This window comes from Musca autumnalis, unplaced genomic scaffold (assembly GCF_047663935.1).
Source record: "Musca autumnalis isolate F117 unplaced genomic scaffold, ASM4766393v1 scaffold_1, whole genome shotgun sequence".
Taxonomy (NCBI): Eukaryota; Metazoa; Arthropoda; class Insecta; order Diptera; family Muscidae; genus Musca; species Musca autumnalis.
The window spans coordinates 251,077,559-251,514,521 of NW_027411644.1; the positions used below are offsets into that span (position 1 = coordinate 251,077,559).

The window sequence follows — 436,963 nt, forward strand, 5'->3', positions numbered from 1 at the left end:
GGTATACCAAAAGCAAGACCTGACAATAAAAGTAGAAAATATCACCTTTCCAAAGTTCTCGTAGGTGATCAAACAACGAAGATATTACAATAGTCGCAAATAAAACCCAAATTTTCATTCTTGCTATTTTAATTATAATGACGAATATCACAGCTTTGGTTGGGGACTTTTCAAAAGCAAAGCCTGACTATGAAAATAGAAGTTCGCATCTTTACAATGATGCAAACTAGGTCGGCGTAGGTGCCCAAATAACGGAGATATTGCAACAGTCGGTAATACATCCCATTTTTCCATTTTTGGAAATCACGCTACAGGTCGCAATTTTGATCGGTTCGTCACGAAATTTTGGTGGTTATTGGGGGTCCTACAGAGGAAGAAGTCTATTCATTTTGGTGATGGTCGGATAATATTCAGGGGTCGGAATGAGCAAAAAAGTTATTTAGAGAAAAAGTCAACGTTTTATTTCAAAGCGAATATCTCCGCTTCTATAAGGGGTATATCAAAAACAAAACCTGCTAACGAAAGTAGAAATATCACATTTGCAACGATGTGACGTACATATGTTGTCGTAGGTGGTCAAATAACGAAGATATCGCAATAGCCGCTAATAGAAAACTACTTTTCATTTTTGCGATTTTAATAATAATGACGAATATCACAGCTTTGGTTGAGGACCTTCCAAAAGCAAAGTCTGACTATGAAAGTAGAAAATCCCACCTTTACAATGATGTAATGCAGGTTGGTAATACATCCCATTTTTTAATTGTTTTGTATTCACGCTACACGTCGCAATTTTGATTGGATCGTCACAAAGTTTTGGGTGTTAATGGGGGTCCCACAGAGGAAAAAAACCTATTGATTTTGGTAATAGTCGGATATTATTCAGGGTTGGGAATTTGAAAAAAAAAACTTATTTGGAGAAAATGCCAACGTTTTATTTCAAAGCGAATGTCTCTCTTCTGTAAGAGGTATATCAAAAGCAAAACCTGACAAGAAAAGTAGAAAATATCACCTTTACAACGATGTGAAGTAAGTTGGTATAGGTGGTCAAACAACAGAGATATCGCAATAGTCGGTAATGCATCCCTTTTTTCATTTTTTGTGCAATCACAATACTGGACGGAATTTTGATCGGATCCTCGAGAAATTTTTTGGGTTGATGGGGGTCTCACAGAGAAAGAAACCTATTGATGGTTGGCGTACATCCCACTTTTGCATTTTTTATTTAAGTTGCACTGACGATGTACTTAAATGCGTTTCAACAAAATTGACCTGTATCAATGAAGACATTCAGAGCAAAGGCACTAAGCTATCCCAATTTTAATATTTTGAATTTTACCAGTGAAAAGCTTATGCACGGGAGTAGTGGTGTATGGTATCACATAGTCGGTCCCGACCCGACTATAGCCTTGGTTCACTTGTTTCATCTTACAAAAGCTTTTCTATTATCTTCTCATCACCAGTTCAGATTTCGACATGGACTCCAACAGCACTCCTTTAAGAATGTCTAGTTCGTGAACCTGAAGGGGTCAACCGTGCGCAGCAGCCAGACAGACAGACGGACAGACAGGGCTAAATCGACTCCAAATTGTCTGAAACGAATTTCGTCCAAACATACTTGCGGTCTAAAACAGTTATTTCGATGAGGCAAATTTTTGGTCGTATTAAAGTGTATATACCTACCCATATACATATGTACCTACCCTCCTTAGAATATGACATTTTGTGGCGATCGGTTTTGATATACATAGCTCCAATATGCATATTTGGCCGATTTTCGGTAATTTGGGCCCTACATTGCTATATCAAAATCCGGTCCGATTCAAAATTGTTTGAAGAATTCGTTTTTTAGCCACAACAATGAACTGGTTGTTGTTTAATCGATTGGACCACAATTGCGGCCTTTAGAGTATTTTCGTGAAAATACACCATTGGTCCCATACATTGGTTTAATGTCAACCGATCGTCATAAAATGTCATATATGTATAAGGGTTTTGGGTCACATGAATAATTTGAAAAATTTATTTCGGTCGCCCTCTCCGTTTTATTAGGGATATGTGAAAGCAAATCTCAAAGGCTGAGCATGAAGATCACTAAAGTCATGGCATAGTATAAAGTTGTATATCAAGTATAATATGTTTTTTTGTGCAATATGTCCCAATATTCAATGTACATTTTGATTTATATACAAATCTTGAAGACACTTGTGTTTGTGTGTATAACTATTTATAATGATGAAACTGTGACAATAGGATTTTTTCCATTGTTGTTGTAGTTGTTTTGTCTCGCTAATCGTTTGTTTAAAAAGGCGTTTTATAATTGCTTATTGTAATTTGTCATATTAAATATCATCATTATGATCTTATGGCACTAATATCATTATCAGGACAATGATAATGAAATCCGGAGAGAAGAGGGTGGTATGAATAGTTTCAAATGCAACGAAATCACAAAACTATGTATTTCAAGTGTTACAAACACAATACATTGTACATCAAATGTGGGCAATCCCATCGATAATGTCGAGACTTATTATCGAAAAATACTCACTTCTTGTGCTCCATAAGAAGGAAATGAAATAATTTGCCTTATAAAATTGCTTAATTTATTGAGAAAAAGAAACATGTATTGAAACCCCTGTTCGAATTCTTAGTTTAAATTCAATAGCTTTGAAGGCCAATTTCCAAAATTACAAAGCTTGGCTGAATCTTTTCTCACAATTGCTTAATTTTTTAATTCAACCCAACGCTTTATACTACCCTCGCATTTGCAATACAACACTTTCATTAATATGTATCATTTTTTGAGCTTAAATTTGTTTAGTATTCATTAAGATCTCATATCGTAAACATGTCGCTGCGCGAACCCATTCTTCGCTATTTTTCGCATCAAACATTTATGGTTTTTAAAATTAAACAAAATAAACTAACAAAATAATATTTAATTATAATAAAGAAAATTGATTTAAAATAATAATGCTAAATGTGAGAAATCATCATTTGTGACAGACAAGTGCAATTTTACAAACAAATCTCAAAACAAAAAAACAAAGTTTGTTTTCAAAAATCAAATCAGGTTAGCAAAAAGAAAACAAAACACACCTTCCAAACGCGTTATCTTGCTTTGTCTTACGTCGAAAACTTTCGGGGTTCCAACCAACTATGTGTTGGTCTATACGTGTCTATTGGACTGTTTTACACAACTTACTTGCCCGGTTCTTTTCGAATCTTATCTTAAAATGTTCGGCGTGTGCTTCACAACGTTTGTGTTGTTGCTGTTACTGTTGCCCCACCGCCGATGACGATAGTGACGACGATGGTGTTGGCGATGGTAGCAGAAGCGGCTGTTGTTGTCTCAAACACCAATTGGCAAATTTGTCGGATGATGGCGCATACTATCCCCCCGAGAACCATATGGACTTAACGCAGCAGCAACAACAACAAATGGGGAGAATACATCACGATTATGTCATTGTGGGTAAGTAAGTCGTTCGTTGACAGTATCAGTTGGATATGAACACAGCACACACCAATGATTATAGATCATGTGTATTGCCCACAACGCTACTATTTAAAATTTGAATTTATTGATGTTCGCAGAAGTATGAAAATAATAAAATATGCTAATTATTTTTTGAAACAAAACTATATATAGATCTCAAATTGGCTCAGCGGTTAATAATATTAAACAAATAAAATGGAAATAGGGAAAAAGCGGGACCATTCGCCACTGGCCATATATGTACCTCAACACTGATTTTCATCAAGCCTATAAATACCGAATAGTCTCAAGCATATGAAATGTACTTGTCAATAGGAAAATTAATTTGTTTTTTGAAGTTCATTCGTCTATATCAAAATTTTGAATCTGTACCTTGCATATGTATGATTGGTGATGCAGCTATATTTTGTAACATACCGGAGCACTTTTGCAACTGGGATGTCAGTTTCAACTTATACTGTTAATGCTCTGAATGTTATGTTGTACATTTTTTTAGAATTATAATTTTTTCAAATAACATTTTAGGTCGCAAATATAAGCGGACAAAACTAAAGCACCCCTATAATTTGAAGTACAACAAAAACTATTGAAATAAATATTTCGTTGCGAATCCTCTATTCCGAATAACACAAGCACACCTTTTAGGCATAGATGACATTAAATTATTAATTATTGCTGGCGATGTTGCATCACTGGTTACTTTTGCGGCTTCAAATAAATTTTTCTTTGGTATTGTAATTTTTTTCGGTTGATTTGTTGAGGGTATTGGGCAGGCCAATAAAGAACTTCTGTCGAATTGTTTTGGAATCACTCCTTAACCACTTTCGATACATGAGTTGGCTCGTTATCTTCCTCGAAGGTCCATCTAAGTGGCATATCATCTTCGGCATAAGGCAACATCGCGCCTTTTAATACGTTACGATACTTGAAACGATCCATAATTCCATTAAATTTATAAATTGGTCCAATCCCATGGCCAGAGAAAAAATCCCAGACCATAATGTTCAGCCCCCATGTTTTACAGTGTCCTTGCAATATTTAGGACTTAACCGTTACCCGCGTAGTCCATGCCTTTTACCATCTGAATACTTTAAATTAAACATAAATTCATCGGAAAACAGCACAGCCCTCCATTTTTTACAATCCAGTTCAAATGGGTCTTGGCAAATTCCAGTCTGGCTCCTTCATTTTTTGTCGATATGAAAGTTTTGTTTTGCTGGTCGTCGATTGAATAAGCCGGCGTCTACCGTTCTTCTGAGAATCGTTCTTTTGCTACTTTTTAAATCTAAGCGATCTTGTATATGACCAGAGGATGCTGTAGCATCATTTTTGGATGAATATGAACAATATCGGCTAATGTTTTGGTATAGCCCCCTTATAGCGGTACTTTCCGATCTTCGGTATTTTGGGTAATCCCCATATAACGGTATCTCCCGATTTTCAGTATTTTGAGGATTTTAGCTAAATTGTCCGAAAATCAATTATTTCGCCTGAAATAATTAATAATTTAGTATCCTCTATGCCTAAAAAATGTGCTTGTTGTCACCCAGAATAGAGTATACCCAACGAAATATTGACTTCAATAGTTTTTGTTGTGCTTTAGTTTTGTCCGCTGGTATTTGCGACCTAATGTGTTTTTTGAATTTGAAATTTTGTTTATTTAATTCTGAATAAAAAATAAAAAATAAATTTATAACTTCTTTTCTTAAAAAAATTATGATTTTAAAAAAAAGTAATGAAGGGTTGCTTTAGTTTTGGCCGACACTGTACATATTTTAGTTTTTCATGGCCGATGGACCGTTGAACCTCACCATTTAAGGAAACCACCGTTGTCTCGAAAATTAAATTGCAAGCCGATGCACCCATAAGTTTAGCAAATAAAGCGATTACAAAACAATAAGCCCCCTAAATTCGCCTACATATAGGTATATACCATTTTGGACCACGGGACATTCCTTAAAATTTTCGGAAAAGTAATGTATTGAAAAGAGTGGGCGTGGTCATCAGTTTTCAAGATGTAACATATTTAAAAAATTGGGCGAGGTCCGGTATTTTGGATCCAAATATGTACCTAGGGTACACACAACCCCATTGCCTCCCAAAATGTATGCTAAAACCGATATAATCATAAGTTTGGCTTATTCATATACCGTTTAAAAGAATGACGTGATGACGGTATATAACATATTTAAAAAACAGGTATGGTCAGGTCTTTAGGCCCCAAAGAAGTATCTAGATTATAGATAAATCCGTACATTTTAAACCGACACATCCGTATTTTTTGCAAATATAGCGTTTTTTTTAAATCGCATAGGGGAGGTACGGCGACCTGACTTAACGCCCAACGGACATAACTCCCAAAATCAATTTAGGGGATAGATTGATTGTTGATGTTATTGGTTTTGGATCTTACTTATTTATTTGAAAGTTTTTGTGCTTTCTTGTGCGCTTGCGATAAATCTACAACGCCATAAATAAAACATTGAGTCATAGAGCAAATCTGAATATCGTCACCATAAACGCCCAAAGACGTAACCGACACGCAAATCGAATTTCGTTTTTTGATGGGATCTGATAAATAAAGCTAAAATACATGCTCTGGCAAAATTTCAAGCTTCTACGTTAAAAAATAACCATCCTATGAAGAAATGGTATTTCGGAAAATGGGATAATATTGCAGAATTTGTTGTAATGACGGATCCCAAAACCAAGCGTTTCCGCGGTTTTGGTTTCATTAATTACTACCATTCGTGTAGGATTGATAATATCCCAAATACTCGCCCTCATAAGATTAATATTCCATAAAACAGTATTTCATTTTATAACGTTTTTGGAAGCGATAGAGCAAAATTTTAAAAAGGGTATATTTTATAACAAATTGCGCGCGCTTTTGCTCGATCGCTTTCAACATCTTTAGGTTTTATCTATGACTCAATTTTCAATTTACAATAAAAAATAAATCACTCAACACGCTGTCAAACATTCCGTTTTGTCATTGTTCGTTATTTAGAAATGTGTTAACAAATTCCTGAGGCAGATTTCTTTATGCGTCTAACTGGCTTAAAATCAACTGAATGATGTTTACTATTTTAGAGATCAATCAAATCATTATACCCTACACCACATAGTGGGGAGGGTATTATAAGTTGGTTTTGGCCAAAAAGTTTGTAACGCATCGAAATAATGGTCGTAAACCCATACTTATATATACCAAAATGTATGTCTCGACGAGCTGAGTCGATCTGGCTATGTGTGTCGGTCCGTCCGTCTGTCCATATAAACCTTGTAATCACGCTACAGGTCGCAATTTTCATCGGATCGTCACCAAATTTTGGGTGCTGATGAGGGTCCCAGAGGGGAAGAAGCCTGTTGGTAATGGTCGGATATTATTCAGGGGTCGGAATGGACAAAAAACTTATTTGGAGAAAAAGTCAACGTTTTATTTCAAAGCGAATATCTCTCTTCTGTAAGGTGTATATCGAAAGCAAAACCTGGCAATGAAAGTAGAAAATATCACCTTTACAACGATGTGAAGTAGGTTGTCTGGATAATGCAACCCTTTTTCCATTTTTTGTGCAATCACACTTCAGGTCGGAATTTTGATAGAATCCTCCCGAAATTTTGGGGGTTGATGGGGGTCTCACATAGAAGCAAGCCTGTTGATGGTTGGCGTATACCCCACGTTCCATTTTTTTATTTGAGTTGTACTAACGATGTACTTAAATGCGTTTCAACAAAATTGGCCTGTATTAATGAAGCCAATCAGAGCAAAGGCGCTACGCTATCCCAATTTAAGTGGTGTAGGGTATCACATAGTCGGCCCCGACCCGAACATAGTCTTGGCTCACTTGTTTTTAAAATCTATTAACCATCATAAAACCTGAAAGAGTCTACCATTTTAAATTGTTTTTCTTTTTAAATTTGACAGAAATTTCAAAAATAATAGACTATTGCAGGTTTTGGAACACTCAATTGCTGTAGATTACAAATATTAATTTTAAATCATTAAAATATAAAAAACAAAATAATAGTTTGGACTTATGTCCACTTACAACGCGGACTTAACGCCCAAATTTTTTGGCATTGTGTCCGATTTTTTGGCCTTATGTCCGGAGTTATGGCGGACATAACACTCAATTTTATTTTGGGCGTTAAGTCCGGGGTCAGGGCGGACAAGTCAGGTCGCCGGGAGGTACCCCGCCACCTCTGGAATTCAATGTATCCTGTTTTCGGGGGCCATCTCTGTACATTCCTTGACAATTTCAGGAAAATCGGTTCAGTAGTTTTTGCAGAAAAAAAATTAAATTGAATTAAAATTAAAATTAATTTGATTTTTGATTTTTATTCATAAAGATATGGAGTTTTTTTTAAATATGGCGAAGGGAAGTACCTCGCCCCCTTTGAAATTCAAGAAAATATGCATCCTTTTTTCACCGGGGCCATCCCTTTTTAATCCCTGAAAATTTCAGGAAATCGGTTCAGTTGTTTTGTAGAAGTAACATATTTTAAAAAGTGGGAGTGTCAAACCCTTAAGTCCTATAAAAGTGGGTAAGGTCGGAGACTCAACCACAATTGTCTTGCAAATTAATTTCCAAACCGATACCTTCGTAATTATTGTAAATATAGCATTTTTAAAGAAATAGTGTATAGGGAAAGTACCCCGCCCCTTCCGAAATTCAACAAAATGTGTAACCTCTTTTCACCGAGGGCCGTCGCTGTATATTCCCTGACAATTTCAGGAAAATCAGTTCAGTTGTTTTTTGGAAAATATTAAAATTAAAACAAGTGGGGCTAAAAGAGGGGCGTGGTCAAATTTTCTTTGCATAAAAACCTAGGTTGGGTTATGGCGAACATTTCAAAAGAAGAATTATCTAAATCAGTCCAGCCGACTGATGCCATTACCAACGAACGACATTTGATTTTTTAGTCCGGTCAAAATAGACATTGAAATACCAAAAATTCCCACAAAGCTGAATTTTGGTGGAGAGCTAGGGTTTGCCATTAGAAGCAACGTCCTAAAAGTCCCCATCGATCCCATGTGTGCAAAAAAAATTATTCGGGGTCAAAGGTCAAAATTTAAGTGTTTTTAGGTTTTCGGATTTATTGTTTGAAAACGGTTGATCTAATTAAAAAGTGGCTAAAGTAAATATTGTAGACAGAAAAATTATCTACAAGTTTGACCCTTATAATTTTTTTCTTAGAAGGAACCATTCTTGAGATATAGCTGTTCTAAAAAACACATGATTTTTATGCACTTATAAGGGAAATATGCACATACAGTGTTGGTCACACAATTAGCACACCCCACTACCAAAATTTATTTTGTCTAAAAAGACCTTCAAAAGTAGTTTTATTTAAAAAGGTATTTGTACTAATATATTCTCAGTAGTATGCTTAAAGAATACAACGCAATACAGAAACAGAAACATAACTGTTAATTTGAATAACCTCCAAAAATATAAAAAATGTCCTAGATTCACTGGACACGTAATTAGCACACCTTTAAAGATTCACTAATTTTGTGAATAGTTTCAATATTTCCGTCCATATTCTGTTTTAAATCCCTTTCGTTTGGGAATAAGTTCCATTCTGCGTGTTATACTCTCCACGATTCACCGAAATTTCGATGCCAGAAGGGAATTATATGGGGTACTCCTTGGGTCCCAAGGACTGATGGAAATTTTAGTTTTTTAGTGTTTTTTATCAATATTTCCACATGTAAGAAAAATCATTGAGGCAAGTAGTTCATAGAAACCTCAAATAAAAATTAATATTCTTGTTCATCTTAGTAAATTTGCGAATAATAGGATGTACCAACCAGAAGTGTGCATCTGTAGAGTCCGTTTGACACAAAAATTTTCATTAAAAAGCTTTAATATGATGATTTGAGCTATTGATTTTATAAATTCTTATCCATGTGGAGTGAAATTTACCGATATGTGGTGATGTATGCCACGATAAACCTATGTTCATCTCTATGGGACCTATGCAAATTTCAAAAATTTTCTAAACATAAGGCAAACGGGAGATAGTCTAGTAAGATCCCAAGATAATATGTTTCCCGGAGCTTAAAACGATTTAATTTAAAATAAATAATCCAGAAAACTTTTATCTTGATTAGTATATGCCTTCTTCCATGAATTTTAACCAATTTCAGCAAACCTCAAAATCCCTTATGGTCAGAAAGGGGTTATACCTTTAAACACACCCATGTGCTAAGTGTTCATCTAGTGCTTAGTTGACAGTTTTGTAATGATAGGTCCTTGGTGTTATTTGGACATGTAATTTTGAATTATAAATGGTGTTATAAGTTGACCCTTCTTCACATAAGGGTGCATTTTATTGATCTTCTTTCTTAAACCCCTTCCAAATCGAAAATTTTCGTGAATGAATTATCGACCTTAAGCACTTTTTGAAAAGTTTTTGCACTTTATATTTAAATTTTGGTAATCGGTTAACAATTCCAATAATTTCAGATCGAATTGTACATTTGTTTTTAAAGTTTTGGCGATTTTCTGAAGTTTAAGTGTGCATTACGAAATATGGTCCACTACTGGAATATATTTTAAGATTCTGGGATGATAAATTATTTTTTCTTTCAAAAAATAATTTGTTCAATACGTTTTGATTATGAATTAACTTCAATATACATTAATTTTTGTATATCAATTGAATTAAATTAAAAAATCTTAGGGTGTGCTAATTATATGTCCCCTTGGTAAATTGTGTGTTTACACAAAACCTTTATTTTTCAAAAAACCACTGATAATACTATTCACTTATATCATTAAATTTGTTAAATACATTATAGAAAAGGATTTTGTTTACGAAAATATTTCAATTTGCCCTATCAAAACTCTTAGCTGACTGAAATCATTTTGCCCCAAAGGGGTGTGCTAATTCTGTGACCAACACTGTATTCAGACGAACCGGCTAAAATAAGCGAAGTAATCGGGTCTGTCCCCCAAAAAATATATATTTTCTTGAAAGCGAAATTATAGCTATCTTTAAAAAAAAAATTCCAACAAAATCGGAGTGTGTTTAGTAGAGTTATTCAATGTTAGAGCCATTTTATGCAAAAATAGCCCATTTAACCCACATGTATAATCGAAAGCCCAACGGGAACGACCCCAACGAAAACTCTCCGATTTTTTTCAAGTTTTGTCCGATGGTAGGGTTCGTTGCGCTGATTACGGAAATGTATAATTTTCAACGGTTGCGGATCCGGTTCGCCGGTTATTAGACCCGAAAGGCCAAATTTAAAAACCGGGTTAGACCCGGTTCTACTGAACCGATTACTGCAAAGTGGATATCGTTTGAAAACTTAAGGAAGTATCTAACACATAGTGTCGTTACATTAACCGGTTCGCCTCATAATGTACTTACGTGGCTAATTTTTTATTTGACCTTTAGATCGAGATATCTCGAAAATGGTAAGTCTTTTTTAAGAATCATAAAGACCAATCTTGTAGACAATTATTTAAACTACAACTTCTACTTTAGCGGGCTTTTGCTAAGTATTACCTTTTTTGAGAAAAATTAAAAAAACTGAATAATGCCTCCAAAAATGACCTTTGACCCCGAATAACTTGTTTAGCACACATGGGATCGATGGGGACTTTTAGGACGTTGTTTCTAATGGCCAACCGTAGCTCTCCACCAAAATTCGGCTTTGTGGGAATTTTTGCTATTTCCCCCTTATACGCATGCCTATTTTGACCGGACTATTTATTTAAAAAGATATGAGGTGTTTGACTTTAACAACTTTTTGATAGACAAAAGATTTATTTCTTTTGATCATAACACAATCCCTGATCAAAAAGGGGGAAGTCCATACTTTCCGAATTCTGTTTTTGTATATAGAATTTAATTTATGTAAGGTTTGTTGGATTTGATACCATCCCTAAAAACGCCTGGAAATTTGTATAATTTTTTCGGATATTTGTTATTGATATATTTCTCAAGATAGTGTCGCAAAAATAACAAGTGAGAACGGCGTTACGGCCGGGCCGAACTTTTTATACGCTCCACCACCAACTGTATTGAAATGAGTAGGAACTATTAGGTTAATTTCGTTTATGAAATTACTAAACTATTCCTTTGATTTTATTCCGATTGAATAATGTGGCTGAAACTTTCAAAATACCCAAAATTGGGAGGACCGCTCTATGGGGGCTATATAAAAATATGAAACAATACCGGAAAAATTCAGATGGAAAGTTTTATACCAACAACTGAGAGTAAATATTAAATTTCAGCCGTATCGATAGGATATTAATGGTACAGCCTTCAAAATACCGAAAATCGGGAAGTACTCTTATATGGGGTTATTTGAAGTCATGGACTTATACTGATAATTCTCTTCTGCAATATGTTACCCCCATGGAAGTCTAAATACCAAATTTCTGTTATATCGCTGGCATATTGAGGCCGCAACTTTCAAAATACCAGCAGCCGATAGGTAGGATTGTTGACAAATTTCAGGTGGAAAGTTGTATATCCCCAGAATTAATCTTCTACCAAATTTCAGCCATTTTCTTCAAAATACCGAAAATCGCGAGGAGTCGTTCATGGGGACTATATGAAGGCGTGGACCTATACCGACAAGTTTCAGGTGGAAAGTTTTATATTACAATCGAAGAAGAAATACCAAGTTTCAGCCACTTCGGTGGGACATTGGGGCCACAACCTTCAAATACAGAAAATCGGGAGGTGTTGTTCTATGGGGGCTATATGAAGTCGTCGACCTATACCGAAAAATTTAAAGTGGAAAGTTTTATACCCACAACGAAGACTAACAGCCTGTTCATGTATGTCGACCGAAAGGTTTTTTGCGCTTCGGAAGTGGAAAAAAATCATTTTCTGTTCATGTAAACGTCTTCGAAACGAAAATCTATGCGACCGACAAGCCATATGAAATAACACGTAAACGTACACTTTTCCATTAAATTTGGGCTTATGTATTTCGAAAGGACGGTCTCTTATAGAAAGAGAATGTCAAAATCACTCACTTGCTTTGTAGCTGCCGAGTAGAACGTAAACTCGCGAATAACACCGAAAATCTTAAAGCAAATTTATGCAGCACATTCTTGAAATAAAATGAAAATTTTATAGACACGTTTTAATGGCGATTTCATTCATTATTTTGAAGAAATCAATAAAATAAAATAATTCAAAATACCGACACATTTTATTTTTCAAACAAAACAAATCACATATATTCCAATGTTTGTAGGTACATATATGTGGATTTTGTTTTCATTTCTCATTTGGCTCTCATTTATGGAACATAGTTGTACAAATGTACATTCAAATTAGTAGTATTTCGCATAGGATACGTAACGGCAGTCGCACGATAGTTTGCGAAATACATGAACGCATTTTTAGACGGAAGTGAGTGACTGCTTTCCTTTCGTACAGGTTTCCGTGCGACATACATGAACAGGCGGTAAATACCAAATGTCAGCCATTTCGGTTGGATATTGAGGACACAACCTTCAACATACCGAAAGTCGGGAGGTAGCATTCTATGCGGGCTATACGAAGACGTGCACCTTTACCAACAAATTTCAAGTTGAAAGTTTTGCACCCCAACGAAGATTATAGTGACGCTTAAACCTTCAAAATATCGAAAATCGGGAGGTATCATTCTAAAGTTTTTTAACCCCAAAAAAAGACAAAATACCAAATTTCAGCCATTTTGCTGGGATAATATAGTTAAAACCTCTGAAATACCGAAAATCGGGATTTAGCGTTCTATGGGTGCTATATCAAAACGTGAACCTACATATATAAACATTTTTTGGTAGAAATGTTTGTTTAGCCTCTGGAGACACAAAATACCAAATTGCAACCGACTAATGGGACTAATATATGCAAAATATCTTAAAATGACGCATACTATATATGGGGCGTTATATGGGGCTGTACCAAAACGTGGACCTATACCATTTTTGGTAGAAATGTTGGTAAGCCTCTGTAGACACTAAATACCAAATTACAACCAATTCGGTGGTCAAATGGGACAAACATCTTAATAATTCCTTAAAATGACGACTCGTCACGCGTCACTTTGTATGGGGGCTATACCAAAACATGGACCAATATAGCCTGTTTTCAATACCAAAAGTCTTACGTACATACAATAGATTTTACCAAAACTTCATCCACCTACTTCAATCCGTTCGGACGCTAGAGTGATTTCCACAGAAGGACAGACGGACTATATCGATATAGAATTGCACGCTGATCAAGAATATATATAGTTTGTAGGGACTAAAATTACACGGTGCACTAAATTTAAATGAGAAGTGCTTACACCTGGGAAGAGAAAAGATGAGAAAAATAAAAAAAATAAAAAAATCGCCGGAGGGATTTTCAAATAAATCGCGTTCAAAGTTTACATTGTTAGGGCCTTTTTTGGTTTTCACGATTTTGCTTGAAACCGCAAGCCCTGTCGAAATGGGATTAAAAAAATGTTGTAGCAGTGAAAATTCTCTACAAGATTGACTGAATGGTATTTTCGTTGGTTTTACTATTTTTGAGATATAGAAGTTCAAATTGGGACAATGTACTGACTGTATGGCCCCCTACAGAACAGTGCCATGCAGGGTGCACCTTAACTAACTTTGAATGGAAACCGCTTACATCTATGAAGTTTTCGCGGATTCTGAAACAGCAATGTTCATAGATGAGAAAAATCCAAAAACATGAAAAGGGAGGGATTTTTAAATAAATCGAGGTCAATGTTCACATTTTTAGGTTTATTTTATGTTTTCGCGATTTTGTTTGAAAACGGTAAGTCTTATCGAAATGGGACTACAGAAAATCTTATAGCTGTGAAAATTTTCTATAAGATTGGTTTTCGTAATTTTTTCCTAGATTGTACCATGACCTTGTTTTATAGGGAGACTATACAGTCAGTAAATTGTCAAAATTTTAACTTCCATATCTCAAAAATGGTAATACCTACGAACACATTATAAAGACCAATCTTGTAGAACATTTTCACAGCTACAACACTTTCCTTAATCATATTTCGATAGGGCTTGCAGTTTCCAAGCAAAATCGTAAAAACTAAAAAAAAAAACCTAAAAATGTGAACTGTGATCGCGATTTATTTGAAAATCCTTCCGGCGACTTATTTGTTTTTTGATTTTTCTGATCTATGAACATTGTAGTTTCAGAAACCGCAAAAACATCCCAGGTGTAAGCACCTTTCATTTAAATTTAGTTAAGGCGTACCGTGATTATTATTTCGAGTAGTTACAAACGGATGACAAACTTGATCTACCCCCATAGTATGGTGGAGGCTATAACAACGTGATAGATGCATTTTATAACAATGGTAAGTTCCGAAGAGTTGTTTATTACATTCTTAAAGAAAAATTAACAGGTTTGAAGTTATGGTACAACACACATACATACAAAAACTTGTCTAGTTGATTTTTTGCCAAATATTTTCTACATGCTCTTATCATTAAGTTTGCTGTAGAGTTTAAAACAAGATTAGAATTGTTTTCAGAGATATAACCACGATTTGCTGTAAAATGCATGAAATAAGAAAAGTTCGATGGCAGCGAAGCCGCTCCACAGCCAATATGTCTGAAGTGGTGGTTGTGTGGTTTCGAATCTTCGGCTTTCCTTTTTCACTTGCATCATTGGTCATTAAGCTCGACTCTATCGAGAAATTAATTAAAAATTTTAACCATTTTTAGATGAGACCATAAAAGCCAAACTCGATCTGACAACACAAAACCCCGAGGGATTTTTGTCGTTTCTGTCTATACTTTTATAAAATCCTTAGTAGAAGTTGTTTGCACACGATTACCATAAAATTGTTGCACCGTGTTTTATTCGCACTGATTGTGTAAAATTTGTTTGATACCTTAAATTATAATTTTTTTATTTTTCATTATTTAGATGATATCGATGCCAACTATTTACAAATCGAGAAGAGAAAAATAGAAACTGAACCTTTTTATCGTACCGTGGATCGAGCAACAGCTGAAGATATACTTACCGGAAGAGAGGATGGTACTTGCTTAGTTAGGCCCTACAAAGAAGAGGTAAATTTTTTGCATAGTTTCTTTTCGATATGTTACCAATGGCAATTTCTCATTCTTTATTCTTACAGGATATTAGTATAAAATACATTGTCAGCATTTATGCTCAAAAGCATTTTTTCCACTTATTTATAAGACAAATACCTGGTACCGAATTATTTGCCATAGGTCAGGAGAAACGACAGGAGCGTTTATACCAGACACCAAATGACATTATAGAGTTCTACAGACACAACACATTGCAATGTACAAACAAAGAATGCACTTTAAGTGTAGTTTTAAAACCAATTATTGTTTAAGATGTTTGCGGATTGGATATGAAATGTATTTATTTATTTTTTTTTAATTAATTAATTAATTGAATATTTATTTATTTTTACCTTTTAAATTACGTTTAAGATATTTTTAAATTATTATTGTAATTTATTTATAATTATTAATTTAGATATTATTTAAAATGAATATGTACAAAATCCAAAGCTTATATAGAAATAAAACTTATTTTTACGAAATGTTATTCTAAAAAAAATAAAGACAAAGACGACGATAACTAAGTTACCACAATAGCTTTGAACACACAGTGGGTGTTTTGCATTAGGGCTGGCCACAGAAAGGCTTTGATTAAATCCGAACGACGATCGGCAAGGGCATGGCGTTCATGTTTTTCAGGGCGTAAGAAACCTGTTATATGTGAAAGGAATAAAAAAAGAGAAAGGTGTGAGTACTGATTGATTTCGAAGCATTTGTTTCCAATTAATCATATTTTTTAATATAATTATAATTTAGAAAGATGCAAGTAGTAATTTTTTTTTACACATATGTGGTCTGTTCCAGTACTGCAAGAATCTACTAATTTTTACTATTTTTTCCGATAACATAAAGGAAAAAATGTTATCGTAGTAAAAAGTAGTAGCTTCTTTCAGGTTCTGGAACACAGCAATTGTTAGTAGTTTTATTATGTAAAGCTTTTTGAACGGTTTGATGTGGATTGAATAATGATGAGATTCATTTTTAATGAAATTATGTAACTGGACTCGACAGTTTGGTCAAAATTGAACTGGTTCGTATTATTTTCTGGACATATTGTTGTTGTGGAAAGAATGTGAAAATTTAGATCAGGTTATGACAGGAAGTTACTATACATATATACAAAACTAGCGGACCCGGCGAACTTCGTCTCGCTATTAAAGAATAAAATTTCATACAAAAACTCAATTTTCGATTTTTCCAATTTTCCGACTTTTCAAGAGGGATTTTCCAAAATTTTCTTCCGCAAAGACCTTCTCCTCGAAAATGCGAATAACTGACAAAAATTTTTACAGAAATCGGTCTAGCCGTTCTCATTTTATGAATTACTATACATTTTTTACACCATTTTTATACCCTACACCACTATGTGGGGAGGGTATTATAAGTTGGTTTTGGCCAAAAAGTTTGTAACGCATCGAAATAATGGTCCTAGACCCATACTTATATATACCAAAATGAATGTCACGACGAGCTGAGTCGATCTGGCTATGTGTGTCCGTCCGTCAGTCCGTCCGTCCGTCCGTCTGTCCGTCTGTCCATCTAAACCTTGTAATCACGCTACAGGTCGCAATTTTGATCAGATCGTCACCAAATTTTGGGTGTTGATGAGGGTCCCGGAGGGGAAGAAGCCTATTGATTTTGGTGATGGTCGGATAATATTCAGGGGTCGGAATGGGCAAAAAACTTATTTGGAAAAAAAACAACGTTTTATTTCAAAGCGAATATCTCCGCATATATAATGGGTATATCAAAAGCAAAACCTGCTAATGAAAGTAGAAAATATCACCTTTCAAACGATGTATAGTGGGTTGTCGTAGGTGGTCAAACAAAGAAGAAATCGCAATAGCCGCTAATACAACCCATCTTTTTATTTTTGCGATTTGAGTTATAATGACGAATATCACTGCTTTGGTTGGGGATCTTCCAAAAGCAAAGTCTGACTATGAAAGAAGAATATCCCACCTTTACAATGATTCAAAGCGGGTTGGCGTAGGTGGCCAAATAACGGAGATATAGTAATAGTCGGTAATACATCCCATTTTTCAATTATTTTCAAAATCGCGCTACAGGTCGCAATTTTGATCGGATCGTCACGAAATTTTGGGAGTTAATGGGGGTCCCACAGAGAAAGAAGCCTATTGATTTTGACGATGGTCGGATAATATTTAGGGGTCGGAATGGGCAGAAAACTTATTTGGAGAAAAGTCAACATTTTATTTCAAAGCCAATATCTCTGTTTCTTTAAGAGGTATATCAAAAACAAAACCTGGCAAGGAAAGTAGAAAATATCACCTTTACAACGATGTAAAGTAGGTTGTCGTAGGTGGTAAAATGGCAGAGATATGGCAATAGTCGATAATGCATCCCATTTTCCGATATTTTTGTAATCACACTACAGGTCGCAATTTTGATCGGATCGTCACGAAATTTTGGGGGTTAATCGTGGTCCCAAAGAGAAAGAAGCCTATTGATTTTGATGATGGTCGGATAATGTTCAGGGGTCGGAATGGGCAAACACTTATTTGGAGAAAGGTCAACGTTTTATTTCAAAGCCAATATCTCTGTTTCTTTAAGAGGTATATCAAAAGCAAAACCTGGCTAGGAAAGTAGAAAATATCACCTTTACAACGATGCAAAGTAGGTTGTCGTAGGTGGTAAAATAGCAGAGATATGGCAGTAGCCGATAATGCATCCCATTTTCCGATTTTTTTGTAATCACGCCACAGGTCGCAATTTTGATCGGATCGTCACGAAGTTTTGGGGGTTAATGGGGGTCCCACAGAGGAAGAAGCCTACTGATTTTAATGATGGTCGGATAATATTAAGGGGTCGGAATGGGTAAAAACTTATTTGGAGAATGGTCAACGTTTTATTTCAAAGCCAATATCTCTGTTTATTTAAGAGGTGTATCAAAAGCAAAACTTGGCAAGGAAAGTAGAAAATATCACCTTTACAACGATGTAAAGTAAGTTGTCGTAGCTGCTCAAACAATAGACGCAATAGTCGTTAATGCATCCCATTTTCCGATTTTTGTAACCACGCTACAGGTCGCAATTTTGATCGGATCGTCACAAAGTTTTTGGAATTTTATGCGGGTCCCACAGAGGAAGAAACCTATTTATTTTGGTGATGGTCGGATAATAGTCAGGAGTCGGAATAAGCGAAAAGCTTATGTGGAGAAAAGTCAAAGTTTTTTTCTTATAAGAATATTTCCGCTTCTAGTAGGAGTATTCCAAAAGGAAAGCCCGCCAATAGAAGAAGAAAATATGTCCTTTACATTGACGCAAAGTATGTTGGAGTAAGTGGGCAAACAACCGAGATATCGCAAAATATATTATAAAATATAATATATCCAATTTTTGCATTTTTTGTAATCACGCTACAGTTTGGAATTTTGATTGGAGAGTCACGAATTTTTGGGGGTTGATGGGGGAAGATGCCTATTGATTTTGGTGATAGTCGGATAATATTTAAGGATCGGAATGGGGAAAAACTCATGTGGAGATAAATTCAAAGTTGTATTCTTTGTGAAAATATCGATTTCTAGTAGGGTTATTTCAACGGCAAAGCCTGTCAATGGAAGAAGAAAATATTACCTGTACATTGGTGTAAAGTAGGTTGGCGAAGGTGGTCAAACAAGGGATATACCACAATAGTCGGCAATGCATCCAATTCTTCCATTCTACAGGTCGAAATTTTGATCGGATGGTCACAAAATTTTGGTTGCTTATGTGGGTCCCAGAGATAAAGAGGCATATTTTTGATTAAAAACCAAAATATGTTTGGTGGTAGTCGTATTATTTTCCCTAAAATAAATGTTTACCAGTGAAAAGCTTATGCACAGGGGTAGTGGTGTAGGGTATCACATGGTCGGCCCCGTCCCGACTATAGCCTTTGCTCACTTGTTTGTAATAATTTTTTTAAGTTGGAAAATCAAATTTCAATCGCCAACTTAAAACGCGTTTTTCTCGAAACCGTTTTTTTTGAGAGAGTGACATCACTCTTCAAGTAAGTGAACGATATTTGTATTAAGATGGCATATCATGGTACTAAAAATAAATTCGAGCTGTACTCATTGATTTAATAAAAGTCCCTAAAGCAATGAGTGCAGCTCGAATCTATTTTTAGTTCCATGATATGGAAGCATATTTTGTATCACCGAGTCTGAACTGCAAGTTTTTTCATAGCCGAAATAACCATGCTAATCACCGTCGAAAAATGTGGTGCTGTGTTGCCGGAACATCGTACTCACGTCAAAAATAGAAGGAATTGGCATAGGTGGATGAATTTTGGTACACGTACTAATTGTTGGCGACGGCAAAAAATTGGGATGGTTGGTCCACGTTTTGATAAAACCCCCATATAACGGTACTTGCAATTTTCGATATTTTTAATATTTTGGCTAAATTTGTTTACTAAATTGTCTGAATTTTGTGTTGCGGGGTTCCCAGATAACAAAAAAAAAAAAAAAAACAAAAACAAGTAAGCCAAGGCTATAGTCGGAAGGAGCCGACCATGTGATACCCTACACCACTACCCCTGGGAATTAGCTTTCCACAAATCAACATTTTTTTATGGAACAAATTAACTTATTTTAAGAAATAACTCTTTGGATTCTGACACCAAGTCTAAACAATATAACATCCCAGAAGAAACAAGGGAGACTTCTCTCATACCAATGAGTGAGTTTACCTCTATCTCCGAGTCCGAACGGCGTGCCCTAAGACACCATTTGTAGAGAAGTTTTACATGGCTGAAATACACTGTGCAACATTTTCAAGGTAATTTCATATGCGGTTTTTATGAAAGTACTGACGCAATAGACAAAAACCCTCTTTGGATTTTGCTTTGTTAGATCGGGTTCGGATTTTATGGCCCGATCTAAACATGGCTAAATATTGACTTTTTAAAGAAAATCGGGGCTATATCTTTGAAACCAATACGAATCTTTCCATGACATCCGCAGCAAACTTGTAGATAAGAACAAGAAGAATGTATTTGGAAACATAATGAACACGAATAACCTAATTTATTGCCTCAAATTTTATAATATATCTAAAATTTTCGTGATTTGTATATATTTCGCAGCGTATCTCCAAAACAGTCAAATTTTTCTTAATGTTATCTTTGGGAAAAATATTCAATGGAATGTAATACACAACTCTTCAGAACATATCATTGTTGTAAATATGGGAATAAACAGCCTGTGTGAACGTTGTTTGAAATATGTTTTGTAGAAAGTATGATATGAAATACCGCCTAAACAACATGAAATACGTGTTTTACAGTTTCAGAATGTTCTGAAGAATTGCTAAGGACATTATTTGGAAATTTTTGCGAAAGGCTACTTGGTTCAACTATCACTAGTTTGGCAGTTACTGACCATAATTCCATAAATTATGTAATCTTTCCTATATTTTATCAATTTTGATGTGCTATATGAGGTTTTTCGTAGTTCGTATGTCAGACATATAAGTTCTACTACTTTAGGACTACAATATTGCTAAAGACCGCAAAGCAAAATTCGTATTAGTATCTGAGATAATGCACGAATCAATTAAAAAAGGGTAAAAAAGGGCCGGGCTAAAACGGCATAGATGAGGCCATAAAATCCAAACCCGATCTAAAAACACGAAATCCAACTAGGGATTTTGTAGTCTTAGTATGTAGTTTCAGAAAATGTCCACTAGAAATTGTTTGCATTTTCAGTGGTGCACAGTGATACTCAAAAAAATATCGCAAACATTACTGAAGGGTATTTTGCCACCGTTGAAAATTTGATGTTGCCTGACAGGGGAATCAATTTCGTAAAAAATGACTGCCATGTATGTATAAAAATCCAATTGGACAATTAATACGCTAGGCCACCATGTAATTTGCGATAACGCAAAAACTGGGAATGGGAAGATGTGGCTCTTTACACAAAACTCATTATATATTAGGCTGGAGGCCCATTACCTAGTAGACATCAATTTGCCTAACCACGAATTAAACGATTCTTCTATCGCACATTAAGTCGATAATTTGTAGACAATTGACGTGCCCCACGGTTTTATTTTAGTCTAGTCTATGCATATGTTTATAATTCCCACGACTGTATCTATTTTATTATTTTTTGGGTTTTAGTACATTTATCTTAAACATTGCAATGTATGTTTAACATAAAACCGTTTAACTTAAAAAGTTTTTTTACCTATTTTTATTTGTAATTGTTTAGATGTCGTCTGTGTGTTAAAAATATTGAAAAAGTAAAACAATTCTAACAAAAACGCTGTTTTATTTTTCCCTTAAAAATATTTAAGAGTAATTTTGACCATCTATGAACGCTGGCGTGCGAGAATGCCCATCTATGATCGGGACTTAGCAGTCGTAAAGTTCTACCGATAGTAAGAGTGTTGTCAACTTTTATTTTAACTTTTCCTTCATAATTTTGCATTTTAATTTTACCGATTTTTTTCGGTAACTCAAAAATGAGTTTGGGAATCGCGCTACTGATAAAAATTATGGACGTAGGTCCAATTTTGATACACATACCATATAACGGTACCTCCCGATATTCTGTATTTTGACTAAATTTGCTGAATGTTTGCTTTGAGGGCTCCCAGTGAACAAACAACTTTTCTGCTAAAAATTATGAGCATAGGCCCACGTTTTGATGTTGCCCCCATAGAACGGTACCGCCCGATTTTTGGGATTTTTAAGATTTTAGTCACATTATCCGAAGTAGTTGATATTTGGTATTTAGTATTCGCCAGGGCTGCGAAATTTTCCTACAGAGAATCGTTGATATTGGACCACTTTTGATATAGCCCATGGATCGGCACAGGCCGATTTTTGGTATTTTCATGGTTTTATCCACATTATCCACCCGAACTTGTGAACTTATCGAAAATTTTGTCTTGAAATAAAGTAATTTTCTTTAAAAAAAGCTTGTTTTTCGACCGATTAATGGTCAAGAAACGCCGTTTTTTTGTTAAAAATTGAGATTTCGATTTTGACTGCTCACTATTTTAAAAAATTTGGTCTTCTTAATATTTTGTCCAAACATACTTTAAGTTCGAAGATGGACCATATCGGTCCACTCTTTCAGGTACCTCCCCCAGAAAATTTAGAAAATGTTCGGAAATATTGTGTGAACGATAACTCTTAAAGGTAGTAACCGATTGGTCCATACTTTACCCATCGTGAAATTTCTACCAGACATAAATGAAGTTCCAATATGGACTCTATCGGTCCAGTCCTTCAGGTACCTCCCCAGCAAAATTTTAAAAATGTTCGGAAAAATTGTGCGGACGATAACACATGAAGGAAGTGACCGATTTGGTCCATACTTTACACATCCTAATATATCTACCAGATATAGATCAGGTTCGAATATGGACTATATTTGTCCACTCCTTCGGATACCTTCTACACAAAATTTCGGATAAGTCCACTTTAAGACTTACTCTTGAATCACTTTGATTTTTTTCATTTTTTTTCAATACATACTCCTTAGGCCATTTTAGGTCGATTAATTCAATTAATTAATTAATTAATTAATTAATTAAAAACTTTGATTTTTGTTGAAGCAACATGCATTCGCTGCCTCAATTCAGACGGTGAAACTTTTTTTCAGGAGCAAGTCCATATTTTTTAAGAAAACAGCCCGAAAGGTGCCCCTATGGCACCATATGTAGTGACTGGAGAACACGATAGCTCTCGAACTGATCAGCCGAATTGGTCCAAAATTTGGCCTTCGTCATATTTTGTCCAAACTTAGTTTCAGTTCGAAGGTGGACAATACAGGACCTCAACTTCTGGTACTTCCCCCCAATGTCACTATACAGGTATGTACGATATTTCTTGAACGGGGCAACCAATTTGGCCCATACTTTGGATCTCCTATTATATTGTCCAAATTTAGTTTAACTTCTAAAATGGCCCATAACGGTCCACTCCTCCCTCACAAAAGTTCAACACTTGTGTTAAAGTGCAGTTTAGGGTCTGTTCGAAGATCCTTTGTAAATGTATACCGATGCTATTCGTTGTGGTCCAAAAGTTATACGATGACCCAGTGAAATGACTAGTGGGCGCGATATCAATCGAAAAGATATGACTTCTAAAATAAGATCCACTTCCGTAATTGACTATGTCGGTCCATTCCTTTAAGTAACTACTAATGTAACTATTACTATATAAGTGTCTAAAAATGTGTATATGTGTGTATTTGCCGCGACATGACCTTGTTAAAATAATGGGTTTGTAGGGGGTTTTGTAATGAGTAGTTTTGCTAGGCTGTTTAGGATGTCTACCCGAACGCCCAAAAATTTACTTTGGAAACTTCCAAAACTACTTTTTTCTTTGCACATTTTGGTAGATTGCTCAAGTGAAGGAGAATATTTCGAACATGGTGTAACTTGAAGTAGTGCCAAATATCGATGTAAAAAGCTTCAATTGAAAAAAGCCCAGTACTGGAAAAACAAATTATCCAATATAAAAATATCCAAAATAATTCAAATCTTGCTAGTTGGTATGTGCAAAGTCTAAGGATTCGCATCTTTCAAAAACTTTTTAAAAAAATTACTACTGCTGAATACTGCATCGACGATCCAGATAGCAGCTTCATTACAGACCAAAATTACTTAAGGTTTCGCATCTTTCAAAAACTTCTTAAAAAAATACTACTGCTGAATACTGCATCGACGATTCAGACAACAGCTTTATTACTTAAGGGGGATTTCAGAATTTTTGTGTCCCTTTTTGGAAATTTTAACTTTCAGACAAAAATGTGGATTAGGATTAGAGCTCAAAGATGTGGAGAAGGAGGTACTTGAAGAAATGGATCGAAATAGTCAATTTTGGAAGTGGATCTTATTTTTGGAGAAATTTCTTTTCGATAGATATTGCGCCCACTAGTCATTTTAGTTGGTCACCGTATAATGTATAGCTTTTGGACTAATATGTCAGAACGTATGGACATAATATCGCTGTGAACATGACCACAACAAGTAGCATCGGTATAAATTTCCAAAGATCTTTGAACAGACCCTTAACTGCACGTAAACAAAAATGTTTAACTTTTGCGGGATAGGTACCCTAAAGAGAGGACAGATATTGACCTTTTTAGAGGTTAACCTAAATTTGGACAAAATATTAGGAAATCCAAAGTTTGGATGCTATTTTCAAGAGATATTGTGAGTTTAGTGATTTTTTATTTTTGGGGTGACAAAATATTACGAATACCAAATCTGTTGATTAGTTCGAGGGTCATCGTGCGCTCCAGCCACTGTACATGTTTTTTTTACATTTTTCGTCCTATTTTCTCAGGACAACAAACTTCAAATTGATTCGAGAGCAGGTCTCAAACTGAACTTATCCGAAATTTTGTGTGGGAGGTACCCTAAGGAGTGGGCCGACTGAGTCCATATTGGAACTTCATTTATGACTGGTAGAAATTTCACGACGTGCAAAGTGTGGACCAAATCGGACACTCCGAACATTTTTGAACTTTTGTGGAGGAGGTACCCGGTTCATTCGTTCGAGAGTTATCGTGCGGTCCCGCCTGCCAGACTGACGCCGGGCACTATTAGATCGACGGATTTCGGACTTTCGGACTTTGCTGGCCACCAAATTTACTTCCAAATTTTACGGACAAAAATCGGTAAATTTAAAATGCTTATATTTCTGCCTATTGCAAGAGCTCTGTCAACAAATCAGTTAGAGAATCTAAAAAATCTAAGGGTCTGTTTCACTATGTCGAAAGAAAACGAATGCGAACGAAAAAGACTTAAACTTAGCTATTCATGGAAATATTGACTTTGTTTTTGCTTCGAAACAACTACCAAATTTGAAAATCATATACGAGTTTAGTAGTTTTTCTTTCGTTTTTATTTTCGTTCGACATAGTGAAACAGGCTATAAATCTAAAAACTAAGCTAATAATCCCAATGATATAAATGTTTTAAAATTTTCTTTGTAAATATCGTTGAAATACATTATATGATCCCGAGGGACTTTCTCACTAATCAGAAAGCTATTGAACTAATTCCTTTAGATGAAAGGAACATCCAACAGTAGGCTCAATACACTGTTGCTTATCATAGTCAGCCATCAATGGTAGAAAAATTCGACAGATTCAGATAGTTAATTCCATATTGACTGTATAACTGAGTCAACAGTGGCTAACCAGAAAAATAAGATGTGAACTGAAAACTTATTTTTTCTTATTTATACACCAATTGCTATTGCTAAGAACGAAAACGTCAATGAAATGAAATAATAATCTAATGTTCAAGATAAAAAAAATATTGATGTCCGGATTATCGAGGTACGAAAAATATGAGTTGTCCGGATTATAGAGTCTACAATGTAAAAAAAAATCTAGTGTTCGGATTATCGCGTTGTCCGGATTAACGAGTGTCCGGATTATCGAGAGTATACTGTATTTCGATGAGGCATATTTGCCCGTGTGAAGGTCGTTAGTCTAAGACTGAGGGTATAAATATCTCCAATGAATTCCGAAATACTTAGTTTTAGTTATTTTAAATTATTGTTATCAATCTAAAAGAAACACATATTTTTTACATACCCAAATTGAAATCGTTATCCAAATAATAGGGCACCTTTTGATTGACCATTTTCCAGGCTAAGCGAACACAGGCACTGACAAAATGCATTAACGGTGGACATGATTCCAAACAGGAATATTCGTGTAATGTTGAAAGTACCTAATAACAAGCAAAAAAATATATCAAAACATATTACATTTATTTATGTAAATTAATTCAACAGCTTACCTGATTAAATACTGATCTTTCAATCTCACCCAAGGGGTAGGTGTCGATGGTATCATGTAAATGTTGACGAATGGATCGATCCAATGCCAATGTAATTTCATTTGTACTATCCAGGGGACAATTGAGAGTTCGTCGAACTTCCATAACTTTGCGTTCTCGCATGCCATGACACAAACGAAATGAAAGCTGAAATTGCAAAAAAAACGTAAACTTTAATATTTTTTATAACAAAAGACTAAGACCAGATCTAAAGTTAAAACACTGTTGCAAATAACACAAATTTGTTGTTATACATTAAATTAATGGTGTCTTTCAAAGTCTATCATCCAGTTTAAAGTCTAATAACATGTTTTTTGCTCCATCGAACGATAACAAAATTAATCGAATAACTCTAAATTATCAACTTGACGGTGCTATAACTTCTTTTTTGATTGAAACTGGTAATTTGCCAGGTTTTTCATACTCCACAACTTTTCAATTAGCCACCGGCGTTTTTCATAAATTTTCAAATGATGAAATATTTTAAATGGATTATTTGAAGTGGTTTTCAATAGAAATGTGATCTTGTCCATCAAAGTCATTGAATAAGTTTCAATTTAGAAAACGAAAGTTTTTCCTACAGAAAATGTAACAACATCTATCATTCAGAGTTTGACTACTAATTATCGGCTTTAATACAATAGAGTGGAAAATATTTAGTTATGATTTTTAACACTCTGTAATAAGAGCTCATAATTATTTATAGCAGAAATTTACATTTTTAAAGTGGGTGTTAGCGAAGAATATCATTTAAAATGCAAGTAAACGAGGGTTATAGTCGGACGGGGCCGACCATGTGATACCCTATATCACTTCAACTGGACACTGTTTTTCACGGAATTTATTTAATATGATTGCGACAAGTTATGTTATTGATATAATTGATATTGCTGTGAAAATAACTGATAGATTTAAGTTAATTCAGACTGTTGGCGTGATACCACTGACCGTCGATAGGTCAGGGATCAACAGAGATGAAAATAAAAGACAAAACAAACAAGTGGATCAGTTTCAAATATTTTCAATGTTTATTGGTGGTATAGGGTTTCTGCGAACGAGAAACATTACCTTTTGTATGACTCGACAACGAAATGATTGCAATAGGAGTGTGACTCCTTCGAAAGTTAAATAGCAAGTGAAGTTGCCGATGGGCAGAATAACGTTCACAAGGCCGTGACGTCAACTACGACTGCAGCATTGGAAAGCGCCCAAACACAACCAAAAGTTGGTTTTTAAGTTTAGTGTTCTTAATTTGTCGAAATATGGCCCCAGAATTTAAAATTTTGACAAAAAATTTAATTTGGATATTTTTCCCATTTTACTGGCCAAAAGTCAGATTTCGCACCTTATAATTTCAGCTGTTTGGTATTACTTTTTTATAAAAAACATGTCAAAACAACTAAAAATTAATTTTGTTTTTGTATTTACCATTTTACCGTTACGTGGTAAGCGGTCAAATGAGAACTTTTATGTATTATTAAAAACGTGTTAACGAAATATGTTTCTTTCTAACCGTTCAAAGTGTACCAAAATCAAAATATTTATATGAGTAACACATTGACAAATAAGTATTCAATGTCTGTTTATCGAAAATGTGTAGGTATCTTCATTATACCCTACACCACTATGTGGGGAGGGTATTATAAGCAATGAACGGAAACAAACAAAACGATTCCCGTACCAATCACACAAAGCCACAAACTTTTCAGCTTCTCTGAATCGTTTCATTCTCACAACCAAAACAAAAACACAAACTTTTCAACGTAAAAAGATGGAAACCGTACGATTGGTGAAATGTAACTTCGGCTATGCTTTGCCGAGTTGTTTCATTCACCACCGAAACGACAAGTATTTTTGGGAAACGTTTGCCGTGCGTATTGTCAATGGCACACTCAGACGCACACACACGTGTGATTGCTTAACAACCCTATAAGTTAGCATCAGCATACCACAGTGAACACAGTGAATTTTATCAACCACCAAACGTTTTTGATTTATTCACATGTGTTTAGTACTATTCCGTTTTCTATCTGCTCTTGTGGAGTTGAGTACTTTTCGCTTTTCGTTTTGTTCGTACTCACGGATGTAAACAAAACAAAACTAAACAGCGAGCTCGGCCAACGTGGGTTATGTTTCGTTTTGTATTGTTCCTATGGAAAATACGAAACGAAACGATTGGAAATGTTATTTAAAGTATTTTTACGTACGCTGATTATAAGTTGGTTTTGGCCAAAAAGTTTGTAACGCATCGAAATAATGGTCGTAGACCCATACTTATATATACCAAAATGAATGTCTCGGCGAGCTGAGTCGATCTGGCTATGTGTGTCCACTTGTAATCACGCTACAGGTCGCAATTTTTATCGGATCGTCACGAAATTATGGATGTTGATGGGGGTCCCGGAGGGGAAGAAGCCTATTGATTTTGGTGATGGTCGGATAATATTTAGGGGTCGTAATGGGCAAAAAACTTATTTGGAGATAAAGAAAACGTTTTTGTCCTAAGCGAATATCTCAGCTTCAATATGGGGTATACCAAAAGCAGAACCTGGCCATGAAATTAGAAAATATCGCCTTTCTAATGATGTAAAGTAGGTTCTCGTAGGTGATCAAACAACGAATATATCGCAATAGCCGCTAATAGAACCCAACTTTTTATTTTTGCGATTTTAATAATAATGACGAATATCACAGCTTCGGCTGGGGATCTTCCAAAAACAAAGTCTGACTATGAAAGTAGAAAATCCCATCTTTACAGTGATGCAAAGTAGGTTGGCGTAGGTGGCCACATAACGGAGATATCACAATAGTCGGCAATACATCCCATTTTTTTCATTTTTTTTTGTAATCACGCTACAGGTCGCAATTTTGATCGGATCGTCACGAAATTTTGGGGGCTAATGGGGATCCTACAGAGAAAGAAGCCTATTGATTTTGGTGATGGTCGGATAATATTCAGGGGTCGGAATGGGCAAAAAACTTATTTGGAGAAAAAGTCAACGTTTTATTTCAAAGCGAATATCTCCGCTTCTAAAAGGGGCAGATCAAAAGCAAAACCTGCTAATGAAAGTAGAAAATATCACCTTTGCAACGATGTTACGTAGGTTGTCGTAGGTGGTCAAACAACGAATATATCGCAATAGCCGCTAATAGAACCCAACTTTTTATTTTTGCGATTTTAATAATAATGACTAGATATCGGATTTTGCATATTTGCATATTTTTTATTAATAAAGATACGAAAATTCTGATTGGACCAAAATTCGTTTTGAAGAAAACTGAATGCAATGACAGGCTCATATTTTTTATTTTTTTTTGCATATTTGCATATTTTGCATATGCACAGGATATGCAAAAAATATGCAAAATATGCAAAATATGCAAAAAATATGCAAAATATGCAAAAATATGCAAAATATCCAAGTATTTTTTTTGGCAAAAATCATCAAATTAAATTTGGAAAGTAATCAAAAAGTGTTCTAAATTAAGTTTATTGCCGTTAAACGTCGATTTCTTAGCAGATTATCATGTTATTAATTATTATTCCGCCACAGCAATAAATCTGGACTAAAAGACTTAGAAAATTTCCTATAACCTAGCCTTCTTATTACAACATAAGTTGCTTTCTAATACAAATTTGTTCAAAAACTCAATCAGAAATGTCAAAATGTACGTATCGAAATAATTTGATAGTTTCTGCTCGGCCAAAGTTGTCTGACAGAATAACAAATGAGCTAGAAATTAAGACTAAGAAAATATTGAATATTACATAAAATTTTTTATATTTTATTAAAAGCATATAAAAAATATATACGGTGCCATCATGAATATTTCCCTCTGAATTTTCCACACGGAAAATAACTTTAAAAGGCGAAATTCTTTTAAAATCAATATTTGTTAAAAGTTGAAAACAACTAGATTCGCTTCATTATGGCGTATTCTAGTCGAATAGACACAAATATTCCCTTTTTGGGCATAAATACGGAAATAAAAAATTGTGAAATTGGGGAAAGGAAACAAATTCTGCACGGAATTTTTATTCATGATTTCACTGATAACTATATTTTAATACCCTAAGGATATTATGTCTTAGTGAATGAGTTTGCAACATGCAAAATGAGACGAAATAGACCAACAGTTCCTTTTGATGATCTGCATAGATTCGCACTTATCCATCTCGCCATGTCTTTTTGAAAACAAAGCCCAGGTCACCTTTATAGACCACTTCGCACTTGTTTGGCCCTAGGGCGACCCCTATTTTGGTAAGAATCGATTCAGATTTGGATATTGCTCCCATATATACAGTACATTCGCGGTAATCCCTACACCACAGGTTTCGGCGGTGTCCGAATTATCAAATTGTTCGGATTAACGAATTGTATGGAAAATAAATTATTTTATATGATTAAATCACTCGTGGAAGTTATATAATAATACTTTTTAAATTGTAATTGCTAATAACGAATACTTAAATGAAAGTGCTCTACGTGTAAAAAATAGTGAAATTTTTCTACTCGACAATCCGGAAAAAGAAAACCAGTAAAGAAAGGGTCAAAGTCGGGCGGGGCCGACTACATGATACCCTACACCACTGTGAATATGTAAAATATAAATCGGAGCTATATCCAAATCTTAACAGAGTTCGATATAATTTGGCACATTTATTTCCCGACCGAATTCAGTCACACATTCCAAATATCATTGAAATCGGACTTATGTAGCGTGTTTGGTGCAGCAAATACGCGAAATCGGCCGAAAATATATTTAGGAGCTATATCCAAATCTGAACCGATTTCGATATAATTTGACACATTTATTTCTAGACCGAATTCGGTCACACATTCCAAATTTCATCGAAATGGGAAATATATAGCGTGTTTGGTACAGAAAATTTAGTCACACATTTAAAATGACATCAAAATTGGACGTATATAGCGTGTTTGGCGCAGCAAATACGTGAAATCGGGCGAAAATATATATATGGGAGCTATATCCAAATCTGAACCGATTTTCACCAAAAGCAATAGCGTTCTTCCTATGGATTAAAAAATTGTAGTCCCCAATTTTCAGCTGAATTGGACAAAAAATGCGACCTGTACGTTGCGAACAAAAATACGTGGACAGACGGACAGACATGCATAAATTGACTCAGAAAGTGATTATATGTATATCCCCAAAAGGAACTATGGATCTATTTCGTTTCCTTTTGTATGTTACATACAAATGCACAGAGACATAATACCCCTTAGGGTAGAAATAGCGATGACTACCTCTAGCTCCTTTGTTTTTCTGCTAGACAATTTTGGCCGTTTAGAAACTATCACTATATTTGGACACGTTGATTTAACATTTCTGATTGAGTTTTTGAAATTTTTCCATTATCTATCTACATTTGTATAGGAAGCAAATTATGTTGTAATAGGAATGCTGGGTTATTTGACATTTTCTCACCTTGTGAAAACTGATTTAAGTCTTGTTAGTCTAGATTTATTGCTGTGGCGGAATATCTGGAGAGTCTCAATAACATAATAATCTGCAAAAAACTATGTTAAACGTCAAAAAACTTAATTTACAATGCTTTTTTGATGTTTTTTTTGTCAAAAAAACACTTGCATATTTAGCATATTTTTTGCATATTTTGCATATTTTTTGCATATTTTTTGCATATATTTTGCATATTTTTGATATGACCCCAAATATCGAAAAATTGACCCTCAAAACGCCTAGATCCAAAATTTGAGTCCAATCGGATAAGAAATAAAAAACATGCTAAAATCCGATGTCTAATAATGACAAATAACACAGCTTTGGTTCGGGAACTTCCAAAAGCAAAGTCTGACAATGAAAGTAAAAAATCCCATCATTACAATGATGTAAAGCAGGTTGACCTACGCCAAATAACGGAGATATCGCAATAGTCGGTAATAGATCCCATTTTTCCACTTTTTTTGGAAATCACGCTACAGGTCGCAATTCTAATTGGATCGTCACGAAATTTTGGGTGTTATTGGGGGTCCCACAGAGGAGTCGGAATGTGACAAAAAAAATATTTGGAAAAAAAGACCAACGTTTTATTTCAAAGTTAATAAGCAAAACCTGGCAAGGGAAGTAGAAAATATCACCTTTACAACGATGTGAAGTATTTTGTCATAGGTGGTCAAACAATAGAGATATCGTAATAGTCGGTAATGCATCCCTTTTTCCATTTTTGTGCAATCACACTACGAAATTTTGATCGGATCCTCACGCAATTTTGGGGGTTGATGGGGGTCTAACAGAGAAAGAAGCCTATTGATGGTTGGCATACATCCCACTTTTCCATTTTGTATTTGGGTTGTACTTTCGATGCACTTAAATGCGTTTCAAAAAATTGATCTGTGTTAATGAAGACATTCAGAGCAAAGGCGCTAAGCTATCCCAATTTTAATATTTTGAATTTTATTAGTCAAAAGCTTATGAACAGGGGTAGTGGTGTAGGGTATTACATAGTCGGCCCCGACCCGACTATAGCCTTGGCTAACTTGTTTTTGTTTATAAATAGTCATTCAATGGGTGTTAACTTAGAACTAACGCAGAAACAAAACAATTTTGAGTTTATATAGGCTTTTAACGTTTCGGCAAGGTTTGGCAATGGAAGCAAAAATTAAAATGGGTTCACAGATTCGTGCCAAATCCCGAAAATTATATGTGATATTGCTAAAATTTGCTGGATCCAAGTTATGTAACTTTTGTCAGATAACCCAATTTTCTGACATATTGATTTTTTTGAAGTGTGTGTATGATTGCGGGACATCGATGCTTTCAATTTTGTTGACAAACAAAAGGTTTTTAAGTTTTGGTCACCAATGGGTAAAGGTACCTGTTATGTATTAAGTCCATAAAGGGTTATTTTTTGCAAACGTCGTCCCGTTTTCCTTTCTGAAAGAAAGCTATTGAACCAAATATTGAACCAAATACTTTTTTCAACTGTATGACTTTTGGCCAGTGAAATGGGCTATTTAACCTATAGTGCAATGGTCAACGGTAAATTTCACCCGCGAAATGCCAAATTTAGTTTTATAAAGGTAATGAGTTCCTCTTCTAAATATAACTTACGGAGAAACATATCTTTCAGGAATAAAGATATAGTCATTATACATTTTTACAAATTTTCACACAAAAGTTTTCCCGCTAAATATTATCAGATCATCATTAGTCCGGTCAAAATAGACATGCGTATAAGGGGGAAATAGCAAAAATTCCCACAAAGCTGAATTTTGGTGGAGAGCTAGGGTTGGCCATTAGAAGCAACGTCCTAAAAGTCCCCATCGATCCCATGTGTGCAAAACAAGTTATTCGGGGTCAAGGGTCATTTTTGGAGGCATTATTCAGTTTTTTTAATTTTTCTCAAAAACGGTAATACTAAGCAAAAGCCCGCTAAAGTAAAAGTTGTAGATTCAATAATTGTCTACAAGATTGGTCTTTATGATTCGTAAAAAAGACTTCCCATTTTCGAGATATCTCGATCTAAAGGTCAAATAAAAAATTAGCCGCGTAAGTACATTATGAGGCGAACCGGTTAAAGTAACGACACCATGTGTTAGATACTTCCGTAGGCTTTCAAACGATATCCACTTTACATTAATCGGTTCAGTAGAACCGGGTCTAACCCGGTTTTTAAATTTGGCCTTTCGGGTCTAATAACCGGCGAACCGGATCCGCAACCGTTGAAAATTATACATTTCCGTAATCAGCGCAACAAACCCTAGCTTCGGACAAAACTTGAAAAAAATCTGAGAGTTTTCGTTGGGGTCGTTCCCGTTGGGCTTTCGATTATACATGTTGGTTAAATGGGCTATTTTTGCATAAAATGACTCTAACATTGAATAACTCTACTAAACACACTCCGATTTTGTTGGAATTTTTTTAAGAAGATAGCTATAATTCCGCTCTTCAAGAAAACATATATTTTTTTGGGGGACAGACCCGATTACTTCGCTTATTTTAGTCGGTTCGTCTGAATATGTGCATATTTCCCTTATGAGTGCATAAAAATCATGTGTTTTTTAGAACAGCTATATCTCAAGAATGGTTCCTTCTAAGAAAAAAATTATAAGGGTCAAACTTGTAGATAACTTTTCTGTCTACAATATTTACTTTAGTCACTTTTTGATTATATCAACCGTTTTCAAAAAATAAATCCGAAAACCTAAAAACCCTTCAAAATTGACCTTTGACTCCGAATAATTTTTTTTGCACACATGGGATCGATGGGGACTTTTAGGACGTTGCTTCTAATGGCAAACCCTAGCTCTCCACCAAAATTCAGCTTTGTGGGAATTTTTGCTATTTCAATGCATATTTTGACCGGACTACATGTTAAATTGCATGCTTCTTTTTTGTCGTAAACCCAAACCTTACTTTAAATTTCGCGTCTATTAGACCGTCATAGCGACCTATAGAGCCGCTACAAAATCAGATACAAATTTTGGTTTTGGTATATTTCATACCCCCAAAATATTTCACGATCACCACCAAGAACTAATCGTTTCTGGTTAGAACCCGACCTCCATTCAAAATTTCGTGACAGTTGGTCCATAATTGCGGCCTGGAGTTTGATTACAATTTTCAATAAACAGACGGGCGGACGGACACACATCTCTAAATCGCTTTATCTCGTCGAGATATGAAGTTTGGTATAGGGGTCATCGACGAATATTTCGCGGTTGCATGAATTTTTGCGTGCACCGCCATGCGGCTCGATTTTATACTCCTTTTTAGCGGGTTCATCATCGCTCATTTTTATTATATGGCCTAGCCAACGCAATCGTTTCATCTCGATTCCTTTATCTATACTGATGTCGTTGTATAGCAGATACAGCTCGTGGTTCATACGACGCCGATATTCACCGTAAACGCTCTTCTTCGTATTTCACAACTGATGTTGTTGGTTGTGTTTACGGCGGTGCCGAGGTAGACGATGTCCCTTACTACCTCAAAATTATAGGAACCAACAACGTCAACAGTTGGCCCGATCTCTATGGACGCATTGCGCAACGACACCATTAACTTTGTCTTCTCGCCGTTTACCGCCAGACCCACTTTAATAGATTCCCTTTCGACTTTTTCAAAGGTACCAGTTACTTCCTTTACCGATCGGCCTATGATGTCAATGTCATCGGCGTAAGCAAGTAACATATTGCTGTTTGTATATTTGTGCCACTTCTTTTCACCTTCGCATCTCGTATAACCTTTTCCAGCAGAGTGTTGTAGAGATCACACGAGAGGCCATCACCTTGTCTGAAACCTCTTTTGATACCAAACTCTTCGGAGAGGTTCTTTCCTATTTTAACTGACGTTCGAGTATCAGTTAATGTCATTCTACAATGCCGGATGAGCTTTGAAGGGATACCAAATTCAGACATTGCCTGGAATACCGTTGAACGTAGAAGGCTGTCAAAGGCTGCTTTGTGGTAAGTGTCGATCTGCATCTCTTGGTTCGCACATTATCCCTGACACTATCTTGTAGACAATAGGGAGAAGGCTTATGCTCCAATAGTTAGAGCATACAGTCTTATCTCCTTTCTTGTGGACAGGGCACAGGATGCTCGGGTTCCAATCGTCGGGTACCCTTTCTTCCTGCCAGATGGTGCTAACCATCTAGCTGATGAATACACCTTATCAGCGTGTCGCCTCCAGTTTTGAACAGCACGGCTGGTAAGCCATCGGCTCCTGCTGCCTTATTATTCTTCAGCCGACATATTGCTGTCTTTACCTCATCTTGGGTGGGCGGTATACATTCAACACCATCTTCAGGGATTGGATACCACAGGTATCTTCGCCGTTTTCGCTACTATTGGATACCAACAGTTTGGAGAAATGTTCTTTCCATATCCTGAGCACACTATCTGTATTAGTTACCAAATTACCTTGCTGGCCTCTACAGGAGGATGTGCCTGTACCAAAGCCATCAGTTTGATGTTTCACACTTTGGTAGAACTTTCGGACTTCATTCTGGCTCCCGTACATCTCGATTTTTCTCTCTCTTTTTCCTGCGGAAAAGACGTTTCTCCTCTCTCCGATTTTTCGGTCTGGCGATTATTTCACTTGTCATAAAACTCGACTTTCGACTTTTTCATAACCGCAGAATATCGATTATGATCGATTATTCGTCGATTTTCGATTTTCTTTTGAAAATGTAAAACCGCCAAAACAGTAAAACCGACAAGTCAGCAATCAATGGGCAAACTCGAAAATCGATCGCAAGATAATCGATTATGCGATTTCACTCCAGCCAAAAGTCGACCACGATTTTTAGACTTTTAACTGCAAAAAGTCGACTAATCGATTAATCGAAAGTCGATTTACCTATCCCTATTGTAGAGTAGCCCTATATGCTACATTTTTCTCTTCGGTAGCAGCACGACACTCCTGGTCATACCATGCATTCCTTGGTAGAGGTCTCTGGTATCCAAGTACTGATTTCGCGGCTGTTTGCATGGAGTGGGCAATGTTTTGCCATTGTCCTGATATGTTGTCGGGACGAAGAGTGCTTTGATTAAGCAATTGGGCCAGTTGAGTGGAATATGCTCTCAGATGTTTCACTGTGGAGACTGAATTTTCCCGCTTGCGCGATGAGCTAGTTCGGCATCGGAAACTCGTCGATTCTCAGCGTTACAGTAACTAGTTCCACTTCTGACCCCTCACAGTGCAATCAACTGTAAACTTTAACATGGGGATGTCATAGCAGGTAACCAATTGACACTCTATGTATTACCTGTAGGTGGTATTGTACTAGTTCCAGGTTTACAGTCATGTACCAGTTTATTTATATAAAAAAAGTGGTGGGAAATAGTCACAATTGACGCTTCGTCGTTTACTAGTTTAGGACAATTTAAATTGCGACAATTGGTGTTGCTAGCGGGTAGAGAGAAGAAGAGGGCGATTTGCATATTTCCTCCGTATTCCTTTTTTATACCAGAACAATATGAATAATATGTACGAAGATATTCAGTCCATCAACACTAGCTTCTGTTATTGGATGCTTCATTTATATTAAAGTTATGAAGAACATGTAAATGTGAATTATTTATACAACTCGTCGTTTAAGTTAAGTTAATTAAGTCGCAACTGACGCTTCCTCGTTTACTTGTGGATAAAAAGGTGACAATTGGTTCCCCCTTGCATTACTTAGGGGCCAATATTAGTACTAGTACTGATTAGAGCTAGTTCTGGACTACTTAAATTGCGACAATTGGAATTTTCGTTCCGACTGTTGGGCCAAAGATATTCTCCTTTCCAATTTTGGCATTAAAATCGCCTAGAATAATTTTAATGTCATGGGCAGGGCAACGGTCATAAGTTTCTTCTAAGCGCTCGTAAAATATATTTTGGTCTGTTCGTCCTTGTCTTTAGTGGGAACATGAGCGCAAATAAAGCTGACGTTGAAGAATTATGATTTTAATCGAATTGCATCGAGTCTTTCATTCACTGGGGTGAAGCTGGAGACTAGATGTTTTAACCTCCGACCAACTACAAATCCGCAACCAAACTCATGCTTTGTGTCATGGCAGCTATAATAGAGTGCGTCACCTTTAGGTGTTGTTGTGACGCCTTTCCCAATCCATCGTATTTCCTGTATGTCAGTAATGTCGGCCTTGTACTTTTAAAGTACATCTGCCAATGCGTAAACTGCACCTTCTCTATAAAGAATGCGAACATTCCAGGTGCAGATTCGCAGATCATGGTCCTTAAAACGTTTGCGGGGTTCGTCAACTTTAGATGGGTTTGTTTTTCTTCTCTTTTGTTTTTTCATAGTAGGCTGCTTTTTCTAGGGGAGGGTTAATAACCCGACGCCCACACCCAAGTTTTTAACGTTCTTATGGGTGAACGCGCGGCACAGGTGACACCACGTGGAGGTCAGTGTCCACTTGAGATGAAAGAGGGATCAAGATAAATCCTGGGCTTTGCCATGTTAAAGCCGGTCTTGACCGTTCTATGGTATCTTCCATCCCCTACGTCACCTATATACTTTATACAAATGATTATTTCTCTGCCTTACAAACGGAAAAACAAACTTAATATACCCCCCATACTATGGTGGATGATATAACGGGTGATCCAACTGGAGGTACTTTTTTCAATAGCCTTTTTAGATTGATTAGGTGTGAGTCATGTCATTCAGTTGTGTTATTTTTGTTTAGTATTGATTGGCATTTCATCGTGGAAACAACAATGAACAATGTTTGCAAATAGCTTTATTACGAAAATTCACGCTCTTTGAGGAATGTGTTTCGAACCAAATTTTGTTCAGCAATGAGGCCCATTTCTGGCTTAATGGGTATGTAAACAAGGAAAGTAGCCATATTTGGTTTAAGAGCAATCTAAAGAGATCCTAGAGGTATAACCGCCCAGACAATTTCACGTTTCGGGCCGGTCGATTGGGCACCGAGATCGTGTGATATCACACCGTTAGACTTTTTTCTGTGGTGATATGTAAAATCTAAAGTGTATGCGGACAAGCCCGCTTTGATTCAGGCCTAGGGGCAAAACATCACTCGTGTCATTCGTCAGTTACCAGTCCAAATGTTCGAACGATTCATCGAAAATTGGAATCTACGGACAAATCGTCTAAGACTTAGATGCGGCCAACTTTGATAGACATGAACTTAAGTAAATAAATCCCAAGGAATGTTCGTTCAAATGATAATAAACATTTCCTATTCAATTAGAATTGTTTGTTTTTAATGAATTGAATTTTAATCGAGCTACCCTGACCTAAGGAGTTTTGTATTGAAAAAGTGAATTCTACACGCAGAGAAAAAATATTTTTCGCTTTTGTTGGAACAAAAATATCTGTTTTGGTTCCAAAAATGTATTTGTTTTGTTCAAACATTGTAATCCAAATCCAAAAATACCATCTTTTGTTCCAAACATAGAAAACAAAAACAACTTTCGAATTTCCGCAATATTGTAAAAATCGTTAACAATACCGATTGTAGGAACTATCATAATCTAATTTTGTTTACAAAAAGTATTGTCAACCCAGAAAACCAGCCCAGAAATTTTTGATTTGAGTGTATATACTTCTCATATACACTTTTCACATAACTTGGATATAAATGTCGCGTATAATATTGCAATCATTGATGAACACAATACATGGCTTGCTGCATTGGCCGACAACAAAGACAAATAAAAAGCCACAAGCACCCACCACAACATAAGGAATAATTAAACACCATAACAAACTCCGGTATAACACCAAACCTCAAAGCACAATGAAGTTAGAAGAGTGAAACAAAACAGAAACAAATAAAAACAAGAGTCTCATTGTTGGTATATGTACATACACACAAAAACAAAGATAAAGGCCGTCATGTCATACAAACAAAACTCACCATAATTGTTTTTTTCAACACGACATCGAATAGCGAGAGAAGAGAAACAATTGTCGAAGAAAAGAGAGAACTATTGTCCAGTTGACAAAAACTATTTCCGGATTTAACAAAACCCAATTGTTGGAATCACAATACTACCTTTGGAATTTAACAATATCTTTACAATACATATTTTGCTCTTCGAATATTGTTGGATCAATCATATTTTTTTCTCTGCGTGTAGCGAAGTCCCACACATCCAACCAATATACTACCATCGTTTCGCTGGTGGTTTAATTTAGCTCATTAGGTATATGGGATGTGGTTTTTTTTCTTTAAAAAGATGGGAACCTCTAGTTGGATCACCCTTAAAAATGATTTAAACATTATGTAAAAATATGTATGATAAAAAGATAAAACTACTCCTCAGCGAAATTCAACTTCTCAAAATTTTAATTGTTTAAGTCCAATTTCCAATGCACTTCTACTTGAATAAGGCTTGAGTTGTCACTTAACTTGTTAACTTCGTTAAGTGTCTTTATATGGAAAATGACATTTGGAACACTTCAACATTCCATCAAAAGAAATGTAGATATATACAATATTTTATAAGGAGTATTATTTCTTCTTCATCTTCAAAAAAAAGCTGAGTTTTTGCCTAGGTGTGTCAAATCAATTAGACATTTTTACACTACAAGTGAAATCATCTATTATAATTTTACTACGCATTTCATCACGATTTTTGGCTGAAAAATAATAGAAAATAAAATTTCTAGCTTTACTTACCACTATTATTGAAAATAAGATTTTTGCTTTCAAATTGTGAACGTGTTTAAGCTGGGGTAAACTGTCCAATGCCTCCAACGTATCTGTCCTATTTTCTAGATACAGCAAACGATACTGAGAAACCATGCCGCTAAAGAAATGAAAACGAAAACAAGCCCACAGAGATTAGAAGTAGAAAAAAATCAAAACAATTGAAATCAATCATAACTAAAAAACAAAAACAAAATAAGTTGAAGGCAATTTCAAACACTTCAATCCATTGGCTTTGCTTAGCCATATTGGGAAAGTGTTTTGTTAATAACATGTTACCAGCAACATAAACAAAAACCAAAACAAGAATGGAGGAGTTACATAGAAGTGAGAGTGATTTTTGTATCTCTCTGTCTAACTTACCTAATTTCTTCATTGGCTGAATCATCAGAATGATAGCCATCACTGCAGCTGCTGTTACTGCCACCGTTGGGTGAACCGATGCTGGGTGTGTTGTTGGGACCATTTAAACTTTCTGGTCCCATCATTTGAAGCACCACCTCGCAGCCGCGAGCAAAATTCATAAGCAAACCGGCGGCTGGCCGCTTCTCAAGATTTGCCTGCATATCTACTCGTTTCACTTGACCCACTGCCTTAAGTACTTCTTTGTCGTTCTCAACACGCTGGGATAGATTTTCAATAAGACTAGCTAATTGTTTGAGAGCAGGTTTATCGAGTAGCGTTAGAATGGTTTTGTTGTCAATCAAACGCTGTTGTATATCTCCATAGTTTATGGCCAAGAGACGTTGATGTGACGAATGTGCAGGATCTTGATTAATGGTTATCGCACTGAGTTCTTCCAGTTTGTGTAGAGCAACTTTATACGTGTCAATATGCCGTTGCAGTTCTGTCTTCAGTGCTATATGTAGGGAAATCAATTGTCCTGAAGAATCTGTGGTAAGACCATGTACACCCAATCCTTGTACAGCATCATTGAACGACTTGCGTGTCTCTCGTATGGTATGCCGTAGATTAGGTTCATATTGCACCAACGATTGTAAAAGTTTGAGGCAGCGTTGCTTCAGTCCCGGATCATGAGGATTTGCGAAAAGTTTCACCAATTGCCAGAGTACAGCTTCAGTGGGTACATCGGGTTTTGGCGAGGGATTTACTGTGATTAATCTACAACAAAAAATGTAAAGTTATGCTGTGAAATTTAAGATAATTTTTGTGCAATTTTGATGTTAATTTATCATTAGAGTTCAGTTCATTTAATATCAATTTAACAATACCCAAATCTGACTTCCAAAGTGACCTCATCCCTGCTGGGACCGCGATGCGCACTCATGCGCCTATGGAAATTATATCCCATATGATACATCTTTGTTTACATCCAAAATTGATGAAGAATTGTCAACAATCAAATTTAATACAGAACCGGATGTACTACATTTTCATTCCTTCTTCTTCCACTCAAGATCAAGATCTTCAAACGGGTCAAAAATCATCATTAGACAAAGATCCAGATGAAACAATCATATTAATACGAGTATAAGTATGCAAACTATCGAAAATGACACTGTAATATTAAGGAATCAATGTCATTAGCTGATTGTTCCGAAAGTAGCACGGACTCATTTGACAGCAGTACGGATAGTCCATGGGAGGGTGACAATGCAACATCCACGAGCAAACGGAAGTATAACCCAACAGGCATTGCAAGACGATTTGTTACAAGTTCGAAGCTGTCACAACGTGACACAACGCAGCAATGGTGTGCCACCAGCTTTTCGCTGAGGACATTGAAATGCCAATCCCATGACAGTCACGAATCCACAAAGCTTACTTACTTATTTATTTGGCCCTCTATAGAATATTTGTCCTATATGCCGAACTAAAAAAAGATTTTCATTTCTATCTGTTTGTTGCCTAATTTCTTCTATTTGAAATACCGCGTTTTTCGATCTCGTCTTCCACTTTTTTACGCTATTGAAGCCTTGGCCTTCCACTTCTGCCTGTATCGCCACGCGGCCGGTATTTATATGGCTTCCCAGCTAACATTTTGTTCCTAATTCGTTTCGAATTCGAACTGAATTTCTGAATTTCTTTCGGTACGAAAGTTGTATGGACGTGGTCACCGAATTCGGAAAGAATATTCTAAGGAAATTCTAAAAAATATTAGAGTTTCGCGACGAATTCGGTCCGAATTCGAAGCTAAATTATTGGAAAATTCGGCGAAAAAAATCAGATTTTCTGACAGAATTCGGTCCGAATTCGGAATATCGGTGGAAAAGTTAGATTTCCTTAAGAAAATCGGTGGAAATTCGGAAAGAATTTCTGAAAAAATTCGAAGAAAAATTTAGATTTTCCGAAAAAAATCTTGGGCGCTGACGCCTTTGATAGTGACACAACACACACAACAAACTTGCACGTGTAACTTGAAGCTATCAACACTAGCTTCAATTCCCAGCAAAATGTTATGGAAGTGGTTCCATGAGATGCCATGATTTCACTGGATCTTTTGCATTGGTTCAAATGAAGTCGTGAAAGATCCGATCTTTTCATCAGCATTTGAACCCATTCGAAGGAAGTCGTGAAAGATCCAATCGTTTCATCCGCATTTGAACCAATTCAAAGGAAGTCGTGATAGATCCGATCTTTTCCTTAGCATTTGAACCCATTCCATCGATCCAATAGAGATGAATTTTATGTTTTTATTTTAACACATATTCTTTTATTTATCTAAATATGTACGTTTAAAGCAATGTAAGATTTATTATGCTAGGAAGTCCGTCCCAATCATTGAGCTAAAAGTAGAGTCGGACTGCACTCTTTGGTATTAGTCGTGTTCCTTTACGTGCCTGAGGTTACCAGTTTTTACCCGCAAAGTGTTTCCTTACTTTTAAAAGCAAACAATATATTTGAGAGCAGTTTACCACTTTTACCATTTTTGCAACAATTACCATTTTTAAAAGTAAAGGAACAGACCATTTATAAAAGTTCCCTTGCCTGCTCTAGAGAACCCTGCTCAAAAAGTCGATTTGTAGATCCCTAAACGTTGTAAAATAAAGTTCACGAAATAGTAATCTGCAGTTGGAGTAATATCCTTTTGTAAGATGAATCAAAACCTGTTGCGGAGGAAGTAAACTCTGTTGCGTGCAGCGGCGGTGTTTAGACTGCAACAGCTGGGACGGCCGGAAGTCAAGTTTCTCACTTAAATTTACAACCTGTCGCTTGCCAAACACATCGTTCCCGAAGTCTGGAAAATAGGCCAGCTACTGAAGCCCGAAAAGGATGCCAGCAAAGGTGAATCTTACAAACCGATTTCGCTTTTGTCGCCCGTAGCAAGGACCCTTGTGGCTATAGTTCTTCCAGCATCAGCTGTCAGGACAAACCAGAGTAGTTTTGGGTCAATACGCTCGGAATGGTGCAGCCGTCAAAATTCCTATAGGGCAAGTACTGATGACACCGTGGAAAACATCTGCCCAGCATACAGCACAGGCCCCCACGACACACTGCTCCTTTTCAATTGCCCTACCAATCCTGCTAAGAAACTTAAGTTTGCAGCTTTGTGGTTACAAACCATATAAATAGCGAAATAGCCACATTCTTACGATTGATAGACCCAGAGTCAGATTAAGCAGAAAAATGAGAATACAAACATATTGACTACTGTTACAACAACGAGAACAAACTGCAATTATAGATGTAAACTTTCTGATGATAAATAAATTATAGTTATTTCATTAATTCCTTTATATTAATAAAATAAAAAAAATGAAAATCATTTTTCAATACAGCATTTTCCATTTTCCGAACAAGACGTGAAAATTACATGCCAAAGGGTTGGTGAAAATGACATGCCAAAGTTTAGTGAAAATTCTATTCTTGGGAATTGGTTAAGATGGCATGCCAAAGGATTGGTATAGATGCCATGCCAAAGAATTGTTGAAGATGCCATTCCATCGAGTTAGTAAAGATGACATGCTTAGGATCTGAAAATGAATTGCATCTTTTGGGGGTCACGCTCTTGTAAAAAGAATGAGTGAAGATGCTGAAAAAATGACATTCCATTTCACTCGCACCCATTCTTGAATAGCATCTTTGGCATCGAACATTTTGCTGGGTTATTATATGTTGCATAACCAATAACTTTGTTTTTCGATATCAGCCAAACAAAAACATCCCTTAGAAAATCGATTAGAAATCGGAACGAAGATTCTTAAGATACCTCAGAAAATGTGCAGAGATTCTTAAAAAAAACTTTTCGAAAATCGGTCAATTTTCTAGGAAAAAATTAAAGAAATCGCAAATTTCTAAAAAAAAATATTCAGAAAATCTCAGAAAAATCGGAAATCAGAGCAATCGGAAAGATTTGTTAGCTGGGTTTTTAGTGGGTTCATCATTACTCATTCTTATGACATGGTCTAGCCAACATAATCGTTGTATATAGACTGGGGTTATGACTTTTTTACAACCTGGATACGAGGTTGTATGATATTTTGATGAGTTTTTACCCAAGATTGCATAAAATCTTAATTATAAAGTGATTCGATGAAAAAAGCTTCCGCACAAAAAGCTTTTAAAGTTTTTATTTTTCAGAACTTTTGACAATTTTTGAAGTCACTATAAGCAGATATTTAACTGAAAACAAAGTATAGGGGAACACGGCATAACCAAAATAACATAACCGTTTGTTTCTCACTAATTTTGTCATAGTATTATAACATATATATGATTTCATATTATATAACTTTATTTCATATATCATAAAAACTTAAGGTGGTTTGTGCGGGACCATTTTTAAAATTTAAATGGAATTAAAGTTATTTTAGTCATTAATTAATATTTATTAATATTTTTTGAGAAAAATGTTTTCCTAAAGTATCAGTCGGCTTTGTCGACAGAGATATACCCTCAGCCTGTGTGGATTGAAATACTTTTTTTTTCCAAAAAAAACTTATGGATTTAGGGGGTTTTTTAAAAATGTTGGGAGTATGTACCGACAAAAGTGCGGATAGGGTTAAAGCTCAAAAATTTGCGGGGATATCGTTAGATAGCGTTTTTTTTAATCATACTAGTCTACGAAAAACATAATATCGCTGTAAACGGGGTCACTAGCAAAACCTTCGATAAAAATGTCCAAAGGATCCTCGAACAGACCCTTAACCACACAAAAATGTTGAACATTTGTGTGGGTGGCACCACAATGATTGGACAGATAGGTCCCAAATTTGAACATAAACTAAGTTTCGACAATATTTAAAGATCCAAAGTTTGGACCAAATCGATTGCTAAGTCTATGAGAAATAGCGCGTACCATTTTAGCGAATATTTTCGAATTTTTGTGGGGGAGGTACCGGAAGAAGTAGACCTATAAGCACCACCTTCGAATTTCAACTTATATTCGAAGAAATATTACGATATCGAAAGTGTGGACGAACGTAGTATTCGGTTCGAGCTCTCCAGCCACTACATATGGTGCCATAGGGTTTTTTACAACTTTCGGGCTGTTTTCTCAAGAAGTATGGACTTGCCCCTGAAAAAACTTTTACTGTCGTAATTGAGGCAGCGAATGCAAGTTGCATCATCAAAAATCAAAGTGATTGGAGAGCAGGTCTTAAAGTGAATTTATCCAAAATTTTGTGTGGCAGGTACCCGAAGGGGTGGACCCATATAACCCATGTTCGAACTTGAACTAAGTTTGGACAAAATATTACGAAAGCCAAATCTTGGACCGAATCGGTTGATCCGTTCGAGAGTTTTCGTGCGCTCCAGCCAGACAGACGGACGGACGGACATGGCTAAATCAACTCCAAATTGTCTGAAACACATTTCGCCCAATATACTTGGGGTCTAAAACCATTATTTCTATGAGGCACATTTTGCCCGTATGAAAGTGTATATACCCTCGTTGTGCGGAACCTTTTTTTAATAAAATGGAATAAATGTTATTTTAGGCATTAACAGGCAAAAGTTCATTCATTCTCACTACAGGAAATCATTTTTGAGAAAAAATGCCAAAAAGTCATAACCCTAATCTCGACACGTTTAACGTTATGCTGATGTCGTTGTATAGCAGATAAAGTGCTTATTTTCACCAACAAGGCATAGTGGCCCGTAGATCTTTTGAAGAATTTTTCTCTCAAACACACCAAACACTGCCTTATCTGCTTGCGCAAATATCCAGGCTTCGGAACCATACATTACCACGGGCAGTATCAGTGTTTTGTAAAGTATTGTTTTGCAAAGAATTATTATTCTTTGACGAAATGTGTCTTTGTTTTTAAAGCCAAAGTAGCATCTGTTAGCCAGTGGTATTCTTCTTCTTATTTCACAAAGAGTAGTGCGATTCTCTAACTCATTTTTGAGTTACCGACAAAAATCTGTAAATTAATATGCTTATAAGTTCGGCATTTAACGATACTATTCGGTAAGTTAGCGACCAATAAAAAGTAGTCGCAAAGTCCTAACGATTGCAGCAATGTTTTTAAATTTTATTTGAACTTTTCGTGCATTATTTTGCGTTTAAATGTTACCGATATTTGTCGGTAACTAAACAAATGAGTTGGAGAATCGAACTAATTATATTGTTTGTTGTGTTTATGGCGGTGCACAGTGGTCGAAACCACTGATCTAGCGACTCGAAATTAATAACTTGCAAACGAACTGAGATATGTTACTGAAATTTTGCACAAACTCAGCCTGGGTCTGTGGGTAATATTGGGCCAAATATGAACAATATCGAATAATGTTTTGGTATAGCACCCATATAACGGAACCTTCCGATTTTCGGTATTTTGAGGATTTAAGCCACATTTTCGTAGAAAATTAGCTGTAATTTGGTACTTAGGGTTCCTAGTGGCCAAAAAACATTTCCATCCAAAATTATGGACATAGGTGCACGTTTTGATATAGTCCCCATGTATCATGTGAATACCATGTGAATATCATGACCAAATTTGTCAACCGACTTGGCAGTAATTTTGCATTCCGTGTTCTCACTGCGGGTAAAATCTTCTTACAAAACATTTTAAATACGGATTTATGTTTCGATGTAGCCCCTCTTATGGTTCGTCGAACTCGTTGAATTTTTACTTGTTATCCCATATTTATTAACAGATTTAGCTATAATATGGTATTTTAGTGTCTCCGGGGGTAGAACTCCTCCTTGCAAAAATTTCTCATGAAAGGTCCATATTTTGATATAGCTAGCTCCCATAAAAATTATATAGCTCCCATAAAAATGCACAAATGTAATAATTTCATATTTTAAATGTGCAGTTATCAGAAGATTTTTAAATATTTGCAGCCCTAATGTGGTTATTCTGTATCCAGAGAGTCCAATTTAATTCCCAAAAAATAAAAATAATCGAACCCAAGTTCGGCCAAGTTTAAAATATGCGCATTATAAAAATTGATTTTATTGAAAATTTATGGCTATATAACTATGTATCTCCAGACCCCAAACTATTTTTTATAATTTAAATCACACCCTCCGCTATCAATTAAAAATAAATGTTGTTCAGATTTGTTACGAATTTATTTAACATTTAAACAAATATGAAGTTATTTTTCTAGCAAAATGTTGTTTAATGTCTGATGCAGCAAAATTTCTTGTATTTGATGGTGAATAACTGAGTGAATATTTACAACAACAAAAATGAAAAAAACAAAGTGTCTGTAATCGATACAATGGAAAATATTTCACAATTTTATAGTTTTTTTTACTTTCGCGCCGCTAGATCAGTGGTTTCGACCAGTGTGCGGTGCAGAGATAGACGAAGTTTTTAGCTTCCTCAAAATTATTAGTGCCAACTTCCACAGTTTGTCCGAGTTCTATGGACGCATTGCGCGTCAATACCATCAACTTTGTCTTTTCCCCGTTTTCTGCCAGACCTACTTTAGCAGATTCTCCTTCGAGCTTCTTAAAGGTATCAGATACTTCCTTTACTGATCGACCCATGATGTCAATAAGCAAGTAACATGTGGATATTGGTGTAAATTGTGTCATTTCTTTTAACATCTGTATCTCGTATAACCTTTTGTCTGTTCGTGTTTGTCTTCGGTGGGAGCATGAGTCCAAATAAAGCTGACGTTGAAAAATTTTGCCTTGATCCGAAGTGTAGCATTCACTGGAGTGAAAGTGGATATATCGGCCTTGTATTTTTCAAGTACATCTGCCAGTGCGTAAACTGCACCTTCTCTATAAAGAGTGGAACATTCCAGGTGCAGGTTCGCAGTTCATGGTCCTTAAAAAGTTTGCAGGGCTTTGTTGTTTTTTCATAGCATGTGGCTTTTTGGAGGAATGGGTTACGCCCAACTCAAGTTTTTAACGTTCTTATGGGTGAACGCGCGGCACATGTTAGCTCTCCACCTTTAACGGGTGTGAAATGCAGCTTCCCAGGTGTCACCACGGGTAGGTCGGTGTCTATTTGAGGTGAAAGAGCGACCAAGATAGGTTCTCGACTTTGCCATGCTGAAGCCGGTCAGGGCTTTTGTTTGGTATCTTTCATCCCCTACAAGAAAGTTGCTCGGACGAAAGATAACTTCATAAGAACGCTTAATTTAGGGAAGTACGGAAATCACTGTGACAACGAACACCATGAGAGCTGTGAATAGCAGCCCATGACCCTTAACAATGAATCTATGCAAATTAGGTTGGCTGAATTCAAATTGAAAAATGGGAAAGTTCAAACATTCACAGAAGGATGTGTTAGATTTGTTAAGCCTGTGGGGTTCAATTGTGATGATTGTTGCCGATGCAATCAATCCCGCGGCAGCCTGTTCTATATACAAGATTGACCCGACGAAACATCATATCGACCAGGCGCCGTCATCCCACCAACTACATGTTTGTGTTCGTCTTTATTTTTATTTTGGGAGCGGTATGTCCGTAATGCCTGCTCCGGATATTTTTGGTCCGGCCGTCATAGACAGTAACTACGGACGATAGATTTGCAGCGGTAGTCAACGTGTAATCTACCATAGGTCGGTTTCTCTGAAACGCAACGCGTACCGTGGATGGGTGCATTTCAGGAACTGTTCAGGCCTGGCTTTCCTGAGGGAGTTTTGCGATATGGATTATGTTATTTCGTGCTGCGCCAACGTGATCCCCAGTGAGTCTTCGTCATCGTCGTCAGATTATGAAACTCCCCCGCAATCTCCCCAAAAGCATTACCAGTCACAGTCTTGAACACCGCGTATGTGACATTCATGAAGTTTAACTGCGATGGTCTACGCTGCAAAATAATTGCGATCGTGGATTTTATGTGTCAAAGAAATATAATGATCGCGTAAACGAAACTAAGCAACATACATATGTTCTCCGCTTGGTTAGTACGAGAAGGGTGGTGGGATAAGATTGCACCAGTCTGTCCAGTACCGACCTATCTCGCTTGAGCTCGACTCTAGTGACCCATACTCCAGTTCACCATACTTGGTGAAGTGTGGAACCACCGAGATAGAACTACTGAATGTGTATATCCGGTCGATTAATAGTTGTGTCCCGCGTTATTCGCCTGACATGAGGCCACTGTTTGAAGGTGATAACCGGCTGGTCCTAGGGGATTTCAATGCGCATCATTAACTATGGCATTCAACCCTAGGGAATGACCAGAGAGACATAGCGCTGACCAAATAGATAGCTCCACATTTTGCACCGTGAACAACCACTAGGATTAGAGGAGAATGCCATAGTTCGCGTGACTTGGCAACGTGTCATATCCGTGGATTGGACCAACTCCATATCCTCATCTTCATTAATAGACCACCCGATTTCATAACCTCTGAACGCCGTACTTTCCTTAACCATGGGAAAGATAACTGACAAGGATTCAGGGATCACCCCCTGGCTACATCGGTGGTTGCAAAATCATCCAAAGCGCTTGGACCTGACGGAATTTCAATGAGATGCTAAAACAGCTGGATGACCCGAGAGTGAAGTATTTAAGCAGTGTATTCAACCAATCGCTAGCCACTCTAATAGTTCTCGAAGCCTAGAAGATGAGCAGGGTGGTCCCGCCGCTGAAACCTGGCATCGTGCAGGCCGATTACCAGTAGCAAAGAGTGTGTCATCCAGTTGCGGATTATCAACACGGGTTCCGGAAGCAGCTTTGCACTACAACAGCTCTGAACGCCATTTCCACACATATTAGCCAGGGCTCAACCAGAACAGATCGTGTTACAGAACAGTGATGGTAGCATTGGACATGACTGTCAGCCATGCTAAACTGTTCCGGTCTTGTTTGAAACGCTGGGTCACCAACTATTTGTGCGGGCACCAGTAATACGAGGAATTCAGAAACAAAAAGGCCAAAGCCCGTAGATGGTAGTAGGGAGTTCCCCAAGGAGGGGTGACATGTCCGAAACTGTTTAACCTCTATCTTTCTGAAATTCCACGGCCACCCGATGGCATTGCTTAAATTACGTACGCGGATGATTGTATGCTCATGGCGTCAGGTTCCACTGTTGAGATGGCTAAACGCCTATCTCATAGATCTTGTTGAGTTCTTCCTGTCGAGGAATATGAAAATATCCGCCATACAGTTCACCACATGGACGGCGGAAATTAAACTCTCACTGAATGTGCCGGTCGACGGTACAATAATTCCGACCACAAACTACCACAAAGTCCTGGGGGTTCGATGGCATGTATAAGTCGTCCGCGCATGCCGCACCTATCTAGGATATGGAGCAGGAACAATGTCCTCAAGCCCCTAGCCGGCAGGACTTGGGAAGCTGTGTCTACTCAAAAGATCTCAAATCCTTGAAGAAGCACAATGATATGAGGTTATAAAAGAGTCATAACCCTAATGGTCATTTATCGGCTATATATTACACCACCATCATAATTCGAAACAACAAGCTCATCCTTGTCACGATCTTAAAATTTTAAAAAATTTCGCTTCGATTGATCTATGTTTGTCAGCCCAAAATTTGTTGGCCCTTTCATTATCATTGAAATAACGGTGACACATAGCTATATCGTTATATATCCTCGTTATTCTCCGATAGGTTAGTAAAAGGTCTAAGCCCAAAAATAAGCTGAATAGTCGAACTTTTCGCTTAATTCTAAAACGAAATAAAAACAAAGAGTTCTTGACTTACCTTGAAAAGAATGACTCCAACAGATATGAGCTATGCGGCAAATGTTCCAACAGCAAGTCAATCGGTAATTCTGCAATAACAGATCTCAACACTGAAGGTCCCAAACGTCCAACAACACCAGCAGCTTCACGATATTGCCGTCCCTCAGACAGTAGCATTAAACGTCTCAGCACTTGTCGTGGGCTAGTCAAAAACTCCCGACCATCTCTTGATGGGCCACGTATTCGTTCTCGACTATCGGCCATTGTTAGAGCTTCTTGATGATTTTTCAACAGAATTTGTCTCCTGTTTCAGATGTGTGTAGATTGGGGGGGTATTGTAGGATGGATGGATGTATGGGGGTTATGACGATTATCTTTAGAGTTTTTGGTTTTTTTTAGGAACAGAAAACGTGGAAATTGTTAATGGATAAAGTGCTACGTGAAAATCTATGTACAAGTGATGATGGCTTTAATGAATGCATGCTGAGAATGACAATATTTACGTATTTGTTCTAAGGCTTACAGCATTTTGGCAAGTGGCGCTTTCGGTAGAGTAATTAACGATCGATGGCTCCCCAAGGTGTTACATCTAAACGATATGGATCAGTTATTTCGGTGTTGAAGTTTCTGAAAATAAAAGGAAAAATTATTTTAAACTTCATTCTAAACTTCGTATCAATTTCATAGAATCAAAAAATATAATTTTATAAAACACCCATGGAGGACACCAAGCATGTACATGGAACATGATTACCTAAACAATGATTACATGGAACTCCCCTTTTTCCCTCCACAATGGTAATGTTAAAATAATGAGAGAAACACATGTACGGATGGACAGACAGACGGAAATAGACCCTATGCAACATGAAAAAGAGTACTTAAAAAGTAGAAAGAAAGAATTACTACATAGCGTATTCTAGCCAGAACTATGTGTGTGTGTGTACTCATGTATTATGTTTGCACGACAAAAAACATAACATCTAACAATGAAATGATAATGGTTAAGGTTTTGTAATAAAATCATGTTTTTCATTTGACTTTTTTCTTGCTTTGTTGTTCTAGACAATGTTTTCTTTACTGGTTTCATCTTCCGTTGCTTGTCAAAACTAATCTATTTACTTACCCTTTTTCTTTTGTTCTGTTCGTAATGGGAGAAAGAACTGTCTTCACCAACCAGCCAGCAGAAAAATTAAATCTCAATTCCGACATTACCGACATTAGGCAAACATACAATAATAATAAAATAAAAAAAACACTAAACCAACAGAACTTAGAAGGAAAGGTTCATTAAACCTGCAACGGACCTTTTAATGTTGAGGGTCTGTGTGTGTGGCTGTGTTACCTTAGCATAATCTGAAAAACAACTCCATCATCGGTTTCATCTAAAAAACAACATTGTCGCCGCTATTTTCGTATCTTCATCATCATTATCGCCACATTTGCCAGCAAATTATGATGATTGTACGTTAATATGGAAAAACACAGGTGTATCATCTAACAGCCACTGTCACACTGGGAGGATTTTTAATTTTAGATGTTACTAGCTGAACCCTGACTACGATAAAATATAATGGAATGCCATAATTATATTAACGTTTTTAATATTTTAACGAATAAATATAGGAGATATGAAGGCGTTATATACCTATTCAGGGTTGTTATGGAGCTACTATGGTAATTTTGTATGTTTCAGGAAGTAACACTCCTCCGAAAGCCTTTCCGCCTATAAGTATTCCTAATGATTTAGATATATCATAATAAACAAGTGAAAAAGTGTCAGTCGGCTTTGCCGACATATATGGTAACATGGGGCGGCTTCGCCACTGGGGCGCCTTCGCCAGCGCCGATTTTCTTGAAAACTATAACTGCTAGAGAAATGCAGTTAAAGGGAAAATTGTGAGTTTAACGAATATCTTTCATCTCCCAAAAGCTGGAATTTCTATCAAATATATGATTGCTGATGCACGCGGTTTCATGTTTTTGAGGTATTGCGAAAAATGTTCATGGTAGGTATATTTTGTGATATCTTGTATACCTTTTGTGATATCAAAATTATATTTTATACCGTTAATAGGCAACTACTGAAGAATATAAATCCAATTAATTTGCATGATAAAAGTAGTTATAAATGTCAATATATTCATATTATGAACTATGTAGGAGGTCGGGCGGCTACGCCATGATAGGGGTGTAGTGTGGTAATGTGAGAAATATGTCAGGTTTAACATTAATTGTTTATGCTATTGATATACCACACTATAATGTGAAGTTGAAATCAAATATTGTGCTAAACCTATCCAATTTGGCAATATTTTAATTTTTATGCCTAAATTCAAGGTACCTACTTCAATTAACGGCTAGAATATGTTTGTTTTGTAAATTTTAGAATCATTAAATAGAAAACATGTTCCTTTTATGCATAATGTTGATATTTCAGGAAGACGTATGGTAAATTACAGTTTTGGGGTCCGTTGAAGAATGTTCAATATTGATGGCGAAGCTGCCCCATAGGTGGGGAGGCTTCGCCACTTTTTAGACATTTTGTAAATTACATCTTTGTGTTTATTTCAGCTTTAGTTTAATTTGCTGGATGGGCTTATTGACCTGTTTATCGATACAGAGTCGGCGGAAAAGGGAACTGATGAAGTTGTTTGGTGACAACTGAAACTATAGTATTCCCTACCCTCCGCCCGCAACTAATCAATTTCATATCCACTGTAAAACATTTTGTTGTTATTCAAATACTTGAATACAACAAAATATGGACTAAAGCTGAAATAAACACAAAGATGTAAAATTCTGCAGTCCAACAATAAAAAACGCCATTTTGTAAATTCTCAAAAATAATATTTAAAAAACAAAATTATAATCATTTACATATCGAAACTTATAGTCAAGATATGCTAATATTTTTACCAAAAATAATGTTCGGAAAAACTTTAATGGTGTCGATATGAGAACATTTTGAACAAAAACGTGGCCCATGTTACCATATATACCCTCAGCCAATGTGGAGTGAAACTTTCACCTACGGACAGATCGAATGTATTTAAGGTCTCTTCAGAATTTTGTGGCCCTTTTGGGACATTTGAACTTGCGGACAAAAATGTGGATTAGGAATTAACTGCACTAAGACACAAATGCTGAACTCTTGTGGGGAGGTACCCTTAGGGAGGACAGATATGGGCCATTTTAGAAGTTAAACTAAATTTTGACAAAATATTAGGAGGTCCAAAGTTTGGACCAAATTGATTGCCCCATTGAAGTGATATCGTCCTAGAATTTTAATTACATTTTTTAAAAATTGGGGAGAAGTACCGGAAGTTGTTAACCGGTATTGCCCCATGAAACTAAGTTTGGATACAATATGACGAAGGCCAAATGTTGGACCAAACCGGTTGAACAGTTCGAGAGTTATCGTTCTCTCCGACAGCCACATATGGTGACGTAGGAGGTTTTTACACCTTTCGGGCTGTTTTACCGTCTAATGGAGGTAGCGAATGCAAATCGCTTCAACACAAATCAAAGTGATTCGAGAGCGGGTCTTAAAGTGAACTTATCCGAAATTTTGTGTGAGAGGTACCAGAAGGAGGAGACAAATATAGTCCATATTCGAACCTGATCTATACCTGGTAGATATATTAGGATGTGCAAAGTATGGATTACATCGGTCACTCCCTTCAAAAGTTATCGTGCGCACAATTTTTCCGAACATTTTTCAAGTTTTGTGGGGGAGGCACCTGAAGGAGTGGACCGGTATGGCTTATCTTCGAATTTAAACTATGTTTGGACAAAATGTTACGAAGGCCAAATTTTGGACCGAATTTGCAGATCCGTTCGAGAGTTATCTTGCTCTCCAACCACTACACTCGGTGTCATAGGGGCTCTTTGCAACTTTTATGCTATTTTCTCAGGAAGTATGGTCTTGCCCCTGATGAAATTTGTACCGTCGTATGGGGGGCAGTGAATAAAAGTTCTTGCAACAAAAATTAAAGCGATTCGAGAGCAGGTCCTAAACTGAACTTTTCCGAAATTTTGTGTGGGAGGTACCCGAAGGCGTACACCGATTGGGTCCATATTGGAACCTCATCTAAGTTTGGTAGAAATATCACGATGCGCTAAGTATGGACTAAGTCGGTTATTCCCTTCAAGAGTTATCGCGCGCACAAATTTTCCAAACATTTTCGAACTTTTGTGGGGGAGGTACCGGAAGGAGTGGAGCGATATAACCCATCTTCGAACTTAAACTAAGTTTGGACAAAATATTGCGATATCCAATTTGGGACCGAATCGGTTCATCCGTTCGAGAGTTATCGTGTGCACCAGCCAGCCAGACAGACAGATAGACAGTCGGACGAACATTGCCAAACCAACTCCAAATTGTCTGAATCACATTTCGTCCAAACATACTTGGGGTCTAAAACCATTATTTCGATGAGGCACATTTTGCCCGTAGGAAAGTGTATATACCCTTTCTAGCCTAAAGGCTGAGGGTATAAAAATGATGACTTCTACTGACTTCTGAGTTTCTTCAAAATTTCATTGAAATTGGACATACTTATCAAAAACATGAAATCGACCGAAAATATATATGAGAGCCATATTCCGATATGAACCGATCTCGATATAATTTGGCACATTTCCTTTTAGACCATATCCCGTCTCACATTCTAAATTTCATTGAAATCTAACATACATACATAGCGTGCTTGGTGCATAAAATACTGGAAATCGTCCGAAAATATATATGAGAGCTATATTCAAATCTTAACCGATTTCGATATACTTTGGCACATTTATTTCTGAAACTAATTACTTAACACATTCCAAATTTCAGCGTAATTGGACATATATAGCGTGTTTGGTATGTCAAATACCTCAAATTGGCCGAAAATATATATGGGAGCTATATTCAAATCTGAACCGATTTCGATATAATTTGGCACATTTATGTCCATACCAAATTCCGTCACACATCCCAAAATTTAGCGTAATTGGACATATATAGCGTGTTTGATACATCAAATACAGGAAATCGGCCGAAATTATATATGGGAGCTATATGCAAATCTGAACCGATTTCGATATAATTTTGCACATTTATGTCTAAACTAAATTCCGTCACACATATCAAAATTCAGCGAAACTGGACATATTAGCGTGTTTGGTGCATCAAATACAGGAAATCGGCCGAAAATATATATGGGAGCTATATTCAAATCTAAACCGATTTTGATATAATTTGGTACATTTATGTCTAAACTAAATTCCGTCACACATATCAATCGGGTATATATATGCATCAAATACATGAAATCGCCCAAAAATATATATCGGAGCTATATCCAAATCTGAGCAGATTTCAATACAACGTGGCCAACTTTGTTCTAGATGAAATACATTCGCACATCCTAAATTTGGAGACTTTATCGTTTACCATTCTATAGATATTTGCATACAGAATCTAAATTTTTGGAGCTACCTCCGATTCTGATGCTATATATCTCCGATCAATATGGATTTTATAGCCTATGTTACTTACAGGCCATGTATTTATATACTCTGAAAATTTGAGGAAGATCGGTTCAGCGGTTTTTGAGTCCATAAACTTCAAACAAACACACGTACAAGCATTTTTCTACTTTATATATATATAGATATTTTATATTTAATATTTTATATATTATATGTTATATTTATTTTCTTTTAAGAATTGCATATATCTAAATAAATATACATATATCTAAATATTATTCAGAAAGTGGATTTTTTAAAGACCAATATATTTGCTTCTGTCCGACATTTTCCAATAGAAAAAGCTGATAGTAAAATATAATCTGGTATTTAAATCAGAAAGTGCGATTCTACCTATTTCGGTATTACAAGCCATGGTGGCCAAATTTAACAAACTTCGTTACTCCAGAAAATTGAGCAGAAAAGTCATTACCAACTTCGTGCACTATATGCATATGTGTGTACATTAGGGATGCACAAAACAATAGATGTGACAATATATGAAACGAAATGAGATTTACGCTAGAGTACTGTTTTGTGCATCTCTAGTGTACATAGAAATGTAGATAACTCTGCATGCATATGATTCTAATCTTCTTTTGATTGTTACAATTATTTAATTTTCTTTTACCGCCAAATGTTGTCTTATGCTTCTTTTCTTATCTTTTTTGTGGCATGTTGTTTACAAAGATAAATGATCCTCCCATTCACAAACACACACAGACCACCGATTCACACTACGCTGCAGGTGGTTGTAATTTGGTTGTAATCATAAATTGTAATTATCATACCTTTGGGCATAGTTAAATAGAAAATTCATTTTCCATGACACTTGTGGCCTCTTTTGTTATAATTTAACAATTGAATTTGCTTCCGCATCACTATTAACTGGGAATTTCAACAATTGCATTATGTTCAAGAAAAGGGGAAATATTTTCCGTAAGTAATAAATTTTCTTTTAATATTATTGTTTTAATTTCAACATTTATTGTCATAATAAATAATTTGTTTAATAGGTTTGGTATGAGATTTAACTATTCAACAATAACAAAAAAAGAAAAGTATTCAAATGATTTTCCCACAATTGAAAACTATGCTTTGGCTTACCAGCTGCACGTATCGCACGTTAATGATACACCACTTCAATGTGTTGCATTTGCGAGTAGTGCTTAATTCTATAAACATAAATACATTTTTATACAGTTGGGGTGACCAACCCTGTCGGACTTTTATTAACCAGTTCATAAAATGATTGATAATAGATCGATAATTTTTAAACTGTCTAAAAACTGGCTGAAAAGTTATCTAGAGATGAACCACTTTGAACAGAAAAAATTTTCGGCAATTGTCCATGTCTAGATAACTTTTCGACCAATAAAAAGTTAGTCGAAAAGTTATCTAGAGATTAACCACTCTGAAAACAGAAACATGTATCTTCTGCAAAGTATTTGTGTTTATCGAAAAAATAAGGCACAAATGTATAAATAATTCGCACTTGCTTTTTCTTAATATTCTTCATATAAATGCAGCATCCAGTTATAGAATACGGTGTTGATGGACTGAACATATTCGTACATATTACTCATATTATTCTGGAATTAAAAAGGAACACAAAGGAGATATACAAATTTGCCTCTTCTTCTCTCTAACAAAAAAGAGAGAGACTAAGAGAGGGAGAGAGAGAATATGAAAAGTCAAAAATAAAGAACACACAGAAACAAAAATTGTTTTTTTCACATTATGTTTTAAACTGACTACAAATAGGCAAAAAAAGTTAGTTTATTATCAGTCGAAAAGTTATCTGGCGTTGGACAATACAGACCACTCAGGCGCTCATCGCCTTGTAAAATTAGTCAGTTGGCATAAGGAAAAATTATCGATAAAATGCCACTTATGTTTAAAAAAAAAGCTAGCTTAATGTGAGCTTTAAATCGGCCACAGTCCCTACAGGGAAATCATAATGCAGATACATACATATGTACATGTGTAGATTTGAATATACATACATACAGTGCTGCTCAAAACATTTGCAACTTTGGCGCCTATATCACATTTAAACTATTTTTAGGGACATTTTGTGTTTTGAAATATTTTTATTTTTGTAAATTGACTCATTATTGACCCTACTCTGAAATGATTATTCAGTTTTTAACAGTTATGTTACAAAAATGTGCGAAATATCTAAGAATCACGTGTTTTAGTCTGCTCAAAACATTTGCAACTCCGTGGTTCGAATACCTATTACTTTATTTTTGATGAGTTTTTTGTACTGATTGACATAAGATTGTTTTTAATCAGAAGGAGGGGGCAAAAAGCTTTCATAAGGATTACATTTTATACCGCCTATGTTTAATTTTGACAGACAAGTATGCCGAAAACAAGACATGTCTATTTTTTAAGAAAAACAAAAGATATGGCCTCCAAAAATAAACATATGAATTGTACAATATTTAAAATTGAGCTGGATACCGCGTAAAAAGTACTAAAATCGCCATAAGATGGGAAGAAGCTGAATGGACAACTATATCTACTGCAAGGAATAATCAAATAATAATGCAAATTTTTAAGCAGATCTCTCAGAGGTCATCTACAGATGTTAAATAAATGCTTAACACTGATAAATATATTCAAAACCCTCCGATACATACCATGGATACCGGTGTACCAATATAGGCGAATTTTAGGAAAATAGTAATTTCCAGGAAAAAATAATTTTTATATAAATTTTGCAGAAAATATTTGGAATTGTTTTTGAAGTTGTAAAATCGAGTTCTTTTCGTCGACTTAAATCAATATTTGAGTGATATGACTTGAAAACTCCACTTGATCGCCAGGTCGAATGATAATCGAATTTGTCCCCTTATACAAAAAGTTGACCCAAAACGTAGAAGGTGTTTTATATTGATCTGGGGGTATTTTTATGGAAAGAGATGGTACTGGAGGCATGAGGTCGAGATATTTATTAGATTTAAAAACTAACCGGACATATAGCATGTCGAAATCGGTGTTTTGATATAATACCGCCACCAAACGTATATATAAACACGTAAAACTGGTATTTTTTAAGTGATCTAAACTCATGTAGGAGGTTCCGGAATCCCTAAAATGGACTCTTCACTTTTAAATATCGAATAAAACCTTAGTATTTAACAATTATCCTTAGACACAGGATTCCAAAGGATATATTATTTTATTTAGTTAACTGGATATCTTCATGTTGTGTCCAGATAATAAATAAAAGGTTTAACTCACAATATATTATCAAAACAAAAATAATTTCCTCAGATTTTGAATCAAAATTTCTCAGTTGTAAATGTTTTGAGCAGGACCTAAAGTGAGTCTGGTAATTAGGCTTTTTATTGATAAAAAAGAAATTCTATGCAAAATCAATTCATTGTGAGCACAAACGATTCCTATTTTTGTAAGCTGGGCTCAAAGAGTAGTCTTGACATACATAAAATAATGCGAAGTGCTAAATACGATTTGTTTGCAATTTTCTTAAAAAACCAAGAACACAATAACTTTGTACAGATAGGTTGGTTTAGTTTGTGCAGAAAAACGTCCGAATAGATCTTCTGCCAACAACCATTTATCCTAAAATTGCATGAAATCGTGACAGAGGACAATAATATAATCCCATATTTTTGTTGCAGATCAATCTGCCTACACTTGGAAAGAAGGCCATCAGGGCATAATAAACTCTGCAAAAGGAGAAAAGCAAAAGGTTAAAAATATGAATTACTATTCTAGCAGACGAAATGACTGACTCAAGCCTGGAAAAGTGGTTCGAAATTTTATTTGACAAATATTTCAAGGATTTTCTTAAAGAATAATATAAAAAAAGAAAATTTTCCAGTAATGCTATTTTAGTTCTGGGTAATAAATCTTGTCCTTTAAAATCATTCGAAAATTGGGTATCTCCGAAAAGACAAGGGATACTTCTCTCATACCAAATCCCGATTCATATTAGCTCAAATATATGGGACCTACTTTTTATAGAAGAGTCTGAACAACAAGTCTTACGACACCACTTGTAGATACATACGTTGTTGAATTACTCAGTAAATGTCGCCAGCATTACGTCGAGGGTTATTTTGGTTACCTGAAAATCAAAGTGTGCAAGGCGGGAGTGCTTACCATTTGGGAAAGGTGCACTGAAGTCTGTTCTCAGACTTAAAATAGTCAAAATCTTAAGATGCTATATTTTTCTAATCCTAATATTTGATAATGTTTTTATTGGATAAATTTTAACATAATTTTTAATTAAAACAGAAAAATATATGTATTTTTCGTAACTACTTGGTAATCCGGACAATTCGATAATCCGGACACAGCCAGAACATGTGGTGTCTGGATTATCGAGATTATACTGTATATCTATACTAGCTGAACCCGGTGCGCTTCGCTACCCCGCGGACACATATAGCGTTTTTGGTGCATCAAATCCTTGGAATCGGACGATAATACATATGGGAGCTATATCCAAATCTGATCCGATTTCGATATATTTTGGCACATTTATTTGCAGGCCAAATTCCACATTTCGAATTTGGAGACTGTATCTGTAACCGTTCTATAGACATTTGCATACAAAGTTTACATTTTTTGGAGGTACCTCCGATTCAGATGCTATATCTCCGGATCAGAGCGGAATTTCAAAACTTTTTATAGCTTATGCGCAAATACTCGGTTCGGAACATATAATACAAATGTATGTACGTATTATTATATGCACATAATTCAGCGACTAACAGTGGCTAAAAATTATTATATAGTGGAATCCAGTTTATATTTAAATTCAATTAACAAATTCATACATATATCAGTAAAAAGAAACAATATTATTTTTAAAAAAGCCTTATGTTTATCAACAAATTATTAAAGTTCATTTTCGTCAACTTCTAACTCAATATTATAATGATATAAATACTCCTCCTCCGCATCAGAATCCAGAATGTCCCTATTTATAGCCGCACTTGATGTAATTGTTAGTTGGGACTCGGGGGCTTCAGGTATTTTCAAAAGTGAAATAACATCTTTCGGAAGCTGCAAAGTCCTCTGCTTTGACACACGGTTTTTAAGGTATATAGTGGATAGTAAAGGATCAGAAGAATCCAGGGCCCTGTTAAAGACATCCATTATATTATGCTCTCTAGAATCTTTTCGGGCGTGACCAATGCGATCCTTTTTGTAAATTTTATTTCTTCCCTCAGAAGCGTGTTCTCCAGCACATCCGAGGGGCACAACACAAGCTTGTAAAATTTGGAAAGAATGCGCTAAAATTTTGTGCAAGGTTGCTGACATTGGGTACCATCCGTAATATTTATAATATATCTTTGCAGTTTCATAACAAAAATGTTTAAAGTCTTCGATATTTATCTCGAATTCGGAGTTAATGGCAATAAGAATTATATGCAAGCGATTTAAAAGATCAATATTAATATTGGTGATAGATGAAAACATTTCTGTATTAGAAAATGCCTTTCGTGCCGTATTACCGTCGTTTGTAGAGCCACTCCCATTACTTTTAGGCTTATGAACATGAAGGCCCATTTTATCCCAAAATTGTTGTTGGATTTCATGTTTCCTTTGAAGCATAATGCCTTTTTCTTCAGCACTCCGAATTTGCCATTTTCTTAAGTTAAGCCGGTATGACAAGTTAAGGATAAATTCAAAGCATCTAATCCATGCATGCAATGGGCTTATACCGAATTTTAATGCGCTCTCTTTTGGTTGAAATACCGGCGATCTCAAATCAGTTATAGATAAAAAATCTTTCGGGTTTGCACCACATATGGGACAAGATTGGGCACTCTTTGTACCCGTTAGTACATTTAGCACTTTACCATCAATTAAAGTCATAATTAGCTCGTACTTAACAGTTATCTTTCTACCATTTTCCATATAATAATCCGACGATTTAAGATTTGATATTTGCCGATCCACATTTTGCTTCTCTTCCAATATATGGTCTTTGGTTTCTTTTACAAATTCAATTTTCAGAGGTCGACAGAAACGTACGGATTGTGGAGTTCGCTTTATCCAAACAACTGTATTATTTGATGCTATTACTTTTAAAGGTATAACTGAGGTTACAAATAATGAACTATCCAAACTTTGATGAGTATTATTGTCAAAAATATGTTTAAATTGACTTTGACCGGTGGAACCATCGAAACCATAGCTAAGTATCAAACTAACCTCGTCGACCTCATCCATTCGCTCCAAAACGTCCTCTTGGAAAGACAAAATTCTTTTTGCGGTGTGGTCTATCAAATTTTGGAGAGGAATATGTGCTGATGAATCCGTTACAGTTAGTCCAACGGGTCGGCATTCCAACTTATTATTTTGAACTTTTTTGTAAGTAGGGAATATATTACAATTTCTTGACTTAGTCAACTCTCTCAAATTTATGTATTGTTGTTTTGTTAAATTATTTTCTATTAAAAAACTTAATGCTTCATCAGGTGAGAGTGGTATTGGCATTTTGTCATTGGACGTTATTTTTTCCCTCATTTTATTTGGTTCTGATGGAGATGAAACAGCTTTTTTGAGGATAAAATTCAAATCATTTTCATTCGATAAATTGGCTGAAACAGAAGCGGCATGAATTAAAAGCTTTGTATTGTTGTCGTTTTCGGAGGACAATTCCGAAGCAAGCTTTCTTTTTTGACGCTCGCTTCCTTCGCTATAACCTACATAAGGTCGTCCTTTTTTCCTTGGAACACCAATTTCTTCTACTTTAAAAGATGTCTCATTACTTAACCACACTTGCTCGTATTTTAAAAAGCGTGTTTTACTATAATGGTATTTTATCCACTTTTTGGTAAGTTGCGTACATAAATTATAGATCTGTTTTTCCACTGCAATCATGGAGTCGTCAGCGACTTTTCTATTCAAATTGGCCAAAATCCAATTCATCACATTTATGGATTCTCTATCATTGCCCAGCCAATAATTAAAAATTTCCAAATTTTTAAGTGTCACGCTATCTGTAAGTAATTTTCTATAAGTATTCGGATCCATACGGACATGAAATTTTTTTACACATATAGTACTCACTATTACCTTCTATCAGATATATATAGTTTCGACAATACGTCGCAATACCGCGAGTTTTATTCCAAAAACTATTTAAACTACAATACGAACTACACAAAAAATACACCACAAGTCTACTTCAAATATTCCTTACCAAATCTAACTTCTTTTATTTCTTAATCAGAATATTAATTTATATACCTTTACACGTTTTATCCATTAAAAAAACTGTTTATTAAATCAGCGGTTTTTAATTGCCGAGCGAAACAAATTTGTTCTTCGTTGGATACATTTTTATAAAATTTTACAAAGTAACATGCAATATCTTTTACAGCTCGGTATGTGACCACGAAGCGTTGCCAGGTTGAAATGATTTTGTTTCTAAGTGGCTCAAAGTGTTAAGAATCTAATCCCGTTACTAATTTATACAAATATATGACTTCAAAACTAGACTTTTTGCCTCAGAAACCTGCCATTGGGCCCAATGTGGAATGGTAAAAGATAAAGTCTCCAAATTTTAGATGTGTAATTGAATTTGGCCTATAAATAAATTTGCCAAATTATATTGAAATCAGTTCAGATTTTGATATAGTTCCCATATATATTTTCGGCCGATTTCATGTATTTTATGTACCACACACGCTATATAGGCCCGATTTCTGTGAAATTTGGAATGTTTGATGGAAGTTCGGCTACAAATAAATGCGCCAAAATATATCCAAATCTGATTTCATATATATGTTCGTCAGGTTTAATGTATTTGATGCACCAAACGCGCTATGTTACCAGATTTTAATGAAATTTGGGATGTTGGGATTGAAATACTCTTTTCCCAAAAAAAAATATGTAAATATGTATATGTAAAACATGTAAATATGGGGTTTTTCTTACAACTTTTGGGATGTTTTCTCAAGAAGCATGGACTTGCCCCTGAAAAAACTTTTACTGTCGTAATTGAGGCAGCGAATGCAAGTTGCTTCAACAAAAACTAAAGTGATTCGAGAGCAGGTCTTAAAGTGAATTTATTCAAAATTTTGTGTGGGAGATACACGAAGGAGTGGACAAATATAGTCCATATTCGAACCTGATCTATATCTGGTAGATACATTATGATGTGTAAAGTATGGACCAAATCGGTGACTCCCTTCAAGAGTTATCATGCGCACAAATTTTCCGAACATTTTTGAACTTTTGTGGGGGAGCTACCTGAAGGAGTGAACCGATATGGCTTATCTTCGAACTTTAACTAAGTTTGCACAAAATGTTACGAAGGCCACATTTTGGACCGAGAGTTCTCTTGCGCTCCAACAACTACACACGGTGTCATAGGGGTTTTTGTAACTTTCAGGCTATTTTCTCAGGAAGTATGGACTTGCACCTGATGAAACATTTACCGTCGTATGGAGGGGCAGTGAATACAAGTTGCTACAAAAAAATCAAAACGATTCGAGATCAGGTCCTAAACTGAACTTTACCGAAATTTTGTGTGGGAGGTACCCAAAGGAGTGTACCGATTAAGTATTATTGGAACATCATCTAAGTCTGGTAGAAATTTCACGATGTATGGACCAAATCGGTTAATTCATTCAAGAGTAATCGTGCGCACAAATTTTCCGAACATTTCCGAACTTTTATGGGGGAGGTGCCGGAAGGAGTGGGCCGATATAACCCATCTTCGAACTTAAACTAAGTTTGGACAAAATATTACGAAAGCCAAATTTTGGACCGAAGCCAGCCAGACACACAGACAGACAGACAGACGGACGGACATGGCTAAATCAACTCCAAATTGTCTAAAACACATTTCGTCCAAACATACTTGGGGTCTAAAACCATTATTTCGATGAGGCACATTTTGCCCGTATCAAAGTGTATATACCCTCGTTAGCATAAATGTTGAGGGTTTTAAAAGGGGCTAACCCCTTAATGATGTGGTCACAGAAAAAGATAAATAACCTGTTCGTCTGCAAACCTCTGCAGTTGGAACCTTTATACATTTGAAGTACAGTATAGTCTGGATAATCCGGACACTCGTTAATCCGGACAACGCGGTAATCCGGACACTCATTTTTTTACATTGTAGACTCGGTAATCCGCACATCTCATATTTTTCTTACCTCGATAATCCGGACATTAATATTTTTCCTATCACGAGCATTAGATTCTTATTTATTTTATTGACGTTTTCGTTCTTAGAAATAGCAATTGTTGTATAAATAAGTCAAATGAAGTTTATTTAAAGTTTTCGGTACGCATCTCGTCATTCTGGCTAGACACTGTTGACTCAGTTATACGGTGAATTTGGAATTAACTACTTGAATCTGTCGAATGATTTTTCTACTCTTTAACCATCGATGGCTGTCTATGATAATCAACAGTATTTTAAACCTAGTGTTGGTAGCCTAGTTCCCTTAAAAATCGATGTTGGTTGTTCCTTTTCTCTAAAGGTTCATTAGGCCTCTAATTAGTGCCTTGAAACTGTATAACGTATGCCAATGATATTTTATTCAGAAATCTTTAAACATTTAAAGCATTGATATTTATAGCCGATTTTTTCGGTAGCGCAAAATATGATTTGGAGAATCGCACTTCTTGTATAGAAATTTCAATAAATTGCATTCTTTGATATGCACAATCACCGGTAACTACGGATTGTTGTATTGTATTCTCGTAATTATGAATTCAATAGATTTAAATTCCATTGTCTTATTCAAAGGCTATAATAATATAACATCGACGAAACATGTGGTGTCCGGATTATCGAGACTATACTGTACTCACTTTTCACAACTTGAACAACAAATACAATATTTTCAATATCAATAATTTTATAAAATTTTTTTTCCCACTCCACTAATTTTAAAATTAGCTTCACAAAATTGATGAACTAAGAACTGCAGGCCTTGGTAACTTTAAAAACCATATGATTCCTATTTACTTCCACAAATATGTGAAGCCAATTTTATTACATCCAAAGCAACCTAAAAAATCTGTTTTATAATGACCGTAACTTTAAATATTCGAATGTTTGAAAATAACACATTGCCAACAATTATCTGAGTTGATCTCTCACATATCCAAAATACTTGACATATCAACGCCAAAATTCAAAATCCTTCTAATTGGAAGGCGAGGCGTTGCTGTCATCACTGCAGCTTGGTGGTAAAAATTTGTAAAAAAAAATATCATATTAACTCAAGGGAAAATTCTAAATGTTTTCCAAACTTTTTCTTAATAACTGCAGTGGAACAATTTAAATGTTTTCCTTTTTCAAAATACTTGACACACATGTTGGTAACCTCAAAATAATAACAAACAAAACAAATAATTCTCACAATTTGTTTTGGTGGCATGCTGGCATGGTTTTTTTCTCTTACTGCCAATGCTGTTATACGATTCAAATAGTTCACTGTTCTGTAATTTTCGACAACCTGTTTCAGAAAAACAAAAAAAAAAACAACAAGAAAATTACTTCAAATGTCAATTACAATTAAGTAAGCCGTTAGAAACACGGAAAACATTGGAACATTCTCACAGTACGAAACTATGCAAACAAGCTAAAAACACTACAGGGCCCCTTAAGAATGACGACTTTAATAGGAAATTATGAAGCAATCAAATGTTTTTTTTTTTGTTTTGTTTTTTGGGTGTTCTAATGGTCACTTTAGGAAAGTAAACTTTAATTGCATAGAAATTTACGCCGAATGTGGCAGTTAACTTTTAGGTTTTTTGGGACTTTCTCGATTCACTCTAAAAGAATAAAGCAGTATGAAATACCACATGTATTTTAAGGGCTTCATAATTAATTGTATTGTCTGTCCAAACAGTTTTCGCCTTATATTAAAATAAAGAGAACTCTGTGCTAAATTGAATAGGGAAAATACCTAATGGTTCGATAACAATGTTAGAACAATAGACTTAAATGATTGATTTTTTAAATATTTTGCTTATTAGGCAGTAAACGAAGAGTATGCTAAAACTGGCATATTAATAACACAATAGAAAATCAGTATATGTACCTATGTATAGATATTTCTCTTTAACATTTAGCATAGCCTAGCTTGTGCACACTGAAAACAATGCTCGTTATGATTATAATTTATCATCTAACATCGTCAATGAAGAAATACTAAAAAGAACGTGTTTGCGAAACTGTTAATTAGAAATTTACATGTAAATAAAAGTTTTTAAAAATGCTAACTTTACACAAAACCCCTCAAGTTAAATTTTCACTATAACTGTAAAATTTTAGAATATTTTGCTTTCAATAAACAACCATATTTATGAAAAGAAATATGGCGACTTAATAGTTTGACAAGCTTCTGTCTAGTTAGCATATACTTTCTTCTAGTTTTGAAAAGAAACACAACAGTATAGGTTTTTGCACGCTTTTAAATTAATCTCAATTCTAGTATGAGAAGAAACACAAAACGAACAGTTCAATGGAAATTGTCGTTTGTCGTCGTTTTAGATATTTACCCCCCAGTTTTTGTAACTTATTTTTGTTCGTTCGTCTATATTCGTAATAATTTAGGCATCCATAGCTTTGCCGCCAGATGACATACATACCTAATTTTTCGTAGACGCGTTCCATATTTAGTAAAGAATTCCTCACATTAAAATCAGCGCTCTACATTTGCGCTTAGGCGAGTAAATCGATCTACAAAATTTGACAATTCGTGTGAGAAGAAAATTTTTTTTTACAAAAACAGGGGGTTAATTTATGTAATGAATACCATAATATACCATAATGCATGGACGAACGCAGGGTGTTTCAAAGGGGAAATTAAAATACAATTTGTGACCATTTTGCTTCCAAAAAGTCAAATTTGTTCTACTGTTATACTCTTCAGAATGCAAATTTTTCCGCCCATCGACAAAGCCTAGCTAAATGCATGTCTGTTGTTAGTTTTTTGCAGCATGGTATAAAATATGTTTGAACTTTTTTGAGAAAGGTAACGGATAAAGTAGACTAATATAACCCATTTTCGAATTTCTTATAAGTTGGAAAGAGTGATTACTTACTTACTTACTTAGCTGGCCCATTACAGAACATTTGGTCTATAGGCCGAACTAAGAAGAGATCTCCATTCCTCTCTATTTGTTGCTTTGAACTCTGGAATACCGCGCCTTTTCATCTCATCATCCACTTGTTTGCGCCATCTATTCCTTGGCCTGCCAATTCTGCGTGCACCGCCATGCGGCATGTATTCATACGCCTTTTTAGCGGGTTCATCATCGCTCATTCTTATGATATGGCCTAGCCAACGCAATCGCTGCATCTCGATACGTTTAACTATATTGATGTCGTTGTATAGCAGATACAGCTCGTGGTTCATGCGACGTCGATATTCACCGTCAACGCAGATTGGTCCGTAGATCTTTCGAAGAATTTTTCTCTCAAACACACCAAGCACTGCCATGTCTGCTTGCGCAAGTACCCAGGTTTCGGAGGCATACATCAGCACGGGTAGTATCAGTGTTTTGTAGAGCGTTATTTTTGTTTGACGAGATGTGGCTTTGTTTTTAAACTGCTTACTTAAACCAAAGTAGCATCTGTTGGCCAATACAATTCTTCTTTTTATTTCACAACTGATGTCGTTTGTTGTGTTTACGGAGGTGCCGAGGTAGACGAAGTCTTTTACTACCTCAATATTATAGGAACCAACTTCCACAGTCGGTCCGAGCTCAATGGACGCATTGCGCGTCGACACCATCAACTTGGTCTTCTCACCGTTTACCGCCAGACTCACTTTACAAGTTAATCCTTCGACCTTTATAAAGGTATCAGTTACTTCTTTTACTGATCGGCCCATGATGTCTATATCATCAGCATAAGCAAGTAACATGTGACTATTGGTGTAGATTGTGCAACTTCTTTTGACGTTTGCCTCTCGTATAACCTTTTCTAGCAGGATGTTGAAGAGGTCACACGAAAGGCTGTCTCCTTGTCTGAAACCTCTTTTGGTACCAAACACTTCGGAGAGGTTCTTTCCTATTTTAACTGAGGACCTCGTGTCAGTTAAAGTCATTTCACAAAGCCGGATGAGCTTTGCGGGAATACCAAATTCAGATATGGCTTGGAATACCTTTGAACGCAGCGGGCTGTCGAAGGCTGCTTTATAATCGACAAAAAGGTGGTAGGTGTCGATCTGCATCTCTTGGGTCTTCTCCAGGATTTGCCGCAGGGTAAATATCTGGTCAATGGTGGACTTGCCAGGTCTAAAGCCGCATTGGTATGGTCCAATTATCTCGTTGACCATTGGCTTTAGTCGTTCGCACAATATCCCTGACACGATCTTGTAGGCAATAGGGAGTAGACTTATGCCCCTATAGTTAGAGCATACAGTCTTATCTCCCTTCTTGTGGACGGGGCACAGGATACTCAGGTTCCAATCGTCGGGTACTCGTTCTTCCTGCCAGATGGTGCTAACTAGCTGATGAATACACCTTATCAGCGTGTCGCCTCCGGTTTTGAACAGCTCGGCTGGTAAGCCATCGGCCCCTGCTGCCTTATTATTCTTCAGCCGATTTATTGCTGTCTTTACCTCATCTTGGCTGGGCGGTATACATTCAATACCATCTTCTGGGATTGGGACTGTGGTATCTTCGTCGTCTTCGCTGCTATTGGATACCAACAGTTTTGAAAAATGTTCTTTCCATATCCTGAGTACACTATCTGTATCAGTTACCAAATTACCTTGCTGGTCTCTACAGGAGGATGTGCCTGTACCAAAGCCATCAGTTTGATGCTTGACTCTTTGGTAGAATTTTCGGACTTCATTCTGGCTCCTGTACATCTCGAGTTTTTCACACTCCCGCTTTTCCATCTCCCTCTTTTTCCTGCGGAAAAGACGTTTCTCCTCTCTCCTTTTCTCTCTGTATCTCTCTCGTGCGCTACGCGTTGCTACGGATTGTAAAGTAGCCCTATATGCCGCATTTTTCTCTTCGGTGGCAGCAGGACACTCCTGATCATACCATGGATTCCTTGGTGGAGGCCTCTGGTATCCAAGTATGGATTTTGCGGCTGTTTGCATGGAGTGGGCAATGCTTTGCCATTGCGCTGATATGTTATCGGGATGAGGAGTGCTTTGATTAAGCAATTGGGCTAGTTGAGTGGAATATGCTGTGGCTATCTGTTGTGATTGCAGCTTACCGATGTCTAACTTTCGTGTTGTGTCTGTTCGTACTTTGTTTGCTATGTTTAAGCGGGTGCGTACCTTTGCTGCAACAAGGTAGTGGTCCGAATCAATGTTTGCGCCTCGGAACGATCGTACATCCAACACGCTCGATGAATGTCTTCCATCTATCACAACATGATCAATTTGGTTTCTTGTTTTCTGATCTGGAGACAGCCAGGTGCCCTTATGAATATCGAGATGATTAACTCTGGTACTGCTAACTACCATGTTTTTTGCAGCTGCAAAGTCTATCAGCCTCATACCATTGTCAGATGTTTCACTGTGGAGACTGAATTTTCCGACTGTTGGGCCAAAGATATTCTCCTTTCCAATTTTGGCATTAAAATCGCCTAGAATGATTTTAATGTCATGGGCAGGGCAACGGTCATATGTTTCTTCTAAGCGCTCGTAAAATATATCTTTGGTCTGTTCGTCCTTTTCTTCATGAGCATGAGCGCAAATAAAGCTGATGTTGAAGAATTTAGCTTTTATTCGAATTGCAGCAAGTCTTTCATTCACTGGGGTGAAGCTGGATACCAGATGTTTTAGTCTCCGACTAACTACGAATCCGCAACCAAACTCATGCTTTACGTCATGGCAGCTATAATACAGTGCGTCACCTTTTGGTGTTGTTGTGACGCCTTTCCCAATCCATCGTATTTCCTGTATGGCAGTAATATCGGTCTTGTACTTTTCAAGTACGTCTGCCAATGCGAAGACTGCACCTTCTCTATAAAGAGTGCAAACATTCCAGGTGCAGATTCGCAGATCATGGTCCTTAAAACGTTTGCGGGGTTCGTCAACTTTAGAGGGGTTTGTTTTTCTTTTCTTTCGTTTTTTCATAGTATGCTGTTTTTTTCTAGGTGAGGGTTACTAACCCGACGCCCAAACCCAAGTTTTTAACGTTCATATGGGTGAACGCGCGGCACATGTTAGCTCACTACCTTTAACGGGTGTTAAAGGCAGTTCCCCAGGTGACACCACGGGAGGTCAGTGTCCACTTGAGATGAAAGAGGGACCAAGATAAATCCTGGGCTTTGCCATGTTAAAACCGGTCAGGACCGTTGCTAGGTATCTTCCATCGCCTACGATGTGCAAAAATTGAACCAAATCGAGGAACCCTTTTAAGGCATTTGAGTTTTTACAGCTTTAGGGAACTAGTTCCTTTATATAGTTCCATAGTTCCAAATAGTTCCGAGAAAGATATAGTTCAACGAATCTCTTTCATAATTAATTTCGTTCCATAGTTCCGAGGTCGAAATAGTTCAATGAATTATTTTCTTTCGTCGTTCTTTTTGTTTCATTCGTTCCAAATAATTCCGAGACCGACATGTTTTAATGGTTTGGTGGATGAATAAACATACATACATATACATAAATAAATGACAGCGAATAAACAGCGACCAAGAATAATCGACGTAATCGTTAAAGGAACTATATGAACTAAAGGAACTATATAAACGCAAGAGCTGGATATAGTTCTAATAGTTCCTTGTCCGGAATAGTTCCTTGGAACTAGTTCGTTCCGGAAGTACACAATTTTAACAAGCAGTAGCTGTATCAATAATAGGCAGTGTTGTGGTTATAAACCACGAGCTGTTACTATCCAAACAAAATCTCAGAATGGAAACAATCTCAATATCATTCGGGGAATGACTTAACTTCCATGTTGTTCTCTAAAAGTTATAGTCCACTGAATTTGCAATTTCACTAAAATTTAGTACCTGAGGAAAAATTAAATAGTTCACTGCGTGTAAACGCTACCATAATTTATTGAAACGGTTGGTAAGAGAAACTATCTTACCTACCTACAAAAGAAACAATGTCATAGTTTCTGAGAAATGCCAATTTCTTCCTCCAGAAAGTTGCAAAAATGACGTATTTTCCAAAATTGCGAAAAAGGGTCGTCTTTAGGAGCCCGCCACTCCCACAACTTCCAGTATTTTGACATTTCCTTAGTTTCAATATGTTTACTATCGAATCCAATCCCAGCAAAAAGTTTGACTCCAAAGAGGAAGTTAAATCATATGTACAAGTGATTTGAAAGTGCATCAAATTATGCATTTTCACTCATTCTTTTTACAAGAGCGTGACCCCGGAAAGAGGCACTACATTTTAACTAACCCTTTGGCACTGCATTTTAACTGACCCTTTGGCACTGCATTTTAACTATCCCTTTTGCATTGCATTTTAACTAACCCTTTTGGGTTAATACAGGCATTATGCGGTGCCACCGTGGTGCAATGGTATGCACGCCCGCCTTGCACGCAGAAGGTCGGGGGTTCGATTCCCCGGCCAAGCAACATCAAACATTTTTCAACGGTGGCAAAATACCCCTCAGTAATGTTGGCGACATTTCCTGAGTATTTCAGCCTTGAAAAACTTCTCTACAAGTGGTGTCTTAAGACACGCCGTTCGGACTCGGCGATAAACAGTAGGTCCCATATCATTGACCTAAATATGAATCGGGGTGCACTCATTGATATGAGAGAAGTCTCCCTTGTCCCGTATGGGATGTTGTGGAACAATGTTTTTTTTTTCCATTATGCGGAATGCGTGCAAGTCATTTGTGTAAAACAAAAATATTAAGAAATTTATTACATTAACACAAATTTTGAAAATTCTCTATTCAATCGCAACCATACGTGTTTCCTCCGCTCTCCATTTAATCCAAGCTGAACTGTTTTTGCTTCATCTGCCAAATGGGTGTGATATTGTCTTCCTATCACCAGCTAAGATTGCGAAATGTTCTCCAAGAGCACTCCATTGGGAAATTTTCTTATCGTGAGTTACCGCAAAAATGTTCGCAATAATATTATTTTATAACAGAATTTTGAAAATGTTAATTTTTTTTGGAAATTTTATGCCGCTGCCTGTAGAGATGTACAAACTGATTTATGTACTTGTAGGGATCTCTAACAAATGCTAATAAAATATAGCGAACGGAGTGCCTTTTTCACGACTCCGTTTGAACTGCATCCGGATGCTGTTGAATTGTGAGGAATTGGAGTACCTTTTTCACGACTCCGTTGAACTGCATGCGGATGTTGTTTAAATGTGACAAATGGATGTGATTCTTTGGAATGCATCCAAATGCGGTTAAAATGTGAGGAATGGACTGCTTTTTTCACGACTCCGTTTTTGAAATAAATCAAAACATGCTACGAAAGAACTAGTCCCCAAGCCACTAGTTCCAATTTATTTTGCTGGGATATAGAAATTAAATATTGGTGACAACAAATAATTTGGGTTTTGGCCAGGAAAATGTGCGTCGTTTATTCGAGTCTGTTCTATGTCTGGTAGAAATATTACGATGGGCAAAGTATGGGCTAAATCGGATACTCTCTTCAAGAGCTATCGTGCTTGCAATTTTAGTAAAGAATTTTCAATTTCTGTGGGGGAGATGCCCGAAGGTTTGGGTCACCTATCTTCAAACTGAAACTATTAAAAAAAATATTACCGACAAAGTTTTTACCAAATCGGTTAATCCGTTCGATAGTTATCGGGTGCTCCAGTCAGCCTGACGGACGGATTGACATGGATAAATCGACTCCAAATTGTCTGAAATGAATTTCGCCCAAACATACTTGGGGTCTAAAACTATTATTGAAAGTGAATCATTAGCCTTAAGGCTTATGCTATAATGAGAACCTGTATCATTAACCTAAATATAGAATCAGTCTGCCCTCGGGGACAATCATTGCAAATGCTTTACTTCAGTGAAATGGTACAAATATCGGTCAATATAACCAATGACCTCTTAATAGTTTAAACAGCTACTGTCTAATGATAATACGTGTATTTTTGTTCCAGTTTTGAATAGAGTCAAAATAAACAAAAAAGAACACTTTGCTAAATGATTAACAAAAACACGCATAACAGAAAATAATAATTTTAAAAGATTTATGTATAACAAAGAATGAAAAATGATCATGTTAATTGCCTTCAAGCTACAATTCACCTAAATGCAGCAAGAGAAAATTGTCTTGGACCCCCTCCCCAATATTGACATCATTAGCAGCAGCAGCAGTAGATGGACAATGTCCATACGTTGGTCATTGGAGTCATTGTTTTTCTAGCTCAATCGACGCGAGAACGGCATATCAGTGTCATTTTACCGGCTGCATTGCAGCAGCCGCCGCAACGGTTGACTTCATTTTGTTTTGTGCCTAACACTCAGTTCGACACAAAACTGTAATAACACAAGAATAATTAACAAAAAAAGGCAAATGACCAAAGTCAACAACAGAAATTCTTGAACAATAATTATGACAGCAATGAAATTACCCCAAATGGAGGAAAGAGATCATGGTGCTGATGATGTTCGTGACAGTGTTACTAGGCTGATGATGATGGTGGTGGCAGTGGCCAAAAAGAGCCAGCAATGTGTCGTTTGCTCCGTAGACCAATGAAAGAACGAAAGGTACAAGTGCCAGTGTTTGGAAGTTGGTTCTATGTTTGGATTTCATAAAAATTCGGGTCATCGTAGCGTGACCTTTAATTGCTGAATATTCATTTTTAATGGTAGCCAAACATTTGCACCACAAGCAACTCGTGTAAAGTGAAATTATACACAAAGTTAGATTTTGTTCAAAAACACACATATTTGTCCAATGAGTCAGCGAGAGGTGCTCTAAAAGAATCAGGGTCAGATTGAATTTTAGGCATATTCATAAATATGCAAATTGCATATATAGACTAAAAATATAGTTGTCAAATAATTAATAATAAATTAAAATATTTTTTTTATTAATTTTCTCGTTTAGGTTTAAGCTTGATGATCGACATTTTTTTGCAAGTGAAAAAGGAAAGCCAAGGACTCGAACCCACAGAGTCACCAAATGATGTGACCTGGTTTCGCTGTTAGTTGAGCAGCTCTTCATACATATCGACTGTGGAATGGCTTCTCTGAATGGCTTCTCTGAATGGCTTTTCTCTAAACGAGAAAATTGCAAAATCGGTAAAACTGATTAGGGGCCTAAGAAAATATCAGAAATTTAATTTGACCGAGTAATAGCAAAATTGGGGAAAGACAAATATGGGGGCTATATCCAAATCTGAACCGATATGGACCAAAGTTGGTATTTTTCATTTCTATGTCCTTATAAGTACTTGTACAAAAATAATCATCCTAGGTCAACTCCTTTTATTTTTGTCCGCGTTTACAAGAAAGCGACACCACTGTGCGACCCGCTCCCGCTTAAGTCAATTATATTTTTTTGCATCGCTAATTACAGATCCCGACTAATTACCGATGCAACAAGTGACTATATATGAACAAATCTTCAGAAATGTTGGTGTCGATATGCAATTTTAACATAACACCAAAGAACTGATGACTTGAGGCAAATAAATCATCTGCTGGAATGGTATGACTGGAAATGTTTGTCTGAAATCTAAACGTGGATTGCTTCTTAAATCCTTCAAGAATCGATCTAAAGCTTCTAGTGAATTTTTTATGTTCCATCGTACATTCGTTCCAGATGAGGATGTGGCCTTCATTCAAATGAATGTCCAGTGGCAACTTAAGGGCCCACTGTGTCGTCCTTCCCCCTTCTTATAATGTATTGCTATAGCTATCGATATGTTGCCTTCTAACCTAAACCCTTGTTTTCCAATAAGACCAAATCTTCGTTATGCATATTTCCACTGGTATTTCCATTAATTTGTAGCATATTTAAGAAAGTGAGAGTGGCCTGGGCTTATGGCTAAAATATGTACCCACATATATAGCGCATTAAAAAAATAGGACACAGGGGATCACCCGCTGCTCCGAAATTCATCGAAATATATAGCCTATTTCCACCAAGAGCCATCCCTGCACATCATATTAAAATTACATAAAAATCGACTTGAATGTTTTGGAGATATAACATATTTAAAAAAGTGGGCGTGGTCGGGTCTTAAGGCCACAAATAAGTGTCTCGGGTTGGAGACACAACCATCACTGTCTATCAAGTTAATTTTCAAACCCCGCTCTGTCTTAATTTCACAAAATATATAGCTTATTTTCACCAGGGGACATCCCTGTACATCATCTGAACAATACATGAAAATCGGTGCAGAAGTTTTGGAGATAAAACATATTTTAAACAAGTAAAAAAGTAGAGTTATACCCTCAGCCTATGTGAATTGAATCTTTCATCTACGGACAGATCGAATGTATATATGGTCTTTTCAGATTTTTGTGGCCTTTTTTGACATTTAAACTTGCCGACAAGAATGTGGATTAGGATTAACGTTCAAAGTGTTACGGAGGAGGTACTTAAAGGAATGATGATAGATATCGCGCCCACTAGTCATTTCAGTTGGTCATCGTATAATTTTTGGACCAGTATGCCAGGAAACATGGACTTGTCCACGGAAAACATAATATGGCTGCAAACAGGACCACAACGAACAGCATCGGTATACATTTCCCAAGGATCTTCGAACAGACCGCAAATTGTACTTAGACACAGATATTGAACTTTTGTGGGGGAGGTCGTCTAAGAAGGAGATCGATATCGGCCATTTTGGAAGTTAAACTAAATTTGGGCAAAACATTAGGAGATCCAAAGTTTTGAACAAATTGGTTGCCCCGTTCAAGAGATATCGTGCATACCATGTCATAGTGACATTTGGTACCCGAACTGAACTAAGTTTGGTCAAAATATGACGAAGGCCTAACCCCATAGGGGGTTTTTACACCTTTCGGACAGTTTTCTCATGAAGTATGGACTTGCCCCTGAAAAAAATTTGACTGTCGTAATTGAGGCAGCGAATGCAAGTTGCTTCAAGAAAAATCAAAATGATTCGAGAGCAGGTCTTAAAGTGAATTTATCCAAAATTTTGTGTGGGAGGTACCCGAAGGAGTGGTCAAATATAGTCCATATTCGAACCTGATCTATATCTTGTAGATATATTAGGAAGGTAGATATATTAGAAAGTGTGGACCAAATCGGTCGCACAATTTTTCCGAACACTTTTGAACTTTTGTTGGGGAGGTACCTGAAGGAGTGGGCCGATATGGCTTATCTTCCAACTTAAGCTAAGTTTGCACAAAATATTACGAAGGCCACATTTTGGATCCGTTCGAGAGTCATCTTGCGCTCCAACCACTTTTTTTGTATTGTTTTTTTTTGTATTTTTCAGGCTATTTTCTCAGGAAGTATGGACTTTCCCCTGATGAAAGATGAACCGTCGTATGGGGAGCAGTGAATACAAGTTGCTACAACAAAAATCAAAGCGATTCGAGAGATGGCCCTAAACTGAACTTTTCCGAAATTTTGTGTGGGAGGTACCCGAAGGAGTGGACCGAGCGAGTCCATATTGGAACCTCATCTCAGTCGTGATGTCCAAAGGACATGGACCAAATCGGTTACTTCCTTCAAGAGTTATCGTCCGCACAAATTTTCCGAACATTTCCGAACTTTTGTGGGGGAGGTACCGGAAGGTGTGGACCGATATAACCCATCTTCGAACTTAAACTAAGTTTGGACAAAATATTACGAAAGCCAAAATTTGGGCGGTACGTAATTTTCTCAACGATAGAGCATAAGGGAGATTCCCCGCCCCCTCCGAAATTCAACAAAATATATGACCTTTTTTCACCACGGATCCTCCCTGTACTTTCTCTGAAAATTTCAGGAAAATCGGTTCAGTAGTTTTGGATATATAACGTATTTAAAAAAGTCGGCATGCTAAAATAGCGTTTTTAAAAAATTAGGGCGTTTTTGAGTCTGTATGGAACATACTAACATACACACCTTGTCTTTTATATATAAGAATAGAGTTTTTACAGAAATTCAACGAAGTATGTAGCCTATACCGGGGGCCCTCGCTGTACATTCCCTGACAATTTCAGGAAAATCCGTTCAGTAGTTTTGGTAGAAAAAAAATTTGAAAAAAGTGGATGTAAAGGTGGGTGTGGTCAAATTTTCTTTGCATAAAAACCTAAGTTGGGTTATGACGAACATTTCCAAAAAAAAAAAGAATTATCCAAATCGTTCTCAACTGATGCCATTACCAACGAACGACATTTGATTTTTATTTACTTAGATTTATTTATTTATTTATTTATTTATTTATTTATTTATTTATTTATTTATTTATTTATTTATTTATTTATTTATTTATTTATTTATTTATTTATTTATTTATTTATTTATTTATTTATTTATTTATTTATTTATTTATTTATTTATTTATTTATTTATTTATTTATTTATTTATTTATTTATTTATTTATTTATTTATTTATTTATTTATTTATTTATTTATTTATTTATTTATTTATTTATTTATTTATTTATTTATTTATTTATTTATTTATTTATTTATTTATTTATTTATTTATTTATTTATTTATTTATTTATTTATTTATTTATTTATTTATTTATTTATTTATTTATTTATTTATTTATTTATTTATTTATTTATTTATTTATTTATTTATTTATTTATTTATTTATTTATTTATTTATTTATTTATTTATTTATTTATTTATTTATTTATTTATTTATTTATTTATTTATTTATTTATTTATTTATTTATTTATTTATTTATTTATTTATTTATTTATTTATTTATTTATTTATTTATTTATTTATTTATTTATTTATTTATTTATTTATTTATTTATTTATTTATTTATTTATTTATTTATTTATTTATTTATTTATTTATTTATTTATTTATTTATTTATTTATTTATTTATTTATTTATTTATTTATTTATTTATTTATTTATTTATTTATTTATTTATTTATTTATTTATTTATTTATTTATTTATTTATTTATTTATTTATTTATTTATTTATTTATTTATTTATTTATTTATTTATTTATTTGTTTATTTATTTATTTATTTATTTATTTATTTATTTATTTATTTATTTATTTATTTATTTATTTCTTTCTTTCTTTCTTTATTTATTTATTTATGTATTTATTTATTTATTTATTTATTTATTTATTTATTTATTTATTTATTTATTTATTTATTTATTTATTTATTTATTTATTTATTTATTTATTTATTTATTTATTTATTTATTTATTTATTTATTTATTTATTTATTTATTTATTTATTTATTTATTTATTTATTTATTTATTTATTTATTTATTTATTTATTTATTTATTTATTTATTTATTTATTTATTTATTTATTTATTTATTTATTTATTTATTTATTTATTTATTTATTTATTTATTTATTTATTTATTTATTTATTTATTTATTTATTTATTTATTTATTTATTTATTTATTTATTTATTTATTTATTTATTTATTTATTTATTTATTTATTTCTTTATTTATTTATTTATTAACTCTAAATTTAACCTTTTTATTCTATGTTAAAATCTTTGCCCATAATTCGTTCTCTCATTATTCTACAATTAGTAGGAAACAGTACATTTGACCCCAATTTCCCGATTCCCATTGAGAATTTCTTGTTGCTCCCATGTTAAATCGATTTATGTTTATTTTAAATGTATTTTCCCATAATTATGCTGTAGCTTCTTCACCTGATTTAGTTGAAGATGAAATTCCATAATTCTCATAAAATGTAAACAACAAAGCCAAAATATGAAAAGAATCTGACTTTTGACAGAGTAACAACAACAAAAAAAAAAAAAAAACACAGTCACATTTATAATTCCGCTAATTCCAAGATATTCAGTTCTAATACAAAAGTCAACTTCATTATGTAAAAGCTTATTAATGTTCGGAAGCTTGCTAACGGGCCAAAAAAAAGTTCATTGGCTAACAAGATTTTGAAATAAAAAGATAGTTGCGCAAAAAAATATCATAAGTAGGTCTTTGACACATCATCACCCAGCACTCAAGCAACTGAAATCTTCTTCTGCTTCATTTTGAACTGTAGGTGGATGATTTAGTAACCCACAACATGAAAATTTTTTTTGTGGAAAATATAATAAGATTATCTTTCATGAGGCAATGTTTTATGTACATTCTTCCAAATACATAATTTGTTAAAAACACTGATAAAATTACATTTGTGGGATCTTCTATTTATTTTCTTATACTTTGGGAACATAACATAAACAGAAATGTAGTGCCACGAAGGATTCCATTTCGGAGGGGCCACCTTGACCACAAATCATGAAAGTTTAGAACGTTTTATAGCGTTAAGTAAACCTATTTTAAAGGTTGTTGTTAATTGATTTTATATAAAATATTGGCACAAAGTATATGAATTCAATAGAAATCATACCGGGTTTCGGTATTTAGAAGTTTTAAACCAAATTTTCCAATCGGTTCTCAATACGAGTGGCAAACAAATCTTTCAAAAGAATATTATCCATATAGGTTCACGTTTTGTTATACCCTCTACCATAATATGGAGGGTATAATAAAATTTGTAATTCCGTTTGTAACACATCGAAATATTCATCGGAGACCCTATAAAGTACATATATTCTTGATCAGAGTAAAATTCTATATCGATATAACCATGTCCGTCCGTCTGTTGAAATCAAGATACACATCGAAATTTTCAAGATAAAGCTTTGTAATTTGGTACAGAAGGTTATATTACTCCTAGGATGTTTGGTATTGCGAATGGGCTATATCGGCCCACGTTTTGATATAGCCCCCATAGAACGGTACCACCCGATTTCCGGTATGTTGAAGGTTTTAGCCTCATTATCACACCGAAATGACTGAAATTCGGTGCTAAGCCTTCTTAGGGGGTCTAAAACTTTCACCCAGAAATTTTTCGGTATAGGTTTACGCCTTCATATAGCCCCCATAGAACAGTACTTCATGATTTTCGGTATTTTGAAGGTTGTGGCCACAATAATCTACCGAAATGGCTGACATTTTGGGTATTAAACGTTAAATATGAAATTTGTCGTTATAGATCCACGCCTTCAGGTAGCCCCAATAGAACGTACCTCCCGATTTTCGGTGTTTTTAAGGTTGTGGCCTCAATATTCATCAGAAATGGCTGAAATTTGGTTCTTAGTCTTCGTTGGGGGTATAAAACTTTCCCCCAGAATTTTGTCAGTATAGGTCCGCTTCATATAGCCCCCATAGAACGGTTCCTCCCGATTTCCGGTATTTTGAAGGTTGTGACCTCAATATTCCTTCGAAATGGTTGGGGTTTGGTATTGAGTCTTCGTTGACGGTACAAAACTTTCCCCTAGATATTTGTCGGTACAGGTCCACGCCTAAATATAGCCCCCATAGCACGGTACCTCTCGATTTCCGGTGTTTTGATGGTTGTGGCCCCAATATTCCTCCGAAATGGCTGAAATTTATTATTTAGTCTTTGTTGGGGCTACGAAACTGTCCCCAGAAATTTGTCCGTACAGGTCCACGCCTTCATATAACTCCCAAAGAATGGTACCTCTCGATTTCCGGTATTTTGAAGGTTGTGGCCTCAATATTCCCCCGAAATAGCTGAAAGTTGGCATTTAGTCTTTGTTGGGGCTACAGAACTTTCCCCTAGATATTTGTCGGCACGGTCCACGCATTAATATAACCCCCGTAGAACGGTACCTCTCGATTTCCGGTATTTTGAAGGTTGTGGCCTCAATATTCCTCCTAAATGGCTGAAATTTGGTATATAGTCTACGTTGGAGGTAAAAACCTTTCCGACTGAAATTCTTCGGTATAGGTCCACGTTTCGATATAGCCGCCATAGAACGGTATCTCCCAATTTTCGTAATTGTGAAAGTTGTGATGTCAATATCCCACCGAAATGACTGAAATTTATTATTTAGTCTTCCATGGGGTTATAAAATACTCCAGAAGAGAATTATCAGTAAAGGTCCACTTCTTCCTATATCGTCCATAAAAGCGAACCTCTTTATTTTCGGTATTTTGTAGGCTTTAGCCATATTAACTTATCGAAATATCAGAAATTTGATACATATTTAGTCTTCTTTTAGTCTAAAAACTTTCCGCCAGAAATTTGTCGGTATAGATCGATGTTTTGATATAGCCCCATAGAACGGATACCGGTACCACATTGTTTTACCAAAATTGCTGAAATTTGGTTTTAGTCTTCTTCATTAACTCGTGGTGGAGGGTATAAAAAGTTCGGCCCGGCGAGCTTAACGCCGTTCTTACTTGTTACATCCAAAATTTTTCCAAACACATTAGCTCATGTTTGGTATTTTGGGTTCTAATCCCTACAAAGAATTGCCAATATATGTTCAGAAAAATTTATGTTAGAAATACAGTGTTGGTCACAGAATTAGCACACCCCTTTGGTGCAAAATGATTTCAGTCAGCTAAGAGTTTTGGTAGGACAAATTGAAATATTTTCGTAAACAAAATCCTTTTCTATAATGTATTTAACAGATTTAATGATATCAGTGAATAGTATTATCAGTGGGTTTTTGAAAATAAAAGTTTTGTGAAGACGCCCAAATTATCAAGGGGACATATAATTAGCACACCCTACGATTTTTAATTTAATTCAATTAATATACAAAAATTAATTTATATTGAAGTTAATTCATATTCAAAACGTATTGAACAAATCATTTTTTGAAAGAAAAAATAATTTATCACCCCGGAATCTCAAAATATATCCCAATAGCGGACCATTTTTTGTAATGTACACTTAAACGTCAGAAAGTCACCAAAACTTTAAAAATAAATGTACAATTGGATCAGAAATTATTGGAATTGTTAACCGATTACCGAAATTTAAATATAAAGTGAAAAACTTTTCAAAAAGTTTTTAAGGTCGATGATTCATTCAAGAAAATTTTCGATTTGGAAGGGGTTTATAGAAAGAAGATCAATAAAATGCACCCTTATGTGAAGAAAAATCAACTTATAACACCATTTGTAATTCAAAATTACACGTCTGAATAACACCAAGGACCTATCATTACAAAACTGTCAATTAAGCACTAGATGAACACGTGGCACGTGGGTATGTTTAAAGGTATGACCCCTTTCTGACCATAAGGGATTTTGAGGTTTGCTGAAATTGGTTAAAATCCATGAAACTAGGCATATAATATTGAAGATAAATGTTTTCTGGATTATTGATTTCAAATTTAATAATTTTAAGCTCCGGGTAACATATTACCTTGCGTTCTCACAAGACTATCTCCCATTTGCCTTATGTTTAGAAAATTATTGAAATTTGTGTAGGTCCCTTACAGATGAACATAGGTTTATCGTGACATACATCACGACATATCGGTAAAATTCAGTCCAGATGGATAAGTATTTATGAAATCAATAGCTCAACGCATCATATTACAGTTTTTTAATGAAATTTTTTGTATCAAACGGACTTTACAGATGCACACTGCTGGTGGGTACATCCCACTATTCGAAAATTTACAAAGATGAACAAGAATATGATGTTTTATTTGATGTTTCTATGAACTACTTGCCTCAATGAGTTTGTTACATGTGAAAAAATCGATAAAAAACACTAAAAAAACTGACATTTCCATCAGTCCTTGGGACCCAAGGTGTACCCATATAATTCCCTTCTGACACTAAAATTTCGGAGACTGGAGGAGAGTATAACTAGCAGACTGGAACTTATTCCCAAACGAAAGGGATTTAAAACTGAATATGGACGAAAATATTGAAACTATTCACAATATTAGTGAATCTTTTAAGGTGTGCTAATTACGTGTCCAGTGAATTTAGGACATTTTTTAGATTTTTGGAGGTTATTCAAATTGACAATTATGTTTCAGTTTTTGTATTGCGTTGTATTCTTTAAGCATACTACTGAGAATATATTAGTACAAATACTTTATTAAATACAACTACTTTTGAAGGTCTTTTTAGGCAAAATAAATGTTGGTAGTGGGGTGTGCTAATTGAGTGACCAACACTGTATATTTGGATTCAAACAAATATATGTTTGAGACTAGTTGCAAACAAATATATGTTTGGATACAAACATATTATATTATGTTTGTAGCATTTTATTGACATATGTTGTCAATTTTATTTGTTTGAGTACCAACATTTTTTTATGCGTGGAGAGAGGATATTTGTCAAAGAGCGTAACAACAGGGCTCTCGCTTATTTATTTAGCTGTGTGTATGGTGCAATAGAAGATGTAGAAGCGACGACGGGAGGGTGAACAATTTTGTTTTTGCTTTGGTGGTGTGCATGCGGTACGCGTGTGTTTGGTTCTTTGTTGTTGTTGCGATTTATTCTTCAAAAAGCAGTCATTTTTTCTGTAACGCACATTTAAACAATCTAGCAAGCGAAGATGAAAAGAAACAAGTAAAAAAGTATCAGTCGGTTTTGTCTACAGAGATATACCCTAAGCCTATGTGAATTAAAACTTTCATCTAAGGACAGATCATATGTATTTAGGGTCTTTTCAGAATTTTGTGGCCCTTACTGGACATTTGATTTTGCCGACGAAAGTGTGGATTAGGATTTAAGGTCAAAAGTGTTGCGGAGGAGGTACTTGAAGGAATGGACCGAAGTCCATTATGGAAGTGGATCTTATTTTGGGAGTCATATCTTTTCGATAGTCATTTCAGTGGGCCATCGTATACTCGTAACTTTTGGACCAGTATGCCATGAAGTAAGGACTTGTCCAAGAAAAAACATTATTTCACTGTAACCAGCACCACAACGAACAGCATCGGTATCATTTCCAAAGGATCTTCGAACAGAACCTAAACTGCACGTAGACACAAATGTTGAACTTTTGTGGAGGAGGAGGAGGAGGAGGAGGATATGAACGATATGGGTAATTTTAGAAGTTAAACTAAATTGCTTTTTCAAGTTCAGGAGATATCGTGTATAGCATTTTAGTGACATTTTTTTTAATACTGAGGGGAAGTACCGCAAGTACCCTGTATTGTCCATCTTTGAAATGAACCTAATTTTGAACAAAATATGACTATGACATGGACCAAATCGGTTGATCAGTTCGAGAGTTATCGTAATCTCCAGCCACTATATATGGTGCCATAGAGGGTTTTTACACGTTTCGGGCTTCTTTTCTCAGGAAGTCGTAATTGAGGCAGCGAATGCAAGTTGCTTCAACAAAAACCAAAGTGATTCGAGAGCAGGTCTTAAAATGAACTTATCTGAAATTCTGTGTGGGAGGTACTTGAAGAAGTGGACAAATCTAGTCCATATTCGAAACTGATCTATATGTGATAGATATATTACATGTGTAAAGTATGGACCAAACCGGTTACTTCCTTCAGGAGTTATCGTGCGTTAAAAGTAGTGAGCTAACATGTGCCGCGCGTTCATCTATAAGAACGTTTAAAACTTGGGTTTGGGCGTCGGGTTAGTAACCCTCCCCTAGAAAAAAACAGCCTAATATGAAAAAACGAAAGAAGGGAAAAACAAACCCCTCTAAATTTGATGAACCCCGCAAACGTTTTAAGGACCATGATCTGCGAATCTGCACCTGGAATGTTCGCACTCTTTATAGAGAAGGTGCAGTTTACCCATTGGAACTTGCAAATACAAGGCAGACATTACTGCCATACAGGGAATACGAAGAAATGGGAAAGGCGTCACAACAACACCTAAAGGTGACGCACTGTATTATAGCTGTCATGACACAAAGCATGAGTTTGGTTGCGGATTCGTAGTTAGTCGGAGACTAAAACATCTGGTCTCCAGCTTCAACCCAGTGAATGAAAGACTCGCTGCAATTCGATTAAATCAAAATTCTTCAACATCAGCTTTATTTGCGCTCATGCTCCCACTGAAGACAAGGACGAACAGACCAAAGATATATTTTACGAGCGCTTAGAAGAAACTTATGACCGTTGCCCTGCCCATGACATTAAAGTCATTCTATGCGATTTTAATGCCAAAATTGGAAAGGAGAATATCTTTGGCCCAACAGTCGGGAAATTCAGTCTCCACAGTGAAACATCTGACAATGTTATGAGGCTTATAGACTTTGCAGCTGCAAGAAACATGGTAGTTAGCAGTACCAGATTTAAGCATCTCGATATTCATAAGGGTACCTGACTATCGCCAGATCAAAGAACAAGAAATCAAATTGATCACATTGTGATAGATGGAAGACATGCATCAAGCGTGTTGGATGTACGATCCTTCCAAGGTGCAAGCATAGACTCGGCCCACTACCTTGTTGCAGCAAAGGTACGTACCAGATTAAACGTAGCAAACAAAGTGCGAACAGACACAACACGGAAGTTGGACATCGGTAAGCTGCAATCACAACAGATAGCCACAGCATATTCCACTCAACTGGCCAAACTGCTTAATCAAAGCCTCGTTTCGATAACATATTAGGACAATGGCAAAACATTGCCCACTCCATGCAAACAGCCGCAAAATCAGTACGTGGATACCAGAGACCTCCACCAAGGAATCCATGGTATGACCAGGAGTATCGTGCTGCTACCGAAGAGGGTTAGGGCTACTATACAATCAGTAGCAACGCGTAGAGCGCGAGAGTGGTATCAGGAGAAAATGAGAGAGGAGAAACGGCTTTTCCGCAGGAGAAAGAGGGAGATGCAAAAGCGGGAGTGTGAACAAATCGAGATGTACAGGAGACAGAATGAAGTACGAAAATTCTACAAAAGAGTGAAACATCAAACGGATGGTTCTGGAACTGGCACATTCTCCTGTAGAGACCAGCAAGGTAATCTGGTAACTGATACATATAGTGTGCTAAGGATATGGAAAGAGCATTTTTCCAAACTGTTGGTATCCAATAGTAGCGGAGTCGACGACGATACCACAGATCCAATTCCAGAAGATGGTATTGAATGTATACCACCCGGCCAAGATGAGGTAAAGACAGTAATAAACCGTCTGAAGAATAATAAGGCAGCAGGAGCTGATGGCCTACCAGCCGAGCTGTTTAAAACCGAAGGCGACACGCTGATAAGGTGTATGCATCAGGTAGTTAGCTGCATCTGGCAGGATTGGAACCAGAGCATCCTGTTCCCGGCCATAAGAAAGGAGAAAAGACTTTATGCTCCAACTATAGGGGCATAAGTCTTCTCCCTATCGCCTACAAGATAGTGTCAGGGATATTGTGCGAACGACTAAAGCCCATGGTCAACGAAATAATTGGACCATACCATTGCGGCTTTATACCTGGCAAGTCCACCATTGACCAGATATTTACCCTGCGGCAAATCCTGGAGAAGACCCAAGAGATGCAGATCGACACCTACCACCTTTTTGTCGATTATAAAGCAGTCTTCGACAGCCCGCTACGTTCAAAGGTATTCCAAACCATGTCTGAATTTGGTATTCCCTCAAAGCTCATTCGGCTTTTTAAAATGACTCTAACTGACACAAGATCTTCAGTTAAAATAGGTAAGAACCTCTCCGAAGAGTTTTGTACCAAAAGAGGTTTCAGGCAAGGAGACAGCATTTCGTGTGATCTTTGCAACATCCTGCTAGAAAAGGTTATACGAGAGGCAAACGTCAAAAGAAGTGGCACAATCTACACCAATAGTCACATGTTACTTGCTTATGCTGATGATATAGACATCATGGGACGATTAGTAAAAGAAATAACCGATAACTTTATGAAGGTCGAAGGAGAATCTGCTAAAGTGGGTCTGGCGGTAAACGGCGAGAAGACCAAGTTGATGGTGTCGTAGTAAAAGACTTCGTATACCTTGGCACCGCCGTAAACACAACAAACGACATCAGTTGTGAAATAAAAAGAAGAATTGTATTGGCCAACAGATTCTACTTTGGCTTAAGTAAGCACTTCAAAAACAAAGCCACAACTCGTCAAACAAAAATTACGCTTTACAAAACACTGATGCTACCCGTGCTGATGTATGGTTCAGAAGTCTGTGTACTTGCGCAAGCAGACAAGGCGGTGCTTGATGTGTTTGAGAGAAAAATTCTTCGAAATATCTATGGACCAATCTGCGTAGACGGTGAATATCGACGTCGTATGAACCGCGAGCTGTATCTGCTGTACAACGACATCAATATAGTTAAACGTATCGAGATGCAGCGATTGCGTTGGCGAGGCCATATAATAAGAATCAGCGATGATGAACCCGCTAAAAAGCCGTATAAATACGGGCCACATGGCGGTGCACGCAGAATTGGAAGGCCAAAGAATAGATAGCGCAAAAAAGTGGATGAAGAGATGACAAGGCGCGGTATTCCAGAAAGCGAACATAGTGAATTGGAGATCTTTTCTTTGTTTGGTCTATGGAACAAATGTTCTGTAATGGGCCAGCTAAGTAAGTAAGTACTTTGGGTCTAAAACCATTATTTCGATGAGGCACATTTTGCCCGTATGAAAGTGTATAAACTCTCGTTAGCATAAATGCTGAGGGTATAAAAAATATTTTATTTTCTCAAAAATACAATTTAATTTGTGCAAAAGTGCGTTCTTGAGAAAAAAATCGAAAAGTCACTTGTGTTCTTCCCCCTTTAAAACGTCTACTGCTTTATAAAACATTATACGTTTTTGGGACTGTTCATTACAATATTTAAAATTTGAAAAAGTGTATATGCAGAACTTCCAAGACTGAGTTAAAGTATCCTGAACTTTAAAGCTCGACTTTACTGTAATTTGGATATAGAGTTATAATTCATAAGAAATTAATTTTAATTGTCTTGATTACTTACTTTTGTCGATAATAAAGATAATCCGAAATAAAAATCCACAAATAGTTTGCAAAATGTTTAGATCCAATACACAATTATTCCAAAGAATTTATAAAAATTGGCAATTGTTATTCACGTTGCAATTGAAATCCACAGTGTATTTTAAATTATGTTAAACATTCCTCACAACTTGAACACTTTCAATTATCGTTTGTAATCACTTCTTGAAGTTTATTTGAGTGTAAACTTTATGTTGCTACGTTTGTTTTTCTACTTGATTTGATTTTCAAACAGTTTGCACTTTTCTCTTTTAAATGCACTAAAATTCATAGATTGGTAATTTTCGCGATAATCACGTTTTTGAAATTAACAGACAATTTTTTTCTTCTTCTCTTTTAGAGATTTTTAAATTCTTGTAACCTTTTTTCTTTGTAGCACATAAACGAAAACAAACAAACTTGCAGATTGCAACGTTTAGCACAGCATCAACACAAACGTCGTTACAAAATTAATCCAAGTCAAAACACTTTTCGGTTCTGTTTTTTGTGCTATGCAAGAAATGGCAAGCGAGTACATGTGGTATGCAACAATTACAAATGTCCGTCCAACAAATTACAAAACAACGATCACCATCATCACCACCAGTTAACTTCCATTTTTGGAGTAAAACATTCCAAACAAAATTTATATCCAAAACATTTTGTTGTTCCAATTTACTACTGCTCGAAAATTGTTGAAAAACTAAAAGCATAAAAAGTCCGTCTTTGTCTCGACTCGAATATGAAGCGATGCGCAACCAACAACCGTCAATGATAAAAGTCCAACATAGACTGAATGTCATGACCATGCTGCAAGTGGAATATTGTTTGAGCTCTCCCTACCCAGAGCTGGCTGCTGTTGTCTTATTGTGGAATTGGTGCTGTGTTGGGTTGTTTGGTGCGGTTGTAAAGTTGTTTGAACCACTAGACCGCCACACAAAGTCGTACGTAGTCAGATTGGCTATGTTGCTGCTTTCTTTGGTTGGCTTATAAGCGTATATTTTTCTTCTTCGTTTATAAAACAATACAAATATTATTACAGTGTGTTTGATAAGATGGTTGATGTTTGTTTTTCGCTTGGGAAGCCATGGAAAATATCCCGAATATAATGACAAAGTTGGTACAGATGTCAATATTTGTCATTCTCATATCTCATATCATACTTTTTTAACGTGGTTTTATCATCGGCTGGGGTGAGATCAGTCCCATCCAGGGTCTCCAAAGGTCCCAATAAATATTACGGCAGTAGCAGACCCAGATGCGCGTTGCTGGCCCGTTGTATTGAGTTTTTATGCCAACTTTTTATGGGCTGTATGCTTACAATTAACAACGGTTTTTTTTCGCACATTGATGCTGTTTAAGATTTATCATCGTCCATGTCCCCTATCTTTATCCTAAAGCGATAAAATTATAAAAGTTAAAAAAATGTAAAGTCGAATTCTGTCGCTTATTGAGACTTATATGATTTTAGTTTTTAAGGCTGATGTACCTTTAAAACTCACCATTTAAGGAAATTTTGTAAATATGTCGTTTTTATACCCTCAGCCTTTAGCCTAAGGAGGGTATATACACTTTGATACGATGAAAATGTGCCTAATCGAAATAATGGTTTTAGACCCCAAGTATGTTTGGACGAAATGTGTTTCAGACAATTTTGAGTCGATCTAGCCATGTCCGTCCGTCTGTCTGTCTGTCCTGCTGGCTGGAGCGCACGATAACTCTCAAATTTTGGCTTTCGTAATATTTTGCCCAAACTTAGTTTAAGTTCGAAGATGACCTACATTGGTCCACTCCTTCCGGAACCTCCCCCACAAAAGTTCGAAAACGTTCGGAAAGTTTGTGCGCACGATAACTCTTGAAGGGAGTGACCGATTTGGTCCATACTTTGTATAGCGTAAACTCTCTACCAGAGTAATATGAGGTTACAATATGGTCTCAATAGGTCCACTCCTTCGGGTACCTCCCACACAAAATTTCGGATAAGTTCACTTTATGACCTAATATCGAATCACTTTGATTTTTGTTGAAGCAACTTGCATTCGCTGCCTCAATTACGATGGTAAAATTTTTTTAGGGGCAAGTCCTAATTCTTGAGCAAACAGCCCGTATAGTGTAAAAACCCCCCATTGCACTATATGTTGTGGCTGGAGATCCACTTCCATAACGGTCAATGTCGATCCATTCCTTTTAGTATCTCCTCCGCAAAACTTTTGATCTTTAATCCTAATCAACATTTTTGTCGGTTCAAATGCCCAAAATTTTTAAAACCCCCTAAATACATACGTATTTTGGGAAAAAATTGTTTCAATATACACAGGCTGAGGGTATATCTCTGTCGGCAAAGCCGACTGATACTTTTTTACTTGTTCTTAATAACAGGGATACTGTGGCACCTCTGAAATTCATGCCTACATGTACCACTGCACATTTCACAAAATCTCATGACGATCTGTTTGTAAGTTTTCGAGATATCACACCCTTAACAAGTAAAAACGACATTAAGTTCGGCCAGGCCGAACTCGTTATACCCTCCACCACGAATTGTATTGAAGTAAAATGGGACAATTAGTTTCTTTCGTTTATGAAGAAGACTAAATAACAAATTCCAGCAAGTTCGCTAAAACAATGTGGGTAACCTTCAAAATACCGAAATTCGGGGGGTACCGTTCCATGGGGGCTATATCAAAACGTCGATCTATACCTACAAATTTCTGGCGGAAAGTTGTAGACTCAAAGAAGACTAAATACCAAATTTCCGATATTTCAGTAAAACCTTCAAAACACCGTGACCCTATTCCGACAATTTTCATATGGAACATTTAATACCCCAAATGTCAGCCATTTCGGCGGATTGTTGTGGTCACAACCTTCAAAATACCGAAAATCGTGAGGTACCGTTCTATAGGGAAAGTTTTATACCCCCTACGAAGACTAGTACCAAATTTCAGCCATTTCGGTGTGATAATGAGGCTAAAACCTTCAATATACCGAAAATCGGGTGGAACCGTTCGATGGGGGCTATATCAAACCGTGGACCGATATAGCCCATTTGCAATACCAAAAATCCTAGGAATAATAGAAACTTTTGTAACAAATTACAAAGCTCTATCTTAAAAATTGCGAGCTGTATCTTGATTTCAACAGACGGACGGACAAATAAACCGACATGGTTATATCGACTTATTATTTTACCCTAATCAAGAATATATATACTTTATAGGGTCTCCGATGAATATTTCGATGTGTTACAAACGGAATGACAAATTTAATTAATTCTATGGTAGAGGTTATAAAAATAAATATTCAACAAAATATGTAGACTATTTTTACCGCTGGCCCTCCCTGTACGTTAGGCCGGGGCGGTTTGAAAACCCTAATGAGCCCTTCGCGTTTCTGATTCCTGGGATTGAACTGAGCAAAGAACTACTACTGGACCATATGTCTACGATGAAAATCAAGCCTCCCGATTTTGACTTGAAGTTTTTTGGATATTTTGGCATATAATCGCCAAACCTTTGAGATTTGCGATCCAACACAAAGACCAAAATTGTAGCCAACACAATAGTTAAGAACTCTCTAGTACATTGCAAAAGTATTGCCCCTTCAGACAGTTTTGGCATTGAGAAAGTGCACATTTTTCGGAAAATATCGATAAATGACACTGTGCTACAAAAGTTGACCAGTAAAATATTCAAGCGTTCTGTTACAAAATTCTATCGTGTTGGGGTCCATGGACAACGAAAAACCTTTGGTTCCTGTGTGGCACTTCGTTTTATTATTTTATAACGGTAAAAGTAGTGAAAATCTGGGGTTCTTACATTTTCAAATTCAAACGGGCATATCTTCTTTTTTCACAACGGATTTCCATTGATCCTTTTTTCCTTTTAAAGGGGTGAATAATAACTTTCAAATAAGCTATTATTTGTTCAAATCGGTTAATAAATGGCTAAGTTATAGTGGTTGATTCATACCAATACATAACATTGTACTTTAACTCTTTTTGGTTTTGTTCTATAGTAATTTTGACAATTTCGAAAAATTCATTTTAAGTACAATGTAAATGTATTGGTATGAAGATATGCCCGTTTAAATTTGAACATTTAAGAAACCCAGATTTTCACTACTTTTACCGTTATAAAATAATAAAACAAAGTGACCCAAACGAACCAAAGGTATTTTCGTTGTCCATGGACCCCACTCCTTCGGTTATCTTCCACACAAAATTTCGGAAAAGTTCAGTTTAGGACCTGCTCTCGAATCGCTTTGATTTGTGTTGTAGCAACTTGTAATCACTGCCCTCCATACGACGGTACAAGTTTCATCAGGGGCAAGTCCATACTTCCCTAGAAAATTGCCTGAAAGGAGCAAAAAAAAAACCCTATACTCGTTATACCGTGTGTAGTGGTTGGAGCGCAGTATAACTCTAGAATAGATTTGCCGATTCGGTCCAAAATTTGGCCTTTGTAATATTTTGTCCAAACTTAGTTTAAGTTCGAAGATAAGCCACATCGGTCCACTCCTGCAGGTACCTCCTCCACAAAAGATCCATACTTTACACGTCCTAATATATCTACCAGATATAGATCAGGTTCGAATATGGACTATTTTTTCCACTCCTTCGGGTACCTCCCGCACAAAACTTCGATTATGTTCAATTTAAGACCTGCAAATTGCATTCGCTGCCTCCATTACGACGGTAAACGTTTTTTCAGGGGCAAATCCATACTTCTTGAGAAAACAGCCCGAAAGGTGTAAAAAAACCCCTATGGCACCATTTTGGCCTTCTTCATATTTTGTCCAAACTTAGTTTCAGTGCGAAGACAGGCAATACCGGTCCACAACTTCCAGTACTTTCCCCAATATTTAAAGGCGGCAAAGCCGACTGATACTTTTTTACTTGTTTTTTTTTAATATGTGGTAAAAAAAAAAAAAATTAATTTCCAACCTGATACATTCGTAATTATTTTAAGTACCCACCATACCAGTTGCTGATATTTTTCGAATGTTCGCCACAAGTTTCGAAATCGATAACATTTTCGAACATTTGGCAAATGTTTTTTCATGTGTATCTCTTTTGTTCGCCAAAAGTTCGAAAATTATATCATTTTCGAACGTTTGCAAATGTTTTTTCTTCGTAAGAAAAATTGTTTCGAGAAACATTTTTTACATTGAAAATTTGTTTGTTTTAAAAAATAAATTGATGTAGTTTGTATAAAATTCCCATTTGCTTTTTTCAAATACTTTCGATATAAATGCTACGTATAATATAAACAATAAATGTTGATAAACACAACATATGGGTAGGATACCATGTACAAGATAACAATTTCTATCAACAGTTTCATTTCGAATCGCAAAAATAACAAAGAAATAAAAATGAAAACGGTACATAACAGAAACATCAAGAAACTCAACCAAAAATGTTTATCGCCACTATCATAATTTCATTCGCTATTAATATTATTACCGATATTCGAAATCAAAGGTTTTCCTGCGACAAACTGAGCGACGAATGAATCGTTTTCAATTCATTCTCGTGTGTCGTTCTCGAACAAAATATCAGCAAAACTATCGAGAAACATTCGAAATCGATATCGTTTTCGATAGCAATGGTATGGTGGGTTCCCTGGCAATTTCAGGAAAATCAGTTCAGTAGTTTTTGTAGAAAAGATTAAAATTGAAAATTGAAAAAAAAGCTCCCACTTTTAAACTTTTGACCTGAAATTTATCGGTATAGGTCCACGTCTTCATATAGCCCCCATAGAACGGTACCTCCCGATTTCCGGTATTTTGAAGTTTGTGGCCTCAATATCCCTCCGAAATGGCTGAAATTTGGTACCAAGTCCTCCTTGGGGGTAAACAACTTTCTACCTGAAATTTGTCGGTATAGGTGCATCCCATCATATAGCTGCCGTAGAACGATACCTTCCGACTTTCGGTATTTTGAAGGTTGTGGCTGTGGATATACATTTTTTCTATTTTATTGACATGTCTAAAGAAACATTTTTGTACCTAATATTGAAAATTTTTGTACCTATTATAGAAATATTTGTTGTATAAGAAAATATGTAAAATACATATGTCATATGTTTCGATTACAATTTTATCAAAAGCCAAAGATATTCCCAGTCCCAAAATTTGAATCGGACCACAAATAGGAGTTGCATAAAATTCCGATGTCTACTTATTACTACTTATATTAACCACTGTGGACATTCCGAATTATTGCTTACCTTTTGGTAATAAATTGGATTTGGAGTAAAGCCCACCAGGCATTTTTGCTGGTTACCGTAGGATTTAGAGCTATGCCAGGAAGCATGGATTTGCCATGAAAAACATAATATCGACGAAAACAGGATCACCAAGAGTGCCTTCGGTAATAATTTCTAAACGATATTAGACAACCTTAAAACTGCATTTAAGTTAGGGAGCTATACGAAGATGTTGTCCGACCCTCTAAGAGGTTGAAAGAAATTTTGTGATATTCAAGTTTCGGTCAAATTGGATACTCATTTCGTAAGTGATCATTCTCATCAGTCATTTTAGTCGGTGTTGACCGGGATTTTTACTGCTTTTGATCCATTATATCAGGGATATGGACTTGCTCCGAGGTATCTGAAGTAGTGACCGGTATAGCCCATATTCCATGTATCTCTATTGACCTATCTTTTAGGAAAAATAGCAGTGTCAAATCGGATCATTTAAGAGAACAATTTTTTTTAACTTCTGTGGGGCAGGAACCCCAAAGACAATAACAGCCTTAGAGGTTTTTACAGCATTCGTGCCATTTTGTCAGGAAATATGTACTGGCCCCCGAAAAAAGTTTTACCGATGTGAAGGGCGCAGCAAATACAAGTTGTGGAATATAGAAACGAAACGCACCATTTTAGCAAAAAAAATATTGGACATTTGTGGGGAGGGAGCGCAATTTTTGTACTTGGTCTAAGTTTTCGATAAAATATTAGGGAGGAAAATTTTTGGACCGAATCGGCTGATTCGTTCGACAGTTATCGTGGGCTCCAGCCAGACTGAAACGGATTTCGTCTAAACGTACCTGGAGTCTAAAACCAATACCTGGATGAGGCACATTTTGGTCGTATGAAAGTTTATATACCCTCGTTAGCCTAAACGTATATAATTACAATTTTTTTGTGATATGTTTTTGACCACTGATAACCACAAATTTCACATTACAAATAATTTAGCTAAAACCTTCAAAATATTTAAAATCTGACAATTGCAATATTCAAATTTGATCTGCCTGCAAAAAACGGCGCATTTGTGCAACATTTTAGAGTCCAATCTCAGATATGTGGATGCTAGAGTAATTACCACAGATGATGGGCTGCCAGTAGATCTATGCCAGACAACTGGCGACATGCTGATAAGTCGTATGCATCAACTGATAAGAAAAAAATGAGAAACGTATGTCTCATGATTGGAACCTTCGCATACTAAGTACATAAGAAATGATACATGCTATGGCATGTGTCAGTAACAGAAGTCTAAGCCTCCTATCCATCACAACCAACGTCACTATATAATAGATCTTCAATCTACGGCTAATTGTTAATAAGTCCCATGAAGAACAGAGCGTCACAAAGTGCCTTCTTCAACAGCCCACTAAAATTAAAGGAAGTACAAGTCATGTCTCAGGTTAGGAATTTACGCATCTTTAGTTAAATGCAATGAATTCGCCATAAAACCTCGAATCATACTAGTCCCATGAACGTCTATCATATATTTGCTTAGTGTTAACTTCAACGAGTGGCAAATTTTAGAAAAAAGTTCCTTGAAAACCTCTTCTTCAACAAAATGCATTTAATGGCTCAGAGCAACAGCAGGTATCTATAAATAAGCAACTACGTTTATACATGAAACGATAATAATGATAATCGTCATTATTATGATGATCATAATTACAACATCTGCACCTTATAAATGAAACCAAAAACAAATCTTTTTTTTTTAACTTTTTGTTTCTGGTTTATGGTTGGTTGTGAAGTTGTATTGTTGTTGAGGTGGTTTCATTGTATTCTGGTCGTTTCTTTTTGGCAAATTTGGTGATTTATGTTAAAAGCCAAAACTAGCGTTAGCTTTTAAAGATTTGTTATATTTTTTCTTAGAAGTTGGACAGTAGTTTCAAAAATGGAAATTGTAGGTTTTAAGAATTGATCTTCATTTTCTGCAGGGTAACACTACATTAAATCTGATGGTGAACATGTGGGTATGGATGCCACCGTGGTGCAATGAAATGTAGGCGATATTTCTTGAATATTTGAGCCATGTTAAACATCTTTGCAAGTAATGTCGTGTCGACGGCGATAAAAAGTAGGTTCCATATCATTGACCTAATATGAGTCGGTGATGCACACTCATGTGGATATCGCACTAGTTAATGCAATCTTACAAAGTCCTATTGCTTTGCGGGAATGCAAATTTCAGACATAATTTGGAATACCTTGGGCAGTAAAAAGCTGTCGAAGGCAGCCTCAGAGTTGACAAAAATGTGGTAAGATTTTCTATTTTCTAATTTTGTGGCTTCACTAGAATATGTTAAACATCTAGTCAATGTTCGATTTGCCAGGTATATGCGGTGCATTGGCCAAATTATTTCATTGGTCATAGGCATTAGTCATTCACAGCATGATTTTATAAGCAATGGGAAGAGAGGCTCCTGTTCTTACCATCGGGTATGTGTTCCTCCTAAATACACTTATTACCTTGTAGCTTTCGATCTTGAGCAGCTGTGCCGACAAATCGTCGATTTTTGGACTTTATTATTTGTCTGTCTCTTAATTGCTGCCTTGGCCTCTTTCTGACTTACGCGGTAGCACTCAAGCAGGTACTGCAATGAAATATACGTAGTTGAAAAAAACTTCGAAACGATTTGAGGGCATGCATTCAACTGTACTTTTTCAAAATTTTGAACAGTTGTGGGGAAAGTACGAAAGCCAAATTTTGGACCGAATCGGTTGATTCTTTCGAGAGTTATCGTGCGCTCCAGACATACAAATGGACGGACATTGCTTTATCGACTCCACATTATCTTAAACGGATTTCGTCTAAACCAAACTTGAAGCCCAATCTTTGTGACTCGTTTAAAATTGCAGACTGTAGCGTGATCGCAAGTTTACTCAAAACCAACGTATAATACTTTCCCCACATAACTATATCTATGCCGTCGGGAGTGGGTGGAATACAGTAAGAAAGATAGACACTACATCGTTCCGAAGATATCAACCCAACTGGGGGAATTCGTGTTTCACTCTATGTAGCCTCGACTTCTTATTGCTGAATTCCACCCACAACTGGTGTCCAGACACATAATTTATTATCCAACTTGTTTAAACTACGGCGGAACGTGTTTCGCTCGATGTCCTCAAGGAGTATGGCTTGATTGAGGGTATCAGTGGATTTTTCTAGGTAAAACACTACCAACACTATTCAGTGACAAGGTCGGATCTGGTAAAGTCCTCGACATAGATGTGCGGAGATGATGATAGGTAACTGGATACCAGTTTCTGGCACTGGATTGGAGTAAAGCTTTAAGATTTTTTGCTACTGTCGCAAAAGTGGCATCGGTCTGAACGATTCATCAGCGTTTTATGGGGATGGGCCGATATAGCCCATTTTCAATACCAAACATCCTAGGATTGTTAGAAACTTCTGCACCAAATCATAATGCTCTATCTTAAAAATTGCGAGCTGTATCTTGATTTCAACACACAGCCGAAAGGGCGGACGGACAGGCGAACATGGTTATATCGACTTATAATTTATGCTGATCAAGAATATATGTACTTTATGGGGTCTCCGGCGAATATTTCGATGTGTTACAAACGGAATGACAAATATAATTATACATAGAACATATTTTCTATGGGTGGAGAGAGGATTTTTGTCAAAGGGAGTAACAAACTTGGAGGAAAATGTGGTTTATTTCACAACTAAGGAGTTTTCGGCTTGAAAAGAAATCTTTTAACAGACGTATGTAGTTATTTGGATTGTTCAATATTACCTTGATGTGTCTGCGTGTTGACGTAAAAGTGCAGTCACCTGCGTAGAACACTAGTTTTATGTGATAGGGTGGGGACGGGGGCTATAGACTCATAGTTCAGTAGAAGTTGCTTATTTTTTTGGGGGGAATCTGTGTCAGCTGAATGTAACATTGGATTGTCTTCCGCCCATATAGTTAAACAGCAAAAAGTTTGCCTCCAAAGATGCAGTTAAAGTAAAAGTGATTTGGAAGTGCATGAAATTATGCATTTTTACTCATAATTTTTACAAGAGCGTGATTACTGAAATATGCACTCCATTAACACTGCATTTCAACTAATCCGTTGGCATTGTATTTTAACTAACCCTTTACGGTAGAATAGGTTGCAGTCCAATTTGCATCCAAGGCACGTGTTTTGATAAAAAAGAATTTATTATTTGCGTAAAACAAAAGTATTACACACTTTATTACATTAACGCAAATTATGAAATTTCTTCATTAAATTGAATCGCAATTGTTGTTGTAATAGTGTTTTGTATTATATGTTTGTATATTCTTTCTTCTGCTTAATCTGGCTCTGGGTCAATCTACAGTTCCAGGAACATGGCTACTTCGATGGGATGTAACCACAGATCCACTACAGTAAGTTGAGTAGGTTTGGCGAGGAAGTTGAAAATGTGGCGTGTGTTATGCGGACCAGTGCCGCATGCAGGGCAGATGTTTTGCACAGTGCCGTCGATCCTTGCCCAATAGGAGTTTAGACGGCTGCACTTTCCCGAGCGTAGTTGAGCCAAAACTTCTCTGGTTTGTTGTGGCAGCTGACGCTCCTCAGCAGCGATAGATGGAGGATCAGCTCCGAGGACCGCATTCAAACTGAAGCTTCTTATGACATCTTCACCTGCGGCCATATGAATGCTATTCAAACGCGCTTCATATGCTTGTTGATCTAAATGTTCTCTCTTGACATTCGGAGTTGTACATATCGCAACTGTGTTTGTTTCCTCCGCTCTCAATTTAATCCAAGCTGTATTGTTCTTGTTTCATATGTTAAAGGCAGAGCTCCGATTTGCTCGTTTATACTCGCGAGTGAAAACTACTCGCGAGTGGGAGTACTCGAAGAGTACGAGTTTTACAAGATGTTTACTCTCCACTCTTTTGTTTTATTTGGGAGCACTCGGGAGTACACTTGTAGGCCTATTCTGTAACTTTTAACAACTATCGATATTGATTAAATTGCTTTTGTTTTTGTAACAACAATAAAACAAACAAATGAAATTGTTGTAGAATAAACAGTGAGTAATGTTGTTAAAAAGTTACACTTGGTTTAAAAATAAGAGTGCGAGTGAAAATACTCGAAATAGAGTACGAGTTTACTCCAAGAGTAAAATCAAGTGAAAATTACATATTTTTTTGCCGTTTGTGTGGACCTGTTCGGAGGTCCAGAGGAGGTTGTTCTGAAGTTCGGAGGAGGGTGGTGGGAAGAGCTAGCGGAGGTTGTACCGAAGTTCGGAGGAGGGTGGTCGGAGGTTCAGAGGAAGGAGTTCTGAGTTCCGAACAACCTCCGACCACCCTCTTCCGAACTTCGGAACAACCTCCTCTGGACGTCCGACCACCCTCCTCCGAACTTCGGAAAAATCTCTTCCGGACCTCCGAACTTCAGAACAACCTCCTCTAAACCTCCGACCACCCTCCTCCGAACTTCGGAACAACCTTTTCTGGACCTCCGTCCACCCTCCTCAGAACTTCGGAACAATCTTCTCTGGACCTCCGACCACCCTCTCCGAACTCTTCAAGTACTCGTACTCGCAAACACTTTTCACTCGCGAGTAAAAACAGGCAAGTCTGAAATATGCCTCGCGAGTGACGAGTAAAAATAGAGTATACTCGATTTATTTTTTCTACTCGCGAGAGTACTCCCATGCGAACTCGCTCGAATTTCACTCACAAGTAGAATTCGAGCGAGTATTTCGGAGCTGTGGTTAAAGGCGTTTGCATATTTTTTATATTGTCTGCCCATTGCCAGTTTAGATTTCCTCTTACAACTGCTAATAAAATATAACGAACGGAGTGCCTTCTTCACGACTCCGTTTGAACTGCATCAGGATGTGTGAAATGGATGTCATTCGTTGGATCGCATCCGAATGCGCATAAAATATGGGGGGAATGGAGTGTCTTTTTCACCACTCCGTTGGAACTGCATTAAAACATTTCTTGAAAGAATTAGTCTACATTGCACTACTTCCAATTAATTTTGCTGGGTAGTCAATCATCTTTTAAGGGTGGTGTGACTAACAGTATCCTATGTCTTAGACAGATCCAGTGCCACAAGATTGTTCTCTCGTGAGGTCTTAGGCTATTTGCCTTTGGTCATTCATCTGGATGTTATCTCATTAAGTCCTGTGACCGTGCTGCTTCCAGCTCGGAAGCCATGCTGATGGTCGCCATGGGTCGATGGGAGTTTTCCAAGTATACTGGTTTCCCAGAATTCGGGACATGAACTATCTTCCACATAACTGGGAACACCGGAACAGGAAGTTGTTGTTAAGCTTGGTGCACCCTCGCGACCTTAATATACTTCCGACTCATGAAGTCCATTATTTCGGCTATCTTACCTCGGACTGCATTGCAATTAAATTCCTAAAGGGATACATTTTCAGGTATTGGAACAGCAACGACCGGTGTTAAGGACTACTTACTACAGGGAATATGTTGCTGCATGCTGCGTTAACACGACCCTTAGTAAGTCGTCGTTGTCTTCTTCATCAAAATACGAGACTCCACCGCAGGTTATAAACAAGTGAGCAAAGGCTATAGTCGGGATGGGGCCGACCATGTGATACCCTACACCACTATCCCTGTGCATAAGCTTTTCACTGGTAAACTTTTCTTTTAGGGAATATAATCCGACTACCACCAAAAATAATATGCCTCTTTCTCTCTGGGACCCCATAAGCAACCAAAATTTCGTGACCATCCGATCAAAATTACGACCTGTAGCTTGATTGCAAAAAATGGAAGAATTGGATGCATTACCGACTATTGTGGTATCTCCCTTGTAAAGGTAATATTTTCTTCTTCCATTGACAGGTTTTGCCGTTGGAATATCACTACTAGAAGCTGATATATTGACAAAGAATAAAACTTTGAATTTGTCTCCAAATGAGTTTTTCCCCATTCCGACCCCTAAATATTATCCGACTATCACCAAAATCAATAGGCTTCTTCCTCGGTGGGGCCCCCATCTACCCCCAAAATTTCGTCACTATCCGATCAAAATTTCAACTTGTAGCGTCATTACAAAAAATGGAAAACTTGGGTTTATTACTGATTTTTGCAATATCTCGGTTTGCTCACTTACGCCAACATAATTTGCATCAATATAAACGAGATCTTTTCTTCTTCCACTGACGGGTATTCCTTTTGGAATACTCCAACCAGAAGCGGAGATATTCGCATAAGAAAAAAAAACGTTGACTTTCCTTCACATAAGCTTTTCGCTTATTCCGACTCCTGAATATTATCCGGCCATCACCAAACTAAATAGGCTTCTTCCTCTGTGGGACCCGCATCTACTCCCAAAAAATTCGTGACGATCCGATCAAAATTGCGACCTGTAGCGTGATTACAAACAAATCAGAAAATGGAATGCATTACCGACTATCGCGATATCTCTGTTGTTTGAGCAGCTACGACAACCTACTTTACATCGTTGTAAAGGCGATATTTTCTACTTTCCTTGCCCAGTTTTGCTTTTGATATACCTCTTAAAGAAATAGAGATATTGGCTTTGAAATAAAATGTTGACTTTTCTCCAAATAAGTGTTTGCCCATTCCGACCTCTAAATATTATCGGACCATCACCAAAATCAGTAGGCTTCTTCATCTGTGAGACCCCCATTAACCCTCAAATTTTCGTGACGATCCGATCAAAATTGCGGCCTGTAGCGTGATTTCAAAAAAAAAAAAAAAAAAAAAATAGAAAAATGGGATGTATTACCGACTATTGCGATATCTCCGTCATTTGGTTACCTACGCCGACCTAGTTTGCATCAATGTAAAGACGGGATCTTCTACTTTCATAGTCAGACTTTGGTTTTGGAAAGTTTGCAACTAAAGCTGTGATATTCGTCAATAAAATTAAAATCGCAAAAATTAAAATTGGGGTTTTATTTGCTACTATTGTGATATCTTCGTTGTTTGATCACCTACGAGCACCTACTTTACATCATTAGAAAGGGGATATTTTCTACTTTAATTGTCAGGTTTTGCTTTTGGTATACCCCATATAGAAGCTAAGATATTCGCTTTGGAAAAAAACGTTGTCTTTTTATCCACCTAAGTTTTTGCCCTTTCCGATCCCTAAATATTATCCGACCATCACCAAAATTAATAGGCTTCTTCCCTTCCGGGACCCCCATCAACATGCAAAATTTCGTGACGATCCGATCAAAATTGCGACCTGTAGCGTGATTACAAGGTTTAGATGGACAGACGGACGGACGGACGGACACACATAGCCAGATCGACTCAGCTCGTCGAGACATTCATCTATACTTATAAAAGAGTTCAGTAATGATGACTCACTGACTCACTGACTCACTGATTCACTGATTCACTGACTCACTGACTCACTGACTCACTGACTGACTGACTGATAATCAACGCCCAGACTAAACGGCTAAAGCTAGAATCTTGAAATTTTGGGTGAGGGTCACTCTTGGTCCGAAGGTGTCAGATAAGGCTGGATTTTTGGAAATTCGAACTAGAACTGTACTAAAAGTACTAAAAGGTACTAAATATGGTACCCTTTATATTAGGCAAACGCGAAGAGCTAGAATTCTGAAATTTGGAATGAGGTTCACTGATGGTGAGTTAGAAAGGTGTACCAAATGGTTTTTGGAAATTCGAACTATAAGTGTACGAAAAGTACTAAAAGTTACTAAATTTAGTACTATTTGGTATTACGTGAACGGATAGAGCTAAAATCTTGAAATTTGGAATGCAAATCAAGGTTAGAAAGATGAGTTGATACAAGGAGGTGGTTTTGAAAATGTGTACTCATGTGTACGAATAGTACTAAATGGTACTAAATTTGGTACAATTTGAATTATGGCGAACCGATAAAGTTGGAATTCTGAAATTTGAAATTACTATTACTGTTGGAGTGTAGGTTAGAGATATGGAGGTAGTTTTCGAAGTTCGTACATATGGGTACGAAAGGTACTAAATAGTACCAAATAAGGTGCAATTTGGATTTGGGGGAACGGATGGAGCTGGAATCCTGAAATTTAGAATTAGGATTACTGTCGGGGTGTAGGATAGAAGTATTTTGGAAATTCGTACTTTTGGGTACGAAAAGTACTCAAAGGTACCAAATTTGGTACAATATGAATTTAAGTGATCGGATAGAGCTGGAATAGTGAAATTTGGAATTAAGATTACTATTGGAGTGTGGGATTGGGATACTTTTGGAAATTCGTACTTATGGCAACGAAAAATACTAAATGGTACCAAATTTGGTACAGTTTGGATTTGGGATTTGGAATCCTGAAATTCGAAAGTAAGATTACTTTTGGAGTGTTGGATAGAAGTAGATTTGGAAATTCGGACCTATGGGAACAAAAAGTACTAAATGGTACTAAATTTGGTACAATTTGGAATACGGTGATCTGATGCAGCTGTAATTCTGAAATTTGGAATTAAGATTACTGTTCGCGTGTAGGATTGAGGTAATTGTGGATATTGGTACTCTTGGGTACGAATAGCACTAAATATTACCAAATTTGGTACAATTTGGATTTGGGTGAACGGATATAGCTGAAATTCCGAGATTTGGAATAAGGAGTACTATTGGAGTGTGGATAGATAAAGTTTTGGAAATTTTTAGTTATGGGTAGGAAAAGTACTAAATAGTACTAAATTTGGTACAATTTAGATTTCAATGATGGGATACATTTGGAATCGTGAAATTCGGAATTAAAATTGTTGTTGGAGTGTTGATAGAGGTAGGTTTGGAAATTCGTACTTTGGATACGAATAGTACTAAATGGTACCAAATTTGGATTTGAGTTATCGGATGTATCTGGAATTCTGAAATTCGGAATTAAGCTTATTGTTTGAACATAGCACTGAGGTAGTTTTGAAAATTTGTACTTATGTGTACGAAAAGTACTAAATGGTACCAAATCTGGTACAATTTGGATTTGGGTGAACGGTGATCTGGAATCCAGAGATTCGGAATAAGGATTACTGTTGGTGTGTAGGATTGATGAAGTTTTTGAAATTTTTAGTTTTATGTGTACGAAAAGTACTAAATGGTACCAAATTTTAATTTATGTGATCGGATACATTTGGAATTCTGAAATTCGGAATTACGATTACTGATGGAGTATTGAAAGAGGAAGGTTTGGAAGTACGTACTTTGGATACGAAAAGTACTAAATGGTATCAAATTTGGTACAATTTGGATTACTGTGATCGGATGCAGCTGTAATCCTGAAATTTGGAATTAAGATTACTGTTGGCGTGTAGGATTGAGGTAGTTGTAGAAATTCGTACTCATGGGTACGAAAGTACTAAATGGTACCAAATTTGGTACAATTTGGATTACTGTGATCGGATGCAGCTGTAATCCTGAAATTTGGAATTAAGATTACTGTTGGCGTGTAGGATTGAGGTAGTTGTAGAAATTCGTACTCATGGGTACGAAAGTACTAAATGGTACCAAATTTGGTACAGTTTGCATTTTGGTGAACGGATATAGCTGGAAACCCGAGATTTGGAATAAGGAGTACTGTTTGAGTGTAGGATTGATAAAGTTTTGGAAATTTGTAGTTATGGGTAGGAAATGTACTAAATAGTACTAAATTTGGTACAATTTGGATTTCAGTGATAGGATACATTTGGAATCGTGAAATTCGGAATTAAAATTGATGTTGAAGTGTTGATAGAGGTAGGTTTAGAAATTCGTACTATGGATACGAATAGACCTAAATGGAACCAAATTTGGATTTGAGTTATCGTTTGAACACAGCACTGAGGTAGTTTTGAAAATTTGTACTTATGGGTACGAAAAGTACTAAATTTGGTACAATTTGGATTTTGGTGATCTGATGTAGCTGCCATCCCCAATTTTGAATTTAAAATACCTGTTGAATTGTAGGATTGATAAAATTTTGGAAATTTTTAGTTATGGGTAGGAAAAGTACTAAATAGTACTAAATTTGGTACAATTTGGATTTGAGCGAACGGATAGAGTTGGAATCAAGAAATTTGGAATTAAGATTATTGTTGGAGTGTAGGATTGAGATATAGAAGTAGTTTTTGAAATTCGTACTTATGAGTGCGAAAAGTACTAAATTTGGTACAATTTGGATTTGAGCAAACGGCTAGAGCTGGAATCTTGAAGTTTGGAATTAGGATTACTGTTGGGGTGTAGGATTGATGAAGTTTTGGAAATTCGTACTTATATGTACGAAAAGTACTAAACGGTACTAAATTTGGTACAACTTGGATTTGAGCGAACGGGTAGAGCTGGAATCAAGAAATTTGGAATTAATATTACTGTTGGAGTGTAGGATTGAGATATGCTACAACTTGGATTTGAGCGAACGGTTAGAGCTGGAATCTTGAATTTTGGAGTTAATATTACTGTTGGGGTTAGTTTTGGAAATGCGTACTTAGTTTTAGAAATGCGTACTTATGCATACAAAAAGTACTACATTTTGTACAATTAGGATTTAGGTGAAATTATAGAGCTCGAATCCTAAAATGTGGAATTAGGTACACTTAGGGGTACGAAATGGTTCCATGTATGGTACAATTTTGTATTGGATGAACGGATAGATCTGGATTCGTGAGATTTGGAATTAAGATTATTGTTATCATTTGCTTATAACGTCCGATTTAAGAAATATGTGCCATAAATATACGTAAAAAGTTGTAAATGGCACAGGATTTGGTACAATTTGTTATTGTGTAATGGGAATTTTGAAATAATAGGAGGAGGTTCGTATGTATATATTTACATGTAAAGTACTAAATAGTTCTATAATTGGGGGAACAGATAGAGCTAGAAATGAGGATGGCGGTTGTTGGGTTAGGCCGTATTTGCGCTGAGAACCTCAATTAAAATATCTCAAAAAATGTGGATTGCTCTTGATGTGTAGGCGTGACAAAAATCGAACTAAAATGGTACGTATTAGTACACAAAATGTTTCCACCATTCTATATTATATATTGTTCATTTGTTTTATATATTTAACGCATACGAAGTAGCGGGCACTTTGCTAGTATTATATATTTGTTTTATATATTTAACGCATACGAAGTAGCGGGCACTTTGCTAGTTGTGGTATATATAAGTATGGGTCTACGACCATTATTTCGATGCGTTACAAACTTTTTGGCCAAAACCAACTTATAATACCCTCCCCACATAGTGGTGTAGGGTATAACAAGTAAAAAAGTATCAGTCGGCTTTGCCGACAGAGATATACCCTCAGCATGTATATATTGAAACATTTTTCCCCAAAAAACGTATGTATTTAGGGGTATTGATAGCGACAAAAATGTTCATTAGGATTAGATATCAAAAGTTTTGCGGAGGAGATACTAAAAGGAATGGATCTACATTGACAATTATGGAAGTGGATCTCCAGCCACTACATATGGTGCCATAGGGGGTTTTTGCACCCTTCGGGATGTTTGCTCAAGAAGTATGGACTTGCCCCTGAAAAAACGTTTACTATCGTAATTGAGGCAGCGAATGCAAGTTGCTTCAACAAAAATCAAAGTGATTCGATAGCAGGTCTTAAAGTGAACTTATCCGAAATTGTGTGTGGGAGGTACCGGATGGAGTGGACAAATATAGTCCGTATTTGAACCTGATCTATATCTAGTAGATATATTAGGATGTGTAAAGTGTGGACCAATTCGACCACTACCTTCAAGAGTTACGGTATGAACAAATTTTCCGAACATTTTTGAACTTTTGTGGGGGAGGTACCTGAAGGAGTGGACCGATATGGCTTATCTTCGAACTTAAACTATGTTTGGACAAAATATTACTAAGGCCAAACTTTGGACCGAATCGGCGGACCTGTTCGAGAGTTATTTTGCCCTCCAACCTCCTCACACAGTGTCATAGGGGTTTTTTGCAACTTTCAGGCTATTTTCTCAGGAAGTATGGACTTGCGCTTGATGAAACTTATACCGTCGTATGGAGGCAGTGAATACAAGTTGCTAAAGCAAAAATCAAAGCGATTCGAGAGATGTTCCTAAACTGAACTTTTCCAAAATTTTGTGTGGGAGGTACCCGACGGAGTGGACCGATTGAGTCCATATTAAAACCTGATCTAAGTCTGGTACACGCTCCACGATGGGCAAAGTATGGACCAAATCGGTTACACCCTTCAAGAGTTATCGTGCGTACAAATTTTCCGAACATTTTCGAACTTTTGTGGGAAAGGTACCGGAAGGAGTGGACCGATATAGCTCATCTTCGAACTTAAACTAAGTTTGGACAAAATATTACGAAAGCCAAAATTTGAACCGAATCGGTTCATCCCTTCGAGAGTTATCGTGCGCTCCAGCCAGCCAGACAGACAGACAGACGGACGGACATTGCTCAATCGACTCCAAATTGTCTGAAACACATTTCGCCCAAACATACTTGGGGTCTAAAACCATTATTTCGATAAGGCACATTTTGCCCGTATGAAAGTGTATATACCCTTCATAGCCTAAAGGCTGAGGGTATAAAAATAGGCAAAGTGTCTAAAATTTATTTTGTATTTGGTACCCATAAAGCCACTGTTTATATTCTAAAGTCGTATTTTAGCACATATCGAAGCTTGTTCCCCTAAACAAAATTGTTATTGTTTCCTCCCATGGATCTCACAAAAATATTCACTTGTAGTATTGTTGAAAGATACAGACATATCAAACCCTATAATGGCATTAACATCAATGAATCAATAATAATGCCATTCAAGAGCTAAATTGGATTCTTCTCTTCTAATGTTGTTGTTGTCGGTCGGTTGTTTGTATTATTGTCTTCATCATTCGATTGTAATCAATTGTGTGTTGATTGGCTTTTATTCTATTCTCACTCGAAAAGTTTGTTGGCTCGTCGTCGTCCATTCATTGTTTCGGCGATTCATTTTGTGGTTATTTGTCGATATTATTTGCATGTTCGGAGGCAATTGTCTGTAACCAAAACAAAGAAACAAACCCCCCTCCATAATAAATGCCAAAGAATTCAGTTAGTGGACCAACAGCAACAACAGTAAACAATTTGTTGTTTAGAATACCTTTATGAAACATTTCTTTCATCATTGGCTATGTGGTGTGGTGTTAGCAGCCTAATGATGTTTGCAGAAATTGGGTTACTGTGTGGCTATTTGGAAAATGGTGTTTTTTGTATTCTTGTCTTTATTTTCACACTAAGAAACCCATGGCAATTTGCATAGCTTTGGTCAACCCGGAATGATGTTGGCATCTCGCAATAAAACCTCAATATTTAATTTCAAATAATCACATAATTTGTTCAATTGTACAATATTTATATTGTTTTAACGTAACAATATATACTATCTACTGGCCATTACAATTTGAATACCAAAGAAAAACAAACGAGGCTATTTGGAGCAAATGTTTTCAAATGATGCAACAATTACCACTAACCTTGACAGTAAGAAGCGTAAATAATATTTGGTGGGTAATCTTCATATACGTACTTTATATTTTTTGGTATTTTAGCCATAAACAACCAAAAAATAACACCTCTAAATTTTTATGACCTCTATTGTTTTTTTTTTGGGGAGATTTTCATTATAGAAGTAAAAACTAACGCACCGTTAAATTCAATAAATGAATATTAAGTAGGTTTCTTTAAACACACCGAAACTAATGGTAAGTACTTAAATTCTGACATTCTGTAGAATCATTTTTCGTAAAGGTGATGGTAATATTTGGATAATTATTTTATGAAAAAAAAATGCCAAAAGTACTTCTTCACAGCCGTAGCTATGATTAGTTTTTCCAAGAATACAAGGTCGGAATCACTTTAGTTGAAGTAAACAGTATGTGGCATACGTGCATATGTACATATGTTCTTTGAAATTATTCTTTGTTTCCATAGTAATTTGTATGGGGCCGAAGGTGCATTTTCACGAAAATTCACTAAAATCTGCATTTATGGTCCAATCGAAGAAAATTTTTTATTAGTTCATTGTTGTACTAAAAAAGGAATCCTACAAAAATTGTGAAAAACGGATCAGATTTCGATATATAATGCCCAAAATGACTAAAATCGGCCTATCGGTGCTATATCAAAATCCCATTAGATTTCCAACATTTTTTGTAGATTAGTTTTTGAGGCACTCCCATGAACTGTTAAAAAATTTTATCAATTAGACGACCATAAATGTGGATTTTAGAGATTATTCGTGAAAATTCACCTACGGCCCCATACAAATTTTTATAGAAACAATGATCAGCCTGGTGACGCGGGTTAACGTAAACCAATCGCCATAAAATTTCATATACCTATAAAGGTTTTGGGTCCAATAAAAAATTTAGTGGGTAGGCGTTTCAAAAAAGAAACATTGTCGTTTTTGGGCCGCTCTAATATACATATATGTCCAGCAAAAAATAGGGTCCGTTAGCCATTACAAAGTAATGTAAACAAAAATAACTACTTATATTACCCCATACTAAGTAATGAGTACCGTGTTAATAACAGATGAAATAGCATTGGCTACAATGGCATCAGCTAAAAGAAAACAAAACCAAACACAATAATTATGTCGTATATAAAATATATTCATTTTGTGTCACGAGTTTGCTTTAAAAACTGTATGTACCGTAGTGTGGGGCTATACCAAATCATTGACATATACCAAACATTGAAAGACATTTTTTAAAAAGTTTTAGAGTTATCTGCACAATAGACATTTTAGTAGGTGCCGGTACGGTTTTGGAGCTTGGTCCATTATCTCAGGAAGTATTGACTTACTCCGGAAAAAATTGTACCCTTGTAAATGAGGCCGCTAGAACAACCTACTAAAAAAGAATCTAAACGATGCAAAAGGAGTTCTTAAACTTCACTTTTTTTAATTTTGTGTGGGAGGTACCCGATGGCGTGGACCGATATAGCCCATATTCAAAACTGATAGATGACTGCATAAAATAATATGATGCGCAAAGTCTGCACCAATCAGAAACTCCCTGCGAAAATTATCTTACGGATTTGCCATTTTGGTTGGTGCCGTCAGGGTTTCTTGGAACATTTAGGCATGTATCTCAGGAAGTATGGACTTGCGCAAGAAAAAAATTGTACCGTCGTAAAGGGAGCCGCAAGGACAACTTTCAAAACGATCCTATATGTGGAAGGTATAATACGATGTGCAAAGTTTGAACAAAGCTCAAAAATTTGGCAAAATAATATAATTTTCGTGGAAGTTATGACCGCGTAAATGAATAAAAATAGGAAAAAACGTTGAAGCTAACGAGGTTTTTTACGTTACTATTTGATTGCTGATTAAACCGTTCAAATGACGGACATATGTCCAAAGTATAAGTAGAAGAATACAGAATGAAGATTACACTTCTAATGTATCACTTTTCGAAATTTCCACTGCTTCCACCTTTTATGGATGCTGACATTTTGAAGCCGGATTTTAGGTGTTTTTCGTATTTTTAATTTAACTGGAACGCGCATTCGAGTATTTCAAAAAACAAGCAATAGGATTAAAGTACTCGCGATTACGCATAATTTGATATGTATATTGGCAATGTAGCCCACACAGCAGCAGAGTAATCTACTGCCAAAGGTCACAATTTAGTGCGATATTTTTTCTAAGAAACCTTTTTTTTGGGTACAGTATTTACAATATCCTTTTGAGTGTGCTGGTACCCCGCGATATTTTAGTTTTTCGGCGGTCCGGATCGTATAGATCATAGATCGTGAAAATCCATCCACTAGAACGGCGAAAACAGCAACTGCAAAAACCGAAAAATGTGCGAAAAATGTTTTTAAAAATATCGTGGATTTAGTCACATTTTCTGTGGATCGTTTCCTTGTCAATGAAGCAACTGACACATCACTCGCGGTTTTGAGAAAACAGCGGTTTAGTGGCATGGGAGCTGTATCCGATTTATCCCAAAAATACTGTGTGATGCTACATCCACGGTTCTTGATGGATTTGATCGAAATAGGATTAGATCGATGTATTTTTCCACGGTTGGTAGTGAAATCGGATGCGCATAAAAAGTGTATGAACTTTGTGCGTTATACAGATTGTTGCACACTAAACTGCAGACGACGCTACATCTTAGCGGCCAAAGTAAATCCTGGCAAATGTGTACAAATTAAAAGAGAAGAATTCGCCGTATTGATAAACCGCATGCGCATCAAGCTATTTTGAGGATTTCACGATTTACACGCATTTCAAATGATACAGTTTTATTTGAAGATTATACCCCCATTCAGAGGAACCCAACATTTATTTGAACGTTACCCATAACTTCCGCTAGATGTTAGCGTGTACTCGAGAAGTGATTAGAATAAAAAACGTGATTTTTTGCGTGAAATTTAACTGAAATAGATGAATAACTCCGACCTAATTTTCTTACATTTTCTTCAACTAACTCATAAAAAAAATTTGAAAAATATTTTCTCTTACAAAAATTTTATAACTTCCCTCAATATACTTTTTTGTTGAATCGTCGCGATGTTTAGATTACGTACATATTTTTAAAATATTTTTCCGATGCATAAACAGCTTAAATTTTATTAAAACAAGTTGCAAGCAAGCATTTTTTTTAATTCTTTCTTAATTTCCGCGACTAATGTTATGGGACCTCAGTAATCATATAGTACGTAGGAAACCCTTAATTAAGAATGTTTCGCAATATAATGAGTAGCGTTGTTGTAAGATTTATTTCTTATTATCAGAATTGAAACCGCCATAGCTTTTGCGCGCAACAACCAAAATTAGTATCTCGAACAGATTTGAGAATCGGAATTTTTTCCCAATCTATGTACCATAAAATCTTTCATGCAGCTTAAAATTTTTTTTTAATTTTTTTTTATGGAAAACTAAAAAAATTGATATTTCCTCATATACCCCTTCTAGCCTAAAGGCTGAGGGTATAATTAAGGCTGAGTGTATAATAATGAACCGACGGTGATGCGTATGTCAGCGTTTAAACAACCCTTAATGTTCGTAAGCGTAGCACAGAGCGTAGTGTGTTCCGATACAAATCAGAAGTTCGTATGATCAAATCAAGCAGATATAAGATACAGTCTCTGACATAATTATTTTGACAAAATCTACATTTGTCTTAAAAGGCATATAATTATTGTCAGCATTCATAATACGGGATATTAACAGCTTAGGGGTTTTCTTTCACCTCTCACCTAAATAAAAATTAATGGATCAAAGAATTTCCAGTTTAATTTCTGATTAGGTAGGCGGATATTTAAATAGGGAGGGCATAATTTTGTTGCATTTGGTTCTTAATCGTACGTTTTGGTACGAAAATTGATTGCTTTAGCTAAATTATTAACATTTAAGTAAAAATGTACTTGACAGTCATAGATTTTAAAATAAAATAGGGAAAGTTGGTGTCAAAAGCTGTAACGAAGTTTAAAATGACAGTTTCGGCGATAATTGTAGCTAATGATTAGTTATCTGTTTATTTTGTAACGAATAAATATCAAAATATTGAAAACGCTGTACGCAAAACTCAAACGCAAGAGCATGTGGAAAGAGAAAATAGTAAACTAAAATCTGAGATAAAGTCTTTGAAGGAATCTATAAAAATGTTAAATGACCAGCGTGTCAAGAAGGACTGTTTAATAAATGGAATAATAGTAAAAGACAACAAAAGTGCAATGGAGACAGTGATTGATCTCTCAGAGACAGTTGGGGTAAAAATAAGTGAAAATAACATTGAAGAAGCCTATTTTTTGAGAAATAATAAGATAAACAATAAAAAGCAATTCTTAATTGTGAAATTTAATACAAAATTAATAAAAGAAAAACTTATGGATGCTAAAAACAAACTCAAAGATAATGAGTCCACTAAAGAGGTGTACATTAATGATTTATTAACCAAAGAAACAATGGAACTTTTTCATTATGCAAAATCATTGAAAACTGTTGGATATAATTACATTTATACGAGAGGAAACCGAATCTTGATTAAGAAGAATGCCATTAATAAGCCAAAAATAATATACAGAAAAGAGGATGTTGATGAGATTTTGCTTCAAGCAACAACAACTAATTTACATGGAAGAAGGTCCAAGAGAACTGTGTATCCTTCAGATGACGATATGGATGACAACGAAAATGAAGAACAATCCGCATTTGTATCACCAAATGGTAAAATAATGTAAAGATTTTTAAAGTTTGAAATTTCTTATAATCATAAAAATAAATAATGGTAAATGAAAACTATTTTAAAAATATTGATTCATTCTCAGAAAATTTCAATATTAATTGCTTATACAACTTTAATATATTATCTGTAAACATCAGAAGTATTTCATCTATTAATAAATTCAATAAATTTAAAATGGTGATAACAGAGTTCCCTGTTTTACCTAATGTAATAGCCGTTCAGGAAACGTGGTTTCAAAGCAACCTAATACAATTATATAATATACCAGAGTATAATGCAATACACTGCTGTCGAAAGGATGGTTACGGTGGAGTGTCTTTATATGTACGAAGGAATTTAACATACACGGTAGAACACTGTGAGAGTGAAAACTATTTGGAAGCAATACGTATATCGATAGATGGATTTTCTACAAATGGGACACCCCAGAAAATCACCACTTTTTATCGCTCTCCAAAATGTAATATAACGACTTTCTTAATGTATCTAGAGAATGAGCTATGTGGTCGTTGCAGTACAATGTCTATTGTAGTTGGAGATGCTAATATCGATACGATCAATTTAAGCGGTCCTTCAGATATTCTCACGGTTTTGTCCTCTGTAGGCTATGAGATATGTCATACATTAGTGACGCGACCAAGTAGCAAGAAATCATTAGATCACGTCTATAGTAATGAAGCTAATAGATTACATATAAATGCCATTGAATGTGAGTTGTCAGACCATAATATAATATGGTGTCAAATGATTAGTAAACTCCAAAGCAATCAAACAACCAGAAGATCCTTCAAACGATATAATTATAACAACATAACTACAGATATTAATACATATGCACAAAATTTCTCTTGTTGTGGTAACCCTTCATCAGATATAAAGAATATAACATCTAAAATAAGTGACATTGTTAATGTAAACACAACGGTTCATGTGAGAGATGTACTCTCCAAAACATTTATAACACCTTGGGAAAATGAAAATCTGCAAGCATTAAGGAAATTCAAAAATAATTTACTGGCAAAAAGGAGGAAAAATGGCAGAAACCCAACAAATGAATATACCTTAAAGCAAATCAGTCGCATAATAAAGATTGCTAGTAATGCAAGCATGAATTCATACGTAAGCGAAAATATGGAAAGATATGGTGAAAATCCTCGTAAATGCTGGCAATTTATAAATGAATGTTTGGGAAGAAAAAAGGTAAAACAGATACTGTTGAGAAACGAGAGGAACGAGGTTATCGATGATGATGTTATTAAGTGCAATACATTCAATGAATACTTTTTAAATATTCCACAAACCTTAAAAAGTACTCTACAATACAATGTTGGTGATGATTTTAATTATTTTAATAGCCTTAACCATACATCGTCAAGATTTTCCTTGGTTGCTGTTAACAGAGCTGATGTGGAGGAAGTAATAGACAATTTTGATATTAGCAAAAGTCCTGGTTATGACGGAATAACAGGCAAAGTTTTAAAATTAACGAAGAATTGTATTAGCCCACATTTTGCATTTATATTCAACAAGATTATAGAAACCTCAACATACCCGGATGCACTAAAAACTGCTAAAATTGTTCCAATACCCAAGTCCGAAAATGCATGTACGGTTAGCAATTTTAGGCCAGTAGCAGTGTTGCCATTAATTGACAAATTGTACGAAAAATTAATATGCAAACAATTGGAAACATTTTTGGAGGAAACTAGTCAAATGTATCCGTTGCAATTCGGATTCAAAAAGCGTAGCGGGACGCAAGAGGCCATTGTGTACGTTGTTAATACAATTTGTGAAGCTCTCGATTCAAACTACGGTGGAGTGGGAGCAGCGTTGTATGACCTCTCAAGGGCATTTGATCTGGTTGATCATGATATACTGTTATCAAAACTATCATATTATGGAATACGAGGAAAAGAACTACAATTGTTACAAAATTATATTGTAAACAGAAAGCAATTTGTAGAAATTAATGGCAGCAAAGGAGATGTAGGATTTGTGAAGCACGGGGTACCACAGGGAAGTGTTTTGGGGCCCTTATTGTTCACAATTTACCTTAATGACTTATCCAACTTAAATCTTTATGGCAAACTTATTATGTACGCCGATGACATAGCCTTACTCTACCCATATAGTCATGAACTCGTATTGAAATGTCAAATGGAGCATGATGCTAAAGTTATTATGGAGTTCACCCGATTAAATAGACTAGTAATTAACTCTAATAAGACGAAAATTATACGATTCCGTCCTCGCTGCCATCAACAAAATTCAAGGTTTTATATTGAAATTGGTGATAAACATATATTTGAAAGTCAGTCACTGCAATACTTGGGCATTCATTTACAAAGCAATTTGGCATGGGATACACATATAGATGAATTGAAAAGGAAAATTGCCCCTGCTATAGGAATACTACACAAGTTTAAAAACAAATTTACTGTCGAGACTAAACTGCTACTGTATAACTCTCTAATCCAGAGTCATTTCAATTACTTGGCACTAATATATGCTTATAAGAAAACGACTCACCTGAAATCACTTCAAAGATGCCAAAACAAGGCTCTGAAAATTGTATACAATTTGCCACGTCTATACTCTACAATTGATCTATATAGCAATATTGCCCTCTACGGAATTTACAAATTACAAACAATTACATATATTTACAAAGCCATAAATAATATTGGCACCCGAACAATCCAGTTTGATATTAATCAAACTGTAGTTAATACCAGGAACGCTTCTAATTTACGAGTCAAAAGATGCCGATTAGAACTATCAAAACAGCGTATCGAATATAATGGTTGCTTGGAATTTAACCATGTTCCCAATAATATAAAGGTTATTTCAAGAATTTCAAATTTTAAAAGAGAATTGAAATCCTTTTTGCTTTGTAATATTGATATACTTCTGATGTAATTTATAACCATTTTTCATTTTATAATAATAAATATTTATGTACATTTATAAATGATACGTTCGTACCCGAAATTGTAAACCAATTAGCCCCTACAAAGTCTACAAGACGCTGGGGCAACATTTTTGAATTGTAAACTAATATTTATGAATAAAAGTGAATTAAAAAAAAAAAAAAAAAACGCAAATATGCACGATGTAGGCAGAAAATTTTTTTATACAAGTGAAATTATTGTACAGTATCATAATTTACTTCTTGCTTAAAAAAATGAATAAAGGACAAAAAAAAAAAGGCAGAAAATGTGAAATAACAGACGTTGCTCTCCGGTAAGTATAGCAGAATTACAAATCTATCTTACTTATGCCCACAAATCCTCATATTCTGAGCAATTTCGATGTCAAAACAAGTTCTGTATTAAAAATAATTTGAAGTCTTTTTTGCTATTCTACTCGGTTGATAAGGCATATCCACAAAAATTGTCAATTAGGTTTTCAATATAAAGTATTTACCCCCCATACTTATTGTGGCAGATCATATTGTGGACTGATAAAAATATGTTTGAACATAATTCATCTTAAAATACACTTTTCATTAAGCTTGAGTCAAAAACCGCCAAAAAGTTGGGTATCTTTGTGATATAAATGTCCTTCTGATGCTATTTCCATGCCCAAATGCTCCCAGGCATCAGAATAGTCTGATCCACCTTTTAACTCGTTAATGCTGTGGACTATAATGAACATTTTGGCACTTTGAACGATCTTTCATAACAACATGGTAGCAAACTGATCGAAGTGTTATGTATTCATTTGCCGAATACTGATACTATGGTAAGGCTTAATTTTGTAGAGCACATTCGAGTCCAAACTTAAAGTTATTTCTTTCAAATATCACATTTGTAACATAACAAATGTTCATATTCCGAGATAACCGGAGAAAACCATCGAAAATGTTGCTTAATGATAAATCTCTTGAATATCCCTATGTCCTTGAAATATCGATCCGTAAATAGGTCCCAAATGGTACAGATGCGTGTGAAATATATTATTTTAACCGTAACTGATAATAATCAAAAATATAAATAAGACATTTTTAATTGTTGAGGTCTTAAAATCAATGGAACAATTTTGTCAAAATACTTATTCCACGCGGTGAAATTTTATTTCCATCACAAAAGAGCAGCCGTACATTGGAATTCGTAAAATTTATTTTTAATTTTAAGTACTCTAGCTAGCATATTTTTTTTTTTTAAATTTTTGCAAAAAACTAATCCCGTAAAAACCAAACACATAATTTTTTCAAACTTGTCAAAATAATTAAGCCAGGCACTGTATATAATAAAAATTCTACCAACTTTCACACAAAAGTGTTGATCCATTTAACCCGCTAAATATTATCTGATCATCATGTTAAATTGCAAGCTTCTTCATCGCCATAAACCCTAACCTTATTTAAAATATCACGCCGACCAGACTATTAGACCACTACAAAATCGGATACAAATTTTGTTGTTTTTTTTTAATAATTATATTCTGATCCGAATCCCATCTCCTTGCTAAATTTCGTGACGATTGGTCTATAATTGCGCGGTGTTACATGAATTTTCGAAAAAAAAAAAAAATAATAAAAACCATTTTCACATTCTGGTGTAGGGTAAAAATATGAAGTGTGTTGATATTGAAAACAAATTCCACCTCAACTGTTCTAAAAATAGAAATATGGTTTTTTAGCATTAGCTACTTAATTAGTGCGACATGGCCTTGTTAAAATAATGGATTAGTAGGGGGTTTTGTAACTAGTTACGACTACCAAAAATTACTCTCAAAACCCATTATTTCGAGAAAATTCATCTTTGGACCTATACAAATTACTATGGAACCAAAGATCGCTCGGGTGGCACGGATTAACGTTAACCGGTGACCATAAAATTTCATATATAAGGTTTATCAAATGAAAAAAAAACAAGTAAGAAAGTATCAGTCAACTGTGCTGACGGAGATATACCCTCAGCCTCTGACAAAAATATATACGTGAAATTTGAAGGTACCGTAATGTTGATATATACCAATTTTTTTTAGTGAGCAAACTTCTGATTCATATATAACTCGAAATATTAAATTACGTTAAACTAAGTTTGTAGGAAATTTTTGAGAAAGTTTGAGAGTTATCTTTAACTCTAGCCAGTTTAGCATGAGCTCTTAAACTTCACTTCTTCCGAATTTTGTGTGGGAGAAACCCGAAGGAGTAGGCCGATATAGTAAATGTGTAAAGTTTGGACCGAATCGGTTGCTCCCTTCGAGAGTTATCGTTCACACATTTTTACAGGAAAAATTTGAAATTTTGTGTTGGAGGTACCTGAAGTAGTGGGCCGATATATCCCACCTTCGAACTTAGACTAAGTTTAGGCAAAATATTACGAAGTGCAGAATTTGTTTCGAATCGGTTAATCCGTTCGAGAGTTATCGTGCGGAGCAGCCAGCCAGACAGACGGACGGACATGGCTAAATCGACTCCAAATTGTCTGAAACGAACTTTTTCAAACATACTTGGAGTCTAAAACCGTTATTTCGATGAGGTCGTATCAAAGTGTATATACCCTCGTTAGTCTAAAGACGGAGGGCATAATTATAGAGCAGGAGTTCTAAAAAAAGTTTTTTGCGTAGCCCTTGTGTTGATAATAAATTTATTTCTTTTTACGTAATACTTAAGTATATGTTTGTATGTACATCAGAGTGACCCAAAAAAACTATTTTTTTTAATTTCATACCCTATGTTTTCAATTTGAACCCAAAAAATTTGCGAAAATCGGGTCGGATTTTGGTATAGTTATGATAGGGTCCTATATATCTATAGCAAAATCTGATCCGATTTTTAAAATTTTTCGTAGGATTCGATTTTTAGCCACAATAATGAACTGGCCCTGCACGCTGAAGGTCGTGGGTTCGATTCCCCTACCAGACAACATCAAACATTTTTCAACGGTGGCAAAATGCCCCTCAGTAATGTTGGCGACATTTCCTGAGTATTTCAGCCTTGTAAAACTTCTCTACAAGTGGTGTCTTAGACACGCCGTTCGGACTCGGCGATAAACAGTAGGTCCCATATCATTGAGCTAATATGAATCGGGGTGCACTCATTGATATGAGAGAAGGCTCCCTTGTCCCTCATGGGCTGCTTGTGGAACAATTATAAAATGAACTGGTAAAAAATTGTCTGCGATTTTACCATAATTGTGGATTTTAGAGAATTTTCGGGAAAATGCACCTTGGGCCCCTACAAATTCCTATGGAAACAAAGATGGCTAGTTTGGCACGGGATAACCTTAACCGATCTAGGTATATGATCGGTTTTTGGATCAAATGGAAAAAATCTGGCGGTAAGCAAATCCAAAAAACAAAATTTTGTTTTTTTTGGACCACTCTAAGTAGATATATAGCTTTTTAACAAATTAATATTCCATTTGTGACAATTATGTGCACATGACAATAATTGGTTCCACCTCTTTTCGTAGCTTATTTCTGAACACCATCTTGGTAATAGATACCCACGAAGACGCATAAAATTAAATGCTAAATGTGTAACATACACGGAAAGCGTAAATTTCATCTAAATATGCGCAGACGTTGCTTTCAGTTTCTACAGCACAAAACAACATTTAGAGCAAATTACAATGCGTGAGAATAATGGCAACACCCAGAAAATAACCGCCCCACAGAAATGAATGCCATGATAATACCCAAACTCCAGATTGACGACGAAAAGAAGATGTAGTAAACTTGTTAACTTGATACACCTGAGGAGTTGAGATGATTGTCAGACGTTGAATGAATGGATGGTTAGCTATCTGGATAGGTTGGATAAACTGTATTAAGCAAGGTAACAGGCAGACAAAAAGCTAAGGCTTACTCCACTATTATCTGCATGTATGTTGCAAAATCGGAAAATTGTTAAAAATAAATAACAATTACTTATCCAACAGAGCTCATCTTAACACTTTAACAACAAATTGCGTTAAAGACGCAAACAACATAACACTTTTTATTTACAAATGTTACCTCATACACCCCCAAAATGAAAAGGTACACAAACAAACAGTAAACTAAAAAAATGAAAAAGAAAAAAGATATTTTCTTAAAAACAATTGGGACTCATTCCTCTTTAAGCGTCATGTAGTAAATAAACATGGTCACAAACGTAAACTATCAATTGAAAAAGTTTGCCGGTGATCGTCAAAATTCCCATGCGATGGGTGGTGAATGTGTTCCGGCCGTTGTTATTGTTGTTTGTTTTTATACCCTCCATCATATGATTGGGGGTCACGGTGCGCCTTAACTAATTTTAAATGAAAGGTGCTTACACCTGGAAGTTTTTGCGGATTCTGAAACTACAATGTTCATAGATGAGAAAAATCGGCTTTAGGGCTTTATTATTTTTTCACGATTTTGCTCGGAAACCGCAAGTTCTATCGAAATGGAACTTGAACAAATGTTGTAGCAGTGAAAATTCTCTAAAAGATTGAGCTTAATGTTATTTTCATGGGTCTTACCATTTTTGAGATATAGAAGTTCAAATTGGGAGAATGAACTGACTCTATCGTCTCCTTACAGAATAATGTCATGAAGAGTGCACCTTAACTAACTTTACGTGAAAACCGCTTACACTTGTGATGTTTTTGCGGATTCTGAGACAGCCATGTTCATAGATGAGAAAAGCAAGAAAAAAATGCTGGAGGGTTTTTAAATAAATCGCGGTCAAAGTTCACATTTTAAGGTTTATTTTAGGTTTTCGCGATTTTGCTTGGAAACCGCAACCCAATCGAAATGGGACTAAAGAAAAAGTTGTAGATGTGAAAATTCTCAGAGGACTGACGATTATGATTTGTTCGTAGGTTTTACCATTTTTGAGATATATTGTATTTAGGTTGAGATATATGTATTTAGGTTGGCTTTTGTTTTCTTCTTTTCGTAGGGTGAGAAGGAAAATAACATGTTTTCATTCCATACGCCTCTTTTAAGTACCTACGCAAAGTGATAGGGCACATACCTTAGTTTTCCTTGCTTTCATTTAACTTCGCCATGATCCATTTGATCACGAAAACTCATTCAACCAACCTTTTATTTAACATTTACTCACAAAATTCAAAAATAATCTGATCTTCAACTATTGTTGTCACATTGCATCACACTTACAAATAAAACAACAAATCTAATCACAAACATAATTTACATAATTTGTAAACAAATTTTCCAGACATAACTGAAAACTGACTCCGGCGATGTGCTGTCACCACCCGACAGACCATGACAAAATGTGGTTACACTTTACTGCTATTGTTTTGCCATTATTATTTGCGTAGCGAATCCCGCTGTAAACACCTAACTCTAATTCAGTAGTTTATTTATGACACTTTGCAAACTTCAAACGATTGGAAAAACGCCTTCAAAGTGCCTCCTAATTTACAGCCGTGGAAATCTTTACTTTACATTTTTGTTTATTTTTATATTTTTGTTGAAAACCAAAACGATATAATTTCATTTTGCACAACAACAGAAATTTCACTTTTTCAGTTGAATCGATATTTGAAGACGGACGGGCGGACAGAGGGGTGATAGGTGGTAGGCTGACAAGTTGGCAAACAAGCCCCGCCGCGAAGGCAATAAAATAAATAAATAATTTACTAGCAAAATACCAAGAAATGAATGAATGGAAACAGAAAAAAAAAACAAAACACTCTCATTGCCATTGAAGGATAATTTTTAAATATTTTGGATGCAACTGGTTCGGTGGTCATGGATGTGACCATACAGCTTGGTAATTGCTGGATAAGCTGACAAAGTCACAACATCAACTGTTGCAAAATTTTTGTTTGGTTTTTCTATGATGGCACAGTGGAAGATTTGGAACGTAGAAAATTTTCCAATGCACGATATTTACTTTTCCCTTTTCCCTACTTTGGAATAATCATTATAGCCTCAGCCTTGTGGCTACTTACGTACTTAGCTGGCATATTACAAAACATTTGTTCCATAAGCCAAACTGAGAAAAGATCTCCAATTCTCTCTGTTTTTTGCTTCGCTTTCTGGAATACCGCGCCTTTTCTTCTCCTCATCCACTCTAACGAAGCCTTACCCAGCCAAATCTGCGTGCACCGCCTTTTTTGCGGGTTCATCATCTCTTATTCTTATGATATGGTCTAGGCAATGCAATCGTTGCATTTCGATACATTTGTCTATACTGATGTCGTTGTATAGCAGATACGATATTCACCGTCTACTCAGATTTGTCCGCAGATGTTTCGAAGAATTTTTTCTCTCAAAAACACCAACCCAGGCTTCGGAACCATACATCAGCACTGGTAGTATCAGTGTTTTGTAAAGCGTTATTTTTGTTTGACGAGATGTGGCTTTGTTTTTGAAGTGCTTACTTAAGCCAAAGTAGTATCTGTTGGCCAATAAAATTCTTCTTTTTATTTCACAACTGATGTTGTTTGTGTTTTTTACGGCGGCGCCGAGGTAGCCGAAGTCTTTTAATACCTCAAAATTATAGGAACCAACGTCAACGGTTGGTCCGAGTTCTAGGGACGCATTGCGCGTCGACACCATCAACTTGGTCTTCTGGCCGTTTACCGCCAGACCCATTTTAGCAGATTCCCTTTCGACTATTGCAAAGGTATCAATCGACTCATAATGTGAATGTCGTCGGCATAAGCAAGTAACATATAGCTGTTTGTATATATTGTTCCACTTCTTTTGACCTTCGCATCTCGTATAACCTTTTCCAGCAGAATTTTGAATAAGTCACACGAGAGACGGTCTCCTTGTCTGAAACCCTTTTTTGGTACTAAACACTTCTTAAAGTGTTCGGTTCTTTCCTATTTTAATTGAGGACCGAGTATCAGTTAATGTCATTCTACAAAGTCGAATGAGCTTTGCGGGGATACCAAATTCATACATGGCTTGGAATACCTTTGAAGGTATGGGGCTGTTTAAGGATGCTTTATAATCGACAAAAATGTGGTAGGTTTCGATCTTCATCTCTTTGCTCTTCTTCAGGATTTGACGCAGGTTAAATATCTGGTCAATAATGGATTTCCCAGATATAAAGCCGCATTGGTATTTCCCAATTATTTCGTTCACCATAGACTGCAGTCGTTCGTACAGTATCCCTGACACTATCTTGTAGGCAATAAGGAGAAGACTTATGCCCCTATAGTTAGAGCACACAGTCTTATCTCCTTTCTTGCGGATAAGGGATGGGATGTTTAGGTTCCAATCGTCGGGTACTCGTTCTTCCCTGTGGCTATCTGTTGTGTTTGCAGCCTACCGATATCCAACTTCCGCGTTGTATCTGCTCGTGCTTTATTTGCAACGTTTAGACGAGTACGTACCTTTCCTGCAACAAGGTAGTGGTCCGAATCAATGTTTGCGCCTCGGAACGATCGTACATCCAACACGCTGGACGAATGTCTTCCATCTATCACAACATGATCAATTTGATTACTTGTTCTTTGATATGGAAATAGCCAGGTGCCCTTATGAATATCGAGATGCTTAAATCTAGTACTGCTAACTAGCATGTTTTTTGCAACTGCAAAGTCTATCAGCCTAATTCCATTGTCGGATGTTTCACTGTGGAGACTGAATTTACCGACTGTTTGGCCAAAGATATTCTATTTTCCAATTTTGACATTAAAATCCCCTAGCATAATTTTAACGTCATGGGCAGGGCAACGGTCATAAGTTTCTTCTAAACGCTCGTAAAGTATATCTTTGGTTTGTTCGTCCTTGTCTTCGGTTGGAGCATGAGCGCAGATAAAGCTGATGTTGAAGAATTTTGAGATGAAAGAGGGATCAAGATAAATCCTGGGCTTTGTCATTTTAAAGCCGGCCAGGACCGTTCCTTGGTATCTATCATCCCCTACGTCATTAAGCCTTGTGGCTATATGTTGTGAAAACGCATTGGTACGAGAATAAATCAATCGGAATAATGGTTTAAGATTCCTGATATGTTCCGACCAAATCCGTTTCAGATAATTGTACTTGTGGTCCTGATTACATTGGTATACATTTTATCTTGGGGAACTTCAAACATAACGAGGCACGAATCCCGAATTTCCAAAAACCATGCAAAAATTTTGTTTTTCATCAGGAAATAGGGGCTTATTTATGTATCCAATGTTGATTATGTCAATCGAATATTCAGTTTGATGCCAGTTCTCCTATAGTTTTAAATATTTCATTCCACAGGTATTTATTTCTCGAATTGAATTCTTGGATTCGGAAATATACATTCTTCAATGTTGACATTTCAAGTTATCTGATTTAGGCTACTTTTGTTTGGCTTCTCAACTCGGGGATGCGAACAACCCTTTCTTCGGCGAGAGATGAGCTCTGGACTCGTCCATATGAGGGTCGACGACAGCATTCCCCCAAAAGCAACCACAAATGCAGCACTTAACAGCGGTCATTCCTTCTCTAATCCTTGAAATGCAGCCTTTTCGCAATTGACTTCGAGTTAAGATCGAGAAAATAGGGACCTTCATGAGTCGGTAAAATATCACGGTCGCGGCGGTACAGGAAACCAAGTTGTGATGTTAATAAAGCAACTGAGGAAGAATCTGATCAGAAGTGGAGGTGAAGGAACCAGCTTTCCTGTTGAACTAGTCTGTCCAATAAAGACCTATCTCGCTGGAACCTGGTTGTTATGACCCTTAAAAATAATGTTTGTGGGTAGCAGTAAGATCTGGAACTGCCGATATTGAGTTGCTTAATGTATACATCCCACGGATAAATAACTGTACCCCATGTGGATTATAAGCCCAACATAAGCCCACTTCGTAGCCAACTAGTCTTAGCGGATTTTAATTCACATTATGACTTGTGGCATTCGGTCTTAGGTATTGCCCAGATGAGTACTGCGCTGGCTTAGCAGATTGATAGCTCTACGTCCCTACCAGAATTAGCAGAGTACGACAGTCCGGTAGACATAATCCTGATGTCACCTAGTCTGACAAATAACTTTATTACCTCTGAACACCACACTTTCATTAATCATGGAAAACTGTAATTTACCTACCTAGTTAGTTTGGTCTAGTTCAGAGAGTTCATCGGGAAGGAGATGTATTCGGTGTTCGGCTGCAGATGATCGGGTAGACGATCTATTCAGTGTTCGGCTGTAAATGATCGGGAAGACGAAGGATTCGGGGTTCGGCTGTTGATGTTCGGGAACACGATGGATTCGGCGTTCGGTTGATTATGTTCGGGTATATGATGGACTCGACGTTCGGCTGTTGATGTTCGGGAACACGATGGGTTCGGCGTTCGGTTGTTGACACGATGGATTCGTAGCTCGAGTGTTAGTCTAAGGCTACGGTCTTGTTTCTACCATGTACTACTATTACCCAAACAGTGGAACAGCTGACCCGAAGACCATGTAGGACTGTAAACCCGAAGGTCCAGTGCCGAATTGAACAGCTGACCCGAAGGCCCTGTAAAATTGAAAAATTCGAAGGTTCAGTGCCGAATGGAACAGATGACTCGAAAGCCCTGTAGAACTGAAAACGCCGAAGGTCCAGTGCCGAATGGAACAGGTGACTCGAAAGGCCTGTAGAACTGAAAAACCCGAAAGTCATGTACCGACTGTAAACCCGAAGGTCCAATGCCGAATTGAACAGCTGACCTGAAGGCCCTGTAGAATTGAAAAATTCGAAGGTACAGTGCCGAATGGAACAGATGACTCGAAAGCCCTGTAGAACTGAAAAACCGGAAGGTCCAGTGCCGAATGGAACAGGTGACTCGAAAGCCCTGTGGAACTTAAAAAACCCGAAAGTCCAGTGTCGAATGTATTAGCCACCACAAGTTAATGGGTAGCTCTCAAAAAGTATTCCCAACACGGTAAAACCAAGGTGGACGTTGGCGGATTTAAAACAACCTTTAGTTCCAACCCGTGTAGCTAATTCCCTGCAGTAGCCCGCTCAATTCTGAAATACTTGAGGGATCCGAAGTATGTGGAGAATGGGAATTATTCGCACTGATGACGAAGGTTGCAAAAACACACTGGAGTGAAATTCAACATTGTGTGGCCTGTTATACCACTAGTGTCAGGTAGAAATAATGTATAGTGGAGTGTTCTTAAAGCGATGTTCCCTTATAACTCTTAAGGGTTTCTTGGTAGCAACTGTTGTGTTATGTACGTGATCATATTGTCACATTACAACATTCAATTATCTGCTAAACGCGATGGAATTTAATAAAAAAAATTACAGATATTGAAGCGAAATAAATAAACGAAGAAAACTGTGTTTGCCATCACAATAATATATTTAATTCAGAAAGCGGTGGAATGTTTTTTCTTCCTTCTGAAAAAATTCTGAAAATGGACTTACGACCTTTTCGTACGATACAGACGACATGTTCTATTTTTAGAACAGTTGCGTTGGAATTTGTTTTCAATTTCTACACACTTCATATTTTTTATATTTTATTTTGCTCTTTGCTGGATTTGATCATGCAAACATCTGATTTGTATCCGAACACACTACACACTGTGCTACGCGTAGGAATATTAAGAGTTGTTTAAAGTCTTACATGTGCTCCACCAACTGTTTTTTATTGTTAACAAAAAACTCACATGCCGTCGGTGTGCGTTGAACACGCAAACTTAGAATTTGTAGTCGGACACACGCTCTTTGCCACAGTACTCATTACTTAGTAAGTAGTGAAGTAAGTTGTTTTACCTTGTTACATTACATTGTAATGGGTTACATAATGACTAACGGTTCCGAATTTTTGCTGGGCAGAAGCATGCCTCTTCAAATATTTTGACTTAACTTTTGACACAGTAATTTTGTTGTGTTAGTATAGAATCTCTTCAAGAGTTTAAGGCTGATGACAACAGGTTGTGGTTTAGTCCAGTAAAATCGAATTCTGAACCACCATGTGCCGTTGTCTTTCCACCGCATTTGTTATTAGACAACATCATTAGCTCCGTATATTTTGGATACATTCGCTAAAGATGCATAGTACACATTTTCTCCATCGCTGTCGAAGGGTACAATATTTGGTATGGAGATATACATACAAGTCAATATCTTATCACATTTCTCAAATGTTCACCCACTGTTATTTGCTCTTACAGTATAAATATGTAACAAAAACAGATGTCGTCTGCAGGTATAATTTTTATGTTGTTGTTTGTTTTTCATTTGTGGAAAATTTTCAGTTTCATTTTATACATTGGATAGTTAAGCGTTGCTCTTCACTTCAAATTTATTCAGCCTTTAGCCATGTTTACTATGGATTTATCACTTACGTTTTTATGTTTTTTCTATTTTTATTTTTTGTTGTTCAGTTGGCTTTTGTCTTCGATTTCAGCGGAATTATCTCAATGCAGTTAATTATTTGACTCTGTAATGACTTAACAAGTTGCACCTATCCGCCAACACCAGCACCAACTACTACAACTACCACTTATGGTCCGCTTTTGGAGTATAGATGTTTCTTCGTGATCGATTAATTGGTCGTACCAACACCGTATGTGGCCGAAACACACGCACACACATGTATTTTGTTTATTTTACTCATTTGCCAATTTGGTAGCGATTATCGTCGTTTCTGGAAAATATATTCCAAATAAAAACCAATGACTGGAATTAGAGAAAAGTGTAAAATATTTGACATTCCAATGGAAGAGTGAAATTATTTTGTAGACATTTACTGTTGTCCAATTTTGAGATGTTATTTTTATTATTTATCTGCTATAAAATTTAGTTTTGTTTGAATGGGACTCTTAAGGAAATACATACCTATATGATGTGGAAATTAAGTGTTTAAAATGTGACTTTGTTTTTAAATGGCTTACTTCTTATTTCACAACATATGTTGTTTCTTGGGTTTATGAAGGCGCCGAGTTAGATGAAGTCTTTAACTCTCTCAAAATTTTAGGTCCCAACTTCTACAGTTGGTCCGAGAACTGTGGACGCATTGCGCGACGTTACCATCAACTTGGTGATAGAACCCACCAAAACAGATTTTCCTTTGTCTTTTTTAAAGGTATAAGTTCCCAGCAAACCAATCGTAGCGATATCGTAACGAAATCGGAACAAACTTCGGACGTAACGTCCGATATCTGATCCGAAATCGTAACGATATCTTAACGAAAGTTGTATGAAGTGGTTGACATAATTTCGGAACGAAATGTCGGAGCGAAATCGGATCGATTTCGATCAGAATTCGCAACGAAATCGGAAGAAAATCCTTGGGAAATTCGGAATTCGAATTTTTTCCTCCGAATTTTCGTTCAGATTTCTGAACGATTTCGGAATAATATCGTGTGAAAATCGGAGGTACCTTCCGAACTTTCGTAAAGATTTCTGAACGATTTTGGAATAATTTCATATGATTATAGAAGGAAAAAATTTTTCTCTAATGCCTCTTTTTTATTGGTAATTTTTTTTGTTATGTTTTTTATTGGAAGATTATAATTTCAATGATATCTAATGATTTTCACTGTTGTTATCATTTTGTAGTTATAGTAGAACAACCCAGCAAACCAATCGTACCGATATCGTAACGAAATCGGAACAAATTTCGGACGTTACGTCCGCTATCTGATCCGAAATCGTAACGATATCTTAACGAAAGTTGTATGAAGTGGTTGACATAATTTCGGAACGAAATGTCGGAGCGAAATCGAATCGATTTCGGTCAGAATTCGCAACGAAATCGGAAGAAAATCCTTGGGAAATTCGGAATTCGAATTTCTTCCTCCGAATTTTCGTACAGATTTCTGAACGATTTCGGAATAATTTCGTATGAAAATCTGAGTTACCTTCCGAACTTTCGTAAAGGTTTCGGAAAATTTTTGGAATAATTTCGTATGATTATCGAAGGAAAAAGTTTTTCTCTGATGTCTCTTTTTTATTGATAATTTTTTTTATTGGAAGATTATAATTTCAAAGATATCTAATGATTTTCACTGTTGTTATCAATTTGTAGTTGTAGTAGAACAATGTAAACTTTGTGTACGAATATGTTGAATATCTATCAGCACTAGCTTTAATTATTATATGTTGCATTTATATTTAAAATATTTAAAATATGTATATGCGAATTTTATAACCAACCATTTTGTTTTTCGACAACAAACTAAAATGTTACTTGTTAGATATATACAAAAGGTGGTTGTTGTGCGAAGGGAAAATTGTTTCCGACATATCGATCCGAATTCGTAACGAAATCGGAAGAAAAACATTAGCAAATTCGAAGGGAAATTTACTTCCGACATTTTCTCCGAAATCGGAACGAAATCTGAACAAATTCCCCTACGAAAAATCGTATAGAAATCGATACGAAATCTGAACGATTTTGCTTCCGAAATTGTTTCGATATGTCGGACATCCGACATTTGGTTTGCTGGGAATGCAAACTCTGTGTACGAATATGTTGAGTCTATCATCACTAGCTTGAATTATTTTATGTTGCATTTATATTTAAAATATTTAAAAAATGTATATGCGAATTTTATAACCAACCATTTTGTTTTACGACAACAAACTAAAATGTTGCTTGTTAGATATATACAAAAGGTGGTTGTTGTGCGAAGGGAAGTTTGTTTCCGACATATCGATCCGAATTCGTAACGAAATCGGAAGAAAAACATTAGCATATTCGCAGGGAAATTTACTTCCGACATTTTCTCCGAAATCGGAACGAAATCTGAACGAATTACCATACGAAAAATTGTATAGAAATCGATACGAAATCTGAACGATTTTGCTTCCGAAATTGTTCCGATATGTCGGACATCCGACATTTGGTTTGCTGGGTTAATTCTTTTACAGATCGGCCTATTTTTTTCTGGTATCACCTAGCTTCAACGGATGCCACGCTCGCTCTAACTATCCTAACTAATATCCGTCTACCTTAGTTTTAAAATCATATTCACTTGCTCAATTGTTTTTTTACAGCCAAAACACCTTTTTGCCTCATTAGTTTGAATAGTTTATTATAATTTTCTATATGAAATCACATTCAGTTTATCCCTTTGTATTTATTGCCTCAATTTTCTTCGTTCGTAAATCACTTTTACTTCGTAAATTCTCTCCATTTAAACATGTATCCAATTCGTCACGAATTCTCGCTGCTTTCTTAAGATACTCTTGAGAATATCTTTCGGTACAGGTATATTCGTCGTATCTGATCACTTCATATTTGAAGGTTAAATATTGCATTTTATCCTTCGATAGAGATTGTAGTGCATAGGATGTCGACATTGCATCACTTGCCTAAAAAAAAGAAATGCGATCAATAATAGAGAGTATTTAGCTGTTAAATTAATCACAAAAGAACATACCGCAATATTCATACATTCAAAATAATCATATGGTTGACTATCGTTTCGATGGCAACTATAAAACCTTGAACATATTTCATCTCTGAATACGTCGACTTTAACAAGGGCTGGTGCCACTTCCAGATGTAAACATGTTGTGGAATTATTAGAAATGTCTATGCATCGAATGTAATTCACTTCAAATTCATTTGTTAAATTTGTCAATTTCCTGCTATAATCCGAAAAACACTCAGCACTTCTTGCAGGATATTTGGCGATGCTAACATTTGAATTGCGAATAATTTCAGCTAAATTCTGATTGACCATGGAAATCATGCTTAAACAATGCGTTTGTGAAATTATTGCAAGCAATATAAATTTCAACATCTCTCGACACCTTTGCTTTATTCCGACAAATGACTGCAACTGTTTAGAGTGCACTTTGTTTTAAGTAGAGAAAAGAGGAACATAGAATCTAGGTTTTTGTGTGTGACTTGTGATCTGAATCAATGAATATCTGTCCGCCTGTCTGCTTCTCTACATACATATGTATAATTAATAATGTTTTTGTGATTGATTATCTGTCATTCATGGCTCCAGAATTGACTGACGTCTGTTCTGTTTATTGCACAAAGCGTTGACATTTATTTATCATTACTCTCATCAAATATTTTTCACAGAAGATATTGTGTGGTAGATGACTTACATATGTCTTATCAGCAAAATATGTAGTATCGTTTTAGATTGCAGGTTCATCATACGCAAAGCAATGTTGATATTTCCTGAACAGAAAAATGTGTAAGCGTGTTTTCCTTGTTAATGCGGTTGTGGCTTTTGAAATCAAATATCTGAATAGCAGCTACCCTGACCATGACATTGAAATAGCTTGTACCAGAAGTTTAAATGCAGTAGTTACTTGGGTGGTGAAATATCGTTGGTCATACGGTTAGAAAGTATAGTCGACGTGAGGCAACATTCGATAATGGTATGAGTCTAATATTAGAGAGGCAGTGAAAATCTGTACGTGAGCAGTACCAGATTTTAGTAGTTAGAAATGTCAAGTCCTTTTTGGCAGTTACCAGATCAAGAAAGTAGAACAAAGATTGATAAAGATAACTTTATCCCACGAACATTTCCGATGGAAAAAGCATATTCGCCTTATATGCCCAGCAAGTATTTGAAAATAAATTCACAAAATATAACAAATGTTTTCAGCTTATTTGTCGACTTTATGTGGCCATAGAATCATTACTTATTTGATACATGTCGTCCCCTTGTTAATCCAGCAAAAAACAAAAGTGGTACTGTTCACGAGAAAGCGTAAGTTCGGCGATTGTGTGCTGGATAGAAAGCAACTACATCTCTCCTCCGAAGCTAATTACCTATGTGGGAACAACTATGGACTTTCAACAACAAAGGAAAAGGAACGTTGAAGAGCGGATATAAAAGAGGATAAGAAGAGCTGGGAACTAAACCTATCGACTATACTTGGGATGTATAGCACTGTGGTATCCAACGGACCTCTTGTTTGGTGGCCATAAATCGACATCTAGCAAAGTGAAAAAGGTGCAAAGAGCAACCTAGACTATAATAACTGTAGCTTTCAGAATTACCCCATAAGCAGCAATGTTGAAGCTCCGTACTTTGGGACTCAACATTAAATGTCAGGCAGTTCCTATTGCTCCAATGCTACATGTACTGAAACTATGGGTATGGATATACACGGTAAGCTTGAATTAACTTTAAATGAAAAGTGCTTACATCTGGAGAGTGTTTGGTGATTCTGTTACTACAATATTTGTAGATAAAAAAAATTCAAAGAACAAAAAAATCGCCGGATGGTTTTTTAGACAAATCGCGGTCAAATTTCACATTTATAGGATTTCGCTTGAAAACGGCAAGGCTTATCGATATGGGATTAGAGACAATGTTGCAGCTGTGAAAATTCTCTACAAAATTGACCTTTATGGGATTTTTTTAAGGTTCTACCATTTTTGAGACATAGAAGTTAAAATTGGGGCAATGCAGTCAAGACATTGTTTTATAAACGATGGGATTAGTGCAATGTCCCAATTTGAACTTCTATATCTAAAAAATAGTAAAACCTAGGAAAAAATTATAAAGGCCATAGAACTTGTAATTTTCAAGCAAAATCCTGGAAACTTTGAACTTTGACTGCGATTTATTTAAAAATAGCTGTGGCAATTTTTTTTTTGTTTTTGATTTTTCTCATCTATGGAAATTGTAGTCTCAAAATCGGCAAAAACTTCCCAGGTGCAAGAACATTTCATTTAAAGTTAGATCAGGCGCACCGTATGTATCCCCAGGAAATTAGGAGCAGACTTTAAAGTTGGCCTTCGAGAGAAATCTAGGGACTTGATGATGTGGAGGTCGTTATCCGAAGTAGAGATAGTTGGAAGCGAAATAACCCTCATCTGGACGGCCCGACATTCCCTACAGACGGCACCAACACGCGGAAAAATATATGTTAGAAATATGTTTGCATCCATACAAATATTTGTTTGGGACTGATTGCAAACAAATATATGTTTGGATCCAAACATAATTTGTTTGCGTTCATTTTGTAACATATCTCAGTTTTATTTGTTTGGGTACCAACATATTTTTTATGTTTGAACATATTTTCCATGGGTGGAGAGAAGATTTTTGTCAAGGAGAGTAAAAAGATGGCTCTCGCGGCTGGGGAATGCTGTTTCATAATAAAGAGCTGTGTGTATGGTGTAATAGAAGACGCAGAAGCTTTGGTGGTGTGTATGCGGCATAGGTGAACGCGATGAGCACTCGCCTTTACGATTCACCAAACAATTGCTCTCTTCGTGTTCATCATTGGTATGCGGCCAAAAACGTGTGTTTCGTTCTTTGTTGTTGAGGAAAAGAAAAAATGGTATTAATTATGTTGTTCGTTTTTCTTCAGTTTTCTTAATACAATCGTTGAGTAAAGACGGTAAAGTCAGTGAATAAATCAGGGTTTTCGTGTTTTCTTAAAGAAATGGTGCTTTCTAGTAAATTAAATGCCCAATACATTTTATAATTGGAAATGTTATAATTGAATCAGAAAGGTAAATGGAAATATTTTATTGGACAGGGAAGAAATAACATTTAATTTTGGTAATTACATCAATACATTTTTCATATACATACATATGTATATTTGAAATATGGATGTACCTATTTATTACATTATATAATGATTTGATACCAGACGCCTATTTCCATCTGATGATTTAATTTTTCTTTTTAAAATTGTGACTTATTATAAAGTATTTCATTCAGTTTTTCTTTTATTAAATTCTGTTATGTATTTCTTTGGAATTTTTTATGTAGCTATGTGTCTGGTGTTGCTTTTGTGTTTTGGATTTCTATTCATTTCAATAAACCACCACCATTTATAAATGTGTGTATATGTTAGATATAGCCAGTGAGCGCTTACCCATAGCAAACAAGTGAGCCAAGGCTATAGTCGGGTCGGGGCCGACTATGTGATACCCTACACCACTACTCCTGTTCATAAGGTTTTGACTAATAAAATTCAAAATATTAAAATTGGGATAGCTTAGCGCCTTTGCTCTGAATGTCTTCATTAACACAGGTCAATTTTTTTTGAAACGCATTTAAGTGCATCGACAGTACAACCCAAATAAAAAATGGAAAAGTGGGATGTATGCCAACCATCAATAGGCTTCTTTCTCTGTTAGACCCCCATCAACCCCCAAAATTTCGTGAGGATCCGATCAAAATTTCGTAGTGTGATTACACAAAAATGGAAAAAGGGATGCATTACCGACTATTGCGATATCTCTGTTGTTTGACCACCTATGACAACCTACTTCACATCGTTGTAAAGGTGATATTTTATACTTTCTTTGCCAGGTTTTGCTTTCGATATACCTCCTACAGAAGGGAGATATAAACTTTGAAATAAAACGTTGGTCTTTTTTTTCAAATATTTTTTTTTGTCATATTCCGACCCCTGAGTAATATCCGACCATTATCAAAAATCAAAAGGTTTTTTCCTCTGTGGGACCCTCATTAACCCTCAAAATTTCGTGATGATCTGATCAAAATTGAGACCTGTAGCGTGATTTCCAAAAAAGTGGAAAAATGGGATGTATTGCCGACTATTGTGATATCTCCGTTATGTGGCCACCTACGCCAACCGACTTTGCATCACTGTAAATATGGGATTTTCTACTTTCATAGTCAGACTTTGTTTTTGGAAGATCTCCAACCGAAGCTGTGATACTCGTCATTATTATTAAAATCGCAAAAATAAAAAGTTGGGTTCTATTAGCGGCTATTGCGATATATTCGTTGTTTGATCACCTACGAGAACCTACTTTACATCATTAGAAAGGCGATATTTTCTACTTTCATGGCCAGGCTCTGCCTTTGGTATACCCCACATTGAAGCTGAGATATTCGCTTAGGAAAAAAACGTTGTCTTTTTCTCCAAATACGTTTTTTGCCCATTACGACCCCTAAATATTATCCGACCATCACCAAAATCAATAGGCTCCTTCATCTGTGTGACCCCCATTAACCCTTAAAATTTCGTGACGATCCGATCAAAATTGAGACCTGTAGCGTGATTTCCAAAAAAGTGGAAAAAATGGGATGTATTACCGACTATTGCGATATCTCCGTTATTTGGTCACCTACGCTGACTTAGTTTACATCATTGTAAAAACGGGGTCTTCTATTTTCATAGCCAGGTTTTGCTTTTGGAAAGTCCCCAACCAAAGCTGTGATATTCGTCATTATAATTAAAATCGCAAAAATGAAAATTTGGATTTCATTAGAAAGGTGATATTTGCTACTTTTATTGTCAGGTTTTGCTTTTGGTATACCCCGTATAGAAGCTGAGATATTCGCTTTGGAAAAAAACGTTGTCTTTTTATCCACATAAGTTTTTTGCCCATTCCGACCCCTAAATATTATCCGACCATCACCAAAATCAATAGGCTTCTTCCCCTCCGGGACCCCCATCAACATCCAAATTTCGTGACGATCCGATCAAAATTGCGACCTGTAGCGTGATTACAAGGTTTAGATGGACAGACGGACGGACACACATAGCCAGATCGACTCAGATCGTCGAGACATTCATTTTGGTATATATAAGTATGGATCTACGACCATTATTTCGATGCGTTACAAACTTTTTGGCCAAAACCAACTTATAATACCCTCCCCACATAGTGGTGTAGGGTATAATGAGCATACATTTCAATGTGTTTTACTTTGAAATTTACGATCCCTTGATCTCAGTAAGCGCCCACTGGTGCATGTGTTTGTTTTTTTTTTGTGGCTTTTGGTTTTTATTTGTTTGCACCCAAACATATAATTTGTTTGCACCCAGACATATATTTGTTTGCAGGACCCATACATATGTTATTTGTGGGACTGATTGCAAACAAATATATGTTTTGCTGCAAAATACAGTTATGTGAAAAATAATAAGGACAGGAGCGACCAAAGGCAGTGAATGGCCTTTGGTCGCTCCTAAAATGTGTAAAATGGAACAATTGACGATGGAAATTTGTTTTTGAAAATGTACATGTATTGCAATAAAAAAAAAAACGTTAAGATTTTGGTTTCTTTCTGTTTCGTTTTTATAGAAAACAAATATTGTTCGTAAAATGCGCGATTTCTGCTGTGAAAAATAATGACAGTTTTTCATTTTAGTCAAAATAAAATGATATTATTTTCTGATTCCTTCCTGTAAGTAAAAGTTTAAAATGAATTAGTTTCTATTAATTTAAAGTTAAATCTACCGATATTTTTAAGTTTTTGCTTTTTTTTGCAAATATGGGTAAAAATACTCATTGCGATCTCGGTACTCGAAAAATCATTAAATGTTTACATAAAGAAGGTAATGCATATAGAAAAATAACTGGAAAAGCTTGGAAATTTTCAAAACAATGGTGGAGGATGCAGTTAAGTAGACTTCAAAAAAGAGACTCGTGGCAGAAAACCAAAAATTACATCTGTAATAATAAGACACGTTATTCGATGGGTAAAAAGATCCTTTTACAGCATCTTTACAGATAAAATATTAAGTTTGACACATAAACAACTCTTAAAATCTCTTTGGTGACCACATTAGAGCTCACACTGTCAGAAAAGTATCATTTTAATCAAAAATAATGCCCTTCTCCCGTAGTCGTGTAAGGTATACAAATATTTAACAAATAATACAGATCGCTTGGTCTAAGAAAATATGGCGTACCATTCTTTGGTCCGATGAAACCAAAGTTACTATTTTTGGTAGAAGACCTAAAAATCAATATTATAATCCAAAATATACTCTGAAGGTGGTTAAATATGGCAGAGGTAACATCATGGTGTGGGACTCATTTTCTTACTAAGCTGTCGGGTATCTATACAGTATTCAAAGAATTATGAAATCAGTAGATTACATTGAAAATTTGAAAAAAAAATATAATGCTACCATATGCTGAAGAGGAGATGTCTCTCAAATTAGTCTTCCAGAAGGATAATTGCCCAAAGCATACGACAACATGAAAAAGAGGTTCCAAAACAATTAAGTTAGGTTGTTAGAATGGACCCCACAATCCCTTGATTTGAACCCGATTGAACCTTTCTGGTATGAAGTTAATAGATCGAGCAGAGGAAAGTATCCATCAAATTATGACGACCTTATACAGGTTGCGTGGGATGCGATACCAGTACCAAAGTGCCAAAATTTGGTCGACTCAATGCCCAGACCATGCGCTGCCATTTTAGAAACCAAAGGATCGTCTACAAAAGTACTAATGAAACTGAAACACTTTTTCTACCATTATTTAGTTAAAACTTGCATTAATTTCTTTCAAATTTGGTCCTTATTAAAAGATTTCATGAAGTGTCTTAATTTTTTTTTTCACACACCAAACTACGTCAATTCGTATGAAATATAACAGACAGATAAAATATGTTTACAAACAATCAGAATATTTTTATAAATCATTTCTTAACATTTTAAGAAATCAATAAATTTTATAATCTAGTGCCATTTTCACTTTCTTAGTCAGTTTTCAATGTAATCTTGGTTATGGATTGAAGTGTCCTTATTATTTTTCACACAACTGTATGTTTGGTACATATATGTATTAGAGAGGCCTTTTTTCCTCCGTGAAGATAAAAGAATTTAGGTAGAAAGTACTGAAGTCTACTGTGAAAGGCTAAGTCTTAAATACGAGTAGAACTAGAAAAGTTTCTGGCTTAGGCAACACGCCGAGCCAGACGAAATTTGACTTTTTTTTGGAAGTTTGACAGTTTTCAGATTAAACGTACACACTTTGCATAAAAATGGAATTTTCTTCTAAACATTTTCGTTCGATTATTTTTCAAAACTTTCGACTTTCTTTGTATGTCGATAAAGGGACATCCTACAGCACTATTACAAACTTGTTGCGAATTTAATCGTGGCCGACTCTCGCCAAGAAACGAAGGTGGCGATGGTCGCCAAAAATCGGCCGTTGTGCCAGAAAAAAATTAAGCCGTGCGTGAACGGATAATGCAAGATTGTCATGCTTTATACTGTGAGATAGAGGCATCCATGGTCATTTTTTCCACCAACTAACATTTGAAATTGCATGAACACATGACAGCAAAAATTGATTTTTCTGGCTAGATCCGGTAATTGGACAATCGCTCAAAAAAAGGTTCTTGTGGATAGGTGTAAAGAAATTGTGAATAAAAACGATCGCGATACTTCAAACGACGTTTATAAGATCGTCACAGATGAATCTTGGTTGTATGCTTAGAAGCCCGAAACATAACAGGAATCGACCGTTTAGGTCTTCGAAAGCGAGCCAAATCCAACGAAAGTTGTTCATGTAAGAAGCACTTCGAAGCAAATGGTCTCCTGTTTCTTCGCCAAAACTGACCGTGTGTCGACTATACATACGGCTTCGGTTAATTCTGAGTGGTACACTACAATTTATTTGCCAGAAGTCTCCTGAGAAATTCGAATAACGAACAAGAGAAGACGAATCATTCTGCATCATGACAATGCGAGCTCCCACACGTCGATTCAAAGCAGCGCCTGTTTGACCGAACAAAGCCTGGAATTTATGGGTCATCCGCCGTACAGCCCTGACTGGGGATCCAATGACTTCATTTGATTCCAGCATATCAAGATAAAAAACGTGGATCAATGATTTTTTTGTGCAATAATCTTTTTAAGTTGTGAAGTCAAATTTCAATCGCCAACTTAAAACGCGATTTTATCGAAATGGGATTTTTTGAAATGTGTCACTCTTTGAGTAAATGAGCGATATGATGCCGTTGTGTTGTTCGTTTCGCCTGCCTAGGAGATGATTGGTCTGCTGGTAGCAGATGGTAGCTTGTCTATATTACTTTGTAATGAGTTATTCGTCTCATGTTTCTGTCGCATTTTGCTGGGTATCTCTGCCCTACCTAATACAACTTGAAACCGCAAAGTTTGTGAACATCTAACTTACATTATTTGGCAATGTTTATTATCGAATGGCGTGTTTAAACTTTTGTCAGAAATTTTTTAAATAAAAAACGCTTATAACTGCCGTTGCATATCTGATTAACCCAACCCAGACTTCCTATCGTGCCCACACACACATGCTATTTTGGGTGTATGTATGTTAATGTATTCTTAACTCTGGTGGTCAATGGCTTTGGCCAACATCTAAATTTAAAAAAAAAAAAACTTCATTCATTCACAGGTTCATTTCCATGGTAAAATTGTTAAGACCTCTTGCTGGCATTGTTTTGGTTTTTGCGGCTAGTTGACCTTATTTCTATAGGCCATGACCTTTTAAGTGAAGAAAGTATTTTTGATGATTTCTTGTGCGTTTTTTAACATCAAAGAAGAAGATAATAACAATAACAAAGCTCATCTTAACATTCCAAACGATTTGATTTGAAAGAAAGAAAAAGTTAAAGGAATTAGGAAAACAATTCATTTGTAATTCCGTGTTGAAGATGCCAATAGAAAGAGTGAATTTATACGCAGCTGTAGTCGTTGTTGTTGTTGTCGTCGTCGTTTTTTTATTTAGTCCAAACAGAGGAAATCTCTTGGCGCTGTTTTTATTTCCACCGATGAATAGAAAGATGGAAAGAAAGATATAAACAAACATGATAAATCACACATATCTTAAATATTTATTTATACGTTTTTCAACATATTTAACATGACTTCTTCTTTTTTTCAAAGTTTAAAACGAGAGACAACAACAACGACAATTGGAGGTAGTGTGGAAAAAGTAATGAGGAAGTTATATCAAGTTTGGTGAATTTTATTTTTTTATCTGCCAACATTTCTGAAGAACTTTTCTATTATTCTCAAAGTCGACAAATAAGCTGAAATAACACATGTTCTGCCGGAATTGAACATGTGAACTTCCAGTCAACTAGCCCAATTGCTTAATGAAAGCACTCCTCGCCCCGATAACATACGAGGGACACTAAAAAACCTTCTGGCCTAGGCGTCATTTGACATTTTTTTGGAAAGTTTGAATGTTTTTAGCCTAAGCGTACTCAGGACATTTTGACATACGACCATGTGTTGTGTTGTTTACAGTGGCCTGAAAAAATCACTTTGCAAAAAAATGGAATTTACATATAAACATTTTCGTCCGATCATTTTTCACATCTTTCGACGTGGATAATCACGGCAAGAGTTCATCGATCAAATTAAATCTGTGTATGATTGCATGAACACCTAGCCGCAAAAATGGATTTTTTTCTCGCTGAATCCACAAAATTGGTCAATCGCTAAAATAAAAAATGCTCTTGTGAATTTGGGCAAAAAAAATGTGTATAAAAACGATCGCGGTGCTTCAAACGACATTTATAAGATCGTCACAGACGACGAATCTTGGATCTATGCTTAAGAGCTCTAAAGAAAACAGGAATCGACCATTTGGGTCTTCGAAAGCGAGCGCCATCCAACAAAAATTGTTCATGAAAGAAGGCCTTCGAAGAAAATGGTCCCCTATTTCTTCGGCAAAACTGACCGTGTGGCGCCTATACTGTTTGAGATATGTAGGATGGTTAATTCTGAGTGTTACACTACAATTTGTTTGCCTGAAGTCTCCTGAGAAATTCGAAAAATGAACAAGAGAAATCGAATCGTACTGCATCATGACAATGCGAGCACTCACACAACCAGCTCCATTTTGATCGACAAAACGTGGGGATCAAATGACTTAATTTGATTGCAGCAGAAAAAAGGCGTGGTCAACGATTTTCGTCGCCAGAAGGTGCCGTAAATGAGTTCAAAAACCATGTTTTGGAGGTGTTTCAATCAAGCCAATGAAAACAACCCAACACATGGTCGCATATCAAACTGTGCTAAGTACGCTTATGTTAAAAACTATTAAACTTTCCAAAAATATGTCAAATGACGCCTAGCGGCACTGCGTGTTGCATAGGCCAGAAGGTTTTTAGTGCTCCTCGTACCATGCACACAGCCGCAAAAACCATACTTGGTTACCAGAGAGCTTCACCAAGGAAACCATGGTATGACTGGGAGAGTCGTGCTGCTACCGAAGCGAAAAATGCAGCATATAGGTCTACTCTACTTTCAGTAGCAACGCGTAGCGCACGAGAGACGTATTAGGAGAAAAGAATGGAGGAGAAACATCTTTGCCGCAGGAAAGAGAGAGAAATTGAAAGGCGGGAGTGTGAAAAATCGAGATGTACAGGAGCCAGAATGAAGACCGGAAGTTCTACCAAAAAGTGAAACACCAAACTGATGGCTTTAGTACAGGTACATCCTCCTGTAGAGACCAGCAAGGTAATTTGGCAACTGATACAGATAGTGTGCTCAAGATATAGAAAGAGCATTTCCCAAACTTTTGGTATCCAATAGCAGCAGATGATGAGGATAACACAGATCCAATCCCAGAAGATGGTATTAAATGTATACCGCCCAGCCAATATGAGGTAACGTAAGCAACAAACCGGCTAACAATTAATAAAGCATCAGGAGCCGAAGGATTACCAGCCGAGCTGTTCAAAACCGGATACGCTGAAGAACGAGTACCCGACGATTAAACCTGAGTTTCCTGTGTCCCGTCCGCAAGAAGGGAGATAAGACTACATGCTGTAACTATAGGGGCATAACTCTTCTCTCTACACAGGAAGAAAATTATGTTGTATCAATGAAATTTGTCATTGATTTTGAACCAACATAAGACTTCATTGTATAAATGAAGAAGTTTCATTGCGTTTCATAAAATAACTGTCATTATTGTTTCATAGTATTAATGTGAAAGTTGCATAGCAATAATAGAATTGTAACTTCTAACTACTTTATTGAATTAATAAAGAAGTATCATTGCATAATTGAGGAAGTTTCATTGGAATAATGAAGAAACTCATTATTGTTATTAAATGAAACGTTTCGTTTATTCAATGAAACTCTACGTTGCAGAGTGGCCAAATATATGTAGAGTGTAAAAATCAAGCCAGTGCGCCGGATACAGGTTTGTGCTGCCGTGAAGAGTGTTTTAAGAAAACACGAGCGTAACATTCTCCCCCCTTTCCACTCAGGAGGGGGTTATCGGTGAGAATTATTTTATGCTGTTAATACAAAATGACATGAACAAAGATCCCGATTATCTTATGATGCAAACAATAGGCTTGGGGAAACAAAATAATCTCCAAACAACTAAAAAAGTATCAGTCGGCTTTGCCGACAGAGATATACCCTCAGCCTGTGCAAATTGAAACACTTTTTTCACAAAAAACTTATGTACGAGTATTTAGGGAGTTTCAAAATTTTGGTCGAATCGACAAAAATTTTGATTAGGATTAAAGTTCAAAAATTTTGCGGAAAAGGCACTTAAAGGAAAGTACCGACATAGACCATGGGGGTGCCATAGGGGGTTTTACACCCTTCGGGCTGTTTTCTCAAGAAGTATGGACTTGCCCCTGAAACAACTTTTACCATCGTAATTGAGACAGCGAATGTAAGTTGCTTCAACAAAAATCAAAGTGATTAAATAGCAGGTCTTAAAGTGAACTTATCCAAAATTTTGTGTGGGAGGTACGGGATGGAGTGGACAAATATAGTCTATATTCGAACCTGATCTATATCTGGTAGATATTATGAGAATATGTAAAGTATGGACCAAATCGGTCACTCCCATCAAGAGTTATCGTGCGGACAATTTTTCCGAATATTTTTGAACTTTTGTGGGGAGGTACCTGAAGGAGTGGACCGATATGGCTTATCTACGAACTTAAAGTAATTTTGGAAACAATATTACGAAGGCCAAATTTTGGCCGGGATCGGCATTTCCGTTCGAGAACTATCTTGCGCTTCCACCCTTAAACATTGTGTCATAGGGTTTGTTTTTATACTTTCAGGCTATTTTTTCAGGAAGTATGGACTTGTCCTTGAGGAAACTTGTACCTTCGTATAGGGGACAGTGAATACATGAAGTTACAACAAAAACCAAGGCGATTCGAGTGCAGCTCCTAAACTGAACTTTTCCGAAGTTTTGTGTGGGAGGTGCTCGAAGGAGTTTACCGATTGAGTCCATATTGGAACCTCATCTAAGTCTGGTAGAAATTTCATAATGTGCAAAGTATGGACCAAATCGGTTACTCCCTTCAAGAGTTATCGTACGCACAAATTTTCCGAACATTTTCGAACTTTTGTGGGGGAGGTACCGGAAGGAGTGGACCGATATAATCCATCTTTGAACTTGAACTAAGTTTGGAAAAAACATAACGAAAGCCAAATTTTGGACCGAATCGGCAGATCCGTTCGAGAGTTATCTTACGCTCCAACCACTACACACGGTGTCATAGGGTTTTTTGTAACTTTCAGGCTATTTTCTCAGGAAGTGTGGACTTGCCCCTAATGAAACTTACAGCGTCGTATAGAGGACATCGAATACAACTTGCGTAAACAAAAACCAAGGCGATTCGAGAGCAGCTCCTAAACTGAACTTTTCCGAAATTTTGTGTGGGAGGTACCCGAAGGAGTGGACCGATTGAGTCCATATTGGAACCTCATCGAAGTTTGGTAGGAATTACACGATGTGCAAAGTGTGGACCTAATCGGTTATTTCCTACAAGAGTTATCGTGCGCACAAGTTTTGCGACAATTTTTGAACATTTGTGAGGGAGGTACCTGATGGAGTGGACCTATATGGCCCATCTTCGAACTTAAATCGAATCTGGACAAAATATTTCGATACCCAAAATTTGAACCGAATCGATTGATCCGTTCGAGAGTTATTGTGCGCACCAGCCTGCCAGACAGACAGACGGACGGACGGACATTGCTAGATCTACTCAAAATTGTCTGAAACGGATATCGTACAAACATACTTGGGGTCTAAAACCATTATTTCGATGAGGCACATTTTTGGTCGTATCAAAGTGTAAATACCCTCTTTAGCCACGGTGCTCTTGAAACAATTTTAAATGAAAGGTGCTTACACCTGGGAAATTTTTGCGGATTTTGAAACTACAATGTTTATAGATGAGCATAATCAAAAAACAAAAAAAATCGCCGGAGCGCTTTTTAAATAAATCGCGATTTAAGTTGACATTTTTAGGGGTTGTTTAGGTTTTCGCGATTTTGCTTAGAAACCGCTTTTCCTATCAAAATTGGACTAAAACAAATGTTGTTGCTATGGAAATTCTCTAAAAGATTAATCTTTATGATATTCTCGTCGGTTTTACCGTTTTTGAGATATAGAAGTTCAAATTGGGACAATTCAAATTCAATTCAATCCGGTATCGCCCCCTTATAAAACAATGTCATGACTGCAAATTCCCAACTTAAACTTATATATCTAAAAAAATGTTACAACTTCGGATAAGTTACTTAAGCCAGTCTTGTAGAGAATTTTCACAGCTTTAAGATTTTATCAGGTCCCATGTCGATAAGGCTCTCCGTATTCAAACAAAATCGCGAAACCCTAACAAAAAAACCTAAAAATGTAAACTGAGCTTCTTTATCTCAAAAATTTTACATGCTGGGAACAAATGATAAACGTCAATCCTCTAGAGAATTTTTACATCTACAACATTTTCTTTAGCTCCATTTCGATTGGACTTGCGGTTTCCAAGTAAAATCGTGAAAATCTAAAAAACACCTAAAAATGTGAATTTTGACCGCGATTTATTTAAAAATCCCTACAGCGATTTTTTCTTGTTTTTGGATTTTTCTCATCTATGAACACTGCTGTTTCAGAATTCACAAAAACTTTCCCAGTGTAAGCGGTTTTCATCAAAAGTTAGTTAAGGCGCACCCTACATGGCATTGTTTTATAATGGGGCGATACAGTCAGTGCATTGTCCCAATTTGAACTTCTATATCTCAAAAATGGTAAAAACTACGAAAATACCATAAAGGTCGATCTTGTAGAGAATTTTCATAGCTACAACATATTCTTTAGTCCCATTTTGATAGTACTTGTGGTTTCTAAGCAAAATCGTGAAAACCTAAACAACCACTAAAATGTAAACTTAAATAGCGATTTATTTAAAAAGCGCTCCGGCGATTTTTTTTTTTTTTTTTGTTTTTTGATTTTTCTCATCTATGAACATTGTAGTTTCAGAATCCGCAAAAACTTTCGAGGTGTAAGCACCTTCCATTTAAAATTGTTTCAAGAGCACCGTGTAGCCTAAAGGCTGAGGGTATAAAAACATAAAATCCAACCAATTTAGTGGATTAAAAAATCAACATTTTTGACTGAAAATTGGTAAAATTTTTAATATAGATCTTATAGCGTTCTTCCTGGAAGACATGTAACGCCAACGTAAGCCGAATTTGGAAGAAGATTTGCCACTGATGCCAACTATGTTAATGTACGTGGCCAGATAACAGAGTTATACACTAATATATCCATAGAAACCCTATTCTAGGGCAGCTTTAGTCAACGACCACCCTTTAAAGTCTGGAACTAGATGGCAGCTGATTATAATACTGAATAATCTGAAACGCATGACCTACATTGGAAAATTATTATTATTAGGTGGGCACTGGTGGGCATCATGACTAAAACCTTAGGTCAAATTTAAGTATATGATCGAATTGACATTTCAAAATACACTAAGAAAATATGCAGCTAACTAGAATTCCACAACACGCTAAAACACTATTTTTTAATGAAAATTAAGCTGTTACCCCCTCCTTCAAAATCCACTACCATATTTTACTAGACGTATTAGTTTCGGGATATTTTGAACATATTTACTTGGACTTAAAATATAGGTTGTACTCACAACAAAAAAAAAAAAAAATATTAGTCAAATGCTCCGACATTTTAAGCTATTTTAAGAAGAGCGCGTTCGAATGAAAAAAAATTAATATATTTTTAAAAAGGTCCATGCCATAGCTGTCAGAGTTACGAGGTGTTGTACCAAAATTTTGATATTAATTTTTTTATTTTTGGCCAATGGGTGGATCCACTGTGCGTTGGTTCAAAATCAATGAAAACCATTTTTCTTTCAGAGTATTGCCTACAAGATAGTGTCAGGGATATTATGCAAAGGACTAAAGCCTATGGTCATTAATATAATTGGACCATACCAATGTGGCTGTAGACCTGGCAAGTCCACCATTGATCAGATATTTACCCTGCAGCAAATCTTGGAGAGTATGGTTCCGAAGCCTGGGTACTTGCAAGCAGAGAAAAATTCTTCGAAAGACCTACGGGCCAATCTGCGTTGACGGTGAATATCGACGTCGTATGAACCACGAGCTGTATCTGCTATACAATGACATCCTTATAGATAAACGTATCGAGATGTAACGGTTGGCTATGCCATATTATAAGAATGAGCGGCTTACGGAACAAATTTTCTGTAATGGGCCTGCTAACTAAGAGAGTAAGAACTTCGGATTACACACTGTGCCACGCTCCAGTATCTATTTTCCCTCTACTGACGTTTTCCATCAGGTTTTCAGTTACAGTTTCAATTGGATGTAAGTTTATCTGGATAACTCATAGCTCATCTATTAAACGACATTTTGTGTGTCGCTCATCATTGTCGTACTTATCTATTCTTGGTCTGTCTACTTTGAAAAATTGAGACAAAATACCCACCATATGGTGATTAGGATGACTCTTATGGTAACACAAGAGCAAGTACTTCAACGAAAGCACGCCATTGTATTGCTGTACTAGAACAACCTTTGTGTCCTCTTGTATATGGTCCACTGGTCCTGTTGCAGTTATCAGGGCGGCATTCTGACAGGTTTGAATATTTTTCCATCGCGTTGCACTTATATTCGTGGATCATACTGGTTCCGCATAGCCGGCCTATCGCGTTATATACGACCAACAAGGGCTATTTGTTTGCACCTTGTTAATACATCTCAGCTTTTCTCACCTCTGCCGTCCATGTGCTGAGCAGAGTGGCCGTAGATTTAGTGGCGGATATTAGCATATTCCTCGCGTGAAAAAAGGTGGTAAAATCAGTTAAATAAGAGTTCGGCCTTACACAAATCACATCCGGGAAGGTACATAACGCCAAGATAGTACAATTATCCGCATACGTTACTATACGATAGGTAGGGGTTAAACAGTTCCGGAGATATGATCCGCAATTGGGAAACTCCCAGTTTCATTCTACGGGGCTTGGACTTCTTGTTCCTGAATTCCATGTAGGACTGGTGTTCACACATATAATTGATTATACAACATTTTAAACTTGGCCGGAGGATAGCTTGTTCCATGTCCTAAAACAGTATCAACGGCTGGAAAAACTGTCGATTGAAACAACTTGCACTTCGGATCAGTCAGCGTAACGTCGTAACGTGAATGAAATCATATCTTCCTTTTTTCCAGGGTTCGAGAGTGACTTAACCCTTGCCCACAATTCACCTATTCCGGCTCCAATGTTACAACTCTACAGATAAATTAGGCACATGTTCCGCTTATGCTCACCGACAAACCTGTTAGCTTCCAGTGTCAGCTCCATTAATCTTGGGTCACTGGCTGTGGCACTAAGGAGCTCATCACGCTCACACAGCAGGTATTCCACCAGCAGGTATATGACGAGCAGCTACAGTAGTAATGATGTCTCAGAAAGTCCTTTCTGCTATGCGAACATGAAAAGAGTTGGACAGATCTCTGAGGCTGTGATTAGTGAAACTAGACAAATTAGCTTTCCCTTTATTGATGAAACTGCGGCGTGCAGAGGTAATGAAATCGGGCTGTCTACTGATGGAGACAATTATGGGGAGATGGTCTGATCCAATAGAAACGTAGAGCTATTAATCTACCCAGCTATTGTTGTATGATTTCCGAGCACCGAATGCCACAACTGATGATAATGCTCATCTTCCAAGATCAGACGCTTATGACCTTCCAAAAGCGAGGTAATGTTGGGCCTAAACCTGCAGTACAGCTACTTATCGGCGGGATGTGTACGTTTATCAACTCTACCTCGCCAGTTCCGCACCTGACTGCTACACCCATACATTCCATGTACCGGTCATTAGAGGCAAGATCAAGCGAGATAGGTCTGTATTGAACATACTGGTGCAATAGGAAAGCTAATCCTCCACCACAACTTCTGTAGCGATCCTTCTTGAGTACGTTGTAACAATGACAATGCTGTAAGCTGCACTTGTATTTGAGCTGATTGCACCGCCGCGACTGTGATATTCTTCCGACTCCTGAAGTCCACTATTTCCTCGATCTCGTGTGCGATTGCTGTTGGGGAGACTGTGGGGAGGGTCGAGTATTCTAAAGACGTCGACTTACTGGGGGCAGTATTAACGCAGCAACACAATTCCTGTCGAAGACTCTCGCATGGACGAGTCCAGAACAACCCCTGACATGGGCCGAATCCCAAAATCTATTGCATCTCACCGAAGTTTGAGTGTGGCAGATGAGGATGAGCACAAACAAATTGGTCCTGGGTCTTCTCCGTCCTGGCACTGAAGGGGTTCCATGCGATGACGTGATTTCATGGCATCTTTTGCATTGGTTCAAACGAAGTCGTGAAAGATTCGATCTTTTCATTAGCATTTGAACCAATGCAAAGAAAGTCATGAAAGATCCGATCTTTTCATCAGCATTTGCACCGATTCCATCTATCCAATAGAGATGAATGTTGTGTTTTTATTTATAAAATTTTTTCTAAGACTCTTGATGTTGTCGGAGACTCGAAATCATAACCAACGTTGTTAAAACTCTCGTCGTAGTGATAATGTCATTGCAAAGGGTTGGTGAAAATGACATGCCAAAGCGTTGGTTGAAATGACATGCCAAAGCATTGGTGAAAATGATATGTCAAAGCATTGGTGTAAATGACATGTTTTGGATCCAAAAATTAATAGCATCTTTTGGGGTCCACGCTCAAATAAAATTCATCGATGAAGATGCTAAAAATATGACATGACAGCTCACTTGCACCCATGATTGAATGGCATCTTTGGCATCGAACATTTTGCTGGGTATGTTCCCAAAACAGAAAAACGATAAAAATACTAACTTGTGTACACTGAGGTGGCACCGCTGCACAGAGGACGAAATCATTGATCTAGCGGCGCGAAAGGCAAAAAATCAAAGTATAAAATTGTGAAATGTTTTCCATTATATCGATTACAGACACTCTGCTGGCTAAGATTTTGTTTTTACTTTTTTGTAGTTGTAAATATTCACTCAGTTATTCAGTGTCAAGTGCAAGAAAAAAACCTGATCTCATATTTGTTTAATTGTTAAATAAATTCGTAATAAAACTAAACAAAGTTTATTTTTTATTGATAGGGGAGGGTTTAAGTTAAATTAAAATAAAATGTTTGGGGCCTGAAGTTACATAGTTATAAAGCAATAAATTTTCAAAAATTATTATTTTTTGTATGTTTTTAGTGCAATATACTTTTGTTGGATGGAGCGTAACTACAAAGGTCCACCGAGGTTCGGTCCAGTTATTTTTTTAATAATTAAATTGGACTCCCTAGATTCCGAATAACCAAAATTTAGCTGCAAATAGCTGCAACTCTTGCTGATAAATGGTCTTGAAAAATAGCTTAAATCCTCAAAATACCCAAAATCTATCGGTACGGCTATATATGGGGGCTATATCAAAATGTAGATCTATGTCGCAATTTTTGGTGGAGAATTTTTGTGTCCACTGGGAACCCCAAATACCAAATTACACCTAATTTGGTCGGAAAATGTAGCTTTAAATCCCCAAACTACTGAAAGTCGGGAGGTACCTTAAAAGAGGCCTATACCCAAACGTGGACCTATGTCCACAATTTTTGGTGGAAAGCTTTAGTGATCACTAGGAACCCTAAGTACCAAATTACAACTAATTTGGAAGAAAAAGGTGGCTTAAATCCTCAAAATATCGAATATCAGGAGGTACCGTTATATGGGGGCTATACCAAAATATTTGCCTATGTTGTTCATATTTAGTCCATAATTACCCACAGACACATTCGTTTCCAAGTTATTAGTTTCGCGCCGCTAGATCAGTGGTTTCGACCACTGTGCGCTGGTCAGAACACGAGTGTTATGTGGTTCCGAAGAGGGCCGGCAATTTCAAGTTATCTGTTATATCCTTTGGCGTACAACGCCACTTTGGTCAGGTGAGGGATTTAATTCTTCCTTACCAGTCTTAATTTGTAACCCTTTCAAAGGAGTTTTAATGTGGCTAATACTCTCCCTGAAAGCGACAAGGTTCGCATGCGCCATTACTAGCCCACCTTTATTTAGTTCACTGCTAATGATTGCTATTGTTCTACGCTCTTGTAGGATGTGGTTAAAAAGTTTCCTCAATGGTTTACTGATAGTCCTCATGTAGTCTGCCAGACTCGCTCTTGGTGGCAATCACGACATAACACAAAAGTCCGGATTTACATTCAGAATCCTTTGTATTTTCAGAAGATTTAGTGGTCGGTCCAACCCTTCTTCATGTCCGAGTTCACGGTGTCGTGAGCCTGCCAAAGGAGTCTTGCAACAGTAATCTGCGTGGGTCACTTCTTCTTCGATGGTATTTTCGCAGTGCTCTGCTCTGTGGGATATGTTATCCTCTTCACAGCATTCGAGGAATTGGAGGTAGTATTTTTGATATCCACGATGTTCCCAGTGCTTTTAAGCATATTGACAATTGTTAATTGAAGATTTACTTAAGGTTACTGAGGAAATTTGTTCAGTAACATTGAGATAAATGTTGCTATTGGTTTAAAACTCAGACCGGACTGAACACTTGGTAACTGGAGTTTTATATTCGGTATTGATTTTCCAAGTCAACCTCATATGCAAAAAATAACAACAAATAGAAATTCGTCTCTATTTTTAATCTATTTCCCAATTTTATTAAACCGCACTCCACTCCAATATCAAATACCAGTGTGCGAAAAAATTACTTTCATTCAAAATTAATGCGAATTTACAAATACATACTCCTCATTCGCGCATTGCAATGAAAGTTGCCAACTAACTCGGTTTGAACGTCAAATGTTATTTTCATTTGAACATTCTTTGACATTACGAGTCTTTATTAATTTTTCCTGTTATTAAGCTTACCAAGATAATGGCGATCACAAAAGAGCAAGTTTTTGTGTTAGTTTCCAACAAAAAAAAAAAAAAAAAGACGAACAACACTGATGATGATCCACACATTGCAGTGGCTTACTGTAGATTAACCTTACCCTCCAAGTCTGCACTTGGCACCATCAGCAGCATTGGTATCAATATCCAATGCCTACATTGCTTAGTTTTTAGTTTTGCAAATTAGCTGGGGTAGGAAACGCTCAATACAAATATTGAAACTGTTGGTAATGCTGCTGTAGTTTTTTCTTTTTCTTCTCCATTTTTGCTGTCTCATCACCATCGGTTTACGGTAATTGCGTGCATTCGCTATGCGTTTGTGAACACTGCAAGTTACCACAATATGAAATACGGAATTAAGCTTCGGAAGAAGAGTAAAAGTAAAATTAATAAGATGCAACATTTTCACTTGTTTCCAGAGACGAAGACAATACCATTCATAAATTAATCGAATTTGAGTTTCTGCCACACACGGAATTAAACCATGGAAAATATGTATGTCAGTGATCTTATCAATTGGAACAGATGGCAATTACGGTTGCTAAAACTGTCCAAAGGCATGTAAACAAGAAATTTCTTGTAGAAATAGAGATGTTATCATGAATTTGGAGGGATTCTCAGAGTTAATTTCAATTTGTTGAACCCTGTGTTGACGGCGCAAGTTTTTGGACCATCTTGAACATCTAATGCCACATTCACCTACATATTGAGGAAAGGCTGTGGGCTAGCAACCCATTCTATCATTCAGGGACGTAAACGGGAGGGTGAGGATGGGTGCAAGGTTCCCGTGCTGGAGCGCATGATAACTCTCCAACCGATCAACAGATTTGGTCCAAGTATTGTATTTCGTAATATTTTATCCAAATTAAATTTAAATTATATCGGTAGCTCTAACATAAAAGCTCAAAATTGTTCGCAAAAATTGTGGTAGAAGGGAGTAATCGATTTGGTCTAAACTTTGCACATTGCTATATTTCTTCCAGACATAGATTGAACCTCCCTTAAATTACTTCCAAACGTACATCAAGTTCCAAGAGAATATGTATGAACAACATCTTCAGGTGCCCCCTACAAAAATTTAACATATTCGTAAGTGTAGTTTAAAGACTGTTCACGGTGAGGCTTAACTAATTTTAAATGGAAGGTGCTTACACCTGGGAAGTTTTTGCAGATTCTGAAACTACAATGCTCATAGATGAGAAATATCAAGAAACAACAAGTAAAAAATTATCAGTCGGCTTTGTCGACAGAGATATAACCTCAGCCTATATGAATCGAAGCTTTCACCTAAGTACCCAATTTTGTGGCTCTTTTCGGACATTTGAACTTGCCGACAAAATTGAGGTACTTGAAGGAATGGACCGACATAGTCCATTATGGAAGTTGATCTTATATTGGGGGTCATATCTTTTCGGTTGATATTGCGCCCACTAGTCACTTTAGTGGGTCATAGTATATATTTTGGATCAGTACGTCAGGAAGCATGGACTTGTCCACGGAAACATAATATCGCTGTAAACGGGACCACAACGAACATCATCGGTATCAATTTCCCAAGGATCTTCGAACAGACCCTAAACTGCACTTAGACATAAATGTTGAACTTTTGTGGGGGAGGTACGCTAAGAAGAGGACCGATATGAACCGTTTTAGAAGTTAAACTAAATTTGGACAAAATATTAGGAGATCAAAAGTTTGGATCAAATTGGTTGCCCCGTTCAAGATATATCGTGCATATCATTTTAGAGACATTTTTTTTAATATTGGGGGAAATACCGATATTGCCCATTTTCGTACTGAAACCAAGTTTGGACCAAATATGACGAAGACCAATTCGGTTGATCCGTTCGGGAGATATCTTTCGCTCCAACCACTACACACGGTGTCACAGGGGTTTTATGCACCTTTCAGGCTATTTTCTCAAGAAGTATGGACTTGCCTCTGAAAAAACTTTTGCCGACGTAAAGAAGGCAGCGTATGCAAGTTGCTTCAACAGAAATCAAAGTCATTCGAGAGCGCGCCTTAAAGTGATTTTATCCGAAATTTTGTGTGGGAGGTACCCAAAGGAGTGGCCAAATATAGTTCATATTCAAACCCGATCTATATCTGGTAAGCATATTAGAATTTGTAAAGCATGGACCAAGTCGTTCACTCCATTCAAGAGTTATGGTGAGCACAATTTTTCCCAACATTTTTTAACTTTTGTGGGAGAGGTACCTGAAGGAGTGGACCGATATAGCTTATCATCGAACTTAAAATAAGTTTGGAAAAAATATTACGAAGTCCAAATTTTGCACCGAAACGGCAAATCACTACACACGGCGATTCGAGAGCAGGTCCTAAACTGAACTTTTCCGAATTTTGTGTAGGAGGTACCCGAAGTAGTGGACCGATTGAGTCCATATTGAAACCTCATCTAAGTCTGGTAGAAATTTCACAATGTGCAAAGTATGGATCAAATCGGTTACTCCCTTCAAGAGTTATCGTGTCCACAAATTTTCCGAACATTTTCGAATTTTTGTGGGGGAGGCACCGAAAGGAGTGGACCGATATAACCCATCTTCGAACTTAAACTAAGTTTGGACAAAATATTACGAAAGCCAAGTTTTGGACCGAATCTGTTGATCCGTTTGAAAGTTATCGTGCGCTCCAACCAGACAGACAGACGGACGGACGGACATTGCTAAATCGACTCCAAATTGTCTGAAACACATTTCGTCCAAACATACTTGGGGTCTAAAACCATTATTTCGATGAGGCACATTTTGCCCGTATGAAAGTGTATATACCCTCGTTAGCATAAATGCTGAGGGTATAAAAAATCGCCGGAGGGATTTTCAAATAAATCGCGATTTAAGTTCACATTTTTGGGGGTTCTTTAGGTTTTCACGATTTTGCTTGGAAACCGCGAGTCCTATGTAAATGGGCCTAAAGAAATACTCCTAGATGAGAAATATCAAGAAACAAAAAAAAATCGCCGGAGGGATTTTCAAATAAATCGCGATTTAAGTTAACATTTTTAGGGGTTCTTTAGGTTTTCACGATTTTGCTGGGAAACCGCGAGTCCTATGTAAATGGGCCTAAGGAAAATGTTGTAGCTGTGGAAATTCTCCATAAGATTGACCGTTATGATATTTTCGTAGGTTTCACCGTTTTTTAGATATAGAAGTTCAAATTGAGACAATGCACTGACTGTATCGCCTCCTTATAAAACAATGTCATTACTGCAATTTCCCAAATTAAACTTATATATCTTGAAAATGGTAAAACCTAGGAAAAATTAAATCAACCAATCTTGTAGAGAATTTTCAGAGCTTCAACATTTTCTTTAGTCCCATTTTGATATGCGGTTTCCAAGCAAAATCTTGAAGACTTAAGATAAAAACCTAAAAATTAGAACTGAACCTCTATATCTCAAAAATGGTAAAACCTACGAAAAAACCTAACTATCAGTCTTGTAGAGAATTTTCACAGCCACAACATTTTCTTTCGACTCATTTCGATACGACATGCGGTTTCCAAGCAAAATCGTGAAAACCTAAAAAACCCCTAAAATTGTGAATTTTTATCGCGATTTATTTAAAAATCCCTCTGGCGATTTTTTCTGATTTTTTTATTTTTCTTATCTATGAACATTGCTCTTTCAGAATCAGCGAAATCTTCCCATGTGTAAGCGGTTTTCATCAAAAGTTGGTTAAGGCGCACTGAGCATGATATTGTTTTATAAGGAGGGGATACAGTCAGTGCATTATCTCAATTTGAACTTCTATATCTCAAAAACGGTAAAACCTACGAAAATATCATATAGGTCAATCTTGTGGAGAATTTTCACAGCTACAACATTTTCCTTAGGCCCATTTACATAGGACTCGCGGTTTCCCAGCAAAATCGTGAAAACCTAAAGAACCCCTAAAAATGTTAACTTAAATCGCGATTTATTTGAAAATCCTTCCGGCGATTTTTTTTGTTTCTTGATATTTCTCATCTATGAGTATTCTAGTTTCAGAATCTGCAAAAACTTCCCAGGTGTAAGCACATTCCATTTAAAATTAGTTAAGGCTCACCGTATGTTGTTTGTGGATCCTTTGGACATTTTATAGCAGTTTGGTTTACAGCAATGTCATATTTTTCGTGGGCAAGTATATGCGTCCTGACAAAGATCTAAATACTACAGTGACCAATTAAAATAGGTTGACGGTGCGTACGGTAACACAAAATGGACTATGTCGCTCCATTTCTGCAGGGAAAAACTCTTCTGCGCTTTAATCTGAATTAAATTTATTGCCAAAACGTATGCGTTTATTCGAAACGTCTATAATATATATGTATGTCTATAAGTTTCGATATTTTTATTGGCAAAAACTGCTGAATATTATTTTTTTGGGAAACAATATTTTGTTTGTGTAGCCGGTATTTGATCTGTGTGAGGGCACATATCTGTCGGCAAAGGCGACATATTTTTCAGATATCAAAATGTAGTTACTTACTTAGCCGGCCAATTACAGAACATTTGTTCCATGAGCCGAACTAAGAAAAGATAACCAAATCTCTCTGTTTGTTGCTTCGCTTTTTGGAATACCGCGTCTTTCCATCTATTTTTCCACTTGTTCGCTCCATCGATGCATTGACCTGCCAGTTCTGCGTGCACCACCATGTGGCCCGTATTTAAACGCCTTTTTAGCGGGTTCATCATCCCTCATTCTTATGATATGGCCTAGCCAACGCAATCGGTGCATCTCGATACGTTTATCTATACTGATGTCGTTGTATAGCAGACACAGCTAGTGGTTCATACGACGTCGATATTCACCGTCAACGTCAGATTGTCCCGTACATTTTCCAAAAATTTTTCTTTCAAATACTCCAAGCAATGCCGTATCTGATTGCGCAAGTACCCACACATCGGCACAGCCAGTATCAGTGTTTTGTAAAGTGTTGTTTTTGTTTGACGATATGTGGCCTTGATTTTAAACTGCCTACTTAAGCCAAAGTAGCATCTGTTGGCCAATACAATTCTTCTCTTTATTTCACAACTGATGTTGATGTTGAGTTTATGGTGGTGCCGAGGTACACGAAGTCTTTTACTTCCTCAAAATTATAAGAACCAACTTCCACTGTTGGTCGTATCTCTATGGACGCATTGCGCTTCGACACCATCAAGTTTGTGTTTTCGCAGTTTACCGCCAGACCCACTTTTGCTGATTCTCCATCGACCTTCTTAAAGGTATCGGTTAATTCCTTAACTGATCGTCCCATGATGTCAATGTCATCTGCATAAGCAACTAACATGTTGCTGTATATTGTACCATTTCTTTTGACATTTGCATCTCGCATAACATTTTCCAGCAGGATGTTGAACAGGCCTAGTATCAGTTGAAGTCATCTTACAAATCCGAATGAGCTTTGCGGGGATAGCAAATTCAGACATGGCTGGGAGTATCTTTGGGCGTAGGGGGCTGTCGAAGGCTGCTTTATAATCGACAAAAAGAAGGTAGGTGTCGTTCTGCATCTCTTGGGTCTTCTCCAGGATTTATCGCAGGGTAAATTTCTGGTCAATGGTGGACTTGCCAGGTCTAAAGCAGCATTGGTATGGTCCGATTATTTTATTGACCATAGGCTTAGTCGTTCGCATAATATCCCTGACACTATCTTATAGGCAATAGGGAGAAGACTTTTGCCCCTATAGTTAGATCATACAGTCTTGTCTCCTTTCTTGTAGACGGGACACAGAATACTCAAGTCGGGTACGGGTTCTTCCTGCCTTATCAGCATGTCGGCTGCGGTTTTGAACAGCTCGGCTGGTAAGCCAGCCGGTTTATTGTTGACTTTACCTCATTTTGGCTGGGCGGTATACATTTAATACCATCTTCTGGGATTGTATCTGTGGTATTTTCGTCGTCTTCGCTACTATTGGACACCAACAGTTTGGAAAAATGCTTTTTCCATATCCTGAGCACACTATCTGTATCAGTTACCAAATTACCTTGCTGGTCTCTATAGGAGGATGTACCTGTACCAAAGCCATTTGTTTGATGTTTTATTCTTTGGTAGAACTTTCGAACTTCATTCTGGCTCCTCTACGTCTCGATTTTTTCACACTCTCACCTTTCCATTTATCTCTTTTTCCTGCGGAAAAGACGTTTCACCTCTCTCGTGCGCTGCGCTTTGCTAGTGATTGTAGAGTAGCCATATATGCCGCATTTTTCTCTTCGGTAGCAGCACAACACTCCTGGTCATGCCATGGATTCCTCGGTGGAGGTTTCTGGTATCCAAGTATGGATTTTGGGCCTGTTTGCATGGAATGGGCAATACTTTGCCATTGTGCTGATATGTTATCGGGACGAGGAGTGCTTTGATTAAGCAGTTGGGCCAGTTGAGTGGAATATGCTGTGGCTATCTGTTGTGATTGCAGCTTACCGATGTCTAACTTTCGTGTTGTGTCTGTTCGTACTTTATTCGTTACGTTTAACCGGGTACGTACCTTTGATGCAGCAAAGTAGTGTAGTCCGAGTCTATGTTTGCTCCTCGGAACGAACGTACATGCAACACGATCGATGAACGTCTCCCATCTATCACAACGTGATCAATTTGATTTCTTGTTTTCTGATCCGGAGACAATATAATATATTAAAGAACACATAATGATAATAAACTTGAAAATTACATAAAAATAAAGAAAAAATGGCATCTGGTGATAGAAATCATCTGTGTATTGTATGCAACGAATTACATAATTGGTCGGCAAATTTTATTTCTGGTTGTTGGAAATCCAGTGCCAATGCATTGGTGCAAAATGCCATGAAATGCCGTAAAAGCTTGTGTCACTCCCTTGTAAATTTCATCGGTGATTCATGCGAATTTTTAATCGATGTCATGTCACTTGCACCCATGATTCAACTCATGATTTGTCGTCGAACATTTTGCTGGGTATAGTCTAAACCAAATTTTAGTGTACTAGTTATAGAAGTTGCTTATTTTCAGAACGTAACAACAGCAATCGAATGGTTGTTTGTTCAGCTTGGCTCAAGGTAGCTTTAATTTATGTTTACCTTTTAAGGGGATGAGTTCCATACAAGAGTAATATCATGAAATTACTGTAGTGGGATCTTAGACCAAGTTTCCCACTACAGTAATTTCATGATATTACTCTTGTATGGAACTCATCCCCTTAACAGGTAAACATAAATTAAAGCTACCTTGAGCCAAGCTGAACAAACAACCTAATGTTTCGATGAAGCAATTTTTATGTGACCTTCGACTAAAGTTCTGTAATATTTTCTGTTTTATTTTATGTTGATTTTAGCTGGCATATTTTGTCTTTGACTCTTCTTTGAACTGAAATCTAATAGGTCGCCAGTACACGGTGAAGGATGACCGAGGGATTCTCCAAATTAAATCTAGTGTCAGTTCCTTCTGGTTTAAAAATAAGTTGAAGTGGGACAAAATATGACGTAACAAGTTACTAATTTCACCTTCAAATTCAAGTCCATTTCTGTATATAAATTAGTTACAGTTATTTACTCGGGATAACTCTCTTTCTCATAACTGGTCACGATATTATCTCAGTTTTATTTGCTGAAATTGAAGATGTACTGTATGCAAAGTTCATATTTGTACAAAGCTCAAAAATGAATAAAATCGTTATTATACCCTCAGCCTTTAGGCTAAGGAGGGTATATACGATGAAAATGTGTCTCATCGAAATAATGGTTTTAGACCCCAAGTATGTTTGGACGAAATGTGTTTCAGACAATTTGGAGTTGATCTAGCCATGTCCGTCCGTCTGTCTGTCCTGCTGGCTGGAGCGCACGATAACTCTCGAACGGATGAACCGTTTCGGTTCAAATTTTGGCTTTTGTAATATTTTGCCCAAACTTAGTTTAAGTTTGAAGATGAGCTACATGGTCCACTCCTTCCGGTACCTCCCCCACAAAAGTTCGAAAAAGGTCGGAAAGCTTGTGCGCACGATAACTCTTGAAGGGAGCAACCGATTTGGTCCATACTTTGTATAGCGTAAACTTTCTACCAGAGTAACATGAGGTTTCAATATGGTCTCAATAGGTCCACTCCTTCGGGTACCTCCCACACAAAATTTCGGAAAAGTTCAGTTTAGGGCCATCTCTCGAATCGCTTTGATTTTTGTTTTAGCAACTTGTATTCACTGCCGTCCATACAACGGTACAAGTTTCATCAGGGGCAAGTCCATACTTCCTGGGAAAATAGCATGAAAGTTGCAAAAAAACCCCTATGACACCGTGTGAAGTGGCTGGACCGCAAGATAACTCTCGAACGGATCTGCCGATTCGGTCCAAAATATGGCCTTAGTAATATTTTGTCCAAACATAGTTTAAGTTTGAAGATAAGCCATATCGGTCCACTCCTTCAGGTACCTCCCCCACAAAAGTTGAAAAATGTTCGGAAAAATTGTTTGTACAGTAACTCTTGAAGGGAGTGGCCGAATTGGTCTATACTTTACACATCCTAATATATCTACCAGATATAGATCAGGTTCAAATATGGACTATATTTGTCCACTCCATTCGGTACCTCCCACACAAAATTTCGGATAAGATCACTTTAAGACCTGATATCGAATCACTTTGATTTTTTTTTAAGCAACTTGCATTCACTGCCTCAATTACGATGGTAAAAGTTTTTTTAGGGGCAAGTCCACACTTCTTGGGCAAACAGCCGGAAGAGTGTAAAAACCCCCTATAGCACCATATGTTGTGGCTGGATATCCACTTTCATAACGGTCAATGTCGATCCATTCCTTTTAGTATCTCCTCCGCAAAACTTTTGATATTTAGTCCTAATCAACATTTTTGTCGGTTCAAAAGCCCAAAATTTTAAAAACCCGTATATCTCTGTTGGCAAAGCCGACTGACACTTTTTTACTTGTTGATTCCACATTATATACGCAAATATGAAACAATTGATGGGATTTACTATAACGAAGAAATATTTAAAATTAACAAAACAAGTTTTTAATTTATTTCGTCATTTAGGTAAAGATAGCGCTAGTGTGGGTGGCAAAATTCGTATTCGTAAAACAAGAAGCACTATATATTTGTCCAATTTAAGGTTTTTTAAGCAAAATATCACCCATTTTTGTTCTTTTCGTAATAACATAACACTGTACAACACAAAACATAATTACAAGTTAATTCGACCAGATTATGAAAGAGTACCGAAAAAAAGAAGGCACGTATATCGGCGTTTTGAAAGTTTACGTCGGGAAGTGACCTAAATAGGCGTGGCAAGTTCCGCTCATTTCTACAGGTTTTCAAATATTCGAATTCAGATTCCTTGGAATCCTAGCATTCTAGGTATAAAGTGTTTTTGGCAATATTGTTGACAACAAAGCGGGGTATCTTTTTATGAAAAAAATTAACCCTCATGCGAGTCACTAAAGGGGTCTTTCTGGTCCCTTTTTTCAAAAAATTTTAAAAACTCCTTTAAAATGTGATCGTATTAGATCAAAATATTCTACAAAATTATTTGTCATACAATTTTACTATAGGTCCCCGTATACACCAAAACTCTAAATCGTACCTAAACGCCAGTAATCTGCCAAAAGTAAAATCACGTTTTAGGGTTAATGTTGTACTTTATCTGAGTTTATTAAGTTTTGTCCCACAAAACTTCATTCTAGATAGAAGACGTCAACTCCAAAAATAATATCCATCAAATTTCAATATAAGTCGCTGAATAAATGAAATATGTATTTGCAACATATATCAAGAAAATATATACATCATGATGACGTTATTTTAGTTTATAGTACTAAAATACGTAATTTTTCAAAGTCCGATCTGGGTTAGCAATATTTTCCTAATATATATATTCACCGTATATATTTCAAAAACGATTTGGACCGAGCACATATAATCATCTGAAAGAATTTATTATCAAAAAACTTCAATAAAATATATTTTGTGAACGCAGATAACGAAAATGTGAATAAAAACGGTAAAATATGGTCCTAAATCATATATAAAAAGCGAAAGCTTCTGGAGATGTTAAATATTATAGCTACAAATTTCTTTTGTTCAGGGACTCATAATGAAATTTGATTTGAAACATTTCTTCTTTTGAGACAACCCCCAAAAAGTGAGGTATTTTAGGAGATTTTGACTCAGTATGGAATAAATGTTAATTAAGAGTCTAAAAGTTTAACAAATAATTTCTACCTATAATATCTAATTTTGTAACGTCATTTTCTTAACAAAGTATTTTACTCAGATATCTAGTTTGTTCTGGGACTTACAATGAAATTTTGTGTAGAATTTTTCTTCTGTTAACACCTTTCGTCTAGAACTAAATTTTACGAGGGCGGTTCGGAAACTTCTTAGCCTATCAATGAAAGAGAATAGTTAGTTTTTCAAAAATATTTTTATTTTTCAATATAATCTCCTGAAACTTCAATACACTTAGTCCAACGCTTTTCTAGCAATTCTATCCCTTGATTAAAATAGTTTTCCTCAAGGTCTTCAAAATAGTGGTTTACAACTGTAATTGCATCTTCATTTGAGGTAAAACGCTTGCCAGCAAGGAATTTTTTTAGATTTGGAAACAAGTAAAAGTCACTGGGAGCTAAATCAGGAGAATAAGGTGGGTGGTCAAGCAACTCGTACTTTAATTAGTTGGTTTTAGCCATTGTTAAAACACTCTTGTGCGCTGGTGCGTTGTCTTGATGAAAAATTATTTTTTTGTGTTGTAAGCCAGGACGTTTTTCTCGAATTTGTACATTTAATTGATCCAAAAGGTTGCAATAGTACTCTCAATTTATTGTTTTACCCTTTTGCAGATAGTCAATCAATAAAATACCTTTGAAGTCCCAAAAAAAACCGTTGCCATATCCTTACCAGCCGATTGATTGTTTTTGCCTTCTTTGGGGCACTTCCTTCAGCTTCAGTCCATTGTTTGGATTGTTCTTTTGTCTCTGAAGTATAGTGGTGGATCCATGTCTCATCAACAGTTATGAAACGACGCTTAAAATCCATTTTATTTCGCTTAAAACGATCCAAACAAGCTTGAGAAATGTTCGTTCTTATGCGTTTTTGATCGACTGTTAACAAATGCGGCACCCATCTTGCAGAAAGCTTTTTCATCTGTAGTTCTTCATGCAAAATTAAATGGACTCGATCATTTGAGATGCCCATGATATTAGCAATTTCACGCACTTTTATTCGTCGATCATTTAATGCCATATCATGCACTTTGGCTACAATTTCTGTTGTTGTTGCTGTTTTTGGACGTCCACTACGTGGTTCATCTTCAATGCTTGTACGACCACGTTCTAATTCAGCAACCCAATTTTTTACTGTTGCATATGAAGGAGCACTTTCACCTAACACATTCACCATATCATTATGAATTTCTTGTCCCGATAAACCTTTTTTATGTAAATATTTAATGACAGCACGCATTTCTAATTTTTCCATTGTAAAAAAATTGCGGATGCGTCATTTTTGAACACCTGTTTCTATATGAAGGAGTTGCCAGATCGAAACAAAATTTAACATGTGTTCATAACAGATATGGAAGTTTCCAAAACACTTAACTTTTTTCTGTTTATACCACGCTTTTTGTGCTAGGCTAAGAAGTTTCCGAACTGCCCTCGTATGTTACTATCATGCATAAACTCGAAAAAAGAACAAAACAAATTTATTTAAAAAATATTTGTGTATTGTTAGCAAACTTGATGTATATATTTTCTTGATATATGTTGCAAATACATATTTCATTTATTCAGCGACTTATATTGAAATTTGATGGATATTATTTTTGTCTTTGATGTCTTCTATCTAGAATGACGTTTTGTGGGACAAAACTTAGATAAAGTACAACAGATAAAGTACAACATTAACCCTAAAAGGTGATTTTACTTTTGGCACATTCCTGGCATTTAGGTATGATTTAGAGTTTTGGTGTATTCGGGGACCTATAGTAAAATTTTATGGAATATTTTATTTTGTGGAATATTTTGATCTGATACGAATACATTTTAAAGGAGTTTTTAAAAGTTTTTGAAAGAATGGGCCAAAAAGACCCCTTTAGTGACTCGCATGAGGGTCAATTTTTTTCATAAAAAGATACCCCGCATTGTTGTCAACAATATTGCCAAAGACACTTTATATCTAAAATTCAAGGATTCCAAGGAATCTGAAGTCGAATATTTGAAAACCTGGGCCTATTTAGGAACTTGCCATGCCTATTTAGACTACTTCCCGACGTAAACTTTCAAAACGCCGATACACGTGTCTTCTTTTTTCGGCCCTTTTTCATAATCTGTGCGGGGTTTCATGTAATTTAAAAAAAATTGATTTTGTTGTACAGTGTAATTTTCGAAACTCTATTCTAAAATTTTAATAAGTTTTAGGCCAAACATGGAACGAAACTTGCGATTTTTACGACGTAGAAACCAGAAATAAGTTTACGTTACCTTAGCCCGGATTACGTTTCGTTGCATTTCCCAAATTTGGCAACATTTGTTATCATATGAAACCTTAAATTTTGTTGCAGAAGGACTGCCACGGCGTGCCTTAACAAATTTAAATGGAAGGTGCTTACACCTCGGAAGTTTTTGCTGATTCTGAAACTACAATGCTCATAGATGAGAAATATCAAGAAACAAAAAATCGCCGGAGGGATTTTAAAATAAATCGCGATTTAAGTTCACATTTTTAGGGGTTCTTTAGGTTTTCACGACTTTGCTTGGAAACCGCGAGTTCTATGTAAATGGGTCTATAGATAATTTTGTAGCAGAGAAAATTCTCCACAAGATTGCCCTTTATGATATTTTCGTAGCTTTTACCGTTTTTGAGATATATAATTTCAAATTGAGACAATGCACTGACTGTATCGCCTCCTTATAAAACAATGTCATTACTGCAATTTCCCAAATTAAACTTATATATCTTAAAAATGGTACAACCTAGAAAAAAATAAATCATCCAATCTTGTAGAGAATTTTCACAGCTTCACTATTTTCTTTAGTCCCATTTTGATATGACTTGCGGTTTCCAAGCAAAATCTTGAAGACTTAAGATAAAAACCTAAAAATTTGAACTGAACCTCAATATCTCAAAAATGGTAAAACCTACGAAAAAAACCTGAAGGTCATTCTTATAGAGAATTTTCAAAGCTACAACATTTTCTTCAGACTCATTTCGATACGACTTGCAAAGCAAAATCGTGAAAACCTAAAAAATCCCTAAAATTGTGAATTTTGATCGCGATTTATTTAAAAATCCCTCCGGCGATTTTTTCAATTTTTTTATTTTTCTTATCTATGAACATTGCTGTTTCAGAATCCGCAAAAACATCCCATGTGTAAGCGGTTTCCATTAAAAGTTAGTTAAGGGGTACTGTGCATAATATTATTTTATAAGGGGACGATACAGTCAGTGCATTGTCCCAATTTGAACTTCCATATCTCAAAAACGGTAAAACGTACGAAAATATCATAAAGGACAATCTTGTGGAGAATTTTCTCTGCTACAACGTTTTCTTTAGACTTATTTACATAGAACTCGCGGTTTCCAAGCTAAATCGTGAAAACCTAAAGAACCCCTAAAAATGTGAACTTAAATCGCGATTTATTTGAAAATCCCTCCGGCGATTTTTTTTGTTTCTTGATATTTCTCATCTATGAGCATTGTTGTTTCAGAATCAGCAAAAACTTCCGAGGTGTAAGCACCTTCCATTTAAATTTGTTAAGGCACACCGTGCTGCTATTAGATATTTTTGTCCAAACTTCGAGAATATATTGCCATAGTTAATCGTACCTATCACAGTTTTCTTAAGTATTTTGGATGTTCGACCGACTTTTTATTCATGCAAAATTTTTAATTAAATTATCGTTATTTTTACATTTTTTCTACAGCAGAGGCGCTCTAAAAGATTAGAAGAACAAAAATTGGAGGTATTTTGCTTTAAAAAATTCCCACCCACACAGGCGCTATCTATACCTAAATGACGGAATAAATTAAACATTTGTTTTGTTTTTTTTAATCTTTCTTCTTTATAGAAATCCCCATCAATTGTTGCATATTTGCATATAAAATAAATGAAATGAATATCGATTTTATTCATTTTTAAGATTTGTACGAATATGAACTTTGCATAATGCATTTCTTTTCATAGCTGTCATAATTTCTTTTAAAATATTCATTTATGTACAATGTCAATGTTTAAACATTATTAAAATAATATTGAAGAATAACCCGTAATGCAAACATTGTAGAGTTACAATCGCCTCACCCAATATATAAATCAATAACTGATTGCATTAAATGTGGACGACAGCAGCATAACATCACAACTGGCATATCAGACAACTCCCTCTACAGGTTTATTGTTAGTTCGATTACAACTTTCACAAGTCAGACACGCACACAACATGAAAAAGACAACATGAAAACTGGCTAGCTGTGAGATGTGTAACATACTAAATGAAATATGCAACCGAAAAGAAGAGAAAACTTGCCCCCCCCCCAAACAAATGCTTTTGACTATATGCGGCATGACAAAACCTATTAAGATGACGTATTCTTATTTCAGAATCAGGTGTAGCAACTTCCTTCTGCAGTAGTAGCATCAATGCAATCGATGTTGTTCCGCGATGATGATGAAAATTTGTTATGGTAAGAAAATCAAAAAAGTCAGTGAACTATAATTGAGTTATGTATGAATGAATGAAGAATGGTAAAACCTGTGCGGAAGATAAAAAGTGAAAAGAGGTCGAAGTTGATAAACAGACCTACATGTGTATATTATGGATGACCGTTGGGTAGTTCTTATAGATGCCATTTATTAAAAAAATAAAAAAAAGGGAAGTGATGAGATGTCATGTGGACTGATAATTAGCAGACAACGGAAGACTTCTATCATTGAAACACTAAAGTAATAAATATAGATTTTAAGAGAGAGAGAGAGAGAGAGAGAGAGAGAGAGAGAGCGGAGGTGAAGTAGCTCCCTTTCTCCCGTCTTACCAATAAACATAGCCTGCTCACGACTAACCAAGTTTTCAAAAAATAGGTTTTCCCACCATACCATTGCTATCGAAAACGATATCCTTTTTAATGTTTTTCGATAGTTTTGCGGATATTTGATTCGAGAACGACACACGAGAATGAATCAAAAACGATTCACTGGTCGTTCAGTTTGTGGCGTTTTCGATGTATCGATAATGATATTATTAGCGAATCTAAAACAATACGGAAACATATAATTTAGACATACTTTTACGATTCATTTTAGATATCGCTAGAAGCTCTTTAACGTTATTATTATCGATGGTTCTTGGTGTTTCATTTTCAATCCGTTCCCCATAATAAAAATGGTATTTTCGATAAATTTTAACTATCATAGTATAATTGCAAGAGTATTCATTGTTGGAAAGTGTATTTCGAAAAAAATAATAAAATAATTCAATTAGATATGCAAAAAAACATAACAAGTAATTCAATGTACATATTAAATAGTAATACGAATAAAATTATGAGCGGAAAAAGTAAGATTATGCAAATTTAAATTTCTTCATCTTCTTTTTCGGATTCATTGAGCCTGTCATGAGCGTATTGAAAATGTTTTTGCGATACCGTTCCTTTAACGCACCTTAAAATGAGAGAAAAGTTATGTATTTAAATTATTATTTTAAATAGACTTAATATAAATATACTTACTCCGAATTGCGGTCGTTATAATTGACCCTCTTATGCAAATTTTAGTTGCTGTTCCACGCCAAGAAAACTTTTCTGCCAGGTCATCGGAGAAAATTTTCCTCCACGAGTAAATTTTTCAAAATATTTCTCTGGTATAGAGCAAAGTTCTTCAATCTGAAATTAAGCGACATTCTCAATTTCCAATTTTGTTTTAGAAGTTTCGAATTACTTACAAATGTTTTGAATGTTTCTTCATTTTCCAAATTTTGTTCAAATATTTTATACTCCTGCATTGGTTTTAGTGCAATTTTTTGGCACAATAATGGCTTCAGCAGTATTTTATTTTAGATATCTCTGTTCTTCGGGCAATATGTGCCCACAACTTCCAGGGACGTAAACCCGCGCCAAATGCTCTTCACCGTCAGGAGACTCACCTTCAATAGATTCATTTGGGCATATGTTCGCACTTCTTTCAGGGACATACATTTCCTTATCTAAATCTAAACTCCCTTCATCTCGTATATTTTGCGCAGCACCCAGACATTCGATTACATGCTTCGCTTCACACAAATAAGTTCTAATTTTCCTTTTATAAGACATGTCAAACTCACAATAAAGTGTCGCGATTATTATTTACAGAACTTATAAATTCACGAAAATCTTTAAATTGAATAAACGCACTCACAAAAAAACTTTTTCAAAATTATTTTAATTTTAAAAAAATCAAAGTTTACAACAATTCTAAAATATTTTATTTTATACTTACACTATTGAAAAAAAGCTTGCACACCTTTCGAAAATAACATAACATTCGAAAAGCTTCAGCAACTGGTATCATGGGTTATTAGAAAACTCAGAGTCTAGAATACCTCTTTATAAAGAAATGTAGAATGGGTCTTCTTATGGCCACAGCATCCATAGGATTTAACGACACTTTTCTGCAGAATTACCTTTAATAAAATATTTATGTGCTCACTACACATTGCGCAAAAAATAATACCCAAATTTTCGCTCAGTGTGTTTCAATCTAATATATCATTATTTTTATGAAGGACACAACTTAAAGAGCATGCGTTGAATGTCCAGCTGTATAAACACACACCCTTAAAAATACAAGCAAGAAACAGCTGTTTTAAAAATCCCCAAACAACTGCTTTATTTGCGTCGACTCACTCATTCATAGACCACTCAATGTAGGGGTTGACATTGGCTCTCTTGCAAAAAATACTGTTATACATTTTCAGTATCATTTCTGTGCTAGACTCAAATCATTTCAGAAGTGTTCAAAGAATTTTTTTCTTAGTTTAACTAGAAATTATTAAAAATATTATTAACAAAAACATTTGTGTAAATAATGAAATTATTTTATTTGGCTGCATTACTAGGATTAGTAACACTAACAACCGCCAATATAAATGGCCCTTATCTATTTTGGGGTCATGAAAAAGTTATAAATCTTCAGCCACGAGCATTGCAGGAAGCAAGTGAAAATCATTTTTCCGATTTATTTCGGGATGCCAAAGCAATTGTGATATTTGTGCGTAACAGTACAAAACGTCTTGATGGTCAACAATATCCAAAATTTCAACAATTAATACGAAATAATGGATGGTCTTATTTGCCACAGCATTCATTATTGGCTGATCCATTTAATTATAATGCCAATATTGAGGTATGACAGAGTATAACTGTTACTTTTGTGAAAAATGTGTATAACATTTCTTTGTTTTTCTTTGCATGTTGTTGGTGTCTGCCTGTCATTGTTGGATAACTGTTATAGGTCATCAATTTAAGTGGCCCAGCTGAAGAAAGTGATTCCGAAATTGTTGGAGGCTATACAGATGCTTTATCCATTTATGGAGAAGGTGAAGTTTTGGGAATATTAGCTAGCCGTGAAGAAGACGCCCATTTTATTGCTAAACGTGCTGCTGCTGTTGCTGCGGCTAGCGAAGGAGAAGGTGATGAAGGTATTAGCACGACTGCATCGCCAGGTCCAGAAGAATATGAAGATAATTATATTTATGTAGCAAATGGTGAGTAACTTTGTAAGAATGCAACAAGTTATAAAGCCGGATTTATTTGACCCGATTAAAGGTTTTTGATCTGAAGTGATGGTAGTCACTGTCCCAAAGTCTGAAAGTGAGATGAAGTTAAAAATTAACAATACTACCCCACTGCATGTTAACATAATTAAATATACGATCCCATAAGTGATTCAAATAATGAAGAAAGAGGACAATTAATAGTGATAAAATGAAACTACTGAAGGAGCAAATTCATAGCATATTTTAAGTATATCGACCTTCTGCCTCCATCCAATACGACTGTATACAGTTATAATTCTTGCATAACAATGTTCCCATTTTTACAAAAAATCTTTTACTTTGCAATGTTAAAAAATTAAGCGATCCTTCCGCCAAGCAATTTATGAAAGATTCCCTTAATGCAGAACTATATAATATTGATGGAGAAGATGTCTAACATATATGGAATAATTTAAAATACCCTTTAACGTCATAACATGCAATGTCATTTGGATCACAACATCGAAAAGAGTTTACACATGGTTTATAGACGAAGTAGGCACACTTCGCATAGAAAGGAGCAAACACAAAAGTTCAAACTATGAAATATAAAACTCATCTGTGGAATTATAAAAGGCGGTTTCATATTTTTATATTCTGGAGTGCCGAAGACGAAGAGAGTTGGTGTAGTACTCGTTTTTCACAAGGATATGAAAGATTGACTTACGGATAAACATCTACATTTTAAAATTGAGGCAAAGGAGGAAATAAAATCAGATGGTAGGCGTATTTAGCAACAGAAAAAGTGCAAATTACCGCCGGCACCATGGCAGAACTACCAGGTAGTGGTATCACACCAGCTGATCGAATATGAAAAGTCAAATCCCTTTATAAAAAAATTATTTTTGTTGTAATTTCCCCAACAACATAAAGAAAGTTTTGACATAACATATTCAAAATTTTACGATGCCACTACCTGGTAGTTCTGCCATGGCCGGCACAAGAAGTCAAAGTTAAGAAAGCAAAATAAAAAAACCTGGAACTGGCAACTTCATGGAACAAAAATATAATAACAACCAAAAAAATTTCCCTATAAAATGTATCCACATTAAAGAAGCTTAGATATTGGGTGATAGCTCCCCAGGTTCAGAAGAAACTTCAATACCCCTAGAGACGAAGGAAGAGGTAACCCAATAGCATGGGAAGAACTCAGATATTCTCTAACCAAAATGAAAGTGGAGAAAGCAGATTGAAAGCATGATGGCTTAGACTCTGTGGTGTTTAGATACATAGGAGAATAAGAAGAAAGTATCTGCCACAAATCCAAGGGACTGACAAATTGTCATTATACACCCTGCAACATATAGGCTCCGCAGTGAAATTACTGAACATCAGAAATTAGTGAACCGGGGAACAAAAAACTCGATAATCACAATGAGAAAATATCAGAAAAAATCCATTGAATTGATCAAAGAGACACTCTGAAGATTTTTAGATCTAGAGTATATATGGAAAGTATTTCAGAAATGAAATGGCCACCGCAATTTGATAAGACGAATAAGTTTGATGTTTTTCATTAGTCAAATAAACGTGGATGTTTCAAAGAATATTTTTTTCATCAGTCAAATAAACGTGGATGTTTTAAAGAATACTTTTTCATCAGTCAAATAAACGTGGATGTTTTAAATAATATTCTTTCATCAGTCAAATAAACGTGGATGTTTTAAAGAATATTTTTTCATCAGTCAAATAAACGTGGATGTTTTAAAGAATATTTTTTCCTCAGTCAAATAAACGTGGATGTTTTAAAGAATATTTTTTCATCAGTCAAATAAACGTGAATGTTTTAAAGAATATTTTTTCATCAGCCAAATAAACGTGGATGTTTTAAAGAATATTTTTCATCAGTCAAATAAACATGGATGTTTTAAAGGATATTTTTTCATCAGTCAAATAAACGGGGATGTTTAAAAGGCTATTTTTTCATCAGTCAAATAAACGGGGATGTTTTAACGAATATTTTTTCATCAGTCAAATGAACATGTATGTTGCAAGAATATTTTTTTAGCAGTAAAATGAACATGTATGTTGCAAGAATATTTTTTCAGCAGTCAAATAAACATGTATGTTGCAAGAATATTTTTTCAGCAGTCAAATGAACATGTATGTTGCAAGAATATTTTTTCAGCAGTCAAATGAACATGTATGTTGCAAGAATATTTTTTTCATCAGTCAAACATACGTCTATGTTTTAAAACAAAAGCAAACTCAACGTTTTAAAGAATATTTTTTCATCAGTCAAATAAACGTGGATGTTTTAAAGAATATTTTTTCATCAGTCAAATAAACGTGGATGTTTTAAAGAATATTTTTCATCAGTCAAATAAACGTGGATGTTTTAAAGAATGTTTTTTCATCAGTCAAGTGAACGTGGATGTTTTAAAACAAAACTCAACGTTTTAAATAATATTTTTTCATCAGTCAAATAAACGTGGATGTTTTAAAGAATATTTTTTCATCAGTCAAATAAACGTGGATGTTTTAAAGAATATTTTTTCATCAGTCAAAAAAACGTGAATGTTTTAAAGAATATATTTTCATCAGCCAAATAAACGTGGATATTTTAAAGAATATTTTTTCATCCCTCAAATAAACGTGGATGTTTTAAAGAATATTTTTTCATCAGTCATATAAAAGTGAATGTTTTAAAGAATATTTTTTCATCAGTCAAATAAACGTGAATGTTTTAAAGAATATTTTTCATCCCTCAAATAAACGTGGATGTTTTAAAGAATATTTTCCCCTCTATTTCAGGTCGGAAAGCTGTTTTGAATGTTAATGCCGCACCCGAGTTAACGATCAATCAAACGAAATTACTGTTGAAGGAACATACCAAAGAGATAACATTCGACGATCAAAGATCCAAGCACTACGGACGTCTGAGTGTAATTTTCAAAGTTGACGATGAGAAGGTAACACTCCGCTTTAATTTCTCTGTTAAATATGGTACATGGGCCATGAAGGCAGTTGAGGTACGTTATAAGGAATATGAAACTGTATTGCAAGTTGTGGGTCGTCAGTACGATATACCATCGGCACCATTGAAGTTCTCATATCGATGCTCAGCTAGACATTTACAGTTTACAAATGGAAATGATACGTTGGTGTTAAAAGATTATCAGGTAAGGATCAACAGCAAGCACACCATGAGTATGAACCTGTAATTAATTATATTTTAATTTGTTTGTAGGTCCAACCCTGGTTGGATGGAGCTGAGCGCTTTGGCGATGTCTATGATTGTATAGGTTTTACCACTGCTCCCATATGGGCAGGTGTTTTGGTAAGCCTATTTTTGGTCGGCATCCTGTCCATTGGTATTTTGGCTCTAATGGATATTAAGACACCCAATCGCTTTGAAAGTTCACGTAGTAAACAATTGACATTTACGGTACAGGAGTAAATTACAAGAGGGAATATACAAACGAGAGATTGCACATATTCCCCCGTTATCCTTAAGCCAGAAAAATATCTCAAAGAAAATAAAGACAATGTTTGTTCCCATGATTGTGGGCATAATAAAACCATTGCTACTACTGGCCTTGGCAGTGCAAATATTTCTTATTCAATCTCTGTTCATTTGTATAGTATTGTATATTTATTTATGTTGTTTTTATTAGACAAATTAACACAGAAAAAAAATACAAAACAAAATACCTATAATTATGTACAATATATTGTAAACGGAAATAGCCTAACAATTGTTTGCTAATTTAAATCCAAGTTATAAACAAATAAATACTACTCAAAAAAGTTACACACATGATTACGGAACATATACATACACACAAATATAAATATATTTTAGCCATATTGTAAACATTGCCAGAAAATTCGCGTAGATAAAACATCATCTGAAATCGACGCCTCCAAACAATAGTATGCTAAGTCGACTTAGCATGTTTTCAAGTTCTTCACATTTTTATATTTAACGTCCTTTAACTTAAATTCTGTCAAATTTTGGTAATAATCGGATAATCCGAACAGAAGTTATAAACAAATATTTACTTAGCATAGTACTGAAGGTCAAAGAAATTTCCAAACTTTTAGAGCTTGTCCTGCAAAACTCACAGTTTAGAATTAGCAAACTATTATTTGGAGGTGTCGAGCGTCCTTTATCTTAAATTCTGCCAAATTTTGGCAATGATCGGTCAATCCGAACAGAAGTTATAAACAAATATTGACTAAGCATAGTACTGAAGTTCAAAAAAATTTCCACACTTTGAGAGCTTCTCCTGCAAAACTCACTTTTTAGACTTAGCATACTATTATTTGGAGGTGCCGAAATATGAAATTAAAGAAGTTTTCATTTGTTTTTGTTTTTTCTATATCCACAAAATTTTACTTTTTCCAAAGCGATAGATGTTGTTACTTTGCTGCTGCTGCTGTTGTATCATTTTCAACTTCTTTGCAGTTTTACTTTCTAATTTGTTGGCCAAATGTGTTTAAATGAAAAACAAGAAACATAAACAAAAAAATTGTTAACTTTTGGTTACACGCCTTTGGCAAGGGGTAAGTATCAATCGCATGCACACACATATGTAATATTATTGATATGGGTGTTTCCACGTATCACACCTCTATGCAATGGGTGCGATTCGTTAGCAAAATAGCTTCGAAAAAGTGGGTGAAGGCCACCCCTCCTAGTATAGTGATAAGGCACCCACATATGCGCAGTGATGCCAGATTTGCCGATTTATCGGCATTTTTACGACTTTTAGACCAAAGAAAAGTGACGATTTGATTTTTACGCCTAAAATGCCGATTTTTAGTTATGGCAACTTTTTCACATAAAATCTGATAGACAACTATACGTAAATCTATCACCTTATTAGAGTACGTTTATATATAACCGAATTTAATAAAGCCACTGGGTTTGAAATGTCAACCCCATTGTGCATACTTACTTACTTAGCTGGCCCATTACAGAACATTTGTTCCATAGACCGAACTAAGAAAAGATATCCAATTCTCTCTGTTTTTCCCTCCGCTTTTTGGAATACCGCGCCTTTTCATTTCTTCATCCACTTGTATGCTCCATCGAAGCTTAGGCCTTCCGATTCTGCGTGCACCGCCATGTGGCATGTATTCATACGCCTTTTTAGCGGGTTCATCATTGTTCATTCTTATGATATGGCCTAGCCAACGCAATCTTTGCATCTCGATACGTTTAACTATATTAATGTCTTTGTATAGCTGATATAGCTCGTGGTTCATGCGACGTCGATATTCACCGTCAACGCAAATTGGTCGGTAGATCTTTCGAAGAATTTTTCTCTCAAACACACCAAGCACTACCATGTCTGCTTGCGCAAGTACCCAGGCTTCGGAGCCATACATCAGCACGGGTAGTATCAGTGTTTTGTAGAGCGTTATTTTTGTTTGACGAGATGTGGCTTTGTTATTATATTGCTTACTTAAACCATAGTAGCATCTGTTGGCCAATACAATTCTTCCTCTTATTTCACAACTGATGTTGTTTGTTGTGTTTATGGCAGTGCCGAAGTAGACGAAGTCTTTAACTACCTCAAAATTATAGGTACCAACTTCCACAGTTGGTCGGAGCTCTATGGACGCTTTGCGCGTCGACACCATCAATGTGGTCTTTTCGCCGTTTACCGCCAGACCCACTTTCGCAGATTCTGCTTCGACCTTCCTAAAGGTATCAGTTACTTCCTTTACCGATCGTCCCATGATGTCTATATCATCAGCATAAGCAAGTAACATGTGGCTATTGCTGTAAATTGTGCCATTTCTTTTGACATTTGCATCTCGTATTACATTTTCCAGCAAAATGTTGAATAGGTCACACCAAAGGTTGCCTCCTTGTCTGAAACCTCTCTTGGTACTGAACTGTTCGGAGAGAGTCGTTCGCACAATATCCCTGACACTATCTTATAGGCAATAGGGAGAATACTTATGCCCCTATATTTGGAGCATACGGTCTTATCTCCTTTCTTGTGGACGGTACACAGGATGCTCAGGTTCCAATCGTCGGGTACGCGTTCTTACTGCCAAATGGTGCTAACTAGTTGATGCATACACCTTATCAGCGCGTCGCCTCCGGTTTTAAACAGCTCGACTGGTAAGCCATCGACTCCTGCTGCTTTATTATTCTTCAGCCGGTTGATTGCTGTTTTTACCTCATCTTGGCCGGGCGGTATACATTCTATACAATCTTCTGGGATTGGATCTGTGGTATCATCGTCTTCGCTACTATTGGATACCAGCAGATTGAAGAAATGTTCCTTCCATATCCTGAGCACACTATCTGTATCTGTTAGCAGATTACCTTTCTGGTCTCTACAAGAGGATGTGCCTGTACCAAAGCCATCTGTTTGATGTTTCACTCTTTGGTAGAATTTTCGGACTTCACTCTGGCTCCTGTACATCTGGATTTTTTCACACTCCCGCTTTTCCATTTCTCTCTTTTTCTTGCGGAAAAGACGTTTCTCTTCTCTCCTTTTCTCCCGATATCTCTGTCGTGCGCTACGCGTTGCTACTGATTGTAAAGTAGCTCTATATGCCGCATTTTTTTTTCTTCGGTAGCAGCACGACACTCCTGGTCATACCACGAATTCCTATGTGGAGGTCTCTGGTATCCAAGTATGGATTTTGCGGCTGTTTGCATGGAGTGGGCAATATTTTGCCATTGTGTTGTTATGTTATCGGGACAAGGAGTGCTCTCATTAAGCAATTGGGCTAGTTGAGTGGAATATGCTGGCTATCTGTTGTGTTTGCAGCCTATCGATGTCCAACTGCCGCGTTGTGTCTGTTCGTGCTTTATTTGCAACGTTTAGACGGGTACGTACCTTTGCTGCAACAAGGCAGTGGTCCGAATCAATGTTTGCGCCTCGGAACGATCGTACATCCAACACGCTCGATTAATTTTTTCCATCTATCACAACATGATCCATTTGATTACTTGTTCTTTGGTACTGCTTGGTTTTGCAGCTGCAAAGTCTATCAGCCTCATACCATTGTCAGATGTTTCACTGTAGAGACTGAATTTCCCGACTGTTGGGCCAAAGATATTCTCCTTTTCAATTTTGGCATTAAAATCGCCTAAAATGATTTTAATGTCATGGGCAGGGCAACGGTCATATGTTTCTTCTAAGCGTTCGTAAAATATATCTTTGGTCTGTTCGTCCTTTTCTTCAGTGGGAGCATGAGCGCAAATAAAGCTGATGTTGACGAATTTGGCTTTTATTCGAATTGCAGCAAGTCTTTCATTCACTGGAGTGAAGCTGGATACCAGATGTTTTAGTCTCCGACTAACTACAAATCCGCAACCAAACTCATGCTTTACGTCATGTCAGCTATAATACAGGGCGTCACCTTTAGGTGTTGTTGTGACACCTTACCCAATCCATCGTATTTCCTGCATGGCAGTAATATCGGCCTTGCACTTTTCAAGTACGTCTGCCAATGCGAAGACTGCACCTCCTCTATAAAGAGTGCGAACATTCCAGGTGCAGATTCCCAGATCATGGTCCTTAAAACGTTTGCGGGGTTCGTCAGCTTTAGAGGGGTTCGTTTTTCGTTTCTTTCATTTTTTCATAGTAGGCTGTTTTTTCTAGGGGAGGGTTACTAACCCGACGCCCAAACCCAAGTTTTTAACGTTCTTATGGGTGAACGCGCGGTACATGTTAGCTCACTACCTTTAACGGGTGTTAAAGGCAGTTCCCAGGTGACACCACGGGGAGGTCAGTGTCCACTTGAGATGAAAGAGGGATCAAGATAAATACTGGGCTTTTGCCATGTTAAACCGTTCAGGGCCGTCCCTTGGTATCTTCCATCCCCTACGTCACACATTTGCTAAATGCACCATAGTCTAAACCGTCCTACGTTCCTAAAGCCGTATAGTAATAACTAGACATCGGATTTTAGCATGTTTTTTATTTCTTATCCGATTGGACTCAAATTTTGGATCTAGGCGTTTTGAGGGTCAATTTTTCGATATTTGGGGTCATATCAAAAATATGCAAAAAATATGCAAAAAAATATGCAAAATATATGCAAACAAGTGAGTAAAGGCTATAGTCGGGACGGGGCCGACCATGTGATACCCTACACCACTACCCCTGTGCATAAGCTTTTCACTGGTAAACATTTCTTTTAGGGAATATAAACCGACTACCACCAAAAATAATATGCCTCTTTGTCTCTGGGACCCCCATAAGCAACTAAAATTTCGTGACCATCCGATCAAAATTACGACCTGTAGCTTGATTGCAAAAAAATGGAAGAATTGGATACATTACCGACTATTGTGGTATCTCCCTTGTTTGACCACCTTCGTCAACCTGCTTTACACCAATGTAAAGGTAATATTTTCTTCTTCCATTGACAGGCTTTGTCGTTGGAATACCCCTACTAAAAGCCAATATATTCACAAAGAATAAAACTTTGAATTTGTCTCCAAATGAGTTTTTCCCCATTCCGACCCCTAAATATTATCCGGCTATCACCAAAATCAATAGGCTTCTTCCTTCAATTCCCAAAAAATTCGTGACGATCCGATTAAAATTGCGACCTGTAGCGTGACTACAAACAAATCGGAAAATGGGATGCATTACCGACTATTGCGATATCTCTGTTGTTTGAGCAGCTACGACAACCTACTTTACATCGTTGTAAAGGTGATATTTTCTACTTTCCTTGCCAGATTTTGCTTTTGATATGCCTCTTAAAGAAACATAGATATTGGCTTTGAAATAAAACGTTGACCTTTCTCCAAATAAGTGTTTGCCCATTCCGACCCCTGAATATTATCCGACTATCATCAAAATCAATAGGCTTCTTTCTTTTTGGGACCCTCATTAACCCCCAAAATTTCGTGACCATCCGATCAAAATTGCGACCTGTAGCGTGATTACAAAAAAATCGGAAAATGGGATGCATTATCGGCTATTGCCATATCTTTGCTATTTGACCACCTACGACAACCTGCTTTACACCGTTGTAATGGTGATATTTTCTACTTTCCTTTCCAGGTTTTGCTTTGGATATACCTCTTAAAAAAACAGAGATATTGGCTTTGAAATAAAATGTTGACTTTTCTCCAAATAAGTGTTTGCCCATTCCGACCCCTAAATATTATCCGACCATCACCATAATCAATATGCTTCTTCATCTGTGAGACCCCCATTAACCCTGAAATTTTCGTGACGATCCGATCAAAATTGCGACCTGTAGCGTGATTTCCAAAAAAATAAAAAATGGGATGTATTACCGACTATTGCGATATCTCCGTTATTTGGTTACCTACGCCGACCTAGTTTACATCATTGTAAAGACGGGATCTTCTACTTTTAGAGTCAGACTTTGCTTTTGGAAAGTCCCCAACCAAAGCTGTGATATTCGTCAATATAATTAAAATCGCAAAAATGAAAATTGGGGTTTTATTTGCTACTATTGTAATATCTTCGTTGTTTGATCACCTACGAGCACCTGCTTTACATCATTAGAAAGGTGATATTTTCTACTTTCATTGTCGGGTTTTGCTTTTGGTATACCCCATATAGAAGCTGAGATATTCGCTTTGGAAAAAAACGTTGTCATTTTATCCACCTAAGTTTTTTGCCCTTTCCGACCCCTAAATATTATCCGACCATCACCAAAATCAATAGGCTTCTTCCCCTCCGGGACCCCTATCAACATGCAAAATTTCGTGACGATCCGATCAAAATTGCGACTTGTAGCGTGATTACAAGGTTTAGATGGACAGACGGACAGACGGACGGACGGACGGACTGACGGACGGACACACATAGCCAGATCGACTCAGCTCGTCGAGACATTCATTTTGGTATATATAAGTATGGGTCTGCGACCATTATTTCGATGCGTTACAAACTTTTTGGCCAAAACCAACTTATAATACCCTCTCCACATAGTGGTGTAGGGTATAAATATTCGCGCAATATTGTCATTAAAGTTGCCAAATGCACTATACACCTAAAAGGCAAAGATTTTAAGGAATATTAATTTACAAAACGATGAAATTATGCATCTGTCTCTAGGTTTGCTTACATCCTGATGTAAACTTTAAAAACGCCATATTTCTAGCACTACTTTCACAATCTGATTGGCTTTTTCTTTTTCCGGATTTTCGAGTAGAAAAATCTCACTAGTTTTTACACGTAGAACACTTTCATTTAAGTGTTCGTAATTAGCAGTTACAATTTAAAAAAGTATTATTATATAACTTCCACGAGTGATTTAATCATATAAAATAATTTATTTTCCTTACAATTCGTTAATCCGAACATTTTGATAATTCGGACACCGCCGAAACCTGTGGTGTAGGGATTATCGCGAATCAACTGTATATATGGGAGCAATATCCAAATCTGAATCATTTCTTACCAAAATAGGGATCGCCCTAGGGCCAAAAAATCCCCAATTTTTATGCGAAGTGGTCTATAAATGTGACCTGTGCTTTATTTTCAAAAAGACATGGCGAGATGGATAAGTGCGAATCTATGCAGATCATCAAAAGGAACTGTGGGTCTATTTCGTTTCATTTTGCATGTTGCAAACTCATTCACTAAGACATAATACCCTTAGGGTATTAAAATATATATCAGTGCAATCATGAATAAAAATTCCGTGCAGAATTTGTTTCCTTTACCCAATTTCACAATTTTTTATTTCCGTATTTATGCTCAAAAAGGGAATATTTTTGTCGATTCGACTAGTATACGCCACAATGAAGCGAATCTAGTACTTTTCAACTTTTAACAAATATTGATTTTAAAAGAATTTCACTTTTAAAAATTATTTTCCGTGTGGAAAATTCAGAGGGAAACATTCATGATGACACCGTATATATTTGTTATATGTTTTTAATTAAATATGAAAGATTTTATGTAATATTCAATATTTCCTTAGTCTTAATTTCTAGCTCATTTGTTATTCTGTCAGACAATTTTGGCCGAGCAGAACCTATCAACATATTTGGATACATACATTTTGACATTTCTGATTGAGTTTTTGAACAAATTTGTATTATAAAATAACTTATGTTGTAATAAGAAGGCTGTGTTATAGGAAATTTTCTAAGTCTTTTAGTCCAGATTTACTGCTGTGGCGGAATAATAATTAATAACATGATAATCTGCTAAGAAATCGACGTTTAACGGCAATAAACTTAATATAGAACACTTTTTGATGACTTTCCAAATTTAATTTGATGATTTTTGTCAAAAAAATTACTTGCATATTTTGCATATTTTGCATATTTTGTGCATATGCAAAATATGCAAATATGCAAAAAAATAAAAAATATGAGCCTGTCATTGCATTCAGTTTTCTTCAAAACGAATTTTGGTCCAATCAGAATTTTCGTATCTTTATTAATAAAAAATATGCAAATATGCAAAATCCGATGTCTAGTAATAACATGGTCAGTTTAACTGAAGAAATAGCAGATCATTTGCTTCGAAGTGCTTCTTCCATGAACAATTTTCGCTGTTTTCTCAAGATGTATGGACGCGCCCCTGATAAAAACTTTTACTGTCTCAGGAGGCAGCGAACGCAAGTTGTATCAACAAAAAGCAAAGTGATCCGAGAGCAGGTCTTAAAGTGAACTTATAACTTAATGTGTTGGGGTACCCGAAGGAGTGGACAAATGCAGTCCATATTCTAACCTGATTTATGTATATCTGATTGATATATTATAGATAGATATCACTTCCTAGAAGAGTTATCGTGCATACAATTTGTCCGAACATATTCGAACTTTTATGGGGGAGGTACCTGAAGGAGTGGACCGATATAAATGATCTTCGAACTCAAACTTAGTTTGGACAAAATATTACGAAAGTCAAATTTTGGAGTGAATCCATTCAAGAGTTATCGTGCGCTTCAGCCAGACAGACAGTCAGACGGACATGGCTAAATCAACTTCAAATTGTCTGAAACGGATTTCGTCCAAACATTATTTGGGTCTAAAACCATTATTTCGATGAGGCACATTTTACCCGTATGAAAGTGTATATATCCTCGTTAGCATAAAAACGCACATTTTTACCCATATAATTTCAAAAAATTTAAAAGAGTGATAAACGGACGGAATGGAAGCGTTAAAAAAGTATATATGGGCTGAAAGAGGACACTCTCGGGCATCATTCTGTGAAAACGTAACATTGCTCCAAGCTGTTCCCTAAATGTTATAGTCCACCAAATTTGAAATTTCACTAATGTTTAGTACCTGAGGAAAAATAAAATAGCTCACTTCGTGTAAACGCTATGGTAATTTATTGAAACAGTTCTTAAAGACAACAACCTTACCTACCTAACAAAAAAAGCAATTGAACACAATATATTTTATAGTTTCCGAGAAATAGCTATTTCTTTCTCCAGAAATTTGCAAGAATAACGCATTTTCCAAAATTGCGAAAAAAAGATCGTCTTTAGGAGCACTCCAATATTTTGACCTTATTTTTTGGTTTCCTTAGTTTCAATATGCTTACAATCGAATCCCACACAGAAATTAACAATCAGTGACTGCAAAAAATTGGGGTTTTGGCCAGGAAAATCGATTCCTGAACTAATGTGCGCCGGAAGAATTTTTAAGAGTTGCGTTGTTCCGGAACGATCTGGATCAAAGGAACTATTCCGGACTATTGGAAATATATCCAGCTCTTGCGTTTATATAGTTCCTTTAGTTCATATACTTCCTTTCGTTTTTTTTCGTTCCTTTAATTTAACGCCTACGTCCACCTTTCGTCGTTGCTGTTTGTTCGCTGCAATTTATTTTCATGAAGGAAACAAAAACTGCGACGAAAGAGAAAGATTCGTTGAATTATTGAGATCTCGAAACTATTTGGAACGAAAAGAACGATGACAGAGAAATATTCGTTGAACAATATCGGTTTCGGAACTATTTCGAACTGTCTAACTATATTAAGGAACTTGTCCCTCTTGGGAAAAGGAACAAGAAAGATCGATCTGCTCCGCGAACTAGATTGCCCAATAATTAAATCACCTTCAAAGTTAACATTTTTAGAGTTTTCACGATTTTGCTTGTAAACCACTAAACCTACCGAAATCGGGCTAAAGAAAATGTACTCCCATTTCAGTGGGGTTTGCGGTTCAAAGCAAAATCGTGAAAGGCTAATAATGTGAACTTTCACCGCGATTTATTTAAAAATCCGTCCGGTGATTTTTTTGTTTTTTGATTTTTTTTTTCATCTATTAACATTGTAGTTTCAGAGTCTGCAAAAACTTTGCAGGGGTGAGCAATTTTATTTAAAGATAGTTAAGGTGATACAGTCAGTCCAATGTCCCAATTTTAACATCTATATCTCAAAAATGGTAAAATCTAGGAGAAAGTCATAAAGCTCAGTCATGTAGAGAATTTTCACAGCTACAATATTTCCTATCCTCTAATCCCATTTCGAAAGGACTTGGGGTTTCCAAGCAAAATCGTAAAAAACCTAAAAAAAAACAAAAATGTGAACTTTGATCGCGATTTATTTAAAAATCTCTCCTGCCATTTTTTGGTTTTTTGATTTTTCTCATCTATGAACATTGTAGTTTCAGTATCCGCAAAAACTTTCCAAGTTCCTTTCATACATGCACCTTTCATTTAAAGTTGATTCAGGCGCACTGTGACAAAACGTGTGTATGTGCCCATATGTGAAATATCTTTGGAATAAAAGTGAAATGTATTATCCATATATGCCGGTCCCCCAAAAAAATAGTTAATTGTTAAGAATAAATAAAAACACACAAAAAAGTTCCAACAAATCCAACTGAACTAGGCCCGAAAAAAAAAACAAACAAAAACGAGGATAAAAATCATTTTCATTGAAAAGTTGTCTTGCCACAACTCACTATATGAAAACATTGCCATTTCATCCAAGATTATTTGTATTACCGATCAACTTTTCATTTCTATAAAAACCAAACCGAACTTGATGATGGTCAACAAAAAGCAAACATAATTCAAAACAAAGTCGCTTTTTGTGTTTCGTTAAACCTCCCAAGAGTGTTGACCAGGGGGCACATAGCAGTCATTCTGGTCGGTCGGTATCGCATCATATTTCACACAACTCTACAGACGCACACACTCCTTTTGGTTTGTTGTCCTCCAAAACGAATGTGGGTCTAAACTGGCCAAATTACTTTCGTTGTCGTTGCCATAAAAAAAGTGAATTTTCTTTGTGTCCTACTTTTTAAACGTTCGATCATTCAGGTGCAGTCAGCAGCAGCACCATGGCATACTTGCAGCAAGATCATCATCATCAAGTGGCGCGCGCACACAACCGATTGTACGTATGTAGGTCTGTTTTTCGGTCTGCATTGACGTTGCAAATGACAATCACAATTAAAACATAATAAAACAAGTGTTTGCTTCGATCAACTAAACTGCTAGCGGCGTATCGGTCAACTGGTGTCTGGAGACAGTTTGACTTTAGATTGGCAGTTCGATTGACATTCTCTTCGATAAGGCGACAAGAAATTGGGCTCACATTTCAATATTTTGTCGATTTGTTTGTCACTTTCAACAAATCGGCAAATGTTATAAGACCATAGTGGTCTTTAGCGATACGTTTCATATGACTTCTCGGAAATAATTCTAGTTTTTATATGCAGTTGTGTACAAACAAATTTGTACGTTCTTCAAAGAGGGATTTATTTGCTTAGGTGGTACATGAAACATTGAATGTTCCAAAACAGAACAGAACCCGAGGGTGTTTGTCAGTTCTCCTACCGGGCGCGTCCCCACCGGCGGATAGGAGGAGGTGGATGTTCGTACCACTCTGTCCAGTACTTTTTGCATGACGAGTCTGAGGCAGAGTGGTGGGATAATCCACCTCTGGAAACCTAGTGTTTCCAAGAGGAGGAGGAAAAACAAATGACCAGTTACGGTGCAGGCCCTAATAAACATAGTACCGGAGGGGACTATTGATCTGCCTACGAGTCACACCTCGTCGATATCATGCGATCGTGAGCAAATATCTCCCACAGATGTGGGTGCCTTGGCATCTGTGGTCGAAGGTAATGCTACAAGCACACAACCTCGGGTTACAACAGAAGTGATAAAGGACAGCACAGGGAGAGAATTAACTTGACCCAACCATCTGAGGATGGCACCGACAGCTGCGGCAAACCCAACATCACCGTTGTGGAAAACCCATAAAGAGGATGTCCACAAGTTGATGTAGGACGTAAGCAAGAGTATCGGAAAGCTAACAACGAAGCGTATAAAGTGGTCAGGGGCTCAAAGACGTAAATACAAGAGGAACCAGGCCCGACTAAAGAGATGCTTCAAAGGGTACCACATACAATTTTATTAACGATAAACTACTGGAACAAATCCCTCAAGGGCGTGTCTCAATTAAAATCGACTGATGTGAGCCCAGGGGGGGGGGCTTCCTATTGTACCACTTGGACACACACACAGAAACTCTGCAGCTCTCGGGGATATAATCAGCAGCATAGCAACTCCATGGGAAGATGGCAGACTAAAGATGGTGAAGAAAGACGAAATTGCTCATCTGACCAAAGCGTAGGTGTACGTGAAGGGGTACGGCTGCAAGCTCGAGACAGAGCGCAAACTCGAAGTCCTTGGTGTCCAAAATGAGACCTTGGAAGTGAAGAGGTGGGAGCTCTTCCACATGGAGGCGAAATAAGACTGCACACTCCTTGTGGTGGGGATCGACGACCTCTCACTTGCCTAGCTCGTCAAGACTAAGGGAAAGGCGTATTGTGTCTCGAACTCAGTCTACTTCAATATTGGAAAGGCAAGAGTGGGCGATGGAGAGAATGCCAAAACAACCACCCAGAAGGTCAAACTACCAAAAGAAACTAAGGAGAGAGGAGCAGAAGAAGAAGTCAGCGACTCCCAGGAAGCCAACCTACTGGAGGACCAATGATTGAGGTCATCCAGGTCAACCTCCATCGGAGCGAGACGGCAACACTAGCCCTGATGGAAAAAATAACTAAAGTTAATATACATATTGGTTTAGTACATAACCCTTGGACGGGATCTTCAATTCTTGTTTAAAATTTGCTTACACCCCGCTAGCCTGGCAAGAAGCAAGGGTAGTTTTTATCCCCAAACCTGGCAAGACAAGCTACGCAATACCAAAATCTTATCGCCCGACAAGTTTAACTTGATTCTTACTCAAGACAATGGAACGGATGGTCGACACCATGATAACGGCATCAGCGCTTTCCACGAGGTAGAACACCATATAGAAAGAACTTTTGAAATGAAGATGTATACACTTGCTGTATGCATTGTTATCGAAGGCGCTTTTAACAACGTCAGCACCAAGACGATGATCCACTCTGTAGACGAGTTTCAGGTAGACAGGGCCCTAAGGAACAGGATTAACCATATCCTAAGGAATATATGGATAAGCTGCGGGATATAACGTCAAAATAAGAGACAAAGTCGGTCAAGGAACGCCACAGTGAGGGATAGTATCACCTCTTTTGTGGGTTACTACCATAAACAGTCTCTTAAGGACCTTAACCGAAGAAGGATTTGACCCAGTCTGTTACACAGACGACGCTATAATACCTCTAAGGGGAAAGAATCCGAACATACTTTGCAGAAGAGCAGAAACGGCTCTCAAAATTGCATACAACTGGGCCAAACCGAGAGGTCTGAACGTCAACCCGGAAAAAACGGAAATATGTCTATTCACTAGGAAAACGAAAGTGGGAATCTTTGAGGAACCAGTTTTCCTAATAGATATTTCCAGCACAGTTAAATACCTAGGAGTAAGTAATTCTGGATAGGAAACTTAAATGGAAAGACCATATTCAAAAAAGACCCAATCGGGCCCACAGATGTTGGTCAACATGTAGACGGACAATAGGCTCAAAATGGGGTTTTAATCCCAGGATGACACACTGGTAGGGTTTTGGGTAGGGAAATCCCGCACCGGGAATTCCCGGGAATTCTCGGTTTTTTGATAACGGGATTTTCCCGGGAAATATGATTTTGTTTCCCAGGAAATATCTTTTTACATTTATCGCAACTAATATTGAATGAATGACTAAACTATGCCCGTCCTTTTATATCATAGAATCAGAATTCGATTAGATTTTACAGTATCAATAAATTACAAAAGATTTGGAAATAATTTAATCAACAAAAGTGTTTTCAGGGAAAAAGTTATAAGAGCCGCACCAAAAAGACTAGAAAGACGGATTTTTATTCTGTTCCATTTAAGTGCGAAAGAATATTTTCTATTTTAAAGTTAAAGAGGGTCCGGCTGGCGAGCACTATAACTCTCAAACAAATGCACCGATTAGGTCAAAAATTTGGCATTCGAGATTTTTTTCAAACTTAGTTTAAGTTCGAAGATGGACCATATCAGTGGTCCACTACTTCCGGTACCTTCCCCGCAAAAGTTCAACAATTATCACTAAAATGGTGCGTTTCGTACGCAATCTCGAAGGGAGTAACCGAATCGGTCATAATTTTGCATATGGTAATATTAGTTTAAGAGCTCCTCTCGGATCGATTTGAAATTCTTTTTAGCAGTTTGTCTTTACGGTCCCCTTTACGACGGTACAAATTTCGTAGGGGGCAAGTCCACACTTCCTGAGATAATGTCTGAAAAGCTCCAAGAAACCTTGACGGCAACACCTAAAATGGAAATTTGGAAAGATAACTCCCGCAGGAAGTTTCTAATTGGTCCAAATTTTGCACATTTTATTATTTCATATAGTCATGTATCAGGTTGGAATATGGACTATATCGGCCCAGCCCTTTGGGTACCAACACAAAATTTTGGAAAAGTGCAGTTTATCAGCTCATCTCAAATCGTTTTGAAATTCTTTCCAAAAAGTTCTACTTGAAGGCCGAGTTACGACGGCGCAACTTTTTTGGGAGGGCAAGTCCACTCTTCCCGAGGTAAAGGCCCGAAATGTCAGAAAAAGCCTGCTGGTACCAACTACATAGGGTAGGTAGTACGTAAGATAACCGTCGAAGGGAGAAATATCCCACACTTTCTCTTTTAAATGTTTGGCAACATGTTTTATTTGCGACCCTAGTTAAAACGTTACAAATTTTTCGGGGCAAATCCATACATCCTAAGAAATTAGCTCAAAAACTCAAAAAGCCCTTAGAAACGTCAGATGTATTGTTGTATTGATCCAATCTCTTATTTTTAAATTTCCCGGGAAATCCCGGATTCCCGGGAATGACGATTTTATCATTCCCGTTTCCCGGGAATGATAAAAACCGGGAAAACCCAAAACCCTACATACTGACTTTACAGAGGCGTAATTAGACCAATCCTAACATACACGTCTGTGGTATGGTGGACAGCTATGGGCAAAAAATGCAATGTTAAGATATTGCAAAAAGTCCAAAGAACATGTTGCCTAAGCATTAGCGGGGCACACCGACTAGGGCTTTAGAAACAATTTTGTTTATACACGCAATAGAAATTCAGGTAATGTTTGAGGCAGCCATGGCAGCTACAAGGCTAAAGTCGATGAACGATGAGTTGGGAACGGCTGGACCAATTTGGGTAATTTTTTGAAATCTTCGTCATAGCCCAACTTAGGTTTTTATGGAAAGAAAATTTGACCACGCCCTCTTTTTGAATTTTTAATTTTTTCTACAAGAACTACTGAAGCGATTTTCCTGAAATAGTCAGGGAATGTACAGGGATGGCCACAGCTAAAAATAGGCTACATATTTTGTTAAATTTCGGAGGGGGCTATATCTATATCCATGCTATATCTTTATAAATAAAAATCTAATTAGTTCGTTGCTAATTACATCACTTGAAAACGGCTGGACCGATTAGGATAATTTATTATTTTTTTTAATGTACGTCATAACCCAACTTAGATTTTTATGGAAAGAAAAATTGTCAAATTTACTACTAAACCAATTTTGATAATTTTCAGGGAATGTTCATAGATTAAATGAGTAGTCACGACTTTTAGTAACTAGTTATTTAACTACTTACTTATGTGGCCAAAAAAATACATATTTCGCGCGACATGCCCTTGTTAAAATAATCGGTTAGTAGGGGATGTTGTAATGAATATTTTTGCTGTGCTTCTATGGTGGCTATTTCAAAACGCGAAGCTATAACAACACATTTCTGGGAGGAAGTTTAATGATCCCAACGAAGACTAAATACGAAATTTAAGCCATTTTGGTGGAATAATGAGCTTAAAATTTTGAAAATACCAAAAATTAGGTGGTACATTTCTGTGAGGCTATATATAAACGTGCTCCCAACAAAGACTATCCCAGCAACAAAAAGTCCTCCCAAAATCATGTGTTTCGTAAGGGATTTTTGGCAGCCGTAACTACTCTCAAATCCCCTTTCTTCCCCATTATTTTTAAAAGGGCATGTCGCAACCATTTTCTAGTTATTTTATGACCATTAGAATAACTAGTTATTCTGTGGCCAATAGAAGTTGAAAAGTAAGGTGAAAAAATTCTATTTTTAGAACAGTTGATGTGGAGAATTTGTTTTTAATTTCAACACACTTCTTACTTTTATTTTACTTCATTTTATTTCGCTCCCTGCCCGAGTTGAACACAAGAACCCTCTGATTTCTAGCCAAACACACTACATTCTGTGCCACGCATACGAACATTAAGGGTTGCTTAAGAACTTAAATGTGCAGTGCACATGTGCACCACGAACTGTTATTTTTCAATTAACAAAAAGTTTTTGTTTTTGTCAAAAACTCGCGTGCCGTCGGTGAGCGTTGAACACACATGAACACTCATTACTTAGTGAGGAGTAAAGTAAGTAGGTTCACCTTGTAAATTTTTTATGAAGTAACCCATTACTTTTCAGATTACTTGTAATGCGAAAAGAAGCTTGTTTACATTACTTTGTAAAGGGTTACGTAATGACTATCGGATCCAAATTTTTGCTGGGATGTGCTCCCAACGAAGAATAAGTATGCAATTTAAGCTATTTTGGTTGGTAATGAGGCTAAAACTTTAAAAATACCGAAAATTTGGAGGTATCATTCTGTGGGGGCTATATAAAAAGAGAGCGATCGATATATCCCATTTTCAATACAAAGCACCCTAGGAGTAATAGAAAGTTTTATACCAAATTATGTAGACCCTATAAAGTATACGGGGTTGTTCATAAAGGTGCATCTTGGTGCGGAAAACTCTCTGTCTGCTATTTACCTGGGAATAGTAAGAAGTAATTCCTTAAGCGGACAAACCAAGCAGCTCACTACGTCCGGCTTCTGAAGTCACGTATCCACTGGAAATGTCGATCAAACAACCGTTTGAAGGCCGCTAATGTGAGAAGGCCGTCATCTGAGTAACCTGATGGCTTAAAATAATTAGGAAAAATAAGGTAAGTATGCTCGCAGCTGAAACTCAAATAACTTTGCACATGCATGCCTAGATGTCGTTGGTAATGCCATCACTAGGATCGGATCTTGTGGCCCAATCAGCCACAATTTAAAGCCTACGTCGATTTTTTCGTCACTGCTGTTTTCTCGCTGCAATTTATTTCTTTTTATGTCATTCATCCACCAAACCATGAAAACATTTCGGTCTCGGAATTACTTGGAACAAAGGAAACAAAAAGAGCGACGAAAAAGGAAGATTCGTTGAACTATGTCGGTCTCAGAACTATTTGGAACGAAAAGAACGACGAAAAAGAAAGATTCATTGAACTATGTCGGTCCCGGAACTATTTGGAACTATGGAAGCATATTAAGGAACTACTTCCTTTTGGGAAAAGGAACTAGAAGGATCGATCCGCTGCGGGAACTAAATTGTTCAACTCTATTATGGGGGACCCAGAGTGGAGGTAGCATATTGAGTTCGGTGATGCTCGGATAATATTCAGGGGTCAGAATGAGCACACAACATATGTGGAGAAAAAAGTTGTATTCTTTTGGGAATATCTCGAACAATGCAAGAAGAAAAGTTCACCATTATAAGGATGTAAGACATACCACTTTTCCATATTTTTATTTAATTTTTTTAATTTAATAATGAAGACATTCTGAGCTTTATATTGGTCCTAATTGCATTACCAAAATTGGTCAAATACTAGCGATGTAGAAACAGACGATCAGATATCTCAATTTGTGGAATTTTATTTCCATAGTGGATATTTATGCTTCTGTCGGACATATTGCAAAAGGGAGAGCTTCATAATGAAGCTATACCATCTGAGCTGTAAATTAATTCAAAATGTGGCATTGATGGTAATATATCAGATTTATCGCAAAAAGCTCTAATAAAATAAATAAAATTAATTCTAAAAATAAAATTAATTATTAATTATTTTGGTTCAGTTCGCCCTACTTCATATGGTTTTAAATCTAGATAGTTTAAAACTTTAGTGTTTTTCCTAAAAGAAATGTGCAACACATGTCGAATTGGGAATTAACCACAACTTGAAGAAGACAATGCAATAATGCACACTTAATCAAATAATGACATTTGCATTTCAGAGTATAATGTTATTTGTTTTATTGAATAGAAGAACTTCATACGCGTTTACCCAAAAAATGGTTTTGTGAACAATCGAAAAATCAATAAAATCAATATTTTCGGTATTGAAAATTTACTATAAATACAATGCAAACTTCATGATAGCAACATTCACATTTGAACATTAACGAATATCAAAAAGAAAATGAAATTCTACAACGTTGTTATTCTCGCAGCCACTTTGATTTTAGCCATTAGCTCTGCTCAAGCTAACCCCGATCCTGAACCTCAACCCGAACCCATGTTTCCTTGGATGATGGGTATGTATAAATTAAAAAAAAAAAAATACATAACATATATAATATAAAATTTTATTTATGTTTCAATTCTTATTTAATCAGGCAAATAAATAGGACAGCAGACGTTATCCAGCGCAATGATGATGGAAATGGAAATTATGGAAAATAAAAGTGTATATATTTCTTTTTTTAATTTGAAATAAATTAAAGTTTTTCAAATGTATTTAATGCATTTAATCAATGACATTTTTAGAGAACTGCAATATTAACTGTGTCATATTAACTGCTCGAAGATATGAAATGCTTATGCGGACTTCCTCACTAAATAGTGTATAATATCAGACTGCTACCATAAGTCTGACATTATTTCCTTACAAGAAGTGTGATGGAGTGTAATACACATTATTACGCCCGCATTACAGCTGCCATGAAACAGTAGAAATATTTTGTGAAAATTTTCGCCCGATCATTTTTCACAACTTTCGACTTTATCACGTCAGGAGTGCATCGATCAAATTAAATCTTTGTATGTCGATAAAGGACCATCATACAGCACTATTATAAATTGGTTTAATGAATTCAATCGTAGCCGACACTCCCTAAAAAACGAAAGTAATGACGGTGGTCCAAAAACGGCCGTTGTGCCATAAAAAAGCTAACCCTTTCGTGAACGGATAATACAAGATCACCATTCATTTATTCCAGCGTCTAACATTTGATACTTTTGAACATCTGGCGCCAAAATATGGGTTTTTCTCGTTGGATCTCCGTTGGATTCGCGGTGCTTCAAATCATGGAACTATGCGCATAAGCCCGAAGCATACCAACAATCCCCAGAAGATGCTGCACAAGTGTTCAAAAACCATAATTAAACCAAATTGGTGAGAAACATGAGGTTATGGCATTTTGGTTATGTCGTGTAGCTCTAAAGCTTATTAACACAACTGCGTAGAGTTGACTGAAGAAAATATTTATATGCTTGAATTAAAGTATTAATTTTATTGTTTTTAAGCCTGGAGTATTACCCCAATGGCTTAAACTTCATCGTTACTTTCTGTTACAGAGACTAATGTTTTTCAAAACGAACTGACAGTGTTGAAAAATTTTACTGATCTCTACCAATATCATGATTTCATCCCGGTGAAGGGAATTATCAATTGGCTTTCCAGCTTTTTAAAATAATGCCTTTTTTAGCGAGAAACCGAACTCTTTAAGTGGGAAAGCCGCAAAGTGAGTGTGATTCTTATTTATTTGAGAGTACTAGACACTTAAACGTTCGGTTTCTCTCTAAAAAATGCATCATTTCAAAAAGCTGAAAAGCCAATTGATAATTCCCTTCGCCGGGATGAAATTATGATATTGGTAGCGATCAGTAAAATTTTTCTATCTTTACATATATGTATGGTAACATGGGGCGCCTTCGCCACTGGGGCGGCTACGCCAGCGCCGATTTTCTCGAAAAATACAAGTGCTAGAAAAAAATCCGTTAAAGGCAAAATTGTGAGTTTAATGAAGATCTATCATTTCTCAAAAGTTGGCAGTTGTGTCATAGGTATGATAGCGGACGCACGCGGTTTTGTGTTTTCAGGGTATTGGGAAAAATAATTATGGTAGGTATTTTTTGTGATATCTTCTTTACCTTTTGTGATATCTAAAACACATATTATACCGTTCAAAGACAACTACTGAAGAATATAAATCCCTATATTTCGCATGAAAAAAGCAATTGCAAATGTCAATATATTAATATTATGAAATATGTAGGGGTGGGGCGCCTACGCCATGATAGGGGCGTGGTGCGGTAATGTTAGAAGTTTGTCATGTTTAACTTAAATTCTTTATACCATAGATATACCACACTATAATGTGAAGTTAAAATCAAATATTATCCTAAACGTATCTTGTTTTAGTTATATTATGATTTTTTGCACCTAAATTCAAGGTAACTACTTAAATTAACCGGTAGAATCGGTTACTGTTTGTGAATTTTATAATCATTTCTGATTACACTGTGCAACATTTTTAAGGTGATCTTGTGCAAACAATTCAAACTGAGGATTTATTGAAAGTACAGACCCAAACGACAAGAAACCCTAGTTGGGTTTTGTTGTGTCAGATCCAGCTCGGATTTTATGGCCCCATCTAAACATGGTTAAATATTGAGTTTTTAAAGAAATTCGGGGCTATATCTCTGAAGCCAATGCAAATCTTCTTCTGACCTCTGAAGCAAATTTGTAGATAAGGACAAGAATACAATATTTGGAGAAATAATGAACTCGAAAAACTACATTTCTTGCCTCAAATTTCAAAATATATGCAAAAATACCACAATTTTTATACATTTCGCACCGTATCTCCAAAACCGTTAATTTTTTTTGAATATTTTCTTCTGAAAAAATATTCCCTGGAATGTAATACACAACTCTTCAGAACATATCATTGTTGTAAAATGCCTCTATCCCGTTGTATTCAGTACATTTTTCAACGACGATTTAATAAAAATGTCAATAAAGTAGTGAAATCCGAAATGCGAGAATAAACTGTTGGTGTGAACTGTGTTTGAAATACGTGTTGTAAAAGATATGCTGCAAAATACCGCTGAAACAACATGAAGTAAGCATTTTAGAGTTTTAGACTTTTATTTGGAAGATTTCTGCAAAAGGTTACTTGGTTCAACTCCTAATAGTTTAGCCGAAACTGACCAGAATTTTAGTAATTATGTAAAATTTTCTATATTTTATAGATTTTTATGCCCTAGATGGAGAGATAATGGCCTGATGAATGCAAAAAAGTGTAGATTTAGCCCGGTTTAGATGGGGTCTTAAAATCCGAACTGGATCTGACAGGACAAAACCCAACTGGGGTTTTTGTAGTCTAAATATGTACTTTCAAAAAATTCATACTAGAAGTTGTTTGAATTTTCAGTGTTGCATAGTGTTATTCAATAGAAAACATGTTCCTTTTTTGCATAATGTTGATATTTAAGGAAGAAGTATGGTAAATTACATTTTTAGAGTCCGTTGAAGAATGTGCAATATCGATAGCGAAGCTGCCCCATGGATGGGGAGGCTTCGCCACTTTTTAGACATTTTGTAAATTTTCAAAACTAATATTTTAAAAACAAAATTATAACCATTTATATGTCAAAACATATACCCAAGATATGCTAATATTTTTACCAAAAATAATATTTGAAAAAACGTTAACTGTGTCGGTATGAGAACATTTTTAAAAAAACGTGGCGAAGGCGCCCCATGTTACCATATATCATTTTATATCTTATAAAATTTTATTCATACGTCATATCAATTAAAATCAATACTTAAATGGAATAAACGTTATTTTAGTCATTAATAGGCAAAAGCTCATTTATCTTCGCAACAGTAAATTATTTTTGAGAAAAAGGTAAAAAAGTCATAACCCTTATGCACAACACCATTATTCCCATGCCATGCAAGATCAAAACTTCAAACGGTGGCAAAACGATAACGATAATTTTTTCAAAAAGTCCGACCATGGCAAATGTTGGCTCAGTAATGTTGGCGACATTTCCTGAGTATTTCAGTCATGTAAAACTTCTCTACAAGTGGTGTCTTACGACACGCCATTGAGGTGCACACAAGTCTCCCTTGTCCCTTCTGGGATGTTTTTGGAACAATAATATAATAATTTATATACATAATGGCAATTCTTTCAGCAAATAGAGGTATTCTTTCTCCGGTTTCCATAAATCCTATAGCTGTACAAGGGAAACTAAAAAGTTTCCGGCCTGAAAATGAAAACGCGAATATTTACCATCAAAAACATTTTTTTTCTTAAATAGTCTTCATCATGATTTATACACTTTTCATGCGCTCAAACCGATTATTGAAGCACTTTTTTCCCTTTTACAGCATCTTTTGAGTATTGCTGGTATGTTTCGGGCTTATACGCATAGTTCCATGATTTGAAGCACTGCGAATCCAACGGGGATCCAACGAGAAAAAAAACCCATTTTTGCGCCAGATGTTCATGCAGTTTCAAATGTTAGACGCTGGAATAAAAGCGCAAGAATGCCTCTATCTCACGGTATAAAACATGACGATCTTGTATTATCCGTTCACGACAGGCTTAATTTTTTTATGGCACAACGGCCGTTTTTGGACCATCTTCGTGACTTTTTTAGCGAGTGTCGGCCAGGATTGAATTAATTAAACCAGTTTATCATAGTGCTATAGGATGGCCCTTTATCGACATACAAAGATTTAATTTGATCGATGCACTCTTGCCGTGATAAAGTCGAAAGTTTTTGAAATTCCTTTTTGCGTTTTGTATTCTTTGTAAATCTGTTAAGTTATAAAATTTGTCTTCTAATTATTTTGTCTTTATTAAACAAATTAAATTTTTGGAAAATCATAAAAAGAACACATTTATATATTGGCTACATACATATGTATAGAATCACATACATAAATATGTATGTATGAATATTTGCCAAAACTAGCAGAAAAGTCATCAACTTTACAAAAAATTCGCTACTGTCGCCGATTGGCGTTGGTATACATAGATATTCATCCACATTAAAAATAATGCTCTTCTCAGTTCTTTGTTGTTTGTATTGTCGTTCATTGAATTCCTTTTGTGGTTGTGTGTGAGTATTTAACAAGCAAAAAAAACACGTGTTGGCAAAACAACCACCGGTTTCTTAGCTACATCAAACGATGTTGAAGAACATTGTTTTAGTTTGCGCTAAACCACAGTCAAGTGTGGATGAAAAAAAGTTATTTTACGTCTGGTGTTTTCAACTTTAAAAACTATGATGTGTTGAATATGAAAAGAAAAAGTAAATATAATTTTTTAGGTGCTCAGTTGTTCTTTTAAGGGAATTGTCATTTACATTTTTCTTGCAATGGAAGCATTCAATAGAAAGCCTAAAGATGAGTGGAATGGCGGAGAAACTGTTACCATTGGTCAACGAAGCATCTCTTACTTAGAAAAAGACAATGTTGTATTGTTGTATAGCTTTCTGTCCAACGGCGAAAGTTAAGTTAATGTTTAGAAAGAAAATGAAAAATGAAAAAGTTTCGTTGCATTAACGGAAAAGTTTCATTGCATCAATGACGGAGTTTCATTGCATTAATGAAAAAGTTTCATTGCATTAACGAAAAAGTTTCATTGCATAAATGAAGGAGTTTCATTGCATTAATGAACAATTTCGTTAATTTTACTTCAATGAAACTCAATGAAACTTTTTCATTTATTCAATGAAGCTCTACGTTGGCTCAAAATCAATGACAAATTTCATTGATACAACGTAGAATTTCATTCATAATACGTAGCTTTTTCTTTCAGTGTACACTCCATCACACTTCTTGTAAGGAAATAATGTCAGACTTATGGTAGCAGTCTGATATTATACACTATTTAGTGAGGAAATCTGCATGAAAACATTTCTTATCATCGAGCACTTTATATGACACAGTTAATATTGCAGTTCTCTAAAAATATCATTGATTAAATGCATTAAATACATTTGAAAAATTTTAATTTATTTCAAATTAAAAAATATATACATTTTTATTTTCCATAATTTCCATTTCCATCATCATTGCGTATGAATAACGTCTGCTGTCCTATTTATTTGCCTGATTAAATTAGAATAAACAAAATGTTATATTATATACATATTTTATGTATTTTGTTATTAATTTATACATACCCATCATCCAAGGAAAGGAAAGTTGTCTTCGGGTTGAGGTTCAGGATCTGGTTTAGCTTGAGCAGAGCTAATGGCTAAAACCAAAGTGGCTGCGAGAATAACAACGTTGTAGAATTTCATTTTCTTTTTGATATTCGTTAATGTTCAGATGTGAATGTTGCTATCATGAACTTTGCATTGTATTTATAGTAAATGTTCAATACCGAAATATTGATTTTATTGATTTTTCGATTGTTCACAAAAACATTTTTTTGGTTAAACGCGTATGAAGTTTTTCTATTCAATAAAATAAAACAAATAACACATTATACTCTGAAATACAAATGTCATTATTTGATTAAGTGTGCATTATTGCATTGTCTTCTTCAAGCTGTGGTTAATTTCCAATTCGACATGTGCAGCACATATCTTTTAGGAAAAACACTAAAATTTAAAACTATCTAGCTTTTAAACCAAATGACGTAGGGCAAACTGAACCAAAATAATTAATAATTAATTTTATTTTGACTTCTGCCGACAATCTACTTGGTACTGATTGAAAGTTTTGCTGGTCTTCTTGATTAGCATTTACATGTTTTTAATACACTAAATAGAAGCAGAGGTATTTTTCATTAAAACAAAAAAATTCAAATATTAAAATTTGGATAGCTTAGAGCTTTTTGCGATAAATCTGATATATTACCATCAATGCCACATTTTGAACTAATTTACAGCTCAGATGGTCTAGTTTCATTATTATCTGATCGCCTCTTTCTACATCGCTAGTATTTGACCAATTTGGGTAATTGGGACCAATTCAAAGCTCAGAATGTCTTCATTAATATACGGCTCTTTTGTTGAAAATATCCTCCACGGAAATAAAACTCCACAAATTGGGATATCTGATCATCTCTTTCTACATTGCTAGTATTTGACCAACGCAATTGGGACCAATTTAAAGCTCAGAATGTCTTCATTAATATGGCTCACTTTTGTTGAAACGCTGTTTTATTCGTCAGTATATTTCAAATGGAAAATTTGGATGTACAACAACCTAATTCTCATCATTATAAAGGTGATATTTCTTCTTCCATTGTTAGAATATCCCTACTAGCAGTGGGGATATTCGCATAAGAATAAAACTTTAAATTTTTCTCCACATAAGTTTTTGCCCATACCAAAATTTGAATATTATGCGACCATCAACAAACTCAATATGCTTGTTGTTGTTGTAACAGTATTTATAATTATGTTTGTATGTTCGTTCTTCTGTTCAATCTGGCTCTGGGTCTATCTCCAGTTCCAGGAAAGTGGCTACTTCGATGGGATGCAACCACAGATCCACTGGAGTTAGATGAGTAGGTTTGGCGGGGCAGTTGAAAAGGTGTTTTGCGTAGTGCGGTTTGTCGTGGCAGCTGACGCTCCTCAGCTGCCATAGATGACAGCTATATTTGCTTATGGCCTTAGCAACTGCATCCGTGTGAATACTATTTAAATCTGCTTGATATGCAAATTGATCTAGGATTTCTCTACTATATTGTTGGACCTCCCCCTCTAGAGCATGAATATCCTTCCTAATATGCCTGAATGTGTCGGGCCTAGCCAGCATATGGTGATTGGGATGGCTCTCACGGTAACACCCATGCAAGTACTGCAACGAAAGCATCTCATTGTGTTGCTTTACTGGAAGAATCTTTGCCTCCTCATGTAGATGGCCCACTGAAGACTTGAGGAGGCACCCTGTTGCTGTTCTCAGGGCGGCATTCTGACAGGTTTGAATCTGTTTCCAATTCGTATCACATAATCCCGGGGACCAAACTGGCGCCGCATAGCTTTCCACAGACCGACCTATCGCGTTATATGTGATCAACAAGGTTTCTTTATCTGCACCCCAAGTGCTGCTGGCTAGGGACTTGAGGACATTGTTCCTACTTTTCAGTTTGTCGCAGATAGCTGAAGCGTGCGCGCACGAATTGGAAGTAGTGTCGAATGTGACCCCTAAAATTTTGGGGCAGTTAGTGGTCGGTATTCTGCTACCGTCGACCACGACATTCAATTCTCTTCCAAACTGCACTGTCCATGTGGTGAACAGAGTGGCTGTAGATTTTGTGGCGGAAATCTGCATATTCCTCGAGTGGAAAAGGGTGGTAAGATCGGTTAAATATGAGCTCAGTCTCTCACAGATGACATCAGGGAAGGTACCTGACGCCACGATCGTGCAATCATCCGCATACGTTACGATGTCGATGCCGTCTGGAGGGGTCGGAATACAGGAGAGGTAGAGGTTAAACAGTTCCGGAGATATCACCCCACCTTGGGGAACTCTCTGCTTCACTCTACTGGGTTTGGACTTCATTTTCCTGAATCCCACGTACGACTGGCGTCCACATATATAGTTGATTATCCAACGTTTCAAGCTTGGCCGGAGGGTTGTCTGCTCAATGTCCTTAAACAGCGTGGAATGCCTGACGGTATCAAAGGCTTTTGATAAGTCAAGCGTCACCGTCACTGTTCTATCACACGGCGGTCTCTGGTTGAGTCCTTGACAAATATATGTGGAGATGGCGTGTAGCACTGTTGTCGTGCTGTGCTGCTTACGGAATCCATGCTGATGATAGGCAACTTAATAGCTATTCTGATACTGGGGAGGACTAAGGCCTCAAGGGTCTTTGCTATGGGCGACAATAGCGAAATCGGCCTGCACGATTCATTTTTGCTGGCATCCTTGCCTGGCCCATTTTCCAGATTTCGGGAACAAATATATGTGGAGATGGCGTGCAGCGCTGCTGTCGTGCTTTGCTATGGGCGACAAAAGCGAAATCGGCCTGGCCCATTTTCCAGATTTCGGGAACAATGAGGGTGGCTAGCGACAATTTGAGAACTTTAGTGAGATACTCCAATCCCGGCTCATCCAGCTGCTTCAGCATTATCATGGAGATTCCATCAGGGCCCAACGCTTTGGATGATTTAGCGTTTCTGATGGCATTGCCAACATCATCCATTGTAAATTGTGGTGGTTCAACCTCGGCAGGAAGATATCTGATGCGACGTAATACTCTTATCTTCTCCCTGTCACTCTCGGGGTGCTCGACATTCTGTCGATTGAAATAACTTGCGCACCTTTCGGGTCAGTCAGCGTAACGTTGCCAAACGTGACTGAGGTCCTATCTTCCATCCTTCCAGGGCTCGAGAATGACTTAACCGTTGCCCACAATTCACTTAAACCGGCTCCAATGTTGCAACTCTTCAGATGATTTAACCACTTGTTCCGCTTATGTTCGCCTACCAGCCTGTTAACTTCCAGTGTCAGCTCCCTGACTCTGGGGTAGAGATGGTATTTTCCGGGTATTTACCCGGTAAGTGGGTAAAAACTCTTTAACTTTAACTGACAAAATTTGGCTCAAAACTTTATTATATTAATAGTATTTAAGGCATTGAAAATGAAGTCCCTGGGTCCACGTTTTGATATAGCCGTACCTCCCGAAAACTTGGACCTACATCGAAAAATTTTTGCAAGGATATCACTGTACCAAATTACAGTCAGTATCATTGTAAAATGTGGCTAATAGGTAAAAAATACCATAAATCGTGAGGTACGGCTATATGGGGGCTATTCCAAACTATGGACTCCATTTTTAATACCTTTAATACTATTGACATAAGAAAGTTTTGAGCCAAATTTTGTCAGAATATGTCAAGTGGTTCGGCAGATAAAGAGTTTTTACCCAATATTTGGGTAAAAACTCGAAATCGGGATACCCATATATGGGGGCTATAAGAAAGCGTGGACCTACGTTGATAAATGTTTGCAAGGACATTATATACTCATTGAGGACTCACTGTGCCAAATTACAGCCAATTTGGTTATAAAATGTGGCTAATGGATGAAAAATACCTTAAATCGGGAGGTACGGATATATGGAGGCTATACCAAAACATGGACCCAGGGACTCCATTTTCAATATCTTTAATACTATTGATAATACTAACGATATATACTATACGGGCGAAAAATACCTTAAATCGAGAGGTACGGTTATATGGGGGTTATATGAAAACATGGACCCAGAGACCCCATTTTCAGTACCAGATGTTCTCCTGATATAAGTAAGATTTGAGCCAAATTTCGTCAGGCTACGTCAAGCGGTTCGGCAGTTAAAGAGTTTTTACCCCGTCGCCTCTGCAGGGAAGTTTGGTCTTACTTCTGGTATTCGTCCAGCAGGGACATGGTGGAGCAGTGATGATGTCCGGCTGTAGCAGTGATGATGTCTTGGAACGTCCTTTCCGCTACCCGAACTTCAGAAGGATTGGGCTGTCCTCTGAAGCGGTGATTGGTGAACTCTCTGAAAGCCGGTCAATCAGATTTCCTATGCTTGACGAACGTGCGGCGTTCAGAGGTGATGAATTCGGGTGGTCTGCTAATGGAGACAATTATGGGGAGATGGTCTGATCTTGCGCGGTATTCCAGAAAGCGAAGCAACAAATAGAGAGAATTGGAGATCTTTTCTTAGTTCGGCCTATAGAACAAATGTTCTGTAATGGGCCAGCTAAGTAAGTAAGGTCTGATCCAAGGGAAATGACGGGTTGCCAGGTGACATCATTTGTCAGACCAGGTGACACGATGTTTATGTATAGTAGGGGCGTCCTCATTGACGGTGCAAAACGTAGAACCGAATGCCACATCTCATGATGCGCATTAAAGTCCCAAAAGTTCCAAAAGAGGGCTAATGTCAAGCTCGTAATCTGAAATACAGCTATTTCTCGGCGGGATGTATACGTTCAGCAACTCTATCTCGGCAGTTCCACACCTGATTGCTACCCCCATACATTCCATGTACGAGTCATTAGAGACAGGCTCAAGCAAGATAGGTCTGTATTAGACAGACTGGTGTAATAGGAAAGCTAATACCCCCACCTCAAATTCTGTGCGATCCTTCCTTAAAAAGTTGTAACCATCTCAACGTTGTAAGCTACAGTTGTTGTTAAGCTTGGTTTCTTGCACAGCCGCAACCTTGATGTTCTTCCGACTCATGAAAAACTTCATCTTCTGTAAGAACCCCATCAACGCTCAATATTTCGTGATTATCCGATAAAAATTCCGATCTGTAACGTGATTACAAAATAATGTAAAAATGGGATGCATTACCGACTTTTGCGATATCTCCCTTGTTTTACCACCTACCAACCTACATTGAATCAATGTAAAGGAGATCTTTTCCTCATCCATTAACGGAAATACTCCTACTAGAAACGGAGATATTCGCATAAGAAAAATGGTTGAATTTTCTTCACATATTCACCAAATTTAATAGACTTATTCCTATCTGGGACACACATAACTTCCAAAATTTCGTGACGATCCTATAAAAATTGCGACCTGTAGCGTGATGACAAAAAAATAAAAAATGTCATGTTGTCGTAGGTGTCAACCCACTTTACATCGTTAGGAAGGTGGAATTTTTTACTTTCATTTTTAGGTTTTGCTTTTGGTATACCCCTTAACAACGATTTTTTTCTCCAAATAAGTTTTTTTTGGCGTTTCCGATCCATAAATATTAGAGTTCGGCCATCTAGTTCCCGGAGCGAATCGATCTTTCTAGTTCCTTTTCCCAAAAGGAACTAGTTCCTTAACATAGTTACACATGTAGTTCCGCGACCGACGTAGTTCAAGAATTTTTCTTTTCGTCGTTATTTTCGTTCCAAAAAAATAGTTCCGAGACCGAAATAGTCACCGAATCTTTCTCTTTCATCGTTCTTTTTGTTTCCTTTGTTCCAAATAGTTATATTTTCATGGTTTGGTGGATGAATTGACATAAAAATAAATACATTGCAGCGAATAAACAGCAACGACAAAAAATCGCCGTAGGCGGTAAATTGAAGGGTCGAGAATAACGGAAGGAACTATAAGAACTAAAGGAACTATATAAACGCAAGAGCTGGATATAGTTCCAATAGTTTCTTGTCCGGAATAGTTCCTTGGAACTAGTTCGTTTCGGAACTAGGCTTGTAGGCAACTAGGCAGTAGGCTTTTTCCCCGGTGACGATCAGTTCAAAATGGCGACCTGTAGCGTGATTACAAAAAAAAAATAAATAAAAAATGGAAAATGTCATGTTGTCGTAGGTGTTGACCAACTTTACATCGTTAGGAAGGTAGAATTTTTTACTTTCATTTTTAGGTTTTGCTTTTGGTATACCCCTTAACAACGATTTTTTCTCCAAATAAGTTTTTTTTTGCCCATTCCGATCCATAAATATTAGAGTTCGGCCATCTAGTTCCCGGAGAGGATCGATCTTTCTAGTTCCTTTTCCCAAAAGGAACTAGTTCCTTAACATAGTTACACATGTAGTTCCGAGACCGACGTAGTTCAAGAATTTTTCTTTTCGTCGTTATTTTCGTTCCGAAAAATAGTTCCGAGACTGAAATAGTCACCGAATCTTTCTCTTTCATCGTTCTTTTTGTTTCCTTTGTTCCAAATAGTTATGTTTTCATGGTTTGGTGGATGAATTGACATAAAAATAAATACATTGCAGCGAATAAACAGCAACGACAAAAAATCGACGTAGGCGGTAAATTGAAGGGTCGAGAATAACGGAAGGAACTATAAGAACTAAAGGAACTATATAAACGCAAGAGCTGGATATAGTTCCAATAGTTTCTTGTCCGGAATAGTTCCTTGGAACTAGTTCGTTTCGGAACTAGGCTTGTAGGCAACTAGGCAGTAGGCTTTTTCCCCGGTGACGATCAGTTCAAAATAGCGACCTGTAGCGTGATTACAAAGTTTAGATGGACAGACGGACGGCCTTAGCTACATATAGCGTGATTACAAGGTTTAGATGGACGGACGGACACATATAGCCAGATCGACTCGTCGAGGCATCTATTTTGGTATATATAAGTATCGATCTTCGACCATTATTTCGATGTGTTACAAACTTTTGGGCCAAAACCAACTTATAATACCCTCTCCACATAGTTGTGTAGGGTATACATCTGTTCCTAATATTTCTGGACTTTAAACGCGCCTTCGGCAACATTCACAGAGACGCGATATGGAAATGTCTGTACAATATTGGAATTCCCCAAAAAATTATTCAATTGCTTTACCACAATGCACCATGTAAAGCGCGCTTCAAAAGTATTGACATTGAAAACTTGTACATTAACAACGGAGTAAGACAAGGATGTGTACTACCCAACCTCTTCCTATTGGTGTTAGATATCGTGATGACATAAACGATCGGCGAAGCACCTGACCGTATACAACGACAGATGCGAACCCCTTATGCCTAATGTCGCACATGCTGGCTGGAGCGCAGGCAAAAATGAACAGATTGTACGAGAATGTCCTTAGCCTTAAAAATCAACTTCCTCTAAATTAAAGTGATGATATTACGACAGCCAAATTTTGGACCAAAACGACTGATCCGTTCGAGAGTTATTGTGCGCTCCAGCCACTACACATGGTGCCATAGGAATTTTTCACAGCTTTCGGGCTATTTTCTTAGGAATTATGGACTTGCCCTTAAAAAAAATGTTTGTTTATCTAATTTACAAAAACCAAAGGGATTCGAGAGGAAGTCTTAGGCCCATCCTTACATCCTTTCGGTAGTTAAATGTTGGTCGTTATCGGTTTTTATTCTTATATGTTTCCTTTAAGAATAAGTGTCAGAAAAATTAAAAGCAACTTTGGGTTCATTTTAAATGCTCTGTTCCTTTACTTATGGTAACAGTCGCAAAAAATGGTAACAGTGGTAAACTGCTCTCATATAAATTGTATGCTTATAAAAGTAACTGGTAAAAACTGGTAACCTCAGGCTCGTAAAGGAACACGACATAAATTTAAACTGCGCCCGAGAGTATGCTTTACCAAAAGCAAGAACAAATTTGAGCAAATTCAAATCATAGACTAATAAATGTATAGACCGAGAAATTGTAATGTGTTGTTTTTTTCTAGGTGTCGCCCTTACAGAAAATGCGCAGCTTTTCACTCAATTGCACAATGTTTTGGGGTAAATTGCAATATTTTGTTGAATCTTTTTATATGAGGATGTAGATGCGGCCAAGATTACCCACATATTGCCTTTTACCAGAATAAATAGTTAAAAATGTAAAGTTATTGCATTTTAAAAATTGAGTGCATATCCAACTGACTCAATTCACACACAGTGAGATAATTTAGGTGAGAAGATTTCTTTGTCTATACTTTTATTAGTCTATGTTCAAATCAACGAATCAGATTTAAGAAAACTTAAAAACCAAATCAACAGCGGTGCTTGTCACATCATAGACAAATAAAGGAATAGACAGAGTAATTTTAATGTGTCTGTTTTTTGTAGGCGTCGCCCTTACACTCAATATGCTCTGTGTTCACTCAATTGCATTTTATTTTGGGGTAAATTGGAAGATTTTGTTGATTTTTTTATTTGAGGATGTAGATCCGGCCAATATTACCCACAGATTGGCTTTTACCATCACAAATAGTTTAAAAAATGCATAGTTATTGCCATTTTAAAAATTGAGTATCTCGTAAACTAACTCAATTCTCATTGAGTGAGAGAATTTAGGTGAGAGGATTTCTCAGTCTATTCTTTTATTTGTATATGAGTCACATAATTTGGTGGTTGTGTGGGTTCGAGTCCCCGCTTCCTTTTTCACTTGCAAAAAATGTCGATCATAAAGCTTAACTCTAAACGAGAAAATTAATAATATTTTAAATTTTTTATTTCAATGACTAATACCTCTGCTTCTATTTGGTGTGTTAAAAACATGGAAAATGCTATTCAAAAAGATCACCAAAACTTTCAATTAGTACCAAGTAGATTGTGGGCAGAAGTCAAAATAGAATTAATTATTTTGGTTCAGTTCGCCATACGTCATTTTGTATAAAAGCCAGATAGTTGAAAACTTTAGTGTATGTGTTTCAGGGAAAAGCTTATGCATAGGGGTAGTGGTGTGGGGTATCACATAGTGGGGTCCGTCCCGACTATAGCCTTTGTTCACTTGTTTTATATTATGTTTGATCCTACACATGTCGAATTGCGAATAAACCACAACTGGAAAAAGACAATGCAATAATGCACACTTAATCAAATAATGACATTTTTATTTCAGAGTATAATGTTATTTGTTTTATTCTATTGAATAGAAGAACTTTATACGCTTTTAACCAAAAAAATGTTTTTGTGAACAATCGAAAAATCAATGAAATCAATATTTTCGGTATTGAAAATTTACTATAAATACAATGCAAAGTTCGTAATAGCAACATTCATATCTGAACATTAACGAATATCAAAAAGAAAATGAAATTCTACAACGTTGTTATTCTCGCAGCCACTTTGATTTTAGCCATTAGCTCTGCTCAAGCTAAACCCGATCCTGAGCCTCAACCTGAAGCCATGTTTCCTTGGATGATGGGTATGTATAAATTAATAAAAAAATACATAATATGTATGTATATATAATATACAATTGTATTTATGTTTCAATTCTAATTTAATCAGGCAAATAAATAGGACAGCAGACGTTATTCAGACGCAATGATGATGGAAATGGAAATTATGGAACATAAAAATGTATATATTTTTTACAGTGTTTTATTCTTAATTTGAAATAAATTAAAATTTTTCAAATGTATTTAATGCATTTAATCAATGATATTTTTAGAGAACTGCAATATTAACTGTGTCATATTAACTGCTTGATAATAAGAAATGCTTATGCGGATTTCCTCACTAAATAGTGTATAATATCAGACTGCTACCATAAGTCTGACATTATTTCCTTACAAGAAGTGTAATGGAGTGTAATACAAATTATTACGCCCGCATTACAGGTACCATGAAGCAAGACATAACACAAGGGCACCGACGTAGCCAGGGGGGGGCCCGGGCCGAAATGATTTTAATTCCCATAAGATATTAGCTTGTGTTACACATTTTTAAATTTTTGATTAAAATTTTAAACTGTTTTAAATTGTTAAAGAAATATGTAAAGTAGTTGCAAGCATTACAGAGAATTATTTAACTAAATTGGTATACTTATTGTTCAACATATTTGAAAATATAAAAATAATGAAGGTGTTGTTTAAGCGTTTAATCGGAATTTTAGGCTGATTGTAAGTGTTACTGAGTTCAGAACAATACGTTTATTTGTATTTATTGAACGTTTGTAACATATTACGCCCAATACTTTGGCTTATAAACAGCATCCAGAAAAAACATTTTTGCGATATTTTGGTTTTGAAATTTTTTATAAGAGCAATTCAACAATAAAAGGTAAAACCTTTGCTTAATCTTTGTGGTTTTAAGTGTTTGCATATTTTTTCTAACACGTTTTTATAATGAACTATTTTGAAATTCATAACAAGTACAAATTCTTTATTATGTTTGAAATTTGCAATAAAAAAACTATGTATATCAAGCATTTGACAAAAGGATTTTTCTGCCGAATTTTTATGTTTTGTTCGACCTTTCGAATGTTAATAAAATCAAGCTTTTTGAGCTTGAGGTCAATGTTTATATTTTACTAGCTGAACCCGGTGCGCTTCGCTACCCCGAATAAAGTAAAATATATTTTGACAAATTTATTTGTAGGCAAATTTTCTCACTCATTTCATTAAAATCGGGTATATAAAGCGTGTTTGGTGCATCAAATACATGAAATCGGACGAAAATATATATGGGAGCTATATCGAAATCTGAACCGATTTCAATATAATTTGAAAAATTTATTTCTAGACCCAATTCCGTCACACATTCCAAATTTCATTGAAATTGGACATACATAGCGTGTTTAATGCATAAAATACATGAAATGGGCGCTATATCCAAATCTGAACCGATTTCAATATAATTTAGCAGATTTATTTCTAGACCAAATTCTTGCACACATCCAAAATTTGGAGACATTATTTGTTACCATTCTATAGATATTTGCATAAAAAATCAAAATTTTTTGGAGGTACCTCCGATTCTGATGCTATATCTCCGGATCAACGCGGAATTTCAGAAATTTTTACAGCCTATGGTTCTTTTAGGCCATGTAGTGATATACATACTCTGAAGATTTCAGGAAGATCGGTTTAGCGGTTTTTGAGCCCATAAACTTCAAACAAGCAAACGTACAAACATTTTTCTACTTTATATATATTGATTTATTTTTTATTTATTTTTTTTCAACTAATAAATTAGTTGTTTTAAAATAATAAAACAACAATAATGGGATTAAGCCAGACTATTTTGAAAAAACAATATTGATTTATATTGAAATAAATGTATCTCCAATATTGAAATAAATGTATTTCCAATATTTCAAAATTATAATGAATTTCATCTTCATGGATTTTTCTGTCGATTACTCTTTGAATAAAACCAGAAGAAACCGTCATATAAACCCACAGCAATTGTATTTTGGGAAGTACTTTCAATGGATGCACATTTCTAGAAATGTTAATTTTTCCTCCTTCGGTAAAGGACCTTGTGACGACAAGCGAAATCTAAAAACTGATCGGAAACACGTTCTTATTTGTCAAAATCTTAACAAGTACCACTCGACTTTGCGGATAGGAATATGCGCTGAGCCAGTGTGAAATGCAAATTTCATGTATAGACAGATCGAATAGCGGCTACACAGCCAAAATCCTTACACCCAAAAACTATGCATTAGGAGATTTTCAGAAATTTTTAGCCTTTTTCGGACGAATGAACTTGCAAACAAAATATGGATTTGTATCATTGATCACAAGTTTTGCGGAGGAGGTATGGAGAAATGGACCGGACCGACATAGTTCATTTTGGTAATAGATCTTATTTTGGGAGTCATTCCTTTTAAAACATATTGCGCCCACCAGTCATTTCAGTTCGTCACAGTATAATTTTCACCTTTTGACACTTATGTCAGAAAATATGGACTTGCCCACGAAAAACATAATACCGCTCTAACCGCAAGGAATGCCTTCACTACAAATTTCTAAAGATCCTCAAATAGACCTTAAACTGCACTTAAACAACTATTTTGAAGGTTTGTGAGGGAGGTACCCCAGTATGGCGCATTTTCGAGCAAAAACTAAGTTTGGAAAAAATATTTCTAAATCCAAAGTTTGGACCGAATCTGTTGCTCCGTTCCAGAAAACTCGCGCATACCACTTTAGCTAAAATTCTTGAAATTTGGGGGGAAAATACCAGAAGAAGTAGTCCGAAAAGCACCATCTTCGAATTTTGTATATATAATGCTCGCTGAAATATTGCGGTAAGATTGCCTTAGGTGTTCTTTACAGCTTTCGGGTCATTTTCTCTGGAAGTATAGACTTGCCTCTGAAAAACTTGTACGGTAGTAATAGGGGCCCCGAGAACACATGTTGCAAAAAAGCAAAGCGTTTCCAGAGAGGTCTTTTTATTTATTAATTTATTTATTTCATATTTTTAATTATAACTAAATTATTAGAATAAAGGAGGTGAAGCCATGACCATTGAGGTCTTAAGCATACACAGCTTATCCAGAGAGATCTTAAACTGCACTTCGCTGAAAATTTTTGAAATACTCTGCGGAAGTTTACCGAAAGAGTAGATCGATATGGCCCATCTTCGAAGCTGATCAAAATATCACGAAGGCCAAATTTTGGACCGAATTGGTTGATCTGTTTGAGAATTATCGTGCTCTCCAGGTGGCTACCCAGACAAACGGACATAGCTAAGTCGACTCCAAGTTTTCTGGCCCTAAAGCCATTATTTCGATGAAGCACATTTTGGCTAAAAAATGAAGATTTGGAAAAATAGTGTTTAGGGATTTTTGCTAAAAGAATGTATACATGTATAGACCTTGGATTGGGCGACATAATTTCATTTTAAAAGATGTTAAGACTGAATTCCAGATTTTCCCTTATTCCTGATCAATTTATGAGAAGATCCAGAATTTCTATAAGTGAAGTCCGACGATTGGACGCTAAAATTAGTCTATTGACAGATGCATGATATGGCGACAGAATTTGTCATTTACATAACCGCGATTAGGTGCTAGAATTTCTTGATGGATAGACTAACTATTGCTCAGCATTAGTTCTCGGCATTCAGAAATTCTTTGTGATAAGTAGGCATCGGATTTTTGCATATTTTTGAAAATTATAATGTTAAGATTTTTGAAAAATTAAATGTTATGATATTTCTAAGGTTTTCCGTTGTATTCGCTTACCGAAGTGATATCACTGAATTTCATAACATTCACTGTAGTTGTGAATTATTTAATAGATGATACGCCCAAAAATATATGGGATTATTAATATATTCATTGTTTTAACCATATATTAACTGTGACATATTGCCAAAAAAGTTCTAAAAACAAGATAAAATTGACCAAGAAGTCTTATTAAAAATAGCATTTGAATTAAAAAATAGTAATGAAAATTATTTCATCAGTAGAATAAGTCTAAAATAAGGTTTACATCTTTGCTAAATAAGACATGTTCGCTAACATGAACTTTCAAAATTTTGGTCAGGTGGGCCCCCCCGAAATGAAATCCTGGCTACGTCCCTGCACGAGGGGAACTAGAAAAGTTTCCGGCCTAGTCAACGCACAGTGTTGCCAGATGCCATTTCCATTTGAAAGTTTGACACGTTTTAGCCCAAAACGTAAGCTCTGTTCCTTTACGTGCAAGAATCTTCAAGTTTTACCACTTTTTAGTCGAAAAGCGTTCCTTTACTTCAGACACCATACAATTCATATGGAAGCAGTTTACAACTTTTGCTACTTTTGCCGGTTTTACCACTTTCAAAAGTAAAGGAACAGACCAGTACTCAATACGGTTTGCGTTGTTCAAGAGAATTGGAAAAACAATTTGCCAAAAAACGAAATTTTCTTGTGAACATTTTCGCCCGATAATTTTTCACAACTTTCGACTTTATCACGGCAAACGTGCATCGATCAAATTAAATCTTTGTATGTCGACAAAGGACTATGATAAACTGGTTTAATGAATTCAATCGAGGTCGACACTTCCTAAATGTTGTAACGCATCGAAATAATGGTCGTCAACCCATACTTATACATACCAAAATGAATGTCTCGACGAGGTGAGTCGATTTGGCTATGTGTCCACCTTGTAATCACGCTACAGGTCGCAATTTTGATCTGATTCACTAAATTTTGGGGATTGATGGGGGTCCCGGAGGGGAAGAAGCCTATTGATTTTGGTGATGGTCGGATAAGGCAAAAAACTTGTTTGGAGAAAAAGTCAAAATTTGTTTCCAAAGCGAATATCTTAGCTTCTATAAGGGGTATACCAGAAGCAAAACCTGATATTGAATGCAGAAAATATCACCTTTCGAATGATGTAACGTAGGTTGTCATAGGTGGCCAAACAACGAATATATCACAATAGTCGCAAACTATTCATTTTTGCGATTTTAATTATAATGATGAATATCACAGCCTTGGTTGGGGACTTTCCAAAAGCAAAGCCTGGCTATGAAAGTAGAAAACCCCATATTTACAATGATGCAAAGTAGGTTGCCGTAGATGGCCAAATAACGGATATATAGCAATAGTCGGCAATACATGCCGTTTTTCCATTTTTTTTTAATCACGAAATTCTTTTGGTTAATGGGGGCTCCCGAGAGGAGAAGACTACAGATTTTCGTGATGGCCGGATAATATTCAGAGGTTGGAATGGGTAAAAAAAACGTATTTGAAGGAAAAGTCAACGTTTGTTCAAAGGAAATATCTCAGCGTCTATAAGGAGAATACCAAAAGCAAAACCTGACAATGAAAGTAGAAACTATCACCTTTCTAATGATTTAAGTAGGGTGTCGTAGATGGTTAAATAACGAATATATCGCAATATACGCTAATGAAACCCAACTTTTCATTTTTGCGATTTTAATGATAATGATGAATATCACAGCTTTGGTTGGGGACCTTCCAAAAACAAAGCCTGAATATGAAAGTAGAAAATTCCGTCTTAACAATAATGCAAAGTAGGTTGGCGTAGGGCATTTTTGGTGGTTAATAGTGCTGCCAGAGAGGAAGAAGCATATTGAGTTTGGCGATGGTCGGATTTATTCAAGAGCCAGAATGGGCAAAAAACTTATGTGGACAAAAATTCAAAGTTTTATTCTTATGCGAAAATCTCCGCTTCTAGTAGTCTTATTCCAAAAGGGAAGCCCGGAAAATATCACCTTCATTATGATGCAAATAGGTTGGCGCACATCTCACTTTCCCATTTTTTATTTGAATTGTACTGACGAGTATCTCAGCTTTGTTTGGATGCCTTGGAACAATGAAGACATTCTGAGCTTTAAAATGTTCCGAATAGCGTTACCAAAATTGGTGAAATGCTTATAATGTTGAAAAAGACACGGCGACATCCCAATTTAAGGAATTTTATTTCCATGTCAGATATTTCTGCTTCTGTTGGACATATTTCAAGGAGGGAGCTTAATAATGAAACTAAACCATCTGAGCTTTAAATTAATACAAAATCTGGCATTTATGGTAAAATATCAGAGTTATTGCAAAAGTCGCTAAGCTATCACAATTTTAATATTTTGAAGTTTTTACTTCAACAAATACCTTTGCTTATATTTGGTGTATTAAAGACATGTTAAATGCTAATCAAGAAGACCAGGAAAGCTTTCAATCAGTACCAAGTAGATGTCGACTGCAGAGATGGTCTGTATGACGATTTTTTAGGTTTTCGACGGTAAGAAAGTTGTAAACGTCGAAAACGTCATATACCCGTAGAAAACGTATAAAAAGTACTTAACGTCATAAACCTCAAAAAATGTATGTTGCCATCATATTTTTCACTTAATACTAATTCTGCAAGACTGTCTTTGTTACTGAAGAGCGTCCGTACCTTTTTTGAAAATAACAGCATATTTTTATTAATATTTAAATTCCTTAAATAACTGAAATAATTGAACAAAAAATCGGATTGGATAGGATACAATATATTCCGAACACTACCACTACTTTACGTATGATTCAAAGAATTTGCGGGTGAAGTAATAATCAAACATACATATGTATGTCCCAGCAAAATGTTCGATGCCAAGGATGCTATTCAAGAATGGGTGCAAGTGAAATGGAATGTCATTTTTTCAGCATCTTCACTCATTCTTTTTACAAGAGCGTGACCCCCAAAAGATGCAATTCATTTTCAGATCCTAAGCATGTCATCTTTACTAACTCGATGGAATGGCATCTTCAACAATTCTTTGGAATGGCATCTATACCAATCCTTTGGCATGTCATCTTAACCAATTCCCAAGAATAGCTTTTTCACTAATCTTTGGCATGTAATTTTCACGTCTTGTTCGGAAAATGGAAAATGCTTTATTGAAAAATGATTTTAATTTTTTTATTTTATTAATTCAAAGGAATTAATAAAATAACTATAATTTATTTATCATCATAAAGTTTACATCTATATTTGCAGTTTGTTCTCGGTGTTGTAACAGTAGTTAATTGATCCTAAATTCTACGTACTACTGTCATCCACACTTAAAATTTATTATCCAACGTTTCAAACTTGGACAGTGCGTAGTCTGCTCGATGACATCAAACAACGAGGGTGCTTGACAATATCAAAGGGCTTTGCTAAATCAAGTGTCACTATCACTGTTCTATCGCACATCTTGCTCTGAGTGAGTCTTCGGCTAATATGGAGATGGCCTTCAGCTCAGTTGTTGTGCTGCTTATGGATCCTATGCTATTGATTGGCAACTGGAAAGTTATTTCTGATGGTGGAAGAACTAAAGCCACAAGGGTCCTTGCTACGGGCGACAAAATCGGCCTGTAAGATTCACCTTTGCTGGCATCCTTTTCGGGCTTCAGTAGCTGACCTATTTTCCAGACTTCGGGAACGATGTGTTTGACAAGCGACAGGTTGTAGATTTAAGTGAGAAACTGGACTTCCGGCTGTCCCAGCTGTGGCAGTCTAAACACCTCCGCTGCACCGCAACAGAGTTTACTTCGTCCACTCTCAGCCACTGATTTTGTTTCATCTTACAAAAGCTTTTCTATTATCTTCTCATCACCAGTTCAGATTTCGACATGGACTCCAACGGCACTCCTTTAAGAATTTCTAGTTCGTGAACCTACATTTAACTTGTAATTTTATAACAAAATTTTTGAAAATGTATACTCTTTTGTTTTGATGTCGCTACATGTAGGGATGTACAAATCGACTTGTTTTTTTTTTTTTTTTGTAGTGATCTGTAAAAATGATTCAAATGCTGATGAAAAGATCGGATCTTTCACGACTTCCTTTGCATGGGTTTAAATGCTAATGAAAAGATCGGATCTTTCACGACTTCATTTGAACCAATGCAAAAGATCCAGTGAAATCATGGCATCTCATGGAACCACTTCCATAAAATTTTGCTGGGCGTATAATGTCTATATAATATAAAAAATATAAAATGTACATTTGAAAGTGACATCTTTTTATGCCTGTTTTTTAATAAAATAGGATCTCAAAAAAATAGTAATAATAAAATGAGTTTTATTATTATGAAAAAACATCGATTTTTAGGTTAGAAAATTCGTTTGTTTATTCTGTCAAAAACCTTGTTGGTTTGGCTAGGTTTACGACGTTTCCGACGTATGTAATATACGTCAGAAATGTATGTCAGATACGTCATAATTGCAGACAGACCATCTCTGGTCGACTGTAGTCAAATATAAAATTGAATATTAATTATTTTGGTTCAGTTCGCCTTAAGTCATTTGGTATAAAAGCCATATAGGCGGAAACTTTAGTATCTCCCAAAAATAAATGTTTACGAGCGAAAAGCTTATGCACAGGGGTAGTGGTGTAGGGTATCACATAGTCGGCCTCGTCCCGACTATAGCTTTTGCTCACTTGTTTCCATTTTATTTAAAGTTTTTCGACCTTTTGAATTTTTATTCTTCATTTTTATTAATTCAACAATAGGCGAGGAGGTTGAATTTATTGCACATCTGGCTTTATTTTCCTTCTAAATAATAAATTATTCTATTATTCTATTATAGCTGTTCTGTTCGATTTGTTATAAAAAGAATTTGAAATCACACAAAAGTAATCAGTTCGACACACCTGTTTTCTCAATCGACAACAAAATGAATTTAAACAAAGTTTTCCTTATGCCCGCTGCTTTGATTTTGGCCGTTAGCTCGGCTGAAGGTAAGCCGGAACCAAATCCTGAACCAATTCCCGAGATGGTGTTAAAGACAGTGCTCTCCTGGTTTGTACGTACTTAAAAATGTGTTTTTGAGCAGGAAATAAAATACTCAACTTTTCTTATTTTGTTGTTCAGGGTCTAGCTCGGTGAATGAATTCTAAAAGGACTCGTTTCACACAAATAAAATAAAAATAAACGTTTTTCAAAAACAGAAACTAAATATTTGTATTTGTTTTTTTTTTTTTTGCCTTATTAAGGCGAAGGTCATTTATAGTGATTTCATTTAATTAATTCTCTTTCGAGTTGAGCTGTTATGACCTAAGATGTACAATGAAAAATTAGGAGTCTAAGTACGCAGGGTGGGGGCCCTGCTATAAATAGCATAACCTTCTGATTTGTTTCCTATCAGCAACAAATTTGTAGCTGAAAACAACCGTAAACGAAATTAATGCTCAATCATTGGTAATATGGTATTAAAACCTGCTGTATTTGATTTTGTAATGTATTGTACCCTCAGTCTTTAGGCTAACGATAAAAATGTATCTCATCGAAATAATGGTCTTAGACTAATCGTATGTTTTGACGAAACCATCTTCAAACAATTTGGACTCGATTTAGCCAGTTCGTCTCTCCGTCTGGCTCGAGCGAATTATAATAAGTCATATCGGTCCACTCCTTGGGGTACTTCCCCCATCAGACTTCAAAATGTTTCCCTAAAATGGCGCGCACAATAACTCTCGAAAGTCCAAATAGATTTTTTCGAACCTAATCGAATATGGATTATACCAATAAACTCCTTCAGGTAACTCCCACATAATATTTAAATTATCCGAGTTGACCGAAACATTGCACATCCTTGCAGACGTACACATGCATATCAAGTACCAACATAAGTGTAGTTTAAGGGGTTATGGCCACTTACAAATAAAGTGCAGGTAGAATAGAATATGTTGCAAAAAAATTCGAGTCGACCGGGCAAAAAATACCTGAGATATGAGTGAATTCATTGTAATATCGAAGTTTTCAACGCAGTTTTCTCGAAATGGGAGTTTTGAATGCGGTGCCCACTGTAGCTCGAAAACGGTTGATCCGATCTTCATATGTTTTTGTGGAATTATTATACATATAAAAAGCTTGTACTTAAGCGAGAGACTTAAAAAAATTACGGTTTTATGGTGAAAAAACTATACATTTTTATACCCTCAGCATTTTTGCTAAAGAGGGTATATACACTTTCATACGGGCAAGTATATTTGGACGAAATCCGTTTCAGACAATTTGAAGTTGATTTAGCACTGTCCGTCCGTCTGTCTGGCCGGAGCGCACAATAACTCTCGAACGGATCAACCGATTCGGTTAAAATTTTGGCTTTCGTAATATTTTGTCCAAACTTAGTTTAAGTTCGAAGATGGGTTATATCGGTCCACTCCTTCCGGTACCTCCCCCAGAAAAGTTCGAATATGTTCGAAAAATTTTGTGCGCTATAACTCCTGAAGGGAGTGACCGATTTGGTCCATACCTTACACATCCTTATATATCTACAAGATAAAGATCAGGTTCGAATATGGAGTATATTTGTCCACTCCTTCGGGTATATCCCACACAAAATTTCGGATAAGTTCACTTTAAGACCTGCTCTCGAATCACTTTGATTTCTGTTGAAGCAACTTGCATTCGCTGCACAGAGGGGAAACATAGGCCTAAAGTTGCTCAAAACTCAAAATATGAAAATGGTTTTTTTATGAAAAAATGTTGATAAACGGCAACTAGACTCTTTTCTACATTTGATATAACCGTCCTCGACTTTGTAAGATTAACCAATCCAATGCAGCAGTCGATTGAACTCAGCCATACTGAAAACAAAAAGTAAATTTTCGAAAACTAAGAAATTAGGTGAACATTAAAATTACATTATTTTCGCCAAAATTTATATTTTTCAAGATTTATTGTTTTGTACAGTCTCCGAACAAGATTAGCATTTAAAATCTTCATATGGATTTTACATCTTTGTTCTTTAATAATGGTGATACATATCCTCTTTATGAAAATTTTTTATGATAATTTTTAAGATTACTACAACTTCAATAGAGAAAAAATCTATTTCCCCGTCGTTTCCCGACCATAGTTTCTTCTAATGGTTTATGCGCTTGAGTCTCAAATATCAGATTCAGTCATAAGAAATTGCGCATTTTTGCGCCATTCCGAAAAAATCTAATTTTTCTCAACTAAAATATGAAATATTTTTATATGGAATTGCAAGGTTTACCCACACTAAATTTTGTTCCGCCTTATAACCGGGACTCTTATTTATCAGACTAAAACAACACCTATCAAATATGTTTGCATTATTCAGAAACATTCACGGCTTCTCTCATGTGAATTGAGAAAAATTGAATTCAAGTAAGTTTCAAAAAATAAAATTTGGAATGAAATATATGTATATGGGACTATATATACATCTGTACCAATTTGTTTGAAAATTGGCTCAATGTTTTTTTAGGCTAGTTCAGGTTGCATGTGTCAAATTTCAGTGATTTTTGTGCATTTTTATCTCATATCAGATGCGAATATATATGGAAGCTGCATCCAAATCTGGACCGATTTTCATTATTTTCTATAGGATTAATCCTTGTACAGAAGATATGCTTTGTGAAAAATTTTATATCAATCCGACTATAAATGAGCTTTCTAGGGCTTTTGATCAACTTTTAATACAAATTTCCCCTCTGTGCGCTGCCTCAATTACGACGGTAAAGGTTTTTTCAGGGGCAAGTCCATACTTTTTGAGAAAACAGCCCGAAAGGTGTAAAAAACCCCTATGCCACTATATGTAGTGGGTGGAGAGCACGATAACTCTCGAACTGGTCAACCGATTTGGTCCAAAATTTGGCCTTCGATTCTCTTTCATAATGGACTATGTCGGTCCATTCCTCTAAGTACCTCCTCTGCAACACTTTTGACCTTTAATGCCAATACAGGGTTTTAAAAAGACCATAAATAAATTGGAACTGTCCATAGATGAAAGTTTCAATTCACATAGGCTGAGGGTATATCTTTGTCTGCAAAGCCGACTGATACTTTTTTACTTGTTTATATATTTTTTGGTATAACTCCCATAGAACGGTACCTCCCGCTTTTGGTAATACTGATGATTTTAGCAGCATTATTCAACTGAAATGGCTGAAATTTGTCATTTAGTCTTCATTGGTGGTATAAAATATTCCGAGAGATAATTGACGGTAGATGTCCACTTTTTTATATAGTCTCCATACAACGGTACCACATGATTTTCTGTAGTTTTAAAATTTTACCCATATATTATACAAACGAAACGGCTGAAATCAGATTTGAGTATACATAATTTATGGTAGAGGGTATAATTAGAGTTCGAAATCACCTTAATAAAAACTTGTATTTAGCAGTTTATTTGGAAACGCATCACTTTATTAACCCTTTGAACACCGATTTTTTTCCGTAGAGATAAAATTTTTTTTTCATATTAATTATGATTAATAGTCGCAAAAATAAGTCCTTTATGCAAAAAATTCTTATCAATTCCTTGTGGTTAGGGAGGTGCCAAATGTTGCCTGTGGGCAACATCGGGCCATTGCAGTTATAAAAATGAACAATGTTTGTTTCTTAAGTCTTTTTATTATCGTTATATTTTTCATTATTCATGATGTGGAAAAGCATAATGTGATGAGTTTGTTTAATTCTAGAAAAAAATTGATGGAAAATTGGTCTTTATTTATCATATATAGTTCACAAATTATCCAATTTTAACGTATATGGTAGTGTTCATATAACCTGAAATGCTCATATTGAGATTTTTCAGAGTAGAAGCGTTTGAAAAATATGTTCTATTGTGTATGCACACTCTAAACCTGATAACACTATGCAACACTGAAAATGCAAACAACTTCTAGTGTGCATTTTTTGATAGTACATATTTAGACTACAAATACCCTAGTAGGGTTTTGTCCTGTCAGATCCAGTTCGTATTTTATGGCCGCATCTAAACCGGGCTAAAATTACACTTTCTTGCATTTATCGGGCTTTTATCTCAGAAACGATTAGGAATTTGGCCTTGCTGTCGTTGGCAATATTGTAGCCCTGAACTAGTAGAACTTATCCTTTGAACAGACCATATAGGAAAAACTCCGTCTAGGGCATCAAAATCTATAAAATATAGAAAATTTTACATAATTGCTAATATTCTGATCAGTATCGGCTAAACTATTGGGAGTTGAACCAAGTAACCTTTCGCAAAAATCTTCCAAATAATGTTCTCAACAATTCTTTAGAACATTCCGAAACTCTAAAATGCTTACTTCATGTTGTTTCAGCGGTATTTTTATCATATCTTTTACAACACGTATTTCAAACACAGTTCACACCAACAGTTTATTCTCGCATTTCGGATCTCACTGCATTATTGACATTTTTATTAAATGGTCGTTGAAAAATGTACTGAAAATAGAGGCATGGAGGCATTTTACAACAATGACATGTTCTGAAGAGTTGTGTATTACATTCCAGGGAATATTTTTGCAAAATAAAATATTCAGAAAAAATTAACGGTTTTGGAGATACGGTGTGAAATGTATAAAAATTGTGGAATTTTTACATGTATTTTGAAATTTGAGGCAGTAAATGTAGTTTTCCGAGTTCATTATTTCTCCAAATATTTTATTCTTGTCCTTATCTACAAATTTGCTTCAGAGGTCAGAAGAAGATTCGCATTGGTTTCAGAGATATAGCCCTGACTTTCTTTAAAAACTCAATATTTAACCAGGTTTAGATGGGGCCATAAAATCCGAGCTGGATCTGACACAACAAAACCCAACTAGGGTTTCTTGTCGTTTGGGTCTGTACTTTCAAAAAATCCTCAGTTCGAATTGTTTGCACAAGATCACCTTAAAAATGTTGCACAGTGTAATATTGACCTTAAGCCAATATATAAAATTATCATCATCGATATTTGAACAGACATTCGCTTGATATCATACAAATTCCTAACATGTAATATGTACATTCACCAAAAACTGTGTCAATCTCCTCTTGATTTAAATCAAATCTTCGAATAACAATATAAATGCAAAAATTTTCACAATCCCGAATGTCCCAATTACCCTTTGTAATTAATTGAATACCACTAACCAGCATTTTCGACTTCCACTAATGTAACCAATTTATTGCCACAATGGCCCAACGTTGCCAAATTTCAAAAATTTTTAACTACTAATTGGAACTGTAAATTGTATGTTTGTTTTTTTATTTTGTTTCATCAACATCTCAGTAAGATTTTTAAAAAAATGTTGGCTGCAATTATTCAATTCGTTTGACATGTAACGGCATTTTAAAAAATCCCTAAAATATTTCATGTTCAAATTTGTACTCGACTACTTATACTTAAACAAGCATAACTTCGCCAATCTAGCTATTTATTTAAAAGTAATTCCAATTTTTTATTCTTCTGAAATCAACCTCCCGACACCCACTTTGTATTTATAAATATCTCAAACGGTGTGGGAAATACGCATACACAAACATGCAAAATTGCCCACAGCCAACATCGGGCCACAAAGGGCTAATTTCCCTACTTCCACCCATATCGTGGGAACAGAAAGACGGACTTTTTCATTTTGTATTCTCTTACCTATTGTGCTGTGATCAATTCCAACTGATATCTGAGCTTATTTATCAAAATTTTTGTCCACAATCGTAGTTTTATTTGAACCAAACTTAAAAAAAGTTGCTTCCCGAATTAGCATATTTCCTAAAAATTTCTATAAAACCGAAAGTCGCAGGAAGTCATAAGAAAAAATATAAGACGTTATTCTAGGCCAGATACATAAAAAATAATCGAAGCGAAACTCTATGGATTTCCATACTAAACCCCTATTTTAATCGAAGAAATTACAAAAAATGGACCTTACATTTATTTAGCCGGAAACATCTACATTAAAATGGGTTATAAAACTATTTCAGTGAATTAAATACCACACGGTGCGCCTTAACTATTTTTAAATGGAAGGGGCTTACACCTGAGAAGTTTTTGCAGATTCTGAAACTACAATGCTCATAGATGAGAAATATCAAGAAACAAAAAAAATCGTCGGAGGGATTTTCAAATAATTCGCGATTTAAGTTCAGATTTTAAGGGGTTCCTTAGGTTTTCACGATTTTGCTTGGAAACCACGAGTCCTATGTAAATGGTTCTAAAGAATATATTGTAGCTGTAAAAATTCTCCACAATATTGGCATTTGTGGCATTTTCGTAGGTTTTACCGTTTTTGAGATATAGAAGTTCAAATTGAGACAATGCAGGGACTGTATCGCCTCCTTATAAAACAATGTCATTACTGCAATTTCCCTTATATATCTTGAAAATGGTACAACCTAGGAAAAACTAAATCATCCAGTATTGTAGAGAATTTTCACAGCTTCAACATTTTCTTTAGTCCCATTTTGATATGACTTGCGGTTTCCAAACCAAATCTTGAAAACCTAAGAAAACACTAAAATTGTGAATTTTGTTGCGATTTATTTAAAAATCCCTCCGGCGATTTTTTCTGATTTTTTAATTTTTCTTATCAATGAACATTGCTGTTTCAGAATCCGTGAAATCTTCCCATGTGTAAGCAGTTTTCATCAAAAGTTAGTTAAGGCGCACTGAGCATGATATTGTTTTATAAGGAGGCGAAACAGTCAATGCATTGTCTCAATTTGAACTTCTATATCTCGAAAACGGTAAAACCTACGAAAATATCATAAAGGTTAATCTTGTGGTGAATTTTCACAGCTACAACATTTTCTTTAGGCCCATTTGCATACGACCCGCGGTTTCCCAGCAAAATCGTGAAAACCTCAAGAACCCCTAAAAATGTGAACTTAAATCGCGAATTATTTGAAAATCCCTCCGGCGATTTTTTTGTTTCTTGAAATTTCTCATCTATGAGCATTGTAGTTTCAGAATCTGCAAAAACTTCCCAGGTGTAAGCAACTTCCATTTAAATTTGGTTAAGGCACACCGTGACAAAAAAAAGTCACAATAATATATTCACAGAACGTCTATCGCAATTTTACAACTAACAAGTAAAAAAGTATCAATCTGCTTTGCCGACAGAGATATGCCCTCAGCCTGCGTATATTGAAACAATTTTTTCCCAAAAAACGTATGTATTTTGGGGGTTTTAAAAATTTTGGGCGTATGAACCGACTAAAATTTTGATTAGGATTAAAGATCAAAAGTTTTGCGGAGGAGATACTTAAATGAATGGGTCGACATAGACCATTATGGAAGTGGATCTCCAGCCACTACATATGGTACCATAGGGGGTTTTTACACCCTTCGGGCTGTTTTCTCAAGAAGTATGGACTTGCCCCTGAAAAAACGTTTACCACCGTAATTGAGGCAGTGAATGCAAGTTGCTTCAACAAAAATCAAAGCGATTCGATAGCTGGTCTTATAGTGAACTTATCCGATATTTTGTGTGGCAGTTACAGGATGGAGTGGACAAATATAGTCTATATTTGAACCTGATCTATATCTGGTAGATATATTAGGATGTGTAAAGTATGGACCAATTCGGCCACACCCTTAAAGATTTACCATACGAACGATTTTCCCGAATATTTTTTAACTTTTGTGGGGGAAGTACCTGAAGGAGTGTACCGATATGGCTTATCTTCGAACATAAACTATGTTTGGACAAAATATTACTAAGGTCAAATTTTGGACCGAATCGGCAGATCCGTTCGAAAGTTATCTTGCGCTCCAACCACTACACACGGTGTCAAGGGGGTTGTTTGTAACTTTCAGGCTATTTTCTCAGGAAGTATGGACTTGCCCCTGATGAAACTTGTACCGTCGTATGGGGGGCAGTGAATACAAGTTGCTATAATAAAAATCAAAGCGATTCGAGAGCAGGTCCTAAACTGAACATTTCCGAAATTTTGTGTGGGAGGTACCCGAAGCAGTGGACCGATTGAGTCCATATTGGAACCTCATCTAAGTCTGGTAGAAATTTCACGATGTGCAATGTATGGACCAAATCGGTTACCCCCTTCAAGAGTTATCGTACGAACAAATTTTCCGAACATTTGTGGGGGAGGTACCGGAAGGAGTGGACCGATTTAACCCATCTTCGAACTTAAACTAAGTTTGGACAAAATATTACGAAAGCCAAATTTTGGACTGAATCGGTTGATCCGTTCGAGAGTTATCTTGCGCTCCAGCCAGACAGACGGACGGACGGACGGACGGACTGAAAGACATTTCGTCCAAACATAATTGGGGTCTACATCCATTATTTCGATGAGGCACATTTTGCCCGTATGAAAGTGGATACACCTTCGTTAGCATAAATGCTGAGGGTATAAAAACCCAAATTTAATACTTTCTTTAAAAAATATCAACTCATAAATTTAGTCCGGTCAAAATAGACATTGAAATAGCAAAAATTTCCACAAAGCTGAATTTTGGTGGAGAGCTAGGGTTTGCCATTAGAAGCAACGTCCTAAAAGTCCCCATCGATCCCATGTGTGCAAAAAAATTATTCGGGGTCAAAGGTCAAAATTTAAGGGTTTTTAGGTTTTCGGATTTATTTTTTGAAAACGGTTGATCTAATCAAAAAGTGACTAAAGTAAATATTGTAGACAGAAAAATTATCTACAATTTTGATCCTTATAATTTTTTTCTTAGAAGGAACCATTCTTGAGATATAGCAGTTCTAAAAAACACATGATTTTTATGCACTTATAAGGGAAATATGCACATATTCAGATGAACCGGCTAAAATAAGCGAAGTAATCGGGTCTGCCCGCAAAAAATATATATTTTCTTGAAGAGCGAAATTATAGCTATCTTCTAAAAAAATTCCAACAAAATCGGAGTGTGTTTAGTAGAGTTATTCAATGTTAGAGTCATTTTATGCAAAAATAGCCCATTTAACCCACATGTATAATCGAAAGCCCAACGGGAACGACCCCAACGAAAACTCCCCGATTTTTTTCAAGTTTTGTCCGAAGGTAGGGTTTGTTGCGCTGATTACGGAAATGTATAATTTTCAACGGTTGCGGATCCAGTTCGCCGGTTATTAGACCCGAAAAGCCAAATTTAAGAACCGGGTTAGACCCGGTTCTACTGAACCGATTAATGCAAAATGGATATCGTTTGAAAGCTTACGGAAGTATCTAACACATTGTGTCGTTACTTTAACCGGTTCGCCTCATAATGTACTTACGCGGCTAATTTTTTATTTGACATTTAGATCGAGATATCTCGAAAATGGTAAGTCTTTCTTAAGAATCATAAAGAACAATCTTGTAGACAATTATTGAATCTACAACTTTTACTTTAGCGGGCTTTTGCTAAGTATTACCGTTTTTGAGAAAAATTAAAAAAACTGAATAATGCCTCCAAAAATGATCTTTGACCCCGAATAACTTGTTTTGCACACATGGGATCGATGGGGACTTTTAGGACGTTGCTTCTAATGGCCAACCCTAGCTTTCCACAAAAATTCAGCTTTGTGGGAATTTTTGCTATTTCCCCCTTATACGCATGTCTATTTTGACCGGACTAATTTGTGAGTTTTATCAATTCGAATTTCTACAAACATTATTTGTTTCTATAAGTTGGTTTTGGCCAAAAATTTTGTAACGCATCGAAATAATGGTCGTAGACCCATACTTATATATACCAAAATGAATGTTTACGAGTGAAAAGCTTATGTACAGGGGTAGTGGTGTAGGGTATCACATAGTCGGCTCGTTTTTTTCTGTTTTCTTAAGTAGTCTTCATCATGATTTATACACTTTTTCATGCGCTCAAACCGATTATTACAGCACTTTTTCCACTTCGATTGAGTCACCTTTAGAACGTTGCCTTTGAACGCTTTTACAGCATCTACTGGAGATTGCTGGTATTTTTCGGCTCATTCGCATAGTTCCATGATTCGTCACATGTATCCGTCTTATAAACGGCTTTTAAAGCACCGCCAATCCAACGGGGATCCAACGAGGAATAAAACATTTTGGCGACAGATGTTCCTGCAAAACCCAAGGATGTCCCTATCTCGCGGTATAAAACATGACGATTTTGCATTATCCGTTCACGCAATCCTTAACTTTTTAATGGCACGACGGCCATTTTTGGACCGAAAGTTGTGAAAAATGATCGGACGAAAATGTTCACAAGAAAATTTCGTTTTTTGGCAAATTGTTTTTCCACATCGCTTAAACAACGCAAACCGTATTGAGTACGTTTTGGGCTAAAACGTGTCAAACTTTCAAATAGAAATGGCATCTGCCAACATTCTGCGTTGACTAGGCCGGAAACTTTTCTAGTTCCCCTCGTATTGTGTCTTGGTTCATGGTAGCTTTAATGCAGGCGTAATAATTTGAATTACAGTCCATCACACTTCTTGTAAGGAAATAATGTCAGACTTATGGTAGCAGTCTGATATTATACACTATTTAGTGAGGAAATTCGCATAAGCATTTCTTATCATCGAGCAGTTAATATTGCAGTTCTCTAAAAATATCATTGATTAAATGCATTAAATACATTTGAAAAATTTTAATTTATTTCAAATTAAAAAATATATACATTTTTATTTTCCATAATTTCCATTTCCATCATCATTGCGTATGAATAACGTCTGCTGTCCTATTTATTTGCCTGATTAAATTAGAATAAACAAAATGTTATATACATACATATTTTATGTATTTTTTTATTAATTTATACATACCCATCATCCAAGGAAACATGGCTTCGGGTTGAGGTTCAGGATCTGGTTTAGCTTGAGCAGAGCTAATGGCTAAAACCAAAGTGGCTGCGAGAATAACAACGTTGTAGAATTTCATTTTCTTTTTGATATTCCTTAATGTTCAGATGTGAATGTTGCTATCATGAACTTTGCGTTGTATTTATAGTAAATTTTCAATACCGAAAATATTGATTTTATTGATTTTTCGATTGTTCACAAAAACATTTTTTTGGTTAAACGCGTATGAAGTTCTTCTATTCAATAGAATAAAACAAATAACATTATAGTCTGAAATACAAATGTCATTATTTGATTAAGTGTGCATTATTGCATTGTCTTCTTCAAGTTGTGGTTAATATCCAATTCGACTTTAGTCGGGACAGGCCCCACTATGTGATACCCCACACCTCTACCCCTATGCATAAGCTTTTCCCTGAAACACATTTCTATTAGGGAAATACTGAAGTTTTCAACTATCTGGCTTTTATACCAAATGACGTATGGCGAACTGAACCAAAATAATTAAGAATTCATTTTATTTTGACTTCTACCGACAATCTACTTGGTACTGATTGAAGCTTTGCTGGTCTTCTTGATTAGCATTTTACATGTTTTTAATACACCAAATAGAAGCAGAGGTATTTGTCATTAAGATAAAAAATTTTAAATATTAACATTTGTATACCTTAGCGCCTTTTCAATAAATCTGATATATTACCATCAATGCCATATTTTGAATTAATTTACAGCGCAGATGATCTAGTTTAATTATCAAGCTCTCCCTTTTGCAATATGTCCGACAGAATCTTAAATATCCAATATGGAAATAAAACTCCACAAATTGGGATATCTGATCGTCTCTTTCTACATCGTTAATATTTGACCAATTTTGGTAACGCAATTGGGACCAATTTAAAGCTTAGAATGTCTTCATTAATATAGCTCACTTTTGTTGAAACGCTGTTATATTCGTCAGTATATTTCAAATGGAAAATTGGGATGTACGCCAACCAATTGCGCATCATTATAAAGGTGATATTTTCTTCTTCTATTGTCGGGCTTTCCTTTTGGAATATCCCTACTAGAAGCGGAGATATTCGCATAAGAATAAAACTTTAAATTTTTCTCTACATAAGTTTTTTGTCCATACCGACCGTTGAATATTATCCGACCATCACCAAACTTAGTATGCTGGTCCCTCATAATCCACCAAAAGTTCTTGACGATCCGAACTGTAGCGTTATTATAAAATGGAAAATTGGAATGCATTACCGACTTTTGTGATATCTCTGGCGTCTGACCAGCTTCTTCCATTGACGAGCCTTCTTTTTAAAATACCGTACTAGAAGCGGAGATATTAACATAAGAATAAATCGTTGAATATTCTCAAAAATGCTAACCACTCCGACCCCTGCATATTATCCGAGCGTCACAAAAATCAATAGACTTCATCTTCTGTAAGACCCCCATCTGTAGCGTGATTACACAAGAATGTAAACATGGGATGTATAACCGACTTCTGCGATATCTCCCTTGTTTTACCACCTACCAACTTACATTGAATCAATGCATACTAGTCTGAAATCCAATTTTTCTGGCCAAAACTATTTGTACGTTCTTTCTTTGATATTTAGTTTTATTTATAACTAGCTAAACCCGGTGCGCTTTGCTGCCCCGACTACGATAAAATATAATGGAATGCCATAATTATATTAACGTTTTTAATATTTTAACGAATAAATATAGGAGATATGAAAGTGTTATATACCTATTCAGGGTTGTTATGGAGCTACTATGGTATTTTTTTAAGTTTCAGGAGGTAACACTCCTTCGAAAGCCTTTCCGCCTATAAGTATTCCTAATGATTTAGACATATATTATAATAAAACATAAATCTTAAGAAGTCTTTCAAAGATATGATACCAAGGCTGTGGGTAATTCCAACTATAAGTACTTCTGTAAATAATGATGACTTTTACTGACTGCTAAGTCTTCAAAATTTCATTGAAATTGAACATACGTAACAAAAACATTAAATCGATCGAAAATATATATGGGTAGCTATATTCCTATATGAACCGCTCTCAATATAATTTGTCATATTTATTTTTAGACCAAATCCCGTCTTACATTCACATTTTGTGCATAAAATACGGAAAATCAGCCGAAAATATATATGGGAGCTATATTCTAATCTGAACCGATTTCGGTATAATTTGTCCCATTTATTTCTAGAACGAATTGCGTCACGCTTTCCAAATTTCAGTGAAATTGGACATATGTAGTGTGTCCAAATCTGGACCGGTCTCGATAGAATTTGGCACATTTATATTTAGAACAAATTCCGTCAGACATCCCAAATTTCAGCGACATTGGACACATATAGCGTGTTTAGAGCATCAAATACAGAAAATCTTCCTAAAATATAGATAGGAGCAATATCCAAATCTGAACCGATTTCGATATGATTTGGCACATTTATGTCTAGACCAAATCCCGTTACGCATTCCAAATTTCACAGATATTGGACATAAATAGCGAGTTTGGTTCATAAAATACAGGAAATCGGCCGAAAATATATACAGGAGCTATATCCAAATCTGAACCGATTTCGATATAATTTGGCACATTTATTTCTAGACCAAGTTCTGTAACACATTCCAAATTTCAGCGAAATTGGACATATATAGCGTGCTTGGTGCATAAACTACAGAAAATCGGCCGAAAATATATGTGGAAGCTATATTCAAATCTGAACCGATCTCTATATAAGTTAGCACATTTATTTCTGGAACAAATTCCGCCTGACCCTCCAAATTTCAGCGAAATTGAACATATACAGCGTGTTTGGTGCATAAAATGTGGAAAATCGGCCGAAAATATATATTGGAGCTATATCAAAATCTGAACCGTTTTCGATATAATTCGGCACATTTATGCCTAGACAAAATTCCGTTACACATTCCAAATTTCAGCGAAATTGGACGTATATAGCGTGTTTTGTGCATCAAATGCGGAAAATCGGCCGAAAATATATATGGGAGCTATATCCAAATCTGAACCGATTTCGATAAAATTCGGCACATTTATGTCTAGACCAAATTCCGTTACGCATTTCAAATTTCAGCGAAATGGGACATATATAGCGTGCTTAGTGCATAAAATACAGGAAATCGGCGAAAATATATGTGGGAGCTATATTCAAATCTGAACCGATATCTATATAATTTAGCACGTTTATTTCTAGAACAAATTCCGTCAGACCCTCCAAATTTCAGCGAAATTGGACATATATAGCGTATTTGGTGCATAAAATAAGGAAATCGGCCGAAAATATGTGTGTATGGGAGCTATATCCAAATCTGAATCAATCTCAATATAATTTGGCACATTTATTTCTATAACAAATTTCGTGAGAAATTCAAAACTTCAGCGCAATTGGGCATTTATAGCGTGTTTGGTGCATAAAATAAGGAAGTCGGCCGAAAATATATGTGTATGGGAGCTATATCCAAATCTGAACCGATTTTGATATAAATTGGCACGTTTATTTGCAGACCAAGTTCCGTGATACATTCCAAATTTCATCGAAATTGGACATAAATAGCATGTTTGGTACATAAAATAAGGAAATCGGCCGAAAATATATGTATGTGGGAGCTATATCCAAATCTGAACCGATTTGAATATAATTTGGTAAATTTATTTCTACATCAAATTCCGTCACACATACAAAATTTGGAGATTGTATCTGTAATACTTCTAAAGATATTTGCATACAAAATCTAAATTTTTTGGAGGTACGTCCGGTTTTGATGCTATATCTCCAGATCAACGCGAAATTTCAAAAAATGATATAGCCTATTTTCATTTCAGACCATGTAGCAATGTACCCTAAACATTTCAGTAAGATCTGTTCAGCGGTTTTCGAGTCTATAAGGCACAAACAAACAAACAGACAGACAAACAAATTTCAATTTTATATATATGTATGTATAGATGTATAGATTACTGTCACAAAATATTAATTCAGAATTATTTTCACCTGAATTTCCAAAAAACCGTTAAAATGTAGTAAACAGGGGATCAAACTGTATGGTGTCTAAACTAAAACTTCGACCTATGTTTATAATTTTTGGTGCGAAATCAAAATGCCAAATTACAGCTAAATCGGCTTAAAAATATGGCTAAAATTGTCAAATTACCCTTATGTGGACCTGGACTCTCAAAATAAAAATACCAAGTTTTCAGGAAAATCGGTTCAAAATTGTGTTTCTTAGAATAAAATTTGTACCAGCCGAATATGAAATATCTCGGAATTTCATGTAGCCAAAAAAATTTTGCATCATTTATCGCAACGAATGACACCCTGAAATGATTTTTTTATTAAAGAATACACATCAAAGTAATTTTGATTTTTTTTCTTACATCGACCTCTAGCGATCAAAATTATTTCGGTCTGGAACAATTTTACCATTGAAAGCAATTTAAGAATTTAAGAGGGTTCCAGAAATATGTTAGTAACTTTGTTCTTAGACCGAATTTTTCCTTTGTTCTTTTGGAAAATTAATCTATTTACATTCTTCTCCATATATGAGTATTACCTTTAAATTTTCTTATTGCGATTTTATAACCCACAAATTATCACAAAATATTGCGCACTCAACTCGATTAATAACACAGTAAACAAGTATCTACCCAGCGAAAAGTTTGCCTCCAAAGAGGCAGTTAAATGATATGTACAAGTGATTTGGAAGTGCATCAAATTATGCATTTTCACTCATGATTTTTACAAGGGAGTGACCCCGGAAAGAGGCACTTCATTGCACCGCATTTTAACTGACCCTTTGGCATTGCATTTTAACTGAACTTTTGGCACTGCCTTTTTACTGACCCTTTGGCATTGCATTTTAACTGACCCTTTGGGTAGAATAAGAGGCAGTCCAGAGCACGTGTTTTGAATAACAAAATAAAATGCATTTATTATTTGTGTAAAACAAAACAAGTAAGAACAGACTATAGTCGGACGGGGCCGACCATGTGATACCCTATACCACTATCCCTGTACACTAGCTTTCCGGGCTAGCTGTTATAAGATGTGCATTAGAAATTTTACCAATTTTCACACAAAAGTTTTGATCAATTTAACCCGCTAAATATTAACCGATCATACCGTTGACTTGCACGCTACTTCTTCATCTCAAACCAAAACTACGTTTAAAATTTCGCGCCGATCGGACTATTATTGCGACCTACAGAGCGGCTACAAAATCGAGCAAAAATTTTGTTTTTGGTCCATTTCATCCCTTTAACATTTCACGATCATCGCCAAAAACTAATCAGTTCTATTCTGGTCCAAACCCGACCTCCATACTAAATTTCGTGACAATCGGTCCATAATTGCGGCCTCTAGCTTGATTACAATTTTTAATGGACGGACAGACGGACGGACGGACGGACGGACACACATCGCTAAATCGCTTTATCTCGTCGAGATATGAAGTTTGGTATACCACATGAGGGGTCTACGACGAATATTTCGCGGCGTTACATGAATTTTTGGGAAAACAAACTTATTATACCCTTTTCCACATTGTGGTATAGGGTATAAATATTAATACCTTTATTAAATTAACACAAATTATGAAAATTCTCTATTGAATTCAATCGCAAACATGTGTGTTTCCTCCGCTCTTCATTTAATCCAAGCTTAAGTGCTTTTGCTTCATCTGCTAAATGGGTTTGATATTGTCTTCCCATCACCAGTTAAGATTTCGACATGTACTCCATTGGGAAATTTTCTTCTCGTGAGTTACCGGATAAATATAAATGTTCACAAATTAAATATTATTTAGTTTGTATTAACAAATGTTTGGAAATGTTAACACGATTATCTCTTTTTGGAAATGTATTCCGCTGCCTGTAGAGATGTACAAACTGATTTATGTACAGGTAGGGATCTCTAACAACTGCTAATAAAATTAAGTGAACGGAGTGCCTTTTTCACGACTCCGTTTGCACTGCATCCGAATGCTGTTAAATTGTGAGGAATTGGAGAGGCTTTTTCACGACTCCGTTGAACTGCCTCCGGATGTTGTTAAAATGTAACAAATGGATGTAATTCTTTGGATTGCATCCAAATGCGGTTAAAATGTGAGGAATGGAGTGCCTTTTTCACGACTCCGTTTGAACTGCATAAAAACATGCCGTGAAAGAACTAGTCTACATTGCACTACTTCCAATTTATTTTGCTGGGTACTTTGACTCCTTCTCGTCTAACGGTAAACGCAAATTTGGAATGAACAATCTTTGTTTTTGTTGTTTTGGAGTGTTTACTTCCATATTGCAAAGAAAAATACTTAAAAGAAGAATGTCAACAAATGGACTTTTGCCAAAGAATGCACATTTGCGACCAATATGCAATGTAAAGAAAATCTTTTCCTCATCCATTAAAGGGTTTTCCTTTTGAAATACTCCTACTAGAAGGGGAGATTTCGCATAAGACAACGCGGTAATCCGGACACTAGATTTTTTTACATTGTAGCCTCGGTAATCCGGACATCTCATATTTTTCGTACCTCGATAATCGGAACATCAATATTTATACCCTATACCACAATGTTGAAAAGGGTATTATAAGTTTGTTTTGGTAAAAATTCATGTAACACAGCGAAATATTCGTCGGAGACCCCCAATGTGGTATACCAATCTTCATATCTCGACGAGATAAAGCGATTTTGAGATGTGTGTCCGTCCGTCCGTCTGTCCATTATAAATTGTAAACACGCTCCAGGCCGCAATTATGGACCGATCGTCACGAAATTTTGTATGGAGGTCGGGTTCAGATCAGAATAGATCCCTATTCTTTTTGGTGATGATCGTGAAATATGTAGGGGGTGAAATGGACCAAAAACATAATATTTATCCAATTTTCTAGCGGCTCTGTTGGTCTTATTAATAGTCCGATCAACGCGTAATTTTAAATAAGGTAAGAGTATATCACAAAGGAGAAGCTTGCAATTTGAGATGGCGATCGGATAATATTTAGAGGGTTAAATGGACCAAAACTTTGGTGTGAAAATTTTGAAAATTTTTAATATACAACTTATATCTTAATTGCTGGAAGTGACATTCCGGACATGTGAGATATACTTGAAAGTGGAAGGCTTGACCTTTCAATTGATGCCAATTATGTTAGTGTGCATGATCAGATAACAGAGTTACAGCCTAATATATTCCGTTATTTGTTTGTAGTGTAATAATAAACTCGCTAGAAGTCGCAGTTATACATCAATAGTCACGAAGTTTTGCACCGGGTAAGAGTATAGGTCGAAAAAGATGCCTACAATTTTGAATGATGATCTGATATTCTTTAGCGGGTGAAATGGACCATTATTTTTGTATAAAAAATATAAATTTTTTTTTTGGGTCGATATTTTAATTTCTTGAGGACATATATATTTCGCAAAGTAGCCTGCATATGGAAAAAACTACTGACCTTTCCTCTGATGTAAATTGCAATAAAGTGTTTGCTACACGCAGAAAAATTTATGTTAGAAATATGTTTGGATCCAAACAAATATATGTTTGGGACCGGTTGCAAGCAAAAATATGTTTGGATCCAAACATAATATGTTTGGGTCCAAACAAATATATGTTTGCAACATTTTGTAACATATCTCAATTTGATATGTTTGGGTAAAACATATTTTTTATGTTAGAACATTTTTTTCATGGGTGGAGAGAGGATGTTTGTCAACGAGAGTAATACAGTGCTCTCGCGGCTGTGGATATGCTGTTTTATAATAAAGAGTTGTGTGTATTGTATAATAGAAGACGTAGAAGCGAAGAAGGGGGCTTTGGTGGCATGTATGCGTCAAACTCGTGTGTTTCTTGTTTTGTTGTTGTTAAGAAGAAAAGAAGAAATGATATGAATTATATTTTTTTTTTCTTTCTTCAGTGTTTTAGTTGCCTTTGTAGAGTCAAGACGGTAAAGTGAGTGAATAAATTGGTGTTTTGTGTTTTCTTAAAGAAATTGTGCTTTTTAGTAAATTAAATGCCCAATACATTTTATAATTGAAAATTTATAATTGAATCAATCAAGGTGAATGGAAATATTTTATTGGACAAGGAAGAAATCGCATTTAATATTGGTAATTACATACATACTTATGTATATCTGAAATATGGCATATCCATATTTATTTATTACATTACATAATCATTTGATTCTAGATGCCGATTCCCCGCTGATGATTTCAACTATGAGGACAATTTGTTTTATTTCTCAACTAAGGAGAAGCGTTCGACTACGTTTCTATATATTTTTCCTTTTTAAAAGTGTGACTATTTACAAATTATTTCAATCAGTTTTTCATTTATTAAAGTGTGTTATGTATTTCTTTGGAATTTTGTATGTACCTATGTGTTTGTTATTCTGTTGCCTTCCAATAAAAAAACACAACATTTGTGTGTATACTATAGAGATAGCCAGTGAGTTCTTACTGAGAGCAAGTGAGCACACATTTTAAAGTGTTTTACATTGAATTTTACGCTCCCTTGCTCTCAGTAAGCGCCAACTGGTGCATGTGTTTGTTTTTTTTCTTTGTGCCTTTTGGGTTTGTATTTTTTTGCACCCAAACATATAAAATGTTTGCACCCAAACATAAAATTGTTTCCACCCAAACATATATATCTTTGCACCCAAACATAAATATCTTTGCACCCAAAAATATATATGTTTGCACCCAAACATATATTTGTTTGCAGACCCAAACATATATTATGTTTGGGACTGTTGCAAACATATATATGTTTGCTGCAAAATATGTTTGGGACATATGTTAGAGAGGCCGTTTTTTTTGCGTGTAGATAACGGGCCTACTGCCTAATATATAATGGGTTCTATGTAGAGAACCACATTTTTATCCCATGCTACATATTGTCTCTCCAAAAGTTTATGTAACACCACGAAATATTCGTCCTAGACCTCTTATTTGATATGCCAAAATTCATATCTCGATGAGATAAAGCGATTTAGCGATGTGTGTCCGTCCATTAAAAATTGTAAACAAGGTTAAGGCCGCAATTATGGACCGATTGTAACGAATTTTTTAAGGAGGTTGTGTTCGGGCCAGAATAGAATTGATTAGTTTTTGGTGATGGTCGTGAAATATTCAGGGGATGAAATGGACCAAAAACAAAATTTTAACCAATTTTGTAGCGGCTCTGTAATGAGGTCTGAAAATGAGGTTTGGTGGATTTCATGTGTCCAGAATTTATATTCTTTATGACAAGAGCTACAACTTTGAGCAAATTAAAATTCTTCGCGGTTTAGAAGATATGCGCCTGCCAAAATGCTCACTTTTGACTTAATTTTTCAAGGATATTTTTGATGTCCTTTTTATCCTGGAATGCAATAATTTATAATTATTATGTAAAGCCTATACTCTCCTCTTTAATATGACACCAATACCAGCATCGTACGACGAGTACAAGTATTTAAAATATTTTTTTGAAAAATGTTGACCTTTGAAATTTGTTTGACCTCTAAAAGGTCAAAACGATGAGGAAACGAAAAATTAAAAATGCCATTTTACTTCATTTTGCCTATATTTTCAAACGTATATAGTCCGGTTCAAGTGTAATTTTGGTTGTCGGACACTGTTATCGACACCTACGAAAACCCACTTTACATAGTTAGAAAGGTGATACCCAGCAAAATTTGAAGGAAGGGGTTCCATGCGATGACGTGATTTCATGGCATATTTTGCATTGGTTAAAACGAAGTCATGAAAGATCTGATCTTTTCATTAGCATTTGAACCAATGCAAAGGAAGTCGTGAAAGATCCGATCTTTTCATCAGCATTTGAACCCATGCAAGTCATGAAAGATCCGATCATTTCATCATCATTTGAACCCATTCCATCGATCCAATAGAAATGCGTTTTGTGTTTTTATTTATACACATTTTTCTAAATATATAAAATTAATTATTTACAATAGGCTTGATGTTGTCGGAGACTCGAAGTCACAACCAACGTTGTTAAAACTCTCGTAATGGTTATGTCATTGCAAAGGGTTGGTGAAAATGATATGCCAAAGCATTGGTGGAAATGACATGCCAAAGCATTGTTGAAAATGACATGTCAAAGCATTGGGGTCCACGCTCATATAAAATTCATCGATGAAAATGCTAAAAAGATGACATGCCACATCACTTTCACCCATGATTGAATGGCATCGAACATTTTCCTTGGTATTATTTACTTTCATTTTTAGGTTTTGCTTTTGGTATACCCCTTAACAATGATTTTTTCTCCAAATAAGTTTTTTTGCCCATTCCGACCCCTAAATATTAGATTTCGGCAATCTATTTCCCGGGGCGGATCCCAGCAAAATGTTCGATGCCAAAGATGACATTCAATCATGGGTGCAAGTGATCTAGCATGTCATCTTTTTAGCATCTTCATCGATGAATTTTATATGAGCGTGGACCCCAAAAGATGACGTTCTTTTCTGGATCCTAAGCATGTCATTTTAACCAATGCGTTGACATGTCATTTCCACCAATGCTTTGGCATGTCATTTCCACCAATGATTTGACATGTCATTTTCACCAATGCTTTGACACGTCATTTTCACCCATGCTTTGACATGTCATTTAAACCAATGCTTTGGCATGTCATTTTCACCAACCCCTTGGCATGAAATTTTCATGTCTTGTTTGGAAAATGGAAATGCTGTATTGAAATATGGTTTTCATGAAAAACAAAACTCTTTATTAATTCAAACGAATTCATCAAATAGCTACAATTAATTTATCAGTTTAGTTTTTCAAAAGTTTACATCCAAAATTGCAATGTAATCACCACCGCTGCAACGCAAAAGATTACTTCCTCCGTTCTCCGCAACTGATATTCTTTCATCTTACAAAAGGTTTTTTCAATTATCTTCCCATCACCATCATCATCATCAGATTTCAACATGGACTCCAAATGCACTCCTTTAAGTATTTTTATTTCGTAAATTACTTTTATTTTATAATTTTGTTATTTTATAACAACATTTTGGTAATTTATACTCTTTTGTTTAGTGACGAAATATGTAGGGATCTACAACCCGGCTTGCTTTAGGGATCTCTAAGAACAAAATGTAACGAACGGGAAGGAGAGACTTTTTATGGAAAATACCATTTATGCTTAATTAATTTATTTTTAATTGTTTCTTTCCAAAAGTAGTTTCTTCTTTATTTTCAGATTCTTGTTCCTTTTCGTTTCGGACTTTTTTTCAAATTCCAAGAAGCGAGATTTGATTGATTTCATTCTATATCAGATTTAGAACAGACAAGGGAACTTTTAAAATAGCAATAGCTCTGTTCCTTTACGTTCAAGAATCTTCAAGTTTTACCACTTTTTACTTGAAAAGCGTTCCTTTACTTCTGAGACCATACAATTCATATGGGAGCAGTTTGCAACATTTACTACTTTTGCCGGTTTTACCATTTTCAAAAGTAAAGGAACAGATCAAATGTGTGCAGTCCGATTCTATTTTTAGCTCGATGGTTGGGACTTCATATAATACCAATTGTTTAGAAGTTTTAGTTGTTTGATATGAAGGAAATGTAAGACAACATCACGACGACAGTTCTAACAACTTTGGTCTGTTCCAGAACCTGCAAGAATCTACTTATTTTTACTACGATAACAATTTTTCCTTTATGTTATCGGAAAAAATAGTAAAAATTAGTAGATTTTTGCAGTACTGGAACATACCAAAATGAAAATAAACAGGTGTGTAAATAAAAACACAAACATCATCTCTATTGGATCGATGGAATGGGTACAAATGCTGATGAAAAGATCGGATCTGTCACGACTTCCTTTGCATTGGTTCAAATCCTAATGAAAAGATCGGATCTTTCACGACTTCCTTTGAACCAATGCAAAAGATGACATGAAATCACGTCATCGCAAAGAACCCCTTCCGTCAAATTTTGCTGGGATAGATCTTTCTAGTTCCTTTTCCCAAAAGGAACTAGTTCCTTAATATAGTTCCATAGTTCCGAGACCGACGTAGTTCAAGAATTTTTCTTTTCGTCGTTATTTTCGTTCCAAATAGTTCCGAGACCGAAATAGTTCACCGAATCTTTTTTTTTCATCGTTCTTTTTGTTTCCTTCGCTCCAAATGGTTGTATTTTCATGGTTTATTGGATGAATTGACACAAAAATAAATACATTGCAGCGAATAAATTAAATAAATTGACGAGAATAACGAAAGGAACAACAAGCTTTAGTTCTTATGTTTATATAAGCTGGATATAGTTTCTTGTCCGGAATAGTTCCTTGGAACTACACAACTCTACTAAATACATATTATCCGACCATCACAAAAATCAATAGGCTTCTTCCCCCGGTGACGATCAGATCAAAATGGCGACCCGTAGCGTGATTACAAAGTTTAGATGGACAGACGGACGGCCTTTGCTACACGTAGCTTGATTACAAGGTTTAGATGGACAGACGGACGGACACACATAGCCAGATCGACTCGTCGAGACATCCATTTTGGTATATATATGTATAGGTCTACGACCATTATTTCGATGTGTGACAAACTTTTGGGTCAAAACCAACTTATAATACCCTCTCCACATAGTGGTGTAGGGTATAATATCTGTTCCTAATATTTGTGGACTTTAAACGCGCCTTCGACAACATTCACAGAGACGCGATATGGAAATGTTTGTACAATATTGGAATCCCCCAAAAAATTATTCAATTGCTTTATCACAATGCACCATGTAAAGCGCGGTTCAAAAGTATTGAGAGTGAAAACTTCTACATAAACAACGGAGTAAAACAAGGATGTGTAATATCCACCCTCTTCCTGTTGGTGTTGGATATGCTGATGACAAAACCGAACGGCGAAACACCCGAAAGATACGAACGACTTATGCTTAATGTCGCACATCCTGGCTGGAGCGCAGGCACAAATTAACAGATTGTACGAGAATGGCCTTAGTCTAGGTATAAAAATCAACTTCCTCAAACTTAAAGTGATGATATTACGACAGACAAATTTTGGACCAAAACGGCTGATCCGTTCGAGAGATATAATGTGCACCAGCCACTACACATGGTGCCATAGGAATTTTTTACAGCTTTCGGGCCATTTTCTCAGGAAGTATGGACTTGAGCCTGAAAAAAATGTTTGTTTACCCAATTTACGAGAGCAGGGAATGCAAGTTGTTACAACAAAAATCAAAGGGATTCGAGAGGAAGTCTTAGGCCCATTATTACATCCTTTCTGTAATTAAATGTTGGTAATTATCGGACAGATAACCCGGTGTTTATTCTTACATGTTTGCTTTAAGAATAAGCGTCAGATAAGTTAAAAGCAACTTTAGTTTCCTTTTAAAATTTAAACTGCGCCCGAGAGTATGCTGCACCAGAAGCAGCAAAAAAATTTCAGCATATTCAAATCATAGACTAATAAATGTATAGACAGAGAAATTGTAATGTGCCCTTAAGGAAAATGCGCAGCGTTTTCACTCAATTGCACAATATTTTGGGGTAAATTGCAATATTTTGCTGAATATTTTTATATGAGGATGTAGATGCGGCCAAGATTACCCACATATTGCATTTTACCAGAATAAATAGTTACAAAATGTATAGTTATTGCATTTTAAAAAAAATTAAAAATCAACCAATCAGATTTAAGAAAACTTGAAAACCAAACCAACAGCGATACAGTTACACAATTTGGTGGTTGTGTGGGTTCGAGTCTACGGCTTTCCTTTTTCACTTGCAAAAAAAAAATGTCGATTGTAAAGCTTAACTCTAAATTAATTAATTATTTTATTTAAAAAATTAATAATATTTAATTTTTTAATTTTTATGACAAATACCTCTGCTTCTATTTGGTGTATGGTAACATGGGGCACCTTCGCCACGTTTTTTTCAAAATGTTCTCATACCGACACCGTTAAAGTTTTTTCAAATATTATTTTTAGTACAAATATTAGCATATCTTGACTATAAGTTTTGATATATAAATGGTTCTAATTTTGTTTTTAAAATATTATTTTTGAGCATTTACAAAATGTGTAAAAAGTGGAGAAGCCTCCCCACCCATGGGGCAGCTTCGCCATCGATATTGAACATTCTCCAACGGACTCTAAAACAGTAATTTACCATACTTCTTCCTTAAATATCACCATTATGCAAAAACGGAACATGTTTTCTATTGAATAATCAAAAATAAGTTTAAAATTCACAAAAAGTAACCGATTCTAGCTGTTAATTGAAGTAGGTTCCTTGAATTTAGGTACAAAAATCATAATATAACTAAAACAAGATACGTTTAGGATAATATTTGATTTTAACTTCATATTATAGTGTGGTATATCTACGGTATAAAGAATTTAAGTTAAACATGACAAATTTCTAACATTAACCCACCACGCCGCTATCATGGCGTAGGCGCCCCACCCCTTATATATTTCATAATATTAATATATTGACATTTGCATTTGCTGTTTTTCATGCGAATTATTGGCATTTATATTCTTCAGTAGTTGTCTTCTAACGGTATAAAATGTGTTTTTGATATCACAAAAGGTAAAGAAGATATCACAAAAAATACCTACCATAATTTTTTTTCCCAATACCCTGAAAACACAAAACAGCGTGCGTCCGCTATCATACCTATGACACAACTGCCAACTTTTGGGAGATGATAGATCTTCTTTAAACTCACAATTTTGCTTTTAACGGATTTTTTCTAGTACTTGTATTTTGCGAGAAAATCGGCACTGGCGAAGCCGCCCCAGTGGCGAAGGCGCCCCATGTTACCATACTTAAAACATGTAAAATGCTAGTCAAGAAGACCACCAAAACTTTCAATCAGTACCAAGTAGATTGTCGGCAGAAGTCAAAATAGAATCAATTATTATTAGTTATTTTGGTTCAGTTCGCCCTACGTCATTTGGTATAAAAGCCAGATAGTTAAAAACTTTAGTATTTTCCTAATAGAAATGTGTTTCAGGGAAAAGCTTATGCATAGGGGTAGTGGTGTGGGGTATAACATAGTGGGGCACGTCCCGACTATAGTCGAATTGGATATTAACCACAACTTGAAGAAGACAATGCAATAATGCACACTTAATCAAATAATGACATTTGTATTTCAGAGTATAATGTTATTTGTTTTATTCTATTGAATAGAAGAACTTTATACGCTTTTAACCAAAAAAATGTTTTTGTGAACAATCGAAAAATCAATAAAATCAATATTTTCGGTATTGAACATTTACTATAAATACAATGCAAAGTTCATGATAGCAACATTCACATCTGAACATTAACGAATATCAAAAAGAAAATGAAATTCTACAACGTTGTTATTCTCGCAGCTACTTTGATTTTAGCCATTAGCTCTGCTCAAGCTAAACCCGATCCGGAACCTCAACCCGAAGCCATGTTTCCTTGGATGATGGGTATGTATAAATTTATAAACAAAATACAGAACATAAATAATATAAAATTGTATTTTTGTTTCAATTCTAATTTAATCAGGCAAATAAATAGGACAGAAGACGTTATTCATACGCAATGATGATGGAAATGGAAATTATGGAAAATAAAAATGTATATATACATATTTTTTTTAATTTGAAATAAATTAAAGTTTTCAAATGTATTTAATGCATTTAATCAATGATATTTTTAGAGAACTGCAATATTAACTGTGTCATATTAACTGCTCGAAGATAAGAAATGTTTTTCTGCAGATTTCCTCACTAAATATTTTATAATATTAGACTGCTACCATAAGTCTGACATTATTTCCTTACAAGAAGTGTGATGGAGTGTAATTCAAATTATTACGCACGCATTACGGGTACCATGAAGCAAGACATAACACGAGGGGAACTAGAAAAGTTTCCGGCCTAGGCAACATGCAGTGTTGCCAGATGCCATTTCCATTTGAAAGTTTGACACGTTTTAGCCTAAACGTACTCAGTACGGTTTGACGTACGACCACGTTTAAGCGATGCACAGTGCAAAATATGAGCACTTTAGCGGAACTTTACTAATAACGTTTAAAGGAAAAGGTGTAGATTCCTAAAATTTTGCACAAATGTTTCTTATATTAGTGGACAGTGTGGTGCTCAAATTGGGCCACATAGACCCGCGGTTTCCTGTAGCGCCCATTTAACAGTGGCTGCTGTTTTTACGTTTTACATTCATTTTTCAATCGATTTTGATGCAAATTGGTATATTGAGTTTTTAGCGAATAGAAAACTTATGTTCAGCATATTTTCAATATAGGCTCGCGTTTTGGAATAGCCCCCACATGCCGGGTTTCCTCATATTGGGTATTTTAAAGGTTAAAGACAAAAATTGCAGCCGATTTTGATGCAAATGTAAATTTTAAGATGTTAGCGAATAAAAAACCTCCTCACACATAAGCTGTCAACATAGGTCCACTTCTGGGTGAAGCCCCACAACCCTACACATCTATTGAGGAGTAAAATGTCAATATTTTTTGTTTTCATTTGTATCTATAATATTTATTGGTCCATTCAGCAGGTCTGTACCATTAATTGTGTTAATAATGTCTTTCAGATCAAGTTCTGGTCTACACTGCATTACAATTTTTAACGTATTTTGGTATTTGCACCGCAGCATCTAAAAATGTTGCACTATATGTAAATCACCAACATTTAGAGGTCAAAACTATGAAAAATTGCGAGAGGTTTCTTAATTTTACAGAAATTATCATTGTTAGAATTAGTGAGTCCATTTCTTCAAAACACAGTCAACAATGGCGTTCATTGTCGCGTTTACCTTCCACTTTTGAAAAATGCAACTGAATGAAATTCCCAAAGTCTTTTTAGAAAATCTTGAATATCTCCGAAGACTGCGCGATACCGCAGCAGTTTTATAGATTAGCGAACAGAGGAGAATCCAATCTTTCAGATTATATATATCTTAACACGTGAATGTACGGAACTCACTTTTGGCATGTCCACGGAAAATAAAAAATTATAATTTTGAAAACTACAAAAAATCTCTTTTTTCCGACTAAAATTGCACGAAAACAATAGGGGTTTTTTGCATTGTTTTAAAGTGTAAAATATCATAATTGTTTTGTAAAATATTAAGAAAAATAAATCATGGCATATCAATCAAAAATACATTTCTTACAAAAAAAAAATAATTATTAAACAAAAGTGCAACTTTAAGTGCATATTTTAGTCGTTTCGTGGAGTAAATCGGCAAACTGAGTATGGACCATTTGCAGTGGAGTACTTAGCTAACGAATTCAATAAAAGTTTAATTAATTTCATGTACTTTGAAAATCCCTTAAAGTTCCACTAAACTTCCAAAATTTTGCACTGTGCGATGTGGAAAAACAATTTGCCAAAAAAACGAAATTTTCTTGTGAACATTTTCGTCCGATAATTTTTCACAACTTTCGACTTTATCACGGCAAGAGTGCATCGATCAAATACATTTTTTGTATGTCGATAAAGGACCATCCTATAGCACTATGATAAACTGAAACTGAAAGGACCATCCTATAGCACTATGATAATAAATTCAATCGTGGTATACACTCGCTAAAAAACGAAAGTCATGAGGGTTGTCCAAAAACGGATGTTGTGCCATAAAAAATTAAGCCTTGCGTGAATCTTGAAGTATACAGGTTTTTATACCACCATAATATGGAGGGTATAATTAAATTTGTCATTCCGTTTGTAACACATCGAAATATCCATCGAAGACCTTATAGAGTGTGTATATTCTTCATCAGGGTGAAATTCTAAGTCGATATAACCATGTCCGTCCGTCTGTTGAAATCAAGATACAGCTCGCAATTTTTAAAATAGAGCTTTGTAATTTGGTATAGAAGTTTCTACTACTCCTAGGATGTTTGGTATTGCAAATGGGCTATATCGGTCAACGTTTTGATATAGCCCCCACAGAACGGAACCACCCGATTTTCGGTATTTGGATGGTTTTAGTCTCATTATCACACCGAAATGGCTGCAATTTGGTACTAAGTCTTCGTTGGGGGTATATAACTATAGGTCCACGCCTTCATATAGCCCCCATAGAACTATACCTCCCGATTTACGGTATTTTGAAGGTTGTGGCCACAATATTCATCCGAAATATCTGAAGTTTGGTCTTCCTTGGGTGTATAAAACATTCCCCCAGAATTTTGTCGTTATAGGTCCACGCATTCATATAGCCCCCATAGTATGGTACCTCCCGATTTTCGGGGTATTTTGAAGGTTTAGGCCACAATAATCCACCAAAATGGCTAAAATTTGGTATTAAGTCTATGTTGGGGGTATAAAACTTTCCATATGAAATTTTTCGGTATAGGTCCACGATTTCGTGTAGCTCCCATAGAACGGTAAAACCCAATTTTCGATATTTTGAAGTTTGTGGCCTAAATATTCCACCGAAAAGGCTAAAATTTGGTATTTAGTTTTTGTTGGGGATACAAAACTTTTCATCTAAAATTTTTAGGTATAGGTCTACGCTCATATTGCTCATATAGAACGGTACATCTCGATTTTCGGTATTTTGAAGGTTTGTGGCCACAACCTTCAAAATATCGAAAATCACGTCTTCCTATATCCCCCATAGAAGCGTACCTCTTGATTTTCGGTATTTTGAAGGTTTTAGTCACATTATTTTACTGAAATATCGGATGTTTGGTATTTAGTCTTCTTTTAGTCTAAAAAATTTCCGCCAGAATTTTTACGGTATAGATCGAAGTTTTGATATAGCCCCCATAAACGGTACCTAACGAATTTCGGTATTTTGAAATTTGGTATTTAGTCTTCTTCATAAACGAAAGGAAACGAATTGTTCCATTTTACTTCAATACAACTCGTGGTGTAGGGTATAACAAGTTCGGCCCGGCCGAACTTAACGCCGTTCTTACTTGTTTTGCTTGATATTGCCATATTTTTACAAAATAGAACATTTAGTCTAAATGGAAGATGTAATAACAAATCACTGGTATTGCGAACTTTATTCCTTACTTTTCTTAAAGTGAGAGATAACAAAAATGGAGCTTAAAGACAACATGTAAGAACGGACCTTAAATGCTATCTTTGGTTTCCATATTTTACATGTTTGGACATCTTTGACACAAACCCTTATCTTTTAAACTGTAACAGCATGTTGCGATTAGCAAATGGTTGCGAAAAAACTACCAAACTGCTTTGTGTTTTCCAGTTTGTTATTTGTACTCAATTCAGAAACCAAGGAAATAATATTTCGAAAACCAAGGTCTTGGTGTTTTCATAGAAACTTAGATCTAAATCTAAAAGCTCTATCTAAATTTCACTTACCTGTAAGTTATCGTTGATAAACTTTGCAATGAGAAAAGTAGAACATAAGAGGATAAACTATTTATAGAAAAAGTATGACATAAATTTCTGCACTCCTCACACACAAACACTTAACATAAAACAGGCCATTTTAACATTTATTTTCTTTTATATTTCCTTTACATTGGAGACTTTTTTCTCTCTTTTTTAATACCGGAAACGGAACACAAAAAGCTTATTTATACTAGGATTTCCCGCGCAAAATCGAAAAGCTTAATCACATACCACATAACATTGAAGTTTGTTTTTGTTTTGGCGAGCCTTCCAGCTAACATTTTTCTCCGAATTCGTATCGAATTCGGACAGAATTTTTGAAAAAATATCCGATTCTGATGCCGAATTCGTACCGAATTCGGTACGAAAATTGTATGGACGTGGTCACCGAATTCGGAAAGAATTTTCTAAGGAAATTCTTAAAAAATATTAGAGTTTCGCGACGAATTCGGTCCGTATTCGGAAGTAAATTCTTGGAAAATTCGGAGAAAAATTTAGATTTTCTGACAGAATTCGGTCCGAATTCGGAAGAAAATTCTGGAAAATTCGATGAAAAATTTAGATTTTTTTAAGAAAATCCGTCCGAATTCGGAAGGAAATTCTGGAAAAATTCGGAGAAAAGTTCAGATTTTCTGAAAAAAAATCGGAAACAATTCTGAAGCTGACGCCTTTGATATTGACACAACACGTGTACTGTACTGAACAACCCCCACTCAGAGACAATTTTCTTTTAATGTACTATTTCTGGAAGATTATAATTTCAAACTTTCTAATGATTTTGCCTGTTGTTATCATTTTATAATTAACATTAGAACAATGTGCAGAAGTATGTCGAAGCTATCAACACGAGTTTGATTTATTATATGTTGCATTTATATTAAAAAAAAAATTGTAAATTTGTATATGGGAATTTTATGACCAGTAATTTTGTTCTTCGACGTCAACCGAAAAAAAAAATTCCCTTAGAAAATCCATTAGAAATCGGAACGAATTCTGAATGACGATTCTTAAGATTCTTTAGAAAATGTGCAGAGATTCTTAAAATAAACTTATAGAAAATCGGTCCAATTTCTAGGAAAATATTAGAGAAATCGGGCACATTTCTAAAAAAAATTCAGAAAATCTCAGAAAAAATCTGATATCAGAGCCCTCGGAAAAAATTGTTAGCTGTGTTTACACAACACGCACACAAACGCAACCGGTTTAAAGAAAAGAATTAAACTATTTAGACAAATTAAACAAATTTCGCAACAAAAAGCACAATACAAATGAAAAACAAATTATATTTATACCCTCAGCCTTTAGGCTGAGAAGGGTATATACACTTTGATACGATGAAAATGTGCCTCATCGAAATAATGGTTTTAGACCCCAAGTATGTTTGGACGAAATGTGTTTCAGACCATTTGGAGTCGATCTAGCCATGTCCGTCCGTCTGTCTGTCTGTCCTGCTGGCTGGAGCGCACGATAACTCTCGAACGGATGAACCGATTCGGTTCAAATTTTGGCTTTCGTAATATTTTGTCCAAACTTAGTTTAAGTGCGAAGATGGGTTATATCGGTCCACTCCTTCCGGTACCTCCCCCACATAAGTTCGAAAATGTTCGGAAAAATTGTGCTAACGATAACTCTTAAAGTAAGTATCGTGAATTTTCTACCAGACATACATGAGGTTCCAATATGGTCTCAATAGGTCCACTCCATTTACTTGTTTCTGCGAATTATTAAATTTTCTTTTAACTTTTTATGATATTTCACCCACGAAACAAAATAAAGGAGCGCGATTTTTAGAGCGACCGTTTGTTAAGACTTCGACGAATGAACTGAGTTCAGGGAGAGACAATTTTGATGAGGAAAACGAAAGCTCGTCTTCTTTAAAGATAGAACTTTGTGAGAAAATGATGACTGGAGAGGAAATCGTTTTAAAACGGAATAGGAAATCGAATTAAATAACTGAAGACATACAGTGACTGTCACTGAAAATGATGCAACCTGAAATAAGAAATGTAAACGTTGATAACTTGGAAACGAGTGGAGATTTTTTAACAATTCAAAAAACAATTTTGTAGGCTGGAAAGTTGTCTTTAAGATGGCATGCAAAAGTATTCCGTACGGTACTGTACCGTTATACTAAAATTTTACCGAAAATCAAAAAATGGGCATTTTTAAATTGAGCATTAAAAATGATGCACCACAATAATCGATTAACAATTTCCAAATTTTTTGTTTTTTAGCAATCATAATGGTGGAATCCCTATCGTTTTCAGTAGTTTTGCCATTAATTGCGATAGAAAAAATTATGTTCCTGACGTAATTTTGGCATGAGAAATTTCTAATTTTTGAAGGTTTTTCCCAACACATCACTGTAAAAAATCATTAACGGTTATTTCTAGAGTACTAACAAACAATTTAATGATATATGGAAAGTCCTGTATCAACCAGGCTTGCCCCATATTATACTAGCCTTTAACGGCATTGCCCTGATAGAGGAAGAAAATCAGGACAAAGAAAAAAAGTTTTGCCATTTTCTTTGAAAATAGTTTTTAGAAACATTGTTAACAATGAATTGTTGTTGTTGTTGTAACAGTGTTTTTGTTATGTTTATTTGTTCGTTCCTCTGTTCAATCTGGCTCTGGGTCTATCTCCAGTTCCAGAAAAGTGGCTGCTTCGATGGGATGTAGCCACAGATCCACTGGAGTTAGATGGGTAGGTTTGGCGGGGCAGTTAAAAAGGTGTTGTGTGTCGTGCGGGCCCATGCCGCATACTGGGCAGATGTCTTGCACGGCGCGATCGATTTCCGCCCAATAAGAATTTAGGCGACTGCAATATCCCGAGCGTACTACTACTCTAGTTTGTCGTGGCAGCTGACGCTCCTCAGCTGCGATAGATGGAGGATGTACTCCGAGTACTTTATTCACACTATAATTGCTTAAGGCCTTGGCAACTGCGTCCGTGTGAATGCTATTCAATCCTGCTTGATATGCTTGTTGATCTAGGGGTTCTCTCCTGTATCGTTGGACCTCTCCCTCTAGAGCATGGATATCCTTCCTGATCTCCCTGAATGGGCCGGGCCTACCCACAAGATGGTGATTGGGATGGCTCACACGATAACATCCAAGCAGGTACTGCAACGAAAGCATCTCATTGTGTTGCTTTACAGGAAGAATTTTTGCCTCCTCATGTAGATGGTCCACTGAAGATTTGAGGAGGCACCCTGTTGCTGTTCTCAGGGCGGCATTCTGGCAAGTTTGAATCTTTTTCCAGTTCGAATCACACAATCTCGGGGACCAGACTGGAGCCGCATAGCTTACCACAGACCGACCTATCGCGTTATATGTGGTCAACAAGGTTTCATTATCTGCACCCCAAGTGCTGCCGGCCAGGGACTTGAGGACCTTGTTCCTACTTTTCAACTTGTCGCAGATAGCTGTGGCGTGTGCGCACGACGTGAATGTAGTGTCGAATGTGACCCCTAAAATTTTAGGGAAGTTTGTGGTCGGAATTCTGCTACCGCCGACCACGACATTCAACTCACGTCCAAACTGCGCTGTCCATGTGGTGATTGTAGCGTATAACTATCAAAACTGGAAGGAGATGGATTTACAGGCATACACTGAAAGCAAGAGCACGTCTGGTTCCGGCTGCCTTGCTCGTGGCGAAGGGGTAGGTTCACAGCTTTCATGCCTGTCCTTCTGCTACTTATAATTATTTTATGTTACGTGCTCTACGATTAAGAAATTTGATAGTAAAGGTATGAGGAGAGGGAATCAGTGATGGCTACCGGACGACTAGATATTTCGTGTCCGAAAAGTGCCCACCCAACCTGATCGCAGTCTGTATAATCCATTTGAGAAATTAACAAAAATTGTCTGCGATCCCAGACTTCAAAATAACAACCTTACCTATTCAGGCCATGGAATCAAACATAAAGTTATTTACAACATGCTATACATTCTGATTTTATTCAATATAATCCTGGACATACTTTGTGAATCATTATAACTAAAATTCATAGTAAATATTCGCCATAGATGCGTACGGTAAATATTTGGATGGATCGGTATGACTTATTATATAAATATGTTAATGTGCTTATATCCATCGGGAGTAGACAAATTCAATAGGAAAAAAATCAAAAGAAAATCTTAACTTAAGTTTTAGTAAACAATGAATTAATTTGATTTTGAACAAATTATGTGGCGTTAATGGAGACCCACCTTAATGTATCTTACTTAAATAAAATATCTAGGAATGTATTATTCTGAAGTATGAAATGTATACAGCAACAATGCTGATGGAGAATATGGATAGAAACAACGTTCGTAATTTTTCAAAAGAGTGCCCATAATAGGAGAATAAGTACTGAAAAATTTTTAAAGTAAGAGATAATATATTATGTTTACTCACTCTTACACATGCATGATCCGCTCGCTCCCACGTTGAAAGGCCTTTCGGTGTGAACAGCTGTAGACAATTTGGGCAGAGAATACTTTAAATGAGTAACCTTAACTGTTTGTTCTCTCTTGTTCTCATCAACAATGTTGCTAAACAAATGATTCCGAGCTTTGCAACACGCTTATCACTTAACTCGCTTAGCACATAGACTAATGAAGGTGTAGACGAAGAATTGTTCTCAGCATGTTACTTAGTATGCTCTGTAATACTTAGATGGCGTTAGTGGTAATTTTTTTAACATTGAGCTACTACACGACATATTTGAGTGAAAACCATAGCATATCGAGAACATATTGAGTGGAAGGGCAACATCTATAAAAAATAAACACATTAAAATTCTCTATCTATAGATTATTTTGTCTATGGAGCTACTACACGACATATTTGAGTGACAACTTCAGGATATCGAGAGCATATTGAATGGAAGGGCGCCATCTACAACAAACAAGCACACTACAATTTTCTCTGTCTATACGATTAATTAGTCTATGGCTTAGCAATGATAGAAGAATTAGCTAAGCACACAACCCACTATTTTTATTACAACATCGATTTGGATGTTTGTATGTCATAAATATATGAACATATGTATGTAAAGGCAGATGTATGTTGAGTTGTGTGTTTACCTAATTCAATAGATCTGATGTAAAGGCAAGAATGGAAAAAATGTGACTTTTTTGTGAGACTAAATCAACAGTGTTCCGGGTAAAGGCACAAGAATTTTAAACTCTATCAACTTCAAATGAAAAATAGACTGTTTTGCCTTGGATTAGTCATTCAACACAAAATCAAATATTTTGTGTTTTTTTGAAACATTCATTGGCCAAATATTAGGTTATTTTTGTATTCACAGATTATTAAGGATTGATTCGTAGTCAAAATTCTTTTGCCAAAACACGACACACGCCTCACTATAAATTATTTGAACTTATGTTATACTTAATGCGTTTCACTATGGCTTTAAAATTAATTATCCAGCTGCTTCGGCAACGGGTTTGAACTGCGGCCTTGACGGGCAGTTTGGCGTATTCTGCACTGGTTGAGAACTTATTACTTCACTTTATGTTGGATCTTAATTCCGCAATTTATATATTAGCTTTTATCATTCCTTGGTTCACTTTTCATGGTTTAAAGCACTTTAAGATGAATTTTATTGAAACTTGCTGAGGATAGTAAAACAAGTGATGTGATATGAAAATGCGCGTGGCTGAACAATTCTTCCTTCTTACGCACAGCACAAAACACGGATTAGAAATAAACGTGGATGTTTGGCACAGTTGAAGCAAAACCCAAATATGCTGATCGTCGACACAACCAGTATTCGTTTATGATATGTTTGGCTGTGTATGAATTCACTTGGTGCCAAATCTGTGGAATTAAATAGATAAAAGAAACAACTCTCAATTAAATTGAGAACAAATTGATATCAGATAATGGCATTACCGTTTTTTCCGAATTGGCACCATACAAAAGAAATTGTGTGTTCGTCAGCTAGATCATAGGTTTTGTGAAAAGCTTGATGATGATCAACACTTTTAGGGAATACTATTGGCCGTGAAATAAAAAGTTTAGCCAATCCTTAGAATCTGTAGACCTCATGCAAATTAGATCATTTAAGATATGGAAAGGTATACTTGAAGCAAACTTACCGACTTTTATTAAAAAAACAAACCAAATTTTAGAATTTGCTTTGTAGAACAAATAAAAGAAGAACTTGTATGTCGGTGGAAATACAGAAAAATTTAAATCTGTTTTAAAGATTATTATGTGATGACAACTTGCTGTGGTAACTGACGTCGACAAAATGGTAGAGACAATGGATTTTTGCATCCATCAAACATGGCTATAACGAGTAAATGCAACTTTATCGGAAGCAGAAATGACTAATGAAAGTAGTGCAACTAACAACTCGCTGATAGGCAGCAAGTTTAGCTGACGAATTCTGCCACAAGATGGCGTTGGAGATTTAAATCGAACAACCAATTAAACAGGATTTCAGGGTGAAACGATTGTAGGAATGAACGGAAGTAAATTGGGGAAGAGGTACAATGCTGGCAAGCCCCACTCTACATGAACAGAGTGGCTGCAGATTTTGTGGGGGAAATCTGCATATTCCTCGAATGGAAAAAGGTGGTAAGATCAGTTAAATAGTTGTTCAGTCTCTCACAGATGTCATCAGAATAGGTACCCGACGCCGAGATCGTGCAATTATCCGCATACGTCACGATATCAATGCCGTCTGGAGGGGGTGGAATACAGGAGAGGTAGAGGTTAAACAGTTCCGGAGATATCACCCCACCTTGGGGAACTCCCTGTTTCACTCTGCGGGGTTTGGACTTCTTATTCCTGAATTCCACGTACGACTGGCGTCCACACATATAGTTGACTATCCAACGTTTCAAGCTTGGCCGGAGGGTTGTCTGCTCAATGTCCTCAAACAGCGTGGAGTGTATCAAAGGCTTTTGATAAGTCAAGAGCCACCATCACTGTTCTATCGCACTGCCGTCTCTGGTTGAGTCCTTTACAGATATATGTGGTAAAGGCGTGCAGCGCTGTTGTCGTGCTGTGCTGCTTACGGAATCCATGTTGATGATCGGCAACTTGATAGCTATTTCTGATACTGGGGAGGATCAAGGCCCCAAGTGTCTTTGCTACTGGCGACAAAAGCGAAATCGGTCTGTACGATTCACTTTTGCTGGCATCCTTGCCTGGCTTCCGTAGTGGGACCACCCTGCCCATTTTCCAGACTTCGGGAACAACGAGGGTGGCTAGCGACAAGTTGAAGACTTTGGTGAGATACTCGACTCCCGGCTCATCCAGCTGCTTCAACATTACCATGGAGATTCCATCAGGGCCCAACGCTTTGGATGATTTAGCGTTCCTGATGGCATTGGCAACATCATCCATTGTAAATTGTGGTGGTTCATCCTCGGCAGGAAGAGATCTGATGCGACGTAATACTCTTCTCTTCGCCCTGTCACTCTCGGGATGCTCGACAAACTGTCGATTGAATTTACTTGCGCACCTCTTCGGGTCAGTCAACGTAACGCCGCCAAACGTGACTGAGGTCCTATCTTCCCTTCTTCCAGGGTTCGAGAGTGACTTAATCGTTGCCCACAATTCACCTATACCGGCTCCAATGTTGCAGCTCTTCAGATGATTTAACCATTTGTTCGCTTATGCTCGCCGACCAGCCTGTTAACTTCCAGTGTCAGCTCCCTGACTCTGGGGTCATTGGGGTTGATACGACGAAGCTCATCACGCTCGTTTGCTAATCCCGTCGCCTCTGCTGGGAAATTTGGTCTTACTTCGGGTATTCGACCAGCAGGGATATGACGAGCGGCTGCAGCAGTGATGATGTCCCGGAACGTCCTTTCCGCTACCCGACCATCAGAAGGATTGGGCAGTTCTCTGAAGCGGTGATTGGTGAACTCTCTGAAACGCGGCCAATCAGCTTTCTTATAATAGACGAATGTGCGAATGTGCGGCGTTCAGAGGTAATGAAATCGGGTGGTCTGCTAATGGAGACAATTACGGGGAGATGGTCTTATCCAAGGGAAAGGACGGATTGCCAGGTAACGTCATTTGTCAGACCAGTTATGTCTTGCGAGCTGTGACACTCTCCTCTAATTCTGGTAGGGGCGTCCTCATTGACCGTACAAAACGTAGTGCTGTCAATCTGCTCAGCCAGCGCTGCACCTCTCTGGTCGTTTCCGAGGGCCGAATGCCACATCTCATGATGCGCATTAAAGCACTCCAGGACCAGACGATTATGAGCTTCCAAAAGCGGACTAATGTTAGGCTCGTAATCTGACATATTTCTCGGCGGGATGTAAACGTTCAGCAACTCTATCTCGGCAGTTTCACACCTGACTGCTACCCACATACATTCCATATAAGCTACAGTTGTTGTTGGGCTTGGTTTTTGCAGCGCCGCGACCATGATGTTCTTCCGACTCATGAAATCTACTATTTTCTCGATTGCAAAAGGATGTATTTTCTGGGATTGGGACAACAACGGCTGCTGTTAAATTCTGCGAGTGCGGTTGCTGTCGAGGGGACTGCGGGGGAGTTTCATTATCAGACGACGAGTGAGTTTCGAAATACGATGACGACTCACTGGGGACCGTATTCACGCAGCATGCACCAACATAGTCCTGTCGTAGTTCCTCACGTGGACAAGTCCAGAGCAACCTCTTAGTTGCACCCACTCCTGACATCTATTGCATCTTACCGAAGGTTGGATATTGGTGAAAATGCTAATGTGACAAACTGAGCACAAATAAATTGGTCCTGCGATTTCCTCCGTCCCGACACGGACCAAAAGAACTCGGAGCAGGCATTCCGGGATATGCTGCTCCTAACATAGAAAAACGAAACAAATACAAACACATGTATACTGAGGTGGCAGCTGATGTCGTGTGGTTCCGGGTCAATCCGGTACGAAAGAACCCGCTGCCGTGGGATTGACTCAATATGGTGGTCCCCCATAATCCACCAAAAGTTCGTGACGATCCGATTAAAAGTGCTACCAGTAGCTTGATTATAAAATGGAAAATTGGAATGAATTACCGACTTTTGTGATATCTCTGGTATTTGACCACCTTCTTCCATTCCTTTTAAAATACACTTATATAAGCGGAGATATTCACATAAGAATAAATCGTTGAATATTCTCCACAATTTTACCAATTCCGACCCCTGCATATTATTTGAGCGTCACAAAAATCACAAAACATAATTTTCTGTAAGACCCCAATCAACGCTCAAAATTTCGTGATTATCCGATTAAAATTCCGATCTGTAGCGTGATTACAAAAGAATGTGTGGGATGCATTTCCGACTTTTGCGATATCTCCCTTGTTTTACCACCTACCAATCTACATTGAATCAATGTAAAGGAGATCTTTTTCTACTCCTTTTGAAATACTTCTACTAGAAGCGGATATATTCGCATAAGAAAAAAAATTGTTTAATTTTCTCCACATATGTTTTTTGCCCATTCCGACCCATGAATATTATCCCACCATCAGCCAACTTAATAGACTTTTTCCTATCTGAGACACACATTAACTTCCAAAATTTCGTGACGATCCGATCAAAATTGCGACCTATATAGCGTGATTACAAAAAAATGAAAAAATGTCACGTTGTCGTAGGTGTCAACCCACTTTACATCGTTAGAAATGTGATATTTTTTACTTTCATTTTTAGGTTTTGCCTTTGGTATACCCATTAACAATGATTTTTCTCCAAATAAGTTTTTTGCCCAGAGTTCGGAGCGGATCGATCTTTCTAGTTCATTTTCCCAAAAGGAACTAGTTCCTTAGTATAGTTCCATAGTTCCGAGACCGACGTAGTTCAAGAATTTTTCTCTTTCGTCGTTCTTTTCGTTCCAAATAGTTCCGAGACCGAAATAGTTCACCTAATCTCTCTCTCTTTCATCGCTCTTTTTGTTTCTTTCGTTCCAAATAGTTATGTTTTCATGGTTTGGTGGATGAATTGACATAAAAATAAATACATTGCACGATGGGGCCAATAGCAGGTTTTCGAGGCAAAAAGTCAATTTTTGAAGTGAACAATTTGAAAAAAATAGTAACGGATTTCGATTGCCAACACTCTGAATAACTAAAAATAAAAAATCAATCAATCTGGTAACATCACATTGCGACATACTGATCTGGCAATGGTGACATATTTTCTTATGCATAATTTTCGGACATTCATTATAAATAAGTAGTGAAAGCATTTTAGGCGCCAAAAAGAACATTTCAACATTTTTATATTTTTTAAACATGGAAAGCTCTTCAATGGGTTTGTAAATTAAGATAGTGTTAACAAATAACAAAAATGTTATGTGTGGTAAATGTATTTTTGAGTTAAGATGTTATGTCTTTTTTGGAGTATTTTGCTTTGTTATCCATGTGTTCTCTGGAGTATAACTTTTGAGATCTAGGTAGATCTAGGATATTATATATATGTGGTGAAAGGTATTAATGTGTACTATCATTTTGTGAAAAAATTAGCTGCGCCTAGCTGCGCCTTTTCATAAAAATCTGATTTCAGATGTCGTAATACTTAAAAATATGGACTTTTTATGTTTTGGTTGGAGAATAATCGGAAACCCATTAATTTTATCAATTGGATTTCGGAAAAATTTAATAGACGTATATAATAATATATATATATATACTAATATATAATTTCAAAGATATCGCAGGCAAACTTGGCTTTTGTGGCGGAATCTTAGCCGATTTTTGCTAAATTTGGAAACCTTTTTATTAACTTATAACAGACCACAGACAAAACCATGAAATTTGAACATATGTATATAAGGGAGCTATTTCTATATCTGAACCGATTTCAATATAACTTGACAAACTTATTTGTAGTCCGAATTCCGTAACATTTTCCACATTTTATTGTAATTTGATGGAATTTGCATGCTTGTTCAATCATTTGCCTGAAATCGGGCGAACATATATATGGGAGCTATATCCAATTCTGAACCGATTTCATTATGATTTGCCAAAAATGTTTCTAGACCAAAATCCGTCACACATTTCAAATTTCATCAAGATTGGACATACATAGCGGGATTGGTGCCCAAGTACCTAAAATCGAGCGAAAATATATATGGGAGCAATATTAAAATCTGAACCGATGTCAATATAACTTGGCAAATTTGTTTGTAGTCCTAATTCTGTGGTATTTTCCAAATCGCATAAAAATTGGACAGAATTTGCGTGTTTGGTTCATCAATTGCTTGAAATCGGGCGAATATATATACGGGAGCTATATGTATATATGAACCGATATGAACCAAATTTGGCATATTAGTTTTTAAGCCCATTATAAACATCTGTACAAAATTTGGAAGGTCTAGCTTGCCCCAGTGATTTGTTGCCTCAAAAACCTGTCATTGGCCCCATCGTGCATTGCAGCGAATAAATAGCAACGACAAAAATATCGACCTAAGCGTTAAATTGAAGGATTGAGAATAACGAATAAGAACTAAAGGAACTATATAAACGCAAAAGCTGGATATAGTTTCAATAGTTCCTTGTCCGGAATAGTTCCTTGAAACTAGTTCGTTCCGGAACTACACAACTCTACTAATTATTATCCGACCATCACCAATATCAATAGGCTTCTTACCCCGGTGACGATCAGATCAAAATGACGACCCGTAGCGTGATTACAAGGTTTAGATTGACAGACAGACGGAAACACATTGCCAGATCGACTCGTCGAGACATCCATTTTGGTATATAAAGGTATAGGTCTACGACCATTACTTCGATGTGTTACAAACTTTTGGGCCAAAACCAACTTATAATACCCTCTCCACATAGTTGTGGTATAATATCTGTTTCTAATATTTGTGGACTTTAAACGCGCTTTCGACAACAATCCCAGAGACGCGATATGGAAATGTTTGTACAATATTGGAATCCCCCAAAAAAAATTATTCAATTGCTTCACCACAATGCACCATGTAAAGTGCGGTTCAAAAGTATTGACATTGAAAACTTTTACATAAACAACGGAGTAAAGGTGTAAACACAATGAAATGCGCCACTTTTTTCACGATCAGTTTCATGTAAAAGATTAAAGGCCAAGTACTACCTAATTCAAATGCTGCCTAATTTATTTGAATTAGATAGTACTTGGTCTTTTACATGAAACTGAGCGTGAAAAAGCGGCGCATTTCATTGTGTTTCTACCTTAAGACAAGGATGTGTAACATCCACCCTCTTCCTATCGGTGTTAAATATGGTGATGACAACAATGAACGGCGAAGCACCTGACCGTATACAATGTAAAATGCGAACGACTGATACTGAATGTCGAACATCCTGGCTGGAGCGCAGGCAAACATTAACAGATTATACAAGAATGACCTTGGCCTAGGTATAGAAATCAACTTCCTCAAACTTAAAGTGATGATATTACGACAGACAAATTTTGGACCAAAACGGCTGATCCGTTCGAGAGATATAATGTGCACCAGCCACTACACATGGTGCCATAGGAATTTTTTACAGCTTTCGGGCCATTTTCTCAGGAAGTATGGACTTGAGCCTGAAAAAAATGTTTGTTTACCCAATTTACGAGAGCAGGGAATGCAAGTTGTTACAACAAAAATCAAAGGGATTCGAGAGGAAGTCTTAGGCCCATTATTACATCCTTTCTGTAATTAAATGTTGGTAATTATCGGACAGATAACCCGGTGTTTATTCTTACATGTTTGCTTTAAGAATAAGCGTCAGATAAGTTAAAAGCAACTTTGGTTTCCTTTTAAAATTTAAACTGCGCCCGAGAGTATGCTGCACCAAAAGAGGCAAAAAATTTTCAGCAAATTCAAATCGTAGACTAATAAATGTATAGACAGAGAAATTGTAATGTGCTTGTTTTTTCTAGGTGTCGCCCTTAAGGAAAATGTTTTCACTTAATTGCACAATATTTTGGGGTAAATTGCAATATTTTGCTGAATATTTTTATATGAGGATGTAGATGCGGCCAAGATTACCCACATATTGCATTTTACCAGAATAAATAGTTACAAAATGTATAGTTATTGCATTTAAAAAAAAAAAATTAAAAATCAACCAATCAGATTTAAGAAAACTTGAAAACCAAACCAACAGCGATACAGTTACACAATTTGGTGGTTGTGTGGGTTCGAGTCTACGGCTTTCCTTTTTCACTTGCAAAAAAAAAATGTCGATTGTAAAGCTTAACTCTAAATTAATTAATTATTTTATTTAAAAAATTAATAATATTTAATTTTTTAATTTTTATGACAAATACCTCTGCTTCTATTTGGTGTATGGTAACATGGGGCACCTTCGCCACGTTTTTTTCAAAATGTTCTCGTACCGACACCGTTAAAGTTTTTTCAAATATTATTTTTAGTACAAATATTAGCATATCTTGACTATAAGTTTTGACATATAAATGGTTCTAATTTTGTTTTTAAAATATTATTTTTCAGCATTTACAAAATGTGTAAAAAGTGGAGAAGCCTCCCCACCCATGGGGCAGCTTCGCCATCGATATTGAACATTCTCCAACGGACTCTAAAACAGTAATTTACCATACTTCTTCCTTAAATATCACCATTATGCAAAAAAGGAACATGTTTTCTATTGAATAATCAAAAATAAGTTTAAAATTCACAAAAAGTAACCGATTCTAGCTGTTAATTGAAGTAGGTTCCTTGAATTTAGGTACAAAAATCATAATATAACTAAAACAAGATACGGTTAAGGATAATATTTGATTTTAACTTCATATTATAGTGTGGTATATCTACGGTATAAAGAATTTAAGTTAAACATGACAAATTTCTAACATTAACCCACCACGCCGCTATCATGGCGTAGGCGCCCCACCCCTTATATATTTCATAATATTAATATATTGACATTTGCATTTGCTGTTTTTCATGCGAATTATTGGCATTTATATTCTTCAGTAGTTGTCTTCTAACGGTATAAAATGTGTTTTTGATATCACAAAAGGTAAAGAAGATATCACAAAAAATACCTACCATAATTTTTTTCCCAATACCCTGAAAACACAAAACAGCGTGCGTCCGCTATCATACCTATGACACAACTGCCAACTTTTGGGAGATGATAGATCTTCTTTAAACTCACAATTTTGCTTTTAACGGATTTTTTCTAGTACTTGTATTTTGCGAGATAATCGGCACTGGCGAAGCCGCCCCATGTTACCATACTTAAAACATGTAAAATGCTAGTCAAGAAGACCACCAAAACTTTCAATCAGTACCAAGTAGATTGTCGGCAGAAGTCAAAATAGAATCAATTATTATTAGTTATTTTGGTTCAGTTAAAACTTTAGTATTTTCCTAATAGAAATGTGTTTCAGGAAAAGCTTATGCATAGGGGTAGTGGTGTGGGGTATCACATAGTGGGGCACGTCCCGACTATAGTCGAATTGGAAATTAACCACAACTTGAAGAAGACAATGCAATAATGCACACTTAATCAAATAATGACATTTGTATTTCAGAGTATAATGTTATTTGTTTTATTCTATTGAATAGAAGAACTTTATACGCTTTTAACCAAAAAAATGTTTTTGTGAACAATCGAAAAATCAATAAAATCAATATTTTCGGTATTGAACATTTGCTATAAATACAATGCAAAGTTCATGATAGCAACATTCACATCTGAACATTAACGAATATCAAAAAGAAAATGAAATTCTACAACGTTGTTATTCTCGCAGCTACTTTGATTTTAGCCATTAGCTCTGCTCAAGCTAAACCCGATCCTGAACCTCAACCCGAAGCAATGTTTCCTTGGATGATGGGTATGTATAAATTTATAAACAAAATACAGAACATAAATAATATAAAATTGTATTTTTGTTTCAATTCTAATTTAATCAGGCAAATAAATAGGACAGAAGACGTTATTCATACGCAATGATGATGGAAATGGAAATTATGGAAAATAAAAATGTATATATACATATTTTTTTAATTTGAAATAAATTAAAGTTTTCCAATGTATTTAATGCATTTAATCAATGATATTTTTAGAGAACTGCAATATTAACTGTGTCATATTAACTGCTCGAAGATAAGAAATGTTTTTCTGCAGATTTCCTCACTAAATATTGTATAATATCAGACTGCTACCATAAGTCTGACATTATTTCCTTACAAGAAGTGTGATGGAGTGTAATTCAAATTATTACGCCCGCATTACAGGTACCATGAAGCAAGACATAGTACGAGGGGAACTAGAAAAGTTTCCGGCCTAGGCAACATGCAGTGTTGCCAGATGCCATTTCCATTTGAAAGTTTGACACGTTTTAGCCTAAACGTACTCAGTACGGTTTGACGTACGACCACGTTTAAGCGATGCACAGTGCAAAATATGAGCACTTTAGCGGAACTTTATTAATAACTTTTAAAGGAAAAGGTGTAGATTCCTAAAATTTTGCACAAATGTTTCTTATATTAGTGGACAGTGTGGTGCTCAAATTGGGCCACATAGACCCGCGGTTTCCTGTAGCGCTCATTTAACGGTGGCTGCTGTTTTTACGTTTTACATTCATTTTTCAATCGATTTTGATGCAAATTGGTATATTGAGTTTTTAGCGAATAGAAAACTTATGTTCAACATATTTTCAATATAGGCTCGCGTTTTGGAATAGCCCCCACATCCCGGGTTCCCTCATGTTGGGTATTTTGAAGGTTAAAGACAAAAATTGCAGCCGATTTTGATGCAAATGTAAATTTTAAGATGTTAGCGAATAAAAAACCTCCTCACACATAAGCTGTCAACATAGGTCCACTTCTGGGTGAAGCCCCACAACCCTACACATCTATTGAGGAGTAAAATGTCAATATTTTTTGTTTTCATTTGTATCTATAATATTTATTGGTCCATTCAGCAGGTCTGTACCATTAATTGTGTTAATAATGTCTTTCAGATCAAGTTCTGGTCTACACTGCATTACAATTTTTAACGTATTTTGGTATTTGCACCGCAGCATCTAAAAATGTTGCACTATATGTAAATCACCAACATTTAGAGGTCAAAACTATGAAAAATTGCGAGAGGTTTCTTAATTTTACAGAAATTATCATTGTTAGAATTAGTGAGTCCATTTCTTCAAAACACAGTCAACAATGGCGTTCATTGTCGCGTTTACCTTCCACTTTTGAAAAATGCAACTGAATGAAATTCCCAAAGTCTTTTTAGAAAATCTTGAATATCTCCGAAGACTGCGCGATACCGCAGCAGTTTTATAGATTAGCGAACAGAGGAGAATCCAATCTTTCAGATTATATATATCTTAACACGTGAATGTACGGAACTCACTTTTGGCATGTCCACGGAAAATAAAAAATTATAATTTTGAAAACTACAAAAAATCTCTTTTTTCCGACTAAAATTGCACGAAAACAATAGGGGTTTTTTGCATTGTTTTAAAGTGTAAAATATCATAATTGTTTTGTAAAATATTAAGAAAAATAAATCATGGCATATCAATCAAAAATACATTTCTTACAAAAAAAAAATAATTATTAAACAAAAGTGCAACTTTAAGTGCATATTTTAGTCGTTTCGTGGAGTAAATCGGCAAACTGAGTATGGACCATTTGCAGTGGAGTACTTAGCTAACGAATTCAATAAAAGTTTAATTAATTGCATGTACTTTGAAAATCCCTTAAAGTTCCACTAAACTTCCCAAATTTTGCACTGTGCGATGTGGAAAAACAATTTGCCAAAAAAAACGAAATTTTCTTGTGAACATTTTCGTCAGATAATTTTTCACAACTTTCGACTTTATCACGGCAATAGTGCATCGATCAAATAAATTTTTTGTATGTCGATAAAGGACCATCCTATAGCACAATGATAAATTGAAACTGAAAGGACCATCCTATAGCACTATGATAATAAATTCAATCGTGGTATACACTCGCTAAAAAACGAAAGTCATGAGGGTTGTCCAAAAACGGATGTTGTGCCATAAAAAATTAAGCCTTGCGTGAATTTTGAAGTACATATACAGATTTTTATACCACCATAATATGGAGGGTATAATAAAATTTGTCATTCCGTTTGTAACACATCGAAATATCCATCGGAGACCTTAGAGAGTATGTATATTCTTCATCAGGGTGAAATTCTAAGTCGATATAACCATGTCCGTCTGTCCGTCCGTCTGTTGAAATCAAGATACAACTCGCAATTTTTAAAATAGAGCTTTGTAATATGGTATAGAAGTTTCTATTACTCCTAGGATGTTTGGTATTGCAAACATCGGTCCACGTTTTGGTATAGCCCCCACAGAACGGAACCACCCGATTTTCGGTATTTGGATGGTTTTAGTCTCATTATCACACCGAAATGGCTGCAATTTGGTACTAAGTCTTCGTTGGGGGTATATAACTATCCCCTAGAATTTTGTCGGTATAGGTCCACGCCTTCATATAGCCCCCATAGAACTATGCCTCCCGATTTTCGGTATTTTGAAGGTTGTGGCCACAATATTCATCCGAAATAGCTGAAGTTTGGTCTTCGTTGGGTGTATAAAACGTCCCCCCAGAATTTTGTCGTTATAGGTCCACGCATTCATATAGCCCCCATAGTATGGTACCTCCCGATTTTCGGGGTATTTTGAAGGTTTAGGCCACAATAATCCACCAAAATGGCTAAAATTTGGTATTAAGTCTACGTTGGGGGTATAAAACTTTCCATATGAAATTTTTCGGTATAGGTCCACGAATTCGTGTAGCTCCCATAGAACGGTAAAACCCAATTTTCGATATTTTGAAGGTTGTGGCCTAATTATTCCACCGAAAAGGCTAAAATTTGGTATTTAGGTTTTGTTGGGGATACAAAACTTTTCATCTAAAACTTTTATGTATAGGTCTACGCCTTCATATTGCTCTTATAGAACGGTACATCTCGATTTTCGGTATTTTGAAGGTTCGTGGCCACAACCTTCAAAATATCGAAAATCACGTCGTCCTATATCCCCCATAGAAGCGTACCTCTTGATTTTCGGTATTTTGAAGGTTTTAGTCACATTATTTTACTGAAATATCGGATGTTTGGTATTTAGTCTTCTTTTAGTCTAAAAAATTTCCGCCAGAATTTTTACGGTATAGATCGAAGTTTTGATATAGCCCCCATAAACGGTACCTAACGAATTTCGGTATTTTGAAATTTGGTATTTAGTCTTCTTCATAAACGAAAGGAAACGAATTGTTCCATTTTACTTCAATACAACTCGTGGTGTAGGGTATAACAAGTTCGGCCCGGCCGAACTTAACGCCGTTCTTACTTGTTTTGCTTGATATTGCCATATTTTTACAAAATAGAACATTTAGTCTAAATGGAAGATGTAATAACAAATCACTGGTATTGCGAACTTTATTCCTTACTTTTCTTAAAGTGAGAGATAACAAAAATGGAGCTTAAAGACAACATGTAAGAACGGACCTTAAATGCTATCTTTGGTTTCCATATTTTACATGTTTGGACATCTTTGACACAAACCCTTATCTTTTAAACTGTAACAGCATGTTGCGATTAGCAAATGGTTGCGAAAAAACTACCAAACTGCTTTGTGTTTTCCAGTTTGTTATTTGTACTCAATTCAGAAACCAAGGAAATAATATTTCGAAAACCAAGGTCTTGGTGTTTTCATATAAACTTAGAACTAAATCTAAAAGCTCTATTTAAATTTCACTTACCTGCTAGTTATCGTTGATAAACTTTGCAATGAGAAAAGTAGAACATAAGAGAATAAACTATTTTTACATTTATAAAAATCTAAGACATACATTTCTGCACTCCATACACACAAACATCAAACATTTAACATAAAACAGGCCATTTTACCATTAATTTTCTTTAAAATTTTCCTTTAAATTGGAGACTTTTTTCTCTCTTTTTTAATACCGGAGACGGAACACAAAAAGCTTATTTATACTAGGATTTCCCGCGCAAAATCGAAAAGCTTAAACACATACCACATAACATTGAAGTTTGTTTTTGTTTTGTCGAGCCTTTACACAACACGCACACAAACGCAACCGGTTTAAAGAAAAGAATTAAACAATTTAGGCAAATTAAACAAATTTCGCAACAAAAACCACAATACAAATGAAAAACAAATTATATTTTCTGCGAATTATTAAATTTTTTATGATATTTCATTTAACTTTTTATGATATTTCACCCACGAAACAAAATAAAGGAGCGCGATTTTTAGAGCGACCGTTTGTTAAGACTGCGACGAATGAACTGAGAGACAATTTTGATGAGGAAAACGAAAGCTCGTCTTCTTTAAAGTTAGAACTTTAGAAACGGAATAGGAAAAATAAAATAAATGAAGACATATGTACATATGGGCAATTACATGGGAATTTAACAAATCGTCGGTGTCATGCTTAAGTGTTCCATACGCCATTTGCCTGTTTTGGATAATCGCATTTTAATGTTTTGCGTCACAACTGTGTGGAGCTGGCTAAAGAAAATATTTATATTTTTGACTTGATATATTAATAATAGTATATAGAACATATTTGCAAAAATTTAGAGGAATATGTATTGGAATATAAAAGTTATAGAGATTTTTTTTAAAAAAAGAATTTTTGTCGATTTGTTCCATATCCGCACTTATGACACAATTGTGAAATATTGTAAATCACATGGAACAAAGTGAGAAAAAAAATTTGCCATCTTTGCCTCAATAAATAAAATACTTCTAAATCAAAAATTAAAATTCTGATTTTTGAAATGTGTTTTTAAACTTGTAAGTTTTTAAAATATTAATTTCATAACTGAAAAAAGTTGATGCTTTCCCGTCGAGGCGTGGATATCTCGGAAACTAGAGCAGATAGGAGAAAGCCGACTAGAAATTCAGAAAGAGCATACCGGAAAACCCTAGAAACCACCTGTATCAAAAAGTCAAAAATGACGTATGGAACACTTAAGCATGACGCCGATGAAATGTTGAAGCGTATGTTTGGGGTATTGTAATCATAGACTAATAAATGCACCTTTATGTAACCTTTATTAGTCAATGTTATAACGCGGGAACTGTTGTTTTTCAAAACTATCTTTGAACGCATTTCGATCAAATGAATTGTTTTAGCACGATTCACTAAGGGATTTTTTAAAATAATTATTTGCGCGGAAACTGTGGGCACTTCAAAGTTAAAAAAACAGGGAAAATGTGTTGAAGAAAACACATTTTTGTTTGTTATGGTCCAATTATTGGCTTTAGAACGCAATAAACAGGTATTTGTTTTTTGTTTATATATGTATATACTAGCAAAGTGCCCGCTACTTCGTATGCGTTAAATATACAAAACAAATAAACAATATATAATATAGAATGGTGGAAACATTTTGTGTACTAATAAGTACCACTTTAGTTCGATTTTCGTCACGCCTACACATCAAGAGCAATCCACATTTTTTGAGATATTTCAATTGAGGTTCTCAGCGCAAATACGGCCTAACCGCATCCTCATTTCCAGCTCTATCTGTTCCCTCAAAACCAATTACAGAACTATTTAGTACTTTACATGTAAATACATACATAAATACGAACCTCCTCCTATTATTTCAAAATTCCCTTTACACAATAACAATTTGTACCAAATCCTGTGCTATTTACAACTTTTCGTATATTTATGGCACATATTTCTTAAATCGGACGTTATAAGCAAATGATAACAGTAATCTTAATTCCAAATCTCACGAATCCAGATCTATCCGTTCATCCAATACAAAATTGTACCATACATGGAACCATTTCGTACCCCTAAGTGTACCTAATTCCACATTTTAGGATTCGAGCGCTATAATTTCACCCAAATCCTAATTGAACAAAATGTAGTGCTTTTTGTAATCATAAGTACGCATTTCCAAAATTAAGTACGCATTTCCAAAACTAAGTACGCATTTCCAAAACTAACCCCAACAGTAATATTAACTCCAAAATTCAAGATTCCAGCTCTAACCGTTCGCTCAAATCCAAGTTGTACCAAATATAGTACCGTTTAGTACTTTTCGTACATATAAGTACGAATTTCCAAAACTTCCTCAATCCTACACCCCAACAGTAATCTTAATTCCAAACTTCGAGATTCCAGCTCTAGCCGTTCGCGCAAATCCAAATTGAACCAAATTTAGTACTTTTCGAAACTTCAAGTTTCCAGCTCTAGCCATTTGCTCAAATCCAAATTGTACCAAATTTAGTACTTTTCGTACTCATAAGTACGAATTTCAAAAACTACTTCCATATCTCAATCTTACACTCCAACATTAATCTTAATTCTAAATTTCTTAATTCCAACTCTATCCGTTCGCTCAAATTCAAATTGTACCAAATTTAGTACTACTTAGTACTTTTCCTACCCATAACTAAAAATTTCCAAAATTTTATTAATCCTACAATTCAACAGGTATTTTAATTCCAAACTTGAGGATGGCAGCTACATCAGATCACCGAAATCCAAATTGTACCAAATTTAGTACCATTTAGTACTTTTCGTACCCATAAGTACAAATTTTCAAAACTACCTCAGTGCTATGTTCAAACAATATCCATAGTACGAATTTCTAAACCTACCTCTATCAACACTCCAACATCAATTTTAATTCCGAATTTCGCGATTTCAAATGTATCCTATCACTGAAATCCAAATTGTACAAAATTTAGTACTATTTTGTACTTTTCCTACCCATAACTACAAATTTCCAAAACTTTATCAATTCTACACTCCAACAGTACTCCTTATTCCAAATCTAGGGTTTCCAGCTATATCCGTTCACCCAAATGCAAACTGTACCAAATTTGGTAACATCTAGTACTTTCGTACCCATGAGTACGAATTTCTACAACTACCTCAATCTCACACGCTAACAGTAATCTTAATTCCAAATTTCAGGATTACAGCTGCATCCGATCACCGTAATCCAAATTGTACCAAATTTGATACCATTTAGTACTTTTCGTATCCAAAGTACGAATTTGAAAACCTCCCTCTTTCAACACTCCAACAGCAATTTTAATTCCGAATTTCACGATTCCAAATGTATCCCCTCATTGAAATCTAAATTGTACCAAATTTAGTACTTTTCCTACCCATAACTAAAAATTTCCAAAACTTTATCAATCCTACACTCCAATAGTACTCCTTATTCCAAATCTCGGAATTTCAGCTATATCCGTTCACCCAAATCCAAATTGTACCAAATTTGGTACTATTTAGTACTTTCGTACCCATGAGTACGATTTTCTACAACTACCTCAATCCTATACGCCAACAGTAATCTTAATTCCAAATTTCAGGATTACAGTTGCATCCGATCACCGTAATCCAAATTGTACCAAATTCGATACCATTTAGTACTTTTCGTATCCAAAGTACGAATTTCCAAACATTCGTCTTTCAACACTCCAACAGTTATCGTAATTCCGAATTTCAGTATTCCAAATGTATCCGATCACATAAATTAAAATTTGGTACCATTTAGTACTTATGGTACCCATAACTAAAAATTTCTAAAACTTCATCAATCCTACTTACCAACTTACCTTCATCAATCCTACTTACTTACTTTTAGTACTTTTAGTACAGTTCTAGTTCGAATTTCCAAAAATCCAGCCTTATCTGACTCCTTCGGACCAAGAGTGACCCTCACCCAAAATTTCAAGATTCTAGCTTTAGCCGTTTACTAGGCGTTTACACACAGACAGTATTGGCAAGACAATAGCAAAGTTACAAACCATTTTCACCAATACATTCCTACTTTTCTCTATACATATTTAAAAATTTATAGATGTATTTGTGAAAAAGGTTTGTATTTTTGCTATTGTCTTGCCAATACTGGTATTTGTAAACGCAGGGTTAGTCTGGGCGTTGATTATCAGTCAGTCAGTCAGTGAGTCAGTGAGTCAGTCAGTCATCATTACTGAACTCTTTTATAAGTATAGATTACAACATTTGAAACGCATATAATCCGCCTAATAGTGGAAATGACATTTTGCGCATCCGATTTTCCAAAAACAGCGAATGAATCCCTGTTATTTGATATATGTATGTACACTTTGTGACATATTAGGGTGCAAAAAACAGCGATTTCCACGAAGTACATTTGCATTTTATGCGCTTCCGACTTTAATGATCATCAATTAAAAATACATCATTCTATGCCGTTTTAGTGTGATCAATCAAAAAATATGTTTCAGTTTTGTTTTCGCACACCTCTAAAGCGCGTTTAATACGCGATATTTCTAAGAACATTTTTTTTGCAAATTTTCGAAATTTTAGCTGACCAACGAGTCGCGACTTTTTAGAATCAGAACGAAAAAAAAATAATTTTACGCTGGTTTCCACTGCAATTGAATGATAGTTGTAAATTTTGAATCCAAAAAACAAGTTTTTTAGAAAAATTTACGCACAAAAATGTTGACTTTGAGCGCAGATTGCTGCGATCCTATGAAGACCACACGCTCGACTTATACATTAAACAAGTAAAAATAAAATCAGTCGCCTTTCCCGACAGAGGTATGTATACCTTCAGCCTGTGTGAATTGAATCATGTCGGCAGAACTAGCCGCACATATGTATGCTGGCCGTAGAGGGTTTTTACAGTTTTCATCTCATTTTCTCAAGAAGTATGGACTTGCAGCTTAAAAAACTTGTACCATCGTAATAGGAGCCTTGAGTGTTACAAGAAAAATCAAAACGATACGAGAGGAGGTCCTAACCTGCAATTTTGCCGAAATTTTGTGTAGAAGGTACCCAAAGGAGTGGACCGATAGAGTCCATATTGGAATATCATCTATGACTGGTAAAAATATTACGAAAAGGGTTTCTACCTTTAAGAGCTATCGTGCTCACAATTTTTTCGAACATTTTCGAACTTTTGTGGGGGACGTACCTGAAGGAGTGGGCCGATATGGTCCATTTTCGAACTTAAATAATATAATATAATATTACGAATATCAAATTTTGGACCAAATCGGTTCATCCGTTCGGATTTCGTCCAAACATACTTGGGGTCTAAAACCATTATTTCGATGAGGCACATTTTCCCCGTATGAAATTTAGCATAAATGCTGAGGGTTAAAAAATTCGAGCCGCGAGTACTACAATCATATAATAAGCTGTTAGACAAATCTAGATGTACGTCCGGATAAGAGAAAATATTCAAAAACCACCAGTTTTTTGCTTCAAAATTTCAGCATCCTATTGACGCGGTTACAGTGAAAATTCGAAAAAAGATATATTGGCACCTCAATGTCTGAACCATAACCTGTTTATTGCGTTCTAAAGCCAATAATTGGACAATAACAAACAAAAACGTGTTTGCTTTAACACATTTTTCCTAATTTTTTTTTAATCTTGAAGTGACCACAGTTTCCGCGCAAATAATTATTTTAAAAAATCTATCTGTGAATAGTGCTAAAACAGTTAATTTTATCGAAATACGTTCAAAGTTAGTGTTGAAAAACAACAGTTCCTGCGTTATAATACCCCAAACATGCGCTTCAACATATGTTAAATTCCCATGTAATTGCCCATATGTATATATGTCTTCAGTTATTTAATTCGATTTCCTATTCCGTTTTAAAACGATTTCCTCTCCAGTCATCATTTTCTCACAAAGTTCTAACTTTAAAGAAGACGAGCTTTCGTTTTCCTCATCAAAATTTTCTCTCCCTGAACTCAGTTCATTCGTCACACTCTTAACAAACGGTCGCTTCAGAAATCGCGTTCCCTTATTTTGTTTCGTGGGTGAAATATCATAAAAAGTTAAAAGATAATTTTATAATTCGCAGAAAATATAATTTGTTTTTCATTTGTATTGTGTTTTTTGTTGCGAAATGTGTTTAATTTGCCTAAATAGTTTAATTCTTTTCTGTAAGCCGTTTGCGTTTGTGTGAGTGTTGTGTAAAGGCCCGACAAAACAAAAAAAAAATCAATGTTATGTGGTATGTGTTTAAGCTTTTCGATTTTGCGCGGGAAATCCTAGAATAAATAAGCTTTTTGTGTTCCGTCTCCGGTATTAAAAAAGTCTCCAATGTAAAGGAAATATAAAAGAAAATAAATGTTATTTTATTAATGTTAAAATCATAGACAAATAAAAGAATAGACAAAGAAATCCTCTCACCTAAATTCTCTCACTCAATGAGAATTGAGTCAGTTTACGAGATGCTCAGTTTTTAAAATGGCAAGAACTATACATTTTTAAACTATTTTGATGGTAAAAGACAATATGTGGGTAGTATTTGGCCGGATCTACACCCCCATATAAAAAAATCAACAAAATCTTGCAATTTACCCAAAAACAAAATGCAATTGAGTGAACACACAGCATATTGGTTGTAAGAACGACACCTACAACAAACAAGCACACTAAAATTTTCTCTGTCTATACGATTCATTAGTCTATGGTTAAAATGACCTGTTTTATGTTAAGTGTTTGTGTGTGTGGAGTGCAGAAATTGATGTCTTACATTTTCTATAAATGTGAAAAAATTTTATCCTCTTATGTTCTATTTTCCCATTGCAAAGTTTATTAACGATAACTAAGAGGTAAGTGAAATTTAGATAGAGCTTTTAGATTTAGTTCTAAGTTTATATGAAAATACCGAGACCTTGGTTTTCGAAATATTATTTCCTTGGTTTCTGAATTCAGTACAAAAAACAAATTGGAACACACAAAGCAGTTTGGTAGTTTTTTCGCAACCATTTGCTAATCGCAACATGCTGTTACAGTTTAAAAGATAAGGGTTTGTGCCAAAGATATCCCAACATGTAAAATATGGAAAACAAAGATAGCATTGCCAATACTGCCAAATTGAATTCATTTTGTCAAAAAATATAAGACATAAACCTTTTTTCATTATTTTGTCTGATTTTCATTGATCTTCGTGGAAGCAGATCAAGTTTTTGGCCTAGACAAAACTACGTGTTGTGTGCCTGCCAGGGCATGGATTCTTGTTCAATAAAAATTTGAAATGAAAAATATTTTCTTTATAATATTTTTGATTTGACAGTTTTTATACCCTCAGCCCATGGTAGAACAAGAAAAGGTAGCAGCAATACCCAGCTGACTGAACTGGGTTGTAGTGTTAGTGTCAAATTTCATATGACATTTTATACATTTATTTCTATTTCGATGTACATTAGGGACATATATTTTTTGAGAAAAAAATATAATATTCGGAAAAAATCATTTCGCAGAAAGACTTCTTCATATCAATGATATGTAACCTGCTCCAAGTTCGAACGATAAGCCGCGCAGTAAATCACGGCTTGTGGAGGCGATACAACGTTTGTTAATATGTGAGGTATTTTGTTAAAATTTAAAAAAATAAAGCCCTAATAAACATGTGTTTCTTTGATTTCTAAAACAAAACATTGAAACAGATTCTCCTTTTTCTATGAATTTCCAGCGACCCCAAACTTTTCTGCAAGAATTCTACTTTCTGCGAGAATTTATGCATTTAGTGGAATGATGTGGAAACATAAAAATTGAAAATGTAACGAATTTTCATTCATGTTTTCCAAAATATTCAAACAAATGTGAAAAATTATTAGTTTTTTAAATTCCAATAATTTATAGACATTTCCTTGTTTTGTTTACAAATACAACTGGCAGTAACGTTACAAACAAAAACAAATTCCTTTGTGGTTGTTGTTCGAGTTGTATTTGTTGTAGTATTAACTGTACCTTGTATTTGTTCTACCATGCACTCAGCCGTTAGGCTAGAACCATAAATGCCCGAAGACGTAACCCACAAAAACAAAACTTTACAGGAGAAGCAAAAAACGTTAAAAAATTAAAAACTGTTTTATAGAATATCAATCTTATGAGGGGGAGCTTTGGGGTATTATCACTCACGTACGAATGGAAGTAAATAATATATGCAAACCCGCGAAAAAAACTTGGTTTTGGGATCCGTCATTACAACAAAATCTGCAATGTTATCCCATTTTCCGAAATGCCACTTCTTGAATAGGATAAAATAATGAATGGAAACCTCCAGAATTGAGGGGAAAATCTTTAAGAAAATAATAACTATTTTCAGTACGAACAAAATATTTTTAAGGATATATTCCGTAACCGTTGCTACCCATATAAAAATGTATTGGTGATATCGATTAGCATCAACAATAAAAGAAGAATATCACCATAATTTAATAATGCCTGTTCAATATATACATATTAAATGTTAGGATTTTACATCTCCATTTCAGTATATATTCGATCGAATTAAATCATAAAAATTCAGAAAAAAACAATTCATTCAAATTTGTCGAATATTACAAATGTTTACATTAAAACTTGTCGTGTTATGAGAATTTATACGTATGCGCAATGGATTTGACAATGAAAATCCACTGTAATAAATAACAAGTAAGAAAAGCGTTAAGTTCGGTCGGGCCGAACTTTTTATACCCTCCACCACAAATTTCAGCCATTTCGGGGGACTAATGTGGCCACAATCTTCAAAATACCGAAATTCGAAAGGTCCCGTTATATGGGGGCCATATGATGGCGTGGACCTATACATATACCTACAAATTTCTGGGGGAAAGTTTTATACGCCTAAAGAAGACTAAATACCAAATTTCAGCCATCTCGGTGTGATAATGAGGCTAAACCGTTCAAAATATCGAAAATCGGGAGATATTGTATTATGGGGGCTATATCAACACGTGGACCTATATAAACATGTTATGGTATAAATGTTTCTTAGCCTTCGGAAACACAAAATACAAAGTTACAACCGATTCTTCGGTCAAATGGGTCTAATACATTCAAAATATATTAAAATGACGCGTACTTTATATGGGGCCTAATATGGGGGCTATACCAAAACGTGGACCTATATAACCCAACTTTGGTAGGAATATTTTTTGGCCTCTGGAGACACAAAGTACCAAATTACAACCAATTCGGTGGTAAAATGGGCCAAATATCTTAAAAATTCCTTAAAACGACGACGCGTCATTTTGTATGGGGGCTATACGAAAGCGTGGACCTACATAGCCCGCTTTCAATACCAAAAGTCCTACGTAAATATAACATATTTTCCCAAAATTTCATCAATCTACGTCAATCCGTTCGGACGCTAGAGTGATTCCCACAGACGGACGGACATGGCTATATCGATGTAGATCAATAATATATATACTGATACGCTGATCAATAATATATATACTTTGTGGGGTCTACAATGATTATTTCGAGTAGTTACAAACGTAGTGACAAACTTAATATACCCCCATCCTATGGTGGAGGGTATAAAAAAATAAAATAAATATAGTTACATGTAAACGCACATTTATAGTTGTAACTACGGTTTTTTAATTATACCCTACACCACACAGTGGTAAGGGGTATTATGTCTTTGTGCATTTGTATGTAACATACAGAAGGAAACGAAATAGACCCACAGTTCCTTTTGGGGATATACATATAATCACTTTCTGAGTCGATTTATGCGTGTCCGTCCGTCTGTCCATGTATTTTTGTTCGCAACATACAGGTCGCATTTTTTGTCCGATTCAGCTGAAAATTGGGGAATGTTTGACTGAATTTTGTCTACAAATAAGTGTGCAAAATTATATTGAAATCGGTCCGGATTTGGATATAGCTCCCATATATATTTTCGGCCGATTTCACGTATTTCCTGTACCACACACGCTATATATGTCTGATTTCGATGAAATTTGGAATGTGTGACTGAATTCAGTCTAGAAATAACTGAGCCAAATTATATCGAAATCGGTTCAGATTTGGATATAGCTCCCATATATATGTTCGCCCGATTTGACGTATTTGCTGCATCAAACACGTCCGATTTTGATGAAATTTGGAATGTTTGACTGAATTCGGTCTAGAAATAAGTGTGCCAAATTATATCGAAATCGGTTCCGATTTGGATATAGCTCCCATATATATTTTCGGCCGATTTCACGTATTTTCTGTAGCAAACACGCTATATATTTCCGATTTCGATGAAATTTGGAATGTGTGACCGAATTCAGTCTAGAAATAAATGTGTCAATTATATAGAAATCGGTTCAGATTTGGATATAGCTCACATATATATATTTTCGGCCGATTTCACGTATTTTCTGTACCAAACACGCTAGATATTTCGGATTTCGATGAAATTTGGAATGTGTGACTGAATTCAGTCTAAAAACAAATGTGCCAATTTATATCGAAATCGGTTCAGATTTGGATATAGCACCCATATATATTTTCGCCGATTTCGTGTATTTTCTGCTCCAAACACGATATATATTTCGGATTTCAATGAAATTTGGAATGTGTGACTGAATTCAGTCTGGAAATAAATGTGCCAAATTATATCAAAATCGGTTAAGATCTGGTTATAGCTACGATTTATATTTTACATATTCACAGTGGTGTAGGGTATCATATAGTCGGCCCCGCCCGGCTTTGATCCTTTCCTTACTGGTTTTAAGTTTTTTTAAGTAGAATTTTTCTACATATAATTTGGAACAATCATTTTATATGCAATAGTGACTTACATAAATAATTTCATTAAAAATTTGAATTATGTTAACTTTGAATGTGCATTATTTCGTTTAAAGTGTGATTTTTTCCATTTCTCCTAAAAATAACAAGAAACGTTTAAAAATTAGAAAACATTTATATACTTCTTATGAGCTTTTCATTTTGAAATGACGTGTATGTTCTTTAAAATTCCGTCATTCTACGGATATTCGTCACGTCAACGAACATTTTCGTTAATTAACGATATCGGTTCGGTAGGAAAAAAGTTACAGAATCCCACTACTGATGTCGTGTCAGGGATCAATAATTTCCACCACATTACGCATTTTCTTTACACTTAATAGCGTGATGAAGCGTTTTTTTAGATTACCAAACAAATCTGCTAACTTATCTTTAAAACTTTGCTTTCAAAACAGGTGTTGTTTATTATTTTGGGATTCCCTGCACTGCAGGCCCTTTTACGAACTATTTTAAAAATTCGTGGAATTAAAGCTCAAAAAATTGTATAAGTGCAAGAAAATTTTCCAAAAGTAAAACATTTTATGTTTGTTCTTGTAGTTTTTATACCCTCCATCAGATTACGGAGGGTATAATTAAATTTGTCATTCCGTTCTCTTGAAATCAAGATACAGCTCGCAATTTTTAATAGATAGATAGAGCTTTGTAATTTGGTACAGAAGTTTCTATTACTCCTAGGATGTTTGGTATTGCGCATGGGCTATATCAGTTCACGTTTTGATATAGCCCCCATAGAACAGTACCACCCAATTTTCGGTATTTTGAAAGTTTTGAAAGTTTTAGCCATCACACCGAAATGACTGAAATTTGGTATTAAGTCTTCGTTGGTGGTATACAACTTTCCCCAGAATTTTGTCGGCATAGGTCCCCGCCTTCATATAGCCCCTATACAATGGTACCTCCAGATTTTCGGTATTTTAATTCACCGATGTGGCTCAAATTTGGTATTTAATCTTCATTTGGGCTATTAATCTTACGGCCAGAATTTTGTAGGTATAGATCCACACCTTCATATAGCCTCCATAGCATGGTTCCTCCCGATTTTCGGTATTTTGAAAGCTGTGACCTTAATATTCCACCGAAAATTACTGAAATTTGATATTTAGTCTTTATTTGGGGTATTTCCACATGAAATTTGTCGGTATAGGTCCACGCCATCATATAGCCCGCATAGAATGGTACCGGTAACGGTATTTTGAAGGTTGTGACCTTAATAATTGGTATTTAGTCTTCGTTTGGGGTACAAAATTTGTCCCCAAAAATTTGTCGGTACAGGTCCACACCTTCATATAGCCCCCATAGAAGGGTACCTCCCGATTTTCAATATTCCACCGAAATGACTGAATTTTGTTATTTATATTTGGTCTTCCATGGGGTTATAAAATATTCCAAAAGAGAACTATCAGTATGGGTCCACATCCCCCATAGAAGCGTAACTCTTGATTTTCGGTATTTTTCAGATTTTAGCCACATTATCCTACCGAAATATCAAAAAGTTGGTATTTAGTCTTCTTTCAGTTTAAAAACTGTCCTCCAGAAATTTGTCGGTATAGATCATCGTTTTGATATAGCCCCCATAGAACGGTACCTCCCGAATTTCGGTATTTTGAAGGTTAGCCACATGGTTGGCTTGCCGAAATTGGTGAAATTTGGTATTTAGTTTTTTTTTTCACAAATGGAAGCAAACTAATTGTCACACTTTACTTCAATACAACTCGTGGTGGAGGGTATAACAAGAAATCCTCTCAGCTAAATTATCTCACTGAGTATGAATTGAGTCAGTTAGATATGCACTCAATTTTTAAAATGGCACTAACTTTACACATTGAAACTATTTATGCTGGTAAAATACAATATTTTGGTAGTCTTTGACCAGATCTACATCCTCATATAAACAAATTCAATAAAATCTTGCAATTTACCCCAAAACAAAGTGCAATTGAGTGAGATGTCTGCGTAGTTTTCGTTAGGGCGACCCCTACAAAAAACAAACACACTACAATTTCTCTGTCTATGCTTTTATTAGTCTATGTTAAAAAGTTTGTAAAGAGATAGTCTTTCAGCGCCATTTTTGTTTAAACTTTAAAGAAGAAGTGAACATTTTACTGCTTTTTGGTGTACGGTAAAGCTTTGTGGTAAAAATGTGCAAAAGTGGTAAAAACTGTAAAAACTTGTTAGTCCTACAACACGGCTTTTATAAAGAAAGTGTAAATGGTGATTTTATTTATTTTTTTGCCTCTTTTTGATAGTTTTTGGTTGAAGCTGCCAAAAACAAATATTTATAATAGTGTGAATATAACTTTTACTTTTATTATAAAAGGGTACATCTTAGGATATGTCTATAACAACAAAACTATTGGAAACAACAACAATCTTGATTGTTTTTGTAGTGACAAACAAATTATTCATGGTGGTGCTATTATTGTTTTCGCAACTGTATATTTTTATTTAATATATTTTTTGTTAATATAAACGCTAAAATTTCAAAAACATATGTTTCAATATACGTACAATTTGGTAACAAATTTGATTTGCCGCGATTCTTATAGAATTTTAAAACGGCCATATCTTTTGCACGCAACAATCAAAGATACATAGTTACAAAAACAGGGTTGGAACGACGATTTCTTAGTCGATGTATCAACAAATTATTAATGTAGTATCAATTTAATACTATTTTCTTTTTTTTTTGATCTTTTCAAACATTTTTTTTTTCTGATATATAAATTGAAATATCTATACTACAAATTTATTGCACTTATATATTATTTACATTTATAATAATAATTTAAAACAAATACACTCTTAACGAATATAAACTTAGCAATATTAACAATATTAAATTATGTTCATTTTGAATGGAATCCGAAGAACCACCTCTATTCGATTTGTTACCTACAAGGAAAACAATACAACGTAAATTATGAACAGAACCACATAAACTATGAGCATAACTTACGTTCATTACGATCCCGAACACCACATGTTCTATAAGAGATGGTGGCCTTTCGTTTCTGATTTACATAACCAGGTATATACAAACTGGGAGCATCCAAACGCCCCGCAGCAATAAGCCGAGACATATCCAATTCCAAACGATGAGCAATGGGTCCCTTGAAATGTATAATCATTTGTATGCAGGAGCCACCATGTAATTCCTTGGTTTTTCGAGCATCTACATCTAACATCCATTCGGGTATGCCCATTACAGAACGTAGTTCTTCCAGAAATTGGGCTCTAGAAATGAGAATAGAGTTTTTAGAAAAAAAGAAGTTTGCCAATTCTTTAAAAATTTAAAATTAGCTTACACCACAAATCTTGGCGGTTTTTGCAGATTTATATATTTAATCACATTGTGATCTGGTTCAATGTTGGCGCAGGCAAAACGTTCTCCCGAAAAATCTGGAGCAAATATTACCAAGGATCGTCCAATGGCTCCCACAGGTCCTTCCAGGGGAAAATTAGGATCTGTGAACACTTGTCGCTCAGCTCCAAGATCTATAATTAAAACAAAATTTGTGTTAGAATGAAGAAAACATATTTTGTTATGACATACCAATTGGTCCCAATCTCGCCCCAACATCGCCCACATAACAGCGCAAAGGATTATCAGGTCCACATTCGCGTTCGTATAAATCACGCTGTAAAAAGTCACATCAAATGAATGTATAAGAAATACGAATAAAGAAAAAATGATCATTAGGTCGGTGATATCAGTGAAAGGTTTCTCTACGTTCGAGATTCATACTCACATTCAATGGATCTGCTAACTGTGTAAAATAGGGATTCCATACATAACCTCCTGCTACACATCTCGTAACAGTTGGCTTTACGGCTGCATCTACACCAACGGGATTCACAAAAATCTGCCAATTGTGATTGCGGGTCTAGAAGGGAGAAACAAGTGTTAATAACACTGTACAACACAAAAAATAATTACAAGATAATTCGGCCAGATTATGAAAGAGTACCGAAAAAAGAAGACACGTGTATCGGCGTTTTGAAAGTTTACGTCGGAAAGTAACCCAAAATAGGCGTGGCAAGTTCCGCCCATTTCTACAGGTTTTGAAATATTTGACATCAGATTCCTTGGAATCCTTGCCTTTTAGGTATAAAGTGTCTTTGGCACTATTAATGACAACAATGCGGGATATCTTTTTATGAAAAAAATTAACCCTCATGCGAGTCACCAAAGTGGACTTTTTGATCTCTTTTTTCAAAAAACGTTTACAAACTACTTTAAAATGTGATCGTATCACATCAAAATATTCTACAAAATTATTTGTCATAAAATTTTACTATAGGTCTCCGAATACACCTAAACTCTAAATTGTACCTAAACGCCAGGAATCTGCCAAAAGTAAAATCACGTTTTAGGGTTAATGTTTTACTTTATCTGAGTTTATTAAGTTTTGTCCCACAAAACTTCATTCTAGATGGAAGACGTCAAAGACAAAAATAATCTCCATCAAATTTCAATATCAGTCTCCGAATAAATGAAATATGTATTTGCAATATATATCAAGAAAATATATACACCAACAAAACACCCACATATTTTTTTTTGAATAAATTTGTTTTGTTCTTTTATCGAGTTGATGCATGAAAGTAACATGAAATTTAGTTCTAGGCGAAAGGTGTTAAAGGAAGAAATATTCTACACAAAATTTCATTGTAAGTCCCAGAGCAAACTAGATATCTAACTAAAATACTTTGTTAAGAAATGGCGTTACAAAATTAGATATTATAGGTAGAAATTACTTGTTACACTTTTCGACTCTTAATTAATATTTATTCCTTACTGAGTCAAAATCTCATAAAATACTTCACTTTGTGGGGGTTGTGTCAAAAGAAGAATTGATCCAAATCAAATTTCATTATGAGTCTCTGAACAAAAGAAATTTGTAGCTATTACATTTAACATCTCCAGAAGTTTTTGCTTTTTATATATGATTTAGGACCATATTCTACCGTTTTTATTCACATTTTCGTTATCTGCGGTCACAAAATATATTTTATTGATGTTTTTCATAATAAATTCTTTCAGAAGATTATGTGTGGTCGATCCAAACTGTTTTTGAAATATCTATGGTGAATATATATAGGACAAATATTGATAACCCAAATCGGACTTTGAAAAATTACGTATTTTAAGAATATAAACTAAAAGAACGTCGTCAGGATAAGTCATAGGTTTCTGATATTGTATGTGAAAATGCGGGGATAGTCTACGGCTATTGTCCAGTTAATATATATCTGACATACGAGTCCTAACATCCATGGTTTTGGCATGGTCCTAATTACTAGAATGATGGCAGCTACTCCTGCTCCGATAAAATTGACTGAATTAACCCTAGCTATATCCTAAGTAAATTTGTTATGATCATTCATGATACACAGATGTATGTCAGTTCCTAGGGTTAATTCAGTCAATTTTATCATGTTATAGTGGAACAAATAATATTTAAATTATATCGATCCCTTACATGTCCTGACATTTATTGAGACGTTAAAATTATACAAAGGGTTTTCATGGTACAACCAGAAAATTGTTGAGGTTATGAAAAACCTTTTTAAAAAATCGAAGATCGGAAGTCGAGTAAATCACAAAAATTTGACTTTTCGGTTAAATATACAAATCAAAGTTGGCAATTTAGAGTCGATAAGGCTTGTCCATACGTCTGTCTGTCTGGTGGAATGGGCGTATATAACTTTCGAATGGATCAGCCGATTTGGTCCAAACTTTGCACCTTATTTGTCCAAACTTAGATTGGGTTCGAAGATGGGGCATATCGTTCCACTCATTCGAATCTTCCTCATAAAAGTTCAAAAATGAACCAAACTATGCACATCGATCCAAAGTTTTTTTCAAAAATAGATCAGTTCCGAATATGGGTTACATCGTTCGACCCTTCGGGTACCACCCACACAAAATTTCAAAAGTGCAGTTCAAGATTGGGTCTCGGATCTATTTAAAATTATTATAGTAGATAATGGTTTAAGTTCTTGGGGCAAGTCCATACTTCGCTACAATTATACTAAATCTATAAAAAAAAACATACTACCACCAACTAAAATGGGCAGAGCGCATAATAATTCTCAAAGGGGGTACTCTATTCGGTACACTGGGGGCATCGTAATAGTCCTTACAAAATTGCATCAAATTCGAACATGTAGAGTTTTGGGATACTTCTTTCTGTACTTGATCCACAGAAGTTGAAACATTGTGACTTATCACGAATTTTAAATTTTTTTCAGATAGTTCTCGCGGTATATCTTTTTTTCTTGAGTGACTTACCACGTATTCACGTATTTGAGTATTTTTATACCCTCCACCATAAAATTGGAGTGTACAATTAAATTTGTCATTCCGTTTGTAACACATTGAAATATTCATCGGAAACCTTATAAAGTATAAGGTAATATTCAAAAAAGTTTTTCAATCGTTGAAGTTGAGGTTCACCATTTAATAAGTCGCGAAATGTTAAAAAATATTATAAAATATGAACATATTTATATTAATTGAAGTGTTTTAGCTCCGATCTCATAATATGGACCATAACAAATAATTTTCGTGGAAGCTGCGTTGGTGGTAATATCAAAAAAAATGGGAAAAATGTGTTGAAGTAAACATGTTTTTTTGTGTTCTATTTTGATTTCTGGCCAAACCACGCAAACTTCGAACCTGTGCCCAAAGAAAAAACTAAAGAATACCTCTTGGGCAACATGGTGCTAGTGTATGACTTTTCGATATGTACACTGCATCCCCCTAAAATCGATGCTGAAATTTTGAAGTTTTGATTTCAGTGTTTTTCGAATTTTTCTTATAATTAGAGGGTGCAACTAGATAATAATCCAAACTCGTTAATAGGATTGTAGAACTCGCGATTCCACGTCGTTCGATGTATATCTCATGAGTGTGCTCCGTACAGCTTCCTAGTTATAGGAGTCCAAAGGCGAAAATTTGGTGCGTAAATTTTCTGAAAAAACCTATTTTTTTGCTTTAAAATTTACAACTGTAGTACAGGTACCCCTGAACACCGCGTGATTTTAGTTTTTTTACGTGCCGGATCTAATGAGCTCTTCCGCGGTCGAATCCATCTACTAAAACGCCGGATATAGATACCTTGAAAGTAGGAAAATCTGCAAAAATATATTTTGACAATTCCGCGATTTTCTTTGATTATTTTTACATAAATGTAATCCTTTATACGCGATTATAATATTTGCCAAAAAGGTGTGTCACAAAATACAAAGATTCAGGAGTAATATCCCTATTTATCCCAAAATAGAATGCGGTGGCACATCCGCAGTTCTTGACGAATCTGTCTAAAATAATTTATATTGACGTATTTTTAATAGGCGGCCATTGAAATCGGATGCACCTTATAATATAATATATGCACATCGCGTAATTTTTGCCCACTTGAAGGTTTTTTGAATAGTATGATGCAGCTGATGGCACACTTTGGCCGCTGAATGAAACATGGGAAAAGCCATGCATATTGTTAGCATTGACTCCCTGTATCCGAAAAGCACATGCACCTCAACCGATTTAAACCAATTCGCGAAATATGCGGTTTTTAACTTCTATGTTTTTTCTTTGATTGTAATTTCAATATTACTCTCTACTTCTTATTTCTATTGCTTATCACAGAAAGCAAATATACTTTCACGATGACTAATTACTTTTCTTGTAGAAGTTTAGGCAAAATACTTCAGGATTTGGATGGAAATTTAGCGAAATAATAGAATAACTCCCAACATTTATTTTTCAATTTTTTCTCATTTAACCAAAAATATATTTTTGGATTAATTTCCAACAATATGTTTCCGTTCTTTGTTGTTGCTGTAATATGTAAGTTATCTTTATCTTTATAATTTTGGTCTCATATTTTTCTACGCGTTGTCTAGATTCTGTACGTATTTTTAAATTATTTTTTTTAGAGATTTTTTTGGACTCTGAGTTAGAATAAATAAAATTTACTCCAAGATTTCTTCAATATTGTTTGATTTTCCGCGAAAATAAAAATAAATTTAGCAACTATTTTAGCATCTACGGATAGATATCAAATGCTGTTAACGATTCATATATCAAGCTTTTTGTAGAAAATTAACTTATGTTAAAACTGAGGTATGGGGTATTGTAACTCGCGATCAATTTTACTATACCATAACTTTTGACCGCATTTCGGTAAAATAAATTGTTTTACCCCGATTCACCGAGGGGTTTCTTAAAATAATAATTTGAGCGGAAGCTGTGGTCGTACTAATGTAAACAAATCGGAAAAAATCGTTGAAATAAACGAGTTTCATTATGTTATTTTCCAATTAGTGGTTATACAGCACAATGTAGAGCTTAATGCTCAAAGGAGAAGTTAAAGAGCACACTTCAGAGTTTAAGATTATAATGTATGATTTTTTAATATATCCACTGTATCTACCTCAAACGAATGCTGACATTTTGAAACCTGAAAAATGGGTTTTTTTGAATTTTTGCTCTAATCGGGACGCGCAGCTGGATTTCCCTAAAAGCTTACTATTTGATTGTAGTACTCGCGATTTCGCATTTTTTAATGTATAACATGAGGGTGTAGCCCTCACAGGATCACAGTAATCTGCGCCCAAACACGAAATTTTTGTGCGTAAATTTTTCTCAAAAACCTATTTTTTTGGTTTAAAATTTACAAACGTCATTCGATTTCCGTGGAAACCCGCGTAAATTAGATTTTTTACGTTCTAAATCTAACAAGCCACGACGCGTTAAAATCCACCCACTAGATCGGCGGATATGATACCCCTCAAATTTCGAAAATTTGCCAAAAATTATTTTGAAAATATCGCATATTAAAACGCGTTTTGTATGTGTCAGTTCTACTTAAATAAATAGATCGATACGCGTGTTTAAACTGTGCGAAAACAGATATATAAAAACTCTCGTAAATCCAGAGATATAACAGAAAATTGAGTGCGATGCTACATCCACGGTTCTTGATGGATCGCATTGAAACGGCATATAATGATGTACTTTTTAATCGTGGTTATTGAAATCGGATGCGCATAAAATGTAAATGAACTTCGCGGGAATTATGGCCATTTTACAGTATTTTGCACCCTAATATGCAGCAGATGCTACATCGTGGTCGCCAAATAGAATTTGACAAACTGTACATCAAATCATGTCATTTTCATAATTACGCAGTTTTTATGCGTCTCAAATGTTATAATATTCAATATAACATTATTTTAACGTTATGCCACAATTGGAATTCCTTGTGATTTAATATAAGGTTCTAATAATATTATCCAATAGGAAAACTATAAGCGAAAAATTAGTTATAACGGAATATCATCATTATTGCGTGAAATTTTCACGAAAATGCCGAAGAACTCAAACATTTTTTCTCCAACTTTTCCTATAAAACCATAAAAAAATAAAATTAGAATAATATGATTTTAATTTTTTCCTAATATTTTCTTAGTATTTTTGCAAATAACATGAATACTATACCCCTAACCTTCACAACTTAGGTTTCATTTTATTCCTCAAAATGTCTGGATGCTGTTATAATTTTTTTATATATTTTTCGTAACTATGAGCGCTATTATTTCAAAAATATGTTTGTAAATACGTGAAATTATTTAACAAATTTGATTTTTCGCGAATCCATGGAGACTTTGCGATTATTTTTTGCATCATCGCAAAGGTTACGAATTCAGTTAACGATAATAGGATATAACAGCTAACTATATTAAGCCGCGATTTTTTTAGAATTTGTTCTAATTATCATAATTAAAACGGTCATATCTTTTGCGCGCAACGATCAAAGTTAGTAACGAAAACAGATTTGGAATGCAGATTTTTTTCTTAATCTATGTACCAAAAATCATTGATGTAGTATCAAAATTTTTTTTTTCATTTTTATACCCTACACCACTATGTGGGGAGGGTATTATAAGTTGGTTTTGGCCAAAAAGTTCGTAACGCATCGAAATAATGGTCGTAGACCCATACTTATATATACCAAAATGAATGTCTCGACGAGCTGAGTCCATCTGGCTATGTGTGTCCGTCCGTCAGTCCGTCCGTCCGTCCGTCTGTCCGTCTGTCCATCTAAACCTTGTAATCACGCTACAGGTCGCAATTTTGATCGGATCGTCACGAAATTTTGGATGTTGATGGAGGTCCCGGAGGGGAAGAAGCCTATTGATTTTGGTGATGGTCGCATAATATTTAGGGGTCGGAAAGGGCAAAAAACGTATGTGGATAAAAAGACAACGTTTTTTTCCAAAGCGAATATCTCAGCTTCTATACGGGGTATACCAAAAGCAAAACCTGACAATAAAAGTAGAACATATCGCCTTTCTAATGATGTAAAGTAGGTTCTCGTAGGTGATCAAACAACGAAGATATCACAATAGTCGCAAATAAAACCCAAATTTTCAAATTTGCGATTTTAATTATAATGACGAATATCACAGCTTTGGTTGGGGACTTTCCAAAAGCAAAGCCTGGCTATGAAAGTAGAAGATCCCATCTTTACAATGATGTAAACTAGGTCGGCGTAGGTGACCAAATAACGGAGATTTCGCAATAGTCGGTAATACATCCCATTTTTCCAATTTTTAGGAAATCACGCTACAGGTCTCAATTTTGATCGGATCGTCACGAAATTTTGAGGGTTAATGAAGGTCACACAGATGAAGAAGACTATTGATTTTGGTGATGGTCGGATAATATTTAAGGGTCGTGATGGGCAAAAACTTATTTGGAGAAAAAGACAACGTTTTTTTCCTAAGAGAATATCTCAGCTTCAATATGGGGTATACCAGAAGCAGAACCTGGCCATGAAAGTATAAAATATCGCCCTTCTAATGATGTAAAGTAGGTTCTCGTAGGTGATCAAACAACGAATATATCGCAATAGCCGCTAATAGAACCCAACTTTTTATTTTTGCGATTGTAATAATAAAGACGAATATCACAGCTTCGGTTGGGTATCTTCCAAAAACAAAGTCTGACTATGAAAGAAGAAAATCACATCTTTACAGTGATGCAAGGTAGGTTGGCGTAGGTGGCCACATAACGGAGATATCACAATAGTTGGCAATACATCCCATTTTTTTAATTTTTTTGTAATAAAGCTACAGGTCGCAATTTTGATCGGATCGTCACGAAATTTTGGGTGCTAATGGGGATCCTACAGAGAAAGAAGCCTATTGATTTAGGTGATGGTCGGATAATATTCAGGGGTCGGAATGGGCAAAAAACGTATTTGGAGAAAAAGTCAACGTTTTATTTCAAAGCGAATATCTCTGCTTCTAAAAGAGGTATATCAATAGCTGCTGCTAATAAAAGCAGAAAATATCACCTTTGCAACGATGTTACGTAGGTTGTCGTAGGTGGTCAAACAACGAAGATATCGCAATAGCCGCTAATAGAACACAACTTTTCATTTTTGCGATTTTAATAATAATGACGAATATCACAGCTTTGGTTCAGGACCTTCCAAAAGAAAAGTCTGACAATGAAAGTAAAAAATCCCATCATTACAATGATGTAAAGCAGGTTGGCGTAGGTATCCAAATAACGGAGATTTCGCAATAGTCGGTAATACATCCCATTTTTCCACTTTTTTGGAAATCACGCTACAGGTCGCAATTTTAATTGGATCGTCACGAAATTTTGGGTGTTGATAATGGTCGGATATTATTCAGGGGTCGGAATGTGAAAAAAAAATATTTGGAAAAAAGACCAACGTTTTATTTCAAAGTTAATATCTCTCTTCTGTAGGAGGTATATCGAAAGCAAAACCTGGCAAGGAAAGTAGCAAATATCACCTTTACTACGATGTGAAGTAGGTTGTCATAGGTGGTCAAACAACAGAGATATCGCAATAGTCGGTAATGCATCCCTTTTTCCATTTTTGTGCAATCATACTACGAAATTTTGATCGGATCCTCACGAAATTTTTGGGGTTGATGGGGGTCTAACAGAGAAAGAAGCCTATTGATGGTTGGCATACATCCCACCTTTCCATTTTTATTTGGGTTGTTCTGTCGATGCACTTAAATGCGTTTCAAAAAAATTGACCTGTGTTAATGACCACATGAGAAACAATAAATTAGGAAAAAGAGATCGGTACATTCTAGACACAGTTGGTCAAACAAACAAATTTCTGAAAGAAAATTCACATATGTTGGTACTCAACGCTGATAAAGGAGGCAAGACGGTGGCCATGGAAAAAACTGATTATGAATCAAAAATGCACAAAATTCTTAGTGACATGTGTACATACAGAAGGTTAAGAAAGGATCCAACATCAGGATTGCAAGAAAAATGCAACTCATTGATTACAAAATTATTTGAATTGAAAGCAATAACTGAACAGGAGAAAAACAAATTATTAAATAGGACCTCAGTTCCACCAAAAATATATGGACTCCCCAAGATCCATAAAACTGGCATTCCTCTTCGCCCAATATGTTCATTTGTGAACTCTCCAACTTATGAACTATCCAAATATATGGCAACAATATTAAATGTCCTAACTATGAATTCAAAATATAACATTAAAGATGCTGTACATTTTAAAGCCAAAATCAATAGGCAACACATAGACAATGACGAAATCTTAATCTCTTTTGATGTGGTGTCTCTATTTCCTAGTGTGCCAGTAAATCTGGCAATAAACACGATAAGAGAAAAATGGGACATCTTAAGAGAACATACACAGATCCCCCAAAACCTTTTTATAGATATGTTGACCTTATGTATTAAGGATTCACGATATTTCCTCTACGAAGAAAAGATTTTTGAACAACAGAAAGGAATGCCGATGGGTTCACCCATCTCACCTATAATTTCGGACATAATCATGGAAAAACTGTTGGATGAAACCATGGAAAAATTGCCGATAAAACCAAGACACTTAACAAAATATGTCGACGATATATTTTGTATAATAAAAAAAGACCAAGTTGACATAACTCTAAAGTCCTTGAACATATTCAATAAACAAATACAGTTCACCATGGAGCGGGAAACAGACAATTGTTTACCTTATCTTGACTCTATTATACATAGACAAGGAAACATGATATTTCTGGATTGGTACCAGAAACCAACAGCTTCGGGCAGATTAATAAATTATTATTCAAAACATCCCCGAAGTATCAAAATTAACACCGCATCAAATTTCATAAAAAGGGTATTAAATATTAGTGACAAAAAATATCATACAAAAAACAAAAAGAAAATAAGACAGATTCTCAAACTTAATGATTTCCCTAACAGAACGATCAACGAATTGATCAAACATGCAATCACTCCGAGTATTGTCAACAAAGACCAAAACGTCGAAAAGATATACAAACGTTTTACATACATCCCAGGATTCTCAGAAAGGTTTTCACATTCAAATATGTACAATAATGAGCAATATCGATTGGCTCCCAAAAGCAATAATACGAACAACATATTCTTCAGTCGAACAAAGACAAAAGTACCAATTGAAGAAAAATCGAATGTGGTATATAAAATTAAATGTAATGGTGACTCGTCCAACATATGCCCCAAGGTATATGTTGGCACAACTAAGACGAAATTAAAAACTAGGATAAGTGGTCATAAGTCTGACCAAAAAACAAAGAACAAACCTCTGGAGCAGAAAACTGCTCTTGCAGCACATTGTGCAACTACGGGGCATACTCCAAATTTCAAGGACGTGGAAATTTTAACTCAAGAAGGAAATTATAAACGCAGATATATGCTGGAAATGCTCCATATAATTAATGTGCCAGTGGAGAAGCGAATCAATTATAAAATGGACACAGAACACTGTGCACAGATTTACAGAAACACCGTAGAGAAATATAAGAAAAAACTTTAGTTAGTTGGAAAATACTCAAGCCAGAAAGAAGATGTGTCGAATAGTTCGTTGTTTTGCAAATCAAAATTAAATGTAATTATCGCATAATATTTATATTCATGTTCATATATTTACAAGAAAATTGTTATTTGTTTTTTCTTTCAAAAAGTGAAAAATCCCTGATGATGACTTTCGAGGAAAGTCGAAATATTGGAACAATAAAAAAGTAAATAAAAAACAAAACCATAAATGTTTTTTAATTATTCTGACCTAAAGCCAAACAAAAAAGCATAAGTTTAAACAGTCCAAAGGTCAACTATAAAAATAAACAATATAACATTTAACATCTCCAGAAGTTTTCGCTTTTTATATATGATTTAGGACCATATTCTACCGTTTTTATTCACATTTTCGTTATCTGCGGTCACAAAATATATTTTATTGATGTTTTCATAATAAATTCTTTCAGAAGATTATGTGTGGTCGATCCAAACTGTTTTTGAAATATCTATGGTGAATATATATAGGACAAATATTGATAACCCAAATCTGACTTTGAAAAATTACGTATTTTAAGAACATAAACTAAAATAACGTCGTCAGGATAAGTCATAGGTTCCTGATATTGTTTGTGAAATTGCGGGGATAGTCTACGGTTATTGTCCAGTTAATATATAAATAAATTTGTTATGATCATTCATGATACACAGATGTATGTCAGTTCCTAGGGTTAATTCAGTCAATTTTATCATGTTATAGTGGAACAAATAATATTTAAATTATATCGATCCCTTACATGTCCTGACATTTATTGAGACGGACGGACACACATCTCAAAATCGCTTTATCTCGCCGAGATATGAAGATTGGTATACCACATTGGGGGTCTCCGACGAATATTTCGCGGTGTTACATGAATTTTTACCAAAACAAACTTATAATACCCTTTCAACATAGTGGTGTAGGGTATAAAAATTTAAAAACCAGTAGGAAAAGACCAAAGTCGGGCAGGGCCGACTATGTAATACCCTACACCAGTCGAAATATGTAAAAATGGACGGACGGACATGCATAAATCGACTCAGAAAGTGATTTTATGTATATCCCTAGAAGGAACTATGGGTCTATCTCGCTTCCTTTTGTATGTTACATACAAATGCACTAACACATAATATCCCTTATCACATAGTGGTGTAGGGTATAAAAAGTATATAAAAACTGCAGAGTGCCTAAAATCTAGCGGTACTTTAATATGGAAGCTATACCAAAATTCGGGGCTATATCAAAACGTGGACATATGTATGTCCATAATTCTTGGTGGAGAAGTTTTTTAATAACCCAAAACAAACATTAAAGTAAATTTTTTGAACTCATTAAACTCCAAATGGCAAATTGGAGCCATATTTGGGGAATATCGTTAAAATACCTAAAATCGGGAGGTACCGTTATATGGGGGCTACAAAAAAACATGGACCTATCTTAACAATTTTAAGTGGCGAAATTTCGTGGCCACTGGGAACCACATATGTAAAATTTCAGCTAGTTCAAGCAAAAAATGTGGCTAAGATCCCTAAAATACCTTAAATCGGGAGGTATCGTTATATGGGGACTATACCGAACCGTGGACCTATCTTGACAATTTTAGTGGAGCAATTTCGCGGTCATTGAGAACCTCAAATGTAAAATTTCAGCTAGTTTGGGCAAAAAATGTGGCTAAGATCCATAAAATACCTTAAATCGGGAGGTATCGTTATATGGGGACTATACCGAACCGTGGACATATCTTGACAATTTTTAGTGGAGCAATTTCGCAGCCATTGGGACCTCAAATGTAAAATTTCAGCTGGTTTGGGCAACAAATGCGGCTAAGATCCTTAAAATACCTTAATTCGGGAGGTACCGTTATATGGGGGCTATACCAAAACTTGGACCGATATAGCCCATCTTCGAACTTGATCTTCCGACGGCTAAAAAAATGGTATTCCCCAATTTTCAGCGAAATCGGTCAACAAATGCGACCTGTATGTTGCGAACAGACGGACGGACGGACATGCATAAATCGACTCAGAAAGTGATTCTATGTATATCCCTAGAAGGAACTATGGGTCTGTCTCGCTTCCTTTTGTATGTTACATACAAATGCACTAACACATAATACCCCTTACCACATAGTGGTGTAGGGTATAATAATACAAAAACAAATTTTTAATTTATTCCGTCATTTAGATATAGATTGCGCCTGTGTGGTTGGCAAAATTCGGATTCGTACACTTAGAAGCTCTATATATTTGTGGTATTTAAGGATTTTTTTAACCAAATTCCACTCACTTTTTATATTTTCTGCTTGTGTCAAAAATTCAGCGTTTGGAAATGGAAGGAAATGTAATCCAGGCTAAGGTAACGTAAAGACATTTTTGGTTTCCAAGTCGTAAAAATCGCATATTTCGTTCTATATTTGGTGTAAAATTTATTGTAATTTAAATTTTTTTCAAATGAGTTCTTGCTAAATATAAAAAAATGTGCTTCTAGGTGTACGAATACGAATTTTGCCAACTACACAGGCGCCATCTATATCTAAATGACGGAATAAATTAAAATGTGTTTTTTATTTCTAAATCTTTCTTATAGAAATTCCATCAATTGTTTCCTATTTGAATATAAAATATGGAATTAATAACGATTTTATTGCTTTTTGAGGCATAAAATTCGAATTAGGCATGTCCGTCTGTTGAAATCAAGATACAGCTCGCAGTTTTTAATATAGAGGTTTATAATTTGGTATAGAAGTTTCTATTACTCATAGGATGGTTGCTATTGAAATTGGGTTATATCGGTCCACGTTTGGTATTGTCGGTATATTGTAGGTTTTAGCCGCATTCTCACACAGAAATGACTGAAATTTGGTATTTAGTCTTCCTTGGGGGTATACAACTTCTGACCTGATATTTGTCGGTATAGGTTTACGCCTTCATATAACCCCCATAGAACGGTACCTCCCGATTGTCGGTATTTTGAAGATTGTGGGCTCAATATCCCACAGAAATGGCTGTAATTTTATATGTATTTAGTTTTCATTGCGGGTATATAACTTTCCATCTGAAATTTGTCGGTATAGGTCTACGCCTTCATACAGGCCCCTCTAAAACGATATCTCCTGATTTTCGGTGTTTTGAAGGTTGTGGACTCAATACCCCACAGAATTGGATGAAATTTGGAAATTAGATTTCGTTGGGGGAATACAGCTTTCCATCTAAAATTTGTCGGTGTAACTCCACGTCTTGTGTGACGTAGGGGATGGAAGATACCAAGGAACGGTCCTGACCGGCTTTAACATGGCAAAGCCAGAATTTATCTTTGTCCCTCTTTCATCTCAAGTGGACACTGACCTCCCCGTGGTGTCGCCTGGGGAGCTGCCTTTAACACCCGTTAAATGTAGGAAGCTAACATTTGCCGCGCGTTCACCCATAAGAACGTTAGAAACTTGGGTTTGGTCGTCGGGTTTGTAACCCTCCCCTAGAAAAAACAGCCTACTATGAAACAAGTAAAGTATCAGTCGGCGTTGCCGACAGAGATATACCCTCAGCCTATATGAATCGAAATTTTCATCTACGTACAGAATTTTGTGGCTCTTTTTGGACATTTGAACTTGCCAACAAAAATGTGGATTAGGATTAAATTTTGTATGAAAGTGAAGCTTAATCTCATATTTGTTGTTTTCAAATTTAAAAACAACAAGTTTAAAGTGGGATGTAGTTAAAATTGATTACTTTTGGGGATGGCAGAGAAGACCAGTTTCGTCCAACGCCACTTGGACTCATCAGTTCGGCGTTGGACGAAACTAGTCTTCTCTGCCATCCCCAAAAGTAATGAATTTTAACTACATCCCACTTTAAACTTGTTGTTTTTTAAATTTGAAAACAACAAATATGAGATTAAGATTCACTTTCATACAAATAGTAAGTAAAAAACACATCTCAACAAAACTGCCAAAGTGAATCTAAAAAAGATTAGGATTAAAGTTCAATGTTGCTGATGGAAGTTGATCTTATTTTAGGGGTCATATCTTTTCGATTGATATAGCGCCCACTAGTCACTTTAGTGGGTCATAGTATAACTTTTGGAAAATGGAAATGTTGAACTTTTGTGGAGGAGGTACACTAAGGAAAGGACCGATATGGACCATTTTAGAAGTTAAACTAAATGTGGACAAAATATTAGGAGATCAAAAGTTTAGACCAAATTGGTTGCCCCGTTCATGATATACCGTACATACCATTTTAGTGACATTTTTTAAATATTGGGTGAAATACCGATATTTGATCTGTTCGAGAGTTATCTTACGCTCCAACCGCTACACACGGTGTCATAGGGGTTTTTTGCACCTTTTAGTCTATTTCCCAAGAAGTATGGACTTGCCTCTGAAAAAACTCTTGCCGACGTAAAGGAGGCAGCGTATGCAAGTTGCTTCAACATATATCAAAGTGATTCGAGAGCGGGCCTTAAAGTGTTAGCATAAATGCTGAACAACAAACCCCTCTAAAGTGGACGAACCCCGCAAACGCACTGTATTATAGGTGCCATGACACAAAGCATGAGTTTGGCTGCGGATTTGTAGTTGGTCGGCGGTTAAAACATCTAGTCTCCAGCTTCACCCCAGTGAATGAAGGATTCGATTAAAAGCAAAATTCTTCAACATCAGCTTTATTTGCGCTCATGCTCCCACTGAAGACAATGACGAACAAACCAAAGATATATTTTACGAACGCTTGGAAGAAACTTATGACCGTTGCCCTGCCCATGACATTAAAATTATTCTAGGCGATTTAATGCCAAAATTGGAAAGAAGAATATCTTTGGCCCAACAGTCGGGAAATTCAGTCTCCACAGTGAAACAACGGAATGAGGCTGATAGACTTTGCAACTGCAAAAAACATTGTAGTTTGCAGTACCAGATTTAAGCATCTCGATATTCATAAGGCTGGCTGGCTGTCTCCAGATCAAAGAACAAGAAATAAAATTGATCACATTGTGATAGATGGAAGACATTCATCGAGCGGGGTGGATGTTCGATCGTTCCGTAGAGCAAACATAGACTCGGATTACTACCATGTTGCAGCAAAGGTACGTACCCGTCTACACGTTGCAAATAAAGCACGAACAGATACAACACGGTAGCTGGACATCGGTAAGCTGCAAACAAAACAGATAGCCATATTCCACTCATCTAGCCCAATTGCTTAATGAAAGCACTCCTCGCCCGATAACATATCAGCACAATGGCAAAATATTGCCCACTCCATGCAAACAACCTCAAAATCCATACCAGAGACTTCCAATGCGTCCATAAAACTACGACCAACTGTCGAATTTGGTTCCTGTAATTTTGAGGTAGTAAAAGACTTCGTCTACCTCGGCACCGCCATAAACACAACAAACAACATCAGTTGTGAAAAAAAAGAAGAATTGTATTGGCCAAAAGATGCTACTTTGGCTTAAGTAAGCACTTTAAAAACAAAGCGACATCTTGTCAAACAAAATTAACGCTTTACAAAACACTGATACTAACCGTGCTAATTTACGGTTCCAAAATCTGGGTACTTGCGCAAGCAGACAAGGCAGTGCTTGGTGTGTTTGAGAGAAAAAAATCTTCGAAAGATTTACGGACCAATCTGCGTTGACGGTGAATATCGACGTCGTATGAACCACGGGCTGTATCTGCTATACAACGACATCAATATAGTTAAACGTATCGAGATGCAACGATTGCGTTGGTTAGGCCATATCATAAGAATGAGTGATGATGACCAAGCTAAACAGGCGTATAAATACGGACCGCTTGGCGGTGCACGCACCATTGCCACGCCAAGGGTTCGATGGAGCAAACAAGTGGATAACGAGATGAACATGCGCGGTATTCCAGAAAGCGAAGCAACAAACAGAGAGATTTGGAGATCTTTTCTTAGTTCAGCTTATGGAACAAATGTTCTGTAATGAGCCAGCTATGTAAGTAATAATTTTCTATAATTTATGCTCTCAACTCTCCGGCAATTTGAATAATAACGCGCTGCGCATATTTGCATTACTCGGTAAAAATCTGAGATCATTTAAAAAATTGCCATTACTTAATAACGGGTAGCGGTTTTTGCAAGGATGTTCATTATTATGCGAAGCGGGAAATTTTTAATTTCTTTAGTTTGAGGAAAATTCGTAAATTTTTCAAGAGAATTTATATTTATCCATCTTTTACTTACCACATTTCTATCATTTTTACCCGGATGCCTTAGCTTCACCTCCAGCACAGTATCCGATTGGCTGCCATCGTTGTGGATCAATTGAGTCATTTTAACATAACCATATGCATAACCAGTTGGATGATGGAAGGATGCAATGGCGCGAATTTCACGCCCCTCACTGGGTGAATAACCACGCTCCAATGTACTACAAGCCCAACGAGCATTACGACGTTTCTTGTGTATAACCACCGAACGGCCAATAATACTATTAATGCCGAACAATGGCAATTGGGTATCATTAAAGGATCCCTCATATTGCGTCATTTTATCCAAAGTGCCAAATTTACCACTTAAGTCACCCACTTCATATTGTTCGGTACTACCTTGGCGGGGAGGTGGTGAATGTTTGGGATTCACCTGGAAGGGATTAAAGTGGCCATAGAGAGTGGAATCTTCACACGGGAAGGCTAAGTTGTCTTCAACGGGAGTCTGCAAAAACAAGGGGGTTTATTAATTAATAGGCAGTGGGGGAAGTATTTCACCTTACCATATGTATGTGATAGCCACTGTTTTCATTGAGACCCTTAAATTGAACCTCTATGTTGCTTATGTCATATTCCGATTGCTGGGTTACCTCGACTTTGCCAATCACATTAACCTCATCACCATTGGCATACCATTCTTTGGCCACCACTTTACGGCGATAGTGACCAAAAATTCTGAAAACAGAGAAATATAATTTTAAGGTCATCCTTCATTCTTAACAATTTGACTTACATTGAACATGCCAATCTTTCTCCTCTTGCCTGGGGTCCAAAATCATCATACAACACCAGAGATTTACCCAAAATATTATGCCTTCCCGACAGTGGCAAATTGGTATCGGTAAACATGTGACGACTGATTTGTTGGGCATTTTGTTTACTACCCGCAATGTCCAGCCTACCCATACGTATGTCCAGGGCCCCCACCTGACACATTCCAGGCAAGCGTGGACTACAATAATCTTCCACCGAACGATTTCCCCAATCAACTTTATGAGGATTAAATATACCTCCCGCAGATATGCAACGATTTTGCCAATCATAGAAATCCTTACCGGGGGCACTACTGTGTATAGCCCAGCGATGAGAAAATGTGTTATTTTGAGTAGAACCATCCGCATGTATGAGATATTCAAAAATCACCGTGGTATCTTGCCATGGCTCCTCGGCTGGTTGGCGAAACAGCACCCTACCCACAATGGGATAACGAAATAGGACTTGTGCTGTAAACATGGGCTTCTGATAGATACCATTCGGCTGATATTGATTAATATTCGAACAATCCCACACCATTTCCGTTATATTATCCAATTGGGTACGATTGTATTGATAGATGACTAAACTTCGATGGGCAATACTTTCCAGGCCTTGTAAAGGTAAAAATATATCCCAATAGAGACCATTCAACTCAGAACTTGTTCCCGGCAAGAAGTAACGATGATAATATTTTTTATTACGACTCTGCAGTTTGCCACTTAAGTCTCCAACCGGATATTGGTCTTGAGTAGCAAAACCTGCTGGGGGTATTTCATGCTTCTCAATTTCACGAGGATTAAAAAGTTCCCCGGCGGATTCACAGTATCCAGGCAAACCTAGTTTAAGCGGTGCCGGTGGTAATTGGTGTATGCGAAAAGCAGCCACATCTTCGGCAAATTTTCGCGCCACATGTGTGGCATTTTCAGCCACGGTGTTCATGGTGAAATTTAAAAATGTCGGATCAAATTTCGAACGTTGGGTCATGGTAATTTCTCCCTTGATGCCTGCATGGTTAACAATGGATCTGAAAATATAAATAGAATGCCATTAAAACCTTCCAAACAAATATGTATCTTTCTTCCACTTACTTATAAGTCAGTGGCTTGACACGGCGAATTTGGGTGCATGCCAAGAAATTATCCGGATGTTGTTCTTCAAACAACACCAAATACAAGGTACGATGTGGTATTGTCAAATCCGATGGCAAAAGGGCCAACTTTTCATCACGAAACACCACACGTTGTGGCGATCTTAAGGCATTCTTCGCCACTCTCAATTTGCCCAGACGATTATCCAAATCTCCTATACCACGTCCCTCACCCTCGCCGGCTGGATCAAACACCAATTGTAGGAAATTACAATTATCCTCGGTACGATGATGATCAAATTTTAAAATATCCGTTACAAAAATTTTCCAACGATGTTTTGTCATCGGTTGACTTGGATCAGAATTCGGCGGCTGTGATTGTATGTGATAGAGGTCGGAATAGATGAGTGTATCACCAGCTGCCTCATCTGTAGGCGCCAACCAACGGAAATATACTGAACCTGCCACGGGTGTATTAAATCTCGCCTCAGCCACATGTTCCACAGACATTTGTATAGTCGTTATTGTGGCACAGACCCGAACGCTGCGGCTTATTTCTGTCAGCACAAGAGATTTACCCCATATTCCTTTGGGACCTATAATCGGAAATATTTATTAAGAAAATGTTATTACCAACACAAAAAATATAGTAAATGGATTGGTTCTATGGGCAGATGTTAGTCTGGGTATGTTATGACCCATTTAAAATTTAAGAGTGTCATGAATCGAATAGCCCATTATAAAATAATATAAACTAGGTACATTCTGCATTACCAGTAGACTAAACCAGTAAGGAAAGGATCATGTCGGGCGGGGCCGACTATACGATACCCTACACAACTGTAAATATGTAAAATATATATAGGAGATACATATCAATTTGAACTGACTTCTATATAATGGTGTACATTATTACTAGACAAAATTCCGTCTCACATTCCATATTTCATCAAAATTGGACAGATATAGGGTTTTTCGTGCAGCAAATACATGAAATCGGGCGAAAATATATCTATATGGGAGCTATATCCAAATCTGAACCGATTTCGATGTAATTTGGCACATTTATTTTTAGACCGAATTCAGTTACACAGTCAAAATTTCATCAAAATCTGACGTATATAGCGTGTTTGGTGCAGCAAATACGTCGAATCGGACGAAAATATATGGAGTTATATCCAAATCTTTGCTACAAATCAGAAATGCATGTGTTCAAATCCGACTGAGGGAAAAATAAAATGTAGAGTGTGGTAAAATTTAACATAAATTCACCTTAACAGTTAAGAGTCCTTTGTTCAAGTAATGAGTTCGTAGATTGATTTGTAACTACTTAAAAAAATACTACATATGTATACACAGAAACAAATTTAAGCCACTGATAATAAAATTCAAAGATTCGATCAAAAATTTATCGATTTTCTGGCGATAAAAAAATTGCCATATTGACAAAATTCAATAAAATTATTTGATCATAAAGTAAAAATACAAAGGATAAAATATTTCAGCTATTGACAAAAATATTTATCAAAATATGATTACTTACTTACTTAGCTGGCCCATTACAGAACGTTTGTTCTATAGGCCGAACTAAGAAGAGATCTCCATTCCTCTCTATTTGTTGCTTCGCACTCTGGAATACCGCGCCTTTTCATTTCATCATCCACTTGTTTGCGCCATCTATTCCTTGGCCTGCCAATTCTGCGTGCACCGACAAGCGGTCCGTTTATACATAGCGGTTTATACGCCTTTTTAGCATCATCGATCATTCTTATGATATGGCCTAGCCAACGCAATCGCTGCATCTCGATACGTTTAACAATATTGATGTCGTTGTATAGCAGATACAGCTCGTGGTTCATCAAACACACCAAGCACTGCCATGTCTGCTTGCGCAAGTACCCAGGCTTCGGAGCCATACATCAGCACGGGTAGTATTAGTGTTTTGTAGAGCGTTTTTTTTTTTTGTTTGACGAGATGTGGCTTTGTTTTTAAACTGCTTACTTAAATCTGTTGGCCAATACAATTATTCTTTTTATTTCACAACTGATGTCGTTTGTTATGTTTACGGAGGTGCCGAGGTAGACGAAGTCTTTTACTACCTCAATATTATAGGAACCAACTTCCACAGTCGGTCCGAGCTCAATGGACGCATTGCGCGTCGACACCATCAACTTGGTCTTCTCACCGTTTACCGCCAGACCCACTTTAGCAGATTCTCCTTCGACCTTTATAAAGGTATCAGTTACTTCTTTTACTGATCGGCCCATGATGTCTATATCATCAGCATAAGCAAGTAACATGTGACTATTGGTGTAGATTGTGCCACTTCTTTTGACGTTTGCCTCTCGTATAACCTTTTCTAGCAGGATGTTGAAGAGGTCACACGAAAGGCTGTCTCCTTGTCTGAAACCTCTTTTGGTACCAAATTCTTCGGAGAGGTTCTTTCCTATTTTAACTGAGGACCTCGTGTCAGTTAAAGTCATTTTACAAAGCCGGATGAGCTTTGCGGGGATACCAAATTCAGACATGGCTTGGAATACCTTTGAACGCAGCGGGCTGTCGAAGGCTGCTTTATAATCGACAAAAAGGTGATAGGTGTCGATCTGCATCTCTTGGGTCTTCTCCAGGATTTGCCGCAGGGTAAATATCTGGTCAATGGTGGACTTGCCAGGTCTAAAGCCGCATTGGTATGGTCCAATTATCTCGTTGACCATAGGCTTTAGTCGTTCGCACAATATCCCTGACACGATCTTGTAGGCAATAGGGAGTAGACTTATGCCCCTATAGTTAGAGCATACAGTCTTATCTCCCTTCTTGTGGACGGGGCATATGATACTCAGGTTCCAATCGTCGGGTACTCGTTCTTCCTGCCAGATGGTGCTAACTAGCTGATGAATACACCTTATCAGCGTGTCGCCTCCGGTTTTGAACAGCTCGGCTTGTAAGCCATCGGCCCCTGTTGCCTTATTATTCTTCACCTGTCTTTACCTCATCTTGGCTGGGCGGTATACATTCAATACCATCTTCTGGGATTGGGACTGTGGTATCTTCGTCGTCTTCGCTGCTATTGGATACCAACATATTTGAAAAATGTTCTTTCCATATCCTGAGTACACTATCTGTATCAGTTACCAAATTACCTTGCTGGTCTCTACAGGAGGATGTGCCTGTACCAAAGCCATCAGTTTGATGCTTGACTCTTTGGTAGAATTTTCGGACTTCATTCTGCTCCTGTACATCTCGATTTTTTCACACTCCCGCTTTTCCATCTTTTCTTTTTCCTACGGAAAAGACTTTTCTCCTCTCTCCTTTTCTCCCTGTATCTCTCTCGTGCGTTACGCGTTGCTACGGATTGTAAAGTAGCCCTATATGCCGCATTTTTCTCTTCGGTGGCAGCACGACACTCCTGATCATACCATGGATTCCTTGGTGCAGGTCTCTGGTATCCAAGTATGGATTTTGCGGCTGTTTGCATGGAGTGGGCAATGCTTTGCCATTGCGCTGATATGTTATCGGGATGAGGAGTGCTTTGATTAAGCAATTGGGCTAGTTGAGTGGAATATGCTGTGGCTATCTGTTGTGATTGCAGCTTACCGATGTCTAACTTTCGTGTTGTGTCTGATCGCTCTTTGTTTTCTACGTTTAAGCGGGTGCGTACCTTTGCTGCAACAAGGTAGTGGTCCGAATCAATGTTTGCGCCTCGGAACGATCGTACATCCAACACGCTCGATGAATGTCTTCCATCTATCACAACATGTTCAATTTGGTTTCTTGTTTTTTTTTTTTGATCTGGAGACAGCCAGGTGCCCTTATGAATATCGAGATGATTAAATCTGGTACTGCTAACTACCATGTTTTTTGGCAGACTTCTCTCATATCAATCAGTGCATCCCGATTCATATTAGCTCAATGATATGGGTGGCACCCTTTGGTATACCAAAGCTTTAGTACGTCTAAATCTTGTAATCGCGCTACAGGTCGCCACAATTTTGATGGTGTCGTCATCAGATTTAGAAGCCTATTGATTTTAGTGATGATCGAATAATATTCAGCGTCGGAATGGACATAAAACTTATTTCGAGAAAAAGTCAACGTCAAAAACAACCCGATCTTTTCGTTTTTGCGATTTTAATTCTAACGGCAATGGTCACAGCTTTGGTTGGGGATATTCCAAAAGCAAACCCTGACAATGAAAACAGAATATCCCACCTTTACAACGATGCATAGGTGGTCACAAAACGGAGATATCGCAATAGTCGGTGATGCATGTAATTTTTTCACTGTTTTGTAATCACGCTACAGGACCCCCCTATTGAGTTGGGTGATGCTCGGATGATATGCAGGGGTCGGAATGAGCATAATATTTATATGGAGAAAATTCAAAGTTTTATTCATATGCGACTATCTCTGCTTCCAGTAGGGTATTTCAAAAGGAAAGCCCGTCAATGGAGGAAGAAAATATCTCCTTTACATTAATGCAAAGTGGTTTGGCGTAGGTGTTCAAACATATCGCAGAAAAATATATGCTAGAAATATGTATCCAAACAAATATTTGTTTGGGACTGATGGCAAACAAATATTGGATTGGATCCAAATATAATTTGTTTGTGTCCAAACAAATATATGTTTACAACATTTTGTAACATATCTCAATTTTATATGTTTTGGTACCAACATATTTTTTATGTTAGAACATATTTTTTATGGGTGGAGACAATTTTTGTCAAAGAGAGTAACAACAGGGCTCTCGCAGCTATGGAATGCTGGTTTATAATAAAGAGCTGTAACGCCTTTTTACTTGTTTACACTAACAATGCGATTTTTTTACGTTTGTTGTTGTATTTGTAGCAACGTAAATATGTTCTATGACGTGTAATACAGTTTGTGCATTTTCCGGAATCCATGCTGATGTTGGGTTACTGATAAACTGCTTCTTGTCGTGGGAAGGAGTAGTGCCTATTTGTAGCAACTTAAATATGTTCGTTGCGTGGAACCCGACACTCATATCATACAATCTTCCGCATACATTACGATCTCTGTGCGATCTCGAGGGCGTGGAGTTTCAGAAAGGTAAATGTTAAAGAGCTCAGGAGGAATCAACTCGCCTTGGGGAACTACATGTTTATCTCTACGAGTCTTGGCATGGTTGATTGGGTCGCACGGCCTATTCTAGTTCAATCCTGTTCTGATACATGTGGCTATGGCTTGTAAAAAAGTTTGTGCATTTTCCGGAATCCATGCTGATGTTGGGCTACTGATAAACTGCTTCTTGTCGTGGGAAGGAGTAGTGCCTCTAGGGCCTTCTTTACTGGTGGCGGCCTGTACGATTCTCCGTCTCTGTTGGCATAATTGCCTGTCTTCTGTAGTGCGACCAGCCTGTCAACTTTCGAAGCTTCTGGTACAATATGGGTGGCTAACGACAGATTGAGAATACTTTTAAAATACTCAACTCCAGGTTCATCCAGCTGTGAGGTATCTTATATGGCGTACCAAACTTCTCTTCGCCCTACCACACTCGGGGTGCTCTATAAATTGCCGGCTAAATTAACACGTGCACCTCTTCGGCTCTGTCACAGTCATGCCGTTGAAAGTAACAGCAGTTCTATTATTCTTCCCCTTCATTAACTTATGCTGCATTAGTTCGATAATGCTCGCCTCTAGGACCTTCTTTACTGGTGGCGGCATGTACGATTCTCCGTCTCTGTTGGCATAATTGCCTGTCTTCTGTAGTGCGACCAGCCTGTCAACTTTCGAAGCTTCTGGTACAATATGGGTGGCTAACGACAGATTGAGAATACTTTTAAAATACTCAACTCCAGGTTCATCCAGCTGTGAGGGCTCTTATATGGCGTATCAAACTTCTCTTCGCCCTACCACACTCGGGGTGCTCTATAAATTGCCGGCTAAATTAACACGTGCACCTCTTCGGCTCTGTCACAGTCATGCCGTTTAAAGTAACAGCAGTTCTATCTTCTTCATTAACTTATGCTGCATTAGTTCGATAATGCTCGCCTACTAGTCTGTTAACGTCAAAAGTATGTTCCCTAACTCTTGGGTCTTCTGGGTCGGTAAGCAAATTTCATCACGCTCATTTCCCTCTGCTGGGAAATTTCAGGTATACGACCAACAGGTTAATAGCGAGCGACTGCATTTGTGATAATGCCCCGGAAAGTTATCTCTGCTACCCAATGATCTGAGCCGTTGCGAGTTGAACATTTCGTAACTCTCTGAACCCTTGCCAATCAATTTTCCATGGTCCAGAAAAGTATGAAGTGGTCTGCAGTCAGGTGGTCTGTTAACAGAGACGATGATAGGGAGAGCTAGGTCTGAACCTAGGGATGCCGGGCACGTCGTATATCAGACAGGGTGGCACAATGGCGATGTCTGGCGAGGGAAATATCCTCTTATCCACGTAGGAGAGTTTTTGTTCATCATGCAAAATGTGGAGTTATCAATTTTCATGGCCATCATTGTACCCCATTGGGTCATTGCTTAGGACGGAATGCCAAAGCTCGTGATGATAATTGAAGTCGCCTAGTACCATAAGGTTATTGCCTTCCAAAAGCGGGCTAATATCAAACATATAACGGACACAGCACACAAGTATTCATGAGCGGCATATACATATTAAGCTACTTTACCTCAGCAGTACCATACTCTATTGCTAACCCCATACATGCCACCAGAGTCAAGCACAAGCCAAATAGGTATGTACTGGACATACTGGTGTGCAAGGAAGGAAATTCCTCCTCCCCCGCCTCTTGTACGATCCTTCCACACATCTACAGGTGACGGTGAGCTTTTTTTCCTGGATTACGTTGACCATTAAGTTTCTCCGATTCATAAAATCTACAATTGCCCATGCTTTCTTCCGGAGACGGTTGCAGATAAAAATTATACTGTCGAAAGAGAAGCGCGAGGACTACCTGCTGTAAAAAGTTCGAAACGATGCTAGACATGTCCCTAAACTGCGAATTTGTAAAAATACTTTGAAATCGTGTAAAGGACCGAAGCAGTGGTCCGGTGGAGTCAATATTCGAACATGATTTAAGTGCGAATGAAATATTAGCTTCATTCCCGTACTTTTTAATAGTAAAACTCGTAAAAGACAGAACTGCAAAAAATTTGTTCTCAAACACAAGTTTTTTGAAATAGTTCGTGAACGGAAAAATTGAAAATACGTCAAAAAACTGGAATAAATGTCAAAGTCGGCGTATCAGCCAATCAGACGCCGGCAACCATGTTACTATTTTTTTTACTCGCCCAAATTTGTCGTGTAAAAAGTTTTTAAAGAGAACGTCATTCAGCGCCAGTTTTGTTTAAAGAGACTGTTTTTGTGTACGGGAACGCTTATTCGGGTAAAATGTGTAAAAGTGGTAAAAATTTTAGAAACTTTTTAGTTCTGGAACAAAGCTATTACAATGTTCGAAAATGGATTAATGCCTAATGTCAAACACCCTTTCCCCTTAAAAAGGTCTTACGAAGCACCCTTTCCTCTTAAAAAGGGGTCTTAAGAAGCACCCTTTCCTCTTAAAAAGGGGTCTTAAGAAGCACCCTTTCCTCTTAAAAAAGGGTCTTAAGAAGCAACCTTTCCCCGTAAAAAAGATTCTTAAGTAGCACCCTTTCCCCATAAAAAAGTGTCTTAAGAAGCAGCCTTTCCCCTTAAAAAGGGTCTTAAGAAGCACCCTTTCTCCTTAAAAAGGTTCTAAAGAAGCACCCTGTCCCCTTTAAAAAGGGGTGTTAAGAAGCTCTCTTGCCCCTTAAAAAGGATCTTAAGAAGCACCCTTTCCCCATAAAAAAGTGTCTTAAGAAGCAGCCTTTCCCCTTAAAAAGGGTCTTAAGAAGTACCCTTTCTCCTTAAAAAGGGTCTTAAGAAGCACCCTTTCCCCTTAAAAAGGGTCTTAAGAAGCACCCTTTCCCCTTAAAAAGGGTCTTAAGAAGCACCCTTTCCCCTTAAAAAGGGTCTTAAGAAGCACCCTTTCCCCTTAAAAAGGGTCTTAAGAAGCACCCTTTCCCCTTAAAAAGGTTCTTAAGAAGCACCCTTTCCCCTTAAAAAGGGTCTTAAGAAGCACCCTTTCCCCTTAAAAAGGTTCTTAAGAAGCACCCTTTCCCCTTAAAAAGGGTCTTAAGAAGCACCTTTTCCCCTTAAAAAGGGTCTTAAGAAGCACCCTTTCCCCTTAAAAAGGGTCTCAAGAAGCTCACTTTCTCCTTATAGAGGGTCTTAAGAAGCACCCTTTCTCCTTAAAGAGGGTCTTAAGAAGCACCATTTCCCCTTAAAAAGGTCTTAAGAAGCACCCTTTCTCCTTAAAGAGGGTCTTAAGAAGCACCCTTTCCCCTTAAAAAGGGTCTTAAGAAGCACACTTTCTCCTTAAAGAGGGTCTTAAGAAGCACCCTTTCTCCTTAAAAAGGGTCTAAAGAAGCACCCTGTCCCCTTTAAAAAGGGGTCTTAAGAAGCTCTCTTTCCCCTTAAAAAGGATCTTAAGAAGCATTTTTCCCCTTAAAAAGGGTCTTAAGAAGCATTTTTCCGCTTAAAAAGGATCTTAAGAAGCACCCTTTCCCCATAAAAAAGTGTCTTAAGAAGCAGCCTTTCCCCTTAAAAAGGGTCTTAAGAAGTACCCTTTCTCCTTAAAAAGGGTCTTATGAAGCACCCTTTCTTATGAAGCATCGTTTCCCCTGTAAAGGGTCTTAAGACCCCCCTCCCCTGTAAAGAGTCTTAAGAAAAAAAGTTTTTTCCTCTGTAAAGAGTCTTAAGAAATGCCCTTCCCCCTGTAAAGAGCCTTAAGAAATTGCCTTTCTCCTGGAAAACGTTCATAAGAAGTACCCCGTTGAAAATGGGTCTTAAGAAGCTCCATTTACCCTGAAAAGCACCTTTACCCGGGAAAAGGTATTATGACAAAAAATATTTGGACAAAATCGGTTTTTTTTTTTTTTTTTGATTTTTAATCGATTAATCCATTCAATAATCAGCCGGCCAAACGGATGGATGTGCATTAATAAATCGACCAATTCCCTCTTAACGTATGTGAGGTTTAAAATCGTTATTCCGATGAGTGTAAAATACCTCCATAAGACATGAGAATATATTAGGTGTCTCACAGAGCTATTAACAACTTACCAATCAATTGCATTTCCTTAAACCATGTTGTCGATTCATTTCCCGGCAACACAATATATTCCAAATCATCGTCGAAAGTTAGAACTTGTTCACCCAGACGATCAAGGGCACAACGTTCATTTGTATCGGTATTTGTATAGTCGATGGGGAATTTGCGTACCGACCAACTCCAAACTTGATCCGGATATTGAAGTGTGGTTTGCAATTCCGATATGATTTCCACATGACTGGTATTCACTTGGCGAAAGGTGATTTCGCCGTGTAGGCCATGTTGCGATAAATATGCAATTAAATGTTGTCCTAAAAACAAACAAATATGTCCAAATTTAGACCAAAATGATTCACACGCTGTTGTGGTGGTGATTTCTTTTGCATTTAATAACGCATTCGCAGCCGTTATTAAGCGTCTACATACCCGTAGCTTGTGACGCAATACTCAACAAGACGAAGACAAAGACATCGAAATGTCGACTGTGGCTGGTGATTAACATTTTTGTTATTATTTTGTTGTTTTCTTCTTTGTAGAAATACTTTGTATTATTTTTAGTTTGGGATTTTATGTGATTTTCTTAAACACTAACATTATTTTTATTTACAATACAATTTTCATTTGTTTTTCCTCGGAAAGACTGTTGAATTTCATTTCACTTTCACATTTTTTGTAATTTTATTTCTCATTATTATCGCACTATTGTGTGGATTTCTTTAACGTCAGCAAAACGCAAGCCATAACAAAAACGAAAAAGTATCTCTGTCCGTAACCGTGTCTTAAACTCAACTGAGACTTGTGGCTTAAACAGAGCCAAGACATGGTAGTTAACTGGCTTGAAGGTCTACTTGTTGTTGGTTTAAGCGGAAATGACAAGGCTGAGAGACAGAGAGGGATTGCGAGTACAACAAATGTCTGATTAGAGTTTTTTTATGTCAACCGAAAATGCATTGCACATAATTTTAAGCGGAGAGCAAGAAGTATTATTGTCCATCATGCTACGATGTGTTGCGCATGCTCAATTGTTAGTTATTTTTCTTTTTAGCTTTTTTATTCAGTGTTTTGTTTTGATCGTAGCGTACGTAGATATTGGTTTTCTTGTTTTCCAGCCATCTTACTGTTTAGCCGGTTTCCGTCATAGTAGTTGTCTACATCTTTTGTTGACTACAGGGTGACAATGTGATTTTTTTATTTGAGAAAAGTAGTTATAAAAAATATTACGTTTAGACCGTTCGAACTGAATTTATGTGTACCCATTATAAAACATCTCAATCGACTTCTTTTCCATTTTTATTACAAAAATAAAATGTAATAACCTAATTCCCGCAAACGATGCAGGAATTCCTATATTGTAATACTCTTTACTGGAAACACCTACATATATGGTAAATTTCAAATTTCCTTTACAATTCCATCGAAAACAAGTAAGAAAAGACTATAGTCGGACAGTGCCGACTATCTGATCCACTACCTTTGCATGATCTTTTGGCGAATAATAATGCATTTTTTAAACAGGGATACTTTATCAAACATCCTCATACGGGTTAAGATGCAGGCAACATATAAAAAATTGCGTGTACTTTAAATTATCTATACCATATCGACCAGTTCGGAAACTGCTTAGCCTAGCACCAAAAGCGCGGTATAAACAGAAAAAAGTTAAGTGTTTTGGAAACCTTCATATCTGTTATGAACACATGTTAAATTTTGTTTCGATCTGGCAACTCCTTCATATAGAAACAGGTGTTCAAAAAAGACGCATCCGCAATTTTTTTTACAATGGAAAAATTAGAAATGCGTCATTAAATATTTACATAAAAAAGGTTTATCGGGACAAGAAATTCATAATGATATGGTGAATGTGTTAGTTGAAAGTGCTCCTTCATATGCAACAGTAAAAAATTGGGTTGCTGAATTTAAACGTGGTCGTACAAGCATTGAAGATGAACCACCTAGTGGACGTGCAAAAACAGCAACAACAACAGAAATTGTAGCCAAAGTGCATGATATGGTATTAAATGATCGACGAATAAAAGTGCGTGAAATTGCTAATATCATGGGCATCTCAAATGATGGAGTCCATTTAATTTTGCATGAAGAACTACAGATGAAAAAGCTTTCTGCAAGATGGGTGCCGCATTTGTTAACAGTCGATCAAAAACGCATAAGAATGAACATTTCTCAAGCTTGTTTGAATCGTTTTAAGCGAAATAAAATGGATTTTAAGCGTCGTTTCATAACTGTTGATGAGACATGGATCCACCACCATACTCCAGAGACAAAAGAACAATCCAAACAATGGACTGAAGCTGGAGGAAGTGCCCCAAAGAAGGCAAAAACAATTCAATCGGCTGGTAAGGTTATGGCAACGGTTTTTTGGGACTTCGAGGTATTATATTGATTGACTATCTGTAAAAGGGTAAAACAATAAATTCAGAGTACAATTGCAACCTTTTGGATCAATTAAGTGTACAAATTCGAGAAAAACGTCCTGGCTTACAACACAAAAAATAATTTTTCATCAAGACAACGCACCAGCGCACAAGAGTGTTTTAACAATGGCTAAAATCAACGAATTAAAGTACGAGTTTCTTGACCACCCACCTTATTCTCCTGATTTAGCTCCCAGTGACTTTTACTTGTTCCCAAAATCTAAAAAAATTCCTTGCTGGCAAGCGTTTTACCTCAAATGAAGATGCAATTACAGTTCTAAACCACTATTCTGAAGACCTTGAGGAAAACTATTTTAATCAAGGGATAGAATTGCTAGAAAAGCTTTGGACTAACCCAGCAAAAAAAAGTCCTCCCAAAATCATGGGTTTTGTAAGGGATTTTTGGCAGCCGTAACTACTCGCAAACCCTCTTTCTTCCCCATTATTTTTACAAAGGCCTGTCGCACTCAGTTTGTAGTTATTTTATGACCACTAGAATAACTAGTTATTCTGTGGCCACTAGAAGTTAAAAAGTAAGTAGAAAAAAATTATATTTTTAGAACAGTTGATGTAGAGATTTTTTTTAATTTCACACACTTTCTTACTTTTATTTTACTTTATTTTATTTCGATCGCTGTGCGAGTTGAACACACGAACCCTCTGATTTCTAGCCAAAGACACTACATACTATGCCACGCACACGAACATTAAGGGTTGCTTAAGAACTTAAATGTGCAGTGAACATGTGCACCACGAACTGTTATTATACCCTCCACCATATGGAGGGTATAATTAAATTTGTCATTCCGTTTGTAACACATCGAAATATTCGTCGGAGACCCTATAATGTATATATATTATTGATCAGCATGTCGATTTGACCATGTCCGTCTGTCCGTCCGTCTGTCTGTCTGTCTGTTGAAATCAAGATACAGCTCGCAATTTTAAAGATAGAGAGTCAAAATTTGGTACAGAAGTTTTTATTACTTGCAGGATGGTTGGTATTGAAAATGGGATATATCGGTCCACGTTTTGATATAGCCCCCATAGAACGGTACCTCCCGATTTTCGGTATTTTTAAGGTTTTAGCTTCATTATCCTACCAAAATGGCTGAAATTTGTTACGTAGTCTTCTTTACTTACTTACTTAGCTGGCCCATTACAGAACATTTGTTCTATAGGCCGAACTAAGAAGAGATCTCCATTCCTCTCTATTTGTTGCTTTGCACACTGGAATACCGCGCCTTGTCATCTCATCATCCACTTGTTTGCGCCATCTATTCCTTGGCCTGCCAATTCTGCGTGCACCGCCATGTGGCATGTATTCATACGCCTTTTTAGCGGGTTCATCATCGCTCATTCTTATGATATGGCCTAGCCAACGCAATCGCTGCATCTCGATACGTTTAACAATATTCATGTCGTTGTATAGCAGATACAGCTCGTGGTTCATGCGACGTCGATATTCACCGTCAACGCAGATTGGTCCATAGATCTTTCGAAGAATTTTTCTCTCAAACACACCAAGCACTGCCATGTCTGCTTGCGCAAGTACCCAGGCTTCGGAGCCATACATCAGCACGGGTAGTATCAGTGTTTTGTAGAGCGTTATTTTTGTTTGACGAGATGTGGCTTTGTTTTTAAACTGCTTACTTAATCCAAAGTAGCATCTGTTGGCCAATACAATTCTTCTTTTTATTTCACAACTGATGTCGTTTGTTGTGTTGACGGAGGTGCCGAGGTAGACGAAGTCTTTTACTACCTCAATATTATAGGAACCAACTTCCACAGTCGGTCCGAGCTCAATGGACGCATTGCGCGTCGACACCATCAACTTGGTCTTCTCACCGTTTACCGCCAGACCCACTTTAGCAGATTCTCCTTCGACCTTTATAAAGGTATCAGTTACTTCTTTTACTGATCGACCCATGATGTCTATATCATCAGCATAAGCAAGTAACATGTGACTGTTGGTGTAGATTGTGCCACTTCTTTTGACGTTTGCCTCTCTATAACCTTTTCTAGCAGGATGTTGAAGAGGTCACACGAAAGGCTGTCTCCTTGTCTGAAACCTCTTTTGGTACCAAACTCTTCGGAGAGGTTCTTTCCTATTTTAACTGAGGACCTCGTGTCAGTTAAAGTCATTTTACAAAGCCGGATGAGCTTTGCGGGAATACCAAATTCAGACATGGCTTGGAATACCTTTGAGCGCAGCGGACTGTCGAAGGCTGCTTTATAATCGACAAAAAGGTGGTAGGTGTCGATCTGCATCTCTTGGGTCTTCTCCAGGATTTGCCGCAGGGTAAATATCTGGACAATGGTGGACTTGCCAGGTCTAAAGCCGCATTGGTATGGTCCAATAATCTCGTTGACCATTGGCTTTAGTCGTTCGCACAATATCCCTGACACAATCTTGTAGGCAATAGGGAGTAGACTTATGCCCCTATAGTTAGAGCATACAGTCTTATCTCCCTTCTTGTGGACGGGGCACAGGATACTCAGGTTCCAATCGTCGGGTACTCGTTCTTCCTGCCAGATGGTGCTAACTAGCTGATGAATACACCTTATCAGCGTGTCGCCTTCGGTTTTGAACAGCTCGGCTGGTAAGCCATCGGCCCCTGCTGCCTTATTATTCTTCAGCCGATTTATTGCTGTCTTTACCTCATCTTGGCTGGGCGGTATACATTCAATACCATCTTCTGGGATTGGGACTGTGGTATCTTCGTCGTCTTCGCTGCTATTGGATACCAACAGATTTGAAAAATGTTCTTTCCATATCCTGAGTACACTATCTGTATCAGTTACCAAATTACCTTGCTGGTCTCTACAGGAGGATGTGCCTGTACCAAAGCCATCAGTTTGATGCTTGACTCTTTGGTAGAATTTTCGGACTTCATTCTGGCTCCTGTACATCTCGATTTTTTCACACTCCCGCTTTTCCATCTCTCTCTTTTTCCTGCGGAAAAGACGTTTCTCCTCTCTCCTTTTCTCCCTGTATCTCTCTCGTGCGCTACGCGTTGCTACGGATTGTAAAGTAGCCTTATGTGCCGCATTTTTCTCTTCGGTGGCAGCACGACACTCCTCATCATACCATGGATTCCTTGGTGGAGGTCTCTGGTATCCAAGTATGGATTTTGCGGCTGTTTGCATGGAGTGGGCAATGCTTTGCCATTGCGCTGATATGTTATCGGGATGAGGAGGGCTTTGATTAAGCAATTGGGCTAGTTGAGTGGAATATGCTGTGGCTATCTGTTGTGATTGCAGCTTACCGATGTCTAACTTTCGTGTTGTGTCTGTTCGTACTTTGTTTGCTACGTTTAAGCGGGTGCGTACCTTTGCTGCAACAAGGTAGTGGTCCGAATCAATGTTTGCGCCTCGGAACGATCGTACATCCAACACGCTCGATGAATGTCTTCCATCTATCACAACATGATCAATTTGGTTTCTTGTTTTCTGATCTGGAGACAGCCAGGTGCCCTTATGAATATCGAGATGATTAAATCTGGTACTGCTAACTACCATGTTTTTTGCAGCTGCAAAGTCTATCAGTCTCATACCATTGTCAGATGTTTCACTGTGGAGACTGAATTTCCCGACTGTTGGGCCAAAGATATTCTCCTTTCCAATTTTGGCATTAAAATCGCCTAGAATGATTTTAATGTCATGGGCAGGGCAACGGTCATATGTTTCTTCTAAGCGCTCGTAAAATATATCTTTGGTCTGTTCATCCTTTTCTTCAGTGGGAGCATGAGCGCAGATAAAGGTGATGTTGAAGAATTTAGCTTTTATTCGAATTGCAGCAAGTCTTTCATTCACTGGAGTGAAGCTGGATACAAGATGTTTTAGTCTCCGACTAACTACGAATCCACAACCAAACTCATGCTTTACGTCATGGCAGCTATAATACAGTGCGTCACCTTTAGGTGTTGTTGTGACGCCTTTCCCAATCCATCGTATTTCCTGTATGGCAGTAATATCGGTCTTGTACTTTTCAAGTACGTCTGCCAATGCGAAGACTGCACCTTCTCTATAAAGAGTGCGAACATTCCAGGTGCAGATGCGCAGATCATGGTCCTTAAAACGTTTGCGGGGTTCGTCAACTTTAGAGGGGTTTGTTTTTCTTTTCTTTCGTTTTTTCATAGTAGGCTGTTTTTTCTAGGGGAGGGTTACTAACCCGACGCCCAAACCCAAGTTTTTAACGTTCTTATGGGTGAACGCGCGGCACATGTTAGCTCACTACCTTTAACGGGTGTTAAAGGCAGTTCCCCAGGTGACACCACGGGGAGGTCAGTGTCCACTTGGGATGAAAGAGGGACCAAGATAAATCCTGGGCTTTGCCATGTTAAAACCGGTCAGGACCGTTCCTTGGTATCTTCCATCCCCTACGTCACCCTACGTAGTCTTCTTTAGGGGTATAAAACTTTCCCCCAGAATTTTGTCGGTATCGGTCCACACCTTCATATAGCCCCCATAGAACGGTACCTCCCAATTTTCGGTATTTTTAAGGTTTTAGCTTCATTATCCTACGAAAATGGCTGAAATTTGCTACGTAGTCTTCTTTAGGGGTATAAAACTTTCCCCCAGAATTTTGTCGGTATCGGTCCACACCTTCATATAGCCCCTATAGAACGGTACCTCCCGATTTTCGGTATTTTTAAGGTTTTAGCTTCATTATCACACCGAAATGGCTGAAATTTGGTACTTAGTCTACGTTGGTGGTATAAAACTTTCCCCCAGAACTTTGTCGGTATCGGTCCACACCTTCATACAGCCCCCATAGAACGGTACCTCCCGATTTTCGGTATTTTGAACGTTGTGGCCTCAATAACCACAAAAATGGCTGAAATTTGGTAATTTATCGGTATAGGTTCAAGCCTTCATATAGCCCCCATGGAAAGGTACCTCCCGATTTTTCGTATTTTGAAGGTTGTGTCTTCAATATTCCACCAAAATGGCTGAAATTTGGTATTTAGTCTTCAATGTGATATAAAACTGTTCGCCAGAAATATGTCTGTACAGGACCACGCTTTCATATTGCCCCATTTCTGGCTAAAATTCATCGGTATAGGTCCACGTTTCGATATAGCCCCATAGAACGGTACCTCCCGATTTTCGTAATACTGAAGATTGCGACGTCAATATCCAACCGAAGTGGCTGAAATTCGTTATTTCGTCTTCCAAGAGTTATAAAATATTCCAGAAAAGTATTATCAGTATAGGTCCACGTCTTCCTATATCCCCATAGAAGCGTACTTCTTGATTTTCGGTATTTTTTAAGTTTTAGCCACATTATCTTACCGATATATAGGAAATTTGGTATTTAGTCTTCTTTGAGCCTAAAAACTTTCCGTAAGAAATTTGTCGGTATAGATCGACGTTTCGAAATAGCCCCCATAGAATGGTGCCTCACATTGTTTTACCGAAATTGCTGAAATTTAGTATTAAGTCTTCTTCATACACGAAAGGAAACAAATTATTCCATTTTACTTCAATACAACTTGTGGTGGAGGGTATAACAAGTTCGGCCCGGCCGAACTTAACGCCGTTCTTACTTGTTTTTTAATTAAAAAAAAACTCGCGTGCCGACAGTGAGCTTTGAACACACAACCCTAGGATTTATAGTCGGACACACACTCACTGTGCCACCGTCCTCACTACTTAGTGAGGAACAAAGTAAGTAGGTTTGCCTTGTAATGTTTTTAAGAAGTATCCCATTACTTTTCAGATTACTTGTAATGGGAAAAGAAGCTTGTTTACATTACTTTGTTACGTAATAGGTTACGTAATGACTACTCGATCCGAATTTTTGCTGGGTAAGTGTATTGAAGTTTCAGGAGATTATATTGAAAAATACAAATATTTTTGAAAAACTAACTATTCTCTTTCATTGATAGGCTAGGAAGTTTCCGAACCGCCCTCGTACTGAGGGGTCAAAAGTTCCTCTTTCATATAATTTAGTTCCACAGAACTACAATATACAGTTTGAAATGTTTCACACAAGATGTATAGTCCATTTGACTCACTAAATAGCTTATGAGCAATATCTAAAAGTAGGGTTCATCCTTGTCATAAGGTCCCGAATACCATGCGAAATTTTTTGACGATTGGTATATGATTGCGTTCTGAATATTCATAACAATTTATAATAAACATGCGGGCTGACAAACATATAATGCCACGATTCCGACAATTTCTTTACCATCATATAATGACAATTTGTCGGATGGAAGAAAAATATATTTCTTTACCAAGTAAGAAACGACTATAGATGGACGGGACTGACCACTTCATATCCTATACCACTATATCTGGGGACTATATCTTCGCGGAATTTCTCTTTCATGATTGCGACTTGTTGCTGCCGTCAGGTCATATATACATAACATTTTGTACATTGTCATTACAAGAAGGTCTAAGAGCTAAATTGTGTATTCTATACAAATTAAATTAAGATCGGTACCAAACAATGTGTGTCTGGAACCAATATTTCGAAGTGTTAAATGATTTTTTTTTGTGAAACAAATATAATGCCCTCAACACATTGTGGTGTAAGACATGATACATAATAATATATGGAATGAACTCTTCTGCCAAATTCAGGATTAAGAATTTACGAATGAGTTGTTTTATTCATGTTCGAAATATTAGGATGGCTATACTTAGGGCACCAAAATTTCAAGGTATAACATTATGTTTGATCAAAATCAGAAATTATGCAGAAATTTAAAAACCCTCATCATCACCTAGATTATTCCGATTTCCTTCAATGTAAAAACGTGGAATTTCCCTGTCGTGGTTTCTCCACCATGATAGCGACAATTTCTTTATAATGAAGGCGACATTTTGTAGCATGAAATAAAAATGTAGGTTTTTACACACAACAAAAAGCTAAGGAACCCACCTATATATTTGGGAGCAGTACCGTTATAAAACCGTTGCCTTATTACAATAAGCAGAAAGTAAAATATCAAGAGTCAATTTTGTCTATATAAGCTAGTTGGCGGAAATATACCTTCAGAAATTGAAATATGAACTAAAACTTGAATTTAAACATCTTTCACACAAATGTTATGACCAATTTCAAACGCTAAACACCATACGATCATCATCCAAAGTTTATGGTATCTTCATTGACCTTAACTCTTACCTCGTGCAAAATTTTGTTTGCATTGAACTATAACTACGAGATTTTTCTGATTCTAATACACTACGCACTGTGCGATCCCTTCATACATTAGGCTGTAACTCTGCCATCTGACCAACTAAGTCAACATATGTGACATCAATGGAAAGGTCAATAGTTGCTCTTCCAAATATCACTAACTGGACCGAAATAGGTCTTCCAAGAATAAAGATGCAGGCTGTACATTAAAAATTTGTACAATTTTCACACAAAAGTTTTGGTCCATTTAACCTGCTAAATATTATCTGGTCATCTTCTGAGATTGCAAGCTTCTTCTTTGCCACGAACTCAAACTCAATTTAAAATTTCCCGTCGATTGGACTATTATTGCGCCCTACAGAGCAGCTACAAAATGAGGTAAAAATTTTGTTTTTGGTCCATTTCACCCGCTAAATGTTTCACGATCATCACCAATTAAAATAGCGATCTATTCTGACGTGAAGCCTACCTCCATACCAAATTTCGTGACGATCGGTTCATAATTGCGGCCTGGAGTTTGATAACAATTTATAATGGACAGACGGACACACGGACGGCACACACGACGAATATTTCGCGGTGTTACATGAAGTTTTAGCAAAACAAACTTATAATCCCCTTCCCACATTGTGGAGTACAAAAATTTAACAATTTTTACAGTGTTTTATTTATCTCGCTTTGGCGTCCGTTTAGTTCAAATCTCATTTTTAACACAGTTGCAGTTGACCAATCGAACTGAAACTTTGCACACTTTTCAGATTTAAATTGCATTTCAAAGCTGATAGCTCAATTTTGACACAGTTGCAGTTGTCCAATCGGACTAAAACTTTGCACAATTTTAAGATTTGGATGACAATATATGAATATGAAATCAAAACCAATATTGGTCCATTTTTATACCCTCCACCATATGGAGGGTATAATTAAATTTGTCATTCCGTTTGTAACACACTGAAATATTCGTCGGAGACCCTATATTGATATTATTGATCAGCATAAAATTCTATGTCGATTTAACCATGTCAATATTTGGTACAGAAGTTTTTATTACTTGCAGGTTGGTTGGTTATTGAAAATGGGATATATCGGTCCATGTTTTGATATAGCCCCCATAGAACGGTACCTCCCGATTTTCGGTATTTTTAAGGTTTTAGCTTCATTATCCTACCAAAATGGCTCAAATTTCGTACAGAGTCTTCTTTAGCGGTATAAAACGTTGGTGGTATAAAGCTTTTCCCCAGAACTTTGTCTGTATCGGTCCATGCCTTCATATAGCCCCCATAGAACGGTACCTCCCGATTTTCTGTATTTTGAACGTTGTGGCCTCAATATTCCATCGAAATGGCTGAAATTTGGTATTTAGACTTCGTCGGGGGTACTCAAACTACCCCTTTAAATTTGTCGGTATAGATCCACGCCTTCATATAGCCCTCATGGAAGGGTACCTCCCGATTTTCCGTATTTTGAAGGTTGTGGCTTCAATATTGCACCAAAATGGCTGAAATTTGGTATTTAGTCTTCAATGTGATATAAAACGTTCGCCAGAAATTTGTCTGTACATGTCAACGCTTTCATATTGCCCCATTCCCGACTAAAATTCGTCGGTATAGGTCCACGTTTAGATATAGCCCCCTTAGAACGGTACCTCCCGATTTTCGTAATACTAAAGATTGTGACGTCAATGAAATTCGTTATTTGTTCTTCCAAGAGTTATAAAATATTCTAGAAGAGTATTATCAGTATATATCCACGTCTTCCTATATCCCCATAGAGGCGTACTTCTTGATTTTCGGTATTTTTTAAGTTTTAGCCACATTCTCTTACCGAAATATAGGAAATTTAGTATTTAGTCTTCTTTGAGTCTAAAAACTTTCCGTCAGAAATTTGTCGGTATAGATCGACGTTTTGAAAGAGCCCCCATAGAACGGTGCCTCACATTGCACTGTGGTTCCGCCCGTGGACAAAAATCGAAACATTTATATCGACAAATTTGATTGCGATTGAAATAAATATTCTCTAAACACATTATATTTTTATTATCCAGTATTATTTTTGCCAATTTACATCGGTAATATGCCAAGTTAAGTAGAAGAAGTTGAGATTTGTATGTGGTACCTTAAAAACGAAAAAAAAGATTCGCAAAGCATACGTAGCTTATGAGTGAAATTATAAAAAAAATTAAGAGGTAAATGTACAATTTCCAAAATGAAGCTTAAAGTTGATGGCATTGACAATATTCTTAATATCATTTATGTTGAGTTTTACTAGTGTTGGCCCCGTAAGGGCAAGTCCATATTTTCTTTAAAATACAGGGGAAATTCTCTAGTTTACGATAAGAAGAAATCCAGCTGCCACCATCTGCCAACCTGTAAGTTATTCCCCTTACACCACGCCTGTAAAATCGCCAAAATCGCCGAAAATCGGGAGGTACGTTTATATGGGAGCTATACCGAAACGTGGACCTATATTGAACATTTTTTGCAAGGAGGTATGGTGTTCCCTCAGAATTAAAAATGCTAAATTACAGCCAAATCGGTTGGAAAATTTGGCTAAAATCATCAAAATACCGAATATCGGGAGATACGTTTACATGGAAGTTATACCTTAACTTGGACCTATATTGAACATTTTTTGCACGGACGTATGATCTTCCCTCCCAAGACAAAATACAAAATTACAGCCAACTCGGTTAGAAAATCTGGCTAAAATCGTCAAAATACCGAATATAGGGAGGTACGTTTATATGGGAGTGTTACCTAAACGTGGACATATAGTGAACATTTCTTACGAGGTGGTATGTTGTTTCCTCAGAACACAAAATGCAAAATTACAGCCAAATCGACTGAAATTTGGCTAAAATCGTCAAAATATAAAAAAATCGGGGGTACATTTATATGGCGGCTGCACCCAAATCTGGACCTACATCCATTAAATTTGTTTTTCTCCCTTTTGAGCACGTTATAAAACTATGATTCAAATTTCGAGGCATTAACTCGATTGAACTATTTTTGGCACTCCTTCCATACAAGTGGGACCACTGTGCATTGTTTTACCGAAATTGCTGAAATTTAGTATTAAGGCTTCTTCATACGCGAAAGGGAACTAATATTCCATTTTGCTTCAATACAACTTGTGGTGGAGGGTATAACAAGTTCGGCCCGGCAGAACTTATCGCCGTTCTTACTTGTTACCATTTTTACAGTGTTTTATTTAACTTGATTTTCAAATCTGGTAACTCATTTTCCACACAGTTGCAGTTGACCAATCGAACTTAAACTTTGCACACTTTTCAGATTTGGATGACAATACATGAATATGGGCCAATTTTTTTCTACAACCCCCATATATCGGTACCACCCGATTTCAGGTACTTTGAGAATTTTAACTTCACTTTTACCCGAATTAGCTGTTATTTGGCATTTGGCATTTCCAATGATACAGACATTTCCCCACCAAAAATTGTGAACATAGGTCCAGGTTTTGGTATAGCCTCCTTATTGCGGTACCACCCGATTTCAAGTATTATGAGGATTTTATCTTCATTTTTAGGCCAAATTGGCTGCAACTTGGCAATGGGACCCCCATTGGTACCGAAACTTCCCCAACAAAAATTGTGGACATAGGTCCAGGTTTTGGTATAGCCCCCATATAGTGGTACCACCAAATGTTTTAAGGATTTTATCTTAATTTTTAGCCAGAATTGGCTATTGAGTTCCCAATGCTACAGAAACTTCCCCACCAAAAATTATGGACATAAGTCCAGGTTTTGGTAAAGCCTTTATATAACGGTACTACACGATTTCAGGCATTTTAAAGTTTTTATCTAAATTGTCGGCCTAAATTGTCTATAATTTTGTTCTCAGTGGTCAAAAAGATTTATTTACTAAAAAGTTAATAAAAATAAGTTTCAGTGTTTTATTTAGAAATGCACTTAAAACTAGAAAATAATTTGTCTCTTAGCCTCAATAAATATATTCTTTCTCATGATGGAATCTCTCAAATAAAACGCTTGCATTTAAATTATAAATGGTGGCAAAATCAAACGGCAAGCGTTTTATTTGAAAGATTCCATCATGAGAAAGAATATGTTTACTGATTTAAGCGACAAATTATTTTCTAGTTTTAAGCGCATTTCTAAATAAAACACTGAAACTTAATTTTATTAAATTATTTTTTATTTTGCTAGCACAAAATAATGGAGGGATTGTGGAGTAAATTTTATTTACTCTAACTCAGAGCCCATAAAAATTAAAAATACGTACAGAATGTAGACAATGCCCAGAAAAATGTTAGACCAAAATTTTAAATATTGGGTTTATAACTTCCATATTGCAGCAACAACAAAAGACAAAAAAATATTGTTGGAATATTATTTCGAAAATATATTTTTTTATGAGTTATTTTACTATTTCGCTAAATTTCCATACAAAATCTGAAGAATTTTGCTAAAACTTCTCCAAGGAAAATAGTTAGTTATCGTAAAAGTATATTTGCTTAGTGTGATAAGCAAAAGAATTAAGAAGTACACTAATATTGAAATCACAACGAAAGAAAGAACACAAAAGTTGAAAAGTGTGTAATTCGCGAATTCTTTAAAATCAGTTGAGGCTCATGCACTTTTCAAATACAGCGAGTGCATCTCTATCAATATGTATGATTCTATCCATGTTTCATTTATATATAACAAATTTTAAACAGATTCGTCAAGAACCGCGGATGTGACACAACATTCTATTTTTGGTTAACTGCAAATATTACTCCCGAATCTCTATAATTTATGACAAACCTTTTTGCAAATATTGTAAAAGCGTATAAAGGAGTTAATTTATGTATAAATTTTCAAAGAAAATCGCGGTTCAATGCGCGGAATTGCCAAAATATATGTTTGCCGATTTTTATATTTTCAAGGTATCTATATCCGCCGTTTCAGTGGATGGATCCGAACGCGGAAGGACTCATAAGATCCGGCGCGTTAAAAAAAAACTAAAATCACGCGGGATTCAAAGGCACCTGTTTCACAGTTGCAGTTTTCAAAGCCAAAACATAGGTTTTTAAAGAAAATTTACGCACCAAATTTTCGGCTAGTTATAACAAAAATTAAAAAAAAAACGCCGAAATCTAAACTTCAAAATGTCAGCATCAATTTTTGTGTGATGAAGTGTTTATATCAAAAAACCATACATTAGAACTATCTTGCCCAAGGGGCATTCTTTAATTCCTGTTTTGACCACAGGTCTGAATGTGGCGTGGTTTGTCCAGATATCAAGAAAGAACACAAAAAACTTGTTTACTTCAACATATTTTTACCCATTTTTGTATTACCACCAACACAGCTTCCACGTAAATTATTTGTTATGGTCTATATTATGAGATCGTGGCTAAAACACTTCAATCAACATAAATATATTCATATTATATAAAATATATTTCAAGTTTGCGATTTATTAAATGGTAAACCTCAGCTTCAACGATTGTAAAACCTTTTTGAATATTACCATATGTGTTTCTAAATAAATAGTTCATTAAAACGCCAACTCTCGCTGCCACCTGGAGTGCATTCAATTTAAAAGTGACGATACGGAAGAAGACTGTGGTATGCGCATTAATAGGTCTGTCTGGTTACTCTAAAACTTGTAACAATTTGTACCAATTGTTGCTGGAAGTCGTCTGTTAACACAAAAAGCCAGCAAAAGAGATCGAATCGAGAGAGACATTTTGACAGTTCTTTTACTGAGAGTTTGCAAATTCTTGCTGGACAAATTTCTTCTAGCAAGCACTTGCAACTCTTCTTCTTCCTGAAAACAATCAATCAGCTGTTTTTAATTATTCGGTGATTTTATGTTTGTGAAAATTAAAAAAACAATTTTATTGCGGAAATAGCAAGCCTTTCGTCGGATAACAAAGTTGCAATGTTGAAAAATTCCTTTTTCGAGGATTTTTTTTTTATTTTAAATAAAATACAACATTTTTGCTTCCTTTTTTCCTTTATTGGTGGACAAATTGTTCTGTTTTGGCAAGTCAGCTGATTGCTTGCTGGTTTTTGCTGGGAAGGTGTTTGTTTACTTTTTACAATTTTCTTTGCAAAAGAGAATAACAACTCCTTACTCTCTGAAACCAGACAGACCAAATATATCAATTCAGTATCATATCATGTGACTCAAAATTTTTGTACTTTCTGCTGGGTAACAAGCGAATAACTGGATCACCTTTCTAGTAAACATAGTTTCCATTAAAAATTTATGTTTACATATTTTGCGAAGACCTTAAGATAATCAAATAACAATATCGGTATTACAATTGGTGTGTCTTCTTATTTACTAAATTTTGCTGAAACATTTTTCGACAGCATGTTCCGCACAAACCACTTTCAAGTGGTTTCATTGTTTTTTTAAACCCTAGACCACACTGTGGTAAGGGGTATTACGTCTTTGTGCATTAGTTTGTAACATGCACAATAGACTGGTTTTAACTCAAAATCGATGTCGGATTTTTTATGCGGCACCTCCCTAAAGTGTTTTGTTAGATTTTAAAATTGCCAAAGTTTGAGCAGAATCGGAAGATGTTAACACGTGCCATTGGGGCCTCAAAATTTTCATAGTAATTTGTATCGGGACAAAGGTGAATTTTTACCAGTTCATTTCTGTAGCTAAACAAGTAATCCTACATATTTGAAATGAGAATAAGCAAAATATACCCCGGTTACAATTAACCAGATTAACCTAATGGGTTTGGGTTTCAAATGTGAATTCCATAGCACAAACGTCAAATAAATCCTCATGAAGTGGATTAACCCGCCAAAAACTCTAATGTAACCGTACTAATAGTTTCAACGGCATAGCCAGGATTTCAGCAAACAATGGGATCAGTGTAACCAATTGCAAGGTATTTAAAATCACTACTTTGTCCAAAGACCATGTGAATTTTTGATGAAGCCGTTTAATATTTTTTTTCTTTTTAAATAAACAATTAAAATTTGTATTTTATTTGTATAAATATATCGCAATTTTGACATTAAATGCCACCTCTTTCATTTGCATGTGGGCAACTCTAATCACATAAACATTCCTCGGTTGTATAATGTTTGTTGAAAACAGGTTTTTTATACAGGGAACCTAATGCCCAATGTAGTGTAACAGCCGTCATCGCCGCTTGATACTAAACCGGGATATCCAAATACTGGAAATCCAGGATAACCTTGAAGAATTGATGCATCCCTTTGCCCTTTGTTTTGTAAGGAGGCGATACAGTCAGTGCATTGTTCCAATTTGAACTTCTATATCTCAAAAATGGCAAAACCTACGACAATATCATGAAAGTCAATCTTGTAGAGAATTTTCACAGCTACTACATTTTCTCTAATCCCATTTCGATATGACTTGCGGTTTACAAGCAAAATCGTGAAAAACATAAAATACCCCTAAAAATGTCAACTTTTTTTTTGGTTTTTTGATTTTACTCATCTATTTCAGAATCGCAAAAACTTCCCAGGTGTAAGCTCCTACCATTTAAAGTTGCTTCAAGAGCACCGTGCTAACTTCTAGAATCTGTTTCTATGATTCCTAGACAAGACACTAGGGTGACTTGATAAAGAAAAAAGACTTCAATAAATACTTCATAATTACAAATTTGTAAAAATGTTTGTATAAATAGAAGTTATCAAAATCTGCCTTTGTCTTTTAGCCATTAGCATTCAAATACGCCTGATGAGCCTGGCTTAAACCACCAGGCGAAACGATCGTAGCGTAATGGTTGAGTGTGTGGTATTTCGCTAGAATTCATTTTTCAATACAAAACTCCTTAGGCCATGTCAGCTCGATTAATCCAATTAATTAATTAACAAGTAAGAAAAGCGTTAAGTTCGGTCGGGCGGAACTTTTTATACCCTCCACCACAAATGTCAGCCATTTCGGTGGATTAATGTGGCCACAACCTTCAAAATACCGAAATTCGGAAGGTACCGTTCTATGGGGGCTATATAATGGCGTGGACATATACCTACAAATTTCTGGGAGAAAGGTTTATACGCCTAAAGAAGACTAAATACCAAATATTAGCCATATCGGTGTGATAATGAGGCTAAAACGTTCAAAATATCGAAAATCGGGAGATATTGTATTATGGGGGCTATATCAACACGTGGACCTATATAAACATTTTATGGTAGAAATGTTTCTTAGCCTCTGGAAACACAAAATACAAAGTTACAACCGATTCTTTGGTCAAATGGGTCTAATACATTCAAAATATATTAAAATGACGCGTACTTTATATGGGGGCTATACCAAAACGTGGACCTATATAATCCAACTTTGGTAGGAATATTTTTTGGCCTCTGGAGACACAAAGTACCAAATTACAACCAATTCGGTGGTAAAATGGGCCAAATACCTTAAAAATTCCTTAAAACGACGACGCGTCACGCGTCATTTTGTATGGGGGCTATACGAAAGCGTGGACCTACATAGCCCGCTTTCAATACCAAAAGCCCTACGTAAATATAACATATTTTCCCAAAATTTCATCAACCTACGTCAATCCGTTCGGACGCTAGAGTGATTTCCACAGACGGACAGACGGACAGACAGACAGACAGACGGACGGACATGGCTATATCGATGTAGAATTGCACGCTGATCAAGAATATATATACTTTGTGGGGTCTACAATGATTATTTCGAGTAGTTACAAACGTAGTGACAAACTTAATATACCCCCATCCTATGGTGGAGGGTATAAAAACTTCATAAATAACGGCCTTCGTCCCAAAAAGACAATAATAAATAAAAACTTCACAGCAGAGCCCGGCTGCCCCGACTGAGGTTTGAACCTGGGTCCTCTCCAACAAACAGACAATGTTGTCGAGATCTCAGCGTTCTGAGACACTGCCAATGTATCATATCAACAAACTAGTCGACATGATGCCAATGTATCATATCAACAAACTAGTCGACATGATATCCAAAACTTCAAAAACTGATGGCATTACAATTCATGAAGGAAACCCCCCTTCGATTGTATATGTGTATGTATTGAGAAAATGATTCCTAGACAAGACTCTAGGGTGACTTGATTAAGAAAAATGACTTCAATAAATACTTCATAATTACAAATTTGTAAAAATGTTTGTATAAATAGAAGTTAACAAAACCTGCGTCTTGCTTGCGCATTTTGTGTTATGCCAAAAATGGTGGAAATATCCTTGGGTTAAATTCTTGCATTTTGGGGTTTTTGTCTTCATTTTCTCTGGTATTGTTGTACAGTATGTCGTGTTTTGGCTTAATGTCTGTATTTACCCTACATAGGACAACGTGTTCACGTCCACCATTATGTTATAGGTACTATATATAATGATTTATATGAAATTATGGCGATGCACAAGAGGTGAAAACGCGAAAAATTGAGATTAATAAAAAAAATTAAATTCGAGTTTTGGTATAACTGTCGTTACATGGTAATATGTTATAAAATTATAAGTCTCTAACCAAAATGTCAAGATCATATCGACACCTCCAAATAATAGTATGCTAAGTCTAAAAAGTGAGTTTTGCACGAGAAGCTCTCAAAGTGTGGAAATTTTTTTGAACTTCAGTACTATGCTAAGTCAATATTTGCTTATAACTTCTGTTCGGATTGACCGATCATTACCAAATTTTGACAGAATATAAGTTAAAGGACGTTCGGCACCTCCAAATAATAGTTTGCTAATTCTGAACAGTGAGTTTTGCAGGACAAGCTCTAAAAGTTTGGAAATTTCTTTGACCTTCAGTACTATGCTAAGTAAATATTTGTTTATAACTTCTGTTCGGATTGTCCGATTATTACCAAAATTTGACACAATTTAAGTTAAAGGACGTTAAATATAAAAATGTAAAAAACTTGAAAACATGCTAAGTCGACTTAGCATACTATTGTTTGGAGGCGTCGATATATTGTTTACTTCTACAGTTACACTGTGCTAAAGCTAAAGAATTTTTAATAATTTGAAGAGCACCATAAAAAATTAATTTTTTTGGTGTATAAAGTGTGCTATTTTTTACGCATCAAAAGCGGCCATTTTAGAATGGAATCGTCAACTTCAGGTAGATATTTGAATCTTGGAAAAATATATTTATGGCAAAAAAAATTTAGAAACATATTAAAATTAATTTAAACAGTATCTATTTTTCCCTATTTCTGAAAAGCATTTAGAGTTAAAAAAGTAGCGGAATATTTTATATGGAGGTTATTCCAAAACGAGAATATATTGAGATAATTTTTGATACAAATATTTTCAATCCCTTCAAAATGCACAATTCACAATCTGAGCCAGTTTAGTTGCAATATATGCCTAAAATTTTCGAAAAACCTGTACCTCTATATGGGGGGTTTCCAAAACGTTGACCTATATTTACAGATTTTCGCACGATGAATTCTTAGGCATTCAGAACTATAAATCCTAATTTACAGATAAATATACTAAAAAATGTGGTCAAGACCCTCGAAATACATAAAATCGGAAGATACCCTTGTATGGGAGCTACAAGAAAATATTGACCTAACTTTTTAATTTTTTGCTAAATATTAGCTTATTTAATAATTAATCATATTGGAAGATTTTAGATTAATCAAATAAGAAGTGTAGACAAAACCGTAAAAACACTTAATAGTTTTTATGGTACCCATTTATGAAGGCTTCGAATATACATCTCCAATCCCTTAATTTGCACCAAACCTCTGTTCCGTTATATTGATTGAGGTATAAACATTCGAAAAATATTAACATTTTATCGCCCAAATGCTTCCCTGAATTAATCTCCGTTTTTTGGAATCTTGCCCCAATGTGCGTCCGTTGAAATCAGGATACAGCTCGCAATATTTAAGATAGAGTTTTAAGATTGTGACCTCAATATTCCACCGAAATGGGGGTATAAAACTTCATTATCAAACCGAAATGGATGAAATCTGGTATTTTGTTTTCGATGGGGGTATAAAACATTCCAGAATAGAATTATCATTATTATCAATTATTATTATTATCATATAGCCCCCATAGAAGGGTACCTCCTGATTTTCGGTATTTTTAAGAATTTGACCTCAATATACTACCGAAATGGCTGAAAATTGGTATTTAGTTTTCCTTGGGAGGGAATTAAATTTTCCACCAGAAATTTATCGGTATAGTCCTAATAGAAGGGCCTCAATATCCCACCTAAATGGCTGAAAATTGGTATTTAGTTTTTGATGGGGGAGTTAAACTTTCCACCAGAAATTTGTCGGTATAGCTCCACGTCTTCATATAGCCTCCATAGACCAGTACCTTACGATGTTCGGTATTTTTATACCCTCCACCATAATATGGCGGGTATAAATAAATTTGTCAATCCGTTTGTAATACATCGAAATATTTAAACTTGTCGACAAAAATGATGATTAGGATAAAAGTTAAAAAGTGTTGCGCAGGAGGTATTTGAAGGAATGTACCGACATGGTCCATTATGGTAGTAGATCTTATTTAGGGAGTCATTTCGGTGGGCCATCATATACATTTTGGACCAGTATGCCAGGAAGCATGGACTTGTCCACGGAAATCATAATAACGTTATAGACATAACCACAACGAACACATTTACAAACGATCTTTGAACAGAGCCTTAACTGCACTTAGGCACAAACGTTGAACTTTTATGGGAGATGTACCCTAAGAAGAGGACCTATATGGGCCATTTTAGAATTTAAACTTAATTTGGACAAAATATTAGGAAAGAGATTCAAAATTTGGACCAAATTGGTTGATCGCTTTGGTAGTGTTCTCCAGCCACTACATATGATGCCATAGGGGTTTTTTATACCTTTCTAAAGAAGTATGAACTTGCCTCTGAAAAAAACTTTTACCGTCATAATTGAGGCAGCAAATTCAAGTAGCTTCATCAAAAATCAAAGCGATTCGAGAGCAGGTCTTAAAGTGAGCTTATCCGAAATTTTGTGTGGAAGGTACCCGAAGGTGTGGACAAATATGGTCTATATTCAAACCTGATCTATACCTGGCAGATATATTAGGATGTATAAAGTATGAACCAAATCGATCGCTCCCTTCAAGAGTTACCGTAGCCACATTTTTTTTCAAACATTATTGAATTTTTATGGGGGAGTTACCTGAAGGAGTGGACCGATATGGCTTATCTTCGAATTTAAACTAAGTTTGAACAAAATATTACAAATTTTGGATCGAATCGGCAAATCCGTTCGAGAGTTATCCTGCGCTCCAACCACTACACACGGTGTCATAGGATCTTTTTGCATATTTCAGGCTATTTTCTCAGGAAGTATGGACTTGCCCCTAATGAAACTTGTACCGTCGTATAGGGGGCAGTGAATACAAATTTTTGCAGCAAAAATGAAAGCGATTCAAGAGCACCTCATAAACTGAACTTTTGCGAAATTTTGTGTGGGAGGTACCCGAAGAAATGGACTAATTGAGCCCATATTGGAACTTTATTTAAGACTGGTATAAATTTCACGATGTGCTAAGTACGGTTGCTCCCTTCAAGAGTTATCGTGCACACAAATTTTCCGAACATTTTCGAGGGGAAGGTACCGGAAGGAGTGCACCGATATAACCCATCTTCGAACTTAAACTAAGCTTGTACAAAATATTGCGAAAGACAAATCTTGGACCGAATCGGTTGATCCGTTCGAGAGTTATCGTGCGCTCCAGCCAGTCAGACAGACAGACGAACATGGCTAAATCAACTCCAAATTGTCTGAAACGGATTTCGTCCAAACATACTTGGGGTCTAAATCCATTATTTCGATGAGGCACATCTTGCCCGTATGAAAGTGTATATACCCTCATTAGCATAAATGCTGAGGGTATAATAACCATGTCCGTCTGTCCGTCTGTTGAAATCAAGATACAGCTCGCAATTTTTAAAATAGAGCTTTGTAATTTGCTATCGAAGTTTCTATTACTCCTAGGATGGTTGGTATTGCAAATGGATTATATCGGTCCACGCTTTAATATAGAACGGTACCACCCGATTTTCGGTATTTTGAAGGTTTTAGCTTAATTATCACACCGAAATGGCTGAAAGTTTGTACTTTGTCTTCGTTGGGGGTATAAAACTTTCCCCCAGAATTTTGGTGGTATAGGTGCACGACTTCATATAGCTCCCCTAGAACAGTACATCCCGATTTCCAGTATTTTGAAGGTTGGGGCCTCCATATTCCACCGAAATGGCTGAAAGTTGGTATTTTGGCTTTATTTGGGGTACTAAACATTTCATATGAAATTTGTCGGTATAGGTCCACGGCTTCTTGTAGCCCCCATATAACGGTACCTCCCGATTTCCAATAATTTAAAGGTTGTAGCCCCTATATTTCACCGAAATTGCTCAAAGTTGGTATTTAGTCTTCACTAGGGGTATTAAACATTCCATATAATATTTGTCGGTATAGGTCCACGCCTTGTTATAACCCCCGTAGAACGGTGCCTCCCGATTTCCAGTATTTTGAAGGTTTTGGCCCCAATATTTCACCGAAATGACTGAAAGTTGGTGTTTAGTCTTCACTTGGAGTATTAAACATTCCATATAAAATTTGTCTATATAGGTCCATGCCTTCATATAGCCCCCAAAGAACGGTACCTCCCGATTTTCAGTATTTTGAAGGTTTTGGCCCCAATATTTGACCGAAATGGCTGAAAGTTGGTATTTAGTCTTCACTTGGGGTATTAAATATTCCATATAGAATTTATCGGTATATCGCCTTCTTATAGCCCCCATAGGACGGTACATTCCGATTTTCGGTATTTTGAAGGTTATACCTTCAATATTGCTCCGAAATGGCTGAAAGTTGGTATTTAGTCTTCACTTGGGGTACTAAACATTCCATATAAAATTTGTCTATATAGGTCCATGCCTTCATATAGCCCCCATAGAACGGTACCTCCCGATTTTCAGTATTCTGAAGGTTTTGGCCCCAATATTTGACCGAAATGGCTGAAAGTTGGTATTTAGTCTTCACTTGGGGTATTAAACATTCCATATAAAACTTGTCGATATAGGTCCATGCCTTAATATAGGCCCCATAGAAGGGTACCTCCCGATTTCCGGTATTTTGAAGTTTGTGGTCTCAATATTCCACCGAAATGGTGTTTACTCTTCGTTGGTGGTATTAAACATTCCACCTGAAATTTGTCCGTACAGGTCGACGCTTTCATATAGCTCGTTATAGGTCCACGTCTTCATATAGGCCCCATAGAACAGTACCTTGCGATTTTGGGTATTTCTAAGTTTTCTGGTTTCTGTTTTGACACCACCATCGAAGACTAAATAGATGGTGGTGTCAAAACATTCCAGAAGAGATTTATCAGTATAAGTCCACATTTTCATATAGTCCCCATAGAAGAGTACCTCCCGATTTTCTGCATTTTAATGGTTGTGGTCTCAATATCTCACACAAATGGTAGTTAGCCATCGTTAAAACATAAAACTTTCAATTAGAAATTTGTCGGTATGGGCCCCCGACCCAATAGAACTGTAGCCCCCGGTTTTCCGTATTTAGCCACATATTTCAACCGGAATAACTGAAATTTGGTATTTAACATGTATGAAACATCCATGAATCAAGTGTTATGGTGTAAGAAGCAAGCTTGCCCTACAGATCATATTGCAGTGGAAATATTTCAAACATTGTGAAAAATCCTCAATCGATATCTAATGATCGAGTCTTGTTCCACAATTTTTAGGTGATACACATAATGGGTCCAAAAACAAACTCAATAGAACTTAGTGGGGTATAAAAATGGACTTTGTGCTCGCACCGATTGAAGGCTTTTCCTCCATTCATGTCTGAATAAAGGGGGTCGATATTTTATGCAACTTTTCTAGTCTTCCATTGTCAATAAAGTAATGAATATATCTTTCGATTTGTCGGATTTGGCAAATCCACATCCAATAAATAATGGAGATTTGTATAGCTATTAATATCATCATTTGATATGAATCGTTTTTAGAACAGTTAGTTTAAGTTAATTTCTTGACCGATTAAATTGTCCAAGTTCCTATTAGTATGAATTATTTTTGTTTCCAATTACGAGCATACATTGAAGTGGGAGGGGCAACCAATACAAAAACAAACAAAAAAATTCAAAATTAGTATTTCAAACAATTTCAGAACCGAGTGATTGTGAAGCATTTCCGTTGTAAAGGATTACTCAATACTTTCACAAACAATGAGACAGACAATTTGGTTGGTTGGTGAGTAAGAATGACATGATGGATACGCGCTGGTGCTGATAGCATTTTTCTTTTGGTAGTGGTGGTGCAATACGGTGCGAGCATAAAATAAATGAATAAATAATAGAGAAGAGAATAATATAACGAGATAGAGAGAGTAAGAGTGAGAGTACATTTCTTACTAATACTATTACTGTATGTGTGGCCTGTAAAAAATACACTGAGATAAAAAATGCTTTTAATTTCTAGTCTAAAGTTCGTTCATTGGGCGGGGACGAGAGAGAGAGTTCGTGTTCGTTTTTGGCTACTTTTTCTTGGAATGAGTTCCTTTAACTTCTTGTTCTTGTTTTTGATTTTTTTTGGTTCTTTAGAGGCGAAATAAAACAAACTAGAAATTTCTTTTGCTTGTTGGTTCTTTTAAGCTTTTTTTCAGACGTTAACGTTATAACGACAATTGTTTTTTCTTTGTTTTATTGAAAGCCTTTTTTCCATATTTCTCTACAATATGAGTTATGAGAACATGTTTAGGTTTCGTTCATTTTTTTGTTAAAAAAAATGTTTGTTGATACAGCTAAGAGTAGTTTTCTTGTTTTTTGGTATATCATTGTAAATTAATGTGGTAGAATAGTAGTTAGAGTAAGAGTTGTGTGTATTTGTTTGTTTAATTTAATTATATAAAATCATCATTATAAGGTTTTCGAGTTTCTTTTTGGTTTTAGTTTATACTAAGTTTTATCTTTTTATACTAAAGAAGTATTGTTTCTTTTTTTTTTTGTTTTTTTTTTTTTTTCTTAACATTCTTGTTGTTATTGTTTTACAGTATAAGTCGCAAGTGAACATTTGGTTGTTGTTGTTCTTGTTGATGGTTCTTTTGAAAAAAAAAAATATTTAAATTTTATCTACGAAATACTCCTCTTTCTCTGGGGATGTTAGGCGGAAAGTAGAAGGTTTTGAAAATTTGCAATCAATAAAAATAAGTGAAAATAAATATTTTTCTTTTCTGTTGCACTTGCAATTTAAGCAATAAAGCAATGAAATTTTATGTTTATATATAAAGAAGATGAGTATAGAACTAAGTTGTGGGGTAAATTCTTGTAAACTCGTCACGCCTTGTAATTGTTAGAAAGTTATCTTACAAGCTAGGAGGCTAAGCAAAATATATGTCGCATATTTTGCTTAATTGTCTATCAAATGTTAGTAAAGATTTTATATTTTGTTGTTGTTGGGTTTTTTTTAACAAGGAAACTCATTGTTTTTTGTGGAAGCGTTTTATGTGCAGCTTCCCGTTTATCATTAAGTTTTTTTTTCTTTCCTTCAAATTGAACACTTAACTAGGCTGGACTCTGCGTTCATCCAACAGCCAAGCGAACAATTGAAGAAAAAAATGATATGTTTTATATTAAAATTGTATTATATATAAACTAACACTATATAAGAAATACGCGTTCTATTTCTTGAGATAATATTTTTTTCAGTTTTTTTTCAATCAATCAATTAATAATAATAATAGTAATAATTGTTAGTAGTAACAACAAAAGATTTTCTTCAAGCGACTCTGAGAGCACAGCTTTGAAGAAATAATAAACCAAAAACACCGAACTCAAAACTTGATCGGATTTGAGTTGATGTTTATGGTGTCAGAGGGGTTTTCTTGGGTTAGTAAGTAAGTAATAGCAAACATAAATAACAAGCATTAAAACATTAAGCGTTTTCCTTGTTGTTTTAAGGCAAGCACAAGAAATAGTAGCTCTCTATAAGTAATAGAAATCTAATTTCTTTCTTCTTCTCTAATTGTGTGTTTGTTTTATAAACAACTAAGTATTTTTTTGTATATAATTTTTTGTTTTTGTAAAAATTTGCTAATAACCAATGAACGAACAAACGAACGAGTTTTGTTTAAAAACTAAATAAAATAAATAATAATAGTGTAAATCATATATCAGGGGTTTTTTGGGGGGAGTAGTGGTTCAGGGGACCCGCCTTTCCACACACAGAAGAAATAATTTTTGAATTTTCACTCAATTCTCTATTGCCTTGAAAGACGGGCTGTGGATGTTTGAGGACAACAAGAGGCCAAAATGCCAAGCATTATGACCTCCTTGAGCCAATCACCATCCACTCAAGCTCATAGTCATTATTCCATTTCGCCTATGGTCGTTATCGTTGTGGGTCGTTTCGATTTTTTTTTGAGATTTTTTCAAAATTGTTTTAGATGTTTTTTTTGTTTGTTTTGCAATTATTAAAACAATTGATTATTTTTTATTAATTTTTTTAATATTTTTTTGAGATTTTTTTTTAGTTGGAAATTTTTTTCTTATCATTGTTTTGTTTTCTTGTTTTTTGTTGTTGTTGTGATTGTTGTTGTATCTTATGGAGTTAAAAGTAAAAAGTAGAAGTGCTTAAAGTGTGTTGAATGGCATTTTTTTGGAAGAGAAAAAATGTTGTGTACAAAAACATCTATACATTTAAAAAAATAAATGAAATGAAATTTAGGCGGCTTCTTCTTCTTCCTCAGCTTCCTTGCCGGTGAGCATTTCGATCAAGGCTTGGGTATCGATTTGGTTCTTATCATCAATAACCATTTGATCGTAAGCATCATCGACTTCCTTCATGGTGAACTTGTCACCGAAGTTCATGAGCATTTCACGGAATTTATCACCATCGATGAGACCGTCATTATCGAAGGTCTTGAAGGCGGCAATGACGACTTCATCTTCATCGTTAGCACCGGAGGAGGCCATGCGGTTGGCGAACAAGGTCAACAATTGTGTGAAATTGATTGGACCAGAGGCTTCGCTCAACATGGAGTCCAATTCCTTGTCGGAGGCAATTTTGCCTACGGAATCGAAAGCGGCACGCAAATCGTTCTTGCCAATAATGCCATCCTTGTCAGCATCCATAAGTTGGAAAGCCTATTTGGTGGGAGGAGGAAAAAGAGAAATGTTAGGTATATGTTAGCGGTTATTTATATCACAATATTAGGCTTAACACAAAAAAGACATTGAAAGACATTTTTTAGTTAGAAGGAAGAAAGTGTTTTCATGAGTATCCTAAACAAAAATTGTTTGAAAATTTATGGAAGGGAATTTTGAACTTTTTATTATAATTTTTTTCTTGAATAAAAATTTGAAATATTGAAGTGTAATTTTTTTTCGGTAAAACTATATTTTTCACTGTGTAGCAACATTTTGAATGTTGAGGATGTTGCAGCAACATTTTGAAATTTCAAGAATTACGTTCAATTTGAAAACAAATTTTAAATACTATAAGACTTGTACAATGTTAAATCGAAAAATTTGTAATGTCGTGTAACATTTTAAAGATAGTAGCAACATTTTCAATGTCAAGAAAAAAAATTTAAATGTTGAAGCAACATTTTCAGCTTTAAAGCAACTTGCTTAATTGGGTAAAGGAATTGGACATTTTGGAAAAATATATTGAAGACAAACATATGCTTCACTGCTATATTTCTTCTCGAGTTGAGATTTTCAATGTTAAGTCGAACATTTTCACTGTCCTGCAACATTTGAAAGGCTGAAGCAACATTTACTATGTTGAGCAAATTTAAGCAGAAATATATGAAATTTTAATTTTCAGCAACATTATCAATGTCGAGGAAACAATCGAAATGTTGAAGCAATATTCTTAAATGTTGCATTACTAAATTCCAATTCTTCTTCTGGAAACATTTTCAATTTTGTGTCTTCCTTTTTTTAAATATTCAATTAAAGAAAATTCTTCCAAAAAATACTTACTTCCTTGAATTCGGCAATCTGTTTTTGGGAGAAAACAGAGAAGACGGAGGAACCTTGACGCTTGGATTTGCGGGAACCACGGCTGCCACCGGAAGCTCTCTTGGAGCCAGTGGTGGAGGCGGGAGCTGGGGTGGCAGCTGGTGCAGGGGTTGCTGCCTCAGATGCAGCCTCAGAAGCGGTTTCGGAGGTACCACCTTCTTCCTTGGTCTTCTTCTTCTTGATCTTCTTCTTCTCATCAGCCTATTGGAAAGTGAAGAAAAACAGTTTTGAAATTATTATCAAATACACAAACATAATTTTGCACATTCACACATTTTTGGATTATTTTTAAAGGATTTCACTGGTTTTCAATGATGATTTTTGTAGATTTGATGTATTTATTTGTAGAATTTATGTATTTATTTCGTAGATTTGTTGCAACTTTTATAGAAATGATAGATAAATAAGACGAACCAGATTAGATTTTAGAGAATAAATGAAAAACGTAGGAATGGGTTTCTATAGAGATATTTTTTTCAATATCAATGAAAAAATTCGTAGATTTGATGAATATTTTTGTTTATCTATTTTTTTTTTTTGTTTTTTGGAATTTAAAGTAAACTCAAAAATATAGTGTTGTGATGCTTATAGAATTTTTTGAAAAAAAAAATCGAAGAAATGGGTAGATTCTGGAGATAAAAAATAAAATGAAGAAATGGGTTTTTATAGAGGTATATTGAATATCAATCACAAATTTCGTAGTTTTGATGAATATATTTATTTTTTTTTTTAATTTTTGAATCAAAAGTAAATTTTAAATGCAAAATTGTTTAACATCTTTGGTAATTGATTTTAATATCGATTCTGCCACTAGTTCATTTCATTAATAATTTCGTAAATTTGATGAAAAAGTGCATTGATTTCATCAGGCCTACATTTGTTGTATAAAATGGGGGATTTGCCGCATCAATATAAAGTCTATGTGAAACCAACTCATGGAATTTTTTTAAATAGTGAATTTTCTATAATTTTTGGAATAAATCAAAGTATATATTTTTCATAAACAATTTTGTAAAATTGATGAAAAGCTACATCAATGTTATGACTTAGCTGTGGGACATGGTGAATGAAGATTTTCAAACGAATTCAAACTATAACAAGTCAGACCCAGACTGTGATAACATTTGCGTAAAATATTTTGATATAAAATGTTCTTGATTTTATGAAAAAAGTTCGTAAAATTTATGAAAAAATATGAAGATTTCACTCGGGGAACTTGCAATGAATATTCTGTGAAATTCGATGCACTAAATTTATAAAAATTCATTACATTTATTGAATACCTAACTTCTAACATCCATGAATTGCTTGAATTAATATTTTTTTATGAATAAATTCATAAAATTAATGAAAATGTACATTGAAGCCACAAATTAACTGGTAGTTTTGGCGAATGAAACCAAAACATTTTAGACCTTAATATGGTAAGATTTGCAGCAAATATTTGTTCGGAATTGGATTATCAGGATCTGTCAGCTGCAATGAGGCTTTTGTCGGATCAATTGTTGATTGAAGTGGGCTAAAAGAAGTTATAATAGAATATTTTTGAGTAAAAGAAATATTTTATTCTGAATCAAAAATGTGGGTGTAACTAAGCTTAATTAAAGTTATAAAAAATACTAGAAAATTGCTTAAAATACATGACAGGAGGCTGGGCATATAAAGTGCGGAGTAAAAGGTCAAATTTTGACATTGTTCATATGTCATTTCATCACGGTCACAGTAAAAGGATTCAAATAATATATCTATTATTTGGATCAGTCATTCTCTTGAAAATATATAATATAAAAAATATATTTTCTATTTATGTTGATATTGTTCAAATAAAATTCGTATATTAAAATTCTGAATTTTATTTAGAAGAAAAAATTCTTTGAAAATCAATTGGAAAAAGGAAACTTAAAATTTTTTTAATTTAGAAATTGGGGATTGGGATCAAATAGGGAGGTGGATATTATCATGGAATCGAGTAAAAAAATAAAAAAATATTTTTATCGGATACCTATAGTGAAACATTTAAAATATTTTTCTAAAATATTTTAAAAATTTAGGCAAAATCTATGAAAATGTCTTAATAAAATTCAACTAAATTCCACTTGATTTCAAATTTAATTTCAAATAGTGCTATTGAATATTTCAATTTCAAATTCACCTTGAAGTGAAGACATATTTCAATGTGCTTTTCTTATTTTCAAAAAAGAATTATATTTAAGTTAAATTTCAACACTTCATAATTTTCATGAAAAATTAATTTGGCATTTAACAAAATGATTTAGGTTTTCTCAATACGAATGCATTACGCAATATTTCATAGTGAAATTCTTTTGAAATAAAAACCCACACAGTCACATTTCGTTTTTCACTTGGTTCATATCAATAGTCTATATATGTATATGTATAACGCAAAATCTATATATAGTCCAAGCAGACGCAATATGATATTTCGAATAGCTGCTGTATAATGTTGTCTCATTCTGGTTTACACACACACAAACACTTATTCACATTTCATTTGATTTGGCTCATATTACTTAAGCTCTTATTTTTAGAATAGAACACCAAAATAATAATTCTAGAAAGTTCACATGTTTTCTAAGTCCTTTCATTTTTTGGATTTTTTCTTCAAATTTTCTCCATTTTTATAATTTTCTTTTAATTTTTTTGAGTTTTTAGAGTTTTTTGTTGAATATTTTCATATTTTATTTCACAATTTTCCACTTTTTTCCATTTTTATTAACACTTTTCTTTTTCTTTTTAATTTTTCTTATATCGAACGTCGTGGTTTATCCTTTAAAAATAATCCTTTTTGTTGAAATATGCTTTTATGTTTTATTTTTTTTAATTCATTGTGCTTTTTTCGTTTCGTATCCTTACCATGGTGATAGTTTTGGTTAGTCTTTAGGTAAAACGAACGGACGGAGCACAGTGAATGTTCTGGCTGATTTTATCGATTTGTCGATTGTATTTGAAGAATAATTTTCGCCGAGAAATTTTCCAATTTCCCACAACTACAATAGCAGACTACACATAGACGTTGCGAGAAGAACATCTTTTACCCATCATCAGCAGTGCTGATCGTCACACACACACATACACACAAACACCTGTAAAACATCTCCACATAGTGCTGATACCATTTTTAGGTTCGGTACGTGTTCGTGTTCAGTTGGTGGCCACAAAACATTATTTATATAAATACTCATATATTGCTGCTGCCTGCGGCTGGGTGGGTATAGATGGGTGATGTCTGCCCCATACTCTCAGTAGACGTTCTCATAATATTCTAATAATAAAATGCCAAAATGTATGTGTATATGGGAATGGGGGTTCTCTGAGTGTGGTTCTCAGTTGGATATAGTTTGGGAAATACGAAGGACAGACAGAACACATACGCAGTAGTGTTACCATGGCAATGCGTACATATACAGCTATATATCGGAGAGATATGGCGAGAGCACATTATACTATTGATCACATAAATTGTGCACATCTCTTGGTTAACACACATAATCTCCTGCTCATACGAAATATTGCTCTTGGCTAATTGGAAGAATTTTTCCTTACTATATTCTATTTTTACTTATTTGTATGCGTTTAGTTTAGTCTCCTTTACAAATTGTTGTTGTTTTTTCTTCTTCTTCATGCTCCTCACCTTGTACACATTTTTCGATTTTTTTTTCAAATTTCAAACAAAAGTTGTTTCATTGGCATTTGAGTGGGCCACCAATCAACATCACCCAAACACACACACACACACATTTTTAATAGTGTGGGTGGGTGGTTGGCTTGCTGGCTACCCCTGTGATCGGGTCGTTTTTCTAAACGAAGCATTGTGATTATGCGTCTGTATTTGTGTATGTTTATTTTCATACATACACATATATAATAAACCCATTGTGCAATAGTGAAAAATTCATTCGTTTTTAGCTGTTCATCATTACGCATGAAATTGTAGATACATATCCATCCATCCGTCCACCCATTCCATCCCATCCATTTCAATATACATATATAGAACAAAATATTTTCTTTATTGTTATTTCTCTACAAAACGGATTTTTTTGTTTATTTTTATCATTTCTTTTGGAAAAATACTAAAAAAATTGTTTTGAAATCATATTATCTATACATAGATTTGTTTTATATAACTTTGGATGGATTATGGGATGCAATGAACAGAAACAAAAAACTTCAGGGAATCATATTAAATGAAATTGGATGAGATAATTGTTATGAAATCTTTCAAAAGAATTAATTGCATTGTTGACACGAAATTGTACGGAATAAAACAAAAACATTTGTTTAACCTAGCAACAAATATCAAGATCATCATCTGAAGGAAATGGATGTATAAAACATCACCACTTTGACCCACCATCTTTGGAACCGGGTGCTATTGGGTTATAATTGGTAGCAGCCATTACAGAAATCTATGTAATATGAATCTGTTAGTGGTTTTTAAAGGCTCAACGTAAAGTTCATTAGATTTCCTAGGAATTTCAGCAGTATGCAATTTTCGTAGATATATTAACAAAAAATACTATATTTGCAAAACTCATATATCATATGTCCCAAAAGTGAAACGCATTGCTGGGTTCCCAACTGCTTACTCGTGTAGTTCGATTCCGTAACTATTTTTTACCGACAAAAACACATTGCATTTGAAAAATCAAAGTTCTATGGAAATTTGGTCTCTTGATTAAGAATATTGCAGTTACAGTATTACAACAATAACTTCGGTATAAGTTTGAGCTTCGAAGCACTGCCAAAGAAGCCACTCCACTGCCAATATATCTGATGAGCTGCGTAAATAACAGCGAAACCGGTCACATAATTTGGTGGTTGTGTGGGTTCGAATTTTCAGCTTTCGTTTTCCACTTACAAAAAAATCTTCAATGATTCAACTCAACTCCAACGAGAAATTAATTAAAAAATCGGTAAAATTACAACACAAAATTATGAATGAAAAGCTTAAATAAAAGTTGACATCATTGCTACCGAAACATTCTGAAATAACATTTATTTCAATATTCACAATTTTTTGTTGGTAATGGTAAAATGAGTTACAGAATTGCACTATTGAACCTAGTTTAGAAAAGCCCTTTTTTGATTTTTTGTATAAATTCGATGTACCAATTCAATGATAAAATTTTAATTTTTTACAATATTTTTTTTTTTAATTAGTATTAAAACTTTGGACGAACTCAGAAACTGGCTACACGAACGACATTTTCTTGGACATTTCGTGGGTGTTATGCCCATGATTTCCGCTATGTCATAACCGATCTAACAAATGTTAATATGTTGTTTTCCTCTTTAATTTTTATTTTTTGATTTATGCCGGGACAGGGGTTGAAATCGACAAAAACCCTAAGGGGTGACCTCCAGTAAAAACCCTTTTTAATGATTTTTCCCAAGAAAACTATGAAACTTTGTGCTTCAAAATAATCTGACTTAATCCCATTGTTGTTGTTTTAATATTTTAACCGTGCCAGTGTTTTTTATTCGAACATTGGTTATTTTTATACCCTCCACCATAGGATGGGGGTATATTAAGTTTGTCACTACGTTTGTAACTACTCGAAATAATCATTGTAGACCCCACAAAGTATATATATTGTTGATCAGCGTGCAATTCTACATCGATATAGACATGTCCGTCTGTGGAAATCAATCTAGCGTCCGAACGGATTGACGTAGGTCGATGAAATTTTGAGAAAATATGTTATATTTACGTAGGACTTTTGGTATTGAAAGTGGGATATGTAGGTCCACGCTTTCGTATAGCCCCCATACAAAATGACACGTGACGCGTCGTCGTTTTAAGGAATTTTTAAGATATTTGGCCCATTTTACCACCGAATTGGTTGTAATTTGGTACTTTGTGTCTCCAGAGGCCAAAAAATATTCCTACCAAAGTTGGGTTATATAGGTCCACGTTTTGGTATAGCCCCCATATAAAGTACGCGTCATTTAATATATTTTGAGTGTATTAGACCCATTTGACCACAGAATTGGTTGTAATTTGGTATTTTGTGTCTTCAGAGGCCAGAAAACATTCCTACCAAAGTTGGGTTATATAGGTCCACGTTTTGGTATAGCCCCCACATAAGGCCCCTTATAAAGTACGCGTCATTATACCCTACACCACTATGTGGGGAGGGTATTATAAGTTGGTTTTGGCCAAAAAGTTTGTAACGCATCGAAATAATGGTCGTAGACCCATACTTATATATACCAAAATGAATGTCTCGATGAGCTGAGTCGATCTGGCTATGTGTGTCCGTCCGTCCGTCAGTCCGTCCGTCCGTCCGTCTGTCCGTCTGTCCATCTAAACCTTGTAATCACGCTACAGGTCGCAATTTTGATCGGATCGTCACGAAATTTCGGATGTTAATGGGGGTCCCGGAGGGGAAGAAGCCTATTGATTTTGGTGATGGTCGGATTATATTTAGGGCCTGAATGGGCAAAAAACTTATTTGGATAAAAAGACAACGTTTTTTCCGAAGCGAATATCTCAGCTTCTATATTGGGTATACCAAAAGCAAAACCTGACAATGAAAGTAGAAAATATCGCCTTTCTAATGATGTAAAGTAGGTTCTCTTAGGTGATCAAACAACGAAGATATCACAATAGTCGCAAATAAAACCCAACTTTTCATTTTTGCGATTTTAGTTAAAATGACAAATATCACAGCTTTGGTTCGGGACTTTCCACAAGAAAAGCCTGACTATGAATGTAGAAGATCCATCTTTACAATGATGCAAACTAGGTCGGCGTAGGTGACCAACTAACGCAGATATCGCAATAGTCGTTAATACATCCCATTTTTCCATCTTTTTGGAAATCACGCTACAGGTCGCAATTTTGATCGGATCGTCACGAAATTTCGAGGGATAATCGCTATTAGAACCCAACTTTTCATTTTTGCGATTTTAATAATAATGACGGATATTACACTTTCATTGGGGACCTTCTAAAAGCAAAGCCTGACTAAGAAAGTAGAAAATCCCATCTTTAAAAGTAAGTGGTCATATAATAGAGATATCGCAATAGTCGGTAACGCATCCCTTTTTTCCACTTTTTCTGCAATTACACTACAGGTCAGAATTTTGATCGGATCATCACGAAATTTTCTCATTTGGTATAAAAGTCAGATAGGTGAAATCTTTCGTATCTCCCTAAAAGAAATGTTTTCGAGTGAAAAGATTATGCACAGAGGTAGTGGTGTAGGGTATCACATAGTCGGCCCCGTACCGACTATAGCCTTTTCTCACTTGTTTTAATATATTTTGAATGTATTAGACCCACTTAAGTAAAGAATCGGTTGTAACTTTGTATTTTGTGTTTCTAGAGGCTAAGAAACATTTCTACCATAAAATGTTTATATAGGTCCACGTGTTGATATAGCCCCCATAATACAATATCTCCCGATTTTCGATATTTTGAACGTTTTAGCCTCATTATCACACCGAGATGGCTGAAATTTGGTATTTAGTCTTCTTTAGGCGTATAAAACTTTCCCCCAGAAATTTGTATGCATAGGTCCACGCCATCATATAGCCCCCATAAGACCGGTACCTTCCGAATTTCGGTATTTTGAAGGTTGTGTCCACATTAATCCACCGAAATGGCTGAAATTTGTGGTGGAGGGTATAAAAAGTTCGGCCCAACCGAACTAAACGCTTTTCTTACTTGTTCAATATAGTATGGTTTAATCCCAATGTCGTTGTTTTAAAATATTAAAATAGGTAAGGCAGGGAAAACTAGTTTCTATCCTCGCCACAGGATCTCATCATTCCCCAACGTTGGGGTTATATGAGGTTGTCTAAGAAAAACTTCTTATTGATAATTTTTTTTTGGTGCCCTTATATTTCGAGCCGACGATTGACGTTTGGGTATTAAAAGTTTTTTTTAAGAAGTTATTGAAAAATAACTTTGGTGGTGAATATTCACAAACAAAAAACAAGGGAGCTGATGAGATCCTGTGGCAAAGATCGAAACTAGTCTTCCCTGCCGTACCCCTTGGCGAACAATTCCAAACTTTCTCCACCAATGAATTAGTTGTTTTAAATTATTAAAACAACATCAATGGAATTAAGCCAGACTATTTTGAAAAGCAAAATTGCAACAGCTATCCCAAAAATACAGCGCCACCAATATTCGAATAAAAATGTATGAAACTTTTTTGGTAATTTTTTTTTCATGTGAAAGAGGACATCATTACCTACTTTCTAAATTTTTATGTTGAAAAATATTACGTAGTTTTGTGCTAATGACCGTTTATGAAGCCCTGTTTTTAGTAAAGCGTTTTAATTGATCGTCATATATTTTAGAACATAAAGATCTAGTCCATCATCGTTAGGTTTTTAAAAGAAATATTAAATTTACCATTTTTATGAAAGTCAAGCATAATCTCATATTTGTTGTTTTCAAATTTAAAAACAACAAGTTTGAAGTGGGATGTAGTTAAAATTGATTACTTAAGGGGATGGCAGAAAAGACTAGTTTCGTCCAACGCCACTTGGACTCATCAGTTCTCTTAGTTCTTTGTATTGAAACAAAGAACCCTTCCCCAATTTTATGACGACTCGAGCTCAAGAATAATTGTGTCTGATGAATTCGTTTAAATGAGAATTTAACCTAAACACCTAAAAACTCTCGTAGCCGCATATGTAAATCAAATTAACTACTCCCACTGTCATGTGTCTGCACATTGCAGAGAATGCGCATAACTATTTTGATAGTTGTCGAAAAATAACAACAACCAATCGTCCATGGTGCTTTGTTTCTATTTTTAGATTCACTTTGGCAGTTTTGTTGAGATGTGTGTTTTACTTACTATTTGTATGCAAGTCAAGCTTAATCTCATATTTGTTGTTTTCAAATTTAAAAACAACAAGTTTGAAGTGGGATGTAGTTAAAATTGATTACTTTAGGGGATGGGAGAGAAGACTAGTTTCGTCCAACGCCACTTGGACTCATCAGTTCTTTTAGTTCTTTGTATTATATTCACAATTATTATTCTCTAAGACGAGAGCTACAACTTTGCTTCCATGAGTAAACCCAAATTCTCAGCGATTTAGAAGATATGAGCCCCACAATATGATCCTTTTAACATCAATACCTCAGGCCTTTGTGGGCCCATAACCGCGAAAGTGGAACTGATAGGGAAAAACGCCGGGTCACATGTCTCTTCATTTTTGATCTTCTAACACGCTGTGGTGTCAGAATATGGTTAATAATTTTCGTGTTGCATAGTAAGAAATAGAAGTTAAAGTTAATAGTATTGTTATTGTTTTTAATTGATAACATCATAAAGTTGTATCTTTATTTTGTAGTAAAATTGGTCTCTTTTGAAATGTATTTTTGTGAGTGTTTTTTATTTGATATTGTAAAAAGAAATAGACTTTTAGTACCTTGGATCCTCGCGGATCCCCACGTTATTTTTATTTAAATGTTCGCTGAAGTGTCCAGAATTAGAAAAAAATTATCTCGTCTGCCGAAAGTTGCCGAGCGGTATTCAGTTTTCATTATACCGAGTATACTCGGAGTTTTTCGAATGCTTAGAATGGGGTTTCTGGGTGTTTCAAGCAATCGGTGTTGTTGCTTTGCATTTTGTTTCGATCTTATTTTATAAAAAAATAAAAAAATGTTTTTAGGATTACAGTATGAATGTGTGTTTTCACATTTGTATGATTTTGTCCCGTATGGGATGTTTGTGGAACAATTATATATGATTTTGAAATATGGTGTTCAAAAAACTTTGTCAATGACAGCATGGGACAGACGGTATTCGAAGAAATTATAGCAAACCTTCAGGTGGATGATGTGGGATATGATTTCTCTAAGTTGTCAGATCGTATACACTATCTCTGCAATGGAATTTCAATAAACTGGATACAGAACAAGAGAACAAAAAATGTATAAACATCATGCAAATTGGCTTTTGAAACATACATGCCACTTCAAGAATTATGGGCCGTTGAAAGTAAAAACGCGGAAAGCCTGCCGTAGATTTAAGCTCCGCACAGAAAACTAAACAACGTAGAATGGTTAAATTGACAAGCAGGATCACCTGTGTGGTCTTGTTTACTGTTTATATATCCTGGTAAATGTTTAGTCGATCTGGGAACTCTCCTAATTGAGATATCCTGTAGCTAGTATTTATTGTAATAGATACCAACTCATCCTCGCGAACTAAACATCTCATAAAACATCTTAGTTTCCAGATATTCCCTGTTTGAGACCTAAAGGACATTGCTTACATCTAATATAATCTTGTACGCCTTTGGTACATAAGTTAACCCTCCTAGTAAGAGTATTCTGTGCCTCATATTGTTGATACTTGTTACCAGTTAATTCTTGTCAAGAATAAAATTCATAAAATTTCATGGTTTTTACAAAGGTTTTTGTAAAAAATTTAGGCCAAATACCTTAATATGCCAAATATCGGACTATAGGACTATACCAAAGTGTGGACATATATTGATGAATTTTTGCAAGAATGTTTGATACAGATTAAAAACTCGAAATGTCAAATTGCAGCACATTCAGTTGGAAAATATGGCCAAAATTGTGAAATTATAAAAATCGGGAGGTACGCACAGTGGAAAAAAATACCGATCTAGCGCGCCAAAAGTCAAAAAATGACATACGCCAATTTAAAAATGATTGTTGCAGTACAGAATGCAACGGCATTTAAAATAATTTGTTTTGCATCAGTCTAAGTGGAATAACGGTCCGTTTTTGGTTGACATTTTTTGAACTAGTTTTCATAATATAGTTTAGTAGTAAATTTGTGATCGTCGGATGCACTCTTCCTACAAAGTAATTTTAAAGCTTTATTGAATTTAACATTTCGTGAAGCAGGTGATTTAAAAAATGTTGAATATAAAATATTATTTATTGCAACTCGGATTTTACACTTAAAACATGTGACATCCGATTTTTTTCCAAATTAAGCACTTTGTTAAAGCTATTACTAAGGAGTGTCGCGGGATGGCGCGTTGATTTTTTATTTTATTTTTAGTACACATAGTTCTTAACTAATTTGTAAAATTTTAGCTGCAACAAACTGCAACTTTTTATTTTATTACTATTTTTATTAATATCATTTTTTATGTAAAATGCTGAAATTAGAGCGGTACCTTTCTATGGGGGCCATATCAATGCGTGTACCTGTGCCGAAAATTCTTCGTCGGAATATTTTATACCACCAACGAAGACTAAATGTCAACTTTCAGCTATATCGGTTGGATAATATGGCTAAAACCTCCAAAATTGCCGAAATCGGTGGTACCGGTCTATGGGGCTATATGAAAACGTGGTCCTATACCGAAAATGTTTATAGGAGTGTATGCATAACCCCCACGTATACTATATGCCAAATCCTTGCCGTTTCGGTTGGATAATGTGGTAGAAATCTTTAAAATACCGAAAATCGATAGGTACCATCCCAGCAAAATGTTCGATGCCAAAGATGACATTCAATCATGGGTGCAAGTGATCTAGCATGTCATCTTTTTAGCATCTTCATCGATGAATTTTATATGAGCGTGGACCCCAAAAGATGACGTTCTTTTCTGGATCCTAAGCATGTCATTTTAACCAATGCGTTGACATGTCATTTTCACCAACCCCTTGGCATGAAATTTTCATGTCTTGTTTGGAAAATGGAAATGCTGTATTGAAATATGGTTTTCATGAAAAACAAAACTCTTTATTAATTCAAACGAATTCATGAAATAGCTACAATTAATTTATCAGTTTAGTTTTTCAAAAGTTTACATCCAAAATTGCAATGTAATCACCACCGCTGCAACGCAAAAGATTACTTCCTCCGTTCTCCGCAACTGATATTCTTTCATCTTACAAAAGGTTTTTTCAATTATCTTCCCATCCAAATGCACTCCTTTAAGTATTTTTATTTCGTAAATTACTTTTATTTTATAATTTTGTTATTTTATAACAACATTTTGGTAATTTATATTCTTTTGTTTAGTGACGGAAATATGTAGGGATCTACAACCCGGCTTGCTTTAGGGATCTCTAAGAACAAAATGTAACGAACGGGGAGGAGAGACTTTTTATGGAAAATACCATTTATGCTTAATTAAATTATTTTTAATTGTTTCTTTCCAAAAGTAGTTTCTTCTTTATTTTCAGAGTCTTGTTCCTTTTCGTTTCGGACTTTTTTTTCAAATTCCAAGAAGCGAGATTTGATTGATTTCATTCTATGTCAGATTTAGAACACACCAAGGGAACTTTTAAAATAGCAATGTGTGCAGTCCGATTCTATTTTTAGCTCGATGGTTGGGACTTCATATAATACCAATTGTTTAGAAATTTTAGTTGTTTGATATGCAGGAAATGTAAGACAACATCACGACGACAGTTCTAACAACATTGGTCTGTTCCAGAAACTGCAAGAATCTACTTATTTTTACTACGATAACAATTTTTCCTTTATGTTATCGGAAAAAATAGTAAAAATTAGTAGATTTTTGCAGTACTGGAACGTACCAAAATGAAAATAAACAGGTGTGTAAATAAAAACACAAACATCATCTCTATTGGATCGATGGAATAGGTACAAATGCTGATGAAATGATCGGATCTTTCACGACTTCCTTGGCATTAGTTCAAATCCTAATGAAAAGATCGGATCTTTCACGACTTCCTTTGAACCAATGCAAAAGATGACATGAAATCACGTCATCGCAAAGAACCCCTTCCGTCAAATTTTGCTGGGATTCTACGGTAAAAATACAAATTTACCAAATATATTAATAAATGAAGTAAAATTGTCAATCTATAGGTGTTCATATCGAATTTATGGACAAACATACATAGACTTTTACTTTTGGCGCGCTAAATTGGTACTTTTTTCCACTGTGGTACGTCTATATGAGGGATATATCAAAACATGGACCTCCATCGACCATGGACCTACGCAAGATGTTTAATGCCACCAAAGAACACAAAATATCAAATTACAACGAATTCACTTCGAAAATATAGACAAAATCTTAAAAATAATAATAAACTGGAAGTACCGTCTATAAACTGGTCTATACCTAAAAGTGGACCAATCCTGACGATTTTTGGGGCAAATTATCTTCTAGTCACTACTAGTTTACGGTAAAATTTTCGCTCTCTCCCATACAAGCTAAACCACAGTGCACTCTTTGGAGTACTTCCCAAACAAATTTTTGGCCCACGTGCAGTTTATAGACTCTTGTCGGATCGGTGTCCCTCAAATGACTGATGAGCGCTAAAATTTACGAATTGAGAATCCCATTTGGCCGAAATTATTCACATCGTAAAATTTCCTCCAAATCTACATCAAGTTATAAGACGGAAAATATCTTCGAGTACCACCCTCACTGTAGTTCAAAAGTATTGCTTTAATGCTGTACTTCTTGTGGTCGAATAATGGTTCAAAAGCTCTAAAAAATCAACGGAGACCAACTGAAGTGCGTGATGGGCACGAAAACTATATAACTTTATTTGAGATAGTTATCGCAGTACTAATTACACAATAATGTTTTGGAAAACAACCCATACTGGGTTTGCTTCTTTTCATTAATAAGGGTATATCTCTGTCGGCAGAGCCCAGCTAATACTTCTTTACTTATAGTACTATGTGAAGGAAATTCATTTTGTGTGCTTCAATATCACGTTTAACTTTTTATACTATACACCAATATGTGGGGAGGGAATCATACAATACCCTAGGCCCATATTTTTTAATACATACTAAAATTAACGTATCGAGAAGCTATGTATGTATGTGTGTCTGTCCATCCGTCTGTCCCTTTAAACATTGTTATCACGATACAGGTTGCAATTTTCATTGGATCGTCAGGAAGCTTTCAATGTTTTAAAAATACAACTTATAATAAATACCTTACCCACATATTGGTGTAAGTGTATAAAAAATAGAATAATTTTTTGTTTTGGAGAGTTTAGAGACTTTTAGATTAAAAACATTCGATATTTGTCAAAATTTTATGATACACATTTTTATGAAACTCCTTGGAAAATCATAATCATGCATACATGTCACGGTGTGCCTTAACCAAATTTAAATGGAAGGAGCTTACACCTGGGAAGTTTCTGCGGATTCTGAAACTGCAATGTTCATAAATGAGAAAAATCAAAAGACAAAAAAAAATCGCCGGAGGCGTTTTAAATAAATCGCGGTCAAAATACACACTTTTTGGGGTTTTTTAGGTTTTCACGATTTTGCTTGAAAACCGCAAGTCCCTGGGACTAAAGAAAATGTTGTAGCAGTGAAAATTCTCTACAAAATTTGCCTGTATTTTATTTTCGTAGGTTTTACCATTTTTGAGATATAGAAGTTCAAATTGAGACAATGCACTGACTGTATCGCCTCCGTATAAAACAATATCATGAAGGGTGCACCTTAACTAACTTTAAATGAAAACCGCTTATATCTAGGAATTTTTTGCGGATTCTGAAACAGCTATGTTTGTAGATGACAAAAATCCAAAAACAACAAAAAAATAGCTGGAAGGATTTTTAAATAAATCGCGGTCAAAGTTCACATTTTTAGGGTTTTCTAGGATTTTCACGATTGTGCTGGAGAACGGTAAGTTCTAGCGAAATGGGACTAAAGAAAATATTGTAGCTGCAAAAATTCTCTAGAGGATTGACCATTATGGTTTGTTCGTAGGTTTTACAATTTTTGAGATATTGAAGTTTAGGTCATATGTTTTATGTTTTTTGTTAGGTTTTCACGATTTTGCTTGGGAACGGCATGTCTTATCGAAATGGGACCAAATCTTATAGCTGTGAAAATTCTCTACAAGACTGACCTTTGCAATTTTTTCCTAGGTTGTACCAATTTTGAGATATATTAGTTTAAGTTGGGAAATTGTAGTCATGGCATTGTTTTGTAAGAAGGCGATACAGTCAGTGCATTGTCCCAATTTGAACTTCTATATCTCATAAACGGTAAAACCTACGAAAATATCATGAAGTTCAATCTTGTACAGAATTTTGACTACTACAACATTTTCTTTAGTCCCATTTCCATAGGACTTGGGGTTTTCAACCAAAATCGGTAAAACTTAAAAATCCCCTAAAAGTGTGAACTTTAACCGCGATTTATTTAAAAAGCCCTCCGGCGATTTTTTTAGTTTTTTGATTTTTCTCATCTATGAACATTGTAGTTTCAGAATCCGCAAAAAATTCCCAGGTGTAAGCTCCTTCTATTTAAATTTGCTTAAGGCGCACCGTGATGTATACCTTTCTATAAAACGATATTTAAAACTGAAACAACAATTACATGACATGTGCTTATACCTAAGTTTTTATATAATATACATAACACATTAACGTTCTTGTGATGTATATTTATTTCATGGTAAGTTTCTTTTACATTTTTTTAGACAAGAACATATTTCAATATTTCGCCTATGACACATTTTTGAAGGTTCATTTTATAATGAGATTCTATTTTTTCTGTGGTCGAAAATAGTGTTTTAATTGCACGACAGTCATGGCAGACGTTTCCTACACAAAATCGTTTAAATTTTATTCAATATGTACTTTATTTTATGTATGTACACATATTCACGCCTGTATGAATGTTCATACATACATAAATACATACAGTGAGTGTCAAAAATATTCGGTTTTCAATTTCACCAATAATAACACCTCAGTATTTTAGAACCCCATAACCAATATTCAAAAAACCAAATACTTAAAAAAATTTTGGTCCTGTGGCTATTAAAAAATGTATGTAGCATGGATCCATGGCAACCCTATAAGGGAGAATAACAAAGAACACGTTGTTAACCCTGTTTTCTATGCGTCAAAAATATTTGGTTTTTGTAACTTTTGTTAAATATTTTGGCAAAAAACCAGTCAATATCGAACTTTTTCTGCAATATTAGTATAAATTTCAATAATTGCGAACAGGATCTTTGTTCCTGTGTGCAAAAATATTATATTTTATAACAAATTATTACAATTTAGGGCTAAGGAAAAACGCTTTCCTAGAAAAGAGAAAACTGTTCATATTTCTTTATAAAAACGGCAGGAATAAAGGGAATTTTTGCTTATTTTTGAATATTTAGTCGAATACATTTGAAATAATGTGCAAAAGTCACGAAAATATAGAAATAATTGATTTTGTGAAACACATAACCCAGCCAAACCAAGGACTGGGAGGGAAGGTAGAGGAATCTCCTGAAAAATTACGGCTAAACCGCCCTTAATTTTCTTGAAATTGGTCACCGAGCCCTAAATGACTTTCAGAAGATAAAAAATATGCACTTACTTTCCAAAAAAATAGTAAGGATAAAGCCTTTCAAGGCCATTGATAAATACATGTCTCCTATAAGCTCCTTCGTACTTTTTGTGTTGGAGTACACAGAAAGGCCGGAAACTTGGTGGTATACTGATTTTCCTGCTTAGACATTCAAAACTAACTCCATTTCACCTGGTTTCTGATGTACATCAAGTTTTGAAGGTACATCAAGGCGAAATTTGAACTAGATTTTTGGTTATGTAAATAAGCCGATGGTGTGTGATGTGTTACAAGGCCATGAAAGGCTTTATCCTTTCGATTTTTTTGGAATGTAAGTGCATATTTTCTATCTTTTGAAAGTCATTTAGGACTCGGTGACCAATTTCGGGAAAATTAAGGGCGGTTTAGCCGTAATTTTTCAGGAGATTCCTCTACCTTCCCTCCCAGGCCTTGGTTTGGCTGGGTTATGTGTTTCACAAAATCAATTATTTCTATATTTTCGTGACTTTTGCACATTATTTCAAATGTATTCGACTAAATATTCAAAAATAAGCAAAAATTCCCTTTATTCCTGCCGTTTTTATAAAGAAATATGAACAGTTTTCTCTTTTCTAGGAAAGCGTTTTTCCTTAGCCCTAAATTTTAATAATTTGCTATGAAATATGATATTTTTGCACACAGGAACAAAGATTCTGTTCGCAATTATTGAAATTTATACTAATATTGCAGAAAAAGTTCGATATTGACCGGTTTTTTGCCAAAATATTTAACAAAATTTACAAAAACCGAACATTTTTGACGCATAGAAAACAGGGTTAACAACTTCTTCTTTGTTATTCTCGCTTATAGGGTTGCCATGGATCCATGTTACTTACATTTTTTAATTGCCACAGGACCAACATTTTTTTAAGTATTTGGTTTTTTGAATATTGGTTATGGGGTTCGAAAATACTGAGGTGTTATTATTGGTGAAATTGAAAACCGAATATTTTTGACACTCACTGTACATACATGTATATATATTTTTCTCATTTTTGGCGGTGTTAATTTTATTAATAAAACATCCTAATCAGCAGATACCAATCGATGAGACACTATAGAAATTTTTTTTTCTTACAGAACATTGCAAATATTTCGGATTTTTCATGTTGTTGTTTTATATTGCAATGATTATTAATCGTATTTGGCATTTGGCCAAATTACAAAACATTCATGACTGTTTGCTAAAACCACAGCGTCTTTTAAAATATTTACGTCAGGGTATAGTGAAAATATGTGGCAATCTTTCTCGAGACACACAAATATGTTTTTTGATTTTAATAGAAACACTTTCCACTTCAAGCTAACAAATAAATTCTTGTAAATATAAATAATTTTCATCATTCAAATTTTCATGGGGAAAAATAATTATGCGACATCATATGATTTATTTGTCTATGATCAGCAATTTACAGCATTCGATGACTGAGTTCATATTGAGTATTTATGTATTAACGGACCAGTATCGAGAACAACTTTATATAACATCTAGAGATGACCTGTCAGAATATGTGACTTATGGGGCATACTTTTCCGATATTCGTCGAAGACGTCATATACTTATCTAAAATAAAGGTTTTGGAATAAAGTAATTGTTAAAATGAAAATAAAAGTCAGAAGAAAGTGACCGATTTACATATTTAATTTAAAAATACTATGTAAGTTGTTATAAAACAAAAAGAAAACAAGTAAAATAGTATCAGTCGGCTTTGCCGACAGAGATATGTACACCCTTAGCCTGTGTGGATAGAAATACTTTTTTCCCAAAAAAAAAAAAAAAACAAAAACTTATGTATTTAGGGGGGTTTCAAAATGGTAGGCGTATGAACCTACAAAAGTATGGATAGGATTAAATCTCAAAAATTTGGGGCGATACCTATAGATAGGGCTTTTTATCACACTAACCTACGAAAAGCATAAAATCGATATAATGTCCAAAGGATCCTCGAACAGACCCTTAAACAAACAGAATGTTGAACATTTGTGTAGCTTGGACAGATAGGGCCCAAATTTGATCATAAACTAAGTTTCCACAATATATAGAGATCCAAAGTTTGGACCAAATCGGTTGTAACGTCTATGAGAAATCGCGCGTACCATTTTAGCGAAAATTTTTGAACTTTTGTGGGGGAGGTACCGGAAGGAGTGGACCTATAAGCACCACTTTCGAATTTCATCTAATATTCGAAGGAATATTACAATATCCAAAGTGTTGGCGAACGCAGTATTCGGTTTGAGCTCTCCAGCCACAACATATAGTGCCATAGGGAATTTTTTAAACCTTTCAAGAAGTATGGACTTGCCCCTGAAAAAACTTTTACTGTCGTAATTGAGGCAGCGAATGCAAGTTGCTTCAATAAAAACTAAAGTGATGCGAGAGCAGGTCTTAAAGTGAATTTATCCTAAATTTTGTGTGGGAGGTAGCTGAAGGAGTTGGCAATATAGTCCATATTCGAACCTGATCTATATCCGGTAGATATATTAGGATGTGTAAAGTATGGACCAAATCGGTCACTCCCATCAATAGTTATCGTGCGCACAATTTTTCCGAACATTTTTGAATTTTTGTGGGGGAGGTACCTGAAGGAGTGGACCGATATGGCTTATATTCGAACTTAAAGTAAGTTTGCACAAAATATTACGAAGGTCATATTTTGACCGAATCGACTGATCCGTTGGAGAGTTATCTTGCCCTCCAACCACTACACACGGTGTCGTAGGTGTTTTTGTACCGGAGTTTTTAAACCTTTCGGCCTGTTTTCTCAGGAAGTATAGACTTGCCCCTGATGAAACTTGTACCGTCGTCTGGGGGGCAGTGAATACAAGTTGCTACAACAAAAATCAAAGCGATTCGAGAGCAGGTCCTAAACTGAACTTTTCTGAAAATTTGTGTGGAAGATACCCGAAGGAGTAGATCGATTGAGTCCATATTGGAATCTCATCTAAGTATGGTAGAATTTTCACGATGTGCAAAGTATGGACCAAATCGGTTACTTCATTCAAGAGTTATCGTGCGCACAAATTTTCCGAACATTTGTGGAAGGAGTGGACCGATATAACCCAACTTCGAAATTAATCTAAGTTTGGACAAAATATTACGAAAGCCAAATTTTGTAACGAATCAGTTGATCCGTTCGAGAGTTATCGTGCGCACCAGCCATCCAGACAGACTACAAATTGTCTGAAACGGATTTCGTCCAAAAATACTAGGGGTCTAAAACCATTATTTCGATGAGGCATATTTTGCCCGTATGAAAGTGTATATACCCTCGTTAGCATAAATGCTGAAGGTATAAATATATTTTGTGTTTGGAAACCTTTTTCCTTTTTGTGGAATTAAAAATACATAAGTATAAAAGAGCCCCGGTCTATAAACACCATGAGCTGTACCCGCCGACTGGCACCGATATAGTAAAACGTATCGAGCTGCAACTAACCTAAATAGGCGTGGCAAGTTCCGCCCATTTATACAGGTTTTGAAATATTCGACATCATATTCCTTGGAATTTTTGCATTTTAGGTATAAAGTGTCTTTGGCAATATTACTGATAACAATGCGGGGCATCTTTTTTGTGAAAAAATTACCCCTTATGCGAGGGTCTTTTTGACCCTTTTTTCAAAAACGTTTAAAAACTCCTTTAAAATGTGATCGTATCCAATCAAAATATTCTACAAAATTATTTGCCATACAAATTTAATGTAGGTCCCCGAATACACTAAAACTCTAAATCGTACCTAAACGCCAGGAATCTGCCAAAATCACTTTTTAGGGTTAATGTCGTACTTTATCTGAGTTTATTTAGTTTTGTCCCACAAAACTTCATTCCAGATAGAAGACGTCAAAGCAAAAATATTCTCCATCAAATTTCCATATCAGTCGCAGAAATGGGCGGAACTTGCCACGCCTGTTTAGGTTACTTCCCGACGTAAACTTTCAAAACGCCCATACACGCGTCTTCTTTTTTTCGGGCCTCTTTCATAATTTGGCCGAATTATCTTGTAATTATTTTTTGCGTTGTACAGTGTTATCCTTGATATTAGCGATGGTGATTTTTTAAATTCTATTTAATTCTGTTTACATTTACTATTCGTTTACGAAATCGTTAGAGAAATGTCAACCATTTATTTGTATTTATTACTTTGTTTTTCCTTTTTAAGTATAAATCGATTAGTTAAAATATATCATGCTGCTATGAGTCGTTAGAAAGACAGACAGACAGGCCACTGCCGTGAATCAGTCGTCAGAAATTTATTCATTTTCTCAAATATATATATACATACTATATATTTTCAAATTTGTATATTTGTAAAAAAAAATCTTGATCATCTAAAAGTTTTCTACACTTTGGGCATTTCAAATAGGTTCCTCATATATGGGCCTTTCTCTTGATGAGTAGAAACAACATTAATTGAAATACAAATAATTATAACTCAAAGTAGAACAATAGGTTATTTCATACAAACAATTGTTGAATCAACTTTAATCCCCCAAAATATTGAATAAGTATGGTAGGATTAATCTCAAATTTCTGAGACAATTAAAACGTATGACATTTTCTATATGGTTTAGAATAATATAGAAATCGTTCTACCATGAACAAATAATGCACAGTATATGCACTGACATATGTATGCATGTACATGACCAAATTCATCTATGTGTTTACAAAATCTATTTTGAAATTTATTGTCCGATTTTTTGTATACTCTGTAGTACACCACCAATTCTGAAAGAAAAAAACATTTCTCACATATTCCCTGTGATTGTTGTATACATTTCAGGGCAAAAATACAAAATATTTTATGGCATTTTACCATCATTAAAGTGAAATGAAACATCACACGACGAGAAATAAGAAAGGGAAAATTAAACGAGAAAATGCTGCTGTTTTGAAAATGTGTTTCATTTTTCGTTTTCTATTTTCATGAAATTGTTTTAAAGGTACATTTGGCATGGGTCCAGAATTTTCGTTTAATATGACCTCGTCGAAAATGTTTTGTTTGGTAAACGAACGAAAAAAAGAAAAAACGAAATCAAGTTCTCAAAAAATACTTGCTAGCTTCCTAATATAATTTAGCCAAGCAAGCAGCCAGTTGTTAGCCAAGACCCAGTGAATTTTTAAATAATAACAGAAAGAAGAAAACAAAATGAGATTTGATCTTATAATCTGATATTTGAAATTACGCATTACATGAAGACCTATTTTATCCATAGCTGTAATGCAATTACAGAAAGAATAAAACAGATTGTTGCTCCTTCGCTCAATTTTATTTTTTAATGGATTTATTGTGTCCTAATATGAATGTCGTGTCAGGAACAGGATATAGCATTTCCATTGACAATACATAATATCCCGCTATCTTCTGGCTGAATGGATGTCTTGTATCATAATCATGGGGTTTGAAAATTTTAACATATTTTTATCGGTTTTGCCAAATGCTTTAAAACTCGATCGAAATTTCCCTAGAAAATGTGTAGTTGAATGAAAGTTGCCAAAAATTGTGATTCCAGTACTGTGAAAAAAGTTCAAAAAGGTGGGACAAATTGTGGAAATAAATGCAAAGAAAATTGTCCTCAAGCAGTATTATAAAAATTTTAAAAACTTAAGTTCAGTGTTTTTTTTATTAAAAAACTGGAACTGGACATAATAAAGTCATAAAGGAAAAACGCCTTCGGTTGTATATTTGAACATGATTCTAAACGACGGGCACTAGGTTGAATTGATAAAAAAAAGGCTTCAAAAATACTTTACATCTGCAAATATGCATGCAATAACGTTAGTATAAATATCTGATATGCCTAATGACCTAAATAATCTCCAGGATTACGATCGTAGCATACTAGTTGGATGTGGTGGACTCCGCTCAATATCAATGAATCAATATTATTAAAAAATATCACCGTCGCCGTAATAAGACAACAATAAATAATATAACAAGTAAACAAGTATCAGTCGACATTGCTGACAGAGACATTCCCTCAGCCTGTGTGGATTGAAATACTTTTTTTCCAAAAAAAAAAAAAAACTTAGTAAGTAAGCGCAAAAATTTGCGGGTATATCAATAGACAGGGTTTTTCCAAACTGAGTTTGGACAATATTTAGAGTACCATTTTAGCGATTATTTTCGAACATTTGTGGGGGAGGTATCGGAAGGTCCACTCCTTCCACTTTCGAATTTCATCTAATATTCGAAGAAATATTACGATATCCAAAGTGTGGACGAACGCACAGAGGGGAAACATAGGCCTAAAGTTGCTCAAAACTCAAAATATAAAAATCGTTTTTTATGAAAAAAATGTTGATAAACGGCAACCAGACTCTTTTCTACATTTGCTATAACCATCCTCGACTTTGTAAGATTAACCAATCCAATGCAGCAGTCGATTGAACTCAGCCTTACTGAAAACAAAAAGTAAATTTTCGAAAACTAAGAAATTAGGTGAACATTAAATGACATTATTTTCGCGAAAATTTATAGTTTTCAAAATTTATTGTTTTTCTGCAGTCTCCGAACAAGATGAACATTTAAAATTTTCAGATTGATTTTACATCTTTGCTCTTTAATAATGGCGATACATATCCTCTTTATAAAATTTTTTTATGATAATTTTTAAGATTACTACAATTTCAATAGTGAAAAAGTCTATTTCCCCGTCGTTTCCCGACCATAGTTTCTTCTAATGTTTTATGCGCTTGAGTCTCAAATATCAGATTTAAAAAAAAAAAATGGCGCATCTTTGCGCCATTCCGAAAAAATCTAATTTTTCTCAACTAAAATATGAAATATTTTTATATGGAATTGCTAGGCTTACTCACACTTAATTTTGTTCCGCCTTATAACCGGGGCTCTTATTTATCAGATAAACCAACACCTATCAAATATGTTTGCATTATTCAGAAATATTCACGGCTTTTCTCATGTGAATTGAGAAAAATTTAATTTAAGTAAGTTTCAAAAAATAAAATTTGGAATGTAATATATGTATATGGGACTATATATACATCTGTACCGATTTGTTTGAAAATTGGCTCAATGTTTTTTTTAGGCTAGTTCAGGTTGCATGTGTCAAATTTCAGTGATTTTGGTGCATTTTTATCTCATATCAGATGCGAATATATATGGAAGCTGCATCCAAATCTGGACCGATTTTCATTATTTTCTATAGGATTAATCCTTGTACAGAAGATATGCTTTGCGCAAAATTTTATATCAATCCGACTATAAATGAGCTTTCTAGTGCTTTTGATCAAATTTTAACACAAATTTCCCCTCTGTGGAACGTAGTATTTGGTTCGAGCTCTCCAGTCACTACATATAGTTCCATAGGCGGTTTTTACAACTTTCGGGCTTTTTTATCAAGAAGTATGGACCTGCCCTTGAAAAAAACGTTTACTGTCGTAATTAAGGCAGCGAATGCAAGTTGCTTCAACAAAGATCAAAGTGATCCGAGAGCAGGTCTTAAAGTGAATTTATCCAAAAATGTGTATGGGAGGAGACAAATATAGTCCATATTCGAACCTGATCTATATCTGGTAGATATATTAGGATGTGTAAAGTATGGACCAAATCGGGGACTCCCATCAAGGGTTATCGTGCGCACAATTTTTCCGAACATTCTTGAACTTTTGTGGGGGAGGTGCCTGAAGGAGTGGGCTGATATGGCTTATCTTCGAACTTAAACTAAGTTTGCACAAAATATTACGAAGGCCATATTTTGGACCGAATCGGCAGATCCGTTCCAGAGTTATCTTGCGCTCCAACCACTACACACGGTATCATAAGGGTTTTTTGTACCATTCAGCCTATTTTCTCAGGAAGTATGGACTTGCCCCTGATGAAACTTGGGGGCAGTTGATACAAATTGCTACAACAAAAATCAAAGCGATTCGAGAGCAGCTCCTAAACTGAACTTTTCCGAAAATTTGTGTGGGAGGTACCCGAAGGAGTAAACCGATTGAGTCCATATTGGAACCTCATCTAAGCCTGGTAGAAATTTCACGATGTGCAAAGTATGAACCAAATCGGTTACTTCCTTCAAGAGTTATCGTGTACACAAATTTTCCGAACATTTTCGAACTTTTGTGGGGGAGGTACCTGAAGGAGTAGACCAATATGGCCCATCTTCGAACTTAAACTAAGTTTGAACAAAATATTGCGAAAGCCAAGTTTTGGACCAAATCGGTTCATCCGTTCGAGAGTAGTTATCGTGCGCACCAGCCAGACAGACGGACGGACATGGCTAATCCAACTCCAAATTGTCTGAAACACATTCCGTCCAAACATACTTGGGGTCTAAAACCATTATTTCGATGAGGCACATTTTGCCCGTATGAAAGTGTATATACCCTCGTTAGCATAAATGCTGAGAGTATAAAAACAAAAAGGAAAGGATTAAACGCTCCTGAAAAAACCTGAAAAGTGTTTCGCAATTTTAGTATTTTTGTACGTATATGGGCAAAAATGTATAGAATCGAGTTTTAAATTAAAAAAAAAAAACTTTTGATACTACATAAATGATTTGTGGTACATAGATTAAAACAAAAGTATAAAAATTACATAAAACAAGTAAGGACGTATCAGTCAGATGTGCTGACGAAGAAATACCCTCAGCCACTGACTAAGAAAAAAACAACAAAACCAAACCAAACACAATAATTATGCCGTATATAAAATATATTGATTTTATATCACGAGTTTGCTTTAAAATCTATAGGTACCGTAACGTGGGCTTATACCAAATCATTGACATATACCAAACTTTTGTGGCAACCAAACTTCCTCAAAAAGGACTCAAAATATAAAATTATGTTAAAATAAGTTTGAAAGAAATTTTTGAAAAAGTTTTAGAGTTGTCTTGCACAATATCCGACAGGGTTTTGAAGCTTTTGGGCCATTATCTTAAGAAGTATTGACTTACTCCGGGACAAAATGTACCATTGTAAATGAGGCCGCTCCAACAATCTACTGAAAAAGAGTCAAAACGATGCGAGAGGAGGTCCTAAACTTCACTTTATCCGAATTTTGTGTGGGAGGTACACGAAGGAGTGGACCGATATAGTCTATATATTTTAATCCCATACTGGACTGGATGAAATAATACGATGTGCAAAGCCTGCATCAATCAAAAACTCCCTGCGAGGATTATCTTGCGGATTTGACATTTTTGTTGGTGCCGTCAGGGTTTCTTGGAGCTTTTAGGCCAATATCTCAGGAAGTATGGACTTCCGCAAGAAAAATATTGTACCGTCATAAAGGGAGCCGCAAGGAAAACATACTGAAAAAATTGCAAAACCATCCGAGAGGAGCCCTTAAACTTCAGTTTATCCGAATTTTGTGTGGGAGGTACCCGAAGGAGTGGACAGATATAGTTCATATTCGAACCAGATCTATATCTGGAAGGAATAATATGATGTGCAAAGTTTTGAGCAAATCGATTGCTCCCTTCGAGAGTTATCGTTCAGACCATTATACAGAAAATTTTTGAATTTTTGTGGGGGAGGTACCAGAAGGAGTGGACCGATATGGCTTATCTTCGATCTTAAACTAAGTTTGGACAAAATATTACGATACCCAAAATTTGGTTCGAATCGGTTGAACTGTTCGAGAGTTATCGTGCGCACAAGCCAGACAGACAGACATTTTTCGTATCAATGTATATATCAGGAAACATGTATAAAATTGTCTTTTCCATTTCAAAAAAATCAAAAAAAAATTTTGATACTACAATAATGATTTTTGGTACATAGATTAAGAAAAAAATTAGCATTCCAAATCTGTTTTCGTTACTAACTTTGATCGTTGCGCGCAAAAGATATGAGCGGTTTCATTATGATAATTAGAAAAAATTCTAAAAAAAATCGCGGCTTAATATAGTTAGCTGTTATATCCTATTATCGTTAACTGAATTCGTAACCTTTGCGATAATGCAAAAAATAATCGCAAAGTCTCAATGGAATCGCGAAAAATCAAATTTGTTAAATAATCTCACGTATTTACCAACATATTTTTGAAACAATAGCGCTCATACTTACGAAAAATATATAAGAAAATTATAACAGCATCCAGACATTTTGAGGAATAAAATGAAACCTAAGTTGTGAAGGTTGGAGCTATAGTATTCATGTTATTTGCAAAAATACGAAGAAAATATTACAAAAAAATTAAAATCATATTATTCTAATTTTATTTTTTATGATTTTATAGGAAACTAGCTGACCCGGTCCGCGTTGCTGGCCCGTTGTTTGGGTTCTCCGTGTAAACTTTAGTTATCTATCCAGCATTGATACAGCCATAATTAGGCATCCCTCTAGAAACTTCATAATATAAATCAATGTTTTGACATAAATTCCATGTAATGGTATCCCCGAAATTTAAGATATAAAATCTCTTTTATTATACCCTTCACCATAAATTGACAGTTTAAAGCACTTTGTGACCCACATATAATGATCGGTGCACGTCAATTAACATTGCTATATATTGGATTGTTGGTCTTGGTTGGGGTCGTAATTATTACTGCAGAGAATTGTCAGTATAGGTCCACGTTTTGATATAGCTCCCATAGAACGGTACCGGCTGAGCATAAATATTCGTATCGACCGAAAGACACGCCTTTTTATTTGCGCCCGGTATGCAATAGTTATAGGTTCACGTTTTGATATAGCTCCCATAAAGCAGTACCTCCCGATTTTCGATAGTTTGGAGATATAGTCACTTTTGGGGGACGTAAACAGTCTTGCAGAGAATTTTCAGTATACGTCCTCGTTTTGATATAGCTCCCATAGAAGGGTGGCGCCTGATTTTCGCTATTTTTGATGGATTTAACCTCTGGATAGTGACATTTCAAGTTATCGGGATTTTACTGTATTCCAAAATGTGGAGTTGATCGCGCTATCCCATTTATTGTTTAGTGTTCAGCGTTTATAGCATTTTTTCAGGCACGCAAAATTATGTATAATATCTGATTTAATAAATGTTTGAACATTTTGTGATGACCGCGATATTTCACTTCCGCGAAGACCATTCAGGGTCAAGACGGTAATTACAGTAGTATTGCAAACAATCTGCAAACAATACGTTCAAAAATATCATGGACTTTAAAAAAAATTGAAGGAGAACCTCCGGTCACTACACTTAGCCATATTAAAATAGCTCACGACCGCGCTATCCCACTTGTTCAAGCTAGTGTTCATATCATTTTTGTGTCACGTTTACTAAAATTATGTATATTAATTGAAATAATACATTTTTGAAAACGTTGTGATGACCGCGATCATTCAGAGAAAACAATCTGTAAACAATACGTTCAAAAATATCAAAGATTTCTGATTTTCTTAAAAACTTTGTGGGGAGGACCACCGGTCACTATTCTTAGCAGTGAAAAACAGCTTACGACCGTTCTAACTAACTGAAATAATACATTTTTGAAAATTTTGGGATGAACGCGATATTTCACTTCCGCAACGACCATTCAGGGTCAAGACAGTAATTACCATAGCAATGCAAACAATTTGTAAACAACATATAAAAAGTATCTTGAATTTCGCGGTTTTCTTAAACAATTTGTGGGGAGGAACACCGGTCACTACACTTAAAACTACAGATACATAATTTCATAAGATTTCCTAATCGATTTTTCGGAATTTCTATATAGTGACATCTAATGTTATCGGGATTTTACTGTATTCCAAACTATGGCGTTGACCGCGTTATCCCACATATTGAAGCCAGTGTTATAGCGGTTTTGTAGTCAAGCTTACTAAAATTGGGTATAATACATTTTTGAATAATTTGGGATGACCGCGATATTACACTTTCGCGACGACCATTCAAAAAAATATATAGCCTATTTTCACCACCGGTGTTCCCAGTACATTATCTGAAATTTTCAAGAAAATCTATTCAGCCGTTTTTGAGTCTATTCGGAACATACTAACATACACACATTGCCTTTTATATATTAGAAGTTGGAGAAAAAATTTTTGAGTTCTTTGGCATTTTCGTCAAAATTTCACGCAATAATGATGATATTTTGATATTAACAAATTTTTCGCTTATAGTTTTCCTATTGGATAATATTATTAGAACCTTATATTAAATCACAAGGAATTCCAATTGTGGCATAACGTTAAAATAATGTTATATTGAATATTACAACATTTGAGACGCATATAAACCGCGTAATTATGAAAATGACATGATGCGCATCCGATTTTCCAACACAGCGAATCAATCCCTCTTGTTTGATGTACAGTTTGTCAAATTGTATTTGGCGGCCACTATGTAGCATCTGCTGCATATTATGGTGCAAAATACAGTAAAATGGTCATAATTCCCGCGAAGTTCATTTACATTTTATGCGCATCCGATTTCAATAATCACCATTAAAAAATACATCATTCTTTGCCGTTTCAATGCGATCCATCAAGAACCGTGGATGTAGCATCGCACTCAATTTTTAGAAAAAATCTATTATATCTCTGGATTTACGAGAGATTTTAAGTATCTGTTTTCGCGCAGTTTAAACATGCGTATCGATCTCTTTATTTAAGTAGAACTGCCACATCCAAAACGCGTTTTAATACGCGATATTTTCAAAATAATTTTTTGCAAATTTTCGAAATTTGAGGTGTATCATATCCGCCGATCTAGTGGGTGGATTTTTACGCGTCGTGGCTTGTTAGATTCAGAACGTAAAAAAATTAAATTTACGCGGGTTTCCACGGAAATCGAATCACGTTTGTAAATTTTAAACCAAAAAAATAGGTTTTTGAGAAAAATTTACGCACAAAAATTTCGTGTTTGGGCGCAGATTACTGTGATCCTGTGAGGGCTACACCCTCATGTTATACATTAAAAAATGCGAAATCGTACTACAATCAAATAATAAGCTTTTAGGGAAATCCAGCTGCGCGTCCCGATTAGAGCAAAAATTCAAAAAACCCCATTTTTCAGGTTTCAAAATGTCAGCATCCGTTTGAGGCAGATACAGTGGATATATTAAAAAATCATACATTAGAAACTTCAACTCTGAAGTGTGCTCTTTAACTTCTCCGTTGAGCATTAAGCTCTACATTGTGTTGTAAAACCACTAATTGGAAAATAACATAATGAAACTCGTTTATTTCAACGATTTTGTCCGATTTGTTTACATTAGTACGACCACAGCTTCCGCTCAAATTATTATTTTAAGAAACCCCTCGGTGAATCGGGCTAAAACAGTTTATTTTACCGAAATGCGGTCAAAAGTTATGGTATAGTAAAACTGATCGCGAGTTACAGTACCCCATACCTCAGTTTCAACATAAGTTAATTTTCTACAAAAAGCTTGATATACCCTTCTAGCCTAAATTCTGACACGGTGCTCTTGAATCAAATTTAAATGGATGGTGCTTACACCTGAGAAGTTTTTGCGGATTCTGAAACTACAATGTTCATAGATGAGAAAAATCAAAAAACTAAAAAAAAATCGCCGGAGCGCTTTTTAAATAAATCGCGATTCAAGTTGACATTTTTAGGGGTTGTTTAGGTTTTCACGATTTTGCTTAGAAACCGCAAGTCCTATCGAAATAAAACTGAAGAAAATGTTGTAGCTATGAAAATTCTCTACAAGAATGACCTTTACGGTATTTTCGTAGCTTTTACCATTTTTGAGTTATTGAAATTCAAATTGGGACAATGCACTGACTGTATCGCCCCCTTATAAAACATTGGCATGAAGGGTGCGCCTTAACTACCTTTTAATGAAAACCGCTTACACAGGGAAAGTTTTTGTGAATTCTGAAACAACAATGTTCATAGATGACAAAAAACAAAAAAAAAAATCGCCGGAGCGCTTTCTAAATAAATCGCAATTCAAGTTGACATTTTTAGTGGTTGATTAGGTTTTTGCGATTTTGCTTGGAAACCGCAAGTCCTATCAAAATGGGAATAAAAAAATGTTGTAGCTATCAAAATTCTCTACAAAATTGATATTTTGATATTTTCATAGGTTTTACAACTTTTGAGATATAGAAGTTGAAATTGGGACAATTCAAATTCAATTTAATTCTGTATCGTCTCCTTATAAAACAATGTCATGACTGCAATTTCCCAACTTAAACTTATATATCTAAAAAAATGGTACAACCTAGGAAAAATTACATAAGCCAGTCTTGTACAGAATTTTCACAGCTATAAGATTTTCTCAGGTCCCATGCCGATAAGACTTGCCGTATTCAAATCGCAAAACCCTAACAAAAAAAAACCTAAAAATGTAAACTGAGCTTCTTTATCTCAAATATGGTACAGTCTAGGAAGAAATCATAAACGCCAATCCTGTACACAATTTTCACAGCTACAACATTTTCTTTAGCTCCATTACGATTGAACTTGCGGTTTCCAAGCAAAATCGTGAAAACCTAAAAAACACCTAAAAATGTCAATTTTGACCGCGATTTATTTAAAAATCCCTACAGCGATTTTTTCTTGTTTTTGGATTTTTATCATCTATGAACATTGTTGTTTCAGAATTCACAAAAAATTCCCCTGTGTAAGCGGTTTTCATTAAAAGGTAGTTAAGGCGCACCCTTCATGACATTGTTTTATAAGGGGCGATACAGTCAGTGCATTGTCCCAATTTGAACTTCAATATCTCAAAAATGGTAAAACCTACGAAATTACCGTAAAGGTCATTCTTGTAGAGAATTTTCATAGCTACAACATTTTCTTCAGTTTTATTTCGATAGGACTTGCGGTTTCTAAGCAAAATCGTGAAAACCTAAACAACCCCTAAAAATGTCAACTTGAATCGCGATTTATTTAAAAAGCGCTCCGGCTATTTTTTTTAGTTTTTTGATTTTTCTCATCTATGAACATTGCAGTTTCAGAATCCGCAAAAACTTCTCAGGTGTAAGCACCTTCCATTTAAATTTGATTCAAGAGCACCGTGCTGAGGGTATAAAAATTTCGGCAATAATGAAAATATTATCCTATAACCAATTTTGCTTTAGAGTTTTCTCATTAGCGAAGATTAGTACATAAGCCTATTTAGTACGGTTGGCGTAGTCGCAGGCATGCAAGTGTCGTAGACGTTGTCGTAGTTTTCATATTTTATACCATGGTGAAACAATATAAGGTAACAGCAATAACCAGCTGACTGAACTGGGCTGTAATGTTAGCGTCAAATTCAGTACGACATTTTCTATATTTGTTTCTATTTTCCATGTATATTAGCATATATATTTTTTAGGAGAAAAATATCCCAGTTGTTCGGGTAACTAGGGAATAACTAGCAATTTTGCTGGCTACTGATAAACATCCCCAGTTACCACCCAATCTACTCGCAATGTTATAGACTGATGAATTTAACATGGGGATGTAATAGGAAGGTGTCTATTGTCTCCTCACTGCATTACCAGTAACCACCCAATTCGATAGTCGTGTGAAGGCAATTATCTCTTCATTGCATTACCAGTAACCAGTCAATTCGGTAGTCAGAAATTATAGCCTAAATTTCTATTAAGTTGAAGTCAGATAAATGGGTAAATGTATATACATACGTATGCATTAGCCACACTTTATTTTATTGCATGGTGTGCACAAATTTTACAAATGACAACATAATCTTGTATACATATGGATATGACAGGTCCATATTGATCCTTGATACTGGAACTAGAGCGTTACTACTTGATACAGCGACCTATGTTTATTTGTTCCTTGGAATGTTTTTCTCGTGTGTCCTTAAGATCATTCAAAAGTTCCTCAAATAAAATGTATACAAGTTTAATGAAATGACGCGATTACGTATTCCGCCAAGATATACATATATCAATACTTACCACAGATATATTATAAATATTCTTCTTAAATTGTTCATACTTTCTATGATTTAGCCCGTAACACGTTCTTTTTTTGGCATCTTAAATTTTTGCACAACAAACGCATCAAAATATGTTTTTTTAATTTTGAATAAACAATATAACAGAACATTTTTTATATTTTGTTTAAAAAAGGAAATAATGTTGAAAACAGTTTGCAAGAGAGAAATATTGTCGATTACACTATCCATCGGTAGTCTATAAAATAGTCAATATATTACACGCCGCATTACCTGTAACTAGTGAATTGTCATGATAGCCCATTTCCAGTGGCAAAAGCAGGCTATAGGCTATTTTGTGTGCCATTTTTGGGTGTAAAGTAACTATGATCAATGAGTAACTAGTTACATAACTATGCGAAAGTAGACAATTGCTATTTATTGAACAACTGGGATATCATTCCGAAAAAAAAAACTATTTCCCATAAATACTGCTTCATTTCAAGGACATTTAACCTCATACAAGTCCGAACGACGTGCCGCACACTAAAACACCACTTACAGACCCAGCTAGCATTTGGAAGATTGTTTTTCAAAAATCACGTTGCGGAGTCTTTTTAGAGTCCTTTGGGGATCAAAAATTAATTAAGTCACTTGTATGATCAGAAAGGGACTCGAAAGTGACTCCCTGTAATGATTAAAAAGAGTTCAATTTAAAATACAACAACAAATGTGTAGCAATCACAAATAAATCATTGAGGCGTTTAAAAAGTGACTATTTTTCGTTATTTATTGCCACATTTTGATCTTCATGATGACTTAAAAATGCTTAATCAAAAAATGGTCATGCAGGTGTTTGAAAAGTGATTATAATTATGTATCTTCTGATCATATGTTGAACAGATAGGTGATTAAAAACTGATTGTTTTGTTTTATTTTTGTTTGGTTGTAAATAAGAGAAACAAAACAGGTTTTGCCAAGTGAAATGAAGAAGCAGTATACTAACCACCGCGCAACATAAAGGATAATTAAAAGACATAACAAAGCAGAAAAGACAATAAAACAAAGGAAAGATACAAAAAAGAATAAAAAGAAAATTATTTTAATTTATTTCGTCTAATAAAAGACTCATAAATGACTCCCTAAATACTCATAAATGAATATAAATATGACTCAAAAAAATACTCGAAAAAGAGTCCCAAATTAATCAACAAATCACCAATAAATGATTGAAATACGACTCGAAAAAGACTACATATACGGTCAGAAAATGGGCAAAAATGACTCGAAACTAATGCAGAGGAAGACTCATTTGTGATTTGTTTAGAAGAGTCGTCTGAGGTTACGTTTTCCTCCCGACAAAGGAGTCATTTATGATCAGAAAATGAGCTCATATTCCAGCTTTTTAATCGTGCAGTCGGATCAAAAAAGACTCGAATTTGATTAAAATTTTTAAAAAATGCTGGCTGGGGAGGCGGTACAACATTTGTTAATATGTGTGGTATTTTGTTAAATTTGAAAAAAAATAAAGCCCTAATACTAATAAACATGTGCCTTTTGATTTCAAAAACAAAAGACTGAAACGGCTTCTCCTTTTCAATGAATTTCGAGCGATCCCAAACATTTTTGCAAGAATTCTAACTTCTGCGAGAAATTATCCATTTAGTGGAATAATATCGAAACATTTAGGGCCTGTTTATGTATGTCGATAAGAAAACGAATGCGGAAGAAAAACTACCAAATTTGAGTGTGTATTTCAAATTTGTTTTTTGTTTTGAAGCAAAGCAAATGAAATAATATTTCAAAAACTAAAGTTTGGGTGTCTTTCATGCGCACACATTTTCGTTTCGAAATACATAAACTGGGGGTTACCCCCAGTTTTTGTAAAAAATTTTATTCTTCTCACACGAATTGTCAAATTTTGTTGATCGATTTACTCGCTTTAGTGCAAATGTAGAGCGCTGATTTTTAAATGATGAATCCTTAACGATATATGGAACGGGTATACTAAAAATTAGATGTGTATGTCATCTGGGGGCTGAGCTATGAATGCCTAAATTATTACGAATATAGACGAACGAACAAAAATAAGTTACAAAAACTGGGGGTAAAACTGAATATGTAACGAATTTTCATTGTTTTTCAAATTTTTTAATGAAATGTAAAAATATACATATATGTTTTTTTAAATTCCAATAATTTATAGACATTTCCTTCTTCCGTTTACATATCTCGTTGACACTAACATTACAAACAAAAACAATTTTCTATGTGGTTGTTGTTCAGTTGTATTTGTTGTAGTATTTACTTTACGTTCTTTGTTCTACCATGATTTTATATAATGAATAATGTTATACTACGACATTTTTTTATATTGCATCATCTTAGGTCCATAAAATATCGAAAGAAACACATTCCTCATTCTTAGGACGAATTGGGTTAAATAAAATTTATTTTATTATTATTATTTTTTGATACGACAAATCGGTATTACGTATGGCGTTGAAATACGATAAAGGAGAAGTGGCCGATTTTGTTACGGGCATCATATAAAAGTAAAATCAAATCAATTTCAAAATAAGTTTGAGGCAATAATTATTAAAATATATTAGAAAACAAATAATATAATAAAAATAAATAAAAAATGTTACTACCTTTATTTATTTTCGTAAGATTAAATTCTTGTACAAAAGATGATTTCAAACAATTTGTATTAGTCTTGTGCCAGACTATGAAAATGTTCATGAAAACCTTTCTAGTTTATGGAAAAGAAGGGAGAAATGGAGCTCCTCCACTCTCTCTTAAAAACTAAAATAATTTCATGTAATATTTTCAATGTCAGGCACAAGAGTTACATTTAAAAAAAAATATTTTTTTTTAAATTTTGTATAAGAAAAAAATTGGCTTTGTCGTAAATGTTTCGTGGTAACAAAAAATAACACTTCGATAACGACTACAGCCCTACTGTAGTCGTTATCGAAGTGTTATTTTTTGTTCTGTAACTTTTATCGATTGAAAAGTTCTCAAATTTCTTTTGTTTTTGTAACAACTACAAAACAAACAAATGAAACAACTACAAAACAAACAAATGAAATAAAATAAACAATGAGTAAAGTTGTTAAAAAGTTACTGAATAGGGGGCAGAAATGACTACACCAAACGATTATTTTGATTTAATAAAAATTGCAAGGTTCTTTTTCTTCTAGATTAGAAGTTTAAAAATGATCTACTAACAATTCTATTCATTTCTGTTTCCAAAAGAATTCTTTAACAATTTATATTTTTAATTTTTTGTGTAAATACATTCAAAATACACATTAGTCGTCGAATGTGTATGCCTTTTAAAATGTCAACTCCATCCCCACCATAGCAAATGGGAATTTTATAAAAAAAACATAAAATTATTTTTTGAAACAAAAAATTTGTTTTTTTTTTTATTGTTGAAGATTCAATCTCATTCGATTGCTTGAGTGGAGTATTCCCCCATTGGCTCAACTTCATTTATTACCCTCTATTACAGAGAGTAATGTTTTTCAAAACGAACTGACAGTGTTGCAAAATTTTACTGATCGCTACCAATATCATGATTTCATCCCGGCGAAGGGAATTATCAATTGGCTTCTCAGTTTTTGAAATGATGTCTTTTTTAGTGAAAAACCGAACTCTTTAAGTGTCTAGTATTCCCAAATGAATGAGAATCACACTCACTTTTCGGCTTTTCCAAAGAAACACCAAAATCAAAATATTCTGCAACATGTCAGCACGTATCAACTAAGAATTCGTCGAATTCTGTGAGTTGAAAATAACATCACCACAGTTGCCTGTGAGGTTGTTATTGGAATTTTGTTTTTAACAAAGCTCCATTTGCCCGTGCCTCGGCTGTTTTTTGTTTGTTTTGTTTATTGTTGAAGATTCAATCTCATTTCGATTGCTTGAGTGGAGTATTCCCCCATTGGCTCAACAAAAACATTACTCTATGTAATAGAGGGTAATAAATGAAGTTAAGCCAATGGGGGAATACTGGAATACTCCACTCAAGCAATCGAAAAAACAAAAAATTTTCAAAGTAAAAAATGTTTCTCGAGATAATTTTTCTTGTGAAAAAAAACATTCACCAAATGTTCGAAAATTATATCGTTTTCGAACTTTTGACGAACAAAAGAACAATGTGCTTGTATACACACGAAAAACATTTGCCAAACATTCGACAATGATAGTCGTTTTCGAAAGTTGTGCCGAACATTCGAATAATATCAGCAATTGGTATGGCGGGTCAGGTTTTGAATTTATAACAAAATCCAAATGTTTGCATGCGTATGTAGACTTTTGTTGTTGGGTGTATCTTATATCAGTGTAAAAATGAGGTGTTCTTCATTCCAATAATGGCACAAAACATACTCAATATACCCGCATCGCTTAGTTTTAGTACAACATATCGGACCCACACATCTTTTTTTACTATCCATGGTTCCCATTCCCCATTCTAAGAATTGGGTTCTGAAGGAATGTTCACTTGTTTTCTGCTGTTTCATCGAAGAATGCATTTTATTTATGTATTTACATTTATGTTTTTAGTTTTTGTTTTATTTTTAACAAGATTTTTATTTTATACAAGAACGCAATTGTTTACATACATACGCGCACACCTATGTTGCTTAGTGTCTATAGTAGTACACACATATATTTACTAATAGGTCGGTGTGTGTATAGATTTTTCCGTTTCCCACATACTGCGTCATTCAGAAAACGAATTGCCGTTTATTGTCCTAAATTTAAGAAAAGAAAAAAAATACAAAAAGAAATCTTTGGCATTCACATGCATACAAAACTTACATACATGCATGCAAACGTTTGTTTTTATACAAGTATATATGTATGTATGTTTTAGGTCTATTTCAAAATTAAAATAAAACAAAGTAACAGACAGCATCATCATATAAACTTAACAAATACAAAAATACAACATTTTCAACAATAAAATATTGTTTTTCTTAGATGTTTTATAATTCCAATTCCATACAATTTGTTATGTATGCGTGTGTGTGTGAGCGGCTGAGTATATGTGTCGATTGGAAGAAGAAACATATTTTTTGGTATTTTCCCGCCTGTATAGATGACTTAAGCACTGGGTTTTTTAGCCCGATAACCAAAAATAGAACTTCCCACTCGTACAATTGTGCTGCCCATTTCAATCTGGAAGGTGGTAAAAGAGAATAGTTTTTTATGTTTACATTTTCTAATATATACAAAATCCAACTAAAAATATAGAATTTTTATGACTTACAGCTTTTTCAAAATCATCCGACATGCCCATTGAAACTTGTACATCTTTTTCATTCAATTGATTTTCTTCACAAATTTGCTTGTGGACTTTCATTAGAGATATGAAATCAGGATTTGGACCTTGGGAATAGTCATGCCCGAAAGCACCTATTGTCATTATACCATTCAGGTTAAGTTCCTTTAGATTTTCTTTGATGTATTTGTAGAGTTTTGGTGCATCGCTGGGAGCTATGCCATTCTTGGCTAAAAAAAGAGAATCGATGTAGAAGTTAATCATGGATAAGTTTTAAAGCGATTTCATTTAAAGTTATACCTTCTTCACCACTCGTATTGATTTGTATAAGAACATTAAGAGGTTGTTTGTTCTCCTTTTCAAATTTCTGCCATGCAGAGTTTAAATTATTTGCCAATTTCTCACTATCCACAGTTTGGACCATGTGCATGTTGGGTAGTTTTATAATCTGGAAAATATAATTTTTAGATAGGTATTTTATTTATTTATTTTTTGACCCAAACTTATCATGTAAAATCCCTGGGTTGAACACAATTTAAGTGATCTGTTATGCATTGAAAATTCAGAATGTTCAGCTGTTTTCTCCGACATAAGGAAAATAAGCAAACCGAAATCTTTTAGTCATGACGTCTCTAAAATATAAAACATTTTCTGCTAATCACATTTTTTACAAATCGTCGGATGTATTCACTATGTTTCGTCAAAATTTAACCCTACAATCACAGTTAGAGAGACCTTTAGCTTAAAATTGAGACTTTCGTCTCTGGGCTCATCGAATACCGGCTACACAATTGAAATCTATCTATGTTGAACAAACAACTTTTTTGAGGGACAAAAGGCCGAATTGGTGCGCCATTCGCCGTAGAGCCTTGACTTGGCACCAAATTACTTCTTTTTATTTCCGTCCATCAATAAAAAAGTTGTGGTCAAAGATTTTCGTCGCCAGAAGATTTTGTTGAAGCGTTCAAAAACCAATTGGTTTGAGCGCATGCAAAAGTATATAAATCATGTTGGAGAATACTTTAGACTATTTTTCATGATAAATATTCGCGATTTCATTATTTGACCAAAAACTTGTTTAGTATTCCTCGTATATCTAAATATTAACTCATGTCAACATTTTTTTTTTGCAAGGTTTCCAAGAAAAAGGTTGTAGAAACGCGAGAACTATCGAATAATAAATAAGTAACTTTAAAACAATTAAAAACATGATAAGTTCGGAACTTTTTATACCCTCCACCAAGAGTTGTATTGAAGCAAAACGGAATAGTTATTTTCCTTTAGGAGGGTTGGCGTTTTTTATTTGGGACTCAACGAACGCATAGCTGTGGGAAAGATTTGGTTTTGTTTGCAAGTGAAGTTGCTCGAGTTTAGGTAATGCCAAAGAAATTCTCGATCAGAGTATTTCTTTGGACACTTATATATTTGAGCGAGCAATTGACAACTTGGGTATAAAAAGCTTCTGGTTGAAAAACAAGAAATAAGGGAACTGATGAAGATCTGTGGCGAGATCTGAAACATCGGCATTTTTCCCACTAATAAATTAATGTATTTTAATAAAATATTAAAACAACGACTATGTTCTTTATCACATTTTCGAAATGTGGATACAAAAGTTTTATTCGGAAAATTGATAATGAAGTGCAATATTTTTGTAGGGACACCGTGGTGGAGCTTAGTGCACACTTTCATAAACTAAAGGAAAATCCATGAAAAATGGGGGCTATATCGACAATTTTGTATAGGAATGTTTTATACTCTCAACGAAGACTAAATATGAATATTCAGCCATTTCCGTTGCATAATGAATCTAAAACCTTGAAAATGTCGAAAATAGGGCGGTACAGTTCTATGGGAGCTATATCAAAACGTGGACCGATATAGCCCATTTTCAATACCAAACATACAAGGAGAATACCAAATTATAAAGCTCTATCTAAAATATTGCGAGCTGTATCTTTATTTCAACATACTGACGGACGGACATCATTATTTCGACCAAGAATTATATGCTGACAATGAATATACAAGGTGGCGCAAAAGTAATCTTCCGAAGTTTTTTTTGGATGTAATTTAAAAAAATGAAAAACTTTGGTTTTTTTGTGTGGATTATTTTCATTTGGTCTTTTAATTTTTTTTACATCAAGTCGAGAATATGATATCAGATAAATGGCCGCCGCCACAGTTTATTGTCATTTGAGCCCTTTTTATGGCATTTTACATCACTTTGCCCAAAACTTCCGGCGATAGGTCCTAACATTCTTGGCGGATATTGTCTTTAAGAGCTGAAAAAGTCTGAGGCTTGTTGACATAAAACCGCGACTTCAAAAAGCCCCACAAAAAGAAGTCTGGAGCGCCTCATCACTCATGATAATTTTTGATGAAAAATCATCTTCCTCTTGGTGGTGATTAATGATGGATTGATCGTATCTTAGACGCGATTGGCGGTCAGCGTTTAACAGCTGATGTACCGTCTGGACTTTGTACGGAAACATCTTCAAATATCGTACCGTCAACTGATACCCATTTGCGTGGCACGTCGTCCGGTCTATGTCGAAGGCGCTTCCGTGACATCCTCGGCTAGAGCAGCAATATTCTCTGCAGAACGGATACTCCGGGGTCTGCCATGCCTGGCAGCATCTCGTGTTGTCCCAGTCTCTTCGAAGCCAGCGGCTAAACGTCTGCGACGAAATTCACGTTGTGCCAAAGTCACCGACCGATTATTGGTCAAATAAATAGTCACCAATATTCGGCGTTCTGATGCAGTGTAGCGTAACATTGTTTATCAACGTGTATTTCGCATGTGTTTACTACACAAATGTCAAAACAGAACTGACAGTAGTCGCCAATCGCAAAAATTATAGCATTTTCTGATAGGAGGATTACTTTTGCGCCACCTTGTATATGTATATACTTTATAGGATCTACGACGAATATTTCAAAGTGTTATAAACGGAATGACAAATAAAATTATACCCTCCATCTTATGGTGGAGTGTATAATTATCCGTGACTGCAACGAGGGGGAAGAACACGTCACCCCCGAAGAATTGTTGGCTCGTATACTCCGTATACCACCAGGATACAACAAAGGTTGGCTTCAGACGCCTTATAAGACTAAATCAGCTATATCCATAAAAACTTGTGACAGTTGTTATTTTCTCAAAACCATATATTTGAAGGAAAACCTCCATAGAATCCGTTCTCTTCAATCCTTCAAATGAGTTCCTGATAAACAGTTTTCAAGGTACCGGAAGGGGTGGATCGATATTCTCCATCTTCTACTTTGATGTAAATTTGAAAGAATTACTACGATGAAAGTTTTGTGTACTCCCTTCGAGCGATATCTTGTGAACTCAGGATGTATAAGGCTGTCTCCGAAAAAATTATACCGTCGTAAAGGGGCACGAGGATTACCTGCTGTAAATTTGATTTAAAACTGTGGGTATACCCGATTGAGTGGAGAGATATGGTTCATCTTTGAACTTCATATAAGTTTACAAGGGTCAATGTTGGTATGAAATCGGTTGATAAGTTGAATAATTATTGTACACACTAGCCAGGTATGGTATGTACACCCGTATTGCACACTGAATGCCCGTGTTTGATATCCAGGTCAGACAACATCACATTTTGAACGGTGGTAAAAATATTTACGTTTTTCAGCCTTGTAAAAGTTCTCTACAAGTGGTGTCTTAAGACGACCGGTTTGGACTCCGCAATAAATAGTAGGTTCCATATCATTGATCTAATCGGCCTTATTCTGACGTTATTTTTCCGTGAGTTTTCTCACTATGTCCTTTAATATGAAACCAGAGATATACAATACTCACGGGAGTTTTCGTTCAGAATAAGGCGGTATATGATTTTAAATGCACTCATTGATGTGAGAGAAGTTTTCCATTGTGTCTTCGTAGCTAGAGAGATTTAAAAACGCCTGCAAATTGTCTAAAACGGATTTCGTCCAATTACACACTTTGAGCTAAGGGTAAGTTCAGACCCTAGTTGCGTTTTGTTATGTCAGATCCAGCTTGGTTTCTATCGCCACACTAAACATGGTTAAATATTTACTTTATAAAGCAATTTTAGGCTATATCTTTAAAACCTATATGAATCTTCATCTGACCTCTGAAGCAAATTTGTAGATAAGGAGAAATAATGAACAAAATATTTGGAGAATAATGAACTCACCTCAAATTGTATAAAATATTGAAAATTTCTTTAATTTTTATACATTTCGCACCATATCTCTAAAACAGTTAATTTTTTCTTAATGTTTTGGAAAAATATTCCCTGGAATGTAATACAGAACTTTTCAGAACATTGTTGTAAAATGCCTCTATTACGTTGTTTTGAGTATATTATTCATCGACGATTTAATAAATATGTGAATAATGTGGTGAAATCCGAGAATAAACTGTTGGTGTGAACTGTGTTTGAAATACGTGTTGTAAAAGATATGATGCAAAATACCGCTGAAACAACATGAAGTAAGCATTTTTAGAATATTCTAAAGAATTGCTGAGAATATTATTTGGAAGATTTTTGTTAAAGGTTACTTGGTTCATATCCCAATAGTTTAGCTGATACTGACCACAATTTCAGTACTTTCAAAAAAATGAATACTAGAAGTTGTTTGCGTTTTCAGTGTTGCGTAGTGTTATATTTGGGGGTTCAAAATCGAAACATACGGCCACAGTTTTTTGGCTTAGTTGACTTATAATGAAATGTTGTAAGGCATAATTCTATTCTTGGCGCCATGTTCGTAAACTGAAGGGGTTTATTTTGAATGAATTCTCCCGTGAGTTTTCTCACCTTCTCCGTTCTCATTCGGAATAACACTCAAAGTATTATTATATGTAGATATTACCTGCTTGTGAAATGATTAATATTCAAAATCAAAACCTTATGTAATAAAATCATTATTCTAAATAACAATTGTAACATGTTTAGATATACATAATACAAACACCACGCTCACATATATTAATATTATATTAACTTCTTATTTTCCAGGTACAAACATGTAAAGGTAATTACAAAAATATACGATGATCGGCCTATCCGTTTTCGAGCTATCGTTGACACCGCAAAACGCTTTTACAAAAAAGGGTTTGGCAGATGCAATATTTTTTCAACAACAACAATTCCAAAAGTAGTATAAGATGTGATCTTTCAGATAAAATGTAGAAATTTTTAAACAATTTAATAGTTTCTTTGACAAAAATTCATGGAAAATGAGTTTTTTTGGTATGCACAAGTAGGGATAACCCCTTAAACTGAACTTAAGCGAAAAAGTTTTGGACTTTTGTGGAGGATGTGCCTGAAGAAGTGGAGCGACATAGTCCATCTTGGAACTTGAATCTAGTTTGGGAATCACAGCTTTCGATTGTTATCGGGTCCATTATAGGAAGTACCTGGATCATTTTGAAGATATTACAGAAAATAATCATTGTTGTTGTAAAAAATACGACAAGGACTACCATTCATATCAACTTCAAATCTATCCACAATCAGCAAAATTTTCGATTTTAGTGGATTCTCGGAAGAAATATAATGATTTGCAAAGTTTCGGCTAATCAGATACTCCATTCGTAAGCTATTGTACTCATCATACCTTTTAGTTAGTGTCGGTAACGGGCTTTAGTCATTTTAGGTCATTATCTCAGGAAGTATGAACTTGCCCACGAAAAGACTTAAATTAAAAATTATAATCAGCAGCAGTAGTGGGATTCTCTAAAGGTAAAATAAAAATGCTTATAATTTCGTTAATTAACGAAGTTTGTCGGTAAGAAAAACTCCATCTAGGGCATCAAATACAATAAAATATAGAAAATTTTACATAATTGCTGAAATTCGGGTCAATATCAGATAACTATTGGGAGTTGAACCAATTAACCGTTTGCAAAAATCTTCCAAATAAAGTTCTTAGCAATTCTTCAGAACATTCTGAAACTCTAAAACGCTTACTTCGTGTTGTTTCAGCGGTATTTTGCATCGTATCTTTTACAGCACGTAGTTCAAGCACAGTTCACACCAGCAGTTTATTCTCGCATTTCGTCGTTAAAAAATATACTGAAAACAGCGTGATAGAGGCATTTTACAACAATGGTATAGTCTGAAGAGTTGTGTATTACATTCCAGCGAATATTTTTCCAAAAGAAAACATTAAAAAACAAGTAAAAAAGGATCAGTCGACTTTGCCGACAGAGATATACCCACAGCCTGTGTATATTGAAACAAATTTTTCCCAAAAAAACGTAAATACATACGTTTCAAAAATTTTGGGCGTTTGAACCGACAAAAATGTTGATTAGGATTAAATATCAAAAGATTTGCGGAGGAGATACTAAAAGGAATGGATCGACATTGACCATTATGGAAGTGGATCTCCAGCCACTACATATGGTGCCTATGGGGTTTTTAGACCCTTCGGGCTGTTTGTTCAAGAAGTATGGACTTGCCCTGAAAAAAAACTTTTACCATCGTAAGTGAGGCGGCGAATGCAAGATGCTTCAGCAAAAATCAAAGTGATTCGATATCAGGTCTTAAAGCGAACTTATCCGAAATTTTGTGTGGGAATTACTGGATGGAGTGGACAAATATAGTCCATATTTTAACCTGATCTATATCTGGTAGATATATTAGGATGTATAAAGTATGGACCAATTCGGCCACTCCCTTCAAGAGTTGCCGTACGAAAAATTTTTCCTAACATTTTTGAACTTTTGTGGGGGAGGTACCTGAAGGAGTGGACAAATATGGCTTATCTTCGAACTTAAACTATGTTTGGATAAAATATTACTAAGGCCAAATGTTAGTCCTAATCGGCAGATCCGTTCTAGTGTTATCTTGCGCTCCAACCGCCTCACTCGGTGTCATAGGGGTTTTTTGCAACTTTAATGTTATTTTCTCAGGAAGTATGAACTTGCCCCTAATGAAACTTGTACCGTCGTATGGAGGGCAGTGAATACAAGTTGCTAAAACAAAAATCAAAGCGATTCGAGAGCAGGTCCTAAACTGAACTTTTCCGAAATTTTGTGTGGGAGGTACCCGAAGGAGTGGACCGATTGAGTCCGTATTGAATCCTTATCTAAGTCTAGTACACATTTCAGGATGTGCAAAGTATGGACCAAATCGATTTCTCCCTTCAAGAGTTATCGTGCGCACAAATTTTCAGAACATTTTCGAACTTTTGTGTGGGAGGTATCGGGAGGAGTGGGCCGATACAGCCCATCTTCGAACATAAACTAAGTTTGGGCAAAATATTACGAAAGTCAACATTTGAACTGAATCGGTTCATCCGTTCGACTGTTATCGTGCGCTCCAGCCAGCCAGACAGACAGACGGACGGACATTGCTCAATCGACTCCAAATTGTCTGAAACACATTTCGTCCAAACATACTTGGGGTGTAAAACCATTATTTCGATGAGGCACATTTTACCCGTATGAAAGTGTATATACCCTCGTTAGCATAAATGCCGAGGGTATACAAATTAACGGTTTTGGAAATATGTCGCGAAATGTATACAAATTACGGAAATTTTCGATATTTTTTTAAAATTTGAGGCAATAAATGTAGTTTTTCGAGTTAATTATTTCTCCAAATATTTTGTTCTTGCCCTTATCAACAAATTTGCTTCAGAGGTCAGTAGTGCCATTTTCTAACATATTTTTTGAGTTACCGACAAAAATCGGTAAAATTAAAATGCTTATAATTTCGTTAATTAGCGATATTTTTCGGTAAGTTAGCGACGAATAAAAACTTGTCGTAAAGTTCTACCGATAGCAAGAGTGTTGACAACTTTTATTTGAACTTTTCATCATAATTTTGCGTTTTAATTATAACGATTTTTGTCGGTAACTGAAAAAACGAGTTATAGAATCGCGTTACAGATGAAGATTCACAAAAAAGTTTTCAAAGATATAGCCCATAATTGCTTTAAAAAGTCAATATTTAACCATGTTTAGATGGGGCCATAAAATCCAAGCTGGATCTGACACAACAAAACCCAACTAGGGTTTTTCGTTTGGGTCTGTACTTTCAAAAAATCCTCAGCTCAAACTGTTTGCACAAGATTACCTTAAAAATGTTGCATAGTGTAACTCAAAAAATGTGTTAGATAATCCCACTGCAGAAGCACTATCCTTCCCTAAAATTGATTCTCAAACATCCCAAAACTCCACTTTAGATTATGTACGTTTGGAAGAAATCTCACGATATGTAAAGTTTTGGCCAAAATTGGGTACTGAATTCATCAGTAATCTTAGTCGGTTCCTGACGGGGTTTTTTAGAGCTTTTGTGTCATTATGTCGGGCAGTATGGACTTCCCCAACGAATGTTTGTATCTTTGAAATCAGGACCACAAGCACTACTTTGGGTAAAAATTCCAAAACGATTCTCGACAGCCCCAGAACTGCGCTTAGAACTTTTAAGGGATGTGGACCGATAAGTCCACCTCTAACCTTGATCTAAAGCTGAGTACACATTGCCAATTTTGAATGACAGCTTTGTTGGTGCTTGCTAGTGTGGCCGTTCATTTTTGTCATTCATCGTGCAACCGCAAAATGTTTTGTGGCAACAACTGTCAATAGAAGCAGCACTAAGAAACTGTCCATCATGCTACCTCTGGATATACAGATTTTTAGACCTCCCCCAGCTCACAAATAACACAGTAATCAGCACAATAAAGCAATACCAATCTACACCAAATACTCATATTTATATTATAAGGGACCAGAACAGTGTCAGTGGCGATTGACCTATCAAAAGCCTTTGGTATTGTTTGATATATAGGGACGCTAGTCGTAGCTGGAATTCAGAAATAAAAGGCATAAGACAGGAATACACGCGCAGTGCGCGTCGCGCACGCCCTTTTTTTTTGAACACAAAAATAAGTATACCATCTCTGGGAAGTCCATACTTCCCTAGAAATAGGCCTTTAAAATTCCAAAAACACATATATTGCCGAAGGCTAATTAGAGAAAAATTAATAATATAAAATAAAGTTTTGTTTCCGTTCCCTAGATTTGCACTTGTCCATAGGAGAATGTCTTAAGTCCTCGGCCGAAGGGCGGCTATTTAGAAAAAATTGTTATTTAAAAAAATTTTGTGTCCGTTCCCGAAACTTGGGCAAATCTAGGGAACTGGAAGTTCCCTTAAATCCCCGGCTGAAGTCCGCCTAATTAGAGAAAAATTTATAATTTTGCATTTTTGTTCCAGTTCCCTAGATTTGCCCCAGTCCATAGAATAAAGCCTTAAATCCCATGCCGAAGGGCGGCTTTTGCAAAAGAAAATTATAATTTAAAAGAAAATTTAGAAATTTAGAGGTCTATATCTCGGGAAGTATGGACTTCCCGGAGATGATATATATAAATGTTTGTGCCCAGGACAAAGAGAACTACATGTGGTAAAAATTTCAAAAAATAGGGCGTGCGCGTGTATTCCCATCTTGTTCCAAATTCTACTTTGGCTGTATTACTACACTTCCGGATTGCACTGATATCTCTACGTATACGGGTAATTGCAAAAATCATGGCGTCAGTTCTTTTTGTTGTTGTTGTAGCATCAGCATGGACACCTACGTACAATCATAGGTTTGATGCTGGGTTGGCAGCCGCTGGCCGAAACACTGTGGTTTCTGGTCAATCCGGTATGATAGAACCCGCTGCCGTGGGATTGAGTTCTTTTTGTTGATGACATTTCCGAGAAGTTAATCGCATTTTAAACTATCTCTATATTCCATACGATGAATATGCACCTTAAATTTCCTACGGCCACACTATTTACGGTTGCGTTAATTTGGAGAATGCCTCGGAATATAGTGGTCCTCAACAAAATATGTAATTCAAATCGCTAACTTCCTCAAGATGCTTAAGCTTACATTCGATAGCATGTTTAAGCCCAACGCGACCCGGTCTGCCTTGAGTTTGGTGAAAAGCATGTTACTGGACTTGTTCCAATATTACTTAAAATATTTGCAATCTTCTTGCTTGCTAACTACCTCGAAACAATTATTATCCCAATGTAATTCCGACGTAGTTTCATTTCATTTGGCCGCCAAAAAAGCAATAAATGCACAAACATTTCTAATGTATACACGTCCAACTAAAATCTACTTGCCTTGTTGATTTTATTTGTCTGAAGATGACCAATAAAATGCCATTTAATATCCGGACACTGGGCCAATATATCTGGATGTTGACTCTTCTCCACCAATTCTTGAACATAATTTTCACCAAAGTGGCGTTGACCCACAGAATAGGCATCAATTATCATTTCCACAGGCTTTGTTTTGCTAACAGCCACCAGTAAGGGCTTATCGCCCTTGAGCTCCTAGAAAACAACAACATAACAAGTATTTTTTTTGTAAATTCCAATCAAATTGCTGCTACTAACCTTAGGTCTCTGTTCATAGGCTGCATCCACCCGCTTTAGAATTTGTTGTATGCCAGCTTTTACGTCTACGTCCGTCATGATGCGTTTTATCATTGAAATGCAAAAATCTGTGTGGGCATGAAAAAGTAATGCAAGTGGATATATACATAAATGCGTAAATAGGTAAATATTGTGTGTTTCAGGCAGCCTTATCTATTTTTGCATATTTACCGAGAAAATATGAATATTGTAACAATGTTTACGAATGACGATAAATTATCAGCAAAAAATTATGAATGAACTGATAAGAACGAGAACAAAGAGGAACATAAGATAAACGTGAAAACGTTGAGAAATCTATATGGTTTCGGTCCAAGCTGAACATTTGTAAAGGTCGATACTGTAGTAATACTATTAACAGATAGATGGCGCTAGTACTATTAAATTATCTACCACATTCAATTGTTGGATGTTTCACTGTGGAGTGTATATTTTCCGACAAGGCCGACAAGGGAGACTACAAATCTCTTGGTTGCAATTGAACGAATAACCACAAAGAAAGCACAAATATGTACAGTTAGTCAACTATATAATTGCAAACGATGAATTTTTAAACATTTAGATGTTTAATTAGGAGTAACTACAAGATATTCTTTCAATGACGTTGGGAATTTTGTAAATATCTGTTAATTTACCTGTTAATGACAACATCAAGCCAATAAATCCAGAAATCGGTTGGAAATAACAAAAACAACGGGCAAAAAGGATAGGTACCTGGTTTTTGTGGTGTCAACTAAATAATTGCAAAATGAATTAATGTGCAAGTAAATCGTGGGATTCCCCCGCGATTTTTTGCATTTAAGGATTTTTAAGACTTTTATGGAATGTGGATCCATAATTTTTTATCATAGATCCATAATTTTTGATCATAAATTCATTTGTGTGGGTGTAACATAGACGGTATATTCAGAAAAAGAGAAAGTCAGGTAAACGGTTTTGGAAAATTTGCTACTTTTGGTCTATTCCAATTATTATAATTCCGAAAAAGAAATGCCTAAAATCACCTCTCGCAAGCTGAGAAGTGTATAGAACATCATATAGCGCACCGAGAAAGAAGCCAGGCTCAAACTGAGGGCGTTACATGGCAGGTCCAAAATAGTAACCACGCGAATTGACTGTAGAATGATTAAAAAAATTAACGAAATAGCCCAAAGCAGCACCAGAAAATTGCTTTTTCTAATTCAAAATGATTTTGGAGTAAGTGTGTCACATGGGAAAGTCAGAAAAGTGCTACATAATAACAAGCACTCATCACGAGTGACTAGGTAAAAACCATTGCCCTCCATTCACAATATATAGAAACTATTCAGACTTACTATAGACCAAGGTACATTTATACAAGGTAGAAGTGACAATCAGCTGTATTCTTACTTTTTATTGGAAATGTACCAATGCAAATATTTACATACCTGAATATGTTGTAAGGTGTATACATATAAGTACCTGTACACATTGTAGAATGATCATCAGTTGTGAATAAACCACCGAAGTGTGTAAAAGTGTTCTTGTGTCCTCATCTCCAATCGTGTACATCCTAACAGGTTATGGGCCCAGGCAGAAATACAAGTGTGTGTGCATAAAGTGACAAATAGAGACAACAAGGAAAAAGCAGCAGTGAAAAAGGAAAAATCAACAAACAGTGAGCAGTAAATACATCGTGGGAAAAAAGTGCGCAGCTGTGAAGTGAAAAACGAGGAAAATGAATTCGCTCTACAACATTGCGAAATTGGATGATACCAACTACGACTCATGGAGTCTAAAAGTGAGAAGTGTCCTGGTACATCAAGACTTGTGGTCGGTGGTCAATGGTGAGATGGAGAAGCCTGTTCCAAATGAGAAGAATTCCAGTGAAGTTGCCGCATGGAAAACTATGGATGAGAAGGCTACAGCAACCATCATATTAAGTGCAACGCCGGTGCAGATTTCTCACATCAAGAACTGCACAACAGCGAAGGAGACGTGGGAAGCTCTGAGAGATGTGCACAGACCGAAAGGACCGGTAAGAAAAGTGACCCTCTACAAGCAACTGATCCAGATGCGCATGACAGAAAATGAAGATGTACAGGAGTACATATGCAAGTTTGTGACTATAGTGGAAAAGTTGGCAGAGACTGGAATAGATCTACAGGAGGGGATGTATGTCATCATGCTGTTAGCGAGCCTGCCAACATCATACGAAAATCTAGTTGTTGCACTAGAAGCGAGAGATGAGCTACCAAAGTTAAGTACCCTGAAGATCAAATTGGGTGAGGAATGTGATCGTCGAAAGGTCAACAACAGCGCACAAGGAGACGACGATGTCCAGATTTTTATGGCACACACAAAAAGAAGCAACAAGGGCAGAAATAACGACGCAGGTACCAGTAAGCCGAAAATCATCGCAACTTCAAATGCTTCAATTGTGGGCGTTCAGGACATTACGCCGCACAATGTAGAGACCGAGGTGTAAAAGGCAACGGCGGTGAGCGCACAAGAAAGCGTGTGTACAGCAACAACAACAATGGCAACAGGCGCGCAGGTAACAATAAGAAAAATTTGAAATGCTACAATTGCGGTCGTAGAGGACATGTTGCCGCACAGTGCAGAGAAAAGGGAAAGTCCAGCGAAGAAACACACACACATTCATATGCAGTGCTAAAATCGACGAACGAAAAGTGCGTTTTGAACTCCAGCGTGTGGTGTGTCGACAGCGGAGCATCAAATCACATGTGTTGTGAAAGAGATATGTTCGAGAATTTGGTTGAGCACACAGAAACTATCGATTTGGTTGGCGAAAAGGAAATCGTTGCTAGAGGCAAAGGCAGTGTGTGGCTGGCAGATTGTGACATCATGCTGAAAGATGTGCTGTACGTACCTGAGATGCAGTGCAATCTTATGTCAGTGGGCAAGATCGCAGAAAAGGCAACAGTAAGGTTTGAGAACAGAGGCGCAAGAATTTCAGAAAATGGAAAAACAGTTATGTTCGCCCGAAAACAAGGAAATTTGTTTTTGTACAGCCCGAGGGAGACCAGCAATAAGAAGAAATCCAATGTGAATGCAGACAGGTCACAGAAAATGCGAACATGTTACGAACAAGAGTGTGAAGCATTTTGATGAAAATGGTTAGTCCAGAACATGTTTGATAAACGCCGATAAAAATATAGAATTCAAATGTAGATGTAAATAGTTGATAATATAAAATTAATTAATTATGTAAATATGTATATACTAGAATGTAAGATAATCTATAGTGTGTCTATATTTAAGAAAACATTGTATGTCAATGTAAGTTGTATGTCAACTGTAAATGTAGAAAAGAAAATGTAAATATTTTCATTGAGGAGGAGTATTGGAAATGTACCAATGCAAATATTTACATACCTGAATATGTTGTAAGGTGTATACATATAAGTACCTGTACACATTGTAGAATGATCATCAGTTGTGAATAAACCACCGAAGTGTGTAAAAGTGTTCTTGTGTCCTCATCTCCAATTGTGCATCCCAACACTTTTTTTGTAAATTTAGTTTTCAAAATGTAATAGGGTCTACTCATGAAATTTGAAACTTCGAAATTTCCTACCATAAAATACTGTTTTTCTTCCTAAACGTGTAATAAAAATGAACTCCGACAGTTCTGAATGCTTTATATTTACATTGTCATTCAAATTTGTTCTATTTTGGAGGATTTTCAAAATGTATTTATGTTTTTCCTGAGAAAATTTTTGGAACGACCCTATTATTCAATATTTTCTTTGACAATTAATTTTCAATACCAACAATGTTGTTTTTGTAAATTTGTTAGTTGTTGTAATTCATGCACATACCTTCTATAAATTTACCTTGCTATAGACAACTTTTCACGCCATCTTTAGTATTGTGATGGCTTTATATTTTCTGATGAGACTAAAATTATGTTGTACTATCACAATGTACCTCAAAAAGTATTTGGAAACCCCTTGGAAAACCATGGAAAACAAAAATTTAATACATACCGTAAAGTTCGGAAAATTTTCAGTTATGGTATGGGGTTGTATCCCTCGCCAGGGATAACAATCTTGACGCGATGCGGGGGCTTAAGGTCACAGTTTCCACACTCAACACCCTGGAAGTGTTTAGTTGGGGAACTGTGACCGACCAAAGGTTATCCAAGTAGCGGTCTCCTACTTATTAGAGACCCCCTAACGCCGGGGTGTCAGGCGAAACCGTGCCCATCGGTGTTCTAAGGTTTGCAGTTAGGGTACCAACTGTATTAGAACGGAGCCTCGTTGATACCTGGGCATCTCAACGCAGTATTGGCTTAGTTGTCATGTCCTTGCCATGGTACAGGAGGGCTATGCCATGGTGGACCTCACTTCCCCCACTAAATCTATGACGTATGGAGAGCAAAAATTTAAACAAAAAAAAACCAAAACTAATCCGATTGATGACAACAATGCAATGCCTAAGGACAATTCTTCAGATTTAAAATCTAATACCAAGTCTGGGGCAACCCAGCCAACGGTTGACGGGACGGTAGTGTCGGGAGGGGACGGACCTAAGGTACCCACTCTGGGAGCTGTCACTGACAGTTTGGCTGAACAAAGCCGGAAACTCCTGGAGATACTGGAGCAGACGTTGGCCCTGCGTCTTAGTCAGGGTGGCTATTCTACTGGGGCCGAGGACGGCTCATCGGATGACGAAATGAACACCACAGTCATTCCAGCGACTGTAGTCAACGATGAGTCGGCCTCGACCTCAGTGGAAGCAGCCACCTGTATGAACTCTGGACAACCGATGCACCAGCTACCCAACCATCGGCCGCAGCCGATGTTGCTGGCTCAAAAGGACTGGCTGCTGTTGAGGAAGGAGCTCCGACCAAAATACCGGCCGGAAAAGCTCCCACCACCTCAGATAGCTCTGCTAGTAAATGGGCCAAAAAGAGGAAGGCGTACCACAGAGCAATGCACTTCCTCAGGAAGTTCATTGACAGGGAACCCTCATCTATAACGCTGAGAGAATGCAAGCTGATCAGGATTAATCTCAAGGTAGTGAAAAAGATCGAAAGATCTCACCCTCACTTACCCAAGGGAAAACCTGATATCAGCAAGCTTTCTCTTATTACGGCAAACGAAGAGGTTAGGTCAATGCCTACATCGACTCCCACAGCCCCCAAGGGCCAAACTGGGAGCGATGTTGACATGATCCGTAAACCATCAAATGATTCGCCTCCTTCGACCTCAAAGCTCTCTTCAAAGGGATGTCCCGTCACACAGACAGGGCAAACCTCAAAGAAGAAGGCAGCCAAGCCGAAGGGGACGCATCATAAGAGTTCAAAATCTGGGAAGTCCGACCGAACACCGGTCTCCGCACCTGGGGGAGCACCTACCAAGCCCAATCCATCTCCACCAAAAATCGCGGTGAAGAGAGACAGTTCAATGGAGGAGCCACTCCCCAGTGCTAAGAGGCGCACTTCAGGTCAACAACCCATTATTCATACCTCCCCAGCCGGTTGCCCTAAGACTGGGAACAGGAAAGATGCCGCAGCCAGTTCAACCTCACAAGCTAACTTGGGCCACAAGGAATCTTCCAGTTCCCATCTCAAGACCAACAGCAGAGGAAAAAGAACAAGCAGACCGATGGTACCGGATGAGTTGCGAGCAGCGGTCATCGATAAATCTGACCCTGATTGGATAATCAGAGAGGATCGATGGCTACTTATCGAAACTCGTCTGCGTGACATCGTGTTCGCAGGAGAAGGGGAACCTCCTAAACACACCCAATTTGGCAGTGCCGCTCCATACAGAGGTTAGGGTCATCTGTTGTGAAAATAGGGAATCTCTGGATTTCCTCACTTCCACGATAGAGGGTCTTGGCGAACTCTGGGAGGGATGTCAATTGGCAGTCGTTGGGGTCAACGAGGTCCCTTTCAGAAGAGTGTTGTCAGCTTGGGTGCCACCTCCACCTGTGGATCCCGCGCGCATACTGACCATACTCGGCAGACAAAACCCCAATCTCCGGACCAGCACATGGAATCTGGTCAGCCACAATCCGGAAAATGGAGGTGTTGCCATCAGGGTGTCAATAGACACTCAGGGGCAAGAGTACTTAAGGACTCGTGAGGGCAAACTACACTTTGGTCTAGGATGGATCAGATTCCGCCTAGGACGAAAGTAGTGGAGGAACGGAGGCAGCAGCCGCTTCGCATAATGCAGATTAATCTGCATCACTGCAAAGCGGCTGCTGCTGAACTTCTTCTAGCCCTCAAGAAGTCTGAAGTTGACATCGTCTTAATCCAGGAGCCTTATTTATACAAGAATAAGGTTGCTGGGTTAAACGATAGCAACTACACCACCTTCGCCACATCCAACGGGGACAAGGTAAGAACCTGTGTAGTTGCTAAGAAGAGTCTTAAACTAATATTCCTCTCTAATTTCAGCGGAGGTGATATTACGGCTGTATGGATGGAATGCAGCTCCCATGGAGCCACCATATTCTCGTCCATTTACATGCCATTCGAGAGCCCTGACCCACCGGGTAATGACGTGGAGAAGCTTGTCAAAGAGATGGGTAGCACTTGCCTCATCATCCTAGGATGTGATGCCAATGCTCACCATTTCCACTGGGGCAGCAGAGACACAAATGCCAGAGGTGAGTCCGTATTCGATTTTATCTTAAAATATAATCTCAGAATATGCAACAGGGGAAATAAATACACTTTTCAAAATAGAATCAGGGGGGAGGTTATAGACATAACCCTCACTAATAAAGACGAATCTATTATCAGTGACTGGAGGGTATCGGAAGAGTGCTCCTTTTCGGATCATCGGAAGATATTCTTCCAAGTCTCTGTTAATGGCATTCGACAGCCACCATTTAGAAATCCACGGAAAACCGACTGGAACAAATTCAATGAACTAGTAAGCTCCAAGCTGGGAGTATCACGATACCCCCAAACAGCCACAGAGGTTAATAGTGCAGTGAATCACGTGACAGAGGTTTTGGTGGACAGCTATGAGACCGCCTGCCCACTCACTTACCCAGGCAGAAGATGTCAACCTGTCTGGTGGTCGAAAGATCTGGCTAATCTCAGGAAGATTAGCAGAAGGCTCTACAATAAAGCCAACAAAACGAAGTTGTCCACAGATTGGGAGAACTACAAGGTATCTTTCAATAAGTACAACAGCGAAATAAAGAAGGCTAAACGCAGATCTTGGGTCTGCTTTAGCGAGTCTATAGAGGGAGTAAAGGATGTAGCCAGGTTCCGTAGAGTACTGTCGAAGGACCCTAAATCCATCGGCAGTATCAAGCGGGATGATGGCACATGGACTAACTCCGGTCTAGAAACTCTGGATCTCCTGGCCAAAACCCACTTTCCCAACTGCATGGATGCACCAGATCGCTCAGCCGATCCACCAATGTTTAACCAAGCCACAGGGGAAGTGAGTGTCATCGAGGAGATCATAAGTCACACAAAGATAGCTTGGGCGATAAACACTTTTAAGCCCTTTAAATCACCTGGTCCAGATAGTATCTTCCCTGCTATGCTACAAAATGCATTGGAGGTGTTGATACCACACCTGGATCATATTTATAGGGCCTGTCTACGTCTATCGTTCACACCGGTTCTGTGGAGGGAGGTCACGGTGACATACATCCCCAAAGCGGGGAAGTCAAGTCACACGCTTCCCAAAGACTACAGACCAATCAGCCTATCTTCCTTTCTATTGAAAACGTTAGAAAGACTGCTTGACCTAGGAATAAGGTCCAAACTTGGAAACAGTGTTATTAGTCCTGCCCAACACGCCTACATCAAAGGCAGATCGGTGGAGACTGCACTTAATGAAGTCGTTGGTTTAATCGAGAGGAATATGATGGGCTCAAACTATACGTTAGCAGCGTTTCTAGATATAGAAGGCGCCTTTAATAACGTCAAACTCGAATCCATCCACAATTCACTCTTGAACTTAGGTGTTTCCACTACACTGATCAATTAGATCGATGGAATGCTTAGCGGCAGGATAATCAATTCAAATATCGGTGAGACCTCCATTCGGAAGTCTGTCACCAGGGGCACACCACAAGGAGGTGTATTATCACCACTGCTGTGGCTCCTGGTGATTAACGAAATACTTAAGGAATTTGACCAACTACGTATAAAGACTGTAGCTTATGCTGATGACGTGGTCATAATGATCAACGGGAAGTTCCCACAAACGCTATCGGAACTCATGCAAGGAGCTCTGGACAAATTATCAAGATGGGCACACAACAATGGACTTGGGGTGAACCCATCTAAGACAGAGCTGGTTCTATTTACGAACAAGAGAAAAGTCAAACCATTCACCCTACCAACGCTGGATGGAGTGGCCCTAAAGCTCTCCCTAGAGGCTAAGTACCTTGGCATTATCCTGGACCACCAACTAACGTGGAAAAGGAATGTCGAGGAACGTGCCAAGAGAGGACTTATAGCCCTTTATTCTTGCAAGAACTCTATTGGTAAGAGTTGGGGTTTGAAACCACAGGTCATACACTGGATTTTTACGGCCATAGTTCGCCCCATTCTGACTTATGGTTCACTGGCATCTCTCCTAATTACCGGTGCCATGAAAAGCACTCCACAGGCTGCTCTCAATGTATTACTGGATCTTCATCCGATGAATCTCGTGGTACAGGAGTTGGCAGCAAAGAGTGCTCTCCGACTCAAGGAGTTAAATTCATGGCGTAACTTCGACTACGGCCATGCTGCTATCTTACGAAAATCTGGACTATCGGTGGGTTTGGAGGTAATCAGTGACTATATATCACCACAATTACACTTCGACGACATTGAAGTTCGGATACCTGACAGAGAAGCCTACCTCTACCCGGTATAGAGATTTATACCGACGGATCCAAGATGGAAAAGGGAACAGGAGCGGGCGTCTACAGCGATACCCTCAACTTACGGATCTCGTACAAGCTAAGCGAAAATTGTAGCGTCTTCCAAGCCGAAATCTTTGCGGTCACGAAAGCAGCAGAATTGATTAAAAACATGGAAGGGGATATAGCCGGACCGGTGACTATCTATGTGGATAGCCAAGCGGCCCTAAAATCACTTAGATCCCATTCAATCAAATCTGCTGCGGTCTTGCACTGCAGGAAAGCTTTGGAGGCCCTACGATCAATCGTTACCTTGTGCTGGGTCCCGGGGCATTGCGACATCGAGGGAAATGAAAAGGCGGATGAACTGGCACGTCGCGGATCTGAGTCAAACGACATCGAAATCGATAACTCAATCAGGCCACCCCTGTGTCACTTCATGCGGCTCCTAGAACAAACATACAGGGAGAAGGCTGGTCAGATCTGGAATAACGAACCTGGCTGCAAGGTATCAAAGGCAATCTGGCCCAACCTCTCCAAAAGGAAGACCACTACCCTACTCTCTATGAGAAAACCCGATCTAAAACTAATGATTGGAGTTATCACGGGACACTGCAGGATAAGATCAATGACCTGCAAATGGGATAGAGATGACCCCACGGACTACTGCAGATTATGCGAAGACGAAGAAGAAACAGAGACGATTGAGCACTTATTATGCCGTTGTCCAATGCTCAGGACCAGGAGAGTTCAAACAATGGGTGAACATACGTTATCATCTCTGACAACATTATGCCAAGCCGAGCCGACAACACTGCTTCTTCTCGCCAAGGGTCTGAAGTGGCTTCAACACGAACAAACTACAGCATCTTAATACGGCTAACCTCCTTACTCGCTCTCTCTCTCCTTACAAATAATCTCTCAATCCGTAGCACTTACTTAATCATTCTCAACTATCCTCTAACTTACTTAACTATTCCTTTTTCTACTTCTAAACTCGATATGCTATTATTTCTTTTCTTTTCTCCTACCCTTACTATAGGATGAACACAATGGACCATAAGGTCTCCGAGTGGAGTGGCTGTCCAACACGACAGCTGCGCGTCCTTTAACCTAACCTAACCTATGGGGTTGTATACCAAGCAGTGACGTTGGTAAAATCCTGATTTTGGAAGAAAGAATGACAGGAGGTTTATTTAGATGTTTTTAGAAAAGATTTAACCAAAAGCGTCAAGAAATTTGGGATTGTTGGCCCTGAAAATTCAAACAAATTGCAATATGAGTACTACCAAGACAACGACCCTAAGCATAAATCTAATTTATGTAGGACTTGGTTGTTATACAACTGTACCAAAGTCATTTACAGCCCGCTCCAGTGTCTAGATATTAACCACATCGAAAATTCATAGGTACACCTGATGGAAAAAGTCGGGAATAGGTCGCCCACTAACCTGGGGGACTAAATAAAATGCAATAAAGAAAAATGGCTAAAAAATACCATTGCAATATAGTCCGGTCAAAATAGACATTGAAATAGCAAAAATTCCCACAGAGCTGAATTTTGGTGGAAAAAAATTATTAAGGTCAAATTTGTAGATAATTTTCCTGTCTACAATATTTACTTTAGTCGCTTTTTGATTAGATCAACCGTTTTCAAAAAATAAATCCGAAAACCTAAAAAACCCTTAAAATTTGACCTTTGACCCCGAATAATTATTTTTGCACACATGGGATCGATGGGGACTTTTAGAACGTTGCTTCTAATGGCTAACCCTAGCTCTCCACCAAAATTCAGCTTTGTGGGAATTTTTGCTATTTCCCCCTTATACGCATGTCTATTTTGACCGGACTAATATGACATTCCGAAACTTATTTATTAAATTCAGATACGTTTACAAGCTGTTTTTGATGCTAAATGTGGGCATACGAAATATTAGAACCAACTTTTCGAAAAATACCGTGAAAGACTGAAAAGTTGTGAATTTTGCAATTCTTTAGTTGACAGTGCAAATAATGAATTGTACTCATTTTTGTTAATTTTAAGAAAATGTTTAGTGAAATTTAGCTACTTATTATTTTATTATATTAATAAACATGTGTAAGAATTGTATGGTTAACAAAAATATTAATAATGATATTTATTTATACCAATAAAATGATGTTTTATTTAAAATTTTGTAATAATTTTGGTTTTGCAATAATTTAGTTGACTAACTGTATGTATAAATACATATAACTATTATTATTTCTGTAAATAGGAATTGTTCCATAGATGTTGGGTTCCTGTAGAAGTTATAATACTGCAACTGGATCTTAGTTGTATAGAACGTTTTGCCTTTGAAGAAACCACTTACTATCAGAAACAGCTGGAAGATGTTAATGTAGGACTATACTCAGGTGTTTGTGCTCTAGGTTTTTGTGCACACATGAAAAGGGAAAAGGTGTCTAGTGATTCTTTGCAATGAGGGAATTCGTTCGGAATCTCTGGGTTTAAAAGGTATCTAGAGAGGCCTGAGTTGGGATAGGATGCATCTGCATCTATGTGGGCCTGGTGAATTGCTCGTTTATGGTTTCCTTATTGGGTAGGTATATTTATTTATAACTAATAAATTAGAATGCAAAAAGTCTTTCAGACCAAAAAATTTGCATTACCATTAAATACAAACATTTTTGGTGATTACTCTAAAATCATTAGGTCTGTTCGATAACCCAAAAGTTTGTACAAACTTTTACAAAATGCTGTACGATAACAAACTTGTTCAATAAAAGTGAAATGATAAGATGTTGCAAGTACTTGCAAGAATTTGCAATATATGTATTTTACTAGCGAAGTTATCGAAATTTCATATACAAACTAAAAACTTTATTTAATTGAATTAACCGACCTAACATGACCTACGGAGTTTTGTATTGAAAAAGTGAATTCTAGCGAAGTCCCACACACCTAACCAATATGCTACGATCGTTTCGCTGGTGGTTTAATTCAGCTCATCAGGTTGTTACTATGGTTTCCTTGTCTTTTATTGGTTGTTTCGTCCGCTAAGGATGAGTTTGAATTTCGTGTAGCATTTGCAATATCATCGTTAATTGTAACGACTTTGACCATTTTTGGAGACGGTGACAATGCGAAGACCTGCCCAACAATTGCCGATTAAAGTAACCCGCTTTCATTTTCGGATCCGTCTAGCTGACGTCGCAAGTTCAAGATAAATTTGTCTGTTACCATATTTTCAGCTTATGCTGAACGATTTACCTGTTGTGGGGTCATTAGGGGTTTTCGACGAAGCCTATAATATTTGCAGATTGGTGTTGTTAAAAAATGAGGTGCAAACGGGAACTACGGCTGCTTTATAAGTAGTAAAGGCCTGAGTACATAAGCTGCCTTGCCTGATTGCCTTGCTTTCCTGCTTCATTTCTGACATAATAAAAATAAAAGAATAAAGAAGGCTGAGCAAATTTCGAACTGGGTTGCCCTTTTCTATTTTATTCTTTTATCAGAAGCAAGAAAGGTAAGCAGGCAAGGCAGCTTATGTACTCACCCCTTAAAGGCCTGCGTACATAAGCTGCTCTGCCTGATTGCCTTGCTTTCCTGCTTCATTTTTGACATAATAAAAATAAAAGAATAAAGAAGGCCGAGGAAATTTCGAACTGGGTTGCCCTTTTCTTTTTTATTCTTTTATCAGAAGGAAGCAAGGTAACCAGGCAAAGCAGCTTATGTACGCAGGCCTTAAGTGCTTGTCTTTCCTCCAGTGGTACCCGAGATTGTTTTGAGTACCTTAATTTATTTTTGGCCTATGGATTTTACAGCGACTGCAAGTTTCGTGGTAAGGAGGTTGTTGAAGATGTAGCCCAGTATTTTCGGGGTTTTCAGTATCCTCCCAACTTGCTTATTTCATGAGGTGAAGATGGTTGCCGCGGATTTTGGCGCTGCTAGCTGTAACTTTTTTTCCTTCAAAAAATGGATGTTGAGTTAGACATTGTTGTTGTAATAACAGTATTTGATATGTTCGTTTTTCTGCTTAATCTGGCTCTGGGTCTATATCCAGTTCTGCAAATGTGGCTGCCTCGATGGTTTGTAGCCACAAAGCTACTGGAGTTAGTTGAGTAGGTTTGACAGGACAGTTGAAAAGCTGTGGTATATGGGGTATGTTTTTCGAGTACCGCATTTACACGATAGCTATTTTTTATTGCTGGCCAAAACACTATGGTTTCGGGCCAATTCGGTACAAAAGAACGCGCTACCATGGGATTTGCTGTTTGTTCCATCTGTGACTGCATCCGTGCAATGCTATTTAAACCAGCTTGATAGGCTTGTTGATCTAGGGCAATGGTGCACAAGAAGAGAATGCTATTTTGGGTTTTTGTATGGGAAAGAGAGTTGTAGTTAACTTTTTCGTAAAGACGCGTGCATGGCTGATCTAGGGTTTCTCTCTTGTAACGGTGGATCTCTTTTTAGTTCATGACAACCATATGGTGATTAGGATGGCTCTCACGGAACGCCCGAGCAAGTACTGCAACGAAAGCGCCATTGTGATGCTGTACTGCATGGGTGACCAAGAAGAGAACAGACAAAAATATGAATGTAGTCCAACTATTGGCAACTTATGACTGTGTGTTTTAACCATAGATGGTCAAAATTACTCTTAAATACGCTTTAAGAGAAAAATTAAAACAGCCTTTTTGTTGGCATTTTTACGTTTTTTAATATTTTAAGACAAAGACAGCATCCAAACAATTATAAAAAAAAAAACAATTTTATTAAAAAAACAATAACAAAACAATCCGTAAATGTTTATTTATGTTGTAACAACGAAAAATAAAACCAACCACAGCAACGCTGGCGTGCGAGAAAGCCCATCTATGGTTTTAACGCACGCACGCTACAAAACAAATCAAAACATTATCTCTCTTTCGTACGCTCTTTCTATGCATTCGGGTCGTATGTGTGTAAATTGCCGACAAATTTCGGCACCGCCGTGCCAAAGAAGAACACATTTGCTGTACTGGAAGAGTCTTCCTCGGGCGTCCTCATTGATCTCCAAAACGTAGAGCTATATATCGAGCCCTTCCCGCGAAAAAGGTGTAAGCGACAAAAAGCTAATTTTACAGGAGACGATTTTTATTGAATAACTTTTGATATAACCAAAATTGTTTATTCAAATTTGGTATACTTCTGTTATTAAATCCTATTTACTGAAAAAATAAAAATATTGTGGAATATCTTCAATATAACGGTAGTTTGTGTCGCTTACATCTTTTTCGCTGTCACGGAATAAGGTTTTACTTTGAGAAGTGGCGGTTACATCAAAAAAAAATATTTGAAACAAATCATTTTTAGAGTAATTCTTATATACAATTTAAAAAAAAGCACACTAATTTTATAGCAAGTATTTATTCGAAGAATTATAAGATTAAAACGTATTTCTTGTAATATAGTTGAATAACGACATGGTATGTAAATGTGCAATTTGATGTAAGCGACAATTCGCTGTCACAAACAAATGTACACAAAAAGCAAAAATGGCGCTTACATCAAAATTGTTTTTGCTCTAATTTCGTAACGGTACATGGCTGAGTTCTAAAAATTTGGGAGATGGTGTGTTGGAATATTCTTCATAGATTTCCGTAAAAAAACGAAAATCGAAAAAATGTCGCTTAAATCTTTTTCGCGGGAAGGGCTCGATATCTGCTCAGCCAGCGCTATACCCCTCTGGTCGTTTTCGAAGAGCAACGAGATGCCGTCTGGACCCAGGGCCTTGGATGGTTCTGCTCGCTGCACTGATTTCGTCAGAGGTAAAGAGGAGGGGAAGCTTTGTGCTGGTCTTCTTCGCCCTCCTATGGGCAGATCTTTTTGCGTTGTTCTGCATGGTGGGGTGTACAACAAACTTTTGTCAGAACTTTAGTGCTATCTATTACATCAGTACTTCCGAAAGTTACAGCTACATCTCCCGATTATACTTTGGACCAGTTAGATTAGGTGGCCCAGAGCTTATGTGAGTCAGCATAACAGCCTTCAAGATGACTCAACCATATATCTCCTCCGTGAGAGTGGAAATCCTAGGGTCATCTGGGCACATATCGCACCTCATCAACAAAAGGGAAGCAACTCAACTGTTCATACTTAACTAGTAACTCTGAGTACACGAAGAGTGAAATAACGGTATTTTTTTGACGAAAGAGTCGACAAACCAATGTGACATTTTTACAGTGGATGGAGTTGATCATTATCTATCGTTTTTTATTAAAAAGTGAAAATTTCCAAATTTTGAGTTACTACCCTTTTTTTGAACAGGTGCGATATGTTTTAACTCATCGCGCTGTACTGCATTGGGCCTCCAATGGGGATTCTGCCTACTGGGATGAAACGTTTTACCGTCCGGAGAATTATAGCTCTCAGTGTTCTCTCTCTACAAACTCAACTACAAACCCTTCAGAAGGCAACGGGAAACCACTGAATTAATTTCCCTTCAAAATCATGCAATATGAACAACACAAATCAAAACACACGGCCTTTAGTCTCCGGCCAAACGAGGGTGCTAAGAATCCCCGGAGGTAAAAATAACCAAAAACTAAAAATTGGGATCTGGAATGTCCGAAGCCTATACGAAGTTGGCAAATTGAATAACACCATCAATGAAATGAATCGACTCAAAATTGATATACTAGGTGTCAGTGAAACTTGGTGGACAGAAAGCGGCAATTTTGAGTCCCAAAACGCCTTGGTATACCATTCTGGAAATATGGAGGGAATACACAGAAGAGGGGTTGGCATTGCAGATTGTGTAGTTGGATATGTTCCGATGTCAGAGAGAACAATGATGGTTAAAATCTCAGCAAAACCCATAAATTTAAACATTATACAGGTATATGCCCCTACATGTGATGGAAACAACGACGAGATTGACATTTTTTATGAAGAAATTAGTGAACTACTAAAAATGACGAAATCAAAATATGGACTTGGTGAAAGAAACGAAGGAGGAGACAAAAAAGAAAGAATAAATACCATAAAATAAATATTGAAATACTCAGAAATACAACAGCCAGAAATGAAATAAAAGAACAAATAAACAACAAACTTAAAGATATCGATGCAAACGATGCAGACAATATATGGAACAAGGTGAAGGATGCGATATGCAAAGTAATAAAAAGCTACATAGGAACCCACACAAGAAGAACCCAAGAGGAATGTAATAATATCTATGTAATGATCGCTTTACATCCGAATATCGGATTCGCAAATAAAGAAGAAGAAGAAGTTCTCTCTCCTGGCATGTCACATGAGGTGGTGGTTATAGACTGATGGCATTGTCAATCTCATTCATAAAACCATGCCAGTTGGCTTTTTACACTCTATGAATGAGTGTTTCTCCGACTCCACGAAGTCGAAACCATAGTGTTTCGGGCAGCGGCTGCCAACCCAGTATCAAACCTATACTTCTATGTAGGTTTCATGCTGATACAACAACAACAATAACCGTTATGACTACAGGGATATGATCCGTTGCTATAGTGATCCGGGTTTGCCAAGTTGTTAGTAATAGGAGCGTCGTGCTGACGTTAGAGATACCAGGGGAACTTGTGCATGGCCTGGTGGCGAGAAATCTGAGTACTCGTAGTCTGGTCCGCTATTAAGTTGCCATGCGAGTCCAGATAGTTGCGAAAACCATAGCTCCTGATTAACGTTGAAAAATTGAAATTCAGTTGTCACCCTGAAAGATATGGGAGATGGAGGGCTGATAACCTGGACCTAGGCTGTTCACTGGCAGAATGTACACATTACAATTTCCACCTCTGAATCGACATTCGGAACTGAGATGACCATTGTCACGATTATGTTGTCAGATGGGTTAGATTCGGGAAGGTACTCGTATATGATCCTGTAGTTTACGTGACGATTAATTATGAACGCAAGACCACCACCATTACCCCTTTCCCTATCCCGTCTGACAATGACATAACCATTAGTTGTTAATTTGATCTGCTTTATCGCTGCTATTGGTATACATAGAAATAGTTAAGGCCTGGGTACATAAGCTGCCTCACCTGATTTGCCTTGCTTTCCTGCTTCATTTCTGACATAATAAAAATAAAAGAATAAAGAAGGCCGAACAAATTTCTTCTTTTTTATTATCAGAAGCGAGCAAGGCAAGCAGGCGAGGCAGCTTATTGCACGTTTATATATAACCGGATTTAACAAACCCACTGGGTTTCAAATGTCAACTCCTTTGCATGTACGTCAAATAAATCCTCATTAAGAATGTTAATACCCCGTTTATATATAACCGAATTTAACAAACCCACTGGGTTTTAAATGTCAATTCCATTGCTTATATTTCAAACAAATCCTCATAAAGAAGGTTAACCCTGCAAAAAGCTCTAATATAAACAGCACATAACCCAGCAAAAGGCTATAATATAAACATGGCCTTACAGTACGTTTATATAACCGGATTTAACAAACCCACTGGGTTTTAAATGTCAATTCCATTGCGTATACGTCAAATAAATCCTCATTAAGAAGGTTATCCCACCAAAAATCTATAATATAAACAGCCTATTATGTACCCAGGCCTTTAATTCCACACTTTTGTTCGGGATCCCATTGCAATTCAGCCGAAGGGTCTTGGGTATGTGTGATAAAATGTATACTTTTATTCACGGAATTTCGGAATGGTTTTGCAATTGCCCTGGGTAACCAGAACAATTTTCTATTTATAGACAATTTCTCTGTCCTTTGTAAACACCGGTAAACATGTTGGTCCGACACAAAATTTGGATACTCTAGAAAAATGTCAAAACTGAGTTATTCACCAAAAAATTGGTTAATTCCTTATTTTAATAATTCAAAATTTTCTGTAAATAATCCCTAAAACTAAATTAAAATAACTTACTGAAACAAATTATGGACCAAAGAAAATGTATATTTTGGAAGACATCGTATTGATTATAAATGATAGTTGTTGTGCCTTGACAATCTTTGTCATCAATCAGTTTTTACAAATATTTCACGAAGTTGTTAAATTTTTCCTAATATTGTTTATGGTATATTCCATTGGTATGGCGATTTTTGATTTTGTAAGTTTGATCTCGGTGAAAAACACTTTTGCTTTAGAATAAAACGTTTTTTATTGAATTCTTTTGATATTTCAGTGGGATGCCGTCCTAGAGGGACGTTTACAATCTTCCAATGATTTGTTTCGTCGCATTTCTCGAACGCCACCGCCTCCAAATAATGCTATCGACATTGACGTAGAACACATTCCGCGTAATCCACCACCAAGCCGTAATAGTTTAATAGCTCAGTTGGAACAAGAAGTTGAACAGTCAAATCGTGATGTAAAACATTTGCTGCAATCTGAAACTGAATTTGAACAATTCATTAAAGCAGAATTAAGAAGTTCTCAAATGTCTTTGGACATACAGCCAAGATCATCATATTTTGAACATTTACCCAATACTGCTCGAGTTGTGGCAGAAGAAGATATGACAAAGAAGGAACTAAATGAAGAGGATATTCGTGAGAATAAAGGAACGTAATAACAGAACATTTTTGAATATATTGTTTAAATATATCGACTCTCAATGGGTAGAAAAGGTTAGGTTAGGTTTTAGGATGCGTAGCTGCTGTAATGGCAGCCACTCCACTCGGAGATCTTGGGGTCCATTGTGACCATCCTGAATGTTGAAACGGATTATAGATGTGGTTGTGATATAAAGGAGATGTAGATGTGTGCTGGTAGTTGTGGATAGATGAAGATTGTGAGTGATGTGGTTGTAGATGCGTAGAATCAAATGGTTCAGGTGTGGTGGTGATGTGAAGGTTATGGCGGGTGTGAGGTGATGACGAGTGAGATGTAATGATGTATAGGCGATGTCTGTAGATAAAGGCTATTCCAAGGAGTACGTTTTAACGTGGGGAAGGAACAATTTACCTCAATACATTTCGTGGTGGAGGTGGTATAAAAAATTCGTCCGAAGTTGGCGCCGTTTTTATACCCTCAGTATTTATGCTAACGAGGGTATATACTAGGCCGGGGCTATTTGAAAACCTTAATGAGCCCTTCGCGTTTCTGATTCCTGGGATTGAACTGAACAAAAAAGTCCACTAGACCATAGGTCTACCGCGAAAACCGAGCCTCCCGATTTTGACTTTAAGTTTTTTATCCACGTTTTTTGGACATTTTATCATATAAAGGCCAAACCATTGAGATTTTCGATCCAATACATAGACAAAAATTGTAGCCAAGGCGGTGATTAAGAACTCTCTAATATATCGCAAAAGCATTGGAATGCTTTTTCAGGCAGTTTTGGTCTTGAGAAAGTGCAAACTTTTCAGAAAATATCGATAAATGGCACTGTGCTACAAAAGTTGACCAGAAAAATAATCAAGCGTTCTGATGCAAAATTCTATCGTGTTGGAATCCATGGACAACGAAAATGCCTTTAGTACGTTTTGATCACTTCGTTTTATTTTTTTATAACGGAAAAAGTAGTGAAAATCTGGGTTTCTTACATTTTCAAATTTAAACGGGCATATCTTCTTTTTTTCACAACGGATTTCTATTGATGCTTCTTCCTTGTAAAGGGGTGAATAATATCTTTCGAACAAGTTATTATTGTTTTTAATCGGTTCACAAATGGCTAAGTGGTTTCTGTCTGAAAACCCTCACAAAAAAAACTATAACTGAATTTCCCATAATTTTCAAAAATATTACGTTTTGTTTGTTTTGTTCAATATTTATTTTGATAATTGTGAGAAATTCAGTTATAGTTTTTCTGTGGGGGTTTTCAGACATATACCACTATATCTTAGCCATTTGTAAACCGATTAAAAAAATAATATCTTGTTCGAAAGATATTATTCACCCCTTTACAAGGAAGAAGGATCAATAGAAATCCGGTAGGAAGAAGGATCAATAGAAATCCGGTAGACCTATGGTCTAGTGGACTTTTTTGCTCAGTTCAATCCCAGGAATCAGAAACGCGAAGGGCCCATTAAGTTTTTTTCCTTCCATACAAATCGCCCCACCCTAGTATATACACTTTCATACGGGCAAAATGTGCCTCATCGAAATAATGGTTTTAGACCCCAAGTATGTTTGGACGAAATGTGTTTCAGACAATTTGGAGTCGGTCCACTCCTTCCGGTACCTCTCACACAAAAGTTCGAAATTTTGTGCGCCCGATAACTCTTGAGGGGAGTAACCGATTTGGTCCATACTTTGCAAATCGTGAAATTTCTACCAAATTTAGATGAGGTTCCAATGTGGACTCTATCGGTCCACGCCTTCGGGTACCTCCCACACAAAATTTGGGAAAAGTTCAGTTTAGGACCTGCTCTCGAATCGTTTTGATTTTTGTTGTAACAACTTTTATTCACGGCCGCCCATACAGCGGTACAAGTTTCATCAGGGACAAAACCATACTTCCTGAGAAAATAGCCTGAAAGGTTCAAAAAACCCCTATGACACCGTGTGTAGTGGTTGGAGCGGAAGATAACTCTCGACCGGATCTGCCGATTCGATCCAAAATTTGGCGTTCATAATATTTTGTCCAAACTTAGCCATATCGATTCACTCCTTCAGGTATCTCCCCCACAAAAGTTCAAAAATGTTCGGAAAAATTGTGCGCACGATAACTCTTGAAGGGAAGGACCGATTTGGTCCATACTTTACGCATCCTAATATATATACCAGATATAGATCAGGTTTGAATATGGACTATATTTGTTCATTCCTTCAGGTACCTTCCACACAAAATTTCGGATAAGTTCACTTTAATACCTGCTCTTGGCTAACTTTGATTTCTGTTGAAGCAACTTACAATCACTGTGTGAATTACGACGGTAAAAGTTTTTTTCTGTGGCAAGTCCATACTTCTTGGGAAAACAGCCGGAAAGTTGTAAAAAACCCCATTGGCACCATATGTAGTAGCTGGAGAGCACAATAACTCTCGAACTGATAAACCGATTTGGTCCAAAATTTGGCCTTCGTCATATATTGTCCAAACTTAGTTTATCTTCTAAAATGGTCCACATCGGTCCTCTCCTTAGGATACCTCCCCCACAAAAGTTCAACATTTGTCTCCAAGTGCAGTTTAGCGATGATGTTCTTAGTGGTCCTGTTTACAGCCATATTATGTTTTCCGTTGACAAGTCCATGCTTCCTGGCATACTGGTCCAACAGGTGTACGATAACCCGTTGAAATGACTAGTGGGCGCGATATCTATCGAAAAGATATGACTCTCAAAATAAGATCCACTGTAATGCACTAAGTCGGTCCATTCTTTCATCCGCAAAACTTTTGAACTTTAATCCTAATCCACATTTTTGTCGGCAAGTTCAAATATCCAAAAAGTGCCACAAAATTCCGAAAAGACCCCAAATACATTCCATATGTCCGTAAATTAAAGTTCCAATTCACATAGGCTGAGGGTATATCTTTGTCGGCAAATGGCACTTTCTGTCAAATAGAAAAAATGGGACAAAAATCTATTGTTTCTTCAACAACACTTTCAGAATCATATGTCGATACCGTCGGCATACGCGATAAACCAGTGTTTTTTTGTTTTTACCGTTATATAGGGGCCAACGCCTTGACCTATGTCCAACATTTTTGGTTTGGGAACTCCAAATGCCAAATTACAGCCAATTCGCTATCGCTAAGAATGAAGATAAAATCCTCAAAACACCTGAAATCGGGTGGTACCGTTATATGGGACCTATAGGAAAAAAGGACCCATATTGGTTTTGGTTTCATATTCATGTATTGTCATCCAAGTCTGAAAAGTGTGAAAATTTTTTTATTAATTTTCTCGTTTAGAGTTAACGTTAATGATCGAAATTTTTTGCAATAGAAAAAGCAAAGCCAAGGATTCGAACCCACACAGTCACCAAATTATGTGTCCTGGTTTCGCTGTTAGTTGAGCAGCTCTTCAGACATATGGACTGTGGAATGGCTTCTCTGTCCTAGAACTTTTGGTTTTTCAAATGCAAATGTGTTTTTATACAATAACGGATATTTGGCCGTTGAATTGTATTTCTTCGACAAACAAATCGACAAACTGCAACAAAAATGAGTTATTAGATTTTGTACATGAAACAAAGTTAAAAAACACTGTAAAAATACAACATTTTCAACAATAAAATATAATTTTTCTTAGATTTTTTACAATTCCAATTCCATACAATTAGTTATGTAAGCGAATGTGTGTGAGTTCTCTTGCGGCTGACTATATGTGTCGAATGGAAAAAGAAACATATTTTTTTTGATATTTTTCCGCCTGTATAGATGACTTAAGCACTGGGGTTTTTAGTCCGATAACCAAAAATAGAAGTTCCCACACGTACAATTGTGCTACCCATTTCAATCTGGAAGGTGATAAAGGAGAATAGTTTTTTTTATTTACATTTTCTAATATTCCTATACAAAGACCAACTAAAAATATCGAATTTGTATGACTTACAGCTTTTTCAAAATCATTCGACATGCCCATTGAAACTTGTATATCTTTCTCATTCAATTGATTTTCTTCACAAATTTGTTTATGGACTTGCATTAGCGTTATGAAATCAGGATTTGGACCTTGGGAATAGTCATGGCCGAAAGCACCTATTGTCATAATACCATTTAGATTAAGTTCCTTTAGATTTTCCTTGATGTATTTGTACAGTTTTGGTGCATCGCTGGGAGCTATTCCATTCTTAGCTAAAGAAAAGAGAATTGATGTAGAAGTTAGTAATGGATAAAGTGATTATATGAAATTATACCTTCTTCACCACTTGTATTGATTTGTATAAGAACATTAAGCGGTTGCTTGTTCTCCTTTTCAAATTTCTGCCATGCAGAGTTCAAATTATTCGCCAATTTCTCACTATGCACAGTTTGCACCATGTGCATATTGGGTAATTTTATAATCTGGAAAAAATAATATTTAGATTACTTATTTTTTGTTCAAACTTATCATATAACAAGTAAAAAAGTATCAGTCGGCTTTGCCGACAGAGATATACCCTCAGCCTGTGTGAATTGAAACCTTCATCTATTCACAATATCAAATATAATACCGGCTGTACATTTCCAAAGGATCTTCGAAAAGATCCTAAACTTTCCTTAGAAAATGTTGAACTTTTGTGGATGAAGACCGATATGGACCATTTCTGAAGTAAAACTACCTTTGGACAAAATGTTAGGAGATCCAATATTTGTACGGTTGCTCCGTTCAACAGATATAGCGCGTAGCTTTTTAGTGACATTTTTTTAACTTTGGGTGGGGGAGTAGGTACCGGAAGTTGCGCATCGATAGTGCCCATCTTCGAAATTAAACAAAGCTTGGAAAAGTATTACGGAAGCCAAATTTTGGACCGAATCGGCTGATCCGATCGAGAGCTTTCGTGCGCTTCATTCAGCCACTTTCCTTGGTTCCATAGGGGTTTTAATTTTCTAGACAAATGAATTTGCGTCCTAAAAAACTTGTACCGTCGTAATGGCGGCTGCGAATGCAATTTATTACAACAAAGATCAAAGTGATTCGAGAGAAGGCCGTAAACTGCAGTCCATATTCGAACCTAATCTATGTCTTGTAGAAATATTACGATGTTCAAAGTACTGACCAAATCGGATACAAAGGTATTCTTTGCAACTTTCAGGTTATTTTCTCAGGAAGTATGGACTTGCCCCTGATGAAACTTGTACCGTCGTATGGGGGTAGTGAATACAAGTTGTTACAACAAAAATCAAAGCGATTCGAGAGCAGGCCCTAAACTAAACATATCCGAAATTTTGTGTGGGAGGTACCCGAAGGAGTGGAATGATTGAGTCCATATTGTAACCTTATCTAAGTCTGGTATACATTTCACGATATGCAAAGTATGGACCAACTCGGTTACTCCTTTCAAAAATGCATACACTTTTTATGCGCATCCGACTTCACTATCAACCATGAAAAAAACGTGGATATACCATCACACACTATTTTTGGCATAAATCGGATACAGCTCTCACACCGCTAATTTTTTTAAACATTTGTTTACGCAAAGATGAGTTAGTTTCTTCCTTGAAAAGGAAATGATCCACAAAAAACACGATTAAATCCGCAATATTGTCAACAACATTTTTCGCGCATTTTTAATTAGCGGTTAAACCAAAAATAATATAAAACACCTTCAAAATGTCAGCAACCATAAAAGGTGGATGTAGTGGAGATTTTCAAAAATGATACATTAGAAGTGTAATGCATATTTTGTATTCTTCTACTTTTACTTGGGGCAGATATCCGTAATTTAAACGGTTTGACCGGCAATCGAATAACATCGTTAAAAAACTCGTTTGCTTCAACGTGTTTTTACCTGTTTTTATTTGTCATTCCGTTTGTAACACATCAAAATATTAATCGCAGACCCTATAAAGTATTTATATTCTTGATCAGGGTAAAATTCTAAGTCGATATAACCATATCCGTCTGTTGAAATCAAAATACAGCGCGTAATTTTTAGGATAGAGCTTTGTAATTTGGTATAGAAGTTTCTATTACTCCTAGAATGTTTGGTATTGCAAATGGCCTATATCGGTCCACGTTTTGATATAGCCCCCCATAGAACCGTACCACCCGATTTTCGGTAATTTTAAGGATCTAGCTTCATTATCAGACAGAAATGGCTGAATATGGTACTTAGTCTTCGTTGGGGGTACAAAACTTTCCTCCAGAATTTTGTCGGTATAGATCCACGCCTAGAATGGTACCTTCCGATTTTCGGTATTTTAAAGTTTGTGGCTTCAATATTCAACCGAAATTGTTAAAATTTGGTATTTAGTCTTCGTTTTTTTTTCCATATGAAATTTGTCGGTATAGGTCTACGCCTTCATAGCCCCCTTAGAACAATACCTCCCAATTTTCGGTATTTTGAAGGTTGTGGCCTCAATATCTCACCGATATAACTGAAATTTGTTATTTAGCCTTCCATCGGGTTATAAAATATTCCAGAAGAGAATTATTGTCTTCCTACATGGTACAACAAATATAAAGTAAAGTAAATGCTACAACAAATACAACTCAACAACAACCACAAAGGAATTTGTTTTTGTTTGTAACGTTACTGTCACCGGTACATGTAAACAAAACAAGGAAATGTCTATAAATTATTGGAATTTATAAAATTAATATTTTTCACATTTGATTGAATATTTTGGAAAACATGAATGAAAATTCGTTACATTGAATGTTTCCACATCATTCCACTAAATGCATAATTTCTCGCAGAAAGTAGAATTCTTACAAAAATGTTTGGGGTCGCTAGAAATTCATTGAAATCAAAGAAGAACATGTTTATTAGGGCTTTATTTTTTCAAATTTAACAAAATGCCTCACATATTAACAGACGTTGTACCGCCTCTATAAGCGGTTCTTTATTGTGCGGCTCGTCGTTCGGATTTGGAGGAGGTTACATTTCATTAATATGAAGAAGTCTTTCTGGGAAATAGTTTTTTCGGAATGATATATTTTTTCCTAAAAAATATACATACATACATTAGGGCTATAACCAAAAAAAATACCACCACATAGCCGTGTAGAGCATGAAAAACTATTATGAAATGTGGTGTCAATTTTTCTCTACCGCGAAAAAAGTTTCCGCACCAAATGCATTGAAGTTCTGTAATGCATTTTTTAATTTTATCTGTCATAACAACATATTTGCTTTTCATTAAAATTTTTATTTTATTGTAATCTAATTTAAAATCATTATCAAAGCGTTCTGGACCAATTTCTTCTCAAATCGCGCCATTTCGGACCACATTAGGATTTTTTGACACTATTGCAATTTTTGGTTTTTCTTTATAAACTCGTGAATTTTATGTTTCTATTTTTTTCACCTATCGGACCAGGGAATATGGGGTCATTTGCAACGAATTCGCGAAAGTTACAGGCTGTTTTAGTTGACTTTGCTTGTGAGAATCGTATTTGTTTTCTACAAAAATACAACACCAGTACCATGTGGGGAATTTTGTGCTAATAATGAAAACGCGTTTCTAAGATCGATTCGGTGAAAAAAGTCTCCGCACCAACTTTGATTACTAAAACCCTTTTGATGCTTTTTCTACTTATAATTTTAAATTTGCTTTGTTTGAATAAATATTTATAGAAAAAAATACAATTCTCACAGGCAAAGTCAACAAAAACAGCCTGTAACTTTCGCGAATTATTTGCAAATGACTCCATATTCTCTTGTCCGATAGGTTAAAAAAATATGAACATAAAATTCACGAGTTTATAAAGAAAAACCAAAAATTGCAATAGTGTCAAAAAATCTTAATATGGTCCGAAATGGCGCGATTTGAGAAGAAATTGGTCCAGAACGCTTTGATAATGATTTTAAATTAGATTACAAAAAAATAAAAATTTTAATGAAAAGCAAATATGTTGTTATGACAGATAAAATTAAAAAATGCATTACAGAACTTCAATGCATTTGGTGCGGAAACTTTTTTCGCGGTAGAGAAAAATTGACACCACATTTCATAATAGTTTTTCATGCTCTACACGGCTATGTGGTGGTATTTTTGATATTTGCAAAAAAGTGCAAAAAGTTATATCCCTAACATACATATGTATATGTATGGTAATATTCAAAAAAGTTTTACAATCGTGGAAGTTGAGGTTCACCATTTAATAAGTCGCGAACTGTTGATATATTTTATAAAATATGAATATATTTATATTAATTGAAGTGTTTTAGCCAAGATCTCATAATATGGACCATAACAATTAATTTTCGTGGAAGCTGCGTTGGTGGTAATATAAAAAATGGGAAAAATGTGTTGAAGTAATCAAGTTTTTTTGTGTTCTTTTTTGATTTCTGGCCAAACCACGCAAAATTCAAACCTGTGCTCAAAGACAGAACTAAAGAATACCCCTTGGGAAACATGGTTCTAGTGCATGACTTTTCGATATATACACTACATCCCACTAAAATCGATGCTGACATTTTGAAGTTTTGATTTCAGTTTTTCGAATTTTTCTTATAATTATATGGTGCAACTGGATAATATTTTCAAACTAGTTACAGGATTGTAGAACTCGCGATTCCACGTCGTTCGATGTATATCTCATGAGTGTGCTCCCTACAGCTTCCTAGTAATAGGAGTCCAAAGGCCAAAATTTGGTGCGTAAATTTTCTGAAAAAACCTATTTTTTGGCTTTAAAATTTACAACTGTCGTACAGGTACCCCTGAACCCCGCGTGATTTTAGTTTTTTTACGTGCCGGATCTAATAAGACCTTTCGCGTTCGAATCCATCCACTAAAACGCCGGATATATATACCTTGAAAGTAGGAAATTCTGCAAAAATATATGTTGACAATTCCGCGAATTGAACCGCGCTTTTCTTTGATTATTTTTACATAAATGTAATCCTTTATACGCGATTATAATATTTGCCAAAAAGAGGTGTCACAAATTACAAAGATTCGGGAGTAATATCCCTATTTATCCCAAAATAGGATGTGGTGGCACATCCGCAGTTCTTGACGAATCTGTCTAAAATCATTTATATTGACGTATTTTAATAGGCGGCCATTGAAATCGGATGCACCTTATAATCATATGCACATCGCGTCATTTTTGACCACTTGAAGATTTTTTCAATAGTAAGATTCAACTGATGGCACACTTTGGCCGCTGAATGAAACATGGGAAAATCCATGCATATTGATAGACATGGACTCCCTGTATCCGAAAAGCACATGCACCTCAACTGATTTAAACGGATTCGCGAATTACACGCTTTTTAACTTTTATGTTTTTTCTTTGATTGTGATTTCAATATTACTCTGTACTTCTTATTTCTATTGCTTATCACAGAAAGCAAATATACTTTCTCGATGACTAATTACTTTTCTCGTAGAAGTTTAAGCAAAATACTTCAGGATTTGGATCGAAATTTAGCGAAATAATAGAATAACTCCCAACATTTATTTCTCAAATTTTTCGTATTTAACCAAAAATATATTTTTGAAATAATTTCCAACAATAAGTTTCCGTTCTTTGTTGTTGCTGTAATATGCAAGTTATAAGCGCGATCTTTATAATTTTGGTCTCACATTTTTCTACGCGTGGTCTAGATTCTGTACGTATTTTTAAATTCTTTTTTTTAGAGATTTTTTGGCCTCTGATTTAGAATAAATAAAATTTATTCCAAGATTTCTTCAATATTTTTTGATTTTCCGCGAAAATAAAAATAAATTTAGCAACTATTTTAGCATCTACGGATAGATATCAAATGCTGCTAACGATTCATATATACATGTTCTTATTACAGCACAATAGGAATTTTTAAATATTTTTTCTTTACAAGAGAGTAAAACCGCATATAACTTTTGAGTGCAGCATCCAATTTTGTGAACGCGAACAGATTTGAAACCACTATTTTTTCGTAACCCATGTACCAAAAATTGCGGATGTGCTCGCCAAAAAAGTTTTTAATTTTTTTCTATGTAATTGTAAAGGAAATTTGAAATTTACCATATATCCCTAATGTACATCGAAATAGAAATAAGGGCCTGTTTATGTATGTCGATAAGAAAATGAATACGCAAGAAAAACTACCAAATTTGAGTGTGCTTTTCAAATTTGTTTTTTGTTTTGAAACAAAAGCAAATGAAATAATATTTCCAAAAACTAAGGTTTGGGTGTGTTTCATGCGCACACATTTTCGTTTCGAAATACATAAACTGGGGGTTAATATATAAAATGTCGTATGGTATTTGACACTAACATTACACCCCAGTTCAGCCAGCTCTCTTTTATTGTTCTACCATGGTCTTCCTATAAAAGTGTACCTATCGATATTCTGAAGATTTTACCCACATTATCTTAACGAAATATCGGAAGTTTTGTATTTAGTCTTCTTTGAGTCTATAAACTTTCTGCCAAAAATTTGTAGGTATAGATCCATGTTTAGATATAACGCCCATATTACGGTACCTCCCGAATTTCGGTATTTTGAAATTGTTGAATTGCTTCTTCATAAACGAATGGAAACTAATTGTTCCACTTTACTTCATTACAGCTCGTGGTGGAGGGTATAACATGTTCGGCCCCACCGAACTTAACGCCGTTCTTACTTGTTATTCGTTTACTCGGTCATAGCTTCCCGTTTAAGAAGATCGGTACATCGGTACATTCCCCACCGGAAGGGGTGGACCTATCTTCTTTTACCGTTCCATCCATATTCTACTTTGATGTACATTTGGAAGAACTATTACAATGAAAGTTTTGTGTATCTTGTGAATTCAGGAAGCTTGTCCCCGAAAAAAATATACCGTCGTTAAGGGGACGTGATTACTACCTGCTGTATAAAGATTTAAATATATTGTGTGGAATGTATCCTATTGAGTGGAGTGATATACTCGAAACGGATCTATGTATGTATGTCTCGGAGAAATATTACGAAATGCAAAGTTTGGATCATGTATCGGATGTATCTAGGTACTAAATCGGTTGATCGGTGAAAAGTATTATGAGCACCAGAACGGTGTTGCAATGGTATGCACACCCGAATTTTCTTTACGCCATTTACTATTTGCGTCCACACCAGCAAAAATGCAGTGAAATTACGTCCCCACATTGCCTGCGTGGGTAGATATGGAATGTTTTTATTTCGTGTCATATGACATTGATAAATAGTATAAACTACGTCTAATCGCGATGAATTCATTGATATGAGAGGAGTTTCCCCTTGTCTCTTCGTAGATGTTAGAAGATCAGCCAGTGAGACCGACAAATCGACTCCAAATTGTATAAAAAGGATTTCGTCAAAACATATGTGGGATACAAAACCGAAACATATAGCTACAGATATCTTCACTCATGTAAATTATAATTACATTTTAAAGGAATAATTCTGCCCTTGGCGACATTATAATGGATATTAAAAGTTTGTGAAATGATTAATATTAAAGATCTAAACCTAATCTAACTAATATTCAAAACACCACACTCACATATGCACATATATTAACCTTATTTTTACTTCTTATTTTTCAGGTAAAAAATTAAACACAGGTTTGAAACATGTAAAGATAATTTTACCTGCATTACTAGTCTGCCAAATCTTTTGTTTTATTGTTGTTATCAAACTCGACAAAAATGGCTATAAATGTTAATTACAATTACATGCTATTAATATTTACATTACCTTTACAATAAACCACTTTAAACATTTTACTAAGTTGTAGAGATAACAACGTGTTTTATAAACTCACAATCATCTTGTTGAAAGGTGGGAAAAATTATACATCATCTAAAAACCTAAACATTTCTAATTTTTGAACATGCAATATTATTTGGATTTTCTTAACTCTGAACCAGTGGCGCCCCACGAATAAAATACCAACACCAAAACATGTGTGAATGTATGAGTGAAAAAGCAAAAAATGATGTTTGTCGTTTGTTTTTGTTCACGTACAGTGTACGTGAGGAGAGAAGCAAATGCAAAAATAACTTAGGGTGATCGCTGAATATACTGTATTTTCAAAGAAGAGCTTCCCTGCTCTAAACAATGGCATAATCACTATAACTCCAATGGATCCTTGATAGCTCTTAAACTGCACTTAAGTGAAAATTTTGAACTTTGTGAATCGTGTAACTGATTTTTCCACTCATAGATCCTATCAATACAGTCTACACGAATAAATCCATAATCCTTCAACAATTACAAGTACAACACTTAAGTTGGGTTTTTTGCACTTTCTAGCCATTATCGAGTATGGAGAGTAAAATGCGAGCTTTGAAAAAATGATAATGGGGATGTGGATCGATAAGGTCCATCTCCAAACTTGACCTAAGTTTAAAAAAAGACTCAAAAATATGTTACACTATTACACAAGTCAATTCATTGGACATTAATTCGAAGCATTTCAATTATAATTCGAAAATTTAATTTGTAATTCGAATTATTGTATTTGTAATTCGAGAATTCCATTTGGAATTCGAAGCATTTCAATTGTAATTCTAAAATTCCATTTGTAATTCTAAACATTTCAATTGTAATTCGAAAATTCCATTTGTAGTTCGAAATATTCCGTTTGTAATTCGAATTATTTCATTTGTAATTTGAATTGATTTATAGGTAATCTTAGCGCCATATTTCATACAACGAATATGCAAATAATATACACCTATAGCTGATAGCCCTTGTTGCTAATGCTATTTTCCCATATTATTTACCTTATATTAAATATAAGTTAAATATGAATAAATAATAATAATAATAATAATAATATACACCTTAAATTTTTCACATATGTAGATTAGCAATCTTTTTGCTAACTAAATCGAGGCGATTATTACCCCAATTTATAAATAAGACCAAAGTGATTCCGACCACCAATAATCAATCAGGGCAATCATGAATAAAGATGCGGAATTTTCCCTTTCCTCTATTTCATAATTTTTTATTTCCATATTTATGCCCAAAAAGATAATATTTTTGTCGATTCGGCGAAAATATTCCATAATTAAAGATTCCAATAGGTTTTCAACGTTTGAAAATATTGATTTTAAAGGAATTTCACTTTTTAAAATCATTTTCCGCGCGGAAAATTCCAAGGGAAATATTTATGATTGGCCCGACACACGACAAATGCACACGAATTTCAAATGCATACCCGTACAACTATAAAGTACTTGCCTTGTTGACTTTATTGGTCTGAAGATGACCAATAAAATGCCATTTAATATCTGGACACTGGGACAATATTTCTGGATGTTGACTCTTTTCCACCAATTCTTCAACATAATTTTCACCAAAGTGGCGTTGACCCACAGAATAGGCATCAATTATCATTTCCACAGGCTTTGTTTTGCTAACAGCCAACAGTAAGGGCTTATCGCCTTTGAGCTCCTAAAAACAACAAGAATTTTTTATTGCAAATTCCAATGTGACAATTTCCTACTAACCTTAGGTCTCTGGTCATAGGCTGCGTCCACTCGCTTTAGAATTTGTTGCAGGGTAGCTTTTACGTCTACGTCCGTCATGATGTGTTTTATCAGTGAAATGCAAAAATCTCTGTGAGCTTGAAGACGTAATGCAGTAGATATATGTATAAAGGCGTCAATAGGTGAATGTGGTTGTGCGTCCTTATCTATAGAATATTTGCATAAATGTATTTACCAGAGAAATATTATGTGTAATAATGCAACAATGTTTACGAATGGCAATAAATGATGAGTAAAACAAGTAAGAAAGTTTAAGTCAGCTGTGCTGACGGAGATATGCCCTCAGTCTCTGACCAAAAGTATACATAAAATATATTGGTTTTGTATCACAGTTTGCTTCAAAATGATGGAAACTGTAGGTGCCGTAATGTGGGGCTATACCAAATCATTGACATAAAGTGCAACATTTTTAGTAAGGAAACATGTGATTTATAGGAAATCAAAATATTAAATTACGAAATACTAAATTTGAAAAAAAAATTGTTGAAAAAGTTTGAGAGTTATCTTTACGGGATAAATTTAACTACGATCAGGCCCACAACGGCTCTTGGACGGAGTATCGATCACTTTTTGAAAATGGACTATATCGGTCCACGTTGTGATATAGACCCCATCAAAATATTAAATTACGAAATACTAAATTTGGAAAAAAATTGTTGAAAAGGTTTGAGAGTTATGTTTACGGGACAAATTTAACTACGATCAGGCCCACAACGGCACTTGGACGGAGTATCGATCAATTTTTGAAAATGGGCTATATCGGTCCACGTTGTGATACAGACCCCATAGAACAGTAACTCCCGATTTTCTGTATTTGGAAGGTTTTGGCCTCAATATCCAACCGAAATGGACGAAATTTGGTATTTAATCTTCGATGGGGGTATAAAATATTTCAGATGAGAATTATTACGTTTTCATATAGCCCCAAACGAAGGGTACCTCCTGATTTTCAGTATTTTTAAGGTTGTGGCCACAAAATTCAATCGAAACCGAAATTAGTAACTCCCGATTTTCTGTAGGCAGTAAAAAAAACTTTCCACCAGAAATTTGTCGGTACTCGTGTACTTTTTGTGAACTTGTGAACATTTTCGTCCGATAATTTTTCACATCTTTAGACGTGGATAAACACGACAAGAGTGGATCGATCAAATTAAATCTTTGTATGCTATAGCACTAAAAATAATTGGTTTAAAGAATTCAATCGTGACCGACAAATTATAAAAACGAAGGTCGTTAGTGTCGTCTGTAAACGGATATTGTGCCAGAAAAAATTAAGCCGTGCGTGAATGGATAATGCGATATCGCCATGTTATATATTGTGAGATAGAGGCATCCTTGGGCATTTCTTCCACCAACTAACATTTGATCTTGCACAAACACCGGGACGCAAAAATGGGGGTTTCTCGTTAGATCCACCGCAATTTGACAATCGCTCAAAAAAACGCTTTTGTCGATAGGTGCCAAGAAATTGTGAATAAAAACGATCGCGGTGCTTCAAACGATGTTTATGAATTCGTCACAGACGACGAATCTTGGATCTATGCTTAGGAGCCCGAAACAAAACAGGAATCGAGCGTTTGGGTCTTCGAAAGCGAGCCCAATCCAACGAAAGTTGTTCATATAACCTGTTTCTTCATCAAAACTGACCGTGTAGCGACTATACGGCTTGAGAAATGTAGGACGGTGGTGCACTACAATTTGTTTGCCTGAAATCTTTTGAGAAATTCGAAAACCGAACAAGACAAGACGAATCATTATGCATCATGACTAGACAGCGGAATTTTATGCAACCCCTATTTTTGGTCCTATTCATGTCAAATTTTGGGAATGGGCATATTTATGCCTTCTGATTAAATTGCAATCGAAACATATGACATATGCAAAATGCATAAATTTTTGCATATGCAAAATTTTTCCTTATGCAACAAATATTTCAATAATAGGTACAAAAATGTTTGTGTGTACAATTTTTCTGTTTAAAATTCTTTTCAGACAAGCCTCAACCTTCAAAATACCGAAAATCGGGAGGTATCGTTCTATGGGGGCTATATGAAGGCCTGAACCTAAACCGAATTTCACCCATTTCGGAGAGATATTGAGGCCACAACCCTCTAAATACCAGAAATCCGGAGGTACCGTTCTATGGGTGCTATATGAAGACGTGGACCTATATATAGGCATTTCAGGTGGAAAGTTGTATACCCCCAACGAAGACTAAGTACCAAATTTCAGTCAGGAAAGTTTTATACCCCCAACGAAGACTTAATACTTTTAACTCCTAAATTTGTACAGTTCCTCGTGTTTACCAAAGTTTGATTGACATTGAATTGAATTGAGTTGAATCCAATATTCCTTACAGATATGTTTGAATCTGTAAGGAATATTGGATTCAACTCAATTCAATTCAATGTCAATCAAACTTTGGTAAACACGAGGAACTGTACAAATTTAGGAGTTAAAAGATGTCGTTTGGAAATGACAAAACAACGTATTGAACATAGTGGATGCTTAGAATTTAACCATTTGCCCAATCACATTAAGAATCAATCACAAATATCTCACTTTAAAACTGAACTAAAGTCTTTCTTGTCAACAAATGTAGGAATGCTTCTGACGTAAGTCATCTGAAATCATATAAATAATAACATTTTTATTTTCAATATCTTTTGATGTAATTAAAGTAATGCTAACCGCTCTTTAAAAACAAAATGAAATATTAATATAAAATAAGCCTCAATAATGCCTCAATGGCGCTGGGGCAATATTTAAGTAATGTAGATAAATAAAAATGAATTAAATAAAAGAAAAAAAAAACACATTTCAGCTATTTCGGTGGGATTTTTGACCACAAATTCTTGTATATATTTTTGCATATGGTTTTACATATGCTCATTTTATGCAAAAAATTATGGGCCTAATTCGTTTTATTTTGTGATAAAACGAGTTGCTGTCTAATCATATTTTCTCTACGACCATCCTAACCATATATGCATTCGCATAGGATTCCGTTGTCTAATCACGATAATCCGAGCTCTCACACATCGATTCAAACCAGCGCCTATTTGACTGTACAGCCCTGACTGGGGATTCAATGATTTCATTTAATTTCAGCACATCAAGGAAAAAAGGCGTGTTCAACAATTTTCGTCGACAGAAGATGCTGTAAAAGCGTTCAAAAACCACGTTTTGGATGTGTCTCAATCGGAGTGGAAAAACTGATTCAACAATTGGTTTGAGCGCATGAAAAGGTGTGTAAATCATGCTGGAGACTATCTAAGAAAACAATAAAACTATTTTTGATGATAAATATTCGCGTTTTCACTGTTAGACCAGATAGTTATGGTGTAGCCCTCGTATAGATGCATATTTTAATATAGCCCCCATAAAAATGAAGGTACTACTATACCGCTCGATGTGAAGTATTTTAAAGTTTTCGTTAATCGTTTTCTCCCTTCGTGGGTTATCGTACTTACTACCCAGTTTAGTTGGTGCCGGCAGACTCTACTTCTCAAGAAGTATGCAATTTCCCCCGAAAAAAAATTTTGTTCTATGAATACATATATTTTTGAGTTATGTTTAGAATCGTTATATATATGTCTAAATATAATAAAAATTAATCAAAATAAATTTTGTTTAATTTTAATATAGGGGGAATAAATATTTCAAAAAGTTGCATACATAAAGAGTACGATGCATTCCAATGTATAAATTATATTAGATATTCCTGCTGAACTATAAAATAATATATTATAATCCATAGATTACACATTGCTTTCTATGGATACTATAAAGGAATGTATTATTTTCCTAGGACATGCACCGTGTTGCGAATAATGTATTCGGTAATCAATAAAACATAGTGGTTCTATATTACCCGTTCGATTCCCATCGATTACATTTTCCCACTGGGAAGTAAACAGACATCTTCCCAGCAAAAACCAGCAAGCAATCAGTTGGCTTGCCAAAACAGAACAATTTGTCCACCAATAAAGGAAGCAAACAGTTGTATTTTATTAAAAATAAAACAGAAAATGAAACAAAAAAGTATTTTTCCACTTTACAAATTTGTTCTCCATAAAACAATACAGTTAGGACCATTATTATATGTGTTCTTTTACTATCTGATAGATTTCAAAACGCAAAATAATCCAATTTGGAGGCATTCAAAATATAATTTTTACATTGAATGTTAATGTTAAGAAGCTCCTCCTTGAAATTCAATCATCACTTTTTCGGTAAATCCAAACTATAACAAAAGAAGACTTATAACAAATGGGGGTTAGTAGACTTGTGCTAAAGGAGCTATATGGAACTATCTCGTTCACTTCGCAGTTCCAATGGCCCATATTTTTTCTTTGAACAAACTGCGTATACTTAATATCACACGTTAAATTTTGTGATGTTACTTATACGTTTTGGAACTAGTACTTATTTCCACAATAAAATTGTTTTTAATTTTCACAAACATAAATCAACAACAAATTAAAAACAGATTGATTGTTTTCAGGAAGAAGAATTGCTAGTGCTTGATAGAAGAAATTTGTCCAGCAAGAATTTGCAAACTCTCAGTGAAAATGTCCCTCTCGAATAGCTCTCTTTTGCTGGTTTTTTGTGTTAACAGACGTCTTCCAGCAACAATTGGTACGAGTTGTTACAAATTTTAGTGTAACCAGACAGACCTATTTACGTATGATCTCTTAAAAACTTTAAAAACATCAGTAAGGTTGTGACTTCTTACAAGGCAAGTAACCCAAAATTTAAAGGATAAAATTATTTTTTCCGAAATGGAAGTTGTAGTACAAGGTTTTCTAAATACTTTTACATAAAAATTTTTACACATTATTCGCATAAAATGTGCTGGAAATCACATTTTTTATAATACTTTTTTGTGGAGTTTTTTCCAAGTCTTAAAAATTGAAGTTGAGTTTTACTAACTTCACCATGCTTCGCCACTTTCCAAATTTTTTGAAGAATGTTCGAAATAGGCTTTGCTTTTGGAAGCTTCCCATCTAAAGCTGTGATATTCGTCATTATATTTAAAAACGCAAAAATGAAAAGTTGGTTTGGTTGGTATTAGCGAATTTTTTGCAGGGGTTCTGATGGCTAAATTCGGTATTGTGGCAGTCCATGGAAGACGAAAATACCTTTGGTTTCTTTGGGTCACTTCGTTTTTTGATTTTATAACGGTAAATGTAGTGAAAACGGGGTTTCTTGGATTTTCAATTTAAAACGGACATAACTTCTTCTTCCCCCAACGGACTTTTACAGCTTATTTTTTATTTAAAAGGTGAAAATCATGCCTTTCGAACAAGCCATAATCGGGTAACAAATGGTTAAGTTATAGTGATTTAAGTGTGACAAAAACGCAATTAAATTTATTAAATGGTTTTCCTCGTGCTCTAGGCTGCGTAGAAGACACCAAACCTATATTTGAAACAATTTTTTTTAAATTTCCAATAGTATGTTTGCAGGGAAGATGATATTGTAGGTATTATAATTGTCCGTGTACTCGATAATTTGTAATAATTATTACAAATGTTTCCAATTTGGATTTATATAATTTTCAGTTTATATAAGCTGTGTCTTTTTACGTGATATTTAGTAATAATTATTACTAAAGTTGCAGATTTTGACAGTTGTATTAAAAAAAATTTGATGGAAAAATGTTTCAGCAACATTTAGTAAGTAAAAATACACACCTATAATTGAAAAGTTGCTAAAAAGTGTTTCAGCAACATTTAGTAAACATTAAGACACCTTTACTTACTAAATGTTGTTGACAATTTTTTCGGCAACTTTTTCTTCATACAACTGTCAAAATCTGCAACATTAGTAATAATTATTACTAATTATCACGTAAAAAGACACAGCTATTTTCAAGTAAAAGGACAAACCTATTGTTAAATAGTAATAAAAGTTGGGACACAAATTTATTGTTGTTTCAACAACAGGGCAAATATATTTTCTCTGCGCGTATTAACTAGATCAGCATCCTTATCCACCCTTATAATTTGCCAACGTGTTCGTTAAAATTTGAATACCCTGGCCTTCGCGTGGTTCCACTTTAACTTCATTGAGGTTTTGTAGACGTACTTCTGTAGATTCTCCTTCGACACTTTCAAAAATCGAATTTCGATGCCGTCGATATTGTAATGGCGCTTGCATTACCGATGAACCTTTCTTCAATAGATTGTATATCTTTTTGCTTATTATTATTTTTTTTATTTTTTTTTTTTTTGAATTTTAACGGCTCAATAAAGCGACCTCTGCTCTCCATATATTTAACTGTATACAAATGGTCTATCAGCCAGTTGACGTTCTACCATAATTTATTTTTTTATACTTCTACCAACTTTTTGGAATAGAAACGTTAGCTGAAACTATTACCAAGGTTTCATCAAAAATTTCTGCCAGCAACTCGTCCATTTGGTTAACTGAAACTCCTACAGTACACTACACAAAAATACACAAAAATCAGTCATGGTTGGGTGGGCTCTTTTGGCAACGAAACATCATGTTGCTCACATCATTTGCTCTCATCAGTTCTCTTTTTTTTCAACATGGCTAGAATTTCTCCACTATTTAAATTCTAGCTTCCATACGGTTTCCTTTTCCGTTCTGTTAATCTTTAACAGGGCCCTTATTTCATTCAGCTGTTTCCGTTTCCTTTCCATATGATAGTTTTTCCCCATACACCCAAACAAAAATGCACGTAATAATTTTTATATTCAAATGTAGACTCAGTGGCAAAGGAATCATTGTAGGTATACGAACCCCCCCCCTCCGACGAGCAAAAGGCTGGTTCCAGGCGTGCATTCCTACCAATGAGTATCCCAGCAACATCTGCCACATTTCTATTCGTTGTATGCTACAGTATATAATATAAAATGGCGCCCAACGTGGGGCCCGAATAAGAATAGTATCCTTTAAAAATCACCATCTGGCAGTTTGCCACGGTTATTCGGCTTCACCAAAAATAATTTTCAAACTTTTTAATTATTCACACACTATCATTCTATCTCATTTTTCATTTTCCTCCCCTTTAAGGTATTGAGAAATTAATAGGAATACATTTTGGGTCAATGAATCATCCTTAAATGGCCATTAGTTTAAAATACTTTCCTTTCAATTATCCTATGGTGTTATTGGTACTAGATGTTGGTGTGGAATTCTGCTTCTGGACTTTATTATAGCTAGATCTGACCCGACAACACTTTATATCATTATAGCCATAGTCCTTATCATTCTTCTGGAAATTTGGAGTAGCATCTCCATACCAGAGTATGAGTTTGTCTTTCTATCCCTTTCTACTTTCTATTTTCTTTCCTTGAGTCAAATGATGTCCTCAATAACAAACCTTTACTACCATGGGGTTCTCAAACAGATTAACATTGGTATAAGAAATCAGGTATCCCGTTTTCTTGATTGAAAATATATATATATTTTTTTATTATTTTTCTTTTATTTTAAAATCCTTGAATTTTCTTTTCATTAATACGACAGTTTTTTCTTCGAGTGTAAAACATTAACGATTTGATCATTAATTTTTGTATACAATATATACTCAAGGAATTTGGATACGGATCAACAAATGATTTTGCTTCTTTCTTAAAATTCTTTAAGATAACCCTTTTCAAGTTTTTTTATAACACTGGCACTCAAGACTTTGAGGCCTGTGTATTATTTTTTCCCAGTTGATTGTTATCTAGTCATCGGTTAACTTTTTATTATTAATTCCATAGTGAAAAATTCGTATTGTTACAGCAGCAGAACCATACTAATTACACAAGATAATTTACCGGATAAATTGAACACAATATTTTCGTGAAAAATTTGAATACCTTTACTCTTTAAGTTTATAAACAAAATATAGACTTTTCCCTATGGTATTGATCTTTGTTGCATTTTTGAACTTTTCTATTGAACAAGTGACTGTTTTACAATATTGAAATCAATTCCTAAAGGAAAAAGAAAGAGAAATAAAAGGATACTGAGATTAATGAGAATTCTTTTTGTTTTGGAAATCATTCGGAAGGAGTGATTTGAAATATAGTTAAACGCTTGTCACGGCGTGTTAGCGTTCAAAGCCAAAACTCATAACTTCAAAGGCATCGCAAAAAGCGGTTGTTGTGAAGAAAATACATTTCAACGGCCAAATATCCGTTAATGTATAAAAACACATTTGCATTTGAAAAACGATAAGTTCTAGGACAGAGAAGCCATTACATAGTCGATACGTCCGAAGATTTGCTTTACCACCAATGAAACCAGGTAACGTAATTTGGTGACTATGTGGGTTCGAGTCCATGGCTTTCCTTTTTCACTTGCAAATAATTTCAGATCATTAAGCTTAACTCTAAACGAGAAAATTAATAAAATCATTAAAAAAAATGATCTTCGCCCTAACAGGCAAAATTTCAAAAAATAAAAAATAGGCTGAGCCCGGCTGGGATTTGAACCCACGTCCTTGAAAACATATCAAAAAAATGTTGTCACGGCGTGTTAGCGTTCAAAGACAAAACTCATAACTTCAAAGGCATCGCAAAAAGCGGTTGTTGTGAAGAAAATACATTTCAACGGCCAAATATCCGTTAATGTATAAAAACACATTTGCATTTGAAAAACGATAAGTTCTAGGACAGAGAAGCCATTACATAGTCGATACGTCCGAAGATTTGCTTTACCACCAATGAAACCAGGTAACGTAATTTGGTGACTATGTGGGTTCGAGTCCATGGCTTTCCTTTTTCACTTGCAAATAATTTCAGATCATTAAGCTTAACTCTAAACGAGAAAATTAATAAAATCATTAAACGCTGTTTGTTTTCCGAATTACGGAAAAAGTATTCACGTCTGGAGAGATAGTTTTCTTTTTGAATCGGTTAATTTTTTTCTAGTGGTTTACGTTGATGTTTTCCATCATCCAATATTGACTCCATCCAATTTTCACTCAGTTTCCATTTTTTATACTGGAATCGATTTCTATAATACCAAGCGGATATTAAGATTATTAAACAATTTTCTTAATTTTGGGGAAAAAAACACTTGAAAATTTAAAATCATTCTGATACGAGATTTTGGAATCGATTCTGAAAGTCAGTTTTGATTTATTTTATTATTTTCGAAGTTATTGAACAGAGAAATTAGATTCATCGTTGTAGTTGCCTGTATTTGGTTAAAATCTATGACATTTTGGATCAACATTTTGTTTCCGAAATTTTTTGAGTGTTTTCTAATTTTTTTTAATATAATTTAATGTCCAGGGTTATACAGAGGAAAAAATAATTACTTCCTTCCTGAGTTTCCATTATTCAATATTGAACTTGATTATAGGTCGTGAAGAGGATACCACACAGTCTAGATAACGTTTGCACTGGGTTTTTCCCTTGTCGAATATTTGGTATTCAATAAAGAAACGTAATTCTTTGTTTATGTTTATTTTCTGGACATCAGTATAGGAGTATTTTTGGAACAACGTATTCAGAAGATACCCGAATCAAGCCAAGTTTTGGATCAAAGTTTTTTTGAATTTTTCTTTCCATAATTTTTATATTCTGTTAGTTTCAATTAGACATTCCAGCTGATAGGAGTTGACAGCAAATCGCTTAAATTACTTAAATTACTACTGCTTCTAGTCCCTATTTTTTATTTGGGTTGCTGGTTAGTAGTTAGTGTTAGGAGATTTTTCCATTCCCTGATAAATCATTTGTGCTTACCTAATTTCAATATATTTTTTCCACTATGGCATTTGTGCAAGGTGTTGATGAGGCGATTAACGATTCTTCAGAGGAATCTCCTGTATGCGGAGGATGCGCGACATTGATTAGGAACAAAACTACATTTGTCAAGACCAATTGTGGACATACATTCCATAAATCCTGTCTGGCAAAATGTGAGAAATTAAGACCATACTGTCCTGTCTGCAATTTAAGATTGTATAGCGAGCCTTCAACCCCCAGTTCATCCGGTGCTTGTACTAGGTCTCAATCCAAGGCAGCCTCTGTTCAACCAGCAGGCAGTGTACCAAATGACGACCAGTCTGGCTCTGCTTCAGCGGCGCCAACGAATATCAATACTGCAGATAACACTCTTAATATACGTTCTAGCGATCTTCACCAAATGATCAGTTCGATTGTTTCCGAACAACAGGCTCAACTCCTTGCTAGCATTGACAACCGAATCTCTCGTTTAGTTCAGAGCAATGTTGAGTTACATTTTTCTAGATTGAACATAAACGGGCAAGGCACCTCAGCTTCTGCTGTGCCTGGCGCTAACCAGCCAACGCCTCCAAACCGAATGCGTACTGCAGAGGAGATTGAACGCACATTTCATGAAATGTTCGGAAATCCTCTCAATAATTCTCAGAATAATGGTCGCATGAACACAAGTAACTCTGTACCTCCCGGCTCTCAACAGTCATCCTCCTCTGATTTGTCATCAAGACCCGACAAAGTCCTTCACATCATTGCTAACTGGAGGATAAAATTCACGGGTAATTCGTGTGGTCTTAGTGTTGAAAATTTTATTTATAGGATCGAATCTCTCACCGTGCAAACACTACAGGGAGATTTCGATTTGCTTTGTCGAAAAGCAAGCTCACTTTTCGAAGGAAAAGCCGCCGATTGGTTTTGGCGCTACCATCGGTCGGTCTCCCTGGTATCCTGGAGTGACTTGTGCAGGGCCTTGCGACAACAATATGGCGATTCCCGATCTGATGTTGACATTAGGGAACTTATTAGAGACCGTAAACAAAAACAAGGCGAAAGCTTCGACAACTTTTATGACTCTGTAGTCGAATTAACGGACAGGTTGAAAGAGCCTTTATCGAATGAAATGTTAGTAGAAGTTTTGAGGAGAAATTTATTACCAGAAATCCAACACGAGATTTTGAATTTGAAAATTACATCGATACAAGAGCTCAGTGATACATGTAGGAGGAGGAAGTTTTTCCTCCAGGACATTCGACGAAAGCATGGAAGTGCATTTTCTAAACCAGCAATGGTAGGGAAAAAGGTTTATGGAATAGATGAAGTTCTAGTGGACGATGAAGTTGAATCATCAGCTGTCGAAAATGATCAAATCTCTGCCCTATCGTTTAATTGTTGGAATTGTCATCAGGAAGGACATCGCTACCAGGACTGTCTGTCCGAAAGGACAATATTTTGTTATGGTTGCGGTGCTCCTGATACTTATAAACCTCAGTGCAAATGATGTAACCCAAAAAACTGTCGTTTGGGTGCACAAATGAGTGCACCGAGAAAGAAGCCGGATTTGGAGTAACGATACTCCAAAGACCGAAAATTCCAACACTTGATACCATACCCAAATATGACAATGATAAAATTAGTACCAAAAACTTTGTCAAAATTGATTCAGATAAGATTGTTCCAACTTTCCATACATTTAAACCTTTACATGTACGTGTAAAGGAGTACTATGAAGCACGAGACAGGATCTTCAACGAAACTCCAAAAACATCCAGGTCGGCTAGGCGGATTCGAGACTTCTGGAAGGGGGTGAAAAGTTTCAGTAAGAAATTTGTGTGCTCGGTTTTAGATAAACCCTCCGATATTCGACCATATGCTGAGGTCATCCTCTTTGGGGAGAAGATGTTAGGGTTGATGGATACAGGAGCTTCTTTAAGTTGTGTTGGTGCAGGTGCTGCTAGGAAATATTTAGAGTCTGGGAAATTCTATAAAAAAATTAAATCGTTTGTCAAAACAGCAGATGGCAAGACCCAGGATATTGATGGGCTTTGAAGCTTCAAGGCTACAAATTCTCAATACAACATAGGCGTGGTAGTCAGAACGTAGTGCCTGATGCACTTTCCCGAACCAACTCCGAGGACTTATCGGCTTTTGAACTGAGTATTCTTTCGATTTTTGAAGTGACGGGCGACTCTCAAGATTCTAGTGGTATGTTTGTGGACTTAAGTTCTCCATGTTTTAAATCCGACAGCTATAAACAGCTTCTAGGGAAGGTAGAGAAGACTTTGGATAAAATGCCAGATCTGCGAATAGTTGATGGGTACCTTTATCGACGTATGGAACACGCAACAGGGGAACAAGTCCAAGATGATCTTGCGTGGATATTATGGATACCACAGGAAATGGTTCCCGAGGTATTAAAGAGGGCTCATGATGATCCCTTATCCGCTCATGGTGGTATAAATAAAACTCTATTTACTTTGAGGAAATTTTACTTTTGGCCAAACATGGTAGTGGGTGTGAAAACTTATGTCAACGGATGCGAAATTTGCAAGTCCACTAAGCACCCCAACCAACCCCTACGACCACCAATGGGTAAAACAACTGAAACCCACAGGTTCTTTCAGAAAATATATATAGATTTTTTGGGACCCTATCCCAGATCTAAAGCTGGAAACGTAGGGATATTTGTAGTTGTGGATCATATGACAAAATTTCCATTTTTAAAGCCAGTGAAAAAGTTCTCCTCTGACATAGTCATTGATTACCTAGAAAATGAACTATTTTATACTTATGGTGTCCCAGAAACTATAGTATCCGATAACGGTTCCCAGTTTAGATCAAACCAATTTAGTAAATTCCTACAGCGTTACAAAGTCCATCACATGTTTACAGCGGTTCATGCACCTCAAGTTAATGCCTCTGAGCGTGTAAATCGATCAGTCATTGCGGCCATTAAATCATATATTTCTCCGAACCAGAAGGACTGGGATCTAATGCTGGGTAGAATTTGCTGTGCACTCCGGTCCTCGTTCCATTCTGCCATAGGAACAGCACCATATTATCTAGTTTTTGGCCAACATATGGTAACAAATGGATCAACCTATCCGCTTTTACGCCAACTCAATATGCTTGAAGATAGGACCGTCAGATTTAGCAAAGATGATTCTCTGGCAGTAGTAGGATGTAAAGCAAAGGACTTGATGCAAAAGCAGTTTGAGAGAAATCAACGAACCTATAATCTTCGAAGCAAAGAGGTGTCCTATGATGTAGGTCAGGAAGTTTATAGGCGAAATTTCAAACAAAGCAACTTTTCACAAGGCTACAGTGCAAAATTAGCCCCAACTTTCCTTAAGTCTCGAGTTCGTCGAAAGGTCGGTAATTCCAACTACGAGTTAGAAGATTTACAGGGGAATTTAGTAGGAATATACCACGCGAAAGACATTAGACAATAGTTGTACTGAATGCAAGCGGTATCAGCTTTTGGTGTAAACATTTTTACCCCAATGCTGATTTTGGCTGGGGGAAATTGTAATGGCGCTTGCATTACCGATGAACCTTTCTTCATTAGATTGTATATCTTTTTGCTTATTATTTTTTTTTTATTTTTTTTTTGAATTTTAACGGCTCAATAAAGCGACCTCTGCTCTCCATATATTTAACTGTATACAAATGGTCTATCAGCCAGTTGACGTTCTACCATAATTTATTTTTTTATACTTCTACCAACTTTTTGGAATAGAAACGTTAGCTGAAACTATTACCAAGGTTTCATCAAAAATTTCTGCCAGCAACTCGTCCATTTGGTTAACTGAAACTCCTACAGTACACTACACAAAAATACACAAAAATCAGTCATGGTTGGGTGGGCTCTTTTGGCAACGAAACATCATGTTGCTCACATCATTTGCTCTCATCAGTTCTCTTTTTTTTCAACATGGCTAGAATTTCTCCACTATTTAAATTCTAGCTTCCATACGGTTTCCTTTTCCGTTCTGTTAATCTTTAACAGGGCCCTTATTTCATTCAGCTGTTTCCGTTTCCTTTCCATATGATAGTTTTTCCCCATACACCCAAACAAAAATGCACGTAATAATTTTTATATTCAAATGTAGACTCAGTGGCAAAGGAATCATTGTAGGTATACGAACCCCCCCTCCGACGAGCAAAAGGCTGGTTCCAGGCGTGCATTCCTACCAATGAGTATCCCAGCAACATCTGCCACATTTCTATTCGTTGTATGCTACAATATAAAAGAATATATGTGTTTTTGCATCTATCATACAATAACATGAAATAGGCCCAGACGACGAATTAAAAAAATGTCACGCTTATCCATTCAAACAATTATTATCAATTTCCTCCTTAGAATCTACTCCAACACCACTTGTAAATATTAATTTTATTTTTATCAATTCTCTATAGGAATTAAAGCATTTCTAGAACTACAGAAAAACTAAATTTATTTGCAAGATAAGTAAGTGTGTGTGATTAGCTAGCTAGCTGGTGGTAATCGTGTCACCATTTGGCTGATGCCACTATCATATCTGTCAACGTTTTTGTTTTTATAAATTTTATTTAACACGATTACTTAGTTATTTTTAAGTATTTATCCATTGAATTCGATGACGTTCTTCAACAACTTTCGCTTTCAAGACGCTTCCTTAGAAATGAGTAATTTTAATTAACTTTTTAACAAACTTAACGATAGATTATCGTTAAACTTAAATTAAATTGTATTTAAGTGATAAAGGTTAATAAAGGTTTTGTTTATAAGAATTTTTTTCATGGGACATTGTAGCGGGAAATATGGCACGTTTAGAGAAGCAATGACATCACATTTTATGAATACAGTGTGAAGTCCCTTTTTATCAACACGTTCGACTATTTAGCGAATCATGCGGTCTTTTTAAGATAGCGTATCTAACTAATCATGAGAGTGGTAGGTGGGATAATATTTATAATCGCAGAAAAATCTTTTATAACACCGAAATTGACATCATTCTCTTAACTCTTAATTGACATTCTAAGGTTACACTCCATTGTCATTCTTTAGCATGCAATTTATATCGATGTGTAATCTTTAAAAGAAAGGATACAGAATGGTGATAAACTGCACTCATAATATTAAGCAAAATCCTACCCCACTCAATTTCTGTAGGAAAGGCGTTCTTGGTCGCAATAATGTGGAAGTGAAATGCCTTAGAACGGACCGTTCCTTTCAAACTACTTCAATATCTGTCATTCCAAAATAGTATGGCCTTATATCATTGTTGTTGTTTTAATATTTTAATGGGTTATGGCCACTTATTGAGCACGAAAAAATACATTTTGATGAATTTTTTACAAGAAATCTACCAAATTTTTTTAGAAGATTTTGTTTTTATCTGATAGATTACACTTTGAGCTACTTTTGGCTACTTTTTTTTGTTGACAAATATTGCAAAGTGTTCAGACAAATGGTCGCCTACAGTGCCCACTGTAGCTCAAAAACGAATAAACCCATCAGCAAATGTTTTTGTGGGATCATTAAGAACCTAATAATATTGTACTTAAGAGAAAAGGAATTAAAAAATATCCTTTTTTTTAAAATATTGTGAACTGTCAAAGTCAAAATTTTGATTTCAACTAAAAATGGATAGTTTTTTCGCCATAAGTCCGTCAAAAATATTTTTTTTTAAAAGTCTCTCGCTTAAGTACCAGCTTTTTATATGTAAAATAATCCCACACAAAAAAAAACTTTTTTTTGAGCTTCAGTGGAAACCGCATTCAAAAATGTCATTTCGAAAAAAAACGCGTTTAAAACTTCAATGTTACATACAAATCACAATGAATTTTCTATTTCTAACGCTCATATCCCAGCTAATTTTTGTCCAATCAAATCGAAATTTTTTGTAATATATTCTATTCTACCCACGGTGCTCTTGATTCAAATTTAAATGAAAGGTGCTTACACATTGGATTGCGGAAACTAAAATGTCCATAGATGAGAAAAATCAAAGAACAAAAAAAATCGCCGGAGCGCTTTTTAAATAAATCGCGATTCAAGTTGACCTTTACGGTATTTTCGTAGGTTTTACCATTTTTGAGATATTCATGTTCAAATTGCGACAATGCACTGACTGTATCGCCCCCTTATAAAACAATGTCATGAAGGGTGCGCCTTAGCTAACTTTTAATGAAAATCGCTTTCACAGGGGAAGTTTTTGTAAATTCTGAAACAGCAATGTTCATAGATGGGAAAAATCCAAAAACAAGAAAAAATCGCTGTAGGGATTTTTAAATAAATCGCGGTCAAAACTCACATTTTTATACCCTCAGCCTTTAGGCTAAGGAGGGTATATACACTTTGGTACGATGAAAATGTGCCTCATCGAAATAATGGTTTTAGACCCCAAGTATGTTTGGACGAAATGTGTTTCAGACAATTTGGAGTCGATCTAGCCATGTCCGTCCGTCTGTCTGTCTGTCCTGCTGGCTGGAGCGCACGATAACTCTCGAACGGATGAACCGATTCGGTTCAAATTTTGGCTTTCGTAATATTTTGCCCAAACTTAGTTTTACGTTCGAAAATGAGCTACATCGGTCCACTCCTTCCGGTACCTCCCCCACAAAAGTTCGAAAATGTTCGGAAAGTTTGTGCACACGATAACTCTTTAAGAGAGTGACCGATTTGGTCCATACTTTGTATGGCGTAAACTTTCTACCAGAGTAATATGAGGTTCCAATATGGTCTCATTGGTCCACTCCTTCGGGTACCTCCCACACAAAATTTCGAAAAAGTTCAGTTTAGGGTCATCTCTCGAATCGCTTTGATTTTTGTTTTAGCAACTTGTATTCACTGCCCTCCATACGACGGTACAAGTTTCATCAGGGGCAAGTCCATACTTCCTGAGAAAATAGCCTGAAAGATGCAAAAAACCCCTATGACACCGTGTGTAGTGGTTGGAGCGCAAGACAACTATAGAACGGCTCAACCAATTTGGTCCAAAACTTGGTCTTCGTAATATTTTGTCCAGACATAGTTTAAGTTCGAACATAAGCCATATCGGTCCACTCCTTCAGGTACCTCCCCCACAAAAGTTCAAAAATATTCGGAAAAATTGTGCGTACGATAACTCTTGAAGGGAGTTACCGATGTTATCCATACTTTGCACATCCTAATATATCTACCAGATATAGGTAAGGTTCGAGTATGGACTATATTTGTCAACTCCTTCTGGTACCTCTCACAAAATTTCGGATAAATTCACTTTAAGACCTGCTCTCGAATCACTTTGATTTTTGTTGAAGCGATTTGCATTCGCTACCTCCATTACGACAGTAAAAGTTTTTTCAGGGGCAAGTCCATACTTCCTGAGAAAACAGGCCGAAAGGTGTAAAAAATTCCTATGTCACCATATGTGGCTGTCGGAGAGCAGTCTCGAACTGTTCAACCGATTTGGTCCAACATTTGGTCTTCGTCATATTATATCCACACATAGTTTCATGGGGCAATACCGGTTCACAACTTCCGGTACTTCTCCTCAATATTTAAAAAATGTCACTAAAATGCTAGGACGATATCACTTGGATGGGGCAACCAATTTGGTCCAAACTTTGGATATCCAAATATTTTTTCAAAATTTAGTTTAACTTCTAAAATGGCCCATATCGGCCCTCCCAAAGGTACCTCCCCAAAAAGGTTCAACATTTGTGTCTTAGTGCAGGTAATTCCTAATCCACATTTTTGTCGGCAAGTACAAATGTCCAAAAAGGGCCACAACATTATGAGAGACCTTAAATACATTCGATCTGTCCGTAGGTGAAAGTTTCACTTCACATCGGCTGAGGGTATATATCTGTCGGCAAAGCCGACTGACACTTTTTTACTTGTTAGGTGTTTTTTAGGTTTTTACGAGTTTGCTTGGAAACCGCAAGTACAATCGAAATGGAGCTAAAGAAAATTTTGTAGCTGTGAAAATTCTCTGCAGGATTGACGTTTATGAGTTGTTCTCAGGCTGTAGCATTTTTGAGATAAAGAAGCTCAGTTTACATTTTTAGTTTTTTTTGTAGGGGGTTTCGCGATTTTGCTTGAAAACGGCAAGTCTTATCGGCATTGGACCTGAGAAAATCTTATAGCTGTGAAAATTCTCTACAAGACTGGCTTATGTAATTTTTCCTAGGTTGTACCATTTTTTTTAATATACATATATGTTTAAGTTGGGAAATTGCAGTCATGACATTGTTTTATAAGGATACGATGCAGAATTGAATTTGGATTGTCCCAGTTTCAACTTCTATATCTCAAAAGTTGTAAAACCTACGAAAATATCATTAAGGTGAATCTTGTAGAGAATTTTGATAACTACAACATTTTCTTTATTCTCATTTTGATAGGTTTTGCGGTTTTCAAGCAAAATTACAAAAACCTAAACAACCCCTAAAAATGTCAACTTGAATCGCGATTTATTTAAAAAGCGCTCCGGCGATTTTTTTGTTTTTGGATTTTTCTCATCTATGAACATTGTAGTTTCAGAATCCGCAAAAACTTACCAGGTGTAAGCACCTTCTATTTAAATTTGGTTCAGAGCACCGTGTACCTATACTTTAAAATGAGCCAAAAAAAAAATTTCGATTTTGTAAAATTTATAAGTGGCCATAACTCCTTAAAACAATGACAGGAAATCGTTATGCTTTTATACCACCCATCATTTTTAATCATTTCGGTTTGATAATGACGCTGAAACCTTCAAAATTCCGAAAATCGGGAGGTACCTTTCTATGAAGGCTTTTTGAAGACATGGGCCGACAATTTTCAGTTGAACATTTTTATACCCCCAACGAAGACTAAATGCCAAATTTCAGCTATATTAGTTGGTTATTGAGGTCCCAAACTTCAAAATCCGAAAATCAGTAGGTACACTCATATAGAAGCTATAGAAAGACGTGGATCTATACCGACAAATTTCAGGGGGAAAGTTGTATACCCCCAAAAATACTGAATAACAAGTTTGCAGCCATTTCTGTGCGATATTGAGGCCACAACCTTCAATATTGTGGCATACATCGCGAAAGTAAACTGCGGAACTACGACATTTATCCGTATTACAACGAAGTTGCTGCTGCAAAATCAAAAGCAGACCACAGTGCATAGAATTGTGTGAAACTATGGTAAACGCTCCATTACAATCACTTTTATTCCACACTGCATCAAGAATTGTAGAGATGCAAAGGAAAGTTATGAATACTTTAAATACAAACTTCATAAATGCTGAAATGCGGAAATAGAAAATCTTCAAACAATACAAAAACAAAGTGGTGACCAAAAAGTTATTAGTCTTACTTTAAAACTGTTTTAACCGCTATTGATGGGAAGGTATTGCACATTTTGACTTGGACTATGTCTAGTCAAGCTTGTCCTATTTTCTCGCTAAAGAATCTAGATTAAACGAGTGAGCAAAGGCTATAGTCGGGACGGAGCCAACCATGTGATACCCTACACCACTACCCCTGTGCATAAGCTTTTGACTGGTAAACATTTCTTTTAGGGAATATAATCCGACTACCACCAAACATAATATGCCTCTTTCTCTCTGGGACCCCCATAAGCATAAGCATAATTTCGTGAGCATCCGATCAAAATTGCGACCTGTAACGTGATTGCAAAAAAATTGAGGAATTGGATGCATTACGGACTATTGTGGTATCTCCCTTGTTTGACCACCTTCGCCAACGTACTTTACACCAATGTAAAGGTAATATTTTCTTCTTCCATTGACAGGCTTTGCCGTTGAAATACCCCTACTAGAAGCCGATATATTCACAAAGAATAAAACTTTGCATTTGTCTCCACATGAGTTTTTCCGCATTCCGACCCCTAAATATTTCCTCTTATCACCAAAATCAATAGGCTTCTTCCTCTGTGAGGTCCCCATCAACCCCAAAAATTTCGTGACTATCCGATCAAAATTCCAACCTGTAGCGTGATTACAAAAAATCGAAAAATTGGATATATTATTGACTTTTGCGATATATCGGTGTTTGCCCACTTACGCCAACATACTTTGCATCAATATAAAGGAGATCTTTTCTTCTTCCAGAAGCGGATATATTCGCATAAGAAAAAAAACGTTGACTTTTCTCCACATAAGCTTTTTGCTTATTCCGACTCCTGAATATTATCCGACCATCACCAAACTTAATAGGCTTCTTCCTCTGTGGGACCCGCATCAACTCCCAAAAAATTTGTGACGATCCCAGGGTTTCGGAGTCGGAGTCGAGCAATTTTTCTGTAGTCGGAGTCTGAGTCGAAAAAAATAACTCGACTCCGACTCCGGGCAAAATTTTTTTTTATAAGAAAACATATATGCAAACGCTATATTATACTAAGTTAAGGGACGACTCACAGGATATTTACTACCCTCTGAAGTGTAGTCTATTCATCCATATTTTGTTGATCTAATTGATTCTTTAAATTTTTGCAAACAAAAGTAATGCCCTATGACAATCGAATTAAGATTGGACCTGTAACCTCTTTCGTCAGAAGTCTTACTGCTCTTCTAACAAAGGTCTATTGGTATTCTCATCCAGTTTTATGAGAAGTCATCCTTGTCTTCTATTAAAGACAGTGTGGTCTATATGGGAAATCTTACTGAATGGAAAAATTCCTTTTTGGAATGAAAGCCCCAATTGAGAACCCCAAAGTATTCCATAGCTGAAATTTCTGACTTATGACATAATGAATTTTTTCATTGACCCCCATCCATCATTGAGAAAATAGCTTTATATCTTAGTTTGGAGACATTGTTTCATAATTTTTAGACGACTTGTTTTCAGTGAGGAACCTTTTTATACCCTCCACCATATGGAGGGTATAATTAAATTTGTCATTCCGTTTGTAACACATCGAAATATTCGTCGGAGACCCTATAAAGTATATATATTATTGATCAGCATAAAATTCTATGTCGATCTGACCATGTCCGTCTGTCCGTCCGTACGTCCTTCTGTCTGTCTGTTGGAATCAAGATACAGCTCGCAATTTTAAAGATAGAGAGTCAAAGTTTGGTACATAACTTTTTATTACTTGCAGGATGGTTGGTATTGAAAATGGGATATATCGGTCCACGTTTTGATATAGCCCCCATAGAACGGTACCTCCCGATTTTCGGTATTTTTAAGGTTTTAGCTTCATTATCCTACTAAAATGGCTGAAATTTGGTACGTAGTCTTCTTTAGGGGTATAAAACTTTCCCCCCAGAATTTTGTCGGTATCGGTCCACACCTTCATATAGCCCTCATAGAACGGTACCTCCCGATTTCTGGTATTTTTAAGATTTTAGCTTCATTATCCTACCAAAATGGCTGAAATTTTGTACGTAGTCTTCTTTAGGGGTATAAAACTTTCCCCCAGAATTTTGTCTGTATCGGTCCACACCTTCATGTAGCCCCCATAGAACGGTACCTCCCGATTTTCGGTATTTTTAAGGTTTTAGCTTCATTATCCTACCAAAATGTCTGAAATTTGGTACGTAGTCTTCTTTAGGGGTACAAAACTTTCCCCCAGAATTTTGTCGGTATCGGTCCAAACCTTCATATAGCCCCCATAGAACGGTACCTCCCAATTTTCGGTATGTTGAACGTTGTGGCCTCAATATTCCACCGAAATGGCTGAAAT

The 436,963-nt window shown here is 35.9% G+C and overlaps 8 protein-coding genes and 2 long non-coding RNA genes across 13 annotated transcripts; 4 read left to right on the forward strand and 6 right to left on the reverse strand.

The window, feature by feature from the left end:
- The first annotated feature begins 2,818 nt into the window (after nucleotides 1-2,818).
- LOC141391187 (uncharacterized) lies at nucleotides 2,819-15,879 on the forward strand. Its single transcript, XM_073964098.1, has 3 exons — nucleotides 2,819-3,478; nucleotides 15,425-15,570; nucleotides 15,639-15,879. Exons 1-3 carry the CDS (start codon nucleotides 3,163-3,165, stop codon nucleotides 15,864-15,866), a joined length of 690 nt encoding a protein of 229 aa, XP_073820199.1. The 5' UTR covers nucleotides 2,819-3,162; the 3' UTR covers nucleotides 15,867-15,879.
- Nucleotides 15,880-16,106: 227 nt separating this feature from the next.
- On the reverse strand, nucleotides 16,107-265,483 carry LOC141391186 (uncharacterized). Of its 4 annotated transcripts, none has more exons than XM_073964096.1 (8): nucleotides 265,370-265,483; nucleotides 52,142-52,245; nucleotides 51,638-51,992; nucleotides 40,952-41,710; nucleotides 40,559-40,688; nucleotides 26,376-26,561; nucleotides 26,168-26,306; nucleotides 16,107-16,248 (listed from the first exon to the last, which is right to left on the reverse strand). In XM_073964096.1, the coding sequence occupies exons 3-8, from the start codon at nucleotides 51,880-51,882 to the stop codon at nucleotides 16,118-16,120; spliced, it is 1,590 nt and encodes a 529-aa protein (XP_073820197.1). In that variant the 5' UTR covers nucleotides 51,883-51,992; nucleotides 52,142-52,245; nucleotides 265,370-265,483; the 3' UTR covers nucleotides 16,107-16,117. The 4 variants fall into 4 exon arrangements, with proteins under 4 accessions (XP_073820197.1, XP_073820198.1, XP_073820194.1 ...); XM_073964097.1 differs by having other exon boundaries at nucleotides 52,122-52,245; XM_073964093.1 differs by lacking the exon at nucleotides 265,370-265,483 and adding an exon at nucleotides 89,932-90,742 and having other exon boundaries at nucleotides 51,638-51,922.
- Nucleotides 132,264-133,031, reverse strand: LOC141391185 (uncharacterized). Its single transcript, XR_012409583.1, has 2 exons — nucleotides 132,629-133,031; nucleotides 132,264-132,560 (listed from the first exon to the last, which is right to left on the reverse strand). It is a non-coding gene; the product is annotated as an uncharacterized lncRNA (long non-coding RNA).
- On the forward strand, nucleotides 167,551-174,600 carry VhaAC45RP (VhaAC45-related protein). Its single transcript, XM_073960696.1, has 4 exons — nucleotides 167,551-170,493; nucleotides 170,602-170,854; nucleotides 173,660-174,027; nucleotides 174,096-174,600. The coding sequence occupies exons 1-4, from the start codon at nucleotides 170,176-170,178 to the stop codon at nucleotides 174,303-174,305; spliced, it is 1,149 nt and encodes a 382-aa protein (XP_073816797.1). The 5' UTR covers nucleotides 167,551-170,175; the 3' UTR covers nucleotides 174,306-174,600.
- Nucleotides 265,484-278,945: 13,462 nt separating the features above from the next.
- On the reverse strand, nucleotides 278,946-308,138 carry Rsod (superoxide dismutase family protein Rsod). The gene is made up of 11 exons (XM_073960697.1): nucleotides 307,740-308,138; nucleotides 307,325-307,624; nucleotides 298,211-298,805; nucleotides 297,100-298,146; nucleotides 296,870-297,041; nucleotides 296,341-296,811; nucleotides 279,971-280,105; nucleotides 279,775-279,859; nucleotides 279,527-279,716; nucleotides 279,178-279,455; nucleotides 278,946-279,113 (listed from the first exon to the last, which is right to left on the reverse strand). The coding sequence occupies exons 1-11, from the start codon at nucleotides 307,813-307,815 to the stop codon at nucleotides 279,007-279,009; spliced, it is 3,456 nt and encodes a 1,151-aa protein (XP_073816798.1). The 5' UTR covers nucleotides 307,816-308,138; the 3' UTR covers nucleotides 278,946-279,006.
- A 24,379-nt stretch (nucleotides 308,139-332,517) lies between these two features.
- On the reverse strand, nucleotides 332,518-339,088 carry Mlc2 (myosin regulatory light chain 2). The gene is made up of 3 exons (XM_073960698.1): nucleotides 338,791-339,088; nucleotides 335,878-336,117; nucleotides 332,518-335,034 (listed from the first exon to the last, which is right to left on the reverse strand). The coding sequence occupies exons 1-3, from the start codon at nucleotides 338,791-338,793 to the stop codon at nucleotides 334,612-334,614; spliced, it is 666 nt and encodes a 221-aa protein (XP_073816799.1). The 5' UTR covers nucleotides 338,794-339,088; the 3' UTR covers nucleotides 332,518-334,611.
- An 18,255-nt stretch (nucleotides 339,089-357,343) lies between these two features.
- On the forward strand, nucleotides 357,344-378,565 carry LOC141389337 (uncharacterized). The gene is made up of 3 exons (XR_012409024.1): nucleotides 357,344-357,458; nucleotides 359,050-359,188; nucleotides 378,355-378,565. It is a non-coding gene; the product is annotated as an uncharacterized lncRNA (long non-coding RNA).
- On the reverse strand, nucleotides 372,560-384,064 carry LOC141389335 (pyridoxal phosphate homeostasis protein). The gene is made up of 6 exons (XM_073960699.1): nucleotides 383,950-384,064; nucleotides 383,740-383,846; nucleotides 383,464-383,676; nucleotides 373,640-373,787; nucleotides 373,328-373,569; nucleotides 372,560-373,236 (listed from the first exon to the last, which is right to left on the reverse strand). Exons 2-6 carry the CDS (start codon nucleotides 383,830-383,832, stop codon nucleotides 373,162-373,164), a joined length of 771 nt encoding a protein of 256 aa, XP_073816800.1. The 5' UTR covers nucleotides 383,833-383,846; nucleotides 383,950-384,064; the 3' UTR covers nucleotides 372,560-373,161.
- A 17,358-nt stretch (nucleotides 384,065-401,422) lies between these two features.
- Nucleotides 401,423-402,143, forward strand: LOC141391188 (uncharacterized). The gene is made up of 2 exons (XM_073964100.1): nucleotides 401,423-401,679; nucleotides 401,755-402,143. Exons 1-2 carry the CDS (start codon nucleotides 401,521-401,523, stop codon nucleotides 402,139-402,141), a joined length of 546 nt encoding a protein of 181 aa, XP_073820201.1. The 5' UTR covers nucleotides 401,423-401,520; the 3' UTR covers nucleotides 402,142-402,143.
- Nucleotides 402,144-405,731: 3,588 nt separating this feature from the next.
- Nucleotides 405,732-415,662, reverse strand: LOC141391189 (pyridoxal phosphate homeostasis protein-like). The gene is made up of 5 exons (XM_073964101.1): nucleotides 415,559-415,662; nucleotides 415,290-415,502; nucleotides 406,374-406,521; nucleotides 406,070-406,311; nucleotides 405,732-405,974 (listed from the first exon to the last, which is right to left on the reverse strand). Exons 1-5 carry the CDS (start codon nucleotides 415,634-415,636, stop codon nucleotides 405,900-405,902), a joined length of 756 nt encoding a protein of 251 aa, XP_073820202.1. The 5' UTR covers nucleotides 415,637-415,662; the 3' UTR covers nucleotides 405,732-405,899.
- Nucleotides 415,663-436,963: the final 21,301 nt, after the last annotated feature.

Bases quoted from the DNA above. Each gene is read 5' to 3' on its own strand.
- LOC141391187 (XM_073964098.1), top strand. From the start codon at position 3,163: ATGTGTTGGTCTATACGTGTCTATTGGACTGTTTTACACAACTTACTT. The intron at 3,479-15,424 runs GTAAGTAAGTCG...TTCATTATTTAG, and splicing joins TCACGATTATGTCATTGTGG to ATGATATCGATGCCAACTAT. The intron at 15,571-15,638 runs GTAAATTTTTTG...TTATTCTTACAG, and splicing joins TTAGGCCCTACAAAGAAGAG to GATATTAGTATAAAATACAT.
- LOC141391186 (XM_073964093.1), bottom strand. The intron at 26,562-40,558 runs GTAAGTAAAGCT...TTGCAATTTCAG, and splicing joins TCTTATTTTCAATAATAGTG to CTTTCATTTCGTTTGTGTCA. The intron at 16,249-26,167 runs GTATGTAAAAAA...CACATATAACAG, and splicing joins GGATAACGATTTCAATTTGG to GTTTCTTACGCCCTGAAAAA.
- VhaAC45RP (XM_073960696.1), top strand. From the start codon at position 170,176: ATGAAATTATTTTATTTGGCTGCATTACTAGGATTAGTAACACTAACA. The intron at 170,494-170,601 runs GTATGACAGAGT...TAACTGTTATAG, and splicing joins ATTATAATGCCAATATTGAG to GTCATCAATTTAAGTGGCCC. The intron at 170,855-173,659 runs GTGAGTAACTTT...CCTCTATTTCAG, and splicing joins TTATATTTATGTAGCAAATG to GTCGGAAAGCTGTTTTGAAT.
- Rsod (XM_073960697.1), bottom strand. From the start codon at position 307,815: ATGTTAATCACCAGCCACAGTCGACATTTCGATGTCTTTGTCTTCGTC. The intron at 279,717-279,774 runs GTATGTCATAAC...TTTTAATTATAG, and splicing joins GGCGAGATTGGGACCAATTG to ATCTTGGAGCTGAGCGACAA. The intron at 279,456-279,526 runs GTAAGCTAATTT...TCTCATTTCTAG, and splicing joins AAACCGCCAAGATTTGTGGT to AGCCCAATTTCTGGAAGAAC.
- Mlc2 (XM_073960698.1), bottom strand. The intron at 335,035-335,877 runs GTAAGTATTTTT...CCCACCAAATAG, and splicing joins AGATTGCCGAATTCAAGGAA to GCTTTCCAACTTATGGATGC.
- LOC141389335 (XM_073960699.1), bottom strand. From the start codon at position 383,832: ATGATAAAACGCATCATGACGGACGTAGACGTAAAAGCTGGCATACAA. The intron at 383,677-383,739 runs GTTAGTAGCAGC...GTTGTTTTCTAG, and splicing joins CCTATGAACAGAGACCTAAG to GAGCTCAAGGGCGATAAGCC. The intron at 373,570-373,639 runs GTATAACTTTAA...CTCTTTTTTTAG, and splicing joins CAATACGAGTGGTGAAGAAG to CCAAGAATGGCATAGCTCCC.
- LOC141391188 (XM_073964100.1), top strand. From the start codon at position 401,521: ATGTATATTTTGGAAGACATCGTATTGATTATAAATGATAGTTGTTGT. The intron at 401,680-401,754 runs GTAAGTTTGATC...TTGATATTTCAG, and splicing joins GTATGGCGATTTTTGATTTT to TGGGATGCCGTCCTAGAGGG.
- LOC141391189 (XM_073964101.1), bottom strand. From the start codon at position 415,636: ATGACGGACGTAGACGTAAAAGCTACCCTGCAACAAATTCTAAAGCGA. The intron at 406,522-415,289 runs GCAAGTACTTTA...TATTTTTTCCAG, and splicing joins AGACCAATAAAGTCAACAAG to ATTATAAAATTACCCAATAT. The intron at 406,312-406,373 runs GTATAATTTCAT...TCTTTTCTTTAG, and splicing joins CAATACAAGTGGTGAAGAAG to CTAAGAATGGAATAGCTCCC.